The sequence below is a fragment of the Simochromis diagramma genome, unplaced genomic scaffold (assembly GCF_900408965.1).
Source record: "Simochromis diagramma unplaced genomic scaffold, fSimDia1.1 OVJJ01000343.1, whole genome shotgun sequence".
NCBI classification, from domain to species: Eukaryota; Metazoa; Chordata; class Actinopteri; order Cichliformes; family Cichlidae; genus Simochromis; species Simochromis diagramma.
In genome coordinates this window covers 12602363-13173862 of record NW_024386831.1, presented here as the reverse complement: position 1 = coordinate 13173862, position 571500 = coordinate 12602363, and the positions used below count along the sequence as shown (strand labels likewise).

Here is a 571500-nt window from a genome sequence, read left to right as displayed (position 1 = left end):
GAGATTGACAGATGGATTGGGATGGCGTCCACAGTGATGCAGATGCTGAACAGATCTGTTGTGGTGAAGAGAGAGCTGAGTATAGAAGCTAAGCTATCGATTAACCAGTCCCCCTACGTACCTACCCTCACCTATGGTCACAAGCTCTGGGAATGTAGTCGCGGATACAAGTGGGAGAGATGAGTTTCCTTTGAAGAGTGGCGGGGCTCGGTCATTCAAGAGGGACTCGGAATAGAGCTGCTCCTCCACGTTGAAAGGAGCCAGTTAAAGTGATTCAGGCATCTGACTAGGATACCTCCTGGATTGACAACAAATGGTGAATGTTTGCAGATAATTCAGCTTCTACCATACAAACTGCAGATAACCACAGCAATCACAAGTAGCCAGGCATGCACCCTGACCCCCCGGATGAGCTGGAGGTGTCTGGGCTTCTCTGCTCAGACTGCTGCACCCACAAACTGAACCCAGTTAAACGGTAGAGGATGGATGGATTGACCAATTCAGAACTGAAAAATCTGGGCTTTCGTGTCACTTTTTTGCAACGTGCTTGCCGTGTAATGGCCTAAAGTTGGACCTTTTGACATCTGTTGGTTGCAGCAGTAATGTACAACTTCTTCTTTGAAAGTGAATAGTCTCTGTTTCTGGTTTCCATTACACAATTTCCAAGTTTCACTACAACTTAGACAGCAAGTGGGGACTGTTTGCAGATAAATCCGCTTCTTCAATGCAAACTTTAGGTTTTAAGTCAACCAGGGGAATGATCTAAAATGAATATGATTGCTTAGGAGAAAAATACACAAAGAGGAGTTTGTTTATGCAATCATGCTGACCCTTATTAACATTAAATTACATATGGATCCTTTTTTTTAATTGTTAATGATTGATAATAAATAAGGGTTTGAGGCATGAACTTTCCGTCAGTTTCCCAATGCAATAAAAAGCTGGAGTACTATCAGGCTAATTGGTGCTTCTAAACTGGCTGTAGATACAGGATTAAAGTGCTGCATGAATAGCCTGAAAACTATGAATGTGGTGGGCAGCGTAAAGTGCTTCAGGTTGTCAGTAAGACTAGAATATCAATATCATTTTCCAGCCTGCTTTGTTGAGGGTCAAAGGTTACCAAATTGTAGTACAGCAGGTTTGTCCACAATAGATTCGCCTTGTATAGCCATAGAAAACGTTTATTTAATATCAGAAGAAGGTGAGTCGTTGGACTGCTTTATGATTTTTTTTTAACGTGGTTTTGAGGAAAACTGATCCGTGACTAAATGCAGCTAAACAGCCACTGTGAAATCAAGTCAGTTACACCAAGCACACTGTTTAAACCTTCACCACAGGGTGAAGCAAGAGCCTCGGAGTAGCACCTAGCTGCAGGAAAGCAAAGTCCAACATCTACCCCTGCTGGTCACAAATGGTCCAAATCTGTATCCATGACATACAGTACATTACATGGAAAAATTACTTGTTGGATTCTTCGCTTATTGTAGTTTTTCCCTTTTTGCCAGAGAGGAGAGGGGGAGGCGGAGAGGCAGAGCTCATGTCTTGTAAAAACAGGCAGTTTCTTTACTCAAAGGGTCGGTTCACCCAAATTATTAAAAAACACACAATCCCCCCCTCTTATCTCAAGTGAGATCAAGCCATGCAGATAATTTTTGTTTTATTTGTCCAGGCTTTGCAATATCCGTTCTGAGATTCCTCGCTTCACGCCAAGACCATTGAGGTGAAAGGACTTCATTTGTGGTGCGCACAAGCACCTCAAATTATTTTTGGTTTTGTCCAGAATTTGGGTGATTAACTGATAAAATTAATTAGATTCCCACGGTGGAGATATTGACAATTTTTAAAAATTCTAAATCTTAAAATTAGCCATATCTGATGTATTTGATGCCCTCCAGCTGTTTGAGTTTCACTGAGTAAATGGATGCTTTACACTTTGGTTTACTGCAAAACCAAGCAAGAAATTGACCCTGTAATAGACACACAGAAGATACAACAATACTCTAGATTCACTAAATATATATCAATATCACTAAATTCAGCTCTGATTTGAATGGTTATTTTACCCCAAACCCTATTCAACAGTTTATTTTGTGGACTTTTGTGGCTTTAGTGCTGAAATTAATAAAACTAAATACTTTGCAAGGGAGCATTGTAACTTCCATAATTTATAAATTAGTACTTTAAACCTTGAATTAAAGTAAAAGATGTTAGAAATGATAAATAAAACAGTGTTGGGCAAGGATACCGTAAAAATTAATGCAAGTTAGAAGCAAGAAAAATTCACAAAGATGTTGTTTTTTTTTCACTACCAAAAAAGGGGAAGACCAGCAGAAAGACACCAGCAACCAGTGACCACACCTTGGAAAGTGCATAAGCCTATTTATTTCCATATTCTACCACAAGTCTACATGTGCAGTATGTGTGTAGTGAGTTTTGTTCAGCAGTTCTCAGCACGTTCCCCAAATGTCACATCCCTTCCACTCTCAGCTCAGTTTTCCCCTCAGAGTGGAAATAATTTTTGGGTGGCTGGCGTGATTTGTCAGCACACTGACCTAATTGGGCATAACACATAAAAAGAACACATGTAAACAAACCCTGCTTTTCACGGGGAAATGCAAATGCGACGCATGGATGTGATTTTATGACTTCTATACTGATCATGAGGAGTGGTAACATTAATAAAGTAGCTATTAATGCGTTCAAAGCGACTTAATGACTTGTTTGAATGGTGATTCTGATCTCTAAGCGTAAAGACCCAAGACAACTGTGTTAGCAGGTCACCTAGGAAAGTAACTAAAGAGCTTGTTTTGTAAATAGGCCACAGTTTGGACATTCCTCTGTTCGCATACTGACGTAAACAGGGCAGGGATGGTCAGTACTGCTGCTGTTGGCACTATCTCCACTACAGTGGGGTGGCAGTAATGTTCCAAGGCACAGGCCAGTCACATGTAGAAACACTCAGCTGCTGTAAGCACGAGGCTCCTCCCCCTTCTTCGGTAGTGTAGGTAGAAGGACTACACATCCATGCACGAGCCCTGCAGCCACAACCTTTCACTGACATTTCAGCCTTTGTTTGAAATTCGCCTTACATTTAGCTGTGCTTCCCTCCCAAACACACCCATCCGTGCGCACACACAAAAGAGACGGGATGCTACATCATGCGTAGGGTAATATATATATATATCTGAGTGGCACCGCATGGAGGGCGCATGCAGCACAAGGCCTGGGATCCCCTCGCTCCTTCTTATCAGCAGCTTAAAATAAATATTTGCTTCTTTTTTACAATTTGCACACTGGGGCTGTTGGTACTATTCAAGGCTTAAAAATGGAAACTGTCGCCACCTTTAATTAAAAAGTGTAAAAGCCAATAAGAGATATTGGTGCCAAAACAGATGCCTCTGGTAAGGCTGTATAAGTCATGAATATAAGTAGTAATAAGTAGCTAATTCACCATTATTCCTGCAAGGACAGCGTGTACAGGCAAGCCAAGCTTTCACTTTCTGTATTACTTAAGACAGTTACGTTCATATTCTCTCTTTTTTGTTGTTGGTGTTTGTTTTTTGATTTGTTACAGCTTTATAATTATATTCAGATTTTACAAGATCACAATTATTACCTGAGGTGGTCTTATTGGAGTGTAATATATGCGTAATAACAGGTGTTCACGGTCGAGGATTGGGCCCACATCTTACACGCCGCCATAAATCCATATTTTTATGTGGCTCATAAATAAATAAAAGGCAAACTGTGGGGATCAGTGACACTCTTTGAGTCGACAAGTGCAGTGACAACGACTTGATTTTCCACACAGTAGCTCTTTTTTTTTTTCCTTTCTTCACTCCCCCAGCCTGGAGGGACCCGTGGCACGGCCCTTATTATGATTTGTTAATATAACCCCTCTGCCTCCTTTAAGCCCATCCCTTTGCTGAATGTACCCACTGCTCATCATGCCACTTTCATACCCTACTGCACTTTCTGTGCTGGGAGAGCAGCAGTGAACCCACATGCACCTCCAAACAATTTTTTTCTTGTGATTTTAAGGGAGATTTTATTTAGAGGCGGTGCTTGTTGGCTCCAGAGTAGCGTCGTAGCGACGACACTTTTCCCTCAGTCCCTGTTAAAAGAGTTTGGCCAGGGCCAGTTGGTGCCGGGGGGTCGCCTATAGCTTAGTACTATCCTGGGGGGTGATTGCTGCGTCTTTTTTTTTAATCCCAGCAGATTTTTTTCTATTTTATTTTTTATTTTATTTTTTAAATTTTTTTCTACTTCTCTGAATATCGCCATTCTCTCACTCTAAGATCTGATACCCCTTCGAGATTTTTCCTTTCAGATCATGAACAAACTATATGTTGGGAATTTAAGTCCTTCGGTCACTGTCGAGGACTTGAAGCAGCTCTTTGGGGAGAGGAAGCTGCCAGTGGCCGACCAGGTCCTACTGAAATCCGGCTATGCTTTTGTGGACTTCCCCGATCAGAACTCGGCCATAAAGGCTATAGAGACTCTTTCTGGTAAGTGTGGATTTGATAAGTGATGCTGCTGGTGACAGGGAAATTTCACAGCGAGTTTAACTGCAAGACGAGGTTTAAAAAGCACAATAGGTCAGAGTGTCCGAAATGTGAAATAGGCTGTTAAGCAGCTCTTGTGTTATTTCTTTTACATATATATCTATATCTATATGTATATGTGTGTGTGTGAGAGTGTGTGTGTCTGTGTATGTTGTTCGGGACAGTGTTTGCGATCACATCCGTGTGTGCCATCAGAGTTTAGATGAACGCTCAGTCATGCACGCTCCAGCAAAAATTGGATAAATTATCGATCACAGGACACACTTGGGGCTTTAGTGCCCATTTGCCTAAAGAAAGCACGAGTCGTCGTAACGCAATTAACGCGCACAATACCCTATATTTTGGGGATTCCGATAGTGCGGGGCGCTACTTTGCAATCACCCACTGGAATGTATGGGATGGTCTGATGGTTCGGGTAGGCATAATTATTTTTCACTTATTTTTTATCTTGATTTTATTCAAGAGAGCACGGCGAAGCGAGCGCGGAAAACTTGTCAGATTCGTGTTCCTCTGATGTCTGGCTATGTTTTTACGAGGTGTCTTGGAGGTGGGTCACGGGGGTCCAGAGGAAAGAGCTAATAAACAGGTAGCTGAGGGGGGACGAGGTGAGACGCTAATTCCGTGCTGCGCCAGGCCACTCAATAGTAACGAAAAGCCGTGTTTGAAAGCCTCGCCGAAGAGCGCTTCAAATTCACCCTCCGAGCCGGGTCAGCACGGAGAATTAGGAAAAACACCTACCTAGAATAGAAAGAGTACAAGTCAATTCTCCTTTGCAAACCATCTCCTCTTTTGATGTTGCATTCTTTACTGGGAGCTGAAAAAATATCCCTCATTGCACTGTGAGGGTTGTGGGAGTGGAAAGCATGGCTGCCCATTTTCCCCATAGTATATAAGCTTATCATGCTTCATTTTGGCGCCGATACCCCCCCAATTGTCACCCACAGGACCTCACCCCGAGTTGGGATTAATGTAAACGTATACAGTTTGTTCGCCGCCGCGCACACAACGCGCCCGTGTACACTACTTTTTTCAGGGGTTGGCTATTTTGAATGGGGACGCACCTACTTGGTGAAGTGATTCAAAGTGTTGGTGTGTAGGCCTACCCAGCTTGCATTGTTACTTTTATGAACACAACAGCTAACGCTACACTATCAATTGTTTTTCGTCCCTACAGGTAAAGTTGAATTACACGGAAAGGTGATAGAGGTAGACTACTCTGTTCCCAAAAAACTAAGGTAGGCCTACAATCTGTGACACACACGTTCTCCACAAACACACACGCATTGTATCATACGCCTATACTGTGCCCCATGGCAGACTTGTGTGACCTGTAGGCTTCCGCTGTGAAATATAGCGAGCAGATTTTCCCTCTTTTCTCGGCTGCCGTGTGTGATTTCTGCCACGCTGTTGCTGCTTTGTTTCCTGGCGATTAAATTGCGATTGTGTGGTGATTAGACAAAGGGAGTTGAAGGGGTGGGTGGGTGTTGGGGGGAGAGAAAAGGGCGATAAAGAAACAGTTTAGTCCCAACATCCGCACAACACACGGTGGCTGCTGCCATATCGCGTGATCTTGCAGCAAGGCCTATCCCAGTTTAAAACATGGACTCACGCGCACACGCTTGACGTGTAATAATTAATATATCCTAATTAAATCTCACCTAAAGGCTGAAATTAAACTTGGTTCAAGTTTAGGCTGAAATTAACGTGGTCCAAATGCGTTTATGTATTAACCTCCTCTCCCTACGCAAGGTTATTTTTCCATATATGTAGGCGATAAAAGTTGGGTTTCTTTATTGACTGTTGCACTGCAATGCACGACGTGATGCATACCAATCAGCTGCCTCTTTCTCCCCTATATGCATGCGTGTGGATGTATGTGGGAGTCACGCTGTGTGTGTAAGAGAGAGAAGAAGTAGCAGCTAGGGTTGACTGTTTTAGTGCGTAAATCTATAGGTCAGCCCCTCAGCTTCACAACCACGACACCACTGCTGTGTACTTGTGTTTGTGTCAGCTTGCCCACAAACGTAAGAAATCCACGAGCTTTTTAATTTCTTTTAAATGCCTGGGTATATTAAAGAAAGAAACTAATTTTTTTTACCCCTAGCGTAACGCCTGAAAAAGTCACTCGTATGTGGCAGTTTGCGCAGCCTAAACACTCCCTCGACATCTATAGATCCACCCATTTTCACAACAATGCCATTGGCTATAGGGAAAAACTACATTGCGTGACAAAAAGGTAAATATTCAAGCCCCTTGTGGAGGAACACGTGACCCATACTTTATGTGCTTCCAGCATAGTCCTCCCCCTCTAGTGCAGGCTTTCTACTTTCCTGCCTAAGCAGCCCCTTCGTGTTTTTTCCTTTCTTTTTTTTTGCTTAACAACACTGTAGAAAAAAATCTGCATGCTTTACATATACAATGATCGAGCTGCTGTGTCGTTTTCCTTGCTTTATGGCTCGATCTAAAGACGTTTTGTAAGCTGCAAGGCGCAACATGGTGTAAAAGCCTGCGCCACTCCCCACAGTTAATGTGCACGTAGGCCATGGCAATGTTGGAGAGCCTCATAATGGCTGCCATGATGGCCCTGCACACTGCACGGCTATAGGCTGAATCAGATGGAGCAAATGTCCATACATGTGCCCGATGTGTCCAATCGGCAGTGTGTACAGCTGCTGGATGTGCTTGCATGTGCTGAAAAAGGCCTTAAAGCGGAATCCTCGCCATATCAGCGAGATCAATGCTAGTGCTGTTTGAATACGTATAGGTGTTCATTTTGTAACGCAGAGCCTGCCTCAACGTGATACGTGGAGGTGCAACTTAATAGTTTGCTGTTGTTGTTGCTCGCTTGGTTTAAATGCAGAATGCCTTAAAAAGTAGTGAATTTAAATTTGAAATCCTCTCCGCAGAAGTTCGCCACGATTTGTTTGGAGATTTTGCGACAGAAACGTTCGCCCAGATTTAAATTTTAAAAAGATTAAAATGCGTATTTTTTGTGTTCACTATAAGATTTAATTATCATAATTTACAGGCCTCCAGTTAATGCAAATGTCTCATCTTTTTCGTGTATAATTTTTTTTACATGTATTCAAGCTCTACGAGACATCATTGAAAATGCAATTTAGATGTAATAATATAGGACGATTCTACGCTGTTTGCTTTATTTATGGTATTTTCTAAATCTTGCATTTAAATAATTATGTTAACAACTGCAGGAATTCTCGTGGATTTAATTGCAGCTGAGCTCCATGCATATAGTTACACAGGGCTCATCAGTTTTTGTCTTGTTATTTAGGAAGCTGTGTGAGCTTTATGTCTCATCTTCAGGCCTGCTGACACTTCTTGGGTTTTGTGAGGCTGCTGTAGTTTCAGCTGCTGCTTGTTTATATATTTTTAGTTATGTTTTGTTGTGTAACAAGGTCCTTGTGCTGACAGCCATATATGGATTCATAGTTAAATTGTACCCATTTTAAAGGGTAAAATTCAGATTGATTATGGTGACTTTTTAACTTTTTGTTTGCTAATGAGTGAAAGCCTGGGCCTTTTTAAACGTGTTTTTAAATCACCTGAAAAAAACAAAGGTGTGAGTTCATGTGGTTTTGATGTCCTGTTTGCCATTTAAATATTATTTCACCTCTGTGCAGTTTATGTGTTCACATTTCAAATAGCTTTGGAGCTATGAGCTAATTTATAAGAATAAAAGTAGCTTTTGATTTTATTTGGGGAAGTTTGGAAGCTTCTTGTCAGGGAAATGTTGAATAATTAGTTACAATTTTATAGTCATATTTTAAAGAGAGTTTTTACAATTATGAGGCTTGTATCTGCTGAAACTGTTTGTTTGTAGCACTTTATTAGTGTTTTAAAAATATGGATTACTTAATATAGATTTCAGTGTTAACACAATTGTTACTCCAAATTTATATATTTATGTTAATGGACTCATACTTTAAATAATTTCTGTGTTTTACATATATATTTAATTGCCTTGACATGAGCTTGATATATAATTGTAGGTTTTAAAAATAATTGTTTATTGCAGCAATAATCAGTGGAACTCATGAAACAGAAATTCAGTATGCTTAAGAATAATTATTATTAGCCATATTTCTTTTATTATAGTTGCCTAATTTATAGGTTCCTAATTAGAGTGCAATTGCAAAGGAAATTATTTTGATATTATAGTTAAGCAAAATATCTTTGTTGCATTTTTGCTCATGTGTTTTGTTTTGTTTTTTAATGGTGGCCTGTTTTTACACAAGAAATCATTAAAAAAAAAAGGTTTGTCCTCCATATTAAGTTTCTTGCAGTCGTTGCTCGTGCTGCACACGAGGCACACGAGAGTGGGACTTGGTGCTAATTGATATTGGAGCTTCATAAACCGTTTGCAGTGTTGCTTGTCTATCAAACCCGAGCTGGAGTTGCACGCAAAATGACCAATGTGAGCGCTTGCTGTGAGCCTGATCAATAGTCAGTCAGTGATAGTAAGCACATGAAGGTGGTGCTTGCGGAGTAAACACAATTAAAGCTGTCCTCCTGTAATATTATGCAGGTTTGTTTACTTGCTTGTTCAGTGACAAAAACAGACTTTTCCTCCTTCCAATTATCTCCCGGCACCTTCGACATGCCTAAATGAAAATGTGATACATTTGTGACCGAGTGCTAACTCTTGTGCTACACTCCACTGTCTTTCTAATGAGCTGTTTTGTGCTCTTCATCTACGTATTAAGCTAGCTAACAGTTGTTTAATAAAGCCAGGCCGATTACAAGACGTGCATTCTTTTTTTTTTTTAATAATGGGATACTACGGCGTGGTGTAAACATCTGCATTGCACCACAGTGGTGCCCGTGCAGATGTGTGTGTTGGGTTGTCTGTGCACACTGAGTCAAAACACCGAAATACGATAGCCATCAGTTGATCCACTCAGAATCCATTAATACTCCCCAGTTGATCCTGGGCGAAGGGGAAGCTCTCCAATTCAGGCTCTGGTTTTGTCTGGAGTGATATCAGGAGGTACTGTATTGCTCTCCTCCAAAGCCACATCCGCTGTACCCTCCTCCTCCTCCTGTCTCCTCTCACCTGTCCATAAGGAGTGATCCCTCAGAGTGATCTGTTTTATTTAGGAGGAGATGCCACACATGTTTAATCTTCCATACAAATGTATCCCCTATTGAGATCTTGTGTTATAAAAGTTATGGCTTATGAAATTGCTCTTCATTAGCAATTACAGGAGAAAAAAATGACAATTTTCTTCTTAGAAATTAGCCTTGGGCTTTTATTTTTTCTGTGTTCAGGCTACTGCATTTCATATTTCAGCGCCTCTACAACTCTGCTAAATTTGTATAGCAATTATTAACTTTTTCATGAAAGTGAAAGAGTATATTTTCTCTCCTGAAGTGATAACAGGCTTGCTAGTGCAACAGAGTACATAGCTTAAGGGAGCAGCGAGATTAGATGTGAGAGAATTGTGAGTTCATTGTGTGTCTATTGTAGCTGTGGGATCACTGTTTAAGCTCCCTGAGAGTTTGAAACACCTTTTTTAAAAAAGATCTACTTATTTATTTTTTTTATTATAACAGAAGCTTGCGTGTGTATCACAGCAGTGTCTGTAGAAACTCACTTCTCAATGAGCTGCCACTCACATTTCACTGCAACCTGTTGCATGACTAATAGTTCCTGTAGCATTACACCCATTACAACCAGGATTTAAATAATCGGCTAGATGACTCTCCAGAGCCATAGTGAGGAGGTGTGGAAGGCGTGGCTGGAATGAGGAGGATTGCTCTGACTTGATGACTTAGTCTCTGACTAAGCCGTCCAAATATGCTAGAAATAAGGGAAGTCAAACAGGACTGGTCACTATTTGGAGATGGTTTCACCTGAAGGAGAGTGTGACAGCGGGAGAAAGAACTAGAGAGGTGCTATGTATCATCATCATCATCCAAATGGGAGATGAAGGGGACAGCTCTGTGTTTTTGTTTGTGACCTCACAATCGTGCATTGCTGCTGCAATTTTTATCACGATGGAATAAAAAGTGTAATGAAAAAGAAGTCTGTAGTGAAAGGGAAATGAAACCCTCATGATTAAAGACGAGAGGCTTAAAGTTGCCTTGAACTGAGACACCTGAAGACATTTTATTTCAATCTGTAAGTTTGTCCTTGAAGATATGCTGTCATTGGCTTTCTGTAGAAGATGATAGAAAAAGTTGAAGTTCTGAACTTATCAAGACTAAAAAGTTGCATTTCTAATCAACTAGGTGCTCGGTGGCACACCTGTCTATCAGGTATGCGAGATAGGTCACCTAGTTTACCAGTTGCTTGGAGATAAGTGTGAGCGCTGCCATGTCAGGCTGTTTGGAGTGGTTGTTTGGGGACGCCGTTATGCTAAACAGGGTTTGATGAAATACTGGAATCTAAAACGTGCTGAAGATGAATGCTTAATGACTTTATAAGTCATGATTATGAGTGCCACAGTTTGTACCCAAGTTCTTTTTTAAGGAAGTCATTTGAAAGTTGTAACAGCTGCTAGGTCTCTCTTTCCTTTTCTACATCATCCCTCTGTTGCTCAGGCTGGTTTCCCTCGTGTGTGTGTGTGTGTGTGTGTGCGCGCGCGCCATGTGAATATAATGGTTGAACATGACACAGGATGACACAGGAGAGACAGAGAAGCTGTGGGGAATCCCAGCTAAAAGCAACATGCCGGATGTAAAGTTTAGTGTTTCTGCCATTCAGTGTGCCAGCACACAAGGGCGTGGTGTCTGTGGAGGGGAGGGCAGCTGAGGCGTACAGCAGGTGGCATTTCTCACACAGGCAGATCTCGTCCTTGTCCCATATCATCACCATATAAAACTGCTACCCTGATACTACTTTAGAGCTCTGATGGGTTTTGAACAGGTGAAAACTTCCAAGGAGCCAATCAGAGTCTGACATGGAGCGAGCCCAGAGCCAAAAATGCTTACATGCAGAGGAGGCACTGTGTCACTGGCTTAAAACTGTGAGCTGGGAATACGGTCTGCCTAAAGATTCACCCTGGTCAAATGGGCTTCATAATCCTGTCAGGCTTTCACCCTTTTCTCATTCTCTTACCTTGGTTTTAAAGTAGAGATGTAGCAGTGGAATTAATTTCTCTTATACATGATTGCCCGTTGGTTGACTGGTAGTTGACCTGTCAGTATCAGAGATGATTATTGTACCTACCTGGTCTAATCCAGAGCCCTGGTACCAGGATGCCTGTAATTAACATTACTTACAGCAATTTTAAAATAAATGAATAAAATGTTGAATGCTCCAAAGAGAGGAAAAACAACCAAATGGGTAGAAAAAAGAAAGAAGAGAGAGCAGACAGGCAAAAAATTACCAGGTAGACTCAAATTGATGGCAAAAACATGAACATTTTCCACAAGGAGATGGTGACTGATTGCGGAGACAAAAACAACCACAAATATCCATAAAACAAGATGCTGGGTGACCTGTTGGTTTGTTTCTTTTCTCTTTTTCTCCTGTGTTATTCAGGGCTCCAGACTGTCAATGTTTGGTCAGGTTTTATGATCACTATATTAGGCGTTTTTGTGTTTGTTTTTTTTTCATTTTCTTTAATGCAGGCTGTACATATGTTTAGGAAAATAAAAATACACAATTATAGTTGAACGTTGAATGGAAATGGTATTTAAAGACATAGCCACAGCCTAGCAGGCAACTATGGGGAAAATTTCTTTATCAGCTTGTTTTGTAAGGCTACTGTTAACATTGTGTAACATGGCAAGAGATTGCACGTGCCGTTGTTCTGATATAAATGCTCTGTAGCTGCAAAACAATGTGGAGACACTGAAGGCAAGGAAGACAGCTTAAATAGAAAGAATCTTAAAAGACACGCGGATTTCACTGGCCGAGGTACAATAACGAGATGCATTGAGTAAATTGTGCAGAATGTGGCGGTGCGAGTATGATTAATGCATTGTTCGAAACGATCTATCTAACTGCACAATGGCACCATATGACACAAGCTATGCAGGGATTCGTGGAGTCCTTGAAAAGCAGCGCCTCTTCTCACAAGCATTTACCAACAGGGTCGCCTGGCAAATAAGACCAAAAAACTCAATAAAAACAAACAAAACAACATAACTTGCATGATCGTATCATGTGAAGATGACTTTTAAATTAAAACTGTTGTTTTAAAAAAGAAAAAAAAGAAAAGGTTTTGCCCATTTGGTATGTTTTCATGCCTGAGCTTGGAGTTTTGCAGTAAACGGCTGCCTGCCGCCCTTATTTGATCTTAAATATACATTATTATTCACGTTAGAGCACAAAACAGATGCAATAGCACCAAAATCTGGTGGTGGTGCTACCATTTGTGAGACTTTGGTGGCATTTGGTGAGGCGAGAGGGAAAGTTCTCCTGAAGCCTTGCTTTTAGGAGCTAAATAGCAGCTATATGTGTTTATTCAGAAGGCATTTATTACCCTGAAAAACAATATTATTGCCAATATTAGGCAGTTTTTCTTGCAGAAATCCAACTCATTTGAGTCTGAACACAAAGTGTGCTTTAGGCTGGTCGCCCCACTCAAAAGTTTCTAAACCCAGTTTCATTTCCAGGAACTTCCAGATTTCCAGACAGCTTTTAAAATTTTTTTTATTCCCCATGTAGCGGCAGTAACATCGTTTGATATTTATCCGCGAAGAGAAATGCCACAAGATACAGTCCTCTGACATTTACAGCATCTTGATGTGGGAGCAAAACTGTGTCATTGTGCTGTTGAATGCGCGTGTGTGTCCATGTGTGTTTACAGGTCGCGCTTTATTCAGGTCCAACTGTTCCGCGTTGCCACGGAAACCAGTTTTGAGTGTTTTGCTTTAGTTAAAGAAGCAGAGCTCGAACTTTCAGAAATTAGACCCAAAGCGCTCCGGTGAATAGAAGGACCTCGCAAGCTGCAAAACAAAACGTTTCCTGCTTTTTATTTATTTATTTATTTTATAGAACCCCCTGAGATTCACCCTACAGCCGATCACTTTAATAACTCTTGATATCAAAATTGCAAGATTACAGATTTTGTTTGTCACAAACTGCTGTCAGTTTGGGCATCTTGTAATTTCCATCCATTCCCAGGAGAGTGGAGAGTGCAGTCCAGGCGTGTATCCGTGGCTTGGGATATGGGCGGCGCAGTGGTCAGAGTGCTGATTTTATATGACAGTGAATTCACAGCCGAGTAAGGTGCCTCAATAAAAATGCCTGTGCAAAGCTGGCACTTCAAACCTTCAAGTGCTCATTTTCTTTCCACAAGTGCAGCAGGGAAAACTGCTGAATGGGCTGTCCATCTATGTCACAGCCGCAGCCCTTTTGTGACCTTTCTTATTTATGAACCCTCTCGCGGCCGTCATTTCCACCCTTTTCCATATGTATGCAGCAGAATCACTACCACTGCCACCGCCGTCAGAACAAGTCATCTACAGTAGGGTCATCGCACAGCTGAGCCTCCGACACAACCTAGAGCACAGTCCGGCTATTGTGCTTTCCCTGTTTCGCACTGTTTCTGATGGAAGAGGAAGCCACAGAGAGGACTTCCGAGTCAAAGATGAGCATGTCCCACATGCATACTTATAGGGAGAAATGAGCACTGCTGATAGAGGGCAGCATTTCTTTCCCCGTCACTGAGGCTCATGGGGAGGCTGTGTGAGGCCGTTAGTGTCCTTTCTCAGCAGGGTGTGTGTGGTCTGCTCGCAATCATTAGGATTTCCAGCTGTTGCAAATCACATTAAATATTAAAGCACATTGAAATCATGTATATTCTCACATTAACCATGTATGCCCACTTCTTGAAAAAGAAATCAAATTATATGTATCTGAAATCTTAAGATACTCGATCTTCTTCCCCATGCTGAATGCGAGACACCTCCTTCACTTGTATCCAGCCGTAACATTAAAATAAAACTTAGCAAAAACATCCCAACCCACACAGAGCTGGACGAATCCCTAAAATCACATTTTAGTTTTAAAGCCGAGTGAGTGAATATCAGACTGCTTTAAATGTTTAGTATGCTGTTTTCAGATACTCTACACAAACAGCTACTTTTTTTTTGCATGTTAAACAGGAAGCAGTCACATTAAACTGTCTTCTTTTGAAGGTGTTCCTCAAACTAACTAAAAATAAAAAAATAAACAATTATATATATATATATATATATATATATATGAGTTGTTAGATGTGTCCCTGCCGATCGAGTTCTGATGGTCATTGCTGTGTTTTTACAGTTTTATGTAGTAATTGCTGGTGTTTTGCTTGGTAATTAAATAATTGCTTTAAAATGCAATACTGGTTTGGAAAGTAAAAATGAGAGAAACATTTGCAGGGAAGATGCATTGATGGAATCTAAATGTGCAGGAATGGCTCAGCATGAGGAGAAACACAATCATCCAGTGTTTTTGTAGTTATGTATTTAGCATATATGACTTAGTGTCAGCATGAAAACTAATAAGCCTTAGACAAAATGTCAATCTGTTCTTTTACTGATTTATTGATTTTTATTGAAAGGAAACATGGTTATTCTGTCTTTGTGATTCAGTTTTTGCCACTTTTAAAAATTGTGGTTCTTAGTTACAGTGTCCTTGGGCCATGTCAGTGTTAGCAGTGCTGCTTTGCATTTGTGAATTGTGATATACAGTGAAGCCTGTTGTGTTACACTGGTATGCCTGAGTCTGACTTTGACTTGGTGAGCCCAGTGATGAGTTGGGTGATAAGCAACAGGCAGGAGCTGGAGAGTAGGACAAATCCGTCTGCAGCCCTGCCAAGTGGCCAAGTTCACGCCAATACCCAGTCAGTTGCTTTTGGATGAGAAAAACATGTATGAGAAAACTGGATATGGCGATAAGCAAATGGAATGACAGGAGTCTCGCATTTGCATGGAAACACAAGGGACCTTAAGGGAGTCCTTTTGATCGTATCAGACCAAACGGCAGTTTGCAGGCAGAGCTGGAGAGTATTTTCATATAGACGCAGCAGAGCTGCTCAAAAAGAGCCGTGAGCAGAATGTGAAAGAAACAGTATCAGCTTGTAAATAGTTGTCGTCTTGCTGACCCTTAGCTAATATATTTCAGGAGGAGTTAAGCAATTTATTGTGAAGTGTTCAGTCTGTGTGCATCTAACTAAAAAGTCTATTCTAAGGGATTCCTGTGGGTGCAGGAGCTGCTGCGTAGCATAGCGTACACGAGGAATACAACTGTATGTCCTTCCTGTGAGTTTTAAATTGTTACATTCACATATTTGTAATTACGTCGTGGTGAAACAGCATGCAGGAAACTGCCAAACAGCAATGTGATTTAGCAGCTGACTGATTCATTTGTGTGTGCGTTTATCGTGGTCTCCTTGCATGTATGCTGCCGTTGTTGCCCATCCAGCAACGCAGAGCCTCTGTCTCACACATGCAAACAACCTTATGACACTGATTGATGAATGAGCTCTCCCTGTCAGGTTAAATGAAGCACACGCTCACACAAATCCAATTAAACTTGAAGCAAGCGTGCATTGAGGAGCACAATCTGAGAACCTGAAGGCAAGAACGAGGGCATCTTCAGCCCACCAGGTTAATAAATATTTGATACTGAGGCAGCCATGCGTGTCTTCTTGTTCAGAGTGTTGGGAAAGTTAAAGAGGGTCTTTGCCTTTAAGCACGGTGCGACCAGAGCCGCTTCTGTTAACACGCTTCTGCTCAGGTGATTTTTATTTTTAATAATTATAAATTCCAAAAGATCCAGCTGCAGCTCACCTCCTCTCTCCAGGGACTGTCACACACTTCTTGCACTGCAGTATTTGGTGCCTGTCTTCCCTGCATCCTCCTCCTTCCTCTCCTCCTTCTCACATGTGCATGCTTTGCCACCTAGATTGCGTGAACTGTCTCCCACTGCCTCCCGCTGGCTGTGACGCCACTGCTCCCCTGGCACGGAGTGGTAATGCAGAATTAAGCCTGCTATGTCTTAGCATGAGTTGGTGTAAATAGCTTAGAACTGTATTATGTTATGTATAGTAAGCTGAATGTGAGCCGCCATATCAGATAGCGCAACGGAGACAAGCGACTTATTCTTAGTAGAGTTGTGGTTGCCGCCATTCAGATCCTTCAACAACAGTAGACGTATGTGTGGCCGTGTCATTGCGTGTGTGTATTATGCCTCTGTGCTCCTGCCAACCTCCCTTCTCCCCCCACCACCGCCCCTCCGGTGGGAAGCAAGAGTTCATTTCAGTGATGGCAACTGAGATGGTTTTGTTTCAAGTGGTGTGAGGAGTGACTCCAGGCTGGGAGGTTTCCGGTCGCTTAACGTTGCGGGACGATAAATTACAGGGAAATAGAGTGACAAGCTTCAGAGGGTAGATTGTTGATGAAGAGACAGTGGTGGTGCAGATGTGGAGCCACTGAAGATGACACAAGTGTAATTAGAAGGGACTTGTGTTTGTTCTTCCTTTTGTCAAGCGCAATTGTCGTACCCTTTGATAGAAGCACACAGACACGCACCCCGGGCATTGGTGAAGCATTTACGGTATCACAGTTACAGTTTCCTCCTTTATTATGGTACATTATTAAAGATGGCGTATGCCTATGTAGGATTCATAAGCCAGGTTCTCTCTCTCTCACACAGTCACACACACAGACACACACACACACAGATGGACCCTGATTTGATCAAATCACAGAAATGCCACTGAGGGGAAAAAATGCAGTTTTATTTGCTTTTGCCGTCTTTTCGCTCGTTGTTGTAAAATACAATCCACCGCTGCAGATGTGAGGTCTGATCGTGACGAATGATCCCATTACCATTATGTGGCTGTCACAAGCTCGGATCCGCCAGGGCCTTCACACCGAGATGGTGCTTTTCAGGGCAGTTGTTGTGGTTGTCTTGAAGAACTGGCAGCCCGTTTTTCAGAACAGCCTTCACTCCTAATAACCCCTTCAACTTAGACAGGGTGTTTGTTAAAGAGGGGAACCAGGCTCGTTTGTTTTCTGCCAGGAATGATGAAAGCAGCCGGCCTGTAAATACTTGCAGATTTGTTTTGGTGTTTCTGTGGAGGAGTGGCGTAAACTCGAGTGCGACTAGAAACAGTTGTTAAATGAGTGGACTTTGACATCCTGCTTGCCTGTCATTGTTATTAATATTTTGGTTGCAACTCAGGTGGATCTAAGAAATGCAGATCTTTAAAGGGGGTTATTTTCAGCCTGTGATTGTCTTTAAGTAAAACTGCACATTAGATTTGGCAGAAGTCTGACCCTTGTATACAATATATCCTGTTTTTGTGTTGCTGCGTTTGCAAGTTGTAGCAGTTTGTTACATAATCAAACCTGGAAAGCAAACAGTAAAGAAACATAAACTGCTACTCGGGCCGCAACTTCATGCGCGTTGAAGAGTTGCTGCAGCTTGGCAGACGTTTAGACTCCACTGAGCTCCTTCTAGTCCCATATATAAGAGACTAGAACAACAAACCTTTCCCTCAGGCTTTTTCACAATCGCCAATAACTCTCTCTCGCCTTCTCTGTCTCACTTTAAATGCTATCCACGCAAATAGGCATTTCCACCCGCTACCCGCTGTTTTGCAGATCGGCTTCCTAACCCGAGGTATCGATGTCATCCTAGGATATTTACACAAGTATTTATTGGTTATCGATCAGGGCCGCTATCCCTGTCGGCAGCTTCCATAATTGAATTAGTCTATATACTACATTCCCACACAGTGTGCAGGCATCTGCCAAACTCCTCCTTCCTCACCCAAATCAACTGCTCCTCGCGCTGAAGCACACGTAGCTCTGAATCCTTTCTATTTCCTGTACGCTTCCTGTCGAGCCCCCCACTTCATTTCACAGAGCAGATCAGGATTTGGAGCCATTTTAGCCGCAGGATTAAAGTCTGACAGGGATAATGCCACTTCAGCCACTTGTGAGTCACGTGACACAAGATGATCTAAGGTTTTGGGAGGAGCACTATAATGTAATTAATGTATCGGAGGCTCTAATCCATTTGACTCCACCCCCTCGTGGAGCCGGATGGCCATAAACCTTAAAAGCTGCTCTTTTTTCCCCGTAGAGGACAGTGAGGAAAACAGAGGGGTTGATGAGCGCCTCTTTCTCCTTCACGCTGCTGCCCCTCCACACAGTCCCTCTTCTAAATAGAGCGGCCTGTTCACGTTATTTTAACCTTAAACCAGCACGCACTAGCGTCCCCCAGCCTGCACGAGTGCGTCCTATGTACTGTACATAATCCCACCTCCTTCTTAATCTCCTGATGGCTTATCACCATTACTGCATTTTACCCAGTTATGTAAAATTGCTGCAAGTCAGCAGCTAATTTAATATCCTACCGTTCCTACCTGTCACTGGATCTTTTTCTTATTCTTCACTAGCATTGTTATTTTTAAAAAGGTGTCACATTCGTGGAAAGTTTACTTTAAGTTTGCTCTCGTCAAATGCAAGCAAAGGAATTTCCTTTTAATGTGTGCTTGTTATTTTATTAATATTTTTGTTTTTCTTGCATTCCTAACACTGCTGGGACAATTTATTAAAAGCGCTGAGGTGTTAAAATAAATGTTTCAACAATCAGCTGAATATTTATTGATTAATTAATGTTTAACTGCTTTTATTTCTGTCCAACTCTTAAATGAATTATTATTTCCGATATTTGCGGCTTTTTAAATAAACACTTAAATACTGCAGGATTAAAGGTCAGGTGTTGCTTCTTTAATTTAATTAGTCTAAACTGTGATAAAGGTGAGAAGGAAGACTGCAAAAGAATAGGTGTAAACCTGTATAAATATACAAAGTAGGCTTAAAATAAAGTCAACCCACCAAATTTTAAAATAAACATGGCGACCGAGGCATCGTTAATAAATATTTCCCCAAATTTGGCGGTGATTTCCTGACCCGGTGTTTGAGAACACACTCTTTCCAAAAGCTGCGTTGTGCCGATGTTTGGAGATTAAGGACTCCACAGTGACGGCAGCTGCGACTGGCAGGGGTGTTTTGAAAGATGTTGCTCATTGACCAGACGTGCAGGGTTTCTGTTTCCCAGAGGATGAATCTTCACTCACCTCCTGCTAGTTACCGTGCGTATTTTCGCTCTCTGTTAGGAACTTCCCTGCAGATGGAGGTGGGGGGGGGGGGGGGCAGTGCATTCAAGTGTGTGTGAACAAGTAAAGCTTGCTCTCCAGAGGGAGCTGGAGGGAGAAGTAAGACGGAGACGTTGAGAGACAGACTGTAGAGAGAGCAGCAGACAGAAAGCAGGAACAGTTTGAGGGCTTGCGTAATGTTGAGTGGTGTGCATGTGTTATTGATCCTGGGACCTACACCTATGGCAGACGCGCTGAGCCTTCCAGCTACGGTATAATACCTTATGGTTGGCAGATTAAAGGATGAGACCTCAGGAACAAGCTGCACAACTCAACATAAAGCAACAGAAGCAGCCATGAGGAGCAGCTAGCAGCGGACCCACACACTGCACCGCCGCAGTATGAGCTGGTATCCACCTGTCAGTAGCTGTAGGCACTGAGGTGTGTGAGAGGCAGACACAGGAAATGCATCAGTGTGTGCATGTAGAGAGGAGTAGACAAACTAGTCCGCTATACTGTACATTAATGTGTTTTGGATGTGCATGTGTGTCCCCGTGGTCTGGCTGTATGTCTGTCACTGACTGTGCTGACTTTGTGCTTTGTGACGGGGACTCAGAAGGGTCCTCGGTTTCTGGAGGAGCCGGCAGGCATTTGATGTGCACAGGACAGGACGGCACATGAGGAGCACTCTTGAATTATCTTTCTGTTTATTATTCTTCCTTTCCCCCCCTCCCTTTTTGTTCTGTTGCTTGTGGCTCAGTGGTGAGGGAAGTGGTTTGAGCCCCAACGCATTAAAATGTAAATGCTGTAATTGCAGCTGATTGAATGTTTTCTGCATTATGCGTGATTACCAGAAATTACTTTTTGAACAGGATTACACATAATGCTCCACGTCCCTTGTGAATTAGCCTATACGCTTAGTTATGAGTGTAACACTCATTCCCGTGAGCGTGATCTGTGAAATCACAGCAAGTTTGGCAGCCATGCAATTTACACAATTAACTTTTTTTTTATAATTAGCACAGAGAAATTTCTTTTCAGTGCAGCAGAAGTCTGTGTCCAGTATTTAACTTTAGAAATAAATATAATTCTAGATTCTAGAAGTTTTTGAGAAAAAAAATCTTTTCTTACTGATTATCTTATGTTATAATAATTTGGATTTGCAAAATACAGGTAAATAGGTGGCTCCTCGTTTGAGCCATAAACCTTTGGAAGCTCGTAAGGCTAATATATACACACACAAAATAGAAGAGATTTTAAGACCTTATTTTACTTTTTTTTTTTTCAATTTTCACATGGGAATCCTGCAGTCCCTACCATCCCATTCAAGTATAACAACAGTTTGAAAATTAGATTTATATGTATTAATTTGGGAGGACTAATATAGGCTAATAGAATACTATTCCCTTAAGAGCAGCTGTTTATGTTATGTTTTCTGGATGTTTTCTCCTTTATTACTCAGTACAGTAGGGATTTGATACGAAAGTGGGAATAGAGAGTGTGTGTGAAACCGGAAATGATGTGGGACGGACTCAAACATTCCTCATTGGTCAGCGCTTGGTAGCGACCTCGCAGTGGTGTCTAGAAGCTCTTCAGACCCCCAACGTTTGTTGTTGCTAGGTTTCTACATGGAAAATTGTGAGCACAAACAAGAAACAGCAGCTTCTCTCAGCATGAGGAAAAAAAGGTAACATAACGCACATTAGCAAGAAAAGAGCGCTAGCCTGTATTGTGTTTACCTCGTTAACTATGAATGGTTTAGCTTACAGTAATTAGTGAATGTAAGTCAGCAGATATCAACTGAACGTTTTATGTAAAGCCTGGTCAGTTAAAACAGGTCTGGTTCTTTTAACTTTTTTTGTTTAAATGATTTAAACTTCTTTATTCCACCAGAGACATTACAGAAGAGATACGTGGCACTAATTCCCAGACAAAGGGTGGTCGAGCTTCCGGTTTTTTAAAAACAAACAAGCTCTTTAAAACGGTATTTTGAGGCGACGTGGATAAAGAGTTTTAGGCTTGCTTTATCATATTTTTCTAGTGTTACTAAACATACAGTTCCCATTTCCTGGTGACCGTTGAAATGAAAGTTATCTGAGATAAGTATTTAAGGAAAATCAATGGAAGCTAAGATGGCGGTTGCGCGGAAAGTCTTTGTGTTCAGAGGCCTTGAGTTCATTTAAATCTAGTAGGCTGTTTTTACATGTGGATTTTTTTTTTCTTTTTAAATGTTAGCACAACATTTGTTTGTGTTATCTTAAAAACAAAAAGGGTTGTATTATTAGTGCACTTAAGGCCAATGGTTAAAAAAAGTCAGATTAAAGGCACATTTTTCCTCCAAATGTATATTCATTCAGGGTAAGTTTACCATTTATTTAAAAAAGTTGATACATAGGTATTACATTTATTAAATTCAGTAATAACTTCTCCTTCCTTAAATTTAGTTACTGCACTTTCTAATAGACATCTACTGTAAATAATTTTTCCTCCAATTCTCTCTAGTCCCATTATTGTACATTGAAATTTAATAGTTTAAATTTTTAAAAAAAGGCTTGGAAGCGCATTTACACATTGTATGGCAGTACCATCGGCAGGATATCACAAATGTGTAAAATGCTTTTGGTGAGGGGAAAAACCCCCACTGTATGTGAGTGAATTTATACCTGAATGTGTTTGTTTTTTAGTGTTGTGCTTTGTAAACAGTCCCTTACACCAGTGCTGTTAATCTTCTTTGTAGTTTGTCTGCTGGCCTCAGTCAGGCGAATGCGTATTCGCAGATTGGTGTGCGAGCGGTTGCTGGCAGCCACTCATCGACTATGCGCAGAGTGGTAGTGAAAGTGTGAAAAGTGTCTCACACACAGGAAATCAGGTATCTACTCTTTCAAAATGTTGCACCCTTTGAAATGTATTACAGAAGGTGACCATTCTCTGTTTCCGGTGTGCAGCGTACATTTTCAAGTGCTCAGGGAATAAACATTTTTCTTTAGTGATCTATGGTTGCCAGGATGTTGTTGACTGTTTTCCTAGTGTGTTTCTATGTTGCCGAGGCTCTACAGCAGTATTTTAGGTGGATCTAAGGGGTTAGGGCCCCACCTTTAACAACAAGCAACCAAGAATTTTTTTCCATCAGCTTTTATTTGAAGTAGTTAAAATAAATATGAATTTGTTTTCCTTTCTGAAAGCATAAACGGCCTATGTCATGCTGACAGATACCTATTTGTTTGGAGCATGCATGTAACGATTAAGAGCAGTTGTTCAAGAGATGAAGAAACTTTCTTTATCTTTTTTTTTTTTTTTTTTTTTAATGCATTGTGTACTGATGTGGATCCCATACCTCCTGACTTGAGCTTGATGTTCTAGGGCTTCAGGGGTTTTTAGGTACACTGAGCCTGGATGGTTTTCTCATACTGTTTGAGATTTTTTTACACCAGAAGCCTCAGTGGAAAAACACAACAAAACATTTTATCTCGAGAGTTGTTAAGAAGTAGGTCACCTGTAATTAATGGATGTGGTTTTTCTTGCATTTATATTTAGACTTTCACGTTATTATTATTTTTAAACAGTAGGGATATTACGTCAGGTTCTGCCTCTGCAGGAAAAAAAAAAACATGTAATGGGCTAGAGTGAGGATGAAGTCACTTAGTGCAGCAGATAGCTACCTTTTCTATTGAAAGTAGAAAAACCTCGAACAATAGAGAAGACGGGAGTTAGCTGAAAATTTGTGCCTGTTGTATTTTCTCCTTGAAAGCTTAGGCGGTTTCTCTTGAGAGAAGTTAATGAATTTACAGCGCAGTGCGCTGCTGTCTCTCTCGCTCTCTGTTGATACCAGTTAGTGTAGCTCACCCGACAGCCTCTTTCTTTCTCCCACTCCTCTTCTCTCTTCTATATGACAATAATCATTTGAATAAGAAGGTATTTAATTACACTTTGAATTTTTGTGTTTAAGTGAATGGATGACCTATATTGGTCTTCACCACACACAAAATCACACAGTAACAGTGATAGATTAGTTATTTTTCCTTCAGTTTTACACAAACATTTGTCTGCGTGTTATCAATAGAAGCTTTAATTTTGAAAACTTCTGTAATTACAAGGCCTGGTCCAAATTACTCTAGTCCATACGTAATCAGAGTCTTGGCAACATGCCTGCTGAAGCCTTAACTTCCTAAGACCTGACCTCTTTCATGGCATGCATTTTTAATTTTTCGTTGCTATTTTGGTTGATTGGGGCCTAAAGAATGTAAAAACAAAGAGTTACCAGATTTTTTTTTTTTTTACTTAAGTTTTGTTTTTGTGAAAAAATGAGATCCACGTATAAGTACATTTGTTTCAAATTTTGATAGAACAGTGGCAGTATAATGTCCTCGTAAGTGGATATCAGGCTCTTGTAGAGAAAAATTAAGTATTTTGGTCTAGACGTCTCAAAATGTGATGTCCGCATATGTGGACGCCAGGTTCTAGGAGGTTAATGGTAAGATTAGTTATTACATGTTATTTTATTGACATCATATTTCTCTTTATTGTTATTGAAAGGGTATTCTCCTTGATGGGAAAAATAGACATTTTTTTTCCTCCTAAATTTGCTACATTAGTCTAAAAAACTTGTAATCTCTTCTTGGATCTTTCCTCTTCCCTGTTGTGCTTGCCTGCTTTTTTTCCACGTTTTTTTTTTTTTTTTTTTTTCTCACTTTAAGTGTCCAAAATAGACTTTCTTTCCCTTTCAAAATAAATGTGTGACACACATTTATCAGCGCTACACTGCAGGGACATACATACATCTCTACCTGTATTAGAATAAATAAAAGATAATTAATCCTGATAATTCACAGTAGAACCTTAAAATAAGTGTTTAAATTTAAGTCATATCAGCAATATGACTTAAATTTGAAAAAGTGCTTGTAGGCTAATATAATGAATTTAGTTAAAGTTGTAGCTTATGTGCTAAAGAAATGTCGTAAATATGTCTATTTCCCAAATATCCTTGGGCAAGATACTAACCCCGTGTTTGCCTACTGGTGGTGGTCAGAGGGCCCGGTGGCGCCAGTGTCCGGCAGCCTCGCCTCTGTCAGTGCGCCCCAGGGCAGCTGTGGCTACAATGTAGCTTGCCATCGCCAGTGTGTGAATGTGTGTGTGAATGGGTGAATGACTGAATGTAGTGTGAAGCGCTTTGGGGTCCTTAGGGACTAGAAAAGCGCTATACAAATGCAGGCCATTTACCATTCCCTAATGCGGAGGGACATTTTAAGTCCAGCCTGTGTGCTGGCCCACACCCTGCACAGTAAATAGTGAAACTCACAGATCAAAGTTTTGTCTGACCAACAGTCACTTTGCTGTGGTTTTTCTTTTTCCAATTGTGAAATTTAAAAATTTTATTACACTGTTTTTATTTATTAAGCTCTTAAGAGAATAGATTTTAAGGCCTAAAACAACGCTGACATGTTATTGCCATTTGTCAGTTTCCCACCTGCTCAAAAATAAATTTAGCAAAACAAGTGTTTATATAGTAATAAAAATGTGTTTGATTTAAGGTGTGTGAATGTACTTTACAGTCATTATGAAGTGCTCCGTCGCTTTGATTGAAGCAAACGGTTGTCATTTAAATAGAAATGGATTATGCTACAGTTATGGGCAAATGAAACATTTTTTTAAAAATACTCATTTCATTGGCTTAGCAGGCATGACGGGAGAAAATGCGTTTTGTGTCAGCTGGGCACCCTGTGGCATTGTAGCTCTGACTAAAAAAAAATAAAATTAATTTGTGATGATTACACCTGAGAGCTGAAAATGATTTTTATATCTGCAACACTGTGCAAATAACTTTTGGCATAACAAGAGGTGAACCGGTGGTATTGTAAACATTAATTCATTTTTTTTCTTTTTTCTTTTATTGTAGTCAAACTGCAGTCTGCTTATCTTCAAGCTTACCTGTATTGTACAGGCAGAAAAGTTAATGACTTTGGACTGCCAGCTTTCACTACAATAGGGCCTCAGACATTAACGCTGTGTTTTACCTGAATCACTGAAATCTGTTGAATCATTTGTAATTATCTCATTATATAACCCAGAGTCACTGCTTGGTTCAGCAGTTAATCTTGAAATGTCCCTACGTACATGTAAATGACGAGGAACAACACGCAGTGTTGCTTTATTTACATCTTTCTATTAACCAGCCGAGTGAGCGTCGACAGCAAAGAACAGACAAATGTCAACAGGAAGGCTGTGGCTTCCATCTGAGCCGCATGCGCCTACCTGCATGCCTTTCGGCCTGTGCCTCCCCGCCTCGGTGCCACGGTGAAAACTAATGCGTGAAGAGAAACGGGCAGGCAGGTAAGCCTGCTGCATTCTGATGAGTTCTCGCCCCATGAGGTCTGGGAGGGGAACTGAAGCAGGCACCTGAGTGCTACATACCGAGATGAGGTGGTTAGCACTACCGTGGAGCAGCAGCTTTGTTCACTCTGCAGCATCAGTGTGAAAAATATGTAGTTAGGGAACAATGGAAAAGGGGAGACCAACTGCCTGTTTTCTACCTGATGATCATGGGATATACTGGAGGGATAAACACCATTAAGTGAAGCTGCATGTGCAGAAGACGTTGACTGTAACACCCTTCAATATATTTGATATGTCACTATACGTTTAGTCAAAAAAACAACAAGCATTTTGTTTCTTTACAATATGACTGTGTTTTTACCCTGTGAAACCTGTCCATGTAGGTGTGAGACGTGTGTTGTCAAAGAAGTGTCTTGTAGTCATAAACTGATCGAAATCTAACTTGACCCTGCAGTTTTCCTCAGGCGTATAGAGCATTTCAGTGCCTTTCAGCTCACTGGTTTGGTCTTCTCATTGCTTATAATGACGTTTTTATCTGGCCAAGCAGTTTTCACTGAACAAGCTCTGACAGTACGTTATCTGCCCACCACTGAACAGTCCTCAGTTTTTGCCATAACTGAAAATGATGGATGCTTATATTTAATACGGCCAAAATTTCAAGCCTGCGTACAAGTAATCCCCATTAGGTTGCAGACTGCTGTAAACGCTTAGTTTTCAATTTTTTTTTTTCTCCTTCTACTTCTTCTTTTCCTGTTCCCTGTTTTTGGGCTAGGTTGACGTCAGCTACTTATATGGTCGTGTCAGGCACCACTAGATCTGTGACTCTGTGAACAAAATGGCTCACCCAGAAAATGTTTCTTCCGTTATGCTTGAAAATGCTGTGCAGCCTTTCAGGGGTTTATTAGGATGTGTCTTAAAATGAGCTTTTTCCCATTGTGAAGTTCAGTTGAATTTGCTTGCTTTTTCTAAATTAGAATGCACAAGTATAGTCTTGGTATGTGGTAAATGTATATCTTTTACAGGGTTTTTTTGCTGCGTTCTCTTCATAGATGGTATCAAAAGTATATGTAGCTACTGTGATATTACCCATACGTTTTTGAAATCTTAAAAAGAGGATTTCTGCCATTGCCATCTCAGTTACAAAAAGTTGGATTTGACGAGAAGGGGCGGGTCTAACTGTTGCTAATGATCTGTGATCGACAGGTTGTTAGGCTCTATATAAGGTCAAAAAAGGATCTATTTTTCAAACTGTAAATAATTTAGAACTACTTTAGTGGAGTCCTGGGATTAAAAACATGGAGGTGGAAATGAGCATAATCAGTCCATTTTAAGAGTAAATTACAGTGGCAAGTTATGTTTCATTTTCAGGGCTGCATGTCTCCAAAAATACTTTAAAATAGGTTCAAAGATGCATTTTATATCTAACTGTATGAGACTGTAGGGTACTGATTATCTATAACTAATATGGAAAGCAAAAAACAGAGGGCTTTTTGCCCTCCTTTGATTCTTACAGGCAGTGGTTTTGCTGATTGTCTATTGGTTATGATTATATTGTGCTTCAGTCTTGACATCTGATAATGGTTTGTAAATTGCAAACTAAAGTCATTGCAGTGTCGTTCTTTTCATGCGCCTCCTCCACTAGGAAAGAAGAAAATGAACCACAGCTGCACCAGTGCCCAACCATAAACCATTTCAACTCAGATATTATTAAATAGTCATTAATTCAGAATCATTTCCTAAGAAATTAGGAAATGATTCTGAAATGATTCCAGGAAATTTCTTCCCAAGAAATTCGCTGGATAGAGTTAATAATTATTTGATATGTATCAAAAATATGAATGTCCTTATAGGAGTTTAAAACCCAAGAATAGATTTATTTACCATACATTTGTTTGTGCAGTTGTTTTTTGTTGATGTTGATAAATCCCATATTTTGCACTGTCACTGCTTATTTCTTACCTCTCCAATGACTGCAAAATTGCACATTCTTCTCAGAATTTCTGGAAAATAATTGGAAGATTGCTGAGTCAGAAAACTCAATGCCACATTTCTTTTTCAAATTGCCTTGTACAGCCATTATCTCCAATGTATTATATTTGTTCCGTGCTCTTAGATGTGTCCTGACAGAGCTCACACAACCCAATATACAAACTCAAACCAGCATGCAGAAATGGAAAAATTTTGTCGAACAGCGTCATAGGTTTGTGTGATGTCCTGTTTATGTTTTGCTTTAGAGTCTGTTTGTCCTTGTGGGTGGAAAAGCAGGAACAAATCTTTGTGGCTAGAGGACGGTAACAACGTATAGACACCACTCTCATACAAATCCTGTTATCTCTGCTCCACAACAATTGGATGGGACTTAGAGAAGCGCTTAGGAGCACTAAACAGAAATGGTCTGAGCAGCGTCTTAATCCAGCAGCAGAGAGTGGGCCACTGTGGGAGTGCCAACAGAGTTTGAAAGGAGAAGTGGGGGGACGTCTTCCACTCTGAAGGGTGTCCCGAATATTGTTGACTTGTTGCGCCTTCTCTGAGATTTCAGGGCGTTTAGGAGCTTAAGGGTCAAAACCAGAAAGTGGGTTAATTCAGATTAGATGAATCCGCTGCAGTTGGTGTCTAAGGACCACTGGGCTTTTTGACCAACCCACCCAAACTGAGCCATATACTGTTTCACCACTAGTCTCGGCGTAAATGAAAACTGTCAGTGCAGACTTGCATTTACCGTAAAATCAGTCCAGACTGAAGATGTAAGAGCAACAGCCACTCACATACATGCGCTGGCAGCTGTAAATGCAGCTGATTGTTCGCTGATCACATTATGCTGCACTCAGCACTGCACTACCATACATAAAAGAAACTGAGACATTAGTGTTGCCTGCACAGTATATATATCACTGCATTAGTAACATGAGCATGTAATAGGTGCGTAATCACATGCCTCCAGTGTGATTTACGACCGCAGAGTTTTTCATTTCCTATTTTATCTGCATAGTACAGCTGATGTGATGGAGGCCAGATCATCTTTCATTTTGTGAAGCCATCACTCGCGTGAAAATATGAAGTCTTCCGTCAAGCTGTTTCTAGATGCTGTGAACTTCCTGTGTGTGTGTGCGTTATATCCTCAAGCATGGCCGTCAGTTGCTAATAGAGCCTTTTGCTAGCAACTGAACTGTTTTGTTAGAGAGTTGTTTTCTGACAGAAAATAGGTTCGGCAATATTGTTTATCTTATCCCAGAGAAGAGATTATCTCCTTAAGCATTAAGCAGTAAATATGTTCCTAAGCTGTTGTGAAACAGTGGTGAGGACTTTGTAATATGACATGTTTGCACTGACAATCAGCCGGTGTTGACAGCTAAATGGATGCTGGAAAGAGGGGAATGACAGTTAAATGGAGAAAAAACTCCCAACACATTTATCATTCAGGTGAATGTTGCAAACAATTATGTGAGGACTGCAGTAGCAGTGAGTGTGTGTGCAGAGGTGTTTGTGTGCGTTTTGTGAGGCAGCGTGCTCCGGAATGAAAGACTATTTGAGATGCCTTTTTATTCGTCCAGAGCGAGCCACCCTGCTGGGCGCAGGACAGCATGCCTTGTGAGGCGTCTCTGACAGCCTGGGCATCCACACAGAACAGGGTGAGAAAGGTAAACAAGGCTCTTAAAGATCTCATTAGAAAGAATCCTTTAGCAGAGAAGGAAACGTTTAATTATTCACTTGTGAGTTTCTGTGTAGAGGGGGAAAAAAAGGAAGGAAAAAAGGTTTCCCCCTCAGCCGAAATTCCAAAAGAGGCCTTGGGGAACAAAAGCAAAACTTATCGTGTTGTAGTGTGTTTCTAATGACATAAGTGAGTTTGATTTTTGGGGGTTAGGAACAAAGTACACTGAGATTATGATAAATTGAAATCTGCACTGTGCATGCTGAGTGAGCGTGGAGGACATTTTGAAAAGCACATGTGTTAGGAACATAAAGAAAATTTGTTTCATATGAAATATTTCTTCTGACATACAGTTAGGTCCGTGCCTGTCATGTCAGTTTACACGATATAAAAGTGTCATATCACAGTATCAATGATATAGGAACACCATCCATTTAGATTCAGTGACTCAAACAACGAGGGAAGCCCAAGCATGTCTGAGGGCAAGAGCCTCCAGTGGTGATTTAGTATTTAAAAAGTGAACTACTCAGCAACTTAGAATCAGCACAGTACTTTGCAAAACATGCAAGAAAACTATTTCTGCTAAATGTGGAAACAATGCATGTTTTTCACCACTTGATACACGTGTGACTCAAAAGTAAACTAATACATTGACAAAGTGTGGCTGGAGCGGTCACTTGTTGCAGTCCATAGGACAGGAAGAGCAAATGCTAGATGGAAATGACTGATGTGGTTACACAGTAGAAAAGAAATGCTATAAGCAGTTGGTTACAGGGCTGTAATACATGGAAAAACAAAACATACAAGGTGCTGGGGTTGTTGCACCATGTCACATCATGGTTCCCCTTGGACAAATTGTTTAGTGTTAAAGTTTGCAAAGTGAACTTGAATTTAAAACTCTGTAGGATGTTTTCATAAATAAGTAGAAGAAATTGATAATAATTCTTTTCTCTTCTCTAAATAATGCCACGCATCATGGTCAAATGAGGTTGCATACTAGTAACCAATGGCTACAATGGTGCCTTTTTTTTTCTAAATTAGCTTTTGGCCAATACCTATCACCAGGTACTAGGCCATAAAAGAGGGCACATCAGAAGACCAGCAGATTGATAAGCTTGAATTCCCTAAAAACCTGGATTTGTCTCTGTTGGCTCCATCCAAGTGATCATTCTCTAGTTTGTGATTATAAACATGGTTGTGAATCACCATGATGCAAAACAGGCTCACACACCTGTCTCTAAGCTGTCTTCACAGGCTATCTTGACAAATTTGGACATCGGTGCCCGACATGAGGAAATTTACTGCCTAAATCTCTGAGCGCTGATGATACGACGATAACGTTCTGGTCCATTATGAGCTGCTGCTGAGCACTTTAACATTATCATTAAGCAATAATTTCACACTACTTCCTTTGCTGCAAAAGGGCATTTCACTGTGTTGTAAGCTGTGCAGATTTTGCTTTTGGGCCCAGTAAAATATGATGTTGGTAAAATATTACCTTGGCTGCTGTGTCTTAAGAGACCTCATAGTAGCAAGATTGGCATGCTTTTTTTATGATTTCATAATAAATTTGCCCACCCGTATGGGTGCCTGACATGTGTGCCCTGTGTATTCTTGTGTGCAACTACAGGGTCTGGTAGTTTCAAGACTGGCATATTTTTATTTTATGTTTTTTAAGAGGTATGTTAGAATAGGGCTGTGCAATATGACCAAAATCTCATATCCTGATATAAGACATCTATCGTCCCGATAATGATATAAATCACAAACATTTTCTGAAAGTTCAGTGAATCTCGGGCAGCTCGACTTGCGTGAAGTGTTTCCAGCTGGGTGTCGTGTACCTGGAGTTGAGTGTTTTAACCGATGCATGAAACTATACATTTTTAAACATAAGTTGTAATGGCCGCCGTTTTCTTTCTGAGTATTTATTACACAGCGTGCTGCGGGGAAAAGCCTGTTCTAACGTTTGAGTCTAAGGTTTATTTTTTAGCACCTGATGGCTCTTTTTTGCTTCTCATCCGTAAACACTCTGCATAGTATTTCACGTGATTCAGTTTATTTTGAAAGGTCTCAACAGGATCTTGTGCAGCTTCTGAAGAGTTACAAGGTTAGGTCACTTTAGCTACTGTTAAATTGAAAATGTTAAACGGTTATTTTATACGTTTACTAAATAAAATTTCCAGGGAAAATGGTATCTGGACTACTTTTGTGCTTATATTTCACTTAGTCTGTGTCACTGGATGTAATGCTTTCTCACTGCTATTGCAGCAGTAATAGCAGGGAGCTACTTTTAATCCGTTAACGTTCCAAGTGATGTGAAGCTGTCTGAAAATTTGACGTCAGCAGATTGCATGCCACTGATTAGCTAGTCAGTGGCGTCACTTGATGACTCATGACAGTATCTCCTTCATAAAAATCAAAAACCCCATTTTTGAAATCCAGCAAAGAGGGAAATTTCTACACAAAAACAACACTGTGGTCCCAGATTCTGGAAAAAAAAAAACACATGCACAGAGCAGCAGGTATACCACCAACCAAAACCCAGTAGAGTTGACCTGAGTAGCTACTAATGGAAAAAAGGATATATAATGCTGATTTACTTTTGCAGTAAATTCACACTTCAGATTAACGAGTGTGTCATCAGTGACAGAAACTTACTGGAAAAGAAGGACTGAAAATGCCCTTCATTTACTTACATTTAAAAATGCTGCTGCCTGCAAGCAAATACCAAACACACAATTTGGTATTTATTCATTTATTTTTTCATATATTGTCAGAAATATCATGGCAAGTTTTCTTGAACTATCATGATATAATTTAGAATCTTTGTCATCCACCTCACTTGCAGTTTATATTTATAAAGTCACACACGGTATCAGATATGGTTACTTCTAGAATATGTTGCATTAAACTGCCTTTTTTTTTTTTTTTTTTTTTAACAGCATGGGGCCGTTTTGCATGGCAACTGTTTTTTTTTAATACTTGCACATGTGAATTTATAAGCTCTTATAGAATCTACTTTTATCAAAGTAAAAACGCTGCATAGATCAACCCCAGCTGTAGTTATGTCTAGCTTGTTTTAGTTGTGTGTCTAAATTTTATAGACAATATCTCCCAGAAGCACCTGCAGTATTTGATAAATGTAGCCTGCGTTTCGGGTTGTGTTTTGTGTTAATCTCGTGTCATTCCTGTTGAAACTTTTCCCAGACTGATGTTGACACCTTGTCCAACTTCTCTTTTTTGCCTCCATTAAAATGAGTTCAATTTCAGTCTTTGCCCATTTGCATTGACAGAAGCTGTAGTCTCATGTAGCCCTGTTTCTAATGTAAGATGGAGTTAATCTTTCATAACTTGAGGGGGGGAAAAAACCATCTATGTCTCACTTTTGACATTTTTGGGTACAAATTAATCAGTTAGTGCAATGTTAGCGATAGATTAATTTGAATGGATGATTAATTTTATATTTGTTGACAAATAGATTAAACAGTCAATTGGTGCAGCTCTGCTGCTTCTATTTTAATCTTACTTGCACCCAAGTGATATGTGCCGATAGCAAGCTGAGTCTCTGCTCCACACACACAAAGGTTTTAAAATCTGAAGGTAGAACTGAAAGCACAGATCAGAACAGAGGAGAACAGAGAACCTGTGAAAGGATTCCTCTAGAATGGTTGATGATCATAGGGTCATCTTTAGGAGCAATGCAAACTTTTGGCACGGGTTGAATACCCTCTTTCTCACCCCTCTGTCTGCCTGCTCTCTCAGAGGTTAAAATTCCTTCGACTGCACCGCTTGCGTGTGCGTATTAGTATGCACGCCTGTGTGCAGACACGGTTCCTTAGCTCGTACAGGTGGGTGCAGTAAATATTAGCTTTTCAAATGAACATGGCCACCCTCGGATATTTAAAGGCTGAAATTGAGAGGCTTTCTTTTTTCTCGTGGCAGGCAGCTCCAAACCAGCAGCAGACAGCTTGGTTACATTCAACAAACATTAAGTAACCATTGACTTCAGTCTGCATCTTCTACTGCAGTTCATTTTGGACTTGGGAAAGGAGGAGCTGAGAAAGGGCACTGGGTTCAAGCTTGAATGCAAGCAAACAGGAGATATTAGCAGATGACTGCCTCTGGTTTATCCACGGATAATAAGGGAACACAAATAAGTTGAGGATACCTGAAGACTGTAGACAGGCAGCATTTTATTTTACAGAAAGCAGTCATCTTGTGCTTATCCAGTGTATGCTGAGTGAGACCTCAAATGTGTCACTGCTTATTCACAATGTCCCTTTGGATGCTTTCAGTCTGACAGGAAAACAGGTGGCTCTAAATAATGACTTATGACAGAGATGCTGAAAGAAATGGTGCATTTCTTACAGCGATGTTTTCCTGTTGAAGAATGAGTTTGCAAAGTTTACCCCAAACCCAGCGTCCTGCTCGGGTTAGCCTCTCCCATCATCAGATTCACTAAAGTATCCATTCTAATATAAAGTAAGTGTTCAGCATCGGGCATCAAGATTAGTTGGAATAATTAATTAGCACAGACGCTATAGAGAAGTGGTACTTCTGAATTCACGGACTATTTAGGCAGACTACGCCGAATGAAAGGACCTTTCAGTTTCCATATTCTGCAGGTTGGGGATGCCAGCATTCGGAGCTGTTTTGAGGTTTTGACTTGGTCTTAAATCCTTTTCAGCTACTGGCTGCTTTTTGGATGTCACGGGTTTGTTTACGACGTTAGAAAAAGTGATGTGTTTTAGCGGTAGAGACAGATTTTAATTGGTTTACCCTTGTTTGGATATTGACTGCCAAAAGGGATCTTTCATCAAGCCACTTGCTTTAAACTGCCATCAGTGACAGAAAGCTTGCAGGCCACTGTGCTGTACAACACAGCAGGAATTGTCCGTTTGTTTTTTATCCTTGTGCATTCTGTTTTATTTCGGAGTGAAGGCAGTATCTGAAGTGTCTATCGCTTTAGAGACTTTAAAGTTATAGTTGGAAGATATATTGCTAAATATACATATAAAAAGGTGTTCTACTCTTAAATTAAGTTTGCTTTTTTGCTGCCGTTTCCCCTTTGCTTACCTTAAATTGGTATTGTCAGTTTGTTAATTTATTTCTTGGTATTTTAAGAAAAAGGGGAGAAGACACGTGACACTGTGTTTCTCCGGACAATCAGAAAAGAGTCATTCATTCGTGTCCAGCTGCCCGCGCAGTGCTCTCAACCTCTCCTCAGCCACTGACGGGAAACTCTGACCTGCAGTGTTTTACGCCCAGCCTGGTTCAGGAGAAAAATGCAGAATAGAAATGTTTGCCAGTGCGTGAACACAGGCATTCGAGGCGCAGCAAAGCTGATACGACGTGCGTGTTTGTTTGTGGGTCCCATGGCAATCCCGCCTGAACTGAAATCTATCGCTCATTATCACATCTCATTACATTTCTTCCTCCACTTCATATCTGCATCTCAGCCCTTCAGTCTCACTCGTTGTAGTGTCTCCTGTTTTCCCACCAAAATGCTTCTCAGCAGCATGGCTTTCTCTCCATCGGCTCCTCATCAGCTGCCTTCATCGCAGAGCTGGGCTCTCTCACGTTAATGTAGTTGTTAACAGCCTGTGGTCACAGGCGGTTTGTGTGGCTTTGCTGTTGGAGCTGAAACGCTCACAGGAGGCAGAGGAGGTGCTTTGTAGGACCTCTGATCCCAAATGGACCAGCCAGTGATGGACTGTGCTTGGTTGACTGCTATAGTTTGACAAGAAACTAAAAAGACCAGGGGTTCAGTGTTAAATTACAGAAATTGAAGATACAAATGAAAGGGATATGAACTGAAAACCAGAGCGAGAAACTGTACAAGAACACATGAATAAATTTTCAGGGAATACATGAATATCTTGTTTATTGCTGAATGTGGGTGCTTTTTATTTCCTTTGTTCTCCAAACCAAAAACACACCCTCTGTTGCTCTAGTTACGTCACTCAGGACGAAGGAAACCCATCATTGTGGTCTGAGCGCCTCTTTTGTTTTTTTGTTTTTTTCCTTGTCATGTGATACTTTCACTTCTCCAGTTGAGAGTAGTAAGCACAGTGCTTGTAAGATGGTGTTACCAGGAGTCACATGCTGCTGTCTAATAAACACCCTCACCTTACATACCTACGGTACCTTCAGCACATCTGTGACAGCCCTTTGATTGGTGATAATGAGCCGTGGGTGTTTACAGTGACTGTGAAATTACATACAGTAAATATAGTACAGGTCTGATTCTACATTATGTCTTTGCTTTTGAGCTACTGATACAGCAGAGGTGTGTGTGTGTGTGTATAAATATACACTATATATATATATAGAGCACAGTTTGCTGCCTTTGCTCTGAACACAACAGATGAGTGTAAGTTTATGTGAGTTTGTGGTTCGGGTCTGTTAAATTCTCTCCGTCTGTGTCTTTCATCTCTGCAGGAGTCGGAAGATCCAGATCCGGAACATTCCCCCTCATCTACAGTGGGAGGTCAGTGTGTGTGTCTCAGTCTGTGTGTGTGTGTGTTGGTGTGACAGTAATGCCCTGTTGATCAGCACCAGGTAGCACATAAACCAGTTTCCTGACGATGAGTCACCAGCCTTTATCCTGTGTTTGTGTGTTTATGTCTGTACTTGTGTGCGCACTTATGTCTGCGTCGGTGTGCAGATGACAGTGCGTCTGTGTGTCGACATCTGTAACCTTGCTGGGGTCCAAGTTGGTTTTCTCTGTCTTCAAGCCTTTACTCGGTCATTTTTCTTATTTTAATATCTGCAGCCTGTCTGCGCTCACAGCTCTGGGCATGTGGTTTAAATGGGTTTTATTGTTTTTAATATTATAAACATTAGCGGATAAAAACGCTTTGTGTTTACTGAACAGATTAGGACAATTTGCCTTATCCCCCCCCCCAATCTTTTAGTACTGCATACAGTTTTATTGTACAAAAGAATTTATTCACATTTAATAACAAAATATTTTTGTATTAGTATATAGATAAAGAATTGAATATCTGATAGAAAACATGTGATCCAAGTGTCATCTATTTGTTTCTGAAATTTAGTAGAGACGCTCAGAGGCAGCTCATTTTATTGTATGTGGCTCATTCAGAGTTATTTCATTTCTGTTGGACCAGATGAGTAAAATAATTCGTTTCCATAATAACCTAAATAAAAAATAAAATACAAACAAAAGTACAGTTTTTGAAGACTTAAAAGAAACCCATCTATTTAAAAGCAGATAGTGGACAGCATGAAATGTCTTTAAAAAATAAACAAAAGATCAAAGGTATGTTTTTCTGCATTCAGTCAGTCTGCGGCGACTTCTAGCAGCATGGTGCCTCAGCACTTTTGCCTCAGATCTACATGGTCCTGGGCTCAAACCCACAAGGGCCTTTCTGTGTGAAGTTTGCATGTCCTCCTGAGGCTTTCACAGGTTTTCTGCAGGAGCTCCAGTTCTGCCTGCCATTGAAAAACATGTAATGGTAACCCTATCTGTCTTGCCCCAGGCATTTTTGCAAGAGATTCTTAATCTCAAGAGTTTTGTGGTAAATAAAATAAAATATCAAAGATGCGCTGCTGTAGTGAATAAAAGAATGTGCTGCAATGGCTCCTTGGCTTAACCATTCTAATGATGTGATTTATTCTTAATGCGTGAAACACAATTCCTTGCCGCAAAATACAGTGAAAAGTTCAAAATGGTGGCCCTTCTTCTCTACTGATGTCACTCTTTGCACACTGCCGGTCCAGGAAAGATCCATTGGTGGTTTTCTTTTTACATTCCCTGTTTTTTTTGTTTTTTGTTTTTTCCTACATGAATCTGACCTCTTTCCGTTTGAGCAGTGACCTTTTATTATTTAACATATTATGATGGAACGCTGCCACACATTCTTAGGTGTTAGTATGTCTTTTATGTCTGCCTTATTTCCCCTTTGCACCATAATGTTTGCACAGCAAGATTAGGCTCTTCAGCCACAAGTATAACAACTGAGATACAAGTTCTTGGAATAATACTTTGATTGATCACACTTATGAATATTAAAGTATCTCTGTTTTTACCAATATTGCGTGACTGCAGGGAATGATATCTCTGACACACACACGCACGCACGCACGCACTCTTTGCCACCTCTCCAGGTTTCTCTGCAAGTATTAGCTGTGATCTCAGATGCCATTCAGCTCTCATTTTCTTTATTTACAGACAAGTCTGCACTAGCTGCAGCTACTCATCTGACATTAGGAAAAGTTTTTGTTTGGAGCTAGGTACATCAACGTACAGTGCTTTTTATTATGCATGCATTGTAGAGGAATAAGCTGATATGAAGTGACGTAATTAAAATAATGTAAGGTTAAAGGTCTGGCCTTCCAGTAATAAGCTTTAATCTAAAGATCAATCAGATCTTAAAGTTTTGATCTCACTCTAATGTGTATGTGTGTCAGTGCTATTTTGTGTGTCTGAGTTTTATCTTTTCTCTTTTCCCCATCAGGTTTTGGATGGCCTTCTAGCTCAGTATGGTACTGTAGAAAATGTGGAACAAGGTACAGAATTCTTCTCCCTGTTTGCTGTGCATGTCATCTTCATTTGGTTCCAACTGTTCAATTCACATGAGACTGTTTAGCATCACACACACACAAACATGCACGCACGCAGACCTCCCAGTGAGTCAAGTCTCCCTTTGTGACTTCACTTCCTCGTTACCATCATCCCACACAACCATTATCTAAACATAACCCATCTCTGCATATGAATCAGCCTTTATCATCTTGTCTGTCTGCGTGTGTGCGTGCGTCTTATAAGTTTGACCCGAAGAGTTGAGCGTTTGAATTGCATGCAGCCTCTATAATAAGCACTGTGTACTACCACGGTTCCCGTTGGCCCCAGCGTATAGATTGAAGTGGGCAGACATGGCAGTAATCCAGTAGTAATGTGTCCACGTGTGTGTTTATGCCTGCATGTGTTTGCGAGATGGATCTCTTTTGGGGAGGTGCATCGTGGTAACTGGGGAGGACACTGCAGGCGCCTGTGGTGAGGCTTTTGCACTGTCTGATTTTGTGTGTGTGTGTGGTGTTTTTCTTTTTTTTTGGGGGGGGTAGGCAGCATTAGAGCAATCCCTGCAAACTTTTTGCTGTCTAAGCACGCATGCATGAGTAATAGAGGCATGCACCGCGAGGTATAAGCACCAACAAAGATGCACATGTACAAATCTTTACACACACGCACACACATACAGGCACAGTGTCTCCTTGTATATCAAAACAGCCACAACCAACTACTACCCACTGTTGTCATGACAGGTGCTAAAAGAGAATCCGACAGAGGAGATACTCCACTCAGAGTTTACCACACGCTGCCGTTAAACAGTCTACTTCATGCTGTACCACACACCGGCACAGCATTTTCCCTTCACCTCCTCTTTCAGTTCCTCAGCCCGGCTCTCCAAACATCGCTAGTTGCAGTGAATTATCAATGGAGCCAGCTTGCTCGTGTGTCCGTCCCTGCTTGCGGTCTCTGTCACTTTTCTCTGCCTGGGTCTGTGCACTCTTGTTACAGGGGTGAGGTTTTAGAGAAGTCCCGTGTTCTTGTGTGGCATGGTCAGAGCTGCTGGTGGCGGGGTGGGGCAGAAATGGCTGTGAGTGCCGGTGCCGGGCACCACGCCAGGCTCAGCCCACTCGCCCTCTCTAAGCCAGCTGGGCGCTCTCCCTGGATTTAACCCTTTAAAATCTGCTATCTGCTGCTCGCTAACAGGTTCGGAAGTTTCTTTTTTAGACATTGATGACTAGAGATTAGAGATTGATTATGACTGTTCACAGGAAAAGCAAGCTGAAACATAATTTTACTACTTCTGTGGTACACCTGGCATCTCAGACTTATTTATAATTGACATGTTTTGTTCTTGGCTTGCATGGGCGTTTATGTGCCTGTTTTATCTAAAACCTCAGAAGTATCTTTACAGAGCTTTGAAGACCTGCTCTATTTGCCATTTATTTGATTTCACAAGCGTAGTTGAAAAAACGTAGATACTGTTGTCTCTTGTGGCAGAAAGCATTTCATCAATAACACAAGCTGCCTTTCTCAGACCTTGTTCTTTTGCCATTAGTATCACTGTTGTTCTCTCAAATTACAGGTATCATGCAGTTAAATAAAACATGCTGAAGTACAATGTGCTAAGACCGGTTAAGGAAACATGTATACCAGGGTGGCAAATTAAAGGGAAACTCAAATTTTGACGCCCATAGTGAGGAGAACTAGTGGCTCTTAACTATTTTCACACATGCACTAGCACAGCAGCCCTAAATCTTTCTAGACTTTATCCAGTGTAGGTACATGTGAGCAGTATTTAACCTTCCCATGTCAAAAGATTGTGTGCTGGTCGGTTACACCTGTCAAATATAAGATGAAGAAATATCTTTTAAAATAAAGTTTCCTATGTAATGCAGAGACTGAAGCTGTTTTGGCAGCTTGTGGTGGTTCTGCATCTTGCAAATGAACTCTCTTATAATGTTTTTTTCTTTAATTTGTCACTTTTTTTGTATTTATGCATTGCATGAGTTAATAACAGCCAAAACAAAACAAAACATTCTGAAAACATTTAATATTAGAGCAAACAAAACCTTTTTTGTGATCTCTTAGAGAACAAGAGAGGAGAAGAAAAATGTTTTGCAGTCGAGTCTCAGTATTCATAGCCCAGCTCTTGGCTTCAGCTAGACTGCATCTGTTGATTATTTCATTAAGTGATGCATATTGATGGCGTTTCTCTTTATTATAAGACAAAGAAAAAGAATATAAAGTTTGTGCTTGCTTATCGTTTTTCCTTATAAATTACTAGAGTGATCAACTCAGCATCTGAGCTGTTTGATCAATGGACAATTTCATCAATCAATCGATTGTGAGCTTCCTTTGTAATTGCGTGTACTTTACAAGGCTCGCTTGAATTGAATTCCACTTACAGTTCAACCTTTGAAGAATTGAAGAATGCGTGATCTCAGCAGGAATCAAACCCTTCAGTGTGGCGATATCCATGTTGTTCTTTCCTCAGCGGACCACAAGTCTCGGCGAGGTGCTTCTTAGCTGTGCATTGCATTTTATCACAGATTACTTGCTTTGTTAAGGCTGTCATGTCAAACTTAAATAGTTATTGTGCAAGTGGCAGAGAGGCTATTGTGTTAAGCTGCTCCTGTCTGTAGAGGAAGCAGCAGGGTCTGGAGGGGAGCCAGTGTGGTGATGGTTGTAATAGATTCACACAGGCAAGTGGTTCTCTGGGTCACCACGGGAACCTGAATGCATCTCTGACTCACCTACGGCAACAACAAAGAACTGCTATGTGCATGTGACCGAATCTCTGTTTACTGTGTGTCATCTTTTGGGTGTTTTTTTTTTTTTCTTTTCTTTTTTTTCATGTCCTTCTCTTTCTGTCTTGTTTTGCAGTGAACACTGATACAGAAACAGCAGTGGTGAATGTTACATACGCAACCAAGGAGGAAGCTAAAGTGTAAGCAAATCAAATCAAATCAAATCACTTTTATTGTCACATCACATGTGCAGGTACATTGGTACAGCACATGTGAGTGAAATTCTTGTGTGCGAGCTTCACAAGCAACAGAGTTGTGCAAAATACAATAATGTAAACAAGCAAAATACAAGAATGGCTACATCTGAAACTAATAAATATATGTACAATATATAATAGTATATGCATTTCTGGATGTGTATACTAAATATTTTTCTACGTGTGTGTGTGTGTGTGTGTGTGTGTGTGTGTGTGTGTGTACACATATTTTACAAATTAAATAGAGTAAACAATAAATAAAATATATAAAATAAAATATACAGAGTGAGACATGTGCAAAACAGTGGCATTACTGTACAGTATGGAGTGCATATTATGGAGCAGCACATAATAGTGACACTGATGCATGAAAGTAGAGCAAGACTCATGATATACTTGCACAGACAAGAAGCTGCAATACAAGGAGTACTGGTCCTGCTGTATATTTTTCTTTGTACCAGGCGGTTTCAAATGTGTATCCATAAAGGTTAGAGCAGGGTTGGTTCATCTGTGGCCCACACAGTAACAAACTCCTTGTGAACTGATTTTTTTTTTTTTTTACACAAACACATGTAAGCTTGGAGGAGGTTACTATACTGTAGAAAAAGACAGGATTAAAAGGTAGAAGGCAAACATGTTTGTTCTCTCCATTAGCTGTCCATCGAACACCTAGGTCACATTTTCCCAACTTTTTTAGCCTTGTGAAAACAGAGTAGATGTGTTTCAAAGCATTGTGTTGGTGTGTTTATGAGGGGAAATTTTTTTTTTTTTTTTTTTTTTTTTTTTTTTTGGAAGGGAAAATAATGTGATGTAAGCTCACCAGGTCACTGCCGGTGGGTGTGTGGTGAGCTAGAGTTGAGAAGCTTGCTGTGTGATCTTGCATTTTAATTTTTTTGCATTTCCCACGAAAAAGCGCAGTGAATGATGCATGAAATCAAATTATATTTAATGTTTTTCCACCAATAATCAGATGTCAGGTGTAATTTGCCGCTTTGGTGACTTTTGCTCGGCTGAGGTAGTCATCATGTGTAACAAACATGTGTTTACAAGCAAGTATATCAGAGGCTTATGAAATTAATCAGTCAAACTGCCAGAGAACCTGTATTCTGATATTCTTGTGTTAGTGCATCTGTTCATTTATTTCCCCTCTCTCTTCCTGATACTTCTGCTTCTACATTCCTACTACCACCCAGAGCCATCGAGAAGTTGACAGGACACCAGTTCGACGACTACTCCTTCAAGGTGTCATATATCATGGACACGGATGCTGCTCCACCTGTCCAGGCTCCCCGCACGCGTCGTGGGGGTCGGACTTCCCGGGACCAGGGCTCCTCTCAGCCCGGGCCATCAGGAGGCTACGGATCTCCACGCCCCAGACAACACGACTTCCCACTGCGCATGCTCGTGCCTACTCAGTTTGTGGGAGCCATCATCGGCAAGGAAGGCAACACCATCAAGGATGTCACCAAACAGACGCAGTCAAAGTAAGCAACAGCACCTCACCCTGCTGGAGTTTAACCTTTCTTTTATTTTTTGGGTCAGCATGTAGCAGCATGTAGCAGCATGTAGCAGCAGCATGTAGCAGCAGCAGCATGTACCTCTGCTGCTGCTGCTTCTTCTTCTTCATCATCTTCTTCATAATGTAGGGCTGGGCCATATCATACCGTTCACAGTAACACCGGTATAATGTTAGGCAATGATAATAAAATGAAATATCACGATAGAAATGGGTAAAACGCGCATGCGCAGTGCCTTTGTTTTCATACGCACATGGTGGAAAAAGCATGGCAGTGACGGAGAATAAGAAGGGCGAATGCGTTGAATGACAGATTAACCAGATTTGGTTTGTAAAAATGGTGCAACTTCAGTGGTGTGGAAATGGTTTGGTTTTTGTCGGTCAGATACACACCAAAGCACAATTTTTGGTAGAGCAGGCAAGCGGGCCGTTGTTATTATCGTGTTTTTCGGAAAATAAGTCGCTCTTAAAATCTTTTTGATTTTCTGAAAAATCAACAGTTATAATCCGGTGCGTCTTATGTATGAATTCTGGTTGTGCTTACTCACCTCGAACCGATTTTATGTGGTACACGGCGCTCAAAAATCTGTCAGACTTTGATAAGCTACGAAGCCGCACCGCTTTATGGATTGTAGTCAAGAGCCTCACGGAGTGATACGCACTGTGTTTCAACATAATATTACCATATTGTGTGTGTGTGTGTAACCTCTTTTTAAGTTTTGTGGATATTATACATGGTTATGCTCAGGATATGTCAGCCCATTTCCACTGGAAATGCCTTTTGGTGAAACTGTCAGCAAGGAATTTGCATTAAAAAACAGCTGCTTGTTTAAGTGAAAAAACATTGATGGTCTTTTTTCTTTTTCTTTTTTTGCACTAATAAAGTTGTGGAGTTGTAAAGTATTTTTTCTCGCGTCAGTTATATCGTTATCGCAAATTTTCAAATATATATCGTGATAAATATTTTTGGCCATATTGCCCTGCCCTACCTACTACAATGCCAATATATGTCTGTCTCTCTTTCTATCAGGGTAGACATTCATCGGAAGGAAAATGCAGGTGCAGCTGAAAAACCAATCACCATCCATTCAACACCCGAGGGCTGCTCCGCCGCCTGTCGCATGATCCTGGACATCATGCAGAAGGAGGCCAACGAGACCAAGACGTGAGTCTGCCAAACTATTCTTTTATATAAACATGCTCACATGTGCTCCTGTGGAGCATGTTTACAACCTCACAGGGCGATTAGCCATAATGTCTGCAGGGCTATAATCTTATCCTTTTACCTGCCTGCGCACCTTTTAATCTCACTGTGCATTCTCTCGGTTGGACCACTGACACAGTAAACACAATGACACTCTCACATAGGCTAACACGTGATCACAGCTTAACATTTAAGAAACAAGGTCAACATGCCTAATTGGGGCTGACAACTTTAATGAGAAGCTGCACCTTTTGAACTTTCGGAGCTTCTGCTCTGTTTGAGCGTCAACCTTTAACACATAATACTCATGTTTGTCTGCATTTATTTGCAAGTGTGCTGTTTTTCAGGGGTGGCTGCTCTCTGGTGTAACAGTATTTGAATTTATTTTTTAAAAAACAAATCAATTTCCCTGAGATGATACATAGTAAAAACTGCGCTTAAATGTGTTTGTGTGACTGTTTTGTTTTTTTGATTATGTCCTTGGCTGTTTGAGCAATGCTTAAAGATCTGTGTGAACAGCTTTGAAAATTAGTTCAGAATATATATTTTAGCCATTCCCTACATTTTGATGTGTTTAATGCAGTTACAAAAATACTTTGATATTGGAAGGAAGTGAAAGTCTTCTTTGTCCAAAGAAATAAAGCTGCCCACCAGCACCTGTAAAACTCAAAACTTAAAGGAGAAGTTATAAAAAGTGTTACCACCCCCAAAACATTCAAATGATTTTAACTTTTATGCTGCAGTATTTTCATATTTCAGCACAATCACAAGGTTTTCATTACAGTTACAAGTTATTCATCCATCCATTTTCTTCCATTGTTTGGGGCTGGACCCTATTGTTGTTATCCCAGGAAAAGGGGCAGGGCACATTGGGCGTGCCACATACCTAAGAACCTATTTATATTCATCATTCTCACCCAAGCAAAGAGTGCCGGATTACAAATGATGCCATCATAGCCACCAACCTGTGTGGTTGGTGTCATTTCAGCCTTCCAACTTTTGAAACCTTGCACGTTTTCCGTTGCTGGCACAGGTGTCCTCAAAATGGCCGAACTCAAGGCGCCTGTGCAGACATTTAAATGACATCTCTGTGCTGGAGCGCAGGGATTCCCAGATAGCATAGAACTCTCCCTCTAGGAGTTCTGTGCTAACAGTGCTGAAGAAGTTTGCAAATAGACAAAAGCGCGGTGATGGCGAGTATAGATAGATACAGCTCTGTGATTGTGTCACATTGGTGGGGAAAGCAACCTATGGGTCAAGCATAAATGGGCCATAATGCAGAGACATACAACGACTCATACAGTCATACCTACAACCAGTTTAAGATTACCAGTTAGCTTAACATGCATGCCTTAGGACTGTGAAAGGAAGCCAGAGTACTTGCAGAGACCACCGTACTCATTTTTACAAGTTATAAAAATGAAATTTTGCTTGCACACAGATGGGCTTAGATTTATAGAAAATAATCTCTGTATAATGTTTTGCATTCTAAATAGTAAGATGGGGAGTTGAGTTTTTTTTCTTGACAGTGTCAGTGGAGCGTTTTCCCTCTGTTTTCTGTTTTCACGCGACATGGTTGCTAGCTGTAGTTTCACACTTACTGTACTCATGTACTGAAAGTGATAAACGTTAAAGTAAATGTGTACACTGTGAATTCCGTATACATCAGCATACCTTTAAATAGTATGTATTTTTTTCTGTCCCTATTAAATATGAATGTTGTCTCTTTAACTGAAAGTGCCTGTCAAAGTATTATGCAACCAGTAAAGTCAGAAATCCTGCTGTCACACGTAACAATAACCTCCACGCCTCTGTCCCCTCTTTCTGTGAAGTAACACCACCCAGTGCCACACCTCAATTACACCGTACCCTGTAGTTTCACTTAGTGAAACCCAAACCACTAAACTTGGCCTCTTAACCTACACCAATGCCATCTCCCTTTACTTGACCTACAGCTCACCCCATACTAATCTCACCCTTTCAAAATTGAACAGTATGCGCACACACACACACACACACACACACACACACACACACACACACACACACACACACACACACACACACACACACACACACACACACATAACCACCACTATCATGAAATCTTTCATCTAGCACAAAAGAAACCTCCAGCATCTGGCTGCTAAACACCACACCCCAGGAGGTTTCTTAGGTTAGTGTGCTTGTTGCTTGTGCACGTTTGCAGGAGTGTTTCCTCTAAGTTTAAATAGTTGGAGCATAAGGGGGTTTCCTACAACATCCCTATTTTATGTCCTTATTTCTTTTTATTATTATTTCTTTTTCTTTTTTTTACCCAAAGCAGGAGAGTTGTCCATTTTTAAATGTAGCACAATAACATTAATAATATTCATAACTATTAATCATTCCAGACAGGACAGTCATTTGCAATCTGTACCTTTCTGCATCTCAGACAGGTGACCTGTTCCACACACAGAGGTTTAATTAAATGATTTGTTACACATTGGTTGTCCTCAGGTGGAGTTATGAAGTCTGCCACAGTTCATGGAAATGTTTCTGTTAGTGTAAAATAGTTTCTCTCCTCCTACCTTATAGGGGTTGAGCAACCAAACCTGGCAAAGAGGTACATCTTAGGTATTAGATAAGAACCTTCATGAGCCTATCTAATATCTAATAATATCTAATGTATCAGCTATTATGATGGCAATATGTTGCCTAGCAACCAGGCAGCAAATAGCTACAATGACTTGTTTTTAGTATTTATGCAGCTATAACACTTGATAAAAGCATTGTATCATTTATGTTTGACTAAAATGTAATATAATTTATATCTACACAGTTTAATTTCTTCATGATATATCATGACACCACCAGGCCGACTGGCAATCCACCATAACAGGCTAGAAGGATCTGTTTTTGCTGTTGTTATGCACCTAGGATATCTTGTGAAAACATCTAGTTTTAATTTTACAACCAATAGCACAACAATACTGCAGCATGGTGTGCTTTTGTATTATTATTTGTATTTATGATAGTGTCATTATATAACAAGGCTTGTTTAATCATTAAAGTGACTACTAATGTATGGTAGCAGGTAGCCCAGTAGCAATGGAAAAATATTTGCTGTTATCATTACGTTACATAGGTAGATGTGGGTGGTGGTCGTGTGGGGAATCAAATCCCAATTTCACCCAGCGCACCAAAATGGCTATAGCGGGTCGTGGGCACACAATGGAGAGGAATATGAATCATACAGTAATGATAGTCCTTCTGTTTCAATAAGTAATAACTGCACCATGTACAGTTTAGGTACAGTACACTGAAAGCAGATACTATCATACATGAATCATCAGTAGTTAATTTATTGAGCCTCTTCCTTCTCTAGTTAGGGACTTGAATGTCAAAATCATACAAGCAATCTTTTTTATACCTGTCTGTACTTCAGAATATTTTAAAGTCATGGAAAATTAATTTTGTTAAATCATCCTAATTTGTGGTGTGTTAAAGAAACTGGGACTCGCTTTCCATTTCACTCTAATTACAAAGCTTACACAATCTGTTTTCCTCCTGAATATTTTTTTTTTTAAATTGACTAAACTCAGCAGCCGGAGAGCAAAATCACTGCTTTGGCTTCTCGATAAATGTGCTGTGATATATTATTCAGGGCTAAACAGTGGACTTATATGCATTAATTGCTCAACTTTGATAGGAAGGATAATTATTTGAAATGGTATTCTTTATTCTAACTTGATTCTTTATATTTATTAGTCATTATGTTGGTTTGGTAATAAATCAGACTCAATTAGTGGAAAGTAAGTGGCTTAAACAGCCTTTTACATTGTTTACCTATAATCACTGCCAATTTGCTTGATTCATACCAGAGAAAAAATTCTTGGAAAGTGGTAGGTTATCATGTGGCATTGGCAATAAACAGTTTGTCACATTCAATTTTGGCGAAACACAAAGGTCCAGGAGAGAATATTCAGTTTCAAGGAAATAGTCTGCACTGATTTTGCACCATTTAACAATATCGAGATTTTACAAAGCCCTTTAAAGTGACTTTTCATTCTTTCTCTCTCTCACACACACACACACACACACACACACACACACACACACACACACACACACACACACACACACACACACACACACACACTGCGAGGTGCTGCTAGCTCGAGGGGATGGTACCATCTGACACATATTCCCCCTCACAACAAAGAGACTCATAATCACATAATCAACAGATCATTTTCGCTTACACTGTTTTCACCTTCACCTTCTGTCACCAAAACCATAAAACATTTTCCTGGGGTTTGGTTGTTGCCACGTATGTATTGTAAAATAGATTTGTCTGTGAAATGCAGTTTTTGAATAGTAAAATTAACATCAGCACAGGTTTGTGTTTCATAGAACAATACACTTTGTAACAGAGGCATGTCAGCATTAACCTTTCTGCATTCTGCATGACACCATATCATAGCTCATAGGTGATACTCTGTAGCACCTACCTTTTACTATATCACCTTACACGTGTGTGTGTGTGTGTGTGTGTCTCTGTGTAGGACGGAGGACATCCCTCTGAAAATCCTTGCCCACAACAGCCTTGTGGGTCGGCTGATTGGCAAAGAGGGCCGCAACCTGAAGAAGATCGAGGAGGAGACAGGGACCAAGATAACCATCTCCTCGTAAGTCCAGCTTTTAACTTGCTTATGGTGCTCTTACACATGTGTAACCTCTCATATTTGCAATTCTCCTCAGTGGATTTATGTTTTGAGTGAGATCAAAGATTTTTACTGTCGCTGATTTAACCAAATCACAAATAACAGACAGTGATTTCAAGCCCTTTTCACTGTAACCTCCTTCCTCTGTGCTCATTCACCCGTCGGCATGTGGTTACACTTAACCGAGTTGTTAGAGAAGTAACGTGGCGATTCGATTACAGCTTTTTCTTTTCAGAACATGATATTAGAGAGGTAGTGATTGCACCCCATTTGACGGACTGTGCTCCCCAACCTTCCTTCATTTATTGCTAATGAATTGCTCTGTGTCTGCGAGCTCTGAGAATGTAATGAGCCTTGAGAAAGAGACGTCGAGGGGAGGAAGAGCGGGCTAGAGCCCTTTTGAGAAGCTCAAATAGTAGATTCAGAATTGATGGTTCTGTTAAGTCTTTTTGCAGTGTCAACTGTGTTCACCAACAGAGTGCAGAGAGTTTGAGCTTCAAAGGCCCCGAGGTGTTAACATTTGTGTAATGTCCAGGATAACTGGTCTATGGGGCTTTGCGTCTTTGATTCATGTAACAGACTTTTTAGAGTAGTATTATCTCATTGGTGCCGGTTCAGCTGAGTATCAGACACCTTGAATTTCAAAAATTTGCCAGCAGCTTTCAAGATAACAGGTAACCATAGACATAAGCATTTTTTCCTTTCATATTCCTCAGGTTAACATTGAAATGTACAAATTAAGTCATTATCTGGCTGTTGCACAAATAGAAGAAAAACATCAATCACACTGTTGCTTCCTTTGGCTTCCATTTGTATATGTAAGTCCCTCTGCTGCTAATCCACTTGACTCGCTGAGCTTAATTTATAGCATTGCGTTGGATCCCTGCGGAGCCTGTGCTGTAGTGGGCGACATAGTTGTTTGCATTTATGCTCATGTGCTGATGTGTCTGCAGTGCTCTGCCATCGCGAGTGAAACCTGAGCTGATCATGTCAGGCGTTAAGCTAATATATCTTAAACAACAGTCGATTACTGAAAGGGAGGGAAATGAAAAGACTCCAGAACAGACAGTGTGTGCACTTCTGTCAAAGCTGTGGAACAAGAAAAAATGGCATGTGAGCACACTGGCAGGTCACTAACGTTTGCTTTACCTGTTTTGTTTTGTTTTGTTTCACTGACATATTATCTTTGTGTTGCAACCAAACAGACCTGTCACACTAGTTGAGGTCTGAGTTGCTGCCACATGGCGCTAGGTTTCAGGGAATGTGTGGCCAGAATACAGAGAATTAAAGGAGTAACATGAATTAAGCAGTAGTAGTTTAAAGGGACAGACTTTTTCAATAGCCTGAAATGTGAACAGTATGTCACATTACACTGTTCACGTAATGTAAAATGCAGGATTTGATTTAAATCAGGTGCTAGCATAGCATTATCCATGCATGTTGTCCAGTGGTATAAGCTGTTGTCTTCTGTGAAAGGGTCATGTGACTGGTAGGTGCGTGATGAGTCTGTGACGGACCACCTTGTGACCAACAAGACCCAATTAGGAAACAAAGTGTGATGTCTCTTATGGTTTAAAAAAACGTCCAGTCTGAAATGCAGACCTCTTTTGTTTTTGTTGACAGCATTTCCAAAAATGTCTCTTTTAGAATCTGGTGAAGTGAAAATGTATCAGATGCTATGTTTTAAACCCAGAGCATAGTTGGAACATGACTACAAATCATCATATCTGTCTTTTTTTTGACGTGTGAATCATAGTCTAAGCCAAAACTGCATTTTTAAAGCTCCCATATTCTTGACTGAGTTATATTAGTAATAAACAAGAATCTAAAAACGAACAAAACATGTCAGCCAATATATGTCGTTCAGCGTTAAACCTAAATTTAATTGATATTCTGTTTTACTGTCAGTGCAGTTTAACTCTCACTCGGCCAAGTTATTATTAACAACGCTGGAAGCTTCTCTTCACTGCCATCCATCCTGTATGACGTGAATGCAGCATGTTGAAAGACACAGCTGAGTTGCATTATGGGAAATGTAGTATCCAGCATGTGGAAACTTAGTCAGAACCTAAATATATCATTATTCTTTTAAATCTGTTTTGAGAATCCTCTGCACGTCTATACAGTAATCATTTCTGTGTCTGTGTGTGTGTGATTTTCCTTTCAGGTTACAAGACTTAACTATTTACAACCCTGAGAGGACCATCACGGTGAAGGGCAGCGTAGATGCGTGTTGTAAAGCTGAGATGGAAATCATGAAGAAGCTGAGGGAAGCCTACGAGAATGATATTGCTGCTATAAATGTAAGTCTTGAGGGTACCGTCTGCAGACCTCCTGATTGTTTGTGTTAGTATGTGCTAGTATGTTGACTCACGCAGACTGACAGGTGAACAACGGAGAGAAGCGATGATATACGGCGGGATAATATTGCCTTCCCATTCAGCGCATGTTAGCGCCAGCATTAGTAATACCAGCTTGGTAAATGGATAACAGTAAACGATCGCTGGACAGCTCATCAGTGAGTCGAGTGTTTGAGCGCTCCGTGTCTGTGTGTGTGTGTGTGTGTCTGCCTCTTTCATGGAGCTTCTGACTCACACTTAGTTCCCCGCTGTGTATGTGTCTGTGTTACTGCTGTAACACACTGCTTTTCCCAGCATCCACCTGATATGTGCAGGCCGCCCTCTCGCCCAGCTCCTCTTTCACACTGCCCCAATGACATCACCAGCGGTGCAGCCTGAGAGGTCATCCTCTGAGGAAGAGCGATAGCCATGATGGCACACTCTGCATGTTCTCTGTTGTACTGCAAAGAGATGAATGCTGATAAAGTGACTGTATTAACGATGACGATGCTCCTCAGGATGTGACTCGTGTAGTAACACGGAATTAATTGGTTTCTTTCCCTTTAGCGCATTAGTTGATTAGTTTTTCCTTCACAGTGACAGTCTCAATATTTGTTCAGAAATAATCATAACGCAGCGTGCTGTCATGTTGTTCTGGATGGTACGAGCAGTTCTGGCACCTGTCAGGTTGAGTGTCAGCTCTACAGTAAGCATTTAGGGCCATCTAGCGTGACAGACTGGATATTACAGGGAGCGTTCTGGGATAAAGGAAGTGAAAGGAGGCAGTCCTGTCTTGTCATGGCCATGAAACCAGAATAGCTGACTTGACTTTGGGGGAAGATTTTTCTTTCTGTTGTTGTTTGTTTTGGGTTTTTTTTTTTGTTGTTGTTTTGTTTTGTTTTTGGTTATGCTTTTACAACATCTCTCTTGTAAAAACCATGTACCACAGGAGCATGATCTTTTTAAGGAGTTAAGAAAACAGACCAATTTTAAGCTTGCAACAAGCATTTTTTAGAGTTTAGTGGTTTTTTATTGTAATGTAGCTCATGCAGTAGAAGATTTTTCTAAACCCCTAGAGGAAGATTTATTCCTTCGCTTTTTCTTTAAAACCCTGTGGGCAGTTGACACAACGAGACATGCAGCTAAACAGTATTTTAATTATCAATAAATGAAGAGGATTTTGCAGAGTATGTCATTATTATGGTAATAATTAATAACGTGTAGGACATATTTTTCATTGATAAATTATTCAGACATTTCCTCAGTCATCATAACTATTGTTGAATACTTCCTCCAGCTCTGCATCCTTATTTGTCAGCACAAATATGGTGCTCTTTGAAGTGATGTGAGAACAGAAAATATTTTTGTGCTTGTGACCAACTTTAATATATCAGATTAAATAAAAGGCTCAGAGTTGTTATTATTATTATATTAAAAAATACTTGAAAAATTGTTGTTTATTGCTTGCATTATTAACTTTAAGAAAAAAGTTTAAAATGTGCTTAATTGGACAAGTCATTTGTGTTTGGTATGTTTTCTTCATCTTTCTTCAACTTATGTTTTTTCCAAGATCACTGCAGTGTTTTTTCTTTTTGTTTTGCATGCTTTGGATATTAAATGAAAGTTAAAATCCGATCAGCTTCTTTAAAAAAAAAAAAAAAAATCGCATTAATTAAACGCTAAGCAATTGTCTTCTGTTGTGATAACTTTTTAAAACTCTGCCACTGCCACTTCTTTTTTTTTTTTGTCCGCTCAGCAACAGGCCAACTTGATCCCGGGCTTGAACCTGAACGCTCTGGGCATCTTCTCCTCTGGTCTGCCGGTGCTGCCCCCTGCTGCTGGATCACGTAGCGCTGTGCCTGCTGTGGCGCCAGCAGGGTACAACCCATTCTTAGTGAGTATCCTCTGTTTTCTTTGGGGGGGGGAAGGGTTTTTTGGTCCCCCCTCCCCTTTTCCCACAGACTACCTGAGCGCATGGCCATAAAAGGGAAGAAAAAGTTATTTTTGAAAATGCTTCTTTGAGCATGACTTTGCCTTTGCTGGTTTACCCACATCAAGTGCATGATAAAGATTGACTTGATAAAGCAATTTATCTCCAACACTTGGTCAACCAGGCTCCCCTGAAGTGCATTTTTAAAATACACTACAGTGTTGACTCAGGTCTTCCTGCATGATTTTGTACACAGTTTGAAGCAACCAGAATTCCCCCATCTTCTCCAGAGATGAGTCAGTCTGTCAGTAAAACAAAGTCTCCACTCATTGCCTGACGAGCGCGAGCCAAAGCGGCGTGAGACAGTGTGTGAGAATGCATGTGCGTGCTTCGTAGTCAAGACACTCAGTGTGTGATTCACTGCGAGTTTCTACCCTGAAATTCCCCCCGAAGAAAGAGCTTGACTTGTGTTCGTGCCTGTGCCTTTTAACATGTGTGTTAACATGCCATCTGATAGGCATGCTTGTCACTTCACTTTCAGAGTCACTCTTCACATCTCAGTGGCCTGTATGGGGTTCCTCCAGCAAGTGCCATCCCCCACCAGCACTCAGTATGTTCCCTCAAATCTGCACTACAGTCAGTGTTTCCTCTCTGAATCCTTTGTTTTGTTTTTTGTTTGTCCTAATAGATGATTGCTTTAATAATCAAAAACAGGTGAAATCCATGTTTTGGAAAAGAGAGCCCTTTAGGGTTTACATTTCTTCTGGTTGTGTGGATTCTGCAAATAGCTTCTATGCATGGGAGGTAAAACCATGAACCCTGCTGTAAAACAGATAAAGGCAGATCTAAATGAGGTGGATTTGTAAATAGCAGACCGTTAGAACGCCTCAGTCAGCGTCTGTGTAGGACAGAGAGTCTGGATTCCTGTTTACCATCACCCAGTCACCAGAACACCACAAATATTCCTGGAAGGGGACTTTTTAGCCCAGAGTTATCCCGTGGCTCGTAAAAATTCACTTTATAAACCTCAACTACATGAGTGTTACCATGCTAAGAAAAACAAAAACACAGGGCAGGCATCACCCCTAATAGGAAATATTCCATTCAGACGTGGCCAGAGGGCGATGTTTACCCAAAGAGGGCTTAATTTAGCCTCCCTTGCATGTGGTGTCAGCTTTTTCGGCCGTTCTTCAAGTATCTGTCAAGTGTGTTCAAAACAGTTTTTGCGACAATTTGAATTTGAATCATTTTCTTTTCTTTCACAGTCAAATAAATAGTAAAGTTTAATAAAAGTACTTTAAATGTTTTCTTTTCTGTGTGGTCCTTTTTCAGCAACAGGCTCCAGAACAGGAGGTTGTCTACCTCTTTATTCCAACTCAGGCAGTCGGGGCCCTGATCGGCAAGAAGGGTCAGCACATCAAACAACTTGCCCACTTTGCCGGAGCTTCCATCAAGGTGCGTTTGTTGCCTGTCAACAGTGTGCTCACTAAGAAAGGGGAAAGAGGAGGATGGAGTGTCGCTAATCTAATGAGCGAGTGTCTTTTTTTGTTTTTATAAATAAACCTCAACTCATCATTCACCCAGCAGCATTTCATGGATCTGGGGTGGAGCAATTTCCATATTTCAAAATGTTGGAAAAGAAGAGAAACATTTCAGATAATGCAATCAGAGACAATTCATTTTATTGGATTCTTCAGTTGCATTCAATATATTTGTGGGATTTTCTTCTCATGATTTTATTGGCCACAAGCTTTACATGATCTCATACTGCATGAATTTGTTCAGAAGCTAGAAATCTGATTTGCGTCTTTCTGTGCGTGTCAGATCGCTCCGGCTGAGAGTCCAGATGTTACTGAGAGGATGGTCATCATTACTGGAACACCAGAAGCTCAGTTTAAGGTAAAACCTGCATATGTGCATGAATCTTTGTGTTAAATAATTTTTTGAGGGGGGGGGTTAACTTCATAAATAGTTTTCATAACAGCAATGGATCATTGTTTGTCCCCATTTTCCCCAGTCTCTCCTTGCCTCATTCCCTCCTCTGTATTCCAGGCCCAAGGTCGGATATTTGGAAAGCTGAAAGAGGAAAACTTCTTCTCTGCGAAGGAGGAGGTCAAACTGGAGACGCACATAAAGGTTCCCTCAAGTGCAGCTGGCAGGGTCATCGGTAAAGGTGGTAAGACGGTAAGCATGCGCTTGAATTGTCCTTTAAACTGCAGCAACAACAATGCCTTGCTCCAACTTTTTATTTTAATAAGCTAGTTATGTTTACATGATAAAACTGTGTCGGTGTTTCAGGTAAACGAGTTGCAGAATCTTACGAGCGCGGAGGTCATCGTACCGCGGGACCAAACTCCTGATGAGAACGACGAGGTCTTTGTGAAAATCAGTGGGCATTTCTTTGCCAGCCAGGTACCCAAAATTAAACCAGCGATACTCATTATTTGGCTAATTAGTTCTGCTGCTGCACAGGTATCAAAAGAATAGCTGCAGCCACAGCGTACAAAAGGCATTGTTAAATCGCATAAAACAATAAAACGCGGTGTAATGTCCACATTTTTTATATGATCATAAAACCCGGTGTATTCTGTCTAATGGCTCTTTGTTCAGCCGCAACATGCTTCCCCTATGTTTATGTGTATTCTCTTCTGGCCTGCAGTGCTAAAACCATCTAGATTATTTTAGTGTGAGCAGCCCCCCCCCCCCCCCCCCCTTTTTTTTTTTTTTTTTTGAGATGCATAAATGTCTACCTGCTTTTGAATACAATTGAACTAAATGGCAGCTATATTGTGTTGCTCAAAGTGCCTGTAATGGATTAAAAACCTTAAAACCTTTTTCGTGACCCAGTTATTATAAACTTGTGCAGACCTCTGTTATGTAAAAAGGATTTCCTTTCTGCCGAGCCGCCTGCCGTTACTATCACTGTGTAGAAGGCAGCATCCATCTGCCTGTAACGAGAGGCTCATGGTTGTGACAGCAGGAGAGGATGTTAACATTAATATTGCCCCCCTTGGCTGAGCTCTTAGCTGCGCATATCTTTTGCTTGGCAGATGTAGACAGCTGGTAGTACAATTTGTTTTCATTGTAACCAGCTGGACATGAAAGTTTTCTGATGGTGGAGAAATCTAATCAGCCCAAAGCTGAGTGTGCTGCATGTAACTGTTATGTAACTGTCTATATGAGTAACTAGTAATAATAAAGTGAAAACAAATGGGTAGCTGTTCACTGGCTTTCACACGTATCACATTTAGTTGGCTCAGTCGGCTGCAGTCAGATTAATGCATCCAAGTGCTTTAAAAATGGTATAAAATTGTATTTTTCTTTTCTTTTTCAGCGCAGTTTAAATCGGCTCATGCATTTTCTGCAATATTAAAATTGACAAACAAGCGGAGACACACACACACACACACACACACACAGTTTTGGATGTTGCTCTGCTCATATCTGTAACGCTTTCTTTCAGATAAAGCTTGCATACTGCATTTACCTAACATGTATCTGTCTACACTTGTATTTTTATTGATGATTGTCCTTTACTTTGTTCATTATTCTTACTTGAACCTGTTATGTTCTGCTGCAGTGTTAATTCTTGATCTCTCCTACAGACTGCACAGAGGAAGATCCGGGAGATCATTCAGCAGGTCAAACAGCAGGAACAGAAGCACCAGCAGGGCGCCGCTGTGTCACCGCACCACTCCAAGTGACCAGCCAGGTGGCTCCAGTGGGCACCAGCCAATGAATGTAGCCCTCCCAAATGAACAGAGACCTATCCAGACTAAGGCCAAGGCCAAGGGGGACATGCAGGGCAGACCAGCAGCACCGGGATCAAAACCAAAGAACTTCGCTAGGGGGGACACAAGTGAGAGCCAAAGGCTGAGGGCATTGTGTGCACTGCCAGCCCTGTGAGAGCAGATAGATTGGGAGAAATCGTACTGAAGCTAAAAAAAAAAATAAAAAATTAATAAAGAAACAAAAAGACCAAAAAAAAAAAACCTACAAGAAAGGTGGAAATGGCAGAAAATTTGGGAACTGTTGTCTTCACGGTTTAAAAAAAACTAGTTTGTCGCCCTGCATAACGTTATCTCTTTAGTTGGACTAACATAGGCCTAAAAAAAGAAAAAGAGAAAATGCAACTCTATTTTAACACGAGCGTGTACGAGGCATTGTGATTGATATTTTGGGTTGGAGCGAGAGCCAGCGACAGCGGACTCCTTCTCTCACGCGTGTTTGAGATATTTAGATTGTGAGATCAAATATCCTTAGCAGTATTAATGCAGTAGAAACGTGTATGGAATACACACTGAGAGCATGCTCTGTTATTTTATTCATCAAAATGACAGTAGAGCTTGGTGTTAGTATTTTGCTTGTACCTGAGATTGATTGACTGAGTAATCGATTGATTGACAGCCTCCCCTTGTTTGTTCCCATTTTTAGGCCACTGAAATTTGAAAAGAAAACCCCTATAAGTAAATAAGGTGAATGGTTCTGAGTCTTTGTAACAAGCCTGTGTGTGTGCCAACGCAAAAGATAACGTCCCTTTCAAATATATCTCACCATTCATATCTGATACTAAGCTTATTTTTTTTAATTTTTCTCTTTTCTTCTAATTTCTGCTTCACTTCTCATCACTCTCTCTCATCGGACACCATGTCTTTTCTTTTGTTTTTGTCTGGGTTTTTTCTTTTTTTAAAAAAATGGGATAAAAATTTTTCCGTAGCTTTTTGATAACCTTGAACTGACTGCCACTTTTGCTCAAGAGAGGTTAAATGCAACTGAGGGATTTTTCTTTTTTCTTTCTTTTTTTTTGTAATCAGTAAAATTCTGTCATGCTGTGCAGTAGACGTCGTCTGTGTTCACGCTCGTCGTCTCCTCTTCAATCAGAGCAAAAACTGACGTCTTAACGAGCGGTGCGCGTTCGCCCGTTAACCGGTCTTCTTCGGACGCGCGCCGCCACACGCTTGGCCTTATGAGGACGTCGCAAGGGCCAGCACAGAATGTGAGCTGAGGGCCCGGTAAAGGAGGGGGACAGGGTTCGGGGCAGGGTTGGGAGGGTTAGGGGGAGGGAGGGTGCAGACCTCTGGTGTGTGGGGTGGCAGCGAGGTTGGATTTTAGGGAGGCGCTGTATGACCTGTGGTACACGACCAGCCGCAGCCGCGTTTGGCTTTAACCCTCTCTTGTCAGGGAGCTTTCTAAAAATGGCATGACAGCTGTGAATGTACAAAATGCAGCCTTTTTAGAAAAAAATACAGATATCACCCCTGCCGTGTCCAGCAGGCCAGGCCAGCGGCACACGACACACAGATTGTCATCCTCTTGCTCTCTGTTCTTTTCACTTTTTAAAAAAAATTTTTATTAAAAAAATTTATTTTGGCGAGCTGGCCGCCTGCTCTGCGGGCATGCTGGACACGCAGGTCCTGGTGTCCCTTTGTGCTTTACTTTGAAGAACATAGAAGCTTGTTGCCTTATTTTGTCACCTTTCATACATCACCCATCAGCTTCATCTTCCAGACGCAAGGTTATTGCCAATACGCACAGCTTCCTCCATGTGTGTGTGCGTGTGCGTGTGTGTGTGTATATATATATAAAAAGAGAGTAATATTTATGAATCTATTTTTTCCTATTTTGTCATGAGAGCTATTGATAAGAAACAAAAAGAAGACAAAGTCCTTTTCTTTTTTTTCCTCAGTGGGACACTGCCATATTATTTTGAAGGGAAGTGTTTATTTTCTTGAAAAAACTAAAACAAAAACTAGACTATGAATAATAATATAATGAATAAAAACCTGAAAAAATAGGAAAGCAGTAAAAGTGAACCACCGCGTTAACTTGTGGTCGGGATGTGAACAGTGCGCATGTCAGTATTGTGATCTACCTCAGGCTTCAGGGTACCTCAGTCCAATCTTTCATTTCCCCTTTTTTCCACATTTTTGTATGCCTTGTTAACTAATCATTTTGAGCGTTTTTAATTTTCTTTTTTAATGAAATGAAAAAAGATAAAAGATCTACAGTAATCTCTACTCTCTTCAGGTCCAGCCGACTAGTGAAACTTTGTAAAAGAAAAAATCAACTAAAAATAACCGTAGTCAACTTTGTCGGACTGTTTGCCTGGACGCCATACAACCTCTTAGTGATACAAAAGAATTTCCAAGTCAGTTTTTTTTTTTTGTTTTGTTTGCTAGAAAGGAATGAAGAGCAGGATCTAAGGGGTACATACCTGCCCGATGTGGTTCTGAATGTGGATGTTGTGTACTGATTTCACCTTCAAAGAAATTAAAGAGAACGGAAAAAAAAGAAAAATCAGTTGATAGAAACAGAAACTAACCGACTGTACCTCCTGTTTTTTTTTTTTTTTTTTGTTGTTTGTTTGTCTTTCCCAACCGTACCTCCAGGTTTTTTGAGACTTTTAACAACAAACCACGACGTTTATTCACTTGTGGAAAAAAAAAATAACATAAAAAAATAAATTTGTTTTAATTTTTTTTTTTATAACAACCCAATTTTACCAGCTCTATTTGATAACAGCATCCTCTGGGGTTGATTTGATGAAAACACAAAGCTGCAAAAATACACTGACAGGACTCTTGAACGTGGTGTGAAGCCCTAGTCTTCTGTGTAGAATGTAGAACAACTCTAGTCGTTGAAATGTCACTGTGTACGACAGGATAACTGTATATCTGTAAACATGTACAATAGTCGCACATTAATGCATCGTTTTCTGTCTCTCTATAACACCTACAAGTCTGCGCCTGCATTGTGAGAAATGGTGGGAGAAGTTTAGAGCGTCACAGGTTCCCTCAAGCTGACCTCTAAATGGTTTTCTCATCGATCTACCGGTTATTACATTTTTTTTTTTTTTTTTTTTTTTTGTGCTGTACATTTCAGAATTACCTCTGAATCAAAGGCTGACTTAGTTACAGTTACTAAAACCAGTGTAGGGTAAAGGAATATAATAAATAAATGATGTAGTAAAAGTTAGTTTGTTTTTGGCACTATTTTAGGGATTTTTTTTCTTTTTTTTTTTTCCATCAGATGAGGATCCTTTTTTTTTTTTTTTTTTTTTTGGTCCCAGTGAACACAGATTAGCAAAATAAAACATAAAGGTCTATCAAACTCACACAATGCCTGGGGCTGCTTCAGCACGCCTCCACCACAGCCGGTACAGTACCTCATACTGATGTTAGCTCGCCAGACCTGATTCAATTACCCTGACCTTACCCACACGAATGCAGTACAGTGCTTCTGTTGGAGCGCATGACTCCTGCGGTGGGCTGCTTCACTTTAGTAGGGCATGTCTGTTCGCAGTAGCACTGGAAAATTGAATTTTGTCACTTACGGTTTGTCTGACTGGCAGGAGTAGGGTTTTTTTTCCCTTTTTTTTTTTTTCCTAGAGCAGATTTGAAGTTCTTTTCTCGCATTGCAGAGGACTCCTCAGGCCTCCGCCTCTCTTGTGTTTTTGGCTCTTTACTAGAAGAGCAGGTTTCCCCTCAGCCACAATCTGAGGCAAAACCTGCAAACATCATAGTAACTTTCTTTTTTACTTCCAAGGATTTTGGTGTTTCTAGGTTCAGTAGGGTGTTGCTAGGCATTAATTTCAGTATCAGAAAAAACACACTCGCATCACTAAGGACGCACAGTGCTGTTAGTCATATCGCACAGCGGTTGAATAACTTAGGCTTTATTTCGTTTTCTGTTGATCTGGTTTTCTTGTCAGTTACACTGATTAAATAATGTAGTCTGGAGCAGTAGCTGGGATTCTTTAATATCCAGTCATGTTAGATCACTACTTGCTGTTAAATTGTGTCCTAGCTAGGATTTTAAACAGATTTGAAGATTGGGATGGGGGAGGTGGGGGGATAAGAAAAAGAAAATGCAAAGTAGATATGAGTGGGCAGAGTAACCAGGTCTGAAAATAAAAGTGCTGGTAAAAGTTGTTCTGCCTATGGGACTGAATATTCAACACCATCCAAATTAACAAAAACAAGTATGGATCAGGTGATGAAGGATCAAGTCTGGTCAGATGTGCAGAACCACAGCAGTGTTTTTTTTTTTTTTGTTTTGTTTTGTTTTTTTGTCGTCCTAACTTGTGAACTGAGAAAAATGCAAAGACTTGCATGAGACTATTGCAGGCGATCCAGTATGTACTACACGTCATATAGCACTATACTTCAATTTGTGGTTTTACATCGATCCGACTCTTAACTGCTCTTCACCATTTGGGAGATTCCTTTTGTTTCCTCAGTAGGTCACAAACCCTCACGTCCTACATTTCCCACAGGCCAAAAGGTCCCAAAAACACCTCAAGGTAATTGGTGACTGTGCACTGGACAGACATACGATCCAATGTTACTACATCTCGTGGATCCGTGCCTTTCTGGTAACAGCCATGCTGTTGTTTTGAGTTGTGAGTGAACTGTATTGCTGAGCAACCTGGATCTGAGCAATAAAGAATATTTGAAAGAAAACTTTTCACGTTTTATTATTTCAAAGGTTTTGTACCTCTCTAATAAAGGTGCTTTCAACACTTACAATCTGACACACCAAAGGTCAGTCACACTGACAAAAAGCCCGATGTAAGTAAAACCATTAAAAAAAAAAAAATCCCTTCATCCACCGAGTGCACTGGAGCTTCTCCTCAGTGATTCTGTTTCATCTTGCACCGTGCACAAGATCACCAAGTATTAAATTTGAAACCCATACATTAAAACAAAATATACAATCAGAAGAAAGACATTTTACTGCTAAACCAATAAAAAGACTGCAAAGAAGGATTTTTTTTTCTAGCAGGATTAAAGCTTCCAGTCACCCAAATTAACTGCACATCGGTTTTCAGACAATACCAGAGAACACCTTAACACGTTAAACACGTCCCATATAACAAGCCATTAAATCCAGTCACGCTGCTTTTCCAGAGGTCAAATTCTGGCCTCTAAATGACCCCCCCCCCCAAAAAAAAGATTAACACTGAAACTGCAAGAAGCGATTGTCAAAACAATAAAAAACATAACATACTCGTATAAACCAAAAAAAAAAAAAATCATAAAAGCCCCACAAAACCATCATCAACAAACATTTACACCATCTCTTTCTGGTGCTCATGGAGGTAGAAGTGTGAGTTCAAAACTCCACAACAGGCACTTTGAACACTTGCTTTCTGAACATGAGTGCAAGAGCAAAATTTCCTTAAAATGCCCCCCTCCCTCCCCTTCGTGTCACCACTGTACATTCCTACATCTATAAACATTTACTGCTGTGCCAACATGTGGCACGGAAATATCTGGTACGACATAATTCTCCTCAAATACTCCCACTGTGATTTGTCCAGGTGGCTCTGCAACAGTAAAGCACTTTACACGTGTGTGTGTGTTTCATTCGCTCTCGAGGGCAGAAGGCATCAGTATGTTAACAAACAAACTCAGTCCCAGGATGGATCACTGGACCTTCTTATCGAGTCCATTCTGTGACTGGATGCCAAGTTTGAGTCGCTTCTGACTGAAGCGGCGGATGAGGGCACCAGGCAGCAGAGCCATGCAGGCGATGGCCAGCAGCTGCAGGAGCCGCTCCCAGGAGAACAAGTCATCCAGCGATGACACCTCGGATAGCATGACGCCTGTCTGGACGCAGATGAAGTTGTATGGCAGGAGGCCTGAAGAAGCGGACAATAGAGCAAGAACAAATTGTGCTGAAACATGATGGGTAACTTAATTTGCAATGACAGATGCAACCCTGTAAGGCCCAAGAACCCATAATCCTAACCCTATGCTATCACATGAAAACTGTGGTTTTCCCCCCTTTAAAAAACAGTTACTTGTTTTTACTCTATTACAACTCATGTGGTTAAACCGGAGTGTTGGCATATGCCACCATATAAATTCTTAGTGTGCATATCTATGTAGAAACCAGGCTTAAGTCTGTGCTGTGAAGAGGAGTTTAATTAGGTTTTATGCAAGCTGTAGGAGGCCTGGCACAAGCTGGTAAGTAACAACATCACAATCAATCCGATTTTTATTTCGAACATATAAGTAATAATTTTGTTAATACCCTTAAAAACAAACAAATGCATTTATCAAAATTAGTAAGGAAAAAAACAACGTTTTCATGTGTGTGATGGGCGCTGGATACTAAGAGCCCACATGTGGCCGACACTGTTGCCAACATTTATACCTGTTCTGTTCCTTTTCTATTAACGGTATGATTTAACTTTCAACCTGAAAGTCAAAGAGGTTGTTGATCTCTGTGCAAGTTTAATGACCATGACCAGATCAAAGATGCCTGCAACTCGTTTAAAGACGAGGAAATCAGTCAGTTTAAGTCAGATATGGTTATGATTTTTTATAGGCACAGAATTATCTAAATCTAGAGGTGTATTAATAGATATAGCAGAGTTTTCCAGGGAGCGATAATTCAAAAAGTTAAAGCTAATAAGCTTGGTTTTAGCCTGTCAATAGTGACTGACTATTTTAAAAGCTGAAGCCCATCGTAATCCAGTATTTTGTGGAGTGCTAGACGTACCTCACTTAGTGTCACCAAGCAGAAAATCTGTGTGTGCTTACCAATGAAGACTGAGCAGAAAAAGAAGGTGATGGGGATGTTTACAATTGGGGCAGACATATTCAGAAACCAGTTGGGAGTCATGGGAAAGAACCTCAGGAAGAGCAGGAAGAAGAACAAACAGTCCTGGTTTTCCTCCACCTGGAAGATATGGAGAACAGATCAGACGGGCTGGCGATATTTACAGAGGCAGGCGGTAGGTGTGTGTCATTGTTCTCGTCCCCTGTTCACATCAACTAGTCACGCGCAAGTTAACTCATCAGCAAAACTATACCAAGAGTCATCTTTTCAAAGCGTTACAGTCAAGTAGTCCTTTTGGTGAATAATAATGCAAATCCAAATCTGGCATAACTCTCAGTATACTCGGATATTTGCCAAACACCCACCAGCTACGAAGAAGCTCATCTTGTCAGTACATATACGTCCGTTAAAGGCCCAGCAGGCCTACCTTATTTTGCCTGTGCGCGTGGGTTATCCCTCTCTCCTGTCCTTGGCACCGCCCTCTGCAGCTGACTCCACTCAGCATTCAGCACCAGGGAGTACTTTAGGTCAGGGAGAGCCACTGCTGTGTCAGCATGTGAGCGTGTTTGATCAGTTCTCTTCAACTTATTCTTTTTCTGACTCACACAGCAAAGCCATGTCTCAGGTTTTACTGCATTTGATCTCTTTCGGTTTAATTATTAAAACTTAAGAAAAATAAATAAATATTGACTCCTTTTTCACTATTGCTTCTCTCACGTCCCCTGAGCACTGTACTACCAAGCAAAATTAATAGCTTAGTGACATAATGCCAAATGTACTCGCTCGTTTGGCTTCACACACATGTGAACTTTAGTGACATCCCATTCTTAACCCATAGCGCTTAATATGATGTCGGCCCACCCTTTGCACCTTAGCTTACAGCCATACATCCCTGAGCACACCCGACCCGATCTCGTCTGAAAAGGATATAACAGTTAATGAGTCTGTTTATGGGAATTTTTGACCATTGTTCCAAAAGCACATTTGTAAGGTCAGACACTGTGTTGGACAGGAAGGCCTGTCTCCGCTCTCATTCATCCCAGAGGAGTTCTATTGGATTGAATTCAATCATCTGGATGGATGAGTGAATAGTTTTGGCAATATAGTGTATGTTGAGCTGAAAATCAGAGTTATTTGCACTCTTACACAGAATGCTTTTATACCTGGAACTGCCAAGTCTGTTTCACACTGTTTAAGCCGCAGGTTAAACATAGACCAGCTGATCTTTTAACCTATTTTTAGGATTTATTTGTAGCATATTCATCAGCCAAAATATTTAATAGCTAATTAATTAAATTGTCATTTGGCAACAAACTAAAGTGATTTCCACGTCTCAGTCATCAGACGGTGAGATGGGAGACAGAGCTGTTTAAGTGGATCGAGTTTAAGGTTTCAAGAGTCTAATGTGCAGCTGTCAGAAAGAAACAAAAACAACAACAACAACAACACATAAACTCGTGAATTCACAAGATTAATGACTTCCTGCCAGCATTGTCCTGTTGTCTTTTTTTTTTCTTCTTTGAGCCAGCAGTATTGCCTTCAGTGGTTACATATTTCATATTCTTTACAGATCTCTATCACCTGCTCTATCACCAGGTGTCTCTGACTGGAGTAGGTGGGACTCAATCTATTTTATGAGCAAGAAGAGTGATGTAGCAAACACCCCCTTTCACATAAGCACACATACAGCCTGAAGCAGAAAGGCCTACCTAACAAAGAAAGCTGACATTGTGGTAGCTGTTATCTCTGAAATTTTAGGTTATGGCTGGCTCTGTGTCAAACTTTCTCCTGGGCTTCGTGTGGGAACACAACAATGTCGCTTCTACACATTTGACAGCAGAATCTGAAATTACACCTGTCAACCATTTCTTCCTTTTCAAGGACAAGAAGTCACTGATTTATCAGATTCTATGTGTAGAAATGAGTATACTGGATTTCTAAAGTGATAATATGATATGGCCAATGTCTTCTTGTAGGAAGTGTTATTGTTAATAATAGCTTGACAGGTAAAACCTTTGATTTTTGTAAATAAGAAAGCGTAGCCCTCTTTACTGTTTATTTACAGCACACACAGCCAAATTAACAGTTGATCTCTGAGAAAACAACTGTTAATTTTAGTCCACCGGTATTTCAAAAACTTACTATCTTTGTTTCCTTCAGCGTGTTTTGTTTGTGTGACAGCCCAGTCATACCTTTCTCTGCAACGTGGAGACTTTATCTGGGAAGAGGTTCACAATGTAGTGTTTTCCAAAGAATTGGGAGAGGAGGAAGCACATTGTAGAGCCCACAGTTGTGAGCACACAGGCAAGCAGCAGTCCTTGATAGGGTCCAAATATAGCTCCCGCAAGAATGTTCTACACAATGACAAATGGAGACCAAAAGCCCGCGTTAATAGGCATCATCTGACACACAGCTCTGTGGCGTCTCTACACGCGAAAGGAGAGAAATACTTTGTGATCTAACACTGGTGTGAAGCCAGTATTTTGGCAGTTCTGCCCACTCAGATTGTCATTTGCATTATCTGAATATTCTTTTATCCTCCGCATTTATTTAAACAAGAGACACAAGCTGCATACCGCATGCTGCCCAAGTGCCTTTTGAATTTTCCTTCATCTTGCATGCAAATGTAATCTTTTCACACCTACAAGATGTGACACTTTTGGCATATTTTAGCCCATGTGTTCTCGTAATGTATTTAAACATACAAAATGCTTCGTTAAAAGGATTTTACATGTGTTTTTAAGACAACCAGCACAAGAAATCTACCAGTTTTGTGCTCATCACAATGCTTGCCTTATCATCCTGGATCTATCTGTACACAGGACATTATTACCTTACCAGGAATGAGGATCCAGGAATAGCAAAGGACTGCTTGTAGAGATAAGCACTGCAGAAGAGGAGCAGGACATATCCAGTGTGCTCTGTCTTATAGAACTGCAAGAGTTCAGCGAGTTCCCGCAGGTCCTCCAAGTCTGAAGGGAACTTTAACCTGTGAGAACATTCACATTTAAGTTAGTCATTTCTGTCAGGCCAGTTTCATGTTCACAGAAAGACCGGCAGCACAGAAAAAATATCATTGTGATCAAAAATGTTTTAACTTAAAGTTACTTTTAGATTTAAATAGCCAAAAGAGTAACCCATGTGATTTCTGATGGGACTACAAACATGGTTCTATACCTATACTTATCTGCTAAAACTGATACCAAAACAGACTTTTTACATCACTTAAAGAACTAAGCTATTTTTTAAAGAAACTGCAATTTTTTCTAACTACCATCTGTTTTACTATTGACAAATCTCACTTCAATCCAAGATAAGTACAAAGAATGAAGTGAGTTTCTTTGAAAAGTTCATTCTTTGTGAGACAGAGTCAAACAGTTAGCATCACACTGTTGCTGCAGATTTTGTCAGCTGCACATCCATAGATGCAAATATCCCATCCCACCACATCCCAGAGGTGCTCTATTAGATTGAGATCTGGTGACTGTGGAGGCCATTTGAGTGCAATGACCTAATTTTCATGTTGAAGAAACCAGATTTAGTGTATCTGACACAGTGCATTATTCTTCTGGAAGAAGACAATGGACACACTGCTGCTATAAAGGAAAGAACATGGTCAACAATGACACTCAGGTAGGCTAAACAATGGTCAGCTGGTATAAAAGTACCCAAAGGGTGCTGAAAAATCTGCTTTGAATTCCAGCATCAGTTTCCTTTTCCTATGTAATCTTCTGCCCTGTAGCCCATCTGATTCAGGGCTTGATGTGCTGTGAGAACAAGCCATATTCACCCAGAGAACTGCCACTCACACAGTGTGATTGACTGATTATATATTTGTGTTAACAAGCAGTCAAAAAGTGTACCTAATGAGCAAAAGTATTATTTTAGGCTAATGAATGATATGAGGATCCCATTACACCTCTTTCTATGAAGTATCTGAATGACACAAACACCGGAAGGAGGTTTCCTCACTCAAAAATGGGACCTCGCTTGAAAACTTGAATGCTCTGCATGTAATTTAGGGTCCTGGCTTGGTGCATCTTTTATATGGGGAAAAATCGTGACTTGGTTTGGGATGACACAGCTTTGAGCGTGTTCTTTTTCATTCATTACCAAAACTACACTTCAGTGGGAAAAAAAAAGGTTGAGCCCAGATAAACGCAAAATAATGCAGGAAGAGCTGGACACTGTTAATCTACTGTATTAAAACCAAATTACATTTCTACAGTAAACAACAACACAGCACTTGTCAATTATGACCTGATGACAACCCTCACAAGTTAAAACAGAAGCAAAAACTGTACTTGCTGTTTTAACTTTAGCTTTTCCAAAAGAGGCTTCAGTTAGAGTTAGTTCGTTTTTAGAGTCACTGCTTTTTGAAGGGGGGTTAAAAGCCTGCACATACGCTGCCTGTCTTTTTATGAGCTGCATGCTAACATTAGCTTACTAGTGACCCAGCAGGGTCCAATTTAAATAAAGCTAAATTATGCACAGCATATAACAAAGCCCCAAACTCTGGGTTACCAGCCAGCGGCTAAATATACCAGTCACCTGCTGGGTTCTTCTTCGTCTAAGGAGTCGCCGGGCTGCTGCTGTTGCTCCTCGGACACATGTCCAGCCTCGGCGCTCCGGACAGAACGCTTTCTTGGTCCCGCAGGGAGGTACAAGGACAGGGAATATAGATACAAGCTGGCTGCGGCGACAACCGTAATTAGTCCTACGAGTGAACGCATGTTCCCCTGAGTTTGATAGCCAGAAAAAAGCTTCACGTCCCGGTTGCTGTCAGCGAGAGTAGCAACGGCAAGAAGCGGCAACCAACCGCCGCAGTGACGTCACATCCCCATGTCAATAGAACAGTTAAAATATTCAAATTACTAACCCACCAGCACCCACAAGTATATCTTTTAATTTAATAGTCAGATTAAAGTACATATCAATAATATAAAAGGCGGGGAAAAAATAATTATTTATATTCTCTGCTTCCGGTAGGGGGCGATAAGCGCGAGTGTTTGCCGTAGAAGAAGAGCGTTTGTTTACACGGAGGGGGAGGAAGTGTGACAAAGGTGATGAAGGATTGCTAACTGGATTAAAGTCAAGTTTCAAAGTTCAGTCTGCACTACAAAAAAGAGAGTGCGACATCTCCAAGTATTCCTTCGACACCATGGCTCAGTACACTCGCGTTTCGGGATCCGTGGGCTTGATTACTCTCCAAAGTCCTCCCGTTAATGCACTCAGGTGAGCCGATTTTAGGAACTTGGTCTGCACAACTTCTTATACTGCATTTTTCTATTTTTTAGCGTGTCTCGTAATGCGAATTCACATGTGCCTGATTGATTTTATATACAGTAGAGCTGTAGCTGCAACAGCAATTTGCAGCTTACACAAGAACAAGTAGAAAAGTAGAAAGTAGAAATCACGAAAGAGAGCTTTGTGCACCAGAAGATAGTAACTCAGGTGTTTTACCAGAGGGTGGCGTCAGAGAGAGTGATCCTCTGATTGCTGTTGTAAATGGCTTGAACCATAATCTGTCAAACATGAGTGATATCAAGTCTTTCTGTGCCAAAGTTGAAGTGACTGTTATGTCCTTTATTTATCCAGTAAAAAGACTTATCATACTTAATGTTTTTTTTTTAAATAAATCTGGCCAAGAGGGAAGTAGAAAATTAAAACAAATACCATATTAGTTGTATAAAGATATTTTAATTTGCCATAAAGAAGTGGATTGCTTATAATGTAGAGCGCAGAGTCGCTACTTGCAAAACAGGTCCTTTGTTTATTTTATATACACCCCTTCATAAACCCTGGTGTCTACAGCCTGTTTACAAATAGACACAAAGGTTTTGTAGTTGGTACTTTTTATAGACGGCTGTCTCATCATGCAGATTATTCCTAAACTGGCAGCTGCCATTCTTCTGCATATAGAGTCAGTAGGTTTTCATGCCTTTAAGTACATTTTAGTGATCGGTTAATCTCATTCACGGCATTTACTTCAGGGTGATTTATTACCACCGCTGCTTTAGGAACAGCTTGAGGCTTAATACATTACAACAGAGAACTGTGATTAATTAACAGCTCACTAACAACTCACCCAACCACAGTGTGATCTACTGGACCCTGGAACCTTTACTGGACCTCACAAGTTTACTTTAAGTCACTTAAGCTGTAGCAATAATTGAATCTATTTACTCTCTAGTTATGCTATCGTTGCCCTGTTTTATAGAGACATTTTCTCATCTTGTTTTTTTTTTTTTTAAATTCTATTCTGATGTGTACCTTAAGATTTAATAGACTGTATGATGCATTTTAGTAGCTTCGTAAGATAAAATTATCAAAAAATAAAGTACATAGATGTTAATTATCAAAGTTTATACTGCTGTGCCTGTATTTGTTACATGCTTTTATTTTAAATTTGTGAAGAAGGGCTACAGCAGAACAGTTTACTGTTAACTCATTCACTGCCAGCCATTGGCAGTGAATGAGTTAAACCCATTGACTCATTCACTGCCATTGACGGCTATAGACGTCAATGGCAGTGAATGAGTTAAGTTTCAAATTTCACAAAGGGTGGAAAAAAAGGCCAAATAAAGTTGTGACTTTTTCCTCATGCAGTGCAGCGGTGAGGCAAGGCATTGTCGACTTGATGCAGAGAGCACTCAGTGAGCCAGAAGTGAAGTCTGTGGTCATCTGTGGCCAGAATGGGATATTCTGTGGGGGTATGCACATGTATTTTTTTATTTTTTTTATTTTTTATTTTATAATGTAAGTGTCTCTGTCTGCCCATCTTCTTTCACTTATCCTATTGAAATAATTTTTTAAAGTATAGTTTAAAAACATGCTCCATGACAGATTGGATCAAGTTGATCCCACTTTGTTCTTCTGGTGTTTTCCCTTCAGTTTGAGTTCCCTTCAGAGTGGGCACCTCGAGTCCCTAAAAAGGGAACAAAGTGTCAGTGAAGTTCACAAGCAACCAAACATATTAGTGATACTCTAACAAAATAAACACATTTTCAGTAGGTTTTTTTTTGCCCTTTTTATTAATTTAATGTTAATATTCCATCATTAAAAGGTGATTTGTTGCATACACATAATGCAGTAAACAATACAATACATGGCATTTGCAGGTGTAAACACAAAAGCAAAACCAGAAGTAAATAATTTCACATAGAAATAATCCTAAACTGTACATTTTTCAACTATTTGTGTCATTATGTCCACCATCATTTAACTTGGAGCTTATTTGCTTAACCGTTGTGTTTCATTCTATAAAATATGAAAAATAGAGAAACGTGTTTTTTCTCAACTAAAACCCAAATATATCTGTCAGACAAGGTTGAGAAAAGTAGAAAAGAGCCACACAAAATAATGAATTGCTGATCTGCATATCCATCTCTCATGACCTTTCTTTCTCCAAGTTTCTGATCATTTTGTCGATTTGAATTTGTGCAACAGGAGCAGACATCAAGGAGTTTGGGGGACAGATGTCTGGGCCTCCCCTGATACCGATGATCCACGCCATCGAGGCTGCTTCCAAGCCCGTGGTGGCAGCTATAGAGGGGATCGCTTTAGGTGGAGGCCTTGAGTTGGCACTTGGCTGTCATTATCGGATCGCACACTCTAAAGTTAGTTCATGCTTCAGATCTCTGTCCCTGTCAGCCAGTGTCTCTTTAATGTCAGCGATGTAACGCATCGATGTCTGTCAGTATCTGGCATGTTGTGAAGCTTTTGCATAATAATGTTTTTGGTTTTTTTTTAAATAAATTTGCAAATGACTAGAAAAAGAGTGAGTTTGTCTGTCAGACTTGAAAAGGTTTTTATCTGTCCAGAATACATTTGATATTTATGTCACTCACAGAAGCCAGGCAGAATAACACATATCATATTCAAAGAATATTTCCAGAAACATTTTTCTCTAATGTCTAACCCTCCACAGTTCAGTACGTCCCGTTTATCAAATTTTTTGCCTTTATGTCTTTTCAGGCCAGAGTGGGACTTCCAGAGGTGACTCTGGGGCTGCTGCCTGGTGCAGGGGGAAGCCAACGTTTGCCGAGGCTCATCGGTGTCCCGGCTGCCTTGGACCTCATCACCACAGGTAGCAGAAAGAAGTTAACACTGTCTGACTTTGATTAATAAAGTTTCCTAAACTTGGCGACTCCCAGCAACTTTTGGTTTCTGAAGAAGAGCACGTCCTAAAACGTTTGATAATAAAGCACCCAGACATGTCACTGTATGCAGTCCTGCTAAAAACTAATGAGAAACTATTCAGTAGCTTGTAGAACCACCTATAGAGGCAATAGTTAGACATTATCAGCCTCTCACATCATGTGTTTACAACATTGCTTCAGTTCATTGAGGTTTGCTGGCATTTGAGTATGCAGAGCTCTCTTAAGGTCTCAACACAGCATATTAGTCACTGGGCCTACAGCAAGTGCTGTAGATTTGCTGTTGTGGTTGGGCTCATCGTCCAGTTCAATGACCTAATTTTGGCCGAGCTTTAGCTCACGGACAGAGAGCCTCACATTTGACTCTAGAATACTTTGGTATACAGAGTCTGAATGATCAGCCCTTCACCACAGTGGTTAACTGTTGTTGTGAGGTGTTTGTGCTGATTTGCTGTGTTTTGTTTTCTGTGCATTATGACCAAACATCTCCACTTTGTCTTGTTTGTCCAAATGACATTGTTCCAGAAGTCTTATGTTTTGTTCAGATGCAATTCTGCAAACAGAGCCGTGCTGCCTCTGGAGAGAAGAGGCTTTCTCCTGGAAACCAAACAAGTCATATTTGTTCAGTGTGTCTCTGATTGTACAACCATGACTTTAATATTTAACGAACAAACTAAGGCCTAAGATGTTGCTCTTACGTTGGTTTATTTTATTTTTTATTTTTTGCTGTTTCTCTGATTGTTGCACGCTATGACCTTGAGGTGAATTTGTTTGGATGTTGGCAGTCTGCCAAAGCTCCTGCTTTCATAGAAATGCTCACACTTGCTAATGATCATTTATTTAACTGTATTTGTTTAGCAGCACCTGTCTGCTACTTACCCCTGTAATTCCTATGGAAACAGCAAGGGTTTTTTTTTTTTTTTCCACATGTGACTGAAAATAAAATCAAAATAAACCAGGAGACAGTTTACATTGATGACCAGCAGAGGTCAGCATGAATTAACGTTTTACTATGTGATGCTGCAGGAGCGATTCACTGCCCTGTTCAGAATGTCTGAAATGTTCTTCACAAACTATAATTCTTCATCTTTTGATTTTTTTTTTTAAAGTCTATTTTACTCTATTATGCTATTTAGTTTTGTGAGACATTGCCTTTATTTAACTAAAATAGGAGATGATGTGGTTTTAAGCTAAGCGTCTAAATGCCAAGGTCACCTGAAACGGTCCTCATTAATTCATATTATGTTCATCGTATCATTCATATGGAGCCTTGACGACACTCATGTCTCCCACAGGTCGCCACGTGACTGCCGCAGAGGCACTGAAATTCGGATTAGTGGACCAGATTACTGATCACGACGCTGTGAATGTAGCTGTGAAGTTTGCCCAGCGAGTCGCAGGTGAGATGTGGATGAAGGGGAAAAAAGAAGCAAATGGTACTCACTGGCTTATTATACTCTCTCTCTCTTCACTGGTTTAAAAATTGATTCTGTGGAAGCAGGGAAGAAATTCCACCTAGAGCAGTTATTTTAGGCGAGTCTGACATCAAGAAGCGCTGATATGTAGGTTGTGGAAGTAAAAGGAAGGAGAAAATGCAGCAGCCAGATCCTTCACCACAGAAGCCATAAATGTTTCATGGATCTGTCAGATGTGCTCTGATGTCTTCACTGCTTTTGCTGTATTATTCAGAAGGGCGAAAAGGGACAAACTTTCTTAGAATATTCATAACGGGCCCTCACCAGTCGTTTTGGAGGATGAGGATTTCCCCCACACGTGCGTACCAGCCTCATTTACTCGCTGAATGGGCTGCGAAGTGTGCCACATCCCCGTAGTTTAGGATGATTTATCAGTCAGTGGAAAGAGCGGCCCATTCATATTTGCTAGATGGTGATAAATAGTGACAGAAAACATTGGTAGACTCAGCCTGAATGAAAAAGTATGACAAAATTTTTCAGTCATCTAGTTTACTTTTTGGAAAAAAGCCTCAATTTTTACCGGTCTTTGTGCTAAGCTAAGCAACCTCATATTAGGCATACAGACACAAGTACTATGAAACCTTTCATCCAACACTCAGCAAGAAAGCGGAGAGGCATATCAGAATGTCCTATTCCCTTTATTCATTTGAGCATTTATGAGTGTTATATTCCCTCTAGTACTGCAGAATAATGCACGCACCACCCACTCTGCTGTGTGGTTCGGTGAGGGGAAGGTACATTTTGTTTAGTCCTGCCTCGGCATAGCCCTGCGAGAGCTTATGTTTCTTCTCCACGAAAGGAACGTGAGATGATGTTTTCATGACTACCCTGTAGGGTGCGTGCTAGATTTTTTATTTATTTATTTATTTTTATTCCAGAGATGTCATCTTCATCTCTGGTGAGATTTCTTGGCAGTGACGGCTCATTTCGAAGGCATTTATGTTGGCAGCAATCTCACTACATCTGCACAAAACGTCAACAGTTAAGTCTTTAGGTTTGATTTACAATCAAAAGATGATTGCAGTCCTGTGCTTTTTTTTTTAAACATTTTTTTTTTTACACAAATGGTTTTTTTTTCCCCTCCGCACTCTACTGCCAAGTTGACTTTGAGTGGGTGAGGAAGTGAGTGTTGTTGGTAAAGCCGAGGCTTAGAGTGAGTCAGACGGAGAAGCCAACGGCGTACAAGATGGGAGATTTGAGGAGATCGGACCGAATCTGTGGAGGTTTTTAACAGATACTCCAGTCTTTTAGGTTGATTAGCAGGGGTGTTAAGTAGGGACGAGAAATGTGCAATTAAATTTACAAACCGAGCGTGACTGTTTGTGACATCTAGACGAGCAGCTGACGATACCCACGGAGTACAATCAGTCTGTGCACACAGTGTGTGGGTACATATTTATCCAAACAGCAGTTGCACTTAAACTGATGCACGTGTGGCCTCGCAGATGTACACACACACTCACACACACACCATATACACGCAAGCTCGCCAGTCGAGGCTGGTGACGAGATTAACTTTTTTACCCCAGCGGTTGCAACATCTGTCCCGCTACATCTGTGAGGATGGCCAGGATTCCCAACCGCTGCGCAACAAATCCACAGCTCGACCATTTACAGATTAAGCGCTTCAATAATACTCTCCTAAATTACACAGGAATCGCATTGCACTGACACACAATACTTCACAGACATTTATTGTAGACAGAATGTGCATTAAACTGGTTTAAAACGACCCTCATAAGTCATTCCACACTTACAGTATGTTGTTTTAGGCAAAATACCTCCTTATTGGACTAAGTGGATACTCATAATCAAATATGGCCACTGTCCCTTTAAGCTTTGCCATGGTGACCCAGTTTCTGGCTCAGACCCATGGCTGAGTGTAATTCAGTGGAGCTGTGAAGGATTCTGACTACTGTCCCATGTAATCACGTCAGAGGAGACGGGAATGGGAATTAAGATTTTTAACAAGGTTTTAGCCGAGTGGTCATCTTCTTCACAGTCATTGTTCCTCAGGCTTGAATCACATCAGATGGGAAATCTTACGTTCGAAAGTTTTAGTATCTTTATATTAAATCTTTTCATGTAATTTGGCTTGTGGGGGGGAAAAATGATGTTGCTCAAAGGATTGCGAATTCAGTTTATCCCCCCTCTCTTCTTTGCTCTCACAGTTGGAAATTTACCTGCTATTTTGTCTATTTTGCTTTTCATTCTGTTTCAGATCTGCGTTATTCAAGGTGAATGGTAACAGTAAACTGGCAAGGTCCCTCCCATTATCTGGAAATGGTCTGTCAAATCCCTCTGCACGTATAAGCTACCGGGCTATCTAGTGATTGAGTGGATGAGTGTGACTGAAAAACCAATTACACCTGGACTGTGTGTGCTGAGTGCTGGTTGATAAATTTGAGAAAGTGGAAAAGAGTGGTACCTCTGGAAGATGGGAGGCACTTTTCGGTTTGAAAAGTTGAATTGTGCAGAGGCATCTGTACAGAAATCAGAAATGTAATTGCAGACTACAGGTTTAGCTGTCAGAAGTGTGACGAAGCTGAAAGCAGGCGATCATTCGGCTGGGGTCACATCGTCCTTTTTTTCTTTCTTTCTCTTTTTTTTTTTTTTTTTTTTTTTTTCTTTTCCCCCCTGCAGATCAGCCGCTGGATGCACGTCGTATAAGCACATATCCGTGTCTGTGCCCTTCTGATGTGGCTGTTCTGTTTGAGGAAGTGATGCAGAGGGTGCGCCGGACTGCCCGTGGAGCCATAGCACCAATTGCGTGTGTCCAGGCGGTGCGCGCAGCGGCCACCCTGCCCTACAATCAGGGAATGGAGCGGGAGAGAGAGCTGATGGCTACTCTCTTCACCTCTGGCCAGGCCCGCGCTCTGCAGTACTTTTTCTTTGCTCAGAGAGCCGTCGGCAGGTGGAGCATGCCCAGTGGAGCCCGCTGGGATACAAGCAAGCCCAGGCCTGTACATAAAGCAGCTGTGATTGGTAAGGGCTTTTGTGGCTTTTAATTTCTACTTGTCCCAAGCTTTTCATTTATCACAAGCACATTGACTCATCTCACTATCCGAGTGGCATCTCCACATCCAGGTTGCCTATGGAAACTAAGCCCTTGTTTACACTTCAGCTGAGTTTTAATGGATGTCTCTTCCCTGCCGCGAGGCTTGGATGTATGACAATCTGGATATGTGAAGCTCAGCAGCTTGTGTATTAAAATTGCAGGCTTTGGAAAAACGCTATGCTGCCAATGTAAAACTATTTACAGTCTAGCATTGCACAAAATGTTCCGTGTATATATTTATATCCTGTAATTTAACAGAAATGTCTCTGGCATTTGCATGGCTGTTGGTTCCGATATTTTTTTTTCCCCCCTATAGTCAGCGTGATTTTTGGTTTTGTTTTGTTTTTTTGTCGTTTCAGGTCTTGGCACCATGGGAAGAGGCATAACTGTTGCCCTTGCACAGGCAGGGTTCTCTGTAGTAGCTGTGGAGACTCAAGAGAAGCAGCTGATGGAGGCAAAGCAGGCAATATCAGGCATGTTGGAGCGAGGGGCTAAGAGACGTGGGGTCGCTCCTGCTCTAGACAAGATCAATTACGGCCGTAACATCCAGTCGGTAGCAGATGTCGACCTTGTCATCGAAGCTGTGTTTGAGGACATGGCTCTGAAAAAGAAGGTCTTTCAGCAGCTGTCCGCTGTTTGTAAACCTAGCACGTTCCTGTGCTCAAACACCTCTGGATTAGATATCGACCAGCTGGCCTGTCAAACCCGCAACCCAGAGCTTGTGGTTGGGATGCACTTTTTTGCTCCAGCCCACGTCATGAAGCTGCTGGAGGTGGTTTATGGGCCAAAATCCTCTCCTCTTGCTGTGGCAACTGCCATGCAACTGGGAAAGAAAATTGGGAAAGTCAGTGTGGCGGTTGGAAATTGTCGGGGTTTTGTGGGGAACCGCATGCTGAAGCCGTATTTGGAACAAGCCCTCTTCTTGTTGGAAGAGGGAGCCACACCTGAGTTTGTGGATCAAGTGCTGGAGGAGTTTGGGTTTGCCATGGGTGTGTTCAGAATGTCTGACCTCTCTGGGCTTGATGTGGGCTGGAAAGTGAGGATGGCTGATGGCTTGGCAATGCCCGACCCGACAACGGGACAGCCAACGAGGCTCCGACAAGGTCGTAGGTACAGCCCCCTGGGAGACCTGCTTTGCGAGCAGGGACGGTTTGGTCAGAAAACAGGCAGAGGGTGGTATCAGTATGATAAACCTGGCAGTCAGGTGGCTAAGCCTGACCCTTGGTTGCACAGCTTCCTGGACGAGTACCGAGCCCGGCACGCCTTGGTGGCACACCGCATAGACCACCAGGAGGTGCTGGAGCGCTGCCTCTATTCCATGATCAATGAGGGCTTCCGCATCCTGGAGGACGGAATAGCCGCAGGGCCTGAAGACATCGACGTCATTTACGTGTTTGGCTACAGCTGGCCTAGACACCGCGGAGGCCCCATGTTTTACGCTGCCACAGTTGGCCTAAACAAAGTCCTTGAGAGGCTCGAGCACTACTACCAGGCTCACCCTGATGTGCCCAGCCTGCAGCCCTGCCACTTGCTCAGGAAGCTGGTGGCCAGCGGCAGCCCACCAATCCAAAAGTGGAGGGAAGTGATTAAGAAAGTCCGCAGCCAGCTGTAAACAACATTTCAACTTTAATGTGTTAATGCACTTCTGAGTTTACAAGCTGATTAAATGTTGACTTGCATAATCAAATAATAAGAAGCACCTGTAAAACTAAATGCATTTACCTTAAACCAAAAAAAGACGACCTGTCTTTGCAAACCGCATTTCTTTTTTATTGTGACAGGAAAATTGCTCACCTCATAGATGAATATGTTCAACATGAAATACTAATAAAAACAGTGTCTATTGTGTATTAGTAGCAGTAATAAAGATTGATACAATAGATTGATCCAAAAAAGTAATAGTGCAAATTTTCAGGAGTAAAACAGCATGCGCTTTAAGGAAAATTAACCATAATTTGGAAAAATAAACTGAAAGAAAAGTGTGACGGGAGTAGATGAACAGCACAGTACTGGGGATATTTGCAGGAAGCAAGTCATCTTAGTGTACGTGAAATGTCAGCTGATAAGAATAACAGAAGGAAGAAATTATACATCTTCAGCAGAGATGGATGACTGCGGGGAGGAGGGACCTCCTGTTGCGTTCAGCAAAGCACTTAGTCATTCTGTCTCTGGTGGACCAGACCACTGTGGAGAGGCTGGGCAGTGTTGTCTGTAGATAGACAGACAGATACTTTATTGTCCCCATGGGGGAAGTATGATTTGGACACTGCAAAGCCAGACCCCTCAACAAATATGGGCATTCAGCACCAACAGATACAGATTTAAAAGCCCAAAGGATAACAACATCACTCAGACTGGATTTGAACTGCAGCCTCGTTTTATTTTGATCTTACTGACAGTTTGTACAGTTTGACTGTATTATCATTTCTTATATTTTGTCTACTTTATTCACACACGGAGGTGGACACAATACTAGGAGTGGCCACAGTGAAAAACAAACCTGACCAGGCTTTGAAGCCAGCGAATGTATTGCAGCAGATGAAGCTCTACAGAGGAAATAAAACTCTAATAATTGTGAATAAAATGTCTTTACTTAAGTTTGTGCTTTTAAAATTGTTTACCAAAAACATATATGGCACATAAAATGCTAACGTTTGAATGTAAATTAACTCTTTGCTTTTCCTGGTTGTCACTAATGATATTGCACAGTATAATCTGACTCTTCCAATAAAGACATTATACAATCAGGTGTTGATCTGTTGTGATTTATACAAAAAGATGAATGATTGGTCCTCATCAAAATGATGCAATATCTAAAATCTAAAGTTTATTTAGTCAAATAATGAATCATTAAGGAAAGTGTGATCGGTATAAACTGAATATATATATTTCAAGTAAATTTAAAATTTTACATTATATTTATATATGTAACATGTAATCAGATTACTTAAAGCAGGCATTTTGGGGCTTGAATATGTTTAAGTGTAGCGTTGTGCACCGCTTTTATTTGGCTTCTTCACGGGGTTCCACGTCACTTGTCCACAGGGTCTCCTTGGGTCTGTGTTTTCTGCTGACTCAGCCGAAGCGGTGACACAGGAGAGCCGGGGGAGACGCGCAACTCTAAATTGCGTTTATAGAAATCAATGGCTCACTCTCAAGCAAATCCCATCCCACGTCCAGCAATGAACAGATGTTCGGGTTGCCACCTAGCGGTAAAAACACTCCACGCTGAGCAGCTGGCTTGTGTTGATGTATTGCTCCATATTCTTTCTTTCTTTCTTTCTTTCTGTATTTATTTATTTATTTGTCCCCGATCCGCAGAGTTTCTGAAACCGTTAATGCACTTAAATAACGCACGCCCACGCGTAGGTGTTAAGAATAAATAGTACGAGATCTAGCAACAGACTTTCATGAATCAAAACCACCAATCAAAATGCTACTCTTGGGTGAAATGCGGAATATATTAATGTCATAGTCAGACGTTGATCTTTTGAAGTTTTTTTTTTTTTTTTTTGGAGGGTCTGATGAAAGCCTGTGTGTGTGTTTGAAGTGTGCAGAGCAGCTGGCTTTGTGTTTGTGGACTCCTCCCGTTGTGTGATGAAGTTCAGATGCGCGCCGTTGTTCCGTACGCGCGTCACCAGGGGCACAGAGGAGCTTCCCGACGCGAGGGGTGGATGGAGAAATGTGTGGATCACGATCACGGGAGGCTTTGCACATGACATTACCCACCCCTTGCCTCCTCGTTTGACTGACGCCCTTCGACTTTTACAGGATATGCCGCCACCCTTTGTGTAAACCGAGCTGCTTTGGATTCACACATCCAGCCACCGTGTTTCGTTTCGCGTCTGTCTTCCAGCAGAGAAGCTCTACGGGGCGACTCGGACCGTAAACATCGCCTCGGTCACTGGCCTTTATGTTGTAGGTTACTCAGAGGAGCCTGAGTGCGTGTTTTATTTTTTTTCCCCCTTTGATACAGGAAATGTTGGCATGGCTGCCTCGGGAGCACATAAGTGTCCGAAGAGCGAGAAGTTGGACGAGGCGCAGGCTTTGGCCAAGAGCTGCGCTGGGAGACCAGATTTCCTGCCTTGTGATGGACTCTCCATATGCGCCACGCACAGTCACGGGAAGTGCTTCAAGCTGCACTGGTGCTGTCACTTGGGCTGGTGTCACTGTAAGTTTGTAGTTTATCAGCTGCATTTATTTCAAAGAATCGATTCTCACTATCACCGAAGGCACTGCTGGCAAATGTGCGTGGTATTTGGTTGTTATGTGTATGTGTTTAGTTAAAACCACACAAGCACTGTTGCCTTCCTCCACTGAAAGGCTCAGAATGAGGCAGATATGAACTTTATTTGTTAAACAAGTTATAACGCTTCACAGATTATGTAAAGGTTGTCCGTCAGTCTGATTTCTTACATGCGCCTACAGGCAGCATTGGCTTCCCCTCGGGAGAAGCTGATGTCGTTTCCTGTTATTTGATTGTTTGTTTGGTGTAACTTCTTCATTTTATTGCTGTACTCGCTCCTGTAATACTTCATCATCAGTTTATATGTGATCGAAGTTAATTCTTCCTACCCTTCCTCTTGCTGTATGAATAGTTTATGCCGTCTAGACAATGGAGGCTGAACAATTCATAAATTTACTAGTAGATTTACTACTGTACAGCTCTGCTATTTTTTAAGCTTGTTTTTCAGGCTTTGTGAAACTGGTCGACACAGTCTGATGACACAAACCCGAGTCACCACTTTCATTTCTCTTTTAAGGATGATTCCGTGTTTTATTTTTGAGCAAAAGTCCCGTAAAAGCACACAATGACCAGACACAGTTATTCCCCCATTGACCTACAGTCTGATAATTCACTTCTCTGTGCCACTGCTGTCCAAAAAAAAGCAGATCACTCTTTTATTAGATTGGCAGTGAGTGTCGTTAACGCTCACTAGGGCAGTAGAATATGTATTAATCCACTGCTGAAAATAGTCCCAGACTAAATCCACTATTTACTCCCGTTTTTTAGTATTATGCCTTAACTGTGAAAATTCCTGAGCCACAGCTGTCTTTGTGACCCATTTTTTTCAAGACAACAGGGAGGACTGTTGGAAGGGCTGAACCCTTTTTATTTTTTTTACCTACTGAAAAATGCAATTTGTTGACAACAACAAGAAATGGAATATTTCACCATCCTTTAATATGTTGTAGCCACAGCCCTCATCACATGCTCACACAAGTATCATGCACTCAACTGCTATTCTTGAGCCACAACACTGAACTCTGCAGCCTTGTAGTAATTTCATTTGTATCGACTATTGCATTGACTGTAATGGGGATGAAGTGCAGGGGTGCAGCTCCACTCGCACACGCACACTTTCCTTTCCTTTCCACTTTGTTTGTGCGCCACGCTCTCCATCTCCATTTGAACCTCGCTCGACCTGACACCCTGAGACCACCGCAGATTCCCAGTAGCCGGGCCTGCACCTGACAGGATGTCCCTCTCTCTGTGCTGCCCTAATTTATCCCCATCTCTGGCTGCCCAGAAAATCCTCAGATCAGTGTAAAACACAATCACCATCTACCCTGCACCACTCACTCTGAGCTTATAGTGTGCAACTGCACAAGTCACATTGTAATCTTTGCTGTGTAATCATTGGATTTAGACGCCCGCCTCCGCCCGGAATGAGCCAGGCGGTTTTTGAAATATCAGATGTGGCAGAAAAATGATGAATTCCTTCCAGTGTTTATTACAAGCCACATACAGCATTTATGACTCCACGCAAAGCCCATTCTGTGTTTCATCATTTGTCAACATTTAGACTTGCTCCTCCTTTCTGTTTTTGAAATGTTCATCACTCTGACTGAAAGTGTGCCACAAAATGGACACAGAGCTTGTTATGATATAGGAGAAAGAACCAGGCATATCCTAATGGAGCTTCTCACCTTCTCATCTCCTTCCACTGCAATTCAAAGGTTCCCCTCGCACCACGGTGAAAATAAACCAGCTAAGACTGCTGAATCAGGCAGAACCAGGGCACCCAGTGAGAGAAGTACACTAGCACGCCTTCACAAAGCCTTCCTGCTCGGCTCACGCCCTTCTCCTCTAGAAATCCATAATAACACTGGATGCAAAAGCAGGAAATGTTGTAACAGCCTTATCTTGTCACGTTTTCATTTTGAATGTGCCTGCGACGGCCGCCTGGAGTATGAACTTATTCTGAAGCTGATAATTGTGCATTCACCACAGGGAGTCGTGCCGGGCTGCCTTTTTAATTACATTTTTAATAGGTTCCCAGCAAAACAAATACAAAAGGTCACTGCATATGAAGACTCGGCTCAGCAATTTAAATTCACAAACTAAAATTCTTTCCATTATCTCACCTGTAGAGCAGCACGAGATGATTAGGTGTGACTTAACGCCTGGCTTCTTCTATTTTTATGTGCCTGCTGCAAACTGAACGCATCCACAATGCATTTCTTCCAGTTTTCAATACTCAAAGGACTCAAATCATGTCTGCAGGCTAGCGCAGGAAAAATATGTTGGATGATCTTCCAGTGTTTTCCATTTAGTTGTGGAAACTTTTGACAAAAAACAAAACAAAAACGACCACAGAAAAAAGATGGTGGAAACTAGAATTAGTTGTAGGTGGAAGCAATGTTCCCAGCTGGTGACAACATCAGTCCAAGCCTCTCATTAGCAGTAATTAGCTGTGTTTAGTGTCACCGCCAATATGTCATGTCTGATGAGAGCTTTTGCTCAAAGCGGCGCTGAAACCACCTGGTCTGAACACTTTTTTTCCCTCCTTCTCTCACTTCTCACACTTTATTCTTTAAGAATTGATTACAATTACCAAGCAGAGCAATGAATTACTCATTACGAAAGCCTAACAGAGTCTGTAATGAGTCCTGAACAGTCTTGTCAGTCTGCTTGTACTCTGCCAGGACTAATTTTGAACTTGTAGATACAAGAAAATGGGATCTTTCTGTCAGGCTCCCAGGGCAGTCTCATCCGTTACACCACGCAGCAGAAGCTCGCAACTATTTCTAAAGGGAAATACAGAGATTTGTTGAATATAGCCCTGTGCTGTATTGACCGGTTTGGTGACGGGTTCAAAATTTATAGCACTGCCAAATCATAAAAAGCTTCACCGATTATAAAGGGATCAATATATTGTCAGCACAGGCCTGAGGGGATGTTTTTGATTGATTGCTCATGTTTAGGATCTGCAGCCCTTCAGTCGCTTTAAATGCTGGTGTGTCAGTGATGGATGCAGAGCATCGCTTTTGTTTTAATGGACAGGTTTGTGTTACTGCCATCTGACAAGAATACCTGACCAAGTCGGTTCTGAAAAGACTCCAACTTTGTCGTGTCCTTACTTAATTAATAAGAAGCACATGTCCACAGGATTCATAATTTCCACGCTCAGTTGTTGCCCATGCAGAGGGCTTCAAATTGTCTTCTTCTTCTTTGCATAGAATTGAGGTTTCGACTACTTTATTCAAATCGGTGTTTTGATCAAAATAAAGAAGGTTCATAGCATTTCTTCCTTCAAATAGTGCTAGAAGCACAGTTTGCTGAACTATTTGTTATATACAGGAAAGTCTGCACAGCAGCCACTGTGATGGTTTTGATTTTAAATTCGTGGGCAGAGAGCACAGGAGCTGTTTGTCCAATCAGATGCAGCTCGGGGTTTGTTGGAGGCTCTAGGAGAGAGTGCACCTTTTAGTTCTCTGTCTAGTGGTTTTTCCATTAGTGTGCGTTGCTGGAAAGTAACACGAGCCCTTCCTTTAGACTGCTGAAACTTGGAGCTGAACTTTAGAATACATCGTTACAGAGGAAAACACCGCAGCTGGCATGCAGTTACTTTTAACAGGTCCACAATTTAGGTGGCAAATTTGTTGTGATGTGATTTAAAAGGGCAAGAAAAAGCCTTAACTGTTTCTTTTTGTGTGTTTTTATGCATGATGTGATATCCAGAATGCTTCCACGCATTATTTCTTTAGTCGTGTTTATTCATTTTTGTTCCGTTCCTGGATTTTGCATTAACCGAGGGAAAAGCAATCGACTGTTTCATTAACAAGACACTTTGACAAGTCGCAGAAAGCACACGTGTAAATAATAAAATCAACAATGGCTGAAATTTGTTTAGCTGCTTCGGGCGCATTGATCATGCTGGCTCATTGTCTCTGTAATGGCTTACGGGACACTGACGCGTAACGGCGCCTTGTTATTAGTTCCTATGGATTCTCCTTAGACTGTAAAGCAGAGTCAAGTAATGGCCAGCAGTTGGGGACTTCTTTGGTTAGACTGTGAAAAAGCCTACAGGAAAAAAACCCACTCAAATGGCCTCAGTAGACACCTTCCTGATGATTTCATGGTCTCAACCTCCAGTTTCACACCCTACTGAAAACAACATTATGTTTATTTTGTAAATTACAGTCCCCATTAGAGTTGAAAACAATTATAAAGCAGGGCGGTGATCTATCACGGCTGCATGAGCACCCAGTGTCCCCTGATTTCTCAGAGACATCCCCTGTTCTTTGTGTCTGGTTTTAGAACGAGATGGCACGAACAAAGGGGTGACATCACGGTGGCCACCTACAGCCATTTTTTATATACAGCCTGTGGTTTCTCTTTCTGTGACGGGCCAAAATCTCTGCTATAACAAAGGCTTGCTTTGCTGATTGGTCACTAGAGCATCAATCGATCACTTTTGGCGTGCACAGAATGATTTCATAAGATAATTACAGATTGTTTAAGAGATTGATTCTTGGCCATTGTCGCCAGGAGTGATCAGTATCTCTTTTTAATGGACAAAAAAAGTCTTAAAGGGGAATTCTGTCAATTTTACACATCAGTGTGTGGTTACATATTGGGAGGAGCACTCATGTAAAGGTAAAAAAAAAAATCCCTTTGAATTCCCTTCAGTGCCTCTTGAGTCAGTGTAGGCTGGAGGTGTGCAGTTGAAAAGAAGTGAGCTTGACAGACATCTGTAACCTGCTCCTTATCTCTGCATGTGGCTACATTATCTGCTACCTGCACAACACACTTGAATCTCTAACCAAACTGTCACGTTTGTATTGCACTGACCAGAAAAAAGCATTCTCTAATTAGAATAAATAAAAGAACTGTGTTAAAGCAGTGCAGTGCTAAATCAGTGGAGGGCTTTTCAGTGGTGTACTGTTTTGTGTGCACAGGGACACAGTCAGGAGTTTTTCATTATGGTTACAGACTAAACAGTGGACTTCCAAGTGGCTGCCTCCGGAGGCATGAAACAGGAAGCACGATGCCGGATCGGACCGTCCTCTTCCATGAAACCTGAAACTTGTGTTGTTTCCCCCTTAGCGCAGCCCCTTTTTGTTGGCCAGATTTAAACACAAAGAACAGCGGATGTTGGAGCCTGTAGTATCCGCTGGCCGACGGGGCGCAGCAGCTGTTATGAGGAATGATAACAATCTGCTAAAATAATTGTTTTTGTTCGATGGGTTTTGCCAACATGCTGCTTTGAACTGGTATGTGGCACATTCAGTGGGCTACGTAAAGCCGGTTGGCTTCAGCTCAAACATGCAAAATATCAAACTGAGGGGGATGTTAATGACTCATTCACTGCTGAGGCTTCGACGTGAGCCAATATCGAAATGACATAATGTGTGTGTGATGCTGACTACATGTTGGGCTTGTCAACAATAATCCAGCTGCAGCTGGTAGGGCAGTAGAAGAGTTGATATTTTTTACAGTGTGATTTTGAAGGGGAGCAGGGGACTGATGGGCTGCAGGCAGCATTTTCCAGAGAATCTACCTCCTGTATTAAAACAGTCTTTGCAGCCATCGGCCAGCTACAGGCCCAGGAGAGAGGAGGCGTGCAAGATGGAGACGTGCGGTAGCAGAGGAGTACTCGACTCCCTCCTCTGAGCAATCTGCATCTCCCAGGGATAAGCTGCTTGTTCTTCCACTTCCTTATTAACCTTTTCAACTCTTGAGTTTTACTAAAAATAACTTTGCATCTTTACGCAACATTCTTTGTGTACCGGTTTCAACACCTTATCTAGCTAAATAATCACTAAAATAATCCAGATGATGTTTTTTATGTATATATTGAAGATACTTTTCATTCCCTGCTTTCAAATTGAAAAAGCTGCTTTCGTAATTAGAATTTTGTAATGAAAATCTGTTAATTCTTCATTGGCTTATTTACATCTCCTTTAGTTAATGACCTCATTCATATCCCAAATGCTTTTAATCGGTCCCTGGTGAACTTGTTGGGTTTAGCTGGGTTTTAATTGTAACGTGATGAAAAGCTTTTCAGTCGAGAGTCATTCCTCCCCTTCACGAAGTGCAAAGCGTGTCCCGCGCCCGGTCGACCGAGGCTGCCGTCAGCAGAAAAACACAGCGCCCGTGTTTGTGTTGAGAACCTCCCATTGTTTGACACCGAAGGACTGAAACTGACATTCACTATTGATGTTGCAGCTGTCTGATGGGTTTTTTATGCTGCCAATCTTCATTTGTAGCAGGACAAATTTCTCGTGGCATCATTTTGTCTGTTTGTCTGGGTATCTCTGACAAAAAGGACAAACATATGTTTTTCCCTCTCCACCATTTTCAGGCAGATTTATCTTTAAACCCTCACTATTCAAGGACAACACTGTCACATTTGTCTTATTGTCTTCAAAATCCAAAACAAACAGCGAGGAACTGATTATATTAACAAGTTTCGCCTGTGTCGATAAAGCTTGTTTTGTTATTACTCCACTTTTCATTCTGTTGCCCTCAAAAAACTGCTAAACAGTGAGTCACAGCATCGCCTGCACGCACACTGCTTTATAATAGTTAATTTAGCTCTTTTCATTTCACAAATGCAAAACGAAAAGAAACACGTTGAATGTTTTTGCTTTGTCCATGAATGAAAAATGTCCCACGCCGGGAGTTTGTACAGCATGTGGTGAATGTTGCAGACTGTCCTTTCTTTGTCGGGACATGTGGTCTTTGTTAGTGCGGAAATACAAACATGCACAGAGCGGGGGCAGCACACGCAGAGGTCACCCAACAACTGACGTCTGACGTTGTCATGCGAGGCCTGCAGCACCAGGGCAGCACATTGTTAGAGTACAGCTCAATATCAATAAAGCTGCTCAGACAGAGCTGGTGTCGGTTTCAGTCGTCACTGAGCAGTGTACGTACATACAACCCTATAAAAGCTATTGCTGAGTGCAATATTTATTTTAGTCAGAAAAGAAATGCAAGTTTTATCAAACTTACATAATTTTAATCGCTTGGAAAACCCAAACATATTCTGTGGGTAGTTTTCAGTTCTGGTGGATTGGTTTTATACAGGGGCGGGATTGGTAATTGGTTTACCAACACAAATGAACTCATTTGTACACCTCAAAATTGGCTCAATTTACTGCAGTTTCAAGCCAGTGGTCTCAGGAGACAAATAATAATAATAATTGTGTGCACAGCATTGTCATCAGTGCCACCAGGCTGGGCTTTTAGTATGCTGGGTGCTGGTATTCGTGTCCAAGCATAGTGTAGCTGATATTCACATGTTGGTTTTGTTCTTGCATCGTAATAGTTATATTCTTGTTGTGATGTCATAGCTTTCAAGTGTGGGGAAAAAAGGTCCTTGATTGTATAAATCCCCCCCCCCCATCAACATTTCACGTGTTTTCTTTATTAATTTATACAATATAATAAATATACTGTCAAGTCAGGTTTGTTGTTAGCCAAGTTTACGTTACTTATGTTGGTTTGCTACAGCCTTTAATAGCACTAGCTAACCCCTTGAACAGTGTTGGTCAAGTTACTTGAAAAAAGTAATCAGTAACTAATTACTGATTACGTCCCCAAAAAAGTAATCCTGTTACTTTACTGATTACTTGTTTTCAAAAGTAATTAATTACTTAGTTACTTAGCTACTTTTTAAAAACACAATTTACAACCTGAATAGGTGATAAAGCGATAGATCTTTCAGCCCAATTCTACTTTTTCTGCATAATCCATCATACAAAATGTAATCAAATGGAAAAGTCTCTTTTTTTAACTTGTTTTATCAGTTTTAATCTTTTAACTTTATGCATCAAGCAAAAATTTAATTATTTAAATTAACATTTAAACCTATTTTCTGCACATTCCAGCACATAATATAAAATATTTTTTGTGTTTACACTCAGTCTTTCAAATAGATGCAAGTAAAACACAGCAGAAAATAAATAAAATCAAAGACTAGCGGTCCTGTTGCTCTATTTTCACCTGTAAAGCAGGAGTGGGGTAGGCGGACGTGTGCTCTGGTGCAGGTGTGCCGCAGCGGTCAGGTGAAGAATCTGCGAATTTCTCTGTGAATTTCCCATTACGTCGTTGCGCACTCGGAGCTTGTTTAGGGTTTTTTTCGGTGTAAAAAGAAGTTTTCTTCCCACGAACGACGGACACTAATGTTTTTGTCACTTTTTATGGAATCAAACTCAAAGTAAGTACTTCCACGTTTTAAACGCTGCACGCTCATACTCTCTCCTGTACTCGATATATGATCCATTGTTGATCTGCACACAGCTGTTGTCACGAACGTCGCACTCGCTTACGTCACTGTCATGAGACATTCTCGCAAAAAAATCACGGTTTTAGTAACGCAGTAACGCAGCGTTCCTACGGGAAAGTAACGGTAATCTAATTACGGTTTATGCAATAGTAATCCCTTACTTTACTCGTTACTTTACTACTTAAAAGGTAATCAGATTACAGTAACGCGTTACAAGTCACACGTTACTGCCCATCTCTGCCCTTGAATGCTTAGACAATGTCGTTGGTCAGTTGCGATGTTGATCCTGATGATGCAGGATCAACACCAACATGGGGATATCAGATCGTGCGTCCAAGCACCACCACTGATCTAATTGTTCTGTTGGAAATCTGAGTGGATGAACATACAGAGATGAGGTGCTCCAACCTGTACTTATGATGTTCTTACTGTAGCACTGTGGCTATTTCAGGAGGACAGTGCTCGCCCCCTCTCTGCCAGCAGTAGAAAAGGCTTTTCTGAATCAGGAGGATAAACATTTAGTCCACATATCTCTGCTATTATGTCTGGGACATGCTGGGTTGATAACCAATGACCACTGCAAAGCTGCAGGCTGCGCAGATGGAAAGCAATTCCTTAACAACAGATCTGGACACTTGTGTGTAGAGGGGTGACTGCTCGTATCACATCCAAAAGAGGCCAAACCTCATATTATTGTCTTGCGTGGACTTATATTGTTGGATTATAAAATCTAGTTAAAACTAGTTTAACAAGATTTCAATTCTAGTTTTTGGCTATGGTAGAGATTGGTGCTTCAAACTGATATTTCCACACTACAGAGAAGTGCACAAGAGTAGAATTATTCAGGAATTTTAAACTAAAAGCATCTGTAAATTTTGTGAACGTTTACTATTGTCAGCTGTTTCTTGGATGTAACTTCTGAGTCTGAAAAATCATTGGAGCCAATGTGGAAGTGCTTTCAAGTTGTATTCTTTCTAACAGCCAACAGTAGGCGACTCCTCGGGTTATAGAAAAAAGTTTGGCTACGCTGAAGTCTATGCGAAAACTATCCTTCGGCTCTCTTGATCTGTGGTCTCAGAAAACAGTTTTCCTGATGTGTTTATGGTTTAAACTGATGGTGTTAAGTCTCACTGAAAACAACATTATATTTATTTTTATGTTACGGTCCCCTTTAAAAGCAGAGTATGCTTTCGGGCTGGCCAACCTTGTGGTTGCTACTATATGAGCATGAAGTGTACCTCAGTTTTTCACTCAGATTAACCCGCCACTCATCATGTCTGGTATTAAAAACACTAAGCTGAGTCGAGCCTTGGCTACAGGACTTTAGTAAACAATTCAATAAGCGTTTAATTGATGTAGAAACCAAGGTCGCTCAATGAAACAAAAACCCAGCTGGTGTAGTTTCTTTTAAATCTTATTTGAGTTTCTCTTTCTGTGTTGTTGACATGACTGACTTCATTTCTAAGCAAATGTCACCCTTGAACTCTTCCTTCCATACAGAGGCCTTTGGGGGGGTTTCACAAAAATCTGGCCCAACGCCTTCATTTATTTCAAGCACGCAACCTGTTATAAGGAACCGAGAACTTCAGATGATGTCGTATTTTTCACTTGCAGATTCTCCACACGTTGGCAATTAAAGAACGATTAATATGAGAACATTTAAAAGGTTCTGTTTGTGCATTATGATTGTTTTCCGGCTTGCAGTCTTTTTTATGTTTATTGGATGCGGCACATAGTCCCGGTATTAAAAAACAGAAGCTTGTTGTTTCCCCCAACATATAAAGATTCTCTCTTCTCATTTTTTTTGTCAGATTATTGTAAGTGAGATTTATCACACATACCGTACTGTCCTCGGGGCTCACAGAAACAGTGATATTTCTAAGAAAGTGCAGACACCTTGTAAATTTACAGACGAGCTGCACTCCTTCTGCAGGGCTGCTGAGGACAAGCAGTGTTGGTGTAGCGTTAGCTCCATATGCCTGTCTGTTTTGTTGTCTGACTGTGCATCTGTCTGTCTCCTAGTATTGCTCATGTTATTTGAAACTCCAGATGGATGAATGCAATTAGATGTAATATGCTAAAAAAAAGGCAACTAAATGTCAACACATCTCCTTCTACAGCTTTAGCTCTCATTTGTTGCCGCTTTCAAGCCTGCCTGAATGGGCTCATCTCAGTCTGAACATGGACCATTGAGTTTCTCTCATTAAACAGAACAGCTACTCTACCTCCCTTTTTGTCTGCATCAATATTAGCTCTTGTGTTTGATATTAAAAATATTTACAAAGTCTGAAGATCCAGCCACATCCTCTTAAATGCCTCGCACGCCGCGTGGCTAACGCAGTCTTGTATAATTTAATAGTGAGGTGGTCGCGTGAGTTATTCCACAACACTGCAGCTCATCTGTAAGGCTTGTGCTTGCTTTAAAAAAATGTTCTTCAGCATTGAAAACTCACTTTGTTCATTCATAAAAAAAAAAGATGGCCTCCTCCCTAATTTGAAGCAGTTTGATATTGTCAGTGTAGCCCAGGAGAAGAGTTTGATTGAATGGAACAAGGCAGCCACTAAAACAAAGGACAAGGACACACCACGAGAGGAAGAGAAGTGATGCGTTGGCTTGTCGTCTTCTGTAGTTTCTCTCTGTCTCCTGGGAGCCAGTTAAACACACATCTGAACTGCAATATTCAGGCAGCACAGAGTTGGAGGTGGTGGGCTGCAAACAATGAGTAACATCTGGGAGCTGTTATTTTGAACTATCACCAGCAGAACTTAATGTGGCATGGCTTAGAGTCTTCCAAAAAAAACAACAACTATAGAAACACAGTCACTGTGCAGAAAAAATGCTATTTATTGGATTGAGAATGCAGGCTGCCTCATATATTAGAGCTTTGTATTTATATTATGTCAGTAATTCTAGTGTTAATCATGAAAACATCAGCTGTAAATATTGTACACACAAACCCTGTTATTTATTTTTTTTATATTTGAAGAATGAGTCTTGCATCAGTATTGAAGGGTCAGAAATGATTGTTGCTCCGCTCCAGCTGGCCTAAAGTTTACGCTGTTTCAGTCTGGCTGCTGTTTCATTACAGATGTTGGAAAGAAGAAAGGCGTCTTTAATTTGGCAGCAGAAAATGCTTTGTTATCTCAAAATTACTCATAAGATTAAATAGGTGATCATCTGATTTTAGATAGATAGACAGACAGACAGACAGATAGATAGATAGATAGATAGATAGATAGATAGATAGATAGATAGATGCAGTGTGGGGACTTTGTCAAAACTACTTAAATGAATGCAGGAAAGAACAATCAGATTTTGCTCGACCATGCAATACCATCTGGAAAGCATCTGATTGGCAGTGGTTACATTTTTCAGTGTGACAATAATCCCAAACACACCGCCAAAACAGTAAAAGCATGGCTGGATAAAAAAAACAACAACAACAAAAACCCCACAAGTCACAAAATATAAACAAAGGGCATTGCAAGACTTTGCATGACTTTACTGTGACATCGACAGGGATTTGTTAAGCTAGCATCTTTCTTAGATTTGGGCATGTACTGGAATGTGTGGGAGTGGTTGACGTTCACGTGCTCATGCTGTCTCCAGCATTGCTGTTGTGACTGAGATTGCTTGCTGTTGATATACGGTGTGTAGGTTTTCAGTCATCCAGGTCGCTGTAGTCTAAGAAGCTTGGGAAGAAAGCGATTGGACTCCGAAATTTCTTCAAGAAATTTAAAGTCCAGTCGCTTTCCTTCCAAGCTCCTTAGAATACAATGACATGGATGACTGAGAACCTACTCAAAAACCCAAATTTGATTTTTCCAAGGAAATTCTTGTCATATCATTGATGCTTGTTGATGCACATTGTGTCACTCAAACACACTCCTCTTCTCTTAGTGTTCTTTTTAACTATATACTGACATTTTCTTGCCTTTTTGGGAGCTGTGTTTCTCACTTTCAGATGAACATAATAAATCCTTGCTATTTTCCCTCCTTTTAAACATTTGCAGGGGAAAGCACTTGAGCCATCAGCTGGTAAACCCTTCACAACATTTAGCTGCAGAATTTTTCTTTGTGTTGTTTGGTGTTTGGCAGGTAGTTTAGTGGGTTTGAAGAGTTTTTCCTTTCTTTTTTTTCTGAAAGCAGCTGCATACTGATGACATATGCAGATGACAGAGGTGGGAGTAAATGGTGAAGGTGTGGGTCTGGAGACCAAAACGATTAGCTGAAAAATGCTACAAGTGGTTTAGGGGATAATTTTGTGTGGGTTTGTCACTATGTGCAACAGCTCTGCCATACAAGTAGGCAGTGGTGTCATTGTTAAAATACAAATGAATGTAATTGCATGTTTTGTTTTGTTTTATTTTGTTTTTCTTTAGGCAAGTACGTGTACCAACCCATGACCAATGTGTGCCGGCTGCCCAGCACGACCGTGCCGCCTGTTGGCTCAGAGTACAGCAGCACCATCGACCTGTCCGTCTCTCTGGCCGAGCGCTTCCTGAAACTCGCCCCTTGCTTCAAGTCCCCGCCTCACCTGGAGTCCCCGAAGTACTGCGTGATCGCGGACCTGTTTGTGGACGACTACATCGTCAAACGTATCAATGGGAAGATGTGCTACGTGCAGCGTCCCCCGCCTCCTTTGCCAGAGCCGCCTCGTCCTCCTACCCCCCCACCACCTGCTCCAGCTACACCTACGGTTCCTGAGAATCCCAGCCAGGCTCAGCAACCGCCCAAACCGACACCATCAACTCAAAACGCACCTGTGCAGCCAGTGCAGCAGGTATACGGTGAACACAAACACCCCTCCCCACTGGATAAGGTAAAAGGTCCCAAAATGGACCACTGTTCTTCTCCGTCAAGCTCCGAGGACTCCGGCATCAACGCCCTCGGTCTCCACTATTTGGAGTCCTGTGAGGAGGAGAGCGAGGAGGAGGAGGAGGAGGACGACGAGTTGAGCACAGATGGAAACTCCAGCCCTGGGAGCCTCTGGGATCAGGATGACTGTTCTCTGCTCTCTCCCTCCAAGTCTATGATAGAAATCATCGAAAAGATTGAAACAACTGTGTAACTGACATGGCATCAAGGTGGAATTGATCTATAAGGAACATCTACGGAGCAGAAGCTTATTATTGAGAATAACTCTCAAGGATTTATGACATATGGACCAGTAGGAAACAAACCCCTCTCTAACGCTTCAGCAGGGCTTCGCCCGGTTGTTTTGGGATGAATTTGTTTTCCTGCAGGTGGCCGACGACAGCGCACCTACAATCTGAAACAGCCTCTCCTCTGCCCGCATCCTCTGCACGGATTGAATTTGCTGAACTTATTACAATAAAGACAGAAGCACAAGAATATCAAGAACATGCACAGTTTACCAAAAAGACCTCCTCATGGTCGTGTGGAGAAAAATCAAAAATACAAAAAAGAATCTAGAGTAGGTGCACATCAGAGGAAATAGGAAAACAAGAAAAGGGGGACACTTTTTTTGTGACACTTCTCTTTAGGTATATATTACTGGAGCTAAATTATGTATGAACCAAGGTGGTATGAGTATGTTTCATGATGATAATGAGCAGTTAGGTAATTATTGTGTTCTCCAGTCAGTCAGTCTGTCAGACTTCGCTGCAATTCAGCATTCGAGTGGCAGATAAGCATGCCGTCCCTTGTTCTCCGGTCAGTGACTCCACCCACACATATTAGTAATTCTGACTCTTCAGCGTAATAACCACAAGGCCAGCTACCTCTCGTGGGCCTAAAGCACACCGGCCTTTTAACCCCTTAATTACTCAGCTCTGAGCTGCTCAGAGCAGGCGCACCTGCTTTTATCGCATTATTAAAAAGATTTGTGGCCCACAGTTTGTCTGCACTTTACTGACACCATCACGGGCAGTAGGGTAGGTAGGTCAGTGTTTGACAATCAAGAATTACAGAGAAGCACATTCCTATACTGAACCTGCCAGTGAGGACCAAGGATACTCTTATACCTTCTAAAAAATGTCTCAGACTTTACAGAAAATTCTTCTGACCACCTTTTCTGGTCAAGCTGAACTGAACGACAGTCCCGTTAAGCAAAACATGACTTGCACTGACCTCTATTAGCAGCCGAGAAATTGAATAGCACGGACGCGTCTCCGGTAAAGCTGCAGTGACAGGGAGTGAAGTTGTCACAGTAGACACAAGTGAGACAAATATCGCTGAGGGAACATATCTAATTTATAATCTTATATTATAATAATAATAACAATAATAATAATAAACCTACATTGTTAACTAGTTTGGGGACTTTTGAGAATGAAATGCCGTTTTCGTGATGACCAAAAGGGGGGTCTGGGGAGGTCATTTCATTTTAAACTAGTAGGTTACATCTTAAAAGAGATTAGAGTGTGAGATAGGATGCCTGAATACCTGTTGTGATGTTGTGATTGGCATAAGAAACGAGTAGCTTATTAGTCAGATAGTAAAATGAAGCTGGGCGGCGTCTTTTATTTTAATGTTCAAAAACATTATTTTCCAGAGAGCTATCAGCAAAAATCACCACAGTTATCACAAATATTTATGGCTGCAATGTTATAAGCACTAGATGTTTAAAAAAAAAAGATGAAGAAGAAGAAGAAAAAAATCATTTTGCATGACTGCATTCACTTGCAGGATTCCCTCATGTCAAACTCCAATTAAAAACATGCTATCAAAGAACAAAGAAACCCTGTATTAGTTATTAAAACAAGGTGTTTTTATTCAGGGACAGCCCTGGACATTACACTGAGCACAGTCCCTTATAATGCAGTCGAAGAAAAATGCATTTTGTTCTTATTCTTGTTATATTATTATTTTCATATGAATAAATCTTAATGAAACTCACCTTTTTTCCCCTCTCTCCTGGTTCATCTATTGTGGACAGCGCGAACACCCTCTGTAAAAAGAAAATGCACTCAAACGTCCTCCACACGACACACTGATGATGACTAATGCTCTCCAGAGCTGGAGTGGGTAACAAGAAAAAAAACAAAGTAAAGTAAAGTGAGAGATACACTCGAACTGAGTCACTATTTCAGCTGTGGATGTCTGATCTAAACTGTGTTGAGGTATGTATCTTACTGCCTTTGAAAGCTTTAATTACTTTGTGCTGCACATTTTAAACATTTTAAAGGGGCAGGAAAAACATCGGGAGTAGGTTGTAGTGGAAGATTTAAGATTGGACACATTCTTTGCTTCAGCTTTATGTAAGACAGAAAACACTGAGCTTGTTCGATGGAGACAGAGACCCCCTCCCGGTTTCCTCTGGGCTTCTGTCGCAGACAGTCTTCTCCACACTTCGTCTAGCAGCAGATTTTATGAGAGACCATGCAAGCTTCTTTCTCACCTTGACTGCAAACTGAGATTGATTTCTCCACGCTTCTTTTTCCCCTTGCATTGTGTCTATCGATCCTTTGTGCAGAGAGAGAAAACCAAGGCTTGGATGAAATGCTAATCAGTTTATATAAATGTACATCCACTATTCTGCCCAAAGATGAAGAGGAGAGGAGTGGAATTGAATGCTGGAGAGCAGATGACATAGAGTGGGAGAAGAAGAGGAAAACCTGAGAGAGAATTTGTGGAGGGAGTACAGCAACAGGCAGGAGATGTGGAAGCTCAATTAGCGGGATGATGATGATGCAAGCACATGTAAAGTCGTAGGATGGACTTCATGTGTGCATACGAGTGTGTGTGTGTGTGTGTGTGCGCGCTCCGGTCTGTGCAGACGCACACACATTTTTACGGCGTTATGAAATAGTTCCCGTTTTTTTTTCAAATGGTACAGAGAGATTGCATGAAGAGACACACACACACACACACACACACACACACACACACAAAGTCACACACCAAATGAAAAATATGCCCTTGTTCAAGGACTGCTTCACAGGCCAGGTTGGCACAGCTTGAGTCACACAAGCTGTAGAGGGATGTCAGTTTCACTCTTTCCATTCTGATATTTGCACAACCACATTACCTTCCTAAGGAGACGTCCTTTTAATTTCATACAACTCAATTTCCTCTACAGGGGGCAAAACAAAACAAGCAGATCCCCAGTACTTAAAAGAGGTTTCAAGTTACAAAATGAAAACATGAAGTACCAGCAGGGACTCACCTGAGTAGTAGGAGAAGGATTTTAGAAATACATCAAATACATCTGCTCTCATGGGGAATCCTCAGAAACTTATTAAAAATGTTTCTTTAAAATAGATGCTAACCTTTTTGTGTGTGTAACTGCAAGCAAATTAGAAGCATCACTCCCAGATACCTCTGTTTATAATCTCCTATATTACATTATATTTACTTAAATGAGAACTCCATGTCTCTAAATCACATATTTGTATTTCAAATAAACACAAAATCCAAAGAACTGCCAAAAGGGATAAAAGGTCTGGTATTTTCTTTGAACTATTCTTTTTCCAGGGTTGAATGATTGAGCATCATACATGTTTAATGACTTTAAAAAGCAAGAATTGAGTGTACAAGTTTCTTTTTTTGGGAGGGGGGTTCTCTAATCTACTGGGTCAAAAGTATGTGCACAGGCTTAATTGTATACACACATCCCCACTTATAATCAGCTGAATGTCCCATAGCAAGTTGGACCTCAAGTGGACATCAACAAGCTTCTGGAAAAATTCTGGCTGGATATTATTGTTGGCAGAATTAGTAGAGTTCATTGAAATTGTTTAGTTTCCTGGCATGGACCAGGATTTTAAGGATATTTCATAAAGTTTCAGTTGGGTTGCGGTCGTAGCTTTGGGACGGCCGGTCCAGAAGCTTGCTGTTAGCGCACTTTATCCATCCAAAAAGCCCGTTTTGATCTGTGTTTAGATAACTGTTCAAAATTTCAAGAATTTGGAGGTAGTCCTCCTCCTTCATTATTCCACTTATTTTGTGCAATGTACCAGTAGCACTGGCAGCAAAACAGCCCCAGAGCATGATGCTATTACCACTATGCTTGGCAGCTGGTACAGTGTCAATTCTGGAGCAGGGTCTTCTTTCTTGGTGGGACCATCTCTGTCAATGGTGATATAAAAGTTTGCCTCTCTGTGGACAGTGGCACTGGTCCTCCAGCAGTTTTCACTTCTTGGCAGGCTTGGTGATCCCTGGGTTTGTCCTGAATATTTTGACCAATTTCCTTGCATCTGAGGACTGTGGGAAAGTGGTGACACATCTAAATAACTTGTACCTACTGTATGTGCACTAGTTTAAAATGATGATCCTGCAGTTGTTTAGAAAGAGCCAATTAAGCTTCTGGAATAGATTTCCCAAAGCACCGACTTCAAGCCTACTTCTGCCAACAAGCAAATGAATTTAAATGAACTCTACAAATTCTGCCAATAAGGGAGGTCAAAAATCCAGCCAGAGTTGTTCCAGAAGCTTGTTGATGGCTTTCAAGAGCATATGGTCGAGTTGCATTTTGCCAGGAGATATTTAAACAAATATTAGTGGAGGTATGTATAGTTTTGAGCTTGTATGTAATCATTTGACTTGTGTGGAAATCCCAAAATAATTTAAAACATGCTCACCCAGTTTTTGGTTTTTAAAAGTCATTTAAATTGATTGTTGATCATTCCACCTTGGCAACAGTTCAAAGAAATCATTAACAGCTCAAATTTACCACGACATTCATGGACTCCATGAGAGCAAAGAACGTAAACCTTTGACCACAACTGCAGTTCAATGTGATAATAAAAAGGTTGCTAATTTTGTCTCCTTAAAGCAAAATGCAATTAACAGGAAAACTGAACAGCTGACTCCTTGGAGTACAGCATGCTGAATGAGACAAATCAGCACCCACCCATCACTCGAAGTAGCAATGCCCTCAGTTTAGTCATAGGGATGCAGGTCGTGCTGCACAGCGTATAGCTGAAGTAAATTTAAAACTTCAGAGTTTTATATTCATGTGCATTAATCATGGGCAGGCAGACAGGTTAAAAAAGCAAACATCATCCACCTGTCAGACAGAGTACAGTGAGATACTTTTCAAAACCTAAAACTGCTTATGGGAGGTTTATGACTAAAATCTGGAAGTTAAAGTGTTACCATTATTTACAATTTGACAGCGCACATCCTAGAAATCCATATCAGTTCCTCACAGACAAACCAGCACCATATCTGAGGTATACCTTCTCCCCCTATAGCTACATATTCAGAGCTAAACTTCAACAGCGGCACTCAAAGGGACCATTTATGCTTCAGCATACTGTCCCTATCACTGGCCTGATGCAATTGGCATGCACGTAATGGGAAAACCCACCAGCACCCTGCTAATAATCAGTCGGACACATGGCTTTGCCTGGGCCGTGCTCTGTGGGTGATGGGTGTCTGATAAGCTCTATAAACACGAGTGTCACCTGGAGTGCAGCTCTGCATTCCCTGCCTTTGAAATATTCATTACATTTTTCGTCAGCATCTGCCCTTGTCTTTGAAATGGATTTCAGGCACTTTTTAGACACAGAGCACGACTTTTCCTTCTGCTAACCGCAGACAGCAGCTTTAAGCTTTGGTGTCGATAGACAGGGCTGTTTTTGAAAGTGTTCTCTTTTGTGTTGCTTAAAGCTGGTGATTCACCGTCCAATATTCCTTTTGAAAAACTCGTGGGGTTTCTTTGTCATAGCAGAATGACTCACACTGACATGTTTTAATGTGATTAGTTGTCTTTGTTGTAGTAAAATAGTCTGCATTGATGGATTAGTCTGGGGCTGCACAGCAATGGATGATTTATTGTTTTGCACATAAAATTCGAAAACACTTCTTCTTGTTTAAATTATAAGACTCTACCTTCCCTTCCCAGAGAGAGGATACTGCACTGATAAAATAAATAAATACATAAAACCAGTCATTAAGATGAATGAAATAAACTATTTTACATTCACCCTATATAACCACTGCTGATGGGTTTAAGGCCCTGGATGGTGGCCATTAACAGAGCCAGTGTGGGTTTTTGTGCGCTCAAGAAATGTTTGAATCCATCTTAATCACATCAAAGAGACAGAGGATGTTGGAGAAGCCTGTGCTGGCTTTCAAACCTGAAAGCCAGGCAAGTCAATTCGGGCACCTTAAATATTTTTTTGCCTTGTAATTTATTTCATTCGTGGGCGATTGAAGCATTAACTACAGTTATTAGGAGCAGGCAGATTTATTTAGTTTTGGGGTTTGCGTGAGAACAAGGTTAATGTTTTAGTTCTCTGTTGTAGTGTAATTTGAGTTTCAAGTCAAAGAGACATGTTTTTTGTGTTATTACTTTATGTACTGAACATTTTATTATAATATTAAATGGGAAAAGAGAATCATTTTGTTATTTTCAAGCCCAAATGGTGCTGAAAACAAAGCAAACGGCTTGAGGATTTCATCAACAGCAGGCACCCTGAGTGTACGGGGGAGGGTTTGCAATCATGTAAACCCTGATGACAGTGCACGGCGATGTTTCCAATCATGTAAGGTACACATCCTCATGATGGAGTTACAGCTGCAACATTCAGAGAATTGAACATCCCCAAACTGCAGCACCTCTCTTTGTGAACCAGTCGAGAGCTGATTCTTATCACTCGATTGATGCTGCTTCACAACACTTTGGACAGATGTGGCCCCCATCTGTGAAAGCATTTCATAATGCCGCCACTCAAACATTGTATTGTTCTCCTCTGTTTAATATTTTCTAAAGGGTTGCCTGAAATAGTGATTGAACTAGGCCAGCGCCGGACCCAGACTGCTTCCAGCAGATAGGACTGAAAAAATATAGGACGTAAGCTTTCTAAATCTAAACACCCGCAGCCTGTCAACCATAAAAAACATTGGTTTCAGGGGAATGATTGCATTATGAGATTTTGGCCGTTATGGCACCCGAGGACGAGCTTTGTGGCTCCATTAACGTGAGTAGAGATCTTGAAGGAAAATGTTATCCTCAAAAGCACATAATCCTTGAACTGAAGTACAAAAAGCAACATTAAAACTTTCAAACTTCTTCTGTGTTTTAAAAAAAAAAAAGTTCCTTGGTGAGAGGCTTTGAAATGTCACAGAGTTTATGGTTCTTCCTACCACACCATAATTGGTGGTTTCACAGGTGATTGGTGTCATTACTGGTATGCTTCAATCAAGGCTCTGTGAGGCTATTTCTGGGCTCTTTCTTATTTTTCTACTGGATAGCTAAGTTACAGTACACCCACACCAACCTTTGAATTTCATCTAAATAGAGGACATTACACCTACACCACAAAGTTAGAGTGAGGAAGAGAAATAAAGGCTGCTTTTATTGTAGCCTTGAATCCTGCATGCTACTTAAGGCCGAGGTGTTTTGTGAGTTCACATTAAAACGCATATATTCTTCGAATATTTCAGCTTAAAACACACAGAGATGTCTGCAAACAATAGCGGCAGCTGAACCTTGTACAGCAGAAACAGACAAGCAGCATCATCAGATAAAATATTTGATGTCGACCAAAACCAGGTGCATGATACCAGCAGCTCAGCAGGAGGAAATAAGACCGGCTAATTTGGGTTTGAAAAGAAACCTTGGTGTGTGTGTGCTAGAGGAGAGGAGGAGGAGGAGCATCAAACAGACACATCTGATTAAGCAGTGTGTAAATGGACCTGCTGACTGGACCAGATGAGGACCAGCAGATGGTTTTCCGCATCACAGGGTTGGATCTGCTGCACCGTGTCCACCACAGCCCTCCAAAAAGCTCTTCAACCGGCGACACCGGCATAACCACCCCCCCGCCCCGGCCTTTTTCCCATCATGCCCACCAACGCTATTAGCATGCAAATACTGGCTGAACACCCCCTACACCTCAGCTGTCATAGGCTGCACCAGACCTCCAGCTTCTCGGTGCATTAGTGTGATTTTCTTTATTGTTGTGGGATTAGGCGGTGGGAGGGTGGATGAGTAGCTGGATGGGGAGAAGTGGAGCTAGTTTTTCTCTTGGTACTAATGTCAAAGGTGGTATGTTGTTGAGACTGACACCAGTTCTAATGGATATAAAGGCAGAAGCGAAGGAGAGAAAGTTAGCTTTGGGGCATTTAGAGGTTTGGAGACACACAGTTAACGCCTGCAGTTCCTTCTCTGCTTTTTTATTTAACCACAAGGTCAAGTAGCAGCTTATAATATTTCTTCATTCTTCCGATGCTTGAATCAAACTTAAAAAGCAAAGACAGAAAAATTATTTGTAATAATTATTGAAACATCCATTAATATTCTGTCCAGCACAAAATCAGACAAGCAAGAATGTGGACTGAAATTCAAAACTGGAATTACACAGACACAGTCCAGGAAAGTGAAGTGATTAAGGTACTTTAAGGTTGAAAGAAAATATCAAGGGTGTATTAGCTTATAACTTAACACCACCCTATACTATAACACTATACCCTCTCATCTAAATATACATAGCTCATGCCAAAACAAAAAAAAATGAAAAGAAAATGTTCTTGAAGCTAGGTTTACAAATGTGACTCATGTAAGTTTTAGCAAGAGTACGATAGGGGCAGGTCTCTGTCCGAAGTCTTTCTCAGCACCTCTAAGGCTGTCAAAATAACATGTTTGATTTCTTAATTCATTTTTAAAAAATTCAAATCTCATTTTACTGTTTTACTTCCACCAGGAACTTCCAGGACTCTTTTCTCATTGCTTCTGTTCTCAGTCCTCATGCTAAGCTAGCTAGCTGCTGCCTGTAGCTCCACATTTACCAGCAATGAAAGTGATCCCGTCTTTACAGCCGTCTCTTACCAAGAAGGCAAATAACAGTAATTCCCAAAATGTCAAACAGTCCATTAAGCTGCAATCTGAATGGCAAATAAATCAACATGCAACTCCAGAGTCCATTTGGCTTTGTGATACAATCAATGCAGGCACCCCAGGTTGTAATAAATTGTCACATTTCTTGTTTTCCACAAACACTGTACATACTTCAGCAAGGTTAATGAGTAGGTTTTTATTGTAAACATAATTCATATTACTCCGCAGCCGTATACATCCTGCAACAGCAGCCGATTGTTAATTCCCCTGCTCTCAGTGCTGCTAGTTTGTCTTTGTTTCCTGCTCCGTTTCCTGGCTCTGTTTCTCTGTTCGCTCTTCACTTTTGTGCATCGAGCCTTGCGAGCACAATTACCACAAATTAGATTAATTGCGAACTGTTAGGCTGGTATTTTTAGCCAAAGGCTGAAATGCTCTCTTAACCAAATTAAAAGGAACGGCATATCCAAACGCACATAAAAGACACTCCATAAACACTCACAAACATGCTTAGAACTGGAGAATATCTCAACTACTGCAGAACCTTAGCTCAATCTTCCTTTTAAGTCCAAAGTATTTTTTTTTCATCTTCCAACTTGATTCTGTTTCCTTTGATCATCCTCCTCCTTTTACGCTCTCATCCTGACTACAGAGAGTCCGATAGATGCACCCCGACTGCAGCTCACCTTCACTCACATTTCTCGCATGTACATTTGCAGTGCTTAATCATCAGATGGCATAAGTCAAATAAGGAAGAGACCTTGATTTGCTGCAATTTATTCCGAGCAAAATGTTTCTGTGCTAAACCCAAAATGAGTAAACTGAAATCTCATTTATTATCCTCCTGATTAGAGTGTTTTTGCCCTCTCAGTGCTCTGCTCTACATAAAGATATGAAGTTATTTGAGTAACCAAACTATATTTCACCTGAGAGCTGCTGGCCCTTTATGTAATACCTGCAATTTACAGTGTTGCTTATTTATCCTTGCACACACATACCTTGCACTTCCAATAACCACACAGAGCTGCAGGGAAAGACAGAAGGTCAGTAGGTTCACAAAGCTGGCAGATACAGTACCTCCACTTTTGCTCGCTAAGTGCCTCTGTCCTTCACTTCTCTGAGCTTTCTGTGGCTGCACTAAATTATTTAGGGAAAAGCAGTCATCTCCGAGGAAGCCCAGCAGACTCTCCTATGGATCCCATGAGCCTAAGACGAGTCAGACGGGTAGCTGGGGCACCGCTGCTGGAAATAACACGGCAGAGAAATTTGTCTGTATAGTGGCTTTAATATATCGAGTTTAGAGTCAGCCAGAAAGGAAGCCTGTGACAGTGTCAAGGTTTTCAAGCACACATGTAGCTGCCAAGCAGGAACAAAGCCCTTTTCTTTCTTCCTAAAGAGCATTTCACTGGTGGATGCAGTCAAGTCAGAACAAAAGAGACACAGTCCTGTTTTAATCTTTGGTGCTTTTTCACTTCCAGGCAGTGACCCCTCTTACCCACACTGAGATGCCTCTCCTCCGTGAAAAGTGACAGTCCATCTTTCCCTCTGAGTGGCGTGACCGGTCAACCCTGAGAAGTCTGATGGAAGACCACAGACTCCTCTCACTCCTGCTTCCAGCACCTGACCAGTTCAAAGCTTTTTAAAAATTCTTTATACACTTATCAGCCTGCACATTGACGTGTGCAGAGCCATACAGTCTTCTTTGTGTGTGTGTGTGTGTGTGTGTGTGTGTGTGTGTGTGTGTGTGTGTGTGTGTGTGTGTGTGTGTGTGTGTGTGTGTGTGTGTGTTTTTACCTACCCAAGGAAACACTGGACATATATTTGTGGTTCAGACTGGTAAACTCTCACCCACACACATGCAGACAAAAGCGTAGTTATGCTGCTGCACAGTGATCAATAGATTCAGTGAATTCTGCTGCCACCTTTCCATTAACAGCCAGCTGAATATGGGGGACCAAATAGCTGGAAATAGTAACAAAGCATTTTAACTTATTGTGCAATACAAACATGCATTAATACACTAGTTGTTTTCAAATAAAAGAATTGCTCTACGGGCTATAATGTTTTCCACTTACACACTAAAAACAATTTTCTATTTGTTAAGAGGCAACAAAGGCTCTGAACAGTTCACTGCAGTGAATGGCTACGTTCTAGTTTGTGTTTTATGGACTCCACATGAGAAGAAATGATTTTTATGCTTTGACTTCAGTAATTGAGTTAAAGCACTGCAAATATGAAGTCTTTGATCACAATCTTTACAGAAGCACTGTAAGAATGCTTATAACATTCACACTTACGTGCATGTATCCAACCACATCGGACACTCAAGTATTGCAAATTAGAAATACACTCAACAGCCACTTCATTAGTTACACCTTGCTAATGCTGTCTAGGACCTCCTCTTGCCTTCAGAACTGCCTTAATTCTTCAAGAAGGTGCTGGAAATATTCTTCAGGTGTTTTAATCCATGATACAAATCTCCTTATTCGTCACATCCCAAAGGTGCTCAGTTGGATTAAGATCTGGTGACCTTTGAGGCCATTTGAGTACAGTAACATGCTGGAAGGAGCCAATAGAAAATGGGCACACTGTCGTCGTAAAGGCATGAACACAGTCAGCAACTAAAGGGGCCCAAAGTGTGCCAAAGATAATCTCTAAGACATCTTTACACTGCCACCACCAGTCTGAAGTACTGATACATAGCACGGTGGATTTTGACCCTACCATCTGAATAGCTTGAGACTCATCAAACCAGACAATATTTTCCAGTCTTCTATCAGTGCTGCTGTAATCCATCTGCTTTGAAGTGCTGTGTATCCAGACATTCACGATCGCCTGGATATCTCGTAGTTATTTGAGTTACTGCTGCCTCGAACTGCCAGCTCAAAACAGTCTGGCCGTTCTCCAAGATCATGAACAGGTGTGCCTAATGAAATGACCAGTGAGTGCTTCTACCTATACAACACAATACAACTCGAGTGCCCCTCTCAGTACAGCTTCTCTTAAATCTTCATGGACTTTACATGGACAAAAGATTCAAGCGAAGAAGCCCAGTAAGAGATTTAATGAGCCAAACTTTATTCAGCGTTGTTTTCTCTTGTTGTGTTTTCAGAACTTCATTTCATTTTAAGATGCTGAATTTCACAGTTATAAACGTGGGTGTCACAACTTTAATAACTTTCTGCAACTTAACCTCAAACAAATTCAAATGAAACTTAATTAAAAGCTAATAGAGCTGGATGTTTGTTTTTCTCTCTCTCTTTTTTAATTAAATATGTACAAATCTGAGTTCTTGCTCCTTGTTGAGCATCTCTCCGGAGAGTTCTGTTTTTAGAATACACCAGTTTCTGTATCTAGTGTTGAGATAGGATTGGATGTTTTTTAGGCAGAAAAGTACACGCACGCTTTTATCTTTCAGGTTTTTGTGCCAGTACAGTTTGGTCATGCCTTTTTTGGCCCAAACCAATACTGACTGGCAGCAGTGAAAAAGCAGCATAAAAGCTGTACAAACACTGAGAAATGCCCTCTGCTCTGCCATCAAGGAGATAAAGACTGTTATAAGGAGGCCAGCAAATTTCTACAGGTGCACACGAGCCTCCTGGAAGATAGACAGAGACAGGAGGTGAGTCAGCTCCAAGTAGATCCACAGGAAAACAGAGGGTTAGTATTAAAACTCATGGAGTTCTTGGACCTCCTTGCTCAAAAGGACAAGGAGCTGAAGAGGAGAGAAGACTACTTGCAATGCTCTAGAGACGAGACTCAAAGAGGAGAGAGAAACTGTGGAAAAAGACAGTGTGCATCGAGCCTTGCGTGGAGAAAGTCGAAAAGGAAAAGTAGGTGAGGAAGAAAAAAGGCAAGTGGGGCAGATGTGATAATCAGCTTCCTCATCTCCACATACTGCCAGCTTTAGGTGCGCTGCCTCAGCTGATTGTTTTGGTGATATATTTCACAATAATGGCTTGTTAGATCCTAACAGCTCATTCCAGACTGCTTCATGGTTTCGTATAATATAAAATACATTCTTTGCCTTTCCATGAGCTTGCAAGCCAAAGGAGTTGGGGGGAGAGGACATTTCAAAAGAAACGAGAGAAAGAAAAAGCAAGAGGAAGAGGAGAGGGAGAAAGGGAAAATAAATGTAAAATAAAAAGAAAGGATAAAGTGAAGGAGACTCTGAGAAAAAAGAAAATTTGCATAAAGCATCATTGCTCATGAAAACCCCACCCCAGCCTCCCTCTGACCTCCCACACTCTCTTCTCCTTCTACCCACCCTTTACCGCATACATCCACACATTTACCCCTCCCTTCCCCAACAATATTTGCACATATACGCATACATGTGTCTGTATGTGGCTCTAAATCACCGCAGAACAGCTCTAGTTTTAAAGGAACACAGTAAACCATATAACAAGGCTATCTTGTAGGTGTGTTGAGTTGTCTTGTGTTATACTTTTGGACTTTAATTAGACAAAACATAAATGTGAATCTTGCAGGAAAGACAGTTACCATTTCCTCAAGCATTTTCTCTTTCAGGTGTTTTATGGCTCATTTTCTTTTTTGATGAGTCTCAGCTCAATGGTTTTTAGTCAGCACTCAGGAGAGGGACCTGCTCTGCAAGAAATTCTCGAAAACCGACCTGAGGAGAGTGTAACTACATCTCTGATGGGCTATCTCCTGGCATGTCATGTGAGAGGAAATGCAAGATTGGCCGGTGGGGATTAAACTAAACTACCTCTCGGCAGCATCCCAGTTGATTGTCTAGGTAATACCATCAGCAGTCTCTAAACGCCAGCTGTTTCATAATTACTTGAAGTAGCCTCTTCAGAGCATGTTCACAAACTGGAACATTACTGCTGGGGCAGTCAGCCAAAGAAATGAAATGAATTAAAATTATATTTTAAAAAAATGAAGGAAAGATTTAAACACATTGGAGCTTGATGAATGAAGCATTTAGACCGAAACTCTTTGCTGAGATACTCTGACATAATGTAACAGCAGTCAGAGGAAACCCTTTGTGGGCTGGATTTAAAATCACACCAAAAGAGTTAAAAACTGAGTGCTTGTAAGTGTCTATGGCCCCCACATCCCAGAACTGGATCAGAGCGTCACTGAGCTCAATTGCACCGATTCATAACGTCTCTGAGGGTCTAAGTTGAATTCAGGTGACAAATGCCTTTGTCATCCAAGGACTGCCTAGGTGCTCTAACCACATTGCCCTGCACCAGGAGGGACCCAGGGCCCACTGCACCAGCACAAGTTCTGATCCTGGTACCTAACAGTGCCTAACAGTCAGGTTACTGTTGACGAGTAAGTAGAGGTCTGTGCATCCGTCCAAGGATTCTCTCACCTAGAACAAATTCTCCAAGGATTGGAGGCAAATGCCTGCTGTTGCAGGCAGCATAACAATTACCAGGCATCTCTGGGCTCTTTCATGTGTGTCACATGTGCTTAGGTCTGAAACTGCTCTCATCCATTAAGAGAGCAGGATGCCAGTGGTGGACCTGGCAGCTGTGGTTTTGTTGGGTGAATGCCAATCAAGCTGCATGGTGCTGGGCTGTGAGCACTGGCCCTGATGCTATGCTCATGGAGTCACACACATGCACTTCAATAGCCCGATAGAGGTAATTTTGCAGGCCTCTGGCAGTTCTCCTCCTTATTCAAAGGAGCAGACCAGTCCTTACTGGTTCTTGCCGCAGCACGTATGGATGTGCCATCCTGGAGTAGCTGCACTACCTGTGCAACCTTAATGGAGTGCAGGTGCCATCTCATGATGCCAGGAGTGAGGAGAACAGTGGCAAAAAGCAAAACTAGAGACAAATCAGTCAGTAGGGATAAGAAGAGAGGAATGGCATTTGGCTGACTCCTCCTAAACCATTTATTTAAGTGTTACTATAAAGTAGGTGCACCAACACTTTTACACATTTGAGTTATTTTAGTTTCATATACACTGGAGACACAAATATATAAAGGACACATTTCTTCACTTTCTCATCCTCATATTTGGCACAGCTGAAAGACATTAGTTCTGTTTGTAGTTAGCTTTGAGAAATTAGAGAAATCTTTGGTTCATTTCTTTCTCTTGTCCAACCACTGCTGGGAGCTCCATGTGAGTTCTGCTGTCATCATGAAAGAAAAAAAAAATAGATTTTTAATGTAATTGGGGAAATAAGTAATTTATTTTATGTTATTTTAAATATTTTATTTTATCTTCCCTCACTTTATTGACCTTCACTGTTAACACCCAAGGTCAAAACTGACCTTCGAAAAATTTCAAGAAACCATATTGAATAATATAATAATAAAACTCTTATTTTTTCAGTATGATACCCCACAACATCACAGTGACAGCATAAGTAATGGCATCACATTCTAATAAAAACACAGTAAAACATCAAAGTTTTAGTGTAAAATTTGCCCTTCATGCAGATTTGTGCGCCCTGAGTGCGTCAGACTGATTTATTCAGGTGGTATTTAAGCCTCCATTGTCTCTTGTGTGCTAGTTCACTTTGGCTGTTAGTTTAGTTCATGAAGTTAGCTTATTAGGATTTTGTTGTGTTAACCTGCAGTTATTTGGTCTATTTTAAGAGCCTTCCATTATTATTTGACTTTTGTGTAATATATTTTTGCATTCTGGGGAGTACATGTTTTATGTGTTACCTCTCCACTGCACCTGTTGTCACTTTCATCTGCCACAAAGGAAGTGGAATGGATTGGCAGTGGTTTATGTTTCCTAGCTGAGTAGATTAACATCCATGAAGTTTAACTGACTTGGCTTTATGCTGTGATGGGATCAAGTGTCTCCTTAATTTGTTTATAAATTTAAGGTTTAATTAATATTTTAACAAATTGATTTGCATGCTACATTTACTTATTAATAGCTATTTAACAATGAAAGGAACGCTTCATTACTGCTTCCAGGACCTTTTGGTCCTCCATAGCCAAACCCTCCCAGGTTCATACGCCTGTTTCTGTTTCACGGTTTGTTAAAGCAACAAAAGGTTCCATCTTGGGAGGTTTGTCTGTACTTGCATGCTCAACTCTTGTAAAGCCACACACGAACGAAAACCACTTGAATTAAAATTGCGCAATTAGATGTAAATGTGAAATAACAGCTCTTTTCCACGCCACCGCATTTCCACATGCATGCACAGTGACACAAAAAATGATGACAGCTTGTCCTTTCAAGCTGACAAAGTCAAGAGAAGTCTGGTGACCGTCGGTGTCTGCTGTTATCCTCCTCACCTTGCAAAAAATCATCACCCATCATCTCTCTCCCTTAGTCTCAATGCACCCTGTCATCCATCTGTATTTCAGTCCCCATTCAAAAGCTCGGCACCTCAGGCTGCATGCATGCATGCTGCAAAAGGTTGCTGAGAAACAATATTGTTGAGCAGCAGATATTCACTCAGAATTGCCTCCGGCTGAAAGAAGACTTAATGAAGACTAAACTGTCACCGTCTGTGTCTTTAGGATGTCTCCAGAATGCAGAGAGTATTTTCTCATCCCTCTCTGCTTCCTCACATGGCCTACAACACAGCTGCACTGGGAAGGAAACCTGCCAGAGAGCGACAGAGAGAAAGGGAAAAAAAAACCTTCCTTTTTTTATCTACATGTTTTAATTAGTCTCCTTTTATTCACCAAGATTTGCTTCCAGTGATATGTTTTAACCCTTACATAACCCATCATATTAACCAGGGACAGCACCGAGGCTGTTTTTTTGTACAAAGATGTCTGTTTCATTTTGTTTTCTAGATGACATCATGCATCGCCTCCGCTCATTGTGGAGAATAGAAAATGGGACCATTGTTAGCGGCTGTCTCATTTTGTCAGTGAAGTCATTAAAAGCAGGATGGGGCCGCAAGCAAGTAAAAAAAAAGAAGAAACACACATGCAAAACAATCTCAACTGGAAGTACGTGGAAGAGTAAAGTGTGTAGAGTCTGAAACACCTCTGACACCTATAGAAACAGACTAGACGTACCTCGTTTCTATCTGATGAATAAAAATAAGAAGCGCCTTATGTGACAAACATTCAGTTTATGTAGGGAAAAGACAAATGCACCAAATGTTTTACAAATTTTATTAAAAACTGAGTAATCACACTCCATCCTTTATATCCAGTGCTGTTCTTTTTTAATCTAGAGAAAAGGCAGGAGGCTCAGAAGCAAACATTTCAGGCTCACAGCAGGATTTCCCTCCACTGCTGTTGTCAATAGTTCTGTCTGCACGGTGAAATCCAATGCATTTTTTCACAGTTTATTCTCACACTCCATTACCCAGCTTAATTTGTAATTGTCTGTAACGGGATGTGTCTTCTGATTTATGCTCCATTCTGCAGCATCATAGATCATTATAGGTGTTCTAATAAGCCCCCCAGCACTTTTTAGCTTGCATATGCTCTGTTTCACTTGTATCTTGTTAAAATAGGCTTATTTTTTATGTTCTGCTGCTGGCATTTCTGGCGAAAAAGGGCACATTACTTAAAAAAAAACAACAACAACAAACTATTAGACGCCAGCTGTTTTATTCCTTCTTTTCTCTGCCACCCAGAAATGTTTTGAATCCATCCTAATGAAAGGAAAAGTCCAATAGTTAATAAATGGGAAAGATTCAGTCTCTGTAAGCCTGGCAGCTGCGTATGTGTGGGCGTCTTTGAATACTATAACTCATTACGATTAGGCTCTTTGGTCTGCTCCAGTCTATACTATATTTTAACCACAGTGAAAAACATCTGGCTCCAAGCCAGCATTTTTTGGCACCAATGTTCAACTGACTTATGTTTAACAGACGTGGAAGTATTTCCTTCCTTCCCTCCATCCTTCCAATTGAAGGTTGCTGGAGTCTATCCCAGCTGTCACAGGGCAAGAGGCGGGGTACACCCTACATCGGTCGCCAGTCCATCACAGAGCCAACAGAGAGAGACAGACAACCATTCACACTCAAAGTCACCAACTAGCATGCATGTCTTTGAGTATTCTGGGGGAAAGAAACCTCAGGCACAGGGACAACATGAAAATGCCACATGGAAAGGCTGGTGGGAGGTGGGAGATTAAAACCCAGGACCCTCTTGCTGTAAGGTGACAGTTTCCATGCTGTCCTGCATATTTAACTGCTAAACTCACCAAAATGACTTGTTCTGGAAGAATCTTCCTCTACGTCAAACTATTTCCAACTTTACACCATAATGGCAGTCTGTCCCTTTTGAGCTGTAGCTGTAGGAATAGCACCTTTTGTCTCTGGCCATTGGTAAACACTCCTTCACTATATATTCAAGCTGGTTTTATGACATAACTCACTTTCCAAAAAGGGATAAATTCCCTTTTCATGCATGTTTTCATTTTAAAAGTCACAGTTTCTGTGATTTCTTGTACAGCATCTACTTTGCTAAGTTAAAGGTCTTATGTGACAAGAAATGTGAGGAGTCTTTAAATAAGCCAGATTATCAGATTATCTGAGCCGCTGTATTTAGGGAGTAAAGCCGTAGAGTGAGCCGACCCTTAATGGAGGTAATAATCCCACACTGTGAGAGGAAAACTATGCCAGTGCATATCTGTGGTGACTACAGGAGGTCAGTTATAAACCACGCAGGAGGTCAATGGTGTAATGGCTGTTTATTGGCGTTTTAGTTGTCAGAGTGTCTACAGATAAAAGCTCCCAAATCCAGCAGGCAAAAATAAAAAGTGAACCTTTTATTTAGTTCATTGCATGTATTCCAATAACAAAATCAAAAAAGGGAACAAACAGAAAAATCCAAATCATCCCAGGGCACCAAGAAAAACAGATGACAGCAGAGGAGAAACACAGATGATACGGACAGGACCATATATACTAGGGACTGACTGGGGAGGAGACACAAGAGTGAAAGGAGTTCAACCGATCAATCAGACAAAGAGGAAGGCAAAACCAAAGCATGACAGCAGAGAAAACCATGAAAGTAAAAGGAAAAGCAGACTGTAAGAAATCAAGAAAGTCAGGTAGCTATACAGATGCTTTGACATAGACAAGGAAAGGCAGGACAATAACACAATATAATAAGAAAATGGTTTCGGAATGAGACATGTAAAATCAGACAGACAGGAAATAAAAGCCAAAATAAGACACGACAGACACTAAGATTCACACTAGACACAATACCGAGGAGCACAGACGGTATAAGAGCATATTATTGTCACTAAATTGGTCCTGGAGGATGTTTTTATCCTATTTTTTATTCATGGCAGAGATTTGTGGGAGAATTATGAGAGGCCATTCCCATGGATAAGAAGAAACCCCACACGTAGTCTTGGGATGCTTCACTGTTGACATGGCACAGATCTCCTTTGGACTCTTGATTGTGCTCCATCAGAGACTTTGCACAAATCATCTGCTGTCTGTCCCTGATGTCTCCCTTGGAGAGAAGTGGCTTCTTTGTTGCCTTCTCAATAGTAAGCGCTTCTCCAGAAATTCAGTGCCTCAGAGCGTGTGGAGATGGACTCACACCTGCTGACTCCAGGAGGAGACGATCCCAGCACTTGCTGGACACTCTAGGACAGCATGAGGCCTTCTTAACTGCAGTTGAACCACTCTCCTTGAAGTTTTTGATCATCTGGTAAACGGTTATTTCAGGTGCAATTTCCTTGGCAGCAATTTCCTTGCGAGTGAACCCTGTTTGATGCAATGACAGCTGCTGAACTTTCTCTGGAGGCAACCACTCCTAATACAGGAAAATGATACTGTCGAGAAGTTTAAGCAAATTGTTGGAGTTTTCTCTGTATCGTAGGGTCCTCACCTTACAACATAAAGACAAATGCCTGCTGGTGTGATTTGGCCCTATAACACTAAGAATAAAATACATAAAATTTATTGAATTCAATTTAAAATCCTGTGTTAATGCGATTATAGAGAACTGCTCTAAGCTGATCATTTAATTTCATGGAAAAAATACAGTTTATTTTTATTTTCGTGATAAAGTTAATGTTTATAACACTGAAGCTCTTTCCAGTTCATAGATATTCTCCAGTCTACACAAACATAAAAATAAAATAAAGAAATAAAATAAAATGCATTAGCGTTTACAAAGCACAATGCTGGTGCCTTTCCTTAAACCACAGGCCAGGACTGTGGAGAATAGGGTTGTACCTAAATTTCTTTAGTCTCGTGGGTTTCTGTATGTCTGCATGATTGTATGATCACACAGGCATTAAGGTAACAAGACTAAGGTAGCAATTCACCATTATTTTTGCAAATAATATGCTACTATTCCTCAAATAAAGGTTTAACGAGGTGTTTTATAAAGATACAACTATAAAAACCTTTCTGCCTATTAATGCCTGGATCTTGGAACCTGTAAGTAGCCTCTAAGTTAAAAGAAAATTGGAAATATTAGGTAATGATTCGATCAGTCTTGTGCTTGAAGCAATTATGTCAACATTTTAGCTTATAATAGGTGTAGAAGTTAATGGGAAGCTACTTCTAGACTCTAGTTTTGGTGCATTTAACGTTTGATCAGCCCATATTCCTCTCTAAAGATGACAGCTCGTAAGCTTCACCCTTTCTAATTTCTCTCATGGGGAGTTGTAAATTGGCATGTCATCACGACTTAGGTGTCAGGGAAAGAGTTCCTCTTTTTTGCTGTGGGGATTCAGATGTAAAAGGCTACATATAAAGGCAAACTGAGTTTTCCTTGGGCAGAGGGATGACACACTTACTGCGCGCTGACACTTTTAAAGTTGCAGGTAAGTAATCTTCGCTTGTCAAACAGACAGGTTGTCTTTTTTTAAAGTGACACTTTGAAGGTCTCAGCTCTTTCCCCTGACTTTTTCCTGCAGAGTTCAGATGCTGCTGATTCATCCTGCCCCCCATAGAGAAAATAACTACAGTATGATACTTGTACTTGCAAAGTAGGGGCCCGCCTCAAGGAACAAAGCCTCTGAGTCATGGCTTAGTACAAGCCTTTGAAGGATATCATTAGCTGCAGCACCAAATGCCATGCCAATGGCAATGAAAATTGACATTATAAAAAAAGACGAGGGTGGTAGCTGCACCACTGTTGTGTAGTGTGAAGCTTTGTAAATAGTAATTACAGTACTGAGCTTCATATCACTGCAAAATAATTAAAGTTTTGACAGTGACTGGTGTGCTTTTGGTGGTTTCAGTATTGGGTTTTTATTAAAAATTTCCTTGAGGTTTGTTAGTAAGTGGTTAGCTCCCAGTCTGATTCCACTCTTATCCTTGTTTTTCCTGCAGGCTCATTAGTGAACCACTGGTCTGCTACAGAGGCACATGAACATTTCAGTAGTATCCAGCCTGCCCCAAACCATTTCTACACTGCTAGCGACTAACCAGACTACAGTTGCCCAGTTGGCTCGCTGACCTGCCTGATCCAGTTATGCAGACACCGTCATACTCCTGCCGACATTGTGGCTCTCAAATCATTTTCATGCGGGGCAACAAATCAAACTGCTGTGGAGGCTCACATCAAAAGTAGTATGAAGCAGAACTGAATTCAGCTCACAGTTTCTCATGTGGCCCCTTGCTCACCCCTCCTCTAGCCCCCGGGCTCGGCCAATGGGTTGATGCCAGTCCTGTTCTTGTGTCTGAAATGAACAGGACCGATACGAGTCCTGGCCTCTTTAGGCTCCCGCTAAACACAAAGAGGCTGAAAAATAGGCAAAGTGTGAGTGCCAAAAACTGCAGTTTGTCTAATAGACACTTGAAGCTGGCTCCATAAGTGAGCCAGTCTCTATAGACTCTCATACTAACATGTCCAACTTTCTCAGTGATACTAAAATGTTTATAGTAGCCTGGTATAAAAATGGTTTGTATGTCTGTAGCGAATTCCTCACCTTTATAACAACAAATGCATGTGTTTGAGGTGGGGCCACTGACAGGTGTGTGTCGACAGTGGCAGCTGTCAGCTGTGTTTGCACTGTTGGTGACTTTAACAACATTTTACTGAAATTATCTGAGAAATAATATATGGCCTGCTGTGAAATGCAGGCTGTTGCGTTTGTGGAATCATGCTGACCCTGACTTGCATGGTCCCTTCAGCACCTTTTGATCATCTCTGGTCATTTTTATTAAAGTTCTTTTTTACTATCTTATGCCAGTGTGCATCTGAGGTCTATATCTGAACTACACTCAGCAGGTGGCTCATTTAAAATTCTGTTCCTCCTCGTGTCCCTTTTCAAAGCACATAACTCATGCACTTAGATTTACCCTACTAACCTCTTCACCCTTACACCTTTCTTTCATTATATCACCAACACAACGCTGACTCTTTGGGGTGAAAGAGGAAGAAGTGCAGAGGAAGAACACAAGAGTGAAGATGAATTGGCAACAGAACTAACGGCACTGAGGAACAGCAGGTCCCACATGCCCCAGCCCCCTCAGCTGGCTTTGTTCCTGCATCTTCTTTGCAACAATTCAAAAGCAGCTTGCACAAATTAGACCCATGGGGAGAGAGAACAGACCAATGTACAGCAAACTACTGTCACTCAGAACGGTTTCTGCTGAGGAGAGAGGGGACACTGGATACGCTGGGTGCCCAAGCAGACGAATTAGCCACAAGGGACCAGATGTTCCTCTTCTGTGTTGCTTCCTCTCACTAATAAAAGCACTTGCTACTGCAGTGCAGCATAGCAGCTAACTTTTCTTGCTTGAGTCTTCATTCATTTCAAGGCATGGTAGTCTTATTTAATACTGAGCAAACTATTCATTTGCAGGAATCATATTGACTCATTCTTTTTAGATTCGTGCAGCCCCAAAAGGCAAATGTTACAACTCCTCTCTGTGTCAAGCTGTGCACACGCACCTGGTATAGATGGTGACGAGAGGTGACAGAACTTAGAAAGGAAGAAAGAAAGCCAGACAGATAGAGACACCTTTCACCATGGGAGGAACTTGGCAGCTTTCTCAACTTTGTAGATCGCAGGTGTTGTGCTCACAATCATGATCGAGTTAGGGATGCCACACATCAGTGCAGGCTGGCAGGGTGAGCTGGCAGGTGTTGTCTGTGGGGAGATGCACGGGCAGAATCAAGGTGTCACATGTGGAGAGGATTGAAGAAACAGAAGAAACCCTTAGTGTATCATCATCCAGCTTGTGATATTCATCATTGTTAGATCTACTCAAATCACACACCCGAAAATCTACAGAAAAAAGGGCAGCCTGCTAGATGAGGATTATGTGTGTGTGTGTGTGTGTGTGCGTGCGCGCATACTTTTGTATGTATCTATGCAGTGTGGTGATTCAGCATGCCACTGCTTAAACTGGATTCTCCACGGTTATTAGTTACACATTACAGTTTATCCAATAAAGGGAATTAAACATATTTAATACTTGAGCAGCAAACTAAACATTATGCAGCGACTGTGAAGTACATAAATAAACATAAATAAACACACACACCTAACAACAATTCAGTAACCATGCTATTGACTGACCAATTATTTGCAAATGAAAATCACAATGTGGGCTTTAGATGACTGGAAAACTTTCCAGGGAAAACCTGGTCTATTCAATAGAGATGACATCCATCCCACTTTGTATGGTGCAGCTTTCAATTCTAAAAATTGTCTTTCTGGCCCTTAATCAGACATTTTATGTGATTTCTCAGACAGCCTCCACACCACATTTAATTTACAATTAGATTTGATTGGCTACTCTCAAAATGTAAACGAGCCAACACATCACTTTATTCCACCTTGTTCTGACATATGGCACGCAGACTCAATATTTAACACTATTTTGTTTCATAACATTTAAGTTGGCTATAATGGATTACACAGCACTAGAAAATAAATATCATCACAGTAGATGTCTTTCTGAAATTGCGATATGTGCCAACACAATGCAGAGCAGTGTTGCGTGTTCTTTTTATCTGAGGTAAAAGAGGGTTTCAGTCCCAATCCAGGTTTTCACTCATTTATTGCCTCAAACAGTTCAAAAATAATTCATGTACATGGATCTCTTTCCGGTTAGAAAACCACAGTCTGCAGCAGTTTGCTGTGGCCAACTTCCAGAAGAGAGACGACTCTAACTAGCAGTACACAAGTTTATAAAAGAGAATGTCCTTCTATCTGTTTGGCCTGTTACCCAATTTAGAATCTATCTGTGAGAACTATTGTTTCTCAACCTTGCTCTGGTTCACTCCTGCATTTCTGCACACAGCCTTCCACTAAGTCTGCACAATCAACTCTCACATCACGTGAATCTACAACTTTTCTACTTCTTTTATTCTGAGTTCTCAGTAGTGCATTTAACACTTAAAGTGATCTAAAATTGATGAATGTCCCCACACCATTTGCCAGCACAGATTTTGTAAACCAAAATTTTCTAGTCTTCGCAGCAGCTACCTAAACTCTACTCCCACAGAGGTTGATTATCTTATTAACAGTGCTACATCATCATTGTGCATGTCCCTGAATACTGTGGCTACTGTGGAAAACAAAAGCGTCAGAGAGTTTTTACTCCCTACTATATCTCCCCCATAAAGACATCTTACTATTCATCCCTTATTGTAGAAAATAAGAACAACCTCAGGTTTCTTTTCATACTCTTGCCAGGCTAACAAAGAGTCAGAGCTCTATTGAACCGAGTATTCATTTAAACTTAACTAGACTTCATGAATTTCTTTGCAAATAAACTCTTAAGCATTAGAGAAAAAATATTCACAGCCATCCCATGAACATATCACTAATCACAGGAATGTTGACAGCTGCTGTTATTTTTTTAGACACTCTTCTATCAGTCTTTTTGAGTTAACTTCAATAATTACTTCTTCTAAATCTCAATATGTCTATTGGACCCCGTTCCCACAAGACTATTCAACAAAGTCCGACCATTAATTAAGGCTATGATCTTAAACATGATGAATCTATCTTTAGTAGCAGGCTACGTACCACTTTGAAAGAGGCTGTAATTAAATCATTACTTAAAAATCCTCTCCCTCACCCAGCTGTTTTAGCTAATTATTAACCAATCTCCAACATTCGTCTTATTTCTAAGATTCATGAAAGAGCTGGGTGATCATCTGCTGAGAAACGAGTTATTTGAAAAGTCAAGATTTAGACTGCATTACAGCACAGAAACAGCACTAGTGAAGGTTATGAATAATGATCTTATGGCCTTTTACAGTGGACTTATCTCTGTGTTTGTCCTGCTAGACCTCGGTGAAGTTTTCAATTCTGATGAGCATAAACTTATTACTACAGAGATTAGAACATGCTGTTGGTATTAAAGGAACTACACTGCAGTGGCTGAATCATATCCATCTGATAGACCAGCGGTCCCCAACCCCCGGGCCTCGGACAGGTACCGGTCCGTGAGTCGTTTGGTACCGGGCCGCGAGAGTTGAGGCTCAGGTGTGAAATGTATAGTTTTCAGGGTTTTTATCGGTTTTCAGCGTTATTTTGTTATCGTTTTTATCGTTTACTCGGTTTTCCTAGGTCTTTTCATGTGTGTTATAAATAAATTTAATTTTTTTCGGTACCGGTACTAGTTTTATTTTGTTGTACTTATCCGCGACACCTTAAAGGCCGGTCCATGAAAATATTGTCGGGCATAAACCGGTCTGTGGCGCAAAAAAGGTTGGGGACCGCTGTGATAGACTATATAATAAATAGATCATGTAAATTTTGAGTCTTCTGCACACACAAAAGTTAGTCATGAAGTTCCACAGGGCTCTGTGTCAGGACCAATAGTTTTTACATTATACACGTTTCTCTTAAATAATATTATTAGAAAACGCAGCATAAATTTTCATTTCTATGCAGATGTTACCAAAGTTTATTTATCTGTGAAGTACGATAAAAATAAATTAGTTAGTGCTCTTTTTCTAAATTCAGACAAAAGGTTCTAGCCAGATGCTTACTCTGAATGACATTCCCCGGTCTGAACAACACTGTGAGAAACACTTTTTGACCAGGTTGTGCATATTAAATGTATGTAAATGTCATATTATTGTGCATATTAAGTTAATATATGGGGCCTCACTACTTGTAAGATTATATCTAAAAGTTTCCAATTTGATAAAGCTTATAGTTAGGGCTATAGTCATGCTGCAGTAGTGTTAGGCTGCTGGTGGCGTCTTCACTCATCTCTCTTCACTCTTTTCGATTTGAAACCACTCTGTATTTAATCATTAGTTATTATTAATCTCTGTCTCTGTTTCCTCTGCTCTCTGCTCTTGCTTCTCACCCCCAACTGATCATGGCAGATGGCTGCCCCTCCCTGCCGGATTCCCCTCTGGTTCTGCCGGAGGTTTCGTCCAGCTAAAAGGAGTTTTTCCTCCCCACTGTCATCTGATTGTTGGGGGGTTTCTCTCTAATATTGTAGGATCTTTACCCCACAATACAAAGTGCCTTGAGGCAACTATTTTTGTTAATTGTGATATATAAGTAAATAAATAAATAAATTAAAAAGCAATTAGAGAGAGCAGCATACTGAGAGCAAAATGACTGCATTAAAAATAAAAAAGAACTTGTTATTTTACTTTATGGCAGACACTGGTTTCAAAAGATGGTGGGGACATGCTTCTTTTCACTGCCATTGTCAAAGATGGTGTACAGTTTGTAATGGCAACCAATTACAGGGGCCTTTCATCCAGAAGGCAGCATGAAACGGTTCAACTGTCAGCCTTTGTTGCTGTGGGCAGGCAGGCAGCCTAGGGAGAGACTGATGCACACAGCAGAACTTTCTTCTCTTCTGAATGTCCATCACTACATGATAAAACACTCTAAAGCTTGGGAAAAATCAGGACCTCTTACAGGTGAATGAGCTGAAAACACTAAACTAGACCGAAGACTGTTTTCTTTTGTTGCAAACCTGGACAATGATCAGAAAGTAAATCTATGCGTGTTTCCTTGAAAACCCAACCTGTTTGCTAAGCTGCTCTATCACCCTGTTGCCACCTGGGGGACGTTTCCAAGCTGCCTTCCTCCTGGGATATGACAGATGTAACAGATGTAGCTTTACCCTGCTCTCACTCACATGCACACACACATATATACACAATGTATGCATACACAGAGGCAGCACACACATGTAAAAGCATCAGGGGACATCGTGCCTGGGAGGGGGTATATTTAGACTCTTGCGTAATGTGCTTTTAACACAACACAGAGTGGATGAATTTTTAATGCCAGACCAGAGAGAGAGAGGCAGGAAGAGGAAAAAAATGAATAAAGTTAAGTATTTAATCTGTGCTGTTGCTTAGGGGTGAGACAGAAATCTGAAAGCAGCCTATGAGCATCAGGCACAGCACACAGGCTAGCCACTGGTGTAGCAGCCATGGATGAATGGTTCTGCAAGAGAGGGGAATGGGAAGCAAGTGAGGAAGGCAGAGAGGGAAATATTGTGAGATATGTAAGGTTAGAGAGAGGGAGAGGAGACGAGTGTTTGCATGAATGAGCGAGCAGGAATAACTACGAGCCATGCCAACGCTGTGCAGGGTAACCCAGGGGAAACTAAGAAGTGCACACTACCGCAGCTTCTCTGGCAAAGCCCTTACACATAAAAATGTGTATAGTGCAAAAACATATACAGAAATATCTGTAATATTGTCTGGCTACATTTCCTCCATTTACCTCATTAGAGAAGTAATTTCATTGCAGGGAGAAAGCTATGAAGAATGAGTCCATGAGGCATTTGACAGAAATGTACTAGAAAAGCCGAAAGATAGTGGCAGTAATAGTTTTATCCGTTTTACAAAAATGCAACAAAATAGAATTAGAAAGCTCGCTCCTCCCCTCGGAAAAGATTTCAGACTTATTGCTTTGAGGATTTCATGTTCAGGATCAGTTGTTTTCAACACTGTTTTATACAAAGCATAATTCAGAAGGCACAAACTCAGGGTACCCATTCATTTGATTAACCATCAAACCTTTACAGAGTGTGTCACCTTCTCAATGATATTCTGGTGAAACATAGCCCAATTTGTGGGAAGCCTAGACTGCTTTGATCATGTATCTAAAGATAGCAGTGTCAAAAGTGTATTAATGTTTTTCCGTGTTTTTTTATTAAAATATGTAGGCAGTTCCAAGTTTTTCTAAATAATATATGAACAAAAACAGAAACTAGTACTTCTGTTATGAAATATTTTCAGGTGCAGATGAAAGCACATTTAGTGCTGTACTAAATTTTACAGCCACACCAGTCACACAGGTCACACCATGCTGCCGTCACACCAGTCGCACCTTGCTGCTGTCTACGAAGGTTGTATGACGTCACATCAGTCACACAGATTAGAAATGCGCTGCCGTCACGCTGCCCGTCACACTGTGCTGCCTGTGCGGTTTAACTGGTAGCGCGATTTAACGGCTAGCATGGTTTAATGGGTAGCATGGTTTAACAGGCAGCGCGGTTTCACGGGTAGAGCGGTTTCACGGGTAGCACGGTTTCACAGGCACCGCGGTTTCACGGGTAGCACGGTTTCACGGGTAGCACGGTTTCACAGCAAGCGCGGTTTCACAGGTAGAGCGGTTTCACAGGTAGAGCGGTTTCACAGCAAGCGCGGTTTCACAGGTAGAGCGGTTTCACAGGTAGAGCGGTTTCACAGCAAGCGCGGTTTCACAGGTAGAGCGGTTTCACAGGTAGAGCGGTTTCACAGGTAGAGCGGTTTCACAGGTAGAGCGGTTTCACAGCAAGCGCGGTTTCACAGGTAGAGAGCTCGTTTCAAGAGCGGTTCACAGCAAGCGGTTTCACAGGCAGAGCAGGTAGCAGCAGGTTTTTCACAGGTAGAGCGGTTTCACAGCAAGTGCGGTTTCACAGGTAGAGCGGTTTCACAGGTAGAGCAGTTTCACAAGCAGCAAGATTTCATGGGTACCGCAGTTTCACAGGTAGCGTGGTTTGTCACTCCCATCACACTGCGCTGTCTATGAAGGGTATGGAAGTATGTTGTTCGTGTGAACTGACCATTTGAGATCCTCCGCCAGATGTACGGCTAGGAAACGGAAGCCATTCACTCTTTCCACAGCAGCGCCGTTGATGGTGATCGGGGTATGTGCTTTACTACACCTCCAGAAGTCCACCGTCATCTCTTCTGTTTTTCTGACATTAATGCGAACCATCTCACCCTCAAAGTTTAAAGGCACTGAGAACCTTCTTGTAACCATCACTCCCACTATTGTGTCATCTGCAAACATCAAAATGAAATTGGAGATACTAGTGGCCGTGAAGTCAAAGGTGTAGAGTGAGTACATGAGAGTTCAGTATACACCCCTGACGTAACACCACGCTGCCGTCTGCGAAGGCTGCATGACGTTACACCGCGTCACACCGGTCACACAGGTCGCACCGTGCTGCCATCACACCGGTCACATCCGGGTTTCACCTTTGGTGATAAGACCCACCACTGTTGTATCGTCCGCAAAGTTCACAATGAAATCGGAGATACTAGTGGCCGTGCAGTCGTAGGTGTAGAGTGAGTACATGAGAGTTCAATATACAGGGAGTGCAGAATTATTAGGCAAGTTGTATTTTGAGGAATAATTTTATTATTGAACAACAACTATGTTCTCAATGAACCCAAAAAACACATTAATATCAAAGCTGAATGTTTTTGGAAGTAGTTTTTAGTTTGTTTTTAGTTTTAGCTATTTTAGGGGGATATCTGTGTGTGCAGGTGACTATTACTGTCCATAATTATTAGGCAACTTAACAAAAAACAAATATATACCCATTTCAATTATTTATTTTTACCAGTGAAACCAATATAACATCTCCACATTCACAAATATACATTTCTGACATTCAAAAACAAAACAAAAACAAATCAGCGACCAATATAGCCACCTTTCTTTGCAAGGACACTCAAAAGCCTGCCATCCATGGATTCTGTCAGTGTTTTGATCTGTTCCCCATCAACATTGCGTGCAGCAGCAACCACAGCCTCCCAGACACTGTTCAGAGAGGTGTACTGTTTTCCCTCCTTGTAAATCTCACATTTGATGATGGACCACAGGTTCTCAATGGGGTTCAGATCAGGTGAACAAGGAGGCCATGTCATTAGTTTTTCTTCTTTTATACCCTTTCTTGCCAGAGAACGCTGTGGAGTACTTGGACGCGTGTGATGGAGCATTGTCCTGCATGAAAATCATGTTTTTCTTGAAGGATGCAGACTTCTTCCTGTACCACTGCTTGAAGAAGGTGTCTTCCAGAAACTGGCAGTAGGACTGGGAGTTGAGCTTGACTCCATCCTCAACCCGAAAAGGCCCCACAAGCTCATCTTTGATGATACCAGCCCGAACCAGTACTCCACCTCCACCTTGCTGGCGTCTGAGTCGGACTGGAGCTCTCTGCCCTTTACCAATCCAGCCACGGGCCCATCCATCTGGCCCATCAAGACTCACTCTCATTTCATCAGTCCATAAAACCTTAGAAAAATCAGTCTTGAGATATTTCTTGGCCCAGTCTTGATGTTTCAGCTTGTGTGTCTTGTTTAGTGGTGGTCGTCTTTCAGCCTTTCTTACCTTGGCCATGTCTCTGAGTATTGCACACCTTGTGCTTTTGCGCACTCCAGTGATGTTGCAGCTCTGAAATATGGCCAAACTGTTGGCAAGTGGTATCTTGGCAGCTGCATGCTTGACTTTTCTCAGTTCATGGGCAGTTATTTTGGGCCTTGGTCTTTCCACACGCTTCTTGCGACCCTGTTGACTATTTTGAATGAAACGCTTGATTGTTCGATGATCACACTTCAGAAGCTTTGCAATTTTGAGACTGCTGCATCCCTCTGCAAGATATCTAACTATTTTTGACTTTTCTGAGCCTGTCAAGTCCTTCTTTTGACTCATTTTGCCAAAGGAAAGGAAGTTGCCTAATAATTATGCACACCTCATATAGGGTGTTGATGTCATTAGACCACACCCCTTCTCATTACAGAGATGCACATCACCTAATATGCTTAATTGGTAGTAGGCTTTCGAGCCTATACAGCTTGGAGTAAGACAACATGCATGAAGAGGATGATGTGGACAAAATACTCATTTGCCTAATAATTCTGCACTCCCTGTACACATCTGACATAACACCACACTGCCGTCTACAAAGGCTGCGTAACGTCACACCAGTGACATCGGATACACAGGTCACATCTTGCTGCCACTGTTGTATCGTCCGTAAACTTCACAATGAAATTGGAGATACTAGTGGCCGTGCAGTTGTAGGTGTAGAGTGAGCACATGAGGGTTCAGTATACAACCCTGACGTAACACCACGCTGCCATCTGCGAAGGCTGCATGACATCACACTGCGCCACACCGGTTACACAGGTCACATCGCGCTGCCGTCACACTGCCCGTCACACTGCCCGTCACACCATTTGCACCATGCTGCCGTCACATCCAGGTTTCGCCTTTGGTGATAAGACCCACTACTGTTGTATCGTCTGCAAACTTCACAATGAAATTGGAGATACTAGTTGCCGTGCAGTTGTAGGTGTAGATTGAGTACATTACAGTTCAATATACAACAACACATACGCCAGAATGCTGTTTATAGACTTCAGTTCAGCATTCAATACAATCCACCCCTCACAACTCATCAGGAAACTGACAGACCTGGGCATCAGTTCCCTCATCTGCAAATGGTTACTGGACTTCCTGACCAACCGCCCCCAACATGTCTGGCTGGATAGCCGCTGCTCATCTACAATCACAATGAACACCGGTGTACCACAAGGCTGTGTGATGAGCCCTTTCCTCTACTCCCTCTTCACCCATGACTGCAGACCTGCTGATGGTTCCAACACCATCATTCTGTCCACTATAAAGGAGAACATCACAAGCCTGACGGGCACAAATAATTTGTGTGGCATCTTATATTTGCGAAGCAGCACTGATAGGACTCAGGATCAGCGGTGAGAAGTCGAAGATTATGCGAGTTGGTTACGCTACACCATCAAACACAGCGGTTACTGTGAAGCAGCAGCAGCAGCTAGAAGAGGTGGACAGGTTCATGTACCTGGGTTGCACTTTTAGCAGTGACGGGGACGTGGAGCATGACGTTAAGTGCAGAATTGGGAAAGCATGGGCAGCCTTTCAACGATTACAACCTATATGGATGACCACCGTACTGCCTTTATCAACCAAGTTGCCGCTCCTGAAGACCATCGTTATACCGACGGCACTGTATGCAGCGGAGACTTGGAAATCAACTGCAAAGATCAACCGCCATCTTGACAACAACGTTGTCTTCGACGGCTGCTCAAGATCACATATCGGGATCGCGTTACCAATGAAGAAGTATATCGCCGTGCGGGAGTAGAGCCGCTCCATGTCCAAGTCACCAAGCGTCGGTTCAGATTTGCCGGTCACATCCTTCGGCTACCGGACCTGAGACCTGCCCGTGTCGCGGTTCTGTGGAACCCGAAGAATGGAAAGAGACGGCGAGGAAGACCTAAAATAACACGGAGGAGGACTTTCCTTGAAGATTTACGTTCAGTCGAACTGTCATGGGATGAGGCAACAACTGCCGCGATAGACTGAGTGTTACGACTGATCGTAATCATATGTAAATTTGAGTGTCCAGGTGCTCCTCCGGGTTTGGTGCATCCAGGGTGGATGGCTCACACCGATTGGCTGAGGACCGGGAGGCAGCGGATATGAAGAGACCGCCGGGGACTGCCATTTCATTCATCCTCGGCCCAACCCAACCGGCAGACCATTCACTGTGTCACTATATTATGTTAATGTAAGAGCATGTAGGGGTGGACCGCCTTTTTGTTTGATCAGTTTTCTCCTGTTTTTGTTAGGCAGGGAGGAAAGTGATTGTCGTTTGGTTTAGTTCTTTTGAGTAGGTAAGTTGTGTTTATTCCTGAGATAGGTTACCTTTTGTTTGTTGTTTTGGCCTTGGATTCACCCTGAAGTTATGATATGCTCCCTTCCTTTGTTTAACTGCACTTATTGTAAATAAATCACTGTCACAAAATATTAAGTGTGTGACGTGCTGCTTGGGGTTGGACGGGGATGGATCACCCTTTATGTTGTGGTCTGGCTGCGCCTAGACGGGCCATAACACCGAGTTCGATAGCGTTCTCTTGTCGCCCGATGCGCCGATCGGTGCGGGAGGATCTAAATCTAAGTAAGTCTTATATTTGCATTTAAAGTCATGAAATATGATTCAGTAAACATGTTTGTGGTTAAATATAACTTTTTCTAATCTGATTTTATTTCAATTGTGTTAATACAGTATGTCAAAATGAAAACATAAATACAGTATAAATTCAGACACGTGAGGTTGTGCTGAAAAGAATGATACCAAACAGGGTAAGTAATTAATTACTTTTAGAATCTTGTAACTCAGTTACTAATTCAGTTACTTTTTTGAAGAAGTAACTAGTAACTAAAATAAATTACTTTTTCAAAGTAACTTGCTCAACACTGCCCACCACTATTGTCTCATGCACAAACTTCAAGATGAAATAGGAGATACTAGTGGCCGTGCAGTCGTAGGTGTAGAGTGAGTACATTAGGGTTCAATATACACCCCTGACGTAACGCCACGCTGCCGTCTGCGAAGGCTGCATGATGTTACACCACGCCACACTGGCCACACCAGTCACACCTCGCTGCCGTCACACCCATCACACCAGTCGCACCAGTCGCACCACGCTGCCGACTGCGAAGGTTGCATGACGTTACACCACGCCACACCAGTCACACAGGTCACACCGCGGTTTCACGGGTAGCGCGTTTTCACTGGCAACGCGGTTTCACGGGTAGCGCACTTTAACGGGTAGCGCAGTTTAATGGGTAGCGCGATTTCACGGGTAGCGCGGTTTAACGGGCAGCAAGGTTTCACGGGTACCACAGTTTCACGGCTAGCGCGGTTTGTCACTCCCGTCACGCTGCGCTGTCTATGAAGGGGTATGTTGTTCGTGTGAACAGACCATTTGAGATCCTCCGCCAGATGTACAGCTAGGAAACGGAAGCTGTTCACTCTTTCCACAGCAGCGCCGTTGATGATGATCGGGGTATGTGCTTTACTACACCTCCAGAAATCCACTATAATCTGGTATCATCTGGGTTTTACCTTTGGTGATAAGCAGAGACGGAGCCAGACATTTGAAACACCCGGGGTTTAGCCCTAAAGGCTAGTATGCATGTGGGATTTATTTATTTTTTTTTGGGGGGGGGAATAGAAATGACTGAAAGATTAATTGACTCTGTTTTGAGTTTTGTTCAAAAAAGAATGACTTCATATAGGGAAAAATATATATCACATATACAGGACACCTTAAACTAGTTTTTTAATTAAGCAGCAAGGCAGAACAAAGTCGGGGCTGTATCAAGACACGAGGACTAAACCCCAAATCAACCAGACCCAGAACTGATCTGGAATTAAAACAGGACTACAACAGTTCAAAATCAGGACTACTGAGGACTTAACCAAAACAGAACAAGAATCAGAACTAGATGATAGTAGCACTAAAAATCATCATAGACCTGCACTACACTTATTTTTTAATTCTACCAAAGTACAATATTTAGATTGAGAAAAGTTTATATAATTATTTAGCCTTGTTGTGCAAACAAGCCTGCATAACTTAATAAATGTAGAATTTGAAAAATAACAAACCTAAAAAGAAACACTAGGTACGAGATACATGAGTACCTATGATACGGTGATACTTTTGGTGATACTTGGTGATACTTTTGGTAAACAACCATTTGACTAACATGTGTGGCTCACCTGCTCTTGTTCCATCTCTGTTCTGTCCTCATTCTCCATCTCCCTCTCTGTTCCTCTCTCTCCCTCTTTGTGCTGACAATCATCAAATATACAGTTGAAACCAGATATTTACATACTCTTCAGATCAAAACACAAACACTTTTTTAATTGTAACATCAAATCAGACTAAATGTTTATTTTTTTTAGATTGATAAATATAAAAAACATATTTGTTAACTTTAAGAGTAAAGAGAGAAACTATCTGTATTTCTTAATTGTAAATGGCACCAAATTGTATTCAAAATTGAGCCACACTTATGGAGCTCCACAGTTCTTTTTCTGGTGTTTTGGTTGACATCTCTGGATTTTCCCATTTCAAAGAAACAGGCTCTGTGTTTTGCCTTATATGCATCCACAGGTGTGCCACCAATTTACTCGCATGAACTCTACTAACCTATCAGAAGCTTCTTCAGCTCAGAATGGAATCGTCTGGAGTTTTCTTATTAATTAACAATAAACTTAGTGTATATGTACTCCTAAATTTGATGAAAGTGACAAAAAATAGACAGCTCTGTCTCTCTTTATTCTGACGTTTAACTAATTCAAAAGATATTTCAATATTTATTTATCCAAAACAAAACAAGTTTACTCTAAATTGATGTTGTACAGTAAAAAAATGTTCTTGTGTTTTCCACAAAGTGTATGTAAATATCTGGTTTCAACTGGGAATATACTGCTGTGTATTGAAGTTCCTCTTGTTTTGCATAGAAATATACTGAACAACATACAAAGCATAATATATAAAATACTACCAGAGTTTTTTTCTTTGAAAGAAGCCCGTTATGTCCATTCTTGTATATCAGTACATTACTGAAATCGATTTATTTAGCCGTGGAGGGTAACAACTGAAAATATGAAATAAACACACATGTAAGCTAAGACTCTCTAAAGAAACAGCATTGTTGTTGTTCGGCTTTTCATTTCGCCGTTTGTTGATTCTCTTGAAGAGCAAGTAACGTAATATGGGTCAAGTGATCAGTTTGATATCAATCTTTCGTGATACACCGTCATATTGTACAGTACGAATGATTTGCTTTGGTACCTGGTCAAACTTCAGTTCTCCTCTGTCTGCCTAGCTCCGTTTCTCCAACAGCGCACTCGTAGGCAGCAGCTGCCCCGCCCCGCTTAGTGCCTGAGCTCGGATCATACCAATATTATAGGGGGGATTTACACACAGTCGTAAATTCCCACAGTGTGCACTATGTGCATCGAATATTGTGTGTAGCTTTTTGCTTTATACAGTTGTCAGCCAGGCATCTAACTATGAAAAAATTACACTCCAAAAGACCCCGGGCTTCTGAAAAAACAACCCGGGCTTAAGCCCAGTAAGCCACCACCCCCCCTCCCGCTCCGCCACTGGTGATAAGACATTAGAGTTCACCCCAGATGTAACACCACACTGCCGTCTGCAAAAGCTGCGTAACGTCACATCAGTCACATCAAATACACAGGTCGCACTGCGCTGCCATCACACCGGTCACACCTGGGTTTCACCTTTGGTGATAAGACACACCACTGTTGTATCGTCCGCAAACTTCACAATGAAATTGGATTAGAAACGCGCTGCTGTCCAATGCCCGTCACACCCATCACACCGTACTGCCTGCGCGGTTTAACTGGTAGCGCGGTTTAATGGGTATCACGGTTTCACGGGTAGACGTAACACCACGCTGCCGTCTGCGAAGGCTGCATGACGTTATACCAGATGGTGTGTGTAGTCGTTTGAGTCAGAATAAACTAAAGTACTGTGGGTCATTTAACTGCTTTAAATTGGTTTTTAGACAATAATCTGTTATATCAGGCTACACAATACTTTCGAATCATTGTTGGTTTTGGTGCTTTGTGCGTGTCTTGATAACTGCGTAAAAGCCTGAAAAATTACAAAATGCAGAAAGGTAAGCAACAACATACACTGTGATAAGGGTGGTGGTGGTGGGGGGGGGGCAGGACTATTTATACACAAAGGGTAATCATGGAAGTGGAGACAGACAATTGAGACAATTACAGGCCCTCTTTTTTGACCATTGGGCCATTAATGACAGCTTATTCCTGATTTCCATAATTACTGTGGCCACCCAAAACTGTCAATGTTTTGCACAACAGTTCATCTTAACTTGAATATGAGATTTGAGATTATGTCAACAGATTTTTGCAAAAAACCCTGTGAAATAACAAAATGTGAAATAACAAAAACCATGGGGAACAAGCAGAAAGTGAAACTTCATATCAAGTCTCTGTTCCAGTGACCTTAGTGGCATACGCTAAAGTCAACCATAAACAGCCTGCTGTAATTTTCATAACACAGCTCAGCATTATTCCCTTTAGCTGATCCTCACCTGCAATTACAGGCTTTCAAAAACTTGCCAGACTACTGGTGTGATAAGCTCCAGGGATGGAGTGTGCAATCTCTTAATGGTGTTAGAGCAAAAGCATAAGCAATAACACCTGCATTTAAGCTACACTGTCGACATATGGACTCGCTTACACTATGTTATACTGATGCCAAGACCAGGAAAGACAAAAATATCATGTGTAAACACATTTCCCTGCTGTTGGATTAAAAACATCAACAAAAAAACAAAAGGAAATAAAGGATCCATAGGTCATGAAATATTTTATGCCTTTAAAGGTAGCAGGCTGAGCAGAGCACACTTAGAGCATCATACCTACTGGATGAGTCATGTCATGGTTTCTCAGCTCTGCTGCTTCCTTTTCCAGAATAATACTTGAAGTGATAGAAAATACACAACAAAGGCTGTTTGGCCTTTCCAAGTGTTTGCCTGAAAACATTATGACAGTCAGAGTCAGAGAAATTACTGTAAAAAATGCTTCTTTATTCACTACGAGTTCAGATTGCTCGGCGCTGACGGCAGCCGGAAATGACAGATGGGCGTTCAGGAACTGGCTATCTATCGTCTCACTTGGCTTTTACTGTACGACGTAATCTTTAGAGGCAGAGGCTTGAAAAACGATCAGGATGGCCGATCAGCAGAAATATAGGCTCTCTGCTGTTAATCCTTCCCATATGCTGGGATAACCCAGAAGAGGCACAACAGTGAATGACTGTCGCAATGAGCCAGTTGTGGGTGAGGAGGAACAAAACCCTCAGAGCAGGCAGCAGTAAGGGAACGAAAGAGGTCAAACAAATTTCCACATATTCAGTAGCACAGGCAACTCTGAAAACATTACAGTTACCCCCTTTTCACCTTCTTATTTCACATTCTCTCAGTAAGGCCAAGGGATGCGATTCATGTTCTCGGCACTCTACAAGTCTACATCAAAATAAATAAATAAATAAATAAAAAATCATCCTTTGAACTGTTTTCAAGCATTGGAAAACAGATTTTTATCTTTTGGTCACTTCTTACAAAACCACAGAGGGGGTTTTTGGCCTCAAATTGACTAACTTGGACAGCATGATTTTTTGCCTGAACTGATTTATGCCAGAGATATGCTGCCTTTTTCTAAATCCTGCGTCACCACCATGAAGAAAAATAGTTAAGTCAAGGAGCCTTGCTTATGCTTTTCTCTAATTTACGACAGCAGTGTTTCTTTTAAAATGACAGTAAACTGCAGAAATGTGGAAAAACTGAGACGTAATATTCAAATTTTTTACCCTTAAGACATCTCAGACTGCTCTTCTGTTTTATAAACAAACTGCTAAATGTGAGTTCTCTCAGAGTGCATGTCTCTAGGAAAAAACAAAACTTGGAGGTCATTTTTAGGGGGTTATTATGCAATAGCTTCACTGGTCCGGCCCACTTGAGATCAAATTGAGCTGTATGTGGGCCACAAATGAAAATGACTTTGAGTTCACCTGTGGTCCACAGCTACCGAGAAAGTCTTTATTTTCTCCTTTTAGAAACAATGTTACAAACTCACCTGGCTGCACTGTAAAGTATGATTTGAAGTGAAATGAACAGTAAAAATAGAGGCATGTGCATGTTTCAGCATTTTCCATCATATGTGCCACATCATCTGACTAATAAACATTTAAAATACTACAGAATGCTGCTAAATGGGAGGCCTTATACATATTGTGTAATTGTAATAATTTTTGTTCATCTTAAGTTAAGGCTGCGAGTGATTTCTGTTATCAGTGAGTCATAATTTTTTATGGTTAAATCTTTGAAAGAAGTGAAAATAATAATGTCTCCATTATTGAGCCCAAGGTGACAGCTTGAAATGTCTTATTTTGTCCAAAAATAATAATTCATAACTCAGAGCTATTTAGTTTGAGATGACACAAAGTAAAATAAATCTTCATATCTGAAAAGACTGAAGGAGTGAATGTTTGGCATTTACCCTCGATAATTGAAAAGCTAATGTACTTTGAACAGCGCTAAAGACTGAATGACACTCATTCCTGGTGAATAGACGGGTAGGTCTGTGTATATTTGTGCACTCTGCTTTCCTCCAGTTCTGTTTATTTTTTAAAAAGACTTCTGCTATATCCTTCTTTTCTTGCTTTTTCTCTTTAGCTGAAGAGTGGCAGCATTATCCTGGAGCATCAAACATGTCTGTATACACACTCGGGGGGCACCTCTTCATGCTGACTTTGCTGCTAGCAGAAATAAATTCAGAGGCCCATCAGTCAAAGAGGTAGGAGTGAACTTTCTTCCTCCACAGTTTCACACTGAGGCTATAAACTGAGCTCTGTCACAGGAACAGAACAAAGCAGCCTTAACCAGACAGTACACATGCAGCTGCAGCATACAGGCGCAGGATTATTGCCACAGTGGAGTTTTCTATTTCGATATTGTACTTTCTGTACTTCATGCTGAAACACCAGCTGTGCTGGTGTGATTTCTTGTTTGACTTCTTTTGATGCTTCAGCGGAAGGCGAAAAAGAGAATAAATGTGGTTGTCATATTTGTGTAAAAAAGGATTTCATATGTGAGAAAGAAATGCAGCAGCTGTTTCGTGTCATACAACGTACTGGGTGCTATATATAAAATGACCTATCACGTCGGTTAGAGGAAAAATCAAGGTCATTCTCTCCAGCACCCCCTTAACTTTCTGCTTTTCTCTCTCTTATCGGTTGTGACTGATGGAGCTCAGAGATCTGTGAGCTGCCATCCAGGGCTCATCTGGCCCATGACGGCCCTGAGGCGGCAGCTGTCACCAGCAGAGCAGACCTCCTGCTCCTGGCTGCGGTTTCTGTTGGGCTTAGGTCGGCTAATGAGGACATTATCAGATCAGTGTCTTCAGCCTGACACAAACCTAGCCGCCAGCACACTTATTCAACCTTTTCGCACCTGCTCTCAAGATGAACGACCAACAGCTTCACGCAATATAGTCACAGGAGATGGGAGGTCATATTGTGTATTATTTCAAGGAAGTGAATAACTTCACGGATGATGAATGAAGCCAATATGATTTGTGACTTATTGCTGAATTTTGTTTGGTCAGAATACAGTATGAGAGCAATTATTTAGGAACGACGTCTGCCTTCGTTAATGCATTCTTTGAATATTACATGTAGATTTGACATTTTCCACGCCATCTCACAGCATCTCTGTCTCGCTAACTCAGTGATGAGTTGAAAAATGGAGAAAAATTCATATGAACGAGTGCAAATGCCATCTGCTGATGAAGGTCATGTAATGTAAGTTAACCTCACAACAGCTTCTTAATGGAGCTTCAAGGGAGATTAGTTTGTTCGCAGCTGTTTCCAAGGTCAAGAATGAAACTTTGAAACTCAAATTTAAGATGACAGCCAACCTTATACAGCTGTGCTTGGAGCTTTTTTAAATGTGTGGATTCAACAGAAATTTTGAAGCAGTTTATAAATGTGGCTTGTTTTAATTATCATTAATTACACCACATATAAATCTTTTTTAGCCTGTATTAGTGCTAAAAGGCTGATGGTAATGATGCTAATTTTACTGGTTTTAAATTGAAATTTTAAGCTGAAAGAAAGGACTGAAGGGAAAGTCAGAGATTACGATTCATCCTGTGGTTGACATGGATACATTTAAATAATTTCAACAGCCATTTTTATTAGGTACATGTTGTCGTTTAGGGTTGGCCCCCTCTTTACCTTTAGCCCTAATTCTTCATAACTCACATTTTGCAAGGTGGTGGAAACTACAATACAATACAATACAATACAGCAACAATACTCAGGTAGGCTGTGACATTAAAACAATGGAGCCATGCTTTCATGTTATTTACAGCCAAATGTTGCAGCAGAAATCAAGACTCATCAGAGCAGGAAACATTTTGCCATTTTCTATCATCCACTTTTGATTAGCCTGGACAAATATTCTTAGTTTTCTGTCTTTTGCTGGCAGGAGTGCGATCTTCTGTTGCAGCTGTAGACCATCTCCTTCAAGGTTCAGAGATGCTCTCCTGCATACTTTCATTGAAAGAGCGGTTATTTCAGTTGCTGTTGCCTTTCTATCAGCCTGAAGCAGTCTGGTTATTCTCCTCTGATCTCTGGTATCAACAAGGCATTTTCACCCAGAGAATTGCCGATCACTGGATATTTTCTCATGTTCCGACCATTCTCCCAGTCTGGAAAATCCCAGCAGATCAGCAGCTTCTAAAATACTCAGACCAACACAACAGGCAACAACACAAACATGCCACATTCAGAGCCACTTGCATCACCTTTCTTCCCCATTCTGCTGCTCAGTTTAAACTTCAGCAGGTTGTTTTGATCATGTCTAAAAGTCTAATTGTATTGAGTTCCTACCACGTGATTGGCTGGTCTGCTTTAACAATTAGCTTGAACAGGTGTACCCATGAAGTCGCCGGTGAGACAGTGCATTAAAAATAAAAGATGCCAGCCTGCTGGTGTCACAACAGAAAAAGTCAGTTCATGGTCCTGATACTTTAGCTTCTGTAGAAACGTTTAAGGTAATTCATCACTAATTAATTTGATATATAAATTGGTGGACCAACAGACCAACCACTACTAAAATATGCTGATCAGTGGCTAAAATTGTTTATCAACGATTCATTTGTTTGATTTAAAAGTGTTAATATGACACAGAGTGTGAAGTGATTAAACAAACGCTGCTGCTTTTTTAAAAATGAACTCATTCACTGGCAGAGACACTTTGGCAAACATGCAGCAGCTGCAGAGAAAATGGCAACAGCGATCACACTGTCATACACTCATCTTCACAGAAGGCTTTAAGATGTCAGCGCCACCTTTAGAAGTCTCTGAACTTCAGTGGGGTTCAAACCAAGTGTGAAAACTACCTGTGATTGCTACGTACGCACTACTGAACATTTGGTTGACAGGCCAAAGTTACAACATGACGGCCGAGCAACAGCAGAGAGCCATCTGTTTTACCTCCAGTCCTGAGACAACAGTAAGCATCTCAGTGCCACAGTGCTCACTGAGATTCAGATTATGAGGGATGAAACGTCCCCTTTTTCAGCTGCTGCAGAGCCAGAACCTTTACAGTAAACATAAACATCCCTTGCCAAAAAGCATCATTCTCCAGCATCAGAGAGATCTGAAAGCAAATTGGCTGTTTACCATTTTGAACAAATGCATCAACGTAATTATCAGCACTGATGGGAGAGAGATCTCTATAAGCTGAAACTAATTTTAACTTTCAATATTCATCTCCAAAACAGAGCTGTTCTATCATTTTGTGAGCCTCACGTGGGCCATTAGTATGCACAATGAGGTGCACTTCATCACTGCATGCAGGGAGCAAATTAACTTCAAGCAATGCCACTGTGATGGTGTTTTGTAATATGGACTGGAAGGGTAGGGGTTGTTTTTTTTCCACACTGTTGGTTCCATGCTCAGCTAGGGGCAGCTGGACCATAAACTGCGAACACATATCATCTTATATGCGTATTTATCTCTCCGTGCAGTCAGTTGTTTGAGCAGAACCTCACTAACCTTGCTGCATCCATTTCCAAAAAAGCATCTTGGGCAGTGACACTCGCAGAGCATATATATATATTTATATGCAGCAAACACATTTGAGAGAGGGACCTCAGAAGATGACAGCTTAATGTCCTTGGTGACAGCTAATTTGGCTGTGTGGGAGTGAGAGTGAGCTGCCAGAGTGTTTATTTCCCCCAGAAAAAAAAGGAAAAAAAAAAAAATCAACATATCTGATCTCGGGTGGGAGGGAGAGTCATTTTACAGAGTGAATTTTCTTCCTCAGTGAGAGTAACGGCTGTTAGAGGCAGTGCAAGATCACTGCCTCTCCTATTCTTATGATGCCTTTCAAAATTAAGATTAGTCACAGGGGTTGGGCTGTTACTATGTGCATGCATTTGGCAGCTTTTTGCAGAAACCTTCATGAATGCAACAATCATGGGTAAATGTGTTTGCATGCAATAAAAATGGTAAAAGCACAGAAGAAGGTAACGGAGTAGATCCAGTGACAGCAAAGGCTGTGGGCTCGACAGTGCGACAACATCTGCCCTTTAATTTTGTGCTAGCAATTGCTACTTCTATTCACATGTCAGCCACAGAAGACACAAATTATTCAGTCTGAATAAATTACAGTAAGGTTTATTTCATTTGTTGGAGCAAATGTGAGTGCTTCATGCTGCAATAAAATTAGAACTTGCATAAGTGGATCCTTCTCTGGAAGAATGTAATGAGTGTTCCACTCATTAATGGATGATTTCACAGCTGTGGATAGCTCACCTATGCTAAAAAGAAAGAAGTTACATTTTAACTGCCTTTGGCGACAAGTGCAGCATCAGCACAAAGAGGCAAAATGTTATAAATAAGAAGCATATGTGCCACACATTAAAGGCTGTCATACTACTAAAATATACAGCACAATGCTTCACATAACATTAAAGGACAGCTTACAGCTTCCTGCAAATTATGTTTAGGAATAGATTTGATTAACCATCTCCTGTGTGTCTGACAAGCAGAAATGTTATAGTAATAATAATCCAGTGTCATCAATGTAATATCACTGCAGCAGCCTTCCACATGAGCTCGTCCCTGCGCCCTGAAGTAATAAAAAGGTGAACAGCCACATTATTGTACTTGCTTGAATCACGCTGCTTCCCTCGACAGTTTGAGCGCTTGTCTCATTTATCAACATCTCACACAAAGCCCAGTGTCGCCTCTACCTCAGGTGGGACTAACTGGCTGCATGAAAGCAGAGGGAAAGCTTCAGGGACGATAAAAAAAACAAAAACAACAACAACTAAAAAAACAAAACAAACAGGCTGCCAACAGAGCTGAGATAAAAGGTCTTTAGATATAGAAACAAGATTTAAGTTGCACTGAAATGTGTCAGTGAAGCTGATAGGATGGGATTAAATGCTTCTGGTGACACATGTGGGATGAATTTGATGTTCAGTGCATTAAAAGCTATTAAAATAATTGAGCTTTATTTTTGATAATTGTTTGGATTTTATGAGCAGCTTGGCTAAAACCATTAAAAGGAGAATTTGGTGCAGACCAAAATTTGTTATTTTCATGTATTGAGTATTATACAGAGCTCAAACATGGCGGGGCTAAAGAGCACTTGCGGGCTCCATCACTAGCAGCCACTAATTGAGCAACAGGCAGCCTTTTATAAGCTGCTGCTGCTGAGCCACTTTGCTCATATCACGCCACGGGCTTTTCCATATTTCATAAAAAGGCAATTAAGTCATGTGAGCATCTCCCAGACTATAAACTATAATTAAAAAAAAACTGCCATCAACACAACATATAACTAATGCATCTACAATACATTAAGATAATATAATGCTAAAAACCCACACAATTTCAGATTTGGTCTCTCCCAGAATAAATCCACTTCTCACCACAGTTAGCACGTCCATGTAGTGGTCAACATGTGAAAGATGCCCGGAAGGAGCCACAAACCCAGCCTCAGGGGTTAATGGGCTAGTGTTAACCTGGTGCCGGTGCAAAGCCTGGACAAATGGGAGCGTTGAGATTAGGAAGGGCATCCCAGCATAAAATGTGCCCAGATGGATATCCCACAATTTTGTTGTACATGTGCAATGAGAATAAAGGGCTGTTCTATTTTATTATAATTCCAAAAAAATTAGGCTGCTGTGTAAAACGTGAACAAAAAAAACACTGCATACTTCAGTACAAGAGTCCAGGTGCTGAATTGTTGTTTCTTAAAATTGTCTCACTTTAAACATTTCATGTTTTCTATAAAATATGAGTTTATAAAATTTGTAAATCACTGCAGTGTTTTTATTTACATTTTACAGTATTTTTTGGAATTTGGGTTGTTCTTTACATTACGTTATCCGCAATAAATTGTACAAATATAATTACCCAATACTTTAATCTCATGGTAATCAGTAATATTACTGTGGCTCATACCATTTCTTTATTTTGCAGATTCTCTCTATCATTCACTTAGCAGTAGCTGAAGCACCTTGAAAAAAGAAGTCACAAAAATATTCAATAAATAACTAATAAATATTGAAAAGTTTGCAAGGTTATGCTACCAGTTTTTTCTAAAATTGCAAATGTGCCGAAAAAAACCCCCCCCTAATATAACCCCAAAACAGAATACATTATATTCTGGACCAGCAACAAGATACATCTTTGTGAGATAGTTACAGGAAAAAAGATCCAAATGCACGACACCTGAGGCAGACTTAAGTCCAAGATATAAATGTTTAATGCTCTGTTAAACACACGAAGACAGTCAAAACTTGAAAACAGACAAAACTTGTCCGAGGCGAGGTTTACAAAGAAAAAAGAGAGAGGGAGAGAAAAGGTAGGGGAAAAAGTAAGAACACAAGCAAACCCAGAGCTTGAAGCAACAAGAATGAGGTGGCGAATTGACAGAAACCCCAAAATGTGACAGCTCTGTTTGCAATAACAACATTTTAGGGTGATAATTGCCTTTACAGCTTGTTGCCCAGAGCCACAGTGCACCCTTGTCTCTCCCAACACTTTCAGTTTCACAATAACTGACCAGAATAGATGAAAGTCAAAGATAATCACCTCTGTCGCAGCATTGATTGCCACAGTTGCCAGGCCGCAAGTTCAAACCTCTTCACCTCCAGGGTAGAAAAGGACAAGGACATCGTGAAGGTGATGTGGGCTTCTGATGATTTACCATGCAGACTTTCCTGTCCACAAGCAGATGGTGAGTTGGATCGGTGCCTTTAGATTTACTTCTCATGTGTGGCCTATCTCTGCCAATCAAAAGCTGGCTCTTAGATAATAAATGTACTGATTACAGGTGCTGCGGATCAAGCTGAGGCATGTGGGGCTCAGTGCTGGACAGCGGCAAGAAAAACAGGACCAATGGCAGAGTTGGAGAATAATATCCAGACTTGTGACATATTTTAAACTATTCTTACAAAGCAAAGAGTAATTTAAAGACACTGACATTTTCAGATTCTGCCTGCGGGTTTCTTTCAACCAAGGCTAAAAACAGAGCGCTAATTGCAAAGAAACCAGTTTATATTATTAATTAATATTTGACGCGTTCATCCCCACACTCCCATGCAAATACACACAGTTTAGTCACACTGATCTATCTGATGAATAAACATACTGGAACCCACTGTGGCTCTCTACAGGAGTAGCTAAATCCATGGGTGATCTGTTTCCAGCTGTCCTGAGATGTGAAGGAGACTTTTTACTTGACTCTCATTAAAATCCAGATTTCACTGGGCGACTTCATTACTTGGTGGCTCACAGTGTCTGCTGGTATTTACTTTATTTTTCATATTCCAGTGGGTAATTAACTGTTTTAAGGTCCACAAGGCTTCGTTTTTTAAAGCTGAAGTCAAGAAAATGCATGTGATTAATAAGAAAGACAATGGAAAAAGCTTCAAAAACACTGCCACTACTATATATCAAGATTCTTACTTTATGTGATGTGGACTAAAGGACTGGAATAGTTTCATTTGAAGGCTTAGCATTTGCATTATTTTATAATAACTTTAACTATTTATGTTATGTTTGATTCAGCTGTCAAATGTTTTCCCCGATTTTGAGATCTTTATGTCAAGGTGATGGGGAAATGTTTGAGATGGAACATTTCCACTTTCCCAATATCTGCTGGTATTCCAGAGTCCGAGCTGGAGCACAGACACTGTGACAACACTTTTTGGTTTTGAACAATGACTGTAAAAACATGGAGGACCTGGCTCCGCTCCCTCCTATTCTACAAAAATGAAGCCAAAATTTCTCGTTTCTTGGAGCTGCCATGTTGTACTTTTGGAGCCAGAGTCCACCCACTGCTCCAGTTTTCTCCTGAAATGAAGGTAACTACAACCACGGGGCTGTATATTCAAAAAGACACAGCTTCTATAGTTCTACAGCATGTGACATCACTCTGTAGCTCCTGTTGTTAATTTGTTAGTTAGATTAGCCGTTAGCATATGGACTGTGTTAGAGGCTTGTTGCTAGCTAATTAGCAATGCTACAAACCTGCATTGTTATTGTAGTCATTGTTTGAATGATATAACACATTTTAGTTTTTCTTATCCTATTTTAGGCAGAGATGGCATCAGTTGCGCACTCCACAGAGGCCCAGAGTTACTGTTAATATCAGAATTATCTGGAAACTATATGTTGTCCTTCGAGATTTTAACATAAGATTTAGGATGCCATAAAAATTAAAATATAAATAGTTTAGATCCATTACACTTACAGAGCACTCTACAGGTAAATGCATGAAAACTTTTAGCAGAAAAAAAAAATCATATAAGTGTAATTTGTTCTTTTCATTTAATAACAGTACCCAGAGTCCACAGCTATATCCACCCTGGAGAAAAACAAGTGAGGGAGACCAAGCAGGGTTTGCTGGGTCCAGAGTTTTGGGGAAACTTTCTCCCTTCCTTTCATCACATCGCTCTTTTCCCAGATGTTCTGTTGATCCACTGAGAGACACAGCATTTCAGAAACGTCATGAGGACTGATGCTCATCACAGAGATCAAGCAGGACTCATAATTTTCACCAACACCTCCCTCAAATCAGAATACTTTATTAATCCCGAAGGAAATTAGGGTTACAGCAGGCAGCACGCTAATGGCGCATGCGCACTTACAAGGGAACCTTCTGACTAACTTTACACAAACATCACATTGGGGAGACATGTCAGAAAGGTAGGCTGATAGGAAAAAAAAAAACAACGAAAATACATAACATGAGGTAAGAGGAGGAGAAGAAAAACTCCACTCAGACTGAGCTCCTAGTGGGAGAACAGTTTGATAACAGAAAAAAAACACCTCAGCACAAAAAGCACATGACTATCAATACACCATAGAAACACAAGACAAGCAACAGGGGCGGGTAAAGGGTAAGAGAGAGCCGGTGTAGACAGCGCATCCGGTCCTGCAGCATGTCTGTGCTGGTCCAGTCGACTGCCATCTTCCCCGGTAGGGCACAAGCATCGAAGGCGTTTGGAAAGGGAGGGGGGGATCAGTGTGTGCATATCAGTGTATGTGTGTGTGTGTGTGTGTCTCCAGAGTTCAGCTGAGACAGTGTCCTTCGCCCCGCCAGGCTAAGTAAACAGTCTTCCAGCCAACCCAGGTGGCATGGAATGGGAAGGAACAGACTAAACATAGTAGTTATCAGGGTGTTGTTGTTCAGCTCCAGCCTTGCAGCTGGCGCCAAAGGGGTATCCGCATAAGTGATGGTATTTTTTACTTTAGTGCGAACAGCTCATATGAGGTATGTCTTCACCAGACCTCCACTGAAGGCCACCCAAGAAGATGGACAAACCCAGCACTTCATGAACAGTGCGACAGTGGCCTTTGCTTTGTGTAATGTCAGAAGTAGTCACACCATCCTCAGATAAAGGACAGAGGGCCTGGAACTTTACATAATGATGTTATATTCAGTCCTGCCAAAAGTTATATTATCCTCTCAGTTTACTCAAATATGAATGACTCTGAATATCTTATGGTAAATAAAACACTCTGTGATAGAAGTCTGGATTAAATTATTTTAGTTCAATGTTAATTTTAAACCTTTGACCTTACATCGGGTTTTATTGATAGAAAATATAATGGACTCTACATTCAGTGTTAAAAGCAGAAGCTGTGCAGGTCTGAGATCAGGAGCTTTATTAATCCCCAAGGTTCTGTTTATGCTCCTATATAGTGACACCAGTTATGTGGATGATTAAACCCTTTAACTTTATCAATAAAACAGCTGCAGCATCCACTGACAGTACATCATATAGTAATTTAGCCTTTGCACCGTTTAATTTTGGAGTTACTACAAAGAGTGAACATATAAGCGGTTTGTTCTGTTGTCACTGGGTGATGCTGAGGTCTGAATCTGAGGGCAACTCCTGTAATCACAAAGGAAAGACTCATCACAAACTGTGAAAATGTGAAATTTATTCTTCAAATGTGAAATAAAACTGATTCTTCCCTGTCCTCACCCACTTCAGGTTCTGAAGATTTGCCCTTACATTTTTCAGTTCTATAGTTCTGATGTGAGCTTTTACAACACACACAAAAAAAAAAAAAAAAAGGGGTCTGATATACTAAGAGATTATCTAGTAGAATATTTACCTTTGAGATGAGATGATAGGGCAGGTTTCCAGTCCTGGTTCAGTTGTGCTACTGCACAGTGGTTATCTGCAGGAAAACAGAAGCGTATGGAGGTTTAAACTGCTGCCTCAGTACTGGACACCATATATGTATGCTTCATAGTATTTCTCTCAAAGGATGTAAGCTGTATGGAGTAATGCACATTCAGTCGAAGCAGCAGAGCTAATGTCTGAACTATAGGACTGATTTTAATCAACAGCTCAGACTGCTTTATTTATTTATTTTTTAAATTTGGGGTAAATTCATTCATGTGTACAGATTAGCTAACAAACACGGCTTTCCCCAACAGCTCATCTAAACTAGCTAGCTAAAAACATCGGTTACTGATTAGCTTACAAACACTGTTATGCCTCCTTGAGGGCAGGAGGGGGTAACACAACAACTCCAGAAACCTGGTACAAGTGTTATAAACGATTCAGTAAAAAGGACTAGATGTTACAGTCCCTGATAATGCATTGCTTTAAATGGAGAAAATCTTGAGGGATGGCTGTTATGAGGAAAAGCAGACAAGACACTTTACCAGTTTGGGACACATAGTCAGTAGTGGACCTTGGATTCATCGGGTGTTTCGACCATTATCACTAGACACCCTCATCCAAGGAGGCCCTGCCAGGGTTGATCAGGCCCTGGAGTGTGTCACTGGTTTATGTTAACTTGTTATTTCTCTTCTTCTTTCTTCTGTTTATAAACAGAAACAAGTTAAATGGCAGCTTTCTCACAAAAACAATAACCCAAATTCATACAACAAACGTGGGGGAGAAAGGGACAGTTAGGTTGTGCCAAAAAAAGAAAAAAAAAAAAAAAAAAAAGGGGGGGGGGGGGACCCTAATCCTCAACTTAAAACAAGCTCAAAATTACATGGGTGGCACCAACCTACTTACCTAGTGTTTCAAACAGAAAAGATTCTGTGTGAGTAAGTGTATGGGTTCCCCAGACTTACCTAGTCCTCTTTACTCCCACCACAACCTTCAAACAAAAGAAATACACCAGAGGCACTCTACACATGTGACAAACAATTCTACGCAAGGAAAAGAGAGCCACCCTAACCACAGGTGAGTCTCCTTATCAAGGTGTGCACTCTTAGTTTGTCCAATCAAAGCCCCCTTCCTCTAATTAGCTGGAGATCCACAAATTGACACCAGCCTGCAGTCTGTGTACCTGAGGAAATAGCAAACAAAAGGAGAGGGAAAGAAATCATGCCGCCTGCAGACACGTAACAAACACACATTTGACTTACCGAAAAAGTGTGGCGGTGAGTCAGTTTACTGCGGAACACCTCACGCTGTCAGTCTGAAACAGTCGATCGTGGTTTTGGAAAGTTAATGCAGTGTCCCTGTCATATTTGCCATTCCCAAACAGAGCTATGCAAGCTTCTCTGTGACTGCAGCTGCCAGTCAAAGCTTTCATGACAGCTTGTTCAGATTAAATAAAACAAGATATAAAGCATTAAAACATTTTCAAAACACAACAGCCTTAATAAACGCATAGAGTGGTTTGGCCCCATAAGCAGGGTTCATACGTCATCACTTGAAGACTGGATAGGCTAAAAACAGTTTTTGTACCAGGCTGTAAACATGTTTTGTAACGCTGGAAAGTTGGAAATTTTAGCATAGGCGTTTATGAGGGCGGAATTGCTTTTGAGGCATGCTTCAAGGGGCACCATGAAGCTAGAACCTTCACCTGCTTCAAAATGAACTGCAGTTTTTATTGTATTGTTGTCTCTATGAGTGGCTGTATCATTATTTCATTGAAAGTCAAGTGACTTCAAGTAACTTGGGCGGGGGGGAAAAAAAAAATGCTAGCAGTGCAAATTGTTCTCAACTTCTAAGCCAGTGATTGAAGCAACTACCAATGAGACCGCATGATACTGCTGATTGACTTGTGACATGGTAGTAAACACATTTTAGAGTTACCTAGGCAACTGGAGCCTGGAGTCCACTGACCAAATGTCAGCTTCAAAGAGGTGCTTGACAAGCTAATTGCTCCCTGTCTGGACGCAGCTTTAGAGCACTAAAACTGCATTGAAACCAGCAGAACTGACTTATCATGAAACTGCAAAGCAACTCAAAACCCTGGCTCCAGACCACAGACTTAACAAAAAAATAGACTTCTCTGGTTAGTTAACCTTCTTGCGTTTCCCACCACAATGTGAAATGTGAGCTGAGAACGTTTCTCTTGTCTGTTATTGTGGTCATATATTAATAATAAAAGCCAGACTGGAGTACATGCTCTCAGCGCTGCCTTCCCCCCCAGACAACACAGTCAACATGTTGTGTATGCTAATTATGTGGTGTACATCATGTGTGGTTCAGTGAGTGGAAGTCAGCATGAAAAACATGCTGCTCCCTGGAGCTAGGGAGAACAAAGCCGCTATTCAGGATGCAAAGCAAAGCTCTTCTTAATAAGAATGACTTTTAGATTTCAAAATGTCACAGAGTACAAGGTAAAATATATTCAGACCCCTCCTTTGCAATAGGCTTTCTCACCGAGATCCATTGAGGAGTGCTTAAGAACATCTGAAGATATTTCTCAAAGGCTGGAATAATAAGGTTAGAGCCTAGTGGAGCACTTTTTAATTACTTAGTTACGGCCAGAGTCCTGCGAGAAGTGTTTTACCTTGCTCTCAAACTTCCCTGCAAAGGCAGAAAGGTCAAACACTTAAAGAAATTACCAGACTTAAAACACTGAAATCTAATTGTCCTTACAGGTACTTCTCTTAATTAGTAAAGTTTTGGGTTATGTGTGGCACGCTGAAACAGTTTGGTAGGATCCAGGAGGAGCAGGAAAGCATGTGAATATCTAAATAAGAATGACCCTTTGTAATAGCATGTTATAGGATCCTCTTGAGTCTGATGTTGCACCAAATGTCATGGTAACAACCTTGCCGAACAGAGTGCAGTCTCCCTCCGTCACAGCCCCCCATCCTGACTTTCATCATTAAACTGCACACATGGGCAAGAGCCTTTGAAAATCCTGCCACTATTGAGCACTCTTGAAAGGAAGGCTCTTTTCATTTAGTGGTCTACTGAAGATGATTTGCTTTCAGGGGTTTTAATTGTTGCTGTGTGATGTTCAACAGGCTAAGCTGCTCCAGAGAGCTTGCTCTCCTCATTTGCATTAGTGATTGATGGCGGCTGATTTTCCCTTGAACTTTCAGGGATGTAGAGTTCAGAGCGCTGGAGGCGGATGTGATGGTGGGAGCGGAGGAGGGGAGAGGAGGAAGGGCAGGCAGGAAGCATGCTGGGCTCAAGAGGGACAAGCTCTTTAGACAGACCATATTCAGCGATATTCAGACAATCAGCTAGAGATGTTTTTTTAAAAGGCTTGCTTGTCATTCTGTGCGATAATAAATAGTCAGTCAGTAATCTTCCAAACAGAGCTTGTAGCCTCAGAGAGCACAAAAACACATTAACATTAAATCCTCATTGAATTGGTGATTTCAGAGCGTTTTGAATAAACACGGGGTGTTTTGTTGAAGCAGGATGTGAAATGAGACAACTTTAACACAAGTTGGATGTCTACTGTGTCTATTTAATCATTAAAATAATAATTGTTAGGCACAAAAATGCTTACATTTGCATCAAATGTGGGGAGGTTGTTCAGGAAGAGCATCAAACCCAACCCACAGCCACTGCAACACTTATTCTTAGTTTCATGCTACACTGCTGATGGACAGGCTGTTAAACACTGATGTGATGTGGTTATTTTACTTTTACCCACTAATAGAAACTAATGAACAATATAGAGCTGCTTTCATTTACTCCCTTATTTGCAAGAGGTTCAACACAGCAGGTTTGATTTGTTGGATTTTGATCATGACACAACCCCCAAGGTGATGGTACCACCTGCTATGGAGCCACTAAACTAATGAACAATCTAACTTTTTCACTAAGAGAAAGTCTGTGGGTTTTTTTCCCTCACTGAGACAGAGACACAGGAGAGGCCATGTCTACTTAAGAGCGACAATAATCAGCCTTGTTAAAGTGTGAACAGGGTTGTTTGTACAGAGAATTATTACCTGGCGAAGCTTGATAAAGAGTTTCAGCTTAATTGGATGTCACAACTTTACTGTTTGGTTCAATACTTGGCTGCAGCAGGAAGCTGTTTGCAGACAAAAAGCTCTGAAACCCACAATGCACAACACCACTACAGGAGCAAAAGCTGGGCAGACAGTTAACAACAAGAAGAGACCAAGAAAGAATATTAAACTTTTAAATGATTCAATACAATTAATGGTGGATGTAGTTATCCAGACACCTCCCCCTAGTTTGTGACACCATGAGAACATTTTCACCATCAGCATCTGAGTGTATGGAGACTTGATGTGACGATGGGGACAGATATAACTGTGAACCACCTCCTTTCTGACACTTAGAGTGACCAAAATGTACAAAAACGCTCCTCGTGTTTTACACATTATGGCTGAAAATGAATGTATAAGACTGTAAACTCAGCAGGAAATATTTTACATAGATCCCAGCTCAGCAGAGGACTCCCCCCCACTTCTGTAGGACCGGAGTTTTTTTTTTTTTTGCAACCACAGGTTCCATCATGTGTTGCCCCTTTAAAAAGAATCCAAGTTTAAAGCACTTACACACTGGATTTAGTTTTCAGACCCAGAAGCTACGTCCATCTTTTACACTGTCCACAGTTACGACATAGGGTTTCAGAAGGGTTTGCAGCTACAATACAGCATAGATTTAACACTGAGGTATTAATCTCACAAGTCCCAGAGTGCTCAAACAAGCAGGTCAAATAAACAATTTGAAAAAGGTGTTGAGGGCGTAAATGTAATAGTAAAAACTACAGGAAATTTAAATGTCACACTTGCTACACATTATTGCCAGAGAAAATAATAGTTATTAGGTACACATGTAAAATCTAAAGCAAAGAAATGCAACAGCTCTACCCTAAATTCTTCTTAAGCATCTGTATCCTCAGTTTGTGTTGGTGAGTTCATAAAGCTTAAGTGATTTTACTTAACTAGACTGGATTGCCCTTAAAAGTTTTCCTAATATTTTGTATTCTCATTTGTAGGTTACAATCGATAAGATTAATTCATTATTGATTAAGATTATATTTGTTATTAATAAATTAAATAAATCTACTCTAATAACCTGTTGAAACTCATGGATTAGGATTTTGCAGAATTTTGTCAGATTTCTTTGTCATTTTATGTTATTTGTGAGACAGAAACAGAGGCACAAGCATACACAAAAGCAAAATGTTGGTGCACTGAGAAACAACAAGGTTCAAAAATCTGTTACATCATAAAGCTACGTAGCATTTTTAGTTCAGCATCTGCTGCAGCGATACCTGACTAAACCTTTAATGCTATGTTTCATTGCCAGGATAAAAGCTCTTTGCTCTGTGAGATAGACCGTTAAACAAGACCTATTTCAGAACAAATGAGCTCTATATTAACCTGTGGTGCCCTAAAACTGTCTGTTAGACATTATACTGCCTGATAAAAGTCCATATTCTTTATAAATGTGCAACCTTGATGTAGGGTTACGCAGTGTTTAGTGGAGTCATTGTTCTGGCAACACCTTATATAATCTAACACAGCCTTAAAGCTGCTCTGATAGATATTCTATGTTAACAGTGGGTGAAATGATTGCATTGTATGTAATGTGAAGGATTTCACTGGAAGTGACGATTCCACTGAGAATTATCATCCGACTCTGCAGTTCCCTGCAGCTCTCTCAGAGTTTTACAGCCTGCAACTTTGCTGTTGTGGCTCATTGTCACAGCACCACCTCGTTTCCCAAAGCAGACAGCTGTATCACAGGAAAAAAAAAGCTCAATTAAACCTGATGTGCACTACCTGCCCAGCAGTAAATGGGAGACAGATGGAATTACAAAAAAGCTAGTGAAGACATTCAGCATCTGAGGGGCTTGACTGTCCTCCTCTTTTTATCTACCTGTGGTTTTGACATTTCAGTCCCCTGACTGCCAATAGTAACCCCTTTGGTCCTAATAATCACATAGCAAATACCAGCTGGTATGCATTAAAGTGATATGCAGATGCATTTGGAGATGCTAGAAAAGTGAAATATTCCTAAATATGAAACCCTACATTGTTGAAATTAATATACTGGATGTCTGGCTATTCACTGCTCCTCTTTATCTGCATGGGGTGTTTCATTTCTCCACCAGCAGATACATGAAATAACACAGAGGCAAGCTGGGTTGTGCTTGATGCATTTTATGCTCTGGATTAGCATCACCTGCCAGAAAGCTTCTTTAGCATCTTGAATCAATTCAGACTGAAACTGAATCTATTAGGAGCAGAAAGCTGAAATCACAAGGCCCGTGGGCTCTTAAATGGATTCAGCCATATCCCTTCATCTTCGGATGTCACTATTGAAACCAGTCTTATTGTGATTGTGGCACTATGGAGTGGAGGGTCGCTTTCAGCACTGAAGCAAAGAAGATTAGCTCAGCCTACAGATGCTTGGTTTGCTGAGAGCACTGTTTGGTGATAAAAGCATGCCCGGCAGAATCAAAGTGAATGTGACAATCAATTCCAATTCACTTTACAGACAAGGCTAATTCAATAACCTTCCTTTTCCACATATACACCCTAAATGGTAGTTGACACTTACTGCTGATGTTTTGAATAGATGCTCTCTGCTCTGAGGTGAACAGAAACTGGCTGCATCACTATCCCAGCACCAGCCTAGTGTTTGTTTTTTAAGGATACCATTTCAACGAAAGCTTTCTTTTTGCTGATTGAGCACTGTTGAGGAAACGGCTGACTATGAGAACTCGTTGTGGCAGTCCATCCGCCAACTATGAGACAGACATCACTTTTTTTTTCTTTTTCTGCATTCAGTCTTTGAATAATGCATGCTTGCTAGCTGCATGCATCAGCAGCCTCCATGGCATTTCTTGTCCTTACAGCCGAATTGCAAGCAGCCCATCTGCACCCATCAACGCTGAAAACTGAGCCAGCAGCAGGAGTGCTACAGTGCTCAGCAGCCTGCTTGCTTAAAGTGGGCACTACCATCCAAACAGTCCTGTTTTTTGTCAGACTGTGTCGACAGCAGGTGATTGTCGGGGTATATCATTTTCTTTGGTCACTATACACTCAGTTCCTGCAACAGCACTCAGAGGTTTGCAGATACGAGACATGAAAGACGGAGCATAGCTGGAGTTTGAACACCTCAGCTCTCTCTCCATTTGAATGCCAAAGATCCTAGCTTCATGCTCCGTTTTCACAGCTCATTTTGTGCCATTTGCAGAATCGTAGGACTCGATGGAGAACCTTCACTATTAGGTTTCACAACTTCTGAGAAATCCCTGTAAGTGTGTCCAACCACATCCAGTCATTCTTTACAAAAAAGACGTTTCTGTGGTTTGACAAAGAGTTGTGCAGGTACTCTTTATCTTCAGCCTCCGCAGAGGCTTTTTTCAGTCCCAGCTCACAATTGTTGCTGCCCTATCTGAGATTTTAGGATTATGTGATTTGAGTTTAGACAGAGGCATTTTTCATCTTTTATTCTCCTGCCCTGGTCATTGCCAAATAGGTCTGGCAGTCGTAAATCAGTTGCTGCCATGTTAGACCTGTATGCCAAAAATCTGAAGCCTTGGCAACCACATTATAGTGTTTGAAGTCTGCACTGTCTGTATGAACGAACACATTTGTTTTTCGGATGCTGTGGTTGCATCAAGACACTACCCTCTAGCTTGTACAGAAATCCCACAAAATAAGACTGCAGAGACTCTGGTGTTTTGCTTCATGACTCACAGTAGCGTCAGACATATTGCTTTTGCCAAGTACAGTACTGTGAGCACACTGCTACTGTAAGAGCGCAATAAAAACCCAGAAGTGCATGATACTGCAAATAAAATCTTAACATCGGGAAAAAAAAAACACGTTATTACCACAAAATTAAATTATATGCTCACGAGACTTGGAGCGAAAGGAGAATGAAGTCAGCAGAAAACAGGAAGGGGGATTGGATCTCAGAGCACCACAAGCTTCAGTAGAAGCAGCCTATTATCTATAATCATTTGGGAGGCTATCTGAAACAAGACCTTTAAAACCACAGCCCAACCCTCTGCAGACTGTCAGCCCACTAATAAACTGGCTTTTCAATTAGTACCTATCTGACATTACAACGATAACACAAAACCAATTACACGCCGTGCTGCAGATAACTCGTAATCCACTTAATTGGCCTGATTTGACGACTTCTTTTTTTCTAATTCTCTTCCTCTGCTGCCGCCGTAGGGCTTTTTGTCCTCCAACCAGGAGAAGGTATCACATTGAATTATCAGTATTGAAGGCACATGTGACATATAATGTTGGCCAGACTCCTGGAGGTCCTGATAGTCTCTTGTGTGTCTGTGTATTGGGATGTTGATGGCACCTTTGGAGGTGAGATGAGCAAAGATTAATCTGTAGCTTCAGGATGTAACACTTGGATTTAAATTTCACAACTCTGTGCTTCTTGTGTTTTTCCTTGATGATGCTGTGCATAGCTTTAAGCTTGACCTCAGATTTGCAAGAAAAATATTCAGACACTTTTGTGTGTTTTCTTCATACACATGGAGACATTTTATGACATCCCATTCTAAATCTACAGGCAAGATTTTAGAGTGCGCCTGTGGGAATTTTTGCCCTTCATCCAGAAGAGCATTTGTGAGGACGGATACTGATGTTTCCATTCTAATTCACCTCAGAGGTGAGATCAGAGCTCTGCCAGTCAAGTCCTCCTGCACCAAACTTCTTTTTCTGCCAGCCCCGGAAAACAACCCCATGGCATTATCCCACCTGTGCCAAACATTACAGTTGACACAACAGTCATGCAGGTAATGCTCTCCTAGCATTTGCCAAATGCAGACTCATCCATGAAACTGCCAAATAGAGAAGTGAGACTTATCACTCCACAGAACATGTTCTCATTGCTCCAGGGCCCAGTGGCAGCATGCTTACACCTATCCATCTGGTGCTTGTTATTATTCTATCATGAAGCTGGAAACTCTTGCTATGAAGCTCCTGCTGCACACATTTAGTGCTGATTTTAATGCCAGAGGAGGTTTGTACATCTCCAGTTATTGAGTTAGCAGAAAGTCTGTAACTTTTACGTGCCTCAGCACTTGACGAGTGGCACTTGGTGACCGAGTTGCTGCAGTCCCTAAACACACCCACTTTGCAATAATACCACCTGTAGTTGATTGTGGAAGATCTAGGAGCGTAGACATTTCATAAAATGACTTGCTGACTCTCCGACTTGAATAAAACAAGCTCTATATAGCTACCCATTCCTTTGCAAATGTTTGTGAAGGCAGACTGCATGGCTAGACACTTGATTTCATACTCCTGTGGCAATGGGACTGAAAACACTCAAATTCCAAGACAGAGGTGTGGCTCAGTGGTTTCGTCCATATATTTTATCGTGCAAACATATGATTTTTAATGCTTCTTTATTCTCCTATTTACCAAATAATTTTCTTTAATGATGTCGTCAAATGCAATGTTTTTCTGACCAGCGGTCAAAAGGCATTCAATTTACTATAATTCAATATACTATCAGCTGCTGATAATCAACTAGTCATTTCAGCCCTACTATTGCTGTGCGATGTTTTGTCACAGTGCAATAACTATTAACATATATTTCACAATATCAGAGATTATAAGGTACAGAGGGACTATTATTTTTTTCCTTATTTTGGTAAAAATTATATAACTGAAAGTAAAAAGACTATTAGAAACCCCTGATTCATGTAAAGGATTCTCATTACTGTTTTCAGTGCTGGAAAAAGACAGAAAGTAGGAAAGTGAGCTGCAGATCGAGGAAATGAGGCTTTCTGGAAGCAGCAGAGATGAATAAGTAGACTGAGTGAGTGCAGCTATTAACCCGAAGCTGTTTCAGCTTTGACTGATAACCCAGACCTGGCGCTAATGATGCCACAGAGTCGCAAGAACAATCAAGCACCTTAATCGTGAGGAGAACGAGAACAAAACAAAACCCAAATAGCTGCATTCAAGTTACGACGTTAAGCACTCAGAGGAAAATTTGCTGTTTGTGCAAACTGACACAGAGGATAAATAATTAAATAAGGGAAAGTAATAATTGTCTCATTTAGCATCCATGCAAAAAGTGATCATCAATTTCCAATTTTTAATCACGATAGGTCTCAGTAGCCTTGAGTGAGTGAATTTCATTGCACACCTGATATGAGGCAACTCATCTCACGCGTCATACAACGTACAAATCGATCATAATTTGCATCAAAATGATATTTCAGGCGACTCTTTTTTCACGGGGTCTCCTCCCTGTTTAGGAAAGCAAACAAAAGTCATTTTTGCTTCTGGCTGATTGGTACGAATGGGTGGTACAAAAAGAGATGGTAGATGCATTCATCAAATATGGCAATTTGCTTAATGGACTCTGACAAAGCCATTGGCGGTCTTTATTTAGATGCAGATGACTTCCTGCATACTGGCTTCCTCTGACTGTTGCAGACGCCTGCCATGAGAAAAGAGAAAGCTGCTCCCTCCTGTTTCTTTGTTTGTTTGTTTTTTTTTAAATAGACTGACAGTTAATCACCAATGCTGTCTGTCTACGTACGAGACTGACTGTTGACACGCTCCCTAAAACTCTCTTCTGGCTTACATTATTTTCAATTTATTCTGTTAAATCTTTATTGAGAGCCAACTATCTCTCAGCTAGACTGCTGCACATACAGCATACAGTATGAAGACAGATAGTTATGACTGTCATAAAGCAGAAAGAAAAAGAAATGGGAGAAGGTTGATTGAAACTGTGTCACTCAAAAGCAGAGCTGCCACCCATAACCACAGTCTGCCGAAAGAGTGAGATAAATTGTTTTTCTAATTCTTGCTCATAACAGCACTTGATATTATAGGCCATAACAAATATGCCAGCAAAAATTGTCCTATTCTGTATTCAATTGCTGTATTGCTTACGGGAAAGTTTTAGGCCTGGGAGAGCTGATAAGCATTCAACCAGCATACTGAAGACATAGAGCTTTCCTACTATTGAAAAAACTCAGAGCACCAGCCTCTGCTGTTGGGTGTTGGATATTAATGTGTTTTATACTCACAAGCTTCAGTTTGTGTGTGAAAATATCCACATTATCAAATGTTTCTCGATACAGCGTCTTAAGAAATATTTACTATGGCGATTTATCACTGCAAATACATCGGATATCTGAACAGCTGACATTTATTTCTTCAGAAGAGCGGTTTTTCTTTTTTGTTCAAAATTAATCGTTTTAAATCGTTTTTCAAGCACTTCGTGGAACAAATGGCGTCTCTTTTGATGAAAAAAATACAAATAAAAACCCCAGACATTTTAAGATGTTGCCTTCAGCTCTGGCAATTGATCAAACAATTATTTGTAGATCTATCAATAATTAGCTGCAGCCATGCATTAAGCAACCAAAAAGAGGTGAAAAAAAGAGAAAAGCAAAGTAAATAAAGATATTTGTCATTTTTGAAAAAAATGTCTTAAAGGCACAAAGACAAAGATAAACTGGGATTTCATACGTTTGTTGCTCAATAATTAGACCAAAGTGATTTGGGCCTCAGCTTTGAGGTTGGTAATCCTTTGGTAAAAAATAAATAAATAAATAAATAAACAAAATAAATGGAATTCTTCTTTAATGAGGCTTAAATATGACTTCTACGCTTAAGATGTCCTAATGGAGATTAATCTTCAGCATGCAGTGGCTTCAAATCCACTGCGTCTCTCATGGAAGAGGAGAGATTAACAGAAATCTGCCAGGGAGGATGATAAGTGGGTTTTTTCTTTCCTTTTTCCAGCTCACACAGGGACTGAGGGTCTGCTGAGACGCTGAAATGACCTGTATTGTACCAGAGAAGCCCTTAGCATTAGTATGGTAACCAGCTTCAAGCAAGGACCTTCAAAGTCTGTCAAAGAAATTGTTCGTGGCAGAGACTCTTATGCCCTGCAGGAAGAAGTTCTCAGAATTCAGTCAAGGGTCAGTGAAGTTTTCAGGCCGAGATATAAAAAGCCTTTACTTTAAGATGAAATTTAAGTGGACAAATACTCAGGAGTTTCTCTGGGACTGCTTGAGAAACCTAAATGAGTCAGACAATTTTCTTCCAAGTTAGGTTAATGCAAACAGATTTGTAGGAATACTCGCAACATAAGGTTGAAAATCCCAGGGTGCTACATATCTAGATATAAACAGTGAATCCTTCAAGCCAAAGTAGGTCCATCCTACACAAACAACCATGTGGCATATTGATTTAGGGATCAGTACATCGTTACCGTGTTGAGTGAGTATAGGGCAGACGCATATCTGTTCATCATTCAGCCAGCAGCAGACCTTACTGATGGCATTTGATGGTACAAAGGTCAAAATTTCAATTGGACATATGAGACTAAACCATTAAATCAATGTTTCTCATCGACTTGATAGAACATAAGCAATCACCCTCCTTCATGATGAAACGCAGCACAGAAACACAGGACTGCATGCTACCCACTGTGTGAATCTTATTTTTGTGGACGTGTCAGGACCTTGTCACAGCTGTGGGGATGGAAGGAGGTGATCGTTGTTCCCATCTGGCCACGTAATGAGCTCAGAGCGAGACACAGGGTTACTAATAGAAATCTGTCATACGCCACATACAGCACAGTGGGAGCAAAACAACAAACTATACAGCTGTTGTCGCTAAAATAAAAGGAAGCTGGCATTTCATTTTGAGCGTCTCATTTTATAATTCTCTTTCTCACTTACTGTCACAGTGTGATGCGATTCGTCCTTTTACAAAATTACTCCAATTGCAAGGCTTGTTTTTCCTGGGCTCACTTAGTTTGTGAGGGAGGAGGCTGTGGAGCTGAACCGCTTAAGTGCAGCAGTTCATTGAAATTCATGTGGGAAGAGCATGCAAAAGTGGTCTGATCTCTTTAGAGGACCTATTTCACTTTCAAATAAAATGTTACAGTTGAAGGGCAGCCGCTTAAAGGCGTCAGGAGAGCGCAAAGTAAGAAAGTATGGATAGCTCCAACACCAATGCCCCTTTGGTCTTTACCTCAAAAGTGCATAAGAAGCAGTTTCAGCCTAAATCAACACTGAACACAAACCTGAGTGCCAGTCTGAGTTTAAAGAGTTAAAAATGGGATGGTGGGAAATTTTGTAGTACACAAGGCGCGTGAATGAAATACCAAAAATGAGGGCCAGTGGATAATGTTTCAACAGCTAATCATTTTAATTTCATTTGTGTAATGGGCCTGGGAGGGAAACAGGAATAGATCAGTCTGCTTAAAAATGACACCTGAGTTCATCAGTATTCCTCTTTCATAAAGTGAGAATTGATGCAACAATAAAGAGGGTTTTAGTGTCTATTGCTGAAAATACACTGCAAGAATGCAAGTCATCAAGTCCAAGTTGATGTCTTTAGATGCCTCATCCTGTCCAACCAATACTCAAATACCAAGTGAATGTGCTACTGCAGAAACAACAAAATCATTACTGGAAGTGCTGAATGTAATAAAAAGGTTGGTGGTTTGGGTTCAGTCCAAACATTCTGTAAACTGTCATCTGGAGTCTACAATACTACTGGACTACAGTGTATGTGATATGATATGGCATAGAGGATTTGGCTTAGTAAACCAACCGGTAAGTAACCACAGACCTAAAAAAACCCAAAACTAAAAAAAACAACAAAGCCCATAAAGTAAACAGGAATTCAAAACACAGGTGAGATAGAGAATAAATCCAAAGAACATCACAAGAACAACGTTAATTCAAGTCATCTTGAATGTGGTGTTGCTGTTGCCAAGACGTTGAGTATATTATTTTCTCACACATCTCAAGTGAGAATGGTCGAAAAGAGAGAAAATATCCAGTGAGTGGCATTTTTCTGAGTGAAAACGCTATCTTAAAGTCAGAGAAGAATGGTCTGATTGCTTTGAACTGATAAGTAAACAGTAATTCAAATAATCCCAGGTTACACCAAGGTGTGCAGAAGAGCATTGCTGACCACACAGCAAACCGAATCAGCAGAAGACCACACCAGTTGCCACTCCTGTCAGCTAATAGGTCAGAATTTGGCATAAACAAGATGAATGCATGGATCCATCCTGCCTGGCATCAAAGGTTCAGGCTAATGATGGCGGTGTAATGTTGTCAGGTATGTTTTCTCTGCACTCTTTGGACCCCTTAATTAAGTGAGTATCATTTACACATAGCCTACCTGAATATTATTGCCAACCAAGCCCAGCAAACCACAGTATTATGACCACAGTATACCTACCCAACTTCTGATGGCTGTGTGATGTTATCATGTCAATATGGACTAAAATCTCAGAGGAATGTTTCCAGTACCTTGTTGAATCTATGCCTTGAAGAATTGAGGGAGTTCTGAAGGCAAAAAAGGCCCAACCAGGTACTTGCGTGTATCTAATGATGTGATTACAGATTAGACACAGAAGAGGGTGAGATGCGAACATGCAATCAATGACAGGTGAAAATGATCAAGAAATGGACCATGCAGGAAAACTAACCTTCAAAGTAAAACATGAAAAGACCCAAAGAAACAAACACAGTCAACAACAACAATGAACAAAGAAACACAGTGGGACTAAGGAACAAAAGTCTAAGTGAGACAAAGGGCAGAGAAAATAAATACTAGGGAAACTATTAATTATTCCAACAACAATAATGATAATAATGACTTTGTTATATAAGACTCACATTCTACTAGAATGTCCAGCACATAAAACACAACAAAAACAGGTATAATCACAACAGGCAACAGGCAGCCAGCAGACCGTGTCCCTTTTCACACTCAAGGAACAAACACACCTTACACAGAGTGGGATGAACTGAGGTTACAGACTTATTCCAACTCATGATCATGACTCACAACAGAATAGGACACAATAGGCTGTGTTTGCAGAGTCAAGGTCATGTTAATCCACATCACTGCAGAGCACAGTTTCAGTTATTTTGGTTATATTTCATGAGAGAGTCGTGTAAAGCAAAGGATTTAGCTAAAATAAAACAAAACAAAAAAACACAACACAACCAAACAAAACAAGTGATTCCACAAAATTCAATGCAAAAGGCAATTAAACACCATTTCAATTCAATTTTATTTATTTAACACCAAATCGCAACAGCAGTTGGCTCAAGACCCTTTATATTGTAAAGTCGAGGCCTTAAAATAATACAGTGAAAATCCTTTAAGCAAGCACTTGGCAACAGTGGGAAGAAAAAACTCCTTTTTAAGAGGAAGAAACCCTGCCAGAACCAGGATCGTGGCCACCTGCCATGAAAGGCTGGGGGAATACTATTAAATGTTCATTTAAATATTCATTAAAAAATTTAATAAAGAATCCAAGTATTGTTTTTGTTTGTTCTGCCCAACTCAATCACTGGTAATGGCTGGTAAATGTCCACAAAGGTATTTTTTATTTAATTTTTTGTTGTTTAATTTTATTTGCAGCATAGCAAATAACAAAACAATTCACAGGGCCTGTGTATACCTGGGCTTCATATGCAGTCCCAGAGAAGCGACATCTGTTCCACACCCACATACCATACAGTGGGAAGGTCATTTATTTACATGACAAATGTAGCACAAAATCATCTATTACACGTCAACAGACTAAACCGATACAAAGGACTTTTCTGTGCATTTTCTGGTATTAAACTGGTAAATAATTTCTGGTTTTGCCATCTGCTTATGTTTCTCTACCATTATCAATCTACTGCGATCAAATGCAACCCACACAGGTTGTCAATGTTAAACTCTTGATATATGCTTACAGCTCCCTACAATAACAGCAAGCACAACTTTGGTTTGACTAATGGTTTGTTTGCGTGGCAGATAAGGATTACCCAGAACCACAAAAAAACCCCAAAATTAAATCTTGACAAAATGTTATTTTCTGGTAATTACAGATGGTGAAGACACAATCTAACTCTGTACATAAGAATCGATTAAATCCATTAAACGTATTCATTAAAATGTAGCTACAGTCACTTTGCTTGTGCACCTTAATCTGCTAACTACATGTTTATCCAGGAATACAAAGGACCAGATGTACAGTTTGCATTTAACTTTTCCTAATGCAGACATGAATACACTGGTGATTTGCTAACTTACTTACTGAGCCTGCTTTCTTACACCACATAAATTAAATTCACCTTAGAAAACTAATTGCTATTTTGAAAACAGACTGCAAAGTCTCTATATACCATACCGTGCAGCCTTCACAGCCAAATAATTAGAGAATATACTGTATAGTTTTTCTTATCTTATTGGTTTAAAGGTCTTTAGTATCAATTATACACATATTTTAACCTCCTAAGACCCGAACTCTTTCATGGCATGCATATTTAATTTTTCTTTGCTATTTGAGTTGATTGGGACCTGATGAATGTAAAAACAAAGAATTACCTTTTCTTTTTTTCTTTTTCTTTTTCTTTTTTTTACCTAATTTTGGTTTCTGAGAAAAATGAGATCAACATATGAGGACATTCGTTTTAAATGTTGATAGAACAGTGGCAGTATAATGTCCTCGTAAGTGGATATCAGGCCCTTGTAGAGAAAAATTAGGTATTTTGGTCTAGACATCCCAAAATGTGATGTCCACATATGTGGACGCCAGGTCCTAGGAGGTCAAAGTACAGTATTGTGCAAAACTCTTTAACCACCCTTATTTCTTAATATTTTCTTTCTCCATAAAGACTATTGGTGATTTTAACCAAAAATTTCCCAATTTCGATGTTTGACTTTAGACCTTTTGCCACCGATTTTCAGTCCAGTTGTTGTGTAATTTGGCCTAAATACCCCAGCCTTTTCTCCCTGTTTCAGTTCCTTAAAAACACAATAGATGGATCAACTTGAGGTTCAGATGGATCTCTCATGTCCTGTGTCAGGTATTTGCTGGACTTTTCCCCAGTTTTAAAGGACACAAGTATACTGTTCATCTGCTGTAGATAGTGGTTTAGGTCTGGCATTTCTTCTTTGTTCCTCTACTTGCCCACTTTCCTTTAAAGACACACCGTACACACCATGCTGAGATATGTCAAGTTTTTGGTAATCACCTTGTAGGTGCAAAAATACTATTTTATGCCTGTAAAACTGTGTTATCTTTGCCAGTATTCATAGATTCGACTGAAGAAATTGTAACAAATGTGTTTTTTTAACAACAAGATGTCGGTAAAAGAAATGCCTAAAGATATCATTTAAAATTGGTTCTTAGTTCTCTGTTATGTGTAGACACAAGACTGGTTTATCCCCTGAGCTAGGTTTCCTTTTTAAGCTTGAATGATTCATAGGTCAGTGTTAAGTGGCTTGACAAATTAAAAAAACAAAACAAAAAACGGCACAAAGAACTGAAGACTGTAATATATTTTATATACAGTCATTGATTTAGACAGTGGTAAGCTCACAGTGTTTTTCGCTTTGATTTAGCTTTTCTGCTATTTTTATAAGTGTAATAACATTGAACCCCTGAATTCCCCTTAGAGGACGTTTTATATCTTGTATGAACCTTTGTAAACAAATCAACAAGAAAACAGATTATTAATTATTGATATAGAATATAATACACATGAATAAATAAAAGCTATGTGCTTACGTGTAACACAGCGTTAGCTAAGCTCCTGTGCTTTTGTTTTTTTCCTAATGAGCCCGCAGGGTCCGCTGATAGAGAGGTTTTTCTGCAGTTCTCCATGTAAAAACTGGATCCAAAAGTTAAACAGGTTTGTGTGCCTCCGATCAGAGATGCCTTCTTTTTACTGCCGTAATACATTAACCTGGCAGGAGGAAAATGCGGCCTGCCTTAGCATTAATTATTGAAGATAGCACAAGCAACAGTCGGAGCCTGGGATGACTCCGGAAAGCGGAAGGCAGCGTTGCTTAGCAACCAAGGGGCCAAACAAGCGCGAGCACCATTTCGGCGTGTTAGCATTTTAGCTAATTAAACTTTATCCTTTTCTTTTTAGCATATTACTCTGCGCTCAGTAGTTTTATATTTTTAGTTTAAATATATTGTTTAAGTTGACCTACGAGTGCCCAACAAATGGCAGGCAAGAAAAAGGAGGCAACGCTGCAGGTTGTGTTTTTGTGATTTTGTGTTATTTTTAAAGCTACTTTTATCATCCCTGGGGATAACAGTTTGTCTTTTCATATCCAGGCTTCCGTCACAAACCAAGAGCAATGGGAAGAGATGCTTGCAACCAAGGGTTTAACAGGTAAGATTTTCATTAGTAAAAGAGCTGTTGTCCTAATAAAAATGAACGCTCCACGAGAACTGTTATAAAGATGTTACAGCGTGATGTGAAGGACTGCTGGCATCGTCATTACTTATTTGCTGTGTTCTGCTGCCCCCCTGTGCTCAGTGTGATAATTGTACCAGCCTACCACACCTCCTTTCTGTCCTCCTGTCTTGTACACAGACACGCACACAATCAGTTGCTGACTCTCTCATTGCAGTCGTAGATGTGTATCAGCAATGGTGTGGTCCCTGTCGTGCTGTGGTTAGTCTCCTGCGAAAAATAAAGAATGAACTGGGTGATGACTTGCTTCATTTTGCCACAGTAAGAAGATTCAATAAAAAATATGAAGAATTTAAAATTTTCAGAGAAGGACCTTTGAAATTGTGTGTGTGTGTGTGTGTGTGTGTGTGTGTGTGTGTGTGTGTGTGTGTGTGTTTTGGTGCAGGCTGAAGCAGACAGCATTGATGTTTTGGAGAGGTATCGAGGGAAATGTGAACCCACCTTCCTCTTCTATGGGGTGAGTGTGTGTCTTTGTGTGTCGCTGGCCACTCTATTAGGTATACTTATTCAACTGCTCAGTAACACAACTATGTAATCAGCCAACCCAATGTGCTCAACACAGGAGCAACTTAGTGCTGTTAGGCAAGTAGACGTGGTCAGAATGACATGCTGAAGTTCAAACAGAGCTTCAAAATGGGGGAGAAATGTAATTTAAGTGACTTTGAATGTGGCATGGCTCACGATGGAAAACTGGAAAAATGTTAGCTGGTGATGTGAGGGTAGGGTCAGAATTTGGCATAAACAACATGAAAACATGCATCCATTCATCCTTTGTACCAACTGTTCATTCTGCTGGTGGTATAATGGTGTGGGAGATATTTATTTGGCACACTTTGCGCCAACTACTAACTGTTTAAATGCCACAGCCTACTAGAGTATTGTTGCTAACCATGTCAATCCTTTTATGACCACAGTGTATCCATCTTCTGGTGGTTGCTTCCAGAAGGATAACATATCATGTTGCAAAGCTCAGTCATCTCAAATTGGTTTCCTGAATATGACAATGGGTTCTCTGTACTCAAATGGCCTCCAGTCACCAGATCTGAATCCAATAGAGCACCTTTGGAATGTGGTGGAATGAATGATTTGCAGTGCAGTCAACTCGAAATCTGCAGCAACTGTGTGATGCTATCATGTAAATATGGCCAAAAAACTCTAAGGAATGTTTCCAGCAAGTTACTGAATGTATGCCATGAAGAATAAAGGCAGATCTTAAGGCAAAAAGGGCTCAAACCCAGTACTAGTAAGGTCGTATATGCCTAATAATGTGGCTAGTTGGCTATATGCTATATAGTTGACTGTATAGTTCAACGACAAAATGTGTGTTCAGTGCTTTATTACTAAGATAAGATTCAGTATACTTTTCTTATCCCAAAGGTTGCGAAATTTCTTTATTAAATTAAGCATAATCTCAAATGTATTAGCTTAAATATGTAGAATTGTATATAGTTAAATTGTATGCAATATAATATGACAAAACACCTTTCAATAAAAATGAAAACTAACTTTAAAATAAAAATAAAAAATGCAATAAAACAAAGAGAAGTAAACCTATACATCAAATATTAAATGATTGTTAATAATTATATGAATTATTTAATTAAATAAAAGCTGATTAACAAAGTGATATATGTGTGTGTCTCAGTTTCAGTTTCATCATAAACAATATCAAAGAAATAAAAATGCCTTATTAAAAGTATACAAATCAAATATCAGATGTCATCACAGTGGCTGAATGCAGGATTTTAATGTCGCAAAAATGGCTTAGTAAACACAGAGTGTTAGCATACTATTATACTGTGTTAGGCAGGTTTGTGTGTTTTGCTGTTTTTTTTATACACAACTTCTGTCTCTAGTTATTTCAGTCTATTTCAGTTTATGATACCTGTAGCCTGTAATGGTTATTACAATTATTAAATTAAATTTGTTGCATTATTCTGTACCTACATTTAAGTATAAGCAAGTATGCTAGTCAAAGAAAGAAATGTTTTGTGCCGTAAAATATTGACTCAATATTTGCTTTAAATCCCCTTTCTCAGCATGTCTTAGAAAGTCCAAACATATTCTCAGTTCAAACGAGATTGGTGATTTGTTTATCGAACACAAATAAGTCATTTGAAGTCCTATGAATTGGCTCAATTTAGTGCAGTCTCAAGCCAAGTGATCACAGAACGCAAAAAACCCTTTGTATGTACAATATTGTCATGTGTCCCACCATACTGCAACTGACTGACTGAGGCCAGGCTATTGGCATGCTGGATGCTGGCATGTGTTGCTGCAGTCTTGTTCATGAGAGCACCATGTCTGATCGAGTGTTCTTGGTGGAAATCTGACTAGATGGCAGTATCGAGATGAGGCGCTCCAGTCTTTACTTGTCCCATTCTTGCAGCAGTACACCAGCAGCATCTCTTTCAGCAGGAAAATGCCCAAACCCGCACTGCCAGAGCCATGCAGGCCTTTCCATATTAGGAGCATATGCAGGCATTCCCTTACCAGCATTCAGTCTTGTTATGGGTGATCGTTTGCATCACATAACCATCTTCAGGTACATTCTCACTACTGGCAATGTTCTTGGTTTAATTGAGGGTGGTGCCTGGTCAGCGCAGCCAGCAAACATGACACCACTCACTTGATGTATATTAAGTGAATAATTAATGTACCTAGACTGTTCTCACATGGGACCAGCATATAGATTTTGTACTTGCAATCTGGCTGGTTAAAGTTGAATTTCTCAGATGCAGCTAAAATTTCAGGCCTGTAGTTTGTGTGTGAAAATGGCTTTAGAGCCATGCCCCCCTTGCGGTGAAAAAATATTCTGTAAATTAAATATATTCTGTTGAAATATTTATTTGTCTGATCGAAATTACACTTGTCTCTAAGCTTGTTGCTTAGACTCTCTTTTTTTAAATTTTTAAATATTTTTGTGGATCGCTTACATAGGCCTCTAAAGCCTTTTTGTATCTCACCATTTTATAAATGCTAAATTAAATGTAAAAAAAAAAAAAAGTTAACTTATTACTAGGCTTGTGTTGAATGAACAGGGTGGGGAGCTGGTGGCTGTATTGCGTGGGGCAAACGCTCCCATGCTTCAGAGGATGATTGTGGAGGAGCTAGCCAAAGAGAAGCTGGTCCTGGAGCAAGGTGGTGAACGCAAAGTGGTGAGGAGCTCATTATACACATGCATTCACACATATTTCTGCCAGAACAATAGAGTGTTTCTCTGCAGACATGCTGCCTTGTCACGGCTTGTTAAAGCATTAATATTAATTAATTTTTCTGTTCTAAGTAAAGTAGTCCATAACAACGTGACAGTAAGCCAGCGTGTATGTTACCAGTGCTCAAAGCAATGTGACTAAAATCAAATCAGTCTGTGTTTATTTTATTATTTACCTGTTTCGTTTTCCTACAGTAGTATTTCAGAATTGCTTCTGTGGATGATGGCTTTTAGCCACTTAAGTCAAGCAGCAGAAAATATATCAGCAGCTTTTTTTTTTTAGGTGTTTCTTATTTATTTTTCGACATTTAGAGTAAAAATACAGCCTAATAACCGCCAAGTTCATGTCAAAATCCAGTCAGCCTGACACTGATAGTTGTGTATGAATTAGTCTTTTGCTGCATCTCAGTGCAAAACAGACAGCCTGCACTCTTTGCACTGTCATTTCCAATAAGTATGGTTTAAAAGGCTACCAGCTGAATGTATTACATTTATTTGTTTGTAGGTTCTTTTTATTAGAATTTATTAGTCGCTCGGCGAGTTAAAATAACCTGTACAGGGCCCTGGGAGAAATTGCCATTTACTAATAATTTGCAGTCTGTTTGCTTTCTGGACTGCAGAGAGCAGTTGGTTTTCCTGAAAACAGACGTGTAATGAAGTTGAATATATATTCAATTGTATCCGGCTAAGTAAAGATTTTGTTTTAATGACATTTGGAGCAAAAATAACAAACATTTCCTGGTTAGAACCTAATGCTTTACTGTTTTTTTTTCTATATCTTATGTGACTCTTGGGTGGAAAATAAAGCTTATAAAGCCACGTTAAATAATACTAAAGCCACCATTAGCCATAGCTGTAGTTTATACACACATATGTAAAGACAGTCATGTTTAGGGATTCATTATTTTTATTTCCTTTGTTGTGTCTTTGTTAGGTGAAAGATAATGGTCTGACAGATGAGGAGAACAAAGAAGAGGAGGAGTTGCCACAACATTTAGAAAATGAAGAAAGTGTAATTGGTACTGTGGAAAAATATAATTGGCAGTATTTTCAGCGCTGATGTTACTTAACATTGGTGTTTCCTGTTGATTCTGTGGAATATTTTGCATTCTGTCAGAATTACAGATCATCACTCAAGCTCCTCTCTTCTCTTGCAGTCCCTGCCAGTAAATCCTACACAGTTGCCATCATTAAACCAGACGCCGTTGCTCACGGCAAGGCAAATGAGATTATTATGAAGGTACATAAAGAAGATCACTGCTCACATTGGGAGAAGAAAAGATTGTCTCAAGCTTTCCTGCTAATATTAATTCATTATGTTGATGCTGATATTCTCCTGGATAGATTCAGGATGCTGGCTTTGAGATCCTGGCGCATGAGGAACGCACGCTAACGGAGGCTGAAGCTCGAGATTTTTACCAACACAAAGCAGCAGAGGTGCGGTATAGCGAAATAGAGGGGAATGGTATAGAATAACAAAAAGACAATTCTTCTCACAGACAGAGGCTTATTGCATAGATTGACATTCAAGTCAAAGTGAGGAAAACTGATGATGATGCAGTGAATGTTTGTGATGCTAGCCAGGGCCATTAATATTGTGAGTCAACATACCGGTAGCAGAGCAGTCACGACCAGTGCAAAAATCATTCAGTTACTTTGCTACACATGACACATCCATCTGCATTTTAGCACGGGGCTCAAAATAGAGTTGCTGTGTAAGCAGCTTTTTTTTCTGTTTTGCTTATGGTGCTGTTTTTGACGAGACCAAATTGTTATAGATACAGAAATTTTAAATATGTGAGAAAAGCCTGGGAAATACTACTGCTGAGAAAATAATAAATGGGCATGAGTTGTATATGTATTTGTTTTTGCAGGTTTTGTATTCAGTGCATTAACATATGTGTCTGTGTCTCGCCTGCTCTTTGTATGTGTTGGTGGTTTGTAGGCGTGCTTTGAGGATTTGGTGCAGTTTATGTCCAGTGGTCCCTTCCATATTCTAGTACTCTCTCAGGTAGAGGGATCTGCAGCCGTTGTACCGGCATGGCGTGAGTTTATTGGCCCAGCAGACATAGAAGAAGCCAAGAGAGAAAATCCAGAAAGGTTAGTTACTGGTAATTATGCATATGATCCAGTGTCATTAAGTAAAATATAATTTCTGGGAAGTACAACATTTGTTTGCAGCATCGACATTTATCTCTGCACTGCTGATTGCAACAGTGCGAAACAATCTGGAGTCTGGAAAAAGGAACAAAAAGCACATTGTCGCCTGCTCCATCAGACACACCCAAACATTATGCTTCTCTCTGGTTGAGCACCAGCCGAGCAACCATCTGGTCTCCTCTCCTTTCTCCCCCCTGGTTTCCTGCAGCTTGCGGGCACAATACGGCACAGAGACACTGTTCAACGCAGTGCATGGTAGTGAGGACAGCGACCAGGCCAGCAGGGAACTCGCCTTCTTCTTCCCCAACTTTCGGACGGCCTCGGTAATGGAGCAGGATGGGGAGGAAGAGCATGTGGAGAGGACACTGGCTCTCATCCGCCCCGACGTTGCCAGGGAGAACAGAGGTGGGGCTCATGCCAAATGCACAAGTACACACGTGGGCAAGCACAGATACACCTTCAATAACAGCTCATATTAACAGCGAGACTGCTCCTTGACTCCTTCACCAAAGGTGTTGAATGACACTGTACAATGCAGTGAAAATGCACATGCTTATTTTAGGTAGACTGCTATGTTTTGTTTTTTTTATTTCATATCCCTGATTTTGCAGAAGAGATCTTAGATCACATCCACAAGTTTGGCTTTATAATAGCGCTTCAAAAAGAGGTGATGCTGTCAGAGGAGCAGGTCAGACAGTTTTACTGTCAACATGTTGAGGAGGACTACTTCCCTGCACTGCTCCAAACCATGACCAGGTAACTTTCAACAAACTGTATAATTAATCCAGAGATTTTCTTGTTTTGTTTTGTTTTTATACTCCAGCTGATTATACAACATGTGTATTTTTATAGTGGGCCGGTGCTGGCTTTGGCCCTTGCCAGAAAAGGGGCTGTAAGTCATTGGAAAACCATCCTCGGTCCTTCTGACATCAATAAAGCCAAAGAGGAGAGTCCAGACTGGTGAGTAATGTGCACCACAGTGAGGAAAACTACCAGTAGAAAAGCAGTGAAGTTTAAAAAGCTAATCTACTGTCTGTCACAGATTCTAACAGCTTGTTAGAGAGAACTCGGCACTCTTTTCACCTCTCTTTTTATCCTTGTCAAGAAAAATTACATAAAGAGCCAAACAACACAAAATCAGCTAGATAAGTGGTTCTTAAAGTTGGGTGCAGGGACTCCCTGGGTGTCTTTGAGTCTGATTCTGTCTGATTCCATTGCAGTCATTGAAAATGGAAAGGGACGGGCATTTATAAAGCACTTTCTAGTCCTGCTGTCCACTTAAAGCGCTCCAGACTGCAAGCCAAATCTAATCACACATTTACAGAGATTTAAACACATTTTCTCTCATACACTTTCATCCACCTCACAACCATGACCAGTTTAGAATCACTTATTAAATGTAAGTATGTTTTTGGACCCTGATCACACTCACACTCTTGGGTGAGGTATTTCAGGCATGTCCCACCGAGTGCAGGCCCCGAGGCAGACCCAGGACACACTGAAGGGATTATATCTCTCGGCTGGCCTGGGAAAGCCTTGGTGTTTTGGTCTTCTCTGCCTAGGCTGCTGCTCCTGTGACTTGGCCCTGGATAAGCAGAAGAAAACAGATAGATGGATGGAATTGAATTTTAGCTCTGCAAATATGTAGTCAGTCATTTTACACTCCACTGATTATAAATAAACAATTTTTCTGAAAAGTTGATGGTAGAGGGGCATACTGGGAAATATATCACTCGTACTTTCTGACTTTGCTTTAATTTGTGCAAAATGTGTATACGACTTGTTGACATCCACTATGACTAACTTCTTTATATTTTTATAGAGTAGATCCTTGGAAAAGCAACATTTTAAATTATGTTTTAAAAGTCAAAGAAAAGAAATGACTCTAAAGAGGGAAGAGAGCCGGATGAGTATACTTTGGATCTGAGTAGTGTTTTCTGGTTTTTTGCTGAGTAGTTTGTGTTTGAATGAGGAATTATATAAATGAGTAAATTGACTGGTTCTTACATAGTGCTTTTCTACTCTACTGGAGCACTCAAAGCGCTTTATACAACATGCCTCATTCAAGCATCCATAAAAACACTTTTTTATGCCGAAGTGCTTCCTATCTAACATTCATATACATCTGTACTTTGATGGATGCACTACCGACATTTCAACTGCATGTTTGGTGCGGTGAACCCGTCCAGTCTGTGAAGACCTGTGGCTTATGAGCTTCTCTCTTTGGCTCCATACAGACATTACAGTGTCTTTATGCTACTTTAGCAAAGCTAAATCTGTTTTGGGATTGTGGTAGCCTCAGTGACAAAGATCTTTGTTTTATATAAGCTTAGATAAATTGTCCATTCCCTGACCCATATATATCTGCTCCAAGACATTGTTAAAGGATGAACATTTTCTTTTGCAGACGCATGAACTATCTGTATTTATTTTCAAACAGCAGTGCTTTGACACAATTAAATATTGTCTGTTGTCTTTCTCTGTCTGCAATGCACCATATGTTTCTGTGCTTTCTAACTGGAGTGGAATCAAACAAGGCAGTCTGAACAGAAGTGAAGAAAATGACAGTTAAATTACACAAAAATTACTCATTAAATTACATCCTTTCCTTTGAAAATAATTTCTGGAAACCATCAATACTTTCTTTTAGACGTGGATAGTGCCAGACAGTACAATCACACTTGTAATTTTCTTCTTTGTTTCCCTCGTACTCAGTCTAAGGGCCCAGTTTGCAGTGGAAAATAAGCCTATCAACCAGCTCCACGGCAGTGGAAGCCGCGAAGAGGCAGAGCGAGAGATCAGCTTCTTCTTCCCTAAACAACAGACTCTGGCAGTGATCAAGCCAGATGCAATGGAGGAACACAGAGGTCTTTTTATGTTCATTTGTAACGACACAGAAATGCTTTACATTACTTTTGTTTTGACATATTTTTCATATATTTTTGCTCCTCATTCTGACAGAGGCTATTTTGGAGGAGATTCGTGGCCGAGGTTTCTCTGTAACAAGGCTAAAGGAGACTGTGCTGTCAAGGGAGATGGCTGAGGAGTTTTACAAAGAGCACAGAGAGAAGCCTTTCTTTAACCAGCTGGTGGAGTTCATGTGTCGGTTAGTCTGCTCTCGAATACAGCCACCAGAGCAGTGCAAAGTGACAGCATACCCGCCCTAATTCCTGCTGCCACTCCAATTTCTAATGGCACTTTTAACAGTAATCTTAGCAGCTAAGAATCAAGGCAGCCTCAGGCGAGTGGCTGCGAAGTGCATCTCAGTTTCATTCTTTGTCCCACATCGCACATCGAGATTTTAGAGCTATCTTCCGCTCCGATTAGCTCCTTCACTTGGCTGTTACACAACTTTTTGGACAAAATGAGAGAGTTGAGTGCAGCTGGTCACAGCAGCCTGAAAAAATGTCTTCAGTGCCTCAATATTAGCTCAATTTTAGCCTTAATTATGGATTAATAGTATTAATATATGCAATAAGGATGGCTATCACATGAATCTAGAGCTCCTCCTTGAATAGCTTTTATAGAGCTCCAGAGCGTCAGTAACAGCTATTAACTGATACACATTTTTACGATATAATCTTGCCGGCCACATTTCAGTGTAAAGTAGTTCTAGCTACATTTTAAAATATAGTTATTTAAAGCCTAAAGAAGTAGCATCATTTAACCTAGATACCTGTTCTGGCCCAGTTTTAACAGAGACACCTGCACATCGTTTTTTACCTGCAGTGCACCATATTCATCCTTACAGTCAAATGGTGCTTGTTGTGACAATAGGAAGTCTCCCATTGTTGCCCTAGACAATTTAACTGCATTATTTTGTGTGTTATTTCAGTATTAAAATAGTATTTTGTCATGTTTGTTATTATATTTCAAGGTTATATCAAAGGCAGCATACGAGGCCAGACTGAAAAGCTGGCCTCGTATATTTGGTTATCCAAACTTTCCAAAAACCAGATGCATTCCTCTGTCTTTGCATGTTTGGAATCATATTGCCAAACAAGATAGCTTTACAGTTAGACAATCCTTTCACTCACTGTGGCATTTTCATTACAGCGTGTAAACATCCCACAAATGTTTGTTTCAGGGGACCCTGTATGATGCTTGTCCTCACTAAGGAAAATGCGGTGGAGGAGTGGAGGGCCACGATGGGTCCCACAGACCCGAACAAGGCAAAGGAAGCGTCCCCAGAGTCTCTGAGGGCTCGCTTTGCTGCAGACATCCTCCATAACTCAGTTCATGGTTCTTCCAACGAGCAGCACGCGGAGGAAAAGATCCGTTTTATCTTCGGTGACATCAGCACAGATGCGGAGCTCACCAGTGACGATCCCATTTCAGGTGACCGTATAATGAGTGTGAAAGTCTTTACCATCTGTCACACCATCTGGTTTCCTCTAAATAACAATTTGCAGCTGATTTTTTACATCGATTTTCTTGGTGTTAACTAAATTTTTCTTATCATACTGAAATAAATCTTTTTTTTGTTCATCTTTGGCTAAAGAGGAAGTAAAGGCTGCAGAGAAAACCAGAAATTATACAATCTTCAACTGAAGGGACTTGACCCTTTAGAGTCTGCACTTTTGCAGAATTTAAGTTGCTTTCGCATTGATGAGAAAGCCATAGAGTATTTTCATCACTTTACAAAGACAGGGATGAGGTATTGGTATCTGTATGTCTACTGACTGTATTAATGGCCATTTTTCTGTGTGTTAGTCAACAATGTAGCTAAAGAGAGACTGAAATTGGGACACCACAATTACTGTTTACTGTGAACACTGAGTAGATACATCTCTTTACAATGACAATCAAGATTACTTGCACAAGAAGAGGCGTCTCTCCTGACTGAGAGAAAACTAATGCCACTCATCTCCATAATGTCACAAACAGCTGCTGGAATTGCGATGCAAACTGGCGCTACAGCCTCTCTGTGTGTAGGGAATGAAGTAAATCTTGATTGAGTCATACCATCTCATACCTGCGGAGGAAAATTGCACCTCCAGTGTGCTGTATCTTTTTTCTGTTGCCATGTTTTTTTAATGCATAATTAGGATCAGGGGACAGAATCTTGAATCTGTGTGCAGCCCATGATAAATTATGAACACTGCAACAGTGTTGTTCAGCAAAGCTGTTATTACTTATCAGCAGTGATATTTAGAAGAGTTCTCTTCAGCATCCCTCTTTATTTTGCAGATGACCCACAAACAGGAGGAAGCATCGATCCAGAGCACTCAAACTGAATCATCACATCTTGTGTTTTCTCTTCTATTATAAGCTTAATGTGTAAAATCGTGGGAACAACAGAGCGCCTGTCATTCTATGAATCATGAAATAAACAAGACAAATATATATCAGATATATATCTTTTTACACCTTTTGTAGGTGGCGTATCAAGACGGCACATTCAAGAAACACTGTAGACGTGGAGTCGTGTTCGCTTAATACCGCCGTCGACAGTTTGATGGCTCTTTCAGCTCACATCAGCAGCCGCGGGCTACGTGACTAAAACCAGGATAGTACAATCACCAAAAAGCGACTGACAATTTCAGTGTTCACAGAATCCTTTAGTGAGTACACTGTGCCACTATCAGTACCTTAGGTTGTCTCCTGTAATTTACTACCACAGTGCTGTGATAATATGAACAATATGAAGGTTGTATAAAGAGTGTTACTCCTGTTTATTCAAGGGGTGAGTAGAGGGGACCGTAACAGAGCAATTAGGCTCGAGTTTTTTCCTTTTACCGTAATTATTGCGGGATATTGCTTTAACAATGGCACATAAATTACACACTGAAGCTACCTTAATGAGGTGCATGAATAAATAAAATATCTAACAGCTCTAAAAAGCTACGTAATTGTTAGTATTAGGTATTTCTTGCAGATCATTTGAAAAAGGATTTCAGAATTCAACCACCTGGCAACCTCCAGGACTGAAAAATGAAGGCAACATGGAAAAGGAAAAAAACTGCAGCTCCTCTCGAGACTTGTCCTCCCTCTTAAGGGTGGCTCCAAAAGTAAATCAATCCCCATAGCCTCTCATGTTAAAATTGCTGATTTCAGCCAATTAAATAACATGCTTTCAGCCTGGTATGAAAAATTGGTGTCTGGTGTCACTCACCATATGAGAACCTGGATAGGCTTCAGCCCACCCACAACCCTGAGTGGGATGATCTGTTAAGAAAATGAATAAGGAACTAATGTCCCTGTTCATAGTAAATGCACAAGGGCAATGAGAAACTAAGGTTAAACTCACCCATTTGGGGACTGTTAAAGCTTAAAATTAGGGGCATGGCTACTTTTACTAACAGACAGGCCAACATATGCTGCTTCCAGTTTGTAGTGAAGGTGCCTAATGGAGCGTCTCTAGTGGAAATATGTGACTCATAAGACGGCTTAGTATGTGGTAAAATTAAAAGATCCACAAAGGCTTTGCTCAGTTTTGGTGAGTGAAACAAATATTTTATCAGTCTCCTACTTAGCTCTAAATAGTTTATAGATGCTGCTCTAATCTAATCTGAGTCAATGAACTGGACTTCTTGCCCATCTTAGTTTTGAGTTTCAAAGTTAAACTTTGGTTGTGTTATTGTATTTGGAATTGTCTGTACTGTGTATTAGTTTATGGCTTATCTTGCTAAAAAAAAAAAAAAAACACTTATCATTTGCTGATAATTTAGCACGCCACATTCATGTAAATTTGGTCATTTCTGGCTTCAAATCAAAAATTCATAAACTAACAGTTACATCACAGGTGGTAACATCCTTCTTTTACATACAGTCTATAAATTTAAAACCTATCAATGACTATATTTTAATCCAAGTTAATCTGAAATATCTTGAAGGAGTTTAAACATGTAATCTGGCCACCATGCAACTTAAAGGATGGTAGAAAAAAATCTTCACATTTTCCTGTATTAGCAAAACAAAAAGATTTATTGTAGTTTTCACCCATTAAAATAACTTTCAACTCAGTGCAGGCATGATGTAGCTGAGATGTAGGACTAGGCTTTGCTCCATGGGCAAACCCAAAAAATGATGGCAATAAAATTGGTCAATCATCGGTCTTTGTAGCTCCACTGCTTGTCCGTACTGGTGCCGTGGTGTTGAGCAGACGTGGTTTCGGGCGGAGTGTCCTCCCAGTCATTTGCAGCCTCCAATAAGATGGCCTCATCCATGTCGTCATCCGCAGAGAATGATCTCTGGAACATCTCCATGATGCTCCTCTGGGCAGGATCCTAGACAAACAGAAATAATCAGCGTGTTTTAAAACATAAATCTATATGTAAAAACTCTTAACAGCACTATACATTATTAATTTACATACAAATACACAGTTTACCTTGGAGTGGAAGCTGGTGTTTTCTGCAGTTTCCGAGAGGTTTGCCTCGGAAAGACCCACTTGCTCCAGGACATTCATTTTTTCCTGGATCATGGGCCTGGAATGATACATAAATAAATATCAGTCCAGCCCTTCACTCACTGTTTGTCACAATATGCACACCAGTCAGCCCACATTAACCCCTCCTCCTTCCTCTGCTGTTACAGACCAAGACTAATGAATGTTGCAGGAAACAGTCTGAATAGCCACATAAATGCCTGTAGTTGGGTCATACAGTATTTCCTCCTGATTGACACATACCATAGGTGATCATCAGCAGTTCCCTTGGCAACCAGGTAGTGAATGTTCACACTGCTGGTTTGTCCAATACGATGAACTCTATCCTCTGCCTGAATGAGAACCTGCAGTGGAGGAAAAAAGCTTTTTCCTTTATAGCAAAAAAGAGCAAAGGAGTTTCACAGCTTTAGAAAATGATTCTGGCTTTTCATTTAGCTGCAGTGACCCCAAAAGGCCAAAGACTCCTCAAGAAGAAAAATCGATGAAAAGACATTATTCAAGCTTTTAATTTATCTGCCGACAGCTGAAATTAAAGCACTAGTTTCCACCTGGAACTGAAGCTGTGGTTGAATATGTGCTTATAATGAGTCACATTTTTTCTGCATTCGACTCCTTTAAAAAAAATAAATAATCTAACCCGCATAAGATGTGTGCTTCTGGGAAATGTCTCCTTTCAGGTTTTGGGGGAATTTATCACATTGTGGGTATAAGAAACAGAGCGACATAATGTTTCGAAGGCTACCAGGAAAAAATAACCTAAACACATGGATGATTACTAAAACACACACTATGGCTGGATTATAACATATAATCTAATGTCATAATGTAATTTTGTGTTCTCTGTTACCAGAAAAACTGTGGTGTTCATGAAAGCGCAGTTCCTCTAAAGGCCACTTGAGGGTAGCTTAAAACGTGAGTCAATCCCCACAGACTCCCATATTAAAATTACTCTGCTTTAGAGATTAAATTAACACATTTATTGTCTTGTAAAGAGCAGATTATTATTTATTTTTTCTTCTCGGTAACTAATTTATCTTTTCATAACAAAAGTGCTTTCATATCTTATATTTTCAATTTCCTTTCCCTATTTAAAAGTTAAATGCTGACAACCAGTATTAATACAGTAGCCCTCTAATTTTCGGATTCAGCTTGGTAGCATTAGAACACTTCTTGTTCTATATTTGATGTGTGGGCCGAGAAGCAAACCGGAGCTTTTTAAACAGCGGGATTCCAAAATATTAAAGAATGGTGTTACTGACAGTGTCATTTCAGTGACAGTGGAGTGTTTTGCAGGGACAGCTTTCCATGTCTCACCCCGGGGTTCCAGAAAAGCTCAGCGAAGATCACCAGGTCTGCAGAGTGCAGGGTTAGGCCCATATTAGCTGCAGTGATGGACAGTACCGCCACACAGGTCTTGGCTGAGTACTGAAACCTTTCGCACAGTTGCTGTCGCTCCGCTGATGGAGTGCTCCCATCAATGCGGATAAAACCGACATTCTGAGGAGGAAGTAAAGCTTTGTTATTTTCTGAAAACAATCGCTTAAAAATAATGACTTATTGCAGCAGACCAAGATAAATCACCAAATTAATTAAATAATCCCATCCTTATTAAACTTGAAAGAACAATAAGTCATAGTAGTAGTGCTAAAGCTCAAATGTGCTCAGAGCCGCCCACACTTGTTCTCCACAGCTACTGAAGGACTTGACCCGTTTGACGTTTACTCCCACAAAAGATCTCATCTGAGTAACCGGTTTAAAACAAACAAACAAACAAAAAAGTTAAACTTCATTCTTCTACGTCACAGCTGCATCACTTTCCACTACTAGCCCTTTGTGTGGGGTATCATCAGTATGTGTCTTCCTTACTTTTTTCCCCAGCTCGGTCGTGATATGATCCAGGACTAATTTATGATGGGCAAACACCAGAAACTTCTCCCTCCCACACTCCAGCATGTCTATGATGTACTCCCTGAGAGGGACAGAACAACATACTGCAGAGCTGAACCATTTCAAAGAAACATTGAAATATTCAGTCTTTATCTGAAGTCTTGGTTATCTCCAGTGCGGTGCAATCATAATGCTCTGACAAAAGATTCTCTTTCATTTTACATTTTAATCTCAGCGCTCATCAAATATAAGCTGATTCGACTCACTGATCCTCACCATTAGAGGGTCTGTACTTACATAATGGCTTGTAGCTTGGCTTCGGCTGTGTGGTTATAAAAGACGAGGAGGGCTTCCTTCTCTTCCATTTTCTGAAAAAGAGATAAGGAACATCACAAGATAAGAACTGACAGGAGATTCTGTTTGATGATTTGATAAGACTGCCATTACTCGGAGGAGTACTGTGATTATGCACAATCAAGCTCAGCGACTCACTCCCATCGGGCCGTATAAACACTCCAATGAGGCTGGACCGGAGAATTCTGGGTCGTTTAAAAGCATTTGTGTGCGCTTGAGGCTCGAGGACTGAGCCAACACATCTGATTACCTTGGGCTAACTAAAAGCTTCCTCAGCCTCTTCTTAGCAGATTTGTCTTTTTAGTCACAGTCTTTGTTATGAATTTTGTATTTTAGGAGCGTACAAGCGATACAAGTGAAGACATAAAACAAATCCTACTTTTGCAGATATTGTGATATTTTATAACTACTGAAATATACACTCAGGCACTTTGATTTGGACCTGCTTTTGTCTTCACTCTTTGTGGCACATTCAACAAAGAGCTGGAAACATTCCTCAGAGGTTTTTGGTCCATATTGATGCGGATTTTTTGGCTGTACAACCATAAATTACATGGTCAGCAACAATACTCAGGTAGTGACTGGTTTTTAAAGGATGCTCAGTTGGTACGAAGGAACCAAAAGGGTTCCAAGAAAATATCCCTGACACTATTGCACCACCAGCAGCCCGAACCAATGATTCAAAGTAGGATGGATCCACGTTTTCATGCTGTTTACACCAAATTATGACCCTTCTGTTGTCCTATTTTGCTGCACCTGTGAACTTTAACCCAGTGCTGCTGTAGCCGATCTGCTTCAACGTGTTGTGTGTTCAGAGATGCTCTTCTGCACACCTTGGTTAAAAATGTTGTTACTAGTTATAATAAGGAGTGGTTATGGCTATGAGTGACTTCCTACCCAGTCTGGTCATTTCCCACTGACCTCTGACATCAACAAGGCATTTTCAGAGAACTGCCACTCACTTAATAATAAATAATCACTTTCTCCTTCTCAGACCATCCTCCGAAAACTGTAGAGATGGATGTGCGGGAAAATCAGGAGTTTTGGGAATACTAAGACCAGGCCAGCTTATCTTGACCATGACTATAAATGTATTGAGCTGCTGCCATGTGATTGGCTAATTAGATGAGAAGTTGAATAGGTACACTCAATAAAGTGTCCATTGAAAGTATATCCATCAGTTCTATGATTTCCTGATTATGTAGAAATGATTAGAAAACACAGTATTCAAATTCTATTACCTTCCCGGGTTTCAAAGGTTTCAACACCTATGACTTACATTGCGATGTCCTTTGGCCAGCTGCTTGGCTGCAGCTGACAGAGCAGCTTTCGTGCGGGTGTTGATCCCATCGATGGTCACCGTGACCACCTTGCGCTGTTTAGCGGGAAGCTGGGAAAGGACCTCAGACTTGAGACGGCGCAGCATCAGACACTCCTCCAACAACAGCTTCAGCTCTCCAAGATTAGAAGAGCCCGTGTAGTCCCAGCCCCAAGTCATCTGTAGGGGCAGTGAAGGGCAAAAAAATAAAAGAACAGGTGATAGTGGGAATGACTGGTGGAAAATAAAATGTGGCATGTAAAAGTTCAAATGTTATACTTAGAAAGAGTTGAATGTAAACTTTAAGATTTTTTCTTTCTTCTACAAAATTTTGCTTTAATAAAAGTCAAACATGTGTTTAAACACCAATACACCAGTCATAAGCTTACACTGGTTTTACAGCATGCACTAACTGTAACCTCATAAACCTGTTGTGCACTTGTCAGCAGTCCTATGAATTATTTAACCCATTTTGCAAATGCTAGATATCTCCGATCAAGAACTGGACACTTTACAAAGTAGGCGAGGCACAGATATATCTGCTGGCTAGTCTTCTAATAGTCTCATGTGTCCTGGAGTCACAGCCACATACAAGTAAACAGCACTAAACATCAATTAGTGTAGCAGAAATTCTTTATAGTTAACAGACTACCTGTCTGGCATCACAATAGCGGATCCCAAACTCATGGAAGCGTGGAAAGAGTGTCGGTCTGACGGCCAAAATCTGAGTGTACAGCTCAGCCGGTCTGGACATGGCGGGGGTCCCCGACAGGAGAATCACTCTCTTCGCTACCTGAGGATGGAAAGACGGACAACTCTGATCACAGAGAACTGTTTACTCAGTCTAGTCCATGGGAGAAAATGATATATTTTGATTTGATTACATGTTTTTAATCTTGGTGGAAAAATAACCATGATATTAATAGTCGCATGGACTGTGGATTTCGCTTAAATTGTAAATTGCAGAGAAACAGATAATTGTCTGATGGCAGAAATCCCAGATCTGTTTGCCTTCAAAATTAAATCAATTGTTCAGCCAGCCTATGGGCTATCTGACACACAGATTTACTGAAATCTGGGCCTTACCTGAATTTTAATGAATTATGAGGGAAATCGTTCAAATATAATCTAATAACAAATCTAATTTGTGACCCATGCAAAGGAAGGAGGAAAAAAAACAATCCCTATGGTGTATCTAACAAAATTATTAATCCCAGTAAAACATTAAATAAAAGTGAGAGAGAGAAAAAAGTACCTTCAGCAGAGGCAATGCTGCTTTACAACGAGCAGTCTTCATGTTTTTCAGAAAGTGAGACTCATCCTACACAGAACGACACGTCAGCGAGGATTTAGGAACCTTAACCTGAACATGAATGTGAACTGAAAACAGCCATGTTTAAATAATAAGCTCACCATGATGAGAACATTGAAGGGATTTCCTGGCTGCTGCTTGTCCATCCTGCTCAGCAGGTCATAGCTGATGATGTTGATCAAACCAGACCGCAGACTGTCTTTGGCCTTCACCACTACGTTGATGCTGTCAGGAGTCAAGGAGGGAAGCCAGCGTCTGAAGGCCTGCAGGCACAGATAAAGGTTCGTGTGAGAGAGACAGACTGAAAAAACACTCTCAAAGCATCAGGATTGGTCTAACTAGCACTGGGATCCCACCAGTTTCTTAAATTTATAGCCAACATTACTTTGTGAATAACAGCTAATTTATGTTTTTCCACCACAAATAATTCATGGTAACCACTGCAAGAGTGCTCCCATTGAAAAACAATCAATCATGCAGTTTAGAAAAACTGCCCACTGACAATTCGCTTACTCTCTTGCCATTCGCTTGTCAGCCCAGTTTAAACTCATTAAATTATAGCTCCTGTGCTGTGCTGTACATTTGGCCCAAAGCACAAGACTAACAGTGCAGATAAGACCCAGGGCAGACAGAGGAAGTGTCCTTTAATGGGACGACATCCGGTGACTGTGATTTCAACCTCTGATAAGAGGACTGCGTTTCGTCCTATTTTGGGGCAGGAGGGGGGGCTGTGAAAGTGAGTGAAATTGGTTTTGAAAATGCACTGCTGCTGCAAGTTAAACAAAAAAAATAGATGCTACAGAACATAAGACACGGATGGTCACTGACACTAGAAAGTACTGAAACACAGGGACAAAGAGATGTTAATATTTCAAAGTCAACCATTTGGATTTTTTGGCTAGCAGACCAGTTGCCACTGGTTTTCAGTGTTCCCTTTTTGGCCTGCTTCTCTTCATTAATATGGATCACGCTCACGTTCTGCGTCAGTTGCTGTTCATCTGCTATAGATAGTTTTTTTATGCTAAATGGTCTGTATTTGTATAGCGCTTTACTTGGTCCTAAGGACGCCAAAGCGCTTTACACTATACACAATCATCCACCCATTCACACACACATTCACACACTGGTGATGGCAAGCTACATTGTAGCCACAGCCGCCCTGGGGCGCACTGACAGAGGCGAGGCTGCCGGACACTGGCGCCACCGGGCCATCTGACCACCAGTAGGCAACGGGTGAAGTGTCTTGCCCAAGGACACAACAACCGAGACTGTCCGAGCCGGGGCTCGAACCGGCAACCTTGCGATTACAAGACGAACGCCCAACTCTTGAGCCACGATCGCCCCAAGGCCTGAGGACACAACGACCGAGACTGTCGGAGCCTGAGATTTCTTTTTTCTCCAGTTTCTTCTATTCTTTAGAGGCTAATAGCTCTTTGAACCACCTTGTTGGTGCAACAGTACTATTTTTTCCCCTTTGTCAAATTGTGTTAACATTGGCAATTTTTGCAGACTGAACTAAAGAGATTGGAATAAATTATGATTTTTTGTGAATATGGTCTTTGTAGAGACAACAATGTTTTCACCCCAGTGTTGTGTAGCGTCACAAAAAAGAAATCCTCTGGTCAGGTACAAGGACTGGGCTGAAAATGAAGCAGTTGATACCCAAAGAAAAACTTGGCAAGACCTTCAGAAAGCCATTTTAAAAATGACATCAAAGACTGTCTCTTTGGATGCAAAATATAAAGAAATGAGGGGTGACTCAAGACTTTTGCACAGCACTGTACCTAAGATTACAATTTCCCAGTCTACTTTTCTTTGTCACAAAGAAACAGAAAACTTAATATCAGTTTTATTTTTAAGTAGATAAAAAGCAAGCCATGTGAATATGTTTCCTGTGGATCTGGTAACAAATAACTGATGTTTTTCTCTGTTTTGAAAAGTTCAAGATGAAACAAGTAATCATTTAACTTGAAAAGAACTCATTAACAGTGCATTTAAATATTTGATTTCAGGATAAAACAGTCAAAGGAAAGGAGTCAAATAAATACACCATGTATTAACACCTCCACCATAAATCAGTGCTTCACAGTTCTAATTATCAAACGCACCCATGAGACAAAGAAATGGAAGCATTAAATTCAAGGCTGCCATCTTCACTGCTAAGATAAAGCACCTAACAAAGAGCAAGAAGTCCACAGGGAACCACATTAACATTCTTCAAATGCAGAGAGAGTTAAGCAGAAACCAGGATTATAATGTGGAGAACAGAGTTTGAGTCAAAGGACAGTAGAAGGATATCCTTAAGACGGCGCGTGCTGACCGAACGTGACGCTATTAAATGGAAACAAAGCGATGAACTCTAGCACCTCTTAAGTAATGAGCTTATTTTTCTTTAGGCACAGTTTTTACCTCAGCCCAGGTGAATCGTACAGAGGACGGAGTCACCACCAACAAAGGCCACTCCTTTTTGTAATAAGCTGCTATACAGATGGCCTGAATAGTCTTTCCCAGGCCCATGTCATCAGCCAGGAGGAGGCGGCCCTGTTTAGACACTGCAAAGCTGCAGAGACAGAAGGAAATATTTAAGATAAAAGGTCATTACTGGAATGTCTCACAAACAGTGGCTTTTAATGTGCACACATAGAAGAAATTACAAATAAATAACTGTTTATTGTTATTATTGGCTACACTGCTTAGAAAGAGCACTAATGACTACCCAAAGAGACCTACTTGACTCCCTCCCTCTGGAAGGGCATGAGGCTTCGGGTGAGAGAGGGGTCGATGCTAGAGAGGTCTGCCTCAGGGACGTTTAAAATCCTGGCTTCAGTCCCATCAAACCTGGCAGAGAAAGCCTGGATTATTGCCCTGGGAAGAGGCTCCACCTCCACTGCTGCTATCCCACTGAGGAGATCCACTGGGTATGGAACACAGCGCGGTAAGACAAGATGGCAAATGTAACAGGGACATTGGTAGACCTGCTAAATAAAGCCAGTGTCATTACTCACTGAGTCTCTTATAGTCCTCGAGTGAAAAATTCCACTTTCTTGTTTTCATGTCTGCCACAGACAAAAAAAAAATCTGAGATCAGAAACCACAAAAGCAAAGAGACTATCAAAAAAAACCAAACATAATCAAATAAAGCCACTGTTACCGTAGTTCTTTGTTGGCATTTTCTTGAATGCTGCAATGACATCAACATGGTAGCCAATGTCCACCTCAAACTTTGTCTGGGACACCAGAATGCACTGGCCCTGCAAAGTGGCTCCGGGCTTCTGCCAGCCATTACATAACTTGAGCAGCGCTGCCAGGGCCGTGCCGTCCCGAGCTCGGCTGGTGGCCTCCGTCACGTCCACCGCTTCCATTCCCTCCAAAGGTCTCAAAGACACCGAAGGAATGGCAGCTGCTTCCTCCACTGCAATACGGGGTCAAGAAAAAAAGTAATGATTTGAGACAGAGTTTGTTTAAAAACAGCAGCGTGCATGAGTTGAGCTCCTGAATATGGAAGATCCTGTGAATACTTCCGTACTTAGCTGTCGGTAGTCTTCCTAGACTAAAGTTCCACATCTTGGTGGCAGGATCTAAGGCAGAAAATTGCATTTTTAATTCCAAAAGCCAGCAAAATCAGTATATAATACAAAATAACTATTTTTAAAATTGCTAATCATCCTACATAGGATTAGAGATTTATGTTCATAAAAGAAGATAACAGTTTTTACAGTTTTTGCATTAACTGTTTAGGAATTACAAAAATTTTAGATATATTTTCAGAGACTAATTCAAGCAGAGAATAATTGACTGGTAAGCAGTTTTATGGCCAGGTGAGGCCTGTTCCCTTTTATGACAAAAGAAACTGACATAATATCTAAAGCTGATCCAAAGTGTTGAATTTGTGCTGTAATTTTAAATATGACATCCAATGAGGTCTCAGTGCAGTGAGGGAGGCCAAGTGCATGATCATAAGAAAAACTCAAGAAAACAACTTGACAGCATCTAACCAAGTCCATAACACTTTTAGGAGGTAGGTGTCACATTGTAAATGTCTAGTCACATGGTTGATATGACTGTATACCAGTGGCTTTTGGTGGTCTTCAAGAGTAACAAACACTAAGGGGCTTTGCAAAATTCACTGAGTAACATAACAGCTGCAAAACAGCACAGTAAGCATCTCAAACACTTACCATAGTTTTTTGAGGGGATGGACTTGAAAACAGCAATAAGCCCTGCATGGTAGCTCACTTCTACCCTGAAACGGTCTTCTGTGTGAGGTACACATCTTCCCCTTACAGAGATGGCAGGCTTTTTTGCAGGTACGACATTTGTAGAGGTGGGGTTAGAGGAAAGCTGTGCCACTTGACTCTGAGCAGGTTTACTGGGCTGCTTGTAAAATGAGCCAACTGCACCTCCGGAGCTGCTGGATGAGAGTTGATGTTTGCCCTGAGCTGGCCCCACGGGGATGCTTCCTTCAGGAGACAAGACGGAGCTCCTCAAATGTTGACTTACCAGAGGAATTGAGTTAGTAGGAGTCTGCAGAGAAATATAATACGAAGCATTATAAAACTATCCTCACCGACAGTAAATGACTGCACATTTAAGCATAAACCTCACCTGGTTTGAAGATGCAGAATTACACACAGTGCTTTGGTTGAAGTGGCTGCTAGTGCCAGGCAGCTGCTGCTGACTTTGGCTCTGTGGTTCCCTTTTTAAGGGAGGGGGGAAGCATTTTGGTCCCGAGACTGAGGTTTCTCTGTGCTGAACTGAGGCAACAGGATCCGGACTCTGTTTGGGGAGCTGTGTTTGCACTGAAGTACTTTTGGAGCCTACTGAGGGCTTAACATTGGTGCTGTTAGCCTGTCCAAGTCTTTGGGCTCGTCTTTCTAAAGCCTTCCGCCTGTTCTCCTCAATCATTCGCTGTTGCTCTGCAGTCAACTGATTAGACATGTTGACAGCTAGAGCTATCTAGCAGACATCGGCTACAATCTAAGACACCCTACGTCTGCAAAAAGGTGATCTGTGTAGATCCATGTTGCCTTTTAGAGCTACTAACTTCGTTTTGTTTAACGTTATCTGCACTGCTGCTTCTGTTGCTAATGGTAGCAGCTAGCGACCCTAATCTGGCTGCTAACAGTCAAACTTAGCAACATAATATTATCGGAACAACCACAGCAGCATTACAGATACTTGAACTTTGAGCCGTCTGAAGCGGATGACCCCAAAATGCAATCTAAAAACAGCGAAGTCTGCAAGAATATCGTCAGCAGAAACTTTTAACGCTAGTTTACAACTTCTTGGTTCAGGATCTGGCGCGCAGGAAGTGACGTAGGGAAAACAAGGCGGCACGTGCAGGTATTGAAGGCAAAAATAATCTACTCTAGACGTTATCAGAGTAACTACAACGACTACAGGGACGTTTTTATTGCCATTAACCACGGCTTTAAAAAATCATTTTGTACTGATAAAAACCGCGAATATGTTAGCTTAAAAAAACAGGAAAATATTTATTTATTTTGCAATTTGTGATTCTCCACTATGAAGGTGACACTATTGCTACCGAAGTTTACGTAAAACATTTACATTTGTCTCTAATTATCAGTTAATGTGAGTATTTTTCTGCTCTAGTACGCACATTTTGTTAATACTTCTTACGTAAGACATCTAGTTAAAGAGAAAATGGAGAGGTTTGGAGGGGGGGGTTATGCTGTTATGCTGACTTCAGCTCATTATTTCTATAGTTTGACTTAATCATTTTCTGCTGGACCATCTCTAATTTGCCTAAATATTTTATGGTCGAAAGTTTAGACGTATAAAACGATTTCTTCTCCAGCCAGTGGAGGAGCAGTCATTCACAATCTTACCTTAAGATAAGATAAAGATAAGATAACCTTTATTAGTCCCACACGTGGGAAATTTGTTTTGTCACAGCAGGAAGTGGACAGTGCAAAAGTTATGAGGCAAAAATTCAAAAATTAGAATACAATAAGAATAAATACAGTACACAACTGTACAGAATAGAATAAAATACTATATACAGTAGAATAAAATAAAATAAATATACAATAAGATAAAAATAGAATACAAATACAAATACTATATACAACTGAGTAAAAATACATATATCAGCTACATTTCTACATATTTATTTTTAAAATACCCATCCACCCACTTTCTGGCTTTTTGTTTGTTTGTTTCTCCACACATTGTGTTATAACCAAGGACATTAGAAGGACTTAAATGCAGTATGGTGGATAAATAAGTTAAACAGGTTTAATGTCAATGGTGAGGTCACATCTATTTAGACTTTGATTATTTTCCAAGGAGTTCCAGGGTCAAGTAAGAAGGTAAGCCCACATATTTCTTTTCCACAGAATACTCTGCACAAACATCTTCAAATTTTTAAAACTATGGATTCTCGACAGAAGAGGGATTAATGAGTTCAAGAACAGCAGAACATGTGAACGAAGCATCAGGAGATGAACCACACTAGAACAGTTCATGCAACAATCTGGGATCGACCGGAGCACTTCTTCAGCTTTAAATAGCAGATGATGATGAACAGGCGAGGAAGAAGGTGCATGAGCCTAGAGGGCAAAGACCCCAGGAGTAATCCTACCCCTGAAACACAAAGTCAGGGTTAACTCATTCACACACACTGACAGAGGAGAGACAGGGAGAGTTAAGAATGAGGAAAAGAGAAAATGTTTCATTTTTGAGACTTACTCTACTTAGATTTCAAGACAGGTCAAATTAAAATATACCAAGGGGCATTAAAACACAACAATGTAGCATTTTCATGGATATCAAAATAATTGCAGCATTCGTTGTGGCAGTCAGGACGCTGATTGCCTGATCCCTTCATGGCTGTCAGGTTCAATGGTTTAGGGTCTTGTGTTAGACTACCAATCACGCCAAGTAGACAAGGAAACCTTGCCTTGCAGGACTACTCACATGAAGTGAACACCTAAATCCTTTTTCCCCATTACTCTTAATTGTTTTGCCATATTTATGTACAAAATTGCATTGGTACTTGTACTTGAATTATTAGAGTCTTTTGGCAATGTCTGTGCACACAAAATGGGTTTATTTAATCAGCCAGTATTCAGACATTTTTTGATATGTGTGTCATGTCCCAAATTACAGATCCTGATTCGATTTTATGCAGAGAATGACCAGTCAAATTTTCAGGCTTTGATCTTTAATCGCTTTTGGTGTATTCATGTTCAGAAAATACCTCGATATGAAAGAACATGCTGGAAGTACCTGATGGAGTATTTTGATATATTAGCAATCATTGTATATGTTATAACATTTTTAGGCAAATCAAGTAGAAGCACAACAGTAATTTGACATAGAATTACCCATTTGTTTTATTCCAAGCGTGGTTCAGCTTGCACCAGCATCTGTCAGTTCATCTTCCTTTAAGGCATTTTTTCTTCTGATTGGTTACCTCTAACAAACCAAAAAGGGTTTCATTTAGTAACGTTGCCTATATTTTATATATGGCACTGCACAGGATCTGCGTGACAAAATATTGTAAAGAGCATAATAAGTCCACTTTAAAGATTTAAAGAAGCTTTGTCTGAGTCTCAAGTGCTGGGTGATGGGTATACAGATACATGTGTACAAATATGAGTTTTTTCCCAGAAAAACCATCAGAAAACAAATTTCTGAGTTCTCCTAACAAAATTCAGCACCAGAATTTTGTAGCTATAACATTTCCTGGTAAAAGGTAGAATGGATCCCAGTGAATAGCAGCAAATTCAGCAAGCCAACACATCATACTATCTGTTCAAAAAAACAAAAAAAACAAAAAACAGCTGAAGATGAAAAGAGGATAACTCCTGCAACAGGATAATAACCCCAAACACATCTAAAATTCTACAATGGAGTGCTTCAAAAGGGCCAAGCCATGGCCATCACAGTCCTCCAGCTGAAACACCATCAAAAAATTCACCTCAGAAGTGTAGTTCATGCAAGACAGCCCTAAAATCTACAGAGCTCGAAGAATTTTGAGGGAAGAATGGGTGGGAAAAAACCCCACACATGAACTAAAAGCCTCTTAGCTGACTACGAGCTGCATTTACAAGCATATGGTACTTGTCAGAGGGGGTGTCACAAAGCACTGGCCATGCACGCTCCCCAAAGTTTTGTTTCTGGCTCTTTTTCTTCATGGTTATGTTTGAAACTGTTAAAAAAAAAGAGAGAGAAAAAAAAGTTTTATTTCAAGTACTGAAGAAATTTCTTATTTAACTTCATGTCTTTTGAAGATAATGTCAGCCTCTTCTTCCTTAGCTATGTTTGATCAGCGCTTTAAAGTTTGTCTCAACTTACCTGCTGCTCTCTGGCAGGTAGCTCCATGCCCTCCTGGGTTTTAAATGCACCTTAGAACACACATGCATCAACACTACAATGAGTGGGTGGAGGGAGGTTTGGAGTCTTCTCTCACCCCCGTTCTCTGCGGCCTGCTGGAGCGGGGGGGCTGGGAGGAGGAGTTGGCCGTCCGACTGGGGTCTGGAGTGTGGGGCCTTCCTGCTGCTGCGGAGTCGGGGCGGTCTGCTTCTCCCCACCGCAGGGAAAAGGGTAACACCACCTGGGTCTGGGTGCAGTTCCCCCCTCCAAGGGGCAAGGGTACCTAGACCCGGTTTGTAGAGTACGCTTGGGGAGTGTGATCGTGTGTACAGCGTCTCTTCATGTCTGTCTCCACGTTGGTTGAGTGTGGAGTAAGTGCATATGAGAGCATGAGGGTGGGAATGGATGTTTGTATCTGTGTGTGCCTGCATGTCTGTGTCTATATGTCAGGTTGGGTATCAGACGCCACCTCTCTGGGGACATCTCAGGCCCTCCAAGGTTTGGAAGCCTATCTCCCCCCACCACCACTTCCCCTGCCAGTGGCAGACTCCCTCAGACATCGGTGCATTGGTGGTTCTTTGTGTCCGGGGATGGGCGTCCAGGTACACACCGGCTCACTCCTTGGCAGCTGCTTATCGGGGCCTGGAGCCTGGGGCTCGCTCGGGCCACTTCGGAGGTGGGGTGCCCCTGGCCTCTCGGCCTGGGGCTCGGTCACTCAGGCACAGCTGGCTGCCGGTGGAGCTCACTGCAACCCCCCCTGGCTTCTGCTCCGCGGCTGCTGAGTGACCCCTCATCTGGGACTCTCCTCAGCTCTTTCTGGGACAGTGGCGCGGCTGCCCCTCTGTTGGTCTTCCTTGGTCTCTTGTGTTCTGGGGGCCTCTGGATGTCTGAAGTTTTGATCTCCTCCATACCTGCTTCATGTCCTGGAGGACGGGGCAGTGGCTCCCCCACACCCTCTAGCAGATCATTACATGAAGGAACCTTTTAAAAAAACAAGCGCATCCATGCTCACAGGTGTACACACGGGTGATCACACCCACAAACTACACCCTTTTTGGCTCCTACCTCAAAGCACACTGTGTTCTGTTGATCTTATGTGCTGCACAATAATGTTTAATATTTAGTATTTACTGTCATATTCCCATATATCATTGTGATGTTGTTTATTCTATTACTCTTGTTTTCTTCTGCTTGTTTTCTTTTTTTTTTCTCAACAGGTGATCCAGGTGATCGATATATGCATTTTTTTTTCCTCTGCTTATTCTGTTGGTTTTTGTTTTTTGCCCTTCTCCCCCGTCCCTCTTCTCAGCTCTTTTTCTTTCCCTCTTTCTTTCTCCCCTTCTTTCCCCCAGTCAAATCTGTCCCGTATTCAGCAAGTGAAAATAAAATAAACAATAAAAGGTGAATCAAATGGACCATTACGGCAAGGCTGGGATGGTCAATTTGGTAAAGTAAATCCGTTGGGCATCTTTCTTCGCCTTTAGACAATAATTCTGATGGCAAAAGAGCCAAACGGGACAGGCAAAAAAAAAAAAAAAAAAAGTTTGTCTCAAAAGTTTAACCATTAACTAAGGGATATCTCCTACATCAGTGAAAGTCAGCTCTTAGCTATCTATAAGACGAAAACTGACTCCCAAACCAGATGTGATGCCACAAATCCTGCCTGGAGGTGTCGAGCTCAGGGGAAACCTTTCAGCAGAGGTGTAAAACTGAATTGTTCCCAGAGGATCAAACATACAAACATTTTTTTTCCAAGTAAAGTGGGACTTTTAAGAAAAGGCCTAAATACTTACTCCACCTCTGCTGTTATATAATCTTAGTTTGTGTCTGCTGTTTTTCTCAAAAAGTCCAAAATGACGGTTGGCTTATTTTCAACAGCACTTTAATCAGGCACTACTTTGCACCTGAGATGCGATGTAAGAGCAATCACTGGCAATTATCTGCCAGAATAGAATAGCAGCAGGAGTGAGAGGTGCCAGTTTAATGTGTCAGTTTACTGTTGGCAATCCATTAAATGCTCACCCCATGGCCACCAGCTTGACCACAGTCATACAAATTCTGACAACCCCCCCCCCCAAAAAAAACACATTTCAGTTGGCTGACAGGGTCCAGTCACAGGTGTGTTCATTTCAATTGTTCAATCAAGCTGCACAGCTGCCCTGACAAGCCGGATAATTGCTCACCCTTTGTCTACCCAGCTTCCCTGGAGTTGTTCTCTTTTGTCAAAAAAAATTAACCAAGGCAATTTTCTGAAGTAGCAACTTTAAAATACTTTGAGTATTTTTGATGCTATTTCTACTCCACCGCATTACAGCTAAACGTATTATACTTTTTATTCTGCTGCATTTGTTGGTAGTTAGTGACTGCTTTTTCTTAGATTTAAATTACTACCCAGTAGAATAAAAAGTATAAAGGTCCGAAGGAGCTGCATTAAAGAAAGTAATGAGAGAGGAACTTTGTATGTGAGGGTGGTGCAGGACATCTAACAGCGAGATAGTGGTGAGGTGTGTGGTAGGAGTGAGGAAAAGGAGAGCCTGGAGAGGTGGAGGTATGCACTGAAGTGATGAGGAAGTAGAAGCAAGACTGATGAATGGCTTGGATGTGGTGCCAGTGCCAAAAAGACGTGTCGGAGCTGAAGATGTTAAATTTTCATTGGGAGTCACCAAGATAGACAGAATTAGAAGTGAGTTTATCAGAGGGACAAGTCAGGTCGAGCGGTTTGAAGGCAAAGTTAGAGGGAGAAAATGTTGAGATGGCTTGGACATGTACAGGGTAGGGAAAGTTGATATATTAGAAAAAGATGCCAGAAAGGAGGAGAAGAGGAAGAGCACAGCAGAGAATCATGGATGTAGTGTAGGAGGACACGCAGAGGGTTTGTGTGACAGAGGAAGGTGGGATAGGCCCTATCCCATCTTACATCTCCCACCGCTTACATCTCACCCTATCAGATAGGGTGAGATGTAAGCGGACGATCAGCTGATCTCCCTAAAGGGAGCAGCTTAAAGAAGAAGAAAAAGAAACTACCCAGTAGTATAGTGTAATTCGAATGTGTCATCTTTAATGTCGAACTACCAGAAAACTCTTTGGCTCACTCTGAATAACATCTGTATATTATTTTGTTTAATTATTACAAATATTAATAAATCATCGTGTGCTCTGGGATTTGTGATGGAAGTGGTTGATGGATTGGGTTTTTTTTCTTCCACTTGGGAACCAAATGAATAATTGATTTTTTTTTTTTAAAGAAAACAGATTAAGACAGTCGTGCTATTTTTTCTTAAGATTCTCAGTATAATTTGTCTTTCACAACTTGGTTTGAACATTTGTTTTTTGCATCTTGTTATTACTATACTGCTTAAAATCAGACGCATTTTTAAATTTGTAATCTAACCCTGCACCTCCCCCTTTTCCTTGTTCATACTTGATGATTTGCAATATTGTATCCTCTTTCACCCTATTTATTATCCATGCCACACAACTGCACCATTTACCTGAGATATTACTAATAATTTCTGCTAAATTATTTGTGCTGTGTGATATTTCTGCTAAATTTGTGCTGTGTGATAACTGGATTCTTTAATAATTAAAGGGAATCCACAACTTTAGTTTCGCCTCTTTTTGCTAGGTGTAAAGGCAGAGAACACCTACCCCCTTAAAATAAGATAAAACAAACACCGGTGTCACCTTTAACTTAACGTCTCCTTGTATCCCTGAAACAAATAAGGAAGCATATTTGTCTCCGTCCACAGTTGTAGTAATGAGTTGGCTGCTTGCATCACTGTGCGGTGGTGACGTGTGGCGTCTGGGAGCTGTCCCAGGAATCATGGTGCTGAAGCTGCAGCACCAGTTCAGCAGCCAATGATCACAGGAGAATCCGGGGCTACGGATGCTTTCACCCGGAGCAGGACAGTCCGACCATCGCGTTGGATTTAAACGGACGGATTTAAACCCTCCTGCTTGCTTGGAAATTCGATAATTAGGGATGTAAACCTCACTGAGACTTGCCAGCGACCTGCAGTCTGGCTGAAAATCTATGGGGGGAAAAAAAATCCCGAAACTGTGAGTCGTGTAGAAATCGGTGTAGCTCGCCAGGTAAGACAGATTTTTTCGCTTCCCTAACATGGCACGCCATCGATCGACTTAACGTGGTGTGAAAAGCTTACAGGACGTCGACAGCTCCACCGGTTTTAAAGCGTGGCTTTCGTTGTTGTGGCTGGATTTTATTTTTAATTTCTAATTTTAAGATTGAGCGCTGACATTTTGTTCTCTATCTCAGTTCTTTGAACCAAAGGCAGATTTAAATCTTGGTCTCTGCACACGTCGCGAATCCGGAGGGAGAAGCCCGTCGAGATAGTTTATGTTGTAGAGAACAGGCAGACTATTAAGGCCATGAAATGACAGTGGACACTGAGTGAGCGGGCCATAACCTTATTACTTGAATGCATATTCCTATCAGTCTCATATTTGACTTTCCTCTAATAGCCGTTTCATTCATTGAACTTAGGCTAATGGCTTCAGACACTTGTTTGCATAGGAGGGATTTTTTTGCATTTTATATCCACACCCTCGTGGGGAGACAATAAAAAGCACCCAACCTAATTAAAGTGGATTTAAAAAGAAAAGAAAAAATCTTAAAAGGCTGCTTTGAAACCAAACAAGCGCTGGAAGACGCACCTCAGCCCCCACTATCCCATCCCACCACATATGAAGAAGTGTTTGCTTATGACGGGGACGCATAGAGTACATACTGTTTTCTTCCAGCACCTTTGGATGGTGCTGTGAGTTTCTGGCCGGAGACAGCCTGATGCTGCGCAGACAGGGCATGCTGAAGAGCCGCTGTTGCGTCCTGCTTGGTGACCTGAGGGTGCTCCTGCTCGGGCCACCGGCGCCGCCGACACCGCTTCCTCCGCTGACCCCCATGAGCGGCCAGGCTTCGGAAAGCCATGAAACAAGCGTCACCGTCCCCGAGAACAACAACACGTTAACGCGGAGCCACCAGCACCCCGGGGACCGAACTGCCCAGCCTGCTGCGGGAGCCACCGAGGCACCGGGTGCAGAGCGGCCGGTGGCGGGCTGGGTCGATGCTGCAGAGCTGTCGGCGGCCCTGCGCGGCTGCAGCAGCTCCTCCGATGACTGCTCAAAGGGCAAACTGGAGGAGAGGTTCTCTCTCACAAGCTACACGGAAAGTGGCTTCAGGACGCCTGTGTGCAGGATCTGCTTCCAGGGACCAGAGCATGTAAGTGAAGGAAAAATGTCCTCCTGCATGTTTAAATTAGATTAATGCCATGCAATGTCAGCCTCATCCATCAATTAATAATAACTCACCCACACCTGCTCTCCTGGGGTTTGTAACACAATGCAATCTGGTGCTGCTGCTCTCAGAGGAGCATAGGTTAACTGTAGCAACAAGTCCTTCCGCCGAGTGGCCGGATCAGGTGTTGGAAATGTTGCACATTTTGCAGACTTTTCATTAGATGAGGGTGCACTGCTCAGGTTTTATTTATACAGTGAAGAAAGAAAAACACTAGTAGTGTCTTGTTAGGGCAGCCAGCAGTGTTGGTGGTCTACAACTCAGCATGAGTCGCATTACAGTAACTCATCAGTTGTAGTTTGGCTGGTGCAGCACAATTGAGCCTTGTTCTAGCTACAAGATTTTCCTGAAATGTGTTCTTTGGGCTGTTTTTATTGCCAACTTTGTGGTAAAGAGTATAAAAGAGACCTCACATGATTATGCCGACATTTAAGGTTTAATGCTATTAACTATAATTACATGACACTTAGGTGCTTTTTTGTGTGGAAAATCGAGAATAGTGTAATCTTACTTTCAAAATTATTTAAGGAACAACCCCAATACTGGCAGCTGCAGGGCTAGAGAGCTCTCTGAGCATAGGGCCCCACTGCATCTTGCACTCATCCCATTGCATGGCTTGAAAAGACAGCTAAAGCTAGCAGTGGGAGGATAATGAAAGACCTTGTCCCAGTGGCTGACAAGTGTGGAGGATATGCAGGGATGCCGTAACAACTCATTATAGCCAAACACTGAATTCACATCGAGGCATTATATGCATGGAAAATAAAGAAATAAATAAAAAATACCTCTCAGTCTGCCTCTCACACACACCACCTGGAAACGGCAACATAATAATAACGTGCACAAAGCAGATGGAAGAGAGCCTTCAAGTTAATCACACCGCTTGCCTCCGCCTTTGGGGCCATATTGATGATAATGTCACAGTACATCAATCAGAAGAGGAAAATGTGAAAAGATGGCCACGAAGAAATAACATTAAATTATATCAGAGAGGCAGACACTTAGCAATTTGCAGGCACATTAGTTACACTGTTTGACAGAGCTTTTGAGAGCACGTTGACAAATATGTCACACCTCGCCTGTTGGTAGTGGAGGTAGAGAGGTTATAAAAAAAATAAATAAAGAAGCAAGATAACCGAGGTGTAGAACATCATTTTTTTATCCGACAGTCTGCACTCACAGTTGCTTTTCCTTTAAGCGGAAGATTTACTGCATCATTTCATGGTCATTGCACAGTGTATAGCCTATGATCTTTCTGTATTTCATCAACTAATTACTCCAAGAGCAATTTTGTGCATCATTCCACCTCTGAGCTCAGACTTTGTAATTATTACTGACATGGGGTCTAGTTATGAGATTGGAAGACAAGGCTTCATCCTTGGTTTTTTTTTTTTTTCTTTTTTCTCCCCAAACTCCATGGATAGTCAGCACATGCTGCACTGCATACAAAGCACTGCCTTGAAAATTTGCAGTATTTCCCATGGCCTCCTCCAACACATCTCATTAATGCTTCCTTGAGACATTGCAGCAAGTCAATAGCACTTGATTTCATGCTGTCTTATCATTATGCAAGTTTTTATCTTTTGCCAGCTTTCCTTTTCTTGTTGTCTGAGTTGTTGGCTTGGGTGAAGTCCAGATATGGATCTGCTGAGGTGTAAATGGGTACAAGGAGAATGAGGCTCCATTTAAAAAAAGAGGGATGAGTGGACTTTCTGTGTATCGCTCTGTGATACAGGCAGTGGGGACATTAGTTATCCTCTATTCTTCCTTAGCCTCCAGGATGTCACATAGACCAAAGCAGCCAGTATCTGATCTGACAACCCACCTCCAAAACACTTCCATCCCCAAGGCTGAGATAGGCGAGACAGAGTAAAGAAGGGAGTGAAAGACATCGCTTTCCTCAAGCATCCCACTAGAAAAGGGTCTTGAGTGCCTAGGAGAGGCAGCCATTGAAAAATGATTGCACTGTGATTTAATATGACACCAAACAATGTAATAAGTCCATGTAATCTGATACCTGTCAGAGTTATAAGTGCCGTTTTCCTTGAGGTGAGATTCACAACCAGAAGTGCTTCTGGTTTTAAGGATTTCACATTTTCCTTTTAAATTCAGGGAGTTCTATAGGGAATTTCCAAAAATGTGGATTTTAAGAGGTACTGGTGATTGTAATGGTAACTTTTCAGGTATGCCATGAGACAATGCCTTTTAAAAAGATCTCTCTGATATTACCTCCTCTCTGCAGAAACAAGAAACACTGAACACATAGTCTTGATAGCACAATTTACAGACTGTGGACTGTTTTGTAGAGTTGTTTTTCCTCTCTTGAATTTTATGGCCAGTTTGGTAAGGAAGAACCAAAGAATAACTCTTTCAGCTGACATATAAATTTATATATCAGCCTATGATTTATTTTATCAGAATTGACTGGAAAATATAATCCACTCTGTAAGACACATACTGCGAACAATATAATGAAAAACGAAGCCAATATCAGATGAAACTGCATGAATTCATGTCTTTCACCTCTGCACCTCGGGTTATTCATCTTTTTCTTCTTCTTTTTTTCTAAACAGCTAACTTGAGACATACATACTGTATTTCAGCCCACTATTGCTTCCTTTTAGCTAAAGGTCACTGAGAAGCTTTACAGAGCGCTCTCGGTAGCTTGCTTTATTCAGGCTCCTGCTTTCAGACTTAATCTCGACCTCGTCACTCAAAGAATGTGCAGTTTTCGGGTCATAGATTTTCCCAGGATACATTCGTGTTATGCACATACTTCAAAAAAGAAGTTTATTGTTTTTTTTAAGTAATGCAAAGGAAAAATTGTGGAATATTTTCCACGTACGAAGGTTACCGAAGTGCTCTTTGAGGCAATCCTCCTACTGTTGTCTTCACGTCAGTTGGATGTTGAAACTGTGCGGGTGCCTGTTGCTTGGGTAGAAATGTGTGTTTGCTTTTTCTCCTGAGCACAGATAATGCACTTGCAGAGTGTGTTGTGTCTGAGGCACAACAAGAAGCCTCCAGGGGTCACGTCAGCATCATTCTTTCTGTATGACCCCACAGTGCTGAAGTTTGCTCTGTTCCATCATATGTTGCTTGCCCGTTCGTTGGAAATGGGATATAAACAAGCTGCCAAAATGCTAGATTTTATTTATTCATTTATTTTTTTGGCATTGCTAAAGTCTGTTTTCAGAGGCTGTAAATTCATGAACATAAATTAGAAACCCTAGTTTCTCTTTTTATTCAATTACCTTTTAAAGAGTCATTAACCGCCACTGTAGGCCCGATGGTTCCCATAAAATCAGCACTCAGTGGAACATCCCTCTGCATATATTTTACGATCAGTCATCATAACTAAATAAACTTAAATATTATTGGCCTTCTGCCTCATTTTTCACTTATTGCTCTTATTTTCCTTGTAATTGGTTTAATATGGTTACGTTTATAGATGAAAATTTTTCCCGGCAGTTTTGCAGGTTCTTAAAGAAGAAAAGCCCGCGGACTGATTGTTATTGGGCATCATTGTACAAATCCTCCTTCATTCTGCTTCTGTGCGAGCCAGATTATCATAGCACAGCTTTTCCTTGCTCAGAGTTAATGGAGTTCACTTCCATTGATTCGAGACCCTTAAGAAAATGTGAATAGCCACCTCTAATTTATTTTTATGCCATTATATACATTGCGAGGGAATCCAATTTTCTAAGGAGAAAATGACTTGTTGGGAGGTGTTTTGGGAAAATGCAGCACAGAGATGTGAAATAACACAGCCATATCTTTTTAATATGTTGCTCCATTGTGTTGGGCTTTTTTTCACTGATTATTGCTGTTTGATCAACAAAAGGACATTTAGTTATCACTTTCTCCATGCGTGGGCTTTGGTGCCACGTTTGTTATCGGTCTCTCTTGCGCTCCCTCCAGCCTCGGTTGTATTGGAGTGATCTAGGTTTCGGCTCTTGGCTGCCATCAGGCCAGTCACAGTGAGTGGCCCGAGTCCCTCTGGACACGACAGAAGTGTTCTGGTCCTCCTGCCAATACACTCCCACCCTGGCCATCTGTAGATGGGCCTTTTCTCCCCTAACTCCCTGCTTTTTCCTCTCTTCTCTTCAACCAGGGTGCTGCTCCGTCTGTCAGAGGTGTCAGCTAAATAACAACGTGGAGAAATCATTTGGAAACTTGCTGCATTTTTTACTCTGTTCACTGCTTCGTACAATTTTTGCACTCAGGGTAGACATGGAGAGAAAATACTGAATTAAAAATACCTTAGAAATGCAGTGGCTCAGTTCAGAGAGGAAGGAAGGGGAGGGGTGTTGGGGATTTCTTTCAGCAGACGGCCGGCTAATTTCTTTTTGTTCATTCACTACAGGCTCTTTGTTCATTCTCATTAAGATTAAAATATCTGTACAAGAAGGTCTTGCTATGAATTTTATAGAGCCAAGTTTCTTAAGTGCAGGTCAGAACCTTAAAAAGGTGGCATGCCTACATCTTATGGGTCATCATCAATATCCAATATGACAAGATTAGTAATATATTTTAATGAGCTCAGAGCCTGGGGTGAGAGATTAGAAAACTCATCTGTTCCTCAGGCTAAATACGGCTTAAGAGGAATGTCTAGTGAAGAATATAGTTGAGCACATCTTGGTACAAAATGAAAAAAAAAACCCTGAGAGGTGTCAAATTTAGTGAACTTCATGGTTTCGCTGCATTTTAAGTATTTACGAGCCTTCTATATGACAGAGAGAGGGGAAGAAAGGAAAAACTAAATGCTTTGGTTTTCTGAAATCTTGTCACATCCAGCTGGATTGAAAACATGATGGAAACGGCTAAAAATAAGGCAGCTTGATCTCTGCTCCCTCACCTGACACCAGTGATGTTTTCATGTGGTTCACACGTCTGACCACCGAGCAGCCGTTCAGGGAGCGAAGGCAGACCTTTACTTCAGCTGCTTTAAGGTGGTAAAGTGAAGGTCATTTTTAAAAAAGGATATAAGAGCCACCTCTTTAAGATATAGTTCAGTGCCACCTAGAGTTTAATAAACCCGCAACACAAACATTTATTCGGCTGTCCGGTCACATTAATCATACAGTATGTGGCTGTCATCGTGCTGACAGAAGGGATTTGAAATGCCCTTTAACAACCTCAGTGACTAACAGTGCCTTCAAAAATGTCACTTTATGATGGACAGGATGTCAAGAAACCATCCTCTGATAACTAGACCAGATACTGGATCTAGCTCTAAACTGTTATGTGAATTGTAGAGAAATGTAGGTCGACCAGAACGAGTATTTTGAGCTTCTTTTGCATTTCTGTAAGTATAAAATAGTTAATGTCTATAGCAGCTCTACTGATGTCAAGAGCTATGGTTTGTCTGCTCCCTTTGTGCTGTATGCTGCAGCTTTGTTAGGGTTTGCTCTTTCACAGGTGCTTCGGTGACTAATCCTCCACTTTAGGCGGTACTAGTAATCAAGCATTTTGCCTGTCAACTAGGTGTAAGGCAAAGCTTTCATTTCACACCTGATCTGTTGTTCTGCTGTAACAGGCATGCAAAGTGCTCTGTGTGTGTGTGTGTGTGTGTGTGTGTGTGTGTGTGTGTGTGTGTGTGTGTGTGTGTGCCTAGCAGTGCACAAAGAGCGCTCAGAAAATCAATAAGCCAACACAAAGAAGTGCAAGAAATATAAACACAGTGTAACGCACTTATTATTGTATGTAAAGGGGTTACGTCAAGAGGTAAATAAGATGGAGAGAAAGGGTCCGTCAGCTGGTATTTTTTCTGAATCATAAATCACTTCTTAGAGTGTACTCAACGAAGGTAGTATAAGGCCATAAAATGGTCATCTAAACAATGTTAACCAGCCCATTAAATCAAGTTATATTCAAACCAGAGCAGAACATTTATGCATTTACTTTGGCTGAATTATGAGAAGCTCTTGTCATGGTTAGCAGGGACTAACTTATTCTGCCTGTTTCCTGCAGGGGGAGCTCCTGAGCCCATGCCGGTGCAGCGGGTCAGTGCGCTGCACCCACCAGCCCTGCCTCATCAAATGGATCAGTGAGAGAGGCTCCTGGGCCTGTGAACTCTGCTACTACAAATATCAGGTCATTGCCATCAGCACCAAGAACCCCCTACAGGTGAGCTGTGGGTGTTAAGTTCACCAATTCAGAAATATCACTGTGTATTTACAGCTCAGAAATTATGACCAAGTTGTTTGTTTTCTTGGTGATAATGGCAGTCTAACTGAACACTGCAAAATCTCAAATCATAGAACCTTTGTTATGTAATTAGGAGAATGACACCACTTATATGGAGTTACTTGTTTTCATGTCATATTTTGTTTGTTTTGTTTTGTTTTGTTTTGTTTTGTTTTTTTATTAAGAAAACACGCATTAACCGCAGCTCCAGCTGGTCTCTGATGACCAGCCAGTATATTTCTAGTACCAGTCCCAAGGCTAGATAAAGGGTTGGGGAGGGTTGCATCAGGAAGGGCATCTTTGCCAAATCACACATGCAGATCATCAATAAGAAACTGTGCCATTATTGCAGGAGGTTGGGGAGGGAGAAATGAGGAAGGAAGGCAGTCATGTTCAGAGGATGTTTGGGGTGGACAAAGGATGTTAAATATGGAGCTGCCAAGCAGGAGGAAAAGAGGGAGGACATGCAGGGGGGACTGGTGTGACAGAAGAAAATGCTAGGGATAGGGTGTGATGGAGACAGATGATCCGCTGTGGCTACCTCTAAAGAGAGCAACCCAAAGAAGGAGAATCTAAACTGAGAAATTTAGGGTGGAAAAAAATGAAAGCATCTGAATTAAACAGGCCTTTCCCCTCTGATGTTTAGAACAGGAGGATTGCAGAAGCAGATTCTTTTTCTGTGATTTGATGGGGTTATGAGAGGCCGCAGATTTCTGTTTTCGAGGGTGAGAGCGATGTGTGACTTCGTCTTTTTGTTGAGTTCAGCCTGATTAACTTATAATCTGAATGTTTACATTAATTGGTTTATGATTAGCTTCTCAATTTTCTCCTAAGCTCTACCGCTAATCCTTCTACTTCTTCTGCTTCTTGCAGTGGCAGGCTATCTCTCTGACAGTGATAGAGAAGGTGCAGATAGCAGCAGCTATCTTGGGCTCCCTCTTCCTGATGGCCAGCATCTCTTGGCTGGTGTGGTCGTCTTTTAGCCCGTCAGCCCGCTGGCAGCGTCAAGATCTGCTTTTCCAGATCTGCTACGGCATGTACGGCTTCATGGATGTCGTCTGCATCGGTGAGGCGCTAAGCAGTTGCGATTTATCACTTTTCAAACTGAATGTAATATTTGTACGTCTTCTTTGAATGGGTTTGAGCATTTTACTACTGAAAATTATATTGAGTGTTTTTCACTCTGGTCACATTAATTCATGAGCATTTAACAGGCAAAAGTAAATGTCAAAAGTGCTCAGGAGAGTGGGTAATTATACCTAACAGCTGCCTACAAATAACTGTAAATGCCACGGGCAGTTTCAGTGCAATTAATCCATACCACAAAGTCAGCTGCTTCATATCAATATTTGATTGCATTGTTTGGTCAATCTCTACGATTATTTGTTGTTGTCTTTATCGCTGTTTCTATATTCACAAGGCTGAGATGCTGCACCAAAGCTCACATCATAAATTAAACATGAACGCTGAATGTTCAAAATTCAGCTAAAGTGGCTTTCACTGCATACATTAAAATGCATTTCAGTCTATAATAAAAATCTACCGAGCCAAATTCAGCCAAACGTTAAAGACCATTATGTGCTGTCATAACACAAGAGGGATTTTGTTCTTCTATATACATATATATATATATATATATATATATATATATTTATTTATTTATTTTTTATATATATATATAATAGATAGTTGCACCAAAGGATTTCTAACAGTTCCCTGCATTTGTGCGTGGGCATCCAGATTGAAATGTATAGCATTTAAGCCTGCTGTCCTCCTGTGGCGCTCAGAGGCCCACATGTTTTGGACAACTGTGTGATGGCATCTTGCATTAAGGAGACTCTAAGTGCCACTGCAGTAGACAGCAGGGTGTAAGGAAGAGGTGATTGATTGCCTCCGGTTTGGTGCTGTGGAGGATTGACTGTAGAGTCATTAACGGTGCACTTTACAGAGATTAACTTGTCACCTGGTGGATGTTAAAGAGCAAAGACCTGACTTTCACTTATCCACAAAGTTAGAGAGGGAGAGGAGCAGAGTCGAGGAAAGCTGGCAGAATTTTATAAGTAAACTCCAGCTGCTGCAACTGTAGTCATTGGCTTGTTAAACAGCAATATTACATTACTGCTGTAATAAAGTAGTTGGCGAGCAACTAGCAGACTCCTTGAAGATCAATATGTAGTGGTAACACTTAATAATCTCCTACTTTCTCCTTTTTATAAGCAGCATTTAAGCAAGTAATGCCATTAAAATGCATTTAATGCCGTTACAAGGAGATTTAAAAGCATTCAAGTGTTTGAGTGCACAGTATTTTTAATTATTACGATGCCTCCTATTTAGATATATTTTATTTAAAATATGTATTATTTTGTTACTAGAATTATTTATATAAAATCATCATGTTTAAGTTGTTAACAAATACCTTGAACACTAAAAAAGGACTTTGCATGTAATGTTCCATGATGCAAACTATATTGTAGTGTTAAAAAACATGGTTATAAGTGCTAAATGTGGACTGATCCATACATGATGAATTTCCCTTTACATGCCTTTAAAATGGAAAACATGCAGTAAAATATTAGGGTCCAAACAACTTTGCTACAGATGGATTTCAATTTTCCAGATGCTGAGTTCAGTGAACATGAATCAATAAGCAATTTTGAACTGAGATAAGCTGCTATCGAACAAGGCTGCAGAACGGATGCATTATTTTTTTTTAACCTAAATCCAAATCCAGTCCCTGCTTTTTCTAAGAAATAAAGATTTGATGTCTGGTTTGTGGCGCAGTACTTTAAAGATGAGTTGTTTTGTTCTGTTACTGCCAAAGCTAATACTTTCTTCACGCTTTACCACAGTGTGTCTACCAGTGTTCTAGGATGTAGTGTATCTCAAGACTGCAGCCCGACTGTGACATTGTCTAACTGGTGCTCTGATCTCCACAGCACTAATTGTCCACGAGGGACCTTCTGTGTTTCGCATCTTCCACCGCTGGCAGGCCGTGAACCAGCAGTGGAAGGTTCTGAACTATGATAAATCGATGGACAGCGACGACCTGAAGGACACCACTGTAGACAGGACTCTATCTCAGCCCACCCAGGGCTACCAGACTGGGATAGGAGTATCCACCTCCACCTCCTCGCTGATGGTGGTGGCCTCCACTGCCGCCGGCTCCACCTCCACGACCGTGGTGACGGCCGCCGGAGGAGTGGGAACACACGTGGACCCCAACAGCGGCAGCGCAGTGCCAGACCAACACTGTCCATACAACATCCTCCACCTGCTCAGCCACCTGAGGCAGCCAGAGGCCCGCAGCCAACCCAGCAATAGCACAAGAGAGCTGGTCATGAGGGTTACTACAGTCTGAAGAGTCAGTTGAGGCCTTATCTCACACGAAGGGGAGAGATTTTTGAACCAGCTGACAGCTGAAGAAAAGATCCTGTCTTAACTGCACTGGATTAATATCAACACAATCTTGTTTGTTTGAAAATGCATCTCTGATGTCCTTACATTGATTGAATAAAAGTCAAAGTTGTTTGATTTGCAGAATCGGTTGGAAAATGGTTATTTTGACAGATACGTTCAAAAATATGTGCTTGAATTGTTAATCTGTAGGGAAACCACGTACTGTGGTTTTTATACTTTTTTCTTAACAACAGCTATAATTTCTTATTGGCAACCTGTCAAGCATCTCCAAAACAGCAGCAACCAAAAGAAAAAGAAGGTTAACGGTAGTGTGTTCACAGTGGGTGGGTTTTTTGAGTATGCTGTACACTCTGCAATCATCTTCCACATGTAGGTCTGTATTGCTCATGAGTCAAAATAGGACACCAACCTACCTTGTGATGAGGTGGTTGCCCAGTGAATGCCATTCACATTCAGTGACCTATTGCAACCAGTTGTGGAGACCAGAGGTTAAGCGTGCAACACCCTCAAACTCTGTGCACAGTTGTCCACCAGGCTAAATGTGGGTGATTGCACAGGTTTCCTGTTGGACACTTGTGGCAGCTTGTCTCCAAACAATTGCAGTTCAGCTCGGACCAACTGCGGTCACTCTCAGACAGACTGGTGAAGGTTTGCAAATAAATGTTGTCTAATTTATGACCGCAGACAGATTGCCAACACGTTGCAATTAATCGGAGTCAGTCTGTGCAACTCGTCTGTGATGCATCTTTTTGCAACGAGGACTCGACTCTGCTGGTATTATTTTGGTTATATTTCTATATAAAAACAAGGCTGCAGAGCATCGGTGTGATTTTGCAGTTAAATTTCCGTCTTGCAGCAATTATCTGACTATTTGTAGAGGAATTTCTTAGTTTCAGATCTGTGAGGTTCTAGCAGGGCTCTGAATATAAATAGTTAATGTGATTTTCTTTGTAGACAACAACAGATTTGTAATTTTACTTTTTTGTTGTTTTGAGTGTGATTTTTTCCTTTACTAGATAGTACAGTGAAGCAAGGAGCAAGAGTAGAGGAAGACGTGCAGCAAAGGACCTCAGGATAGCCTTGCAGGACATGGTCACTTGCTCGATCTGTAAATTAAACCAACACCACATTTTATGATTTTCACTGATTCGTCACAGTTAGTTGCTGTATTATCACAAAGAGTATACATGTAATTACCAACCTTTGCATACTGACTCTGTCTTCTTGCCACTTCATCACTTTTTTTTCACTGTCTGGTTGCTCCAAAGATGCAACTGTCTGTGAGCAGCCACAGACCTGGTCCTCATCTTTGAAGCAAGCTTTTCAAAGGCTCCTACACTGGTTTCCCTACTGTGACTGCAGATTGAATTTAGATTTTATTTAACCAAAGAAAATATTTTGAATGTTTAGATCTGCATCCAAATCTTAAAGTACTCAAATTCAGATATGGAGTAGTTCAAAAGGAATCGGTAAATCACTCCATGGTGTCCTTTTCTTCCATACATCACACTAAGATCACATTTAACCAATGAAGAAAAGCAAAAGTTTTGATCTATAGTCTGTTTAGGAACAACACATAGACTGAGACTTCATAACATGCCGCGCAGCAGCTTAGTCAGTGTTTTAAGAATATCATATGTATTCTGCGTGATCTGCAACAGTCATAAAAGTGAGGGAATCACATTTCTAAATATCACATGCAGGTCTAACCTACTTATGTCATAAACCATCATGTTTGTAACACTACAGAGAGATGCTAGTGTTGAATTTAGATTTCTTCGTCCATGTTGTGTGATCAGAGAGAATATTACAGTAATATTACAGTAGGTGTGATGTGCACATCGCTGTGTGGCCTGATGTAAATCACAGACAAGATGTAGTGCAGTAAACAAGTTGCCTAAAACCATTTGTAAACATTTTTTCAGGGTTTTTCCCCCCACTACATCAAAGAAGGCTTGATGGATTTTGGGGCTTTTTTTTTTTTAAGAAAACAAAAACCGCTTTTTTCTTAGTAATGTCTTTGATGGGCATTTCGTCTGTCACTTTCAATGTGATTTTTGTTGATTGCAGGAAGGGTATTTTTTGCAGCATAGTTTGCCAGGATGCATAAAATGGGGGCATGTGGCTGAACAATAGAAGAAATCTCTTTTAAAGGAAGTCACCAGCTAGTTTGTTTAATTGCTTCAGCCAGTGTCTGTATTCACAGAAACGCGTTTCTGCTACAAAGCAGTGGTGTCACTTACAGTCCATTAGGCCCACATTCAGGCTCACATTCGGCTCACAAAGCCGGTAATTTCCTCCGTCTCCCGGCTCTCGGATTCTGATGTGCTCTTTGATATTTCTTTCCAGGTCTTGTTTCATGTCCATGAAAGATCAGTTTTTATCTCAGGGGGCAATGCTAAATCATGTTGTAGGAGGGGAGAAACACTGTTAAAAACATCTTCATAGCAGGGGGTGATGGAGGTTGGGAAGGGAACATCCCCCCCCCCCCCCCCCCCTCCCCACAAGGAAAGACACAAGACCACGAGACACTACACAGTGAAGATGCTGTGCTTTATTGCACAATTTCTGATTTGGATGAAAACAACAATTTTTTAAAAATGGATGCTAATTTTATCCATTAGAAGCAAAACCCGAAAGCAGATCATAGTGTGAAGCATTTCTCAGGAGCTCTGCCTCTGGTGCCTTTCAGCATTTTCCAACATGATTTACATTAAATCACGCCATTAGCTTTAAAGCGCATCAAATAGAAAAGATATTTAAATGATGCTGGTGCTTAATGTCAAGCTGTTTTCTGTTCTTGCAAGTCTTTGCAGGGAATCAGTGCCATAATTTAAACCTGCCATATCAATATATATCCCTTGTTTGCTTTGATATTTGCATCTTCACAAACTCAACTTTCTGCTTCCTCTTTAGCCTTTCGTATTTTATCAATTAACCTCCACTGTGCTGGATCTGCTGTTTCACCATCCCCTCCTCGTAATTAAATACAGGAGTACAGTATCTGCAGAGATTCAGGTAGCGTCGTGATTTTCTGCTGAATTATTTAAGCCGTGAAGCGCTGATATCAATGGGTGGGAGCGGCTGTATAGAAACCACTTGCAAGGAGCTGGGAGGTTGCAGAGAGTTCACCGTGATTCTGCTCGTCTCCGTTCTCTTCACACCTTGTCTCTTTGAATTCACAGATGCGCAGACCTAGCTTTGATATGACACAAGGGAAAAAAAACAACCAGATGCATAGGATTTTTAAAAAATATTCTTTAGATATAAAATGGTGCTGCATATTTAAATTCATTTCATATATTTGCTTCTGGGTCATCTCACTTACTTTTAATGGATTGTTTTCAGTATAAATATCTCTGCTCTTAAGTGCATCTCCTTAAACATGCAAAACACTTGCGAGGTTGCTTCGAGCCCCTTTTCCATTATGGTTCTCGGGTTTCAATAGTCCCTGTATACCCTGCACACTGCTTTCCCAGTACACATAATTGCATTTTGCTATTTGTATGCTACAAATGAGTCCAAACTGAAACTAAGGCTGAACTGCTGAAATCGTGAAAAACTCAATTATGCTGCATCTATCAGATTTTCAATCCAATTTGAAAGCCCCCAGTACTTGTGCTATTTGAGGAGACTTGAAGGTGCGAAATATCAGCAGGGCTGCCGTTCTTCTGGTTGGTGATGATGTTCATTTCCAGAACACTGACCCAGAACTATTTTTGCAGACTGTAGGTGTTTAAAAACATATTCTGGTGCACTTGCAAAGGTTCGGCGTTCTATGAACCTTTTGAAACTGAATAAATTGCACACAGCTAATGTGCTATTCATGCGAGTTGTCTGAAGTCTGAATCACTCGGGAAGAAAGCCCTGTATTCACTGCAACTTCTTCTGATCCTGAAAATGAAAAGAAGCATTTTGAATAGCTGGGTTTTTCTTTTTGTCAGGTGAGATGAAATGATGGGTATTATTGGGAAGCCCTAGAAGCAGCAGCGGTCAGCAACAAATTGCAGGAGAGCAGCTTTCACAGTTCTAGACACATTCTTCTTGTTTTTCAATGCAATGATACGCTTTACACCTGTCCTCCGTCGGCTTATTCGTGTTCAGATTTAGAGGCTGGTGGAGGCTGATAAGGCATTCGCTGAGAGATTTTCAGAAAAAAAACTCAGACATATAGTCAATTTATAGTTATAGTTCAGAGCACACTTGCACACAAAGGAAGAAACTCCAAACAGGAAACCAAGAGCTGAGAGTCACACCGAGGATAGTTACTGTGAAATGTCAGAAATACCACTCCAGGGCCATGCACTTTAACTATGTTAAAAAAACACACACACATAAAAAGATTATTGCTTTATCTTCAATCTTCCATTATGTTTAAATAGACTTTTACAAGAGTGGAACCAATTGAAAAGATGAAAGCCGTTCTGTACTTTACTTGTCAGAAATCATCATCTTGCAATAGGAAAGATTAGCAGTGACATGCGTTCCCCTCTCGGCGGCTAATGGGCAGACTGCTTCTGACGACTTGTAGAGCCTTTTACTGAACATCCAGTGTGATGTTTTTACCAAAGTGGCAAAATATGATTTATGGGCAGAGATTTGAACCTTCAGCATTGACGTGTGTGACGCAATCAGCGTTGTCGGCTGTAACACGTGTTGTGATCACGCTACACAGTTTCTGAACTCACTAGTGCTGATGACGCAGGATGTAATCCCTTCCACAGAACAACTGCTTTCTCCTTATAGAATCTCACTAGACTTTAAGAGTTAAATGACATATCCATAGCTTTAATATAGTAGACTTTGCAGTCTCTGAATGGCATTGCTGGGATTTTTAAAATATTAAAGGCATAATTTATTCAAGCTCAACACTTAACCACGGGAAGTTTGATAACTTGAAGCTTAAATGAAGTTAAAAAGCACATATACAGCACACATAATATCCACACCAAAAACCACTGTTGTCTTTTAAGTTAAAAGAAAAGTCATTTTAATCATGTCCTTCAATTAAACTGTTTCCGAGGTTTTAACTTTCTGAAAATGATTTGATGGTCAAGGAGGACATTTAAAAGAAGTCTTTGGAAATGCAGCTAACAGGGAGAGGTACACAGGTAAGATGGAAATTTACACTCACCAGACATTAGGCGCACCTTGCTGGTACTGGGATGAAGCCCTTTCATTTTCATAACTGTCTTAATTCTTTGTGGCATACACGCCAAATGGCCTATATTGACAGATGTGTCTGGTGCTCTTCTTGATTGAGATCTGGTCTGTGGTCAGCAACAATACTCTGGTAGGCTGTGCTAAGGAGTCCAAAGTGTGCCAAGAAAACATCTCCTACACCATTACACCACCTGTCTGAACAGCTGATACAAGGCAGGATGGATTCATGCTTTTATGTTGTTTTATGACAAATTCTGACCGTACCAACAGAACGTTGCAGCAGAAATCAAAACTCATCGGACCAGGTAACGTTTTTAAAGTCTTCTATGCTTTGGTTCTAAAAAGTGGTTGTTTGATTTACCGTTCCTTCCTATCAGCTTGAAACAATCTGGCCATTCTCCTCGACCTCTGGCATTAACACGGCATTTTCACTCAGAGAACTGCTGCTCACTGGATATTTTCTCTTTTTTTGAACCATTCCCTGTAAACCCTGGAGATGGTTGTGTGGAAATATTCCAATAGATCAGCAGTTTCTGAAATACTCAGAGCAGCCAACACCAGCCAGCACCGATAACCATGTCATTAAATCACCTTTGTTTGAACTTTGTTTGAACAGGCCGTCTTGCCTATGTCTACATATCTACATATATTTTAACTGTAGGATATATACTCTGTCCATGCTGATAAATCCCACAAATGGTGTCATTGTGTTTAGCTTCAAGGATGATCGTGCGCTGTTACATCCTCAGAAAACCATGAAACCATGAAAATATGTGAATATATCTGCATGCCATAGCATTGGTCATATTGCTGATGTTAGCAGGGTGGTGATGGGAAGGCTACAACCGCACCCTCCTAATCTGTGAGTCAACCAGCAGGACCAGGTCTCCAAGGTCACGACCAATGAGATTGTGATCACCATCTAACAGGATATAATATGTGTAGCAGAGCAATATTTCACATTATTACTTTATTTAGTATTTCAAAACACCACACCAGTGGATGGATCACAAAGCCTGATTATGTCATGAACTGAAAATGCAAAATATCTTTTTTTTTTTCTGAAATAGCACAATAAAGCCATTGACTGACTGGTATTTATTGGTATCAATTAAGTAAACATAAAATTTAGTGGAAAAACAGTGCAGTGTTCATAGGTACACAATATGTTTAATTTGGCTGTTTCTTAGTCTGTGTTTAGTCTCTAATGCCTGTTTCCCTTCTCATAATGTTCAGCTGTTCTTCTATAAACATTCATCTAGATGCAGCAGTGGTTTAAAAAAAATGTTGCCCAGGAGAAAGACTCTCAGATTGCCTGCCTCTCTCTTAATCGCTCACTTGCTCACTCAGCATCCCTTTGGAAATGCACCCCCACCCTCATACACACACAGCTGCTTTAAAAACAGCAGCAGCACTTCTGCACGGTGGGTCAATGCTAGTATCCCTGCACTTCTCTAATTGAGTCCCTGATGAGAGATTTCCTGAGCTTGCTGTCTTTGAACGTCGATAGCCGTCCACTGAAGCATCCCCGCTTGTAGTCACAGTGTCAGTCTACAGCGTGCGACCTGATTAAAAGACATTTCCAAAACTAGGACGCATCATGCCTCTAAATGTCTGGTCTCAAAGTGCAGTATTCCCAGTTTTCCCATTTTTAACAGTGCTGCTTGGTGACGGATGAACTGGGAAAGATGAGAGCCTTCTCAGAAAATTTCAGTGAGCCTTTTTCATGCCATGTCAAGATCTTCTTTTAGTTTTGTTCTTACACAGAGGAGTTAGCCTTTTTAGCCACAATAGATATCCAAGACCTTCCAATTTGAGTAGCATCACCCAAGGTCATGTATATGATGAAGGAACCAATTTGGATCGTATAACAATCTGTATAATATCTTATAAAGTGTTCTTATATAAAATATTCTTACATAAAGACATGCATTTAGTAGGGTTAAGTTAACTGGTAATTCTAAACTGCACATAGGTGTGAACTTGAGTGCGAATGGTGTCCTGTCTCTATGTGTTAGCCCTGTGACAGGCTGGTGATCTGTTCAAGGTGTAGCTATGGCAGCTGGGCTCCAGTCCGATGGATAATGTCAGTAACAAGCTCTTTTTCCATATCAGCGCCAGCCTCTCAGTATGGAGTTGTAACTGATTAATCTTAATAGTGGGAGTCCTTGGTCAAGCACAGTGCGGTTATACACTCCAGGGTCTGTAAGTGTCTCTCATAACATTTTTGCCATAGCACATCTACACTTGCATTTACACACTTAAGTTAAATGAAGCATAGAGTTTCAATCATCAGGACCCACTGAGTGACCTCCTCACAGCAACTACAGAGAAGACATGTTCCTGCCCTTCATTCATTCTATTATGAATAAAATCAGGGAAGCATGAAAAGGCAGGCAGGTCATCTGTAATAATCTACCCACAGTGTATGACAGGAGAAATGTCCTTCAAGAGATAATGAATGATTTATGTCTCATAACAATGAGACCTAAACGCAGCAGAAGCTCCGGTGCCAGATTCAAGACTTACAGTTTGAGCCTTCAGTGAGCATTTTAACAAATATTCAGTTTTAGTGGGAGTGAAACAAATACTCTTTAATATATCAAGAAATCTCTGTACGTGTCTGTGTGTGTTACACCCATCTTTAGAAGGGGTCTATTGCTGCAGTGTCAGCTGTTAAGGTCATTGTTATCAGAAGGGGTCTCACGTCTTGGTTTGGGGGTTTAATGCATGTTGTAAAGCAATACATGGCTGTCTGAAAAGATAGTCATGCTAAAAAAGTACATCCAAAGTTGGGTACATCCAAAATCTTAGCATTGAGCTAATAAGTAGCCCAGTGCAGTTTTGTAGCACAAGGTCACTGGACAGTAACCAGTGCAGGTAAGATTTAAGTGTTTTGAATTGAGTTACTACTAAAACAGCAACATAAAACAGAGGAACTTGAATATCTAAACCATTTATGCACCGAAGGGTCGGATCGGTGTCACGTACCAATTCATTTATCTTTGTGGTCTTCAGCGTCTGATTATTCACTGAGCATTCATCCCTGTATGCTGACTCATCTCCTCCTGTGATGAACGCAACAACAGTCAACAAATTTAATTATGGTGTTGGATGGGTGGACTAGTATGCAGCTGTAAGCACAGACGGAGTGGAGGACTGGAATCAGCACACAGTCTTGAGCTGTACCAGCGTTTAGTGTAATGGAGGAAGAGAGGTGAGGGGCCTATTTTGACTCTCTGTGGGCGGTCAGTGAGGAAGTCTTTGATCCAGGTGCAGATGAAGATGAGGAGGCCAAAGTCTCGTAGCAAGCTGATTAGGATATCAGGCGTGGTATTGAATACAGAGCTAAGGTCTCATAGCTACCTATAGTAGTAGTAAAGTTTGTGAGAGTGCACGCATATGGTTGAATGTGTGCGTGTGTCCCCAGCACATGTGTGCCAAGTTGCAGCGTATGTTTTTTCAAGCTTCTATTAAGTTTTTTATTTACTGAGGATTTAAAAATTTAGAGATGCTAGTTTGGTCACAGCAGCAGCTCAGGTGCCGAGCTGTGCCTCTGTGTGAATTTAATTGTTTGATTCTGGAAGTATTTAGAATTTATTTATTTTAATTCTGTAATTTTTGATCACATGGAGTGGCCAAAAGCATGGTGCCACTTAGACGATGAGGTCTGTGCCTGGAGGATATTTACTTGTTGTGAGTTTAAACTTTAAAGACTGGAGTTTAAATTGCCGTTAAGGAGCGTTAATGTGGACTATTTGTGGAATTGTATTGTTTGGATCAGCCGTTTATTGTCAGCTTTGGTTTGGTCTTTTTATCTGGAATGTTTTTCTTGGGCTATGAAGACAGGTTGGTGCAAACATTTTCATTAATGGTGTGCTAAGAGTGCAGCACTGGGATCAGCACTTTCCAAAGACCTGAAGGCTCAACCTGATGGCTGGATAGCTGCCTTAGCAAATAATTTGCTGTCCAGTGGGAAACGTTTCCCACATCTTACTGCTGATGGCGTCGAGGTCTAATGCCTGGTAGACCCTGCTACATGAACCCACTTGAGGGGTGAGGGGGATGGGGATGGAGACGCAACTCACCAAACCAGCACAAAGAGTGCTGCTACTGCTAGGCAACCCCATTACCATCCCCAGTTTATTGCATTTCTGTAACCATCCAGCTGAGGTCACAGCTGTTTAAGGGACTTGTTATTATATAAAAGACAGCTGAAATCAGTGAGTCTGTTGCTTCTGTGTTTTAGACACACACTATTAGACACATAAATGCACTTTGCTCACTGTAAAAGGTTTGCTGTCTGTACCTAAAATCTGTATGACTCCTACAATGAGCAACTATTGTTCCCTGTATGTGCTGAAGAGAGAAAGAGAGGATTTTTGCATTCAGGAGACATTTGAGAGGTAACTTTGTGGCTGTGTTGTGTCAAACAGCATATTGCAGCCAAAAAGTGTTTGCATACACTGTCTTGCTGGAAAAAGTTAATGAACAGTAAGTTCACTGTGCATTGTGCTACGTTTAAACTGAGCACAAAGTGAAACCGAAAGAAAAGATAATGGAATTTCCCCAGAATCTTGCCAGCTCTTTTGTCTTCTCAGAAGACCTCAGCTTTTCTTCATCTACACTGAAAGTTTTCATCTCTTAAAGAGTCCCAAAACTTGTACGGGAAAGGTGCCAGGTTGGATTCAAAGCTCTGTGTTCTGTGTTTACTCTGTTGCCCTAAAGAGCTCTAAAGAGACTTTAGTCAGGTTTTAAGTCGTCCACTCCGAATCATAACTCAAAACACTCACATAACTCAACAGCCACCAGTGGCCTAAGTAACACAGATAATCTAAAACAGAGAGAAAGCTCACAGAGAAACTGTGCTGTGATAGGCAGTACCTTCACTTCCATAGTTCACACAGACTTCCCCTTCATGCTCTGTAACATTTTTTCTTTACCTTCACTTTCACAGAGAAGCTGCTTTTCGTTTTAATCGTTTAATTTTCACGAACAGCAAAGATTTACTGCGATGGAAACCTAAAGACTTCATCTTATACCGCTGAGGGTAAGACTCTTGAATCAGTTCTGCATGATGTTTGTTTATAGGATCTGATACAGAAGGTGTTCACAGCATCGATGCAGTTAATAAATTGTTGCTAATGCAGCTGCAGACATTAGTGAAGAAAGGAGTTTTGTAGAGAAGTAAATGAAGCAGCGGTTTGTAACAAGAAACAATACTTACTTGTATCTAAATCCAGCCAGTTACTCAAAAACTTTGAAGTTACAATCGTTACAGTTGACTAAAGGAAAGTTAGACAAAGGCTGAAGCAGCTTCAAAGCAGGCAAGGCCCAAAGCTGCCCTCACGTAAATGGTAAATGGCCTGCATTTGTATAGCACTTTTCTAGTCCATAGGACCCCAAAGCGCTTTACATTTACGTTTGATCATTTGTCTCCACAAACTCGATATTATTTAACAATCCAGAAAAAATCAGAATAATATATGACAGTTTTTACTGTTTTAATGATCTTTATTGATAATTCAGTGAAAAAATTGTCACACATTTTTCATTGGAGTGGTACTGTGTGAAATTCTTTGGTGATTAGGACTTAGGCTGATATGTAGCATAATTCGAAGGCCCGGCAGCCATCTATAATTTCTATATGAACTCTGCATGATATACAAAACAAACACCAGGGCCATGTTCCAGAGGGCACGTTTAACAAACTCTAACTTTAAATTCTGAACTGATTATAAATTAACTACATTTTGACTTCTTCAAGAAAAAGTTCATTTTAAATGTTGTTATATCTTTACAATAGCATGGAGCTTGTGAGGGAAATACATATTTTCAAGCCTTGATCTACATTTAAAAAATGTTAACATTTTATTTTATTTCCTCGTGTGCTCTAACGTTTGTGCCACATCTGCCCTAAATTAACACTAATGATAATTATTTTAATTTTCTCTCATGGTTACTACATCAGTATGTACAACCTCTTTAAGCAAAAGGCACATTTTAATGCTGAAATCCACATATTGTTGTTTTCCATGAATTTTCAAGTATACTGTTTTACGTTAGAATCCAAATTATAGTTGTTTACTTACAGAATAGCTGGTTTTAGTGGTTGGATAATATTTATGAATAATATCAGTGAAGTAAAGCGTGCCAGCTCAAATGTGGGTGTAAAATCATGAATTTAGTTTGTTATTTGTTTGATAATAAAGAATATAAGTTTTAGTTTTAGTGTTTTTTTGACAGATCTCTAAAATATCTCTCTTCTAATATATTTGTTAAGCACTGTAAGCAAACCACCAGGTTATTCCTTTAAATACTTTTTTCTTTCATTATAAAAAAAAAACAATTAAAAAAACAATCAAACAAAGAACAAAAAGCAAATCAATTTTTTACCCTGAATCATAAAGATTTAACTTTTTATCCACATGAACCAGGTTTCCTGCTGCTCACTTACATTTTTTTTTCAGATGTTCTCCTGCTGTTTTAGATCATACAGCTCATCTCCTTACAAATCTCAGTGAGACGGTCTTCAGTTCAGGAAAGTCTTCATTCTGCCGTGTAAAATGACTTCAGGAGGAAATTCTTTGACAGCTGCAGTGTTGCTGGTAAAATATTTATCATACAAACTTACAAGAAGCTTTTTAAAGAAAAATAAAACTATTGTTTTTCCTTCTATGTAACTATTTTGTAACCCCGTCAACATTTTCTGACTCACATCTGCATCACTGTGTGAATTACATGCTATAATTTCCTCCTGTACTGTCTGTTTTTCATTTAAATTGATGCTGTCATCACTATCTTCCTTCTTCAATCATCAGCTCTCATTTTCAGGTTGTTGCACATTTCATTTCATATCTTTCTTCTTTTCCACCTCCTGCTGCTCTCTGTTAGTCGAGCCATTCTCAGTTTGAAGCCTAGTTCTACCTTTAAATGTATTCTTTGTTCTTCTTCTTTGTTTTCAGATAATCATGATGAAAGTCTTCAGTGTCCTCACTCAATCATGTCCTTCAGAAATGTATCAAGCACAAGGCCTGTGCTGTTCAAAGTGTCCTGCAGGTAAGAGCCAGCTGAATGTTAGAGGCTGATTTGCCTCCTGCTCTTTACTGTCTCTCTATATGTGAAAGTTCAACTTCACACCTTTATAACTCTAAATGTTTCACAATTTAGATGAGTAACAGCGACATGTATTGAAAATAGTCTGCTTTTTTCTATTATAACAGGAAATCGAGTCAAGACAGATTGCACAGAGACTGCACACACTTCCTGTGTGGCCTGCGAGGATGGAACCCACATGGATAAGCCCAGCGGACTCAAACAATGCACTCACTGCACACTCTGTGACCCAAGTAGGTTTTTATTCATATTTCTTATTTATGAAACTAGTGAAGCTGTTACTGCCGTATAAGAATTAAAAGTGTTAGATAGACAGACAGAACATTTTATTTTATTTCCTCGTGCTCTTTAGGTTCCTCCGGGAAATTCAGTAAAGATTGGTATAAGGGTCCTATTGCTTTGATTTGACATTGTTACCCTCTACGATATGATGTTGCCTACAGATAATATACCGTACTTTAGATTTTCATCAAAGTAAAAGGAAGCATCAATTTCATTGATGTTTTCTATAAATATTTTTTTCTGAATTAAAATGTTCAATTGTTCAATCTGACAATTATTACAAACTTTTAATATATCAGTAATTTTAAAATAATTGATTAAATGTTGATTACTGTTATAGTGTCTAATTTTAAGCAGGAAAAACACCATAAGTCACTTTCGATGAATGACATCATAATATCACCACAGCAGTGACCTCTCTGCCTCGTTCTTTCCCAATCCCTAGCATCCTGTCTAACATGCGTCCTCTCTACGTGCTCACAGATTTAAATGTGAAGAAAAAGAGGGCATGCACAACAACATCAGATACAATTTGTGAACCACGGGATGGATTCTACTGTGTTGACTATGACGGTGTTCACTGTGTGGAAACACAAGAACACAAACCCTGTAACCCAGGAGAATACATCAGCCAAGCAGGTTGTATTCTTGTGCTTACTTGTAAATAAACTGGATGGAATAATATTTCTGTTGCATACTTGCAGTGGTTTCTCAATATGGTGTTATTACTTTGTAGTAAAGCTGCTCTCCATCACTCCACCACATGAATGAACTCAGAAAGAGCAAATTTAGAAACTGAAACAAGGAAATGTTTTTAGATGTATTTTAAACTGGTTGTCATTAGACACATATAATTACTCTGATGTCACAGTCACTCACTGATCCTTCATGATGTACATGCTGAAAATGGTGCATATTCGTGTTGATGCAGGAACAGCCTTCAGAGACACTGAGTGCTCTGTGTGCAGCTATGGGACATTTTCAGATGGAACTTTAGAGTTTTGCCGGCCACACAGACCGTAAGTGAAGCTTCACAGCAGATACAGACACGTCTGATTTGTTCCAGCACCAGTGATTGTGGCACATCTGTACATTTTCCTGTAAAGTGTCTCTCTGTCCTTCCAGATGTGAGTCACTAAACCTTAAGCTGATAAGACCAGGAAATGCTACAACTGATGCTCAGTGTGAAGAACAAGATGAGAATGTGGTTCTTTCTTGGATCATCACTGGCTGCCTGTTACTGATTTTATTAATTGTGATACTTATAGCTTTGTGTCTCTGTAGAAAGAAGATTGGATGTCTAAAACGAGGTGAGAGTAACAGAACAATGAAAATCTTATCATGATCTATATAGAAAATAATATTTTTACACTAATTTTTAAATTGTTTTTCTTTTTGCGAAGGCGAAAAAATAATTGTACACCTAATCAACTTGAGGAAGGTATGTTTGAATATCACAGGAGTGTGGACTGTAACGGATGGCAACACCTGATTTATCAAAGTAATTATGTCTTCGTTTTTTTGTTTTTTACTAAGAATGAAGAAAAAGAAACAGAAATAGAACTGAAAATACTGAATGAGAAACCAGGTAAGATGGCCATGAGTTATCCACTCAAACCTGCACTGCCTGATGTCTCTGCAAACGTACAAGAGGTTTGCTATTTAACTGAATATCTTTCTCTCCTCAGTGTGAAACTATATGAAGATTAACAGAAGAGACCCCACCTGCTTGATCCACCTAGTCGCAGTTTTTTCCTCCAGTAGTCAACCACCAGCTCTTTTTGTCTTGCTGACATTAAGGAGGTGATTTTTACCCGACCACTCCACAAAGTTCCCCGACAGCTCCCTAGACTCCGACTCCTGCTCACCCTTAACCCGCCCATTCACTATAGTGACATCAGAGAACTTCTGCAGGTGGCATGATTCACTGTTGCACTGAAAATCTGAGGTGTACAAAGTGAACATGAATGGAGACTGGACCGTCCCTGTGGTGCCCAAGTATTACTAACCACCACATCACACATGGTGCCTAACATCAATAGAAACTGAGGCCTCTCTGATAATGGATGGCGCAATGTAGAGGAATAAAAGTACTGTATAAAGCAGCAGTAAATGGAAAAGGCTGCATTTATACATGTCAGCTAGGAAAGCTTCTAGTCCTCCTGAGTCTGTTCAGTGGTGTGAAAGCAGAAAGTAAAAACATACTCAAGTATCATACCAAAAACATACCAAAGAAAGGCAAATAAATGATATTTTATTAGGTCAAAGTATATTTCAGTGTGGATGATAGAAAATGGATAGGTTTTTTCCAGATAACAGCTAAAATCAGATGAAGGTGATATAGTGCATTAGTAACAGGAGCTTCATCCCATACATTTGAATTCATGTGCACTGTTTTGGTGTGATGCTGCTGTGACTGAGCTTTTTGAGTGACAGCAAAAGATCATACCACAATCTAAAGAAGCTGAAGAAAAGACTTTTTTAATATTTTATTTATGTAATTCTGCGCAATAAAAGTTCATTTTTATATTATACAGTTTATTTCCTCTTATTTTGGAGCACAAAGCTGATTCATGTCATTCACAATACAGCTAAAGTCACATCAGTTTAAGGAACTTGTTATTACATTAAAAAAGCAACGGACATCAGTGTGTGTAATGTTTCTGTACTTCATGGAGTTACATTTAGGCACACAAGCTTTCCATTATGGGCTGATCACTGTTCAGAAATGAATAGTAAGGTTTGAAAGGGCTGAAATGAGCATCAGCAATACACTGTGTGTGTGTGTGTGTGTGTGTGTGTGTGTGTGTGTGTGTGTGTGTGTGTGTGTGTGTGTGTGTGTGTGTGTGTGTGTGTGTGTATTCTGCCATTAGAGATGTTTACACTGAGCAAAACAAAGTGAAACTGAAAGACAAGAGTTCAGAATTACGCAACCCGACAGACTTCTGTTTTCCTTCATCTATACTAAATGTTTTTATTTCTAAGAGTACCAATATATATGAGAAAAGCATCTGCTTGCTCTGTGAAGAGATTTTAAAGAGTTAAAGCTCATTTAAAGTTCATTAAGACTCTCAGAATTAGTCTGCTCCAACTCATCATAGTGTATGACAGCCACTTTTACCTCACAGAGGTCATATAAAAATGAAAGTACAGTAGGAAAATATGGAGGTCTACGAGTCCCATAATGAATTAAATAAACATATCCTTAAACATTCAATCAAATGTGGCGTTAATCAATTACAATTGGACCCAAAATTTTCAATTGCCCATAGATGTGAATGTGAGTGTGAATAATTGTTTGGGTCATGAAACAAGCAGCTTGCCCAAGGTGTACCTTGCCTCTGGCACTATTACCCACCGACCGCTCCCAACTCGACACTCCTCCATAAGAAACCGGCCATATAATGTCATGACGGACTGCGCGTTTGTTCTCTTCTGTATGTTCTGCGCACTTTCGCTTTCTCCCTGAAGCTTAGCCGTTGTTTTTAATTTTCAAGAAACGGCAGATGTTTACTTTCCAGTGCGTCTTGAACTATTCAGCCTACGGTGCGCTTTGACGGAGACTCTGCAAACTTCGTCTTATACCGCTGACGGTAAGTTCCTTAGATCACTTCTACAGAATGTTTGGTTACAGGCTGTTAAACGAAGCAGCTATTCGGCTGTTTGTAATGCGACGTTAGTGGAGAAAGCAGGTCCGTAGAAAGTGAACGGTGAATAAAACAGTAACCAAAGTCCTGTTCAAGCAATGCTTTGTAACAAGAAACAATACAGACTTTTATCTAAACCAAACTGATCTCTGCAAAAACTTTGTCGGATATAATTATTAGATTTAATAGTTTGGTATTGATGACCAAGGGGAAGTTAATTGCACTGTGTCTTCGTGGATCTAGAGAAAGTATATGATGGGTGCCAAGAGAAGAGAAGTATGTGTAGTGAGAGTAGGGAGAAGGTGGAAGCGAGCCTGGAGAGGTGGGGGTATTCTCTGGAGACAGAATATGTGCGAGAATGACAGGTGAGGAAGGTGGGAAAGTGAGCATAGAGATAGTGAAGGTAGATGAGTTTAATTACCTGGAGTCAAATATCCAAAGCAATGTACAGTGCACAAGAAAAGTGATGAAGTCGGTGCAGGCAGGTTGGAGATGAGTGTTAGGGGGATTTGTGACAGAAAGATAATAGCAAAAGATTCAGATTCACCTAACTTCATTCGTCCCATGGGTGCTGTTGAGAGTGAGAGAGATAAGAAGGTATACAAAATGGTAGTGAGACCCGCTATAATGTATGGTTTGGAGATGGTGGTACTGACAAAATGACAGGAGACTGAGCTGGAGAGTTGAAGATGTTAATATTGTTATTAGGAGGGAGAAAAGAGTACATCAGAGGGTCCGCTTTGAAAGACAAAGTTAGAGAGGCAGAGCTGAGGATATTTGCAAAGGAGAGAAACTAGATGTACTGAACAAAGGATGTCGAATATAAAGCTGCCAGGGAGAGGAGAAGAGGCAGACCTCAGAGAAGATTCATGGGTGTAGCAGGAGGACATGCGGAGGGTTGGTGTGTCAGAGGAGGATGCAAGGGACTGGAAAGGGAGCAGCTGAAAGAGGGCGGCGACTTTAATATGCTAGCTGTAATAAAGTCAAAATCATTCCTTTGAACAATTTTCCATAAAAGTGTAGTTCTTCAGTGGTCTCTGCATATTATATGAGTCAAACAACAGGGTCCTGTTCTGAAATGATGAAATCTGAGATGACTAACTCTGAGTTTTGACTTCCTTAAGAGTTGATTAAAATTAGTTCAATTAAGTGAGCTGATTCAAGCACATCTGTATGTAATGAGTGAAAGCTTTCCATCATCAGGCAAATAAAGAGCTGAGCCCTCACTTTAATCTCATGGACCAAGAAAGTTGAATGCTTATGGTAAATGCTTTCATGCACAGGAACTTGCTGACAACCTGACAGCTGCCTGTCAGTGTTGGAAAGATGTATCCTATAGATTTTGTAGTGAATCCACAATATACGGTCGTCACTGTCTCTGTTCTTACAGGCTGTACACCTTAAACAAGCTGCAGGTGCAACAGCAAGTGAAGACTTTGTCAAAGAACATCTGCAGGTAGGTTCCTGCCGTAAACCCGCTTCCAGTAATACGGACCAGGGAACCCGAAACAACAATTTTATTTTATGTCCTCTTGTTCTTTATGCTACAACTTTACTTTATGCTCACTCACCCCAATATGTTGTTCCTTTAAATATTTTTTTTCTTTAACCTCCTAGGACCTGGCATCAACATATGTGGACATCACATTTTGGGTTGTCTAGACCACAATACTAAATGTTGCTCTACAAGGGCCTGATATCCACTGATATCCACTGACGTTTGTTTTTAAAATTAAAAACGAATGTCCTCATATGTGCATATGAGGCCCTTGTAGGGCAAAACCAGGTAAAAAGATAATTCTTTGTTTTTACATCCATCGGGTCCCATTCAGCCCAAATAGCAAAGAGAAATTAAAAATGCATGCCATGAAAGAGATCAGGTCTTAGGAGGTTAATTATAATAAACAAACAACAAGATACTACTTTTTAACCTGTACTGTAAGGTTTTAATATCCGCATGAACCAGGTTTCCTGCTGCTCACTTACATATTTTTTTTTCAGATGTTCTCCTGCTGTTTTAGATCATACAGCTCATCTCCTTGCAAATCTCAGTGAGACGGTCTTCAGTTCAGGAAAGTCTTCATTCTGCTGTATAAAATGACTTCAGGAGGAAATTCTTTGACAGCTGCAGTGTTGCTGGTAAAATATTTTTCATACAAACTTACAAAAAGCTTCTTTTTTTTAATGTAACTAATTCATACTTAATATTTTTCCTTGTCTGCAACTATTTAACCCACTCAGTATTTTCTCAATCACTTCTGCATGTGTTTAATTCACCTTGTGAATTACATGATATAATTTCCCATACTGTCTACTTTTCCTTTAAATTGATATCATAATCCTCATTATCTTCCTTCTTCACTGATCGGCTCTCATTTTCAGGTTGTTTTGCATTTCATTTCATATCTTTCTTCTTTTCCACCTCCTGCTCCTCTCTGTTAGTTCTCAGTTTGAAGCGTGCTTCTACTTTTAAATGTATTCCTTTTTCTTTGTTTTCAGTTAATCATGATGAAAGTCTTCAGTGTCCTCACTCTCTCGTGTTCTTCAACAATGTATCAAGCACAAGACCTATGCTGTCAAAAGTGTCCTGCAGGTAAGATCCAGCTGAATGTTAGAAGCTGATTTTACTTTGGTTATTAAACATGGAGTCCTGCTCTTTACTGTCTCTCTGTATGTAAAAGTTCAACTTCATACCTTTATAACTCTAAAGATTTCACAGTTTATATGAGTAAAAACAATATGTATTGAAAATAGTCTGCCGTTCTTTTATTATAACAGGAAATCGAGTCAAGACAGATTGCACAGAGACTGCACACACTTCCTGTGTGGCCTGCGAGGATGGAACCCACATGGATAAGCCCAGTGGACTCAAACAATGCACTCACTGCACAATCTGTGACCTAAGTAGGTTTTTATTTATGAAACTAGGGAAGTTGTTACTGCATGTTCTGCTGTTAATGTGATGTAAGAATTAATACAGTTAAAGATGGTTTGACATTGATTTAAAACATGTATGACTGCATGTAAATGAATGTGACAAACTGGCAACATGTTTAACACATTAACTGATTAAGTAATTATGCATCAAGATATTCCACATGAGCTCATGATCAGCTCTCACACTCTGCGATATGATGTTGCCTCCACTTAACCTTTAGATTTCCATCTAAATAAAATGAAGCATCATTTCATTAACGTTTTCTATAAATGTATTATTTTAATTAACATGTCAAATCATTCAATCTGTCAATTATTACAAAATTTTAGTAAATCAATCAAAATAATAATTTTAACTTTTGATGAATGACATCATAATGTCACTACAGCAGTGACCCCTCTGGCTCATTCTTCACCAATCCCTAGCATCCTCTTCTCTCACACCATCTCTCCATCTCTTTCTTCACCACATCCATGAATCTTGTCTATGCTCTTCTTTTCCTCCTCCTACCTGAAACCTCCATCTTCAACATCCTATGTCCAGTGTATATTCCCTATCCCTCCCTGCACGTGTAGAAACTATCGCGGCCTTGTCTCTCTAACATGTGTCCTCTCTACATGCTCACAGGTTTTGGTCTGAAGGAGAACAGGACATGCACATCAACATTAGATACAGTTTGTAAACCAGAGGATGGATTCTACTGTGTTGAAGTCGCAGCTGGTAGCTGCATGGCAGCACACAAACACAGGCAATGTCAACCAGGAGAATACATCAGCCAAACAGGTTGGTTTCTTATGTTTGTAGTGTAAATAACCTGGATGAAATAATCTGTTTGTTACTTGCAGTGGTTTCTGAGGTGTTATTAACTTTATAGTAAAGTTTAGAAGGATCATATTTGTATTTTTAAATTTTTTTAAATCAGAATCAAAGGTGGAGTCACCTGGCACGTGTAATTACTCCAATGTCACAGTCACTCACTGATCCTTCATGATGTACATGCTGAAAATGGTGTAAACATCATGTTTGTGCAGGAACAGCCTTCAGAGACACTGAGTGCTCTGACTGCAGCAATGGGACATTTTCAGATGGGACTTTAAAGTTTTGTCGGCCACACAGACCGTAAGTGAAGCTTCACAGCAGATACAGACGCGTCTGATTTGTTCCAGCAGCAGTGATTGTGGCACATCTGTACATTTTCCTGTAAAATCTCTCTGTCCTTCCAGATGTGAATCACTAAACCTTAAGCTGATAAGACCAGGAAATGCCACAACTGATGCTCAGTGTGAAGAACAAGATCAGGATAATGTGGGCTCAATCATCATTGGCTGCTTGATGACGATTTTAGTTATTGGCATAGTTATAGTTATAGTTATTTATGTCAAAAGAAAGACTCTGTGTCCAAAAAGAGGTGAGAATAACAGAGAACAATGAGAATGGTATACTCACTGATAATATATATAATATATATATATTATATATATAATATATATAATAATAATAATATATAATATAATATTTTACACTAATTTCTTTCCGCCTGCAGACGTGCTGTAACTCCAGTTGGATGCTGAGACATCGTGTTTGCAGTGAACAGAAAACTACAAACTTCCCTGATTCACTGCTGTCCGAATTATTACCTGGAAACTGGACGTTATCTGAAGACAAACTACTAGAATAGAAGATTCATAATCTTTACTGCATCATGATGAACAAATGGATGCTATCACAGGAAGAGTTTAGAGTATCTTCTAAACCTTTGCAGCGTCTTTCTAAAGAATTTCTTTTTAAAAAAAAAAGAATTTTATTTAAAAAGTTTTAAACTTTAAAAAGTATAATGATGATGCTAACTTATAATTCAATTGAAATTGTATGTCACAATAATTTATGTAGTATATTATTAATATATACTATAATAATATGGTATAGTAAAGTATATAAGGTCTCAAAGTCCCGGCGGGTCTTTCTACATCAGAAAAATTTTATTTTATTTTTTGGATTTTTTTTATCTAAATGTGGTTTTTAATGGAGTGTTGGATAAGTACACGTGTTTTTTTCGTGGGGTTTTTTTATGGAGATTTTCATCCCAGATGTGTAACCTCAGTTTCAACAAAGTCGGGACACTGTAAAATGTGCATTTGACAATAAAGAATGCAGTGATTTTCACATCTTATAAACCCAAATTGTATTCACAGTAAAATGCAGAAAATATATCAAGTACTTAAACTAAGGTGTTTATCATTTAATGAAAAATACTAGCTCATTTTGAATTTTATACCAGCACATCTCCAAAAGGTTGGGAAGGGGGGAAACAAAAGGCTGACAAGCTGAGTAGCTAGAATCCGATATCAGACAAGAATGGGACAATATTCCTCTCCCAAAGGTCCAGCAGCTGGTCTCCTCAGTTCCCAAATCTTTATGGACTGTTGTTTAAAGAAGATCAGCTGAGAGTTCTTGATTATATTAGAAGATCTCTGCTCATACTGAGAAACTGAGACTGCAAGCTCATGTGTTGAGACTTGTCAATCACAGGGGTAGCCACTCCTCTTAAGAATATCATATGTTTGTCTCTACAGTATCCAACATGGTTGACCACAAATATGAAATATTTATTTGATGCAATGAAACCATGATCCAATTTTGAAACTGATTACTGAGGTTATAGTATAAGTGAGCAGTAAGGTCATTTTCCCAAAGGTTTCTGTACAATTTGATTTCATTGTGCAACCAAAGTATCCCCCTGCTGGCCATTGTAAGGAATGCATATTTAAGACACTGCATTAGGCTTGACTTTTAAGAGACACTGAGCCCACTCAGTCGTTTTTATCCACTTAAATGGTGTGCATGACTGATTTTACCTCCAGTGGGCCACGTTTTCATGGTATAAAGTCACGGTCCAAATAGTCCTGCAGACTCCAGTGTTTGTTTTGTCATCTCACATATTATGTGACCTTATACAGCAAATAGGAAAACTTTGTCTTTATCCACTGACTGTGACATATACTTTTGCTGATGCTAGCACACCTGCAAATTATTATTAAAACTGGAAAATAATAATGAAAATATCTGCTCGTCTGCCACTTTATTGGCCTGATCATTTCAGTCACATGACAGCGACTCAGTTCATTTAGACATGGTGAAGACGACCTGCTGAAGTTCAAACTGAGCATCATTTAAATGCCACAGTCTACCCGAGTATTGTTGCTTACCATCCTTATCTTACACTATCGTACTTGCTGTTGTTGTCCATGTCACAAAGCTCAGATCATCTCAAAATGTCATCTTGAACATGAAAACAAGTTCAGTGTAACTCAAATGGCATGTGGAGTCACCAGAGTTCAGTCAAATTGAGCATCTTTGGTATGTGGTTGAACAGAACATTCACATCACGCATGTGCAGCTGTGTGATGTAAAATGCCCTTTGTTGTAATGCCACAAAGGATTAAAGCAATTCTGAAGGCAAAAGGGGGTCAAACCGGTACTAGGTACTGTGTACTTAATAAAATGCCCTGTGAGAGCTTAAATTTAACGAAAAAATTAAACTGCTTTGTTTTGACCACTGGTGGCGCTGTGGAGCAAAGGTTTGATGAGCGGGTCCACGTTCATGTGAAGGGCACACTGTGGCCAAGTGGACAGGGTGTCCTAGGAATCCATCCTACCTGACAAACCACCCTACCCTTGTTTCTGCGCATGCGCACAACACGAAATCCAGTGGCGAACCGTCCTACCTTTGTGAATATGAGCTAGAAACATACTCTGACGGGTAAAGTGCCAAACCATGCTACCTTTGTGAATGTGACCGACAAGCATAGTTTAACGGGTAAAATGAAGTGGCAAACCGTCCTGGCTTTATGAATATGAGCTACAAGCATAGTCTGATGGGAAAAGTTAAGTGGCAAACCGTAATACCAACTTAAATTTGTGTTGGAATTACTCTGTGACAACAGAAATGTGCATAAACTACTTACGGTAGGACGTTTTGCCAAAGTAGGACCGGTGGATGCTGGCTTTCTCACTGAACTACAGGTAAAGACCAGGTACATGTGGATGCAAACACGCCTCCATATATTAAATATATACATTTTTTAAATTAGACCTCATGAAAATGTACCCAGAAAATTGAAATAGGAACATTTCTTTAAAAACAAACAAACAACAAAAACGTGCTAATTAAAGTAAACTGCACGCTCGGTTTTCACATTGTCAGCATCTTTCTTTGTCTTATTTCAGGGTCTCTTTGATTTTAAAGTGAGAAAAGCAGTCAATCCTCATCTTTGACAGGCTGGAGGCAGAAAACACTCATCACTTGATTTTCCTTTCAACAGTCTGATCTAATAACTGGATAAAGTGAAAGTATGGTAAAAAGAATAAAGCTTCTGCACTTAAATTCCAGCATGACATCTCTCACGCTGTATAGCCTTGAAACATAAACAGAGGGGGTGAGTGTGAGCAGCTGTCTCCATGTAAGGATATGTAGCACTGGGACCTGATGTGTTTGTAAAGCTGCTCTTTAGAGAGAATCTGCCGTGACTCTGACATTGAATCCGTCTGATCAGGTGGATAAATGGCTTATTTCAGCCTTTTCTATTTATTCGAAACCTCTTAAGTCTCCAGACCTGTCCTGGAGACCTTGCTGATCTCCAGCTGCCAGCAAACAATCATCTGAACATCTCTCTTTCTCCAGTGACGCCTGCGTCTCTAGCGCTCGTTCGCAAACGACCCAGAGCTGCCCCTCCATCCCCCCTCTGATGTTTTCTTATTGGGAACAGTCCCGCTGAGACGGGTGTGTCAGGTTTACCATCTGTAGAAATTGCTTGAATATCTTGTAGGTCTCTAATCGCAGCTTGGAGTTTACTTTCTCTTTTCCGTCGTCTCGGTAAGCAGCCTACATTTTATTTTAAATTTACCGGAGATTTAAAGGGTTGTACTGCACGCTATACCGACTGATAGACCGTATAAATTAATCTTCTGGTTACCTCTTTTTTTCCCTAAAGTTAATGTGAATTTTAGAATATATTTAGATTCTCTGTGGTGTAAAACAAAAACTTTTTTTTGACTTCTTTCAGAAAAGAAAAAGGTGTTCCATCTCTGTAGTACTCCACTTAACATGACAGCATAAATTAATTTTCATTAAATGCTTATATATATTATATTGCATGTTTATTTTGAAAAGAAAAGAAAAGAAACTGCATAAAACATGAAATTACGTTTTAAAGGTTATAATTGGGCCTGTGTCTGAAATCAGTCTTCACATGTTTTTTTCTTAACTTCTAAATGTGTATAAAGTATATAGATTTTTATTTTTGTGTGCCTGTGTGTGGCTTTTCTGCCATTGTGTGCCTCAAGCTACGTTTGAGGCACACAATGTGTTTAAATAAAGGATTTAACAATACAATTAAGCATCGGCACAGGAGACTTTGTTAGGTATAATCTGTATAATGTATAATCTAATAAAATTAAACAGGACTGCTCTACCAGAGAGTCGCGTTTCTGATTTACTTTTTATTTGTTTTATTTTTTTGATCATGTTGACATTGAAATGTTAATAAAGTAAGTGGAGCATTCAGAATGCATTGGGCAGCTTTCAGTGCAAGTGCAGCGTGGTAACAGAGAAGAGAGTTGACTTTGAGCATGGCATGGTTGTTGTTGACAGGATCTGAGTGTTTAAAAAACTGTTGACTGGGATTTTCCTGCACAAAATTGGATGATAGAAGATCGTAAAAAACATTGCCTGGTCTGATGAGTTTATTCCTGCTGCAGCATTTGGATGTGATGCTATCAGTTAAATATGGAGCAAAATCTTGTGTGGATTGTTTTTACCACCCTGATGAATCCATGCCGTGAAGAATTAAATCAGTCCTGAAGGTAAAAGAGGGCCTAACTCAGTACTTGCAAGCTATATGAAGTAGCGTGTAAATACAGTATGATTTTAATAGAATAAAACTGTTCAGTATGCCCTCTGGGACGTGATAGAGCGGAAGCATTAAACCAAATAAATTACATTCCATTTCTGTGCAACATCAACATCAGCACCCCCGCCCACAGGTTTGATTTTTATCTTGTGTTTTTGTATTTGAAATTCCTGACATGAAATAGTCTGGAAGCCCCTCCTGCAGACTGAAGTTGCACTAACCAGCAGTTTTAAGCTGAGTTTTATTCATTTGTCATTTCTGATGTTGGTTTATGCTGTTGGAATTTTCCACTTCCAGAAAAAAAATTGTAAATTATCACCAGCAATAACACACCACCGTCTTGTCAGCTCTTATCAAACAGTAACTCTCGTGGGACGGTAGTTCCACAGAATCTTTCCTGCTCCTTCTGATTTCAGTTTAATTAAACAGGTGGGATGAAACATGCAGTTTCAAACATTCTTCTGTCTTCTGTTTCCACACAGTGCGGTTGTTCACTGACATGACTTAAAACAACATTAAACATTCCTAAGCGCTGTGTAGACGCCTTCTGTGAACACTCACATGTTTGACAGCTATTTCCTGCATTAAGTTACAGTTTTACAGTCAAAAATAATCTCTGAAGAACAGTTTTATTCATCCCTGCTTGTCTTCTTTGGGTTTTTCTTTTTTGTTTCTTTTCTTTTCTTTTTTTGCAGAAAAAAATGGCAATGCTTTCAGGGTTTGTCTTTGTATTGCTGGTCCAAACTGTAAACCTTCAACTTACACCTCGAGGACCCAGGCCAATACCGGGGCGAGGTGACAGTCCAGAGCCAACGGTACCTCCACTCTTGCCTGAACCCACACCAAGACCTGAAGGCTGTGAAGGTGAAGGTTCCCTTAATTTCTTTCTGGGTTAAAATAATGGTAATTTTTTTTGTTTTTTGACTTTAATTGATTCAGCTGTGAAAGTATTTGGATCTTCTGTATACCAAAGTAATCTAGAGTCAAATGTGAGGATACCTGTGTGACAGCATGCAGCTAAAGCTCAGCTAAAGGAAGCACAGCAGTAAATTTGCAACAGAATGGCTGAGAAAACCAAAGAATGGAGCTGTTGCAATGGTACAGTTAATGTCTAGACCTTAATCTGATTGAAATGCTCTGGTAGAAACAAGCTGTGCAGAAGGAAATGCCTGCAAACCTCAGTAAATGCAATGCTGTAAAGATAAGTGGCCAAATTTTGTCGACGATGATGTGAGAGACTGATAAAATCATACCAAAAATCATTACTTCAAGCTATTGCTACTTAAGGTAGTTCTAATAAGGTGGTTGTATCAAGATGGTTCTATAACCTGAAGCAAAGGCTCCAGCTCCTATGTGCTCTTTAATTTCTACACCTTTTAGCGAACATGTGTTTTCCTCTGCAAGACTGCACAATCTTAAACAATCTTGGTTTGCTGTGCTCAGCTAAAAAACACAAACAAACAAAAACTAAGCCAGATGATTGACCAGTTATTTCCCCTCATGTCCCTTTTCAAAAAATAGCTTCAGCCATTTTTGCACAGTGACTACGATTTACAATTATAGACTTAAAAAAGAAAAACACGACGTCCGGTCAGCAAAATTTGAATCTGAGAGGCCTGTGCTATCTATTTAGCATGTAGTAGTTAGATCTCTGCAGCACAACACATAAATGTCTTATAGTCCTCACATTTTTCATCATTTTCATTCTATCTGTGTAACCTGGCAAAATCAACCAGCCCAGGACACAAACTACACAGATTAATTTGCTGCTTTTTATTATGATGTTTCAAGTATTAAATAATTAGGATGAAAGTGATGCATTTCAGCATCTAAAAACAATTTAATTATTTTTCTAATTAAAAGTAACAGCTGTCTTCTCCTCCAGCAGGTATAATCGACTGTCCCATCAGGGTGTACTTCACTATTGACACCTCAGAAACCATCGCATTGCAGGAGCCCCCACCTGGCAGCCTGGTGGAGAGTATCAGAGAATTCACAAAGATCTTTGCCGAGAGGCTGGCTGATGAGGAGTACAGGGGCCATATCCAGATCACTTGGTCCATAGGTGGGCTGCACTTCTCCCAGAAGCAGGTGGTCTTCAGCCAGCTCACAACCAGAGAGAACTTCATCAGGAATCTCGCTTCGATCCGATACCTGGGCAAAGGCACTTACATCGACTGTGCCCTCAAAAACATGACTCACCAGATGACCCAACATTACACAGAGACGAAGGCGGTTCTCTTCGCTGTGGTCATCACTGATGGCTACGTGACAGGAAATCCATGTTCAGGGATCAAGGTGATGGCGGAAAAGGCCCGGGATCAAGGGATCCAGATTTTCTCAGTAGCAGCGTCCAAGGAGATCGATGAATTTGGAATGAGGGAGATAGCGAACTCTCCGTACGAGCTGTTCCGTGACGACTACATAGCGGTGGAAATCGTTGATGGGAAACCAAGACTAAGCACTAAAACCATTGATCGTATCGTAAAAGCAATGGTGAGCTGACGTCTTTTAGCCTTAAAATGTTGTGTCAGGTGACTCTCACTGACTGCTGTCTTTTTTCTCTTTTTTTTTGCAGAAATACCAAGCATATTTACAGGTAAGAAGGTTACTCATTATGTTAAGTTCCACATAATGAGTGTATGTGCAAGTAATCCCTATTAGCCACAAGCTCAGGATCCAACCCTGTCAGTTTCACACATTTTTTGTACTGTTGGCTGTTTGTGAGGTCAAAGAGAGGATATGTTCCCCCCGCCCACTTGCCTTTCAAATACTCTCTTTACCAAAGACAACCAATCAGAACAAAACTGCCACAAAGGGAAGGGGGAAGGAGCTAAAAAGGCTTGTTTCAGTCACTCATGCAAAGCTGCTATAAGTCCAAGACTGAAACAATGAAGTTGGAAATTAGCAGAACAGCTTCCTTTAAACAATTCTGGTATTTAAAAGGCTTCAGTCTTTTAATATTGTTTTGTTTTTCTCTTCCATCTCACAGTGTTACAAACCAAGATGTTTCGAGAGTCCTGGGCGCCCTGGACTAAGAGGTCCCTCAGGTCCAAAAGTGAGACTTAAAAAGCTGAATTAAAGTCAGTAATTTTTATTATTGCTCGTGCTGATGATTCATCTTTTGAAATGCGTATGTCTCTGGATCTTTATAGGGCACAAAAGGAGACAGAGGCTCTCTAGGGCCAAAGGGTGAAAGAGGAAGACAGGTACCTAGAATTTACATCTAGAAACCTAAATATATTTTAAAAAGTGCATTGTTATTTACTGAGTTATATATTTGTTACATTTCAGGGTGATCCTGGCATTGAAGGTCCAATTGGACGACCTGGTCCAAAGGTTTGCTGAGCCCAACTCGTTGATGATTTTATTTCACTAAAATTAATTAAATTATTTAACTGATTTAATTAAAATTACACGATGTATTTTTAATCTCATTAATGTGTCCTTTTGTGCTTTTCCGTAGGGAGAGGCTGGTTTAAAGGGTGACAAGGTAAGAGTTAAAATCCTTATATTTCTCATTTCTGTTCATTTATTAAACTGAAGGAAGTGTTTTGGGGGACTAATGGGTCTGTTTTATCTCAACAGGGGGAAATTGGATTAACTGGAGCAAAGGTAAAAAAAACAAAAAAAAAACCAGTTTAATGCTTCATCTTCGTGCACCGCAACATCCAAAATTAAGAGCGTTTATGCACTGAAGTTCATTTTATCTCTTCGCTAAAGGGTGTTGCAGGTTCGACTGGCAAGAATGGAACTGATGGGCAAAAGGTGAGTGTTTACGGTGAGATTTTTACCGTAATGGTAATCTGATTATAAATATACTGATATTATATGAATGCTCCTTTGAAATCTTCAGGGGAAAATTGGACGAATTGGAGCTCCCGGTTGTAAAGGTGATCCAGGCGACAAGGTAAGTCGAGCATTTAATATTTATTTGTATGTCTTTGTTTCATTTTAACAACTTATATCAGCCATACAGCTGCATGTATTTCACTGATTCTCTTTAACATTGACTTTTTCTAGTATTGTTAGCATTTCTGGTTAAATGAACCACTGAGACACTTTTTATTTGTCTCTAATAGGGATCAGATGGCTACCCAGGAGATGCTGGTGAAACTGGACTATTAGGTGACAAAGGAGAAAAGGTCTGAATTAAATCACAATAATCTAATCATTTCGGTTCATACTGAAAGAGACAGAGTGTTATTTAGAGTGAACAAAAAAATATATTCACACTATTGCATTTTGGTATGTGGTCAGTTGGTAATTTCAGCACTTGAGTCTAGAGTGAAGTATTCACAGTAATTAGATGGATTCTAGTGAAGGCATTTCCGTACTGTAGTGGTTGTCACATTCACCTGATAATAACAAGCCCAACCTTTTCAGAAAAGTGGTCTTGTAGTAAAGATTGACCCTCACAAAGACCAAACGAAAATACATATTAAACCTTGTCTATCTAAAATACTAGTAGTTGGTTCACTTAACAGAACTTACTGTTTTAACCCGACATGCCAGCTTGTGCAGGCATTTGGTGTTTAATCCTAGCAGATCACAATTGAACTTAGCTGAATTGAATTGAACTCAGGACCTTCTTGCTATGCGCCAAAAGTGCTAACCACCCTGCCACCTGTGGCACGGTCATTTAATTTCAACAAGTCAGATATATGAAAGGAAAGTACTGTCACTAGAAAATAGCGTGAAATTTTCAGTGTGCTTCTTAAAGGTGGCACAGCAGAGCCTTAAAGAACCATTTCTAATATTTCTTTAGCTTTAACAGGTATCAGAACAGCTGAACGATGTGATCTGCTAGGATTAAACACCAAATGCCTGCACAGGCTGGCCTGTCGGGTTAAAACAGTAAGTTCTGTCAAGTGAACCAACTACTATTATTTTTAGTTGGGCAAGGTTTAATACGGTATGTATTTTCTTTTGGTCTGTGTGAGGGTCAATCTTTACTTCAAGACCACTTTTCTGCCTATGTGGTGCTGGTGCTACAGCAACACATTCATAGATGATTCACAGATACCGTGATTCATAACATTATGGACTGTTTATTAAACAGTCAAAATGTGCTCTGATTGCCAAAAGGTACAAGCACCAAGAAAGGTCAGAGAAAAATATTTAAAGACCAGCTGTTTGGAGATCTCTAAATCACCACACGTCTCCTTTATCTTCTGCAGGTCTGGACTGTAGTCAGATAGATAATATAACCCCCAAACTCCTTTTAATAACTGCTTTACCTTGAGGTTGACAAAGGTTTTGTGAGGTGAAGGAAAGAGAGAGTCTCCTTTATCATGTCATATTAAATTAGTTGCCCCCCATACACACACACACACCCACTGCTGCTCTGTAGATGTGCCCCTGTTTCCTGTTACGCTCATACTGCAAAATTTTGCCCAGCAGCAGCTGCATTTCTTTTTGCCTGTTTTGCGTGTTTAACCTTTTCATATCTTTTATTATTAGATTTTGTCTTCCTTTGAAAAAGTACTCCTCTGCTCCTAGCAGACCTATCAACACCACCACTTTCATGGGAACATGCCCACAGCTAGATTGGAAAAACCTGACTGAACTTATCCTGTTGATAAGGACTTTGTGTGACTGCTTAGCCAGATTAATGACTGAAAGATATCCATGGTATGTTGAATTTGCTTGGTAGTGCAGCCTCTTGCTGTTGTGCTAATAAGAGCTTTAGATTATGATATTATGTATTGCCTTTCTGTGGCAACACGTTTGCCTCAAAAATGATAGATTAGGCTTATGTGGGCTGTCTGACCGTTAATTGAAGTATAAACAGAAAAGCCCTCCACCAAAAACACTGTCGTGTTCAAGACGAATGAGGGAACGTGAGAGCAGCTTCAGCCAGTGAATTAGAGTTTAACAGCTCTCATTAGTTAAGGCACTTCTGTAACACTGAGATGTGCATTGATTTATGGGTGCATTTTAAAATATGCCTGTCACAACGGAAGCAAAAATCGAAATCTTTCAGTTTGTCTTCTTAAAGGATTTTTTTTAAAAGCTATAATTAGGTTTTTGTCTTTTTTTAAATTGATCTTAAAAATACTTGTCTGTATTGCGTGGCACGTGGTGTAGTGGTTAGCGCTTTCACCTCACAACAAGAACAGTCCAGAGACATGCGTGTTTGGTTAATGGGTGATTCTAAATTGGGCATCGGCATGAATATTAAAACAAATGTCACAAATTCCAGAACTCCTAATCTGGACATGCATATCACAGAGAATAGCAGTTAACATGTGGCCTAACATGTGCCACCAAACAGTGTGCTGACATGTTAGCACCTTCATCGTGCTGTATTCATAAACAGGAACCCCCTCCCTTTTCCAGCCATGCAAACATAACATATGTTACGCAGTGAAATGACAGCACATAAATACAAAGAGGAAATGCTCTTTTTTTCATAATTAAATCATCTGACATAGCTGACGGCTGCAGCAGCTCGGCAGACATTTTTTCGACATTTTTTTTCTTGACATATTTGTGTTTATTCTGTCAGTACATTCAACTTGTACAGCTCATGCAGATGTAACTGTTGGTACTGATGATTTCCGTAATTATGCGTCATGAATGTAGCCAAAGCACAGCTCAGACTAAATATTTGGGCTGTGTGCAGACATCCAGTCTCGATCAAAAGTTTAAGACCACTTGAAAAATGACCCAAAAAAGAAAGAAATCATATTTTGCATGGTTGGATCTTAACAAGGTTCCAAGTAGAGCTTCAGCATGCAACAAAAAGAAATGGGGATGAGCCGAAAAAAAATTTGAGCATACAATTTATTGAAAACAATGTTTAAACTGCCTGATCAGTTTAGGACCACACCTCAAAAAAACAAACAAACAAAAAAAAAAAACCCCACTGAAACCTGCAGGCACTGTGTACCCTAACGTTGTCCTGTTGGAAAACCCAGCTGTTACCACACAGACAATGTTGCTCTCTGCAACATCTGGACATAGCCAGCAACCGTTTGACACCCCTGCACCTCCTGAAGCTCCATTGTTCCACTGAAGGAAAAAGCACCCCAGACCATTAATGCACCCCCTCCACTGTGGCGCGTAGAAAACATCTCAGGTTGGACCTGCTTGTCATGCCAGTAAGTTTGGAAACCATCAGAACCATCAAAGTTACATTCTGATGTTTATGGGGCTCCAGTCAGGACCAGTAACAGCCTTAATTTGGTTCAAGGACTGTCCAGTGTCTTTACAGGCAGGCAATTGGATCCTCCAGCTCAGTGCTGGTGAAATTTCTTTGGGTCTTCCACTTTTTGACTTTTTTGTTCCATAACGCTAGGAGTCATTTGAGAAATTCCAAATGACAGTCTTACTGCGCCCCACCTCAGCAGCGATGGCGTGCTGCGAGAGACCCTGCTTATGCAGTTCCAGGGGTGCACATAAGTGAGCTGTTTGAAGCCAGCTCATTTCCTGCAACCACTTTTCCAAGAATACGCGCTTCTTTTGCGGTTCTGACTCCTTCTGACATTTGTTTGGAGGTGTAGGAACACCAAAGTAATTTCTTAAAGGAGCTTGCTTCTTCGACATCTTTAAGAGTTCTAAACAAATGTCTGTCCTCTTCCAGAAAATCTTATGTACGCAAATGCGCGTTGCAACTTCTTATCTGGTGCGTGTCTTTTATTTTGACCGCGCATGCGCACCTGCGGACCACTTATGTGCACCCCTGGCAGTTCAACATCCCGACCACATTCAAAAAGGGAACATTTTTTTTGCCATCAGAACGTCATGACAGTGTGACTACCTGACAGAAAATGACAATGAATCCACATTTTTGCACAGATTTGGCCTTTGAATGGCATGTAGTTATACATTTTTGATCAGCTGTAAAACAGTTTAAGCGTTGTTTTCAATAAATTGCATGCTCAAAAAATGTTTTGTCTCGCTCCCATTTCTTTTTGTTACATGTTGAAACTCCACTTGGAACCTTGTTAAGATCCAACCATGCAAAATATGATATTTTGGCATTTTTAAAGTCTTAGATTTTTGATTGGGACTGTATCTTTGCCCATGCTCACTCGACTACAGAGTCAATGACTAGACAATCAGACATGACCATTTTTTTCCTGATAAACTTATTTTATGTGGCGATTGTGGCTCAAGAGTTGGCAGTTCGTCTTGTAATCGGAAGGTTGCCGGTTCGAGCCCCTCCTCCGACAGTCTCGGTCATTGTGTCCTTGGGCAAGACACTTCCTTAGGGACTAGTAAAGCGCTATACAAATACAGGCCATTTACCATTTTTTAGAGTTCACTGAAGCTCAGTTATTAATAATGTTACATTGTGTCCAGTTATGTATTTTTTGTGGCTTTTCTTTTTGATTGTTTTTGCATTTGTTTAGGGTGACACAGGCCTTCCTGGAAAGCCAGGCCCCCCAGGCCCTAAGGGTAATCCAGGTCTGAAGGTAACCTTCAAATTAAAAAAACAAGTGGAAAAAATACTGAGCGCACAACAAAGATTTTTCTTTACTTTAAAACTGAATGTCTGCTTTTTAGGGTGAAAGAGGAAACCAAGGAAATCCAGGACAGCCTGGACAAAGAGGGAGTCCGGTACAGCCCTGAATTTATTTTATTTTATGATTTTTTTACATGTGCACTAAACTGATGGTACAAAATCAACTCTCAAATTAAACTGTTGACACTTGCAGGGGAGAAAGGGTTCACCTGGGGCAAAAGGCGAAGAGGTATTTGACTCGTGTTTTTACTTGGAAAAAAAAATCCCCATTTGGAAAATAGTTAAAAGAAATTTACTAAATAAATATTCATAGGGGAGGAGAGGAAACCCGGGAATAAAGGGATCACAAGGAAACACTGGGCTAAAAGGGAAAAAGGTAAGCTTTTGTCATTGTTTTTTTTAATGAATTGTCTTATTGTATGAATGGCATTTCATTTTCCGCTTATTTTAAGCAAAATTGCACCATTTTAGCTGCTGGTTTGAAATACTGTGAAACACTGGCTTCCTGTGACCTTTTAAGAAAGATGAATTAAGAAAGAACTTTGAGGAAGAAAGTCTGAAGTGTGCTTGTGGTTTTTAATTCTGAGGAACTGAAATAGTGAAATCCCAACTACTATAACACAGTTCTGTCTTTCAGTGGGTCATCTCAGAAAAATTCCTCAGACATTTCCCTGAGGCAGAAGTATTACCTCCCTGTTACTGTTGTGTCTTGTATATATTGGGAAGTAATTAATGGTTTGGTATGAATTCTGACACATTCATTTATTTTGTGAGGGAGAACGAGGCCCGGAGGGAAGCAGAGGTCGGCCTGGGGAAAATGGACTCAAGGGCGCTAAGGTGAGGAGATCACGCTGTGGGTGGATTTTTGATGAGCAATGACTCAGAGGCTTCCCAAGAACCTGGCATGCCTTCATTAGACATTCAACACTGGAGCCATGCCTTCATCATAAAAACACTTATTTTCCAGATGAAAATATCAGAAACTACACAGTAATTTGAAATGATTAGCTTGAAACTGCCAAATCCACATCAGTGAAACTCATCCTGCATGTGCGTGTGTGGGCTGGAGTCAAGGTCGAGTCCAGTAAAAAGGGTTGTCTGTTATTTTCTCTCTCTGACAGGGGGAACTGGGACTACTGGGACCGAGGGGTCAGCCAGGAGAACTAGGCACCCCTGGACGAAATGTTTGTTCCTTTATAACTTTATCATCATTGTCATCATCATTGTTACTGAATTTCCCGAAGGAAGCCACCCGAGGGATTAATAAAGTTTCATCTAATCTAATCTAATCATTTTCTGCTTTTTCAAGTAGATTCTTTTTTTATTTGAATTTTATCTTCTGTGGCTGCAGGGCACGACGGGAGATCCTGGAGATTCAGGACCAAGGGGAGACACTGGGCCACTTGGACCAAAGGTAAAAAGAAAGTCTGAGCATTTCTGTTCATGATTATCAGTAAATAATTTACTCTCATCCACGTTGTTTTTCTTCTAAAGGGTGACAGAGGAAGGCAAGGTTTCAGCTATCCTGGATCAAGGGGACCGCCTGTAACAGCTTTCTTTTTACCTCATAAAATGACCTGCATGTCTCAAGATGTTTCTTCTTGAGGCTAAAGTAACTCTGATATTTAAAGGGAGACAGGGGTGCACCGGGTAGGAGAGGACCCAGAGGGAGCAGAGGTGACTGTGGCGCCAAAGGAGAATCTGGAAATAAAGGGCAACCAGGAGCGCCTGTAAGATGCGATTGTTAAACCACTGATGATGTACAGTTTTACTTTTATAGATGTTTGCACTCATAAACAGGACAGGACAGAGAGACTTGGCCTTATCCGCTGTCTACACTGTTGTCCACAGAGGCTTTAAGTCAGCAAACAAGCCAACGAGATCCTTGATTAAATTCATGTGCAAACTTTAAATTTCCTGTTGTCCATGCTGTTCTGCTGCAAAAAAATACCTGAAAGTTGGTCCACACATCCCAAAAATTGTCTTCTCACCTCTTGGAGAATGTGAACCTACAGATGGTTATGACATCCAACACAGAGCAGCGAAGCACACAGCACTGTGTGACAGCACGACAAAGGGGCAAGAGTAGACTTAGAAAAGAGTTGGAAGACACAATCGGAACAAATCAGGGATAACGAGGCAGGGAATTTAAACTAGATACAGAGCACAAAACACACAAGACAACCAAATTAAGACAGGAAGCAGCTAAACATGCAGACTCACATGCAACACGAGCTGGAAACAACCACAGAGGAAAGACTCGGGGAACAGAGGAGGATCACAAAGGGAACTAATAAATTTAAACTCACCAACAGTGTTGGTCAAGTTACTTGAAAAAAGTAATCAGTAACTAATTACTGATTACTTCCCAAAAAAAGTAATCCCGTTACTTTACTGATTACTTATTTTCAAAAGTAATTAATTACTTACTTAGTTACTTTTTAAAAACACGATTTACAACCTGAATAGGTGATAAAGCGATAGATCTCTCAGCCCAATTCTACTTTTTCTGCATAATTCATCATACAAAATGTAATCAAATGGAAAAGTCTCTTTTTAAAACTTGTTTTATTAGTTTTAATCTTTTAACTTTATGCATCAAGCAAAAATTTAATTATATGCAACATTTCTGACTTGAAGAAATTAGTTTAACATTAAACCTATTTTCTGCACATTCTAGCACATAAAATAAAATATTTTTTGTGTTTACACTCAGTCTTTCAAATAGATGCAAGTAAAACACAGCAGAAAATAAATAAAATCAAAGACTAGCGGTCCTGTTGCTCTATTTTCACCTGTAAAGCAGGAGTGGGGTAAGCGGAGGTTTGCCCTGGTGCAGGTGTGCTGCAGCAATCAGTGGAAGAATCCGCGAGTTTCTCTGTGAATTTCCCATTACGTTGTAGTGCACTCGGTGCTTGTTTAGGGTTTTTTTCGCTGTAAAAATAAGTTTTCTCCCCACGCACAACGGACACTAATGTTTTTGTCACTTTTTATGGAATCAAACTCAAAGTAAGGTCAGTACTTCCACGCTTTAAACGCTGCACGCTCATACTCTCTCCGCACTCCACATATTATCCATTGTTGAACTGCACACAGCTGTTGTCACGAACGTCGCACTCGCTTATGTCACTGTCATGAGACATTCTCGCAAAAAAAATCACGGTTTTAGTAACGCAGCGTTCCTACGGGAAAGTAACGGTAATCTAATTACCGTTTTTGCAAAAGTAATCCCATACTGTACTCGTTACTTGAAAAAAGTAATCAGATTAACACGTTACTGCCCATCTCTGCTCACCAATAAGTGAATGAGGTACTGAAGATACAAAAACAAAGAAAATGAAAAGCATCTGGGAATATGATAAACAGAAAGCCAATATAGAGCAATTCCTTATTAAAACTAAAAGAGACAAGAGCACTTAGAGTGTCAAACAACCCCAGAAGGGCAAGGTTTATAGATTTTCACATTTAGTGTGACCTTGACCTGATTTTCAACAAACCCAAATCAGCTCAAGCTGTTTTTGCTCTCTACAATCACACAAAATGACCCAATTACCACGAGTATGTTTTTGCAAATTACATTATATTAAAACGATGCACAGAAATAACACGGGCAGAAAGTAATCAGGTGAAAACATTTACTTGGTCATTTTTTTCCTTCTTTTTAATTTTTTTTAATGAAAAGTTTCATTCCACCTCCCCGAAACCAATAGTTCATTCTGAATTCTGTTTGCATGGACCGTTATTATTCTACCTTAACCAATCAGAATAGAAAGCTCAGGTGTTTCTGGAAATAGATGTTGCTGGGGATTTTTTTCCACCTTAAACTAAGCATTATCCACCTCTGTTGTGTTGTAATGGAGGCAAAAGCTTAGCTGACGAAACTGAAAATATCTGCAGTGCACGGCTGCAGGTCATTTGAGGTTAAGTGTTAAAAAACAAATAAATGAGGTTGAATTTAGTCTCTGGAGTGTGAGCATATCACTTTACCTTTACCTCATAGTGACAGTTGTAAAATATGGCAAGGTAAATAAAAAATATGTATGAATTAGGCCAAAGAACAATGCTATTTATGCTGCTGGATATTTTACCAGGTGCTGTTTCCTGTTCAAATACATTACAAATGATCAGACCACAGCAGTCCCACAGGATCACATGACACCAGCTGCATGGGTGTACTGTGATTGTTCTTTGGTGTCGTATATATTTAAATTGTCAGTAAGCCTTAACAACAGTGTTTTTGCACAGCTTTGAGTGTTTTGTGAGTCATTTAGGTTTCATAGACTGTAAAAATGTTTGTATCTAGGGTGAACCAGGCCAGTCGGGGCCGCCAGGAGAAAGAGGGCCTAGAGGAGAACGTGGACCTGATGTAAGCTACAGCCACACAGATAATGAGCTGACCATGCATGCAAGTTTGAGATCCAGGTGCATTGTTCTCTCTGTGGTGTGTGTGTGTGTGTGTGTGTGTGTAGGGGGATCCAGGACCAGCAGGCGATTCTGGGCTCACTGTGAGTAAAATTTTAAAAAGACTGATGTATTTTAATCCAAGAATTCCTTTACTCACTTCAGTGTATTACTTTAATCTGCACACATGTCACTGCAGGAATGTGATGTCATGAGCTACATCAGAGAGACGTGTGGTTGCTGCGGTAAGAAAGTATAAGCACTCAAACACAGCTTCATAAATGTGGTGTTTAAATGGTAAATGGCCTGCATTTGTATAGCGCTTTTCTAGTCCCTAACAACCCCAAAGCGCTTCACACTACATTCAGTCATTCACCCATTCACACTCACATTCACACACTGGCGATGGCAAGCTACATTGTAGCCACAGCTGCCCTGGGGCGCACTGACAGAAGCGAGGCTGCCGGACACTGGCGCCACCGGGCACTCTGACCACCACCAGTAGGCAAACATGGGGTTAGTATCTTGCTCAAGGATATTTGGCATGCAGCCAGGATGCAGCCTGGGATCGAATCACCGACCTTCTGATTAGTGGCTGACCTGCTCTGCCACCTGAGCTACAGCCTGATGGTCTTCTTGTTGTTTGTTTCTCAGACTGCGAGAAGCACTGTGGAGCTATGGACATCGTGTTTGTAATTGATAGCTCAGAGAGTGTCGGCCTGACAAACTTTACCCTGGAGAAGAACTTTGTTATCAACACCATCAACAGGCTGGGATCTATGGCGCCCGAACCTACATCAACAACAGGTAACGTCAAGCAAGCAATTGTTCTACAGATTTACCCAAAAGAAATTAAAATACACACCAATCTTCAGTAACACTGTGACTCTGCAGAAACAACTACAGACTAAAGTATTTCAAATCGTGCTACATAAAAATGGTTGATTAGTATTCATGCTGAGAACACAACACCAAAACAACAGTTTGTTGTTGTTTTTTGAGCAAGTTGCTAAATACCCAACAAGAGAAAATGAATAATATTACAACTGTGATTCATCCAGGGATGTTTTACTTGTTAAAACTACAGAGCCACTTGTCACTTGCTGACATTATAAATTATGATTGGAGTAAAGCCTGCAACCGCCGTGCTGCTGTAAATGCATCGGTGTTACCGAGTAACCCCTAACAGATTTATCTGTGATGCTTTTCCAAAAAGATTTACAGAAATAATAAATGTAAAAGTTTGACTTTTAGACTGATTAAAGATGTGTGTATCTCCTAGGCACAAGAGTTGGAGTTGTACAATACAGTCACAACGGGACCTTTGAGAGCATTCGTCTCGATGACCCAAACATAAACTCCATGACTGCATTCAAAACTGCAGTGAAGAATCTGAGGTGGATTGCTGGGGGCACCTTCACCCCCTCTGCTCTGAAGTACGCCTATGATAACCTCATCAGGGACAGCAAGAGAGCCCGATCCAAAGTGTCCGTCGTCGTGGTCACAGACGGCCGCTTTGACCCCCGAGACGACGACAATCAGCTCACATACCTCTGCAACGACCCCGCTGTGGTGGTGAATGCCATCGGGATAGGGGACATGTTTGACACCAGACACGACAGCGAGACTCTGGTGTCAATCGCATGCAACAAGAAGGATCGGGCTACTGAGATGAGGCGCTACAGCGATTTGGTGGCTGATGAATTCTTAGAAAAGATGGAAACTGTCCTCTGTCCTGGTAAGCCTGTACCAATGATCTCAGCAGCCTGACAGTACTAGTCCTTGTGTGTTTGTCTAACCTATGATTTCTCACCAGATCCAGTCATTAAGTGCCCTGATCTCCCCTGTACAAGTGGTGGGTTTTATTCATAGTTATATGATTGGTTTATGATGAAACGCACTTCAGGAAGTGATTGCTCTTTTTTGTTTCGTTTCAGAACTTGACTCAGCACCTTGTGTTGCGAGGCCTGTGGATTTGGTATTTCTATTGGATGGTTCAGAGCGTCTCGGGGAGAGAAACTTCCTCCTTGTTCGTGAATTTGTTCAGAAGGTTGCAGACAGGCTGGTACTGGCCAGGACCAGGACCGATCGAGAGCGAGCCCGTCTGGCACTGATGGAGTTTGGCAAGGAGTCAGAGAATCGGGTGGCGTTCTCTCTAACACATGACCCTGTCCAGATTGTTAGCAGTTTAACATCTTTACAGTATCTAGATTCTTCTTCAAGCGTGGCGCCCGGCATCATACATGCCATCAACAACATCCTGGTTAGAGGAAGCGCCCGGCAAACGAGGCCCAATGCAGAGATTTCATTCGTTTTCATTACAGATGGTGTCACTAACAGCGACAACCTGGACGAAGCGATCAGTGCCATGCGTCGTCACGAGGTGGTCTCCACGGTGATTGCCACAGGAAGTGATGTTGATCAAGAAGTCCTGACAAAGCTGGCTATGGGGGACCAGCACGCCATCTTCAAAGCAGAAAAATTCTCAGATTTTTTAAGGTCCAGTATGTTTGATCGTTTCATCCGGTGGGTGTGTTAGAGAGAGAATGCTCCTGTGAGCCAATACTGGTGCTACAGCTGTTAATCCAGCATTTTCAAGCAAAATTAAAATTTATTTCAACCTGATAGTATTTTACATTAATGTGGCTGTTGTGGCTCTATTGAGGAAAGCATCCTACAGTGAAACAAGACTGTGCTCTCTGCAGCTTTATACTGGGTCATAGTGCAGTCCTTGATTTTACCCTCTGAGGATATCTCAGATATCTCTGAGGATATTCTCCATCTTTGAGACCATGCAGAGCCAAGAGCCAACTTCATCCTCCACTTTGTTTAACACCTCACATGTGTACTAAAATTTAAATTAAAACAAAACGTTGACAGGATTTTGTTTTAGCAATTTGTAAAAAATCATCCCAACACTTTCATTTTTGGATGCAGATGCAATTAGCAACAGGTCCACTCCAGGCAGCTAAATTCTAAGCTTAGGTCAGAATCAAAAGCAAAAGTTAAAAGACTACATTGTCTGGATAACCTCAGGAGCTCGCGCTTGTTTCCTCTTGAAGCTTGTAGAGCTGCAATGGCCAAACTGATTGGGGAATACACAAGGTTGAAATAAACTAGATTTCTTCTTTAACCCATAGACAGTATATAAAAGACAAACACAGGCACCCACTGTGTTTGAAAAGTGAAGCCATGTGCCATACAACTGAGGGTCTCTAGGTGCTTCCTTGTTCTGTTAGTGGTTAAAGTAATTCATTGGCAGCTGCAGCTCAAGCAGAATTTATGGTCCCGCAACGGTGGTGCGTTCACTGTCCGGTAGCAATCCAAGGATGGCCTGTCTGCCTGTTGCCAGATGGAGGCAGTGTGCAAAATATGTGGTACAGCAGTCTGTGGGTCACTCTAGCTTGTGCTGCTGTTGGTACATCAGACAGCCGTGGAGAAGAGCAACTTTATAACATACAAAGAGCTGAAGTGAAAATGAGTGTTTAAAAACAATGAAAAGTGTCCAATGTCTGTGCTTTTCATGTTGTATTCTTCCGCTAGCAGTCCCTGCGCTATTCTGGCCCACTTGTCAATGAATCAACATTCGGCACACGCTTGCATCATCTGCTTCTAGACACGTGCAGTCAGAATGTTGGGAGGCCTGCACCGGCGTGTGTCTGGGGTGGGTGGAAAAGAAACGTGTACACAGACGGACACATTTACAGGACCATAAATTACACTTTGCCTTGTGTAACTCGATTTAAGTGGGACTAGATTTTTTTTAATATACACTATATTACCAAAAGTATTCACTCACCCATCCAAATCATTGCATTCAGGTGTTTCAATCACTTCCATGGCCACAGGTGTATAATATCAAGCACCTCCATATGCAGACTGTTTCTGCAAACTTTTATGAAAGAAAGCTCTCAGGACATCAGTGAATTTCAGTGTGGTACCGTGATAGGATGTCACCTGTGCAATAAATCCAGTTATGAAATTTTCTCGCTACTAAATATTTCATATTCAACTGTTAGTCGTATTATAGCAAAGTGATGACAGGGACCCAGCCATGAAGTGGTAGGCTACATAAAGTCACAGAGCAGGATTAACAGCTGCTGAGGGTCATAGCATGCAGAGGTCACCAACTTCCTGTAGAGTCAATTGCTAAAGACTTCATGTAGCCTTCAGATTAGCCCAACAACAGTCTACAGAGAGCTTCATGAAGGTTTCCAAGCACAACACAAAGTGTCAGGGTTGTTTTTCAGGAGTGGGGCTTTGCCCCTTACCCTTTTAATGCCTCAACACAAAACACAACAAGATATTTTGGACAATTTCATGCTCCCAATGTTGTAGAAACAGTTTAGGGAACACCTGTTCGCAGTGCACAAAGTAAGGTTCATAAAGACATGGATAAGCGAGTTTGGTGTGGAAAAACTCGTGAGCTGTGGGCCAAACCTTCTCATCCAACATCAGTGCCTGACCTCACAAATGTGCTTCTAGAAGAATGGTCGAAACTTCACATAAACACTCCTAAACCTTCCCAGAAGAGTTGAAGTTGTTACAGGTGCCCAGGGTAGGCTGACAATAATAAACCATTAAGAATGGGATGTCACTCAAGTTCATATGCATGTGAAGGTAGACGAGTGAATACCTTTGGTATATAGTGTATATGGATAAGTGGGACAAAACCTTTTCCATTTTGAACCATTGTCAGCATACTCATGACCCTAATTAAATTGGCATTCCCACCTCAGAAAAAGGGTTTTTTCTCCAAGAGTTTCTCACATGTTTCACCCTTTTTTCCAAATATGGTCACTTCTGGCTCCAAAGTGCTAAAGTCAAGGATTCAAAATGGTGATCCACAAACCAAAGGTTGGCATTATGGTGGCAACGTTCTCTTTTTTTTTTTTTTATACAGTCTATGCTTTAAACACAAAACTGGTTTAGTCTGCTATGCACTGTATAATTTGCAAATGATGTCACAGCATTGTGCTTTGCTACATCTTGTCAGAAGATCAATCAGTATTTTCATACACAAAAATATAATGCAAGTCATGCGCTCTTAATCAACCATAAGGCTTTTAATGATTTTTCATAATAAACTGTCAGTTTGTTGGGCACTGCATTTCTGTCTTCTGTAAAGTCTATAAGGGTTTCTTTATTTTTCAGTGCATACTGTAGCCATAATTACTACATAAGTACCACCTTAAGACTCACAAGAACTGCAGTAATTTTTAAAATCTCAAACAGAACACAGAAAGCCTTTGCCTGAAGTATGCGGAATATTTTTTGTAATTTCTAAAGTGAAGTACTTTTAGACAGCATGTGTAAACCACAGTTGATCCATTAAGTGCAGAGTTACAAAGTATGGCAGGACTCCAAGTGGGAGGAAGGAACAATGGACGGCTGAACTGGTTTGGTCTGGCTGGACTGAGAGCGTGCATTCTTTTAATTTCTCTGGAGTCGACCGCAAACACTCCTCTTCCATCTTTTTTTCCTCTTTACATCATATCCAGCTGCACAGAGAGGAAAAAAAAAAAAAGCATGCAACCTCTAAGAGTTTATATCTGAGAGCTCAACACATCACACACGCCCCATGTAGATACACAGGAAATGGGTTTAACACCATTCGAGTCACAACAGTTACATAAACACGTATTTAAATAAAAATAAAGAAATGTCAGAAATAAAAACTGCACGCTTACCAAGTCATCAACATCTCCAGTATCTTCAACTGGTGCAGGAGCTGCCTCCTCTTTCTTCTCCTCAGCAACCAGAAACTGAGAAAAAAAAAAAAACAGTTTCAGTCAAAGAAAGAGACTCAAGATCATCTCAAATTCATACGTGTACCAAATTCAAATTAAAGTCACCTGATTAGCTTCGGCTTTGGAGACCGAGCTTCCTTCCACCTCATCCTTGCTGATCAGCGTTAAACGATCTGTTGATCAAACTCAATGTTAGATACAAACTGCCTGAATTTGAGGCAAAACTTTTTTTTCTCCCCGCAAAGAAATAAAATGAAAAAAAAAAAAATCACTATTTTCATCAGAATATTTTAGGTTTGCAATGTTTCTTTAAACAATTTTCATAGTTTTTTATGAATTAACAGTTTAGGAATTGCAATTATTTAAATATACAGGCCCTCTGTTCTAAAACTAACTCAAAAAATCAAAACTACCTGGTTTACTAACATAATTTTAAATATAAGGATTGTTTTCAATACTGAAAATCCTTTACAGCCAATAGCTTGAAGTCTAGAAGCTTTGGACATCACTAAATGTTATATTTCCTCCCTTGAGATGATCTGCTACACCTTCACCTCAACAACCTTCAGTTGCTGCTTTTTTGTTGGTCTGTCTGGTTTCAGTTTTGTATTTAATAACGAAAATCTGCTTTAATGAGTGACTGACATGGTGACTGATGTGGCCATTGTAGACTTATCCCATTTCTTTCCCTTGGGAAACTTGGGTTGCTTTTGCAGTTTGCTTTTTTTGCAATTTGCTCTTCAATCAGTTTTCAGCATTTGACAGGATCTGAGCAGAGATAATGAACTGATCACTCTGTTTCTATCAGCAATCGCATCATCAATCAACAAGTGACCACCGGCATAAGACTGCCTCCACTATGTTTGACAGATGATGTGGTATGACCTGTCCCTCGTTGTGGTACAAATTAATCTTGTTTTCATCTGTCCAAAGAACTCTGCAGGCACTGTTAGGTGCTTCCTGACAAAGTCTAATTTGGCCATCCTCTTCTTGAGCATAAGAAGACAAAACCAAGTTGTAAACCCTCCGTTTTTCCATTCATGAAGGCATCTCTTGATTGGACCTACTTCCTTCTGAGTGTTCTTGACTTGGTTAGATATTGCGAAGTTGGGAGAAACACCACAGCTCTAAGTAAAAAGGCGTATCATACCTTGAACGAGCAGTTCCCAGAACACCTCTAGTCCTCTGTTTGGGATGCTTCCTTTCAGGGACTGAAGGTAGCTATTGTAGTGTTCAGCATTTCCCAGCTGAGTACGAAAGATAAAACATTTAAATTCCATTTAACAGTCTTGAAAAAACTCTAATCTACATACAGACACATAAGCAAATAATTGTGTGTTCAAGAAAAGAAACAGAGTCATAATCTTATTAAGGCTCATAATCCTAAAAACGCCAAACCAACAGCAAACACCGCATCATCATTCGCTCCTCCAAAGGAAGAGCAATGTGAATGTTTATTTACCTTAACGGATTGCTCTCTGAAAGCCTGGATACAGGTGATGCTTTTCATGTAGTACTGTGTGTTCTTGTTGCTTAGCAACTGCTCTATCCTGTGAGTCAGCTGCTGGCAGACTGGAAGGACATAAGGGTCACCGCAACCAAACAAAGAGATAAACATAATTACAGGGGCTGTACATGAGTGATTACGGTTTATAGTACAGGCAGGAAATAAATAAATAAATAAATAAATTCTGGAGCTCACCTTCTCCGAACGGAAGAATTTTCTGTTTGATCAAAGCGCGGAAGTCTCGAGCTGGGTCAACACTTCCCACCTGGTTAGGGAATGAAATGGAAGTTTTAAAACGTGTCAGTTAAAAAATTGATGATTATCCAGAACAGATAATAGTTATCTCCATCAAGGACACTGCGTGATGTCCTGCTGCTTGTTTGTTGACGAGAATATCTGAATAACTTCTGTCATATCCATCCATGTGGATCCAGATGTTTTCAGGATACTTCACCACTCCACGAGAGGGCAAAATCGAACATTTGTGCATTTTATATGTTCAGAAATACTTAAGTTTAACTGTTAAGCCACTATCTTGATGCTGTTATCATGTGATCAAGAAGATCCAAAGATTTAATTCATCCATGCTGTAGAAGAAATTTTCAGCCTCTCTTATAATAGAGATCAACTGGATCCTGGATAAAAGAGGCCCTGTAGCCTTTACACAATCTGCTGGAACAATGTGTTGGAAATATATTCATGTGACAACTTTATCTTAAACTAATTTTCCTCCCTATAATGGTTCAGTGAGCTTTATCATCAAAATGCCCATCCACCAACAGAAAATACTGCCACATCTCAAAAGACAGCATGTTTTTTGGAAGGATGGAAGAAGAGCCATTTAAGTACCTGATAGGACAGACAAACAGGAAGGACCGAGCTTGCATAAAAGCAAGCATGAAAGGGGCGAAGTGCACCAGCGGGAGGGACATATGGTGGACAAAGTGGAGCAGGTGTGACTTAATTTCTGTTATTTGTCTCCTCTTTTAGTTCCTTTGTATGTAGATTGAAAAAATATTCATAGGGGAGGAGGCTAGCTGCAGCACAACCACAGCGGGCCCATCTCCTAGGATTATTAAGTCGTCCAGCCCTCCCCCTGATTCTCACCGAGGTAACAGAGCCTTCAGCAATGTCGGCCAAGTTATACTCCTCCTCTGCTTCGTCTTCTTTTACTTTCTTTGCCTCAGACTCCTCTGACCTTCAAATGAAAAATGGCAGCTTGTTAATATCTTGAAAGTCAATCCTGCTTTTTTTGTTGTTGTTTTAACATTTTTATAACCAGTAAATGTAAATGAATCTTGCAACAGACTACCGTGAAATGAAACAGCATAAATCATATAATCCTTTCCAATATGCATTATTGTCCACAACGCACCACGTCACAGAAGCTAAACTTACTCTTTGCCAAAAATCTGAGCACTAGTTTTAAGCTTCTTTTTCTTCTCCACTTCAGTGAGAGGAAATTTCCTCTTCAGCACATCAAGTGGATCCTGGCAGCGTTCTGTAATAACCTCAGGACGATCAAGAGCAGCTTTCAGCCATGGCTCTATCGGAGGAAGAGGGGTACCGGGGCTTACTGCCCGATGGTGCAGACACTAAAATGATGGTAGGAGAGGTGAGCCAAACAGAGACTGAGCAGGAAGCAATTCTGGCTAAATAATAGTCAATTACTAGCTTGTTGAGCTGTAGTCAGACAGATGAAAGCTTTTTCGTCTAAGCTGAAATAACACTCCACATCTTCTTCAAAAAAAGTTGCAATCTGCCTCTACTCAGAAGTAAAAGGAGACCACACTAAATCTCTTTATTGCAATCTGGACTGCAGTACCTGGAAGTGCCTCTGGAAGGCAGGGTTGGGAATGCGATGGGGTTTGAACAAGTCTCTTTGTTCTCCGTTCTCATCTTCTTCTACCAACATCATGGAATCAATCAGAGAGTCCACAGCAGACAGCTGAGCATCTACAGCAATCACACGACAATGACGGCTCATTCAAGGTTACATCTTAATCTCATTTACACTATACAGTGCAAGTGGAATGAAGTCAATATCATAGAACTGTGGAGCCACAGTTATTAGACCAGCAATTCTGAATCTGTGCCAATATAAACCATTTAAATCATGACTTTTTTCAGATGTTTGTGTACAGTGATTTATGCTTATGCACTAAAACATTGGCTTGAACTGAAAGAACACTTTATCTCTTCTGCAGAAACATTAGGCCTGCACACTGAGGCTGTTTTTCAGTGATATTAGAGACATCTTGCTTTCAGAATAGACAAAAGTTCATCATTTCTGTTTTTACCGATACATAATATTTAAAGCAGAGTAATTTGCAAAACTTCAAATGTACTTGCAGAGTAAGACGGTCTTGGCAAAACTCACAGTCAAAAAAGTATAATTAAACAGCAGATTCACTCGACCTTTAAATGTAATCTGTGGGTGCAAACGCGGCATATGGAGACCCACACAGCTGCAGACTCCATCTACAGAGCTTGTTTTGACTTTTACAGATCTTCCTGAAACAAAAAAAGTCCCTTATCTTCATAATGGTTTGAGCTGAACTACACATTTGATGAGTTTAGGTTTTTAAGGCCAGATGGTGGCATACCACTGTAAAGAAAAGGACTGCGCTTGAATTATAGCATAAGACAAAACAAAAATGACCAAAATACCAAATAATTAAGCAACTGATTTATCTACATTTCCTTATTTGCATAATCATATGAGCGTTAAAACTGTAACTGAAATAAAAATTCAATTAATCATCCAGGAATACAGAAGACAATCTTTAAGTAATAGCAGCAGCAATCATAAATTACAGATGTGACGCGTACGTGGCACAGAAATTAATGTTTTTATTATATGAAGACTGCGGAGAATCTGCAAAGTGACAAATCAAATCCCCTAATAGATCAGGGCGATATGACCAAAAATATTTATCACGATGTACATTTGAAAATTTGCGATAACGATATAACTGACGATATAATTGACACTGGACAAAATACTTTACAACTCCACAACTTTATTAGTGCAAAAAAACCCATCAATGTATTTTCACTAAAACAAGCAGCTGTTTTTTATGAGCATTAAAGTTATATAAAAATTTAACAGTGCAAATGCAAATTCCTTTCTGTCAGTTTAACCAAAAGGCATTTCCAGTGGAAACTGGCCAACTTATGCTCATCATAACCATGTATAATATCCACAAAACTTAAAAAGAGGTATTACACACACAATACAGTAATATAATGTTGAAGCACAGTACGTATCACTCCGCGAGGCTCCTGCCTACGATAGCCGTAATGCTCCGACAACCCATCAAGCGGTGCGGCTTCATAGCTTAGCAAAGTCGTACTAAAACGTTTGTCAGATTTTCGAGCGCCGTGTACCACATAAAATTGTTTCGAGGTCAGTAAACACAACCAGAATTCATACATAAGGCACACGGGATTATAAGGGGCACTGTCGATTTTCAGAAAAATCAAAGGATTGATTTTAAGTGTGCCGTATTTTCCAGAAAAACACGGTGATAACGACGGCCCGCTAGCATGCTCTACCAAAAATAGTGCTTTGTTGTGTATCTGACAGACGAAAGCTAAACCAGTTCCACACCACTGACGTTGCAGCATTTTTACAAACCAATTCTGGTTCATCTGTTTCATTCAACGATCCACTTTCGCTCTTCTCATTCTCCGTCGCTAGCACGCTTTTTCCTCCATGTGCATATGAAAACAAAGGCACTGCGCATGCGCGTTTTACCCATATTCTATTGCGATATTTCATTTTCTTATCATTGCCCAACATTATACCGATATTACCGTGAACGGTATGATATGGCCCAGCCCTATCCCCTAAAATAGAGAAACAGTACCTGATGGAGTAAACTTTTTGTTTTCAAGAGAAGGAAACGTGAACTGTCTGAGGTCTTCCATGAACGGCAGCTGGATGTACATCAGGCACTACAAAGGGTGAGAGAAGCATCGTTAGCCCTGTGCTAATAGCCACAAATGTAGTGAATATATACATAAAGAAAAGCGTGCTCTTCACCTCAGAGTCCTGCTTGATACAGGGGAACGCTGCGCCCACCTGAGGGTTGCTGATGCGGTTAAAAGCGTAACGTACAATAGCCACCATCTGGAGTTCATTCAGCGCGTGGATAAGAGCCGACAGAGCCACTCCTGCATGCTGCTCACGCAGCACAAAGTTGACAATACATGTCAGTATCAACATGTATTCAACAGCCGTGTAGCATTTATCTCCATTCTTACCTCATCATCCCTCGCAGCAAAGATTTTGATGATTTGAGAACCCATAAACTGATTACGACGTATCTGAAAGAACAGAAACAAAAACAGCCTCAGCCTTAGACAATAAAGCTACTTTCAGTTTTACTCACTCGGGGTTGCCAAAGCACTGCATGTTTGCATTTTTTCCCTGGATGCCCCTCCTGTTGCAACCCCAAATTGATCTGTGTCTTCACAGAAAAGTAAACTACCGTGCTCTGTTTGGTGAATCCCAGCACAGCGAAGCACTTCCCATCGTGCTTGTACTTCATCTGTTCTTGATCGACCTTGGAGAAGGGAACAATGTCACTTCCATAACGAAAACCTGGGAGCAGAAAAAAGTGAACTTAAATGATCACCTGAGCTCAGAGTCCGTCTGTCAGTAAGCACAACCAGAATTCATACATAATGCACACCAGATTATAAGGTGCACTGTCAATTTTTGAGAAATTTAAAGGATTTTAAGTGCGCCTTATAGTGCGGAAAATACGGTAGTGGGAAAACGCAAAACTAAACTCTGTTTGAAATGGTCCTCCATACCTTGGATGATGTCGTCCTTTTGCACCTCTGTCTCATTGTCATCGTCCAGGCAGTAAACCGTTTCTCTCTTCACATCATCTTTCTGGTGAGATTGAGCATCAACTGTAATCCACATTTTCTTCAGCTTCTCATCGGTCACCTGGAGGACGCGACAAGCAACATTTCTAGGTCACAAAACACCTCACATGGAGAACATTTACATGACCGTTACTGGTGAGATAGAAATCAGAAGTTACTCATTACCAGAAAATTACATGACTACACTGCATCTTCTCAAAGCAGTGTAATAAGCATAACACAGCAAAAGGGAATTAACAAAATAAGTTTTAAGCAGTGATTTAAAAACAGTCAGTGATTTTTCAAACCCCGTACAACCTTCTCCAACCTGTACATAAATATTACATCATCTGTTTTTTAATAGTTATTCAACTGTATTCTAAGCACCAGGTATCTGTTAGAATTTTCTGAGTTTACTTAACTAAAATTAAATGAGGCTAACATCATCTGTGTTTGATTGTTGTTGTTTTTCTAAGCACAGGTAGCTGGGAATGGGGGTTGTGGGGGGGGGTGATTGTGTGTTGTTTGGTGGGGGGGGGGGGGGGGGGGGGGGGGGGGGGGGTCGGGCATGTTATGTTTAACTGTCAAAGGCTTGTTAGAAACTATGAAACACATCATGCAGACTTCTGGATGTTAGAAGAAAACTAATAGGCTACTGCTCATGAATGACAGTAAAGGCAGGAAGGTGTCCTTTAAAACTAAACATGTATAACATTTATATCATAGTTTATAATATAGCACGTGTATTTCAGTAATAGCCGATTTATTTTAGTGTAGTGGTGGACAGTCACACAGCTCACGTGGGCGTTATCTGTGATACTCCTTAACTATAATTTATCCACGCTAACTTCAGTTAACCATTCAGACAGTTCTTTTGAAATGAAAAACATAAACACTCATGTCACCGGTAGGTTTCTGCTGTGCCAGCTGTTTAAATTACTGCTGCTTATGCAGTAACCATGGTAACCACGGAATCTGAGCGGCTGGATCGACGCAGGGCAGACAAAAATTTTACATGTATGATCTTAAAACAGGACACAGCCACTATACATGCTGGCCTCATATCAAATGTGAACGCAGACTGAGTCTATGTTTGACGTTTGTTTTATATCTAATCTTCCTCTCAAACATTTAAACAGCAGCGAGTCTGCAGCTGAGGGAATACAAACTCAAACTGTCGGAACAAGTTTGATCATTTCTTGCGTGTATTAATTTGGTGATTTATTAAATGTACAAATGTTATTCTAATCTGCAGCTGAGTCTCTTACGCTGATGAAAATGCAGATACCACAGATCACCTGTTCGACCAATCACATTCATTCCAGTTTGATCTGCGACAAACGGACGCGTTCATCTCTGTTACAGTGTTGCATTAAACTGCTATATTTTTGTGTTCTTTATACTGTAGATTTTCACGTCTCTGGAATAGTTGGCAATAATCATATTGTAAAATCATATTGATATGACCCGTGAATTATTCCTAGATGACCGTTAGATTAGTTTGATGCTTAAACTCTGGTTAACTCAGAGAGCTGAAGATATTGTGGATGTGCTGACCTCGCTCCGTGGTGTACAGGGCAGTTACTACATGACGGAAACACCAACATTATTTCTTTTAATAAAGTTTATGCGTTTATACACAGGTCACGCTGATTATTAAACAAAAACCCAAAGATCAGATGTTAATCGGATTTATTTGCTCTCTCTCCTCCTTAAACATGTTTTTAATGTTAGTTATAATTCAGAACTGGCGACTGAAACAAGTATGACACATACGAACATCAGGAAATAAAAAACAGATAAATATAACCTCAGTAAATGAAGTCAGTGTACAGCGGGGGTTATGGCAGCTGCGCTTTGTCGGCAGTAATAACAGCTCGATTGCTTGCAAGGCGAGCGGGTCCCACGCTCTGCCTTGAGACTGGGCTGGGCAGACATCTCCGAAAGCCAAAGCAATGCTTTTGACTCAATCAGCGTTAATTCCGCCCCCAGGGTTTGATGGGTGAGGTTGACAGATAAATTATTTAATGGTGAGAACTGAAGGAGTCAATAGTGCCTAAATGAATTAATTAAATACACCATTAAATAATTATTTAAATGTGGCAATAATTAATTAAAATATGAAATAATTAATGAATTAATTAAATGTGTCAAAAATATTTATTTAATTAATTATTTCCCATTTTAATTAATTACTTACAATTTTAATTAATTATTGGTTTATGGTTATGGTTTATTTAATTAATTCATTATGGCAGTCCTGGCATTCCACAGTTCCAACGTCCTGATGGTAAAAGCATGGCTAACACCAGAGTGCTCAAAAAGACCCCACATTAGGATCTACAACTAAAAGCTGGCTTACATCAACCTATCTGATGTGTAACTTGGAGACAGCCCTAGACATACTTTAAAAAAAAAAAAGTTTAAAATACACAGTCAACTTACTGCTTTGTAGCCAACGATTCGGATGGAGAGAGAGCTGCCTATGGTCAGCTGACAGGGCCAGGCCACGGGTCGCCTCTCCACCCGCTTGAACATGCACAGCTCTTCGATCGCATTCCTACAAGATTAAAACACATGGAAGGAGATAAACTTGATCATAAATTAAAAACACTTCCACTGTTTGCCTGAGTTCAAGTCCAGTGAAATAGATCACAGATTCTATCCTGGTTCTCAAAGATAAACAACACTCTGAAAATCTAAGGAAGGAATGTTCCTTTTCCCAACATTAGAAACAGAGCAGACATTGGTGACTCAATACTGAAAGTATTTCGCGATGCTTGGTACCAAAAATGATTCAATTAAGGGCGTCATCTCTAGAATGTATTTTTTTTTTAAAGACTTCCACTACATGATACATTGCAGGAAAATGGGAATGAGAGGGCAATTTTTTAAGTATTGGGCAAGAACTGGCTGAATGTTTGTAAATGATCACATACGGCAAGAACAGAAACGTTTAATTTGATATTTCTCGCACTGAAACTGAAAGCGCATTTCGCAGGTGGAGATACTAAATGTTGAAGGTAATGTTGTTTTTCCACTTTATTTTTAGAAAAATGTTAATTTTTGGGGTTTTTTTTCCAGAAATCTTGATAACTGCTTTTAAAAAAAGCATTCACAAGACTTTGGTTACTTCCTGCACCCCCTTCACAGAGATCCTCTTGATTGATACAGTATGATAACATTTTCTCTCCATCTTATAGATGCAATTTTTTCTACTTTCCCCTCCCTTACAGTCTGATTGGCAAGCTCCTCATTACTCTGTGTGCACACTCACCTGGCAAAAACAAGTAATCTAAGACACCAAAAATCAAGTTCATCCTAATTTACAAAGAACATTAATCCATTCCAGAGAACAAAAGTGTAACAGGAAGTCCACTAACCTGAAGGTGTGAATTTCATCCAGGCCGTCCTCCACATCCAGGCTCAGCATCATCTCTTTCACCAATTCCTTGTTTTTCTTCTGCTCCCTGGACAGACCTTTGCCTGTCCCCGGGTGACCGGGATCTCTTCTCTCTGAATCCCCTTGACCCTCCTTATCCTCTTCCACAGGGAAAGGCAAACTGGACATCCAAAGATTACAGTTACATCAAGAAAAAAAACTAAAAGATTGATAAAAGTAACCAAATATCATGAAATCTGCTTCAATCAGCTTTACAATTCAGTTTGATAAGCCTCTCCTGCACTCTGCATTTTTACCAGTTATCATCAAAATATTGATTATCACATAGAAATATTAATATTTTCATCATCTTAAGTATCATATAAAGTAATAAAACATTGTGAATGTTTATGTTTGAACCTTACAAGAACTGCACGGTGATGCCAGACTGAGTGAGGTTCTTGATGATAACCTCCAGGCTTTCTTCGTTGGTCTGGGTGTTGAGGTCAGTCAGCAGGGCAATGTTGAGACAATCATACTTTTTCCCCCTTAGAAAGGTACCATTAAAAGTGTACTGAATACAGTGAAAACTTAGACAAGTGGACAGGTCAGGTTTTATTTTTCAGTGAAGTGCATGAATTATTTATGAAATACAAGAGAGTTTCTTACTTTGTTTCAGTATGAAGAAGATCCATGCAAACTACAAGGGCATCCAGCCCTGTTACAGAGCAGTTAAGGAGGCTCAGAGAAAATGTAAGCACTTTATCAATTTGCACAAAAATCTTATCCCACAGACTTCAATAAAAGGTCAGTCTTCATCTCACTAGTGCCATATATATTAGTGTTCATAAAAAACACCAAAAGAAAAATAAAGACGGGATCCAAGTTCTAATCAAAGTTATCCATGCTCCAATGGAATAAAAAAAAAAAAGGAGGAGGACTGGATAACTGTAAAATCATGTACAGTACTGTGCAATACTCCTTCATTTCTTTATATTTTCATTCCAGGCAGCCAGACTTTATTGTATTTTTTAAGAGTGGGCTTGGGTTATAGTTCTCCAGGATTTCTGAAGGTCTGTCACAGATTTTATTTGGACATGTTAAGAAGAATCTTATTTGGGGGGGATTGTTTGTATGGCTACTTAACACTGACCTGTGAAACATTCAAACATGGATAAAGGCCCACATTCTAAGAAGCACTTTGATAGTCCTTCAAGAAGCCTGGAGAACAATTCCTGAAAGAAATTACAAGAAAGCTGCCTATAAGAGTTAAAGCTGTGATAAAGCATAAAGGTGGTCATACCAAATATTGACTTTCAAGCTTCAAATTTTCGATAAATCTCGGCACTTATTTTAAATCAAATCAAATCACTTTTATTGTCACATCACATGTGGAGGTACACTGGTACAGTACATGCGAGTGAAATTCTTGTGTGCAAGCTTCAATACCATAAGAACAAGCAAAATATAAGAATGGCTAAATCTGAGAGTTTTTTTTTAAAGGCAAATATAATGAAATGATGGGCAATTCAAGACTTTTAGTACAGTACTCTGCCTGCAGAGTTAGGTTTCTACATGGTATTAATGAAACGTGTTCGGGAGAAAGGATACAGTCACCCTGCTGACTCTCTGGTTGGACCTGATTTTCAATCTCTATCAGTAGTTCACAATCAGGGATCATAAGGTGTCGATGTACTCTGATGTTCTGGTACTGGCCATCCTGGCTCAGAGGGTTGTCTGTGGAGTCTGTGCCAAACAGGACCAAAGCCAGCTCAATCTTCGTCTCTGAAAAAACCTGAGAGAGGAGGGGGAAAGCATGTTGGGAGGGTGCTAAAATCAGCCTCATTAGGGTGCTTTGTTTTATAAAGGTGCAGTTGTACCTGGCGCTGGACAAACTTCTGGATGACTTTTTTGGCAAGTTCAAAGGAAGACTCTTCCCCGGGTGCAGAGTTGGACATGGTAAGCCCCACATCCATGCACAGCACCACAGCTGTCTGCAGAGGACATACTTATTTAATTTACGACACTTAGAGGTGCCAAAAACACAAAATTACTTCTCAAATGCTGCTTTAAGGTCGTGCTTTCTCATGCAGATAAGATAAAAACGAGTATGCGAGCCTTGTATGCACAGAATGAGGAGCGTGACCATTTCAGGCTGGATATGTCTCAACACGCCGCTGACGCTAAACGTCTCAAAAGTTCAAAGAAACATAAAAAAATGTTCCTAACGAATAAAAGCTGCACATTTAATATCGTGAATAGTATCTAACAAGCATGTATATGTCCGTGACTTATCTCTTTAACAATTAAAGATAAAACAACTTACTTTTGAGCCTGCCATTTTTTCTTCTTTTCCCTCCACCAAAGCAAAGACTGTGTCACTTTGTTATGGATCCGGAAAGAAACAATGAACTAGGAACCGAAACTAAGTTTCTATTTACGATGAGACTTCTTCCGTAGATCTCATGAATTTATTATTGACTGTTGTTCACCTTAAATTACAATGTTATGTCAAGACCACTTTTGTGGTAGTAAGACTGAAGAGGCGGTCCGATAAAAGCTAAAATGAAATGTAGGTCAAACGCCCTCCGGCTAACCGCGCGCCTACAATATGCAAACATTTCCGAGCTGTGGTCAAGATTTCAGAAATACTTAATTCATACAAAGAATAATTCTAACTAATCACTGAAAATACAAAATAATATAACAACATAAGTATTAAAATAAAATAATAATAATTATAAAAAATACAAAATCTGCGCAAATTTTAACCTTGTCATCCCTAAATTGATTGTTTTGTGTGTTTTATTTACTAACGTTACTTAGATTTTTCATTTGCAATTATAATAGTTTTTGTGAAATAATAAGCCTGACTTCCCTACATCAAGATATTGAAATCAAACCCTCCTTTTAATGTTCCCTCAAACCAGCCCTGTATGCTCAGAAAGGTTATTAAATACATAATTTTATTATCTTCGATCATCCAGGAGCTATGTTCAGCCATGACTCACAGGTTTGTGCCTTTAGACTTAAATCGCTAAACATGGAGATGTGTCTTTTAAATATATGCATTAACACAGAGCTTGTGTATTTTAACACCCCAACTAGAGCCTAAATAAATTTAGGCCATAAATGTAACAAATCAGACATTTAAAAAGTGGCCACAGCAGAACAAATTAGCAAATGTTAATCTGACTGTATTTCTCATGAACTTATTGTATTTGGAATGGTTGCTGCATAAGGATTTTAGATTTTGTTCAGTGAGTATTGCAGGATAACACTGGGGTGCCAATAATCTCAATTTAAAGCACCCCTCGCCCCCAGAGAGCCATCTGCATTGCTGTGCACCATGCAGGGTTTACATGCTGACTCTTGTCTTTGTCTGCTGATTAGAGTGACTCGCTGGTTTTAACGATACAGAAATATTAGTCTGTAGTTGAGATGTAATAACACAACACTTTATTTCACTTGTGTAAATGTTTGCATCATATAGATTCACAACATGTAAAACTGCATCACTTAACCCAGCCAGTCATATCCATAAACATTTGAGTCAACAAACATTTAGACCATCTGGATGTTTTAATCCAGTCTTGCTTGAATTTCAATCAGTTTTTTTTTTGATAGCTGTTTACAGTACATACATCTCAAAGTGCTGAAGTATAAAAACACCTAGCTAGAACATTTTCTAGGCTTAAATATAGAAAGCAAATTGAAGTAATATGTAAAATATGTGAGCATGGAAATGTAACAGGAATTCTTCAACTTCAGCTTTTTTGTGTGTGTGCGATTTAAAACTGTGAAGACAACACAAACACTTGTTTTAATGCTGTTCAACGTATGAAAACATGAACAAAAAAAGAACAATCTGCCAGCTTGTTCTCACTATGGCTTTGTAACTGCTTAATTAACCCTCGATAAGAAAAGAGGTATTGGTCTCCTTACCTTTCAATCTCCATGCATTGTTTAGATACCTTGACTATGTACAGAGTCCAGAAATCAACAAAAACTCACAGGCCAGAATTCTTCTTACCCCAGAGTATGATGTAAGGATCATATCATGACTTTTAATTTTTAAAAATCCCTTGCAAATAAATAATCAGCAGTGGATTAAGCTAAAGAGACTCCTTGGAAGTCTTCAGTGCTATGAGATAATTATTGTTCAGTTATACACAAAAAAATAAAACTTTTAGTTGTCTTTTACTGGAATTGTTGTCACCAACAAAAACATCACTTAGCCAACATTTTCCTTCATCCAAATGTGTATTAACCTACAACAAAAAAAATCCCAAACAAATGTACGGAAAATGGCTCATCTAAAGTCCAGGCTTTTAAAGAAAATAAATGCATGTCTTTTAAACACTAAACAACATACACTATTAAAGGACGAAGTACCGGACCACCTACACCTACAGTAGCCGCTCAGCCATGAAAACCCATGCCACAAAGCTCCAGAAACACAGTTTTTGTGCTTCTGTATTGAAGCCAGGGGAGGTTTGGACCTCTGCAATATGCGCCTCAGCACTTGGTGACCCATATGTGACCTTATGTGACCTGGCTGTGGCAGTGGTTCCTAAAAGCTTTCATTTTGCAGTGATACTTACAGTTGATTGTGGAATATCTAGGCGGGCCGAAATTTCACAAATTGTCCTCTTGCAATGATGGCTTCCTATTATATCACCACACCTCAAATTCAGCAAGCTCTTTACAACAACTCATTCACAATTATTTGTGAAGGCAGATTGCATTGCTAGGTGCTGGAATTCAAAGACTCAAGTGGTATAACCCAATACTTTTGCCCATACGGTGTATATGTTGCTCAAAACAAAAGATTCATGCATTCTGTAGTGACTGATGGCTGTGGGGTTGCATGCTATAGGCAGAGGAGGAAAAGTCAAATTTTATGACAATGAATCTGTTTTTTATGGTCACGCTGCCCCTTAAAAGGACAGATTTTCACTCTGGTGCTCTTTGGTGTATATTTCCACTAAAATCAGCAACTGACACAAAGTAAACCCACACCACTGCCAGGGGACGGTCACCCCCTTTGCCCATTTTTTTATGCCAGCCTCACTCTAAATCCACCTTCAAAGTGATTATGATTACTTCACAAAGACAACAGTGTTGCCTTTGAAGGTATTTTTGATGGCATTGAACAGCACAGTGATCATATATACTTAATGCAGATATTTACAGATGAAGTGAAAGTTGATGTAAACTCTCAGGAGTGTGTGCATATCAGTGTCCACGCCTTAGCTGTGAAAACCAAGGTTCATATGTTTGAAAAGGTCTTTGAGTGGGAGTGCTGTTCCATAATTATTGGTGGCTATTTAGTGGTCTGTGAAGGCTGTAATAAACCTGTAATCAAAAAGAAAAGTCCCATAATAATTACTTCAGTGCTTCAACTCCAATAATGCTAGGTGATAGCAGTTCAGCACCAAAGGAGAGTTCAGGCAGTGCTTACTGTGTGATTATTAACAAAAGAGACATTTTGAAATAGTTTTAGAAAAGAAATTCTAATCAAAAGATAATTTTCTTACTCCTGTGGCTTTCAGGAAAGTCTCAAACCCTTCATTAGCAAAAACATAGATAGTAGTGGTGCTCATTTTGACACTCAAATTATTCAAATAATTCCCAACTTTGACCACATTAGCAATATGCTCCTTGAGCCCAGTGCCCACTACTTCACACTGATGACGTTTGGGCAAGTTCACTGGGCGCCTTGCTCTGTAGAGTGCCAGAAACAGTGTCAGAGTCAAGCAACTCCACTATGCTGTATGGCGAACAGTCTTCAAGCCCCAATTTCCCACAGGCCCAGCCACAGAAGCCTTTCTCCAGGTCGCGCACCGCCTGCCACCACTCACTGAAGGCCCAGGACACCTGCACCACAGCAGAGTACAGAGCCAGTGACAGCGCCAAAGGCATGATGAGCATGGGGTAGAAGATGATAAGAAAGGGGCATATTGTTATCTTGTGCCAGAACGTCCGCTCCTCATTGTACACCAGGAAGACATTGTACCAGGTGAGGGTGCCGTAGTAGAAGGAAGTGATGAACGAGAGGATGAAAACCACAGGTGCGCACGAGATGCTCCACAGGACCACATGGGGTCCCTGACACGCACCTAAGCTACAGGTGCGCTTGGAGCCTTCGCTCGCTTCGCATGCTGCATCAAGACGCTCCCTCGACTTGGCGAGTTCCCTGATTTCCTTCTCTGTCAAAGTGACGTGTATGTCCACCACCTGACCCTTCTTCTTTCCACGCGTAATAGTGCCAGTCAGGGTCACGTAGCGGCTGTCTGGAGGAAGACTCCAGCCTGTTCATACAGGATATGACATGGAAGTTAAGCAAGCGACACACAGGCAAGCCCAAACGTAACTGTAAAAAAGCCTGTGCAGTGTGTAAAAACATAATAACAGAACACAATCATTTGCAAATGTCATTAACCCACATTTTGAATCTGGAGCAATAAACTGAAAATTCAAATTCTTTTTGGAAAACATGGGCACTGAATGCTCCGGACTACAGAGGAGAGAGATCATCTGTCTCAAAATCAGCGTGCAGTTCAAAAGCATCTCTGATGGGGTTCTATTAATGCTTGTGGAATTGGCAGTTGGCACATCTGGAAAGGCTCCAGCAATGCTGAAAGATAGACACAGGTTTTACAGCAACATTTTAGCAAAGGCATCACATATCTCAGTGAGACAACACTAAAGAGTTGCATCCATTACAGCATGGCTTCGTAGTACAAGCCTGCAAGGATTGTTGTTGAAAGAAAAGAAGATGCTACAGTACACAGTGGTAAACATGGCCCTGTCCCAACTTTTTTCAGATGTGCTGCTGCCATCAAATTCAAAATCACTTTATTTTTTCTGGGTATGTTTTCTGTGTTGTATTGTGAATAAAATATGGGTTTATGAGATTTGCAAATCCCTGTATTTTGTTCTTATCTATACTTTATACAGCATCCCAGCTTTTTTGGAATAATGGTTGCTGTAACACTGAAGTCTATTTTATGCACAAATCCTGTCCTACAGTACTAACATCTGACATGTTGGGTTCATGAGTTTAACAGTGTGAGACAGCTTTTTCACCTTCGCCTGTGGGTGTGCAGAGGAATTTAGTTCCCTCCTCAGTGCTCCTCTCTGCTCCTTCGTCTCCTCCTTGGTCCTCTCCTGGTGCCCTCTCCATTTCAGACCGATAAACAATGAAGGACTCAGGACGTGGATCTTTCTTCTTCTTCCTCTTCCTCCTCATGGAGGGTCCTACTTCCCCATCATCCGCATGGCTCCCTGACACGTCAGACCTTAAGGAGACCATCTGGGGGCTGCCTTCCCCCTCAGTCTGAGGCTCCTCTACCTGTGCCATGTTCTCTCATTCATCCAATCCAACTCTTACTCTGAGGCTACTGTTTGGATGTGTTATGTGTGGAAATGAATAGTGAAATTCTAAGCAGCATACAAATCTCCAACCATTGCATTAAGCCTTTACTCTGATGACTAGCTGATTGCAAAGTCATAAAAACATACACACTAGCATACAGAGACACACACACAGAGAGCGTCATTAGGAAAAACATGTTTTTAAGCTCAGTATGTAAGCCTGTGCCCACTGATCCTGGCCCAGATTCTGCACAGTAGCCTATTTTTGCTTTATGTGCTGATGTCAAATGTCATATTATCATTGATTTCATGGCATCTCATGGTATGGCATGAACAGGAAACAAATAGGATATCACAAACAAAGCATGACACAATTGTTCAAAGGGGGGGAGGGGGTCTCTTTGCATGACAGCGCAGCAATATAGGCTGAAGCTCAGGCTAATATAATCACGTCCAGACACATGATAGGGGGGAAAAATAAGGAATTTAAAGAAGGAAATGTACAGTTGGTCCAAAACAATGCATGTTTTTCAGAAGAGGGGGTGAAAGCGACAATGAAGCCCTTCATACAGCTGATCCCCTCCCATTTAAATCCCACCCATGTCCGCTCTTTTGTCTGCAGCCGGTGAATGTGCTCTAACCACAACATTTCCACTGCGGTTTCATCTTACCTTCAATCTGCTGGACGAGCTCCGTGTAGATTAACTTGCACCGTGTGAGAATAAATTACTGAATCTGCCTGACACACAGGAGCAGAGCCCGCAAATTTCAGCGCTGTGTTTGTGTCCATACAGATGCGCTACGCAAAGCGATTTCCAGAATAGCACTAGTCCCGCCCCTCCAACCTCTGCCGCACACCAATCCCCACCATCCGTGATCCTCACGGCTGTCATGTGAACAAGGAAAAAATGATGATGTGGGAAAACCATCGTAGTCTAATATAATTCCCGGTTATTATATTAGACTATGATGTTTTCCCCACATTTTTCCTACAGTGTAATGAATCCAGTCCTTTTTGGCCTTTTAAAATATCATTATAGAAGTATTATGTTATTCTTGTTGCAATTTCCTCTGCTCAATTGGCCAGATCACTCTTTTTTTTTTTTTTAAGGCATTTTTAATATCAGTAAGACTTTTGAGTGGTATAAGTGAAGGATATAAGTCACTTAAGTCGCTAAAAAGTGATTGCAGCATTACTTTGGGACAGGAGTGCTATTTGTGGAAGATCCTAAACTTATTAAAATATGAGCAAATAAATGGAAATAGAGTATATAAGGTCAAAAATATTTAAAAAAAAATAAGCTCAAAATTGCTTTTTGTGGCTAGTAGACAATGGTTAACAACAATTATTATTAATAATAACATATTAAAATAATATAAAATGAATTTAATTAAATGAATTATAAATTTTAAGTTTTTCTTAATAAAAACGTTCAATAATATGGTAGCCTTTAAAAAAAAGTCAGTAGAAATAATATGAATGTTGATTCCTTTACTTATAATTGAACTAATTAAAAATAACCTTAAAACAATGTCATTTCCTGAAGAAGTCTCAGTTCCTAGCCTTTAGCTTTAGCATCAATAGCTCTGAAGAACGGGATCAGTTGATGTGATAATATTAGCCTCAAACTATAAAAATGAATGACCAGGATTCATTTGATAATATTGACCAGCTCCTCTTTCACCTCGGTAAATTCACTTATTCAGTTTATTACAGTTTATTACATCAGTTATGTTATCTTGGATTAGCATTAGCTTATTAGCTGTATGGCTAAATGTCAGTCACAAGCCAGGAAGCTAGCTACAGACAACATGACAATTTAAACAATGTTAAAAAGGTTTTAGAGGTTTATTTATATTATTGTTGTTTTTGTTATTATTATGAAAGATAAGTGTTATTTGTACTTTTTTATAGCTCTTCAAACTCGGGAGCTATCTCAAAAGAAGAATGAAATTAACCAACAGATTAAAGGTATGTGTTGATGCTAACTTTGGTGTAAAACAGTGGCTTAAGAAAGGTAATGATAAACTGGGCTAAAGACAGGCCTTTGTGTCTTTTGTTATTAGATATTAAACACCATTAAGCTTTTTTTTTGTTGTCAGTTTAAGCCACAGAGCCCCTCTTGGCCACCTTGATGTGTCCTCCCTGTTTCTGTCTGCATGTTATATTATGATTAGGTCTATATTTTGTTGTACAACACCAAAATTTTTGTAGTTTCTCCTCTGTACTACACAAAATTAAGTAATCAATACGTCATTAAAGCTAAAACTCTGTACTTTAATCACATTTTGATTGTTTTATTTAAAATTCACAAGTGGTAGCGTGAAGGACCAAAATCAACAAAACTGTATCTTTGTCCAACAACTGTATTCTTAATGTTTCCGTAGTTGTTAGTCACTTGTCCTTTTGCTGACTTCTCGCATTACGTTGAAGGGTGGTTTTCTCATATGTAGGTGTGTTTTTATTTCCTGCTTTTGTTCTCGTCCCTCATTTCTAACTGTCTGTCATTAGATTTCCTTATTTGATCACTTTCTCCTGTACTCAATCTACTCCTTTGTGTATATGTATAGACTTGCCTTGTCAATTATCACCTTGTCTGTTTGTCTACCTTTTGTTTCACAAGCCCATTTCTATTTAGTTTTTCTTGTTTTGTTTATGTTTTTTTTCTCTGTTTCTGTTTTTTGGATCAATGACTAAAGGTTTTTTTTTTGTTATGCTTGCCTGTGGGTCCAGTCTCTAGCATTTTATGATACTAAGTGGCAGTATCCTCTTTTTAACATCTGGTCACCTTGTCTTGAGTCATTTAAAAACATTGCCCATTCATTCCCTTGTATAAGGTCCATTTAGCCCACTACTGTTTAAAGATCCCTGCTTTAGTACTGATTGATCAGGTTACCCATTGAGTACACTTCCAACCACCTGACTAGCCTTAAGGGATTAGAGTTTAAAGTGATAGTGTCCTTTTGAATTTCTTTATCAGCTATTAACAGAAGCACAATGTTGGGGAATCCTATATCACGAACTTTGTCTTTTAATATAAGAATATTGTGTGCTGTGTTAATGTGTTTGGCAACAGTTTCCAGAGCCAACATTGCTGAGAAGAAGTCTTACATTGAAGCAATCAACAGAAATATTGAGCAACTTGAAGAGGAAATCAGTGTGAAACAGAGCACTGTAACACGTAATAAAGCAAATGCAAAAAGGTACAGCATTTTGTAAAATTAAACAGGAAATAAATGTGCCAGACCATGATAGATTACGGCGCAGGAAGATTGTGCAAAAGTGTTGAGCCACCTCTCATTTCTTTATATTTCGCTCCAAGGAGCCAGACTTTCTTGTGATTTTTACAGTGGTCTTGAGTATTATTTCTCCAGGCTTTCTGAAGGTCTTTTAAAGTTTTTCTTTGGACATTTGGATGCTTTTTCACTCATTTTCAATCTAGTCCTTGTTCATGACCAATGTTTTTTTTGTTGTTGTTGTTTGTATCTTTATTAACACTGCCACTTAACACTGACCTGTGAATCATTCAAGCATAAAAATGCATCTAAATCAAGGAATGAACCAGTATTTTGTCTGCACATAACAGATAACGTAGCAAGGAAGTCATTTTAAACTGTATTTTTAGGCACTTTGTAATTAGCACCCTGCCCTAAAAACATATAATTTACTCCCATTTCTTGAGTCGATTCTACAAAAAATGCCAAAGATAACTCAGTTTGATAGAAATGAAATAGCATTTTGCACCAACAATGATTCCCAAAGAGCTTAGCTGAAAACTTGGTATATCGCAGGATGGTTCTTAAAAAGAAATAATAGAAAATAGGACAAGTGGAGGATAGAAGAAGTGATGGAAACATTAAAAAGCTAAAGATGAACAGGATCTCAAAGTCCTATCCTTGAGAAATAGAGAAAAAAAAAGTCCAGTAAAGACTTGACACAGGACCTGAGAGATAGATCTCTACTGTTCACTGAAACCAAACAAAATTGGTCTCACTGGAAGGATGATTGTCAAGAAGCCATTCCTAAGAAGTGGTATGCCAGGCTGAGGTATGCCAAATTACACGGGACTGGGCTGAAAATCGGGCAACAAGGTCTTATGTAGTGATGAATCCCATTAGTTTAAATTGTCGTCAGTATGTACAGAGGAGGTCAGTCAAGTGTCTACAGCCAGCTATAACACATGGTTAAGGCTGGATGATGGTTTGAGGCTCCATTTCAGCCTGTGTTGTTGTCAAAACTGGTGAAGTAATGAACAAAGGACACTCCCATCAAATTTTGATCCATCATGCACTATCCCCTAGAAACCCTGTGATTGGGAACAGCTTCATTTTTTTGTTAGTTCTTTTGTAAGTTCTAAAAAAGTCTTGTACTTAATTAATATGTAGCAAGTGACAGAGTAAAAGTAAATAACCTACAGAGTACCTGCTTGTCTTTTATATAAATTTAGGATGAAGGCGACTAACGGCCTGCTTCTTCAATATGAGCAGACGTTGAAAGCAGAACTGGAGAAAAGAAAAGCCAACTACAACCATGACACGTGGGTTCATTTAGCAGCCTTGTTTGTGATTAATACTTTTGTGTGTTGGAAACAGACATGTTAAATGTTCTTTATTTATACCTAAACAGGGAGGTCTTTCAAGAAAGGATTGCAAGCTACAGAAAGATTTTCCAGGAGCATAAAGAATATTATTTACAAAACCCTCTTGCTGAAAAGCTCCTCGTGCTGAAGGCTGAAAAAGAGGAAATTGAATGTAGGATCAAAGCTTGGGATGAACAAATAACAATGAAGCAGAAGGAGCTGGACCATCTTACTGGTGATAAACCTTTCGTATCTTTGAGCTTTGCTCTGTTAGAGCTGAAATTTTTTACAGCTTGGTATACAGTCCCTTAAATTTTTGTCCGAACAGGTCCAGTAGTTACTTCATTTTCCACCGAGAAACTGCCAGATAGGTATTTTAGTGAATCACTCACAAAGAATAATCACATAACTTACAGGAATGGTAATTTCTGACTGACCGAGCCCATTTTTTGTTTCTAGTGCTTTTGGCTTGCAGCCTGTAACAGAACAAGAGAATGGATTTGATCATCAGACAGCCAGGGACAGAGAGCCTTCCATTGACATCTCCTCTCTGCATCTCAATCAGACAACGGTACAGATTTAGCATTTTATTAAATGCATCTAAACACTGGCAAGCAATCATGAAAGGCAGTTAAAGCTGTTCCAGTTATAACTTCACACTTTGATAAATCTGAGCATTTGTTACAGAGTGGTCATAAAACATCTGATGAAGAGGTAAATGCTGAAGAGATCCATGAGGAAAACATCCAGGATTTACCCACCTGTAGTACTTCCCCAGAGGAAGGAAGTAAGGAGCTGTGGTCCAGTCAACAGTTTTGTGGTGAGTCATATACTGAAGGGTGTATTCGGGGTCACTCACATTAAAAGGGGACATTATTTGACTCTTCTTACTCATAATATAGATTGATTGATTGCTGTCTATTTCAGTGTATGTCTTTGGATGATAAAGAAATATGTAAAGTAAAGATAGAAAGGACTAAAGATAAGAAAAGGGCAATCACAAGCTTTCTTTTTTAAGCCAGAGAGAAAATCTCACTATTCACCATTGAGAAATTTCATTTTTTTAAAAACAACAAATGACATATTCTGTAAATAAAACCATCCTGTTTTATAATTACAGGGCAGTCTGTGCAATTACCTACACATTTTTACAAATGTATTTTTTAAAATTGAATCCCAAACAGTCATCCTCATCATCTAGCAAGATTAAGATCACCTTGGTAACTTATGTGACACTGAAAGCTGAAGCTCGACATAACCTGTTAATCTGGCTTTGTGGTGCGCCTCTCTGGTGCCACGAGTTTAGTTTGAATGATCATGTTAATCAAACCACATGAACAGAATATTTGCTTCTTCAGACCAGAATCAGCCAGAGGACATGCACACTCAGGAGCAGGAAGAGGAGACTTCACAAGAAAACCAGGTTTTCTGATTTTTAGTTTACTATACTTGCAATTTCTGCTAATACACCTGAACCAGTTAATCAAACAAATTTGCCAAATGTATTGAATGTAAAACTTTTTCTTTTTTCTTGTTATTTCTTCTTGCTTCTTACAGGAGAAGCTGCCCACAGTTTTCTATGCAGAGGAGATTTTTGAGGGTGATATGGAGAAGGGAGCAGCTACACATGAAGAGCAGCCACCACGCGACAAGGACGATGAGGAACTCGCTACTTCTTCCCAGCCTCCATCTCAGGAGACTGATCCTCAGTCAAAAATTACAATTGCGTCTTCAACCCCGACATTCTCATTTAAGTAAGACTTTGGATGAGTGGTCTGATGCTTTGAATTACACTCACTCAAGTCCTGACAACTGGTTTTCGTGTGTTCGCTGTAGCTTTAGCCCAGCCAGCTCCAAAGATCAAGGGAGCTCTGAGACCAAATCTCCAGCTTTCTTGTTCTCTCTGAACTCTGATCCCAACACACCAGGCTTTCCTGGATTTGGATTTGATGTGGGCTCATCACAGGAGGAGGTGAGGAATAAATGATCTCACAGAAATCATTGTGTAGGTTTTTAGGCATCCAGCTCATGGTGTCTTACATGCTTGAGTTTAGGGAAACTGGACGTCTTTTTTGGCTCATGACGATGTTTTATTTCCCATCCAAGAGGCTGCGTTAGTTCTAAAATCTTAAACTTTCTACTTAAAATGCAGTCTTGAGATAACTTTACTGATGTTTTCACTTTTATTGTCACATCACATGTGCCGGTACACTGGTACAGCACAAGCAACAGTGGTAACTAAAATAAACCTAAAAAAAAAAAAATTAAAACTAACATAAACAATTTTGTGAACTTGGAAAATAAAATAAAACAAGATTAAAAAAAACAGGAATAAATAAGGAAAAATAATTAAATATCCTTAGTTTTTGGTATCTGTTACTTTGGTAAAAATGTTACTATAGCTTTCCTGATGGGGCATTGTTGGATGTGTTTTCCTAAATATTGCTTCTAACATATGGCCTCCTTATACAATAATAATTAAAAAGACTAAAACTAGCACCGAGTCTAATAAAAAGTAAATTACAACCATACAGTAAAAACTATACTGAAACAAAACTCTGGAAAATAACTGAACCTAAACTTAACTAAAAACAAATAGTCAAAATGAAAAAATAATGAAAACTGATTATAAAGTACAAAACTATTATTAACTCTGGTTTCAACCGCCACTCACACTGTGACCCATGTGGGAGGGCCAGTGTTTTGCAGAGAATTCACACCATTGCTTCTGTGACCTTTAACAGCCCTCATGACAGGATGGGCCAGCAACTCTCAGGACCAACTCCGGGAGGCTAAATATGTCAGATTCCTCTTGGATAAGGCTTGAAACTTTCTCATGAACCAAAAAATCCCCCAAAGTGTCCAGTTGCCTTCAACAAACAATTAAGACAGAAAAAAGTATTTTCCTGCTTTTGGAATTACCTCCAGGTTTCTTTGCAGGACTTTTTCGGTTTCACTGGATCTTTGTTCACTGAGAAGGTAATGTTTTTTTTCCACTGAAAGCCTACTCTACTTCATGTTGTCTCTGTTTTGGAACAAACATACTAAACTATGATTAACCATTTCTAGAAAACTGCTGAATCTAAATCTTCAAGCAGTAAGTATCAAACCACAATGTGTTTGTGTGGTGTGTCGTTTTGGACCACTGATGTGTGCTGTATATGATTTCACAGGCCCTCAATTCCTGTTTGACCAACCAGAGACATGCGAGGACTTCCAGTTTGCTTTTGCCACCAAGAGCCCTCAATCAGCTAAAAAAGAAAATAGTGGAAATGATTTTCCATTTTCATTCAATTTCTAAGAGCTGTAAAAGTGTTTTCAAGTTAAGTTCTTCCATCTTATGTTGTGACGTTAGCGGGAGCTGAAATAGCAACACATTTTTTGCTCTGTTGAGCAGTCATTATTAATTTGCAGGTTTAACCTAAAGTGAAAATTCAAACAACAATTAACTGATTTCTAATAGAGTTCAATAGAATTTTATTTAAGACAGATATAGAGACAATAATACACACGTAAGTTCATATTTCTTTACAGATTTCATTGTTCATGTGAAATAGTTTTTTGTGAAGTTTAGTTTGTTTACAGGTGTGTGTTCATATTTTGTTGTTTGCTGTTCGATTCAAAAGGCAGAAGCAGTTTTCAGTCGAACAGTATTAAAAAAAAAACAAACGAAGACACTTAACTGGCCATTTCAGGTCACATTCAGACATTTCATGTGTTAAATAAGATTATATAAGAGTATCTCAATAAACATTTAGTAGCTCTTATTTATAGCTAATAAAATATTAATAAAACTCTGTAATAAAACTGTTAAAAAGATTCCTTTATCATATGATTTCTGGCTCATTCACTCATGATTTTGGAGAGAAAGCATTTATAACACCTTGCATACAGTCTTGTTTCATGGCACAGTCAGTAGTTAATCTATAAAATGTTTTGTTCAGTGGCACTTATGACTGTCTGTTGAGCAGTGGTTTAAATATACAAAGCCTCCCTTGGATTTTGGCACAATAAGAAAACATTTGTGCTGAATTCCTTGTCAAATAAATACTGGTACACAGGTGAGATCAGTGCTGGCATTTAGAAAGTATATTCATGGTCATTCAAGTTTAAGAGATGGGCATGGAGTAAAGGTCCCGCCACCTATTGTGCCCATACAGTATGCCCCCTAAGCACAAACAAAAAAGTCTGGGCACAAATTGGATCATGACCAGAACTTCTCTGAGCAAATAAAAGCAACTTTAGTGCAAGAAGGAGCACACAAAACCTCTGAATCCATCAGGTTAACCGATATATCAGAGGGCAGAGCAAGGGAGTTCTGCATTTTGATGGAAAGCATAGAAATATCTTTACGTGAAAACAAGAAGTCAGGCAGTCAAATTGAAAGCCCAAGCTTGTAAAGAAAGGTTACATACGATATGTGATGATGAGAATTAAAAATGATGGATAAAAGCTAAAAGGTGCAAAGCATGCTGCCATTTTACAGAGAGCTTAGAATCCACTGTCAATGCTGATGGAGCGTTGAGTCACATGTTCAATCTCTCCTGGGACATATTCATTGAAGCTGGTTTGGTACTTGGCCAACATCTTTAGCATGGGCCGCAGTTTTAACCACCACTCTACCTTGGGCATCCGGTGCCTTGGAGATTAAAAGGATAATAATTAATAAACAAGACAATGTGTTTTCCAAAAGCAGCATATTTTAGATTTTTTTTGTATTACTTACTCAAAATCGGTTATTTCCTTCAGTTCAGTGACAGGGGTGAATGAGACAACCTTCCTGTTAAGGCCGATGACACATGCTGTTTCTGGTGAGTTGGCAAACACTCGGCCTGGTGGAAAAAAATTCAGTCAATACACCTGATGTTTGACTCAGGATTGCTTCATGTTCTATCAATGCCATCCACGACTTGCAGTAAACCTACCTTGTCGGTAGTTTTCAGTCAGTTTCTCTGAAAGCCACTCGATAGCTTTCACGCCCAGCTTCGTGCCAAAATTTCTATCAAAGGGAGAAGGTGCCCCGCCCTACAGCCCAAACCGAGAACAAAATTATCACATCAAAATGCCAATTGCAGTTGAGGTCAGACATTTAAATATACTCATCACAGGCATGAATGTCATGTTGGTTTGGGGCTTTTAATGATCTCTTTCAACTGTTGTTTTTCCAGGAATGACGAATTGTGTGCACACGTTTGAATTTATTTTTGGATTTTCTCTCCACACAAAGTCAAAACTGTACACACAGGTTCAAATATATATGTGCAAAAGGTTCTAAAATGGCTTTTAGCTTGGCGAGGTCAAGGACTATTAGCATCTCGTCAATGATCATGATTGACTACAGTGGTAGTTTCTCTGCTAGAATAAAAAGGTTTTTGTTTGACAGCAGTCATTGGATTGACCATTACTCAGCACAACGGGAAGGTCCAAAGAACTTAGTGACGATCTAAGAAGTATTGTCACTTGGAGCCATTTCTGACCAACCACAGATTCCAAGATCGTCAGTTCAAGCTATATGGTCTGGAAGAAGATCCAAACTGTCAACCTCAGATGAGAGGAAATTGGTTAGGATTTGCAGGAACCACCAAGGCTCAAGCCTGCTATGAAGTGGAAACTGCTGGAACACCAGCATCATTGTCTACAGTGATTCAAATGTTACAACACTATGAACTATAAGGATATGGGCCAAGAAAGAAGCCCTTTCTCCAAAATTGACACCTTCAGACTTGACATGGACAAGTCAAAAGCCTTCTGGATAAAAGACTTATGGTCAGATGAGACAAAGATTGACCTTTTAGGCCACAATGAAAAGGTAAATTTGGAGGAGTAAAAGTCAGACTTTTGAACCTAAGAACACTAACAGCATCATGCTTTGGGGCTGTTTTGCTGACAGTGGTACTGGTACATTGCAAAAAGTGAATGGAGTAATAAAGGACGAGGACTACCTCCAAATTCTTCAACTTAATCTCAGTTCAACAGCTAAATAGTTGAAATTTGGAGACAAACATGAGGACAGCATAAACCAGAAATAAAATGATAATATTCAAGGATGTTTTCATCAGCTTTTTTAACTGCAGTTGGGTGTTAATTTAAAGCGTAGTAAAGTTGATTTAGCAAGACATCGAAACTCATTCAACCTTAAGACATTCCCGAGACCACTGTCTAGCATGTTGATTTAAAAAAAATCCAAAATTAATTCAAACACATGCACCTAATTGTTGTTTTTGTTTTTTTAAGTTGTTAAAGATGCTGTACAATCAATAAAAACAGAACAGCTCAAAGAAATCATTAAAAGCACAAAACAATCATTCCCATGACGAGTCTATGTAAGCTTTTGACTACAACTCAAAGTTGGAAAACTGATCCATACCTGCTGGAGGTGTCCCAACACGTTGACTCTGCAGTCAAAGATGTTCTTCCCTTCTGATGAATACAGCTTATGGATGAAATCTGTAGTGTAGTTTTCATGGCATTTTTCATTCCTGTCATGACAGAGAACATGATCAACAAAGGAGTGCCACAGTGTTATTGGATGCAGGCTCAGCTAGACAATTATAAAAACTGATGTGGCACTTATACAATAATTATCCATAATTTTCTGCTGCTTATCCGGTATCTGGTTGCATGGGCAGGAAACTAATTTCCACAATTTGAATCTATCTATAAATACATCAATTCAACAATTTGTGTGCTTCACATGGAACATAGAGTGAAATAATGAAGTCAAAAATACATAATACATCTTCTATTCTATGAGTAAATAGCTGCAAACTAAAACTTAGCTGTACTGTTCTACCTGAAGACAGTCCTGTGAGTGCTGCCTAACATGTCAATTTTAAATCTCCCATTGTTCATTTGGGCTCAGATTGGGTGACTGTCAAATCGCTGCATGAGTTCCTCAATTTTTAGACTTATCAAACTATTCAGTGACCTCTTGTGCCCTCACTGTAGGAAAAAGGATACATGCAATACAGCTTTTTCCTTTAATTTGTCACCTGTTTAAATTTAGTTCACTCTATAAAATGTTACGTACCTCAGGATTAGACCTCGTTGGACATCTTTCTTCATCTTTTCAGATAAGTGCTCCACATTTGTCTGCAAACAGTTCACATTATTAGAGGAAACAGTGCTGTGAACATCACAAAAATGACTTTAGACAATATCTTTTTCTTCTACCTTAAGGTCAAGGATGTTAAAGGGATCTTCAAAAATGTAGGCTGCATCAGCACCCACTGCTATGCCAGTAGCGGATGCCAGATATCCACAGTACCCACCCATGGTCTCCACCACAAACACTCGTCTCTTGGTCCCACTGGCAGACTGCTTGATCTTGTCACAACTCTGCAGAAGAATTTGATTCTTTGGTTGTAATATGATATTTTAAGATATTTTCCGTTTGACACCATTCTCTTGAAACTCTAGAGACGGTTTTGTTGGGAAATCCAATTACATCAGCTGCTTCTGAAATACTCAGCCTGTCTGGCACCATCAACCATGCCAACCATGCTCTGTTCCCCCCATCCTCATGTCTACATGCCTGTTGAATTGCTGCCATGTAATTGGCGGATAAGATATTTGCATTAATGAACCAGTGAGCAGGAGTACCTAGCAATGTAACCTGTGAGTGTCCGCTATTAATATAGGTTTAGAGTGATAAACTGTACCGCACCGTTTCATTTTCCATGTCTTCAAAGCTGGAAGATAACATCTCAAACACTAAATGTTTCTATTTGGTTTATACACAAAATTATAATAAAAATGAACAAAAATTAAATAAACTCAAGTCTTTTAAACAGCTTAAAGGTCAAAGCAGTTGTGATTTCAAACTTAACACTGCAAAGAACAACATTCGTACAGAAAGCCATACAAAAATATATTTCTGCTGAGCCCTACCTCCATTGCACAATTGACAGCAGTGTCTGTACCCACACTGAAGAAAGTTCCCGGGACGTTGTTGCTAATGGTAGCAGGGATAACGACCATGGGGATGCAGAGCTCATCGTAGTGAGTCCGGGCCTCGTAGAGCTCAAGCACACCTTGGTACCCCTTTGAAAGTCAAAGGCATACAGGTCAATATTAACACGGTAATTTTTGGCTCGAATAATTTAGATTTGACACTTTTGTGCTTGTTATACCTCAAACCCTCCTATTACAAGCAGAGCTGAGATTTCGAACTTGGCGATGGTTTCCACAATCTTCTCCAGGTGAGAGTTGGGAAGAGTCCTTAAGAAGGAAATTAAACAAAACTTGTCATCAGCGTATGGCAAAATCTCGTAACACCTAAGCCACTGCTGCGTTAGGTTAAGCCTTTAAGATCAGGTAAAGTGATTCATATCAGTGAAACACTCACCGTTTTGTCCCCAGCAGTGAGCTTCCTTGGCCCGTCCATCCAGCCACACTGTGCCATTCCATCTCAAACACCTGCAGACAGACAGGTTGAAGAACACTTTCCTTTCAGTCTCACACAGGTTACTGTGGAACTGCTAAAATCTCCTTCAGTGTTAAAAAACAAACAAACAAAACAAAACAAAACAAAAAAATCACAGCCTCACCGCTCCATCGGCAAGTCCCAGAAAGCCGTCATTGACCCCGTAGACTTTGTGTCCACGAGAGAGCCCTGACCTCACCGCCGACCTCACTGCAGAATTCATTCCTGCCGCCGGAGCTCCCACGTTCAGAATAGCAAAAGAGAAGTTGCTCTGAGGAAGCATAAGTCAGACATAAAAGAGAACACCAAGATTAAATCCTGGGATCATTTCACATCATTTATGGCTTAAACTGTCTACAAGTCCTCCAGACCTACCTTAGACTGAGGAGGCTTGTGGAAAGCGAGACTCTTGTAGATGTTCCAGTTGCTCTCAAAACTCCTAAAAGTACATCGTTAGTTTAGTTTTTTTAATTTGCAATAAAAACAATAAGGTGACATAAATCAAAACTCTCACCCTCCACGCAGTTTAATGGCTTCATCAAACCTCTTCTCATTCATGGCCGTCTGCACCAACTTAGTCTGCAAAGGGTGGTGCAGTAAAACCAGAGCTCAGCATCTCACTTCTGACCTGTTCTGTTCATTACAAATAAATTACACGAGGACAGGAGAGAGACTCACCATCTCCACACACTCCACCAGAGGGAGGCGGACTGCTTGGTTGCCCGACAGGCCGATGACACAGGCGGGGGTTTCAGGAGAAGCCTCCAAGAGGGCCACGACCGCTTCCACACCCAATATGCTGCTCTGGAAACACGTGTTTGGATATATGTGCAATTAAGACAGCACTGACATTGAATACTGGGAATTAACCTCATACTAATTTGAATTTTTTTTTTTTTTTAAATCTACTCAGGCAGCCTTTGTTAGTATGCATCAATAGATTATTTTATTATCGGTATCAGGTCATCTTGTTGTGTATTATGCCACATACAGAAACACATCCTGTGCTAGTTTTCTTCGTGTAATCAGTTTGTGTTAAGTCTGATTGTGGCCACTTGTTAGTAGTGCAGGTTCATTGTGTTAAATAGTGTTTAATAGGGCTGTTCGATATAACGATATATATCGGATGACGATATAAAAACGTCTATCATTTTACACTATCGTTTGTTTTGTGGTGTCGCAAAATAAACTGTTTACGGCAATATTTTTTCATCGTGTTGATGGTCACTGTAGTGGCTATATTAATTTCTTAAAGTTCTCTATTTCTCTTATATTTAATATAACCACACTAAGGACGGACAAGCGCCTGTTTTTATGGGTTATGGTTAGCAACAACGACGGTAACAGCATCGCGTGTCCGCTTGTTTATGTTCCACATAAACCTTTCACAATAAAGCTCAAGATCCTGTTGAGACTTTTCAAAATAAACTGAATCACGTGAAAGAGCAGATTTTTTACGGATGAGAAGTAAAAAAGAGCCGCCAGGTGCTAAAAAATAGACCTTAGACTCAAACGTTAGAACAGGCTTTTCCCCACAGCACCCTGTGTAATAAATACTCACAAAGAAAACAGCGGCTGTTACAATTTATGTCTAAAAATGTATAGTTTCATGCATCGGTTAAACACTCGACTCCAGCTACATGACGCGCAGCTGGAAACACTTCACACAAGTCGAGCTGCCCGAGATTCACAGAATTTACAGAAAATGTTACATTTTTGCGATTTATATCGTTATCGGATGATAGAATTCTTATATCGGGATATGAGATTTTGGTCATATCACACAGCCCTAGTGTTTAATTATCATTTTAATGGTCAGCCAAAAGGAACAATCAGGAATATTGACAGAATAGCTTTGAGACGCAGTTATTTTTGTTAATGTCCCTGAATTTATTACTTCAACAATATTTACAAGTTTGTTGTTCAGCTTACCAGCATTCTGTCAAACGCTGAGGGAATTCCTCCTCGCTGAACGTGGCCGAGTACTGTCACTCTGGTGTCATAACCCAGTCTCTCCTGCACCAGCTTAAAAACAAACACATGGAAGAATTTCAGCATTTTATGCATTTGAAAAAGCTCTCAGCAACAGCTGTCGCCAAGAAAAACTACAGCCGACCTTTGCAGGAGTGAAATAAACAATCTATAAATCAGTATCTGATATATTCAGATTGTAGTGCTGCATTAATGTGCGTTGTCTGACTTACATCTTTTATATAATTTGAGGAGATGGGCTTGCCATTTATGTCAATGGCTCCTTCTGCGACGATTATGATGTTCAGTCTCGACCCCTCGCTTGTGCGGCTCTAGAAGGAAACAGGGTAAAACATGTTATTGGTGTCATTAAGCACAAACCTGTGTCCAAGTTCTTTAAAGTCAGAACAACTACAGTCAAAGGAGGACTGTTATTTCCATCTGGAGTAATTTATCTGGTGAAACGGCTCTGTTTGGGAACTTTTAAAAAATGAAAACCATAAATCAGGGAGAGCTTCCTGTACTAATCAATGTACACATAAAAGCTGGAGGTGGCAACAGGAGAGGCAAGACCCTCATTGGACAGAGCCGACTTGGTTTGCACAGTGCCTTGCAGATGCACAGATGCTTGTATGACATTAGCAAACTGTCCTGCTTTCATGGCATGCCTAAACTGAAACTATGCCCAATTCGTCTACTTCGACACAGGCCAAACCTGTCATGTGGATGCACACAGTGAATGTAAATCGGTATATGCATGGGGCTAACATACAGTCTGGACTTGTGTCTTACCCCCTTTAGACGGGCACACATATTGTCCTCCCAGCCCTCCTGAGGTGGAGCCTCTGGAATAAAAACCCAGTCTGCCCCTGATGCCAGAGCTGACACTAAAGCCAAATACCTAAAGTTGTAACAGAGAATAAAAGGACAGTTAATGCATAACAAGAGCTGCATGCAGCTGCAGTGCATATGGGATAGCAAAATGGGTTAAAGTGCAACTCTCACCCGCAGTGCCGTCCCATCACTTCCAAAACAAATGCACGCTGGTGGCTGTAGGAAGTACAAAACAGTTACAGTGAGACTCTTTTCCACAAAGTATGTCAGCAAACACACAAAGAACATGCTGGTGTCTGAGAAGGCAAGTCTGGGCAAGATGGAAGTCATGCCAAAAGCCTTGAATGGTGCAAAAGACCACATTCCATTAAGAGTTAATCATTCACTGTTCAGGTATATTCAGATAACTCTGATAGGGCTGAGATTAAGTAATGCTTAATCATCAGCATTACTCCATGTCTGTTCAAGTAACTGAATACAACTACTAAAAAAACCCCAACACACACATGAAAAGCTGGAACCACAAAATGTTTGGCATTACTTAATCGCCGACTAATCTTTTCTTGATCTATGTGCAGTATGTTTACTACCATAAATCTGCTCCTTTGAAGCAGCACTGCAGCACATGTGGTGTGCTCGACACATCTTCCTTCCTGTAACTCATTTACTAATTACTCACTTATCCAGTGACCTTGTGCATGCTTCTTTTATGAAACACCAGGCGCTTCAGTGCTGTTCCGAATTACCCAGCGGCTCACCTCTGTGCAGTGGTCATTATGGCGTCAATTATCTCCATGATGCGGTGCAGCGCAGAATCGGCACCGATGGTCATGTCTGTGCCGCAGAAGTCGTTGTCTATGGAGCCGACGAGGCCCACGATGTTCAAGTTATAATGCTGCTTAGCCATAGTGTCTGTGATCCTTCCTGAAGTAACACACACAAGTGTTGAAATTAAATAAACTCCAAACACGTTTCTGAGAGTTCAACAAAAAATGACTCCACTTCTTGTTTCTGATATGCACTCTGAGTAGTTTGATCTTCTTGAGCGACACTCACCTTTCTTTACGAGTTCATTGAGTAGATCGCTCCACTCATTGCGGAAGATGTTGGCTCCGGTAAGGCTGCCGTCGCCGCCACACACGCACAGGTTGGTGATGCCTTTCTTTACCAGGTTGAAGGCAGCGGAAACTCTGCCCTCACGCGTCATGAAGGCCTTGCAGCGGGCACTGCCTATCACGGTCCCACCCTGCAGCAGAGATGTAAAACTAGTCAAAAACCAAACTAAGGCAGACAGAATATTTTAATCAGGCATTTTGTAGATCAGTGAGATTCATAAAGCAATGGTTCGCATTTTTGGTGGATACAAAATTCAAACAGCTAGTTGTGAAATAATTAGATTTTTCTCCAATTGTTTTGGTTTTGACCTCTCAAAATGCATAAACATAAACCTGGGGAGGAGGACTCACACAACAATAGAAGGGTGGGAACCACAGGTACACACAGATTAGATTTACCTGCAAACGGGATACTCTGGCAGATAATCTGGTGGTAAGCTACAATTACTACCTCACACTGAAAGACTCTGCTAACCAGGCAAGCTGCAGTTTGCATCCATGTCTGTTGGGACTCATAACATAAATGTAGTGAGACGTTTTGAAGGAATTTAATAAAAGTTATTCAGCATATTTATGTTTGGCCAATAAAAATTGCATCAGAGAGCAAACAACGCTTCAGATCTGGATGTGACAACTTCTAAAACATGGATGCTTCATTAGCACTTTCAACCCAGCAGCACAGGAGATCTACTATACTGGGCTCAAACACATTTTATCTACAGCCACTACAGTTTCAAGGTGGGCACCCAACCAAAACACAGTTCACGTATGTGAAATATGGTCACATATTTGGCACTGGATAAAGGCTGTAAAAATAAGGGAACCTTTGGCTATTTGGATAATAAATGTCAACACTTTATCCTTTTGTTTTAAGATATTTGTATTAAATTTGTCATAATAAATGTCTGAATTATGGCAACAAATGTCCCGGTGACCTTTGATCACCAAATTCCAATCCGTTCATCCTTGAATCCAAATTATTATTTGTGCCAATCTTGAAAAAAATTAATCAGATGCTTAGACTGTTCCTCCCCTATGCAAGGCCACCTGGGTTGGCTGGAAGACTGTTTACTTAGCCTGACACTCTGAATAGTGCAGCCTGCGTCTGATTAGGCTAAAAGCGCATGCAGCAAAGCTCCTTACCAGGTTACAACCAGTAATAGGAAGAGAAGAGACGAGAAGACATGGATGAAATAATAACAATAAAACTATAAAAAAAGAGAGAAATAGAGACAATTTTAAGCTCAGAAAAACAACAACAAAAATTCAAATTCTTTTCAGACATAAGCCACATGAATTTTTAAGGAGATCCTTAAGGGTCTTAGAGAGAGCAAAAATAGGAAACTGACAATTAATTCCTAAATTAGGTCCTCCATAAATTTAACGAGTAAAATCCATGATGGCCGAATTTAATTAGCTGCTTAAGTGTCCATGTCCTGTATGGTGGCTCAGTGTCACACTGCCCATGCTTGATATGAAAATGTCCACTCCTGAAGTGTTTTGTAGCAAAATAACTTTTACTCTGTGCTGAATATCGTCTCTTATAACAGCTACCTTTAACCACAGTAATATTTTAACCTACCAGCTGAATAATGTCGGTCACACTGTGCCAGTGGGCCAGTTTGATGTTGTCTCCCCCATCCACCAAGCCCTGGTAACCCTGAGGAAAAGAAATTATTATGGAGGGCAGTCAAGCAATAATGAAAAAAGAACAATCTCAGAGTGTTTATAAGCTGTATTTATATGTAAAAGATGGCCAGAGTCAAAATAACATAGCGTACTACAAGTACTTTCAACTCCTCTCTTATCTACAGGGGTTTGCCACACAGATTTTAGATGCCCTTCATTAAGTGCCACTGCACAGCATGTTTACTCATTCTCCTCCTGCTCCATATCTTTAGACAGTGTCCCACATTTTGACTGATTTTACAAGACACACAGTTTTCAAAAGTCTGGCTTTATACCCACTGCATATAAATGATTAAAATCAAATAAAGGTTAGCCTGTCTAGCCCGTCAGTAAAAGTTACAAGTTACCAAAAAGTCACTAGCATTGCAGAGTTTGGTGAATACGGTAGAAAAACACCACAAAGAAAATAAAAAGCCAATATATACTCAAAATTGTCTCCTTATCGCAAGTTATTTTTTTGCACTGTATTTTATGTGACATAAATCACTAAAAATTGCTCAAATAGTCTGATATGGCTCATAAAAGGTATTCCAATCTACAAATGAAGACTGTTACCAGACAGAACAGCAGCTGAAATAACAGTAAAATAAGAATATAGGAGCATGTAAAAACTATCACATGACACCATACGAACAAACTTTAACTTGCTTTTATTCCTTTTGTATTTATTTACCAAGAGAGTTTGAAAAGTTGCATTCAAACACATGTCCACTTTGTCCAGTCTGGTCACCCAGTTTGAGCCTCACACTACTTTTGCATTTGGTACTAGATTGGATAAGCCGGGGCTGATGGTCTTTTTTTCTGGGACAACTGCCTGTTGAGTTGCCAGGCAACAGGAAAACTGCCCTACTCAGTTCTTTATTGTTCAATAAATTAGTATTCTACTTTTGTCTACCAAAAAAACCCCAACTAAAAACAAAATGTACTCACAATAAGAAGCAATAAACTGATAATTTACTTAACTACAGCGGGTTTTTCTACCTGAGAACCGCATACATTAGCCACGCCCTAAATAATAACGCTGAATCAAGGTAAAACAAATACAGCATTCATGTTTTGAAAGTGACTGTAAAGTGATGGGTAAAACTTCTTTAGGAGTTATTTTATAGGAGTTTTCGTCTGACGAGTTGCCCCCTGCTGGCCATTACAAAGAACATTTCATCTGTCCCACTTGGGGACTCGAGCTTTATTGTCCCATTTTTTTAATGCAAAGAGGCTTACATACAAAGCTTGTTTACCTCATGAATGAGATAGACCTTGGCCCCCACATAAATGCCCATCCTGGTCACAGCTCGGATGGCAGCATTCATCCCTAAATCAAGGATAAAAAGTGTTAGATCTTCCTCTTTTTGGGTCTTTGCACACAGGCTGTTGCATCACAGCTCTGCATGGGGTAATCAAACGGTAAGGTGGGTATGACTTCATTATCTGTCATCTTCTCTGACCGCAGCAATAGACAATGGGAGACTTTGATTAGTCAGAAACAGATACACTGTGTGAGTTCAAAGGGGAGGCAGAAGGGTCTAGCCTTTTAGCAGCACTAACATTGAAGTGTTTTACACCCCTGAAAATGCTTATAAATGGTACTGTGAAGGCATAAAGCATGGGCATACAACCACATCTTAAAGTACTGCTATTATTCCACAATAGTGCATTATGTTGGATTGACTTAGAATTACTGATGTACGAATGCAAACATCAGATTATTGCTGCAGCAGGTAAAGTAAACAAGTATTACTATAAACTCGTAGTTACTGTGTGACCTTTGATCCCTAATCATCCAGCTGCTATTCCGAGCTGACTACCAGCTGCTGTCACCTCAGCCCTCGACCTAGCCACATTTTCCCACCACACAAACACGGGTTTACATCCACACATATACGTTCGAGTTGTGAGGTCACCTTGTGCATCTCCACCGCTGGTCAGCACTGCCATGGCCCGACCAGCGCACGTCATCTTCAGCTTCTCTAAGTCCATCAAAGACATTTTTAATCTATTCTCCTCGCAGCTACAAAAAAAGAGAGAGAATTTGAAAAAATAAAACCCGTCGGCTGGGAGTGTAAAATTATCTCTTAGTGTCTTGATCCTAGGGAATCTAGCTGCCTCTTCCTCGTTTGCAAGTTTCTCCTCAGCAGATCGTAACTTCCAGCGGTGACACCCACAGTATACAGCTGAGGGGGGATGTTTGCTCTTTTCACCCGCTCCGCCCGGAGCTGCGGTTTTCTCCACTCGCTCGTCTTCGAGAATCTCCGCCTTCTCTCTGAGCCCCGAGGCTTGTAACCGAAGGAAGTGCAACCAGCACGTACACCACGGGCAGGTATTCATACCGGAAGAAGGCGCAATCAGTGGAATAATACAGCAGCAGAACAGAGCATGTAAAACCTCAGGTCTGAAGATGTTAATGAAGTAACTTTGAGAGCCTGCCTGTCAACAGGAAGGAGAAGAGCTGGTTTAAAAGCCAACACAGTAATATTTTATAGTAAAAAATAAAAGTATACAAACTTCTGGGTATAATAAAGTATACAGTGTAGCCTCCACAGGACTACAGTAACGTGCAAATGTCTCGAGCATCCTCTCATTCGTCTGTATTCCAAGCTTTGTCATTCTTAAAATTTTTCTTCAGACATTTACTGCTTTTTCACCCCATCCCCTCCCCTTTTTTAACCTGCCACTAAACACTGACCTATGACTCATCCAACTTATCAAAGAACCATTTTTTAAATTAAAGAGCATGACAAATAACATTATTTGATCCAATTTATTTAGTTTAATTTATGGAAAATGCTAATGATAGCACAGTTTGACAGACCTAAAGTGTTTTTGTACCATAGAGGTCACTCCCAGAGAAGTTTTAGCTGAAAACTTGGCATATCTATGCAAGCTGTGCAGTGGGTCGTGAAAAAATGTGGGGAAACGGGACAAGTAGAGGACAAAAAAGGAAGTTCAAGCTTTAAAAAACATTTAAAAGAAATACTATATAAAGTAGATAAACCGGATCTGAAAGTTATGTCCTTAAGAAACCTGGTCCTTCAGCTGACCCATCTACTGCTCACTGGAGCCTCAATAGAAATGGTCTCAGTAGAAGGGTGGTTGTCAACAAATCATTCTTAAGGTGGGGAAATGTTGAATTACGCCAAAAAAAATACTCAAAAACTGGACTGAAATTAGTGACAAGAAGTCTGATGGAGTGAAGAAGCTGAAACTTTTGGTTCAAATTACTGTCAATATGTACGAAGGAGGTCAGGAGAGCTCTTCAACAGCGAGTGCCTATAGCAGTCTGTTGTTTGGAGCCGTATTTCAGCCAGTATGTTGGGGATCTTGCCAAAAGTGATGGAATTATGAACACAGAAAAACACCACCAGATTTTAACCTACCATGAAATAACAGCCAGAAGATTTCTTATCCAATGGTTGGAAAAAAAAAAAAAAAAAAAAAAAAATCATACCTGGATTGGAAAACTCACAATGGAACATCATCACTCATGAACTCAGCCTGGCTTTTATTTTACTTCATTACTATTCCTGAAGACTGCTTAATACCTAATAGAGTTCAGGCTGTGTTGAACAATTAATGTGGTCATACCAAACACTGAATTGGATAAGCTCCGTTTTTGTCTTGTATAATTTATATATTCAGTGAACATTTGCACATTTCAATAAATAAAGAAATGAGGAGTGGCTTAATACTTTCACACAGGAATATACATGCATTTCTGTCTCTCAAGATCTATCTAACTCATAAATGAGATCTAGATAGATATTTATGGAACATTTATGTGTTACCAACAAATAGCTGAATTCTTCTTTTTTGTAACAAAACAGGAAAACAGGTAGATCTTTGAAGAACGGATTGCACCCGTTTTCAATTTTCTTCAGAAAATATGCGGCGTGGCTTTTGCACACACACAGCAAAAAATAAATAAATAGAGGACAATAAAAGAAGCACTAAAGAGTAGGGGACAAACAGAAGAGCCAGACCACAGAGGTTTGGGTACAGTACAGCATTTATTCCATGCAGTTGTTTGCGCTGATTTAATTCTCCCAGTTACTCGTTGCACTGTACACTGGATAATACAGGAAATTGACAGGATTGGTTGATCATAATGCCTTTTAACAGGAAAGAGGATAGAAACAAGAGTAACAAAGAAACATGAGTCCGATAACACAGGACGAGGCAACAGGATGTCCACAGTTAGAGAGACGATTTCACAGAAATTTGAATGCAAGTTGTTTTTTTTTCCCAGTAAGAATGAGAGGAAGTGGGGGTCCCCGCAGATGTACCGAGGTCAGCATCGCGCATCCCTCCAGGCTTCACGCCTCATTTACACTGCGGAGACAGCCCACTGACTGACTTATGTTTGAAAGTGGTTCCTAACAACCTACGATGACATAATTACTGATGTAAAGTCTGCTAAATCAAAGCTAAATGACGAATGGTCCCCTGCAGGGTCAACGTGACGATGCTTTTGTTCAACCACACACACAAATACTGTCCTCTTCCCTGACCAATTCATTGTGCTTCCTTTAAATAATACTTTCCAGGAGAGAAGTCGTAGGTCGTGACATTTCTGAAGCTGCCTGAAATTAAAAAGAACACTACTCCTCCTCACCAGTCATCCAAAATAAATTAAATTCAACAATCATGTAGGCCAGCTACAAAGAAAAAAAAAAAAGATCAAAATTAAATTAAAACTACACAACAATCATACTTCACAGGATATACGCCAGAAAGATAATGTTATTAACAGCTTGATCGGATTACCCCGTCATTAAAACACGCTGGGTTATTTCACACGAACGTAAACAAGAGTGAAGGAGGAGGTTCGAGGAAAGGCAGAAGGTGTAAGCCTTTCTGAAGCTGTGGAGCAAAAGGCAGTCCGTCCATCGGCGTTAATAATCACCTTGTGCTGCTCGGGTTTATGACTCACACCCTCCTGTAGTGTTCAATACTGATGTGGGGACAGACTTCAAGAGTTTCCTGCTCAACCAGTCCGCTGGTCATCAAGCTCGAGGCTTTGCAATGACAAAGAGAGAGAGGGAGGGAGGCGATAATGGGTCACATGACATTTACAGGTGTTTATGTACAGGAGTAACACTGAGATGAGGTCGCTCCGGTGCTCCGTGGCCTCGTCTCTGGCTTATGTTCCTTTATATGCAGAATCTCAGCCGTCTGCACACGCTCGAGCCGGCGGCTTGACATCATTATCGTTAAATTGAAACTGGCTGTTTGTCAGCTTGAAGATCAGATCAGTGAGGATGATGACAGAAATGGGGCTTATTAAAAGCAAAACAAAAGAGAGCTCTCTCACAGATGCAGTATCCCTTTTCAGCGACAACCAGAGAGGTAAAAAGTAATATTGCTCTGGATAACCATCAGGAATTAAAGGAATTAAATGATGTTAGTCAGAAAAAGGGATGAGTCAGGTTATTTACATAACACAAGCCTAACTGTCGCCATCTAGTGGCTGCCCATATATTGCTCTTGCACAAAACCTGACCATCCTAAGCAGCAAAGACATGGCCACAAAAACGGGGCATTTTAACAACGATATTCAGAAAAATTCAGAGAAAACTGTTTCTGCTGGACGAAGAACCGCAAAACAAAAAACATCAGCGCTTTGTTTTGAATCTTTATCATACCGTTTAGCAGCACAGGGTTAGTCATTTTATCACCTTTCACAGAAACACAAAATAAAGATTCCCTCTGATCACATGTTTAAAGATTGCTTTTAGGAGAAGGGTTAGCTCTGTAATCGTGAGATTTTCCATGCATGTATATGGAGTTTACAGGTATGGCTGTTATATGCTAAAACACACCAAGTGAATCACCATCTCATCTTCCTGTGGACGGTCACACAACTTGTCATTAAAGAGAACATTTCATTTAAAGGCTTTTTCCTCATACTTTTTTTTTTTTAAACTTTAAAACAATGTCGAGTCCTGACTGCCTTTCAAAAAAAGCAGCCGTGCATGTTTGTGTGAATTGGAAAAAAATGTAACTCTAAAGTGCGAAACATCTCACCGTTACACAAAAATTCTGAAACCACCTGTGGTATGTGCTAAAAGCCGCAATGCTGATTAGACTGTGCGCCACACTAAAGATCAGAGATGGCCTGAAAGCTGCAGGGTATGACCTCGAACCAACCATGCATGCATTTTATCTGCTGAAGACACAACTATAAACCCACAAACAAACAGAACAGATTCTTGACAAAATATTAAAATTAGCATTTAATTTATGATTTTTCTAAATTTGAGCCCCATGTGGAGTTTGCATGTTCTCCCTGTGTTGTCTCTGCGTATGCAGGCTTCAGGTTCGGTTAACAGGGGATTCCTAACTAGCTGTAGGTGTGAAATGCGAAGCTCCAGCCTCCCAATTACTCCTTATTGGATAAAGAGAAGGAACTCTTTGAGCTCTTGCTTTTTCAAACCTTTGATTGCACTTTACTACATGCACTAATGTTCCAAGTTATTAGGAAGAAGTGTAGCATTTATTTTGATTTTGAATCATAAATGAATAAACCATCCAGATTTAAGTAGGTGTGTATGCTGAGGAGGACAGAGGACATTAGCTAACCATAAGCCTACATTTTTTTCAGATTTTTTAAATAATACATTTTTAGTTTGGTCTATATGCTTCTTAACCCCTTATCACAACACATGACAAAATAATTTTCATCTTTCAGGAACCATTTGAATTTTCTCTCAAGGCAAAATCAGTTGAGGAGTGCACATGGTAACATCTCGGCTTAGTTGGTTTTACTGTCCGTGTTCAGCCATCAGTACCTTGTGAATGCTTTGTGGTACCGTGACACAACAAATATCCCTGTGAAGCTCGTGATCCCTTCTTTCTGAAACCCTTTGAATTGTGTCTCTGGCACAAACAGTAACACAATTACGGTCATTTAAAGAGCTCTTCTAAAAGGGCCCTGCAGCTGGGCTGATGGTGAAAAGAGTTAAACTGATAAATTATTAAACATGTGATCAAAGGCACCTGTATTTGCATGTGTTTGGTGAAAAAGGATTAACCAAGAAACTCTTTAACTATTTGGGACTACATAAGGAAGTATTTTAAGAAAAATAAATAAATCTGGCCTACAAGAGTCACACTTTGAACGTGAATGGATTAGTGTTTATTTAAGTATTTTAAGTGCCTTAAAGGAAATTCTGAAATCCCACTCTGGACTTAAAAAAAATAGCCTCTATAAGCAGCTCTCTGACGCCTGGCGCTCTCCGCTAGCTACCAGTCACTGTGCTCGCGTCTAGCCAGCTAGACATGCAAGATCCTGAACAAGCGACTTCTTTCTCACTCGTGTTATTGCTGTTATAATTCGCAAATAATGACCATTTTGGACATCGGCATAATCCACCCTGCTAGAAAATGATCCGTGGAACATGCCGAACCTGAAGATTTCAAGAAATGGGATACTGCACCTGGATGCCTCGTCTCCACATCCCATTAAAGTCTGTTACAGCAATAAAACGTTGAACATCAAGGCTATCTGTAAGACCTTTTCGAGTATTCCTGCATGGTCCTTAATATGTGCCGCTCAAAAAAAAAAAAAAAAAAAAACACAACCAAAAAAAACAAAAACAAAACACATTCCTTCATATAATTGGTCCAGTCCAGTTTCACAGTCCTTGAACGATCCTGAGATGAGACTTGAAACTGTAATGTCTAATGGAGAGGAAAGGACTTTGTGTTGTCACACTCACATTCACTCACACTCTCACACACAGATAACTCCCTCAGTAACTCTGCCTGTGACATCTGATTGCTGATGACGATGACGTTGGCATGTCTTTAAGAGAAGGACGAGCAGAGTCAGAGAGGAAGAGTCTCTTTTCGTTTTTTTTTTTTTTTCTTTAGCTCTCGGCCACGTCTTTATCTCTGATGCTCTGTCCGCTTCATGCAGTCTTGGGGCAGCGTTTTCATTTCGCGAGCTGCATAAGCATGCTTCGACAGCTACGTGAGGGCGGGGGGATCCTGAAGAACAGACACATCCGGTGGTTTCAGGGAGGGAGAAAATCCAGTTGCGAGGCAGGTTGTTCATGCTGGTGTTCACAATGTTTTCCATGAGCTCCATGCTCCCCACTTTAGTCACAGTGGGGAGGCGGGGTGGAAGCGGAGGAGGTGGGGTACTGGGACTTGATACTGTAAACTCATGATAAAGCAGGTTGGTCAGGCTGCAGTATGAGCTGAGCGATTGCTTGTTGTTTGGAGATGTCTGTCCACGACAGTGAGATGTTGAAAGCCGCTTTTATTCTGGGTCAGTCACCTGAGAGACCAACTACTGCAGTTATGCATCTCCCCACTGAAAGCCATCATCCTCTGATTGATAAGCCCTTCTCATCATTATCATGATCATCATCGTCATCATCTGCACCTTCTTCCAGTCCTGGTCTCTCTCCATCACAAAGTAAACCCTTGTTTGGATTCAAAATGTCTGTTTATTTCCTCTCTGTTCAGATCAGAGAAGTCTCATAGCTCCTGAATTTTCCTTCAGAACTCAGACAAAAATAAATTATGAACGTTAAACTATCTATTGTACATTATCATTCAAAAGGGAATCCCTGCAATGGGTTGCCTGAATGCTGTGCTAGATGAGGGGTGGGGGTCATATGGGAGAGATTACATAGGACGTTGCTATAGGGAGCTTTGTTTACAATGTTTGTCCTCTTATTGCTGTATTTTCTGCAGAGCAGAGAGGGACATGATGGCCTCCAGGCAAGAAAGATGATGAGCCCTTTAGGCAGGTTCACCACGAGGAAGGAGCCCCGACTTTGTTGTTTCTAATAGTGGCATCGGAGCACTCTGCTTCTGACGAATCGCAGTCCGAGTCCCCAAACTGTAGCGGATTCTGAGAGACAAAAGGGAACAAACAGGGGAACATTAAGAAAGATCCAGCATCAGGGATGATTTGAGATGCATTATGATCTCACGAATGAGGTTTTATGCAATGCAGTAAATGAAATAAACATAAATTAATGTTTCTTATGACTCCAAACAAAAAGGGTTTGGATTCATTAGTTCCAACTTTAAATATGACAGGCTATTTGTGTTGCTGACATATCCACCCCTTTATGACCACAGTGGGTGGATGTGCTGCCGGCAAATCTGTAGCAACTGTGTTATGCCATCATGTGAATATGGACCAAAATCTCTGTGGAATGTTTCTAGCACCTTGTTGAGTTTGTGCCACGAAGAACAGTTCTGAAGCCAAAAAACGGGTCCAACCCCCGCTTCTTTCAAGGTGCATGTAAGATGTACCATAGTTTATAATAAGGTCAGTATGGACTGATTACACCCAAACAGCCCCTGTGACTCAAAAGCTCAGGCTGCAGACGGCTCTGCTCCTGCTTGTGCATGGGGAGCAGCTAAAACCACTTGTTTCAGGCAGAGGATGAACTGATGAGCTGCAGGGATTTTTTTTTTTAAACTGAGAATCATTCAAAGCTACTGTAGCAAAGTTCAAAGATAAAAATATAGAATTAGAAATGAGCACATTTGGTCCCCTGTAAATGAATAAATTAAACATCAAAGTAAAATGATTTAATGCCCTACATACGAATACAGAGTGTGTTCATCAGTAGTGATAGAGCAAAGGCTTACTATTAATAAGTGATGTGCATAGTGTCACATTATTTCAGTCTATATGTAGAAGCCCAGCCCTTTAAACCATCTGAGAGCCTTTATTTGGCCACAGAAGTGCTTTCAGCTAAATGCTCATATCCGCATGCTAAACCCATTTTGGTAGTAATCCTTTAAACAGCCGCTCATGGTGGCGCTGGAGGAAATGTTAGGACACCATCAAAGTCAGAAGACCACGTGGTCTGGACTTGTGTCTTTTTACAAAGCTGCTGAGAGCTATCTGGACTGAAGCGGTGGATCTTACCACCCTTCGAGCTACATCTGCATAGAGATTCACGCAAACTGACCTCGTAGCTGTGTTCGTCGGAGCACAGCTTCCCCAACGAGATCTGCGTCTTCACCCTGCGGACGGCACACTCCTTGTCAGAGAGGCCATCTGACTGGGTGGAGATGTCGATGGGGATGTCCGGCGTGTGGGACAGCAGCTCGTCCAGGTGTTCCTCCTGACTGGCGCTCAGCCTCTCCAGGGGTCCGCTGTGCGAGTGGTCACTGGTGTTTCCTTCCTCTCCGTCAGACACCGACAGGTTCTCTGAGCTGAAAGTAGAATAGGACTGGAAACTGCTCATACAGCGATGAGGTCTGTCAAGGAGAGAGGGGAGAAAAAAATGAAAAGAAAACTTCCACATGGTTACTGCAGCAGTTTCCTTTGAAAATGGCTCCTAGTTGATCTGCTAAAGATCATTTTCTTTTGCTGCAAACTAAATGACCTTCTGTATTCACCTCTGTCTCCTTGGAAACTCCACTTCACTATCCACCTCTCCCTCTTCTTCTTCGGATGACTCATCACCACCCTGAAAAAGAAGCGGTAACAGCTTTTAATCCCACACAAGCACACGTTACATACTCATCGGCGTAAAGCCACCAGCTCTGCTCACCTTCCTGAGCGGCCTGAGAGTGCGGGGCAGTGCAGAGGGTAGTGTGTGCGCGTTCTGGGATGCATCCTGTTCCTGCGTCTCTGTCTTCTTTGTGGTCTCTCCATCTGAGACTGTGTCTTTGTTGTGCGCCCCCAGAGAAGACTGGTTGCCCTCTTGGGTGTTGAGCAGCGAGTAGTGCGGCAGCTCTGGGTGGCTTGATAGGGGAGGGGTCTCCTGACAGTGTAGACAGCCGGGGAAGGGGTGAGCCTGGCAGCAGGGACATAAAGAACCAGCACCAGCGCCTGATGCAGGTTTGGAGCCGGTGGATGAAGTCCGCTGTCGCGTGTCTGCATCCACAGCGGTGGAAATGAGGTCAGGACTGGAGCCAGAAACGCGGCGCTGCATGTGGTCAGTTTGAGGGCTACGGAGGGCGGCGGCGGGGCCGAAGTATCGCAGGTTGTTGGCACAGTTGACAACAGCCTGCTCGCGACCTTTCAAGGGGAGAAAGTTCCCCTCCGTTTGAGGAGGGTGGTGGTGGTGATGATGGTGGATCGGTTGCTCCTGGAGAGAGTGGGTTTCTTCTGGTGCTCCAGCAATGGGTTTCAGCACAGTGGAGAACTCGCTGTGGCTTCCTTTGCTGTTGGCGCGGCGGTGACGAGGCTTGCTTCGGTACCGGGCTTTGCCAGGAGGGGTGGAGACCTTCGGGCTAGCAGACAGCGGTGAGGGCGACGGGAGAGGGTCTACGCTAGGGATGCCATCAGAGCGAAGCAGGTCTGGCCTGGAAAATATGAATTGTATTCAACAGTTCATTTAAGTATTTAAATGACACTCTGACCTGAGCTGCGATAAATCACACATCTGCAGCTGAACCTACAGATACATGAACGTGTAACTTTTAATAGAGATAATACGTTTGAAAATCAGACCTTTTGGTGGGAGGCATCCCAGGTTTGTGGGAAATGCTTCCTTTCTTCTTGATGAGCTTCTCCACAGCGTTGGATCTAACGATCGGTCGGACTAAGTGGCGCTTGTAGCTGCCGGGATATTTCTTCTCCACCGCCTGCTCTCTCCTACGGTGATGCACAGAACTAGATTTAAGTCAGATCATGGGGGGAAAAGCAGTCACACTGCACTTTAGTTAAACACAACATAGCAAACATTAATGGGAAGTGAAAAGCATTCCTGACATGTAAAGCTACATCGAGGAATCTGCAATAATTTAAGAAACTCACTATTTATGTACATCACGCGTAAGTCAAAAAAAGCAGAGACTCATAGGAAAAATCTAAAAATACTGACGATACCATTCAGATCATTTTTGTCACTCTAGCTAGCTGAACATGCTTTCAGTTCTGTTGCAGTTTGTTACTGGAAATGTTGAAAGAGAGGAAATACGGGCATAATGAGAGCAGGATACTAGTAAAGCACAGATGCGACAAAAATGTTTATCGACATACTTCATCAGCTCCTTTTCTCGGACCTCCAGCTGCAGCATGATGGCACTGAGCTCCATGTAGAGGTTGTTGGCTCTCTCCAATTTCCTCTCATAGTGCTCCCGGATGTCCAGTGCATGCCTGAGAACATGCATGAAATGCATCCAAATGTTGAACTCCAGTAACTTCTGCTTTATGTACAAATTAAAAACCATGTCTTCTATTAACAAGCCACATGTCTGCTCTCTTTTCCCACACACCTGAGTTCATCCCTCCTGCGTCGAATCAGCTCCTCGTCCAGCCTGTGGATGCAGGTGCCTTCACTTTTGATCTTCTCAAAATGCTTCTTCACCTCCTCCCTCCATTCTGCCTGTAATATGGACTTACACAGTCAACATGCATCCAGAGCATTCACTGCACAAAGAATTACACTGCAAAAAGCACACAAAGTTAAGGTGTAGTCTTGCATTTCTCAGTATTGGTCCAGACCTGAGACTTAAAGTAGGTCTCCTGAGGAGTTCCCAGAACATCTGCAGAGGCGATGTCGAGATGTAGGAGAATCTGACGAAACGACGGCCTATTCCTGGGCTTTCCCTGCCTGGATTTCATGAAAATCATGAAGGAAGATACACAGAGTATGTTTACGTTCTAGCAGTTATCATATTTTAAGTGATGTAGTAGAAAAGCTGTTTTTGCTCACCATGTCTGTTTCATGAGGATTTTAAACCCATCCGGGCACGTGGAGGGGACGGGAAGGTGGAGACTGTTGCTCCCGACACCCCAAATAATGGCAGATGAGTCCACATCTTTGTAGGGAATCTCTCCAGTCAGTAGCTCCCATAACACAACTCCAAATGACCTGCAACACACAAGCAAAGATGGACAGGTTTCATTGCAGAAACATGACTATTAAAGATGACACTTAAAATATCCTTTTCTATGATGTGGAAAATATTTCTTCATCTATTACTCACCAGATGTCTACTTTTTCAGACACAGGCTCATTTCTTATCACTTCTGGGGCCATCCAGGCCACCGTCCCCGCAAATGACATCTTTGTACTTTTATCACTGAGCTCTTTGGATGTGCCAAAGTCTGAGATTTTCACAGTGTCGTTGTGGGTCACCAAAACACTAAAAGATGCACAAAGAGAAAACACAGCAAGGTCAGTCTATTTGGTTAAGAGGAGTGTAAAAAAAAGAAAGGAAAAAAAAAAATGCAGACAAAGCAGGATGAGTTGGCCCGGGGTTAAAACATTCAGGCTGATGATGATGATAATGCACAAGTTTTTACAGGGTATGAGCTTTTCTTTCTTTAGCACTTAGAATCAGTTTTAAGCCAAAACGACTTCGCTGATAGAGAAGCATCTGAATCACCCCATTAGTCGAATGAGTCTGACCTTTCCAGCACATTCAGACTGCTATTATTCTGCTGACTAATACAGTGTGCGGCACTGCTGCAGCACGATGATATTGATTAGAGATGCAAGCGTGCAGCGGGGATGAGACAGAACAATCTGTCATACTCTTACATGAAGACGAGTAGCTTTTGTTAAATTTGAGAATGGTATTTGAGTTAATGTCAGACTATTCAGAGCAGAAAGGATGGATTGTGTGAACACAGCACTCATGATGCACCAGGAAAACTATGCATTTCATTCCCACAAAAAAAAGAGTAAATAACTTAAATTTGATTTAGGTCTACTACTGTGTTTTCTCAACACAAATGTATAAGATGCTCCTCCGTCAGAAAGTTAATCAGCTTCCTGCCCGACAAACTCACTTAGGAGACTTGAGGTCTCTGTGGATGATCTTGTGCAGGTGTAGGTAGTTCATGCCGCTGGCAATGCCTGTGGCCCAGTCCACCAGCAGCCTTGGGGTCACTTTCCTCCCCGCTCTCAGCACCTCATACAGCTGACCCTGGGCACAGTACTCCATGATAATGCAGTAACAAGGTGCCTGGGTGCACACACCCCTGACACAGAAAAAAAGACAGAATACATGTTAAACACACCCAGAGCGCCACCAGATGAAACAAACGCGTCACGCACAAGGGCGAGTGACTGTGGACTTACTTGAAGCTGATGATATTGGGATGCTTGAGCTTTCGCAGGTGTTTAATGTCCGTCTCCTTCTGTTCTCGCACCTTCTTGATAGCCACTTCCTCGGAGCGAAACTTGCCCAGGAAGACGGCACCCTGTGCTCCGCTGCCGAGCCACTGCAGCTCTGAAATCTCCTCGAAAGGAACCTCCCACATGTCTGAAATCAGGTTAGCAAGTTTTGTCAAAATGACCACAGCATCCTGGTACTTTGCAAAGTGTACATGATGAACTACATGTGTTCTTTAGCAACTTTTTTGTCAGTAATGTCAGTAATACTTGCTTTTCAGAACACTGTTTTATAGGTTTACAGCCCAAGGATAAGGATGTTTGTGTGTCTTTCATTTCGGTTTATATAAATGTGAAGCTACTCCTACAAGTTGTGAAGAAGTAAATACTTCATATTGGTTTATAGCAGTGGTGTCCAAACCCAGGCCTCGAGGGCCGGTGTCCTGCAGGTTTTAGATGTGTCCTTGATCCATCACAGGTGATTTAAATGGCTAAATTACCTCCTCAACACGTCTCGAAGTTCTCCAGAGGCCTGGTAATGAACTAATCATTTGATTCAGGTGTGAAGACCCAGGGTGAGATCTAAAACCTGCAGGACACCGGCTCTCGTGGCCAAACCTGCTCCATAGGTTCAGATACCTATAGGTACCGTCTCCATCACAGCAGGTCTCTTATCTTGTAAAACCTTCTTTCATTCTTGCTGCTATCCTTCTGTCCCCTAACACTCATCTCCACCCACTCCACCCTGCCTGTTCTCTCTATTTCACCCCTCTTGTGCATTGCCCGTCGCTTTGGATGGCTGGCATCGGGTACTTAAGCACATCCACCTTCACTACTGACTGCATCTTTCTGCTTGCCTCCCTCTTATTCACACACATTTTGTCTTCCAATATTTTTGTTAAACCCTTGAATTATAGCTGAAAGTCTGCACTTTGATCACAGCTTTCAAATCCACAGTGGTGTAAATTTCCACAAATGACCACAAAAATACACCAGAAAGTACATATTTTATAGTTCTTACCAATATTTGTATAAATAAGCCTTTAGCTCCTATAAATGTCTTAGACCTTCAAATACTGAATCATGCTGTTTAAGTGGTTTTAGAAACAGAAGCTACGACCTCTAGCTCAGACTACGGCTAAGCAGCCACGAGATCCAGCCCAGTTCTGTCTGACCTCGACTCATATCCCGTAGCTCTCGTCCAGCCTGAGCGTGCAGCCCTGCGGCAAGGTGAGCCTACCTTTACCATGACCTCAATTCAAACTGACAGCTGTGCAGCTTCACTCGCAACAGCAAAGCGGCGAAGCCAGGACAGGCTATTCAATTACAGTTTCAGAATACATTAGGAGAAACAAGAGGGAATCTTTTGTTCGTTTCTCAGAAGTTTCACAGGTACGGGGACATCTGAATTAAACAAAAAGCATTTAGTGTGTTAAACTGATGCCAAACAGAAAGATAAAACCCAAAGTTTACCTTGCTGTTGTAGCTTGTATTCAGTAGAGTAGGTCTTCCCAATAATGTTCCACACAGGCCGCAGGCAGCCAAAGAGCCCCTCTAAGAAGCCTCCCGACCCAGGAGGGGCTCTTTGGAAGTGCAGCTTGATGTCATCAGGGTGATGCGGGAGGTTTGGCTTGCCCTCTCCATTGTGGTCCATTGGACAGTCCCCCTCTCCCATATGGTCGTCCATGCCGCTGCCACATCCAACGTGCTCATGGGATGCCGGTGACCCAGCATCCTCGTGGTCCTGCTCCTGCAGCTGGAGCACGCTGTTGTCAAAGTGTCCGCCTTCGCTCCGAGTTGAGTCCACGCTCAGGGCTGCGTTTGGTGGACTAGTACCGCCCAACATGGACTCCTCATCCTGGCCAGGCGTCTGCAGCAGGGGAACGGGCAGGTGTGACGGCGGAGCGAGGTCTGTGATGATCTGAGGAGGTAAGTTGGATAGAGGGGCCTGAGGAGGCTGCGGTTGGGAGTTAGGCGAGCTGGATTTCTTCATGCTGTCCCCAACCACAGTGAGTTTGAGCTCCTCCTTCAGCTTGCCCACCAGTAGACTTGGACAGGAAGTCCAAGAGAGCACCTCAGGGGAGCTGCCCATGGTGTCGTGCATGTGTATGGGCTGCCCAGTGACGATGAATGGGACGTGTCCTAACACACTGGTTTGTCTAAATGCTGAAAATCACCTGAAGAGAAAAACAGAATGAGAAACTGTTAACTAGATTAAAAACTACAAAAACAGGAATGCAATTAAATACATTTACATGACTATAGTCACCTCAGATAAAACATAATTAAAGCTGTCTGCATGATAGGACCCTATTACGTCCTAAAACAGACATGAACACCTCTCATGTCCTCTATTAGATCTGCAGGGATTGACAGAGCATTAATGATTATTATTTTTAGCTACACAGTGCAAACACTGCAGGGTAAATGATGTTGGAAATATCAGAAAGGCATCAATTCAGTGCGGAAGAGACAACACTGCAGAATTAATACTAATAACTCCTTTCTAGGAAACTTATAGGAAACAGTCGGCCGAAACCAATCACACACACCAACCGAGGCTTTTCTATTATCTCTCTGAAGCAGTAACACTATAGACGGGATTAAAGACCTTGCTGTGTATTAGGACTGCTGAGAGGAAGACATCTGGCACGAACAGCCCATTCTCATTCTTAAAGCCAACAAAGGCCCAGGCAGCCGTGAACACGGAGGGTCAGAAACCGACACAGAATCACCAGGTGAAGATCTTTACCATCCTAATGTGTCTGTGAGTCAGGAAGGGACACAGCATTTAAAAATAAACGACAAAAAATATGCAAATCCTCTGTATGCACTTTTATATTTGGATTTTGATATTGTGACATATTTGGTAAATGCACTGGTGCTTTTATAAAGCTTTTCTACTCTATTTAAGCACTCAAAGTGCTTTCTTTCTGCAAGCCTCATTCACCCATTCATACAAGCACCCTTTTCTATGTCTAACTTTATATAACCTGCTTGCTCTTTATAAAACGATAACTTTTATCCTAACATTTACAACTTGGGGTTTGGTGTCTTGATGAAGGCTATTTTGACATGCAGATTAGACCAGCCCTGCGAAAGATTAACGGCTTGTCCAGGAAGTACCCTGCCTCTCGCCCCATGACAGCTGGGATAAGCATGAACTGGATGGATGGATGGATGGCATAATTATAATTCTTTGTTAATTGAGGAAATAAAATACCAAATCACACTGACAAATTGCCTATTGCATCCACAAATATTACACAAATACTTCCACATCTACTGATGGTGACGTGGCAAAAGCATAAAATCAAAATAATAATTATGAAAAAAAAAAAAAAAAAAAAAAAAAAAACATTAAAATTTTGTTGTGTTACATAACACTGGCTCACATGATCTGAAGGTTAAGGTTTGATAGTTTAATAACACTAATCAGGAAATAAATCTGAAAGATCATCCAGCTGGTGAACCCCGAGTAGAGATCATTTCATCATGCATACCGATCCAAAGGTTAAGCACAAACATTCATGCTCAAGCACTTTTTGCCTGATAACATCAGGCATAGTTAAAAATTACCAGCAATTTTGCAACGTGACAAACAAAACTATTTATTACGCAACAACAGAACCAAAACTATCAACATTATTCACCTTCTGCTACCAATTTTGCAACTTTTAAAAGGATCAGTCATTTCCTAAAAGGCAGATTTTAAAGAGACTGTGGGGAACTTCAGGCAATGACTAATTTGAGTGCATTTACGGCAGTAGGATGAAATATAATAAAAACTATGTTTGGATAAAAACATAAAGTAGTAAAAAAAATTAACTCCTGGTTAATTATTCAGCAGCAATTTCTGAATATTTTTAATATTATACTAAAATCTCTGTGTTTGATTACTACTAATTGCTTCTCAAATATAATATTATTTCTTACCTGTGCTGAAGCCCTTTTTCCTGTAAGTGTACCTACATTCATGATGTAGTAATTGGGTTTGTAGCCGCTCATATATAGCAGGTCAGTGTACCTGGACTAGAGGTGTTCTGTACGCACAGTGCATTTTTCCAACACTGCCACCAGGAGTTGCCAAAGTCAAAACCGGTCAAATCCTCCAGGCCGAGGCTTTAATTTGTTGCAAGTGTGCCGCACGCTGTGTTTTCGGACAAACAGATGGCCTTTTATCCACAGTCTGACTGTGTTTATCTACCCAAAAGGGGGAAAAAGTGAATAAATCACTGTGTAAATGACACTTGAGCTTTTTCTCTTTTAAATCCACAAGGACAAAAATCCAATCATGCCTGAGCAAGCTGTAGAAAACAGAGGGTGTGGGAGACAGAGAGAGAGAGAAAGGGACATAGTGAGAAGCTGCACAGTGCGCACGGTCACAAAAGATCAAAGTCCAGGAGGGAGGAGACAGAGAGGCAGAGCAGTGCCCTGGCTCTGTGTTACGTGGAAGGAGGACAGTCATATAGTCCAACTGAAGCCAGCGTGGTTTATGTTGCTCTCTGCAGCACGGTCGTAGAGCTCCTCCACTTGGCACGGGTCAAAGTACAAACAAGCCCTGATTACTCGGCTGCAGATAAGTTCTCTGCAGACAAAGCTGCAACAGACCGCCTGGAGTCCCGACTTCAAACTTAGTTTTAATCCCACTTTTATTCCAAGCTTCTGTTCGATGCTTTTTGCAAGTGTTCACCAAAAGCATGTACTGTATCCGTGTATCTACTGGACGGGTAACATGAGTGGTGTGAGTGTGGGGCGGCTGCCAGGAGCTCATCTATAATGCAGGCCTGTCTCTAAGCAGGCTGCTGAGAGTGCAGGGGAAGGAGAGAATGCTCTCTCAGGTATCCAATAAATCCGTCCCTTCCAAAGCAGAGACAAACGAGCTGTACGAGCAAAGGCCCATGCTGTAATTCCACCTCACAAACGGCTCTCAGAGCTGGGCTTCTGACGTGGGCTTGCTGTGGGTGGATAAGGCTGACTGGACAGAAACATGCACAGGAAGACCTAAAAATTAACACCTTTTTACTTTTTTTGTTTTTAACTAAATCTCTTTCCAAACAACAAGAATCTTTAGTGCCTTTATTCTACAAATCCAGCACCAAGAACAGGAAATGGACCTCTTGCTCTTTTCCATTAATCTCTAATGGAAGATCTCTATGGGCGTAGAATCCCATGAATAATGTCTGTGCTGCGGGTTTCATTTCCACAGGCATTTATTTACAGGACTTTCCGAAAGAGATCGTGACTGAGTAAAAGGACAAACCGACGGAGTGTTTGCACGAACTCAGTGCTGCTTCGCAGAAGTACACAACCCACTTATTTAGCAGAATGAGTAAAATAAAGAAAGAAAGGGAGGAAGAGAGGGAGAAATTATCAGAGGCTGATCCTTTAATCCCTCTACAGGGCTCTAGAGACATGCTTGTCCAAACACAGACCCTATTCAGCCCTCCCCCTCAATTTATCCTCCACATAATTCCTTTCATTTCTTGCCTCTCTAAAGGTGACCTAAAGCCTAACAGATCATGACATGTACATGCATAGTATATAGATACAACCTTAAAAGAGCAGAGCAGCACTGCCAGATAAAGAGCTCACTGCAATTGGTTATTGTAACGCTTCATATCCGAGTGCATACAACAGCTGGTGGTGCAGGGGGATCAGGTTCAGGGAGCACACATGCTCACACACACACACAAACACGCATACACAGACAGACGCACACATGCCCGGGGCGTGTCTGGCGAGATCCAATAATCCCACTACTCCCAGCAATTCACGGGGGAATGCAGTTTTTTTTGTATCACTCAGCAAAAGCCAGTATGGTTGTTTAGATCCTGCTTCAACACTCTGTGCCAGCAGGATGTTCAGCGATACTTTGAGCGTAAACGCACGTACACAGTCCACCCGCAAAACGCGGCATTGCGGGCGGCATCTGCGTTTCTGTGCTCCTCATTAAGAGAAGCCCTGCTGGGACCCATAGAGGGAACCTCCCTTCAGGTGACAGCTGCGACCCCCTGACAAAGAACCAATTTAGCCCCTATCCCACCACATCATTCACACGTTACCATGTCAACACAGCATCCGTCCTGACCTTCTGCTTCCAGTCGCACTCAATCTCATCCAACACTTGGAGAGGCTACAAGCGTGAAGGCTGTAGTTGTAACATGTGCTACCGTGTCTTGGACACAGAATGATATCTAGATCTGGTTTTTAGAATATCAAGATAATGTCACTCAAGCCTTTTTTTGTTTACATTTTATACATATTAGCAAAGATGTGAACTGAAATAGCAACAAATCCTCTAAAAACATTCCAGGATACAGATACAGACGTGGATCAGCATCAAAAGTCAATCACGTCCAACTTTAGCCTAAACTCACCTCCGTTAAAACCTGAGCAATCCCGCTAACAAGCAGACAAACTGAACCAATCACGTCAACTCGTCCACAGAGGTCACGAGGACGAGGAAAACCATATCATTCCACTGATCAGTTCTTCAGCTTCCTTTTGAACAATAAGATGTCAGAAGAGAAGTAAACATCTCACTTGATGAGATACTGGAGGTTCAACAGCTGCCCTACAAACAAAATCAAATTGCACACTAAAGCACACATGCCTGCAGCACAATGAGGCACAGCCTTTCACATCCGGTCATTCCTGAGAGCTCATTTCTGGGAGGAAAGAAATACCTGCAACAACAGAGCACTTTCATGCCTCCCACTTCCCTCTTGTCTTGAAACAAACATGAGTGAGAGACAGATGGTGAGAGCAGCGCTCGTCTTCACTGAGCATGTGCTCGTCTTGGTTATTCTGGGTCATAATTGAACAGCTGAACTCTGATGTCTGTGCTTGTTTCTCTCCTCTGTGCACTCTATGGACTTTCGCGGCCTCTGCTTGTCTAGTGACTAAGCAATGGTGTGAAATTTGTAAACATGCTGCTCATATATTTCCATAAATTCCTCGGAAATGTGAGCTGCCCGGTCCTGATTTGATAGTCGGGGATGTGGTCCGACGTGTAAATCAGCTTTCGCTTGCTACCAAGGCCGTGAGTCCTGCCAGAGGGGATTGGACAGGCTGCCGTAGGTGGGTGAAAGTAATAATCTGCTGGTGTGGGGAAGAGCTGTGGAAGGGAGAAATAAACAAATCTGGCACAGCGCTCGGGCATCTGCCGTCACACGGCTGACATTTCCCACTAATACCCTTTTTTCATATTCTGATTCCCTCTGCTGACTCACCTAGGCGGACTTAAAATACCTGTTATTGGCCGAAGGCGAAAGCGGGTCACAGAACAATAATCCCTGCCCGTTTACCTGCCTGCTCAGGGTCTGACTGGCATTGCTGGTCGAATAGGAACAAGGTCGAAGCTGCCGCTAGAAGCCACAGGGAAAGTGCCAGGTGGGATCATGTGTAATTGGGTTTGTTGTGAAGACTGGATTGAGTCAGGTGGAGGAGGAGGAGAGGGGAGGTTAGGTGCATGAATGAAAGTGGCAACGAGAGGCGATGAGTAGGAGGGATGGAAGAGTGAGTAAAAACAAACCCGAAGAGTGTGCTGTCAGCATTCAAACCCTCCAGATGACCAACAGAATGAGCACGACTGTGAATCATTAGCACTCCAAACACACACACACACACAACTTGTGCCTCAAATAGCCTCATCTGGTACAAGCCAGAATCGGAGAAAATAAATAACTGAAGAAAAGCTTGTGCGCCACCGACACGTCACACACTCTCCCTCCAGCCTCTTGGCAAGGCTGCAGACAGCACTGCAACCAGGACACAATGCCTAAAAATCTGCAACTATCTGGCATATGCTCCTCTGCAAAACTCTCAAGGCTTCAATACGAGCCTTTCTAGTCAAGCAGACTTTCTGCTCCCAGTGATGCTTAGCAATAAAAGCTCTACAGAGGTCTATTTATGAATACTAACCACACTCCCACACACACACATCCAGATAGCTGATGAATTCGAACAGACAGAGAGGGATGGTGAGGCCAAGGAGACAGTGGAGGGAGAGACTGGCTCAGAGAAATGTAGATAAAGGGGGAAAAAAGCAGATTAAGAAGGAAAAAGGGACCAAAGAAGCTGTGAATGAGGCAGATAAAAAGGAGGGTGGACTGCAGAATGAGTGAAATCAGAGGAAAAATTAAGACGAAACAGAAAAACAGACGTTTTGCTGTTTTCCGTGGCTGCTCGCGGCGCGAAACTGTACCGACCACGCTCCAGTGGGAAAGACTCCCAGAGCGACAACAAAGGACACAAGAGGAGCCGGCTCCATGTGAACCGGGCCTGTCTGCCCTGCACGACCAGGAGACAGCGGCACGCACGCACGCAACACACACACACACACACACACACACACACACACCCACACACCCACACACTACACACACCACACACACACCCACACAACACACACACACACACACAACACACACACACACACACACACACACACACACACACTACTGCACAACAGGGCAGCTGCTGCCACAACAATTCCCCTTGTGCTCTTTTAATAGGGACGGCCTGCCTGGCCCGACAACAGCAAGGAGAGAGACAGACACACAAACAGTGACACAACAGACAAACATGCATATTGCAGGAGCCTGCCTGTGACTGACACCGTTATAATGGCTGAAATATGAAAATACACAAAGCCCCAGCTAAAAAAAAGAAAAAGAAAAGGAAAGAAAAGTGGGGCAAGACACTCTAAGGGGACCAAGTGGGTGTTGTACTACATGTTCTTCCTTCTGCTCAAAAACAGCCTCTCTAGCACAGCAGAAAGCCCAGAAAATCAATACACATTAGTGCTCCTGTTATCTCCTGGCTTCATGCTTTCCCTGCTTGCTCTTAAAAACACAGCATGCATGTAAATCTAAGCAGTGAACCTCCCCCAATCAGCAAAGTCAGACACTCTGGAGAAAACCCCTCATAGACATGAATATCCAGCTTTTTATTTATTTTTTTTAATGCTCTCTTGCAAAAGGACGGCTGGATGTACGTACGCTGGAGTCGTCCCCTCCTCCACCTCCTCTCCTCTAAAGCCTGGCTGCTGGCTACTCATCTTGTGTAGTTACATAAACATGCTTAGTAGCAGAGGACAGAGGTGGGCACACACAGAGCTCTCCTGCTGCCAAGTAAATACAGAGGTTGATGTAAAGAGCTGCAGGAAAGTCGAACATGGCGAAGCGGGCAGGGGGACGTTAAATATGCGAGAGTTAAGAATAAGAAGCAGTGGAAGGAAAGTCAGTGTGGTTTGGAATGACCGTGACTGTACACAAAATACATGTGGCCCAGATAAGTCAGACTGAGGGGGAGTTATTTATCTATTTATTTATTGTTATTATTTATTGCATTTGCTGGCAAAAATAAAGCAGGTGAGGGCGGGTCTGTTGCCCTGTATCTTTACCTACATCCCACCTGTCCTTCAGAGGGCACAGAGAAGCACTGCATCAAAAAAAAAAAAAAAAAAAAAAGAAAGAAAAAAAAACCCAAAACCCAGCAGCGGCGTCACCGCTGATCCTAAAATAGCTCCAGCACGCACCAACGCACGACCGCTCAACACACTCCTGCAGCACTGCTACTGAACAAATACTGACATGTGCTCTATACACACAGACTCCCTGCAGATGTGCGATGTGCAAAAGAGAAAAATCATACCCATAAGCATGAGAAGGACAAGTACCTCCACATTACAGTGCTTCCACTCAGATGAACGGCAAAAGACATAGCATCAGCAGATTACTCACAGCAGACACGGCTCAGATTCATGGTCCTCTCTCAGCTAAGGCAGGGATGTGTGGAGGGGGGAAAAAGCCGGGCGAGAGGAAGACAGAACTGACAGTCGGGATTCAGAAGAAAGGAAAAAAATAATAATAAAAGAACAGGAGTGAGGGAGAAGGCAGAGGATGGAAGATGACAGACATTCCTCTAACTCCTGCAGCACCTGGGCTGTGAGTGGGAGGGCGGCATAGTCACCGGGACGATGAAGACCTGCTCACGTCACACTTTTCATGAATGGAGCCGTCTGACGCAGGGAGGACGCAGCTCAAAGAGCAGAGATGGGGGGTAGGGGGGCGGAAAGGGCGGAGCTTGTTGCACAGACTCAGAAAGGAGGAGGTGCAAACGGAGATGAAGAGGAAAGCAGAGGAAGAGAGATGGAGGAGGAGGAGGAGGGCGTGCATTTCAAAGCAGCACCAGCTGGGAACAGAAGGTTAGGCTGCGGTGGCGTCTCCGTAAGTAGGACAAACTGTTTCGGCACAGGAGAAAATCCTTTTGTACCAAATCAGTTCTTTCACGCCAATTGTGTCAAAATCACAAATGTCTGCAGGCTGGATCCAGTGAGGACTATCCATTTGTCATGAAATACTGCCCCCCACCCCCCTCAAAAAAGAAAATTGGGACAAAATATCTTGCTTTGCAATCACGTCCGGTGGAAATTAATCCCTCTGCAGCGCCAGTGTCAAATAACAACACATGTTCTTATTTTTCAGGCTTTTAAATAGCATGAAGGGTTTGCTAAAGGTCACAATTAGCACAGCAGTAGAACATTTATAAGCTGAAAGTCAGAACCAAATAAATGAGTTAATCTAACTAAACTGAAGTCAAGATGAAATAATCTCTAACAACAAAGTGTTTTTAAAGAAATTAGGGACCACCTTAAACATACTTCACCAGTGTGTTTCATTAAATTTGCAATTTCTCCATTACAAAGTATTTTTACTGTTTAAATGTTAAGTTTTCCCCCAGTCTTTCTGTGTTTATAAGAATATGGAGTAGAAAAGATCCCTGGGATTATTGAGAAATATCAGCAGCATCACAGCTGAGCAGGGAGCAGTGCGGATTAAAAGCAATGTCTTTATATGAATATCTAGCAATAAAACAGAACTCTATGAAACAGACATCAATATCAACCCACTCACATATTCAGACAAGATGCCTTTAAACCCCATTTACCCCCACAGGTGAGCAGCTGGAAGAGCCACACTTCTATCTGTACTCTCTAAGCAGACTTTCCTTCTCTCTTTGGCCTCAGATAAAGGAAGAGGTGATCAGTGTTGATGAATGAGATTTAGCTGAAAGCACAGAAGTATAATTTGAGCTTTCAACACAAAATAATAACTTGTGAATAACCCTGATTAATATCTTCCACACAGATCCGACAGCCAGGCTTGCTCCACTTCCTCAGTCACCTTCTAGAAGCCATCACTGGAAAGCAGCACTTCAAAATATCAGGAAAACTCAGTGAAGAACAGTAAAGACACTGAATAAGGACATTACAGTGTACCAATACCACCTCTGTGATTTTCTCCTACAGAATTACAGTTAAATGAGGTCACATCCCATTCATTACACACATACACAGCTGCACTATGAACACATAAAACCACACAAGCAGTCAGAAATGTTCCTGTAAACTGTGGTCATGTGACTTCAGTTATCGAATCATTATGACCATTATAACTAGCACGGGGTATAAATGCTCTGCACTGCTGCTCTTTCTCTATATTACATAATAACTGTTCCAGTGCAGTTTAACTTCAGGTTCCTGCACAGGAGGCTTTATGCATGCTCTCCTCATTTACATAAAACACCTAAATCTACAGCTGAAATTATTAGAAAATGTATCAATTAGTTATTCTACAGGCAACAACAATGCAAAAAAAATTACTGAGTATCTACATATACTCAGGTAAACAAGATGGCAAAAAAAAAGTCCACTCAAAGAACTCAGGGCACAGTTTCATACCGAAGTCCTTACTGCAAAGGCCAGGCAATTACCTGCGTGTCACTCACTCTCTCTCTCCTATCCACTCTACACTTCCCTAAGTAACAAAGGCCCAAAATGCTAAAAAATGTAATAATAATAGTAATAAAAAGAATAATCTTACAGCAGTAGGGGTTTAATAGCTTCAGGGCTGAAAAACTACGATAGTCAGAGAGAAAATAAAAAGGTCAGAACGTCAGGAGAATTGTTCTTTTCTCTCACCAAAAGGTCATCTATCGTCTCACACAGTCTCTGACACCCTCCCCTCAGTGGGCACCATCACTTCGGCCATTATACTGGTCAGCACATGCTTGTGACTTTGCATGTGTGTGAGTGTGTTCATTTACTGACCTGTCAGGTGGTTTCTGACCATCTCAGAGGTCTGCAGAGCGGGAACTGGATTCAGCTTCTCACCTGCAGCATAAACACACACAGAGCGGTGAAAACGGGGTTCGTGCGAGCAACATGTTCCACTTTAAAGGCTTAAATAAGGACAATGCACTGCAAGCATGATGCGCAATTGGAAACGCTGCCAACTGCAACATTTCCACAGTGACATTAATAAATCAACTCAACGGATGAGTCACCAGATGAGAACGGCACCCCCCTTTCCCTCAGACTGCTGAGGGAAGGAGGTGCAACTAGGGCAAAGACAAGTAGCGGTGGTGTATCTGTCTGTGAGTTTGTGTGTGAGGAAATGGCACAGACTGACACTGACTGCAGCCAGAGGGAGTACATCAAAAAAAGACTGATAGAGAGGGAGGCCTGCGGGTGAAAGGAAAAGCTCGGGGAACAGATGATCCCCCGAGTGCTCTTGTTTCAGGCCAAAACCTCTGGGGAAGAGGATGCTGGGGAAGGGCAGCAGGAATGTAATGATGCATTGAGAGTGGGGGGGTGGGGGTTGGGATATTGGAGCCGCATTGTCCAATCTCTATCGTAAAGCCACACCCCAGCAGGGGTCCCTGCCAGAGGAGGCAGCCTGGTATCCTGGGGCAAATAGAGGCAGAGGCGTCCAAACACTGCCTATAAATGGCGTGAAATGACAGTGAAATGAGTCACGGTGCAGATGGCTGTGGATGTAAGCTCTGACATTAGGGAACGGTGAGTTTGTACTACTGGATTTGTTAAAACTGCACTTTTGTGATGCACGGTTTAATAAGTGATATGTCAAGCAGTCATCCCGCCCCCGACGGGAGAGAGAAAGTGAAAGGTATTCTTGCTGTGCTGGTATAGATACACAAGAGTTCTGGTTAAATATTGACAAAAAGGGACTTTCAAGTATCAACGGGGAGCTGGAATAAAATTTTGGCTCTGTTTGTTTAGCGGGGACAACAAACTCTGCTCTAAAGCTGAATCTGAATTACAAAAACACGCCAGAAAGACCCCGAAACAGAAAGTCTTAAATCCGCTGCTTCAGTTGAGTTTAAGACATGTCTTCTATAAAATCCTCTAGTAAATAATGGTAAAAAATATAAGTTGAAATGTCTTTTCCCACAAAAACACAACCTACACTTTTGGAGCTTTATAATAAATACAGTTATAAAGTCATAGCATGATTACAGCCATTAAAAGCCTCTGTGTCTGTTTGAGCAGTGATATGTTCCCGTAGATTTATTGAGACATAAATTCAAATTGCTTTGTGGTGTATTTAAGGGCACCACAAAGCAGCACAAAAACTTAAAACACTGTGAGTCAAGGCTAAAATCAGACCTTGCCTTTACATTTAAAATAATTGTCTCATTTAATTTCCTCCATCTAACTTTGCTAATAAGTCTTGAATTCATTTTAATGTTAATGTTCCTCAAACTGAAACTTTTGGTTCAGGTTTTCTCCTGAAATGCTCACAATTTTCATCTCAGCAATGCATGAAGCACAAATAAAAAGGTTACAATGATAAAGTCATTCAAAAAAAATTCAACAAGTACAAGACTGCACCATGTAGATCAAAGCAATGCACAGTACTTTACCAAGGTTCAACATAAATTTTACTCCTAACTAGAGCTGGGCGATAGAACGATAACGATATGTATTGCGAAATAACTTCTTCTCGATAGAAAAATTAAACTATTGCGATAGACCTCACCGCGCTTGTCCTCTTTAAAAAAGCGAGAACAGCCAATCCAAATTAAGTAGCGCAGAGCTGAACCAATCACAGCCGCAGCGTCACGTCACGTGACTTGTTACGTACAGCACAAGTGCCAAGCCGCACATGTGTATTTGTTTGGGAAGCAGCCAGCCGCCGTGCCGCCCGGGTAATGGAGGAAATGAGTGTGCCGACTACAGAAAAATCAACCCAGAGCGTGACCGAAGGTTACCGACGAGAAAACAGATGATGGTTCCAACGCGGAGAGATTGTCGAACGGAAGAGCCATAGAAGTTCCGTAGTGTGAAGGTATTTCGGCTATTTCAAGTCTGACAAAAAACAGTAGCGCGCACTGTAAATTGTGCCGAAAGCAAGTCTGGAAATACAATAAAGCCGTGCATGCTCAATCTCTGACTGGAAGCGCTAATTCGTCGTTCGGCTTTTGTCCGACTAAAGTAACTGTTAAAACTGTTTGAAAAGCTAAGCTATACAACAAGGAGAGATTGAGAATTTCCTTTTAGTTCTCAGTTTATTTGATATTGACAAAAGTTAGTCAATTTTGTCTGTTCTTCTGTAAAACAAATAAATATTTATTTCTAGAATTAATATTTTGTTTCTAAGTGGAATTGACAATTTAGTAGTCTGTTTCGTTTGTTCTATTTTGAAACTTAAACGCTTTAGCGGCTGCCTTTTGTGTAGTTTGCAATATTTGCCTTTATTTATCTGAAAAAGTCTCATGTTCCTTAAGTACATCTACCCTGTTGAACTTATTATGGGAAATAAATATTTAAATCAAAACAAGCTGCTGATTATTTCACATTTTACTTGTGAGCAACGGCACATTTAAATCTTACAAATATAGTTATTTGGCTTATATCGTGATATAGATCGTTATCGCCTGAAATGGAAAAAAAAACAAAAAAACATATCGTGATATGAAAAAATCTTATATCGCCCAGCTCTACTCCTAACACAACTTTGTTTGACCGTTTGCAGTGCCAGTCAAAGGTTTGGACACTCTCAGTGATACTGGAGTATTTCTTAGCCTTTCATTACATTGACTTGCATTAAATAATCACAGCAACAACAACTGAGTTCTTCAGTGACTACAGCAAGTTTAGCTTTCTTCACCAGCTCAACTTGCAGTGGGTCAGTGAAGTGTAACATGAAACCGTGCCTTCTTCCATATCATCTGCTCCTAGCTTATTTTTCTAATAACTGTTTGGGATAAATCATCAACAGCCAAGTGAGAGGAAAACTGAAGCACAAATTCACCTTTAAAGACACCCAGGTCAATGTGGGGCACCTCGAATGCTTACAAACTTTAATCCTCAGCAGTGGCAATGTGCAGAGTCTGCAGTGGCTGTAGGACAGACCTGACCTCCCTAAGGGGGCCCCACCTGGCTCCATTCACTCCTGTTGCAAGCAGCTTACATGATTCTGTTTAAACAAACCTCATGACAACATTGCAACCCACTCAATGGAAACAAAGAGGAGTTATCCTTCTGATAGCAAACAAAGGAGGGGAAAAAAGGAGAAAGACAACCAGACAGCAGTAAATGGAGAAAATAATAATTAATTATAATGCTAATTTACTAACGTAACCGGGGAGCTCAACTTCCACTAACATCACAAATTGTTAAAGCTTTTATTTACACACACACACACACACACACACACATAATGCCTTCAGTATGAATCTGAACAGAAAAAAAACAAGTTCAAAAACAAGTTCAAAATCCATCAATCCATTCATTCATTCATTCGCTTCCACTTATCCTTTACACTTTTCTTCTCACATTCACTCCTGCATTCATACCTAGGGCTGTGCGATATGACCAAAATCTCATATCCCGATATAAAACATCTATCATCCGATAACGATATAAATCACAAAAAATGTAATATTTTCTGTAAATTCTGTGAATCTCGGGTAGGTGCACTGTTTCCAGCTGGGCGTCTTGTACCTGGAGTCGAGTGTTTTAACCGATGCATGAAACTACACATTTTTAGACATAGGTTGTAACGGCCGCCATTTTCTTTGTGAGTATTTATTACACGGTGTGCTGCGGGGGAAGCCTTGTTCTAACGTTTGAGTCTAAGGTTTATTTTTTAGCACCTGACGGCTCTTATTTTGCTTCTCGTCCGTCAATACTCTGCATACTTTTTCATGTGATTGCGTTTACTTTGAAAATTCTCAACAGGATCTTGAGCTTTATTGTGAAAGGGTTATGTGGAAAATAAACAAGCGGACATGCGGTGGTTTTACCGTCGTTGTTGCTAATGACAACCCATAAAAACAGGCGCTTGTCCGTCTGTAGTGTGGTTATATTAAATATAAGAGAAAGAGAGAACTTTAAGAAATTAATATAGCCACTACAGTGACCATCAGAACGATGAAAAAATATTGTCGTAAACAGTTAAACAAACGATAGCGTAAAATGAAACGATAGACGTTTTTATATCCATCCATATATATCGTTATATCGAACAGCCCTATTCATACCTATGGGCAATTTAGTATTTCTACTTAACCCCACTAACTGCATGTCTTTGGACTGTGGGAGGAAGCCAGAGAACCTGAGGAGAACCCACGCAAACACGGGGAGAACATGCAAACTCCGCACATAAAGACCCTGGCCTGATGGTGAAATTGAACTCGGCACCGTTTTGCAGTGAGGCAACAGTGCTAACCACCAAGGCTGGACACTGTGCTGCCGAGCACAAAGTTCAAAATCATTTACAGCATTTTTCAATGAGCACATTTTACAACACACTGCATTTTTTCCTCTTGTCATGTAGCTGCACAGTTAAGTTTATTCTTGCTACAAATTATGTTAAAACATTTTTAAAAAGTACTCTTCTGCCCAACAAATAAAAAGCGTATTTCAATTAGTGAGGTTATGGTGATGACTTTCGTCTCAAGGGCAAATGATCAGATCTGTGGTGTCTAGCCTTGATTGATCGCTACCAAAAACCAAAATCCACAAAAACTGTTTAAAATGCACAAGTGGGTTATCGTTTATTGACTTTTATGATAACTTTTATCATATCAGTGAAGCCCCTAGTTAAGGAAATCTAAAACAAGATCATGAAATCTTTCAGAGTACAGTAAATCAAATGGAAGAAATAAAGAAGGACAAAACAAACAAAAAATCAATAAAGACGTAACTAGAGAATATTTGGGGTTTTGTTTGTAAAGTTGTACTCAATATTTACTACAACCTCCTCACATCCTGCGGCCGATTACTTGATTCAGTTTAGTACAGTGTTTCATACCTTGGTAAACAATAGTGACTCTATCATGTCAAGCTGTAAAATAAACTCACTGCCCCATATGAGGACATACTTTCTTAACGACATTTACTTTCTATTCAAAGATGATTCTTAGTTCTTCTACTTATCAGGTCCAAAATGTAAACGTTCAGATCTATGGAAGATTATTCCTACCACAGAATTTTTCATTTATTTTTCCTTTTCTTTTTGCCGTTCTGGAGTCAAAACTTTGGGATATCTAACCTTAATTAACAATAACCCAAATTTTCAAGCTAGGTAAAGGTTTTAAATCATCTAAACTAAAAACAACAACTCATTTTCCCATCCCTCAGATTTTTGTATGTTCCCTCCGCTGATTGCACAGCGAGAACAGTAAATGATAACAATCTGTCCAGTTTCCTTCTTCCTCAGTTTATAGACGTTTTGAATACTTAGACAACCTCTTCAAAATTTCCAAAGCAAATAAATTCACAGAGTCTGACCTCCGTTTCTCAGTTAACCTCATTCCAGCGGTTGCAGCTGCCTCCTGCTCCGCCTCCATCACCGGCACACACGAGGAGCCGGTCGGCGCTCCATGTGTGTCCTGGCTTTGCCTCAGAGTGCGACGGAGCTGTAAACCACACTGGCTCACCTCTGTTATGCACACTCATTACTATTTCACCAGCAGGGGAACAGCAGCACTGACAGCTCCTGTGTCCTCCACATTAATAAGAGAAAAAGCAGCATCGCGCACATAAGCTTACAGCGGTTTACCTTTCAACCTGCCAGCGCAGACACAGACACACACACACAGCTATGATTACAGACAAACACTTCCATCAAAGTTCAGCATATTTACTTACTGTGCATGGAAAGAAAATAATGCAACCCATCGCTATCGCCACAAAAACCTCCACACTTAAGCAAACAACCACCTGTCATAAAAGCAGAGTGAACAAAAGCATTGTTCAGCTCCCCGGCAGATGAAAGAGAAAATCTTTATGTACTTCTCCTTTATCAAGGATTACATCATTTCCTTTCATGAACACATTTTTTATTATTATTATTTGGGAAGTCTTTAAACATTTATCCTCTTCTTCAGTCTTGTGTACGCATCTCTAGACATATTTAACTTTATATTTAAAAAGACTTAGCTTGAGCAGGAATTTATATTTGTTTCAGCCACAAAAGTAGACTTCACCCTAAACAGAGCCGTCATTAATACTGAGGACATAACATGAAGCCATGAATATCAGCGTTTGGACTGATGAGGGATGAATGGGTTTGCATAAACAAACAAATACTGGGGGTTCAATTTAGCTTAAATTTGACACGAGAGACATGAGATTGGTTACCAACGGACTTTATACATATACAGTTGTGTATAGAGTATTTACACCTGTGGGTAGGTGAGCATGCAAGCATTATATTTTCAGTAAAACTGCAGGAGACCTGAAGGACGCGTTCAAAGCATATTAGCAAAGTGATGCATTATGAACAAAAATCAATAAAGATATGTGATACAAGGTAGCTCCAGGTATCATTAGCTCAGTGGAGTAACAGTAAAGCTGTTTTCACACATGAACCGGCACCCTGAGCCTTTCAACATTACCCGTTGTAGCTGCATGTGAGAATACAAATGTGTTTAACCTCCAAACTTCCCGAGCGTAAACTGTGTCTGACTGCAGCCGTATGAGCTAACTGTCCAGTGAAATCTCAGCGAGCGAGCATCAGACGTCAAAGCCAAACAGGAGTGGGAGCGCATCTGAGGTGGATAATTAGCTCTGCATGACCCGATTCGCCCGACACTGACCCAAGCTTTTGCAAAAACACTGTTTAGGAATAATCAGATTAAAAAGCAGATTTTTAAGTATTTGGAGGTTTGTTTTTTTTGTTGTTTTTTTTAAAGGAATGAGAGAGAAAAAAAAGAGTAACCCCCAAACTAACATTTTAAATCATTTTTTCCACCAGTTCTTGTAGTAACTCAGTTATATTGTATACTCACACTACCCATGGTTGCTTTGTACCATGATCCTGCACTCACATTCTCATTTATAGAAGCTGTTGAAAGCTGCTCTCACAGGGCACAGTGAGGTTCATGATTTTATGCATTTTGTGCTTTAATTGTGTTTCACCCTCTCATGTGCCTTTTTGATTTGTTAATTAACACAATGATTTTCACAGGCATGCCCGAGTCCAGCTACACCACATCCCAGCTTCCCTCTTCAGTTTGCTGAAGTGGGTCCAGGCACGCCGATGCGACTGATCTCTCTGGTCAAACAGACTGGAATTTGGCGTCAATCATGCTTTCGCACTGTATGGATTGTTAACAAAACGACTTTAACTGCCTGATTGTGTAGTGTGAAAGTTTGTTATTAAAAAGCAGTGTTAACACTTTCACCAAATTCTTTTTTTGGTGGGGTTACGAATCCCATAATTTGTGCGGCCCAGGGTCAGCTCAATGTGCTGAGGATGTCAGATGAATCAAAGAAAAGACTTGTAAAAAAAAAGGATCTGCTCTGAGTGAAGCCCAATTCATGGTCAAACCTGTTTGGCCAAGATGGATGACAGGAAACAAGCCGGCCATGCTGATTGGTCAAATTTACAAAGCCTGCATGAGTGAGGATGAGTGAATCCTGCCCACAACAGCCTCTGATTCTGGGAGGCAGATAATGCTTGTGAGATTAACATCCTCAGCCCACCAACAGCCCACAGCTTGACCAATCCGTGCCGAGTGGAAATTACATAACAATGAGCGTTCAACACACCCGCAGGATTCTGCTGACAATCCATCTATGCTAGCCCCCTCCCCTCTTTATCATGATGATGAGTAGCAGCACATCCTCCCCTCCCAACAGCGTGCACCTGGTAATCCCGAGCGTGATTTGTGGGATTGCGTGCAAAGCCATAATACCAAACACGGCAGCCAGTCTTAGATAACATAACTTTTTGAAGGTTTTCCAGCCTTCTTGCCTCTAATTATTTCACTTAAAGAGAATTTCAGAAGTGGGACGCACAAAGAAGCAATGTTGTGTTCATTCAGACCCCACTTCCCTAGAAGGAATATAAAAGAGGAAAGAGTGCAGGGTTACAGTCGGTGGCAGACAGTGGTGGTCTGAGATTACAGCTGTGCAGCTGGGAGAGGATGCTGCTGCTGCTGCTTGGTGGGGTGAGAGGTTAGAGAAAAGAAGTGAGGTCACAGCTGTGCAAAGGCAAGAGGAGACTTAAGGGCAAAGCACGGACATCATAAAGTACCTGTGCAAAATACACTGCATATATATTAGTTACATTCACATCTGAATGTGAAATAAAGTGCAAGGGAGAAAATTCCACATTGTTTCCACATTCCTGCACTCTTGTTTACCACTAATACATTTAATCTATGACATTACAACCAGATGATGGTCACCTGATGCATTTATTAAACATTACAATTTAATAAATGCATCAGCGGTAAAGCGAGACCGCGTGTGGAGTCGCATTTAATTGTTTTTGTAGAATTTTATTATGTGCGCAGGCTGCTGAAGAGTTACATGGTTAAATTACTTTTCTGTTAAACTAAAGGGTTAAGCAGCCACGCTGTACTTTTAGCTAAAATTTCATGTGAAAACACTGTCTAAGATGCTTTTGTGCATACACTGCATTATTAATATTGAGCTCTAACACTGCTGCTGACACCTTATGGCAACGGATTCACACTTTGAATTAGGTGATCAGTGACAGACGCTCACTGGAAAAGGAGGATGGAAAAAGCTCTTCATTTTGGTTGAACTAACACACGCTGCTGCCTGCGAGCTGCAAACACTGATAAAGCCTTCAGTTTTTTTTCTTCTGTATCGTCAAAAATATCATTAGCGCAAATTTCGCTGGAATCCTGTGATTATAATCTTGAGACTTTATGGCCTACCGCCAGTCTGTAAAATGTTTCCAAGCACCCTGATTTATCACAGACGTTTGGTTTCAGCCCTGAACACAACTTAATCAATTATATCATTTCAGATTAATTAATCTGATAGACTGACAGTGTAAAAGTAGGACTGCATCAATGTTTAGTCCACCACGGCCCTGTTATTTCAAAATACACAATTTCTGTTCTTTAGAAAAAATGTTGCCACACCTTGGCAATTAGGGCCCAAAGGCTATTTACCTTTTTTAATTATTTATTGTTTTCTAATCAAAAAAAAACAGCAAAAACATCAACTACTCCTATAGGTAAATGCCAACTTGTTTGGCAGTAGGCAAATATCAGTCAATAAAGCTAAGGGTAAGGCTCAGGTATTGTTCCATCTCCACCTAAAACCTAAAAATATTCCATTTAAAAGCATTTAAAATTAATCATATAATAAATCAAATGAATAATAAATTATTTTTCTGCCATTCACCATCAGTAGGACATCCCAGACCCCGTGCAGCTGATTATTTTGGTGATTATCAGCTAATTCAATGCATCACTGTTCAAGTTAAAGAAAGAAAAAACACATCCATTGTTTTCTAAAATCAATATAAATATTTTTCAACATCTAATTTGCCTCATTTGTCATCATTTAGTGGAAATGTTCTTCACGTGGAGTTTGCTGCACACTTGCACTTTGCGACCAATTTTGGGGAATTATTCCTGTTGCACTGAGCGAGCGTTACGTAATCCGTGGGTAGCTGTGCATCGCTGTTATTCATACATTATTCTAAAGTTGCACACATCAGCAGTCGGAGGTGCTCGAACGCACTCGGCCTGTATGACTTGTGCATGTGCTCTGGTTCTTGCTCCTCCACTCGTGTGTGTTAATATGCTCCCCATGAGGCGCTGCAGGCTGTGGTAATTATAGAAGCTCAGCTAGCACACATATCACAAGAGAGATGTGCATTTAAAGCAGTGCACTTTTAGCATGAACACAGCCCTATATGCATAAAGACAAACCAACGGATATACTGAAGATGGCTGTGCAGATATTAAACGTCGTGCTGACTGCCTTTTTATCAAACTCTGTAAAACAGTTCTCCTCTAAATAAGTCTCAAACTTAAACAGAGCTGACAAATGCACCTGTTTTCTTGACTTCATATTTCTTCATAATTTTAGCAGCAGAGTCTGGACACACTTGGGGTTCAGCAATGCTGCGTTAATCTACCCCCACCCCAACCTCACGGTCACACAACTGTAATACCCTTGCCCAAATATAAAGGGCTTAACCCACTTCTTAATAAAATCCCAGGTCCTCACACACGCTGACCAGCAGGGCGTCTGCGAGTGTGTCAGATAAACTCTTTGGCATACGATAACTCCATTAATGCCAACGGGGACAGACGAGCCCAGGAGATGGAAGATGATTACTTCCTTAACCACGCCGAGTCGTCATTATTGGCATTTAACAGTCTGATATAGATGTAAGGCGTGCCCGCTCTGCGTGTGCGCACAGCAGGCCAAGGATGGGATGGAGGCAGGGCCTGTGGAGTGCAGACATTGTTATTACCGAAATGTCACTCAGAAAGAAAGGAAGGAAAGCAAGGAAAGGAGGAGAGGGCCTGAGGGTGGGCGAGCGAGTAAGTGGATACAGAAAGAGTGGGGAAAGAGAGAGTGACGGGGTGGCGGTAACACATTCATCTTCATATCCCTCTTTTAGCCCAACATTTGCTGTTTGGCTTTTTCCACTCAACTGCTCTTCAATGGCTGCGCTGCCTGCAATGTGAGGGCTATTTTTAACAGCTGTTAGGCTTTCTGTCATGTTACCTAATCAAACCCACGACAAATCATTTTTTTAATACAAATTTGAGAGATTAGGACATAAACTGTGTTTAATCCCACACTCTGGGAAATTCACTCGTTACAGCAGCACAAGGGACAGGAAGAAAAGGTGAATTAGAGAAATATTAGAAAACAATACAAATAGAAAATAAATAAATAGGAAAAATAGTGACAAAAATGATGATGATGAAGGACCTACGACAGAACCACAGTGGAGGACTGAGCTCTAACAGTCTACTGCTATCAAAAGGAAAAAAGACCTCAAAAGCAAAACAAGTCTGGACGTCTTCTCTGGAGTTTACAAAGTGAAACCAAAGACCTTGTCTCTAGTGGGAATCAAGTAACATCAAAAGTGTAATTTTCTGTGCTTTCCCCCCCCCTTCACTTCATTTCAGCTCCACTGTTTTATGGTGACTTCCGCACATTTGTAGTGTTTCTCCTCTGCTCTGTTTCACTGCATTATGATGAAGAACACTACAGAGCAGAGCAGACACATTGAGCAAAGCAGGTGAGAGACAGGTGAAGTTAAGATATCTGACTTGTCAGGATACTGTTACAATGCAATTAAAGCTTCCAAGCAGGTGTTACTTCATCTACACTTAGCTGTTGTCCACTGTTCTCCACTCAGGGCAATGCTTTTACTCTTCCCTGAGTAAAAGCACTTTTTCTGCAGAATGGAGCAACTTTGTGTCTCCCCCTCCATGACACAATTTGTAACCACGTGGGGCTCATCAGCTTTATCCCTCTGTCATTACTACAGCCCTGCACATCACCTTGTTCTTGAAAATTGTTACCATTACACTTCTCCATTCCTCAAGCATCCTCTCACTCTCCAGGATCAACATGGTCAAAAGTTCTACTGTCCTGTCTCCCAGACATCTCAGGTGATAGGTATGTAATGTGGACCAACCACTTTTCATCCTCTTCACAGGCACATTGACTTCCTCCTTACTAATCCTCTGCACTTCCACCAAGGTCCCTCCACCCACCCTTCTTTTGCTCTCATTTTATTCACTTATCAGCTCCTTAAAGTCATCCTTCCATCTTCTCAGCACACTCTCCTCACTCGTTAGTCCATTACCATCTCCATCCTTAATCACCCTGATCTGCTGCACATCCTTTCCAGCTTGATATCTCGGCCTGGCCAATCAATATAAATCCTTTTCTCCTTCTTTGGTGCACAGCCTTACATACAACTCAAAAATGACTAAATATGTAGTTTTTATGAAGACAGACGAGTTTCTTTAGACATTTAACCCTTTCCAATGTTGGGGATTGCACCAGACGTATATAACCGTTCATAACTGGGGGTAGCACACTGCTGACAACAAATTTTAAAAAAAATACTTTAAATGCTACATCTTACGAAACACAACAATGAGCTTATTTATTAAGCCCGATAAGACACCGAAGCTGCTGCTATATAAATGTGACCCAAACAAGCAAAGCGAGTCTCCAGGGCTGGGATTAGTGAGCTCAGACCAGCTGCAAGGCTGCGTCGCTGCTGCTGCTACACATGTCAATTACATAAATGCAGCTTCCTGTCTCTGCGCCAGCATCGGGACCTTATTATGCTCTGCTGACGCTCCGCTCCACTCGGGACTCAATAGCTCAGATGCGCAGGTACTCTAGCAACAAACGCCCTGTTGTAATGCAACACTGTAACCGTGGAGACCGATGTCTTTAAGAAGACAGGATTTAAAGGTCGAGCCATGTAAAGCAGGGGCGGGCAGTTAATTTTTCCCAAGGTGCCACGTGAGAAACTGGGACTGATGTGGAGGTTCACACCAATGAGCTGCTAACACCCACAACAGTCCCAGTTTCTCATGTGGCCCCTTGGGAAAAAAGTAACGGCCAATTCCTGATCTCAGAGATAATAAAGGAGGAATTCAGTGTTTTTGCTGTGGAAAAACATCCCAATTACAAAAAAAAATATGTCCTGGGACAACTTTCAGGTGTGGATTTATAAACAGTTGGTGGACTAGCTGTACGTAGCACATCACATAGCTCCCTAATGTGTTTTGTTTTTGTTTGTTTTGTTTTGTTTTTTTACAAACAATAAAAAGCTGTGTGTCAGAATCTCACTTCTTTTCATAAAAAGTTGATTGATTATTCTATTTTTCAAATTAGACAGGAATAAAGCCAGAAGGCAAAATTTCTGCATATTAATTTTCTGTCAGTTTACTAATCGGTCAGCTAATCTGTTCTGCATACAGCCCTTTAAACAACAGTTCCACCAACAGCTTGCAAGACAGGTGAAAATTCCAGGAAGTCTTTCAGGAAATTACACGTCACACCTATGCGAGTGCACTTTGTTGAAATGAAAAACAACCCGGTGCTTGTTAGTGGCAGTTTCAATGTCATAAAAAATACACTACAATAGCTTCAAATGGTAGATTGGCCCCACATGTATAGATGTGACACTGTAACACCACCTGAGAGGTGCAGTCTCCAGCTCGGAGTCACCTGGGGGGGGGGGACCACATTTGGCTGATTAGTGTCGAGTGTGACCTGTAACTGCACCACAGACAGGCAGCAGTAACAAGGGAGGCAAAGCCATTAGTGACACATGTGGGCACTTACTGAAAACATCCCTCTCAGCACAATGAGGGTGGAACACAATGCTGCTGCTGCTGACAGCCCACAGCAGCCGTGGCTCACATGTGCGACGCCTTGTGCCGCCGACTGACTGTCAAAGCGTGTTGGCACAAATGAAGAACCCAAACGCTGTTGTGACATCATGAAAGACACATGAATGATGGCGGCTGATTTGTGTCAGATGGCTCCCGCTGCGCTGCTCATGGAGCGAGCGTGCAGGGTAAGAGGTCCACACCATCTAAAACTCAGTCACACGCTGCCAGTTTATTAGGCACAGATTGGTCCCGATTCAGTTTTAGGCAACACGGGCGCTGACGAGGGAGGCGATTAATTACTGACAAATACACATCCAAACAGTGTCCACAGCTGCTAAGGGGCACGCCTGTGAGGCACTTTGGTTAACATTTTTTGCACTTAAACCAATTTTATGGAGAAACTAAAGTGAGTTGATTGAGATCTAAGGTTGTCTTTAGGCTCTACTTTAGGGATGGATAAAGTTTTAAAAGTAAATAAATAAATCCAGCATTTAATTAACCTTCATCTTGCCAACTGGCTGACATGCACCAACACAAAGATCACTGATGAACTACAATCACATTATACAGCAGTTCACTTCAGCCATTCACCTTTCATTGATTTCTGCTGAAGTTCAAAGTGAGCATAAGAATGGGGAAGAAAGATGATTTTAGTGACTCTTAACATGACATAGGTTGTTGGTGTTGTTGTTGTATTTCAGAAGCTGCTGATTTCCTGGGATTTTCCCACAACACCATCTCTAGGGTTGCAAAGTGAGCAGCAGATCTCTGGGTGAAAATGTCTCACTGATATCAGAGGAGAATAAACCGGTAGCTCTGAGGTGAGAGGAAGGTAACAGTAACTAAAACAGCCACTTGTTACAACCAAAGTATGTAGAAGAGCATCTCTGAATGCACAACACCTTTAAGTAGCTGGGCTACAGCACCAGAAGACCACACCAGATGCCACTCAGCGAGCATCTCGTATCAGTGGTTCAGGCCGGTGGTGGTATAAGGGTGTGTGGGATTTACCACACTCACCACAGTTCGTACCTTTTTAGTACCAGAAGAGCCTCACTTAAACACCACAGTCTACCTGAGTATTGTGGCTGACTATGTCCGTCCCTTTATGACCACAGTGCACTCATCTTCTGATGGCTGCTTCCACCAAAATAACACACCGTGTCACAAACCAGTTCACTGTACTCAAATATATCTCAGTGTCAATATAATAGAGCACCTCTGAAGCCCATTAATCTGCAGTAGCAATATGACCAGTATCTGAGAGGAATGTTTGCAGCTGCTTTTTGAATCTATGCCACAAAGCATTAAGGCCTACCTAACCAGCTACTATCAACCGCTGTAAGACATTTATCCCCTTTTTTTATTAGCATGACTTGCAATTCTCCCTATGCTCAGAAGTCTTAACTCTAGTGAGGACCAACAAAACCAGCTACACATATTTCCCAACACATCATTAACAAACCACAAGCTCATTTAACTTTCATTGAATATGTAAAAAATAATTATTAGGGCTGGGAGGAATTAGTGGTGTACAGATGACAATTTAAAATAAATGATATTCAAAGTAAATAAGCACCAACCTGTCCCATCCTGTATCTGTTTCTCTCTTTAGCCACGTAGTCAAAAAAAACCCAAAAAACTAAACTAAACAAAACTTCAGTCTGAGAACTCAATAACAAACATTTCTTCACCAGCCTCTATAATTTCACCTCCTCTCCTCAGCAGCCTGTAATTTCCTCCCTCTCCTGGGTCAAACACAGGCTCTCTGTAGCTCGCTATTTAACGAGATTGTGCACTTGGTTACATAATGACGGCGAATAAGAGCACTAACCTCACCTATACCTGCCGTGTGACTCCCGTCGCTTAAAACCACGTCTGTGAGGAAGCCACAGGTGAAGGTGGTAAAGCTGCTGAGGACCGGGAGCCGATTTGTGGCTTTGATTTCATTCATAAACACTTTCAGGACCAGTCGTCGCGTTAGGCAGCAGTTCAGTGACAGCTGCCCCGGTCGGCACATTACAGCCTCATCACCCCACCAACAAACCAACAGACCGGAGCGTCTCTCTTCACCCTCTTCACACATTAACCTCCTCTCGGTAAATGTCCCACACACAACCCGGTTTCTTACCCTTCGGCGCTTCTCCGTCCCTCACACAATTCCGCCTGTCGTCTCCGGGTCCATCTATTTACTGTCCACACAAAATGGTACGGTCTAGTCTTGTGAGCGTCACACGTCACTTCCGGAGCCTCTATAACCCGTGCACCTGTAAAGCTGTTCACGTGGTCAAAGATCGTCTATTTGGTGCGTGACAGCACAGGAACGTGAGTTTCTAATAGCACTGAAGGTAAAATATATGAATACATTTTTAAAACTTCTGCTTTGTAATTACATCATAGCGGAAGACCACAAGCTGATTCATGTTACATGTGAATTTCTTTCTAATTTGCCACGTTTCCCCCTCATAGATAGATTATTGATCTATCTGTGATTATCTTGATCACTGAACTGTCATAATGCTTTAATTCTCTGCTGTACATTTGCAGTTTGGCACACAACAAAATACAATTTTAATTTTCACATACAAAAATACAAATTTATGTAACGTGCATATTCTTATCAAGGTCTACCCTGATCAGAATATTTTGATCAAGGTATAGTACTGGCTTTATTTATGTATTTATTTTTCTATGCTTATCGTTCTGTTCGTTTAATTTAGTTGCTTTTTATTCTTGATAGACACTTTAATGATTCTGCAAGAGATATAACTGTGCTACAGGACCTTCATAAAGAATAATAATAAAATGAGTATAATCTACAATGAACACAAAATGGTTAAAGGTATCACAGGCTCATATTTATGGTCTTATTATGTGAGGTGGTGCGATATTTTATATACAGTATGTACATATACACACTTATACAAAAGTTAAAGAAAAACAGCAAGACTGAGATTGTGCAAAAGAGAATTCTAGCAGATATACTGTAGATGCCATAAATAAATGCTAATTAATTGTTTAATTATTATTAATTAAAGAACGACACTATGTAGGTCTTCATTGTCTTAAGGCTAACAAGAACAACACTATGCACTAGCTAACACACTTAAAGTACTTTTGTTTTTAAGTGTTGTGTATCAACGTTGCCTGATTGAGGTATTTGCACTCCAAGTGTTTCCATTTCTGGTATTTTATACTTCTGTGCCATCGCACTTTCACTTACTTTCATTCATTACCTGTCTGGGAACCTGAACACAGTTGAACTGAACTGTTTATTTAAAAGAAAATATTGTGCTTTCTTACATCTATTTGACCACTTTACATTTCAGGTCAACATTTTCACGTGTCAGACATGATCTGTTCATAAAATCTAATTTTTATTTTCTGCTGAATTAACATAGAGTCGGGTAATCAATTCAGTTTTATTCAACAGTATGCACCATGCAGTATTGATGTTGTTCATAATTTGTACAGATTGAGATGAATTAAATCATATAATTTACACACAGTTGATCTGGAGCTTTGAATGCTTTTCCAAAGTTGAATTTGCTCAAATTAAAGATGTGAGCATAAAAGATGTTTGACATACAAACTACATCACCCTTTGAGACTAACTTAATTTTCTATGACATACTATAAACAGTTTTTACTCCCTAAGACTTTCTTGATTGCCCCCACTTCATTACACAAAGTAAACCAATAACATCTGCTGTAAATCAGATTTCAATTTAAAAACTGGCAGTAATTTCCTGAAGTAATGGCTCGTGCGTTCTTTAATTTTAAGGCTATCGCTTCAGTGCTTCTTTTTCTCTCTTAAGGCTCAATAATTGAGTATATTTCACTCAGCATGGTAAATATTTACACCTGTGCAAAGGCGTAACTTTCCACAGGGCAGCTCAAGGGCCCAGAAGCTATGAGGGGACCCTTCAATGTGCACTAGAGGAGTCAGAGAAAAGCCTTAATTTCATTTTACCATAAAAATGATTGAAAACTATAAACAGTGTTGGTATGATAAACACAAAGCAATAGAAAAAAATGATGAGCATAACATGTCATTTTATTGGTTTAAAATAACTTGGGGCCTGTCAACATACACACCCAAGTTATTCTACGTTTAGTTTTTATTGTTATTTCATTGTGACTTTTGTTTCAGTTTAGTTTCAGTTTGCTTGTTTTGGTTTAGTCTTATTAGTTTCAGCATTAGGTTCTATTCTTTTGAAGGGTTATTGTATTCGAGGGCGTACGCCCGAGGCTAGACTTAGTGAAATCGCTGTAGGTGTTACAATAAGGAAGCAGAGCTTTCTGAAAGCAGCTGACTTAAAGTCTTGTAACAAACATGCTCTTCAAAGCCTCACCAGGCAGATTATGATAACAAACGTTACCAAATATTAAAACTAAGTTTATTTCCGGTTTTTATTTTACTTCATTTTTCCAAATTCACAAATCATTTCAGTTATTTTTAATCCCCCTCAAAAATCTAGTTTCTATTCTTGTTCTATCGAACTAAAATGTTTTATATATATATAGCTTTAGTTATACTGTAACAACCTTTGTACAGACTAACAGTGACTCTGTGAGGACAGTTGTTTTTTGCTCCAGAGTGGGAACTCTTCATTTTGTTTTGTTTTTTTGTCTCTCTTTGACGTTGTGGCTAAAAATAGCGTCCGTGCGCTGCCGGGAGGTGGAGATACAAATAACAACAACTGAGAGAGGGAGGGAGGGAGGCCGGGACTCTGGCGCCTGCTCGGCGCACACAGTTCAACTTTCAGGTCATAAAGTCACAACAAATCCACGCGGTTTAGAAGTTACTGCTCTTTCAAGCACACACAGACACAATCGGGATGATTTGTGATCATTTCGTGCCGGGACAGGTGATCGATTGGGCAGCCGGGGGAGGGAGTGAAACCGATACTGCGTAGTCTGGCCACCTCTGGCTGCACCAATGAGAGCCCGCGGAGGCTGCTCCGAAACTAGCGCAGCGCTGCATGTTTGGCAGGTGGACAAAAGCTGAGCTCAGGGCAGAAAAGTGTTTCACAAGCTTCTCTGTTTTTAAACAGGACGGGAGAGAGTGCAACACGCAAACAAACTCAGGGAAACGGAGATAGATAGTGATATCAGCGAGAAAGCAAGCAGCAGTGCCACAAAGTCAAACTGCTTCAATACAAGTGAATAAAAAAAAAAATTAATCGAGTAAAATATATCCAAATTAAATAAAGGTGCATTAAGGCAATCTAAAAAATGTAGATTAATATTTAATTTCACCAAGTTGTAACATGATTATTATTATTACTGATGATTGTCTTGTGTGTTATAAAAGAATAAGCTCTATAACTGCTACATACTAATAGACAACTGTAAGTTAAAGCACCCTGTGCGCCATTAGTGAACTCTGTTCACTTAAAAGAGATCTGTTCCACTTTTTCTGTCACACATATACTGTAACAATGGCTCATATCAAACATCACTGAAGTTTCTAATAATGAGGCCACTATATGTTCAAGTAATCCCTGTCATCTGAGTGCTTGTTTTTATAATATTCTTGGCTCTGTAAGTCATCACTGAGTACATATCCCCAATATGGTATGAGCACAGAAAGGGGAGAGTCTAAAGGGCTGCATAGTCAGGAAAAGATAAATAAGGATTATTTTTGAGCTGTGAATCATGCAAAGCTACTCTAGTAGAATTGAAATTTTAAAAAAACATAGAGAGATGGAAATGAACATAACTAGTCCCCTTTAATTATTCCTCCAATTTCTTATCCAGGTTCAGGTTGCAGGGGGTCTTAGCAGAGAGGCCCAGCTGATCCAGCTGTCCGGGGCCTCCTCCCAGTAAGACATGCCTGAAACACCTCACCTAGACCACCCAGACCACCTCAGCTGGCTCCTTTCAGTGTGGAGGAGTAGCCACTCTTCTCTGAATGTTAATATTTGATTGTTTTTAGTGAGCAGCAGTTAACAGTGTAGGTTCAACATTCATTTCATAGTCAGCAGCAGCACAATGTAGATTATGGCTTTCAGTGCAACACAATTAATCGACATATTTAAAGAAAAGGCAGCAGTGACGGGGAGATGTAGAGGCACATTTACAGCCGCAGCGTCGTGAATGTCAGAACTTCCTGTTGTGCAGCGCAGCAGCCAGCCGCAGCGACTCTCTTTGGTTTGAGCTAAGTGTGGCTTTGCTGCTCACCTCCTGCCACTGAAGAGCACCGTTACTGCTCAGCACCTAAAAAGCAACAGATAATAACATGTAAATGCAGAAAGGAGGAAATGTAAAACAGTCGGCCAGCCAATTTATTCTTCACGCTGTAAAACACTCGATGTTACTGTGTTGTTGATGTCCACCATCACCTGGCTTTTTCTATCCAGGTGAATGTTTAGGACAGTCATTTCCACCCAGGCGTTATCCGTGTTCCTGCAGTCATCCACATAACCCTCAAACACCTAAAACCAAACAACCACGTCCATCAACAAATTAATCGATATCATATTAATGTACAGTTTCAGCCCTGGCAGGATGCTCCCCTTCTCTCTTGAATGATTCAAACATTTCTCAGCTCAGGAAATAAGTAATTTGTCTTTGATGTTTACATTTTTTATTTTATAATGTAATATTTAATCGAATGCTTTCTATTGTATCACTAAATTTACTAACCAGTGTTTATATCAAAGACAAACAGAGGGCCTGTTCTTCCTGCTCTCTCAAAATGCTATCAGTGACAGCTGTTGACATGTTCTTCTATCGAAAGCTGTCGTGCTTTACAGCTGTTCTTTGTTTTCATTGCTCCTGCAGCTACTTTAAAGCTTTACCACCACAGTGCTGCACTGACTTACCTTTGTTCCCTCTGACAGTTTTGCGTTGATCGTTTCATACAGCTTTTTTCCCATCGTTTTTTTAAGAGTTGGTGGCAGTTTATCAGCAGAATCAACAGGGCCCTGAAGGTTTTAAAGCCACAGTGTGATTGAACAGTGCAAAAAAATGTATAAACCACATTAAATGGACAAAGACTGGAACTCACTCCAGGTAAAGATAAAGTTCTTCGACTCTCGTCAAAAACTGCCAGGTACTCCAGAACTGACTTCTCGCTGTTTCGCCAGCTAAAAATAAGTGGAAAGTCTCAGATATTTCTGCGCAAAACAACCTTTTTAAAACCTCTGCAGGGGCATTGAGATAACCTACCGTGTAATCACAAGCTCTACACTGAGGTTTGGACCCAGGCGGCTCAGTGCCCCACGCCCACTGATGCCCGTCCTCCCCCCTGGGTTTCTGAGATGACAAGCTCCTTATCAGACATCAAGACATGCTTTTGAGGTTACTATAAGTAATACTGAATAGGTTCTATATCTGTTCTTGTGTCATACCTGTAATTAGCTAAGGCTTCTGGTTCTGATCTGCAGGGAGAAACAATAGATGAAGAGTATAGAGAGATTGGAGGAGGCGGTCTTGTAATTACACAATAAAGTCAAAGTTAGGCCAGAAAGCTTATTTACTGTGTTCAAATAGATTTGACCTGAAAACTGGTAATTCACTTGTCACCGAGGCCCATTCATTGCCTGCTAATTAATGTTTTTATGGGTATAATATGCAGGTTAAAAACACAATGTGTATACTCACGCAAAATAATCCCTTTCAATGATTACTTATAACCTACTGGAAGAGTGTTGCTTTCTAGACATGTGAAAAACAGACTCTACGCTGTCCTCAAATAAAAAGCTAGTGAAAACAGGAAAGTATGGCTTCACACACCCATCCACATGGTCTTTGCTGTCGTCAGAGGTATAATTAGTTGGTTTGTATGAGCTGAAACTGACCTGGAAAAAAAAGGAGATAAAAACCACCAGAATTATTAAACAATTTATCAGTTCAGTGACTTTCTGAGGAGTGGCAACTGGTGACTTTGTGGTGGAAAAAAATAATATTTAATAATATATAAATATATAATAAGTACCTCCCAGGGCACCTTCTCCTCAGGCACAGGGAAGCGCGTGAGTTTGCTGTTTGGGTAGGAAAACTGACGGGAATTCACATGGAAACCACTTCCTTTCTCCGATGTATTCCTGAAAGAATCTGGGGTCTCATCTACAACAGCTGGAGCTGCAGGTAACCACAAAAATGTGCGCAAACAGCAGCAGATTTAGAATATTTATCAAACATAAAACTGTGACATGTAAATAGTGAATTAAATTTGGTACTGACTCCGTGACTGTGTGTCTTTTGAGGGCAGACCCTGAGATTTCAGACTATCCATAATCCACTGCAGGGCTTTAGTAGACTGGCTGACCTGATGAGACAAAGGAAAGTGGATCAACTACTTCTGTTAACTGCTTAGATCAAGGACGTCAAAGTAATTTTACACGTATAGCTAACTTTGATCTTAAGTGGGTCAGAGCAGTGAAACTCCTCTTTCTGTCAGTGTAAAGTGTAACTACACGTTTAATCCCCGAGATAGAGATTTTTTTTGTTTAACTGTGAACCCACTGTAAAAAGTACACATTTCTGCATTAGATAGTGAAGAAAACAGGAATCTTATGCCACTTAATTGGTTATTTGCTACTTTATGACTTTGGTGTAGTATGAATGGAAATGGGGGAGGTGTTTATCAGTAGGAAAAGCCATAAAACGTATTAAAAACGTTTAAGCGTGTAAGTCTAAAATTCACACCCCTGACACACAAGAGCGTGCCACAAAAAGCGTGCCGTGTCTTTAGTGCCTCAGGTCACCCTCCATTAGCATATCGTGACATATTACAGACACAGGTGCAACATTAGTGCCAACCAAAAGAAATCAGGCCACAACCTGCTCTTCAAGTTGAGTCAGTCTTTTCAGCATGGCAGCAGCGCTCGTTTCCCCATTTCTCTCCAGCAGATCAGTTATGATGTTAACCCTGCAGAAACAAGTGTCAGTTTGAAAATTACTTAAAGAAAATCATCAGTCTTTACAATAAAACAAACAGGAAATTATTAAATTACTTTTTTTTTTAAATAACACAGAGTGATTTCAATCATTTTTATGTAAATATTGTTTGGTGAAGCAGCCACATCCAAGTCCTTGGACAGAAAATATCTCAAATTACCCTAAATCTATCCAACTGTGTGTGATACATAAGGTGATTATGCATGCAAATTGGTCCTTTGGTCTCTAAAAGCTCATTAAAAAAAGAACGTGCAATCACATTTTGGCTGGACTGCTCACTCCGTTTTATGGAAACTGGTGTGATGATGCATAGACAGCACACATACAGCGACTTTCGGCTACATTACTGTGAGATTACTTCTGGGCTGTGTCCAGGATGCGTCTCTCCGTGCTCTGGCTCTGCTCCTGCCGTGCAGACACTAAGTATCTGTCTTTCATCAAGGACTCCCAGGTCAGCAGCTCCTCATCCTCTGTCGGGTTGAGCTCATTCTCTGAAAAACAGCATCACATGCTTTGAATCACTGCATAACCTAATTCTGCACATCCATGCGGACAGAAAACCCTGCACAACAGATAAACTGGGAGTGAGTTAAACAGAAAGAGCAAATACTAGCTGCTCAGCGACCTTTTCTTTTCAGTTCATGTTCAGTTTGGGGTTTTTTTTCCTGTATTTTATAGTTATAATAATCTTTTTAAAACACAAATTAGGTTTTTGTTTAAAGCACTGTCAGGGTCTGCAGATGACCTCTGAATACATTAAACTTTCAGCATCTTCACTGCCACGTTCTCAACAGCACCAAAAACAGGTAAAAATCTGTCGACCATGAGCAGAGGCAGAGGAGATCATCTGCATTAATGAGATAAATAAAGGGTCATACTCTGGTTACAGTATGATGGGGGTAAACTGATCCATCTCCATGGCAACCGGGCAAACTTCACCTGCTGACGAACACCATGAGATGTGGCTAAAAGCTCTGAAACTTGTGTTTAGATCTAGTTTTGAAAACGGAAGCCTTCACCTGCATTTGAGATACTTGTTTTGATGTGACCTAAATGTGGGATTTCAGTCATGTGATCTGGTTTTGCTCACATGACTGACCTGCTTTTGGAGCCATACTCACTCCACTGGTCACTCAAGAAACAGTTTTATGTGACAGAAAATACAATATTAGATCTTTTGATCTTGTTATTTCATAGTTTTAGTTACAGTGAGTTAAACGTCACCACTAGATGTCAGTAGATTGCAATCAACTGAGTTCTATTTTCTAAACTCTCCCAATTTAGGTGCATAATTCTAGATAAGTTGGTATTGGACTTGGACACTTAGCAAATCAGCTGTCACATGATGTGAGAATATGGTCAAACTGTTCACCAGAGGGAAAGTGGGATCTTTCGGACACTTGAGCCTAACATTAGATGGAGTGATGCCAGAGTAAAAGCAGCTGTTGTTTAGCCGACTCACTGTCTGCTGTACAGAGATGCGAGGGTTGCATGGCTAATCTGCTGATATGTTTTTGTGTGCTAGAGCACTGACTTCAGTTCAGGAGATGAAGCTTGAGGTGATGAGGAAGAGGATGACCTTTTTTAAAAGATCCCATCTCTTTCCTTAGCGTTTTCACCATACATAGGTATAGCTACCATCTTTCATACCTTGAGTCTGAAGTTGCAGGCACAAATTTAAATCTGCCTTCGTGGCATGTGAACGCCTACAAGTTCTCTTCTTCTTCACCTTTGGGGTACCGTGTATGTGGGTGGTCTGTAGCCATGTACATAAATAATGAAGCATTTTTAATTACACAAAAGTGTGCAAAGGTGTGGATAAACACTTCAGCACTTACTGAACTCTTTGTATATTTTGGGGGGCCTCCGCAGCACCATGCTTCTGATGAAGAGGTAGATATGACTGAGGATGATGAAAGGAGGAGGGGCAGCAGGTCGACTGTGGTACTCCTTAATTAACTCGTATCTTTGAAACTTCCATATTTTGTCTGTGTTGTCCTGGACTTCCTCAAATGTAAAGCTGTGCGGGACGATAACACGAAACATAAGGAAGTTTAAAAATAAAAAAAAGGCGAGGGCTCATCATCATCATCATTAAAACAGTAAGATGACAGAAAAGCTCATACACTTTGATGACAAGGAGGACTCACTTGAAAATTGCTATTAAGAGGTTGAGCAGCAGTATGTTGGCAAAGAGCAAATAAACACAAAGCATGATGATGGTGAGCCATTCAGGAAAGACCGGGCTCTGGTTTTCGTTCAACACGGGACATTTAGGCTTCAGGGGATCTGCAGCATTCACGCTGCAAGAGTTGATGTCAAACTCAGTGTCTGCAGGAAGAAAAATGACATCCTCATTAGTGATGAGCAAAGTTGAAGCCTTTGGAGGAGAATAAATATGTGTAACAAAATACTGAAACAAATTATTACAGCTAAAATTAAAAATATATATATATTTTTTAAAGTATAAGATTCTCAAAATCCACTCACTATCAATATTTTTGGGAAACTGGCCAAATATGATGAGGTATGGCTCGTAAAGCACCCCACGGATGATCCAATCCAGACGATTTTCATTGTGGATGAGGATGCCTTGTTTGGCGACACCATAAGCCACCACCCAGATACTCAGGAGGAACATGAAGAAGAACATGTCCATCATCTGGAGGATAGAAAGACACCAATCACAAGCAAGAAACACTCAGAAATTGACACATTTAGAAACACGGTTGCAAACTCTGACATCTCATGTATGTTTAGGGAGTAAATAAAGTGTAGCTGAACACAAAGTTGAGGTCTGACTGACTGAAATAAGTGTGGTAACAAAATGATCCAAGTGTTCAAAACACCTTTTTGAAACACAAGGACTACATTTCATCTGCAGACTATGATCGGGGCTCGGTGAGGTAGAAGCCTCTTATTGTATTAGGTAAGCGTGTTTTTTTGGTGTAGCCATAAAACCTCAGGTCAGCATGCTTTGTATTTGTTCTGTAAACCCCTCACCATCTTTCTGACTATGATGATTTTGGGTCCGAGGGTTCGGCTGATAGTGAAGATGGCCATGAGACGGAGGCAGAAGACCACAAAATCGATGCAGAGGATGATTTTACCCAGATAAAACAGCTCGGTTGTCAGCCTGAAGTAGGAAAAGCTTGGTGATTCATAGATAATGCAGTGGGTGGATTGATTTCCACAGACTGTCTTAGAAAGCAAAAACCCACCTAAATGCAAGGCCGATAAGGAACAGGACGATGGAGAGGACATCTAAAATATTCCAAAACTCATTGATGTACATCTTGGCTTTCTTACGAAACCCAAAACCATCTGGATCATGAAAGAGCTGAAAGAGAAAAGAGAATTAGACATAAGAGGATTTTATATTACTTAGCATTCGACATACAATCACCTATCATTTAAATTATTTTGATTACTTTCTAATCAATAAATAAATCATTAAAGGATAAAGAAGCCTTTGAAATGAAAACAACAAAAAAAGACAGAAAAAGGGAGTTACTCAGGGACAGGATTTAGGTAGGTAAACAAATTGACTGCCCTCTGTACATCAAGGGGAACTGTGTTAAAATGGGTCACACCCAGAAATCCTCTGAAGACCTTTCCTGCCAGCACCATGTGGGTTATTAAGAAGGTACAACAGCGACTACAACTGCTGGAGCCTACAAGCTGCAGGCCTTGCCTTTTAAGCTCCTCTGCTTAGAACGTAATGGCATATCGTATCTCTGAGTAACAGATCACAGAGCTCTTCAGTGGGTCATCAACACAGCACAGAAAACCATGGATTGCTGTTTACCCTCCCACTGCCAGCTCCTGTCACCTCTTAGGGCTGCACACTTGCTATAATTCCTCACATCCAGGACGCCACCTGTTTGACCTGCTACCCTCGGGATGGAGCGGGACCTTCAGAGCATTTTAAGGACTCAAAGACAGTTCGTTCCCAGGGCCATTTACACAGTGAATTTCAGCTAGGAGTAAATGTCTGTTTACATGACTGCCTTTTAGGGAAATGACTACTAAAGGTAATTACTTTCAAAGATAATTATATTCATTCTGGTGCAATAATTACTCTCACTGGTGAAACAATGTCATTCATACTACCCCAGAGATTACCCTGATGTAATTTTATATTTATTTATTTGTGTAATGCTTCCTTTTCAGGCGCATGCTTATTCTTTTCTGTCCTACTTTAAATGCATTCGTTTTTGCTGCATTTGTTACAACTACAAAGGTTTTCTATTCTCTGTGGACTTGCTCTGTTACACTGCTCCCTCTTCTAAAAGAAGAAGGGCACTCACCATTTCTTACTGCTGACCTTTTAAACATTTGAGCCTCTAAAGGTGAATGGGGCCACTGTTTGTGTTGAAAAATTCAAAGACTGTCTCTCTACAATACAGTACAGTGCACACAAAGAAAAAAAAAGGCTATTTGTTTGTCGTTTTGTATCATTGTTTTGTATCATTTGTGGGTCTGAGCCACAGTTTCTCACCTGTCTGATCTCCTCCAACACCAACGAGAGCAGCCAGATGTAGAGCAGCAGCTCACCAGCAGAGGGCGTGCTCTGGAAATCGATCATCAGCACCACAGCAAATAGGAAGAGGAAGGCAAAATAAAATACAATGTTCCAGTAAAATTTAACCTGTGGGGAGGTGTACAGGTACATCAGCCTGGACCAGCAGCCCAGAGGCTTCATGGGCTTCAAGCTGTGGACAGAAAGATCCCTGCAGTTAGAGAGACAATGCCATGTTTTCATGTATCCACTGTTTATTCAACTTCAAATGACATTTAAGGTCATGCAGCGATGAGGGTTGATATTTGCATTAAGGAACAAGTATGTACATACGGGCCATAACCATTTCTTCTAAGTGTGCTTCCTGTCAGGGTCTCCACTGTCTTCATCTCCTCGTCTTTCGCAGTTTCTCTCTGGATGATTTCATCATGTCTGTGGAAAAGTTACACTTTTGACCACAGCTGAAACTCAATCAGGTATTATTATTAAAAAGAATACAAGCAGAAAGTTAAATTGGGGCATTGTTTAATTAACAATGTCAAAAACCCTCCAAACAAAGGCATTGAAACCATTAATCACATTCGTCAATAATGAATCGTAGTTTAAATGTGTGGCACCTCGCATTATGAACATTGTTCAGCACATTATGAAGAATACGCATTGCTCTATAATTCATAACAACTATCTCAATGAAAGTTAAAATCTAAAACGATAAATAATCCATCCATTTCTTCCTTTGGGTCACGGGGGGCCTAAGCAGAGAAGTCGACACCTCCCTCTCCCCAAGCCACCTCCCCCAGGTTATCCAGGGGAACACAGTGGCCAACCGAGTGTGTCCAAGGTCTACCCAAGGGCCTCCTCAGAGTAGGACATGCCCGGGAGGCGACCGCCCCAACTGGCTCCTTTCGACATTGAGGAGTAGCGGCTCTACTCTGAGTACCTCCCGAATGACTCCTCAACCTATTTCTAAAGAAGAAAGCTAATTTCCGCCACTTGTATCCGTGATTTAAAAAAATAAGTAACAATAACAGGCTTAAAAAGGAGGTTAGGCATAACATTTAGGACACAACAATTTTCCAGTTTTTGGCATCAATTGAGACGTTAACAATTAGATTAAAGTACATCTAGTACCGACAGTAGTAACAATTAGTCACACACATCCTTACATTACACCAGATGTAAGAATCTCCACTTAGTCACTGTGTAAACTTTCACGTTTCTCTCGGCGAACTTCTGTTTAGCATCCATGGTGTTGTTGTCAGATTTTCCTCCTATGGGTTTTTGGATGTTAACTATTGTTTGGCCATATAGCTAATCTCTGTCAGGGAAACTTCCAGCAAAATACACGTCTAAATCTTGGAAAGTGACTTCATTTTTTCCCCTGAATGCACTGATGAAAGCTTTATCTGCATTTTCCCTCCTTTATCCTTCTTATTTGCTTTAAAAATTCATCCACACATGGCAGCAATTCCATGGTGTATGAAAGATGAATCAGGAGTCATTTTAGATGACACAGTTGTAGATATGTGTTGTACGGTATATTTAGTCAGTTTCTGTCAAATGAAAACAAGTGAGAGTTGTCTGTGCCTGGACATTACATTGGTGGCTTATTGTATATTTATGTATTTGTGTATGTTTAAAATTAAGTTAAAGTAAAACTTTTAATATGTATGTATTGTGACAAAGTGGTAGGCTTGAACTTATTTACCACTTGTCCCTTAAACATATTGATTTATCCCATGTTATTTTACAGTTGGCCATAATGCTTTAGTTTAGACATTGCTGGTGTAACTTTGCTCTACATACTCTCCTGGGTTTGTTTGTGGTAGCGTTATATATATGGTAATGGCCTGTATTTATATAGCGCTTTTCTAGTCCCTAAGGACCCCAAAGCGCTTTACATATCCAGTCATCCACCCATTCACACACTGGTGATGGTAAGCTACATTGTAGCCACAGCCACCCTGGGGCGCACTGACAGAGGCGAGGCTGCCGGACACTGGCGCCACCAGGCCCTCTGACCACCACCAGTAGGCAACGGGTGAAGTGTCTTGCCCAAGGACACAACGACCGAGACTGTCCGAGCTGGGGCTCGAACCGGCAACCTTCCGATTACAAAGCGAACTCCCAACTCTTGAGCCACGATCACCCCTTATGTTACAGTTTACATCGATGCATATGCTTTTAAAGCAAATACTACTTAACCATCAGGTGGTTTGAATTTTTTTCTGCCGTAGGCAGAATGACACGGTAAATTATGTTTGCTTTTGTTGCTTTGTTTATAATTACCTTTGTTTGTCCCTTTGTTCTGGTCATACAGCCAAAACAGGTGTGTGGGAGGGGCCGAACTGGCACTTCCTTTTTATATAAGGTCATGAGGTCATTGATTGCATCATTGGGTACAACCAAATGAAGGGTTTTTCCTTTTGTATAGTAATGTTTATTTTCTTCAGGGTTGTTTTAAGATGGTAGAATGGAGATGCCAGGAAAAAAAAATGTGACCAGTGTTGCATTGATGCTGTCTATTTATCACTTTCCTTACCACTTGCTCTAACCTACTTCACACACATCTGTACAGTAGCATGGCATTATCCATTATTAGGCAGAAAAGCCTTTTTGTGTGTGGTCTAAAGCCAGCCCATCCAACTCCCTAGTAGTCATTTACATATGCTATGCTTCCTTTCTTCACTTGGGAAGAATTTATTTATCTTATCTCTATTTTGCTCCATTCTGTTTGCCAGTGTTAACAAAAACACATATAAACACAGTAGCATTGTACAAGCCATTGTACCCCTTAGCTGGCTGGCAGGTCTCACCTGAAACACAGAAAGCCAGTGAAGATAAGAGGGAAAAACACCATGCAGATCAGCACTCTCCACACAGGGTTCTCTACTGAAAGCTTACCACACCAGATCTGAGTCAGCAGAGCCTGAAAGACACGTTTACACAGACTGCATTATAATGCAGCACCAAGAAAAAGTTTGAAATTAAATTGAGCGATTTCTTAATTTTGTAACTTTAATTGATCTACTCAACATTGTGATGTATAACACACTGGCAATCCCCTCTGGAAAAATCTAAAATTTCCTCTACCTGAACACCAGACTGAGCTATGACGTTTTTGTCATCTGCCTCGAGTGCCAGCCGCAGGCATGTCGTTCTGCCCCACAAGTGTGACATGCGAACCAGCAGTTTCTTAGCGCGCGACTCGTCACTGTTGTGGCACTCGGTGAAGACACCTGGGACACACATATACGCAGCCTGAGGATAAATTCAAGCCCCGTAACAATCACGGTCAATTCAGCCATGTTATGATATGTGTTATACCAATGGCATGTTTCTCATAGTGATTGGCGAGTTCTCGCATTTCTTCTGCATCATCTGCATCGCTTCCTTCTCGTGCCATTTTCTTCAGGATCTTACTGGCAGCCAGAGCAGCAGACATACAATCCCTACACTGTTAGTACACAGATACAGAAAGATGTGAGGTCATAAACACGCCACGCAAGCAGCTATGGTTGAAGTTTCCAGAAGTGCTTTCGTCACCTGCTCCCAGGCAATTTCAGCCAGTTCCTTGTTATTCTGGACGACAGCCCAAAGGAAAAGGTCTGTGCCCGGGTCCCTCTGTGTTTCAGGACTGTCCTCCCTGAGCTGAGCTTGGGAACTTGTCTGACTTTTAGACGGCTAAAAAGAAAGTGAAGTTATTATTATATGATTAATGTTCACAATGCCAGGATTTCTGATATAATGATACCCTAAAACAGCATATTCAGTCTAAATACTTTGTATATTTACTGAATATTTTACTCCTACTAACATCTATTTCCATAAAATAAGCTTTCTCAAATTATAAAAAATAAAAGTGGGTAAGATACAACACGGGATTAATTGGCAAAAAGACAGATTCGGTGTTTCAAACAAAAAAAACAGAGTGGATGAACTAACTCACTGACAGTGACGTTTCATCCATGGACATGTTTAACTGGTCTGTGGTGGTGGAGGGAGGATAGAGGGGCTGGGTGAACTTGCCCAGCAAGTGGCGCACCTCATCAGAGACATAAGTTAAGGAGATCTTTTCGCCTTGCTCCTTGCAAGCTCGAGTTCTGATGCCGAAAGCTTGCCTCCCGCTGCGTCGAGCACTGTGGATCCGCTTAGCCAGCTTGCGCAGAAAGAAGCAGCTGGGCAGCTGTGTGTAGAGCTCACACAGAGTTTCCTCCTCCTGCAGGAAATCCCTCAGACTCACACCGTTCTCCAGCAACAGACTCACAAACTGAGGCTTGTTGCGAGCCAGGGCTGAGAACATGGCCCAGTGGAGGTCGTTGGACTAGAAGCAGGAAAAAAATCAGAACAACATCATCAGAATTTTTGTTGTTTTTTTGTCTAGTATCATTGTTTTAGAAACAAAGGATGGTGTGATGGCAAAGTTCAACATGGAGACAATAAAATGAATGGAAAAGCAGACTGCTATTTCTTTAATAATAATAATGGATTGGATTTATATAGCGCTTTTCAAGGCACCCAAAGCGCTTTACAATACCACTATTCATTCACTCTCACATTCACACACTGGTGGAGGCAGCTACGGTTGTAGCCACAGCTGCCCTGGGGCAGACTGACAGAAGCGAGGCTGCCATATCGCGCCATCGGCCCCTCTGGCCAACACCAGTAGGCAAGTAGGGTAAAGTGTCTTGCCCAAGGACACAACAACCAGGACAGAGAGGCCAGGGATCAAACCGGCGACCTTCCGGTTACAGATGCGATTCCCAACCCCCTGAGCCACGGTCGCCCTTTATAGACCTCTTTTCTGCTACTCGTAAAACCTTTATAACATGATGCATGCTGCTGCTGAATCAGCTGACTTTATGGTGTTATGGTGGCAAGAAGGCTTTCTGTATTGATAATATGGGCTGGGTTTACCTTTGGAACCAGTTTCGAACACAGCAAACTCTCCCTATAGTTAAACCTATATGTATGTCAATTATTTACAGTTTTTCACTTCTCCAGTGGAAATGGCGTGTGTGGCCAGTCTGGCACCTGATAGGCTCACATAATTACCTATTTCAGTTTTCCCATTCATTAAATTTATCTTACTAATACAAACCAGGATTTCAATGCTTTTCAATCACAAAGCCTGTGCTGTAAAGGTCATGATTTTTCTCTTTCATTTCAATTCCCTTCCCCCCCCTAACATCAGAAATCAGACTAAGCAGTCACACAAGAGGTAGGTATCAACTAAATAAGGCAACCCAGAGTTTCCCAATCTAGCTATGAGTTTGTTTGCACAAAAGGGAAGCATGTAACCAATCAGAAACATGGACAGCTTTACTAGCAACAGAGTGATATACTTTACAAAGAAGGTTAAATGTTAGAGAAAAGACTGGAAAAGCAGTGTGCATGAAGTCCAAGAAAAGTGTGTAAACTGAAAGTAAGTAGAGAAGAAATATAAAAACGTTAATTTATTATTTTATTTTTTACATAATTCAAACAGAATTACATTTTAGAATAACATCACCAGGTGCAAGGCTTAGGTGCCTTGCCTTACAGAAGAATAAAATTCAGCATTACTTGCAGCCAGCAGGACAGAAGGAAGGGATAAAGTTATTTGGAGGAATTGATGTTTCTTATTGATGTTCAGCAGGAAATGGGGGAGAAAAAACACTATCTGGGTAACTGATCAGAGAGTGATGTTGGTTTTCTATTTAAAAGACAAACCCACCTTCCACTGGCTCTCCTCAGTGAAGATCTCAGTCTCAGCTATATCCACCCGGTTCCAGGTTATAGCCAGCTCCAGCTGCCTATTCCAGCATTCAACTTCCAGGAATTCACTGGATCTTGAGGCTGAAAGGAGAATTTACAGTGATTCGATTTATTTGTCTCTTGTCTCTCTAAAAAGCTCATCCACTGCATTTTAGATAGTATCGGAGCGATCGTGGCTCAAGAGTTGGGAGTTCGCCTTGTAATCGGAAGGTTGCCGGTTCGAGCCCCGGCTCGGACAGTCTCGCTGGTTGTGTCCTTGGGCAAGACACTTCACCTACCGCCTACTGGTGTTAGCCAGAAGGGCCGATGGCGTGATATGGCAGCCTCGCTTCTGTCAGTCTGCTCCAGGGTGGCTGTGGCTACAACTGTAGCTTGCCTTCACCAGTGTATGACTGGGTGTGTAAAGCGCCTTGGGGTCCCTAGGGGGGACTAGTAAAAGCGCTATACAAATACAGGCCATTTACTATTTGAATGTAAAAAGTTGTTTTTTTTTTTCATTTATCCAATGACTAATCTAATTGATTTTTAAATAAATTCTTAAACATCTGAGAATGATGTTTTTCCCCCAGCAAATCTTTTAAAAATATTTATATTACAACAAAAAGACAAGCAAGAGTCCAGTCTGACAAGATGGAAGCATGGACGTGTTTGGTTTATCATCAAAACCAAATATCAAACATAAACCAATTATTTTTCTATTATAGTGTTCTTGATGCATTAGTACAGGAAAATTTCCAGTTGTACTACCAGGACTGTAGTCATGTGACTATAATGGGAGACACTGGATGACCTACATTAGCTGAGATAGCAGAAAGGCGCCCAGATAATGTGGTTTAATTACCCAGATGGATGGAAAGTCTGGACAAAGCAGATAAACTAGAATGATGACTCATCACGGTCAAAAGATTAAGTGAATGTCCAGTGTGGTGGACTCACTTACGGTTTCAGTGCACTTTAGCTCAAACTTCTTTGCTAAGCTTGGTTTAAATGGGTTTCTTAGGTATTTTTTCAGAATATCATGAGGCGTTATTAGTCTGAAGGAAGCATGGCACATTTTTAAAGACATCAAGTGTAGTTTTAAACGTCTCTCTGTAAAGATGGTATCAAAATATCTTCAACTGTGGGACATTCGATAGCACATTTATTTTTCTGACTGGAAATATTATACTTGCTAAGAGCCTGTTTGGCACTAAGCCAGTCCTTCTTCATACTTAATAGCATGTGTTATGTTTGTAGGCTGTCTGGTTAGGATCCGGGCATTTGCTTCAAATCCATATTCTTACCTTTGAGTAGTGCTTGAAGAATGGCCACATCCAAATCCCCGTGATAGTCCTCGCTCACTCTGAACACTGTCAGCAGGTGTGACACCCTGATGATGTCCTGAATCTACAAATTCAATAAAGAAAAACGTTTAAATACTGGAACCACTGTTTCTTTGGCTCTGGCTCAGACATCTCTGGTGAGCACACAACAAACTTCGTGCAAATATTTTCATCTTTGATATTTAGTCATTTAGCTGCAGGAAACAGTTCTGCAGCTAAAACTGTGCTGTTCAACATATGTTACTGAAGATGCATGGTGATGAAGATGAAGGTGTCATCCTGACAAAGAAAAATGTGAACAGCAAATGTAATAGACCTAAATCTGACATAAGACAAGCAGACATGAAACACGTGAAGGGAGAGGAGACTTAGACACAGGGGGGTGAGGACCCGAATATATATAAGAGCTATGTTAGTGGATAGGATTTATCAGGGAGAAAGTGAGCATTTTGTCCTCAAAGCTGATGTTAGAAACGGGAAAAATGGGCAAGCATAAGGATTTAAGCGAGCGTGAAAACACCAAAATTGTGATGGCTAGACAACTGAGTCAGAGCATCCCCTAAACTTTAGCCCTTATGTTGCATTTCTGAGCTGCAGTGGTCAGTATCTATCAAAAGCGATACAAGCTAGGAACAGCAAGCAACAGGGCTGTCAAGAATCGCTGATGCATGTGGGGAGTGAGGGCTGGTTTGTGTGGTCTGATAAAACAAAAAAAAAAAAAACAGCTGTAGCTCAAATAGATAGGTGTCAAAATACACAGTACATTGCAGTTCATCCTGTGTGGGGCTGCATAGCCACAGACCAGTCAGGGTGTCCATGCTGACCCGTGTCCACCACCAAAAGCACCAACAACAGCCGGGTGAGCTTCAGGCCAGGACCACAGAGCAATGAAACAAGGTGGTCTGGTCTGATGAACCGCGTTTTCTTCTGCATCACGTGGGTGGCCAAGTGCGTGTACGTTGCTTACCTGAGGAGCACCTGGCACCAGGGTGCAATATGGGAAGAAGGCAAGCCAGCAGAGGCAGTGTGATGCTTTGTGCAATGTTCTGCTGGGAAACCTTGGGTCCTGCAATTCATGTGGATATTACCTTGAAATGTACTACCTAGCAAAGAACTGTTGCAGATAATGTACAACCTTTAATGGAAATGGTATTCCCTGATGGGTGTGGCTTCTTTCAGCAGGATGATTCTCCCTGCCACAAAGCAAAATAGTCCAGGAATGGTTTGAGGAGCACAACAACGAGTTTGAGGTGTTGAATTAGCCTCCAAGTTCCCCAGAGCTCAATTTTCCCAATCGAGCATCTATTGGGGAAATAAAGACTGATAATGACTGAACAAAAAACTTATGTACATGGATGCCCACCTCACAATTAACAGGACTTATAGGCTCTGTTGCTAACATATTTTTGCAGCTATAACAGGACACCTTTGGGGATCTAGTGGACTCCATGTCAAGGTCGATGGGTCGGAGTCGTTTTGGCAGCAAAAGGAGGATAAACACAATATTAGACAGATGGTCATAATGTTATACCTGATTGGTGTATATACATTGTGGCAATATCTAACACAGAAAACATCATCTGAGATGATAATGTCAACTACTAGATCAGTCACAAAATATGACTCATGACCATCCAAGTAAGGCATGTATGAAAACACTGCTTTTACACTGTCAATTTAGGGCAGCTATTGCATAAACATAAGTCTGGGTGGTTGTCTAATATCCATCCATCCATTCGCTTCCGCTTATCCTTTTCAGAGCCTATGCCAGCTGTCATAGGGCAAGAGGCAGGTACACCCTGGACAGGTTGCCAGTCTGTCGCAGGGCTAACACACAGAGACAGACAACCATTCGCACTCACATTCACTCCCGCAGTCAGACCTATGGGCAATTTGGATTAATCAATTAACCTATCCCCACAAACTGCCTGTCTTTGTACAGTGGGAGGAAGCCGGAGTACCTGGAGGGAACCCACGCAAACACGGGGAGAACATGCAAACTCCACACTCTGGGCAAAAAAGCTTCTATAGTAAGTTCAGTAATTTTATGGTATTCAGTATATTTACATACCTTCTTGGTCCATTCTATGATTTTGCCATCTGAGAATTGTTCATACTCTTGACCAAAAAACTTCTTCATCAACTGCTGGATGAGGGCAATAGTGACTCGGATTAGTGGCAGTCCTGACACGTGTGCAATAACATCTGCTATTCTCCCAGAGCCCTCCAAGATCACGCATGGTGTTCCATGGAGCATAGCATTGTAGATAGTCTGAGAGGAGACACACAGGGCAGTTATACAACACACACACACACACACACACACACTGACACTGGGGGAGAGAGGCCAAAAAACTGCTGACTCACATTCAGCGTGCCTGGTCCGCCATCCAAAACCACACACACCACAGGAATAGTCACACCAGTCCCTAAAGATCAAATATTTGATCAATTAAAAAAAAAAATCAAAAGCTTGAAAGATATATTATCATATTTCAATAAATATCTGTGTTGTCTTATTGATTTTTTAGATACTACATCTGTTATCTTTAACCTTTATTTCCAAGACACTTTCTGGTGATCCACATCTCTAGGCAGCTACGCAATTTAATCTCTACACCATAATGTCCGTGGGTTCCATCATCCACCAGTAGGAAGTGGGTATGGTTGCTGTCGAGAGTGGATAGTTGGCCCTGGTTCCCAGTGTCCATCAAATAATGGGCAGGGAAGCATCCCTAAAGGAAAAAGACGGAGAGTGAGAAGAATTTACAGTAACTGAATGCTAAGAAGATGATGCCATCTCACCATAAGTGTTTGTCCTACCTCTGGATGCACCAGTGCTTTCCTGTTATGAATTATCCCCCATGTTGCCACTCCAATAGTTACAATCTTGTCCTGCATGGAGCTACTCATGGCGTAGTCCCTCACAGCCTGCCCCACGTGCTTCATCACACCTGTGTGGGTACCACCAGTGATGATCCATGCACCTGTGTACAAAGCAGCATATTCACCGGTAGAACAAAATATCTCTAAAATATGAAAGTCAAGAGCTTTACAGTCCTGACTTTAAAGATAGGACTCCTATGTGAATGTTTTTCTGGAAACAACCTAAAAATCATGCAAAAAAAGGGGGGGGGGGGGGTTGAGTGTGGGACTGTTTCTGGGCCTGGAGCAATCATTTTCTGAAAGTTTCACAAGTCCGTAAGGTTGCCAGGAAACCAGGAGAGATATTCAGGATGTTAGAATTACAAGTTTTTACTGTTTTTACAGTTAGTACAAACGCAAACTACATACAGCTGAAGTCTATCTGACTACCAAAATGAACAGAACAGAAGCACGGGAGGTGGCACGTATCCATAAAAACACTACTTTCTGTGCAATGAATGATCTCTCACACACAAATCTATCGCTCGCTTGCTCTCGTTCTGGCTGACCTGTTGTCTGGGCCACTTTGATCAGCCCTCTGTGGAACATGTTCTTAAGATGAGACTTCAGATAGAAATTCTTGGCTCCTCCGGTAACTGAGATCAGTAGATTGGGGGGGGACAGTTTCCATTGTTCAGTCAATAACTGGTACAGGATCTCAGGGCTGGTGTCTGTGGACACTCGGGCGTACTGACGGTGGACATGTACACACAGATTTAAAGGATGGCATAAAGACTTGCAGATGTGCATTTACACAGTAACACAATGTAGAGTAAGGACTGGCTCACCTTGCCTGTCTTTTGTCCCAAACCACCAAAGCTGATGTCTCCAAAAGCGTCAGTGGGCGCTTCACGGACATGTCTGTGTATGTTCCACGACTCGCCTGTGAAGTCTTCTGGCTTGATGGCTTCGTCTGTATGATCAGTTTTTGCGTAGCCACACTTACACACATCCCCACTACAGAAACAGTAGAGAAACAGAAGCCGATGTTTAAGATTTAAAAAAGTATAAATACATTAATTCTTCTTCACCTGCTTTGCAGATATCCAGTAGTTTTAATTAAAAAGCTAATTTGTTTAGAAATGCCCATTTTTTAGTGTTCAAAGTTTGTTTTGCATTCTGTATTTTATTTAGCTGAAAACTGCATTATCATGTAACTGTCCCCACAGCACCACTCTATTACAGCAACAACAAGAAGGTCAGTCCTAAGTCAGTCCTCATCAATTCAGCATAGTGCAGAGCAGCCCAGCTTACCTTCCATCTTTTTCAAAAAAGCAGCATTCCTTCTTGCAAATGTTTTCCTTGATCCAGGAGGCGAGAGCAAGGCGCTGGAACGAAGGGGACAGAAAAAGGTTTTTAGAGGGTCTGGCTGTGTTAACCGCCAGAGTATGAACTAGCTGTGACTCCAAGCCAGCTTCCGACATCCTGGCACAACATGGGAGATTGTGTTGATGAGATCGAGCTTAGGATGAGGTCTGCCAGAGTGGCAGGAGAGAGGAGGCTCTGCAGCAACCGCTTTGGGTGCTCGACATTGCAACAGTGATGTCAGAGCTGTGTTGCTGCTGAGCAAGCTGCACGAACCTAATACTTACTGTAGAGGAAAGGCAGCAGTCGGGCAGCGGTTGTGGATCAACACATAAATGCGTTAATGAGTGAGTTAATTGCACTCAGATTTCTTAATGAGGGCATAAAAGAGCAATGATTTTTAAGGAACTAGCACAATTTAAAAATAATTCCTATCATTATAGCCAAACTATTATACTTGTGAACAAAACATGAAAGACAGTTTAGGTTTAACATAACATGAAATAGTAGAAATCACAGCACATTTATTCAGTTACTGTACTCTACTTTGCTCACACATTTTAATTAAGTATCTTGATTTCATGATGTCTGGCTTCTCCTCCACTCTATACAGCACTTTTCATCACAGGAGCTATTTGCCAGCTACACTTTGTAGATTAATATTGTATATATGAAACTCATGAAAGGTTAATGTAATATAAGTCAATACATGAATACTTTTGGTTTTGATATATTACCCCATTTATAGTGAAGTTTAGAAAACAGTACTTTTAATATGGATATGATATAGTTACAATGCCAGTTTTCTTAATCCTAATCCTGTGTGAAAAATAAAAGCTTGTGACAGATAAACACCTACCTTATACAAAGCAGAAACCAATCCTTGATTTATTCCATGTGTTTTTTGCTGCTGCAACTGCTGAGTCACTTGGTGTGGGTGAACCTTGCTCTCAAATTTGGGTAGCATATCTGAAAGCGCAATAATAAAAAAAAAGAAAAGCTTGCTGTGTAAAAGATTTCTTGAAGAGCTAGCGTCCAAAAGCAACAACAAGAAATAATTTACAGCTAGTTACACACAGATAACACAACATGTTTAAGCCCACACTGACCAGCTGTTTCAGACATCATCAACGAAGCCTTCAAGACGCCTCACATGAGAGAGTGAGAGGCTGCGTGACTTTATCACATCACACTGTTAAACTGGCTCCTCCCTCAGAAAACAATATAAACCACCAAGGGATTTCACTAGATAACATAATCTGCTATCTAGCCAGGCTTCGTATTACTCACAGTTACATAGCCTGAGATATACCCTCACTGGCCACTTCATGAGGTACACCTTGCTAGTACTGGGTTGGACCCCCTTTTGTCTTTCAAGATTTCTGGTCCATGTTTAGTTGATAGCATCACACAGCTGCTGGAGTTGGCTGCACATGAATGATGTGAATCTCCCATTTCACCACATACTAAAGGTGCTCTATTGGATTGAGATCTTGTGACTGTGGATGCTTTTTGATTAAGGTGAACTCAGTGTCATATTCAAGAAACCAGTTTGAGATGATTTGAGCTTGTGACATAATGTATTATCCTGCTGGAAGCAGCCATCAGAATCTGGGTACACCGCATTCAAAGGGATGGACATGGTCAGCTGTAGTGTTTAAGCAGTGGTCAGTTGGTAATGAGGCGCCCAAAGTGTAACAAGATCTCCCACCACCATCAATCAAGCCAAAGCATAGATGCAAAGCGTCCATGCAATGTTGTTAACGCCAAATTCTGACTCCAACATCCGAATGTTGCAGCAGGCTCATGAGACGAGACATTTTTCCAAGCTTCCATTGTCCAATTTTGGTGAGTATGTAAGAATTGTAGCCTCAACTTCCATTTCATCGCTGACAGGAGGGGCACCCAGTGTGGTCTTCTGCTGCTGTAGTCCATCTGAGCTGTGCACTCAGAGAAGCTCCTGTACATACTTTGGTTGTAACGAGTAGTTATTTGAATTTTTTGTGTTGTGTTTTCTGCCCATTAGCTTGATGCAGTCTGGCTATTCTCCTCTATTCTGCAACATCAACAAGGCATTTTCACCCAGAGAACTGCTGCTCACTGGATTTTTGCTATTTTTCAAACCATTGGGGAAAAAAATCTAGCACCAACAACTGCACCATGTTCAGTCACTTAAACCACCTTTCTTTCCCTGATGTTCAGTTTGAACCTCAGCAGGCTGTTCTGACCATGTCTACATGTTGAAGTACTTTGGGTTGCTACCGTGTGACTGTCTGATTTATTACTTGCATTAACAAGCAGATGAACAGGTGTACCCAGTGAACCGGATGATGAGTGTATATTCAAAAATGTGAGTTCAACACGCTGAAAACACCTTATGAGATTAGATTCACCAATTATGTAACATACCTATACACATTTTAATATCATATATAAGAAAGCTTTACAGAATCATTTGCACACACACACAGTTACCTCCTAGATCCTCCTTTCATTTAAAAATACAACAAGAAGGACATGAAATCACTTCTTGGGACTTCTTTGAATGTCGCACATTCCCAGGTTTATGAAAACGGTGTGTTTTATGTGGTATGGCACTAGTTGCCAGGTAACACAGATGGGATCAAGTTACTGAACTGAGCACTGGTTCACTATCAGGAGATAAATATACTGCGGTTATTGCGGCAAGTAATCAAATTTAAGTTTCTGTTACATATTTTGACACAAAGTTTGTTATCAGTGCTGATCCAGTATAAATGTAATGATTGTCCAGTGTCTGCTCTATAATTGGCCTCCAGTAAGGTCATGTTTTTGGCAGAGTTTGCATGCGTAATCTGTAAACATGATAGCACAAAGAGTTTTGAATGAATTCTATGGGCTCAAAATGTGGTCATAAATATTTTGTACTTGTAAATCAGTTTTGTATGTGTAAAAAGAATTTGTGTGTGTAAAAAAGATTTGTGCGTGCGTAAAAAAGATTTGTATGTGTAAAAAAGATTTGTGTGCGTAAAAAAGATTTGTGCGTGCGTAAAAAAGATTTGTGTATGTGTAAAAAGATTTGTGTGTGGACTTAGCCAAAAAAAACCCTGCAAGTTACAACTACGAATTTTGACCCTATTTTTCTTCCTTTCATCTGATTGGTCAATGTCATCCAATCAGAGAACAGATGGGTTTGGCTGTCGGAGGGGCGCTTTTTTTGAACTGCAGGTCTTTGAAGTGAATAAATGCCCTTTTACATGCCAACCCAGCGTTTTCCTTCATCACCACGAAGGAAAACAGTCTGTGGTCGTCCGAGTTTGGTGATTTTTGTGTCACAGGACTACGTGTTTAATACAGGGACTTCCACAGCCTTTTCAACAGCGCTGCGGACGCAGGGGGGCAGTGTTTTGGAAATGACAGTCTTCATTACAAAGCTTTCTTCGTTATGAATTAGCATACATGTTTTTATTGGACATTTGAAGAACTAGCAAAAAACCCCCACAAACTCTTGTAGAGGACATAAAGTCAGAGATAGAAACGACAAGGAGCAGGTGCATCTAGTACAGGTAGAGCTGCTGCAAAAACTCACAGAGCCCAGCAGCCAGCAACAAATTCTGGATCCTTTGCTTTTAGTTAGCAGTTAGCATTAGCAGCACATCCTGCGTCTGATGTGAAAGGACTTTTATGCTGCTCACTGTGACTCACAGCAATGGTCCCGGGTCAGCCCTGACGTTGTGTTAAACTAATCCTAAAGTAATAATAGTATTTCTAACCACTGATATACCACAACTTTATCCTTTCAACAGCTGCTGAAAGTAAGGGGACCTAACTGCTATCGGATATTTATATAGAGATCCTCCAGCTTCAAACTGTATTACCCTTCAAGGACCTGCAGTTCAAAAAAGCGCCCCTCCGACAGCCAAACCCATCTGTTCTCTGATTGGATTGTTTAATTTGTGATTGACATGACATTGACCAATCAGCTTAGAGGAAGAAAAATAGGGTCAAAATTCGTAGTTGTAACTTGCAGGGTTTTTTTTGAGTAAGTCCACACACAAATCTTTTTTACACATACAAATCTTTTTTACGCAAGCACAAATTTTTTTTACACATACAAATCTTTTTTACAAGTACAAAACCGATTTACAAGTACAACATATTTATGACCACATTTTGAGCCCATAGAATTCTTCTAAAACCTATTAGAGGTGTAGAGTGGGATCATGTAAACAGTCCATTAAAATTTGACCTCCATGCCCTAAGGTCTCCAAGGTCAACTTAATGATTTATTGGTCAACAACTGACAAAAAACTAACTAAATGTGGTATTTATTGTCAACATACAGAAAGCACAGTATAAAGATTTAGTTAATTTAATAAATGTGACTTCTGACCTCTCCTTCAAGCTCAAAGAGAATAATGTTATATAGAGGTATTTAAAATACATTTCTTACTACCATTGTTTGTATTAACAACAGACAGGCATACTGGGAATGATATAGATGATATAGAATGATTTTTAAAATTTCTTTCAAATTGCATTTAGCAAATGATATTAGAGGTTTTGTCTTGATCTTAATCTTTAACAAAAAAATTCCACCAGTGGTGGAGGAAGCGCTCTGATCATTCAGTAAAATTACAGCGAGCACACAGTAAAAACACCTTAAACTGTTACTTAAGGTAGAGAGTAAGTCTTACTCAAGCATGAAAATGCATTTACGTTAAAAGTAAAATTACTTGGAAATTAGAGCAGGATAAAGATTAGAATAAAATGGTACATTAGGCTTTAGGCTTGAATCTCTTAAATGCACCAGACCAATTACACTGGGCTGCACTGAAGTCAGGGTAAAATCTGAAGATGTGATCTCAGTACTGGAGTTTATGTTGCACAGCATGACCTTTGTCTTTGTAACCAGGATTGGGAGCAGCTCTACCTGCAGGTGTAGGGACAAGACAAAAGCGGACACTCTGAAGTGAAGGGCTCATGATTTCAGTTGTCATTTGAGAAAGAAATATTGGTGAATACTAGATCGCTGAGTAATAAAACTTTTATTTTAAGGGATTTATTTATGACCCAAGGACTGGATTTCCTCTGTATAACTGAGACATGGTTGAGGGCCGGTGAGTCCAGCGCTTTCACAGATCTCTTACCTGATGACTGCTGCTTTTTAAACTCTCTTTGAATATCAGGCAGAGGAGGAGGACTAGCAGTATAAATGTAAACCACTGCCATTATCAACCTCACCTAGTAGCTTTGAACTGAGCATGTTTGAGCTAGGTCACTCTCACACAGTGCTCTGTGCTGTGGTTTACAGACCCCCAAAATACAATAAGAACTTCTTAAATTACTTTTCTGATCTGTTGGCTGAAATTATGCCAAAATATGATCATGTCCTTATTATTGGGGACTTCAATATTCATGTGTGCTGCCCTGACAAGCCAATGGCAAAGGACTTTTTAAATCTTATAGACTCTTTTGATCTTGTGCAACCTGTGTCTGTGCCTACACAAAAATATGGGCACACGTTGGATCTTGTTTTAACTCACAATTTACCTGTCTCTAACTTAGAGGTTTGTGATGTTGTATGGTCAGACCATAGGCCTGTCTTGTTTGAGGTTTTCCTTCCTTGTACCAAAGTTAATCTTCCTCCTGTTGCTGCTAGGAGCTGTCGTATTTTTAACCCTTCCTCTGCTGGACAGTTCTCTATTGTTTTTAATCAGAACGGCGGCCTTCCTGATTTCATATGCAATGATACAGAAGAGCTGAGTACGTGGTTTTACTCTGTCTGCCAAACTGCTTTAGATTCAGTGGCCCCCTTTAAGCTTAGGCAAGTAAAAGCCAAACCTGAACCCTGGCTGAATGAAGACACCCGGGCTGCCAGAAGAAAGTGTAAGAGAGCTGAACGTAAATGGAAGAAGGATCAACTTCAGGTGTCATACCAAATGTGACAAGACTACTGGAATTCTTACCAGAAAACTGTAAAAGATGCTAAGAGGAAACATTTTGCTGCTATTATTCAGGCAAATTGTCGTAAGCCTCATGTCTTATTTAAGACTATTGACATGGTCCTTCATGCTCCACAGACTGCTGGTGTCGAGTCCTCTCAGGAAATTTGTGAAAACTTCCTACACTTTTTTATTGATAAAGTGCTATCTGTCAAAGCGCAGACTTCCCAGTCCGTTCTCGACCCTTCTACCCCTGTCCCTAGTTCTGCTGTCTTTGACAGGTTCGAGCCAGTTTCCTTGCTCTGCCTGCAGGAGTTGGTTGCTCACATGAAGCCCTCAGGTTCCCCTTATGATGCTCTCCCTCCTTGATTTTTCAAAGAGGTTTTTCTCACTATAGCATCAGCTGTACAATCCATTGTAAATAGTAGTCTGTCCTCTGGTGTTGTACCTGTCAATCTCAAACATGCAGTGATTCAGCCTCTACTCAAGAAACCTGCTCTTCATCCTGATATTATTGCGAATTACAGACCTATTTCCAAACTGCCTTTTATCTCAAAGATTCTTGAAAAGGTAGTTTACAAGCAATTAATGTCCTTCCTAGAAGAACACGGTATTTTAGAAGTTTTCCAATCTGGTTTTAAAGCTTTACATAGTACCGAATCTGCCCTTTTAAGAGTTTTTAATGATGTGTTTTTGGCAAATGACTCAGGTGACTGTGTTATTATTGTGCTGTTAGATTTAACTGCTGCTTTTGATACAGTGGATCATAATATTTTAATTTCCCGTTTAGAGCAGTTGGTGGGTATGCGGAGTACCGCACTGCAGTGGCTCAGATCCTATTTGGCAGAGCGAACTTTCTCTGTGAAACTAGGGGAGTTTGTATCCTCTGCTGCTTCTCTTCAATGTGGGGTCCCACAGGGTTCAGTTTTAGGCCCGCTTCTTTTCTCTCTATATCTCCTACCCCTTGGGTCTATTTTCAGGAAACATGGGATTTCTTTCCACTGCTACGCCGATGACTCCCAGATTTATTTCCCACTTAAAAAGATAAATGGCTTCTCAGTAGACCCGCTGCTCAGATGCCTTGATGGCTTTGAACTTTTTACATTTTAATCAACAGAAAACAGAAGTGATGGTTTTTGGTGGCGCTTCTGAGGCCACTATTATAGATCTTGGTTCACTGGCACAGTATGTTAAACCAGTCATCACTAATCTGGGAGTTAAAATAGAGGCAAATTTTAAACTTGAAAGCCAGGTCAGAGCTGTTGTAAGATCTAGCTTTTTTCATTTGAGGGAATTAGCCAAAATAAAGCCTATCTTATCGAAACAGCATTTTGAGACAGTAATCCATGCCTTTGTTATTTCTAGGCTGGATTATTGTAACGCACTTTATTTTGGGGTTAGTGATGCGTCCATTAGGCGCCTGCAGGTTGTGCAAAATGCTGCAGCACGTCTTTTAACTGGAACAAAAAAGTTTGAGCACATTACCCCAATTTTAATTTCACTCCACTGGCTACCTGTACATTTTAGGATTGTTTTTAAAATTCTCTTATTTGCTTTTAAATCTCTTAATGGCCTGCCCCCCCCCCCCCTACCTCTCGGAGCTACTACAACCATATACACCTGCCCGTTCCCTTAGGTCCGCCAATCAGCAGCTCCTTAAGGTACCGAAAACTAAGTATAAATTTAAAGGTGATCATGCTTTTGCTGTAGTTGCTCCAAAGTTGTGGAATGATCTACCCTTGCATGTTAGGCAGGCCTCTTCTCTCTCTGAATTTAAAAGTCTTCTTAAAACATATTTATTCGCTGAAGCCTTTGGCATTGATTAGAGGGGTTGACTCAATTTGTTTTAACATGTTTCAATTTATTTTAGTTTTTTAGTTATTTATTTTATCTTATCTCATTTTAATTTTCTTTACTTATGCTATTAGCATGTACAGCACTTTGTGAACTCTGGTTTTATGTTAAAGTGCTTTATAAATAAAGGTGGTATGGTATGGTATGGTAAAGAAATAAGGCAGGTCTCAGTACTGTAAGCACAACTCCAGTATGGCACTTCCATAAGTTTAAATGGTTTTGTTTGGCATCACTCGTTTTGTTTTACCAGTTTTACCAGACTGTCAAAGCAGACAAAGACAGAAATCAGGACATAAAGACACTGGTTTCATTCGAAGAATAATTAATCTTTGACAGACTGAAGTTGTTGTCAGAGGGTCTTTTACATCTTGGTGAAAGCAGAGCAGCTCGTCTTTCTCAGTCTAGTCATGACCACCCTATTATTTTCCCCAGTACAAACTAAGGCCTCCTCAGTTCAATTCATTGGCTTTGTTTTAATGTCAATTCATGATTATTATGCCAGGTCACAAAGGCAGCAGCACAAAGAAACCCAGACCCACCCATTAGAAGGTTTCTCCCTGTTAAAGGGAGATTTTCTTTTCCACTCTCGCCAAGTGGCTGCTCATAGAGGGCCGTCTGATTGTTGATGTTTTCTCTGTATTTTTGTTTCTGCTTATTGTTTTTGCCAGGCAACAAGTAGGAAATATCAGAGTTAATAAGAACGGAAACAACTACTGCTGCTTAGCTGTACTACTTTGGAAATGATAAGACTCTGGACTCAAAGGCAAATGTTTCCTTTAAAGCGTGAATACCAGGAATATATTGTAATCAGACAACTTGGTCTTTAACAGCAAGAGACTATCTTGTGCTTCTTGATGTTTATTGGTTGTTGGCAACACAACCACAGACAGTATATAAAATATGGATGTAGGTTCTGAAATGTAAAGCCAACATACAAGTGCCTTAAAGTTGGATTATTTTAATGGTTACCAGTGAAATGTGTGAATTCATCAGGAAGCAAGGTCCAAAGAGAGCAGAAAACCTACAGAGCTCTGTCACTCTCTGGTGGTCGACAGGGGGATAACTACACTGTGAGCTTTATCACGCTCAGTGCTGTGCAGAGCATTAATCAAATTTTTACCAAGATGGCAAAAAGAAGAGTTAAACCTATTAACCTATTTCAGTATGAGTCCTCTGTGGATGAAGAACAGGATGCGCTGTTTACACTTCAGTTAGGAAAGCTCTGTCGGTCTCTACTGGAAAACAGAGGCAAGTGCCGGCTTTAACTCTGAGCTGTGAACACACGGTTGTATTTTCATTAGAACTTTTTCAAATAATGTAACTGTAATTTAAAATTTATTTTTTTGTTATTTCTACAGTAAAGTTCACGCTTTGGCCATTTTTCTGTGCCATAATTTGGTTTTCTTAGAACAATCACACTCATAAGTGGAAAAAAGTGTTCTTTCTCCACGTTTCTCACATCAAAATAAACCAGACTTTCAAAATTTACTGACATCAGTTGTGCATACATTGTTTTGTTTTGAAAAATTTCCACACAAAGGGATCAAAAAGGGTACATTATTTATTCGCTGCAAATAATCCAAAATTAATTTGAGCTTTGAACTAAGTACCCTGAAAACGCAGTCGTAGCCATCATATTAACTTTGAACATAATAAGGGGTGGGTGCACCGTTCTTGGAAGTACTGCAATACCAAGTCGATGCGTGGAGTGGACGGAACAAGCCCCTATTCCATCTCCCTGTTCCAAAAATCAATTTAATATATGGTCCCCGGGTAGGGGACGTATCAGATATTAAACTGATAAGAACAGATACTACACTTGATCTTAGCCAAAAGGCCGAGAAGCGATGTCGCATTCGGCTCGGAGGAAACGGCCTGGTTCCCAGCGCCGTCTCTCTGACTCATGGTTTGGAAGCTGAACTGCTGATATTCTGTACTGAATTATCACACAAACAAGAGCAACTATGTTCCCTCACACATCTTATATCGCTGGGTTTGTGTTGCGGTAAATTTAACTTGCGAGCATTTATAACACAAAAGTTATTGCGGCTTCCTGGACACGTGACACGCTTTGATCCAATAGAAAGACCAACACAAATATCACAAATATTTCCACTACATACACGCTAATTATAAATACACGCAATTTATTTATCCATTATAAAGTCTTTAGACTTTACTCAATGAAGCGGAGTGAAACCTGGGATGAATAAGGTGTTTTACAGATCAACTCATAATAAATATACGTTTTGTAGAGCCCCCTAGTGAAGAGGAGGGTAAACTGCACCACACTCAGAAACTGGTCTAGCAAGACTCGGGAGCTGGCCGGACTGAATTAAATGACACGGTCCTGGCTCAAGGTCTTCGTATTTACAGATAAATTTACAAATTTATTTACAAATAAATAAATGAATGAAATGCGGTTTAAATTATAACATTGAGAAGAGTCCAGTTGACTGACGGTGACAGATATGAGAGCCAAAACAGAATTAAAGCGGGGGCAATGAACTGACATTCAGTTAGCTGGAACACCTCTCTCTCAGTCAATGTGGGAATAAACAGTTCTGTCTATGAAGAAGTCAGTAACTAATACTGGAAGCTGTGCGGCCACCTCACCTTGACGAGAATTTCGTGTATGAGTACGTGTCAGTTTACCTGAAGAGTAGCTAGTTAGCTAGCTAAATTGACCAGACAACTGTGGACGGGAATTTCCGGCCCGGTAAAACTTGCTGTCAAAACTGCAGTCAATAAAATCAAAATTATCTCAAAAAAAGCAAACTTGAAATTTCGAGTTCTTAAGTCAGTTTTCAAAGATAACCCACCCTTTTTTATTATTATTGTTTTGTATTATTATTATTATGATATTACAGAGACGGAAACACGCTTCCACAGACAACAAAAACCTAGCTCCTTGCCCTACTATTATCTAAACATTTAAAATGATAAGGGCCATATTAACTTAGCCATGTCTGCTGCTATGTCTTCGGCCATTTGAAGGTCACATGTTTCTAACGGTCATGCGCAAAGTCGTGAGAGCGTTTGCATTGGTATGCAAGAAGCGCACAGTTTTTGACTTCATGACTAAAGCCCGTTAATTTTGCATTTATTTTTGAGAAGTATTTGTTCATAAACAAGATAGAAAATCGATTTAAGAGACTAAATTTAAAAAAAAAAAATCAACAACATGTCATATTACAATAACTCTTAAACAGAACTTAATAAATAATTTAAAAACTATCTCCAAAAGTTGATTCTGTTCATCTGGACGTAGCGTTTTGTGGGTGAAACGTTTCGTCACTCATCCAAGTGACTTCTTCAGTCTCAGCTGACTGTTTCCCCAATCGTATAAACAGTACATTTGCATAATGACTGAGGGAGGGAACAATGGGCTGGGAGGTCAGTTTCTTAATCTTAATTATGCAAATTCTTATGACCATTGATCAACAACCACTGACCAAAACCCACTGATCAATGGCCATGAGTACCATTCACAGAGAGTTGGGGAATGGCTGCAATCACAGCATTGTAAGATGGCGAAAGATGTACCCTTAGGCCCCCTCCTCGATTCAGAGATGGTCTTTCCCTTTTCACGTAAATGGCCTCCTTGACTCCGCGCTCAAACCAGCGTTCCTCCCTGTCCAAGATGTGTACATCCTCATCCTTGAAAGAGTGTCCACTGGCCTGTAAATGTAAATAGACTGCAGAGTCCTGGCCTGACGAGCTAGCTCTTCTGTGCTGTGCCATCCGCTTCGCCAGAGGTTGTTTGGTTTCCCCGATGTATAAATCCTGGCAATCCTCCTGGCACTTAACAGCGTACACTATGTTACTCTGTTTGTGTCGGGGGACCCGATCCTTGGGGTGGACCTGTTAGGTTTTGTATTGTTGATTGTCATTTATGCTTAGAAATATTTAACCATATATGCTTAGAGGTGTATAATCAATTGTGTAGTGATAGGACTGTGATCTTTAGCAGGCTGCAAAGGCTTGGTGTGTATTCCACACTAGAATGCACACCCACATCCTGGGAGCACGAGAGAGGTCGTACCTTCTCTTATTGTTTTATGGTAGGATTAACGTAGTTGCATCTGTTCTAGTCTAAGTGCTTTTTGTTTAGATGAGCTGCAGGACTTCCTCACCGTGTTATCTAGGATGAACCATCTAGGGTGAGGGGGAGGCTACCCTCTTCCTGACCAAGGATGTTTGACCCTTTGATCAGCAGTACACACACACACACACACACACACACACACACACACACACACACACACACACACAGGCAAGGTACTCTTTGTGTGTATGTAGACGTCATATGTTAATGAACTTATGCATATTCATGTAACCTCAATAAAAGGGCAGTGGTACGGGAGAACGGACGAGAGCAACTGGGGTCAAGCGAAGGAACGGCGCCTGTCCGGTTCTCTCCCGTGCACGAGAAACATGAAGAAGCTTGCCTACTTGTGTCTTGCTTTGCAGTGTAATTATATTGTCTTCAACGTTCCAGCGGATGGGTTCAAGCTACAAACCTATCATTAATTGGTCCTTCGAGAGCCGGAGCCCTGGAGTCGGCATTCACCGAGGGGAGAAGAGGCACGTTGAAAGACTGACGTCAGCCAGGAAGTTCCTGTGGATTAACTGTCTGTCTTTTCTCCTCGATGAATGGCGATCGGCGGGATTCGATGCTGATATTACATGCTAAGCAACACCAAGTAAGTTTAAGTCTTTGCCACTGTGTGCGGCGAAGCACGCGACCACTGTGTGAGGTTGCGTTGAAATTCTTTATCACTGTGTGCGATAAAGCGCGTGATCATTGCGTTGTAAGTCTTTGCCACTGTGTGCGGCGGAGCACGCGGTCACTGTGTGAGACTGCGTTGTAAGTCTTTGCCACTGTGTGCGGCGAAGCGCGCAGTCACTGTGTGAGACTGCGTTGAGACAATAGGCCTAATTTTTCTTGGTTGTGAGGATATTTGTTGTTGTTGTGTGAGTGGTATTTGTGTGAGTGTGTGCGGAGCAGAACATGTGGTCTGTGACACCGACTGCTGTTGTTATCATGGGTTTCTAAGCAACCAAGAGTGAGTCGGAGGGAGACAGACGTTTGTGCTGGACTTTGCTCCTGGCAGCACAAAGTATTTATGTAAAAAAGAGAGAGAGGATGTTTGACCCTTTGATCAGCAGTACACACACACACACACACACACACACACACACACACACACACAGGCAAGGTACTCTTTGTGTGTATGTAGACGTCATATGTTAATGAACTTATGCATATTCATGTAACCTCAATAAAAGGGCAGTGGTACGGGAGAACGGACGAGAGCAACTGGGGTCAAGCGAAGGAACGGCGCCTGTCCGGTTCTCTCCCGTGCACGAGAAACATGAAGAAGCTTGCCTACTTGTGTCTTGCTTTGCAGTGTAATTATATTGTCTTCAACGTTCCAGCGGATGGGTTCAAGCTACAAACCTATCAGACCAATTTTTGGCGCAGCGTGTTTTGGGGTTTAAAAGCCACAGAGACCCGGTGTTTAGAAAAAATGTGTCTCGACTGCTCCGATACTCCAGACACATATGGGATCACTACAGGTTTTTTGATTGACTGTGGATTTAAGCTGAAATAGCATTTTCTATCCCTCATGTAAACTAAGAAGTCTGGTAAGTCCGGAGCTCTGCAGAACTTCAGCAGGACTCTCCGCACCTTAAATGTAAAAGCGTTAGCTCTTTTCTCAAAAATGCCCTGGTTACACCATTAGAATTGTAGATAGAATTTATATTCTCAATTTCTTTTTGGGGTTGAAGTGCCTGGGAAGGGATCTCAACCTCCACTCACATCTTCCTTCAGGTGATCTCAATGGGTCACATAATAGGGTGAGGCAAGGCCTCACAATGGTGTCACCCAAAACCTCTGCTGATAAAGACCCACGCCTTTTTTCACACCTTGGTGCAGATGTCGAGGCACATGATCAATAGTGGGTCAACAACCCTGTTAAGAAACAATTCACTAGGGGTTAAATATCTGGGACTCTCCACCATTTGTGTTGATGCATGCTCAATCATCCAGGTAAGGAAATCCCAAAAAGTTAATTCTGTTCTTCTGGATGTAGTGTTTTCAGTGGGAGAAAAGTTTTGCCACTCACCCAAGTGACTTCTTCAGTGTCAGTAGTCACAGACTGACGAAGTTGCTGTAGACCATCTGTTTCCAGGTCAAATGAGTTGTGCTTTCAGATATGCTCTTCTGCATAGCTTGTTTGTATAAATGTTTTTTTTGTTACCTTTCTATCAGTTTGAAGCCATCTGGCCATTTCCCTCTGACATAACCAGGATTTTCACCCAGAGAACGCTTGCTCACTGGATATTTTCTCATTTCATCCCTGTAAACCCTGAAGATGGCTGTGCAGGAGACTCAGTACAGGAACAGGTGTACCTAATAAAGCGGTTGCTGAACGTATGAAGCATGAATTTACAGGACTATGCAGTAGTTTGTGCTATGTTCTTAGATTGTATAGATTTTCTGTTTGTTTTCCTATGCATATGTTTTAATGAGTATTATTTAGCTTGTCTCCATTTCATCAGTTTTGATGACTCAGTCTTTAATGGGTGATGAAAAGTCTTTATTCATTCATCACAAAGTTGAAGTGCTTGACTGACTATTCATGTTCTGACAAATGTGAGAAAGGATTTGATTGTCTTTTGCAGAGGCGAGTCTGTGATATGAAAAATGCCTCAACTGTTTTCAGAACTGCATTAAGAGTGGTGAGAATTACTTCTCTGCTGTGACAACTGAGCCAAATCCATTACGAAAAACTGGAGTGAAGATTAACATTAGTGACGTAATTTCCGTCAAATATGGCGGTCCGCCAAGTTGCCTTCTTTTAAAATGTGATCAGGCAGGATTGAAGACTCAAAAAGCCCAGAGACACCGGCCGTAAGGTCGCTCTGCATTCAGCACTATTGACCGTTAACAGCGTTGCTTGTTTCACAGTAGCTGTAATAATTTTCTTTCCAATTTCCGTTCTCCCTGAACAGCAAAACTGTTCTGACTCAGTGGAACCATTAGCTAACAGCAAATAAGCTAACACAGTCAGTTCACAAAATTAGCTGACTGAATTCAGACGACTAAGTTTTTATATTGTAGACAATGGGTTGTTCTGATGTATTTAAAATATTTATTTACTTGCATTTTTTGATACAATGCTCTGTATTGTATACAGATATTATAATAAAGGATAGTCTTTTAAATTTAAATAAAGACTTCTCTTGCTCAAGACCACTTAAAAAACCCCACTTACAATAAAGTCTGGCTCATTTAAATGAAATGTAAAGAAATGACAGGTGACTTGAGACTTTTGCAGTTATATAGTGAAACCAAACTGGGTACTAAAACTGGAAGTAGTCATGTGATGTGTAATGATGAGTGTACTAAAGCACTCACACACAGTCAGGTCCCTTACAGCACAATATTTATTCAACAATATACATTAATTTCTCTACATTTCAGACTTATGTTCATTTTTTTTATATTCATCTTGCTTCACCTTTGTACATTTATTTACAAGATTTAAAATAAGTCTTTCTCCATTTATATAACATCATTAGTACAGTGTAATCACATCATCCAGCAGCTTCCCTTGAAGCATTCATAATCGCTAATCTATTTAATACACCGACTGGCGTCTTTGAGCCACAGAGCAGCAAACTGACAGAAGGGCTCAACATGCACTCAGAGTCCAGGTGTCCATGGTCCTCTTAATTCACCCATGTAAGAGAAGTCGTTTGCTCTGTAGCACCACGGCAGGGTGTATAAACAGAATCTTTGAATGGTGACACTGTTGAGGTCTTGCACCTTTAAAAATCATCTTAAATGCATGTGGCCCCTCCCACCCGACGAGGATCGGCGAAAGCCCGTCCACCAAAATAAAAAAATAAAAAGGAGAGGGTGGGGGAAATGTTGCATAGAATCAATTCTGATGTCAAGAACAGAAATTTTAGTGCTGCCATTTTTTTATTTTTTTATTTATTTATTTTTTTAAATGTGGCTTTCTGATAATCTCCTGAGACCTTCCAGACCCCATTTTATATATATCTATATATATCTATATATATTTTTGGTTTTAAAAAGAAAAAAATATAATAAATAGCTGTACCCTTTGACTTTAACAAAAAAATAGCATTGTGTTGGATGTGACATCCAACACAATGCTACTTTAAAAGAGACTAAAACCCTGCATTGAGTGTATTTGCACATAAATGGATGTCATTTCGATTACTATCTTGAGAGAGGTGGATGGATTAAAGTGCATTCTACTGTATGAAAACAAAGCCCACAGTTGTCACATGCAGGACAGGAAATGAACTTTATTTAAATAAAATATATTTTTTTCTTTATTGAAATTCAAATAGACTTAAGGATTTATAAGCTTATCTATGGCAGCTAAAATTTCCAGCCACAGTCAAACTTTAACGTTCATTTCCCACCCTGATCACATGCAAATAACACTGCGTACGCACACACTCCCACACACACACTCTCGGACATTTGTCACTCTGTGGCAGCGTGCAGCACCAAAGTGGCTGCTGGTACCCCTCAGGTGAGGGGGAGTCGTGTGAATGACAAGAACACGTTAACAGTTTAAAAAACAAAACAAAAACAAACAACAGCCAAAAGGTGCCACTCGACTCACAGCAAAATACAGTAAATGGGAAAACACGGCTCGCCGAGAGCCACACAGCACGATGACAGCAGACAGTGGACCAGGTGAGAGTGTGAACTGTAGCTACTCTCCTCTCTTCTTCATCCTCCACAGTCCAGTCCAGTTCAGGAGGAGGAGGAAGAGGATGTGAGGCCAAAGAGCTGACTACTGAGGCTTTTTGGCCTGAAATGTGTAAGGCTAAAGCACACACAGGACTCACTCAGGACCAGGAGCAGCAGCTGTGAGGGTTTCAAGCACAGGAGCACGAGCGTGTGGGATTTTCACTGCACACTGAACTGACTTTTATAAATATATATATATGCATATGTATATATATTAATCATTCATTCTCTTTTTAAACAAGCACTTGAGCAAAACATGGAAATGCAGTACAACCGCTGACTACTACAGTACACAGACGCTTCATATACTGCTTTTATATGTGAACAGCTATACTAAGTGATGATTTTTATTTTTTTTTATTTTTTATTTTTTTGTTAAATGGCAAATAAAGGTGAAGCTGCATCTAAGGGCACGTTGAACCATGTGTCTAGAGATCCCTTTTTTTTTAAATTTTATTTTAAAATAAGAACAGCAGACAGGAGAAAAAAAAAAGAAGGCATTTTTAAATTTAAGACATCCAAAGGAGGGGAAACCGAAAGTCCTTAAGGAGAGGATGCGTATCGGCACATCTGGCAAAGACGAGGACAAAACTCGGGTTTGGCTCACCGGGCATTTCATGCCAATGAAACAGCCGGCGCTTCGCAGGGCACTAAACATGCAGACAAGCACGCCGTGCTCAAATCCCTCAGCCCGGACAGGGGGTACTACAGAAGGCTAGCGAGCACTGCGCGCAGATGCAGCCGTTTCACAGCAGAGATCTAACTCCATGTATGTGATTGAAATTGCACTTCCAAAAAATAAAAATAAAAATCAAAGCAGGGCATTTTAGGGACTTAAAATAATAACCCAAATGAGACTGATTGATATATGACAGGAAAAAAAAGAAGAAAAGCCTGACGGTTTTTGTTTTGCAGGTAAAAACTGCACATGATGGTACTCAACTGAAATGCAAGGCCAGGATATTCAGCCACACTTGTCACACGAATGCGCACAAATCTTTACAGTGTCGTCACAGCTGCAGTGTGAAACCGCTTGCAATCCTCCCAATTGGTCATCAGTCTGATTTTGAACCATTCTGCATTCTGATTGGGAGACACGTGTCTGAGTGGCAGGTGAACACACAATGAGGTAGAACAAAATGTTTTATAAGCATCCAATCAGAGCACAAAAACAGGCGGTCAGCAGTGACTGGTACACACCTCCAGAGGGCAGCACTTCACCGGCTCAGACATGACGCCAACACACAAGCTTTAACACAGACCTACACGCGCACTAACGAGTGCTCTTAGACGGAAGGATCCATTGAGCGGTTTGAACCGCAAATTTAACATACAGTCAGCAAAAGTGTGCACGGTCCAATGCAGTTATTCATCGAGATTCCGATTTTAAACCAAACCGCAAGACAAAAGTCTTCCCGTAGCTGCACAGTATTTATTTCTCTAGATTTAACCATTTAAAATCTCGGGGAAGGACAAAGCCTCGCCACCCTTCCAGTTTGGTTTTACAACAATCCTATTTGTTAGATTTTACAGATTAAATGAGAATTGTTTCTGTGACAAAAAACAGGTCATGGCCTTAACCCTAAAGAATCACTTGGGCCTGACAAACTACTGTCACACACACACACAAAAAAGAAAACCCTTCTTTGGACTCTGATTTAAAACATTTAAAGATCTGTTATTCATAAAACTCTCTGTCGAATTAAAACAAAAAACCCAAAAAACAGCAATTAACGAGGAAGATAATCAGCAAGAACGATTGCACGTGAGCCCCGGGAATGAAGGAGAAGGAATGAAGAGACAGACCAACCGAGTCCCCCACTCTTCTCCAAATGAGCGACGGTAAGTGTTATTGCTGATTCATTTTTGACTGATTCAGTCTGGAAAACGTAATAATCTGAAATGTCACGGATGACCTACAGCTAGCCTGAAATCCTTGCAGATCTCCTCTCGTCACAGCCTCCCTTTGAGGAGAGTTTCTATGTGGAATGCTCAGCTTGGCAGAGAGGAGGACGCAGTGACACGCTGGACTCTTACACTCGACCGTAGTTACAGCAGGAGCAGCCGGTCACGATTCACTACTTTTCACGTTGTTGTGCTGTCAGTGACTTCATCCACCCACGACGACAGCAGGTCTCAATTACAAATTTTAATGGATGTTTAACGGGGTGGAAACACAGCTCTGGAGATCTCAATGTGTTTCAATTTCTTAGACACACACACACACATACACAGACAGACGTACAGGTAGAAAGACGTCATAGTCGAGCTGTAGAGAGTCGCGGAGAGAAACTGCATGAATCTGTGTGTGTTATGTAGGTATTCGTGTGTGTGAGTGTGCGCGCCATTCCCTGCACTGGACGTTAGACCTGTGATATGATCTGCATGTTGAAGCTGGGGGAGCGTGACTGCTTGGTAAGAGGTGCTCCAGGAGACAGCAGGGCCTGAGCCTCCTCCGGCCTGAGCAGGTGTTCCTCCTGCAAACTGATGGTGGAGTGCCGGTGAGAACCCCCAGCTAGAAGCCCTTCCCTCTCAGAGCCTCCTGCCTCCTCGTGTTCCTCGCCATCGCCTCCGTTCAGGTTGAAATTCGTGCAGTCAAAGGACTTGCTGGAGGAGGTGCTGCCAGTCCTCACTAGCATGGGGCCCGCGGGGAAGCTCAGGTGCTTCTTTATGGGGCTCAGCTGGATGGCGTCCAAGTTGATGCTCGCTGGAGGCGACTGCTGCCTCTGTTGATGCCTCCTCGTGGCGGCCTGAAGATCCGCAGACAACTCCGCCTGTTTGTCTGTCTCCCGCTCTTTCTCCCGCTCCTTCTCCCGCTCTCGCTCCTTGTCCCGAGACAGTCGCGCAGTAATGGCTTTCTTGATGCTGCTCGTGCTGCTGTTCAGGCTGCCACCCCTGGGCCCCACGCTGCCGCCAAGCTTGGTGCCACTGGGCTGGCTGCTGTTCGACGCCCCAGAGGAGAAACCCTCGTCTGGGTCGTTGATATTGAAGGAGTCCTCCCCGCCGCTCATGCCATCAGCGTCTGAATGTGACGATGAATGAACATAGACAGAAGAAAGCAAAACAAAAGCAAAGAGAAATGTGAGTGAAATCACAAAATGCTGAGCTGAGTATGACCTGACTGAGCAAAACTTTTACTCTCATTTTATAAAACCTTCCAAACACTTCATAACTGCAAAGTTTCATAATCTATAATCTCGTCCACATGTCACAGAAGTTGCTGCTCTGGCTCGTTAACACAAAGCCGTGTCTTCTAATTCTTATTTACAGTGTTGTCAAATGGCTTGTAAAAATTTTAGCAGTAATAATGACTATGATTAGATGATTAGAAATACTCCAAAATAAATTAGCAGACTTAATTAGTTCCCCTTCTAAAAGTGCAACACTTTACGCTCGACAGACTGTGCTTCTTCATTATCTCAGTCATTAAGCACCAAACAGAGGCTCAGTTCAATAGACTGCATAATGACCCTGAGCTCTGATCCTCTGATGTAACACAGATTGACTGAAATCTGACCAGCTGTTTGTTTGGGCAAAGTGAGAGTTCAATACCCTGGCTCAAAGAGCTGAGTTTTTTTTAATCACGATATGCAATCATCAATAATCTATAGCCTAATAGGCACGATATTTGAATAAAGACCTAAAGATTAAAACATTTTTAATCCATTTGTATCCTCACTTTGAAAGCTGAAAAGGAAAAAAGATGATAAAGTGTTAGAAAAAAAGCAAGTTATTGACATACAGTATGCAGGGTAAAGGCTGTTAAAAGAAGAGAGATGATCAGCTGTCTCTCTCTGTCATGCATCGTTGGGACAAGCAGACCCGGATGACAGGGAAACCACAGACAGCACCAGAAAAAGGAATGCAGAAAACTGAGAAGAAAAAGGTCTGGACTGACATGCACATAACATGAGGAGAAGACACATGCTCTCCTGCCCCATCCCTCGTCTCTCCTGCAGCACTGGCCCAGCGGTCACGTGGTTGGCCGGCCGAGATGTGCCTGCCAATCTGTGGAAAGCGCTGATGCGAGTCCGTACACCTCGCCAGATCAATAGCCTTCCAGTTAGAGCTGACAGCCCGCGAGGCTTAATGAGCCAGTCTGCAAACCACCACAGGCCAACCCAGTCCCCCAAATGAAGAGTGGTATTGGTGATCTTTACCAACAAGGCTGCAGCCAGTGGTTTTTCCATGTTTTAGCCTTTTGACTACACTTTGCTTATGTTTGCTCATGCAACAGATTTATATACTTCCTGCCGGTTCCCAGTCATTTCAATGCGCTGTGAAATTTAGCCGGAAATAACTGAAATAACATATTTTGTATTTCAGTTTTTAAGTGGGGAGCATTTTAAAAACTCTTCATGGTGCATTCAAGGTCAATCTGAGGAGCAGCATTTTAAAGTAAACCTGCAAAAATCATTGCTTCTGCAGAAAAAAGAAAATACACATAACCCGCAATATAGCTGAGAGGGTCAGTGTTAGCTTTGCAATTCAAAACAAAAATAAAGGGAGGAAGTGCTACTTAGCATACAAACTATCCATATTTTCCCTGTAAAGTTCAATGCTTTGTTTATGTTTAAAAGTTAAATCGTTGGTCACATTATTAATGAGGATGAACTTTGTGCTTTGCATAACAGAAATTTGGTGTTACAAGCTAAAACAGCACTTTTCAATCCGTAGGCGAATTTCATCTGCAGAAGTTAAACTCACTGCACATAAGCATCAGAGTTTGTATTATGTAAAATATAAACCAACATACAAAAGAAGTAAACTTTAACTATATAATGATCGTCACTAATGGAAGGTTTGTCCAGTAGAAGGCATTATGGGTAACTGTGTTTTTACAGACCTGCATGTTTGATGAATTTTGACTACAGCAGTGTATATTTGAAAAAGGACCTGTTTTCCTACCATAAACAGAGTCCATACATATCAATAAATACACATAAGGAATTTTTCCTTAAGAGTCTTTGATGATCTTCAGCGGCTCATTCTCATATGTTCTGGTTACAACGCAGAACGTATGAGATAGGATCGCTTTAGAACTAAAGAGGACAGACATTAAAGATTTCTAATAAAGACTGATATTTAAATTCATTTTCAGATTGTTTTTAAAACCACAAAGTTTCGAAATAAACTAAAGCTCCTGCATCAGTCGGGCTCTTTTAAAAATCTTACATCATCAGTTCAGAGTTTTTAAAACTGCTCCCACCTCAGATTTAGCAATATTAAAATAGCACATTTTATACTTTTACTTTGAAGTGACCCGAGCTGAATGAATAATTTCCTCTAAGGAACTCAAAACAAAAAAGAAAAATGGTTGCGGTGCAAAGAATATGCTATAAGAAGTTTAAACATGCAAAGGCACAAGCAACTTTCAATTTCAATGCAATGGAGAGGCAAACAAACAGGTTTCGACTTCCTGCAAGAGAATCGCAACTAACTGACTGCTTTTGAAATAATCCCATGTTTCTCTTTAATATGTGGCAGATTTCTTTCTAACAAAATCATGATAAAGGATTCTTTCAGAGCGGCGTTCAATGAAAACTCACTGGAAGAAGACGAGATGGCACTCAGACATACACTGACCACAAGCCAGGAAATGCGTCTGACGTTTCAAGATTTCTAAACGTTTATGAATGGAAATGGACACACATTTAAAGGATGCAAAATGGGCCTACAATCCCCGCTCGAAATAGTGGACTGACGGCATTCAATTTATAACTTGGCCTTTTTTTCTGATAAGCTAAAAGATCCGACGTTTCTTGTTTGAGCAGAAATCACTGAAGCTTGCTGTAGCGTGTGCATGCAGGGCTTGTTTTCACTCACTGAGCTGGGGAAAAGAAATGCAACATAATGGAACACAAACTTAGGACAGAGTAAAGGTGCTGGACTAATAAAAAAAAAAAAGAAAAAGAAAACACCACAAACAAATCGGAGGTTCTCTTTCTGCAGGGAAGGGTGGTAGCAGCAGATGGGTGCTGCTGGCCTCACAGACCCAAAACTTAATGCTATCAAACACCTCAAGGGGCGAGTTCAGAAAGAAGATGCCGGATACTCTGAGCCCGTTTTGTAAAACTGATGCATATTCCCTGTCAAAGCTGTAGAAAATATAAATCAATAAACCCAATTATCAAACATGGAGAGTTTGGAAAGCGCAGAGTAGAAGGTCAAGCTGGACACTAAACATGCTCAGTGAGTGACAAGGGTGGCAGTTTAACGTTGAAGGCATGATGAGGGGAAGAAAGAGAGAACATGACATGACGACAGGCCCATGCAGAACGGCCACTAAGCCAACCACACTTCCTTCAAACCCAGAATAGGCGACTCTTCCACTCTTAAATGAGGCAAAAACATAGCAAAGGTTTTGCATTAGAGGGGTTGTTGGCTGAGGGTCTTATAAGACTGGATGAGTTAGTATACTCTGGGGAAGTGAAGAGGCAGCCACAATGGAAAGGGCAGAGTTAACCGCCTCAAGCCGAGAAGGGGTAGTAGGAGGAGGGTTGGGATGATACAGATCGAAGGGGGCACCTCCTCCTGAGACCCGCCCTGCTCTGAGCGTCCGCCCCCGTCCCCTACCCTCGAGAGTGATGGGGGGAATGATGCTGCTGCTGCTGCTGCTGTGGTGGCTGTGTTGCCGCCCTCCTCTTTCCTCTTTAGCCGTGGGATCCCAGTGGGTGCGGTGGCGGTGTTGGTGCTGGGCGAGGCTAGGATTGACGATGAGGCTCAACTCTGCATCGGTTGAGTAGTCAAAACAATCTGGGAGTCAACAACACAGATGAGGAAATGTGTCGCTTTAGTAGCAGCAAGCTTCAATCAATTCGGGCCTCATCATAGCCAGAGCAGGCCTAACTACTGTCTCTAAATTCACGGGTAGATCACAAGATATGGAAAAAATAGGAACTACCCCATAAATACTTGGTAAAATGGAGACAGTAGAAACTACAGGCACCATTTCTCTCTTCATCTTAACCAGTGAAACAAAGCACGTAATAGACAGGACAAGCAAAAACAGAGAAAAGAAAAGGAAAAAAAGAGCAATAAGGAGCAGTGAGTGGCACAAACACTGCAAACACAGACTATATGACCACAGTTGCATACAATAACTGACATGAAACACCATTTAGATGATGCTAATGGTGTAACTGAAGTACAGAGGAAACGGGTTTTCTTCTCACTGGAAAGGGGGGAAAAAAGAAAACACCAGAGAAGTCATTTTCTCACCAAATAGCTCCTTCTTGCGGGCTTTTATAGATCAGGGAAAAAAGTAATAACCTGTAAGATTACAGCTTAAATCATAACCATGCACTTGCTTAACTTTCTTCTTCAAACTATCCTCAAGTGCTACGGATAATTCATGAGGTTGATGAAAGGGCGGGAAAAAAAAAAAAAAAAAAAAGAAGAAGTAATCTACTCTGCATCCAGATTTACTTCCTGCACTGCGGCCTGGCTCGCGTTCCTGTGTGCTGCAGCCAAGATGGCAGATTTTAAGTCTCACCCTCTCTCTTCCAGCGGTGGCGTCGTATCGAGGCGGTGGTGATGGCCGAGATTGATATACGGCTGATGGTGGGCGTCACCTCCACCTGCAGCACCTTGCGGCCCCGCGGTGCGTCGGGAGCGCTTTCCGGCAGCGAGTTTTTCATGGCGTTCCCCAGCTGAAGTCGACACATGCACAGGTGCAGATCAATAAACAATTAAAGGAGCAAAGCCAGGAGGTATAACAAGATTTAAAGCCTGGTTATGGTTCGAATTTGAGGACAAAAAAAAAAAAAAAAAAAGGCAGATCAAAGCCATTATTTTACTCCATGGTTTTTATTTTGTCTCGGGATTTAATTATAGACAGGTGGGAGTTTACTGCTGTGCTGCAGGTCTTACCAGGAGAGGCTGGGAGTAAAGCTCCAGCTGGGCTCGGTACAGAATGTCCTCCAGAGCTTCTCGCCCCATCTCCCACTCTCCATTGTATCTGCAAATCACAACAAAAGACACACACACACACACACACCGGCATTTAACAATGTCATGCTGCGAGCCTATCTGGAATGTCTCACAAGGTGCCTTGACGTCTGAATCATATCCTCTAATCTATTATTAGTTATTTAGTAATGCCTGCAGCTACAGCGAGGGCGTGGTGGATAACTTGGGCACGTATCTAAACAGAGGGATTATACTCTCTGTCACGCTGTTGAAATGCAAGAAAATAGGCTGAATTTTTTTCCTCGCAGTGAAATAAAATATAAAGCATTTAGAAAAGCAAACTTTATGTCACACATAAATGGTTTTCACAGTTACTAAATAGAATACTGGCACATTAATGGCTGCTAATTTGTGTAAAATTGTGTAAATGCAGGGATATGGAAACATTATCAAATTCCAACTGAAAATCAGCAAAGACTGATAAACATGTATTTAACTTAGAACAGAAAATGTCCAATAAATACTGAATCTTATTTTTGCAGAGCAAGATACTGCAAGATACTACCTGGACTGATGACCATGAAAAAAAAAGTACTATGGAAATAATAAATTAAAATTGCAAAAACACCAGGAAGTGAATGGCTGAACTCTTTGATGTGGTCCTGCAAATGCAACAATCATGCGAGCAGGGACAAATGTTCTGGGCTTCCTTTTAGTCTTAAGATCAAAAGAAATGGGATGAATGGGCAGGTAAAACAGACTCTGTGATGTTCACGAGGCTGAAAATTACTCTACAGTAGAATAAATTTCCAATCTGAACAGCACAAGTGAACGCTGTTTCTGTTTGTGATGTTCTGATATCCCAGCGCATTTTGCTTCCTCTCTCGGCATTAGCGGCCATATTAACCTAAATCCCAGACTGTCCTCAGCTAGTGCCAAGTGTGAAGCTTGGATTCATGTTCATCTGGCCTTCACGTGAGTGAGCACTGAGGTGACCTATGGTAGGGATTACTAAAAAGGCTATTATTTTCTGTCATCTAAAATCACAGTCACACACAGCCTTTTTTTTTCCTCTTTTTTTTGTGCATCGCCTGCTCCAACCTCCTGATTTCTGCTCTGTATCCTCATGGAGGTGATGAGGCAGAATGCATGCTCATCCTCTCCCAACCGCTCTGCTACACCACTACTGCAACAGTAGTGATTCCAGTCACCATCGTATCAGGATATCCATATCTGAGGACTTGCTGTCATCGAGGAGCTATAATCAGCTTTGCAATGACTGTCCTCGTAGGGGATGAAATCACCTGCTTCCACAATGCGCTGCTGATGTAATCGCTCTCTACAGTGGGTAGCTTCTGCTCTTGGTGGCGCACTAGCATATGCTGTGAGGAGAATTTCTGCAGCAGCTCATGGCAAACTAGAATCAAGAAGACCCTCATTAGCAATGTTCCAGTGGCAAAAACAACATTATGTTGTGTTGCCCACAACGAGCAGCTGGCTACAGCCACAATAAATACAGAATCTCTTTTCAGCTTCATTTACACCATTCGCTCTGGCCTGTGCAGCTTCAGACTGCTCTCAGAGCAGTAAGGTGGTTGCAGCTCTGGAGGTAGATCGGGTCAGCTACTAATCAGAAGTCGAGTGTTTTTTGTTGGAAAAGGTCAACAGACATATGGGTTTGTTTACTAGTCAGAAGGTTAGTAGTTTGATCCCAGACTCCTCCAGTCAGCATAAAGAAATGCCTTTGGGCAAGAAACTGGACCCCAAACTGGACCTGATGCATTGATCCTTCATGAAAGTCAACCAAAACCGATTCTGGCTGTAGTGGGTAGCTAAAAAGCTCTAAAGCCAGCTCAAGACAAAAATAGAGCTGAAAATAAGTGATAATGTTCCTTTATAACAACAGCATGTGTATATTGCATATATAACAAGTGATGATGCATGAAACTTGTTTCTGCAGCCGTGGAACTGCCAAAAAAATCATAATATAATGAAATAAGCAAAATCCGAAACACTTTTCCTGCTTTAAAGACACGTACATGGCATGATACACTGCAGTCAGCATCTGCACCATGAACTCAGGGTCCAACAGCACTCGGTTGCAAGGTTCCCTCCAAAGCTTCTGCTGTTGCCGCGGGAAGCCGCATACACACAACCTGTGAATAGAGATTTTTACTGGTTAAACAACATCCCTTAAACCGCTGCGGAAAGCACACATCAGATAAGATGAGGCTAAATGGGAAGAACAACTAAAGGAAACATCAGACACTTCCTGAGGAAACACATCAAACACTGAGCGAGGGGAACAAAATCTTAACTTCTTGAGACTCATAGAAGGTTAGGCAAGGTCAGCCAGCAGGGCGCTCACGTCTTTACTGTGAGGCTAAACTGAAAGAGTGAGTGCTGTTCTCGTGCTCTGAAGTCTTCACAGTCACAGTTTGCCATCTGTCTAGACTAGACTGAGCTTGCTTCAGGCGTTGTCTGTCTGATCGGTCACAGTAGGCAGCGATTCATATCCTGAATAGTCTACATGCTGCGGTGGAATAATTATCTGTGTCATATTGTAAATTCCACATTGATCCTTTCTCCTTAGGGCGTCTCAGTGTTTCCAAAATAGACAGATGGAGACAGGTATCCAGCAGTAAGGTTTTTGATTGGCCAAAAGCACAGTCAGTTCAACTAATTTCAAATAAAACTGCATTTATCAAATCCTCCTGCAAAGATGGCAGTCTGTACTGAGATATGGTTACACGGCCTATGAGGTGTTTTAATCCTAATTTCTGGAAAGCAGGTAATACAAAAAATGTGTCATTGCAGAGGCTGGTTATCACTTGGGTGGAGAAAATGCAAAACAAAAGAAGATACACGCGTTTTTGTTTTTCTTACCGTGAGCTCATCCTACAGACTGACTGATAGGAAGAAAGGGGCATGTAGACCACAGCAGAGTTGTAGCAGAGCATGAGGAAACACAGCACTTCAAACCTGCAACCAAAAACACACTGTTAATGGAGTCTAATCAACTTAGTCCAAAAAAAAAAAAAAAAGTTGTGAAAAAAGGAAACATCACTTTTAATCAATATCATACCTTTAAAGTATGACACTTTCACTGAGAACAATTATGCAGCGTGGTTCAAGCAATTTATCAACTCTATGAAGTGTTAAACAGTCTGCTTGCCTAAGCACTTTTGTGCATTGTCAGCCAGTGTGCCGCTTGTAGATGCATAGCCTTATATACTGCAGTAATCGCCCTTAAGCTCTCCACAGACTTCTTATCAATGATGCAGAATCAGTGACACTAAAGATTTAAGTCATTTTGAACTCATAGTGGATAGCATACTTGTTGCTGCGGGTTCACCCAGTAAAGAGATTATTGTTAAAATATTTGGCAAACCTACGCAACTCAGAAGCTTTGACAGAGAGGGGCCAAGATTATACTAGCTTCTGGGCACAAGCACGGACAGTTGTGTACAAATAGTTTCTCCTGAAGGACACATGAGTAGATGGTCCATTTTAATGTAGAGCAACATGGACACACACAACTGTCAGACACAAACCCTCGCTTTACCCAGTGATGGCAAAATTTACATCACTAGGAGTCATGCATAAAACTAAAGAGGGTGGCGCTATAGAACACACAGGTGAGGTTTGGGTAGTATATGTACAAATTACTAATGAAGTCACTGAAAAGCAACTGTAGCATAAGTTCTGTGGGGGAAAGTGCTCTTCCAGCTAGAAGTTATGGCAAAGGCTGATCAGGCCCACATGTAAGTGTGACAAATGGAGCAGTTCTTATACATATATATAGCTTTTCTACTGTAATTGACCACTTAAAGCACTTTCATACAACTTGCCTCATTCACCCATTCATATGGGCACTTTTTATTTTCTTAAATGGAAGTGCTTTCTATCCAACTTTCACACACATTCTTACGAGCAACTTGGAGCCCAAGGATGATTGGCACGCAGACTGGAACAGACAGGGGATTGAACCACCAACCTTTATAGGGGACCTGCTCTACCTCCTAAGCCACAGCCACCCCAAACAACAACACAAACTGAATTATTTAATACAAAAATTTCCATGACAACAACTCATCCGTGACCCTCTGTGTTGTGACAAAACTGTTTGATAGTTGTTTAAAAAAAATAGAGAGAGAGAATAAAAAGTTGGTGGTACTCAAATGGAATCGATACAGAACTCTCCCTTTGTTATTATTAGCCTTCAGCTTCCATATAGCATACTTTATTTCCTTAAGTGCATATTGAGGGAGGACAATGAGGAAGCCCTTGAATCTAAGTGGCCTAACTGAGTCTGTGTGCAAGGTGGATGTAAATTGCTTGGTGCTAGATCATCAGTAGCACTGAGCTGGCACCTCTCGGGAGCTTTGAGCCTTCTTCTCATAAACACTATCTCACGCCCAACTCAACAAATGGATTTCCAGATAAGCTAAGAGGCTTGGTCCTGCTGAAAACCATTCAGTATATTTATGATGCTCTGTGTTTATGGAAACCAGGGGGCCACCCTGCTCTGGAAAACACTAAAGATGATGAGTGTTATCTGTGCTTCCCCTAGATTATCTGCTATGGTGGTGTGACAAAATGTTAGCACCCTTCCTTCCCCTGCCCGACCAAAATTACTCCAAGTGTGCACTGACGATTCAGTTAAGCTCAGAGCAAAACTGGATTCCATTTTTGCCAGTTTCTTTCTTATCCAGGACAAAACCGCTGCTGACCAAAAAGAAGACAAAAGCTTGTCGCACTTTTGTCAAGAAACATCTTGATGATCCCCAAGACTTTTGTCCCATTACATCTGGCATTTCAGGAAAGGAACATCATACCAACAGTGAAACATGGTAGTGGTAGTGTGATGGTCTGGGGCTGTTTTGCTGCCTCAGGACTTGGAAGACTTGCTGTGGTAAATGGAACCATGAATTTTGCAATCTAATAAAACATCCTCAAGGAGAATGTTTGCCCATCTGTTCGGTTGTGCAGCAGGACAATGATCCAAAACACATTAGCAAGTCCACCTCTATGGCTTAAGAAAAACAAAATGAAGACTTTGGAGTAGCCTAACCAAAGTCCTGACCTGAATGCGATTGAGATACTGTGGCATGACCTTAAAAGGGTAGTTTATATGAAAAATCAGGAAGGGGGCAAACACTTTTTCACACCACTGTACAAGTCACGGGCATTTATATATATCTGCTCATTCTATTGCTTCATTTCTATGCAAAGATCACCATAGCAGCATAAAGTATTTTAGAGCCAAAAAAGCTTTTAGACCTGCCAAGTCTGGCCAGAGGCGGCTGGGCGAGCATCAAGGCTTACGATCTGATCATCTTAAAAAGGTTTTATAGATGGTGTACAATAAATAAAGTATTTTATTAATGAAAATAAATTAGTCAAAGTTTGATTCAGTATGGCGAGTTGCACCACTGCCCCCAATTGAACAAAAAAGGATCTCAGTGTGTATAAACTACAGCTAAACATCTAATCCAAATCTAAATCAGTACCTGTTCTGCGCAGTGAAGGTCTCTCTCTGAGGATGGAGGCCGCTGTACACCACTCTGATCAGGTCATGTTGACAGAGCGCTCCCTCTGTCAGTGCCATTGACCCCAGGCTAGAAGGCTATAAAGAAAAACAGTTCATTAAACATTTCCCAGCTGTGGCACCTTTATAGCATGACAGTAAATGATAAATGGCCCTTTTCTTTGTTTAAATGGAAAACTATAACGAGACTTTGTGAGGAAACGTGTTGAGAAAAATGGAAGCACCAGACTAGGTTTACATGTCACAAAAACAAACTGATGGGACTGTAGAGACAAAGTAATCCAGCTTGTTCATGGCCTGATGTCGTAATTTTTGTTGTTTTGTTTCATTCTCTTTATTTTTATTATACAAAAGAAAGTAAGTATTCACAAAAATTACCCGAGTTAAATTTGTTCATGTATTAGTTCATACATATCATGACAGAAAGCATGACTACTGAACAGTCGGTAAAGCCAATGACTCCTTATTTGACCATTTCATTAAATACGTCATATACTTAAATGGATCAAATCAACAAAACTTGTTCAAAAAGAATTGTTTTTGAATTCTCTTTAGCTAAAAACTCTGAAGGGCACCAGAAATTCTGCAATATTGTGGGGAAAAAAATTCTATAAACAGAGCACTTGTGCATTCATGATCTTGTCATCATACTGATCATAAGACAAGACAGCAGAATTTGCTGTGTGGATCTGTTGTGTAGTTTAGCTGACCAAAACCCAAAGCCTTCAACCTCAATTACACAACATGAATTACCATGTCACGTGGCCTTAAGGATCGTTTTATATCCTCAGCAATGTGACTGCTATATGGTCTGACAATTTTAACTTCCTATTTTAATCCTTGCCGTGTTACAGATCTGATATCTCTAGGTTACCATAAGCACAGAGGATAAACTGAATAATCAAGGTGTATTTCGCTGTCCAGCACTGTGTCATTCCAGAGACAAGCTAAGGTATTCAGGTTAACAAACAAAGTCATCTTAAATCTTCATGTTGAAATAAAAAGAGGAAAAGGTAACGACCGAGTGCGTGGCCTCTTTGGCTATGTCCAAGTGAGGATGTGTCACAAGGCCATTTTATTCTGATGGTGTGCAGACCAAAAGTCACCTCTAAATTGAATTGATATTCTGTCCTAGGTATCTTGTGTGACACTGAGCAGAGAAGGCGAGGCAGTGGCGCTGAGAAAAAACAAAAAGCAAGTGAGCGGAGTGTATGCTAATGCTGGAGGCCAAGGGATAAGGCCACGTGACGTGCAGAGCTGTACTACAGCTGAGGAAGCTTGTTGTGACTCACTCACACATACTCTCTCTCACTCTCTCACACACACACACACACACACCCTCTCCTCCATGCTTTCTTCACTCTCTCAGCATGGAGGATAGAGCCTTTCAAGCTTATAATTACAGCAATAAATCGCCCTCAGCACATGCTACACACTCAAGTCTCATCAACACTCACACGCACAACTCAGAGACAAGCACCTACTGAGGGCTGTCACTCTGTGCTATGAGGAGTAAAAAAGGCTCTAAAATCTGGCTATGAGCTGCCAGTAAACAGTCGGTATGTCCTTTAAAACCTCTTGGTAATGGAATTCCAGGTCAAAGCAACAGTCAATACTGTGTCTGTTGTAGCAGACAGGTCAGAGTTTGCACGAAGCCAGCGTGACCGTGACAGCGACCAAAAGCGACTCAAACACAAAATGAACGAAAGTTGAAATGCTCTCATTTAAAAATCAAAGAAATCGACAAGTGCATAGATTGAACAATCTTTTCTTATTAGATTTTTGAAAGACACAGATCTGGCAGAGAGGGACTAACACATACAGACAGCTAACCCCTCAAGGTGATGTTAATGAAAAAAAAAGTCCTGCAGTGCTGGGATGTTGAGCTGCCACCTTCTAAATAGCTATTTATAGCTATAAACTTATATAGCTTATATAGACTTATAGCTATAAGTCCTTCTGCAACTTGCAGAGCTGCAGTGAAGAAGAGAGGCTTACCTCATGATATATCGATGGTTTGGAGAGAGATGGAATAGTGAAGGAAAGGAGCTTGCTGTTGCCATCTTTGTCCACGATTTCCTGCAAACCCAAAGAAACAGAGAAGGTGTGTTACTGAAGGAATGCAGGTTTGCATTTGAAACAATGATTCTGAAACTGTGAGGTGGGCCTGCTCTGTGGGACATCCACAACCTTTTTTTTTTTTTTTTTTTTTTTTTTTTTAAATCAGCTACAGAATTAGGTATATCAAATAAAGTTTGAAAACCACTAAGAACAGCCTTGTACACAGTTAGAAATAGCTTGATCTTTGTGGCATAGTGCAGTATCCTGCTGGAAGCAGCCATCAGAAGATGGGTACACTGTGGTCATAAAGACATGGACAATGTCAGGAAAAGCCAACAAGGTCCAAACTGTGCCAAAAAATATCTTCCACTCTATTACACCAGCAGCAGCCTTAATACAAGACAGGTGGATCCCTGCTTTTCATGTCGTTTACTCTAAACTCTGGCCCTACAGTCTGAATGTTGCAGCAGAAATCAAGACTTATCAGACCTGGCAACATTTTTCCAGTCTTCTATTGTCCAGTTCTGGTGAATTGTAGCCTCAGTCCGTTCTTAGTGGAGACAGAACGGATACCTAGTGTGAATGCCTGCTGTTGCAGTCCATCTGTTTCAATGTTCAACATGTTGCATGTTCAGAGATGCTTCTCTGCATACCTTTCTTTTAATGAGTGGTTATTTGAGTTTGTGTTGCTTTCATGTCATTCTGAAGCAACCTACAATGCCGGTCACTGCATAGTTTCTCTTTTTCTTAGCATGTAAACCCTAGAGATGGTTGGTTGGGAAAATCCCAGCTGTTTCTGCAATACTCAGACCAGCCGTATGACATCAAAAACGCCAAAAGTGTCACATTCAGAGTCACTTAAATCACATTGTTCCACATCCTGGAACAATGTGGTTTAAGCACATTTAAGCAGGTGATCTTCATCATTTCTACATGCCCAAACGCTGCCATGTGATTGGCTGATTAGATATTTGTAAGCAACTGAACATGTGTACTTAAAGAAGAGGCTGATGAGTGTATATTAAGCTTGTAAATGTGATTTTTTTTTCCCTCTGTGGTGGTTAAGGTGCAAACATTTATCAGTACTGTTGTAGAACCGCCTATCACGCACGCGGTTAAGCCTGGTGTTCGTCTATTCTGCTGGCAGATTAAATGTCACTGCCAGAACCGGCGCCACTCAATTCCAATTTCACACTGCAATGGGTTACACAAAGATTAACGCTTCCCTGAGAATGATGCCATTTCTACAAGTAAGACCTGATTATCTGTGTTCCTGATATATATTAAAAAGAGGAAAAAATAAACATTTACGGATGTACATGAGAACATTTGTGAAAATTTCTCATTTCCCAGATTTACCCTGAAATTCAATTATGAGCAGCTCAATAGGACTCAAGTGGCTATTACATGTGAGCTGTACGGACACTGTTAACAGAATGAGTAAAGTTGAGACAACTTTTCTTGTTTCAGTTTGATCTCTCGCCCCATCCCCCTTACACTAATCAAAGTGGTGAGCTTTTCTGGTTTTTCAGAGAATCTTTCTTATCTGCACTTCTTGAATTTGTTGTTGATTCATGCCTTGGTGTGCCCTTCACTGGGTAACAGTACATCTCTGAATATCTGCGGTGACTGCTGAAAGTAAGGCTGTTTATCAAGGAGAAGTCATCGCTGAAGACAGGCAAGATGTCAATGAGCACGAGCAGTATGTACCTATGCGTGTGTGTGTGGGGTGAGTGGTATAGACTGAGGGATGAATTATGCATGGATATACCCTTAGCTCTGCTGGCTGTCATGGAGCTCTTTCTATTGATATCTCAAGCTCTTAGCACATTTCCCCAGGGGTGTTTCCTGGTGATGCAATCTATCTGCGCTCGTCCCATTATCCAGGGTTTTCCCTGTAGGTCGTCTTTCAAGTCAACAGACGTTCAACCTTAACAATGTTTCACTTGTATTAGATCTAAAGCACCCGTGATTTCCATTTAAAAAAAATGCACTTTCCCACATTCTTATCCATTTAAATGCATCTTAAGAATTGTAAAAGCTCAAAATAATGCAACGACCTATATTCATCCATATAACCCTATAGCAGTCTAGTCACACCTCACAAATTAACTTCTGCCACCGAGGTTATGGGTTAGGAGGATTACTTGAAACCTTAAGTCTGGATCAATCAACTTTTGACTACTGTGAGACAAAAAGTGTTGATGTTCTCACAACTACAAACTATTACAATCCAAATTCATGCTTGGCATGGTGGGGAAGCTTTAGCTTTGGCAGAGATATCCCTTTATGGATGATGATGATGTTGTAAGAGCAGTCGTCAAACTAGAACCAGAACACCTAATAAGCAGTACTCAAAACTGAGGAGGAAAAAAAAAGCTCAGCAGCAAACAGAAGATACTGGTTATGTTTGCAGGGTAAGCAGTTGACAGATCATGTGAAGGGTTTAACAATGTGAAACTGGACACTGCAGCCACCCTTGCTCCATATTTCAGAATGAGTCTGTCCCTGATTCTGAATTTTGACAGTCAAATCACATTTGGCAGTTCACTGTGAAGATTTGAATAGTCGTTGCTTGTTTGTTTTTACTGTCGGGATACCACATGGATTTGTTGAATTAATGATCCAGGGAGCATTTCAACATTTCGGTTTTTTAAAAAAGTCCTTTAAGGCTAAATTGTATTTAATTTTTAACAATTTGCAAATGAGCCTTAAACAAATGAAACAAAACAAAGATATTAGCATTGCCTGCTAAAAACAAAATAACTGAAATCTCTGTTCAAGTTACTTCACGGCTGATTGCAGGAACTCTACTGGTATGCACTGCAACACTTTATAGTGGACCTGGTTATCCATAAGGTCGCGTTTAAGGCTCAGCCAGTAACAAGACCATCGCTCTGCTACTATCAGAGACTGTTTCAGAGCAGAGTCCCTGCACCTGACGTCATACTTTATGAAGTAAATTCTCACAGTCAGTGTGTCTGTAACATCTCATGCTAAATTTTGCACATAATCCGTGTAAAGGGCATGCTCTAATGTCCAACACTAAGAAGCGAATGATACTTATTTGATAGGGTGTTTAAGTTCTTTTTTTTGTACGAGTTGGGTCATGCTACTGTAACCAGACCCAGAAAGGTGAACACCTACCAAGTTATAAATGCCCAGAAGCAGGGCCTCGATGCAGCCATTGCTCTGACGATCCCTGCTGGCAGTGATGCGCAGATAAACCCACACCAGCTCGGGCAGGAACTGCAGGGTGAAGCGTCGCAAGCGGTCTTCGGAGCTCCGGTACAGCTCGAACAGCTGGTGGCACACAGGCTCCAAGAGCTGGATCACAGATGGAAACAAGAAAATGCAAATTAACAAATTAACACGAGATCTGACACCTTACTGGAATTTACACCATGCTTGTTAGGCTCTCCCAATAAGGCAGTAAACAAAACTAAATATGGAAACTGAACTGTATTTTTCTGTATATAAAATGTTTAATCCATTTATATTTAACCCCAATATCATAAAAACCAATAAAAGCTGTCATTAATACCGTTAACACATAACAAAAACAGTTTATAGAACATCTAAAATGGTCTTCTTTATTTTTGTTATACGGGGGTGTATTTTTAAGCTCCTGGATGCTCATATTAAGCATAGCCAAGTTTCATCAATGAGGTAGTTTCTTCCACTGGCTCCGTATAATGCTGATGAGAGACAGTATCCTTCTCCACCTGCTGTTCAAACCTTCTGTCTGCGAGGAACAGCCAGTAAGATAAAAGCTAGCTTCAAGGGAGGGTGGCTTTAAAGGAAGAGGAGCTAAAACAGCTCGTTTCAGAGAAAGAATGAACTGCTGGGATGCACCAATGCCTGGTATAAGATATAAAGACCTATAGAGTTAAAAATGAGCATAATAGGTCCACTTTAAGATAATTAAATTCATGGAAATGTATGTCTAAGTTAATATTAAAGAACAATAGGTTCAGGATGACTGCTATAAACTGCTATAAACTATTACCTCCCATTAGCCTCAGCAGCAGCCTTTTTATTAGCCTGCAGAAATGGACTCACATAGCTCTCGTTTCAAAACATGAACGAACGCCATTGTAAAGGTAACACGACAGAATGGACAGATGGAGGGAGCGTCTTGCTTCCAGTTGATAGTGCGAGATACATAGAAGCAGAGGGGATAATTCACTACAACGAAAGCCTCGGCAGATGTAGTGTCAGGGGAGGCCAGCTGAGCCACAGCGTTTATACAGTCCAGGGGTCAGTGTGAGTGAATGCCCACACAGCACGACTGTGTAAGTGTGTTGTACATGGCTGACTGGGGAAAAAGGCGGCAAAGAACTTGGCAAGGCATTTGCCCTTCATGTCCTCAGCTTGACAACAAAAAACAACAGCAACAAAAAAAAAAAAACGTGCAAAATTCAAGCACACATTACACTCTCCCCTACTTTATCTCACACACACAGACATGCATGCACTCCTCAATCACTTGTGTCATCATTAATGGGATTGTGCAGCCAGACTGACAGCACTAATGGAAGTTAGATCCCTAGTTGCTTGACACTCAAATTCGACCGTGAAATCGAGGTGAAAACGGGGCCAGAAAGAACTGGAGGCACCAAGTGTGTCATTAGAGCCAAATTAAAGTCCTCTCTCATTGAGTACCTCAGGCCTTTGCTTAGAAACTGTGTCATTAGGTCCCTTTAAAGTACAAAACACCGGTCTAGCTGTGCAGGTGCAAGAAACATCTGCTTAGTAAGAAAAAGATATTGAGGTGCTTGGGCACTGCGGTGACTGTGTCTTTTCCAGCTTTGGCTGCGGACGCTTTAGTTTGTTAGGCAAAGCATTGCATGTGTGTGCATACAGGGAACACAGTGTACCGTCTCACAGGCAACGCAGACGGCACCGCCATTGGGCCTTCCATCATACACAACAGCAGAGTGTGTTGTGGTGTGCATGTACGCCCTGCAGACACGGCTGTGTGTCAAGTTTTTTTGCTCAGTGCCAACAGAAACAACATCATGACTCACAAGCAGCACATTTCCTTGAGCTAAAAACCATCCGTCTGCACGTGCGTGTCCTCCGTGTATTACCTCGTTGTTGGGGTCCTGGATGACTCTGTAGAGAGCTGGGACCAAGGACTTCTTTAGATGAAGGCTGCCGGCGTAGCTGGGGATGTGGGTTTCTGGTAAGGACTAAAGCAAGGAGACACAGAGGACTGTTGAGTGATGCAAACAACTTCTACATCTAGCCACAAAACTAGAGAACAAGTAAAGACCGTGTGTAATTCTACATCCTGTATTCAATTATTTCACAGCACACAGTGACTTAACTGTGTGTCAGCATGCTGTGACATGTAAGAAGTCCCTTGATTAAAAATGGAAGCATCAAAAAAAAAGACTTGAAAAGATCGACTTCCCCAGTCGATGAGTTTGACAATGTGGTAGGTGAAGTAAGAAAAGAAAACTTTTAGGAAAGCATAGCTTTTTGATAAAATAACTCTGAACCTAACAGATTGATGATGTCTGACATCCTCAGAATATCCTGGGGTGAAATCCTTCAAATGGTCAAGATCGTGTTTTGTAGATGACAGACGGCAGCTATAGCCTCTCAGCGTGAGAGTATGATCATTTTGAGGGCAGAACACAATGTGCCTGGTCTGCACCACCATGAGTCATACCATTCTATTCTCATCTTTCCTCCTTTCTCTAGTTTTCTGCTGTCTTTTTCCATTCCTCTTAATGTACTGCACATTATTTCCTTATTTTTAGCTCGTCATCACCTTTGCACTTTTCTGTTTTGTAAATGTGCTGAACAGACTTTTGCATCAGATTTATGATTGCTAAGGTGACAGAAACTTTGTGGCCGTGTCATAACGGTTTAATGCACTGTACAAACCACAGTGCTTAAAGGAACCCATTCCTTCTTCACAGAATGAGAAAGAAAAGTGACATAAACACTTTTTTAAACTAGTCTGGAACACCAAGAGTGAAGCAACATTTATTATTAATTAATTACATTCAACTAACTACTTCAACTGAAACACTACAAATACCAGCAACCCCCCCCAAAAAAAAATCATTTGCATTGCCTATTAGCCAAACTGTCTTAACCCAAATTTTACTGAGTGGGGTCATTTGTGTATATTTTGCATGCCACTGTGATATTTTTAAAGCTATTTTTTCATTATAAGAATATGAATGAAAAAAATAATGAGACGCTTGCTAGCCTGCTATTGTAGTCTTTAGCCTTTTAGATTTGCTATTTGTATTGTTTAAAAAAAAACAAAAAAAACAATTGTTGAGATAATATTAGCCTTTTGTCACTAATAGCTGACAATGCAGCTGAGCTTAAATCTATACTGGAAATGACAAGCGGCACTGTGCAATACATTGAGAAACCGCAAACACAGAAAAACTATTGTTAGCGCTTCACAATTAATGAGTATGTGAAATTGCTTTCAGTATCTACTAGCATTTACAAGAACATGAGGACATGAGGCTGGAACAGCAACTCTTGCACTGTTCTTATATAAAAGCTAACTGATTACTGAAAGCTGAATAATCCCATAATTTATATGCATCCAAAAAAAAGGAAAATAAAAATGTATGTGAAAACATGATGAAGCAGATATAAGCAGCTACTTTGCTTGTGAGTTCAAAGAACAAACTATGCACAGTACATTTTGTGTAGTACAGAGAGGTTATAATGATTAAACACAGCTGATGATAGGCCCGAGTTGACCTAAGCTAGCCACTGTTCTTGCTAGCGTTCACTACATTTAATTAGAATTTACAAAGGACTGAAATGTTAACGAGATGACAGATGCACAGTTTTTACTCTCAACACTCTTCGCCACAGCTGTTACACACACAGTACGCAGTTCCTCTCTCGAAAAAAAAGAGAGAGAAAAAATAGCCTCCAGGAGTAGATTTCATAGTTATGACTCATGAATGAGAGTAGCGCAATCAAGGGCCTTTACCTTGAATTCTGAGAGCCATTCTTCGACAACACTGCGTTCTGAGCCCAGCATCTTCCTCAGAGACACCCCCCCCTTTGGCTGCCTGGTGGACAAACAGAGGCAGAGGAAGGTGGTGGGTACAGTAATGGGAAGGGAGAAAGGAAAACACAGGAGGAGAATGAAGACAGCAATGTCAATTTTATTTACAAGGAACCTTTCATTACACATAACCTCAAGGTGCTTACTACAGAAGATAACATTAAAAAATATGTAGTTTACAATGTCTTAAGGCAATAAACAACACAAAACTTCCCAAAGATTTCAAATACAGAACAGGCAAGTGTATGTACTCCACATAAGTATGAAAATATCCAAGCTGTGACTAAGCCCAATAAAAACCAGGCTTAGTAAAAGCTGTGCTTGGTGCTTTTTGGGCTTCCTTATTAAACAAAATCCCATCTGTTTCTCGATAACAGCTAACATTTAGATTTAGATTTTTCAGTGATAATGAAGGTCAAAAACAAAAGCTCTTTCAGGCAACTCATGTTCATATGTATTTAATAGGACATTTGTATTTTTTACTAGAAAATGAATGTCATTTTTTTCCTTCAAGTGTTACCACATAACCAGCTTCTAACCAGGTTAAATCTTCAGTGTAACCTAAATCGGCCAGATAAAAAGAGAGCTACTTTAATGACACAGAACTCTTCATTTAAGCTCAACATAACTAACCAACTACCGGTAGTTGTGTACTACACACTGGTGATTTTCCTTTGGTGTCAGGTCAAAAGCTCTCTGGTGTGTGCCAACATTTGATTTTATATGCAGGGGAAAAAAACTCTGTACAGTGCAAAGGCAGTACCCCAGAAACCATTTACCTTGGCCTGTGATTATAACCCAGCAACAGCAAAAAACAAAATCATTCTGAAAGACAACATTAAATCTCATAGGGTTTTGAAATAAACAATCAAACATGAAACACAGTGATGCTAAGTGCACATCAGTTCCAGTTAACACAAGCGGCAACATATAAAATCAGCAGCATGCTGTTCTTATCCTCATCACAATGTTATGTAACAAGTCAGCTCGGAGCCAGTACCTGTCACTGCAAACATGAACCACCACAGGAATTCATTTGAGCTTTCACTCTACAATTCAAATCATAGATGACCGAGCTTATGCCTTCTTTCATATATTTGTAACGTCACAGAACGTCACAGAGCAGAACGATATGGTGGTTAAAAATGGCGAGGGTTTTTAACATTTACAAACAGGACATTTTCTAGCTTGTAATTCATAAAGAGAAATCATTAATGGGATAGCATCTTCGGCTTCAGCCGCACAGTTATCCTTGGTTCTCTTCTCCATTTCCAGCAGCTAAAATTAACTTCAGCAAACTGTGCAAAGCCATTTCTCCTACAGAACTCACCCCATGGAAAATATATTCTCATTATTTATCCGGTGAAAAGATTTGCTATGAACGAGACGTGTGTCTCAGCAAGGGAGAGGAACTGTCCGTGTCCGTGTGTGTGTGTGTGTGTGTGGATTGGCTGAGTGAGAGGTGGTGAACAGTCACAGGCAGTGACAGTTTGGATACACACTGAAGGTGATGTTGCATGGACCCAGTGTGCCAAGCTGCCACAGTGACAGAAATAAACAATGCTTATGTAACAGCAGATGCACTCTGCAGCTTAAAATCAAGGCCATCCTCTCTCTTGATTTGACACCAATGCCCTTCACCAAAGACTACCAGGATTAATTTACCATCACTAACCTTTAGGAAAGCTACTAAGGCTACGTTCACACTGCAGGTCCTAAAGCTCAATTCCGATTTTTTGATCAAATCCGATTTTTTGGTCTGCTTGTTCACACTACAAATAATCTGCAGATTATACAATACAAATAAAATGTTCACGTTTCTCCAACGCTGTCTCCCCACAGTTTCACTAACATCTACACGGGATGGCCAGGAAGCGTACGGGATGGCCAGGAAGCGTTCGCGATGGCTTATCGGGCGCTTCTCTGGCGCTGATAATTGGTGTCTGTCTTGTGTCAGTGACGTAAAAGATGGATTTAATGTGACATGACCATTCAAACAGCAGTCGCTTTCTAAAACATCAGATATGTATCGGATTCAGTACCACATACGAAAGTGACCCAGATCGGATTTGAAAATATCGGATTTGTGCCGTTCACACTGTCATGATCGGATATGGGTCGCATAGGGTCAACAAAGTCGGATTTGATGTGCTTTCGCCTACAGTGTGAACGTACCCTAAGAAGAATTATTGCTTAACAAGAATGACAATTAGTCTGACTACTCTCACAACCCAAAGATACACTGTAACATTAAGTTAAAGATGTTGTGCTCTTTCACGTCCACATCCACTTTAATGGCTCTTTAATTGTATTTTAGTAGAAAGACTTTTTTTAAACTAAAAACAAAATTCACATTGCTTATTAGGTCTTGTAAAACCTATTTACTGGCTGAGCTGTGGTCAGACTTTCTGCGAATATGACTCAACATTTAACATAACATCAGCTCGGTCCAGTGCTTTTTCTAGGAAAAACCTCTGAGTCTTCTTTAATGATCTTGTTACTTCGAGGACACTGAACCTTTCTAAAAACTCACTGACGTCTCCTTCCGCCAACCTCTGGTGCTAGAGCGCTGTCTGTTTTGCCCTGGTGCTTTTTGAAAACGAACCCACATTTCTGTGGGAGTGAAAAACTGAAAGGTGCTCAGTGGAAATTGGCAAAATTTAAATGACGAGGAAAATCATGCTGGGAAGAATCTGTACTGCATCTGTGAATTATCTGTGAATTTCTCACAGCAGTCACTCCCAAAGTGACTTATGTCAGTGATTCTAGCTGTGGGGCCAGCAATTTTGCGGTGTTATGCTTCTTACTGGCACAAAAATGTAGATTCTAAATTAAGCATTGGGCGCGGGGGTGGGGTGGGGGGGTGTTACTTCACTCACCTACACTAAACAGTAAAATGATTTTCTCCCTTCCTAACAATATAGAGGTTTATTTATTTGTCAGGCATTCAGCATTTGCTTGGCTTTTCCCCACTTAATTCGTGGTCAGTGATCTTGACCCCTGGAGTCTTTTACAGCATTTGAATGCAGATATCTTATAAATTTCAGCCCATGCAATAGGTTTGTGCCTCAGTTTTGGTGAAGGTGTGGTTTCAGTATTATTTTTTTTTTTGCTGTTGCTTACCACTAACTTGCTGATAGATACGTTTAAATGTGTCATGTGGTCTAAATATGGTGACTTCTGGCCAACGTAAATATACCCAAAACACTAACACACTCCAACACAGTAACACATTAAGTGACACCATTGCCGTCTCCATTTATACACGTGTATGGTGCTGACCACACTCTCAATCGCTCGGTCTTCTGCTCCTGCCTTGTCACAAAAACGTGCCCCCACAGAATGCGACATGTGATAGCAGAGAGTTGCAAATAAACTCATTACAGCTGCATCTGGGTCAGTGTACTGAGATAACACTCTAAAATGTGCAAGTTAACAGAACTGAAAAAGTTCATAAAAACAGAGATTATGCAGGCAGTTACGGCACACAGTACTCTTTAGATTCAACAGCTGCGTGTGGGCAAATTTGGAAATATGCATAAAAATGACTTTGTCAGACACACCAGATTTAGCAAAAAAACTGCTTTTATCTTGTAAGCCTGAAACATTGTAAGACTACATGTGCACAGTCCCACTGCTCACACTGACAGTAAGCCATACTGCTGTGAAACCCCTGTTTAATCTTATTCGTTAAACTCGAATCCTTCCAGGCCAGAAAATGGGCACAAACTCTAAGGCCTGTTTGAATGTACATGCTTTTTTTTTTTTTTTTTTTAATTTAGACCATTCTGCACAGTTTAAATAAAATATAAGTAAAAGGCAAAACTCTGTGTTCTTCCTGCCAACAGATACAGACACCAATAGCTGGATAAAATGAATCAAATGTGGAAAAGCTCTCAGTTGAGCTTCTCTTTTTTTAAATCTACATTTTGATACTAAGCTCATCTTCATACTTTTACATTTTAATAGCCACAAATGTAGCTTATTGCTGTGAAATAGAAAGAAAAACTGTTATATAGAACATCTAAACACCAGTGTGGACACTGATGAATCTCTAGGTCCTGAATTAGTTGTTGCTGTTTGTTTTTTTTAAATACTTAAAATGTGAAGGTTCACAGAGGGTCTCAGGATCAATAGAGCTGCAGATGAGAACTACTGACACTAATCACAAGGAATAAGATGTTCCCCTTTAAAGTTTAGTAAATTAGGTACAAGGAACAACTTGTGCCAAAAGAAAATTTTCACAAGCTAATCAGGCAATTTAGAAACAAACTGCAAAGAGAGCACCAATTGATGGTTAAGTTTAACAAATGAAAAATGGGCAATTAATTTTCCCCAGGGCTCACATGTTTTGTAGGGTCCCACCAATTGGCTTATAAAGAAATAAAATGAAGACTTCGCAGAATTGAGTTTAGATTATTGGTGCAGTCTTCCACAGTAGTCTCAGTTTCTCACATGGCCCTTTGAGAAAAATTAAATAAGCGGGTCAGGTTAGATGCACAAGCGGATTTTCTATGGAATGACCTTGATAGCATTAATCAATGCTAAGAAAGCAAATGATCTGTAATCAACTCTCGTTAATTCAAATGTTTTTATGCAATACTTAATTACTTCACTGCCTGTAACCTGTCTGTAACTTGTCCGTAACCTGAGAGTTACAGATCATTCCCAATCATGTGACTTTTGTTGACAATAAACAATTTAAATAAAGTTTCGTCTGGCTACTTATTAATACAGATGTCATTTGTTTGCACACCGGTCAAAGAGTTTCACAGCTTACAACATGTCTTCCTCCAACTGTACCTTTCAGTCTTTATTTTAAAAATGAACTGCAGACAGACGTGTAGAAGCAGAACATCCACATCCAGAGGCTAAACTTTAATGCACAAATCTCAGGGTGCTGCAGATAAGCTTGACAATGTTACAAAACAGGCTCAAAGGAGAAAGATATCTGATTTGCTGCAGGGCTGCAGGAGCTGAGCAGATGATGAGATGAACTGGTGGAATTTTCTGTGTGTGTGTGTGTGTGTGTGTGTGTGTGTGTGTGTGTGTGTGTGTGTGTGTGTGCGTGCGCGCGCACGCGCACTTCTTAAATCCGAGTCTGTGAATTGAAAGGCTCTCTTTTAGTCAGCTCGTTCGGCTCTTTATGAAAGGCTGACTCATTTGTTTCCTCCAGCTTGTCAAACCATCGCAGAGTCGCTGAGGCAAGCTTGTCAGTTACCATGGGAACAATAGTCAAGTCCTTTTCAGCCACTGGTAAATATTCCCAAACAATAACTCTTCGTTTTCGCAAACATAATTTAGATTATATCGCTGTAAGTCAGAGGTTGGATACAACGCAACATGATGTGTGCCAGCATTTGTTCTCCGTCGTATGTCTTTAGCACCACAATGTTAACATGGTTTTCAAAGAAAATAAGCAGAAAATGATCAAGAAACGAGCAATGAGCAAGACGGTCATGAATATCAACACTACAAACAATGTGAACAACATAATGCAGTATACATCTATGCACTTACCTCAGTGTCCCAGAACTCAAATCTCCGCTGGGAGATGCAAATGGTTCTCCACAGTGTCACACATCTGTCACTCACTGAGGGTCACCTGCAACAACAAGAAAAGAAGAGACCCATCAATCACCATCACAGGAGAATCATCCTCAAGACATTTAACTACAGTCGTACTGTTTAAAATTACTGTCGTCGATGATGGTGAACAGTGTCTATCCATAATTTTCCCAGAGATTTCATAAATGTGTTTGACCCATCTTTGCTGGCATTGGCTAGAATTTAAAAAAATTAAACATTAGTGCTATCCTCATTAGAAACTGACATCCAAACAGACGATGCAGTGTAAGCAACATGCAAGTCAGTCAAGCAAGTAACTTGGGGTGACACAGAATAAATCAATGTAGGAATGGAAATTTCTGAAATGTTAGCAACCTTTAAACAGCCCCATTTTTATCACTTAAATTTTTAGTTTAGTTGCTTTTGTTTAGAAACACCTGTGTATGGCTTTACAGATGTCACAATTCAATTCATCCATCCATCCATCCATCCATCCATCCATTCGCTTCCGCTTATCCTTTCCAGGGTCGCGGGGAGTACTAGAGCCCATCCCAGCTGTCATAGGGCGAGAGGCGGGGTACACCCTGGACAGGTTGCCAGTCTGTCGCAGGGCTAACACATAGAGACACAGACAACCATTCGCACTCACATTCACTCAAAGATTCACACCCATGGGCAATTTAGATTGACCAATTAACCTATCCCCACTAACTGCATGTCTTTGGACTGTGGGAGGAAGCCGGAGTACCCGGAGAGAACCCACGCAAACACGGGGAGAACATGCAAACTCCACACAGAAAGACCCCGGCTTTATGGTGGAATTGAACTCAGGACCTTCTTGCTGTGCAGCAACAATTCAATTCAATTTTATTTATATAGCGCCAAATCACAACAACAGTCGCCTCAAGGCGCTTTATATTGTAAGGTAGACCCTACAATAATACATACAGAGAAAACCCCAACAATCAATATACCGTAACAGGAAAATATTCTGCAAATCACAAGCTCACAAGTCCAATACTCATATGCTCAATAATCTGCCAGCCCAAATGATTATAAAACCTGGTACTAAAGGTTTGCAAAAATAAAATAACAGGGACGACCTTGCGGGGTTAATCTAATGGCCACTTGAGGCTGGCTCCAAGAGAGAGACAATCCCCACAGACTGTCATGTTAACTTTAGAGAATTGAAAAGCATGTTTACAGCCTAGTACAAAGAGAGGCTTGGTCTCTATGGATAATAAACACCTTTACAACAATCTGACAGTGAGTGAATCTTTATTTTAAAACTCTTCTTGGATACCGGGGTCAGAGGCACGGCCACCTTGTCATAGGTGCACCCACAGAAGGAGCTGTAGCTATCTTTGTGCTGTTACAGCATTATAATCAAATTATACTACAAATAATAAGGCCCGCTGCCTTATATAAACTGTACAAGATGTTTTTGCTGAAGTTTTGATGAGTTAAAATTTTGTATTTATTAATCTGCTGTCTAGCACTAATTAGGCTTTTGTTCATAAAATGGTAACAGTTCCAAAATGGCCCACGGTGCTGACCAAAACACTAATGGCTTCAAAATACCTAATCCGTAACTACCTAGGGTCGCCTTGGTTACGACCGCCTTTATAATATCTATGGCAAAAAAATAAGATTCAGTTAACAATTAATTTTAATCAACATGTCAATTGTTTTCCAGTGTATTGCCTGTTTGGTCTATGACACGTCTGAAAACAAAAAAGCACATCCACAAGGAGTGACGTTAAACACCCATTTTGTCCAAAAAATGTCAGCAAACTGAGTCATCAACTTATCTTTTCTGCTCTAAAGATTATTTGCAATTACTACAAAGCATCAAACTCCAAAATGAGCAACAGCAAATGACTCAAGTGAGAGATATGCAGTCATGAAAATGGACAAAGCAGCTGACGATACGGAAACCAGGGGGACAGTTGCTACAACAGTTCACTAAAAGACACACAGCAATTGTGAGAAACATTTCTACTATGGAGAGATGCATTACCAACAAGCAAAATCATTTCTGTGTCATAATGGAAACCCGTGTGCATTTTTCTCTAGTACTTTTGAAGGTTATTTTGAGTCACGGCACAAGGAAATTTTCAAGCTCTTATTGTTGCATAGCAACAGTCAGCTGGCCAACTTGTTGTCCTCGCCTGCTAAAAATGCATCCTGAGGATCCACACCCATAACATTTCACTGCATTTGACAAAATAAATCATTGTTTAGTGACATGCAAAAAAGCCTCTGCAGATCCCTGAGAAGCAGAAAGAGCCACATCACCGAGCGACCCATTTGCTGTTAAGTATTTCGAACACAGCCTTGTGTTTATCTGACCAAGTCTTACATTAGCAATTCATCACTAAGAGCCAAGGCAGTCCCATCTGTCTGGGATGATGTGTGTACCCTCTCCACCTATTGTAAGCTCTAAAGAAGGTGTTTATTTTCCGTCACCAGATCGAGTATATTCATTCTGTATGACTCATCAAATCTAAGGGTAACAGCGGCTCCGGGTTGAGTGAATAGATCAAAGAGAGGGACAAGGACTGAATATAGAATACAAACAAAATCTGTGACCTAAGTAGATTACATGTACGAGGACAGAAACGTGTTATATAAAGATAAGGTTTGAAAGATTTTATCATTAGTTCTTTAGAAACAGAAGTTAGAATAGTTCCCATCAAATGTGATCACTGTGTCTCACTGACTCTATATGGTATAAAACGCAGTATCTTCAACCCCAGGGTGGGTCTATAATAGTTTTTTCATTAACATGAATGGACTTTATCAGGCCCTACCCAACACACAAACTGCTCAGAAATATTTGAAGAACATGACATAATCCCAAGGCATTAATCTGGCCTCCAAACTTTAAAACTTTTAAACCAGCTGATTACAACAACACAAAATTAGCTGACACTTACTTGGGTGATTCCTCCCGTCTCCAACCATCTCATTCCCATATTTGCGTGTAAACTGTGCACTCCAGCCAGCCGTCACTGTTGGCTAAATATGTCATGCACCTAATGAGGTCCCGGCCAATGACAATAGGCAAACTTTCCTTGAAGGAATGCTCTTCCTCTATGCAAGACCTGCTCATTGTCCTTTGGCGGGGCTCACAAGGGATCAGTAGTGTGCCAACCCATCCTGTTTACAACGCTTCCAATCTTGTGTCACAATTCCTGTGCTCAACACTCTGCTAAACAGTGCATACAGCTAAAACAAAGCCAACTAATCAACCTATTAAACTACACTAAGTAATTTGTGCACTTTGTTCCAAGACAGACCAGTTAACACACAACACACTCCACTGTAAATTTGCAATGAGGCAAATAAAAGTTAACATTTTATTTGAACTTTTATTTGATAAAAAACTAAAAGCTCAGCTATTCAATGGAAAGTAAAAAAAAGAAAAAAAGAAGTTAATTCAGGCATGTCTGTCTGACATTAAGTACTGGAGAGCAAAGCTGCCATGTGGAAGTCTCGACTCTCATGTAACTAACAAACCCCCCAAACCCCAGTTTTAAGTTGTTCAGCCTTGTAATTCAACAACATACATTACCCCTATTACCCTAACTCAGAAGCTGCAAGGAGTCCTTCATCATTTTAGCATGTGGAAGGAGTCACAAGGGTTCACAGCAGTCGTCAGATTGCACAGTACTACAGACATGAGGGCGGCTCCGTAAAACTATACTAAGTTAAACGCTGATGCTTTGAAATTCAAACTTATATGTGTTTTGCTAAAGATACCAAGTTAAGATTGATTGGGATGTAAAGGGTTTTGCAGTTTACGGTGTAATAGACTAGAGTACAGAATTTGTGAAAATGGTCTGAGGACTTTATTCTTTATATTTATAATAATCTTACTATAATGATCGTAGTGTGCATATGCATGTATATATGTCTGAATGCCTGTTCCTCAACTCCTAGACGTGTTAATCAGTCTGGTTTATATAAATATTGTAAGGTCTTTAGCTTACAAGATAAAGCATCTTGAGGAGACTATTGTTGTGATTTGGGACTATAAATACATATTTTTTTAAATTGCTTTGAATTGGGTGAAACGTACTATATAAACTGCCTAGGGTACCAGGATAATCAGCATATAAACTAATTCCCCAAAGCTATATAAAAAACTCACATCCTTACAAATGATATACTTTAGATGACCTCAAAACAAACTGCAACATTACAACTACTTCACGTGTATGTTGTTGAAATTATGTGACATTTGTAAATACGTTTTTGCTAGCCATTTTTGTGATCTCACTATATTCGCTGATATAATGAAGATAAATGGTAACCTGATGAAATAACATGCGTGTCCATATAACTAGCAAAAACCTCCTCTATTTAATAAAAATATTGCAAGAGTTTAGTCTCAACAGAAGAATATTTTATTAAAATCCTCACAGTATTAAGGTGAAAGAGTGATTTCATTCACATCACCTGTTACAACTTAGAAAGCTGAGTAGCCCAGTCATACAGACATACTCTGTGAAACCTGGAATCTCTGAGTCTAAACACTGTGCCCATAGGCTAAGCTTTCAAATGAAAAAAAACATCTTAAAATCTGTCAAGCTGGTAAAATCCAAAAACAACATAATCTTAAATGCTGGGTCAAAGCTGCTGTGTGTGCCATGAGCTGCCTCCTCTCCTGTACTGGCTGGATGGACGTACACGGCTAACAGATGCAACACTGAGACGTGTTCAACCCTAATGGACAAACACGTTTATGACATTAAGTAATGATATGTGTGCCATCTGTGTTTATCTTACTGTCTTAATACGTAAACCCTTTAAACTTGAGTTTTACTGATGGGCAATATACTGCACAACCGATGATTGTGTCAGTAAAATAACAGGAGACACATGGGCGACAATGCGTGACATGAAAAAACACACAACCTTAGGAACTTGACGCCTTAGCAGCTGTGTGTACAATAGCCATCATTCACTACAGACAGATGAATCACACAGGTTTCCGTGACTGAGAGACTTATTAAACCAATGTCAACAAACGCAAGGTTAAAGCCACACAAGGTACAGAGAGCCACTCTTTGCACTCGGAGCAGGGGAGACAAGATCAGCACTCAAGAGCGTTACAGTTATTCTGTCCTGGTTATAATCAACAGCAGAAACAAACTATGCTTGTTTGTGTAAACAAAGATAAACTAATCAGCTTGGACTTTTTGGCGACACAGTTTCAATTTTTTCTAGCAAGTAATGGCAGCTTTGTTGTTTTTGCTGCTGAATGAATCCCTGTTGACGAGCGGTCATGAACAGACCCAATCAGACAATCAGACTTTTTCAATGAGCATGCCGAGGAAAGAATTTTAAACTTTTTTGGAAATTTAAAAAAAATAAAATAATTCACAACCAAGTCAAGGTAGATGTGCTACAAATTTATCTTTCACCACATGCAACAAACATATGTTGGAAAGTGAGGGTTCAAAACAGACTTTAGAACCATCTGCAACAAAAAGGAGAAACAGAAATGTTTTCACAACAGATGCAAGTGTTCGAGTAGCGTTAGCCAGCAGTGTGAAAACTGGGTGCAGTACCTTTAAGTAGAACTTGCAAAGTCCTAACACTCTGGCAAAAATGTAAGTCATGTTCTGCAGATACTGTGACAAGTGGTTTGTGATCACACCAGTAGTTTCTTTCATCTACACCACCAGCATTTCAACTTAATATGAGCCAGCAGCTGTAATCAAAACTGATAAACACCCACAAAGTTCAGTAATTCAAATATTCAGTGTCCATTTTGAAAAGTGGATTTCAGTCACTATCCGGTCGTTAAGTGATGACACAACGAATCCTACTTCCGGGCCTAAAGTAGTCTGCGTTTAATATGGCTTTTGTGTTGTTAACATGTTTAATGTTTTGTATTTTCTTCTATTTAATCTCAAGAAGCTCCTAAAACAGTCAGTGATCACTGTTGACCTCCCTCGGCTTCTATTACCGCTAATCATTTATTTAAGCTCAGTTTTTAAAACCTTAGGATGTAACTACAGCCCAGCCCATGCAGCAGTATATGAATGACTAACCTTGTATTGTAGATGGATTATCTCAGTTGTTCTCCTGGCTGAAGTTTGGTCCTTTTACAGCATCCTGCCATGCGATTACATTTGTTCCTGACCACCGAGAACCCTCACGTTAACTTTTATCGAGTGGGAAAAAAGTTAGCTTGTTTATATTATGCTAACATAGCTGTGTCACTAGCGGTCACGTAGCACATCATTATATACCAGCTAGCCAAACTTCAGTAACCTTACAAACGTCACTGCTGTTTACTTTTCTGTCTTCATTTATGTTGGAAGTGATAACAGAGCTGTACGTTTTAATTTGTTTCCAAAACCCCGCACTCAGGACATGCTATATTGTATTTAGATAGAAGCTAGCGAGTTAACTCCCTGCTAACTTCTAACTCCGTTAAATGTCATAAATTCCGTTTTCATGGATGCCTGGATGTTAAACTCAATTGTTACACCTGGTAGAGCAGAACGCTGATCATTTTATTAAAGATGAAAGACTTTAGACAGTTTTTAAACTCTCAGTAAGCCCATAGTGATCGTTTGATATATGGACCTGCAGCAGAGTTTAGGCCCAGACACAGCTAGTGACGTCAGACTTAACAATCAGATAACTTCATCAAGCAAAGCAGTGTTTCCCAACACCAAATACCAACAGCCTTCCAAGTATTTTTGGTGAGTCATTAACATTTTGATTATGCCACCATCAACCTACAAGTGGGCAACTCCCCTTGCTCCAACTTTGGCAGCTATTTGGATTACAGTTGGGTTTAAGCTGGCTCACTCCCACAATTATGGCAGACTTTGATATCAAGCAGCTGCTTCTCCAGAGAGGATCTCATAGGGCTGGGTGATATATCAAAAATTTATCGTTACCGAAATTTATGACTCTCATCGACGTCATTTTGCCCATGTCGGTAAATTCGGTTTTTTTTAAAAAAAAGAAAAGGCATGTGCAGGTTGGCGATGTTCATGTCCCTTTAAGACGCTGTGCTACGTTACAGACTTGACGGGGTGGAATCACATGACTCTACTACCTGTAACAAGACGAGACACGGGTGAACAAATGGAGGACGATTTAAATGTTGAAGCAGCAGCGACGGAGGTAGAGCTGGTGGAGGAGGAAGAGGAGACGCTTGTTAACAAAAAAAATGTTCAAGCCCTGCCTAATTTTAACTATCAGTGTTCTATTGAAGTTTTTTGCAAACAGCACTATTTAATGTTTTTGTTTAAGAGTTTATAGTTTTCACTAGTCACATGGCAGTGCTTAGTATTTATTATAGTTTTTTCTGTGTTCAATTGACATTTGTGTTTGTGACATTATTTGTTTACAAGTTATAGTACCTCAAGGCCTTAGCAGAGATAGGCCTTTGTCCATGATGGCATTACATTTGCACAATCATTGTTTACTTTGTGAATAGCCAATGTGAAACATATTTATTATTAAACTATTTTGTTTACAAGGGATACACATTTTTTAGAGAGCATGGTTGCATATTGTATCCTACACTTTTTATTTTGTTCAGTTAATAAATCTTAACCACTAAAAGTACTTACTACTATTGTCTTCATTTATTTTCAGTGACATTTTACAGTCCTTTAAAGTGGTAATAATATAATTGCAATGAATAGGTCTAGGGGGAATAATATTATCAAAATAACTGGAGGAACTATGCTGCTTGCCACAGCCCCATCAAATGAAAAAAAAAAACAAAAAAAAAAACGTTTGTTTTTTTTGGCACTTGGGGTGGTTATCGTCCATTTATCGTTATCGAGGTTAACTGCTCAATTTATCGTGATATTGATTTTAGGCCATATCGCCCAGCCCTAGGATCTCATCTGAAAGTTAGACTTCAGCTATAGCTTGTTGAAATGCAGCTGGAGTTAATAGTCTTTATTCTGCTGAGGAGATCTGTGAGCCACAGGATCACGCTAGCCACAGTAGGTAGGGAACTCCTTTGGTACACTGAACCCATCAAGAGCAAAGCAGAAAAAAGATTATAATTCCCAGCTGTAAGCTAAGATGTTAGAGTCCATTTGGTGGACTCACTTAAGAGGCAGCTAATACTACTGCTCAATGATTTATCTGTCACAAAGAGGAGAATTTTCTAAATGGTATTATTTAATAATGATTCGTTTTTAAAACGCCTTTGCTGATGCACATGCAAATGTATCTATGGGAAATATGGTAAAGGAGGCGAGCTCATGCTTACAGGCTGTTTGCCATTTTAATATTTGCACAGGTAAGTTATCAGGCAAGAGCAAATTGGGATTACTGTTTGCTTTCACTCTGTTGTAATCTAATCTAATCAAATTCTTGATACTCATGAAACGGTAGGTGTAATTGAGTTTTTTGCATTACCTACTTCACTTTATGACACTAAAACTTATTTCTCATGGCAAGGGTGCATTTCTTTTCGTCATATAAAAAAAAAAAACACCTCTACTCATCCTAAAAGTGAAGTAAAACTTGATATGAAACATAATCAAAGTCAAGAACACATGTGAACCAAAGTCATAAATGAATGCTATGTGAGAAATAGTGACACATCCCCCAAAAAATGGGGGACAAGAAAAAAATTCCCTAAACGGAGGCTGCACACATATGAGTACTTGTTTCAACTTCTCTGCCCTAAATGAGCTGGGCCAGGTTTCAACAGTCCAACACTGGGGACGTTTCAAGGTCAGCTTAGCTCAGTCAGCCATGAATTATTGAACCTGAGCAAGCTGTCTCTCCCTGCACAGTTTGGCCCCCTTCTAACGCCATCCTTTTGCCTTCAAGTTTGCTCGCTATGACCATAACAAATGACAGCATTACCAGCGACCGTTTAATGATCTCTGTTGTGTACATTTCCTTTGCTTTAAAAATCTGTTTAGCAAGAAAGTCAGAACCCAGAGTCAAACACAGTCTATGTTTCGACCATCAGTACAAACAGATATTCTCCAATCAACTCCAATTATACTCTAGTACCATTATATAGTTTTGTAAAGATAGTCTAGAGAGGCTTAATCCGGTTGTTCAGTCTGACGTCACTAGCCGTGTCTGGACCTAAACTCTGCTGCAGGTCCATATATCAAACGATCACTATGGCATTACTGAGAGTTGAAAAACTGTCTAAAGTCTTTCATCTTTAATAAAATGATCAGCGTTCTGCTCTACCAGGTGTAACAATTGAGTTTAACATCCAGGCATCCATGAAAACGGAATTTATGACATTTAACGGAGTTAGAAGTTAGCAGGGAGTTAACTCGCTAGCTTCTATCTAAATACAATATAGCATGTCCTGACTGCGGGGTTTTGGAAACAAATTCAAACGTATAGCTCTGTTATCACTTCCAGCATAAATGAAGACAGAAAACTAAACAGCAGTGACGTTTGTAGGGTTACTGAAGTTTGGCTAGCTGGTATATAATGATGTGCTACGTGACCGCTAGCGACACAGCTATGTTAGCATAATATAAACAAGCTAACTTTTTTTCCACTCGATAAAAGTTAACGTGAGTGTTCTCGGTGGTCGAGAACAAATGTAATCGCATGGCAGGATGCTGTAAAAGGACCAAACTTCAGCCAGGAGAACAACTGAGATAATCCATCCACAATACGAGGTTAGTCATTCATATACTGCTGCATGGGCTGGGCTGTAGTTACATCCTAAGGTTTTAAAAACTGAGCTTAAATAAATGATTAGCGGTAATAAAAGCCGAGGGAGGTCAACAGTGATCACTGACTGTTTTAGGAGCTTTTTTAGATCAAATAGAAGAAAATACATAACATTAAACATGATAACAACACAAAAGCCATATTAAACGCAGACTACTTTAGGCCCGGAAGTAGGATTCGTCGTGTCATCACTGAACAACCAGATAGCTGGTTTAGACTAAACATTTACACACATCTCAGACAAAGCTGGTACAGGGAGTATTTTTTCCTCTGAGATAATTTCCCTTAAGATAGATGGACTGGATGAATACAATGATCTATAAGAACTGTTTTGCCTATTTTTAGGTCGTCAACGTACTACGTGTTTCAAGTTAGGGCTATTTTTGTACTAATACTGTGCAAAGAGAATGATCAGTCACAACCTTGCCCATTAACATGCAGCAAAATTCAAATCACTGACGTTACCAAATGACTAAAATGTTCCTCGTTGGTGCTCATTATTATCACAGACTTTATCCAGACATTTTCCCTTGGTAGGTGGATTAACTCTAATACCTGACTATGGTGGGGCAATCTGGTATAATCTCCCTGTGCCTATACCCACTGTAACTCCAGCCTGCCACTCACCTGCAGAGTAGGCTGTCCACTCAGGAATGGAATAAGTTTATTTATAGTTTAACCCCCCCCCCCCCCAAAAAAAAACAAAAACCCAAAGCCCTTTTCCCCAGTCTGCACAGAATGATAGCCACATACAGTTTGAAGAGGGAGAGGCAGACAGGTAAACACACGCCTCTGCGGGACACTAACTGACCAAAAGGACATTTTGGTGAGTAAAGGTCACTAAGAAGCAGGCAACAATGACTAAAAGATCAATGTGCTCCTGTGCAAATCAATACCGCTACCCCTCGGACACGTGGACAGAGTCACAACTACATACTTCTTTAACAGATGAAATATATATATATATATATATATATATATATATATATATATATATATATATAGCAGGCAGATATTAATAGAAAGAAAGAAAATACAGGTGTGAATAATAGGAGAGGTAGAGAAAGTGAAAAATTGGCTGCCATTTCTCCCTCATTCTCTCCCCTCATCTCTCATAGGCCAGGCAAAGGGGAACTGAGGCGTACGCACATCCTGGGCTAAAATTAGCTCTGCTGCAGCTGCAGGGCCAGACGTGTTGGGATGGGCCCGTGCATCTAAGTCCACACACACACGCACCCACGCGTACACACACACACACACACACACACACACACACGCACCCACGCGCACACACACACACACACACGCACCCACGCGTACACACACACACACACACACACACACACACACACACACACACAGAGGTTCCACCAATTAGACAGGGTGAACCACAACACACAACGACACAGGTGACTGCCAACGGCATCCAGCCCCCATCCTGTGCTCATCAAACTGAGACACACAAATGCTTTCAATGCAAATGTTGTGTGTACACAAATCCAGACACAGGATAAACAGGTGCAGTCTGACAAGAGCAGGGTTCTCCATAGTGCCCGTTCAGTTTGATTCTTTACAGTGAATAATCTACAGTGAGTTTGAGTGAACATAATTTTTTACACAGCTATTGCCTCTTTTTAAAGTAAATTCCACTATACTGTAGGGCCATTTCCTGTGAAGAAAGCGGAGTGGTACTGTTTATTTTATCATAAATAAAATATGTACCTTGAGGTGATATTCTTGAGATATCAGAAACAATTTTACTACACACAGAGACATGTATACAAGTGAGGAAATTACAGATATAGCAGAAACATCACCTGTTTAACAAAAATAAACAAATACTGATGGCCACCATTGCTACCCCGCAGTGTCATAGTAGATGCACCTATAAATTTGAAAATCTTAGGTGATTTTCAGAAAAGTTGACCCTGATCTTGACCTTGACTCCAAGGTCACTGATATTCAAACTCGTCCATGATTTTTAGTACCTGCACCTATGGTATCAATTTGAAAGTCCTAAGTGACTTCCTTCTTCAGTTATCGAATTCACAAGATTTTCTCTAAATTTGACCTCTTACATTGACCTTGACGTCGTGAAATTTTTAGTAGATGCACCAAGGGTATCAATTTCAAAAATCCACATCACCTTGTTCTTGAGTTATCGCATTCACAAATTCGGGTGTCTATGCTGTCTGCCCACCCACCCACCCACCCAGCCCACCTGCACTGGTGAGTTCCACTGTAACATCTAAGGAAAAGCATTCAGCACAAACCATCTTACTAGGCCCATGTTGGCATATAGCACAGTGAAAAGAGTGTTGGGCCAAAGCTATGCAGCCTTGGTTATCATCTGCCCCACAGATTACATTTTGCTCCATGCAACTTTGTCCTCATCCCTAAATGAAATTCAAGTTGACATGTCACTGTTTTGACACACTGCACATACAAGTGCAAAGGGTCCAAATGAGACACCCAGGAAGTGATTTTTAAAAAAATGCAACCACGTGCAGCCCATCTCTACCAAGACTATCTTGAAGCCACTTCTAAATAACCGAGCTCCAGATCATATCTCCAAAAAAGATCTCAGATAAGGTTTTCAGGAAGCTCAAGTCCACCACTCACAGCTCGATCTTCACCACAACAGCATCCACAACACTACAGACTGTCTTAATCTGTCAGTCACCCTCATGCCTCTTCCCGTGATACTTGCGTCAGTACATCCAGGTCTTGTGAAAAAGAACCCAAAATAGTTGAGTTCCTCCACTTGAGGCCCACCCACTTCACACTCAGAAGCATACAGCTTCAATGCAAGCTATAGGTCATCAGCCAATGACGTTAACAGAACGATATCATCTGCAAAAGAGAGTAGAGATCTTGATTGTACCAGGTCTGTGGGCTTTCGTGGGCTTTTGCCCAGTCAGTCTATATGCGTTTTATTGAACTGGAAAATGCATGTAAACCACATTCTGGGGTATCCTATTGGGAGGCATGGTCACATTACCAGTAATAACTCAGACATGTTCCTCAGCAGAGTTTGACTCCACCAGGGCTGCCTCTTTTAATATAATAATAATGGTTAAATGGCCAACCTATTATTATTTTTAACATTTAACTACAAATAAGATCTTTGTCTATTATCTATTAATGGATAGATATAAGTGCAAAGCTACTTTGCAAAGCTGGCTTAGGGCTAGGCACCACTGTGCTCCAATGCACGAACACAAGCTACGTGTTAACATTACTCTGCACCACACAAATGCCTACTGTGCTGCATTACATTTACAATTGTAAAACAGGAGCCATGAGGTGGAGGAGAGTGCTTTTCTCAGTCACAAGTTCCCTGACATTTTAAATAAAGACACATGACCACTAATCCCACTACTGGCAGTGTTTTCACGGCGTGTGTGTGTGTCATATATTTAATGTCACTCTAGTGAAATAGAGGAAAGCGCTCTACTGCTGTTTAAGCCGCTCAGTCTTTTTAACAATGAGCAACTCTGAGCTTTCATGACATGCCAAGACCACTGGACTGCCCACAGACTGAGACCGCAACCCGAGGATTTGGATCAGAGAACTTAGTCCCTGAACTTCCTTCCACCCCAGTCATACTGTATGATCGAGAACAATGTGGACCGCATTTTGGCTCCATTCATATCACTGCAGCAGACTTAAAGAAATTACATCAGCTGCGCATGGCACTGTTCTATGAAATCTGCAAGGGACTGTAGCCAAGTTAATAAGCATTAGCCTCAAAGATCTGGTCATTCTCTTGCTCAGTTACTTTAGGGCCTACACATCTTAAAACAATCAGACTAAGTAAACCAATTTTACTGCATTTCAGAGTTTCTCTAAATGTATATTTCATGGGCAAGGTTTATATAAACCCTCCAGAAAACATCACAAGCCTCCACATTCTTCCTTATCGTTTCCATCATATCACAACAACAAATAACTGCCAATAATTCAAAGGCTCCTGGAATCAAACAAGCTTTGGCATCTGCTCAACTTCAGACAGGCGCTGAGTCGTGACTGGCAAGCTAAGCAGGAGAGCGGAAAGCTGACCGAAGGGAAGGTAAAGCCCAGCAGAGAACAGGAACTTCTAAGAATATGATGGCCCAACATTACTGGCCCTTGTCACCTCTCGGTCTCTACAACAGAGGAGGAATCCGAAGCAAAAACGTTTGCAAGCTCCCCCTTCTTAAGGACTTGCTGATTTGTGCTTTACTGTTAACTGATGACTGCACATCAGTTTATGCTTGCTGACAAAGTGTTATTTGTTTATGAGAAATGGAGCAACCAGACTAAACTGGAGATCACACTTAGTTGAATCAGTGCTAGAGCTAACACCACTAAGCCAGCTGTCTGCAGATGTAAGGATAATGCCTGATGTGAAGAAACAAACCCAGGGTGGTAAATTAGTGGGTGGAGGTTTCTGCTCTACTTGTGCTAAAACTTATTATTAAACTAGATGCCCCTCTATACGTAGTTAAATGTCTACCAATTTAAAGGTAGACATTATGGCCTCCAGAAAACCCCAACAGTTGATCAAATAATTAGGGATCCACTCAAATATTCAACTGTTTGGATATTGTGTTGTTGTGTAAATATTGTGTTTTCAACTTCTGGATTGGGTACATGACATCTCTCTCACCTCTCAGAAGCGATGATCACCTTCAGGTCACCTAACTGTTTCTAATTAGTGACTTTGTCATCATCTATTAGCGACCTGTCAAACCTATTTAGTAAAATCTTGCCACAAAAGTGCCTAAGAAAAAAATCTTTAGACAATATTGCTTTGCTACTCGCACTGCTATCCTGCTGGGTTCTCTCTCTCCACAGCTACAGCTGCACCCACATGGAGGTAGTGCATGCCATGTCATGAAAAAAGGTTAAGATGTATCCTATTGCTTCCAACTTTGACTCTCACTGATCATTCCATCCATCTTCTTCCACTTATCCAATTCAGGGTCATGGCAGAGCCTATCCCAGCTGTCACAGGGCAAGAAGCATGCTACACCTTGGACAGCTCGCCAGTCTGTTCAAGGGCTAACACAGAGACAAAACAACCCTTCACACTTGCAATCACACCTTTTGACAAGTCACAATCACCAATTAACCTAACATGCAGTCATATCTCTGGACTGTGGGAGGAAGCCGGAGTACTTTGAGAGAACCCACAAAGGGAGAAGGAGAACATGCAAATTCACGTTAACTACTTTAATTCAGAGTCTAGCCATAACCTCACAGATGTGAAACAGAAATTCAAAAATTCCTCCACAATAATGAGATAGTTGCTGCAGGACAATGATATAACTGCAAAAAGACACAGGCACTGTGTCTTAACCTTGCTTTTATATATGACTATAACAAGACAACAACCAGTTGGCAACCAGTTGCGTCAAGTCCTCTATTGCAAAGAAACGTTGCAGATGAGTTATGCTCACTGGAGCAGACGGAGATCGACTGCAACGTGCAAGCAACCTGTCTGTTAAACCAGACAATTATTTACAAACATTTGCCAATCCATCTGTGAGTGATTGCAGTTAGTATGAGTTGGGCCAGGATTCTCTGGAAACAGGTTGCCTCCCACTAAGCGACCTCTGCAATTACCTTAAAAGCAATCGAGGTTGAAGGTGTTTCATGCTCAGTCTGTCAGAGATCAATTAGCTGCTGCAAGTACTTCGAATCGGTCACCAAATGTGCACAAGGAGGAGGTTGCGGTCCTATTTTAATTCTAGTGTGACTGAGCCATTAGCAACATTTTTACTTCTTCGGTTTGCCATTTAATGTCAATTTTTAAAGTATGAAAAATACAACTTTCATTATCCACTAAAAGCCTTGTTTGTTTTCTCAATTTGCCATTAACAGTGTATAAGACAGGTTTGAGCATGGTTGATAAATACCTGCCGGTAATTATCTATTCGCTGTGCCTGAGTATAGCGGCGGCTTAAAATTTAACTTGATCTAACGGCACAACTTTATTAACAGAGGTATGCAAACATAGCAGTCAGTGACAGAAATGCACTAAAGCAGGTGAAAGCTTGTGACACTAGTATCAACCAGTCTTACTGTACAAAAAAACGAAGATAAAGCCTGTTATTGTCTCACATGGGAATAGGCAACTTCCCTTAGGGGATAGTACAGTTAATCTTACACAATCAAAACATTCACACAGACTCAGCAAACAAAAAAGCAAATACTGCCAGCAAGCACCACCTAAATATAAACAGGGACGGCTTTAAATGTTTCCGCTTCAAGCACATGTAAATGTCTGTCACATCATATCAGACAGGTGTGACACAGGTGTTTAATAAAGAGCTGGTACAGTGATGTGTTCTCCCTTTGTCTCATATTTGATGCAGTGTCCACAAGCACTGGTTATTAAATGTTCTGTGCAAACAGTATGTTTAACAGTTCCTATATATGTCAACTATATGTGTGTTTTAAAGGCTTTGGGTATTTTCTCATACACTTTTGTACAACTGACAATTTAGAAGTGATGGCTGCTTTTTTAAGATGCAATTTATAAGTAAAACAACTACGGCCTCAATAACACAGGCTTAGAGACCAGTCTGTGAACCCCTAGGGAAAAATGTGTTCTCTGACTGAATCACATGTGATTTATGGCAGTCACTGGGTGAAATTGGTTGCAAATGGGCATACAGTGTGGAACCTAAAACATTTTTCCTAGTGACTCAGGGATGGGGGATACATCACTGAATGGTCTCAATACCTGTGTGACTTAAGCATAAACAAGCAGTAATGTGTCAGTAAGTCAATGAATGAATTGACAGAAAATTACTCAACAACCACCTTAATAAAAAATTTATCGTATTAGCCGATATTAGTGGCTATGATATCCCACTGGATAGTAGGGCTGGGCGATATGGCCTAAAATTCATATCGCGATATAATTTGAAGCACGTGCGGTAACGATATATATCGCGATATATTCTTTTCTTCTGTATAACGTATTTTCCACACTATAAGGCACACTTAAAATCCTTTAATTTTCTCAAAAATCGAGAGTGTGCCTTATGTATGAATTCTGGTTGTGCAGAGTTTTTGGCTTTCCCCATATTTCAAAAGTGCTTCATCTCTTTGCTATGACTCTCGGCATAATTTGCAGATGATAATGGTTGTAGCCAAAACAGGTGCAGCTTGATGACGTCATCAACATGTGCTATCGCGATAGAGCGGTATAGTCAAAATCTCTATCGTTGGCCAAATTTATATCGTTTCTATCGTATATCGTTTATATCGCCCACCCCTACTGGATAGCTCAGCATATTTGGATTTTTACATCAGACACCCTTCCTGATTTATGGCCTTTTCAAGTGATTCATATCTACTCCCAGGACATAACCAGCGATCTTTTGCTTGTTAGGTGAGTGTGTAAACCCATGCACTATGTATCCATTTAGATCAAATAAATAAAATGTATGACTTAATATAAACCTTTTATCTTTGGGTTTTGGATATTTGCTCACCTTCTGAATACACTTTAAGATGTTCAAAACTACAGTTTGGCTTTCACGATACGACAAAAAGCTGTAATTATGCGACAATGTTTAACAGTGCAACGATATATGTTGGCTATACAGATGCTATTACTTTCTGCTTTATTTGTAACGAAAAAAAAAATACTATTTTGAACATTACAGCAACTATTAGGTTCATATAGATGAAAGTTCCTAATATATGTCAAGGAATGTTTTGCAGTGTTTTTAATCACATATTGTAAGATTTATTGGTCATCAATAACTTTAACACACATTTACAATATTCTCTTATATTTTAAACACTAAGTAAATAATCTGCAGGTAAAAAATATTGTTATAGCGATATATGCATGATGGTTAAATTCTGTGCTGATGCCAATGTTAAAATTTTGTTAATTTTGTTGTTTCTGTGTAATTTATTTCCTCTTTTGTACAAAAGAAACAAAGAAGCTTTCATTAAGATTAACTGTAAAGTTAACATCAGTGAACATTTAGGCATCACAAAACCGATGTGAAACACGTGGCCGTGATTATACATCAGTGGATCCCTACGAATACTGGTAGCTGTAGGAGTAGTTCAGCACAAACATCATGCTTCTCGGCCTCTCATGAACTCATGTTGGAGAGACTCACTGTACATCATGGAGACAGCCAACACACTGACAGAGCTCATACCTGGCAGCGCAGTGAATCAACCACCCCGCGGCTCTCTCTGCATGCCAACCACATATCCAGCTGACTCAAGACCGCACGCAACATGATAAAACGGACTCCTTTGAAGACTTTAAAGTATGTGTAGAAACCAATTTAAATGTTAAATAATAGCCAACAAAAAGAAAATGCTCTAATCTGAAATCCCCACATATTCAGACTACAGGGAGGAATTGTGAGGTTTCTTGTCTGCTTGTGGACTCATAGTGACAACAACAAACATGGTGATGCAGCTCTTCTCTGCTGGAAGGAAAGGAAGGGCAGGGGGCTGCCTGCCTGTGTGATCCTCTGGCGCTGTGGGTGAGTACAATGGAAAATAGTCCCCATTGCTAATCCATGGCAGGCTAATTACAGCTTTGATCCCCTAAGCGTGTGCATCACTGTTGGTGGGTGGGAAGGAGGCAACATGCTACTGGGCTCAATACCGTTATGGCAAAACTTGTTTTGGCTCAAAGATGTCTCCATTTACTCACAAACGGTGCAGAGGTGGAACCAATGTGCTGTCAAATCTTACATACACTATATTAATACAAAGGTCATAAGAGTCATTAAACCATCAGCCAATAGTTTTATGAGCATACAATCCTTCATCGAGCAAATCCACCAGCTTCACAATATGATCCAAAGTCACCGACAAGGTTACCATTTACTCCACTGAGCAGCACATGAAACCCAACTCCTGGAGACATGAGACACAGATTAAGTGGGTAACTGGAGTTTCTGTCTAAAATAGGCCGCAGCTCTGATGATAGCCTAGTCCCAAAACACATGGTGGTGGAAATACAGCAAGGGAGGAGGAGGACAGAGGAGGATGAAGGCTGAGGATGAGCAGCAGATAACTTTGAATTATCTAAAGCTTGAGCTCCACACCTTTGCTCATTATGCCATTAGTGTAATGGTGGCTTATTAGCCTAGACCAATATCACTCCAAGCAGTATCCTTTTAATTTACTGTTTGCTGTCTTGAGCCACAGCAAAATGTCAGTATGGAAGAAGGAATGTAAAAAGTAAGACACAAACATGCTTAGCTTTATGATCACTTTGAAAAACCTCCACCATCTCCAGTTCATAACCTGTGCTGTTTTAAAGGAGTTTTTTTTAGGTTTTCAAGTGGCTTGCATTAGTTATCCCACTATCAATCAGGATCCCCCTCCCCATCTCAATGATGGTCATTTGATGTGTATTAATAAAGCATATTTCAATGTTATTATTTAATGTAGGTGCAGTTACACTAATACTGCTTGGTTGACACTCAGTTCCAAGGCACTTGGGTCAAAGCATACAAATAGACCTCAGCACCCAGTTTTGTTTTGTTTTTTAAATCCAGCCTTACTTTAGTTTCAGTAATTTTTCCTCATGATCAGCTTATCAGTCATCTATTAAACAGCTTGAACAGCCCTAACCTCCATGAATGATGCTATATCAATAAAGTTTGATTAACTTATTAATTGATTGAGCAGCAGAGGCATGCATTAGGTGAATTAGCACAGCATTGTTTAAGTTATTTGTTCATACCTAAGCCATTCCAGCATATAACTATAGGAATGCATCTATGACGGGACCTGAAATCACCTTGAAGCTGCTGCAAGTTTAAGGTTATTATGGTATAAAAGCTTAAAACACACACATAAACAGACTGGCCATGCTAGCGTGTTTCTACACATGGGTTATTTATTCAGAAGCAACGAATCCGCCTTAAAAAAAAAAGTTATAAATGCAGTCGAGAGTTTTAAACCTGGGACTTCCGCTTGTTTGGGTTTTTTTTTTCTTCTTTGGTTTGTTTTTTATATCAATATCAAAATAAAACCGTTTGTTAAAAAAATATGTGCTGCAACGTATTGTGCGATTCAACTACGTATAAATTTATGTTTGTATAAATTGCGGTGGATACATGTAGTTGGTGGGGTAATGTCACAACACAATCACTGTTTAACCTTAAACACTGAAGACACCGTGCAGTCCTAACGGTCACGCAGCTATGTTAGCCAGGTAGTTAACTGCTAGCAAACGGTTGCTCCGACACTGCCACGAAGCCTGAACCTGTACGCCAACGTTAGCTACCTTAGCTCGGCTCGAATGCCGTTAGCACGCCTGTTACAGTCAGCAGCTGTTGGACATGCTCGTTTTTCCATCAGTCGTGACCAGGCCGGGGCTGCTGAGTGCTGCCAGCCTGGCTCCAGCCCAGAGCAATCTGCTGTGTGGTCCTTTTCCTAAAAGACACCCCGCAGACGTTTAAGCCTCCTTGCCGCGGTTTTACATCCACATCAACACAACAACTGTGCTGTGATGTTCCAACTCAGCAGCAGCAGCAGCCCCGGTCTGCGACTACCTGGAAAATCCTTCCTCTTGTAATAGTAAATTAAATACTCACTCGAACTGAAGCTGGTTATAGTGATGCTACACAGTGGCTCTTTTGGGGAACCGTGTTTGGTCAGAGCGGTCACCCAGGTCGTGTATCTTCCCTTCTTCAAATGGTCCCTCGCTCCGCCAGCAGTACCTCCGTATGATCTCTCCACACTGCAATGATGGTGCTGAGGCACAGCGAGACACGATTGGCCAGGCTGAACGGAACTCAGTGAGCTTTGGTAAGCAGAAATCTCCGGCGACCTGCAGGGGGAGTAGCAGTGGTGCGTTCAAGCCCATTGGAAAAGTTACAATCAATGGTTTAACACGCTCATATTGCCACAGATAGCCGTTAATTTTTTTTTAAGTGTATGATTATCCCTTCAGAGTCTGAAACCCACCATAAGCCACTGAATCTGTTTAAGAAAGAAACGATAAAAAAAGATTAAGATAAGACTTTAATATCCCGTTGTTACAGCAGTTAAAAAATTAAACCCAACAAACATATGAGATGTGATATCTTAAATAGCTGAATGGTATGCAGCTCAGTAAAACAATACAGCATGACAAAGCATATATCTAGAGAAGGTAAGACTATTGTGAAATCAGAATAAATACAGCTTAATAAATGTAGTAAAACCAGCATAGCAAATACATAACTTAAACAAATATTCAGAGCTTTGCTGTTTAATTTTTAATGAAGAATAATTTAAATTACATTAAATTAACTTTAAATTGTTACAATTTAAACATTATGTTACCAGACAATGTATGAATAATAAAGGGACTTATTACAGAATATTTGCCTCTGACACAGATTTGCCTCTGTGCAACAGGGCAAGCATGACTGTTTTGTTCCACAGTATGAGGGTCCACCTACCCCTTGCTGCAACACTCAGTGGGTGAAAGGTGTTAGACAGGAAGCTGTTTCTAAAGAGTTTATTTTTACAGAGTTCAGTCAGGCTTCTGGTTGAACCTCGAGAGATTTTACAGACAGAGAAGCAGGATTATCATAGTGGTTCAGTGTTTAACGTGAGGCTCAAATCTCTCAGCACACGACTATCCCAGCATGACACAGCATGATACACACAAAATCCAAAGAATGAACTAATGTCACTTTGTTGTGGAAAATGCAGTCATAGGCGTTCAAATGGGCAAAAAGATTATTTGCTAAGGGAAAAAGTCAGGTTATTGCAAATTATGATCCAGTTAAGTGATACATTTATCTTTTTTCCAGCTTGTATGAGAAATTTATTTTCTCTCTGGTAAAAACAAAGAAACAAAGAAATAATAAAACAAAATTGAAAAAATCTATTGCAATGACAAATTCATATAGCACATTTAATTGTATGTAAAAATCAAAATGCTTAACATAGAAGCAAAAACACTTTACAGAGAGTTAAACACAGTTAAATTTAGGCCTGTGAGAAAAAACAAGGTTTTGAGTCTGTTTTTGGATTAGACAGAGTTGTAACTGACCTCAGCACCACAGCTATGCCTGATTTAGACTTCCGCGGGAAATCTGCATCATAACTTACAATGTAACCTCGAAATGTCCTTTAACCCTTCGCAGCAACCTTCTAAATAACATGAGGTGCACCTCTAAAGACATGTAACCCTACGTTGGGGTCGATGCAGCCGACAACGAATGAGTGGCGTGTGGAAGGTTGCAGCTGACAGTTAAAGGGGGTTTCGTCATAAGTTAGACTGTAAACTTTTCGCAGAAGTCAACCTTAACTGAAAACACCCTCACCGCATTTAGATCTAATTTTGTAACTGATGAACTATGTTCTCTGCGAACCATATTCGTGTCCTGATTATTCCATATTTTTCAGTGCTTTTTAAAAAATCTGCAGACAGTATATTTTCTTTAGTGGCAGATGTCGAAAATTTTACATGTGCAGGTCTAGGCACGGTGGCACATACCTCTTCAGTAAGAATATATATATATATATATATATATATATATATATATATATATATATATATATAGTTTTAAAGTAGTTTTAAAGTAGAAAATCTCACACCGTACAAAGGCAAAACAATAGCAATCTTGCACAATTTTGCAAGGTGCAAAACGTCCTACCCTAAGTAGTTTATGTACATTTCTGCTGTCACAGAGTAATTCCAGCACAAATTTAAGTAGGTATGACGGTCTGCCACTTAACTTTGCCCATCACATTATGCTTGTAGCTCATAATTAGAAAGCCAGGACGGTTTGGCACTTCATTTTACCCGTCAAAGTATGTTTCTAGCTCTTATTAACAAAGGTAGGATGATTTGGCACTTAATTTTAGCCGTTAAAGTATGTTTCTAGCTCTTATTAACAAAGGTAGGATGTTTCGCCACTGAATTTTAGCTGTGAAAATATGCTTCTAGCTGAGATTAACAAAGGTAGGACGATTTGCCACTAAATTTTAGCTGTTAGTATGCTTGTAGGTCACACTCACAAAGGTAGGATGGTTTGGCACTTAATTTTACCCGTCAGAGTATTTTTCTGGCTAATATTCACAAAAGTAGGACGGTTCGCTACTTCATTTCGTGTTGTGCGCATGCGCAGAAACAACGGGTAGGATGGTTTGTCAGGTAGGATGGATTCCCAGAACACCTCTCGTGCTTCCGCCATGACTTCATTTGTGGGTGTGGTCTGCTATTTTTCTTTGCTTTCGCTTTACGTTCGTGCGTTGCGCAGTTTTTGTAAAAGGACAGAATCAGGAATTACTTATATGGTATTGCTTGTTAAGTGGATCCTCGCTGGTTTCGTTTTACGTTGGGGGTATTTGGTAAATCCCCTTCCTCGCGTTTTTAGGCGGTGCGTCATTTCTATAGTTTTCCTTCTTCTGCTTTGCTACGTGTTTGTTGCAGGACTCTTTTCGGTAAGGTCTCTCTATAATTTAATAACTATCCATTAGCAATGACTTATTATATTTTCACGACTTTTTGTGGATCTTAACATTGTGATTATTGTGACCCACAGGCTTTGACTATAATTCTTTATTAAGGGCTCATCTCCTCTTAAAGTTTTACCAAAGTCCACATGGCTGTTCCGGATCAATTTCAGCTACTTGCTATAAATGAAATCGCGGAAGCTCTCAGCAGCAATGAACGCAGTAGGCTCTTCTATTTATGTGAAAGCTTGGACACGGACCACAGTGTGGCTTGTATGAAGGAGATGCTCAGATCAAAAGTGACGCAGCATCAAAACGCTCACCTGTTTCTGGCAGAGCTCATGTGGCGTTTGGGGCGTTTGGATATCCTAAGGAAGGTGTGTAAAGTCAACAGGGATGACTTGGAGAGGACCAGACAAATGGTCCCACGTTTCAGGTAAGACATCCTTTAAGATGAGCTGATGAATTGTAAAGATTTGAAGAATCGAAGTTAACAGTGTTTGTTCCACTTACTGCAGAGTATTGATGACAGAACTAAGTGAGGAGCTGGACACTCAAGATTTGGACAGTATTAAATTCCTGTTAAGCTGCAAATTATCTCGTGAAAAGCTTGAGAAGACAAAGGTAAAAACAACAACAAAAACCCCAAATGAATGAGACATGATTCTGTTTTCACTCATTTTCCAATTTATGTGGGTGGGGATTTATTACTAACAACATTAACATGGTAATTTTAATGTAATTTAAATTATTATTAACATGGTGCAGTCAATGATGGGACCCCCCCCCCCCCCCCCAAAAAAAAAAAAAAAATTAAGTAATTAATTAATTAAAAAAACAAACATTTTAGACATTTTTGCCATTTCTTTTGTGTTACAGAGTTTTCTGGATATCATTGTTGAACTTGAAAAGCTGGATTCAGTCTCACCAGAAAGACTTGACTTCGTAGAGGACTGCTTGACAAACATTGGCAGGATCGATCTAGTCAAAAAACTGACCACTTACAAGAATTCAGGTCAGTCTGTGTTTCCCTTTTCGCTTTATATACCGAAGGGCTTGAAATAGCATCGCCACGAGAAAGGTTTGTAACAGTTATGCAGTGAGAAGTGGGAAACACTTCCCTACTAGTTACACAGAACTGGGTTAAGTTTTATGTTCCTCATCAGTATAGCATACCCGAAACTATCGATACTCACAATCACTCATAATTAATGCAAATATCTATTTCAGTATTTCAGAAACTGCTGATCTACTTGGATTTTCCCACGCCACCATCTCTAGGGTTTACAGAAAACGAAACAAAAACAAGAACTTATCCAGTGGGCGAAAATGCCATGTTGATCTCAGAGGTCAGAGGACAAGGGTCAGACTGCTTCAAGCTGATAGGAAGGCAACAGTAACCCAAATAACTACTCGTTACAACCAAGGTACCCAGATGAGCTCTGAATGCGCAACATGTTGAAGCTTGAAGGAGATGGGCAACAGCAGCAGAACACCACACCAGGTGATTTCCATGGGTTCGCCAAAATTGGACGACAGACGATCAGAAAAATGTGGTCTGGTCTGCTGAGTTTCACTTTCTGATGGTTCAGATGGTAGGGTCAAAATATAGCTTAAATAATAAAAAAGCATGGATTTGGATCAATTGTGCTTTGCATTAATGGTTCGTGCTGTTGTTGGTGGTGGTGTAATGGTGTGGGAGATATTTTATTGGCACCACAGCCTACCTGAGTATTGTTGCGGATCATGTCCATCCCTTTATGACCACAGTGTGCCCATCTTCTGATGGCTGCTTCCAACAGGATAACGCGCCACATGACAAAGCTCGCATCGTCTCATACTGGTTTCTTGAACATGACGATGAGTTCACTGCAATCAAATGGCCCCCACAGTCACCAGATCTCAGTCTGATAGAGCACCTCTGGGATGTGGTTGAACGGGAGATTTTCCACATTGATGCTTAGCAGCAAAGTGTGACGCTATCACGTTGTCATGGACCAAAATCTCTGAGGAATGTTTTTCCTTCACCTTGTTGAATCTATGCCAATGAGAAGAATGGAGGCAGTTCTGAAAGCAAAAAGGCATCCTATCCAGTATTAGCAAGATGTACCTAATGATGTGGCTGGTGAGTGTAGTAAGCAAAGAATAGGAAGTTTATTACATTTTCCATACCAAAAACTCAGTATTAAGGGTAAACACCTTTTTTTAGTTTGTGACGACCTGTTCTGAATGTAGCCTTCCTTTGGCCCTTGTTCACCTGGGACTGGCACCCTTGACCCAAAACTGGATAAACAGCTAAGAACATGAATGGACGGATGGACTTTTTTTGTGACTGTGCTCTGTTATAATGTTCAACAACTTTGACGCAAAAGTTAAAAGATTATGATCATGAAAAAATGACATCCAAATGCATTTCAGTTTTATTTAACCCCTGCAACCACAACAGTAGGGTAGATTCAATTTTCAGTACTAATTTAATGCTGTTTATTTAATGCGTTGGCTTGTTTCAAATGTAATAGGATAATTTTTCTTTAAACAGCGACAACAATAGAGCAGCAAACACAGAGACATTATGTATGTATATATGCCTGTCTTTTACAGCTGGGGCACCTGAACAGCAGCGAAATTTGTCTCTGCAGCAACCCCGTAGAATTTCTGTGAGTGAGACACTTTGCAGATGTTAGTTCACATTTCCCATAATGTTTTCTCCACTAAAACCATAAAAATATCTCCTCTTTCGTTTCCTCTACAGCATGTTACACAAGAGCGCCGCATTGGTAAGTCTAGCAAAATACCACAGATGTGTAGCCTAAGACTATATTTTTAATCAAAATACCTTTTCATCCCCATGAGACTGATATCTAGTCTCATAGGGGCTTTACAGCTGGAAACCCCCTGTTGGCCCTGGTGTTTACTTTCTTCTTCTGTTAACCATATCACTCTTTGTTTGCAGTAGGAGTGAGCCCACGATCAGGTGCCTGCCTAGAGCCGAGCTCTGAGGTGAGGATTCCCCTCCTTCTCTGAGTATTTTGATTATATTTTCAGGTGTCGAATGACTCAATTGCATTTACACAATTTCCCCACAATCTCATTTGAATTTCAGAGTCAGCCAGATTGCTATAAATTTAAGACTAATCCCAGAGGACACTGTGTGATCGTAGACTGCGTGGGTAATGATGGAGGTGAGACACAAAGCACTTTGTACTTTTCTACTTAAACGGAAGTACCAAAATCACAGTGTAGAAATCCTTAATTAGAGGTATAGTCGTGCATTTATAATCCTGCTGGGGGAGAAAAATAAAAGGATGATCACCACATGCTGTAGTAGGTTTTAAAGCTGATGCATCATTGTGTACGCCGGATAAACCTTCAGTTATACGCTTATCTGTATTCGATGTATTATTGGGTAGTTTCCAAACGAGGGACCAGCCCCATCCTAGAAAAATTCTTAATGGGAGAAGAACAAGAAAACTATTGTGCTACTCAGATTTGTATTTCTTTGGGAATTTCTTTTATGTCTGCAGCTTTCGTGAAAAGGGAAGCTCATTTTACTTATTTGTGGTTTATTAACAGTTGTCAAAATGTAGCTATTTTAGAAGGCAGGGGGAAATTCAAAGGCTGTGAGCTTCTGAAAGAAAGAGCAATGTGTTGTATTTTATAAGCTTAACGTGTGTTTTATTGTAGCAGTATAATTATAAAAAGTCTGTTGTAACTACAGCTGAAACATAAATTTAGTGTAATTCAAAAACAAACAGTGTAGCACAGTAGCTCAAATTTAATTAAAAGTGCCTTACAGCTGCATATAATTGCGTAACAGGTTTTTACGTAGCAAGTTTTTGCTGTTAAAATGTGCATTTTAATCATTGTATTAAGATCATAAATGTTCACTTACCCTTTCAGTAGTTTTGGTTGCCACTGATCTGTGTTTTAAAAATGTAAAGCTACATTTGTCTTTTTAAATTATTGTCAAGGTGATGCTTAAATTCTCGTTTCATCTTTGCTCACTCCTTCAGAAAAATTGGAACAAACATTTAAGGCGCTTCGCTTCAGCGTGAATCTCCACCAGTATCTGAGTTCTGATGAGGTGTTTTCAGCTCTCGAAAATATTCTCGATAAGATGGAGAAACTCAGAAATGATAGCTTTGTGTGCTGCATCATTAGCCGTGGCACAGAAAGTCAACTTTTGGGCACAGATTCGACTGGCAATGGATTTTCTATCAACGAGGTCAGGCGTCTTTTCAATGCTAACAGATGCCCGTTGTTGGCGGGCAAGCCCAAACTTTTCTTCATCCAGAGATACAACGTACCTAAGTTGTCCCTGCGCCCCAGGATGAACCCGGACGATGGGCACCTCGAGACAGATGGCTGTGATGGGGCTGTCACAGCAGCTATTCCTATGGATGCAGATGTGTTCTGGAGTCACTGCTGGACAGATGAGTGTCAGCTGGAAGAAGAGGAACATAGCTCTGTGTATGTGAAGGCTCTGACAAATGCTTTAAACAAAGCCCAAAACAGGTATAAACACTATTTAACTTTACCTCATCGTCATGGAAGTTTTCTTATAAGTTTCTTATAAGCTAAACTGTTATTTGTTTGTGCTCTTACAGGAAAATTAAGATTGATGATATTCAAATGGAGGTGAACAACGTCGTCTTTGAACACAGCAGAAGTAATCCTCAAGCCAGCTACCACCTTGATGTAAAACACACCCTGAGGAGAGATCTGTACTTACAATAAAGAATTTATTTACTTTTTATTTGCTAAACACCGTGAAGTATCTGGCACCAGTACTGGTGTTACAGATAGGCCTTAGAGTCACTGTGCCTCCTCAGCTGAATTGTGCTGATACCCTTATGTAACTAGATGTTAAATTCAGTTAGTGTGGGGATGAAAAAGTTAAACAGCCACACTGATAATTAGTTAAGGCAGCTCGAACTCAAGTTAATTATTTGCTTAGCAGTAACTTAGTGCTTTTGCAGCACTGAGGAGGCCACCGACTTTGGAGCGGAGGCACCTGTTCAGGTCCTGTTTCCTTGTGATAAAAAAATAGGACATTCATCAGCTTGCGCAGCTAAACTATACTTGTGGACTTCTTAATCTTTGAACGCAGGTGTCTCCATCCCAATGCCCCGGGTCTCCATAATCATGCACCTAGCCGTGAAGTCTGCCCTTACAAACATTTGTGGAAAAAATGGGCCATTCTAAAGAGCTCAGTGGTACGATTGGAAATGAAATTTTTAGGGACCAAAGCAGCTAAGCCATGCAGCGGCTGATCGGCTAAAGTCGTAGAGTGCAGTCGGGCTGAGGTATATAGTGCGTTAGAGTCACTACCACACTGCTGACTCATTAACTGCAGAGCTCATCGGGGATTAACGTCACAAACATAGCAGACATAGTTTGCTTTGAGAACACAATCAATTACACATAAATGACAGCATGAAGGCTTCTCTGTCTTTTTATTTCTGTTTTTCGCTTTATTTTATTTAATTTTTTTATGTAGCAAATGAGTCAAATGGCCCTCAATCAAGCTTGTTGCCCTTCCAGTTGTATACTACAGCTGACAGTGTCGGACACACAAGTATTGATGCAGCTCAGAACTTGCTCAAGAAGAACGTTTTTATTGCGTATATAGTGACACCTAATGGTCATATGTAGCCATGACATGTTATAGTTGGAGGTAAAAACTGAAAACTTTAAATGTGTATTTATTGTTGTTATTAACTTTAATTTTCACCCAGCGTGTTGGTGCATGTTTAATAATATATGTTGTGTTTCAACAGATTTATAATTTTAGCAGATAAATCAACTACAACAGTTCCCAACGTTAACTCCACAGGCAGCAACATTTTAAAACGTAAAGGTTTACCAAACAGGACGCCCAGTCATCCGGACTGTGATGAAAGTTACAGTGTATGGGGGGAAAGCAAAAAAAAAGTAGGCTTAAATCTTAAAGATGACTTGCAATATTTATTTATACTCCACACTGTACATTTGTGCATTTGTAACATTTTTTTTTTGTCTTGTTGAAAACAATCTGAGCTAATTTGTGCTTTAAATTATTATTTTTAAAATGTATGCAGAAACCTTGAAAATTTCTCTTAATGAAGGAAACACTATCATGCTTTTTTTTAAGTACTTATATATATTTATGTATATGTAAATAGACATTCCCTCTAATTCATGTTGTAATTTTGTAATTTAACCCACTACTGTAGTTTGTTTTTGTCACCATGTAAGTACATTACAGTTTTTCGTTTGTTTTAAAATATGTATCTATGTTAGTGTGCTGCAGTGCAATTGGAAGGATGCTAACATAGTTGATACAAATTTAACATTTCATACAAAGATTTTTGTATGAATTGAAATGTTAAATTTGACATCCATAAGCTATTTTTCGCCTTTAATAAAAGTTAATTGTGTTGTATTTAATATTGCATCTGAAAAAACATGTTTGCATAGTCTATATGTGTTTTTTACTTTTATTTTTAACATTTTCTATCATATTATGACATGTTGTATTACAACAAGGTTAAAAGAAAAATTAAAATAATGACTGGTACAATGGTTAGATTTGAGCATCACTTGACCTTTTAGAAGTTCAACTCACCGAGGCCATGTAGTATTTTATTTCCCAAGAAACTCTGGAATCACAGAAAAGCAGTGACATCACATGTTATGTAAATGTAAATGCCCATGCCTCCACTTTGAACAAAGAGTTCTGCAAATAAAATAAATAGTCTACAAATCCAACCTTAAAGACCCCTCATTACGCTTTTTAAAGATTCTGCGCACAATTGCCATCAATGTGAAATTAACGCGTAATTATTTTTCTCTTTATGACATATGTTGACCTCTTTTTCACAGACACTGTGGTACTGTCCACTTTAGAACCTGCTGGGAGCATCAAAGTTGGATCCACTGGTCTCAATAACGCTGACAGGCACTACTGCAAGAAAATCACAAACCATGTGCGGCTGCACACTGCAGATTCTGTCTTCCAATATCAGTTATGCTACATGTAAAAAATGAAAGTATACATAAATATAATGAAATATGCCGTGGTTCTGTAAAGGCGAAGTACAGCAGTACGAAGTGAAGCTCTGGAAGCAGGACTAGGTTTGATGATGCTGACCTCTCCAGGCTTCCAGCCTTGAGTGCTGCCATATGAACTTTGTTTACTGGAATAGTATGAAAAACGCTATGAAGCAATGATGAAACATTTTCTAGTTTAACAAACTATTTTTTAAAAATTAATTAAATATACTTTGAATGTCTATATGTGAATGTACAGAGGTATTTGAAGGTAAATGTACATATATGCACACAGGCACACAGAGAGAAAGACTACATACATAAATATTGTAGTATAAATATAAAACAATGGAACACAGATTATGTAGGTCTGTGAGTGTAATGGTGTCTGTGGCTGTGGTACAGGTATGTATAACTATATATCTTTGTTGTATGCATATGAATGTGCAGGCATGAATGCACCTTTATGCGTATAGAAGCCATTGGCTGGCCATTTAAAAATGAGAGGAATGTTGCTGTCATAAGAAAGGAAGGAGAGATAAGATCATATAAGGTTATACTTCTTCCTGCTTCCTTTAGAGCCTAAAATGTCAGTTGGTTATACACAGACGAATAATATACAGTGTGTTTTGTTTTATTAAATGTCCACATCTATCTATATGTTACCGTATAATGCTTTATATGCCTTATAATATAATGCTTCTATAGCTGAAAGCCCACTTGAACCGCCAGTGATTTATTTCAAGAATTCCACTCCAGCTTCCACTTTTAGCTCAGTGCATTTCTAAGTGTAACATTTACATTTCTTTCAGCGCTTGAACTTTAATCTTTAAGCGCAGACACTTAAATCAAAACTCCAGCTCCCTTCAGCACGTGTTCCACCTCTTCACAAAGCTTCATCAAAATTAGCTGTTTTTTTGTTTGTTTGTTTTTATGTATGAAAAGAAAGACAACGTGCGGAAATGAAACAGTACAAAAGAAATCCAGTAAAGGTAAAGGTCATAATGTGTGCCACGAAACCGCTGGGTGACAGCAGGAGGCAGGCGAGCTGTACGCGGAGGAGCAGGCGGCGCACAAACATGCACCGTGCAAGCGCACGAGTGGGGGCCTCGTGAACGCGCACGGTTGGGGCTGCTGTTGCTATGATGCAATGGCGACTGCGCCGTGGGAAGCGAGCGAGGAGTTGAATGAGTTCCCTCCACAGTTGAGGACAGGCAGCCGCCGACAGTGCCGAGGAGGGACAGACTAGAGGCTGGGAGACGCTGGCAAGGCCCTGTCCCAACACCCTACATGGAAACACGGATCCAGGTGTGTCTGCTAGCCCCGCAGCTAGCCGTGTCATGACGTTTGGAGACATTTCTCACACATCTGTGCGACGTTGCAGCCACACGGGAGAGGAGGCACCAACACCCTATTTGCTCTGAGCCTGAACCAAGTGAGGTGAGGAGGGGCTGTTGTTGTTTCATTGATAATCTTCTGGGCTTGGTCGCATTGTCCTCTCCTCACCGGGCACCAGTGGATCCGTTCGCCCTTCGTGCTGGACCACCATGGCTGAGAGGAGCTCCACCGGGCTGCTGACGATGATGTTAGAGCCCACGCCGGCTCTCGCTATGACCCTGCCTGCTGAGGTCCGGGAGAAGCTGGCGGAGCTGGAACTGGAGCTGTCGGAGGGTAAGTTGCCAACAACATGTACACAAACTAGCACAGCGAGTGGCCCGGAGCGCGCTTTACGCATTATCCACGCGTGTGACAGCAATCAGAACCACCGCCCTTTTATCTGGGTTTTGTACTCGTGTTTGAAAATATGCCAGCATCACCAGAAAAAAACAATCCAAGGAATCTTGCATCAAACTGAACTTCTGCCTTAGTTTGGCTGGTGACTACTGCTCAGGGACGGGTCACATTAAACCAGACCGGACAGCGTTTTGTTTCCCTAATAATGAAGGCAGTGCCGAAGTTTTTAAATACCACACAGTTACGACTCCAAGTATTTGATCGGGTGGCTCTGTCCTAACAGATGCACCGACACACCCATGATACTGATATGTGAGAACATAACACCAAAGGGTCTGAGGAAAGATTTGAAAAGGTGTAGAAAAAGTAAGTTACAAAGTCAGAGGCCTCACTTAACACCCTGACCCTAACAAGCTGGCCAATTTATTCAAATATGTGCCAATAAGTGTAATGAAGGGGGAAAGTAAGCATGTGGGTGATTTTGTTTTGTGGATATTGCTCCTTGTTCATTTGCTTGTTTGTTTTATTACTGTGCTTAAGTCGCACTTGTAGGCGTGTCTTCTGTTTGACGCTATATTAGTTCTTAATTATAAACCCAAGCAAAGAAAAAGTTAGAACAAGCTGAAATCTCATCATTTGCTCAATTATTTTGGTTTTATATTTTACTTTTAGGTGATTTTTTTTATGAATCTTTTTTGTTTTTTAATCTTTTAGACCAATCATGATGGTTTTCGTTCTTTGTTGGTTGCTTGCACATACTTATAAAAGTTAAGGTTTCTGCAGCACAGACTGTAACAGTTATAATAGTCTCCGATAAGAAGGTAGTAATGAGTTTTTATTGGCGGTTATGTCCATAAAAATTTAATTTCAGTACTAGTGAAGCGAGTTAAAGAAATTTTAAATGTTGCAGCTTGAAATTCGCTTGATATTTTCTGTAAACAGCTCCTAAACTTCCTCATATTTGGTGATCATTACACTGAAGCATTGGCACGTAGCTCAGCACTGAGTAAATAAAGATGGGCTTATATTCATGTGCAGTGCTTTTGATGAAAAAGACTCTTGTTCTCACCAACAGTTTCCATTGTTTCCTGTTAATTCAATGAGACTCATTGTTGAACTCCACTTCTTTATTTCTCACGTGGCGAAATTAGCCGAGCTGCAGCAAAGTCTGACTAATTAATGACCTACTTCAAGTCTGATTAGATTTGGAATTTGACCCCAGGGTGGGACCTCTTTTCCCATCAACTCTGGAGAAGATGTTAACTCTACAAACTTGAAAAAAAAAAATAGCGTGAAGTAAAAGAAAACCCACTGATCAGAAAGTCAAAAGTCAAAATCTGGACTGAGTCTTCTCTTCCTGTGTGTCGTGCAGCAGCATCACGCCGGGTTCAGGAGTACACCCGAGGTGCATGCTTTGATAAGCACATTAACTGCGACCCAAACCCTCTAATGGGATAGACATGTTTTCAGGAGCAGCCACCAAACTAATCTATATCTGTCCAGTTTCCTCTTCCTGCTCTCCAAATGTCACATCCTGCCATGTTGAAGCTCTGATAGCTCTATCTCCTCTAGCTTCTCTTCCACTGATACACGCTGTTGTCTCTCCCGCTCCCCCCACCCGCTCGGTCTCACTTTCTCTCCTCACCTCTGTATTTTCTCTATTTTCTCTCACATCAAAGAAAAGGGAATGTCATTTATTTTTCCCCTTCTCTCTGCATATCCCTGTGTGCTGCTGTGAACTTTTCACCTTGTGATGTTGCTCCTCAGTCACCTCCCCTCTGCCATCCTGGCCCAGGGCTCAGTAAATGACTCATTTTATGAGAAGTTGATGAGAACTTGAGAGTCGCACAGGTTTTCTATCCTGTTCATTGAGCTCTTCTCTCTGAGACTTCACATGAGGCACGTCTATGTCTGTTGGCGAGACGCATCTTGATGTTTTGTTTTGGTTTTTTTACCATGCACGAGAGTGCCAACAGTTGTGTGTGTCCTTGTGAGGGAGAGGGAGCACTAGCATTGTATAATTCATGAAGCTGAATAGATTCGTCATGTATGTTTTCTTAAGCAGTTTGTCTGCAGCTAGCTGTTTGGATAGCATGAGATGATATTCCAGTGTCAGCATCTTAGGCCTGCTGATGTGTGAAATAAACAATCTGTGCACTCTGATTGGGCTTATAATAAAAACTGTTTTCTCCAGAGATGCATTGATTCTCGTATTTTCAAATCTTGTATTTGGATCACAGTGAGTACGTGTTCAGAAATGCTTGATTTCACTCTGCTGGTGTCCTCAGCCGATTTTGTTTTTCATGGAAAATGTCGCCTAAGTAACTCTTTCTCTGTCCCTTTAATATTGCGAATATGCAGCGTACTTCAGCGATGTTTCCTTATTCAAAAGGCCCATATATTTTAATAATTGGAAAATGCTCTGCAGTGCAGACTTGAGGCTTCTCCGCTGGAGCAGGATAAGTGAGCACACTGACTTACTTAAACTCTGGATAAAATGTGAAAGTGGTTTAAAGTCAGTAAAAGTGCGATTCTTAGCATTCCTCCATGAAATTCATGACTAAACCAGTGACATTCAAAGCTTAAAGCATCTCCAGCAATATAGCTACTGGTAGCCAGATGTTGGTGCTTTAAAGCCAGATCCATACTGGTTGCTGCTATTTCTGCTCTTTCTCTCATGTAGACCTCAGACAGATACACGGGAGTCACATCTGGATATTTTCCACAGTTGTTCTATCCCAAGTGTGGCAACAGCAGGAAATAGTCTGATCTTGACGTGTTTTTGAGGGAGCTGCCCGGTTAGAGTGCAGGGGAGGCATCATACACGGCGCCCACACGCTTGCTGTCTATATAACAGAACGCTTACCCCTTCCTTTCTCATGTGGGCTCTTTTGGCTATCACAGAATTCGTAGCAGCGAGAGAAGTTCAGCTAATGTGTTCTCTGAAAAGTTCAGGCTTCATTGCGTGTGTGAAAACTGCTCTACAGAGATAAGTGTGGTGTCATCAGACTTTCCAACTTTCATCAAACTTGCAGTACGAAGCTGATTGAGAAACTGTGTTTTGTTTTCGGCCTTCAGTCTTTATGTAGGCTGGCTTTGTGAGACACGTAGCTTTTTCAAAAGTGCTGCTTCTCCTCCCACCAAATTCTACACATCATTAAAACGGACCTGTGTTGTTTCTCCGCTGACCTGGATGCAGATCAGTGGCCAAGAGATGGGGCTTAAAGGAGGGCAAGAAGACGAATGATCCCCATTATCTCCTGCAGGGAGGAAAGAGGGAGAAAGACGTGTCTGCTGAGTAATTCATAGCGTCACTCTATCATTCCCTGCTTTTCTGCCCTCCTCCTCTCTTTGCTCTCTAAACCCTCTGATTACGAAGTCTTTTTTAGTCCAGTGCTTGCTGGTGTTTGCTGGGAAACTGCCGGTCATTGTGCTTTCCTTGCCTGCTCCCTTTCAGTAAACATTTACAGACGTGCGTGGCAAGTTTTGCTGGTAGTTTAAATGTCGTCTTGCTTCTTTTATAAGTGTTTAGACTCATTGAAACCTTTGTAGAAGTTTTGAGGTGTTTGGAAGATCCAGCAGCACAAGTGTGGCTAATGCTTTCTGCAAACACAATTTTAATTTGTTCTACTTTTTTACCTATATTCTAGTTTCAGTCGCTGTCCTGACCCAATTACCCCTGAAGATCATTAAAGATTAACGATTTATCCAGTCATTTAGATAAGAGGAAACTTTAGTCTCGCAGGTAAAGAGGTGATCAGGCACTGTCCTGTCAAGTAGTAAAGAAGTAATGAGATGGTGACGATTAAGCTCACACTTGCCTGTCAACCAATGGCACAAGCAAAGGCTTGCTGGTGTAATGACGAGTTGTTTGCATCTAATCGCTGCTAATGGATAAAAACCTTTACTTTGTCACCATTCCCTCCCTCAAAATATGCCTTAATGAAAGGCTGCACAATTAATCAATTTCAATTTTGCATCTCTACAGTCTCATTTTTACCTGACAATTCTGCCACTTGTGCTGCAGAGCGGGGATGCACTGCGTCAAAACAAGCAGCAGTAAATTCTCCCTAAACAGTAATGGCAAGACCGCATTACAGCACTTGACAGAGTGGAAACGGCCAGAGAGGACAGAGACGAAACAAATGTGTCTGCGATGGAGAACAAAACGAGCCACAGAAAGTTGCTGTTGTGAGAGATTTTTCCAATTTCCCCGAGGATTGTAGCCGTCAAAAGCACACATTGTAACTACACTGAGATACATGTTAGAAGGAAACTAGCTGAGAGTTGGTCAGTTGGGACAGGCTCCAGCCTCCGTCTGCAACTCTCACTCGGATAAGTGGTTAAGGAAATGGATGGATGGATTACAGTTATGGCTTCCGGCATTTATGAAACGATAAAAATGAGATAAAACAATTATTTTCTGCACATTTTTTATTTTTTTTTATTTTTGCAGCGGTTTCATCTTTCTCTAAACACCCCCTCAAACTATCTCCCCTACTGGCTGTGGTAGGTTTAATTTAGCTTGAGACAACGAGACAGGACGAGAAGTCCAGTAAGGAGCAAAATCGCAGTAACCGTGATCCCAATATGGAGCAAAATAATTGCGACGAGCATTTTTAATTTTTAATTTTTTGCCATAATTGGGCAGCTCTACAGTAGCATACCATAAGGCGTCTGAATCGATCGTGGTCAAAAGCCTGGATACTTGGTGTGGAGAGTGAGTAGCTTTGATGGCCAGCGCTTTTGTAAAACAGAACCTCTTTGGAAAGTATGAGTGTACAGGAAACCCCTGTGAGCTGGCTCTGAGGTTTTGTTAACGAAAGACCACTCACTGAGGGGTGAGCCCACTTAATTCTCCTGAGTCACGGCTTACTGTGGTCACTTGTGGTCCCGCCGCCCGACTCATGAAGAAAGAAACATGGAGTTCAGCCTATTGTTGAGCAGAACCAAACATCAGATAAATATGGGATCACGCTGTATGCTAAGAGCTTCGAGAACATGTAGGATTTGGGGCGATTAGAGGGCTTTGTACACGGTTCCCAGTTTGCTCTGTAATAGGATCCAAAGGAGAAAAATGTTGAGCTTTGGAGTGATCTAGCAGGTTGCGGTAGCTGCTCCAAAGTCCAGCTCGCGGATGGAGAGGCAGCTTTGCTTTAGCTGTGCCCCTGCTGTGGTGGAGCGTGGAACGTGGTGGGTCATAAATATTTCACGGGTGTGCCTCAGAGCACAGCAGAGCTTCGGATTCTCCCGCTGCTCTTATGTACAGACCCCCCTGCTTATGCCAGTCTGTTTGCTCTCGGCTTGTGTCTCTGAATGCTTTGTCGAGGTGGTCCTTTCTATTTATGGGATGCAAAACCACATAGCTGTGTTTTTCATTTAAACCAGCAATGATCCGCAGAAGCAGCTATTGTCATACCAGTCTGCTTTGTTCCTCTCTACTGTAGGTCCTTTTTTTTTTTTTTTTTTTTTTTTTTTAAAATACGTCTCAACATCCTGACTCTTGTCTTTTATGGGAGTTCTGAATATTTAATAGATGTAGTGTGTGAATGTAATATCTAAAATATGACCTTTTCCTCCACTTGTTTTTTCAGCTGTGGATGAGTGTACATTGTTACATTTTCAACAGCTCTGTAATCTTGGTGTCACTCTGTGTTAGAGTTATAATGCTTTCAGTTTCTGTAAGTGCAACTGATGTTTATTAATAACAGTCAGTACAATTTTAATACATGTTAATATTGTGACGTTTTACCATTCTTTTAAATTCCCTGCTGTTTTGCATCTCCGTGGAAGGATTGTGACAGATTTTGTCTTAGATGGATTTTAAAGTTTGTTCTCAGATAACACACAAGTGCTTCTCGCTCTGTCTCTGAACACATTCAGCAAATATCTCAGTGAGACATTTGATTCTGGTAATGGATTTAACCATAAAATGACACACACTTACTGGTGCTGTCTCAACAGTGTTTTATTGCTTGTGGTTGAAACTCATAGCAGAAAGTGCTGATTTTGGTCACGCTGTGAAACCCATCTTCTGTATGGAGCTCTCAACATACAGCAGCGTCCAATGCATGTTGCGATTAAGATCAAATGACTGTAGACTTGTTTTAATTAACATAAAACTAAATTGATGAGTGTTTTTTTTTTTTTTGCAGTTTTATAGAAACGTTACGCTTAATCAGAGATTAAGTGCCAATCAGCAGCCGAAATGAGAAGCAAATGAGCCCATTTAGTTGTTGCATTGGCACATGGGCACAGTTAAGGCTCATGAAGGTTTAACTGTAGTGTGGCATGCATGTCTGCTTGCTATTGTTGCAACGAATTATGTAAGTGTACTTGTCGTATTCAGCACTCTGGTATGATGAAGCAGTGACCTTGATTATATCTGCAGTGCACTGTGGATTGTGGATTGTTTAACGTTTTGCATGCATAAGTTATGGGGTGGACTAACACCTATTTTAATCCAAAAATGCTATTTTAAGTGTATTTGTAATCATATTTAATTGTATAGGTTTTTCTTTCCCAGTGACAGTGGCAATGCAAAGAATAGTTCTTTCTCCATTCATCCATTCATTTAGAAAGCTCGGATAGCTGACTGGAGGCATTACTAAGATGACTGATGAGCCTTGGTTCCACAAGGACTTTCTAGCATTTCTTGTGGGTATATATCAGATTACGAAGCCAAAAAAAGTTAATTAAAGAGCCGAAATCATTGGACCTTTGCACTGGTCAGGGCTCATTAATTATTATAAAGTAGAGGCTGTGCTATACTTACTTTGGTAAATGCTGGCAGCTCACCTGGCTGCTACTGCATGTGCTGCATACAGTATAATGTATGTTTCCCTGTGTTTTATGTTAGCTTGAGTGTCCTGCTTTTGTGTTCTCTTGTATATCGCGTCTCTGTGCACTAAGATCATTAGGGGGTTTTGGGGTTTTTTTCTGTCTAATTCCACTACCTACATAGCTGTGTGCAATGGTGCCAGCTTCCAGCTATGACACCATCCTGCCTATAGCTTCCACTGAGCTCTGTAGTCGGCTAAGAAGCGCTGCTCACTGTTAAAATACGAATAGATATAAAGGTGTGTTCTTTTTTTGCACCTTAAGTTCAGAATGGCTTCCTTTGTTTAATGTGTGGCAGATATTGTGTCTTTGGTGCTATCGGTGACTCAGTGTATGTGTCCTTGCTGCTGAAGAAATGGCATGTGCAATAGAAAGCATGGCTGTGCGGCAGACACTGGTGCCAGGGAGATCTGCTGACCAAACAAGCCGCATGCCTTACTTCAAGGGCACGTTGCAATTTTCACGCTCTGTCCACTGGATTCTTCTGCCCCAAAAGGCTTTCGTTATGCCTCAATCAGCTTTCTGGTGTAAATTCTTTCCTGCCAGTTCACCTGTCTGTATGTGGGTGTGCTTGATTCCTGCCAAAGGCACGGGCTTCACATTAGGGGTAGAAACCAGCTCAGGACAGAAAGTGGGATAATTGCAGCGTGTTCTCATCGGGTGGCTTTTATCTCCCTAAATGCTGTAAATTAAACCTCCAAAAGATAATGAATTTTCCCTCCACAAGAACACAGTGTCCACAACACTTTTACTGCAGTGTTTTCAAAGTGCAAAGTGAATTGCTTGCAGAGTATTGAAGGGTGTGCAGGCGTGAGGTTAGTGAGCTGTGCCGAAAGCCTTCCCACTGTACAAAGTTATTCAGAGCCCAAGGTGAAATCATCAGTTCATCCACACAGCCTTTCATCACTCTTGCTGTTTTATTTGATCAGAATTCTTCGTGCTTAATATTTGACTTCTGCATTTGCAGCTGAATATATTCACAACACGTTTCCAGACATCAGAGCTGTACTTACCCGTGCACCCTTTCATGCATTGATTCATTGTGTAACATCGGCTGCTTCTGTTAAAATCTTCTGACACAGCGTCAACACCACTACATCTCATCCACTGCACTCATTAATGCCTTTATGAAGATGTAAGCTAATAAGTAGAGTATTTAAGGTGATATTTTATTCACAGGATAATAAGGAGTGGAACTGTCTTGTGTGGAAGCACCTTTTCTTTTGTGATTGTTTTAAGTCAGCCAGTGTTTAAAATTCCACGTTCAAGTAAAATGTGTGATGCTAATTCACTCCAGAGATGCGTCTGGTCAGCGCTGTCGGCACATACCAGCTTCTTTTGAGTCTTTCTGGTTGGGAGCCTGCAGAGCTCAACCTACATAGCATGACGGCACCATGTGGCGTCTGCTGAACCCGGCCAGACGGCGATCAGACGTCAGTAACAGTAAAGAGGAAGGATGATAAGGACCGCATGTGCTGTTGAGAAAAAGTCAAATTTTGATTCTGGGGCTGTTTGTTGCAGAGATTGATGCCCAATTAGATTGCGCTGATAATAGTTTGGGATGGATTCCAAAAAAACCCCTCAACTTTGATGTTGGAATAAAAGCTAATGAGAGCTGTCTGAAAAGTCAAAAAACAAACTCTGATTTTTTCTTTTCTCGCTGTTCATTCAATGTCTAGACCCACTCAGGTGTGATACGCTGATCAAAGACAAACACGGCCCTTTGTAGCTGCATTGTGAGCCTTCCTGGTGAAAAACAAACATACAGAAAATGCCAGGAATGTGCTGTGACCTATCAACTTAACCATGAGGAGAGGGCTTAACAAATCCCCCGACCACTGCTGGAGGGCACAGCTGCATACAGCAAAAGAGAAGGCTAGCATAGCAGGTTGTCCCAGCCTTTTACAAGAACAAGGCTGGTTACCCCCTCGTCTTTTCCTCATTCCCTTAGGTGTCCCTGTGGAATATAAGAGGGAAGTAACACACAAGAAACGAGCCAGCTTGTTTCATTTCTTTTTTTATTGTTGGGGCTAAAGGCAAGCTTTTTTTTTTTATATTTTTTTTTTTATTTTTATTTTTTTAGGTGTAAAACTTAACTTGGCAGACTCGACTCACATACCAGAAAATGTGTTTTCAGCCTGTTCGCTCCGAACAGGCAGACAGTTTTAGGTGAGCTGTGCTTCTGTTTCTCTCCAGAGACTTCTCAGCACGCAACTTTAGCCAGAAAGAAAGCAGAGATGCAAAGCGAAGGCAAGTCAGGACTACATTTAAAGCTCCTAAGGCATAACCGAGAAAATATGGGGACTCCTTCTGCATTTGATAATTACCGACTAGTGTCTAAAAGCAAAAGGCTGTAAATCATCTCAATAAAATCCAAGTTATTTATTTTTTTATGAGACTTTCTTTTTTTGGCTGAAAGTTGTAATTGCTGCATTTCATCACATGGTATGTAATATCTGCTGCACAGACTCTTAAAAATAAAAACAAACAATACAATTACACTACGGCTGCTGTGGGACATGTTGTTTGAACTTAGCAGCCTGGTGCCGTTATTGAAGGTTTTATCCAACCGTAGGATAAATAATTTAATGAGCACTTGTAGCGTTATGATGTCCACATTTTAATCTGTTGTTTACCATGTTTTCAAGTTGTAGCATGTAAACGGGGACGGGTCTGAAGTATATTCTTTTACGAGCTAGTGCATCTTTAGTTCACTTAAAGCACCTAAAGCAAATTTGGCATTGAAATAAAAGTTTCCCATCCAGTCAGACAGATTCTGTACTGTGACAGCGTGGGGGCACAGCTGAAGTGGCTGTCAAAACGTTAAAAATGTGAGGCAGATATTTGCCAAATGCTGATAACGCCTCTTCAGATAGGACAAGGAAAATCACGTGAGATTGTAATAAAAGCCCTGGGGCTACCCGACTCTTTTGTAAAGGAAAACAAAGGCAAACTCAAGGTTTTCACAGGGCTTAGGTGCTGTCAGGATCTTGGGGTTAAAATAATTGAAAATACTTGTCAGGTTTTTTTTCCTTTTTTTCACATTTTAATTATTTAAAAAACAATTTTAAAAAGCTCTGACACTTTTTGTGCTTGTGGATGAATTCTGTTAATCTCACAAAATAACATGTTTGAGATTTTCACAGTATTTTTTTGTCCTGTCTCCCTCCACTCACCCTGAACTGCAGGAGGTTTCTTCCTGTTAAAATGAGTTTTGGAGAACAAAGAGTTTTTCTTGTAATTTAAAGCTCATTGAGGTGGCCGTTGTTGTGATTTAGTAATATATGAATAAAACTGAACTGAAGATGTAAATATACATCAACGCAATATTTGAACCATCAACCTAAGAATTTGTTTTGAGACATGGACAGGTTTCTTCTGGGATTGCCTGATTGTATCTGACACCAGACAAGAACTTGCTTCTTCATGCTTTGGTGAATTGCCATATTCCTCTTTCCATATGAACTGGTGACAGACACGAGTCTGAACCAAAGGGAACATTTCTGGATTTATAAATCACAGACCACTAAATACTCCCATTCCCCACCCGCCCTTTTGCTTTTTCTATTTCCTTTTTTTTTAAAATAAACCTTATTTGCCTTTGCATTCCTGTTGTCTGTGGCTGCTGCTGCTGTGTGCATGATGAATGTTTTGGGCTTGGTATTGATATTTTTCTGGGCTCCTGCATGTGTCCAGGTTTTGAAGATTGGTGGAGCTTCACAGGTGGAATATTCCACTCTCACTCTTAAGTGGAAGCTTTCCACAAGGTCCTTGCTGGAACACCTTTATAAAAGATCCAGTGAACTCTAATAAACCCTATTTCACTGCCTGATAAAGGGTTGTGTGCCGAAACACTTTTTTTTTAAGGTTAAACTTGACCATGCTGTGAGAATAAACTTTATTTGAAAAGCAAGTGCCTTGGAGTTCTTTGATGATTTAAGCTTGAAATATCTGTAGTTGTGAAATAGGCTACATTATTTATATGCTGTCTCTGTCTGCTAACGTTGTTGTTTACAGGATTTACTCCCTGCCAGAAAAAAACTATGCATCATTTATCTCTTTTTGTTGTCGTTGACACTTACCTTATTGATGGTGTACAACTTGTTATACAAGTCGCCTACTGTATGAGTTAACTGCACAGAGATATGTTAGATAGTGTCTATCACATAGCAATCGCACATTCATTAAATCGCTGATTGACAGCTCATTAAAGCCACCTCTTTGTGTATCTATGTGTGTGTCTGTGTTTGTGCACACAAAACATTCGATCTGATATGTCGCTCAAATACCTTTTTACATTGATTCGGCTTATCGTGCTCCACAAAAGCACTAGAAGGTGTTTAAAAAGGTAAGATATTATCCAAGTTGTCTGACTGGTGCTGTAACGCTCTGCTCCCCACAAATAGAAACTTTTAAATCTGGCTTAACTTTCGGTTTTCAAACCTTATTGTCATCGCTTTGGTTATTTTGACCAGTAGAAATGAAAGCCGCAGCCACTAACATACAGCCTAAGTTATAAGAAGCTGAAAAGATAATGTTTAGGTAATGACATAATAATAATAATAGTAATAACACTAATTGTTGCGATGGGTTAAAAAGCAATAGGGACATCTTTCCTGCTGCTGAATTAACTGACACAACAATGTGCTGCAAGTCAAACACGTCTCAGAGAGAGTCCGAGACGATGAGAGTTTTAACTCCACGTTTAAACCTCTAAATATCAGCTTCCTGTGTTAAACACACCTCAGCTTTGAAATAACACAATAAAAGGTTGTGATAGTCAGGAACAAAACCTCTCTCCCGCCTCTTGAAAACTTCTAAAGATGAGCCAGCAAACGGTTTCTTGATCAAAGGGGAGGTGCAGCATCTTACTAAGTCCATGTTTGGCATTGTATCAACTGGGCTTATCTATGTAGTAACTGTATGTCTTTGTAACTAAACATAACAGTAGTTTTCCTGTAAATTTGCTGGGCTTTTACAGTTTAAAAAAAAAAAAAAAAAAAAAAAAGTCAGCTAGGACTTATTATCAAAGGAGGTCATGTGCAATCTCCATTCCTGAGTAATGATGTATGAATTTGGTCTCATTCTCTGCAAGTTCAAAGTCTAAACTAATCAGTGTGATACTTTCTCTGCCACTAACAGATGTTCTACTGATACTGCGCTCACAGTGGAGCGCGGGGTTGAGGTGTTTTACTCCGAAGAACCTTTCCAAGCTGATGAATACATTTAAATGAGCAGAACTCAGGAAACACTTTGTCCATACTGAGATCATATCAGTACAGGGAGTGCAGAATTATTAGGCAAGTTGTATTTTTGAGGAATAATTTTATTATTGAACAACAACCATGTTCTCAATGAACCCAAAAAACTCATTAATATCAAAGCTGAATGTTTTTGGAAGTAGTTTTTAGTTTGTTTTTAGTTTGTTTTTAGTTTTAGCTATTTTAGGGGGATATCTGTGTGTGCAGGTGACTATTACTGTGCTTAATTATTAGGCAACTTAACAAAAAACAAATATATACCCATTTCAATTATTTATTTTCACCAGTGAAACCAATATAACATCTCCACATTCACAAATATACATTTCTGACATTCAAAAACAAAACAAAAACAAATCAGCGACTAATATAGCCACCTTTCTTTGCAAGGACACTCAAAAGCCTGCCATCCATGGATTCTGTCAGTGTTTTGATCTGTTCACCATCAACATTGCGTGCAGCAGCAACCACAGCCTCCCAGACACTGTTCAGAGAGGTGTACTGTTTTCCCTCCTTGTAAATCTCACATTTGATGATGGACCACAGGTTCTCAATGGGGTTCAGATCAGGTGAACAAGGTGGCCATGTCATTAGTTTTTCTTCTTCTATACCCTTTCTTGCCAGCCACGCTGTGGAGTACTTGGACGCGTGTGATGGAGCATTGTCCTGCATGAAAATCATGTTTTTCTTGAAGGATGCAGACTTCTTCCTGTACCACTGCTTGAAGAAGGTGTCTTCCAGAAGCTGGCAGTAGGACTGGGAGTTGAGCTTGACTCCATCCTCAACCCGAAAAGGCCCCACAAGCTCATCTTTGATGATACCAGCCCAAACCAGTACTCCACCTCCACCTTGCTGGCGTCTGAGTCGGACTGGAGCTCTCTGCCCTTTACCAATCCAGCCACGGGCCCATCCATCTGGCCCATCAAGACTCACTCTCATTTCATCAGTCCATAAAACCTTAGAAAAACCAGTCTTGAGATATTTCTTGGCCCAGTCTTGACGTTTCAGCCTGTGTGTCTTGTTCAGTGGTGGTCGTCTTTCAGTCTTTCTTATCTTGGCCATGTCTCTGAGTATTGCACACCTTGTGCTTTTGTGCACTCCAGTGATGTTGCAGCTCTGAAATATGGCCAAACTGGTGGCAAGTGGCATCTTGGCAGCTGCACGCTTGACTTTTCTCAGTTCATGGGCAGTTATTTGGCGCCTTGGTTTTTCCACACGCTTCTTGCGACCCTGTTGACTATTTTAAATGAAACGCTTGATTGTTCGATGATCACGCTTCAGAAGCTTTGCAATTTTGAGACTGCTGCATCCCTCTGCAAGATATCTCACTATTTTTGACTTTTCTGAGCCTGTCAAGTCCTTCTTTTGACTCATTTTGCCAAAGGAAAGGAAGTTGCCTAATAATTATGCACATCTGATATACGGTGTTGATGTCATTAGACCACACCCCTTCTCATTACAGAGATGCACATCACCTAATATGCTTAATTGGTAGTAGGCTTTCGAGCCTATACAGCTTGGAGTAAGACAACATGCATGAAGAGGATGATGTGGACAAAATACTCATTTGCCTAATAATTATGCACTCCCTGTATAGGTGCCAATGTGCGGCGGTGTGGTGTCTGGCTGCTCTCATGAAATCAAACATTCGGTGTTTGGAGTTTTGGCGATTGCCGCCACGCCCTGGAAATATTGAATAACCTCTCCTCGGTGTTACGTGTGGAATCCCAGGCACTTTGGGGTGAACAATGGCACGGATACAACTTTAAGCTGACTCGTAATCTAATATAACACACACATATACACACACGTCATTACTCACAACATTCCTGACATAGAGGTCTCAGTCCTCAGCAGACTGTGGGTAATGCTCACGGCTGCCGTCCTATAACAAGTTTGTGCGACTCGCCCCGCGATGACAGGTGAAGCTCAGTTGTTACATTTTGATTCTCATATGTCTGGTCACCATTAACGGCGCTCCCTCTGCTTTGTCTGCTTTGACTGTTGGCCAAGAAACTAATTACACAACCCCATATAAGGCACCCCGATTCCCCTCTCTTTTACAGCTGCAGTTTACTTGTCTATTATTGAAATTTTTAGCTGTGTGCTCTCAGATGCTGCACAGATGTCGTGCTTGCTAGACATTACACGTACTTACATCAGTACCTTTTACCCAATCAAGCTTTGTAACGAACATGTTGCTGCATTGCACAGTTTTTTTTTCTGTAGTTTTTTTTGTGTGCTTTAAAGCTGCTTAAATCCTTGTCTTAACTTCTCTAAGTCATAAGAATCAAACAGGTGTTGGATTAGCTATTTCACATTGTTGGCTTTATTCTGTCTTCCATTAGCAAAGCGAATCTTAAGTCTCCGCTGCCAACAAGTGGCGGATATCTGCTGGCAGGCTCTGCTTGTATGTGAAGCCCCTGACGACACGCTTTGTCTGCAGCCTTCATTTGTGCGGTATGTGAGCGAGTAAGCCATATGACCTGAAAATCAGACAGCTAACCCATGACAGAATTGCTGCTGCTGCTGCTTCCTTGTCCCCTCCTTGTTATCTAATTTGATAAGTCAAACTAAATTTGATTTTACTGCTGTGAGGCTGGGTCTATATTTAGCCAGCGGGACATTAAATCACACTACTCTTGCAACCAGGTGATTTTACTTGATGCAGAAAGAGTATCTATAGTATTTATAGTCAATACGTGAACCTTTATTTAGTTTTCAGTATTTCTTTTAAAAAATGTGGTTTACTCTTACTTAGTTTCCAGAGTGGGTCTTCTGGTTTCAACGTTTTGTTTCGGAACAAAGGGGGAATTTCTGGTGGTTATCACAGGGAAATTTTAAGAAGTTCAGAATAGGTATTACATTACAAACCCAGCATTTTCTTTGAAGGCAGCTGACTCAGTCATGTAGGCATCACTGTCTCTATAGTTTTACTTACATTTCACCAGTCTAGTTTTTATTTTTATCCCAGACTGGAAAACAACAACTTCTTCCAAACCTAGTTTTAGTTAACTCGAGACACATTTCTGCACAGCTGCCATCCAAACGGGGGGAATTTACACCACAAAGGTCTGCTTCAGTGGGAAGATGCCAACTATATCGCTGATGAATTATGCAGTTCCTGCTGGTTCTCAACTTGTGCACCTCCTCAAGTTAACCCTTTAACAGTTCCGCTTTTTTATTGTAAATAAAAAAAAAAAAAAAAAAAAGTTTTGCCCCTTTCTGTGTTGTGTACTGTAAGCAGTTATAGAAATTCAGTAATCGTCATACTGACCAAGCTACTGAAAATGTCTGAAAATGTGGAAGAAGTCACTGAGGGAAGATGATTTCTATTTAAAGGTGACCTTTAATTCCAGACATGCAGTTTGTTCTGGTTTTCTGGCCTTAAATCCACTCCATTCAAGTTGAATCTATAAAGAGAGTTGTATTTTCATGTCTGCGTTCAAACAGTCAACTGGAAAAAAAGAGAAGCGAGGAAAATCACAAGACCTGCATTTACATTTTCCCTATACAGAAAGGACCCAGTGAAAAAGTGCATTTGGTAGAGTATTGCATCTGAACTGTAATATTAGTACTCTTAATAACAATGCATGCTCATACTAAACATGGCCAAAGTTTCGAATATTTAAGTCAGCATATATGAGGCACAAGTTCTAGCTTACAACTGCTCTAAGCACTTGGTTTCGGACTTTTTTTTTTTTTTTTTAACTTGTGGCTCTGTATGCTGTTAGTGAGGACGAACACCCTTTTAATATCTGTCTGAGGCATTCGACTCTGGCTGTGAGCACCGAAAATTCAGTTTACAATGGGCAGCCGATCAGAAGAAAGGAGAGAGTAAAGGGAGAGTAGCTGAAACTCCTTCTGTCAGGCTGTGGATGAACTGAGAGTCTGCACCAAGGCTCGTATAAGATAAATAAGCATTATTTTGAACTGTCAGTCATGCAAAGCTACTCTAATAGAGTCCAAGAATAAAAAATATACTTTTGGACATGAACATAATGTAGCCCCATTAATCACTGCATGTACTGGTGCATACAGAAGTAAAAACATCATCAGTATTGGCAAGGTCTTTTTTTTTTTTTCCTATTAAGCAAAGGATCTAAACTTTCAAAAAGATAACTGCAGCATCTAAATCTACTCCATGGATCATCTCTTTGATCCTCTGTAAAGTATTCTCTACAGGCCCCAGCAGGGTCCTCCTTAAGGCCTTGACCAACGACCCGCTGTCACTGATGCCGCATCAGGATGAGTGTTTTATCCCCTGCAGGTTACAGAAGATGAATGATAAAGGGTAACACAAAAATTCAGCTGAGCTACCATCAATCTGCAGTTTTCTGTGGGGTGAAAGGAACTGGCCGCAGGCTGGAGACCATGTGCTCTAGGATAGTCTGGCTTCACGGTCATACGGGACCCCTGCTCTGCTCTCCCCCCCTTATGTGTGTGTACAGATAAAAACACACACAGGCACTCTTTCTCTTGTGTCACACAGTCTGTTGGTTGATTTAGGCGTGAGTTTGGCCCCCAGCTCACATGTGTATAAGTGCAAAAGCAGACCCTGTACTGGACGTCTTGTCTGGGTCTCTGTGGAACTGACCATTTATTCTGGTTCTTTGCCTATTTTTTTCTCTCCTGTGAGGTCTGATGGAGAGCACTGGAGAGTGCTGTTCTCAGTGAAAAATGCTGTTACAAGACTTAGCCAGGAAAAGAGTTTGTTTTCGTCTTTGGAATTAGCTCCACTTGTTTTTGAAGTATCAACTCACAAGTTAAACCCCACCCATAGCAATCCAATACTGGTTCCACAAATAAGGAATATTTTGTCTGGTGCAACAGACTGGTATTTATTAATTGCATTTTTTTGGGGATGTTTATTTTGAAACAATATGTTACAGAAGTTCAGGCATTCCTGTGGTGAGTTTGTAAATCTTTTGGCTTGATCCTGAAGATTGGCCAGTAATTCCAGAGGTTTGAATTGAACCTATTTACACACAACAGTTGGCACATGCGTGATAATCGTAAACGGTCTCTTTCTAAGAAGTATACACAAATATTTGTCTGTGTTTCTGTATGAAACACCATGTAATGATTTTGGAGGGTCCCCAGTGAGGGAGAGGCTTCAGCATATTAGCAAATAGAGGCCGATTAACCTTCAGTGCTTTTAGTAGATGGTATCGGCTGGATAGTGTTACTGAGCAAAAGCCCCGTGAATGATATCACTCCAGCTGACTCTCTGCTGTGCCTTATCTTCTGCATGTCCTGGATGAACGGCGAGCAGCTCAGCCTGCGCCTTTGAATTGTGGGCGTGTGAGGAATGTGTGGTCGGACAAAAAGGCATTGGAGGGCTTTGAGGCATTTTAGAACAACCATATTATTCAGTTATTTTTTTATTTTTTTCATGCGGCCGTGAGAGGTTTAAGAGTAGCTCGAGCAACTGGTGAAATAGACTCCAAGAAGTAGTCTGTTTGACAGACATGAACAAACAAGCCTCTTTGGTCGCTGCTATTCTGTTTGTTTATGTGATTTAATGCACATTATCTATCATGAATCACCGGGATTGTTTTCCTGCAAGATGTAAATTCTCAGCCTCTGAAGCTACACTTCAAGGCTCTGAGGAAACATGTTTGTCAGAGTGATCGTTCACACATGCTTCAGGAGATGTTGGGTTTCTTTGGGGGATATTGTAAGTCTGCTGTCAGTCTTTCCCTTTCTTCTCTCCCTCATGCATGCTTTAAAGAGCGCGAGGCTAACCTCGGCTCACCTCAGGCTGGAATCTACCGTATTTTTCTTTTTTCCCTGGGTTTGTTTCCTTCTCTCTGCCTGTCAGATTCCTTGCTGAGAGGCTCACTGAAGGGTGTGACTGCTGAAAATAATGCTCAAAGTTTCAGAGGGGAAGATATTGATTGAGGAGCCAGAGGATGGAGAAGCAAAGCGAAAGTCGGGATGAGGGAGTGGCTGATGGTGAGAGGGGAGACTAAAGAACTGATAGGTGGAAATAATGACCAGAAGAAAGATGAGAGTGTGAAGGCTGGAATGATAACAAAAGATATCTCCTTGGTGTAGGGAACGGGATGAAACATGTAGAGAGATTTGTGATGTGTGTCCAGGAATAGATAAATTCAATTCGCCTGTCCTGGGATTTTTCATACTATTTATGACAAAGTAGCCCTTTTAGTGATTTATCGATTTACAGCAATTGATCGTGAAAGGTAAGACTGTGAACATGTCTGTAGATGTTCTTAAAATTTGTTAGGCCTTTTCCCAAATGATGCACACTGTTAAACACGGTCCATTTGGGTGCAGTTTACACTTTCGCCTTACGAGCAAAGGATCCCCGGTTCGATTCTGGGAGGAGACAATTACTACTCGGATCGTGTCGGGAAGGGTGTCCGGAATAAACAAACTGTCAAATCAAAAAATGTGGTGCTACCCACTATGGCGAAACCTTGTGAATAAGTGATGTTTACTCTGTGAAATCCAAAATCTGATCAGCTTTTAAAGGAGCTCAGGAATCATTTTTCAGGGGAGCCTCAGTCCGACATTTGTTCCTCTTCAGCAGTTCACTGAGATCACTGCTTATACCATGTAGAAGCATTTAAGTCAGGATTTTATGAAATCTGAGCATCATTCTGTAACCTGCAATGATCCTACAGTCGTCCTACATTCTGCTCGTCTGAACCACATATCAACAACCAGCTAAATTAGCAGATATATTAATGCTGTCAATGTCATACCAGGGCTATCTTTATATGCAACATTGCATTCGAGTTCATTGATTTTAGAGCAGTGATTCCCAAATCGAGGGCCATGAGACCCTGATGAGCTGTGAAGCTGCAAAAAATAATTCAAGATAAACTTTGATTTTAAATTTTGTAAATCCGCTTAAAATGAGCTTGATTGCATATCTAATTCAGGGCTGCGGCTGGGCTGTAGGCTGTCCCAGCTGTGTTAGGGTGAGAGGCAGGGTGGGCAGGTGGCAAGTCTCTCACAAAGCTAATACGGAGAGACAGACAATCATGCCTGCTAACATTTACATCTGTGGCCAATTTAGAATCACAGATGAATCTTTTGAGCATGCTTTTGGACCTCTGTGCCCTGAGAAAACCCACACATGCACACGGAGAACATGCAAACTGCACACAGAATAATAAAAGTTATAAACACATTGGATCTTTGAAAGTTGAAAATCTTGCTGATATACAGAATAAAATGATAAAATGGTTTGTGGAAATCAAAATCATCCACCCTTAGAGGGCTGGATTCTGAATCACACCAAAAATTAAAGTGTTCAAGAGATTAAAAATTCAAGCTTGTCCTGAGCATTTTCGATGTTTCATACTGAATTCGACTGCTAAAATCTCAGGAAAGAGGTGAGCCAAACAACCTAAATACAAAATCCTGAGAACATAAAACAATACAGTGAAAACACAACTTTGTAGTTGAGGATGTACCACAGTTTTTGTTGGACCACAGACGATTTTTAGATTTAAAAATGGGATGCAGTTACAAGTTGGCTGCTTTGCTGGATTAAAGTAGAGAGGATGGGAGGTGCTAAACTGGATGAATTATCCCAAAATAGATGCTCTTTTATCCGCACACAGTTTCCTATTTGTTCCCGGGAATTTGTATAAATCATGACATGCCAGTCTAAAATTATATGCCACTGTGTGACCAAACATTAAAGACAGAGGGTGTAGTGACTTTGGCTCCTAGCTTTCACGGTATCAATCATGTTTCTGGCCTCTGTTGAATTAAAAAAAAAATAAAAATAAACAACTGAACTTTAAACCAGTGCCGCTTCTTTTTTTCTAAAATAAGGAAGAAGTGAATTAAATGAAAGACAAAGTTTTCCACATGCAGCACTAAGTTCTCACTGGTTTCTCCTGTGAGAAAATAACCCTGAATCCACTGCTTGTTATCACGCATTGTGCATTATGTATGACAGATAGAGAAGTCTATGGGTTTCACCTGGCCTAGCCCTCAGGCTGAAGTATAGCAGCTGTGGGATAGTACTCTCCGTGGCTTGCTTTCAGTATTAGAGTGAGAAAGTAATGCTGAGAAGCTGGAATTCATCTAACTGTAAAATGATCAGACTGTAAAAAAACAAACTGCACAGCTGAATAGCTGGGTTACCTCAGCCAGCAGGTGTTTGTGAGAGTTTGTTTGCACCTGGTCATAGAGGAAAGGATCATTTGACGATGACATCATTAAAAGGCTGTGACATTAAACCTATTATCTGCCCTTTTTGAGTATTAGCTCTGTAAAAAAAAAAAAAAAAAACCAAAAGCATGTCTGCTTAGCTTGAATTCAGTCAGTGAGGAGACAGAGTGTACAGCGTATTATATTTGAGGTCAATCAATAACAGAGGGATTGAGCCCAGTGTGGTAATTATATTGTAGTAATTAATCAGAGTTACACAAAAGATAGAGAAGAATAAAGGCTTGTGAATTTTTTCATGACTAAGCAAAGGCATTAAAAAAAAATCCAGGTCAAGGCACTGAAGGTAGATTTGAACAAGTAATAAAAAGTCTTAATTTTAGTGGGCTAGCGCTATTAAAAGTAACAGGACTGTTTATTAGCTAGCTCTTTCTTCGGGATGTGATGGAAGGGTTAGTTTGACTGCTCAGTGTTTGACTGATTGTGTGTACAGTAGGGCGCTTGAGGGTGTGTTCTTTGAGATTTCTGCCTTTTAAATTTTTTGACATTTGCTCAATGCATCCGCGGAGACGCATCTGCCCCCGTGGTAGAAAATGGGGGTAAGAAATGTGCAGTTGCCACCAGATACACACTGTAAAGCCGCAATCCTGCTGTGTCTCATTACATTGCTCTTGTTGGCTACTGAATTTAATGAGCCACCAGGTCACAGGGGACTACTAAAGCTCTGCACTTTCACTCTTATTCTCTGACCATTGGAGCAATTTGTGTGCTTCCTGCCTTCAGATAAGGTCTTCAAAAGTGGCTTTAACTTAACGCTGGGATTTGTGACTCAACTACCAAGCATCCCTATTCTTTTCTATGAAAAAAAAGGCTGGTCTTCTTCCCCTGCTGACCTCAACCGTGTTGTGTGAGAGCTGCTTGCAGGTCATGCATGCGTGTACCAACATATATGGGTGCCTGCTCAGATGAATGTGAAAGTGGATGTGTCCTGCGGTTGCTGACTGGAATGTGTGATGCGTGTGCAAGCAGAGCACAGTCACGGGTCAGCTAGTGCCTTACTCGGTCACACATTTCCTCCTTTCTCCCTCCCTGCCACCCTGTTTCTCTCTACCTTTCGTGGAACTGGGCATCTCGCCTGGAGAGGGAGGTGGTGAGGTTAACAGCATCCTTCAAAGAATCACTGCGCTCCCGGCCACATTATCCTTCGATGTGTATCGAGGCCCGGTAATTAGCTGATGAGTCAGTGTATGGATATTGCTTTTATAGCAGTGTTGAAATTGACTAGCCAAATAAAGATTGAAGTGGACCTATTATCCTCGTTTCCACCTTCATACTTTTATTCTCAAAGTCTGCTAGTGTTGCTTTATAGTTTAGTGCTTTACAGATTCGCCTAACAAGCAAAAGATCCTCGGTTTGATCCCAGGGGGAGACTCTAATCCCTTTGGGGTTGCGTCAGGAAGGGCATCTGGCATAAAGATTTGACAAATCAATCATGCAGAGCTACCTGCTGTGGCAACCACTTGTGAATAAGGGAGCAGCTGCTTCTTTTTCTCCTCTGCTAGAATAACTTTAAGCCTGTAATGCCAAGTCTATCCTATTTGATGAGTTTTTCAGAGTTTTGAGGCGTCACCATCATCAGTGTGATTTTTGCTTCCCACCAAAAACCTATATGTAATATTATGATAGTTTTTTTTTAAGCAGTAAATTGCAAAAATAAATAAATAAAAGGATGCAGAAAATGTGGTGCAAATGGAAACTTAATATGCAAATTGATATTTATTTTATTTATTTTTTAAATTGTCAAAAGATTCAATAAATACACCAATCACCTCATGGCTTTGGCTTTACAGGGTTAAAATAATCCTGTTTTTTAAAATTATACACCAGCCTCAGTTCAGCCTCTGAAACAAAGTATTGTAGCTCCTTTTCCCATTAAGGCCAGCCTAACTTTTTTCTGATTGGCTGCCACTCACAAACAGGAGGTTCAAGTAGCAGATGGGTGGGGCCTCTATGCTCGCAGCTAGAAACCATTTGTCTTTGATATCATAAAATAAGTAGAAACAAATATCTGAAAGCAAGTATTTTGAGTCGTATAAAGCCGGAGCTGTTTTCTTAAAAGAATTACTCACACACACGAGGACTTCATTAATTGAAACCTTGGCTGGGTTTAATATGAGCATCCACTATTGTAGCAGCGTGCTTATATAAATATGACAGATCAAAATAAAAAAGCATAATGGTTCGTATTTGAGGATGTTTTCACGTGTTCACATGTGAAGGCTTGAATTTTGACACTAACCGATGGTAATAAACTCAAAAATAAAGTGGTTATATCACTTAAACTTAGTGTGCAAGGTTTGATAACTAGCCATTTGACCTTTGTCTCTTCTATGCGTGCTCTTGTTTCCTGCGTATCTGTGCACTGGCAGTGGCAAACACCAAAGAAAATGAGTTTAGGTGCATTTTTGTGTTTGCACAAAGATGTTTTTTGTGAATTTACTGCTATATTGCAAGCAACTCATCTTTTCAGCGGTAATCACTTGTAAGAGCACAGGACCGCAGTTGTCAAATAGTTTTCAGTCAGCCAAAGTAACAGCCTTGAGGCCCAAACAAAACCAAACAAGTTTGATTTGCTAATTAAATTTCACCTCTCTGAAATGTTGGCTGTCTGTCGATGTGTGAGTGAGATGCATTATTAAACCCGCCATGCTCTGAAATTCGGCGGCTGTTTCGCTGGTACTGAAGAAGCGTTTGCTGCTACTCCATTTTTTCTTCGGATGTATTGGGGTTTTATTTGGATGGTCGGTAGTGCGGTAAAGTACTAAATGTGGATGAGGGGTTTGCTGTGAGATGACCAGTGTAAACAGTGTTATCAGGAAGGCTGCAGGAGGAAGCGTCCATCAACAGCTGAGCGATCAAACCCCGCGCTTCGTCACGCTGGTATTTCCGAAGGCTAGATCCTGTTCCTCTTGTCGGATATTAAAAAGGGTCGTGCACTGATGAGCTTGTGTCTTTGTCCATGTGCACCTGTGTTTTTAATTACTTCTAAATCAATACTGAGAGCTAATTTCCGGTTACGGATTGCTTTTATTAAACGCAGCTCATCAAATCAAGCTCGACTTAATTTTCTGAATCAGTCTACCTCCAGACTTTACTGCACACTTGATGTTACCTTACTTTTGACCTCTTGAACCTGCCAGACAGTCTGAATTCAGATGTTCACTTTGTAGCCGGCTGTCTCTGTCCACATGCCGAGGTCATATGCGATGGTTTTTACCCTCAGTCAGGGGCCATAAGCTTCAAAAGAGCCTGTACCCTGTGGATGACCTTTAACACATTGGTGCAGCCAATTATACTTAGGGGCTGGAAGCTGCTCTGGTAAGCTAAAGGCCATCATGGCCACTGATGAGCAGCTTTACAATGCCAACAAATTAACCAAAGGTCTTTGAGGTCACGTCGGGCAGGCGGCCGGGCTTGATGACATCAGTTTGTGAAGCACATGGTGTGTCAGTGTGTGCATGAGGCTGAAACTGAGAGAGAGAGAAACTGCAGGATTAATGTTATTGAATCCTGGTGGGAGAGATTAATGGAACAGCGGTTTCATTAGGATCAAGAGCATAAAGCTGAGTTACTGTATCCTCCGCTCGAGTGAGCGACAGAGGAATACAGCGATTGTATTATATGTAGTCTACTCTTATATGCCTCCTACAGTTTTTTTTTTTTTTTTTTTTTTTTTTTACATGAATCATATATCCTCGCCTAAACAAAAGACAGTTTCCATTTTCTCACTTGTAGCTTGAGGAGGTTGAGAATTGGATGTTGGAAGATGAGACAAAACTACAAAATTCCCTTCAGGACACAACACAGAGCCTCATTCTTTGGTGCTCGTATGAGAAAGATGTATATAAAAAAAAAATAGAAATATGGAAGAATGAAAACACAAAAGAAGACGAGGAGAAAGAAAGGCAGGAGATGGAAATGAACAAAAGGAGAGAAACTGTCTTTTGTGCAAAGTTGTACATGGCAGATCTCCAGGCTGCTTTTACCCCGATGTCATGCAACACATCTCTGACCTCAGCTAGCATCTCTCCTAGCAGCGTAGCGCCGAATGGTATGGCAACCAGATGACTGATCTGCAAAACTATCCAGTGATGTAGTGCTTTTTTTGTGTGTGTGTGTGGAAACTTTCTCACCATACATGGTCACAGTGAATTATGTGTAGCCTGCAGATAATAAATTAAGGAGGAACAAAAACCTTTGAGTGCGTGTGTTTGTGTGTGTGTTTTATATCAGACACTTCCCTCCCCCAAAAGGAGGGGAAAAAAAGATTTCATTTGTCATCCTGAGGGAAGTCCAATGCACGGGGCCAGCTAAAACAGCACAGAGGCTCATGTGGAAATGTGGAGCTGCCGCCTTAAACTCTCCCCCCCAAAAGTACTTTTAGTGATGCTAAGTTGAAGACCAAACGGGCCGACAGCATAACCCCAAATAAAACAAAGTCTTTACTGCTTACTTGAGTCCATTTAGCAGCTCTAAAGTTCCCCACTCTCTCACCTTTACTTGGTCTCATTTAAACCACACACTAGAAAAAGATTTGAAATAATTAAAAGCACCAGATCTGTGGCAAAAATCGACATTACGTGGATTGTGTCCGAGGTCTAAAATAAACGTTGCACGTGCGTTTTTTCCTGCACAGGTGTCTGATCAGATGTGTTTATTCTGAAAGCCGAATGTCCGTTGGTGAACGCGTTGAAGCACCGTCTGTGTTTTGTGGTGTAAACAGGAGCATCGTCAGTGGCTGTTTCTTTGTTTGTGTGCGTCTTGTTGGCTCTTGTAGTCAGCCGTGTCTTTCTTTTGGCTGTGTTTGTAACAGAAGGAGTGTGTGTGTTGAGCTCATAGAGGTAGACTGGCCGTGACTTATGTCCCTGGTTTCCTTTTGGAAGTCTACGTAATGCTTACCTCAGTCTCTCTTGCTGTGTCTCCTGATAATGTGTTTTATCAAGTGCAGTGATGTTTTCATTTCCCATTTTTTTCTCTCATCATTTTATTTTCTTTACGTCTTTTTGCAGTTTTTTTTGGTTTCCATACTAAAATCTCCTGTTTCTCGTCCTTGTGCTGCATTACACCCCACAGTAATTATTCCTGTCTTTGTCCACTCTTATTGAGTAAGATTTTCCAAAAGCAAGTCCCTTTTTAAACCTACAGCAGACAACCTGCCGATTTGTCCTTATAAGGAGATGATCCAATTAGCTTAGGCCACCTGAGAGAGATGTGTAGTTAATGTTTTATTGGAAAGGTCTTTCTCCTGACTCATCTCTGGAGTTTCATTTTTAGAGCCCATAGCAAATCTTCTTTACCCAAGTCGCCATTTGTATGGATCTCTGGAAAAATGTAGATTTTTTTTTTTTTTATAGCGTTCAGTTACGCTGTACAAATTTCTCTATATGAAATGTTGCTCATATAAAATATTTAGTTCAACACATTAAATGGACTATTAAATGCAATCTACACGTGGTAGACCAAACACGGCACTAGTGCTAGTGCACACTTGATATACTGGTTTTATTATTGGCCGATAAGTGCGTTTGCTTTTTACTGAACATTATGCAGAAAAGGTTCATGGCATAATTTTCAAATGATATCAACGATGTTGTCCACCTGCTATAGCATTAGCTGTGTGGGATGAATCGAAGATCCCTGAATGGAGAGATGGAGACAGCAGGTTATAACCACATGAGGGCACGTAATAATAGTTAACCTTATTCATATACAGTTATGGATGATTTAGCCTAACAGTCACATCATTTCCCTGATCATTTATGTCTTTTTAAAGCGCCTTTGGGAGGGTGGGGGTGGGGTGGGGATGTTAGAGATGTAGAGGTGTGACTTACAACTTTTTGATTTTAGAGGTTTTGGATTCACGTGATTTGGGAGATGTTGGTTTTATTTATTTCCTTTTTTTAGTGCACTGCCTTTAGTTTTAGGGTTTTTGGATCTTTATGATTGTACGTCATTTATAGTTGATTGTGAGATAAAGACACAAAAGTTCTGTACTGTGCAAAAGTCTTGAGTCACTCCTCGTGTTTTAATATTTGATGTTTATGACCACCTTTATTCTTCAACTCAGCCTGAACTCTCTTAGGTATGCTTTGCTTTTATTTCTTTAAGTAGTCTTAAGAATAGTTCCACAGGCTTCCTGAAGGGCATTCAATGCTTTTCTCCGGATGTTTTCTTTGCTCTGTTTGATCTGATCTGCACGCCATGCTGACATATACTGAGTTTTCAGCTAATAGCTCTTTGGTAATCACCTTATTGGTGCAAAAATACAGTTTTATGCCTCTGAAACTGTTATCTTTGGCATATTTTGCAGATTTAACTAAAGAAATTGGGGGAAAAATTAACAGGCTGCTAGTAAACAGACTAGTAACTTGTTGTCATGAGAAACACTGGTTCATCCCTTGATTTAGGTAACTACTTTACACTTGAATGATTCATGGGTCAGTGTTAAGCAACTTAACACACAAAGAAAACATTCCTGTGAAAAGGGGCAAGTACAAGGACTGGACTAAAAATGAGTGGAAAAAGCAGCAAAAGTCCAAAACAAACCCAAACTTTAAAAGACCTCTGCAAAAAAGTACAAGAAAGTCAGGCTACTTGGAACCAAAATATAAAGAAATGAGTTTTTCACAGTGTTTGGGGTATCCAACTACTCTTTTGCTGTTTTTATCCTTATTAACCAGCCTGCACAGCTGGAGTTTCAGATTGACAGATGAAATACTCAAACCTGTCAGCGAGGCTGTTAGACCGTGTCTTTAGTCAGAGAGCCCATGTTTACATAAGTAATCCTTTCAGCACAATGGATCTGTGTTATCCATATCACTCATTAGACCTGGTCAGTGTGCTGGAAAAGAGATAATACCAGCTGAGTGCCAACAGTTCAGGTTTAATGGAGATCTGTGCGAGGTAAGCTGCAAGATATTTAGGTTAGGTCTGCATATCTCGAGAATCTGTAAGGATTAGGAATTAGGATTATCTATAGATATGTCTGTGTTGAGGTATTTATTGAGGACGTGGCGTCGGTGCACAAGACTATATGTCTGCACAAATGCATACGTGTATTTGCATGAGCCTGCATGCATCTGTTTAAACAAATCCGTATAAAAATAAAGTGATCTTTGTAGAGGGGCTTGTAAAGGAGCAAGCGTTCAGCAGCAGATGGCTCTAAACTAACTCAGCTGGTCTCACTCTCAGTGCGGAGCTGTGAAGACTCCTAGACAAACAGAGCTTTTGCAGGTTCACAAAAACAAACACAACCCACTGATATCCCGAGTCAATGGATGGATGTTAGGTGAGGGGGTGGGGGTTGTAAAAATGGCTCACAGCACTCAAGTACTGTATAAAAAAAGGGAAGTGGTTTGTGAGTCACACGTCTACATTAGGATCAGTGCAGGATGTGTTTTGGAAGAGAATCCGAGCTTGAAACAAAGGATTAAAACCTTGTGTGTGTGTGTGTGTGTGTGTGTATATATGTGTGTGTGTGTTGTAGACATGGAGAAAGAATGGACCTGTGTGTTTTAACACAGCCTCTCATTAGTGTGGAGGTCTGCGCAGATGTGACCAGTGGGGATGAACTGGGAGGATTACCCTCTTGCCTTAAAAAGCTCGGGTGACCTGTACGTCATTGTGTTCACACAAATCTCAGACTTAAATATTTATGTTTTCTTTTAAAATTAAACTAAATTGGCTATATTTTGCACTTTCTCCCACTCATCTTTCATCTCATCCTCTTTAAGTGTTGCACACGGGATGCGCACATGAGTCTGTATAATTACCACTGCCTGTGTGTCTTTGCACTGCGTGTGTGGTCTTGCTGTCTCTGAGCCCCGAGTGTCACTGCTCCTCTGTATTGTTAATTTCATATGCTGGCTCTTTATTTCCCTGTTTTATTGAACTGCAGCCTGGTAAATAATGTGCAAACAGGCATGTCGGTTTAACCACTGTGTACATGTGCTTTAACACATTTGCTTACTTTTCCCACTGCGTGCAAGCGTGGCGTCATATGGAAAGACCTTTGTGAAGGCATTCATACTGTATTGTGTGTGTGTGTGTGTGTGTGTGTGTGTGTGTGTGTGTGTGTGTGTGTGTGTGTGTGTGTGTGTGTGTGTGTGTGTGTGTGTGTGTGTGTGTGTGTGTGTGTGGAAAGGAGAGACAGACAGACAGAGATAGCCAGTGGGGCAGGTGTCAGGTGGACTGGCAGGTGGCAGCTGGAAAACTGGAGGATTTCCTCTTTAGTAACGGCTGATTAACTCCTACACCCTGCACCGTCAGTTCACACAGACTATAGATTTCAAACCAGCTGCACAATTAACCTTGTTACTCCTTCTTTTTGCTTTTGGAAGTTAACAGCTATGCTAAAATATTACAGGCCAAGTGCATGAAGATTGCATTTAAAATCAGGGTGTCAGCTTTGCTCACTGGGTTGAACAGACGACCCATATGCCGCAAAGCTAATGCAGAGGCTTTCCTGTCGTCGCTCCAATGTCCTATCACAATAAAGGCTGAAAGCATTTATTAAAAAAAATAATACTGAGGGAAAAAAAATATGAAGGTATAAAGACTCTGTTTAAAATTGGTTGAGTGATGTTGAGACAGAAATGTTGAAGATAAGCGAGCAAACTGTTATCTGTAAAGCTACAGTTAATTGTTCAGATGACTGTGACGTCTGTAAAATTTAAAGCTGGTATTTAAAATTGTCCTTGACGCAGAAAAACAAGTCAGAATATACATTTTTATTTTAGAGAATAGTTGATGGTAATGCTTCATCTCTAGCTGACTTCATGCGTCTGCTGTAATTGCTGTGTAGGCTTGGAAAGAAAGTGAGATAAACAAGGAAGAAAAGATCTGGAAAAAAAAGCCCTACCCATTCCTGCGATTTCTCTGCATTTAGACATGGGGGTCATTTGTCAAGCAGCAGAGGCGAGGCTGACAGACAATAAAACTGTGAAGGAAAAAGAAGTAATCAGGGGTTTAAATAAGCTTTAAGAGAGAAACGAGGGGTGGAAAATGGCTTAGTTGTTTGTTTTCCATGTCAAACCTGTCAAAGGGGGATTGCCCCTGTTGGGAAAAGATGCCCACATCATTAAAGAACAGACGCATTCTCTACAACTTACGCTCCATCTCTGTTGTGCCCTTCGCCTCCCTTTTTTACTAGCTAATTTTGATTGTCTGTCAAGTGACAGCATGCAGGAGGTAGCAATTCAGGCACTAATGTGATGTTATTTAGTTCCAGATTAGCTTCATCTCCTGGTGTGCACAAAAAGCTCCCTACCATTCTGTTCATCTTCCCTTTATCTGTAGTGTTTACCACATGACACATGCTTTCTCCCTTTCTTTTCTTCTTGCGTTGACCCCCAGTCAGTCAGGGTCACTTGACCTCCCGTCACCCCCACAGATTAGTTGCGTTTGTTCTTACACTCCATTAAACTTCCATGAACGCTTGAGAAGGCCAGGAAGTCAAGGGCCCAGCTGTGTCATCTGTAGCCTCATCTTCAGATTGTCTTCGGCATTCTGCTTCAGGTCACAACTGCTTTTTGTCCTTAAAATCAGAACAGGGAGCCTAAATGTGGACACAATGGATAAAAAAAAAAAACGATGAAAAACTGCAACAGTGAGCCTGAGTCTTGTTGGTAAACTCACTTAATGCAGAGGCAACTCTCATAGAACTCTCATAGATCGCGTTGCAGATATGATGCGTGTGTCAATAAAATTAAACGTAAAGTGCGTATCACTACAGTTTCAGACCTAGTGAGATGAGAAAACAGATGAAATTGACAGAGAGACGAACTCTGTGTTTTGCTTCTCCCTCTGTGTCCTCCGTTATTCTTATTGCTACTCTGAGATGTGACAGATCGTCGAACTCAAAGTGACATTTGACAGCGCAACACAACATTGCAGGTTTCCTCTTGCTGCCTCTCACCACCTCTGTTTCCTTTCCTTTTTTTCTTCTTTTCCTCTGAGAATTTACTATGCAGACAGACACACACTCTGGATCTGCTCTGCCAGCCTTGTGAAACAAGGGTCTGATTGGATGATGCCAGGCTGTCGTTCCTCTGCTCTCCTTAAATCAATCTTTCCAGCAGCTGCTCTCGCTCTAGCCTCCGTGCTCCTTTCCCTTGATGGCTTTTTATTTCTTTCTTTTCTGACCCGCCTGACCAGTTGAACAAGTTTGGCCGGGTGTTTGTAGCAGCATGTCGACCTTTCGCTTTCCCTCTATGCTTTACTGTACGTTACGGAGAAGAGTGATGGAGATTTGGTCATAAAATGTTGGTGCAAATTTGCAAAACCAAACCTCCATGCAGCGAAGTGAACAGTGTATCTGTAAAAATATCACATCTGGATGAATCACTAGTAAGGAATGCAATAATCAGGTAAGGTTTCTTGCTGATTGTTGACAGATTTACAGATCCTTTAGACAAATTTACATTCCACTTCAAGCGCTCTAACGTGCAGAGCATAAAAGGGAACTTGGACTATGATAGAAAGCATTCTTTAAAACCACAGTATAGAGTTCAGGATCTTGCCCAAGGACATGTTGACATGTTGAGTGTAGGGGCCAGACATTGAGCCTACCTGCTCTACCAGCTTGATCTTCAATTACCAGCTGGAGACCTTGTTTACCTTTTTTGCTTTTTTGGTGCCTTTTTTCCTCTTTTGACGGTTTGAAGAAGTCACATGAGATCTGATTTGCCAAAAATTAAATTTGGGCCAGTTCCATACAATCGTGTGAAAAAGAAAGTAACCTCACTTTCAGCTTTCCATTGGGACCCAGGTTCTGTGGCTGCAAAATGAGCCCAAATCATCGTTCTTCCACCACCGTGCTTAACAGTTGGATGAGGTGTTTATGCTGTGTTTGGTTTTTACCAAATGCAGAACTGTGCATTATAGCCAAACATCTCCACTTTGGTCTTGCCTGTTCAAAACACATTGTTCCAGAAAACTTGTGCTTCGTTCAGACGCTACTTTGCAAACCTAAGTCATGCCACTATGTTGTGTTTTGGGAAAAAGGCCTTTTCCTCACAACCCTTTCAAACAAGCCACGCTTGTTCAGTCCTTTTCTAATAGCACATCATGAACTTTTAGCATGCTTACTGGGGCCTGGAGAGTCCGAGATGAAGCTCTCGAGTTTTTTGCCGTTTCTCTGAGCGTAGCTCGGCACGACCTGGTGGCGAATTTGCTAAGACCATCCACTCCTGTGTGGATTGCAACCATCTTGAAGTTTTCCACTTGTGAACTGTTTTTCTAACTATACAGTATATTGGACTTTTGAAATGGTTTGAAATGGCCTTGTAGCCCTTCCCAAATTCATGTGTGTCGCATTTGCTTCTCTAATATCGGCATTATGTTAACCACATCTGAATGCTCCAAATCTCAAGCTAGTGAATCTGTTTTTTGTGGCAGCAACACTTGCTGATAGTCAGATAATCAGGTGTACCTGATATGCAGCAGCTCACTGCTACTTACCCTCTTTTATTGTTTATATACAACTCAACACCTGTGTGGAGATGGGCTGCCTGACCTGAGTGTCTTGTGAAGATGTGCTGACAGATGTAGTTAAAAGCAGCCCTGCGCAACCTGAAATTTGGCTTAAAGTCTGTTTAACTGAAGCCATTCATATCATAATCACTCCACTCCTGTTTCCCAACTACACATCCGCACACGCCTTCACATAGAAGGACCGTGTGACATCTTTAATGATCATTACTGACACTGATCTGTCAGTTCAAAACCGTTACTACAGACATTTATAACATTAAAGAAGAATCCTGAAAAGAAGTCAATCTGAGAATTTTGCAATTCACTCCAAAAAAGCCAGTCAGCAGCTGAAGTGGGAAACATATGACTCAATCATGTGTACACGTACACAGTAGTTTTAAAACAGTTGCAGCTGTGTGGTGGTGAGCATATCTACTCACTAACATAGCAAACATGTAGATAAGGGTCAGAGTTATTATAGCTTTGAGTTTTGTAATTCAGTTTAGTTTCTGTTGTTTAAAAATGTCTTGTTTTAGTTCAGTTTTTAGTACTTTTAGTGTTAGTTTTAGTCTTCCAAGTATTATTCTATTTAGGGCATATCCCAGATATGAGAATTAACTAAATCAGTGTAGGTGGACTCACAGTCTTGTTGACATCCAAAGTCTCAATGAACATGTTCATCAAAGCCTCATCAGGCAAATTGAGATTATACATTTGACCAAATTAACAAATACTATATTCACGCTGTATTTTTTTTTAAATTTCATTTAAATTCCAGTTTTAAACAATTGTTTAATTAGCTTTTTTCCCAAAATGTTCATTTTTCCACACCTAGTTTTGGTTTTTGGTTAAGTTTGAGTCAACTGTAATCACCTGGGTAAGTTATTACTAGTTATTAGTTGTTGGTGACTGGTGTTGTGGCTTGCTGTATAATGAGAATAAGCATAGAAGTTTATCAGTGCTCTGCTGGGAGCAGCAAAGACCTCGAACATGTCGGCAGTTTGTAATGAAGTCAAGTAGAAGTATAACTTAAGAGGGGGGAAAAGGCCTTTTTAAGCCTCTTTTGGAGAAAATCAGCAACATTATTTAACAATTTTTTTTACATATTTGACTGGTGAGAAGTGTTTGCTCAGTGGGAAGATTTGTTTCTAGAAAGATTTTGCTGTGACGATTTCACACCAAACAAACCTTTAGTTGGAATTACCAAAAATTCGGGGTTATATACTTAACATGTAATCTGACGTATTTACCGTTGTGATGGAGTCCTTTTTTCTCCGGTGTCAGTTATAAGGAGTAGATTAAGTGGAGGATGGATGAGTTATTTCAAGCCAAAAACAGAACTCCATGTTGCCAAAGGCTATTGTGTAGGCGTGAATCAATAAAGAGTGGTAAATAGAGTTGGCTGACATGACATATGATGTAGCTGAGAGCCTACCACTTGTGATTTATTCCATTCCCCGATGAGTCATGAAACCGATCAGTTAATCGGCAAAGCTCAGGTGCCTAATCAGAAGAAATGTAATGGTTGGCACGTGAGTGTGCGCCTGTGCGCCTGCGGTAAATGACGTCTGTATATTAAGTATCTGGTATCAGCCCATCTGTTCATCTAGTGAATCAAACCACCTCCCATTTTCACTTATACCGCAGCCCCACAGTCTGCTGTTAAGTGTTTTCAAGTCCAGAAGGTTTGCACCGCGAGCTCCTTCCTGGTTACTTGCAAACACAGCATGTGTTGTCCTTCCCTCCCAGAACTACATACTTTCCTCTCCACGCTGTGCTCGACACCAACAGGAAGGAAAAAAGGAAACAAAGAACCCACTTCCTGTACGTACAGCCAGCATTCTACACAATGGAGCAGGAAGCGCCTGGCAACTGTAAGGAGTGTGAAGGAAAGATAAAGTGCTCTCTCTATCCTATTGACTGCTCTTTCTTTGCCTGCTCCTCCTCTCGTTTCATTTTCCATCACTTCTTTTTATTTGCGCTTGGAGGCCATTAAACGCATCCTATTTCTGTTTCATCCTATTACTATGATTCTCAAGCCAGCCTAGAACAAATCCAGAGTTATATACTGTGGAGAACATTTGCAGACCAGTGTGCTCTGTTTTTTTTTTTGTTAGTTTTTTGTTAATTTAGTTTTCAGTGAAGGCTGAATACTTAAGAAATCCCTGCTACTTTCACCATGGTGACCTTTGCTTGAGACAGACTATGTTGGACAGCAGTGCGCCGTGGACTAGCGCTGCAGATGCTGGAAGCCTTTCTTTAAACAACCACAGCTGAGACACTTACTGGCTGCCAAACTCTAGAAAAATCAAAGAAAGAGGCATTAATGCAGATGGTCAACCAGCTGAATGCCAGAAAACACACTGAAGAATGAATGTTTTCAGTTTTTTCTCTATTTTGTTCTGTTATTTAATAGATCAAACATGGAGACAAACAAAAAAAAAAATCCCCATCATGATTCATCATCTTTCTCTTTCCTTCAGCCGTCCACTCTGCATGATTGCAGCTCTCAGACTCTCCCTCGCCTTTGCTCTAGGGAGGCCGGTCTTTGCTCGGCTCGTAACTTCAAAGTCTGCGCCCCCTCCTGTTTTTCCTGTCGACCCTCTCTTCCTTTATTTGTATTCTCTCTCCCTTATTTCCATTGTTCAATCAATATCTCCCCCTTTCCTGCTCCTTTTCTCTCCCTGTTTTCCTCAGTCTCTCACCACCTTATCTGTTTCTTGCTCCCTCCCTGCCTCCCTCTGTTTTTTTTTTTCTTCCTTTTCCTGACCCTCATCTCTCTTTGAGTGAATCCCACCAGTCCAGAGACATCAAAGGCACGTCTCCCCCTCTTTTACTCAGTCGGGCAGACAGGTTTCATGCCAAGGCCAGGTACCCTCAGGGGAGGATGCAGAACAGCGTGGAAACACACTGCACCATATCTAAGAGAGAGTGTGTGAAAAAGATAAAGACCCATATAAGGATATATTTCATACTTGGTGGAATGTATGGAATAATGGTAAAATGTGTATGAGTTATTGTTCGTCTACACCCCGAGACCAAAGAGAGAGCGTAAGAAGCTCTGCCCGAGCTCTAACAACAAGGCTATAATCTAGACCGACTAACCTTTCTTTTTCTCTGTTTCCATCTTCACAACTATTTTTAGAGGAGCTTCCTATTTTCCAGGAAATGCCATAAAAGCAGTAGTCAAAGTGCAAAATATGTACAAGTACTCAGAGTCGCCGTATGGCATCTGTTTTAATAGCTGCTGTGAACTCCATACCACATAATATCTCCATTCATTTAGGACTGTATAGCAGGCTTAACCAAGGACATGCCGCTATTATCGAATTTCCTGTTCTGCGACTCTCTCCTATCTGTCATCCTTCACTCATGTAAAAGCAAGGGACCGTTTCAAAGTCAAAGTAGACTTCTCACAAAAGTGCTCTTTTGAAATAAAGCTTAAAATAAAGACCCGCCTGTAAACTGGTATCTGTATTCTCAGTTGCGTACTGTTGCACTGAAGTTACTGCGCTGACCCTTTTGTCTGTAGCGGGTTGGTTCACCGATGACTCATTCGGTGGTGAGGCCCCTGCTCGACACACACAAAGCACGCACACGCACAAATATGTATAGAGCCATTCTCACAGGTGCGCATCCAGAAAGGTGGGAGACCTGTACGCTCTTGTCCCTGTTCAGTCAGCGGTGACCTTCTGGATCGGGGTGGAAGGGACCCTCTGCAGATTAGTTAAGCATGGAGGGAGCCGTGCAGTTTCATTAGCATTGCAGATGCCTTTGAGTATAGGTCACGGGCCGGCATCGTGCTCACGGAGGTACAGTAAAGAGCAAGACATCCGTCACTCACCGTGCATCCCTCCCCTTCTCTCGTTCACAAACTCTCCCATCTATCCACCCGCCCACCCTCTGCGCTGGCCCACATCTGCACTCTCAGCACTCCAGTTTCACATAAAGAGACACTGCTAGTTTCTAAGGGACGTGTTTAACTGCCTCTGCCGTCAGTAGCTACTCCTGTGTTCAAAGGTTTAACGCATTAGTGTTGATATCGATGTTTGGCTCATGCTCTCATTAGCAAAATGCAAGTATAAATAGCAAAGCACATCTAAATCAGCAATACGAGATTGAAAAACCTTTAATAGAATAGTGGCGCCTTTCCAATACTTTCCAATATTTATTACTCCTGTTTTGTGTCAGATTGCAGGAATATGAAAGGAGTCAAATTATTTCATTGCATTTTTTTCTGTTTTTCTTTTTAACTAAATTTAAAAGGAAAGCGCGTCCTGTTTTTTTTTTTTTTTTTTTTTTTTTTTTTTTTTTTTTTTAATTGAGCTTTATCTGCATAAACATTAATAAATGCAGAAGCTTGTGCACCTTTTAACCTTTACCTGCAGCAGATTACCCATTCATTCATGCACTCAATCTTTCAAAATAGCAAAGATTATCATTTCAGCACAGCTGTAAACACGCTGATGATGGCTACTTCTTGTTAGGTCAAGAGCCCGCTGTTTTGTGTCCGAGTACCTCTTCGCTTGTGCTGCGGAGCTAAAGTGATTGGTTTTTTATAGCTTGGCCTTTGTTGAAGAGAGCTGATCACACAGAGCTCAGCTTCATTAAGAGCTCACTCATTAGGAAACACGCAAGCACTGTGATAGACGAGCGCAGGCTGAGTGCTGCCACTTCCCATGCAGTCACACATACACGCAACCGAATGCCAGGTTTCCTGATACAGCTCAGCCTTTCGGGCTTTATATGACGGTATTGGGTGCTGTCTCCAAGTTGCTTGTACTTGGAGGCAATTTATCTCACACACTCATTACAGAACCCAGAGATGCCCCGGGCCATGGTGAAATTAGGCTGGTACAGTCAGGAATAGAGGTATAATGGGGTGTTATTCATGAGAGTTTTTACCCCTGAAAAATGATTCTCAGTTTTAAGTGATGAAACAGTTTTGATAGATCAACTCCATATTCAAGTGTGGCAAATAAGTAGCACCCTGGGACACACAAAAACCTTCCCAAAACAAAATTGAATCCACACATTTGGATGTCATGTGGAGTTTGTTTAATGACTTTCTAGGTGAAAGAGGACAGAAGAGGACGATCTGAAGAAAGTCTGAGAGGCGATGGCGTGGGAGCTGCGCATCCCTCTAGCACCCTCTGTTGGACGGATTAAACAAAAGCCCGCCTCTGTTAAAATGTCAGCGTGCTCTCGGGTTGGCACAGGAGCGCCACTGTATTCCCACTGCTACCCAGTTGTGTGCAGATTCAGTTTGTCTCAGCAAAATGGATGTGCCATGGTGATGTTGGTTTGATTGTCGCTTGGGGGCAGACAGTGTGAATATGTAAAAAGTGTGTGCTTAGAGAGTGCACACTGATGCACGTTTATGTCTGCCTGCATGTGCGGTAGTGGTTGTGGTTGCTGTGCCACTGACTAATGGACTCATTAGAACAGGAGCTCTGCACATGTGCTCCAGCTGGGCTCTCCTCAAGCTTCCTTTGCTCTCATTACCTCTTATTGTATATGTGTGTGTGTGTGTGTATGAGAGCAGTTGCAGACTGGTGACAAATTAAAGGAAAAATCTGAACCCTTGACCCCCCCAGAGTGAGGGATGCGGTGGCTTTGTTATGCTTTGGTCTGTATTTTGCAGGCAAGGTTTTGTTAGCTTTCCGGTGACTAAATATCAATGTTGTGAGTGATCTCGCTTTGTTCTGTAATAAAACAATGTCCCCATCCACAGCATGTGTAGAGTCACTCAGTGGTTTAAAGGATAGGAAGATGACATGAATGCCACGCTGTGACTCCTACAGATCACCGGACAATAACAGTAATTCTCAGACTCCGGTATTACGAATCTCAGAAGCTGAAAGAATGTTTCCCCCTGCTTCTCAAACCTCTGAGCAGCAACCAAGCAGTGAGAGATCTTGAACTCTGACTGTACTTGAGGTGCGTTCTTTTCATGTAATTTGTAAGCATGTAATGTGTGTGGTGGTGTTGGGGTTGACAGGTAGAGAGCGAGAGAATTCACTCATCAGAGATGCTAGAAACACGTGCAAACCTCCAAAAAGGATGGAGGATGGAGCCCAATATTACTAGATGGTGCAATGAAGATTAATGAGGAAAGCAGGGAGAGAGAGTGTGTGGGAAGACACACAGCAGATGGCCTCAGGTCAGAGTTGAACCAAGGCCGCTGCATATGGGCACCTGCTCAACTTGTGAGCTAAACAGGTGCCTTTAGCCCAATATTATTGTTATGTGTAGTTAGGATGATGAGTGGTTAGGAAGTTGGCTTGAAAAGAAAATGAAAGCAAACTTCAACATAGCCTAAAGGCCCAACAACAACACAAACATGAACAGGAGCAGTCCACTTGACAAGGTTGTTATAGGAATGATGTGTCATTGTAGACCTCAGTCTGGTAGTCAGTGGGTGGAACCACTTTACCCTGAAAGGACCTACGCAGATACATGTTGTGTGAATCGTAACTCTATCTACATTTGAACTATCAACAGTAAGAGGAGGTGTGAAACAGAGAGGGTGGTGGAAAATATTCTCACTCCGGGTGGCCTAAAGCTGTAGTGCACATAAATATAATTGGGCTATTCAACTTTGAATTGTTGCTTCAGAAATGTAGTCACGCTACTCTTGATGCTGAACTCAACTTTGCAGGCTGTGTTTACTCCAATATGTGTTCTTCTCCTCCTGCAGCAGTAAATATCTTGTCCGAGGGCAACCAGATGTTCTAGCCGGTCCTGGTCTTGTTAACAGCAGCTGTGACAGTGTTGAGTCGTGGTGTTAAAATTTAAAAGGATTAAGTTTGGCCATGAGAGCACTTTCACTGTCATGCTGAGCTGCTGGAGGGCAGCCGGAGGCAGTTCAGTTGGTTGTGTTGTGTTGTGGAGAGAGTAAAATTGCCAATTTGGTGCATTATAGATGAACAACCGCGTCCTTATACGGGCTGTAAAGTGAGTACGGGAGCATATGGCAACAAAAGTTTTTTTAAAGAGTGCTCTAGCTTGGTTTTCAACGTAAGACTTTTCCCAATTATATGTTCAGCATTGCTGCATAAGCTGCGGAGGATGGGCACTGTTAACTTGACACAGGCGGACATAAAAAATTAAGCAGGGTGAGAGGAAGGACAGAGGGAGAGGAAGCGAGTGTAAGGAGGAAGAAAAAGTTGTTTACTTGGTACCATGTGACACAAGCTTTAATCCTTACTTTTAAAAACATGGAAAAATCCAGAAAAAGTCTGAAAGGAAATTAATTTTCAGATTGATTTCTCATAATCGGCTTAATTTTAAACACCCTTTTGCTTAATTTCTCTGCAGAGACATAACTGCAAAGTAAAATGTCAATACAAACAAGGCGGTTTGTGAGCACAACACGAACAAAAAGACAAAGTCTGCAGAGCGTGAAGGAGGGGTTTTGATACTTTCTATATTTGTAGGTGTTGGAGCAGTGTGTTTGTGATATAGTGTGGACAGGAAATGGAAGGAGAGGAACAGATGGTGTTTGAGAAGAGGTGAGGCTTGGTCATCCTGTCCAGCGCCTGGGGTGATCATGCTGTTTGTGTATGTCAGACAGAAAGAGCGAATCTCTAAAAATCCTGTAGCTTAGATATGACTAAAATAGTGATTTGACTCATCGTTACATTTGCTTATTGAATAGTGGCAGTTGCTTGGGGTAGCTTGTAATTGTGAGGATCAGGATAGTGGAAAATCAAATTCCTTAACGCATGCATATACGCTGATCAGGCATAACATTATGACCAGTGACAGAGGAAGTGAATAACACTGATTATATCACCATCGCGACACCTGTTGATAGGGCTGTGCGATATGACCAAAATCTCATATCACGATATAAGAATTTTATCGTCCGATAACGATATAAATCACAAAAATGTAACATTTTCTGTAAATTCTGTGAATCTAGACTTGCGGGAAGTGTTTCCAGCTGCGCGTCATGTACCTGGAGTCGAGTGTTTTAACCTCTGTATGAAACTATACATTTTTAGACATAAGTTGTAACGGCCGCCGTTTTCTTTGTGAGTATTTATTACACGGTGTGCTGCGGGGAAAAGCCTGTTCTAATGTTTGAGTCTAAGGTTTATTTTTTAGCACCTGGCGGCTCTTCTTTACTTCTCATCGGTAAATAATCTGCTCTTTCACGTGATTCAGTTTATTTTGAAAAGTCTCAACAGGATCTTGAGCTTTATTGTGAAAGGTTTATGTGGAACATAAACAAGCGGACACGCGATGCTGTTACCGTCCTTGTTGCTAACCACAACACATACAAACAGGCACTTGTCCATCTGTAGTGTGGTTATATTAAATATAAGAGAAATAGCGAACTTTAAGAAATTAATATAGCCACTACAGTGACCATCAAAACTATGAAAAAATATTGCCGTAAAGAGTTTATTTTGCAACACCAGGAAACAGATGATAGCTTAAAATGAAACTGAAACTTATATCGTCATCCGATATATATCGTTATATCGAACAGCCCTACCTGTTGGTGTGGGTGGGATATTGTAGGAAGCAAGTGAACATTTTGTGCACAAGGTCAATGTGTTACAACAACATGGATTTGGAACAGGGTCATGCCAAGACTCGCTGATGCAGCACGTGAGGAGCAAAGGTTGACCCCTGTCAACAGATGAGCTACTGTAGCTCAAATTGCTGAAAAAGTTGTTGCTGTTTGGCTGTTTGGTAGAATACAGAGTGCATCACAGAGTGAATCACACTTCTGCATCACGTGGATGGCCAGGTGTGTCGCTTACAGGGGGAACACCTGACACCAGGATGCGTTAAGGGAAGAAGGCAAGCCAGCAGAGGCAGCGTGATGCTTTGGGCAATGTTCTGCTGGGAAACCTTGGATCCTGCCATCCATGTGTATGTTGCTTTGACACGCACCAGCTAACTAAGCACTGTTGCAGATGATATACACCTTTTCTTTGAAATGGTATTCCCTGATGGCCCTGGCGTCTTTCAGCAGGATAATCCGCCCTGACACAAAAGAAAAAAGGTTCAGGAATGGTTTGAATGGCAATTTAGCATCTTTGGGATGTGTTAGACAAATAAGTCTAATCTATGGAGCCCCCACACCATAATTTAATGTACTTGTTGCTAACATCTTGGTGCAGCCACCACAGTACACCTTCGGGGGTCTGGCTGAGTCCATGTTTTGATGGTTCAGGACTCTTTTGGCAGCAACAGGAAGGTCAACACAATATTAGACAATTTCTCATAATGATTGGTGTACAATGCATATTAGAAAAGAAGTGCAGAAACTTTATTTGTTCAGTCAAACAAACTTAAACCGAACAGTGGAGTTGCTGTTATGAAAGTGTTCTAATATTTATAATTATAAATATTAGAACACTTTCATCTTCACAGCTTCACTGTCAGAGCTATTACACCTGACATTATTACAGGCTACAGCTTGTTAGTTCATTAGGTCTTTGTTCTGCTAGAAAAGCATCTTCCTTGTTCCCTGTATTTGCAGAATAGATTCACATTTGTGTAAATTTGATGAACTGAAAAGAGGCATTTTATATATATGATGCCAAGAAAGTGCTTCTCTATATTTGCCTATTGAGTTCAGATATAACCTGTTTTTATCACCTCTGCAACGCTGGCTGCATGTGTTGTTTGCGAGTAGGCAGTGTTGTGCTGTTTATAGCTCACGGTGAATGGTGTTTCCGTTTGTTTATTTACAGAATTATAACAGGATGCAAACAAAGAATAATAGCTACATTAGGGTTCGTGCTGTCAGCCAAAGCAAACAATTTAAAATCATTTCTCTGATCGCCAGAAAGTGGTTGTTTTTCTTTAGTATTTGTTGTTATTATGGATTGAACATATAATAGAGGAATCAGAGAAAAGGATCCCCTAATAAATGAAGTGAAAATAATTTTTAGATGCTGCTCCAGTTATGAGATTAAAAATCAAACCAGGCCCACCTTTCCAGAAGAGGTGACCTCTGGACATAACCGCGCTCCTTGCAAAACAGTGCTAACCACTGTGGCTTCATATTCATAATTATGTTTGGCTGTATTTGTTCCACATTATGTGTCCACCTGCTCGTTCTGTTGACCTGCACCGTTGCTGTGTTTATCCTCTCTCACCTGGACACGCCCGCTGTGCTCTCTCTAAAGAGCTACGGATATATTTGGAAACATACCATTTCACATCTGTTGTGATGACAGGAAATAATGGGCCGATGGTATGTTTCTTTGTTGGACGGGTAAACAGAGGCGCATACACAGTTTCGTGCAGCCACACACTGATGCTGGGCTTTCTACCAAGACCCTGTCATGAATCACAGGCGAGGAACAAAAGACCTTGCCGTGCGGCTTGTTAGACTTTGACCAGGGCTAGTTAGCTTTCGCCCTGACGTACCGGTGCACATCCAGCACTTCTGCAAACACCGTGCGCTGCGTCTCTGACACTGCAAAGTGTATCTGCGTGCACGCCCATTAATTGGATTGCCACGGTGCCCGTGTGTCGATGTTTTTTGTGTATTTGTGCAAACACGCCCAACGCTCTCCCACCCGGCTGTCCCTCGCTATAGCGAAAGTGTTTATGTATGTGTGTGTACATGCAAGGAGCTTAATGGCTAAGCTTGTGTCAAGCCTGTGAAACATGGGTATTCATATGGTAATAAGCAGGCAAAGAAGCAGACAATAAATCTCATTTTATCCTATGAGAGGTGAGCCACAGAGCTGGGAGCTTAAGATGGGACACTATCCGACTCATATCTCAAACGCCAGGGATACAGGAGTTTCTCATCAAAGAGGCTGATGCTGCATTAATCTGCTTTTGCTAAAGAGGTGGGTGATACCATCAGAGAGAGGAAAAAGTTCTGTATTATGGTAGTAGTCTGCAACTGTGACTGTTTCTTAGGAACCTAAAACAATCTTGTCTTGTGCAGAAATTCCAGTTCGTTGCTTTTGAAAAACGGCTCGGGTTATTTAAAATGTGGGGCAGAGGGAATGCATGGTGCATGTGGGGCTGCAGTGTTTTCCCACTGGGAAACTTGACTTAGAGTTAGTGAAGACAGGTTGGTTCAGTCTCCAGTTAGTTAATTGCCACTATTTTTGCTCTATTGTGCTCACCACCGCAGCACTGCTCTCTCCGTAATAACACCATCAAGTTGGATGTGTGGGCCGGATGACAGCAGCACACATGATTTCCTGCAGCATCGAGAGCCACTGCTGGCAGAGAGGATTTATAAGCATGTTACTGGAAAAGCGAGCCATCAGGGAGTGCAGAAAGGCTGGCACTTTGGAGCTAAACATGTGAAGTACAGGCAGTTAGTCCATCACCAGTGGTGCTCGTTGACTGTGAAGACGTTCTTGTGTTTCAGGGCAAACGCTCTGCTTGGAGGCTCCCACACTGGTCACGCTTGTCACACAGATATCTCGCTCTACAAATCACGCACTTCGAGTGGCGCGCATGCTAAAACACAGGCAACATAAAAACACTCCCCAAAAGAGACTGCATTTATTTATTTTAACACCCGAGCTCTGCAGAAACTGCATGATATATAATTACCATTGTTTTATTTTGACAGCTATAAAATTAGTTTCTTTGACTTGCTCTTGTCGGAGCTAAAACCTTTTAGCGGGCTTAAATTGAAAAGTAAATGTGAGCAGAAAATTACAGTCCAACAGGAATACACTGTAGACTTATTGATTACTTTCACCATCAGCACAGGTATTGTAGCAGCTTATTGAACTGTGTGTACAGTTGCGGTGCGTGACATGTGGGTAGGACCGAAATAGACGCGTGTTTGCACATCGTGAAACTCTGGCTGAAAGCCAGAATAGCAGCACATCGCTCAGAGTGCAGCTCAGTCAAGCCTGCGTGTCATGTGTCTTAATGGAGCTGAGATTAATATGTTTGGACTGCAGCCAGGGGATGCTTGCGAAGACCCTCACTGGTACAAAGCAGTTCCTGACACTTTATGCTAACAGTACGAGCCTAAACCCCAAATCTTACTTTAAGTCTGAGACTAAATTGCAACTTTTAAAACGGCAAAAATGCCTCACTTCCCCAAGAATGTCGTCATTCTGAAAATGTGCACACACACACTGAGGTGACCGGTTCACTCCGTCTTCCCCAGGGCTTCAGGCTTTCAATTTAACATAAACTAATCACCACGCTGTGTCAGCTTTTACATTTTTGTGTGTTCGCGTGTGTGCGCCGGCCTGACCCCTGCTCTGCTTTGGTATTCGCTCTGGAATTGATCTGCATCTGCTTCTTTGTGGGAGCTGGTGGAAGCGTTTTGCGTGTGTTCCTTTGATGTGTGCGCGTACAGTATCAGTGTTTATTTGTGACTGTTAATTATGCCCCCCCACCCCGCTGCCCTCCCTCTCTTGTCTGCTACCCCCAATCAGTGCACAGCTGCAGGGCCCCCCTGTGTAAGGCAGCGCTGCATCTAATGTCTTATTATTCACGCTGTCTGTCTGCTCACCAGCCGCACAGAGCCTGGGGGATGGAGGGGGATTTTAGGCTCTCAGTGTGTGTGCATGTGTGATGAGGGGGTTATGTATTAGCAAAGTGGTAATGGAGGGTTTGTTCGGTTTCCTAATTCGTTGGCACTACTTAATTAAAAGAGATACGACAGTGTGATTGAAGCTGTTGATGGATGGAGACCGAGAGACGCCCAGGCGGTTTAGGATCATGGTTGTCTGCGTGCGTGTGCGCGCCTCTCTCAGCATGTGTGAAAGGAAGAGGAAGTCATTACCTTTTAATCATGTCCTCTGTTATTCCTCCTTTTTCTCTCTCCTCTCTTTTCTCTCTTCATCCTCCTTTCTGTCTTGAAACTCTCCCCAATTTCCCCCCTTTCCCGTTTTTCCAGCTGGCTCTCAGTTTCAAGCTCCTTGTCATCCTCAGTCAACCCATGTCTCTTTTCTGCAGCACTTATCCTTCTTCCTTCCAACCCTGACTGTCTTTAACCTTCCACAAGGATGCGTGCCACATGAATGATCTTACACTGTGCATTCGTGTCATTCAGCCTGTCTTGAGCTGTTCAAAATAATAAATGTTCAATCGCATCTTCTTATTGCCTCGAGGTTGGGTTTTTTTTTTTATTTCTTTTTTTGAAAGGTACGACATTGGAGTGTGCAGCGGGAAGCCACATTGAGCATGCGAGTCAAAATAATTTGGTCTGTTATTGCTAAACTCTCGTCCAGTGTACAGTGCAATAAAAAAAAAAACTAGACTATACACAGTACTGTGCAAAAGTTGTGAGTCGCCCATCATCTTTTTGTATTTTACTTCCAAGGAGCCAGACTTGCTTGCAATTGTTTTGTTTTTTTTAAAGTAGTCTTGAGCAACGGTTCTCCAGGTTTTCTGAAGGTTTTTCTGTGGACATTGGCTGCTTTTTCAGTCATTTTCAGTCCAGTTAACGCTGACCTATGAATCATTCATGTATAATAAAACAAAGTCAAAGTAAAATTGATTTATATTGCACAGTTAAAACAACAAATGTTGACCAAGGTGCTGTACAATTAAGATAATCAAAAGAAATAAAAGCATAGGGAAACATGATAAAAGTTAAGAAAAAGAATGATAAAAATAGAAGATTTGAGTAAGAAGTAAGATAAATAAAAGTAATACAAACTCCGATCTCCTCTGTGCTTTAATCTGGACCTCGGGACAGCCAGGAGCAATTGATCCGCAGACCTCAGTGATCTTGCAGAAGTGTACCAATTTAAAAGATCGGAAAAATAAAAGATCAAAAAATAAACAAGTACTAAAATCATAAGACAACTTTGTTCAAAATTGGTTATTTGCCGTGTCTTCAGGCACGTTGTTACAAAATCTCTCACTAAAGAAAGAATTTGAAAAATGTCAACGATAACACGGTTTGGCAGGCATTCGATAATATTTTTGCACAATTAAGGTGATTCCCAAAGAGCTACAGTGTTAGCTGAAATATCCGGTATATCTCAGCATGGTGTCTAGTATGTCCTTAAAAAGTTTGTTGAAACAGGACAAGTGGAGGACAAGAGCACAAGTGACAGGCCTAAAAACCGAACTACAGCCGATGAACAGTATCTGACAGTCTTGTCCTTAAGAAATAGGGAAAAATCCAACAAAGACCTGACAGATGCATCTGGCCCTTCAGTTGATCCCACCTACTGTTCTCCTCAACATCATTGAAGCAGTGTGGGATCATCTTGACAGGGAACTGAACAAAAGGCAGCCAACATCTAAAGAAGAGCTTTGGAAGTCCAACAGAAAGCGGTGCAAGAACAACCCTGGTTACCTCAAAAAACTGGAGGCAGCACTTTGTGCCTCATGTATCACAAACAGCCTCTAACTTTAGGTATAGCTTCATATTTATACATATTCTACTAACCTAATCAGGGCTTTTCCCTAAATTAGAGGGATTGTGGAGCGCAATTATGCATGTGTCTGCAGTTTGTACTAAAGGCAATGACTATTCCTAGATGATTAATAATGTCTCTTAAACTTTTCTTCTCTTAAAATTGATCAAAAACTCCATTAACACAGCAGCGTGAATGTAAGTTGCGTTCATTCGTGAGCGATCTGCCTACAAAAATGATTTCTCAACCACCTTTTGTCAAATAGGTGGTAAAATCCAGTCGACTAAATATATTATCATAAATACAAAAATTGCCGTTAAATAGTTACTGTTTTCCTCAACAATAACTGAAATTACTAATTTGTTACCAAATTGTTCCTCAATTAACTTTTATAGTCAAATCAATCAATCAATTGACAATTTTTCATGTATAAATTCATAATAGTTTCATTAGGTTGAATAGCCTGTGACCAACCTAAAATCTATGCAAAAAACAGGTGAGATGATCTACTGTCTTTTATTGTGCAAGCGTGCATGTGTGTGTGTGTTTACTAATCCAGGTTCATTAGTGTGCATTCTCTCAAGCAATAATGCGCTTAATTATATTCAGGTATTCATTTAAACTCGCTGCCATAGGGCGAATTGGTAACTAAATCCTACAATGAAGTACTAATGTGCGCACACAGAAGGCTGATAAGCCCGGTGGGACTGCTGTCTCCCAAAAAAAAAAAAGAACTTTAGAATAAAACAGAATAAAAAGGGGACAGCTTTTTCCTCTGAATCAAAGGTAAACCTAATCCTACCCCAGCATAGCTTCTGTTTCCCTCGAAAAATAAGGCAGAATTGTCCAGGAAGCAATGTTTTTGGAAATTGCAGTCTAATTTCTACAAACAGAGACGGGGTGGTTGTGTATTTAAAGGCAGGCGTGATCTGGCTGTCCGTGTGGATGCGTGTAGTTACAGCCACCCTCTAACACTGCTCAGAAATCTAAGGCTGTGGTTTCCTTCAGAGGCAGATAACCATTTTTGTGTACTGTAACATGACCTGTATGGACGTGTTGTAACAGGCCAGCAAACCTTCGTTATAGTTGTACAGTGTGTGAGAGGCTGGTATGTGGGAAGGTGGGGGGCAGGGGTCTGCTTTTGACACCCTAATCCTGTAGCCTAACGTGGCTTTGTAGAGACCTTAGCTGGGAGGAGAAACAAGGGATGGAGGGAGAGAGAGCAAGAGGGGGGAAAAAGGAGGGGTGTATCAGGGGCAGTGGAATGAAGAGGGGGTGTTGGGAGAGATGGGTTTTGAGAGAGGGCGAGAGGGAGGGGAGTGATATGAAGGCAGGATGAGGGTGATGGGGTTTGTTCATTCCTCCTGCTCTCACTATGAAAGGAAACAAAGGATGCTGAAGGGCCTGACTTATGACAGCAGGACTTCTTAAGAGTTTGCCTGGTAGCCCGTTTTAGCTGGTTAGCCTTGACTGCCTGAAATCTGCCGCTGGCCTCTTCTTCTGCTGCCCCTCCATCTCTCCATCTGTGCTGAAGACATCTCCTCGCTTCTCTGCATCTGGCTTCTGCATGTGAGTGAATCAGCCTCTCTTTCTGTGTGTGTGTGTGTGGTTTAGTTTAATACGGGTCGGCTGTGGTCTCCGTACACTTTATCCTTTTTATTTTACTTTTTCTCCCTGCTGCTCGCTTAGTGTTTTTGTCTTCTAGACGTCCTATTAAGCTAGACGTGTGGTCGAGCCTGTGGTGCGCTGCTCTGTCTCCATCTATCCGTCTATCTCATCCTCGTTTTGTGTCTGCGCTCTGTTTTCTCAGCAATGACGGGAATGTTTTCTAAAAAAAAAGAAAAAACAGGAGAAGATACTCATTTCAGCTCAGCTGATGACAGGAATAATGCCCCAAACAGGTCACTTTGGCTCCTCAAATGATCAGCTGCAAATATGCAGTGAGAAAGTGACGAGATTTAAACGTCTGTTTAGGGTAAAGCTTAATCCACGCGTGGAAAACTGACAGTTGTTTGCCAGAGAGCTAATGCTAAGTGACAGCTGGCCACATCTGCTTTTTGCTGGAATCATCACACGAGCCTAGAGAGCAAATGCCGTCCTGCCTAAATATTTAGCTGTGGATTTCTGCGGCTGAAGGGCAGACGGCTTGATTGCTGGCTTGGCAGCTGCGTTGGCACATTGAGGGTCAGACTGACATTACGGATGGGTGGGGCCACCTACTTGGCTGGCGGTCACTTCAGAGAGGGTGGGCGGGTGGTGCAGACGCACAAGGGGTTTAATTATTCGACTGCTGGTTGGGGGGAAAATGGACACATTTGTACAGCATTAATCACCACAGCATATGTTTATCGATATGGTTAATAAAGCTTCCCCATGTTCCATCTACTCGAATGGAAGACTTTTTCTTTTTGCCTTTTCTGGTATAATAAAACGAATATATTTGATTCATCAGTCAAAGCAAGCTATAGATAAAAGGCATTTTATCAAGAGGTTACGATGGACCTCTCAAATATTAGATGCTTTTTTAAAACCAAATTTTTAAAATTGACTTTTAAACCAGGCTGAAATGTTGTATTTTTTTTTTTCATGTTTTTTTTATTTCATTTTAAAATGTGCTTATAAATGAAGTCGACGCACATTTTTCTAATGTTTTATGAATCAAACTATTAGCTGATTCATTAAGAACGGTATTAGGAAGCTGAGGTAAGAAAAAACTCAAAACATCTCAATCTGAGAACCACAAACAACAGAATCAGACTCTATGTAGGTCGAGACATGTTATCATGTGCTTCTTTCCCTGGTAGACTCATAGCAAAGCAAGCACACAGTCTGCCATCTACACACACACACACACACACACACACACACACACACACACACACACACACACACACACACACACACGCACACTCAGAGCTGCTGTCTTTCCTACTTAGTTTGTTTGCTCGAGGTTTTGCACGTGAAAGTGATACCAAAGGACAGAGTTGAGAGCCTGAGTTGACACCTTGGATCTAAAAGAAAAGACAAAAGGATGGGTTTGACCTTACAGATGTACCGTTACTCTTCACATTAAAGTAAATCAAAGTTTAATTATATATATCCCTGATTTGCTGGTGCTGGCTTGTAGTGGAATGTGCTGCGTTTCAGTATCTCTCCCACCTGATTGAAGAGCTCCATCTGGGGAGATGCAGGGCAATTCTCTAATGGGCCTCATTGGAGAAACGTCTCCAGTCAGTAGCTATCAGTCAATTATGCTCAATAGCCATCAGTCAATTATAGTCCATAACACATAGCAGAGAACAGCAGGCTCTCTCTCTGTCACTGTTCAGCATGTCACAAGATTGGCCATCTATCCTTTTTTTTTTTTTACTCCCCCCAAATTGGATTCAGGCCTGGGTGAGAGGAATGTTGACCGTAATAGCATCGGGTAATGTGCCAGGAAAAACAAAGCTTATGGCCTGAGATGAATGACATTTTGTCACTTCAGATGGATGAACGTTAGCTTCATGTCTAGCATTTATACTTCGAAAAAAAAGAAAAAATGGGGCAGAGATATCACTCTGTTGTTTTTATTTTTCTCCTCTGGGAAGCTGGAGACATTATTTGAAACGAGAGAGTGTCTAGAGATAACAACATGACAGGGATGGTTAGTATGTGTGGACAGCGACCCCTCAGCGGTTGAGATAAAGGTGAAGAGGTGATGGTGGAGGGGTGAAGTGGGAAAAAAGAGAAGGTTTTCCAGCTGAGCCCCCTGTCTTTCTCATCCCTTCCTCTTATGTTTTATTTATTTATTTATTTTTGGACACTGTCAAGTTCAGTTTTTGTCTCACCTCCCTGGTGCATTTTTGGAGTTGTAGTCTTTTCTTCACTGCTCAGTACACGGCACTGTTGTAAGTGCAGAAGGTCAAAGGGGGTCAAAAAGAGCGTTTGCCCTTTTGCTGTAAATATACTGCAAGTTACTGTGAATCCATTGTGGCTGTGCAGTGTAGCATAGATGTTACGTTACCCTCTGTTCATCTTTCCATCTGTCTCCGCCCCTCCACCTTACTATCCTCGCCCTGCTTTGTTATTCCCCAGGCAGCAGGCCACATATTGACCCTTGACCCCTCCCGTTTTCCTCTTATGGAGGCAGTCAAAGATCAGACAGAAAGGGGAAATGAAGTGTCTGTCTGAACGATGCACATATGTGCAAACATATGCAAACTCACACACACATACACACTTAGATTAGACATATTGTAATGCCTTGGTGCCTCAGCCTTTGTTTTGCTTTTTAGATTCGATTTAGGAGGTCACTGTCGCTCACTCAATACCTCCATATGTAATGACTATGCTGTTTGTTCCCAGATCAAAAGATTAGCTTCACTGAGACATAACTTGATGGATCGGGGTGTGCTAGGGCCTGCTTGGCCACTGAGGCTGAGAATTTGGAGCTGAGAATAGCCGTCCATTGTGTGCTTGTCAAGCTGGTTGGCTGCTGTGGTGTGCAAACTCAGACAGGCTGGCACACACGCAGACACGTACTGATGCACGAGCACACAAACACACACAAACTGAGAACTTATCACCAGAAAGAGTCAGTGTCAGGTCAGCCGACTCGGCCCGTGGACAGCGCTGTATTGTTGCTGGCCTCTGTCTGTCCTGCACATTTAACAGTGCAGGCATTCTGCGGTTACTGGTGACTCAGGACCAGCGCGCTGCGCGGCAACCAGTGGGACCAACAACACCTGCCCTCACACTGTCGCACTGTTGTGTTTAAGAGGCTTAAAGACCAACAAGCAAAGCGAGCCACGGGAAGACTTTGTTAGAATAACCGCAACATTACTAAATACATTTCTAAAGTAGATGCACAGAAATGGGATGCACTGTGTGACCAGGCTGAAGTTAAACAATATTGACCTTTTCTGAGATTGTATTAAAGAGGCAAGATCCATGAATATTCCCTAAGGTAGAATCACACGAGAGGACGTTTAATCAAGTTTTTTTTCCCAGATAGCTTTATGGTGGACTAAATCCTTTACACTTGACATCCAACCTCATGACCCCAACTGAGAGCCTATAGAAATGGATTTAAAGAGCACAGTGTGATATCTATTCAAGTGCCAAAACCCAGTGGAAGCTGATATGGAAATCTTCCTTTGACTTTTATGTTCATTACTAAAGGGTTAAAAGAAGAATATGTTGCACCAAGTGTCTGCTTGGCTGTACAAACAGCCTGGATGTCTGTCAGGCACATTTTCCCCAAAGCACCTCCTCTCTTACAGTTTTGTTGCCAGTTCTGTTTGTTTACATCCATCTTCAGAGGTGTTGGAGCTTGTTATAGAGGTTACATGGAAGCATAACTGTGCACTGATGGTTTGTGTTTGAAGAGAGAAGCTGTCAGTCAGTCAGCCCTCTCTGATTGAATCAATGCGCCTTTTGTCAACAAAAGTCTCCACCCCGTCAGCCTCCTCCTGGCCCACAGCAGTGCCTGTTATACAGAAACACAATGACATTTTACAACCACGGAACCACCCATGAGCCAGAAACACTCCGAACTCAGCGACCTACTTTGCTGTCTTTTGAACAGACCTCATGTGGACACTGATGCCTTGCAACATTTTTGGCCTTTTGGTGACACTGTCATTTAGTGGTGGGTTCACTTTTTCTAAGCTTTTAAGTCACCCTGAAAAGATGCTGTATGTGATTTGCAGCAAAAAAAGGCTGAAAAGGCGTGGCTGGTAAAGAAATGTTGCAGATGGTCTGACCTTGGCAGAGCCCTGATCTGAAAATCATTCATTCAGTGTGGGATTACAAGTAGAGGGAGAAAACACTGAGATGGCCTAAATTAAAAGGACAGTAGCAAGTTTTTCATGCTTGCAAAGAAAAAGCCTTCAGTCACATGTAAAAATGTTGGAGAAGAGGTAGCCTCATCAAAGATTTTACTTTGATTCATGTTTTTGTGCTTTCATCACTTTGTGTGAAATTAATAGAAATAGGAAAACATATTCATGGCATTATTCTTTTATTGCTTGTAACATTGCACAGTTGAATACGACGTATGCGACGCATTAAGTACTAGCGTATACTATACGTTAGTGCTTAATGTAATACCTCGACCCTCTCTCTGTCTGTCTGCCTCCTTCTAACCTCATTTGCCTCTTTCTTCATTTATTATATTTAACTTCCAGGCATGGAAAAGCTTACGCATTGATACTCTTTTCAAATGTGACTACTAAATGACGCGCAGCCTCCGATCCTATTTAACATACTGTGTGGAGACTGACTGAGGCGGACTCGCGTAGTGCTGACAGCAGCATTTTTGACTTTTTGGGAAAATAATGAGGGGGGAAAAATTCCAGATGCATGAGTCAAATGATTTTTTAAATACCACTTCCTCAGCTGACACCACCATTGAGCAATTCAGAGGCAATTCTGCACACGAGCATACTTATCAGCTGTTTTTTTTTCTTTCTTTTTGAACTCTAGTGCACATGAACAATTAGGAGAGGGCTGGTCATTTGCAAACCCAACCTGCTTCTGGTGCTCTGTGGTGCCAGTGTAACCAGCCCGGCTGAGCTAATGACTCATCTCTCTCTCTCTTTTGCTCTCCCTCTCTCTGTTCCTCTGTCTCTGTCTGTACAGGGGACATCACTCAGAAGGGCTATGAGAAGAAAAGAGGCAAGCTGTTGGCACCGTACATCCCACAGATACAAGGTAAGGTACACAGGCCTGTGAGAAATTCTCTCTATTAGCATAGCAGTTAGCCCGGTGTCCCTACAGCAACAAACAGAACAAGGAATGGGATTTTAAAAGTTAACAATACAGAGTACAGGATGAGCTTTACTTTTAGGATAAACCACTTTGTAGTGGTGAGTCAAGCAAAACAAATTATTTTAATGAGTGGATTATCACAATTTAGACTTTACTCAGATGGTTAGGGGGTTCCTGTGATCTCTGGTGGTCATGTGACCCTTGGCTCTGTTAGCCCTCTGTCATACTGATTTAAAAACAAGAGGAGGAAGACACAATGAAGAGTATCTGAACATATTTTTTGATGCAGTTCCAGTAATGCAAATGCAGAGCTCTGCATTGTGTGATGATGCGTTGTTGTTCTTTATTTATTTTAGCCAGCTTGTGCATATTTGTGCTCACCAACCTGTGTTGGGCAGTAGGTGTTTGGAGAAGAGAGGCGGTGTGAAGTTCATCCGTGGTATTTGACTGGGCTGGGAGCTTCTTCTACTTTTTTGCATCCAGCGTGCTTCTTGCCCCTGATTATGCAGTCGTTTCTGTTGCTTCTGGCCGCCTATAAATCGAGGTGGTTTGCGGCGAATCCCAAAAAGGAGCTGCTGTCTGTTTGCTTCATGCTTCTCCTCTATCTATCTAGGGTCCAGAGGAGTTTTTGGTTTGGCCTGATCTCTCGACACCAAGCCTAAGTGGAAACCAGTCTGGTGTGGGCTCCTCGCACAAGGGTTTCCACTGAAGTTAGCAGGGCTGTTATTTAGCTTAAGGCGGATCATCATCTTCATTCTCCAGCTCCTTATTTCTTGTCATCACACGGGGCGGTGTGTTGTCTTTGTGTCTTTCATGCTGTAGTTCATTCAGTCTTTTTTTTTTTTTTTTTTAAATAAGAGAAGTTATAGATACAGAGTAGAAATCAGATTGCTTATGAGTCAGTGATATTCTTTATATACAACAAATGCACCTATTGGGATGAATAGATGTGTTGTTATTTAGTGCTGCTTCATTGAATCGGTGGTTAAGCCTTAGTAGCTGCACTGTTAAAGTGGTTAAGTAGACTATGTGTTTCTGCTGACCTCCATATACAATTTCATAAGCTGTTTTACTGCTTTATATTTCTGTTGTCATCACTTGTTTATATTTCACTGTTTGGGCTGCAAACTATCGCTGTCAGTGCTCGCTTCTCTGTGCAATAAAACTGGATAGCTTTCTTGTCTGTGTGTAAAAGAAGGTTTATTAGCATCAAATTAAGTTTCTAGAGAGAGCAGCCTTGAGTTAATTCTTTTTTTCATTTTCAGTTTATGAATACAGCCATTCGCTAAAGCACATTTGAGCCTTGGAAGCGATACACACGTCATCAACCACCATGCCGTAAGTAAGCGTTGGCATCAGACAGGTGGTAAAAATTCATCAGGGCCCACTGTGGACCAATAATGACATCTGCTGTGATGGAGCACGCCTCTTATTGGCTCAGTGTGGCGTGTGTCTGTAGTGTGTTCTGCCCAGCAACCGGGTCTGGTGTCCTGGCTTGTTTTATAGACCTGCTTCTTCTGGGAGGTGGGGGAAAGGCCGTCGCGTGACTGAGCTGTCAGAGCGGCTATATGAGGGACCAGCATATATTAATGTGTGCGTGTATCCATGCTTAGTGTGGCTTTATGAGTCAGACACCATGCGATGCATGTCTTTAAATGTCCTCAGGCTTTATTTTGTCTGTGTAATGTTTGAAACTCATGTTGTTTTGTAGGTTTAGTTAGAGCGTGTGAATGTTGCTCAGCTTTGCAGCATGTCTGTTGCTGCTGTCTGAGAGTTGCTGACAGTGTGGAGCTCACTGATCCCCCACTAAGCTGCCGCTGAAAAGCCAGGACGGCCTGATAGCTGACTGGCTGGGTGTCTGATGGAACAGCAAGCTAAATGCTGGTTCTAACTGGCTGCATGTGGTGTGGCCTGTCCCCAACAACCTGTTTACTAAATGGTAGACTGACGAGGGAAGCCACTCTGCGTGGTTCATTGGATCAGGTTAAAAGAGACCACAGCACCAGAAAAGCTCCAAAACTGACGACAGTCTGGTACTCAAGGTTATTTTTTTTGATGGAACTATTAATGTTGGCACTCATTTATCCATGTTTGGTTCTTCTTATGTCTCTCAGTTCAGTATTAAAGAACTGTCTGTTCTTTTTACACCACTCATTCAACTATAATTTAGAAACTGGTCCGTGTTATCATTTTTTTTTAATATATTTTATGTGTACAGAATAGTCAGTTAGGGATGTTGTTAACCAAAGAACATTTGATTGACAGAAAATTAACCAATTATCCAAGGAATTGAAAATGAACACATCATCTTTTGATTAACTAAACTGGAAAGGTCATTGAGTTCACTCTACCTGCTAGCCTTTTTAGCCTAAGCTAATTTTAAATAAACCTAAAATATAAATTTGCATTGTATGATGTTATTTGAACCTTTGTTATTTTATTTTAACCCTAGAAAACCAATGGGGTCAGAGCCGACCCCATTGGTTTTCTAGGGAAACCATGGGGTCAAATTTGACCCCATGGGTTCTCCAGGGTTAAAATGATGAAAATGGTTAAACAGTTTCCATCGTCATGAGAGGAGGCTTGGTCTAACCAACTGTAACCAACTGGATTCAGATCCAGATGTGACTGGATGCATCTGTAGGCATAAAACGACGATTAAATCAAACATATTAACATTAGTCTCCAGGTTGAATATAATAGCTTATTACAAACCCTGATATTTTCACATTTAAAAAGCACAAGTTGTTGTACTATTATAATGCAGAGGAGTTGTCTTGCTGCTTTTTAATGATATGTCAGACCGGCCCTTGAGGTGGGGTGTGTAATTCCCTCAATGTTTATTTACATGAGTGTCCAGATTTTCAGTAAACTGTCTGTAAACATTATGATTATTAGCGTTGCTCCTAGCCTTTTCTGGTACTCTATGACATGTTTTGACATGTATGTTAGGTAATCATGATTATAAAGTGGTTATCTATCAAGAGGTGTGTCTTGCTTCTAACCCTATGAGACCGGGGATAGGCTCCAGCCGCCTTGACTTTGAACCAGATAGGTTGAAGGCGATAGATATGGATGGATGACATGTTGGTGGATTGAATGAATGGATGGTACTTTTTGTTTTGTGCAGCTGTGCTGTCTGTAACTTTAGATTATTTGGCAGACATCTGATCCTAATTTATCTCATGCACAGAGACGGCTTGTTACTCACATAAAAATGTTTGTGTATTTATTCAGTTCTGTATTTGCAGCTTTGATGGTTTAATGTGCAGTGTTCAGGTATCACAAACTGGATGTTTCTACTCAAATGCATTTCTAAAGTGAAAGTGAAAATTGGCAGGAATCAGTGGAAACATGGCACTAGTTTGAATTGTTTTGTTTCTGAATTTTAACCTTTTTTTGTCTTGTGATGGGGAAAATGTAGTTATAAATCCTTGCATGTGGTGTTGATAGTAAAGTCTCTATCCCATTGTGCCTCCTGCTGTCCTTTAGTGCTGCTTAAAATAACATTTCAGTACACATTTTATTATTGATCATTTCTGTGTGCACTTAAATTTTAAACAAGAAGAAAAATTTGCTCTATTACACAATTGGGGATTTTATGCAAATGGTTCCCTGGCAACATGTCCATTGCTCACCTCCCTGTCAAAAAGTTCGCTGTTTTCAAACTTTGGATGTGCTTTACATTTACATTTATCTCATTTGGACTCATTAAGTCCTCTGCACTCATCTGTTGTTTTTAAGTTTCCCGTATTTATTTTCCCTCCAACATGCTTCTTATACATCCCATTGAGAGCATCAGAGGGAGAAGAGAAGCCAGTGGTAGGAAGATTACTAATGGAGTTTGTATTGTGACCTTCCTTCAGGCAGTAGTCATCAGTTTCCCCTCTGATGCTCACCACTACTTAGTTAATGAAGCTCAAATGAGGATTGCATAAGCCAAAGTGTGAATCACTGCCTGACAACCTCGTGCACAGTGAGGTTGCCTGGTTCGTGGGTTCGATAATTTTAGAACATTACAGTTAGAAGATGTTGTCTTTTTGACATTCATGGTGCTTAATCACCTCCTTCCAGTTACGTCTGTGTAATTTGCATTTTCCTCCTTTGGAAAACTTGGAGGCAGCTGAGAAGCAGTGAGAGAGGCTGGTTTAATTAAAGTGAATACTTTCTCAATTCTAAACTACTGCACTCAAACAGAGCCGTCTAAGTAGGGATTACCATTAAGCTTGTGGAAACTTTATCTAGTCAAGCAGTGTTGTGCACCATTGGTCTATGTCCAAGACACATTTTGCGTAGAGTTTGTTGGCACGTCTCTGTTATTGATATTGGTACACTGTTAAAGAACATATATATATTTTTGTTTCTGTTATAAACTATCTTCTCCCTGCCTTGTTTCTCTACAGGTGTAGATCCATCTCTGCAAATCGACAACAGGATCCAAGCCTCGTCCCAAGTTGCTCTTCAAGGTTCCAAATCCAACAAGTCTCGGGCTGCCAACACCCGGGATGAGCGCTTCAGATCTGGTAATCATGTTTCTGTACTGCCAAAAAGTTTTAAACGTCTTGTGTTTCTCTTTTATTCTGTAGCTAAGCCGAGTTAATGCGTTTCTTAGATCTGCACACAGAAGCCGTCCAAGCAGCTTTGGCAAAGTACAAAGAGAGGAAGATGCCCATGCCCTCCAAGAGACGGTCCGTGCTAGTTCAGTCTTCTGTAGAGGCATGCACCCCGCCAGGTGAGACCCCTGCTCCTTTAAATCACCTGCATCCCAGTTGGTTCTGCGCGTTCTCACTGGGTTGTTTGTTTGATATGTTCCCATGAGCTGTCGAGTGTAGGATGCTGAAACTCCATTGTGTCCACTGATCAAAAATGATGATGTCAAGCATTTGCTGCTGGAAAGAAAATATGCGGTTTGCTGAATGTGTCCATTCTTCGCGACTATAAAAGACTTGGTTCTGACCGTTGTGTTCCCAGAGAGACCTTCCTACACGAGTGGCAGAATGAATGCATAACCAGATTTTGAGCATCATCTTGAAATGTCGACCTTTTGCCTGTTTGCATAACAGTTTGTATTGTGTGGGCAGTTCATTAGAATTTATGTGATTTCACAGCTTTCCAGCAGCTTCTTGTTTTCCCAAGAGTTTCAGGGCCAAAAGAGCCTTGTGCATGTGTTGTTATCTTTCATTAAATAATCTGTAGGAGATTTTATAGAGGGCTTTTCAAACACTGCCGTGATTTTTATCAAGTGGGGGACCTTAAAACTTCAAGTCTTGGATAAAAAGAGAGGACACAGCGGTGGAGCAAGTAACCGGATTAAGAGCTCAGACACAGTGGTGTGAATAGAAGGAGAGGGACTTTTCATGGCTGTTTTGAGTTTCTCTGAGTGAACTATTGTACTTGAATTAGTCACATACATGAGACTGATATATGTGTAATGTACATACAAGGTGATCTGATGCTTTTGTAAAGATGACGGCAGCTATTGTTTCTACATTTGTCTGGTTAGTCAGCAGAGAAGACAAGAACAGACAAGAAACATCAGATGAGGGTTATACCATGCAACACAGGCTGTCACCTGAACAGCTTCTGCACATTCAGCCAAACACTTGTCAAACACTTACTTTAAGTATGAATGCGTGAGTGGATGTACAGACCAGTAGGTGCAGTATACGCAAAACTTTAGTAATGGCAATCAATCAATCAGTCCGTTGGTTGTTTGTTCCGCTGCTTTGCTTTGCTTTGGAAAGACTACAACATAACATCATACCCCCCCCCTCAAGAGGAATTGTAGTAACCCTGTAATAACTCTCACTTATCATCTAGTATCTGGATTAAATTTCAACGTGTCACGTTCTCTGGCTTCTGAACAAAAAACTGCCCAACAAAAGACATTCCCATCAGCCTGTGCTGTACAATATATCCAATAAATATCAGCATGTTGACATCATAATTGTGAACACGTTTGTACCCTGATGCTATCAACATTGAACTCAAAACCAACTGTGCACGAGTGCAACGCTTTGATTGCTAAACTGGAATTATTGTACCTAGCCTTGTATCCTATGCTGTATCCTAGATCATAGCCTGATATGAGTGCAACAAGAAAGTCTTTTAATAAACAGGAAACAAGGCAGAAAGCAGTTGTCAGTTTTCTTACAATGCTAATGTGTCGCGTTAAAAAAGACACACAGGTGTACAAGGATAAATGCAACGAGTCTGATCAAACAGACTTTCCATCATGATCTTGCATTTGCCAATTAAAATTCATTTTCTATAGACATAAATCAGTGAAAATAAACTCAGCCTTTTAACTGCTGAAGCTTCGTTAGTTTCCCTGTTTTTGTTCATTTGTACTTGAAGTCGATCTCAGCGTATCTGCTGCTCTCCCTGCTCACGGTTTGTCTCTTAAATATCGCTCTGGCTCAGTCTTCACTGCCTCTTCTGGTTTTTGACTACTTTGTGGTGAAAAATAGCACCCCTCTCCACCCTTTTTTTTTTTTTTTTTTTTTTTTTGTATCCGTCCACCTCTCAATTTCTGCTTTGCATGTCTTCTTTAACCCTCTATTTCACTCTTCTGCAGGGTAACTGTGCCAAGGTTACCAAGATAGGGAGGCAGATTGGAGTGAGGAATAACAAACTGAATCATAAATGTGAGATAAACTGCACGAGTCCACCGGCTGTAGAGGCATTAAATTGGTTTGTTATAATCACACCTCCTTTAACCTTCCGCTAACAGCCTCTCCAAGACTAAGGAAAGTCGAAGCAGTACTTTCACAATGTCTCAATTTGTTGGACTTTACTTGAAACTGTGTACTGTGGGAGATTAGTGGGATTAATTACATGAAGGCTCATTAGCTTAGAGAACATCCATCAGGCACGTGCTGATCACACATGAAGTCATAGCCCCTTTTCTTCTAGACGGTACTCTTTTTCTTTTTCTCCCCCTCTTCTCTCAGTGACTCGTTTTCCAGTTAATCAAAAGCACGATGAATTTTAGTGTAGCAGTTTTCTATGATTGCATGAGTTTTATTGTTTTCTTGGGGTTTAGTGAGTAGGTACGCTATTTTACATGGTCTGGGATGAATAATGCCAAAAGCTGGGAAGTTTCTTGGTGATTTTATAAACAGTTAGGACAATTTTTATCCAAAAATGCATGATAGTGAACTGCACTTTCACTGAACTCTGTTCTCAGCAGAATTCATAATGCAAGACTAGTCTGCTGCTGGGTAACTTGGCAGATGAAGTGGAATATGTTCATTTTAAATGATCATTACATTACTTTGAAGCTGTTCCTGTTTGGGCTATTTTTGAAGAGACCAACTGCTCACAGTTGCCTCGAGGGAGAGAAAATAAAATCACCAGTGTCTGGTTTTGAGTTTGAGTCCAAGTGACATGAAAAAGGGAATTTATTATACTAACAGTTTATGTTTGTATTGTGTGCAACTACAGTATGTAGTTATGTGTTATTGCAATTGTCTTGAAGTAGAAATTCAGCCTTAATTAATAGCTGGGCAATATGTAAGTGTGCTGACATGCTCAGAAGAAAGCTCCCATCTATTTTGTTTTTGATCATTCATATTTTTGATGACTGCAGCTCAGTATACCAGACACCTAATTTACTCTCCCTCCTTTTCATCATCATCTTCAAATATGCAACACCCAGTCTCTCCCTTGATACATGTGTTGCAGTTTTATACATATATATTGCACATGTCGTTGCAGTGTGGCTGCTTACAGGCAAATATTAAAAACATAGTAGTGAAGCCATGAGAGATTTAAAAGCAAGCATCTCTCAGCCGAATTAACTTCCATCCCCATTAAAGTCATCCTACCCATCCCCTGGCTTATATGTACTCTATCAGTATGTATAAGTAGAATAAAGTGTCATCTGCATATCATCTAAACCCTGCGCAAGTGTTCCAGGTTTTCCCATCTTGATTTTTTTTCCCGGTGACACTGTAGACAGCCCCATGTTCTTTGTCCTCTGTTATGACGCTGCCCTGTCTTGACCTGTCAAACACAGACACCTCCTCAGCGTCAGAAGACGAGGGCTCGCTGCGCCGACAGGGACGTCTGACCACCTCCACGCCCTACCAGGGCCACAGCCACCCAGCTGTTGAGCACTGGTTTAACCGTGTCATCCAGGGTTCGTCCACCTCATCCTCCGCGTCATCCACTTCATCCCACCCGGGAGGGAGATCCGTCACCACCACCAACACCACTGCCCACGCAGCCCTGAACGTCAATGCCGCAGCCACCGCTCTGGCAGACCTTATGGCACACACCCAGCTAGGTCAGTGACGCACGCACACAGTTTCAGATACTTTTAGCTGTTGCAGTGTTTAGTTGGTCAGTATTGCATTTCATGATTTATTTTGACCTCCTACATTCCTTCATTCTAGATTGAGATGATGTGATTAAGCCAAGCAAGAAAGTCATTGTAAATGGTTTTTCTGTTTCGATTGCATTTCAGTTCAGTTCAAACAGGAATTTATAAATGGAGACTTGCCTTCTTAGCTGTCTGCGTTGAAATTCTTTGTTCTTTATGCAGATAGGTTTTATATATGTACATACAAACAATTTAGGGAGCTGAAGACTGAGTTTTATGCTTTTTCCATTATCCTCATTTTGTTAAATTCGGCAGAATATATGGTAGATACGAAAACTGCTTCCCAGTCAGATTTGTCATCATATCAAAGGTGACATCTTAACCTGTGTTATGTACCGCAGACTGTTTAATCGCAGATAGACAGCACTGTCCTACACATCGATTGCTTTCTGAAGCCTTATCTCCCTCTAGATACAAAAAAGCACTCGATGATGACAAGACAAAAGGGACCCAACGACTGAGTTTTAATTCCCGTCTTTCTAGTTAGCCATCCTCGTCTGCCATCTCACTGTCATTCGATCATGTGGAGAAGCTCTCAGCCACATATCTGTCAAAACCGCTTGTTCCATGTTGCCACGTGAGTGTCACGGGCTAGTTAATGAGATTTGCTGGATTTATCACCATTAGTCTCGCTGCAGCTGCAATGTAAGATGGTGTCTTGCTTACTTGTGTGCACGTTTGTATGTGTGCGTACATGTGTGTGCATGTGTTGCTGGTAAGACGATATCCTATTAGGATGGAGCTGCCTGGTTTTATTTTTTCACTAGCTCGTTTCCCCTCAAGGCTGCTGTCATAAAACAGCAGCAGCGACTTGTGCTGAATGAAGCTGTAAATAAATCTCCCATATTGCCTTGTTCCTCTGCCCCTCAGACACTGATTCTGTCATCCACTTCAACAGGAGACACTAAAATACTATATGTAGTTAAAGGAACACCAGTTCTCAATGTGGAGGTTTTTTTTTAAATCTCTTTGAAAACCACTTCCATACATTTGCATAAGAAAAAAATATGCACAAGTGCTCATCCCAAAAGTTGGAACCACTGACATCAGCTGTTATGAGCAGGGTTACTGCAATTGGCAGATGCTCCCCATAAACACTGTTTTCCATAATTTTCAGACCTTGGAAATTACCCAAAATTCTTTCTAGTAATGTGATCTGATAATTGGTTATGACACCTGTCAAAAATATGGCTTGGCTCTGCAACAAGGTATCTGTTTTGGATCCAACTCCAATGTTAGACTGTAAACTCCAGTTCTCATGACACACTTAAAACAGAACAGCTGATCCTGTCACAGACGTTAATGGTAAATGGACTGGTCAAAGGAGCTTGCAAAGAAAAGCGTCTGGACTTCTTTAAGTTACTTGAAGACGTTTCACCTCTCATCCAAGAAGCTTCTTCAGTTCTAAGATCAAATGGTGGAGAGTCCCAGATATAAACCTAGTGGGAGTATCCCCCCACAGAGGGACAAAAGGACCCCCTGATGATCCTCTAATCGCCTGAGCCAAGGTGTGAAACTGGGTGTGGGTCCCAATCAGCCAGAGTTTCAGGTGAGTTCATTGTGAAACCTGGCCCCACCTTATCATGCGAATTCCTGAGATCAGATGGCCCAGGATGTGAGTGGGCGTTAAGGCGTCTGGGAAGGGATCTCAAAAACTGGATTATAGCTGGCAGAGAGTTGGTGAAAGAAGCCATCTATGTCCACTGTGAGCGACCATCTTTGAACAGAGGTGGTGGTTTACGACACCAACTCTCTGCCATCTATAATCCAGTTTTGAGATCCCTCCCCAGACGCCTTAACGCCCACTCACATCCTGGGCCATCTGATCTCAGGAATTCGCATGATAAGGTGGGGCCAGGTTTCACAATGAACTCACCCGAAACTCTGGCTGATTGGGACCCACACCCAGTTTCACACCTTGGCTCAGGCGATTAGAGGATCATCAGGGGGTCCTTTTGTCCCTCTGTGGGGGGTTACTCCCACTAGGTTTATATCTGGGACTCTCCACCATTTGACCTTAGAACTGAAGAAGCTTCTCGGATGGGAGGTGAAACGTCTTCAAGTAACTTAAAGAAGTCCAGATGCTTTTCTTTGCAAGCTCCTTTGACTACGATGACCTGGATGACTGAGAACCTTCACAGACGTAAATGGTAAATGGACTGCTTCCCATATACTCTTTCATTCACACAAGCACCTTTTTCTATGTCTGAGTGCTTTCTATCTAACATTAAGAGAGCAACTTTGCACTCTTAGTGTCTGGACATCAATTGGTCTGTAACATAGTGTAAGACATCTTGGGTACAGACTTTTATGTGTGGTGTTGAGGGAAGGTGAAAAGTTGAAATACAGTCTTTGCTTCGGCTCAGAGAATACCAGGCAAATCATATTGTTTGCTAATCCATGACTTAGATCTTTATATAAGTTGCGAGCACCCACAGTTGGCCTTAAATTTGACCTTTTAACCCCCGACACCCCCACTCATCACAGATAACCACTCAGCGCCCCCTGACGTGACGGGGCTGTCGGAGCGCTCCTCGCATCACGCAGAGCGGCCCCATGTGGCCTCGGTGCGAGGCGTTTCCCGCGGCTTCAACCACCACACCAGCGTCATGGAGACCGCAGATGGTGAGTTTCCTGCCCACTCACACTCACACACACATATACACGCAAAGTCAACTCCCGTTTTCCTTCTCCCCTGCTGTTTGTCCCTCTGTCTTCTCCTTAGTCAGTCTGCCAACGTGACTGGCAAAAGCTACTGACTGACCTGCTCATGTTGCCACGGTAACGGTGCACCTCTCCACCCCCCCCACCCCACCCCTGAAAAATCCGTCACGTTCCTGCCGTAATGTTTGGTTCTGTTAGCTAACAGAAACACTGAGACAGTGAAGATTTACACAGCATCATGGTCTCGCTTCTCTGCGGCAAACAAATATTTGAGTCATGACATAAAACGGATCATTAGGTGCTCGGTTTCACGCTCAGTTTTTGCCATGTTGTTGGTGGATCTGTGCATAAAATAGCCTCCAAACATTATTCGTCATTCAAACCGTGCCTTTGCTTGTATGGCTTCAGTACTGCTACCAGCATGGGGCAGTGGATGCTGCAGAGGATAGGTACATACAAATACAGTAAATACAGTATTAACAGGTCATGTTCCACCTCGTTTTAAGGTAGGTTTAAAAAAAAAAACACAGTTGAGCACATTAATTACAGCCTGAGCTAAGAAGAAAAAAAGGGAGGTGGGTGAGGGAGTGTGGTTTTTATTCCATATAAAAACAAATTTGGTGTCCTAAAGAAGTTTTGGCTTTCTCTTATAGGAAAATTAGCAGAATTGGAGTAAAATGTAAGCAGGGTTTCATTTACCCAACCATTAAATATGTTTTGGTTTATCAAATTGCTGTAAGGGAGGACACACTCATTCCCTATAACTGCTGTGTGCTTACGTTTGTTATCACCCACAGTCTCCTTTAAATTTCTAACCCAACAAGTCCTTTTCCCTTTAGCATGACATCATTTAGCGGTCTATAAGAGGGCCCATATATCCAAAAAGTTCACCTATATTCAGTCAGTTCACCTTTAACTTGGCAGAGAGTCTCGCCATTGGAAGAACCCTGAACACTTTCCTAAACCGCTGAGTTACAGGCAGAGGTTTTTCGTAAATCCACTTACATATACATCTTCTAGTGTGATTCCATTTTAGGTGGCGTCCACAATAGTCTTTGAACCTTACAAAACTTTTTTTCCATTATCTTAACAGGTTATTGAGTTTAGAGTTGCGTTAGGGCTGGAGACGATCCAAGCTGTTATAGGGTGAAAGGCAGGGTACACCCCATATAGGTCTGTTTGTCACATGACTGGGCCTTTACTTTTAATGTGTGTTTAATATTGTGAAAGTATCCTTAGTTATGTAGGACCAGAACATGGACCACTATAGAAACAATGCATATATTTCCCAGTCACCAATTTACATTTAAGGCATAATGGTTATATACCAGTATCTGTTTTCTTCATAATGTCAGGTGCTCTGTGCTGCATCATCATACATTATACTGTATTTTACTACTAAGAAACAGAGTGAGTGACCTGAATGCCTATTTTCCAAACATCTCCATCATATATGACAGTGGTTTTTTTTGTTGTTTTTTTTGTATGAGTTGAGATTACTTGAGGCCTATGAAAGAAAACCAGCATCTTGCTACAGATGACAATGAGGTTGACCGGTTCATTAAATCTGCTCCACTTTCTTTGTCTGAGTTCATCTTCATTCATTCAGTTTGTTAATAATCAGGCAGCTTGAAAACCGGAGGACACCTTGAGCAGAGAGCCTATAATCTCCCTGCCACCCGTGCTCTGGATTCTTAAATACTAAACAACCTAGCTGACACAAAAGCAGGAAGTAGTGGTTAAATCTATGGATCTAAACTGCAGGTTTTCCTATGCTGATTACTAAACATGGGGAAAGTGGTAAAACAACAGTGTGATTCCATTATAATCCCACTCTCACTTGCATGTGGCAGCTGTAGATTTCTCACACATTCACGCTCACGGCCGATTTAGACTTTTTGCACGAATCTTTCTAGAGCCTGTGGTGTGTTTTTTTTTTTTTTTTGTTGTTGTTGTTGTTTCTTTAGATGCCAGCCAAAATGGAAACAAATAAAATGCTGGCACTCTTTTCCCTCCTTGGTCCCCACGCAAACATATTTGCCCCTCAGGTTTTTCCCACTTCTTCTTACATTCCCTCACACCAAGTCCAGTAGTTTGTGGAAACTCCTACCAGCAATCTGCTGACATCTGTGAGTCCTTATAGTGAGGCAATGATTGTTATTCTCTCACTGATCAGGCCAATCACATTAGTTGCGGGTTGCGTCAACACGATGCATAGTTACATCCTCGGGGAGGTGCACCTCGGGTTACGGCGAAGGTTTTCAGAAGGGTTCTGTGGTTTTATGATTCAGTGCAGACATATAAATCCCCCGTCATCCAGAAAGTTCACAGGAGCGCTTCATTGACATCCTGATGTGTCTCTCCTCTAGGATGTGAGTGGAGAGGTGAAGGATCCCTCACTTTAATTGATGGTATTTATAACTGCTCCTTCAGCTCTATGGCAGCCTGCTGTATGTGCACTCTGCTGTATGTGCGTTTGTATTTGTGTGTCTTTGCATCTCTGCCTCTCACCTCCACTGTCAGGTTTACTGTGACACTTGTCCAAATCTTGTGTGTTATAAAAAATATATGCACAGCTACAGTGAATTCAGTGATACAGTGTGCATGTGAGTGTGTTTGTGTTTGTATAGCCGAGTATGTTGCAAGTGCTCTACCGTTTATAGCATCTTCAGGCAACGTCTAACCTGAATGTCTTTAGAAAGTGAGTGCGTTTAAGCAGAGGTGTAACTCTTCGTTTGGCCTTGCGACTAATTACTATGTTGACATACTGTTTTCTTATCTCAAACTGAAAACAACTGTCAGTCTCTTTCTCACTTCTTCTTTGACGGCTAGCCCGCAGCCACGCAGTGACTTCTTTGATGGCAGCTCTCTAGGACTGCTGGCATTTTTTTGACACATAGATGTGTGTAAAGAAAAAACAAGTCACACAGTAGCTTTGGCTCCATCTGTACTTGGATACTGACACTGTGTGTGTTGGTGTTTTATGCACAAATTTTGCCGATACAAATTCAGTATTTTCGCGCTGTTTTCAGCTTGCAATCGTTTAAAAAATAAATTTCTTACGGAATTTTGTGCAGTACTGTGAAAAGTAAACCATTACAACTTCCATAGGAATTAAAAGGGTAGGTAGCAGTTAATCTAATAACTCTTAAAAGCACAAGTTTTGGCAGTTTGCTGGTCTGGGGCATTCAGGTTTGTTAACATGGTGACAATGAACAAAGACAAGAAGCAGTGATCTTAAAGAAACAGCTCTTGCTGTCCATCAGTCTAGGAAGTGTTATACAGCATCTCAACACAAACACCTCAGACCATCTGTCAATGATCTGGGCTAAAGGACCTGGGGACGTTGCAGTCATTAAGATAGCCATGAACTCGTCTGTACATCAAGGTCATATCTGACCGATAAAGCTCCGCTGAAATTAGGTTATACAACAGGACTGTGATACCAACCACAGCAGAAAACAGAATGGCTGAATTAGAGACAGGAAAATGCTCAAGGTGTTGCAATGACCCAGTCAAAGTCCAAACCTCAAGCTGGCTGAAATGATGTAGCGAGACCTAACAGAGCTGTGCATAAATGAATTGAGGCAAACCTGAATGAAATTAAAGCAATGTTATAAAGAAGAGCGGCCAAAAATACCTTCAAAACGATGTGAGAGACTGATAAAGTCATACAGAAAATTATTGCTTCAAGTTATTGCTGCTAAATGTGGTTCTACAAGCTGATGAGTCATGCTCCATACTTAGTTTTCACAGCACTGCACAGAGCCCTATGCAAACTTTCTTTTCCACATCGCTTTATCCTATCAAAAGACCAAAAGCAACAATAAGTTATTATTACGAACAGGTGTTTATTGTATCCGTACCCTGATAAGGCTTATTTTTATCCCACCGACCTCCATTATCATCCAGAAACAATGACAAATGCATCAAGTGAACCATGCTGTTGCAGTGGGTAACATGTTCCCTCATTATGAGTCACTGTGGGTTATTTTGAGCCAGTTTCACATACTGTACACCATCCTGCCTAAATCCATGGCTGGAGATAGTCACTATAAACACACCTTTGCAAATATAAATGTCTGAATAGAAAATCCTAAAAGCTGCAGTGCCCAGCTGACACAGGAAATTGAATGTTTTTAAAAAACAGGACCGTGTTTTTATGACGCAGTTTTATGTTTAAAGTGCTCAGCAAGACTGGGCCCCAGAGACAATTTTTGGCTGGGATTTGTTAACAATAGGAAAAAGATGGACTAATACTAGCCCGATCCTATAACTCTGTTATTGTTTACTGTAAAGACGTGGTGTAACATTTTGTCCCACATTAAGGAAGAGCCAGAGATTACTACAGCAATTTATGGCTGTAAATGCATTCATTATAAGATCATGAACACATTAATTATCGTCATCATCACAGACGGGTCCTGGTTGGTCCAGATATGAACGATCAAGCCTCATGATGAGGTGGGTGGGGGAGTTCAGAGCCAGGATGTTAGGGGCTGCTGTCTAATTGGTCCATCAGGTGCTGCACTGACCCCCACAGGGTCGATCCCTGGTACATCTGTCCCTGCATGAGGAGGCAGGGTCTGTCTGAGCTAGGCTTATTATAGTAAGATAAATCAGGCAAGCTGTGTGCAGCTGTGGCCTTTAGCTCCCGTGGCTGTCTGGGTTGTCGAACACAGCCGCCCCCCTTTTAAAGCTAACTGTATATTTATCGGGTAAAAATAATGTCTGATGATGTTTATAGACTGAACCTCACCTCAAACATGACTCTAACGGTACAACGCAAGTTTCATTCGGAGTCTGTTATTTTGTTTGTTGTTTTGTTTGTCTTGTTTTCTCTCCTTTTATGATCTGGCTCAGTTTTTATATAAAAAAAACGATTTAAGGGTTAATTTTAAAGTGTAACATGCATGTCAGACCATTTATCTGTGTTCTGATCTAAGTCGGGGTTAGGTGATTTTAGCCTCTCACTGTCTATATTTTATAGCATGAAACAGGCACCTTTTGAGACACCTCATGAATCATTTTCTGCAGCGAGTACATCTTTGTTGCTAGGCAGCAGGCGAGGCGGCTCCTCGTTTCCTGATTTCCTTTTTTCTTAGCCTTTGAGGTCTCGCAGTGATTCCTGAGACTTCCTACTAAAACACTATGTCTTTAAGGTGACTGTACAGCGCAGGACCTCGTGCTCCACTGCTTTGTTGTCCTGCCACAGTGTGACTGACAGCTGGTTGTCCTCTGTGCCTCATTAGAAAAACACACTGACCTTGTCTCCTTTTCTTTCCTTATCTGTCCCTCCCTTATCCACCCCCGTCCTCCATCAATCTCTCAATCAATCTGTCTGCACATGCCCACGTCCCACCTGCGCCATCACAATTATCTCCACTTTTTCCCGTCTGTATTTCTCTACATGTTTTTTTTTTCTTGTCATGTTTATGTCCTCCCAACCTTTTTTTTTGTCTTTTCATCTCCATAAAACTCATTTTATAGGTGTTCCAGTCAACAGTCGCGTCTCCAACAAAATCCAGCAGCTGCTCAATACACTGAAGAGACCAAAGCGTCCACCGTTGCGCGAGTTCTTTGTTGACGACTTTGAGGAGCTTTTGGATGGTAAGCCCACCTGAATGTAATTACAGTGATTCTGCTGAATCAATAAATCTTCGTGAAGAGAAACTCTTTCACACTCCTACTCTTTCGAATGTGATGCTCACATCGCGTTGGTTTTCCAGCTCTAATAATAGTGATCTGTCTAATTCTTGTTGTGGCTGAGATAAAAATGTGACTGTGACCTTGCCAGGTCCCACAAGTAAACCACCAAGGCACGGTTTTAGCTCAGTGGTGGTTATTTTGGCCCCGAAGACCACCAGGTGTTGAAAGGGAATTTTTTAGGGAAGTGCACACGGACCGGACCAGCCCTTCCTAACCATTTCCTCCATTCCAACCAAACCCATCGGTGGGTCTGGGTGGTACTCTGCCACTCTGAATAAACACTGAGTGAATGAAAATGCTGCGGGAATAGCAGTGCATCAGCAGGTAACTGTAAAGCTTCTCCTTGTGGTATGGCAAGCTTCAGTGTGAGCAGAAAAACACACTCAGAGGTAGGATCCAAACACTGATAAAAATGTTATATTTGGCAGAGATATGGCTTACCTGCTTCTTTAAACAGGTCTGAACTCTACTGCTCAGAGAGTCTGAAGGTAAGAATAGAGATGAAGAGATGGAAGTCAAATCCAGAAGTCAATAGAGTACTTAAAGAAGGAGCGAGGCGAGGCGAGACTGATTTCCAGTAAGCAGCAGCTTCGAGTTTCTCACAAGTAGGAATAATAGGCAGCTTAGACTCATGAGGACAGAACACAGCTCACTGTATATCCTCCAGCTTTTCCTTTTCCATCACACCTTCCTCATTGTCTTTTTTTTCTCACACTCTTTCTTTCCTCCCCTGTCCTCCTTACAAGTGTTGTTTAATTTACATATTTACCATTTCTTTGCAGACTAGCCGGTCTTCTTTATCAAGCAGCTCAGGAGCTTATATTACGCTCAATTCGAATCAAAGTCTTAAAGATGTCCAATTCATCTTCTTCATGTTTTCAGTCCAGCAGCCAGATCCCAACCAGCCAAAGCCAGAAGGCCAGCAGATGTGTCCCCTGGAAGGGGAGCCTCTTGGGGTGGTGACCAACTGGCCTCCCTCCTTGCCAGCAGCCCTACAAAGGTGGGGAACCACTCAGCCCAAGAGCCCCTGCCTGACAGCACTCGACAATGCTGGCAAGCCCGTCTACACACTCACCTATGGTAGGTGTTAGCCTGTGGATGTTGGCCCAAAAATGACAATTCAGATGGAAAAGAATAGCACCTCTTTTCATCCACTGTGTCTTTGAAAAACAGACACGATGTATTCTGCTGTTTAAATGTTGTTTTGCAGGTTAGAATAGTTAAATCAAAGGCACTCGTTGACAATGTGTGTTAACCTCTGCAGGTAAACTGTGGACCCGCAGTCAGAAACTGGCCTATACGCTTCTTAATAAGCTGAGCAGCAGAAATGAGCCTCTGCTCGTGCCTGGAGACAGAGTAAGTCATGATATATTACAGTGTGTTCGGTGGCGATTGAATGTGTTACATTTTTTGGCATTTCACTCAATCAATCAGCACTATTACAAATATTCAACATGGAATTAATCACCAAATAAATTCAATGACGTGAGAAAATAAAATAAAACAAAACAAAACAGGGGGCTGAAAGTATTCCTACATAGGAACCTTTTGGGAAATATAGTTACTGCCTTTTCCTGCTAGATGAAAAAGTGACCAGCTCTCTGATTTGCGTTTACTTTTGTTGTTTTAGATCCACTTAAAAGCTTTAATATTCTATTTGAATTTGGAACATTAATATAGCAGAAAACAATATTTTTTTTTCCTATGAAATAATTAATGGAGTGCTTCCTTACTTCTTAGCAGAGAGGAAAGTCCCATTCCTCACATGTTTGTGTTAAGCCAAGTCTGTATCTGCATTATTACCTTGAAATCTTTGACTGGGAACGTAAAAGTGAAATGAGCGAGCCCAGTCTGGCACAGTTCATAACTGTAAAGTTTAAAAACCTAATTTATGTGTAGACATTTAATTTCATCTCATTTTCAGGGTCTCTAAAGTTGTTTTGCGGCTCTCCTCTGCTCCTCTGCTTTCAGTTTCACCCTGAGCAGAGGAAAGCTGCAAAAACGGCTCGGCTTGGGTCTAGTTGACTTGCTTGGGTTAATCGTTGTGGTTGGACTTTTTTTCTAAAATAATCTAAAAAGATGGGGGAGGCTGGCTGAGATGCCTGTTTGTTTTGGTGCGAGATGGTGCATGTGTGATTTTTGTCTGATGCAAAAACGGCAGTTTCACGTTTAATGAACAGAAAACAGACCCAAGCCAAGATAGAGTAACTGACTGTTGACTAAAACCAAGGATTTATTGAAAATATAAATATTATTGTTGTGAAGCTGGAGTTGTCAACTAACTCTCTGGTAGAAAGCAATGATTTCTTAAACTTTAAAGCCTTGCAGAAAGCAAACGCTTTGTTATTTGTATGACATGTTTAGTGTCACCGTCAGTCCACAATACTGTCCATTAAAACAGTAATGTTGGTGTATTGTAACCATGTCTTGAACACACCTGCAGGTTGCACTTGTTTTCCCCAACAATGATCCGGTGATGTTCATGGTGGCCTTCTACGGCTGTCTCCTGGCGGAGCTCGTACCTGTACCTATTGAAGTGCCGCTGACCAGAAAGGTAAAGCAATGAGGGTCTCCTGGGAATGTGTGAATTTTGACGTTTTACTGACCCCTACTGGACATCTGACCTCAATGTGTTTACATGAGAGACGTACTTAAGTCAGATGCAGTTTTTGATTCAGTGCTAATCTTCACTCTCTTTGACATTCCTTATGCTAAATCACATCTTTGTAAATCTGATCTCTTAAATGTTTAAATGCGGAGTATTAGCTTATGATGTTTTGCGGTTCCCAGAGCATCGATCAGCTCAAGCCGATCTAAATTTATCCATATTAGTTGCACAGCCTGAATATTAATGCCTGTTCGTGATTGCCCTTTATAAGCATGCTGTTGGCAGACGCTGTGCTGTAATTAATGAGATTTGAGTGAGGTGAAATGATGTGTTATTCTAGTCAAAATATTAGATCACAGGCCAACTGTTCTCAGGAGTCAGACGCTCATTTGCTCACTCTGTCAGCTCCTATCATTCCTCGTCCTCTCGTTGTGTCCCTCTCTTTATTCCTATTACCCTCCTCTTCTTTCTTTCCGCCTCTCCCCACCCATCTTGAGTCTCCCACCTTTTTTTTTTTGCTTTTCTGAGCAGCGCACTTTGCACAGCACGAGTTTAGCTATAAGCTCATTTGCACAGCCAATCAAATAGGAGCGAGCGTGTGTCAGATCTCGGGTTTCATTCCTGCTACAGTCTGGCTTTGATGCACAGCAGTAGAGTTTTTAATAGTGACTGGCCGTCACTCCGCTTGCTCACCTGCTGCTGCTTTGATGCTGCCGTGATGCTCTGAGGTTTCTTCTTCTTCTTTGTTTTCTTCTTCTTCTTCTTGTCATTGCCCTTGTTTTCACTCCATTAGCAATTCCCACATTCCCTCGGCGCATCCTTTCTCAAAGTTATTTTGAATTTTTCTGTTTTTAGTAGTTGATCGTTGTGTGTGACAGATACTCTCTTTGCTCCCCCAGGATGCGGGAAGTCAACAGATCGGCTTTCTGTTGGGCAGCTGCGGCGTCACGTTGGCACTGACCACTGACGCCTGTCAGAAAGGCCTGCCCAAAGCACAAACAGGGGAGGTTGCCACTTTCAAAGGTACAGCCTGTTTTGTTTTCATTGTGAATGTGTGTGCATAGTTTCATTTGGTTTGAGATGACTTCATGTCTCTGTCTCTGCAGGCTGGCCGCGGTTGCTGTGGTTTGTGACAGATGGAAAACATGTTGTGAAGCCTCCAAAAGACTGGCACCCTCCAATACGGGAAGCCAGTAACGACATTGCCTACATAGAAGTAAGTGGGGTTTAATCAAAGGATGTGACGCGATGGTTTTTACTGGATTTGTTTTTTACTTATTCAACTTATTAGGCAGTTTTTGTTTTTACCAGATCCTTTTTCTTCCTAATGAAACTGTTTTTTTTCCCCTTTATGCTTCTTACATCTAGTATAAAACCAGCAAAGAAGGAAGCACCATGGGAATCACAGTGTCCCATTCAGCCATGCTGGCTCACTGTCATGCCCTCACGCAGGCCTGTGGCTACACTGAAGGTGAGGAGGAATCTTAATTTACTTTTTTGGTCATACTTTGTTTCTGCAATTTTTCCCTCCATCATTTATCACTTCTTCCGACATGGAGAAAGTTCAGTTGGTGCTGGCAGGAGAAATGCTCTGAGACACTTTTAGGTGTAAACACAGTCTCATTTGATAAATGCAGCTGCTCAGTTGGTTGCGTTCTTTCCATCATACCTGGGTCAGGTCTGCTTAAAAAGAAAGAGAACATAAAGTAGCTCCTTTCTTCTAGTGTCCTACTTTTGTTCTGAGTAACTGCAAACAGCACCAGCAACCCCCAGAGACTCTCCGGATCTGTTTCTGTAACTTAATTTGGCTTACTCAAACCACTGCTGCTACAGTCAGAATTACAGAAACTTATGTAACTGTGTTGTGCTCCTAACCTTGAAAAATTCTCCTTTTTTTATTTGTAGGTGAGACGATAACCAACGTCCTGGACTTCAAGAGAGAAGCAGGATTATGGCATGGTGTTCTCACTGTAAGTAGTCTCCAGACCTCTAGTAGAGCTAATGGGGCGCTTATATAATGAGAAATGGAGGAGATCTGAGCTCAGTTTGCAGATAAAAACTGAAACTTATCTAACCGGCTTCCCACTGAGGCCTTTATCAGTATGTAAATGCATTCAAACTAATGAAGTCCTGATGGGGGGGAAAAAGCATCTTATCTAACCACTGAGGAGTTTCAAACCTGTGAAAAATAAAGCTGCTTCCACTGACACAGACATCCCAGCTTTGATTGACTGCTTTCAAACATGCATGAGAATTCCCGGTGCCTTAGGTCATACGTGATTTGTTGTTACGTGTATAAACAGGCTTATTTTTGTACTCTTGGCAGATAAAATCATAACCTGCAGCGTGTTTACAGTGACCTCATTTAGTTGTGATGCATTTCTGGCATATATTGGAGCTCATCTCAATGCTTACTGCTCTCCTGGCAGAGCGTCATGAATCGGATGCATGTGATCAGCATTCCCTACTCCCTGATGAAAGTCAACCCTCTGTCTTGGATAATGAAGGTTCACACATATAAAGGTAAGGGCCAGTCCATCTATTTAGGGTTAGTAAGGAATTTAGATCTTTTTTTGTTGCTGTTTAATTCGGAAAACGAGGACAGAGCACACTTTTCACAAGAAGCTACCTTAGGGAAGATACACTTCAGGTGTTTTATTGTTAAGAAGACCAGATTTTATTCCTGCTTGTTACTGTTTTGATTCTCAGTGCACGTTTGAGACGAGTGGATGGATTAAAGAGATCATTTGTTGGACCTATTGATTTCTGGGGTTGTGTGCCCTGAATAAAACTGATCCACAGCTCTGCTCAATCATCTGTTGGCGACTGAGTCAGCTTGCGTCGCTCCTTGCTGTCTGGTTTTATGATCTCGTCAAACTGGACCACAGAGGTCATGATTGTGTCGGTCATTGCTTTTGTCTTTGTGTCCCCCGTGCAGCTCGGGTAGCAGTGGTGAAGTCGAGGGACATGCACTGGTCTCTGCTGGCTCAGAGAGACCAGAGAGACATCAGCCTGAGCTCACTGCGAATGCTTATCGTTGCTGACGGAGCTAACCCATGTGAGTCAATCTGCAGAGGCTCATTTAATAAAACAACACCCTGGAGTCCCAAGAAATTATTATTGATTTGCTTTGTTTGTCTGCCTGGTGCTCTGTGTGTGTGTGTGTGCACGTGTGTGTGTGCACGTGTGTGCGCGTGTGTTACCCCAGGGTCGATATCCTCCTGCGATGCCTTCCTCAACGTGTTTCAGTCACGTGGGCTGCGACCTGAGGTGATCTGTCCATGTGCCAGCTCTTCAGAAGCAATGACTGTCGCCATCCGCAGGTGCGCTTCCGTTACTGCACCTGACGAGAACAAAAGCAGCCTCTTTGGCTTTCTGTGCTGCTGTTATGTCACACCATGCTTGCAACATCAGCTGGTTCCTGCAGGGAGGAAGGGAGATTTGTTCTGTTGATCACAGCGCAGACTGTAGAGTCTCACAGCTTTCTGCTAATTGTGAAGCTCAGTTTTGGAGGAGGATTACGATGCCAGACGGATTGGGAGGCAAGAAAATGCTTCAAGTAGAAAAGCTGGCACTATTTTTAGTGAGAGAAATGCAAATTTAAATATATGCAAGAGTTAAGAAATGTAATGGAGCCACAGAGTCATTAAATTTCTCCAGAACCAGTTCATATCTTCTTTTTAAGTGTTAGTACTGCTGTCACTGTACTACACCAGTAGATGGCTCAGTCTGACTGCCGTAAGCAGAAAAGGAAGAATTTAAGTGATAGTATGGCTTAAGTAATAGCATGACTGTGTGTCCTGCAGACCTCCAGAAATGGGGGTTCCTCCTCCCGGGAAGGCGGTGCTGTCCATGGGTGGGCTGAGTCATGGGGTGATCCGTGTGGACACTGAGGAGAAACTCTCTGTTCTTACAGTGCAGGATGTGGGACAGGTCATGCCTGGAGGTACAGTATACCATGCACATTATTAACATTTTACTGATGTTAATGACTAAAATACTGATTCTGAAGAAGGTTGAGAAAAAGGAGATTTTCAAAAATTAAAAAAAAAATGTGTACATGCTGACACTGAAATATCTAACCATATAAAAGTGCTTGTAGCAAAATATTCACCTTAAAAGCCTCTTTTAAAACAACATTTTAAACGCATCACCAATAAATCACCACATCCAACTTAAATGAAATTATTTACCAAATTTTACTGTTTGAACTTTTTGAAGTGTTTCATAGAAGTTTTTGAAAAGCTTAATGCAAACCGGGATCTTTGAATCGATTTAAATATTGACCTTATGACTCATTCTTCCTTGTGCCCATCCTTCTGTGTCCATTTTGCATTTCCAGCCTTGGTCTGTGTGGTGCGAGCCGAGGGAATACCTTATCTCTGTCAGACAGACGAGGTCGGAGAGATCTGCGTGAGCTCAGGCAGCACCGGTGTCGCTTACTACGGCCTCCCAGGCATGACCAAGAACATCTTTGAGGTTGGTGTTTCGTTATTTCTGTAAGTGGTCAGGTGTGACAAAGGATTCAGTGCTTTTCTCCTAATCTTATTATTCATGAGTGTCACTTCATATGTGCAGTGTAATTTCATTTCTAAAAATCTTCTTAATTGATAGCACTAAAATTAAATGAGTCATTATCTGATTGGACTTCTATTAAGTGAAGGCAGTATCTGTTTGTTTTGATGTTTGGTTTTAATAGTGTTGTATCTTCTTGCAGACTGTCCCTGTAACACCGTCTGGGATCCCGATCAGTGGCCGACCTTTCACTAGAACCTCACTGCTGGGCTTTGTAGGGCCAGTAAGTTCCTCTTTAGATTTCCTTTTAACCTTCCTTTGATTTAATGTCAGTCTTACAGCTTTACACAGGTACATTTTAACTGTCCTTTCAGATCTCATAGTACTTCTGTGACAGTTCTGGCAGCAAAAAATAAAAATAATGATAATGGGTTTTTCTGCTTAATAGAACAGATATTAATATCTGTCAGAAATAATCAGCATGAAGCACCACATGTGATATTGTCAGTTTTACCATCTTGTTGCCTCTACTCTGGTTTGTGATTTTCTAAATTACTCAGGAAGACTCTCAATGGTTTGTGTTAGTGGTTGTTAGTCAACAGTGAGTTTAGTAACAAATATGCAAATGTTTTACTAACTAAACTAACTATTTGCAACATTAGATTGCCCAGTTAAAGGGTCCATCCAGTCAATGCGCAAAGACCAATCATCTCTGTAATTGTTGCAGGTATTTGTTCGTATTTTAATTTAACGTGCTCACAGAATTGAAGAAAACGGTCTCTGAGGCTATGGCATTTGATTTTAGTCTAAAAGATTAATTTTTCTTTTAGGATATTTCACTAAACTCCCTGTCGGCAGTTTATTTCTGAATTGGATTATTCAGCAGTTTCAAAAGAAAGAAAGAAACGGAAATCTCTTTATTTTGAAGGATTGCTTTTGTGTTTATAGACTTTCAAACCAGTGAAAGATGGAGCTGACCTGAGTTTATTTGTTAAAATCGTGGAGATGATCATACCAGTGTAATTATCACTTGACAAATGGTGATGTTTTTTTTTATTTCCGAGTTTGAAGCATAATTGTTTTCCCTTTGAGGACATGACAGCTCCTGGATGAAGAGTTTGATGATAGTTTATAAGACGTCTGTAAACCTTTTGAGGCATTCAGATTTCTTTGCACCAGGAGCTCGTGTGTTGTGCGGATCACCACATGAACTTTTGTGACTCTTTCCAGGACAGCCTTGTGTTTGTTGTGGGAAAGATGGATGGACTGATGGTCGTCAGTGGGCGGAGACATAACGCTGATGACGTAGTTGCCACAGCGCTGGCCGTGGAGCCCATGAAGTTTGTGTACAGGGGAAGGTAAAGGAGGAAGCGGCATGGAAATTGTGAAAGTTTGCACTTCTTGTTGAGCAGGACAGCCAGTTTGTGACGGTGTTGCTTTGCTCCCCAGGATCGCAGTGTTTTCTGTGTCTGTACTGCACGACGAGAGGATCGTCGTGGTGGCAGAGCAGAGGCCAGACGCCTCAGAGGAAGACAGCTTCCAGTGGATGAGCCGTGTCCTCCAGGTCCTCAATATTTTTTGTTTTGATTTGGTTTATTTTTGAATTTACATGTTTATAAAATAATAAATGAATCTCAAACTTTACCAAAAAAAATATAAAGCAGGCACTGTAAAAGTTGTCACTTGACAGCTTTGTGTAACCTCGCTGTTTGTTTTCAGGCCATAGACAGCATCCATCAGGTTGGGGTGTACTGCCTGGCTCTGGTACCTGCTAACACGCTTCCTAAGGCTCCCCTCGGCGGCATCCATATATCTGAGACCAAGCAGCGCTTCCTGGAGGGTGCTTTACACCCCTGCAATGTCCTTATGTGCCCTCACACATGCGTCACTAACCTGCCCAAGCCGAGACAGAAACAGCCAGGTAGACCACAAGACACCTCACTCTGAGATCAAAAACACAACAATAATTATTCCAATATGTTTGCCTTAAAATGATTTTTGGTGCTAACTTCACTGAGATGTATGATGATGATGCTTTGATTGTGCTGGACAGAGGTTGGTCCTGCTTCTATGATAGTGGGAAACTTGGTGGCAGGCAAGAGGATAGCACAAGCCTGCGGGAGAGACTTGGGACAGCTGGAGGACAATGACCAGGCACGTAAGGTAGATAGTCATCCTCATTTCATCCATGCCACACCTCTGCTCACACACTGCAGACACAGGTAAGGATCCACACCTGAGGGAGAAATCTGAGTCTAGATGTATGTGCTCTTCAGTTGGTTGGACAACCTCAGTCAGGAAATTGAACAGCACGGATGTTACAAAGACGAGTTGCCTGGATCCAGCCACTCTTACTAGATTGTATGATGTCATCTCAACAAGAACAAATTAAGTTGCTGAATTTCATGCAGATGCTACATGATTTAATTACGTTCACCATAGAAACATGGAATTATTTAGTTCAAATTACAAGTCTGGATCTTGTGCATGTAACAACCACCCAATTTCATTTTTTTGAGCCGACCCGCTAAATTCAGAAGATCACATTAGATGTCAAACCACAGGAAAATCACTGGGGTTACAAGAGGCAGACAACCACATCACGTGTATGCTGTTACTATTTCTTATGGTTTAACTTGTCAAGGACAACGACATAAAGCATCATCAAGCATAGCTTTCCTACTTTTGTTAAGACTGTATTGACAGATTAATGTCCGTGGTGGTTCGTGCTGTTGCCTCAGAGCAAGAAGATCCTGGGTTCAAATCCACAATGTGGCAAAGTTTGCAGTGGGTTCTCTCTGCGTACTCTGGTTTCCTCCACAGTTAAAGGTCATGCAGTTGTAAGGGGAGCTGGTTATTCTAAATTACCCAAATGTGTTGAAGTGCAAATGGTTGTTTGTCTCTGTATGATAGACTAGTGACCTGTCCAGTCTGTACCCTGGCCCTCTTACCCTATCACTTCCACAGCCCAGATAAAGATAAGAAGATGGGTGGATTGGAAGTTGCTGTAAAACAAATTTTTTTGTTGAACATTATGTAATATGAATACAACATGTACTACAGACATAAGTTACATTTCATTCATTCAACAAGATTATCATTGGTGTAAGAAACAAATATTTTACTAGTTCATGTGACAAGACTGACTTTTGATGTGCCAAAGTGTTTAAACAATATAAGATGGATTTAAATAAATTTAATTAGACTAACGTGGTGCAAACATGTTGATTGAACAAAAGTCAAATTAATTGAATGTTAATGTTAATATTATGTTAAACCTACACACATATATCGTGTTGGCACAACACAACCAAGATGGATTAATATAACATGATTTGTTTAGATGGAATATAAGTGGCAAGATAAAATTACGTTCATCCAATGAATTATTTTTTTGAGTGTACATGCAACTGAGAGATGGCCTTCCCTTCTGCAAAAAACACAGGCATCACATAACTCAGATTGTTTTCCCATCATGCATTACACCTTTTTGCCTTTTGATCATCATCTGCACATGTGCTCTACCCCTTAAATGTTTCTTATTCATGTGCAAAAACAGCCTTGTCCCATTATGCAACAATATTTAACACCATTTATTAAGTGAGACAAGATTTTTCTGTGTGACACTTTGATATCTTTGTAGTTAATTTTGTGTTTTCTTCCTTTAGTTCCTCTACATTCAGGATGTGCTACAGTGGAGAGCTCAGGCCACTCCAGACCATCCTCTGTTTCTGGTTCTCAATGCTAAGGTAGTGTCTATACTGGGACTTTGACTTAAGAAAGATCAAATACGATCGATAGAAAGATCTCTAAATAGAATGTGGTTTTGAAGGTAGTAACACTGATGTGTTATTACAGTAAATTTCCTTGAAATTCAGTTTAAAACCTTTTTACAAAAAAAGATTGTTGTCTCAGGTTTATCTGTTACCCTGATTCAGTTTAATTAAGTGAGTCATGAATAAAGATACTTCATTAAAGTGATGCAAAACTCCTGCAACTCAAGTTTTCATAAGAGGAAAGAAAAAAAGTTGTAATGCAAAGTTAGCTTGTTAGACATTTGTGGACTGATAAATCTTGATGATGGTGAATTAAATAAAGAGAACGGTGCAGATATATGTTACTCTTGTGCTTTCTCGTCAGGGCACAGTGTCCAGCTCAGCTTCCTGTCTGCAGCTGCACAAGCGAGCAGAGCGAGTGGCAGCAGCTCTGATGGGACGCCTGAACACTGGAGACCACGTAGCACTCGTCTATCCGCCAGGTAAAAAAAAAACAAACATCTGCTGCCCTGTGCTTCTTGGCCTTTTAAAACATCCTCACTCCATTGGGTTTAAGAGAAAAAAATATATATAAACAAACATTATGTGCAGGAATTGACCTGATTGCCACTTTCTACGGCTGCCTGTACGCTGGCTGTGTGCCGGTCACCGTCAGACCGCCGCATCCACAGAACCTGGCCACCACTCTGCCCACCGTCAAAATGATCGTTGAGGTAACACAGAGGCTGTTTGGGGACACATCAAGTGCTTATGGCAGTCAATGTGGATTGTATGCATTAAAAAATACATTAAAGTCAGTGATCTTCAGATGTATCTGTGCTCTGTTAGCGACGCTTTACTGTCTAATAGAAAACAGTGTGAACAGCAACACAACATATGTAGTTAGATTCTACTATCTGTGGTAAAGGTCAGCAAGTCAGTGTGCATCCTGACAACCCAAGCAATAACGAAGCTGCTGAAATCCAAAGAAGCTGCTGCTGCTGTGGACATCAAGAGCTGGCCCACCGTGCTGGACACTGGTAATTTATGTACACACACTCAAATGCTTAATATCAATTTCTGCAGTGAACGTTCTCCTAATTCGCTCGTTCTTCATCCTACAGATGATCTCCCCAGGAAGAAGAGCCCCCAGATGTACAAGCCCCCAACCCCAGAGATGCTGGCTTACCTGGACTTCAGTGTGTCCACGACAGGCATCCTGGCAGGGGTCAAAGTATGTTGAAGGAACTGTCTGGTTCAGTAGATTCACATGTTGCCATCATATTGCCTCTTTTTGTTCCTGTTAATGCACACCCTGAAATGGAGGGGTAGGATGTTTCAGAGCTGGAACTGAAAACACTTATGAAGTTCTAGGTGGGATCTTGGGACTACGAAGAGCTGTTGGTCCAGTGACCTAAGCAAATGACCTGAGACGACCACCACGTGAGAGTGATGGGGATAATCTGAGGCTAGCCCATTAAGGCACTCATGAATAAGATTTTACAATTAATCCTGTTACAAACAGATATCAAGTGTATCATTATCAGAAAAGGTGGCAAATGCTTATCTTTAGACATATATATCAGGAGACTAATTTCCCCCTTTAAAACCCCTTTTTCCAGGATGTTAGTACCTATCAGACATGTAACTAACTACAACAATCTACTCAAGAGGCAATAAAAAGCACATTTGATCTTTTGAAGGGTATATAAAGAAAGTAAGGTTTGAAGTCCTTGATTTTAAGCACTTTTCTTGCATTCAGTGTCAGGTCGCAGGACATTTTAACATTAGCTGTACCTCTTGTTCACACTTAATTTGGAAAAACTGGATTCAGATACTTGCCTATAAATGAAATGAACTACAAAAAAAAAACTATGAAGTCCTATTTGACAGATTTGCAAGTCTAATTAAAAAGAGGAACAAACGGCATGTTTGACTGGGTGAACTTCAGCACATTCTGGAGTTATGATTGATTTTATAGGACAACAGTAAAGGCTTAAAAGGTTCTTAGTCTGCTGTGAAGTAATGAATCCCTGAATGTTACTGCAGCGCCCAGTCTTTTCTTTTTTTTATGTCATATTGTCTCTTCTAGATGTCTCATGCTGCCACCAGTGCCTTGTGTCGCTCCATTAAGCTGCAGTGTGAGCTCTACCCATCCCGGCAGATCGCCATCTGTCTGGACCCGTACTGCGGCCTGGGCTTTGCTCTCTGGTGCCTGTGCAGGTAGGGGCTCTCAACAAACGACCACCAGTAACATTTGAAAATCTGGACACAGATTATTATCTTTTCTTTCTGTGGATTCCTGTTTACTCTCTCGCCTGCATCTTCTTGTTTCAGTGTGTACTCAGGCCATCAGTCGATCCTGGTTCCACCGCTGGAGTTGGAGAGCAACGCATCTCTGTGGCTTGCAGCCGTCAGCCAGTACAAAGTGCGCGTCACGTTCTGCTCGTACTCAGTCATGGAGATGTGCACCAAAGGACTGGGTTCACAGACAGAAGCACTGCGGGTCAGTTTGTCTCTTCAGCTGTTGAACAGTGTCACTGAGGGGAAACAACAAACCACAGCGTTTTTCTTGCACAAAATTGAAGTGATTCTCTTCAAATAGTCCTTTTCCCTGCGGTGCTGTTGCACCAGCGCCATAATTATCAAGACAAAGTGAGGGTACTCAATGGTGAAGCACTTCACTGCTCCGTGTCTGCCTGCTGATTACTGTCTGCAGCACTTAAGACTGATCTGTCTGTGATCTAATAGATGCCTAATAAAAATAATTATTAATATTAGAACACAGAAACGATTTTTCTCCTTTTTTCTGCAAAGACCAAAATAATCTTATCACTCTCAAGTTCGTAGGTTTTACTGATCTTCTTTTCCCCCCATATCCAGCTGAGAAATGTGAACCTGTCCTGTGTGCGTACCTGCATGGTGGTAGCAGAGGAAAGGCCCCGCATAGCCCTCACTCAGTCCTTCTCGAAGATCTTCAAAGACCTGGGGCTTTCACCGAGAGCTGTGAGCACCACCTTCGGCTGCAGGGTGAACGTAGCGATCTGTTTGCAGGTAGGCCCACTGGTCAAGGAAAATTAGAAGCGAAAGGGGGAGGGCTGGGAAAAGTCCAGAATGAATGAATGTCAGTGTTTTAGAGCCAAAGCAGGCCATGAATCTGGGCAAAGATTCATGGCAAAGATGTTAATGAAATTCTTGTGCGGTGTTTTATTAAATAAAAGTATTTTATTAGATAATTAAAGGGTGAAATACAAAACCTTGATTTACCAGCTCACTGCATGTTAAGGAAGAGTTTAGAAAGTGCAATGGTTCATCTTACATTTAGTTCCAGTTTATAAAAACTGTGAAATAAGTCATGTTTTGACTTTGACTTTTGTCAGTTTTTGGTCTTGTTCTTTTATTTTATAGTTTTATTTATTTTTTTCAGTCCCTGATGATTTATGTGTGTGTCTGAGTGTGTATGAGAGTTGCCCACGTATCTGAATACATACACATATATCTCTTTATTTATCTGTCCTGCCCTGTCCTGTCAGCCCAACAGGTTAGGGAAACTGGCTGAGCAGGTACTGTGTGATAAGAGTGGCTGTTTGCTCTGCTGCTTGGTCTGTCTGTTTCTGTGTGTTCACGTTTGTCATTTATTTTGCATGAAGTTTTGTCATGCTTAGCCACAGTTCACTATTTTTTTAGCACTTAGCTTGTTTTTTTTTCTCTTCCCGATGAGCTTCAGCTTCTGTATCACTATTTATTTCAGCCGAGTCCTGCTTCTATCAGCTGGCTCCTGATCATTGCTCTACAGCAGGTTTAGATACATGATCCACACATTATACAATGAGCTGGCTGCATGAACTCTGCTACGACTCAGTAAATTAGGGTATAATCAGTAGAGTTTATGTCGTACTTTCATACTTCAATCCACAATATTACAGTGGGGCAAAAAAGTATTTAGTCAGCCACCGATTGTGCAAGTTCCCCCACCTAAAATGATGACAGAGGTCAGTAATTTGCACCAGAGGTACACTTCAACTGTGAGAGACAGAATGTGAAAAAAAAATCCATGAATCCACATGGTAGGATTTGTAAAGAATTTATTCGTAAATCAGGGTGGAAAATAAGGTGGTCGTTCAGGTAGATGTGCTCTGCTTAGTAAACTGAATCCTGCTTTCTGTGTTTGGCTGTGACTCACAGACCTCGGTGCAGCGACTCATTGCTGGCTTGTGCTCTGGCTGTAGACTGGCAAAGCGAGTGATGGAAAACATAATTTGTTGTGACCAGTCTCACAGCAGTAATGATGACAAATCCCACACAAAGGGATCTATATGTGACAGCTGTAATCAGCACTTGAAAAATGAATCACTTAGAATTCAGCTGCACGGAAGTACTTTGATTTTTAATCAAAACAAATGATGTTTAGACTTTGTTGAGTCATTTTTTATAAGCATTATTATTTAGAATTTAAATAAATGTTCCAGGTTTTCCCACAGAGCAGGTGATGGAGGTATTTGTGTTTACATGGCCCAGGTTTTGCCAGAGTCCTAACTATCGCAGCCTGGCTGGTTGGCTTCTGGCTGCCCCTTGCTTTGTCAGCAGTAGTTTCATAATCAGCTTCCAAACCCCACTCCACTTAAGCAACATGCAGCGTTAATGCCACAGCTGTAGCACGTACGTTATTGACTCATATCTGGATCTACTTGTTTCTTTCTTTTTTCCCCAGGGTACAGCTGGACCAGATCCCACCACAGTTTATGTGGACATGAGAGCACTACGGCACGATAGGTGGGAACACTGTGACAGTATGCATTCATATACATTTAAAACATGACCCGACTTTGAACTAATTAGTACTCAAAGTTTTTTTCTTTCCTTTATTTACGTGTCATATTTACAAAAACAGTGGATATGACATTGCTCACTTTGTCTTTTCAGGGTTCGCCTGGTTGAGAGAGGGTCACCGCACAGCCTGCCACTGATGGAGTCTGGAAAGGTACGGCCTAATTTAAAACTAAGAACTGAAACACAGCAACATAGTGTGTAACGCTGCTGCTTCCAGGGCTTTTTTTGTTAATTTGAGTCCTGGCTGTCTGCTGCTGTAGATCCTCCCTGGAGTAAAAGTCATCATTGCAAACACGGAGACTAAAGGACCCTTGGGAGACTCCCATCTAGGAGAGGTGAGTTGTTTTTTAAGAGAGCAGAGCTGTCAGTCAGTCAGTCAGTCTTCTGTGTGCTTAAAGGGAACTTGTTGTGCTTGTTTCCATCTCCAGATTTGGATTTGGATGATTCGCAGTTTAAAATAATCCATATTTATCTTATACTAGACCTTGGTGAAGTCCCTCAGTCCATCCACTCTCTAAGGCAACCTCTAGACAATAAGAAAAACCACTTATTATTCAGTCCTCTTTAAAGCAGGGTACAGTCGCTTTCTGCAATAACCTAAAAACATCTTAGAGTTAAGGTGTTTTGTTTTTTTATTTTTAGCAGCAGAATTCATTCAGCACAGTAGAAGCAAATGTCTATTTACATATCAGTGCTGCTTTTTAAAACATCTTGCTGAAATTTGTGTAAAAGCTACACAAAGTGACCTTTTAGGCTGAACAGCAGTTCAACGTTAATGTGATTAATTTACTTGGCTTTTGGTTTTTTTGGAACAAGTTTGCAGGGGTACTTTCAGCTTCTCCCTTATTTCAAGAGGTCACCACAACAAATAGATCTGTATGTTGATTTGGCACCGATTTTATACTTGATACCCTTTAATGGGATCAGCATGAGGAATACGCAGCTTGTGACTCATCATATTGGGTTTGTAGCGCCTCAGAACTTTGACCAGAAGAAAGAGCAAAGTGTGTGCTTCTGAATGTAACAGTCACCAATTGTAACTAATATGTGTATCAGATCTGGGTGAGCAGTCCCCACAATGCCACAGGATACTACACAGTTTATGGGGAGGAGGCGCTGCATGCTGACCACTTCAACACCAAGCTGAGCTTCGGGGACACTCAGACAGTCTGGGCAAGGACCGGCTACCTGGGCTTCCTGCGGCGCACTGAGCTGACCGATGCCAGCGGAGGTGAGTGACCAATGCTTAGTCTAACTTAAAGTCTGCAATCTTTCCACGGAAAGCTAATTTAAGTATTTTCTAGCATCAAAACGTAAACTGAACAGTCTGACTGTGGGTGTTTGTGTGTCTCAGAGCGTCACGACGCCCTCTATGTGGTGGGCTCTCTTGATGAGACTCTGGAGCTGAGGGGGATGAGGTATCACCCAATTGACATCGAGACCTCTGTTATCCGTTCTCACAAGAGCATAGCTGAATGGTGAGAAACCTACAACACCTTTAGTCGCTAGTTGTCAATATGACAACAGAGATTTATTTACTTGATCAATTTTAAAAATGACGAAGAAATATGAATTCTACATGACTTCTCTGTATTTACTTTCATACACCATCCTCCTCCTCCTCTCTCCAGTGCGGTGTTCACATGGACCAACCTGCTCGTGGTGGTTGTAGAACTGGAGGGATCTGAGCAGGAGGCCCTCGACCTGGTGGCCCTGGTCACCAATGTGGTCCTGGAGGAGCACTACCTCATCGTAGGGGTGGTGGTGGTGGTAGACCCCGGCGTCATCCCCATCAACTCCAGAGGGGAGAAACAACGCATGCACCTCAGAGATGGATTCCTGGCTGACCAGCTGGATCCCATATATGTGGCTTACAACATGTGAGGAGCTAATTGTGGCAGGGTTGACCCCCACTACCCTATGTGGCTTTATGACACTACAGGAGACAGCAGGACAAGCATCTACAGGGGCTTGTAGCAGTTGCAGGCTCGATCTCTGGATGGCTTTGGTTGTGCAAAAGCGATCTGCCCGCTTATTTTTTTTTCTACTCGTGCAGGAAAAATGTGAAAGAAACATGGATGCAAAACTTGGACACAAACCTCAAGCCTGTTTCTCTCAATTTCTGGTCTCAGCAAATAACTTTTTAAAGGGCATTCTTGTGTTATTGAAGTGAGTTTTGTATGTATGACAAAACCTCATCTAAACCCAGGACAGCTGAGAGCGGCAGAGCAGGTGGTTACGGTATGATACAGCGGTGTGCCATTGACATAATTTATTTTGTCAATCTCAAAAATGTTGAATGTTAACTGTGTTTGCCAAACACTTGTGCCATAGAAGAGAACTGATGCCAGTACCCAAACCCTGACTCGAACGACCTCCGACACGTTTCATGTTCAGCCTCCTGCACCATTACTGGTCCGATGCTTTTCACGGGATTTGCCGCTACACCTGTAGGAGCAGCTGCACCCTGAAATGAACCCCAGATTTTTATTCTGCAGCTCAGTACAGATCAAGTTATTGCAACAATAAAGAAGCACACAGCAGCGGCGTCCGAGGAGAAGGAGGAGCAGTTCGTGTTATTTTTTTTCCGCTCATTTGTGCTTTAGTTTGTAGTGCCAGTAGCGTCCACATAATGCTGTGGTAACTCAGTCTCATCGTTTTCTAATTCTGAAATGTGTAACAGAGTTTTATGTGAACAAAAATGCAATATGAGTGATGTGAAAGATGAATGACTGCATACAGTAAGTGCCGATCAGTCGAAGAATAACGTGCTAAACGATAAAAGCCTTAAGTATTTTTTTCAGACGTCTGTTCCAGTCCCAGCTGGAGTTTATCAGCTGTTGGATATGGGGGGGGAGGGGTAAATATGCAGATGGAGGTTAGAAATAGCAAATTTCGCTCTTATCGTACCCAAAGGTTTGCATCTTTTTGGCTAAGATAAATATACTTGATCCTAACATCAGCCATTACAAACACACACTCATTCATTCCATAAATATTTTAATGTGCGTCCCTGTCAGCTGTGTCGAGTGTGTGTTTTATAGCAAAAGACTGGAAGAAGTGGGTGTGGCTTTTGTTGCAGAATGTCAGACTCATTTTGAGTGACTGAAAGTTGTTGGGTTACATTTGCCATTAAGGCAAATGTCTAATATGCTCATAACACCCAGACCTCCCATCGTATCACATCAACTTTCTTGCTTCTTTTTTCTATGTGCACAACCCTTCAGAAACAGGCATCAGCCTGCTGTAAGTATGTACAGATTTTGTGTAAATTATTGATTGAAGGATTAGACAACAGGAAGCAGAACACAAAGACTAAATCTGGTATATATGTGAACTTCTCCCTTACAAACAGAAGGTTATTTGCAAAGGATTTTCATGTGGAAACACTGGAAGGAGACGTGAAAAGCCTTGTAGACATTTTTATGGTATGAAACAACAGCAGGATGAGGTGAAGTACACGCCAAGCACAAACAGAACACAGTTATGCTCTGGTGACGGCGGAGATGTCACAGCCTTTACAGCAAAACGTTGTTAACATATGGAAAGATGCATTTGTCTGATATATGGTTAGTTGTCATTATTTTCATAACATGATTTCATAATGAATAAAAAAAGTTCTTTTAACTTGAAGCCTTTCTCTTCATTGATTACTGAACGTCTGATCAGTTGTTCATAAAAAGTAAACCAGTTTTTAGGAGTGATGTTAAACAGTGAAGCACTTGTTACTGTTTCTAACAGATCTGTCCAATACATAAAGGAAACTATTAGGCTTTTCCTTATTTTATCATAGTGTTACAGTGTTGGATAAAATAAATATGGCTAAGGTTTTCCACAGTGAGTGGCTTGTCTGTTATTGATCAGATCTTTGGTCCGTGACTCTCTAGATGCATTTTTTTTTATATCACATTGACATTTAAGGGTAAATATTGTTTCTAACCATCCACATGCATGTCCAGAGACATGACCAGACTTGGAAACACTTAAAGAGGGAGAATTTGGTCTGTTTAACTAATCAGACAAAAAAGTCCCGATTACATGGGAGGAGAAATGATTAAAGACATCATTTAAGGTCCTCTTCAGATCTTTCTGCTAGCAAATATTAAAAAAAAAAGGAAAACAAAACAAAAATTCCCCAATTGCAATGTGGATTTAAGTTTAAAGATTTTAAGTTTTTCAGAAGACAAAACTGGATACAAGTAAAAATCAGTATGCAGTAGTTATACTGTCTCTCAGCAAATAGTCATAACTTTAAAACACCAAAACTGCATATTTGCATTTACATTACAAGCATACAGTGAGTATATTGATCCAAGGCAGGTTTTTAACAAACAGTAAGAAATTCACTGAGTGACTGTTTTGATCTCAGAGAGTAGTCAACAGTGTCAACAAGACTTACAAAGAACATCTGATGTTTTCATTTTCATAACACAGAATATATCGATATCACCAATAAGCAGCTTTAAATGACAAGAATCCAAAATAAAGTAATTTAGTACTTACAATTTTCTTCAGTGTGTTTACATATACATGCACACCATAACATAATAATGAGTACTGAGTATGAGAAGTGAGACAAATAAGTAAAATAAAAAAAGTTTTCTTTTTTCTTTGTGATGTTAAATAATATTTCAGTTTTACACTTTACATTACATTACTTTTAACATGTAGAAAAACAGTTACACTGACCAATACCTTGTTTTAAATCCTTAATTCACATATGCTTCTATTTTATTAAGGAGCTCTGATGCCTTGTTCAGTGCCAGCATTTCATTCTCTGATCTGAATTGTCCGTTCGGTATGTGGGGATATGGATGGCAGTTGGGATATTGAGTCTTTTTGGGATCCACTCCGAGTGTCTGCAGGTTTTTCACAATCTCAGGCAGATCTCTCAGTTGGAGGCTGTAGCGGGAAACTTGTGCAGCAGTGGCTGAAATTGAGCTGCTGTTGGGGCGTTGTCCATTTCTTTTATAGCATGCTGCTATGAGAGACTTTTCTACTGCTTGATGGACCTTAAACAGACACCACTCTGTGCTCCCTCCACCAGTGTCTTTGTGAGCTGCATTGAGATCGCAGCGAGCCTGTCTACACCAACGTCTGGCCTCTTCTCTGTCTGGCCTTGGGACATTTTCATTGTGGGTCCAGAAGTTGTAGGAATGGAAACCTCTATAGCCTCTAGAGAACCTCTCTCGACTATTTCTGTGATACCTGGCCTCCTGATTCCACTCTTCATAGAAGCCTCTGAAATTTGTGTTTCTGCTTGAAAAGGTCGAGCCTGCAGCTTTGCCTTTGCTGAGCTCATCAATTCGATTCTGTAAATATTTGAATGCCTCATTGGCGAGAGACTGGCAATCCGGATTCTTGTCAGGGTGCCACCTGAGGTACAGTCTCTTGATGGCTTTGTGCCTCTCCTCCTCAGGAAGCCTCCAGATCTCTGTCAAACATTTATCAATTTCCCTTTTAGCTTCCTCAACAGAGGCCGGTAAAGAATTTGTTGATGATTCAGAAGAATGTGGCACAGCTCCTGTCAGTGGTTCCAGCTCCATGCAAGTGTTTTCTTCTGGTTTTAGCGTCTTCTTCTGTGGTCCTGGCTCCATGCATTTCCTCCTTTCTGTTTTTACCTTCTTTTCTCGTTTAAACTGAAACAGATCAACACAGCTGACTTCAATGGGCTCATCTTCTCCAATATCTACTTTGTATCTCCATGAATATCGTCCATTGTGACCAGGCAGTTCTTCAACGATAACTGCATAAATGTACTTGTCATCAATGCTGTAGCCAACATACTCCCCCTCTTCAAAGTTGTTGAGGACATTCATGTCCAAGCAATCATGCCATTCTTCTGGGATCTCTGTCCCAGGGGCTGCTGGACTAAAAGAGGAACTTTCAGTTTCAGCACTGTCACGGATCTGATTTTTAGCCAGAGTTTTCCGAACATCTTGCAGATCGTCACACATGAGGAGTTGTCCCAGCACTGGAAGGTGAACCGATGCAATTCTGTTCCCTAAAAGAACATTAATCTCCTTTGTCAGTGTCATGATGACTTCATTTATTACCTTGGGAGCCATGTCATCATTGTGCTTTAAGTAAAAGGTACACCCTTGTTGCCCTCGTTCCACAAAAACATCAGTTTCTTCATCAGTTTTGGGAAGTGGCTGTTTATTGAGCCAGAGTGTTGTTTTCAATGTTTTGCAGCAGATAATTTGTATACTGCCAAAAATCTTCTGACATATGTTAGAAGCATCTTCTTGTGTTATTTTGCCTTGCAACTGCTCTCTAATAAGACAAATGAATCCATATTTAAAGGCTCCTGAGGAGAGATGTTTAGCAAACCATCCACTAAATTCACAGCCAGTCCCAAGTTCACAAAGCTGCATCTTTGATTCCACAACTCTTTCCTCTGTGAACTCAGACAGCATCTTTGGCTGAAACTTCTGAGGCAGCAGTTGCAACAGCTGATGATGCTTGTATTTGTCGTTGCCCAAATAACATTCACTGAGTTTCTGAAGCAGCAGGAACTTGTTCTCCAGCGCTTCTTCCAACCATTTGGTCTCAAACACTGTGTCGTTGTAGCAGAGTGTGGATGATGGGTATAATTTACCATCTACTGCAGGAAGATACAGAGTCTCAACATTTTCAAGAAGTGTCTCATTTCCCTGAGTACTGATTAACTTAAACAACTGCTCAACAGCTCGTTTCACAGTTATCAGCTGGTTCAAATGTAGTTTCTGTTTATCACAGGAATCAGCGTAAACTGCTGCCAAAACATTACAATATTGCTCTGCAGTAGCTTTCTTCTTCACACCAATTTTCTGAAAGAACGGTGCATACATTGCATCTTCTGGAGTAATCTTGTACAGATATGGTCTGAAGTCCAGATCATAGGAGAGCGACAGACACACATCATCAGGCGTCATAAGTTTTGTGTCTTTTTCAACCAACACAACAGGAAGACCAGCCAGCTGGTTTCCTTCAAATCTTTTTGCTTGCAGGTAAGCGTACGAATTTCTGAACACTTTAGCTCGTGTTTTGATCAGCTGGTCAGTTTCACATGGTGACTGACAGATGTTTCTTATGTTACTGGTTACACAGTTTGGAGGTGGTTCTTCATGAGCTCCTGCGTTAATTAGCATTTGAAGACTTTGTGACATAATTGGCAGGTCTATAATTGGCATTGAGGTCCAAATCAAATCTTGATGCTCTGGATTTTTGTTAATTAAAGAGCCTCTAATTTTCACCATAGTTCCTTCAGCTGCAAATGGTTGGTGGTAGTTGGACAGTTCTTTTCGAATATTAACTGGAAAAATGAATTTGATGTCAGCAATGCTTTCCAGCAACCTTTCCTTGTTGTCTTTGGGATCACATGCTTTATTCAAGGCTTTCCTGAAAAGTAATGATGATTTCCGTTTCAGGCCTTCAATTTTTCCTTTTCCTTTTGCTTCTGATTCCAGCTGGTACGCAAAATTTATTATCTCATCGTTTGACACAACATGCTTCATTCCAAGTTCTCTGACCAGCTCTTTTGCTTTTTCTGTTGTGTAGTCATCTCCGTCACACAGCTCAGTCCAGAATTTGTCAGGTACAAATTTCTCGTGGGGTAACATTTGTTTGTACAGCTCCACACTCTCATCAAAGTAGTATGATGCAGGCTCCAGTCTACCTTGAGAACTGCGAATCAGTTTCACTGTCTTCAGTGAGGAGATGATAGTTTTCTTGTCCTCTGAAGAGTAATGTAGTGACAGCAACAGCTTAAGGCTGTGAAGAATCTGTGTCTCGGTGAGTTGGTGTACAGCAGGTAGAATGAACTTCATGAAATACTGCAAATCATTCAGGACCTGAATGTTGAGTGTTTGTGACAGCATGTAGTTCTCGAAGTTGAACTTGAGAAAAATGCTGTTGCTGTTAGGTAGGTTGAGCAAATCTGGAAACATGACTGAATATTTGATGTTGAGAACATAAACCTTTTTAGTTCCATCAATTCTCACTCGTTCACCATGTGTTGTTTCAAATATTGGTAAGGATTTGAGTTTCCTCACATACTCTTGGTTGTCTTTGGACTTTGATAATCCCAACTGGAGGAAGATCTGAAACTCCTTCATATCATCATTTGAAAGGTGGGAAAATTCTGAGTGATTAATGTTGTAGACTTGATCCAACACTGAGCTTTGATCATCTACATTGAGAAGCTCATGCTGTAGACATGAATATACCTGTCGGTCCATCTCAACAAAGAATACACGATCAAACCTCATAAAACCAAGTTTGAAGAGGATGCCTGAAATGTCTTTGTGTTTCTGTGAGGCAAACACAACACTTGACATGTGTTTCATTGTTTGCAGGAAGTGCTTGTTGTTCAACCTTGGACACACAACAGGTAAAATGTAGCAGTCACTGAAGAGTTTCCTCACATCACTTAGTGTCAGACTTGACTCGTCATCTCTAGATGTTGGCGGTTTAATTTCACTCATTATGAACCCCCAAAGTGATTTCAGCCACTTTATCATTTCGTCATTTGGGACATGAAGACCACTGCGTGGATCATCTTCACAGTTCTTAAGAAGATGCTGAAATAATGGTTTCAGATATTTCTCTGAGCAGGGTAATGTCATTTTTTGGATGATTCTTGAACTTTGAAGAAGTTCAATGTGGTCTTTGTTTGTCTGATAGTCTGCAAATTTGTCTTCGTAGTGAAAGAAGATATTTGCATATCTTGATATCCACTTGGGTGACTGGGAGTTGAAAACTGTCAATACTTTATCTCTTCTGAGAAGAAGTGGAAGCCCATCAAGTAAATTTGAATTGTCTTGGGTGACCTTTTCTGAGAATAAATCTTTTAAACAAAATCTCAAGAGCTCTGAACATCTTTTCTCATCTTTGATCAAAGTGGCACTTATGGGTAAAGGCAAATCTTCATCTGTTTGGGTTGGATCATTGAGAGGCTTTGCTCGTAAGAAAGTCTGCACAGTGGAGGGACTGACCTCTTTCACTTCAACCCCAGCATCTGTGAAACTTTTCCAAATCCTCTGCATGTTTGTGGAATAAGGAACCAGCTTCATTCCAAGATCTTCCAAGATGTTGTTCAGCTTGAAATTTCCTGAGGTTGTCAGATAAAGTGACTTAGTAGAGTCTGTTTCGCTGACATTACACCAGTCAAATGAGAATTCTTTAAGTTTTGTATCTGCAATTTTCCATGTTGAGCTCTTCATCACAGGGATTACATCAAGGCCTTTTTCTTTCAGTGATCTGTATACTCCATGTATCATTTCATGCCAGTCTGGGCAAACATCCTTGGACACAGTTGGCCAAAAACACAAGTATTCTGTACTGAAACATGAGCCAATAAATGTAAGGGAAACTTTTTTGACTGCAATGCTGCGCCTGATGTAATGCAGGAGATCTGCATAAAGCGGAGCAATGATGTTCTGTTTTAAAATCTCATTCCAGTTTGATTTCTCACTCTCCCCATCTTCTTTCCAAAGGCTTCTCCTGGCAGAATCAACCTCAAAGTTTCCATTTACATGTACTGGCAGTCCAGTTTTCCCTGGCAAAGGAAGTGAACAAAAGGCTTCTCCTTTAAAATCCATGATGATGTATCCTTTTGTGTTCACACGTGCAGCTAATGATGCTTGGGGAAGTTTGTCTGATAGTTTTAATTCGCAGCTGTCTTTGAAAGAGCCAAACTGTTCTGCAACAATCCACTTACTTTGTCTTTTATCTGAGGTGGAAATCACAGTTTCATAGAAAGTCTTGTGTGGTGTTGCTGTTTTGTCTGATTGCAGTGCATTTTGTAGATGTTTTACAAAAGCATCTTTCTCGTCCCGACTTTTCTGTGGCAGATTTTTTTCAACCTCAAAGATGGTTTTAAGTCCTCCTGAATCTTCACTGATTTCATGGACTTTGATTTTGCAGATGTTTTTCAGAAAGAGAATTAGTCCTTCAGGATCTTCAGACAGGGCAGAGCACAGTTCTTTCATGTCGCGGTCAGTGACTCCTTGCTGTGATAATTTGGAGGTATTTGCATTTGTACCCATCTTCAGAGGTAATCTGAACATGGTGCCCTCTTTAAGAGAAAATTTGTCTGGAAGAAAGGATTTGTAGACATCTACGTACATTTCTTTGAAAGTGTCAGCAAGTTTATAGCCAATGCCATATCGCTGGTTATTTGAGTGATTTTCAATGTATTTTTGATTGGGGTCAGAAATGCAAAGTACTTCATCTCCTGTAAGGATCGAAGGGCAGTCAGTCAGATGGTAAACAGAGTTGAATCCAACTCCGTACTTCCCTATCTTCCCTGGGGTGCTGTGCTTTCCTCCCTCTCCCAGCTGTTGAATTCCCTTAATGTCAGCATCAGAAAACACTTTGTTGTTGAACACACAAAGTGCTGGACCCTGGAGATTGTTCCATTTCTTCCCAAATGTTTTTACTTTCCCATGTTGTCTTTTGTCCCAGATGAAGTGAATTTCTGTTGCTTCTGCATCATCAGCATTTTGGATGAGCTCTTTAAGGATATCCTTCTTTGATGGATAGGCTGAAATTATGTTTTTAATACGAACAGTGAGTTCTTCCCTCTGTTCAAAGTCAAAAGCAAATGGTAACATGTCATCAACTATGTGCTTTTCCAGAGAATGATGCCTTGTTGTTTTGATTCCAAGGTGGCGAGCCATAGCTCGTGGGATATTCTCGTGACATAATGTGACACCTGAAGTGAGTGGCATCCATGGGCTGTCATTGTAAAATAGCTCACTAGCAAACTGCAAAACTCCATGCTCATTAGGTAACAGACAGTCATCTGTGATTTTGACTTTGACCTCAAATATCCCTTTGTTTAAAATTGTGAAGACAACTGAGAGATCACTCTTTGGTAGGGGCTGGTTTCCATGTTGAACTTTTAATTCCTGCAAAACAGTTAGAAACTGAGTGATCGTGAATTGTTTTTCAACACCTATACATGTCCAGAGGTTCCTGAAGCTTGTGAAGGCAGCTGGAAGTACGTGGAGATAGGGCTTTGTTTCAAATTGCCCGTTCTCAGCTACACGGTCGACATTCACAAATGTATCACCAATGAGGATGAATGGAAATGAACTCGCTTGTTGTGAAATGTAAGAGGCATTTCCAGAGTCACAGATCCACTGATCCAGACACGTATAGCACTCAAATGCTATTTTGTAAAGCATGGATCTGTCAATGGAGTGTGCTTGTTTGCTTCCTTCATGCAGCTGCTGGAGCACCACCTCTGGCTTCGGAGTGCTGTTCACGCCCAAGATCTTTAGGACTGGATCACTGTGGTGTATTTTCAAATTACTATTATCCAGCACTGGTTGTGTCATGTTAACGAGAAGAGAGCATTTGTCACTAAAAACATCAGTGGGCTTTTTAAGTGTTACATTTCCTTCCATTTTTGCATCACCAGGTGAATATGCTGGAAGAAATGCAGTTGTCCTCAGTGTTTTCCAGTGGTGAGAGTCTTCATCATAAATGTGATTCTTCATCAGTTCAAAAAGGCACCTCAAATGCACAAATGCTTTCTTTTTGTCAATGCTCCAGGTTTGATTAATTGTGCCCGCTTTCTCTGTGATATCTTCCAATGGGAGATGGTCATTTGCCATACCGAGTTCCAACAAACGCTGAATCCTTTTTGCAGATCTGAAGTCATTTTCAGATCCATCAAGCAATCGTCCCTCTTTTGGTTCAAAAAGACAGGCCACTTTCCCTGTAGGATTCACAAGTTTCCTGACATGTTGGAGCTGTCCACCCTTTGTGGGTATGCATGGATAGCAGAGCAGCAGATTGTCAATTTCTTTGATATGAAGGTCAATAGCATGCAGCACAAGGGTATCTCTACTCTTTGAGTCCATTGTAGTTATGTTACTGAACACTGCTTCCCTGTAGAACTTCTCCCAGTTCCAGGTCCTGTTTTGTAAAACCTTTTCAAGGCCAGCCTGTTTGAAGCTATTTCTCAGCCACAGTGGAAGAGGAACAACATGATTGGGTCCTTTTGCATATTTCTTGCAAACTTGAACTGCAAGGTCACCAATCTTTTCATCATTTTCAATGCTCTCATGAAGAAATATGGCATTGTTCATTGAGAGCCATTGTTCTCCATCACTAAAGAGCTCTGGACCAACAGAGTCATCAACAATGGTTGAGTAAAGTGCATCCACTAAAGGCTTGAAAGTTTCACTCACTTTCTCTCTATCAGGCCAAAAGATGTGATAACAGTAACTCACCAGCTGCTTATTTTCTGACATTTTCTTTAGTGCCTTGAGTACAGTAACATATGCTGTCACTACTGGATCCTGAAGGAGAGCTTTGTTCCAGTCATTTTTCACTCCAGTTTCCCACAGAGCTTTTCGGTTGCTTGTCACAGCAAATGTGCCATTTACATTGACAGGAAGACCCGTGTGAATGGGAAGAGGAAGGAAGCAAAAGGCCTGTCCAACAAGATCTGTTTGTAATGTGGTGAATTTTCCAGTTTCTGGATCATTTTGCAAGGGCACAGCAATCCCTCCAATGGGCAAAGAGAAACTGGCCTGCTTGTTTTTGTGAAGGGCCATTTTAAAGGACTCATCTGTCCCAAAGCAGTTGTACAGGAGCCAGAACTGAAGTTTAGTTTCATTAGACTGCTGACTGGATATTTGGATAATTCTGACTGTGCAAGATTCAATTAGTCCTTTGCATTTACCATCAACTTTCATCAGTGATTTCTCAGCATGACGTTGCTTGGACACACTGCTGTCATCAGGAATCTCCATTGCACTCACAGTGGTTTTGGACACAGAGAAGATGGTCTCCATTTCATTTTCTCTTGGTGGAGTTGATCCATTGTGTGGGATATTTTGGAGGGATAATGTAATGATGTTCTTTAAAAAAAGCAGATGGGTTTGTGAATTCTTAGAAAAGAGATGTTGAAAATCAAGGATATTGTGTTTTTCATACACATTTGTGCTTATTTCTGATTTGTCAGCTTCTTCTTTACTTCGGAAAGGTAGTTTGATCAGAGTGCCTGGATAGGGTTCAGGAGGACTTTTTCTGGTAAAATTACAGTCAAAAATGTTTTCATATGATCCAAACTGACCAGGAAAACAATGAAAGAGTCGCTGTTGAGAGAGATCCAGCTTGATTCCAGGATTTGTTTTGTGTTTGATATGTTTTGTGAGATGAGTAACATCTGGATCAAGTATGAGAAGAATGTTGCCACTAAGGATGGAGGGGACATCTGTCACATGATACACAGTGTTGAATCCAAGTCCAAACTTTCCAATTTTTTCCGCTTTGTTTTCCTTCGAGGCTGAGCCAACTCTGACAATATTTTTCCAATCCTCTGCTGTGAACTGCTCATTATTGAAAGCCCAAAGACAAGGTCCCTGACAAAGAGCCATGTCAGCGTCAATCAGGCTTTCAGGGGCATCTCTGTGTACTCTGAAATCCACCAAGAACTTGCAAACATCTGCCCCAGCATCCTCTGCATTCTGGATGAGCTCTTTGAAGATGTCACTGTCTTCATCGTACTCTTTAAGAATGTTTTTTATCCTCATTGTTATTGGTTCAGATTGTCCACACTGCTCTATTCCTATCTCCTCTGGGTCAAGGATGTGGGTACTGAGAAAACGAATTTCCAGCCATTCAGCCGCTGCTTTTGGAATTTCCTCATGTATGACATAAATTTCCTCTTCTCTGCAGTTTAGTTCTTTCAGTCCATTTTTGCTTACATCACAGAAAAGAGCTGTTGATCGTGGTTTAAGGGTAAATTTTCCTCCCTCGGCAATAACTGGCACTGGGATGTCATCCTGAACTGTTTTCTTCTCTTTCCAGAACCAGTTGAGAATTTCTATTGACACTTTGACCTCTGAGGAACTTGCAAATGGCGGCTGTCTTGCTTCAATTGTTTGCTGGATGGAGTACAGAATGCCCAAAATGTCTTCATTGGAAAGTACTTTTCTCAGGCCAAATTTCTGGAACAATGTTCTGTATGGCAAAAATTCACTTGGCACCTTCCCAATGTAAGAACTCAGATCTAGATTATTTGGGTATTCAAGAACCAGATCCTGGGGTGCAACAAACTGGTTGTGAGTCCATAGCCAACATGTCTCCTTGCTCATCATTGTAACAAATACAAAGAGGTTGTCTTGCATGTGTTTGTAAATGCTGTGCAGCTGTCTTTTGAAGTCTACATCTGTGTCAGGATTAACCATTTCCAGTGCTTTTGATTTCAAGACTGACAGATTCTCAATCACTTTTTCAGGTGGTGGTAGGTCTTTGAGACCAAGTCTGTTGCTAACTCTGTCACTGAGCTTCCCTGTTAGTGGCATTACATGTCCAACAATGTCCTTATACACAGAATGTCTTATTTCTTTTGGGCAAAACAAACAATACTTCTGAGATTTATCACTGAAGTTTTGGTCACTTCCAGGTTGTTCACATGGGATCCATTTCAGCATTTTGAGGCAATGAAGCTGTCTGTGAGAAAACTTTGTCAGTAGATCATTACTTTCCAACATTTCCAACAGAACCTGAGCTCTTCTCAGAGCCTCAGTCTGTGAGTTCACACACAGTTTGTCAGTCAGCGTGGCAGCATGTAGCAAATGTTCAGGTGAGACATCCATCTCTTTATTCAGTAATCCGATTTCTGTTAAGCTTTCCAGCATCTGCAGTGAATGAGTGTATGAAGGCGGTGGAAAGAAGTCTGACTCAAAGATGACTTTAAAAGTCTGAATTCTTGGATCAAAAAAGTCACAGGCTTTTTTCAGCTGTCCATTCACCTCAATGAAGCTCAAGTCCTTACAGCTACATTTCAGGGATTCGTTTTGTGAGAAAAGTACCTTACCATACTGTAAAACCCAAGTCATTGTTTTTTTAGTTTCGTCATTGCTACAAGCGCCTTTGCTTATGCTGCCAACAAGAACATTGGCTGCTTCGGCGGTGTCCAAGAGATGAACTTTGAGCAGCTGTAACAGTCTGCGGTCAGTCTCAGTAGAACACTGGATTATGGAATCAGGCATAGGGAGCTCTGTTGGTACTGTTAGGCCTGAGATCAGAAGCACAGCTTGTTTCGATTGAGCTGCAACACTGAATCCTTTCATGGTTTGAAACAAAGGCAACCTCAAGAGAAAATCTTTCTCTGTTTTTGAGAGAGAATCCAGATAAGAAAGATAATCTTTTAGTTCATTGTGTGCTGTGTGAGAGGCAGATGTGAGTTCTGTGATAAGATGCTGGAAATCTAAATTCATCAGGACCTTCAAAACACTCCTTGGAGATGGGCACAGCACGTACGAGTCAAGGTCTACATGCTTGAGCCACTCATTTCCTCTCACCACTGTGCCACCAACTTTGTTCATCAGCTGAGCTATTCGGTCTGGAAAACTCAGCTGTTTACTTTTCTGAAAGATCAGAGTTGTGTCCTGCTGTAGTTTTGCTACTGATATAGTCTGACTGCCAGACAGAGGACTAACTGGTATTAGAGGTATGTCAGTGAAAGGACTTAACTCGTTAAAATGACTGTTGAGAAACCTCCAGAATTCTTGAAACCAGTCTAAAGGTGGATGCTGACTGTTGTTGTTGTTGTCCCATGTAACAAGGTTTTTCCCTGTCTGCTTCCAGTCTGGTGGCAAATATCGTTTTGCATATTCAGCCACATGGGATGCATCAATGTTGGTGACCTTGAAGAAATCTGAAGAGCAGATCAAAAAGATTTGTTTTTTAAAGTTAAGAATAAATGTGTGTGCTAAAACGTTTAGCTGTGTACACATGACTCTGCATTGTTTAAAAATACTTTGACTTACTTCTTCTGGCCAGTTCTTTCAGATGTGCACTGCAGGCTGGAGTCAGATCATGTGGGATGAAGAAGGGTTTACAGAATGGCAGCAAGACTCTATAAAAAAAAGTGTAATGGCTTATGTGGATCAAACTGTTAAGAGTTCATTCAGTATAGAAATATTCCTGAACCTTCCAAATATTCAGTTACAATCATTATGTGAATAACACATAAAAATGGCAACTTTAGTCATAATGAATATAACATTTATTTTAAATATTGATAGATGTATGGAAACCCTACCTTGGAAATTCATGGCTGTCAATCAAAGCAGTGTCTTCCTCTCTGTATGTGAAATATCTGAAAGAGCCATCACTGAGTGGAAGGAGGTGAAGACCCTCAAGTTCTTTGTATTGTTCATCACCCAAAATGTACTCCAAAAGACTGAGTTTGTCATCTTTGGTGATGTTATCCACACCGGTCCTGTGGAGAATGGCCCTGAGGAATGCTGGAGTCACATGTTTTAGGGTAGTAGGGTTTGGGTAGGCCTCATTTATAGCCTTTGCAACACTAGCTGGTAAAGTGACAAGATTTTCTCCACATGACACTAAAGCCCTTTTAATGGCAGACAATATGTTGGTGCTTGTTGGGCCATTGCAGGGGAAAACAGCTTCTGATGGAGAGATAAACTGTCTTTCATCTTTAGCAAGAGAGAGGATGGCCACGTTCTGTCTGAATAAGTGATGAAAAACATCCAGAGTGAGAGCATGCCATTTGTCTTTGTGTTGTATCTGAGTGAGATCTGGCCACAGATTGTACACAGAGGAAACAGGGAGGATAGATTTTTGGGCAAGTTTAATGGCATCTTGAATGATCTTGATGTATGCTTGTGGAAACACCTTCTTCATCAGCATTTCATTCCACAATGCATGTTCATCATGTCTCTGGTCTTCCTCTTGCCATTTGATGTGTCTTCTATTGTCTGTGAGGCCAAAGCATGCATTGACATAAACTGGGAGTCCTGTCTTATTGGATTCATTGTTTGGAAGGGGGAGAAAGCAGCTCAGTCTGCTCTGGCTACAGTCTCTCTTCTCACCACAGGGGAATGCCAGGTCAACTTGAGGTAAAAAGCTCAACTTCTTTGTAAGCAAATCAAGATCTTCTGCAACACCCTCTTTCATGGTACATGTTGTCAGAAGCCACTTTGTCTCTTTTTGGTCTTTTGAACTCACAGTTATAACTTTGAACCTTGTTAGACCCTCAATGACTGACTCCTCTTCTGGCTCTAAAACATCATCTGTGGGGACTGAGGATTTCACTTCAAGTCTGGTGTTAACAGCTCCATCTTCACTAATATGTAACAAGGACACGGAGGTGACATTTTTCAAGAAGAGGAGGCTCAAATCTGCATCTGCAATGAAGCTATCAAAAAGCTCAACCACTTTATCTGAGTCATACAGATTATCAGAAATTTCTGATGCTTCATTGCGTAAAGGAAATCTAAAAATTGTCCCATTGAAGTGCTGATCCTCCATGACAACTTTTGACCATCCATGTTCACACACAAGTGAGACTATATCTCTAAATGGTTGGAACTGATCACTCATATTCAACAGAACGTCTTGGTCTTCAGCATCATCCAAAGACCACCAAAACCCTCCACTTCTCTCTCCAAATACTTTTTCTTGGGGATCCATCATGCCAAGGTGGCCTGAACTGAATATACTTGGTACATCTGTGGACAAAGTAAAAATATGTTACTGCTAACTGTTTATCTTTTCAAAAATTACTACTCCTACCTGTGATCTAACTACACATAGTTTCACCTGTTATGTGGTAAACAGAGTTGAAGCCGATTCCAAATCTTCCCACTCTGTTTGGGTCATCACGCTTGACACTCCTTCCAGTTCTCTGAATCCCTTTCCAGTCTTCATCAGTGAATCCGGCATTGTTGTAGGCATAGAGAGCAGGACCTTCGTAAAAACATAACAAACTTAAAGCTTATGCTTTCAGTATCTATGTGTTAGTGACACATTCTCTGGAATCTCTATCCCAATGTGCAATGAATGAGATTTTTCCAGAAAGGAAATCAGAAGACAGGAGACACTTTTCAGTTGCTATGCAAATGGATTTTCTGTAGAACACTTTGAGTGTAACGGTAACTAGAGACAATATTAACAGTGACTATCCTAAATCTTCTCTCTTGATCTGCATATTATAATTAAGCTGAAAGCTCCATTGTTGAAAAATGAAGCCAGTTTTAAAAACTGCAGTGCTGTGAACAGTTGAGGTTTGCTCCAAAAGTAAAATGCTCAACAACCTTGTGCAAGTTTAAACTGTGTTAAGGGTGAGGGCTGCATGAACATACATATAAAACTATTTGGCTGTTTAATTAATTAATTTAATTAAGTGAGTACATTTGGTTTTTATTTGGTTTTTACACCCTCACTAGTCAACATTAGCATTCATTATCATAGTGAATTACAGTGCCAGTAGCTTGTTAACAAGTAGTTTTTACTTTGCAAGGCTCTGCCTTTCAGACCAATATGGAATTAAGTGAGTGTGGGAATTTGTTAGGAAGCAAGAGCTATATTATTTAATGATGCTGTAAATGCACATAGGTTATTCATGTTTTCTTATATGACCAATGCCTTTAAGTGAAGCACATTAACAGTGATAACGTTGGTCTCTGAAAGCACAAATATCCAAGAAAGCACAGAAAATATAGACTAAGAAAATGTAATCTGTCCTGTTATGCACCACCTGAGACATGAAAGAATATAAGCAACCTAAGACCCACTATTAATACTATTAAAAAATTATACAATAGAAAATAAATAAATAAAATGAGAAAATTTTTGTACTTGTTTTTCCAATCAGTTGTTGTTGGAAATGTAGTTTTTCCAGGGTCTTGGATAGGTTGAATTAACAATGATGGTGACAGCCAAAATTCAACACCTTAGGATTCACAACTGTAGTCCCAGCATGTGACATCACATATTTTATGTCGTCTACAATCAGAATCCAGTTTTATAGGGCTTACTAAAAACAGCCACCTTGGAAATGTTTGATAATGTGGAAAAACATGGGGAAAAAATATCCACACACTATACTTTGGGAGAAATTACACACTGAAACAAGCAGAACCTGCTACTTTTAGCTGCTCCTTTAGTCACAAGGGATTGCCACAGTGAGTAGCTCCACTTTTCGACGTGACCCCCAAAGGAAGCAGAATGTTAAATAAAAACAAACCAAAAAGTCCCCAGCAAACCCGGACAGACATTCTTAACTGGAGATGTATTGGCTCTATTTATTACTTTTAAATGTAAATAAATAATAGTTTTTGTGAAATATATTTCTTTTATTCAGTGAATACCTTGGTATGTCTCCAGTTCTTCAGTCCAAAGGCTTTCAGTCCCATAGCTTCTCTCATCATGGATGAAAACCACTTCTGTGGCTCGAGCATCATCTGCATTTTGAATCAGCTCCTGTTGACAAATAAAAACAACCTTGAGCAGAAAATGGCAGTACAACGCTGCCACTGACACAGTTCTGCACAGAAAGCTGGTAGATCTTTCTCACAGCAAGTATGTCTACAGAGGAAAAACAAAAAAGGGTCCGTTTCAGTCTAACTCAGACTCACTGGACACTGTAGTCCAAAGTGTCCAGTCAGAGTATATGATGTAGTCATTCTTGTTCTTTAGCATACAATGGCAAAAATGTTTTAAGCTTCAAAAATGGTCAATAATTGTGTAAATTTAACTCTGTGGTAAAACTGATGAATTGTACTGCATTATATTTTTAATATTTTGTCTGATAAAATGCCAGCTCAGTATGGTCGGATGCAAGAGAGCAAAAAATTGCAGGTCCTTATAATTTGCAAGCAGCACAAAATCTGGGAGATTTCTGTGAATTACAACTATATTTTAGTTACACCTCCACCAACCAGTGAAGTTTACATCCATGTTTCCATTTTGCCAATTGAATAGAGCTTTTTCTAATCTGAGCTGATGGTCTAAGGACAGAGTCAGTACATATTATGAAGCTCCTTGTTTTATATTTTGGATTTGTCACAATGTTAAGTAGAAATAAATTACACTTTCATTCAATTTAGAAATAATTGTTGTTCTTGTTCTTCTGTGTGCACACAATTAATGTGTAGGTTCACTTTCAAATGTTTTTAATGGGTGAAAGGTCCATACTGCAGGCAGGCGAGTTCAGCAGCTGGACTCTTCTACTGTGAAAACATGCTGTTGTACTAGATGCAGTATGCAGTTTAGGATTAACTTTCTGAAATATTCAAGGACTGCCCTGCAAAAGACATTACCTCATTGAGAACAATTTGCTCTAAGACCTGTGTATACCTTTCAGCATTGATGGTGCCTTTAGAGATATGCAAGCTGCGAATTCCATAGGCACTAATGCACCCCCATACCATCAGAGATGCATAGTGATGATAATATGCCATATGGGCCCTCTTCTATTCACTCTGGCAGATGATCCATCCATCCATCCATCCATCCATCCATCCTTCCTTCCTTCCTTCCTTCCTTCCTTCCTTCCTTCCTTCCTTCCTTCCTTCCTTCCTCCCTCCCTCCCTCCCTCCCGGTGGGACATGCCCAGGACACCTCACCCATGAGGCACCCAGGAGGCATCCTTGTCCAATGCCTGAACCACCTCAACTGGCTCCTTTCGATGTGGAGGAGCAGCGGCTCTACTCTGAGCCCCTCCCGGATGGCTGAACCTCTCACCCTATCTCTTAGGAAGAGGCCAGCCACCCTTCGGAGGAAGCTCATTTCAGCCGCTTGCATCCGCGATCTTGGATCACTACCCACAGCTCGTGACCATAGGTGAGGGTAGAGACGTAGATCAACCGGTAAATTGAGAGCTTTGCTTTTACACTCAGCTCTCTCTTCACGATGACGGACTGGTACAGCATCCGCATCACTGCAGCCGCAGCACCAATCCATCTGTCGATCTCCCAATCCCTTCTCCCATCACCCGCGAACAAGACCCCGAGATACTTAAACTCCTCCACTTGGGGCAGGAACTCATCCCTGTCCTGACCTGGGAGCGGGCACTCTACCCTGTTCTGGCTGAGAACCATGACCTCAGATTTGGATGTGCTGATTCTCATTCCCACTGCTTCACACTTGGCTGCAAGCTGGAGGCCATCACTCGAAGAAGCCAACTGAACCACATCATCTGCAAAAAGCAGAGATGAGATTCTGAGACCACCTCTGTCACCTTCTGAGACAAAGCCTTCCACCACTTGGCTGGGTCTAGAACTTCGGTCCATAAAAATTATGAACAGAATCGGTGACAAAGGGCAGCCCTGGCAGAGCCCATCACCCTCCGGGAGCAACTCCGACTTATTGCCGGCTATGCGGAACAAGCTCTTGCAGCAGTTGTATACCCGTCTATGTTTGTAAAAAATAAATACAATTTTGATTTTTTTTCTAGACTACAGAATAGGTTTTCATTTTTCTTCAATCCATTTTAAACAAGCTTTAGCTCTTAGAAGATTGTGGCCTTTCTGAATCGTATTGACATATGGCTTTTTCTTTGCAAGCTACAGCTTTAACCCACATTTGTGGATGGCACTGTGACCTGTGTTCACAAACAGTGATTTGTGGAAGTGTTCTGGAGCTAATGCAGTGGTTTCCATGAGAGAATCATGCCTGTTTTGCAGTGCTGCCTGAGGGCATGAAAATCCTGTGTGGCTGTGGTACTGACTTTTGGCCTTATCTCTTGCACACAGAGATTTCTCCAGATTCTCTGAATCTATATACAGTAGATGATGAAATAATCAAAATCTGCACAATTTTGCATTGAGGAATATTATTCTGACACTATGTCTACAACTTGTAGACATATTCTTTTCTTTACAGATTGGTGAACCTCTGCCCCTTCACTTTGGAGAAACTCAGAGTCTCTGTCCAATCACGTTACTGACTTTTTACCAGTTAACCTCATTAAATGTTGCCCCGTCCCAACGTATTCAACCATGTTGATCTCACCAAATCCAAAATGAGACAATTTTTTTTTCATGAAATAATAAAATGTCTCAGTTTAAATTTTTACTTTGTTTTCAGTTGTTCCATTGTGAATCATTTTTATGTTTGTGAGAACTGCAAAAAGTAGTAAGTCTCATAAACCCATTGCTTTCTATTGTCATTTACATTTTATTATTGTTATTATTATTTGCACAGCATCCCAATATTACCTAAAGTAATTGTTGTGTGTTTTTGTTACATCATTACACCAACCTTCAAAATTTGTCCACCATCTGGATATCGCCGTAGAATATCTTTCAGATAGTCAATGATGGGTGGTGCTGTGGCCCCAAAGGAAGTCCTAAACAAAGTAAAAGCATTAAACACAAAGAAACTAGAGTCTGAAGGCAAATTAAAACCATGTTGGTCCTGCTGATGCAATGTTAGTAAGGATAAGGTTGAGAGCTAAGTTAGCAAAGCACATGCACGTATTTGACTATTTGACTGATATTGTTAGAGATGAGGTTCTTTACTTTAAATTAAATAGAATAATCTTTATGAAATTAGACAAAAATTAAATTTAATTAAAAAGAGACACTAAAGTCAAGTATTTATACAGTGGTGGATAAAAATAATTTTGGCCATCTGGTTTCAAAATGTTTCTTTCATGTATGGATTCCACACATTTGTTTTAATGCTGAAAACATATTTATTCCCTAATTTATTTTGACCACAGGAAATTGACTAGTAGTTAGTAATGATATTAATAAAGAATCTGATCTTTAAGCAGAAGCAAAAACGGCATTAGTGCCCAAATCCTATTAATATAATGTCTACTCAAGATGTAGGAGAACAGTTACTGCCTCCTACTGTATACAGTATATTAAAAAGAAAGCAATTCACCGGACTTTCTTCTTTGCCTTTGGATTCACCATGCCAGAACGGGTTCCTGTATGAAATTCAGAAAATTGTGACATTTGTTACAGCAGTGCAAACTTACTGTCACGCTTTTAGTTTTAAGGTTTTACATATCTGGATGTAAATAAAAAAAAACACATGAACTAAGGGGCTTAATGGGTTTTAAAAATAGATCAATAAAACCTCAGACGAACATCTAAATGTGACATATTACACTGTGTCATTATTTATTTAACAAAAACGAAATCAAAATGCAGAAGCAGTGCAAAAAAACCTCAAATACACACACACTGCTTCTGCAGTACTTACTGTAGTAAGTAAGTTCCATGAACTGGAAAGTGATTAATGGCATTAATAGCAAAACATTCAGGACAGCTGCCAGTCTTCCCCAGGAATGGACCTCCACCAAAGTGGAGAAGTTTGGCCACAAGGCACAGAGCTACAAACGCAGCATTGTTGTAGAATGTAGATTAGGATGAATTATTTCTGTTTCAAGTATTGCATGCTTTTGTTTGCTTATTCTTTTTAATGTGTGATGTAGTAGACCACACCCATGTGGGAAAGGAGACTGTACTCCTCTAGATCAGATGACTGAGATAATTGTGTGATGATAGCAAAGGTTTAACAATTTAGAAACACATGCAAACCTTTTGCTTAGTTTACAAATTACGTTTATAGTGCTCTCTTTAAACCTCAGAAAATATAAATGTGAAACAAATCTTTGAACTATGAGTCATTCAAGGTTTTATTTCTTGTTTTGTTCTGATCATTTTGCTGAGTAACAGTGTATTGCACAAGGAAACGATCAATAATTCAAGTGTTTAAGTAACTTAGCCTGAATCTAGATGATCTTATGATTTAGCTACTTCACCCACCTCTCAAACAGACTAAACAGCTACAGTACCAGGGCTGTGGTTGATGATGCACACTGAAATTGTCCTTGTGAGCTCTCTTTGTTCACTTTGTTGCTTCCAAAGCATTTGTACTTTGGAATTAAACAACAACAAAGCAGCAAATACAATTAAACACAGGTCTAAATAAGATCATCTGTATATAATTTGACAAAAGTGTATAAAATATTTTTTTTAAAAAGTTAGTAAATTAACAAATAAAGATTTTCTCTATTATGTGATCACAGTATTTAAAATAGCAAAAACACTTTTTTGTGTATTTCTGTTTTTAAGATTTTCGTTATTAATTAGCTAGTAGCCTACCTAAATACGCCAATAAAACAAATAAATACAATCACAGTACCTCAGTCATGCCAGTGCAGGGTCCTATCAGTGCCAGGGAAAGTATTGATGCTGCATCAGTCTGCTGTATATAAAGGCTGCTGATGTCCAATCACAGCAACTGACGCCGGTCTTCTTTTTCTCCTCCGAGTTCCGTCATCTCGTTAGAAACGAAACTGACTGAAACAGAAGCAGCAGATCCAAGACTGAATTTCCTCTGATGTCCTGGAAGAAACGAAACTTTCGGAGGAAAGTTGCCCCGCATCCCGCATCCCGCATCATCCAGCTGCCTCCTAGCTAGATGATGATGATGCTGCAGGAAATCAGAGGAAATGCGACTTACAGCGACCGTCCGCTGTTATTTCACTCTGTTCATCCTTCCTAAGAAATGTACTTGAAGATAGGTATTTATCTTACAAACGTAGTAAAATCCCCACATGAACAATCTTTGCATCCTCAAATGTACAATAGAATAGTTGGTTGGCTTCTAAGTAAGCTAGTACACCTGCTTGCTACGTTTGCATGTCTCTTATGGTGGCCTGTTTGACCCATAAAGGGCGTAATTGGATGAGTCAGTGCAATCATAATTGATATAAAATAGCAAAAAACTATTGATGGAAAAGGAAACATGACTTATTGTTTATTTAAAACAGTAATAAACCTGTAGGTTAGTAAGCAGAGGAGGCATGGTTATAAAAGAGTGCCAGTCTCTCCAAAAATCAGCATAACTGTGTAAAAAAATAAAGATTATGTCATGTTTCTCATCTGTAGGACAGTGAAAACCCCTCCCCTGCTGTTGTGGGTTCAGATGGCACCATGCTGGATAACACAGTGATCAAGTAGAGCAGCAGTCTGCTCAGACTGTTGGTGTAGTTTTAGTCTTTCCTGACTCTGACCATGATTCTGCTGACATTCCAGTTGCTCCTAAACAGCAGAATAAAACAGACAGTTCTTACAAATGTCCATCCAGGTCCATGCCTTTAAAGAGTTATTTAAAGACTTATTTCTTTCATTTATTTATTTTTGAAAATCATGTCTGTACTTTAATGAGTTGAGTCACTGTAAGAAAAATTAATATGAGAATGTCCTTTCAGCTCCTTGTACAACTTGATGACAGACTCTGGTTCAGATATTTTTTGGACATTTACTGCCACGTCATACTAGGTCAAGTACACTTGATCTCATATCCCTATTATTTCTGTAAGTGCAGAAATAATATCATCATTCCAGCTTTTGATCAGCACCATGGACAGGAGTTGGACTCAAAGGTCAGAGAAAGGGAGACAATTATTTGAGCTGTATGTCTATATTCCAACTGTAATGTCTATAAACATGGAACTAACCACAGGTCCTCATAGATTGACTGGATGGGTTCACCATATCAAACAAGAGCAATCACTTTATCTTTCCAACAATACATTTTCCATATGAACTGAATTTTTTATTTTTAATTTATTTTATTTTATTTTTGTGGTGGTGGTGGTGGATTGGGGGGAGGGTACTGACTTTCCTGCCTGGATTGCCACTTTGCTACCATTTACATGTTAAAAACAAATATGTGGATCCCACAAACATACACTGTAATATGTGTGAGATCTAGAAGCTGGTCCACTGGAAATTATTGTTGAATTAGAAATTGTATAACTTGTCCAAGTTATAAATGGGATTCCCCCCAAAGTCTTGCAAACGGGAAAGAAATGTTGATTTAAAACACTCAAATTAATTTTTCTTTTCAATATAATCTTTTTTTTTATTTTTATTTTTTACTTTTTTTCTATATTCAGTTGCAAATTTTCCCTGTCTACATGCCTGGTGGTAGCAGATGAAAGGCTCCACGTAGCCATTACTCAGCACCACCTTCAGCTGCAGAGTGAATGTTTTAGTCTTTATCCAGGTAAGTTGTTGGTTAAGAAAAATTAGAAAAGATTGGACTGGGAAAAGTCAAAATTGACTGACAATCAAAAGTTCACAGTCAATTTTGGTCTTGAATCTGTGCAATTATTCAGAGAAGCTGTATTTTAAAAATTATTGTAAGCTATAGTCTTGATATTACTTCATTTGTAAGAGAAAATGATGACATGGGCAACATTGTGTATTATGAGAAATTAGAGATCTCAGACAAGATGGCTATAGAAAAGCAGATATTTTGTATGCAGCAAAGCAGCTTTACATTAAAAAAAAGTAAAGCTAAAATCAAGTTGTACACAAAATAGCATTTTAGGCTGAAAAGCAATTTTTTCAGTTAATTTTTTTTCAGTTTTCAATTATGTGTTATACAAAGGTTGTAGTATTGATTTACTGAACTTTATTCAGAAATGTTTTCTTATATTCTGCCAACATTTATTTTCGATGTGTACAATAAATATGTAAGGGGGAAGAAAACATGTTAAGGAACATCTGTAAATATAATTTGGTCCAGAAGTCCTTTAGCTATAGTCTAGCTTTTACATATTTGGGGTGGCTGTAGCTCAGGTGGTAGAGCAGAATGCCTACTAATGAGGAAATTTAAGAAAGAAAGTGTACTTTATTGATCCCCGTGGGGAAATTCCTCTCTGCATTTAACCCATTCACTCAGTGAAGCAGGGGGCAGCCATTGGGCACCAGGGGAGCAGTGTGTAGGGACAGTACCTTGGTCAGGGGTACCTCAGGGTAGCTGTTCAGGGGAATCGAACCCCCAACCTTCCGATCATGGGGCCACCACTCTACCTACTGAGCTATCCCTGCCCCAACACAACACAAAACAAACCCAAATTTGGTGGTTTGATTCCCCATCTGCAATTACATACAGTTCCAAAATATTAATTCTGACCACTAATTTATACTGTATGTATTTTCTTTCATTCTTCATGACCAATCTGCTTGTGGTTGTTGTAGAACTGCAGGAACCCAAGCAGGAGGCCCTGGACCAAGTAGTCTTGGTCAAGCGCTACCTCATCATAGGGATTGTGGTGGTAGTAGAACCCTCCATCACTGCCATCAACCATGAAGGGAGAAGCCACAAATAAACCTCAGAGACAAATTTAGGTTCATAGATTTATGGACACCAATTCCTTGTTTTTCCCGTCATTTTGCTTCTATAGTAGCACAGTGGATTTTTCTTCATACAGTGAAGTTAGGAGTAAAACGCAGTCTTTCAGGTTTAATTTAAGTGGTATAAGTATAAGTATTGCATTAATTGTTGGATGTTTAATATTGAGTAGTATATATGTAAATAAAATCTTTAATCGTAAACCATCTCTACCATCAACTGTTAAAGGTGTTTCTGGGTCTCCAGACCGACAGCCGAGAACCTGTAACACTGGATGTATGTTAGGTAAAACATTGATAACTCATCTTACATGTGCAGATGACCTGGTTGTTTTTAGTCGAAGTAGTGCTGGATTACAGCAGCTTCTTAATATCTGTACTGAATATGGTGTGCTATATGATATAAAGTACAATGCTATCTTGATATGTAGAACCAAGCAGGATAAACAGCTAAATTTCCCTCTGTTTAAACTGTCTGACGATACTCTTGAGGTTCATAAAAAGGTGAAATACCTCGATCACTTTATTACTGATTAAATGAATGATGATGACATATACAGACAATGCTGTAAGCTCTATGTGCAGGCAAATACTATTGCACACAAATTCAGCTTCTGTTCAGTTCCAGTTAAAGTGGCTTTTTTTTAAAGCGTATTGCACACTGCTATATACTGCCCCCTTGTGGACATCCAACAAGCAATATAGCGTGCAGAAACTGCATGTTGCATATAATGATGCAACGAGAATCCTTGTAGGATACCTAGAGGAGGTAGTGCCAGTCAGACGTTTGTAGCTGTGTGTGTTTGGACTTTAAAAGCACTCTTTAAACATTTAATGTTCACTTTTAGATAACGACTGGATGACTCTAGTAACAGTATAATTTTAGCACTCACAAATCCGACAGTGAGTGGTTCCCATTTTTCATCCAGTTGGAGGAAGCACTGGTTGAAGTGTTTATGTATTTGTTGATTTCTTTTAAGTAATTGTGTATTTTATATATATAATTGTTTTATATCTTTATAATTTTTTATTAAGGCTTAAATGTTATGGGCTTTTTTACACTATGGCCATAAAGTTTTGCAGCTTTTATGCAAAGACATGTTTGATATAATGACACTTGAAAACTATTGTTCATATGCTCTTTGTAATCACATTTGCTATTCTCTGCTCAGATCCCGATCCCCGACGGTGTGCCTGATGTAAAAGGAAATCTGTCAAAACATATGGACTTACTGCATGTCCTCTCAAACACAGAATTAGACCTCTGGGGGCTCAATCCCCACAATTTATAAAAGATAAAAGAAGTGGTAAATCTTTGCTGTAACATTCAGTGAAATCACATCATAAACACACACACACACTGTCATTATTTAGTAAGTACGCTTTATTTCTCAAAAGTCTTGGGTACATGATTATTAAAAAGAGACAGTAAAATTCCAAAAGTAACTATAGAAGTATTAGAAAGACTGGGAATCAGTTTACAATGGTGTTTGAAATATGAGATTGCTGTTTCATCATTTCATTTTATAAGTAAAATTGAATAAAAGTTGAATAAGTTTCCATTAAAATCTTTTGTATTTTTATTTCTACTACATACAAACTACTACATTAAAACCCCTCAAATGCCAAATACTGCATTAAATATTTTGTTTCATCTGAATGCTAAAAAAATCTTTGCAAAAACAAACTTTCATTGGAAATTCATACAGTATTGTTTTGGTCCTCAGTATCATAAATCATATAAATTTAACAATACATACTTGGGTCACAGTAGTAGAACTTGCTTAAAACATAGGAAAATATCTATAGATGAAGTAGTTAAACTGTGCTCTGAGAAGTAGTCACAACTGTTTAAAACATAGAAACCTTGACATTTTTCATTTCATGACAGTGTTACAGTGAATATGTTGATCTCCAGCAGATGGTTCAGTGATTCTGCTGCAACTCAAAGATGTCAACAAACTTAATCAAGAAGAATATTTGATTTTTTGTTTTCAGAACAAAACCATACATTGAATATCTCAAAGTCAGGAAAGCTGAAGTAAATATTTCTAAATGTATATAAAAACACTCTAGTGAGTAAATAGCATTGACACAAATAAAAAACATTTTTTCTTTAATATTTTCTGTGATTATTACTGTGAAAAATTAGACAACTTGAAATGATTTTGGTTGTGATGCTAAATAATATTTCAGCTTTAGATTGTAGATATCATCCTTTTAACACGTCAAAACACAGTCACACTAATTGATAGTCCATCTGTCTTAAATCCTTAATTCACATATGCTTCTATTTTATTAAGGAGCTCAGATGCCTTGTTCAGTGCCAGCATTTCATTCTCTGATCTGAATCGTCCGTTCGGTATGTGAGGATATGGATGGCAGTTGGGATATTGAGTCCTTTTGGGATCCACCCCGAGTGTCTGCAGGTTTTTCACAATCTCAGGCAGATCTCTCAGTTGGAGGCTGTAGCGGGAAACTTGTGCAGCAGTGGCTGAAATTGAGCTGCTGTTGGGGTGTTGTCCATTTCTTTTATAGCATGCTGCTATGAGAGACTTTTCTACTGCTTGATGGACCTTAAACAGACACCACTCTGTGCTCCCTCCACCAGTGTCTTTGTGAGCTGCATTGAGATCGCAGCGAGCCTGTCTACACCAGCGCCTGGCCTCTTCTCTGTCTGGCCTTGGGACATTTTCATTGTGGGTCCAGAAGTTGTAGGAACCTCTATAGCCTCTAGAGAACCTCTCTCGACTGTTTCTGTGATACCTGGCCTCCTGATTCCACTGTTGATAGAAGCCTCTGAAATTTGTATTTCTGCTTGAAAAGGTCGAGCCTGCAGCTTTGCCTTTGCTGAGCTCATCAATTCGATTCTGTAAATATTTGAATGCCTCACTGGCGAGAGACTGGCAATCCGTATTTTTGTCAGGGTGCCACCTGAGGTACAGTCTCTTGATGGCTTTGTGCCTCTCCTCCTCAGGAAGCTTCCAGATCTCTGCCAAACATTTATCAATTTCCCTTTTAGCTTCCTCAACAGATGCCGGTAAGGAATTTGTTGATGATTCAGAAGAATGTGGCACAGCTCCTGCCAGTGGTTCCAGCTCCATGCAAGTGTTTTCTTCTGGTTTTAGCATCTTCTTCTGTGGTTCTGGCTCCATGCATTTCCTCCTTTCTGTTTTTACCTTCTTTTCTCGTTTAAACTGAAACAGATCAACACAGCTGACTTCAATGGGCTCATCTTCTCCAATATCTACTTTGTATCTCCATGAATATCGTCCATTGTGACCAGGCAGTTCTTCAACAATAACTGCATAAATGTACTTGTCATAAATGCTGTAACCAACATATTCCCCCTCTTCAAAGTTGTTGAGGACATTCATGTCCAAACAATCATGCCATTCTTCTGGAATCTCTGTCCCAGGGGCTGCTGGACTAAAAGAGGAACTTTCAGTTTCAGCACTGTCACGGATCTGATTTTTAGACAAAGTTTTCCGAACATCTTGCAGATCATCACACATGAGGAGTTGTCCCAGCACTGGAAGATGAACCGATGCAATTCTGTTTCCTAAAAGAGCATTAATCTCCTTTGTCAGTGTCATGATGACTTCATTTATCACTTTGAGAGCCATGTCATCATTGTGCTTTAAGTAAAAGGTGCATCCTTGTTGCCCTCGTTCCACAAAAACATCAGTTTCTTCATCAGTTTTGGGAAGTGGCTGTTTATCGAGCCAGAGAGCTGTTTCCAAAGTTTTGCAGCACAAAATTTGTATACTGCCAAAAGTCTTCTCACACATTTTAATGGCATCTTCTTGTGTTATTTCGCCTTGAGAATTCTCTCTAATAAGACAAATGAATCCATATTTAAAGACTCCTGAGGAGAGATGTTTATCAAACCATCCACTAAATTCACAGCCAGTCCCAAGTTCACAAAGCTGCATTTTTGATTCCACAACTCTTTCCTCTGTGAACTCAGACAGCATCTTTGGCTGAAATTTCTGAGGCAGCAGTTGCAACAGCTGATGATGCTTGTATTTGTCGTTGCCCAAATGACATTCACTGAGTTTCTGAAGCAGCAGGAACTTGTTCTCCAGCGCTTCTTCCAACCTTTTGGTCTCAAACACTGTGTCGTTGTAGCAGAGTGTGGATGATGGGTATAATTTACCATCTACTGCAGGAAGATACAGAGTCTCCACATTTTCAAAAAGTGTCTCATTTCTCTGAGCATTGATTAACTTAAACAACTGCTCAACAGCTCGTTTCACAGTTCTCAGCTGGTTCAAATGTAGTTTATGTTTATCACAGGAGTCAGCGTAAACTGCTGCCAAAACATTACAATATTGCTCTGCAGTAGCTTCGTTCTTCACACCAATTTTCCGAAAGAACGGTGCATACATTGCATCTTCTGGAGTAATCTTGTACAGATATGGTCTGAAGTCCAGATCATAGGAGAGAGACAGACACACATCATCAACCGTCACAAGTTTTGTGTCTTTTTCAACCAACACAACAGGAAGACCAGCCAGCTGGTTTCCTTCAAATCTTTTTTCTTGCAGGTAAGCATAGGAACTTCTGAACACTTCAGCTCGTGTTTTGATCAGCTGGTCAGTTTCACATGGTGACTGACAGATGTTTCTTATGTTACTGGCAACACAGTTTGGAGGTGGTTCCTCATGAGCTCCTGCATTTTTCATCATCTGCATAAGTTTCTGTGTTGTATAAACTGGTAGGTCTATAATTGGCATTGAGGACCAAATCAAATCTTGATGCTCAGGATTTTTGTCAGTCAAAGAGCCTCTAATTTTAACAGTAGTTCCTTCAGCAGCAAATGGTTGGTGGTAGTTGGACAGTGCTTTTCGAATCATAACTGGAAAAATGAATTTGATGTTGGTAATCCTCTCCAAAAAATGTTGATCTTTAATTTTGATGTTGCATGCTTTATTTAAGGCTTCACTGAAAAGTAATGATGATTTCAGTTTCATGTCTTTGAGTCTTCTGTTAACTTTTGCTTCTGATTCCAGCTGGTGTGCAAAATGTATTATCTCGTCCGCTGACACAACATGCTTCATTCCAAGTTTTCTGACCAGCTTTTTTGCTTTTTCTGTTGTGTAGTCATCTCCTTCACACAGTTCAGTCCAAAATCTCTCAGGAACAAATTTCTCGTGGGGCAACATCCGTTTGTACAGCTCCACACTCTCATCAAAGTAGTATGATGCAGGCTCCAGTCTACCTTGAGAACTGCGAATCAGTTTCACTGTCTTCAGTGAGGAGATGATAATTTTTCTTTCCTTCAACGAATAATCTAGTGACAGCAACAGTTTGAGGCTGTGAAGAATCTGTGTCTCTGTGAGTTGGTGTACAGCAGGTAGAATGAACTTCATGAAATACTCCAAATCATTCAGGACCTGAATGTTGAGTGTTTGTGACAGCATGTGGTTCTCAGAGTTGTGTTTCAGAAAAATGCTGCTGTTTGTAGGTAGGTTGAACAAATCTGGAAATATGACTGTATATTTGATATTAAGGATGAAAACCTTCTTAGGTCCATCAATCCTCACTCGTTCACCATGTGTTGTTTCAAATATTGGTAAGGATTTGAGTTTCCTCACATACTCTTGGCTGACTTTGGACTTGGATAATCCTGATTGCAGGAACATCTGAAACTCTTTCATATCATCATTTGAAAGCTGGGAAAACTCTGAGCGATTAATGTTGTACACTTGATCCAACACTGAGCTTTCATCATCTACATCAAGAAGTTCATCTTGTAGACATGAATATATCCATCGGTCCATCTCAGAGAAGAAAACATGATCAAACCTCATAAAACCAAGTTTGAAGAGGATGCCTGATATGTCTTTGTGTTTCTGTGAGGCAAACACAACACTTGACATGTGTTTCATTGTTTGCAGGAAGTGCTTGTTGTTCAACCTTGGACACACAACAGGTAAAATGTAGCAGTCACTGAAGAGTTTCCTCACATCACTGAGTGTAAGACTGGACTCGTCATCTCTAGATGTTGGTAGTTTAATTTCACTCATTATGAACTTCCAAAGTAATTTTAGCCACTTCAATATTTTCTCATTGGGGACATGAAGACCACTGTGTGGATCAACGTCACAGTCATAAAGAAGATGCTGAATTAATGTTTTCAGATATTTCTCTGAGCAGGGCAATGTCATATTTCTGACAAGTTTTAATCTTTGAAGAAGCTCAATGTGCCAAATGTTGATCTTATAATTTGAAAATTCATCCTTGTAGTCAAAGAAAAGATTTGCATACCTCGATATCCACTTTGGTGTTTGGGAGCTGAACATTTTCAAAACATTATCTTTCGTGAGAAGAAGTGGAAGGCCTTCGAGCAAACTGGCATTGTCCTGGGTGACCTTTTCTGAGGAGAAATCTTTTAAACAAAAACTCAAGAGCTCTGAACATCTTGTTTCATCTTTGATCAAAGTAGCACTTATGGGTAAAGGCAAATCTTCATCTGTTTGGGTTGGATCATTGAGAGGCTTTGCTCGTAGGAAAGTCTGCACAGTGGAGGGACTGACCTCTTTCACTTCAACCCCAGCAGATCTGAAACTTGTCCAAATCCTCTGCATCTTTGTGGAATAAGGAACCAGCTTCATTCCAAGATCTTCCAAAATGTTATTCAGCTGGAAATTTCCCAAGGTTGTCAAGTAAGGTGCCTCAGTTGAGTCTGTTTCACTGACATTACTCCAGTCAAAAGAGTGCTGTTTAATTTCTCTATATGTAGTTATACGTGTTATGGTCGTCATAACAGGGATTACATCAAGGCCTTTTTCTTTCAATGATCTGTATACTTCATGTATCATTTCATGCCAGTCTGGGTAAACATCTTTGGACACAGTTGGCCAAAAACACAAATATTCTGTATTGAAACATGAGTTAGTATTTTCTATTAAAGTAAGTTTTCTTACTTTCGAGAAAACTTTTTTGACTGCAATGCTGCGCCTGATGTAATGCAGGAGATCTGCATACAGTGGTGCAATGACGTGCTGTTTCAAAGACTCATTCCAGCCTGATTTCTTACTCTTCCCATCTTCTTTCCAAAGACTTCTCCTGGCAGAATCAACCTCAAAGTTTCCATTTACATGTACTGGCAGTCCAGTTTTCCCTGGCAAAGGAAGTGAACAAAAGGCTTCTCCTTTAAAATCCACGACGCTGGATCCCTTTGTGTTCACACGTGCAGCTAATGATGCTTGGGGAAGTTTTTCTGATAGTTTTAATTCGCAGCTGTCTTTGAAAGAGCCAAACTGTTCTGCAACAATCCACTTACTTTGTCTTTTATCTGAGGTGGAAATCGCAGTTTCATAGAAAGTCTTGTGCGGTGATGCTGTTTTGTCTGATTGCAGTGCATTTTGTAGATGTTTTACAAAAGTATCTTTTTCTTCCCGACTTTTCTGTGGCAGATTTTTTTCAACCTCAAAGATGGTTTTAAGTTCTTGTGAATCTTTATTGATTTCATGGACTTTGATTTTGCAGATGTTTTTCAGAAAGAGAATTAGTCCTTCAGGATCTTCAGACAGGGCAGAGCACAGTTCTTTCATGTCACGGTCAGTGACTCCTTGCTGTGATATTTTGGAGGTGTTTGCATTTGTACCCATTCTCAGAGGTAATCTGAACATGGTGCCGTCTTTAAGAGAAAATTTGTCTGGAAGAAATGATTTGTAGACATCTACGTACATTTCTTTGAAAGTGTCAGCTAGTTTATAGCCAATGCCATATCGTGGTTTATTTGAATGATTTTCAATGTATTTTTGATTGGGGTCAGAAATGCAAAGTACTTCGTCTCCTGTAAGGATCGAAGGGCAGTCAGTCAGATGGTAAACAGAGCTGAATCCAACTCCGTACTTCCCTATCTTCCCTGGGGTGTTGTGCTTTCCTCCCTCTCCCAGCTGTTGAATTCCCTTAATGTCAGCATCAGAAAACACTTTGTTGTTGAACACACAAAGTGCTGGACCCTGGAGATTGTTCCATTTCTTCCCAAATGTTTTTACTTTCCCATGTTGTCTTTTGTCCCAGATGAAGTGAATTTCTGTTGCTTCTGCATCATCAGCATTTTGGATGAGCTCTTTAAGGATATCCTTCTTTGATGGATAGGCTGAAATTATGTTTTTAATACGAACAGTGAGTTCTTCCTGCTGTTCAAACTCAAAAGCTAATGGTGACATGTCATCAGCTGTGTGGGTTTCCAGAGTATGATGCCTTGTTGTTTTGATTCCAAGGTGGCGAGCCATAACACGTGGGATATTGTCGTGACACAATGTGACACCTGAAGTGAGTGGCATCCATGGGCTGTCATTGTAAAATAGCTCACTTGCAGGTTGCAAAACTCCACACTCATTGGGTATCAGAAAGTCATCCATGATTTTGACTTTGGCCTCAAAAATCCCTTTATTTAAAATTGTGAGGACAACTGAGATATCACTCTTTGGTAGGGGCTTGTTTCCATGTTGAGCTTTTAATTCATGCAATACAGTTAGGAACTGAATGTTTGTGAAATGTTTTTCAACACCTATACATGTCCAGAGGTTCCTGAAGCTTGTGAAGGCAGCTGGAAGTACGTGGAGATAGGGCTTTGCTTCAAATTGCCCGTTCTCAGCTGCACGATCAACATTCACAAATGTATCGCCAATGAGGATGAATGGAAATGAACTCGCTTGTTGTGAAATGTAAGTGGTATTTCCAGAGTCACAGAGCCACTGATCTAGACACTTATAGCACTCAAATGCTATTTTGTAAAGCATGGATCTGTCAATGGAGTGTGCTTGTTTGCTTCCTTCATGTAGCTGCTGGAGCACCACCTCTGGCTTCGGAGTGCTGTTCACGCCCAAGATCTTTAGGACTGGATCACTGTGGTGTATTTAAGTGTGCCTATGCCAAAAGGCACACTTATTACTATTGCTCGGATTTATTATTCTTATTATTATTAAGTGTGCCTATGCCAAAAGGCACACTTATTACTATTGCTCGGATTTATTATTCTTATTATTATTATTATTATTATTATTTTCCTTTTTCAGCCTGAAATTTTCGCACGTAACTCATCCCACAGTTTTGACACAAGCTTCATATATGTTATATCATTTTGTGCGGCTGGATCAGGAATGGTGTGCTATGACTTTTGGTGTTTATTACTTCTATAGTTTTTTAAATATGAATATTTTAATGCTAGTTTTTTCCCATTGAAATGAATGGGAAGTAAAAATGAAACTTATCCTGTTGAAACTTCATTTGTGGTGTGTTGGCTCACTCTAGTGGTATGTCGGGAGTAGTACGGCCTGTCTACCCTTATTTGGATTAACGCAATGACGACACTATCAACGGCGCGCGTCTCTCCGCCCCTCCTCCGGGTTTGAATTTGACCTTAGAAGTGACTTCCACGCGTCTCTTCGGCTCCGGTTTGAAATTGATCTTTGAACGTGATTTTCTGAAGTGTTCGGTAAGACAGCGTAAGCTTTGACAAGGTAAGTCCATATCTCTCCCTCTGTTTGAAATTTAGCTTTGAAAGTGATTTTTTTATGCCTGTCTGGGCGATTTCTTTGTCTGTCGTGGTCATGTTCGGCACGCTGCTAAAGCTAGCTAGCGGATATTGAGCATAGGTAAGCCTCTCCGGCTTGAAAATGACTTTGAAAGTGATTTTCTGTGTCTGGACGCTGATATCTACAAAATGATGGTGTGGTTAGCACTTGGATGTCACTTTATTCCAGAGGTATCGTTTGTAATTAAAACTTTTAAGAAGCGAAGTGATTTTTTTTTGTATGTGTATCTTGGCGATCGCATTTCACGCCCTTTGTCTCGGTGGTGGCTAGCTAGCGGATATTGAGCATAGGTAAGCCTCTCCGGCTTGAAAATGACTTTGAAAGTGATTTTCTGTGTCTGGACGCTGATATCTACAAAATGATGGTGTGGTTAGCACTTGGATGTCACTTTATTCCAGAGGTATCGTTTGTAATTAAAACTTTTAAGAAGCGAAGTGATTTTTTTTTGTATGTGTATCTTGGCGATCGCATTTCACGCCCTTTGTCTCGGTGGTGGCTAGCTAGCGGATATTGAGCATAGGTAAGCCTCTCCGGCTTGAAAATGACTTTGAAAGTGATTTTCTGTGTCTGGACGCTGATATCTACAAAATGATGGTGTGGTTAGCACTTGGATGTCACTTTATTCCAGAGGTATCGTTTGTAATTAAAACTTTTAAGAAGCGAAGTGATTTTTTTTTTTTGTATGTGTATCTTGGCGATCGCATTTCACGCCCTTTGTCTCGGTGGTGGCTAGCTAGCGGATATTGAGCATAGGTAAGCCTCTCCGGCTTGAAAATGACTTTGAAAGTGATTTTCTGTGTCTGGACGCTGATATCTACAAAATGATGGTGTGGTTAGCACTTGGATGTCACTTTATTCCAGAGGTATCGTTTGTAATTAAAACTTTTAAGAAGCGAAGTGATTTTTTTTTGTATGTGTATCTTGGCGATCGCATTTCACGCCCTTTGTCTCGGTGGTGGCTAGCTAGCGGATATTGAGCATAGGTAAGCCTCTCCGGCTTGAAAATGACTTTGAAAGTGATTTTCTGTGTCTGGACGCTGATATCTATAAAATGATGGTGTGGTTAGCACTTGGATGTCACTTTATTCCAGAGGTATCGTTTGTAATTAAAACTTTTAAGAAGCGAAGTGATTTTTTTTTTTTGTATGTGTATCTTGGCGATCGCATTTCACGCCCTTTGTCTCGGTGGTGGCTAGCTAGCGGATATTGAGCATAGGTAAGCCTCTCCGGCTTGAAAATGACTTTGAAAGTGATTTTCTGTGTCTGGACGCTGATATCTACAAAATGATGGTGTGGTTAGCACTTGGATGTCACTTTATTCCAGAGGTATCGTTTGTAATTAAAACTTTTAAGAAGCGAAGTGATTTTTTTTTGTATGTGTATCTTGGCGATCGCATTTCACGCCCTTTGTCTCGGTGGTGGCTAGCTAGCGGATATTGAGCATAGGTAAGCCTCTCCGGCTTGAAAATGACTTTGAAAGTGATTTTCTGTGTCTGGACGCTGATATCTACAAAATGATGGTGTGGTTAGCACTTGGATGTCACTTTATTCCAGAGGTATCGTTTGTAATTAAAACTTTTAAGTGGCGACTGTCGCCGCGTCCAAAACAATAGCTTCGTTGTAGCCGCGTTTCACACCTCTTTTTCTGTTTTTATAAGGCGTTAACTACAGCAGCCTTTAACACCTCAACTCTTGCTTCAGCCAAGGTAAGTGCCCCCCTTATATTTTCTATGTGTGTGTTCAGCTGATATCTAGAAAATTGGTGTGTTTAGCGCTGGATGCCATTTTATTCCAGAGCCGTTGTTTGTAATTAAAACAAAGAGACAAAGAGGAACTTTACTGTTTGGAAGGGAGTAAAGTTCCTCTTTGTCTCTCAGTGGGACATTTCAACCATACAGTACAAGGCTACATTTCAGCTTTACAAGCCAATCAGTTTGCTAATTGTTCTTGTGAGATTTGTTTGCAAAGTTTAAGGTGTTAAATAGGAGCTGTGACCATCTGGGTCTGCTTGCTGCTGGCATTTTGCCAGAGCCCCAGCAACAAGACCGCCTCCCAGCAACGAGACTGCCTGTCAGCCTTGCAAGGTACCCAATATTCCAATTACTCTATAACAAAACTGTTGTGGGCAACAAGACTGTCTCCTAGGTTTGCAAGCCAATCACTTTGCCAAATGTTCTTGTAAGATTTGTTTGGAAAGTTTAAGGTGTTAAGTAGGAGCTGTGAACATCTGGGTTTGCTTGCTGCTGGCATTCTACCAGCGCCCCAGCAACAACACTGCCTCCCAGCTTTGCAAGGTAATTACTTTCCCAATTGCTGTACACCAAAACGGAGTAATTGTCGTGGTCAACAAATCTGCCTCCCAACTTTCAAGGTAATCACTTTCCCAATTACAATATACAAACTGTTATGGACCTTTACTTAACAAAGCCTTAAGACCGGGTAGTGACACTATCAATATGTCTATTTAAAGAAAAGAGAGATTTTTTTTTTTTATTTATTTTTTTTTTGGTTCTTGTAGTCATCTTGTGTATCAGAGGGTTAAAATAAAAAAATTGCTGGTATACATCAGAATTTTTGATTCATTTACTGTTTGTCGATTTACTGCATTGTAAAGTCTTTTGGCTACCGATGCAGCTACCTGGTTATTATGCTTGACTTAAAATGAAAGCTGGGTCTGATCACATGCTTGAAATGCCAACAATTAATATTCTGTTTTTCTGCTGACATTCTACCAGATGCCGAGAAAAAATAAAAGATCCCAGGCACAAAAGAAGCGCTGGAAACCACTTGACCTGGTCGATCCTGCTGTCCCAATGCTCACTGGCCACAACCAAGATGAGGCAGTCAGTAGTTTTCCATCTGACCAGGTAATGAAGATATGGTAGTGATCACAGACAGTTGAACAGTTTTCGAAACACGTTTGAGACAGTTAAGAACACCTACCCATACAGTTTAGGATTGTTTGTTATAATGTCACACAACTGGCATAACAGTGCATGGTATGCAGAGCATTTAAATGAAATGAATGTGTCAGGTCACTTAATGTCTTCTATACCCTTTTTCCCGGGTTAGCAGATAGCACCAGCAAGGTTATCCTTGGAAACACAGGATAGACCCACCTCCTTATGTTCCCCAGGTATCAAGGTAAATATCAAAAAATATTCCTCTATTAAGAATTTACAACAGACAATTACATGTTATAGACATATTCATGGTTACATCTCAGCATTATGCAAACAGCAGGGATTTTTTTTTTTATTGCTTTGTAAGTTTAGTAACCACTACTGTTCAGTATCAAATATTCCATTCTGTTTCAAATCTGTTAGTAGGTTTTATAATTTTGACTAACTGTACATAACCTCTCATCAGATTTCAGATACACGTCCACTAGAAAAACGATCTGTTACCCAACTGGCATACCAGTTCATGCCATGCATTGCATTTTAGAGTGGAATTAATGTGTCAGGTCACTTAATGTCTTAACATTATATACTGTTTTTCCTGGGTTAGCAGACAGCACCAGCCAGGTTGTCCTTGGTAACGGAGAATAGACCCACCTCCTTATGTCCTCCAGGCAGCAAGGTAAATTTAAAAAAACGTCTTCCCCCATTAAGGATTTATAGTGGACAGTTACATTACCATTAAATGTTAAAGACATATGGTTACATGTTAGCATTATGCAAGCAAGAATTTTGTTGTATCCCCTTTGTTAGTTACGTAACCACTACTGTTCCATATTTTCGTTAAAGTTTCTAAAGTTACACTCACTTTCAAATCTCTTAGTAGTTATGCAAACAGCTGGGATTTTTTTTATTGCTTTTTTATTTTTTATTGTAAGTTTAGTAATCACTACTGTTTCATGTTTTCTTTAAAGTATCCAGTGTTACACTCCGTTTCAACTCTGTTAGTAGGTTTTTATAATTTTGATTAACTGTATGTAACCCATTATCAGATTTCAGACACTCGTCCACCAGCAAAACGAGTCTGGGCAACTGATGATTTCCACACGGCATCAAATTCTCCACTTACAAAGGTATGTCCACAAATGTCTATAACAAATTAGTATACATGTGATCTTTGCTGTATAATCACCGGGGTTGATATTTAGTCTTTCACCTTAAGTATGCTTGCTAACTCGTACTAAATATATTAAAATGTTAGACTAAACATGTACATTTGTAAATTTCTTTCTTCAGATTCCTAAAATGCAGACATCTCAACAACTATTTCTGTCTATTTAGCTATTTCTATATATGTATATATTGTTCAGAAAAAAACGTTTATACCATTTAATACTTTAAGCTTCACATAAATTGACATCCACAGTGAAAAGCAGTGCAAATAAATACAAACATGGCTTTGTGACACTCATCTTTTATCAAGATGGATGTCAGTGTATTCTGTTTCAATCACATTTAACCTGTAACTGAATTTTGTGTAATTTCTTTACAAAATGTAACACAACTATGAAACGTGTTTTTATGGCACATGTACAGAACCATCTGGTTTAATCTGAAATTAGTGAACGAATTACATCTAATTTAAGAGCATCTGAGATCCTCTTACGAATAATACATAAACAGGATTTCCTTTCATATATTTGTATTTAGGCTGCAATTTAGTTGATGTTTGAAGGCCCGCAGCAACCTAAAATAATGTGTTATACTGAAAGAAATTAACTGCTTTGAAAATATGAGGAGCAGAAGGTACAGATATGACCTTTGTTAAAGGTCATTAAAAAAAAAAACAGCACTCAAGCAAATTACAGATATCTAAAATATTTGTCATTTTTACTTCCCACCTCTGCTCTCTCTCACTCACTCTCACTGTTCCTGTCACTGTCTTTCTGCCTTTCTCTTTCTGGCATATCTGATGCTGTTTATCTTCAGATTATGCTATACTATGATTGATGAGTGATATAATTTGGATTAATTTGCCTGAACATTGCTTAATTATTTTAACATAATTAAAAATGGTAAATGGCCTGTATTTGTATAGCACTTTACTTAGTCTCCAAGGCTCCCAAAGCGCTTTACACTACGTTCAGTCGTTGACACTTAAAAAAATAAAAACACAACATTTTTCTACATTATTGCAGCAACACTTAAATGTATTTTATTGTTGCTCAACCTTGAAACACATATCATAAAATGTTTAACAATAATATGTGTCACCTTTGCATTTCTTGATCAGCCTTTCCATGACACAAATGAAGACCTACTGACGGAGGAGCTACAGAGCAACACAGTTCGGCCCTTTTGGAGTGTCAGTGCAACTCATTGTCAGAGTGATGAAAGGTACCCAGAATTCTCTCAAAATCATCAGTGCACATGTAATGCCCTCACATTCCTGGCCTACCTTAATGAGGAATACCAGTTCAACACAGCCATACTTGATAAGGTCCTTGAACAGGGAGATGCACTCTACTGTTGGATTAAAACAAATCTTCTGCAGGAGAAGCGTTATACACACGATCATCTGACCATGGAGGACCTGCCCAAAGAACTTCATACTGACATAAATGTCTACAGTGTGAAAATGGATGACGTAAGTTATGGATATGTGGCAGCAGCAGAGAACAGTCCTCAAAGAACAGAGTGGTGGTTGCCTCTTGCTAGTCGCCTTGTATGTCTGTCAACAGATGTGAACTTTGCTTTGCTCATGGTCTCACCTGAGTGCATTGCGGTTTTCCGTGACAAATCTGGGAGGTATGGATTATTTGATTCACATTCAAGAAGTGCAGCGGGTTTACGTCAGCCAAATGGAACAGCAGTCATGCTCACTTTCACTCATGTGAATGACCTGATCACCCACGTGCATAACCTTTTTCAAAATCAAGGCAAGCATGCACGATATGAGTTTGTGCCTGTTTCTTTCAAAACAGTCAGCACTCACACGGAACCCCCTGGACAGTCAACTCAGGCAACACCAGGAGCTACAGCTACATCATCAACACAAAATGATGAACCACAAATCACGAATCCCACTGCGCAAATGCCTGAACCAGAATCAGCCAAAACCCACATGACGATGTTAGACAATACTTTAAACTCACCAGATGACAAAATGGCTAAAACCCCCCGAACAGCAAGAAATGTGAGCAAATTAAATAAACGACGACGTCGGAAAGCTATTCATCAAGCTCAAACAAGTCAGAGGGAGTATGTAAAAGCTAAAGACAAATCTTCAACTGAAGAAGTGGCAAAGAAGACAAACAAAAAAAGACACAACAGAGAACGATATGCCTCCTGTCGTGAATTTCGAATGAAAAGATTACAGGCTATGAAAACTCAATATGCTGAAAACTGTCATTACCGTAAACAAAGACTGTTATCAGCCAAAAAATATTACGCAAATCCTCATATTCAAGAAAAAGTAAAAGCCTGCAAGGTGAAGAGATACCAAAGTGATCGTCATTTTCAACAAAAAATGAGAGACTACATTATCAGAAGATATACTGCGGATCCCGACTTTCAAATCAGACAGAAAAAATATGTGGTTCACAAGTACAACACGGATACCAGCTTTAAAACCAGACAGAAGCAATATCTGGTCCAAAGGTACAACACGGATACTGACTTTCAAACCAGACAGAAGCAATATCTGGTCCAAAGGTACAACACGGATACTGACTTTCAAACCAGACAGAAGCAATATCTGGTCCAAAGGTACAACACGGATACTGACTTTCAAACCAGACAGAAGCAATATCTGGTCCAAAGGTACAACACGGATACTGACTTTCGAACCAGACAGAAGCAATATCTGGTCCAAAGGTACAACACGGATACTGACTTTCGAACCAGACAGAAGCAATATCTGGTCCAAAGGTACAACACGGATACTGACTTTCGAAGCAGAATGAAAAAATACATGGGCCAGAAATACAGAGAGGATCATGTCAGAGAAAGGAAGAGTGCATACATAAGAACAAAATATGCATCTGATCCAAACTACAGGCACAAACAGAAAAAATCACTTTATGCCAGGTATCACAATGACTCACAATTCAGACTGCACCATATACAGCGCTGTGCCCAGTACCAGAGACACAAAATGGCTACCACTGCATCTTTTGCCATTTATAAAAAGTTGTGTGCACAGAGAATAAAGAAGAAATACAGACGACTAGTAACACAGTTCCAGCAGGGTCCACAGTCTGAAGCACAGCCCCAGCTTGTAGTGAACAGTGTGATGCAAGCAGCCACATTAGCTTTCCGTGAAGCCATTCAGTTAGGACCCACCCATGTCTGTACAGTGTGCCACAGAACTCTGTTTCCTAATCAAGTTAAACACTGCAAAAGATCAAAGTATGTTACTAATAGTAACATTGTTGCCACTTGCTTGACAGGAAAATTTGTCCATGTTTGTGACAGGGAATGCTCAGCTAATTGTACTTTCCCAAAACAAAGAATGGAAGAGTGGATTTGCTACAACTGTGACAACCACCTACAAAGAGGCAAGATGCCATCTGTCGCAGTAGCAAACAATTTAGCACTAGCAACCATTCCAATTGAACTGAGTCGATTAAATGTACTAGAACGACAACTGACTGCTAAAATTCTCCCGTTTGCAAAAATAATTGCATTACCAAAAGGACAGCAAAGAGCCGTACATGGGGCTGTTGTTTGTGTACCATCGGATGTGGAAACCACAGTAAACTGTCTTCCCAGACCTAACAGTGAAGCCCAGCTCCTGCAGGTACAACTGAAGAGACACATTAGATTCAAAGGTTACCAACACTTCTACACTGTAAACATGAAGAACGTGTTAGCGGGATTATCAAAGCTAAAAGAGATGCATTCAGAATACAAAGATGTATCTATTGATGATGAAGCTACTTTTGCTGATCCCACAAGTAATCAGATAATCGAGACGGAACATGACACTGCTGATGCAGATATTCAAGATGCACTGCCTAGAAACTTCGACCAGCAAATTGTACCAGAAAGAAGAACCACTGAGGATACAACAGCTGGACTGCTTGAGCCATGTCATGATGTAAACCAACTAATGGAGCCTGAACAGTCAAATGAAGACCCCTTACAAGATATGGAGAAAGAAAAGGAAGAACTTCGACCTGGTCTTGTTCTAGACACCTGTATGCAACCACCAGATATAGCACAGGACATTTTATCATATGGTGAAGGAATATTTAGCATTGCACCCGCGCAAGGAAATAGACCTGTTGGCTTCTTCTCTGTTCCTAAACTTGAAGCCATGGCCTTTCCTGTGCAGTTCCCAACTGGACAGAACACATTAGATGAAGCCAGACAAGTTAAACTTTCCCCAAGCATGTATTTTAATACACGGCTGTTCTCTGCAGACACACGGTTTGCAACTGACCAAAGCTACCTATTCTTTGCACAGTTTGTAACAGAAACACACATGGCTACAAACAGCATGTCCATCCAATTGCGCAAAGGAAAGGCAATCACCAAGGATGGGCGTAAAATTTCTAACAGAATGCTTCAAAATAAAGACGAAGTGGAGAAACTGATAAATAACAAAGACGCAACACGCTTCATGAAACCTCTGAGAGGTACTCCAGCCTATTGGGAGAAGGCACTGAAAGACCTACATGCTATGGTCAGACAGTTAGGAAAGCCAACTTTTTTCCTGACATTTTCAGCTGCTGAAATGAGATGGCCTGAGGTTGTTGAGGTCATAAAAACTCAACAAGGTGAACAGGTGGATTTTTCACAACTTGACTGGAACACAAAGTGTGAAATTCTCCGAAGCAACCCTGTCACTGTGATGCGATTGTTTGAAAAAAGAGTTGATGCACTAATGACAACACTGATCCTGTCCCCAGCACAGCCCATCGGTGAAGTAGAAGATTACTTTTATCGAGTGGAGTTTCAGGCCAGAGGTAGCCCTCATATCCATTTACTGGTTTGGGTCAAAGATGCACCTGAATTTGGAAGCGACCTTGAAGACCACGTGTACAAATTTATTGACAAGTACATAACATGTAAGATGCCTGACCAAAACGCCGATCCTGAACTTCACAAAATTGTGTCTGAGGTTCAAGTCCACAGCAGAAATCACTCCAGATCCTGTAAAAAAGGTAATGTGTCATGTAGGTTTGGATTCCCCAAACTACCCGTAGACCAAACAATGATTACTTTCCCAAGCCCAGATGATGATGATGATGATCACAATGATAAGCAGCATAGCACAAGTAAGGAGAAAGGCACAAATGAAAAGCAAAAGAACAGACGAATGGCTCTCGCAAAAAAAATGAAAGAGGCCAAAGAAAAACTCCAGCCATTGAGAGATTTGCTCTGCGACCCAAATTCCTCGTTTGAAGACTTGTCTGAGCTGCTTCACAAATGCAAATTAACTTATGAACAATACTTGGATTGTGTCTTCAATTTAAGCAATGGTCATGTCATCCTCTTACAACGTGAACCTAATGACTGCTGGGTGAATGCATACAATGCAGATCTGCTGAGGGCCTGGAATGCCAACATGGACATCCAATATGTCATTGATGACTACAGCTGCCTGATGTACATGATGTCTTATGTCTCTAAACCTGAATTTGAGATGACACAATTTCTTAATGGCGTCATCCAGGAAGTAAAAAAGTCCAATGTCAATGAAAGAGATGAAATGAAACAGATAATGCAGGCATATGCTAAACACAGAGAAGTCAGTGCCCAAGAATCCGTGGCAAGGACATGCAGCCTGCCACTAAAAAAGTGTTCACGCAGTGTGGTCTTCATACAGACTGATGATGATGCCCTGAAAATGAGTCTCCCGATGAGCAGGTTGCAGAGCATGGCACCAGATGATGAAAATGTGTGGATGTCCGGATTGCCAGAAAAATATGCAAACAGACCCAGAACACCTGACTTTGAAAGAATGTGTTTGGGTGAATTTGCTTCAGAGTACAGGATTCTCTACGGCCGTCAAACAGAGTCCAAAAATGCCATCCCTCTTTTGAATAACATGGGTTATATTCAAAAAAGAACAAGAGGGAAACCTGCAATAATCAGATATCCTCGGTTCTCAGAAAAGAAACAACCAGAAAAGTTTTATAGCAGACTACTAAAACTTTATTATCCACATCGATCAAATGATGACCTTAAAAACACAGAATACCCCACATCCGAGCAGTTCTACAAAAGTGGACGAAAACATGGTTTTGCAGTACGGCCAATTGTTACCTTTAACAAAAAGCGTTATGAAGGCCATGGCAAAACAATGGAAAGGGCACTGGAACAGATTGAACAACAAGGCCCACTTATCAATGCATGGAACACCTTTGCACCTGAGGTTGAAGTAGATCGTTTAGAGTGTGTGGCCCAACGACAATCCAGACATGACACTGACGAAAATGAAATGGACATTGTTCCTGACTACCAAGTCAGTGGTAGCAGCAGTGGAACCATGCCAGCAATCATAGCACCAAAGCTGAGCCCAGACTTTGTCAGAAAAATGTACCAAAGTCTGAATGAAACCCAAGCATCCATATTCTACGCAGTGCGTGAGTGGTGTTTCAAACTTGTGTGGGGTCACTGTCCTGAGCAGTTCTTTTATTTTGTCTCTGGAGGAGCTGGCTGTGGAAAATCACATGTTATCAAGTGCATATATGAGGAGGCAACAAAGATTTTGCACCAACTCCCCAGATTCCGAGACCAAGCAGACATGTCCTACCCTGCAGTACTGCTGACTGCATTTACTGGCACTGCAGCTTTTAACATATCTGGGAAAACACTGCACTCTCTGCTAAAGCTGCCAAGATCTTTAAAACCGCCTTATCAGGGACTGGGGAATGCACTGGATGAAGTGAGAGCTTCACTTTCAAATGCAGAGATTCTGATCATTGATGAGATATCTATGGTTTCTAAAGACCTTTTTGCCTACATCCACTGGAGACTTCAGCAGATCAAAGGAAACAAGAAACCTTTTGGTGGGATGTCTATCCTTGCAGTAGGAGACTTTTACCAGCTGCCACCCCTTGGAAAAGCCAAACCACTCTGTGTGTACGAGGACAATGTCCTTGATCTCTGGAAAGACTATTTCCACATGGTCAACCTGACAGAAATCATGCGACAGAAAGATGATCATTCTTTTGCTGAAGTTCTGAACAGGATAAGAGTGAAGCAAAAAACAGATTCTCTTGAAGCCGATGACAAAGCCTTGCTCACACAGGCTATCCATGACATAAAAGACTGTCCATCTAATGTATTACACATTTATGCTACAAACAAAGAGGTCGACAAACACAATTCAGCAACTGTAACTGCTCTTCATTCTGATATCATAAATATTCAGGCAGAAGACTACAGAAAAGACCCACGAACGGGTGAGATGGTCCTCCTGGCAGAAATGATGAAAGGCAACAAAGGAGATTTACCTGATAACATACAAGCTGCACCTGGAGTGCGTGTTATGATTATCAGAAATTTGGATGTTGAAGATGGGCTTGTTAATGGGACATTTGGAACAATCACGAACATTGTGACAGCCACACAGGATGGACCAAAAACTGTGAATCTCATTGGACTCACGCTGGACAATGAAAATTCTGGGCAAAAATTTCGCAGAAAAATACAAGGATCCTCAGACAATCTTGTGTATATTGAGAAATGTGAAGAATGCACAAGTAAAAAAGGAGTGGTTCGCAGGCAATTTCCAATGAAGTTGGCCTTTGCATGTACAGCTCACAAAGTACAAGGCATGACAATGGAATCAGCAGTAGTATGCTTGAAGCGTGTTTTTGAACCTGGAATGGCCTATGTTGCACTCAGCCGCACAACCTCACTTAAAGGACTGTACATCACAGACTTTGATGAAAAGAAAATCTATGCTGATCCTGCCATCACAGATGCACTCAAAAATATGAGACATGCATCATTTGAGAATGCAAGACCACTGTTGCAATTCTTAAAATCAGTAGATCCCACAGTCCCCACGTTGACAATTATCCATCATAATGCACAAGGTCTCCCAACTCACATGGAGGACATGAGATGCCACCATGAACTCAGCCTTGCTGATGTTTTATGTATAACAGAAACACACTTGTCTGGATCATCGGTTTCTCCCCGCTTCCAGCTGGAACAATACAACATGGCCACACGCAACAGACACGTCTCTTACACAAATCATACAGACATGGCAAAGGTAAATGGCGGTGGAGTTGCAATTTACTACAACACAATTCTTACAGCAGAGTCCCGAAAATACCTGCAAAATGTGACTGACCTTGAATTTGTTGTTGTCAAGGTTGAATCGCCAGTTACAGCTTTGATAGCAACTGTATACAGGCCACCAAATTACAGCCATGTGAGGTTTTTACCACAAATGCAATGTCTTTTGGACTCGTTGGAAATGATGAATCACCAACCAATTATTGTTTGTGGAGACTTCAATGAGGACCTTATGAGCAGAGGAAAAAAACCCATCCAAGAACTGTTGCAGTCAAGAGGATATGCACAACTGATTACTGCTGCAACTACCGAAAAACACACATTGATTGATCACATTTACATATCACAGCCATACGCCTGCCTCCAATCAGGTGTTCTGAATACATATCACAGTTATCATAACCCCATTTATTGTGTTATTCACTAACACAAAATGACTGCAAGGGTATGAGGGATATGGACTTGCCAAGTGTCACTCCCTATTGGCCTACTCTCGGCTAGAAGTCATACAGATGGACCTAAATATGGATATCAGCATCTACAACAAGAAGTACAGGTGAGTCCTCTTGTAACATTCTTTAATGTACTTCTACTTTATTAATTCCTATACACTCTGAACCGAATTTGTTGAAAAATAAAGTCAATCATGTTCTCTTATACGCAGACACAACAGAACACCAGCCTCTACGTGGTGCGAAGCCTACTGCAACCAAAACGTGATCTTCATGTCTTTGCGACTGAGCACGCTCTACCAGCAACACTGACAGCTCACCAGTGGGAGCTCATAGATAAGACTGCTGATGTGCTGTCATCCATTGAAGAGCTGACCAGAAACGTGAACAGAAAAACTGCAACTGCACCTGATGGGATCCCTGCCATAACAGGTAATTGTATTTTTGTTTCTTTCTTTAAATTGTAACATTTGATATTGATAGTGTTTGAAACAAACTATAATCTCATCCATTCATTAAGTCATCCATTCATTCATAACTCCTCAGATGTGTTCTGTCCAGTGAAGGCAGTGGAGAAGCCCTACACTGATGTTGAAACTGTGCCACTCTTCTAGAAACCAGCTACAAGGATGGGCAGGTATAGTGAAATTAAAATGCACCTTTTGTTCAACAGGTTTACATACAGTCAATTGATCAAAAGACACCAGTATTAAGCCAATTTGTTTTTTTACTTTTTAATTTAGTTTTGGGTAATTTAGTTCTAAAGTTACATTTGTTTTTGCAATTATTTATTAGAACTTCATGACTTGCCAGTTCGCTAACTGAAGACCTGCACTTTGTGATGTCTCGTTTTATTGTTTTAAATTGTGTTTTGCTTTTATCTGTTTCTAGCTGTTTTCGCAAAGTCAGCCAACCTCTTGCTTCCAAATGACCCTTATCCAGAAGTATCCGTGAGTGCCTCATCAGCAGAAACTAAAGTGGAGACCTACCTCTCAGAAAAACGCACACATAAGAAAAGCGACCCACTTCAGTACTGGAAAGAACATCCTAATCTGTCTCCCTCTATGGCTGCTGTTGCGATCCCAGTGTGCCCCCTGTAGCTCTGTGGACAGTTTTTGATTTGATTACATCTCACCCCAACCGGTCGCGGCAGATGGCTGCACCTCCCTGAGCCTGGTTCTGCCGGAAATTTCTTCCTGTCAAAAGGGAGTTTTTCTGAGCACACTCTACCAGCAACACTGACAGCTCACCAGTGGGAGCTCATAGATAAGACTGCTGATGTGCTGTCATCCATTGAAGAGCTGACCAGAAACGTGAACAGAAAGACTGCAACTGCACCTGATGGGATCCCTGCCATAACAGGTCATTTGTATTTTTTTTTTTGTTTCTTTCTTTATATTGTAACATTTGATATTGATAGTGTTTAAAACAAACTATAATCTCATCCATTCATTAAGTCATCCATTCATTCATAACTCCTCAGATGTGTTCTGTCCAGTGAAGGCAGTGGAGAAGCCCTACACTGATGTTGAAACTGTGCCACTCTTCTAGAAACCAGCTACAAGGATGGGCAGGTATAGTGAAATTAAAATGCATCTTTTGTTCAACAGGTTTATATACAGTCAAGTGATCAAAAGACACCAGTATTAAACCCATTTAAGCCAACTATACGCTTTGATTGGAACTATATACAGGCCACCAAATTACAGCCACATGTGGTTTTACCTCACATGGCAACTTACTTAATCAAAAGACACCAGTATTAAACAAATTTCTCCTTTTTACTTCCTTTTTAATTTAGTTTTGGGTTATTTAGTTCTAAAGTTACATTTGTTTTTGCAATTATTTATTAGAACATCATGACCTGCCAGTTCGCTAACTGAAGACCTGCGCTTTGTGATGTCTCTTGTTTTGTTTTAAATTGTGTTTTGCTTTTATCTGTTTTCTAGCTGTTTTTGCAAAGTCAGCCAACCTCTTGCTTCCAAATGACCCTTATCCAGAAGTATCCGTGAATGCCTCATGAGAAGAAACTAAAGTGGAGACCTACCTCTCAGAGAAAAACGCACACATAAGAAAAGCGACCCACTTCAGTACTGGAAAGAACATCCTAATCTGTCTCCCTCTATGGCTGCTGTTGCGATCCCAGTGTGCCCCCTGTAGCTCTGTGGACAGTTTTTGATTTGTTTACATCTCACCCCAACCGGTCGCGGCAGATGGCTGCCCCTCCCTGAGCCTGGTTCTGCCGGAGGTTTCTTCCTGTCAAAAGGGAGTTTTTCCTTCCCACTGTCGCCAAAGTGCTTGCTCATAGGGGGTCATATGATTGTTGGGTTTATCTATATACATTAATGCTTGTATGCTTTTCATTTATACTTTTGCCTTACTCTTTGGTTCATAATATAAAGTTACTTGAATGGTTTCCTTTTTCCTTTTTATATTGCTTTGCTGTTTACCACAATCTAAATATCATGTTTAAATGGAATACATTATTGTAAATGGTATTTGTACAAAATATAGTTTGAATAAGATAAGATACCTTTATTAGTCCCACAAGGGGAAATTTCATAATTTGCATAATTTTCCCTTTTCACATTAAAATACCTTTGAAATACAAATTGAATACCACTTAATGGACTTTTTTTTTCTACTAAGAAAACTTACTTTGGTTTACAATCTGTTAAACTGTTCACTTTAAACGACTCAAAACTGTAAAATCTAAATTGTAACTTCTCTTGAACACCTCAGACTTAAACATAATTTCTTTTATATCTATTAACTTCTTTTGTAATGGTGTAACTGGAGCATCTTTCTCTCATCTCTTTATGCTGCACTGCATATAGCAGAGATCACAATACAGCTTACTTTTCTTTAACTTGAAAATCAGCTGTATTCAATTTCCCTCCCTCTTGTGGTATAAATAGCAAACTATGCTCATGTTGCATATTGCTCCCCCTAGTATTATAAATGGCAACCTGCACTAATTGCACGACATTAAAGGCAAACTACACTCATTGGCAGTAGCATAGGCACACTTAAAATTTCTTCTGGAATTTTCGGTTTCTAGTTAAGTGTGCCTATGCCAAAAGGCACACTTATTACTATTGCTCGGATTTATTATTCTTATTATTATTATTATTATTATTTTCCTTTTTCAGCCTGAAATTTTCGCGCGTAACTCATCCCACAGTTTTGACACAAGCTTCATATATGTTATATCATTTTGTGCGGCTGGATCAGGAATGGTGTGCTATGACTTTTGGTGTTTATTACTTCTATAGTTTTTTAAATATGAATATTTTAATGCAAGTTTTTGCCCATTGGAATGAATGGGAGTTGAAAATGAAACTTAAGGGAAACTTGATTTGTGGTGTGCTGGCTCACTCTAGTGGTATGTCGGGAGTATTTGGATTACCGTAATGACGACAATATCAACGGCGCGCACAGCGTCGGTGCTTTCAGGAACCATTGGAATTCTTAAGGTTGCGCGAAGCATTGAATAGTTACGGTAACGGCAAGGGTGTATGCTTGGTGGAAAACTGCATATCCCACAATTCAAAGCACGCCTCTACCAGTCAAACAATGGCGGCTGCCACTTGGTTTAATATATTCCTCTTATTTGTGTTTCTAGGTCACAAAGTAAACTTTTAAGATATTTTCAGGTGAGAATGTAGGTGTGTAAACGTCAAATATCTGCTCGTTTTGTCAAAACATCCCATATTAGCGAGAGATTTCTCACGATGTAGCCGGCTAGCCGGCTAGCTAGCCGCCGGCTAGCGACCCTTCGCTAAAAAAAAACCGTTTCAGTAAGCCGTCTCTCCTTCCACCCACGATCGCTCGCCGCCGATCGACCGGTGGTGGCTAACGATAACTCGTACTGCGTGCTAGCTAGCACGACGGAGTTTCTATACAGCTGTGCCCGTTGTTACTTGTAGTATCAGGTAAATGTTAGATGGTAGGAACGTTTCTGCTGGCTTGTTGGTAGGAACGTTTCTGCTGGTTGTTGTTGTGGGGGGGATGAAAAATAATACAGGACACTCATTGGAGTAATGGCGCGTCTCGTGTGTCTGTCAGTTATGCCTCCAGTCAAATAACATCCATAACCTCAAATAACGGAACATGGTGTCAGAAGACAACTGGAAACGTTAGTTGGGCATAAGTGGAAAGTTTCGGTGTCGGTGCCAGGTTAAAGGTCGGCCAGAGAGGAGCTGCGCGAAAAGAGACGTCATGAGTCAGTTTCAAGTCACCCCGCAAGCGGACGAAAATCAAGTGAACGCCCTTATCTACACTATGGGCGAGCAGGCAGAGGAAATATTGGTATCCCTGCATCTGACTCCCGAAGAGGCGAGCGATTATGAGACCGTTAAAAGGAGATTGGATGCTCACTTCGTAGCCCGAAGAAACATCATATTTGAGCGAGCGAAGTTTAACCAGCGCCAACAAGAGACGGGTTAGTCAGTTGACAACTTCCATACTACACTCCATTGTCTGGCAGAACATTGTGGATACGGGACTTTGCATGATGAAATGGTGCGAGACAGATTTGTCGTGGGTCTGAAAGACAAACGATTGTCAGAACAGCTACAACAGTCCGAGCCACAAATTGAACGCCTGGTTGAATTGAACTACCTGGGGCCAGGTAGGGCATTAACAGGGAGAGGGGGACACAAAGATATACTTCTTTTTCTTACTCTCATATAAAATATTTAGCTTTTATTAAATAGTTATCTGAATCTTACAACCAAAGTTTGTAAAATAATACACAAGATTGGCTGTAGACCATTGTTAATCATTCAGAACACTGTGTAAAAATAACAAAAAACAAAAAGTGAATGCAAAAGTGCATAAATATTTATTTTACGTGTTTGATGTGTGTGGCAGGGCGTGGTCTGCAGTGCCGCTGCAGGGGAGGTGGACCCACCTCAGCGGCATCTGCAATCACGCCTCTCAGGTGTAAAGTCTGTGCTCTCTCTTTGCTTTTTGCTTTTTTGTATGTGTCGGGCTGTGAGATGAAAAGCTACAGTCAGCTGTGTGGGTACAGCAACTATGTGTGAAAAGTGGTCCATAACGTAATGCTTCAAAGCGTGTTCATGCAAACATTGTCGGGTCTGCTTATGAACCTCTGCGCACAGCGTCTACAAATCGGGGCTGTACGAAGTCACCTCATCTTTACACAAAACCGTAAGCTGTCATCTGTGAGGTGCGAGCGGTGTTTGGTTTTATCATAGTTCATGGTGGAGAATGGCTGCTCTGCTGAGTTTTGCTCTCTGTAGCCGTTTGAATGGCAAACTATACTGATTAGCGGCGGCATAGGCACACTTAAAATTTCTTCAGAAATTTTCGCTTTCTAGTTATTATTATTATTATTATTTTCCTTTTTCAGCCTGAAATTTCCGCGCGTAACTCATCCCACAGTTTTGACACAAGCTTCATATATGTTATATCATTTTGTGCGGCTGGATCAGGAATGGTGTGCTATGACTTTTGGTGTTTATTACTTCTATAGTTTTTTAAATATGAATATTTTAATGCAAGTTTTTGCCCATTGGAATGAATGGGGAGGAAAATGAAACTTAAGGGAAACTTGATTTGTGGTGTGCTGGCTCACTCTAGTGGTATGTCGGGAGTATTTGGATTACCGTAATGACGACAATATCAACGGCGCGCACAGCGTCGGTGCTTTCAGGAACCATTGGAATTCTTAAGGTTGCGCGAAGCATTGAATAGTTACGGTAACGGCAAGGGTGTGTTGCTGCTAGCCCGCTAGCTAGCCGCCGGCTTGCTACCTAGCGCCGGCTAGCGACCCTTCGCTAAAAAAAACCGTTTCAGTAAGCCGTCTCTCCTTCCACCCACGATCGCTCGCCGCCGATCGACCGGTGGTGGCTAACGATAACTCGTACTGCGTGCTAGCTAGCACGACGGAGTTTCTATACAGCTGTGCCCGTTGTTACTTGTAGTATCAGGTAAATATTAGACGGTAGGAACGTTTCTGCTGGCTTGTTGGTAGGAACGTTTCTGCTGGTTGTTGTTGTGGGGGGGATGAAAAATAATACAGGACACTCATTGGAGTAATGGCGCGTCTCGTGTGTCTGTCAGTTATGCCTCCAGTCAAATAACATCCATAACCTCAAATAACGGAACATGGTGTCAGAAGACAACTGGAAACGTTAGTTGGGCATAAGTGGAAAGTTTCGGTGTCGGTGCCAGGTTAAAGGTCGGCCAGAGAGGAGCTGCGCGAAAAGAGACGTCATGAGTCAGTTTCAAGTCACCCCGCAAGCGGACGAAAATCAAGTGAACGCCCTTATCTACACTGGGCGAGCAGGCAGAGGAAATATTGGTATCCCTGCATCTGACTCCCGAAGAGGCGAGCGATTATGAGACCGTTAAAAGGAGATTGGATGCTCACTTCGTAGCCCGAAGAAACATCATATTTGAGCGAGCGAAGTTTAACCAGCGCCAACAAGAGACGGGTGAGTCAGTTGACAACTTCCATACTACACTCCATTGTCTGGCAGAACATTGTGGATACGGGACTTTGCATGATGAAATGGTGCGAGACAGATTTGTCGTGGGTCTGAAAGACAAACGATTGTCAGAACAGCTACAACGGTCAAGCGTCTACAAATCGGGGCTGTACGAAGTCACCTCATCTTTACACAAAACCGTAAGCTGTCATCTGTGAGGCGCGAGCGGTGTTTGGTTTTATCATAGTTCATGGTGGAGAATGGCTACTCTGCTGAGTTTTGCTCACTGTAGCCGTTTGAATGGCAAACTATACTGATTAGCGGCGGCATAGGCACACTTAAAATTTCTTCAGAAATTTTCGCTTTCTAGTTTCAAATTACTATTATCCAGCACTGGTTGTGTCATGTTAACAAGAAGGGAGCATTTGTCACTAAAAACATCAGTGGGCCTTTTAAGTGTTACATTTCCTTCCACTTTTGCATCACCAGGTGAATATGCTGGAAGAAATGCAGTTGTCCTCAGTGTTTTCCAGTGGTGAGAGTCTTTATCATAAATGTGATTCTTCATCAGTTCAAATAGACACTTCAAGTCAACAAATGCTTTCTTTTTGTCAATGCTCCAGGTTTTATTAATTGTGCCTGCTTTCTCTGTGATATCTTCCAATGGGAGATGATCATTTGCCATACCGAGTTCCAACAAACGCTGAATCCTTTTTGGAGATCTGAAGTCATTTTCGGATCCACCAAGCAAGCGTCCCTCGTTTGGTTCAAAAAGACAGGCCACTTTCCCTGTAGGATTCACAAGATTCCTGACATGTTGGAGCTGTCCACCCTTTGTGGGTATGCATGGATAGCAAAGCAGCAGATTGCCAATTTCTTTGATATGAAGGTCAATAGCATGCAGCACAAGGGTATCTCTACTCTTTGAGTCCATTGTAGTTAGGTTACCAAACACTGCTTCTCTGTAGAACTTCTCCCAGTTCCAGGTCCTGTTTTGTAAAACCTTTTCAAGGCCAGCCTGTTTGAAGCTATTTCTCAGCCACAGTGGAAGAGGAACAACATGGTTGGGTCCTTTTGCATATTTCTGACAAACTTGAACTGCAAGGTCACCAATCTTTTCATCATTTTCAATGCTCTCATGAAGAAATATGGCAATGTTCATTGAGAACCATTGTTCTCCATCACTAAAGAGCTCTGGACCAACAGAGTCATCAACAATGGTTGAGTAAAGTGCATCCACTAAAGGCTTGAAAGTTTCAGTCACTTTCTCTCTCTCAGGCCAAAAGGTGTGATAACAGTAACTCACCAGCTGCTTATCTTCTGACATTTTCTTTAGTGCCTTGAGTACAGTAACATATGCTGTCACTACTGGATCCTGAAGGAGAGCTTTGTTCCAGTCATTTTTCACTCCAGTTTCCCACAGACCTTTTCGGTTGCTTGTCACCGCAAATGTGCCATTTACATTGACAGGAAGACCTGTGTGAATGGGAAGAGGAAGGAAGCAAAAGGCCTGTCCAACAAGATCTGTTTGTAATGTGGTGAATTTTCCAGTTTCTGGATGATTTTGCAAGGGCACAGCAATCCCTCCAATGGGCAAAGAGAAACTGGCCTGCTTGTTTTTGTGAAGGGCCATTTTAAAGGACTCATCTGTCCCAAAGCAGTTGTACAAGAGCCAGAACTGAAGTTTAGTTTCATTAGGCTGCTGACTGGATATTTGGATAATTCTGACTGTGCAAGATTCAATTAGTCCTTTGCATTTACCATCAAGTTTCATCAGTGATTTCTCAGCATGACGTTGCTTGGACACACTGCTGTCATCAGGAATCTCCATTGCACTCACAGTGGTTTTGGACACAGAGAAGATGGTCTCCATTTCATTTTCTCTTGGTGGAGTTGATCCATTGTGTGGGATATTTTGGAGGGATAATGTAATGATGTTCTTTAAAAAGAGCAGATGGGTTTGTGAGTTTTTAGAAAAGAGATGTTGAAAATCAAGGATATTGTGTTTTTCATACACTTTTGGGTTTATTTCTGATTTGGCAGCCTCTTCTTCACTTCGGAAAGGTAGTTTGATCAGAGTTCCTGGATAGGGTTCAGGAGGACTTTTTCGGTCTCCCTATACACCGGCACCACAGTCATTATCAATTGCTTTCACCACGCAATTTCACAAATACTGTCAGTCAAACACTAGAAAACCTCCATGCTTATAATTTCCTTTTCCAATACTGACATGTTTTGTTCAGACACTTTTGCATCACCGAACAATTGTCTCACATTCATGTAATGCAGCTACACTGAGTTTCATTAGGAGGTAATAAAATGTTGCAACATTGGTGAAAGCCTTTTTTTTTTTTATTACAGAAAACAAACCAGTCACCACTAAGGCAACTGTAAATAATCTGACCTACAAGCAAACTAAAAAATAACATTAGTGACAAAATCATATCAATATCCATCACTGTTCAGATGCAGGAAGTGCTGCCTACCACATCGTCCACTTTATCTGTGAAGCACTTTTAAACCAACATAATAGGGCAAACCCAAGTGTGTACAATACCACCAAATATAAAGACAAACACAGGCCGGAAGGTAAAAGATATAGAAACTGAAAGACCGGTAGCAGTTAAACAAACATATACATAACATTAAAATACACGAGACTTTAAGATCGCAACTGTCCCTGAAGGGAGGCTCTACTAAATATTGATGTTTTATCATTTTTATTTGTGTTTTTTTATACAGCTTGCTTATATCAGCCTGTTTTTTTAAACAATAAACTGATGCCTGACCTTTGATCTGGCTTCTATGAGCTGTAACAACTTGACATTTTAGGATGTATTCATGAAGTGTGTGATTACAAGTTTTTCTTGTAATGTCCAAGGTCAACTTTGATCTGGGCATAACAATAGGGTCAGGTCAAGGTCAATCCTTAGCCAACCTAGGTTGTCATGTCCCCACGGTATAGTACATTGTTAAGTTTTGAAGGCGATCCATAAAAAATGTGGGTATTTTCACATTTGCCTCGATCTGATAGACTGCTAACCAACACACAGACAAACAAAAGGACTTAATACACAATCACTCCCTTGAGGTGGGGTGATTGTAAGGAAAACTCACCGGCTTTCTTCTTTGCTTTCAGACTCATAATTCCTGCTTTGGTCCTTGTATAACTTCGGGGTATTGTAACACCTTCTAAAAGTTTAAAACTTCTAAACTTTTGCATACCTGCAAATATTTGCAATTATCAAAGGAAACGAAAACAAATAATTTGAAAAATTTGCGAGAGTAACTGTTATTTAAAATAAGCAAGCAAAACTCTGCCAAGGATTAAATTCTGCAGACTTTTCAGTACTATCCCTGATAGCAGCCAGCCTCTCGGAAGACAGAAAAACAATCAAATATTAATCACCTAAAAAAAGTCCAGACTGAAAGCTTGAGATTTTTTTTATTTGTACTTTAAAATTGCTTTTGACACCAAGAAATCCACAAAGCTACACAATTAGAGCCATATATTTACTTGTACATCTTTTTAGGATTATATTGCACAGAGTGGGAAACTGCTTTTACTGATGACATTAAAATATTAAAATATTAGTACCTCGCTCGTGAAATGAACGGTCCCATCTGTTTCAGTGATGATAGTGTACTACATTATTTGCTTTATATAAGACTGCAAGTGCCCAATCACGACGTCGCACGTTGGCTCAGTCCAGTTTGGTCCCGTTTTCTCCATTATTCATTTGGAACGAAACTAAGAAAAACAAAAGGAGCCACTGAGGTATTTTTTTCTCTAATGTTCCGTGAAACGAAACTTTCTGAGCTCCAACAGGTTAACCTACTACCTGTTGTTGTCCCGCCGCTTGCTAGATGTTGCTGCAAACCATTTTAAAAAAAAAATGGGGGCGCTTTTTCAGCTTTATTGGCAGAAGGACGGAGCAGACACGCGGCAAACGCGGACGCTCCACGCCATGCGGTATGTTCGTCCGTCATCCTAGTGAACTATACCGGGCCCTCTCCTGCTCCCCCTTTTATTATTATTTTTGTTTTTCTTTTTTTTAAATCACAAAACGGGCTCAGCTGTTCTTGCAGGAAAACTATCAATGTAACATTCAATCCTGCGCCGTTATTTTATGGGTTTTTTTCTTACTGCGTTTGTAAGATAAGTACTTACATTCAGTATATGCACGACTCTGATATTCGCCTGTAGACCCACTGAGAGCCAGCATCGGCGGTCCAAAGGCGTTACTAGGTTTTTGAAAACATTGGGCGCTTAGCCCAGCCCTATAATCTTCTGGTTTTTCACTAACAATGTCATTCGTTTAGTAAATTATTGAAGATAGTTTATCTGAATTTTAGGATCACACCTTTATACATGCTCATCTGGTTCTTCCACAGAAGTGGGTCGGACTGTACTTAAGTAGTTTTCAGGTATTCATATTTTACTTGAGTACTTATTAACTTTTTACTTTTACTCCCTATATTTTAACACAAATATAATTACTTTCTACTTTTCACATTTTCATAACGGACTTGTTACTTTTGGTTAAGCGTGTCATTTATAACGGAAATGTTTGGGAATTAAAGTGGGTTGAAAGTAGTTCATATGTGCTTTAAGAAGAATTACACATTTTAGTTAGTTTGCAGGACTGTGGTGATTCACAGTAAATCTGTGTTAGACTGATACACAGTGGCTGTGGTTGTGATGGTCCGACTATGTTTACATCAAGTGTACAGGATAAATTTGCATTTAAACTGGTGACGCTTCGATTCATTCACTGAATTCCAACTTTATACTGTCTAGTGTAAACACTGTAGTGTCGTTTAGGAAATGGAAATCAGTGCCATTTGGCATGTAGACATGGCCAAGATGACCCAGCTAAGTTCAAAGTGAGCATCGGCTGATCTGAGTTTTCAGAAAACTGCTGATCTACTGGGATTTCCCAGACAAACACTCTCTGGAAGGACAAAAGTAGATTAGCAAGCCTGAAAGAACTCCTCTAAAGCAGGGAAAGCTTACAGTCTTTACTTGACTGTGTACAGAAAAAGAAAAGATGGATTTTAAGCCTGGTTACCTCATTTACCTTTTTACTCTGTACATTTTTATGCCTCAACCTGCATAATTTGTGTCTACTACATTAATGTATTGTACTGACCTCTTGTGGTAAGATCTAATCATGTAACTGCTGTGCTGTCTTATTTGTCAGTTACTGCCTTATGATGGCTCTGAATGTCTCAATGTCAGCAACCTCATCTCTGTATTTGATCACCACTCTACAAAGGCCACTATATTTTTTTGTACTATGATCAATTTACACATGTCTCTGCATACTGCAACAGAGCATTTGTCTTTTCAGCCATTTCAGAACTGCTGTGTTTGGAGTGCACTATATGATTTTCCATTATATATGTTCCATACTTAATCCTTTGGAGCTTTTTAGCTTGTTAGGCAGGATAATGGTATCACATTGAATTTAAGGTGTTTAAAAATACACAGTAAATGATGCTCATGTTAACAAATAAATAAAATTTTAATGAGGAGCCACCAAATAAAGTATTTGGGTAATGCTCAGCAGTTATTTAAACAGGTAATAGTGGTAGACTGTTATAACCTGTTGAGAAAATCTGTAGCTTTTTTTTTTCGTACAGACCATTATTAAGGTTCCCAAATCACTTTTTTCCAATACAATTTCTTATCAAAAATGCCTGAAAAAAGATCTGTTGCAGTATGTGGTGCTCGGGGTAATAAAGATCAGGTGTAAAGATAAATTAATAAGACCTATTTATGCTTTACTTACAGGGACATTTGACTAGAACAGAGCTGGAGGCAAATCCATGACGGTAGTGTTCCAGTCTGTGTTTTTCTATCCAGGTATGGATTATTTGCACTGTCAGTGTGTTTGGGATCCTTGTAAGTCTGAATGAAATGTTGCCAATCAGACCCTTACCAGATGATACTGCATGCTGGAACAAATCTGACGGTATTTTTCTGTGTTGTTAATTCCACCATCCTGACAAGATTGGTGCCTTGTGAGTTGCCAAGAGTTTGAACTATTGTACACCCTCACATGAATTTAAGATTATTGTCACTATTTAACTGTTCTATATAAATATGCTGGCTTTTTGTTCGAGAATCCTAAGTTTAAACCTCTTTCAAACTCCCACATCACATAATACAATCATGCATGTTTAACGTATGTAAGTTACATCCAATATTTTCTGGTCAGGTACGACAAACCCACCTGGGTAATCTGCAGTTTCCCTGGTGGGTTTTCCTTTTCTCATTTGTGAAAGATTAAATTGCTGATATCCACAGAAGTTTAAGTTTGGATAAAATAAAAAATTATGATAAATGAACCAAATTCTATAGTGACTCTATTTCACACATGCTCTTAGTATAAGCAAATTAATGAATTAAACTTTAAGTTATAAAGACATTTTTTTAAATCTAATAGTTATTTGTCATGCTTCATTTATGATGGACACATTTTGAATTTGATGGCAAGAGAAATAAGTGCTTTGTAACCGTGTAGAGTAACTTTTAGAGGTGACAAACACAAAAACTTTTATTATACTTTTTTTTTACTCACCTTGATCAACTTTAGATTTATATACACTAAACTCTTTTAGTTTAACAAAGATGTGGAGTAGTGTTAATATTTTTGCAAGCTCTTTTCTTTCTTTTTTTCTTCCTGATTTTATGGTCATCTGACTTCTCTGTTACACTGATAACAAATACCGCTGACGGTTGTAACATGGTAGACTAATGTGCCTGTATTAATTCATCTCCATTTATTGTGTGAGTTGCACTGGGTTGGGAGTGGTTGTGTGTGTGTCACATTTCAAGGGTGTTATTTTGTCTCTCTGTGCAGGCCAGGGCCTATTATATGCCACAGCCTAAAGGCAGCTGAGTTGCAGAGCTGGAGTGACCACTGGCTATCTACTTACAGGGTGGTGGGTCTCAGAGGACAACTCCTAACTCTGTTGAAGTCAACGTGTGGAGTGCAACTGGCATTGTGGCATAGCTTGCTCTGGCCTTGGACTGTGTGTTTTTACTTGATCTGCCCATGGGACACTGGGCTGTTTAATCCTTTACCTTTTTGATTGTGTTAATAAATTATCTTTTTGAATTTTATTGACTGTCTCTTTTTGCCCACGGCTGAGGAGGTTGGTCAGACCTAGAATCTTTTTGTGGTTGTTACAGACTGAGACAGGATGAAGTTTCAGAAGGAGGTTCCTCACATGGAACATCATGACTGGCACTGTGACTTTCACAACGACTTTCTCACTGGAAGAACATCAGGCATTGACAGACTTTCGGAAGAAGGTTCTTCACTGGGAAGAACATCAGAATCAGAATCTTTTGAATGCAACCCCGTTCAGTTGCCAATGAAAAGAGCGTACCTTTAAGAGGGAAAAAAAGTATACATGTACAATAAATTAAACAATAAATAAATAAATATGTGTATACAAAAGTATATAAGAATGAACAAGTGAAAATGCAGTTGTCGTACAGTGATTAGTCCTTTAGAATATATTGCACAGTTTAAAAAAAGAAAATATTGCACAGTTAAAAGTTTGTATTTTCACAGTGGTTTATCCCTGAGTATATTTGTTATGCAACAGTCCCGGTGTATGTGCTGTTTCTCAGTCTGTTGTTTTGGCTTTTATTGTCGTGTACCGTGTAACGACGTGTCGTGTCGTTACCTGAGGGTAACAAGTGGAATAGGTGACAGGTGGGGTGGGATGTATCCTTCAGGATGCTGCAGGCTTTCCTGTTGGCAGCGGCCTGTACACGCTCCTCCAGAGAGTGAAAGAGCATAACTGATGATTCTCTGTGCTACCTTTTCCTGAGCAGTACAAAACACACTGGGATGCAATATGTCAATGTGCTTTCCATGGAGTCGCTGCTGTGCCTTTTAAATCATAGCTGTAGTGTTTGTTTTCCAGGTTAGGTCATCACCCCGGTTCAGGCCCAGGAACATAAAGGCAGAGTCCCTCTCACACAGTCCCCATTTATGTGTATGGGGCTGGGGTCAGATTTGTTCCTTCTGAGGTCAACAATTATTTCTTTGTTTTTTGTGGCTGCACCATGATGACAGTTTTTCCACTTCGTCCCTGTATGCAGACTTATTTCCCGCCGTGATAAGCCCAATAACGTTGTGTTATCCACAAACTTCACAATAGTGTTGTACAGGTGGATGGTGTTGCAGTATATAGGGTGTACAGCAGAGACTTTGCACACATCCCTGAAGGGGAGCCGTCTTGAGGCTGAGTGCTGAGGATGCGGGGCCCTACTTGGACTCTCTATGGGCGGTCACTGAGAAAGTCCTTGATCCAGAGCAGAGGTCGTGCAATTCGGTTACCAGCCTGGCGGGATTATGGCGTTAAAGCCGAGCTGAAATCAATAAAAAGAAGCCTGACGTCACTGTCCTTTTGTTCTAAATGCATTAGGGTTGTCAGGCTG

The 571500-nt window shown here is 40.8% G+C and overlaps 19 protein-coding genes, 3 long non-coding RNA genes and 1 other non-coding gene across 73 annotated transcripts; 11 read left to right on the top strand and 12 right to left on the bottom strand.

Annotated features, from left to right (window-relative positions):
- The first annotated feature begins 3964 nt into the window (after window positions 1-3964).
- On the top strand, window positions 3965-57412 carry igf2bp2a (insulin-like growth factor 2 mRNA binding protein 2a). Of its 5 annotated transcripts, none has more exons than XM_040027985.1 (16): window positions 3965-4508; window positions 5740-5800; window positions 36057-36105; window positions 38096-38147; window positions 41035-41098; window positions 42349-42639; window positions 43702-43836; window positions 48423-48545; window positions 50749-50884; window positions 52677-52814; window positions 53368-53460; window positions 54183-54305; window positions 54675-54749; window positions 54903-55034; window positions 55149-55262; window positions 56456-57412. In XM_040027985.1, the coding sequence occupies exons 1-16, from the start codon at window positions 4334-4336 to the stop codon at window positions 56552-56554; spliced, it is 1860 nt and encodes a 619-aa protein (XP_039883919.1). In that variant the 5' UTR covers window positions 3965-4333; the 3' UTR covers window positions 56555-57412. The 5 variants fall into 5 exon arrangements, with proteins under 5 accessions (XP_039883919.1, XP_039883922.1, XP_039883921.1 ...); XM_040027987.1 differs by having other exon boundaries at window positions 3967-4508; window positions 53392-53460; XM_040027989.1 differs by lacking the exon at window positions 3965-4508 and adding an exon at window positions 4588-4980.
- A 2770-nt stretch (window positions 57413-60182) lies between these two features.
- tmem41aa (transmembrane protein 41aa) lies at window positions 60183-68268 on the bottom strand. The gene is made up of 5 exons (XM_040027995.1): window positions 67971-68268; window positions 66258-66408; window positions 65612-65773; window positions 63401-63539; window positions 60183-62493 (listed from the first exon to the last, which is right to left on the bottom strand). Exons 1-5 carry the CDS (start codon window positions 68150-68152, stop codon window positions 62279-62281), a joined length of 849 nt encoding a protein of 282 aa, XP_039883929.1. The 5' UTR covers window positions 68153-68268; the 3' UTR covers window positions 60183-62278.
- Window positions 68269-68365: 97 nt separating this feature from the next.
- On the top strand, window positions 68366-78858 carry ehhadh (enoyl-CoA, hydratase/3-hydroxyacyl CoA dehydrogenase). Its single transcript, XM_040027983.1, has 7 exons — window positions 68366-68654; window positions 70029-70132; window positions 70869-71038; window positions 71397-71508; window positions 72874-72978; window positions 75697-76038; window positions 76471-78858. The coding sequence occupies exons 1-7, from the start codon at window positions 68581-68583 to the stop codon at window positions 77721-77723; spliced, it is 2160 nt and encodes a 719-aa protein (XP_039883917.1). The 5' UTR covers window positions 68366-68580; the 3' UTR covers window positions 77724-78858.
- A 707-nt stretch (window positions 78859-79565) lies between these two features.
- Window positions 79566-95494, top strand: zgc:162707 (UPF0524 protein C3orf70 homolog B). The gene is made up of 2 exons (XM_040027991.1): window positions 79566-80282; window positions 93016-95494. The coding sequence occupies exons 1-2, from the start codon at window positions 80099-80101 to the stop codon at window positions 93702-93704; spliced, it is 873 nt and encodes a 290-aa protein (XP_039883925.1). The 5' UTR covers window positions 79566-80098; the 3' UTR covers window positions 93705-95494.
- Window positions 95495-141597: 46103 nt separating this feature from the next.
- Window positions 141598-160459, bottom strand: LOC120731135. Of its 3 annotated transcripts, none has more exons than XR_005695296.1 (4): window positions 160184-160459; window positions 143104-143873; window positions 142545-142610; window positions 141598-142318 (listed from the first exon to the last, which is right to left on the bottom strand). It is a non-coding gene; the product is annotated as an uncharacterized LOC120731135 (long non-coding RNA). The 3 variants fall into 3 exon arrangements; XR_005695297.1 differs by having other exon boundaries at window positions 143104-143741; window positions 160184-160458; XR_005695295.1 differs by lacking the exon at window positions 160184-160459 and having other exon boundaries at window positions 143104-147643.
- Window positions 160460-160500: 41 nt separating this feature from the next.
- On the top strand, window positions 160501-177159 carry nme9 (NME/NM23 family member 9). 3 transcript variants are annotated; one of them, XM_040027975.1, is made up of 16 exons: window positions 160501-160660; window positions 160742-160799; window positions 161041-161144; window positions 161269-161340; window positions 163925-164041; window positions 165032-165116; window positions 165255-165337; window positions 165442-165534; window positions 166043-166197; window positions 166466-166662; window positions 166869-167013; window positions 167110-167217; window positions 168973-169124; window positions 169219-169363; window positions 170345-170595; window positions 176883-177159. In XM_040027975.1, the coding sequence occupies exons 1-16, from the start codon at window positions 160628-160630 to the stop codon at window positions 176942-176944; spliced, it is 1860 nt and encodes a 619-aa protein (XP_039883909.1). In that variant the 5' UTR covers window positions 160501-160627; the 3' UTR covers window positions 176945-177159. The 3 variants fall into 3 exon arrangements, with proteins under 3 accessions (XP_039883909.1, XP_039883911.1, XP_039883910.1); XM_040027977.1 differs by lacking the exon at window positions 176883-177159 and adding an exon at window positions 171637-171821; XM_040027976.1 differs by lacking the exon at window positions 176883-177159 and adding an exon at window positions 171448-171821.
- On the bottom strand, window positions 172888-183984 carry smarcal1 (SWI/SNF related, matrix associated, actin dependent regulator of chromatin, subfamily a-like 1). The gene is given in 18 exon segments (XM_040027972.1): window positions 172888-173486; window positions 173591-173687; window positions 173891-173991; window positions 174962-175144; window positions 175514-175616; window positions 175832-175902; window positions 177168-177386; window positions 177859-177999; window positions 178462-178527; window positions 178620-178781; window positions 180928-181078; window positions 181249-181432; window positions 181524-181574; window positions 181670-181930; window positions 182045-182063; window positions 182065-182096; window positions 182697-183042; window positions 183124-183984. Coding segments are annotated over 18 exon segments (2700 nt in total). The 5' UTR covers window positions 183457-183984; the 3' UTR covers window positions 172888-173306.
- Window positions 183985-190133: 6149 nt separating this feature from the next.
- marchf4 (membrane associated ring-CH-type finger 4) lies at window positions 190134-199986 on the top strand. The gene is made up of 3 exons (XM_040027980.1): window positions 190134-192097; window positions 198143-198298; window positions 199232-199986. The coding sequence occupies exons 1-3, from the start codon at window positions 191666-191668 to the stop codon at window positions 199490-199492; spliced, it is 849 nt and encodes a 282-aa protein (XP_039883914.1). The 5' UTR covers window positions 190134-191665; the 3' UTR covers window positions 199493-199986.
- An 8373-nt stretch (window positions 199987-208359) lies between these two features.
- Window positions 208360-244814, top strand: LOC120731129 (collagen alpha-2(VI) chain-like). 3 transcript variants are annotated; one of them, XM_040027971.1, is made up of 45 exons: window positions 208360-211988; window positions 213409-213546; window positions 213904-213997; window positions 214162-214287; window positions 214820-214975; window positions 215268-215355; window positions 215462-215646; window positions 215740-215777; window positions 215873-215924; window positions 216025-217929; window positions 219374-219439; window positions 219985-220122; window positions 220483-220576; window positions 220762-220887; window positions 221549-221704; window positions 221953-222040; window positions 222145-222329; window positions 222465-225474; window positions 227526-227694; window positions 228719-229326; window positions 229409-229429; window positions 229823-229888; window positions 229986-230039; window positions 230125-230169; window positions 230297-230323; window positions 230419-230445; window positions 230554-230598; window positions 230687-230740; window positions 230913-230975; window positions 235191-235253; window positions 235345-235398; window positions 235497-235532; window positions 235617-235679; window positions 236078-236140; window positions 236425-236487; window positions 236655-236717; window positions 236798-236848; window positions 236935-237033; window positions 239607-239669; window positions 239773-239808; window positions 239904-239949; window positions 240359-240511; window positions 240987-241442; window positions 241521-241559; window positions 241642-244814. In XM_040027971.1, the coding sequence occupies exons 19-45, from the start codon at window positions 227532-227534 to the stop codon at window positions 242241-242243; spliced, it is 3123 nt and encodes a 1040-aa protein (XP_039883905.1). In that variant the 5' UTR covers window positions 208360-211988; window positions 213409-213546; window positions 213904-213997; window positions 214162-214287; window positions 214820-214975; window positions 215268-215355; window positions 215462-215646; window positions 215740-215777; window positions 215873-215924; window positions 216025-217929; window positions 219374-219439; window positions 219985-220122; window positions 220483-220576; window positions 220762-220887; window positions 221549-221704; window positions 221953-222040; window positions 222145-222329; window positions 222465-225474; window positions 227526-227531; the 3' UTR covers window positions 242244-244814. The 3 variants fall into 3 exon arrangements, with proteins under 3 accessions (XP_039883905.1, XP_039883903.1, XP_039883904.1); XM_040027969.1 differs by having other exon boundaries at window positions 228716-229326; XM_040027970.1 differs by lacking the exons at window positions 208360-211988; window positions 213409-213546; window positions 213904-213997; ... (13 more) ...; window positions 222145-222329; window positions 222465-225474 and adding an exon at window positions 225481-225794 and having other exon boundaries at window positions 228716-229326.
- A 372-nt stretch (window positions 244815-245186) lies between these two features.
- xrcc5 (X-ray repair complementing defective repair in Chinese hamster cells 5) lies at window positions 245187-257688 on the bottom strand. The gene is made up of 21 exons (XM_040027973.1): window positions 257551-257688; window positions 257105-257218; window positions 256836-257019; window positions 255894-255942; window positions 255650-255772; window positions 255226-255405; window positions 254288-254402; window positions 251786-251924; window positions 251458-251570; window positions 251231-251293; window positions 251010-251147; window positions 250834-250921; window positions 248787-248917; window positions 248360-248556; window positions 248069-248159; window positions 247157-247226; window positions 246917-247026; window positions 246605-246701; window positions 245560-245627; window positions 245395-245469; window positions 245187-245205 (listed from the first exon to the last, which is right to left on the bottom strand). The coding sequence occupies exons 1-21, from the start codon at window positions 257563-257565 to the stop codon at window positions 245191-245193; spliced, it is 2175 nt and encodes a 724-aa protein (XP_039883907.1). The 5' UTR covers window positions 257566-257688; the 3' UTR covers window positions 245187-245190.
- A 972-nt stretch (window positions 257689-258660) lies between these two features.
- tmem169b (transmembrane protein 169b) lies at window positions 258661-263432 on the bottom strand. The gene is made up of 3 exons (XM_040027978.1): window positions 263276-263432; window positions 262317-262754; window positions 258661-261538 (listed from the first exon to the last, which is right to left on the bottom strand). Exons 2-3 carry the CDS (start codon window positions 262588-262590, stop codon window positions 260910-260912), a joined length of 903 nt encoding a protein of 300 aa, XP_039883912.1. The 5' UTR covers window positions 262591-262754; window positions 263276-263432; the 3' UTR covers window positions 258661-260909.
- A 711-nt stretch (window positions 263433-264143) lies between these two features.
- On the top strand, window positions 264144-271003 carry LOC120731128 (nucleoporin nup124). Of its 2 annotated transcripts, XM_040027967.1 has the most exons (14): window positions 264144-264293; window positions 264520-264576; window positions 265682-265808; window positions 267053-267142; window positions 267232-267419; window positions 267513-267555; window positions 267644-267755; window positions 267872-268004; window positions 268543-268607; window positions 268742-268938; window positions 269021-269156; window positions 270125-270163; window positions 270254-270281; window positions 270358-271003. In XM_040027967.1, exons 1-14 carry the CDS (start codon window positions 264242-264244, stop codon window positions 270483-270485), a joined length of 1395 nt encoding a protein of 464 aa, XP_039883901.1. In that variant the 5' UTR covers window positions 264144-264241; the 3' UTR covers window positions 270486-271003. The 2 variants fall into 2 exon arrangements, with proteins under 2 accessions (XP_039883901.1, XP_039883902.1); XM_040027968.1 differs by lacking the exon at window positions 265682-265808 and having other exon boundaries at window positions 264242-264293.
- Window positions 270645-283493, bottom strand: pfkla (phosphofructokinase, liver a). Of its 2 annotated transcripts, XM_040027964.1 has the most exons (22): window positions 283120-283493; window positions 282457-282530; window positions 281112-281189; window positions 279471-279660; window positions 279173-279338; window positions 278586-278630; window positions 278373-278481; window positions 277814-277912; window positions 277542-277634; window positions 276288-276413; window positions 276124-276188; window positions 275985-276048; window positions 275734-275880; window positions 275532-275602; window positions 275317-275404; window positions 275075-275227; window positions 274358-274522; window positions 274215-274276; window positions 273552-273663; window positions 272110-272209; window positions 271911-272016; window positions 270645-271823 (listed from the first exon to the last, which is right to left on the bottom strand). In XM_040027964.1, the coding sequence occupies exons 1-22, from the start codon at window positions 283202-283204 to the stop codon at window positions 271676-271678; spliced, it is 2346 nt and encodes a 781-aa protein (XP_039883898.1). In that variant the 5' UTR covers window positions 283205-283493; the 3' UTR covers window positions 270645-271675. The 2 variants fall into 2 exon arrangements, with proteins under 2 accessions (XP_039883898.1, XP_039883900.1); XM_040027966.1 differs by lacking the exons at window positions 282457-282530; window positions 283120-283493 and adding an exon at window positions 280673-280737.
- A 1963-nt stretch (window positions 283494-285456) lies between these two features.
- On the bottom strand, window positions 285457-322980 carry si:ch211-45c16.2 (mitogen-activated protein kinase kinase kinase 13). 7 transcript variants are annotated; one of them, XM_040027957.1, is made up of 15 exons: window positions 322871-322980; window positions 307382-307444; window positions 296737-297440; window positions 295231-295414; window positions 294939-295130; window positions 294131-294289; window positions 293857-294015; window positions 293646-293754; window positions 293417-293526; window positions 293181-293297; window positions 292650-292811; window positions 291745-292501; window positions 291590-291660; window positions 291157-291448; window positions 285457-290078 (listed from the first exon to the last, which is right to left on the bottom strand). In XM_040027957.1, the coding sequence occupies exons 3-15, from the start codon at window positions 297365-297367 to the stop codon at window positions 289977-289979; spliced, it is 3045 nt and encodes a 1014-aa protein (XP_039883891.1). In that variant the 5' UTR covers window positions 297368-297440; window positions 307382-307444; window positions 322871-322980; the 3' UTR covers window positions 285457-289976. The 7 variants fall into 7 exon arrangements, with proteins under 7 accessions (XP_039883891.1, XP_039883897.1, XP_039883892.1 ...); XM_040027963.1 differs by having other exon boundaries at window positions 292650-292793; XM_040027958.1 differs by having other exon boundaries at window positions 322574-322936.
- Window positions 322981-325318: 2338 nt separating this feature from the next.
- trpm2 (transient receptor potential cation channel, subfamily M, member 2) lies at window positions 325319-347301 on the bottom strand. The gene is made up of 34 exons (XM_040027956.1): window positions 346590-347301; window positions 346340-346449; window positions 345430-345503; window positions 344964-345132; window positions 344685-344865; window positions 344074-344237; window positions 343805-343985; window positions 343618-343679; window positions 343322-343522; window positions 341212-341314; window positions 339888-340009; window positions 338121-338495; window positions 337718-337855; window positions 337499-337628; window positions 337265-337410; window positions 336988-337100; window positions 334505-334603; window positions 334151-334364; window positions 332871-332989; window positions 332653-332785; window positions 332140-332311; window positions 331800-331980; window positions 331488-331669; window positions 330008-330140; window positions 329533-329620; window positions 328933-329017; window positions 328685-328830; window positions 328483-328547; window positions 328098-328127; window positions 327916-328002; window positions 327755-327833; window positions 327570-327671; window positions 327063-327179; window positions 325319-326961 (listed from the first exon to the last, which is right to left on the bottom strand). Exons 1-34 carry the CDS (start codon window positions 346606-346608, stop codon window positions 326845-326847), a joined length of 4437 nt encoding a protein of 1478 aa, XP_039883890.1. The 5' UTR covers window positions 346609-347301; the 3' UTR covers window positions 325319-326844.
- A 7615-nt stretch (window positions 347302-354916) lies between these two features.
- On the bottom strand, window positions 354917-355107 carry LOC120731402. Its single transcript, XR_005695341.1, has one exon. It is a non-coding gene; the product is annotated as a U2 spliceosomal RNA (small nuclear RNA).
- A 5593-nt stretch (window positions 355108-360700) lies between these two features.
- LOC120731124 (protein FAM126B-like) lies at window positions 360701-410757 on the bottom strand. 4 transcript variants are annotated; one of them, XM_040027952.1, is made up of 14 exons: window positions 410513-410757; window positions 410203-410351; window positions 390171-390255; window positions 384573-384654; window positions 382684-382785; window positions 380738-380917; window positions 377528-377608; window positions 375492-375607; window positions 372865-372960; window positions 372018-372134; window positions 369940-370027; window positions 369563-369719; window positions 368644-368823; window positions 360701-365089 (listed from the first exon to the last, which is right to left on the bottom strand). In XM_040027952.1, the coding sequence occupies exons 4-14, from the start codon at window positions 384621-384623 to the stop codon at window positions 364431-364433; spliced, it is 1827 nt and encodes a 608-aa protein (XP_039883886.1). In that variant the 5' UTR covers window positions 384624-384654; window positions 390171-390255; window positions 410203-410351; window positions 410513-410757; the 3' UTR covers window positions 360701-364430. The 4 variants fall into 4 exon arrangements, with proteins under 4 accessions (XP_039883886.1, XP_039883885.1, XP_039883887.1 ...); XM_040027951.1 differs by lacking the exon at window positions 410203-410351; XM_040027953.1 differs by lacking the exons at window positions 410203-410351; window positions 410513-410757 and adding an exon at window positions 393158-396115.
- Window positions 410758-413120: 2363 nt separating this feature from the next.
- Window positions 413121-420122, top strand: LOC120731117 (CASP8 and FADD-like apoptosis regulator). Of its 2 annotated transcripts, none has more exons than XM_040027944.1 (10): window positions 413121-413360; window positions 413462-413808; window positions 413891-413996; window positions 414252-414387; window positions 415974-416029; window positions 416125-416149; window positions 416329-416372; window positions 416476-416554; window positions 417386-417887; window positions 417980-420122. In XM_040027944.1, exons 2-10 carry the CDS (start codon window positions 413522-413524, stop codon window positions 418107-418109), a joined length of 1365 nt encoding a protein of 454 aa, XP_039883878.1. In that variant the 5' UTR covers window positions 413121-413360; window positions 413462-413521; the 3' UTR covers window positions 418110-420122. The 2 variants fall into 2 exon arrangements, with proteins under 2 accessions (XP_039883878.1, XP_039883877.1); XM_040027943.1 differs by having other exon boundaries at window positions 416326-416372.
- A 1388-nt stretch (window positions 420123-421510) lies between these two features.
- dip2a (disco-interacting protein 2 homolog A) lies at window positions 421511-511114 on the top strand. Of its 11 annotated transcripts, none has more exons than XM_040027932.1 (40): window positions 421513-422075; window positions 474886-474957; window positions 479418-479537; window positions 479627-479746; window positions 483035-483304; window positions 485888-486025; window positions 488434-488475; window positions 491555-491674; window positions 492656-492853; window positions 493038-493129; window positions 494217-494327; window positions 495281-495404; window positions 495488-495597; window positions 495750-495852; window positions 496287-496351; window positions 496811-496904; window positions 497320-497439; window positions 497590-497704; window positions 498188-498327; window positions 498724-498860; window positions 499099-499179; window positions 500127-500254; window positions 500346-500460; window positions 500616-500817; window positions 500950-501050; window positions 502565-502645; window positions 503037-503154; window positions 503264-503385; window positions 503580-503691; window positions 503776-503885; window positions 504744-504874; window positions 504989-505157; window positions 505535-505705; window positions 506185-506214; window positions 507363-507424; window positions 507575-507632; window positions 507742-507816; window positions 508538-508712; window positions 508836-508959; window positions 509113-511114. In XM_040027932.1, the coding sequence occupies exons 1-40, from the start codon at window positions 421952-421954 to the stop codon at window positions 509363-509365; spliced, it is 4833 nt and encodes a 1610-aa protein (XP_039883866.1). In that variant the 5' UTR covers window positions 421513-421951; the 3' UTR covers window positions 509366-511114. The 11 variants fall into 11 exon arrangements, with proteins under 11 accessions (XP_039883876.1, XP_039883866.1, XP_039883865.1 ...); XM_040027931.1 differs by having other exon boundaries at window positions 500950-501059; XM_040027934.1 differs by lacking the exon at window positions 488434-488475 and having other exon boundaries at window positions 500950-501059.
- On the bottom strand, window positions 427061-452843 carry LOC120731123. Its single transcript, XR_005695294.1, has 3 exons — window positions 452649-452843; window positions 438613-438620; window positions 427061-427071 (listed from the first exon to the last, which is right to left on the bottom strand). It is a non-coding gene; the product is annotated as an uncharacterized LOC120731123 (long non-coding RNA).
- On the top strand, window positions 435739-456860 carry LOC120731122. Its single transcript, XR_005695293.1, has 2 exons — window positions 435739-450520; window positions 450597-456860. It is a non-coding gene; the product is annotated as an uncharacterized LOC120731122 (long non-coding RNA).
- si:dkeyp-118h9.7 (sacsin) lies at window positions 510891-531846 on the bottom strand. 2 transcript variants are annotated; one of them, XM_040027925.1, is made up of 8 exons: window positions 531401-531846; window positions 530132-530177; window positions 529502-529589; window positions 526609-526720; window positions 525059-525205; window positions 523536-524967; window positions 523261-523349; window positions 510891-523148 (listed from the first exon to the last, which is right to left on the bottom strand). In XM_040027925.1, the coding sequence occupies exons 2-8, from the start codon at window positions 530161-530163 to the stop codon at window positions 512191-512193; spliced, it is 12858 nt and encodes a 4285-aa protein (XP_039883859.1). In that variant the 5' UTR covers window positions 530164-530177; window positions 531401-531846; the 3' UTR covers window positions 510891-512190. The 2 variants fall into 2 exon arrangements, with proteins under 2 accessions (XP_039883859.1, XP_039883858.1); XM_040027924.1 differs by lacking the exon at window positions 531401-531846 and adding an exon at window positions 530456-531155.
- An 11736-nt stretch (window positions 531847-543582) lies between these two features.
- Window positions 543583-559139, top strand: LOC120731114. 18 transcript variants are annotated; one of them, XR_005695278.1, is made up of 10 exons: window positions 543583-543887; window positions 545621-546333; window positions 546698-546829; window positions 547035-547106; window positions 547473-547544; window positions 547915-547995; window positions 549156-556682; window positions 556791-557010; window positions 557125-557215; window positions 557470-557575. XR_005695278.1 is itself a non-coding variant. In XM_040027930.1 (4 exons), the coding sequence occupies exons 1-4, from the start codon at window positions 546698-546700 to the stop codon at window positions 548023-548025; spliced, it is 387 nt and encodes a 128-aa protein (XP_039883864.1). In that variant the 5' UTR covers window positions 546394-546697; the 3' UTR covers window positions 548026-548714. The 18 variants fall into 18 exon arrangements, 1 of the variants encoding a protein (XP_039883864.1); XR_005695276.1 differs by lacking the exon at window positions 543583-543887 and having other exon boundaries at window positions 545030-546333; XR_005695282.1 differs by lacking the exons at window positions 543583-543887; window positions 545621-546333 and adding exons at window positions 558062-558152; window positions 558528-559139 and having other exon boundaries at window positions 546451-546829; window positions 557140-557940.
- Window positions 559140-571500: the final 12361 nt, after the last annotated feature.

What these genes read in the sequence shown, in the direction of transcription:
- igf2bp2a (XM_040027985.1), top strand. Translation starts at nt 4,334, where the DNA reads ATGAACAAACTATATGTTGGGAATTTAAGTCCTTCGGTCACTGTCGAG. An exon ending in ATGATATTGCTGCTATAAAT is followed by an intron (nt 50,885 to 52,676) that starts GTAAGTCTTGAG and finishes TTGTCCGCTCAG; the next exon opens with CAACAGGCCAACTTGATCCC. An exon ending in CCATCCCCCACCAGCACTCA is followed by an intron (nt 53,461 to 54,182) that starts GTATGTTCCCTC and finishes GTCCTTTTTCAG; the next exon opens with CAACAGGCTCCAGAACAGGA.
- tmem41aa (XM_040027995.1), bottom strand. Translation starts at nt 68,152, where the DNA reads ATGCGTTCACTCGTAGGACTAATTACGGTTGTCGCCGCAGCCAGCTTG. An exon ending in GACGAAGAAGAACCCAGCAG is followed by an intron (nt 66,409 to 67,970) that starts GTGACTGGTATA and finishes ATGTTCTCACAG; the next exon opens with GTTAAAGTTCCCTTCAGACT. An exon ending in TTTCTGCTCAGTCTTCATTG is followed by an intron (nt 62,494 to 63,400) that starts GTAAGCACACAC and finishes CCGCTTCTTCAG; the next exon opens with GCCTCCTGCCATACAACTTC.
- ehhadh (XM_040027983.1), top strand. Translation starts at nt 68,581, where the DNA reads ATGGCTCAGTACACTCGCGTTTCGGGATCCGTGGGCTTGATTACTCTC. An exon ending in CTTGGACCTCATCACCACAG is followed by an intron (nt 71,509 to 72,873) that starts GTAGCAGAAAGA and finishes TGTCTCCCACAG; the next exon opens with GTCGCCACGTGACTGCCGCA. An exon ending in ACATAAAGCAGCTGTGATTG is followed by an intron (nt 76,039 to 76,470) that starts GTAAGGGCTTTT and finishes TTGTCGTTTCAG; the next exon opens with GTCTTGGCACCATGGGAAGA.
- zgc:162707 (XM_040027991.1), top strand. Translation starts at nt 80,099, where the DNA reads ATGGCTGCCTCGGGAGCACATAAGTGTCCGAAGAGCGAGAAGTTGGAC. An exon ending in TCACTTGGGCTGGTGTCACT is followed by an intron (nt 80,283 to 93,015) that starts GTAAGTTTGTAG and finishes GTTTTTCTTTAG; the next exon opens with GCAAGTACGTGTACCAACCC.
- nme9 (XM_040027975.1), top strand. Translation starts at nt 160,628, where the DNA reads ATGGCAGGCAAGAAAAAGGAGGCAACGCTGCAG. An exon ending in AAGGTGGTGAACGCAAAGTG is followed by an intron (nt 164,042 to 165,031) that starts GTGAGGAGCTCA and finishes TGTCTTTGTTAG; the next exon opens with GTGAAAGATAATGGTCTGAC. An exon ending in CGTTGCCAGGGAGAACAGAG is followed by an intron (nt 166,663 to 166,868) that starts GTGGGGCTCATG and finishes CTGATTTTGCAG; the next exon opens with AAGAGATCTTAGATCACATC.
- marchf4 (XM_040027980.1), top strand. Translation starts at nt 191,666, where the DNA reads ATGCTGCGCAGACAGGGCATGCTGAAGAGCCGCTGTTGCGTCCTGCTT. An exon ending in GCTTCCAGGGACCAGAGCAT is followed by an intron (nt 192,098 to 198,142) that starts GTAAGTGAAGGA and finishes TGTTTCCTGCAG; the next exon opens with GGGGAGCTCCTGAGCCCATG. An exon ending in GCACCAAGAACCCCCTACAG is followed by an intron (nt 198,299 to 199,231) that starts GTGAGCTGTGGG and finishes TGCTTCTTGCAG; the next exon opens with TGGCAGGCTATCTCTCTGAC.
- LOC120731129 (XM_040027969.1), top strand. Translation starts at nt 227,532, where the DNA reads ATGGCAATGCTTTCAGGGTTTGTCTTTGTATTGCTGGTCCAAACTGTA. An exon ending in TTGGACGACCTGGTCCAAAG is followed by an intron (nt 230,170 to 230,296) that starts GTTTGCTGAGCC and finishes GCTTTTCCGTAG; the next exon opens with GGAGAGGCTGGTTTAAAGGG. An exon ending in AAGGGCAACCAGGAGCGCCT is followed by an intron (nt 237,034 to 239,606) that starts GTAAGATGCGAT and finishes GTTTGTATCTAG; the next exon opens with GGTGAACCAGGCCAGTCGGG.
- xrcc5 (XM_040027973.1), bottom strand. An exon ending in GATTCACCAAACAGAGCACG is followed by an intron (nt 251,294 to 251,457) that starts GTAGTTTACTTT and finishes CTGTTCTTTCAG; the next exon opens with ATACGTCGTAATCAGTTTAT. An exon ending in CAAAAAGTTTACTCCATCAG is followed by an intron (nt 248,918 to 250,833) that starts GTACTGTTTCTC and finishes TGATTGCTGTAG; the next exon opens with ATGCTCAGCTGTCTGCTGTG.
- tmem169b (XM_040027978.1), bottom strand. Translation starts at nt 262,590, where the DNA reads ATGGCACAGGTAGAGGAGCCTCAGACTGAGGGGGAAGGCAGCCCCCAG. An exon ending in CTGCACACCCACAGGCGAAG is followed by an intron (nt 261,539 to 262,316) that starts GTGAAAAAGCTG and finishes CTGTATGAACAG; the next exon opens with GCTGGAGTCTTCCTCCAGAC.
- LOC120731128 (XM_040027967.1), top strand. Translation starts at nt 264,242, where the DNA reads ATGAATGACCAGGATTCATTTGATAATATTGACCAGCTCCTCTTTCAC. An exon ending in AATAAAGCAAATGCAAAAAG is followed by an intron (nt 265,809 to 267,052) that starts GTACAGCATTTT and finishes ATATAAATTTAG; the next exon opens with GATGAAGGCGACTAACGGCC. An exon ending in TGAATCTAAATCTTCAAGCA is followed by an intron (nt 270,282 to 270,357) that starts GTAAGTATCAAA and finishes ATGATTTCACAG; the next exon opens with GCCCTCAATTCCTGTTTGAC.
- pfkla (XM_040027964.1), bottom strand. Translation starts at nt 283,204, where the DNA reads ATGTCTTTGATGGACTTAGAGAAGCTGAAGATGACGTGCGCTGGTCGG. An exon ending in CAGCGGTGGAGATGCACAAG is followed by an intron (nt 282,531 to 283,119) that starts GTGACCTCACAA and finishes TCCTTGATTTAG; the next exon opens with GGATGAATGCTGCCATCCGA. An exon ending in CCTCAAATTATATAAAAGAT is followed by an intron (nt 277,635 to 277,813) that starts GTAAGTCAGACA and finishes TTTGTTTTTAAG; the next exon opens with CTGGTGCAGGAGAGACTGGG.
- si:ch211-45c16.2 (XM_040027957.1), bottom strand. Translation starts at nt 297,367, where the DNA reads ATGCACGACACCATGGGCAGCTCCCCTGAGGTGCTCTCTTGGACTTCC. An exon ending in CGCAGGAGGGATGAACTCAG is followed by an intron (nt 293,298 to 293,416) that starts GTGTGTGGGAAA and finishes GCATGTTCTCAG; the next exon opens with GCATGCACTGGACATCCGGG. An exon ending in CCGACGAACACAGCTACGAG is followed by an intron (nt 290,079 to 291,156) that starts GTCAGTTTGCGT and finishes TTTGTCTCTCAG; the next exon opens with AATCCGCTACAGTTTGGGGA.
- trpm2 (XM_040027956.1), bottom strand. An exon ending in TGTTGGAGGAGATCAGACAG is followed by an intron (nt 332,990 to 334,150) that starts GTGAGAAACTGT and finishes TTTCTCTTTCAG; the next exon opens with CTCTTTCATGATCCAGATGG. An exon ending in TCATCATAGTCAGAAAGATG is followed by an intron (nt 332,312 to 332,652) that starts GTGAGGGGTTTA and finishes TCTATCCTCCAG; the next exon opens with ATGATGGACATGTTCTTCTT.
- LOC120731124 (XM_040027952.1), bottom strand. Translation starts at nt 384,623, where the DNA reads ATGCTGGGCTCAGAACGCAGTGTTGTCGAAGAATGGCTCTCAGAATTC. An exon ending in TTTACTCCCAGCCTCTCCTG is followed by an intron (nt 369,720 to 369,939) that starts GTAAGACCTGCA and finishes TGTCGACTTCAG; the next exon opens with CTGGGGAACGCCATGAAAAA. An exon ending in TCCCCCCATCACTCTCGAGG is followed by an intron (nt 365,090 to 368,643) that starts GTAGGGGACGGG and finishes CGTCACATTCAG; the next exon opens with ACGCTGATGGCATGAGCGGC.
- LOC120731117 (XM_040027943.1), top strand. Translation starts at nt 413,522, where the DNA reads ATGGCTGTTCCGGATCAATTTCAGCTACTTGCTATAAATGAAATCGCG. An exon ending in CAAATGGTCCCACGTTTCAG is followed by an intron (nt 413,809 to 413,890) that starts GTAAGACATCCT and finishes CACTTACTGCAG; the next exon opens with AGTATTGATGACAGAACTAA. An exon ending in TACACAAGAGCGCCGCATTG is followed by an intron (nt 416,150 to 416,325) that starts GTAAGTCTAGCA and finishes CTTTGTTTGCAG; the next exon opens with TAGGAGTGAGCCCACGATCA.
- dip2a (XM_040027931.1), top strand. Translation starts at nt 421,952, where the DNA reads ATGGCTGAGAGGAGCTCCACCGGGCTGCTGACGATGATGTTAGAGCCC. An exon ending in GGATGAGCCGTGTCCTCCAG is followed by an intron (nt 500,461 to 500,615) that starts GTCCTCAATATT and finishes GTTTGTTTTCAG; the next exon opens with GCCATAGACAGCATCCATCA. An exon ending in CACAGACAGAAGCACTGCGG is followed by an intron (nt 505,158 to 505,534) that starts GTCAGTTTGTCT and finishes CCCCATATCCAG; the next exon opens with CTGAGAAATGTGAACCTGTC.
- si:dkeyp-118h9.7 (XM_040027924.1), bottom strand. Translation starts at nt 530,498, where the DNA reads ATGCCATTAATCACTTTCCAGTTCATGGAACTTACTTACTACA. An exon ending in CATGGAACTTACTTACTACA is followed by an intron (nt 530,178 to 530,455) that starts GTAAGTACTGCA and finishes AATTTCATACAG; the next exon opens with GAACCCGTTCTGGCATGGTG. An exon ending in ATGGTGGACAAATTTTGAAG is followed by an intron (nt 526,721 to 529,501) that starts GTTGGTGTAATG and finishes ATTTGTCAACAG; the next exon opens with GAGCTGATTCAAAATGCAGA.
- LOC120731114 (XM_040027930.1), top strand. Translation starts at nt 546,698, where the DNA reads ATGCCGAGAAAAAATAAAAGATCCCAGGCACAAAAGAAGCGCTGGAAA. An exon ending in GTAGTTTTCCATCTGACCAG is followed by an intron (nt 546,830 to 547,034) that starts GTAATGAAGATA and finishes TTCCCGGGTTAG; the next exon opens with CAGATAGCACCAGCAAGGTT. An exon ending in TATGTTCCCCAGGTATCAAG is followed by an intron (nt 547,107 to 547,472) that starts GTAAATATCAAA and finishes TTCCTGGGTTAG; the next exon opens with CAGACAGCACCAGCCAGGTT.